The 532,419-nt window shown below is 43.1% G+C and overlaps 3 protein-coding genes across 4 annotated transcripts; all 3 read right to left on the reverse strand.

Annotated features, from left to right (window-relative positions):
• Nucleotides 1-10,846: 10,846 nt before the first annotated feature.
• Nucleotides 10,847-322,158, reverse strand: PDZD2 (PDZ domain containing 2). Its single transcript, XM_074952415.1, has 26 exons — nt 321,881-322,158; nt 279,353-279,463; nt 227,891-228,759; nt 113,543-113,954; nt 92,247-92,389; nt 91,825-91,957; nt 89,277-89,444; nt 64,399-64,510; nt 61,454-61,602; nt 60,696-60,815; nt 59,144-59,258; nt 56,821-56,894; nt 56,420-56,645; nt 55,010-55,127; nt 52,417-52,549; nt 48,680-48,761; nt 47,344-47,447; nt 45,992-46,163; nt 44,022-44,842; nt 41,005-41,149; nt 32,842-36,496; nt 31,740-31,857; nt 26,224-26,325; nt 21,965-22,235; nt 17,399-17,533; nt 10,847-15,802 (listed from the first exon to the last, which is right to left on the reverse strand). The coding sequence occupies exons 3-26, from the start codon at nt 228,367-228,369 to the stop codon at nt 15,636-15,638; spliced, it is 8,154 nt and encodes a 2,717-aa protein (XP_074808516.1). The 5' UTR covers nt 228,370-228,759; nt 279,353-279,463; nt 321,881-322,158; the 3' UTR covers nt 10,847-15,635.
• Nucleotides 322,159-365,498: 43,340 nt separating this feature from the next.
• On the reverse strand, nt 365,499-405,030 carry GOLPH3 (golgi phosphoprotein 3). The gene is made up of 4 exons (XM_074952416.1): nt 404,780-405,030; nt 385,044-385,175; nt 374,741-374,855; nt 365,499-367,433 (listed from the first exon to the last, which is right to left on the reverse strand). Exons 1-4 carry the CDS (start codon nt 404,990-404,992, stop codon nt 367,009-367,011), a joined length of 885 nt encoding a protein of 294 aa, XP_074808517.1. The 5' UTR covers nt 404,993-405,030; the 3' UTR covers nt 365,499-367,008.
• Nucleotides 405,031-433,581: 28,551 nt separating this feature from the next.
• MTMR12 (myotubularin related protein 12) lies at nt 433,582-495,141 on the reverse strand. 2 transcript variants are annotated; one of them, XM_074952418.1, is made up of 17 exons: nt 494,908-494,925; nt 476,228-476,282; nt 476,076-476,126; nt 474,476-474,615; nt 468,500-468,572; nt 466,334-466,464; nt 464,072-464,165; nt 461,892-462,015; nt 460,961-461,036; nt 458,459-458,565; nt 454,039-454,163; nt 445,247-445,328; nt 442,972-443,042; nt 440,950-441,122; nt 439,031-439,198; nt 437,741-437,902; nt 433,582-436,489 (listed from the first exon to the last, which is right to left on the reverse strand). In XM_074952418.1, exons 3-17 carry the CDS (start codon nt 476,080-476,082, stop codon nt 435,917-435,919), a joined length of 2,106 nt encoding a protein of 701 aa, XP_074808519.1. In that variant the 5' UTR covers nt 476,083-476,126; nt 476,228-476,282; nt 494,908-494,925; the 3' UTR covers nt 433,582-435,916. The 2 variants fall into 2 exon arrangements, with proteins under 2 accessions (XP_074808519.1, XP_074808518.1); XM_074952417.1 differs by lacking the exon at nt 476,076-476,126 and having other exon boundaries at nt 494,908-495,141.
• Nucleotides 495,142-532,419: the final 37,278 nt, after the last annotated feature.

Genomic DNA, 532,419 nt, shown 5'->3' on the forward strand with positions numbered 1-532,419 from the left:
CAGGGAGAGCATGGTGGTGTTAGGCCTGTGTTTGGCAGATGGCTTTTGGCAGCAGCTGGTAGGAGCCACCTTTGCTACCTTGGATGGGTGGGGAGAAGAAAAGGCACCAATCTTGTGGGCCAGGGATTTCAAGGTCTCAGGCACAGGGATTGCAGCTGGGTGGGAGCTTTTAAGACAGTGGTTCTCAAACTTTTGTACTGGTGAACCCTTTCACAGAGCTAGCCTCTGAGTGCGACCCCCCTTATAAATTAAAAACACTTTATTATATATGTAACACCATTATAAATGCTGGAGGCAAAGCGGGGTTTGAGGTAGAGGCTGACAGCTCGCGACCCCCCCATGTAATAAACTTGCGACCCCCTGAGGGGTCCTGACACCAGTTTGAGAACCCGTTTTAAGGGGTAGTGCCCAGTAGCAGGGAGTCGGAGGGAGATATTCTACTTCCTGTGTGCTGGGAGGAGGAGGTATTTTGTTTCCTGTGTGTTGCGGGGGCAGGTGCCAGGAGAAGTTGTTGTTCTTCGGGGCTGGGATTTTTTAAAGGGCAACGAAGCACCACTGGTGGCTGTTGGTGCCAGGCAGCTTGGCTTCCTGTGCGTCATGCACCCTTTGAGCCACAAGGTCACCAGCAGAGCTCACGTCCCAATTTACATTTCATGTTGACATTCTTTCATTGCTGGAATACGCCAGGCACTGTCAAGCTCACTTCCCATCCATCGAGGACCTGCTCTCTCTCACAGCTCTTTCCCCTCATACCTCTTCCTCTTTTCCTTTTCTTCCTTCTCAGACACTCAGGTGACAGGGCCAAAGGTTGGGCTGGGGGGATCCTGCACTTGGAGGAGGGTAGGTCTCCCTGCAGAGAGCGGTAGAAGAAATGAGAGGAGAAAAGGAGGGTGAGGGCATCTCACCAGATTGTCTCTCTAATACCCTGGGATCAACTGGGCTACCATAACACTGCAGACAAACTGTGAGAAGACAGGTTGATGGATGAACAAATGGGGAGGAGCCATGGGAGAGAACGGAAGGGCTAAGGGGTCTGGGTGGGTGTGTACCCAGGACAGCCAGCCCATGCTGCCGTTGCCTGTGCTTCCACGGCAACACTAATCTGTTTAGCACACTCGTTCATTGAGAGCTAGCACAAGGACACCTACAAGAGCTGGGACACCCCCCCACCCACAGCGCCTAGTGTGCAGATAAAGCCTTAATAGCCAGAAAGTGGCTCTTCCTTCCTTCCAAACCAAGGGAGTGGGGGTGGGGGAGGTAAAGTTCATGGTAGTTGCTGGTAATGGCAGGGGAGATTCAGAGCCCAAAGCGGGAAGAGAGTGTGGTGCTGAGTAGGAGATAAGACCATGCCATGAGCACTCACTTCCCCAGTAGGAGGGAAGGGCGATGGGAGTGCTGGAGAACAGGGAACCACAGAATAACTGTAGCCCTCACAATGGCCGTGGCATCTTGTGATCTGGCTCTGAACGGCAGACGCATTCAGCAAAATGGTAGGGACTTTCCTGCTCACGTGCTGTTTGGAAACTAGCAACCAGCTGAAATGCAATGGCTGTTGTTGTACTGTCACTTCCCCATACATGTGCTGCAGCCTGCCACCGTTTCACTCTTTTACACGGAGCAAAACTGGGTGTGGTCTGCAGATTTACAAAGAAAAACAAATCTCAGGCCAACACATCATCTTCCAGGGAGGCGGGGGAACAAACCCAGCTGATCTCTCTCCAGTCACAATCTGAAAAGGACAGGTTTGTCTTTGCTCACAATCTTTGCTTCTCTTGTTCCTTATATGGTTCCTGCTGCTTCCTCTTTCACAATTTGATGAGTGTTGGCAAAGGGAAGAGTAGTCAGAATAGATTTACTTCCACCACTTAAGGAAATAGTCCAACTGTCTTCAAATTAGGGTAAGAGGCAGCTGACTCCTAGAACAGAGGGAGGTTGTCCCTTCCTTTCCAGCTGACAGGACTTGCACGTCTCTATCGATAACATAATGGCATCACTTTTTAATGCCTGCAAAATATGAACATTAAAAATAGAAACCGAGATAAGAGATGGGAAGAAATTGATCCATGTGTTGCTTCAAAATCAGCCTTATCCTCCTACCCCTCACCGTCATAGCTCACAAGTTTTCTCTCGGATCTGACTCGAAATGGCATGTTCTGCATGTATCACCTGGATTGCAGTTTCTTCCCTTCATGAAATTTTAAAATTTGGACCTTTGGGAATTTTGAGCCTATGCGGTAAAATGGGGACAGAACTTGTAGGAAGCAATGAGCCCTGATGCAAGCCGAAGCAAATGTCACTATCCTACAACAGAGTATTAAAAAAAAAAAAAAGGAAATTTGCTTTAGGGAAAAAAAACCCAAATCCAAACCAACTGCCCCTGTGTACTCTATAAAGACGAGTCCTCTGCCCTCACCTGCCAAACACCTGGCTCTTCCCAGTGAGTAGCACTTCATAACGAGCTTCCCAGGTTCCATTCCCCCACACAATGCCCTGGCATAACTGGTCTGAGTGCAGTGCCCACTCCAGGTGAGCAACTGCTGAGACTTGCTGAAGGTGTGGGCTGGAGACAGGGCCATGGCTCCTCTCTCTGACACCCCTGCCCATGGAGTTGGCCAGATGAGATGCCACAGCACCATCTCATGGTGCTCTCTCCTTTGGGCAGCTATTGAGTAGGCTCAATATGAAGAAGTTGTTGCAAACTCCAGAACAGTAGTAAGAGGAACGTGAATACCAGGTAACCTCCCCGCTGTATTCTGCGTATGGCATCCACGTGGACTTTGGAAGCCCTTTGTCTCGGGGCCAGCTCTGCCAGAAATTGCTGTTCTTTACTTGGGCCACCCTTCTTAGATCACAGCCTTATTGGTGTCATTCAAAATGTAGCTCAGTGCAGGACTGAAGGATTCACGTTTTAAAAATATAGGGCCTGATTCTGCTCTCCTTTGCACTAGTGTCAGTCAAGGGTAACTCCACTGAAGTCAGGGGAGGTAAGCTGGTGTGCATGAGATTCAAAGCAGACCCCCCCAGTCTGGAGAATTTGCCAGATTACACATTCCCGCCTTTAACTGGCTGCTCATTCAATATGGCTGGAGGGAAAAGCAGTGATTACAAAGTAGCTTCACAGCAAACTACAGCCAGTTTTGTGAAATAAATGAGAGCATCCATCTTCCACTTGCCAATCTAGCCATTGGACAGCCAAGCAGATCCAAAAGCAAACATCTGCATTCCAAAGCCGCACAACTGCAGAACACATCAAATGCTGCTTTAAAGTGGTATAAAGTCTTTGAAGTTCAGAAGATGCAGTGAGACCCCTTTTGGGAAGAGACGGGCCAAAGAAGTACAAATTCATGTGCAAAGCTGGAATTGGAACTTCCCAGAGTTTGAACCTCTCTGCCCTGGAGACATTCCTGGGGGAGTGAAATCAGAACCCACACTTCTGTACTACATCATTTGGGCCTGGCAGACCACTGCCATCATGCCAGAGTAAGATGGGAGGGAATCCAGCCCTCTGACTGTTTCTGTTGCCATTAGAGTTTTCTCAGTGCAAAATAAAAATTAATTTGGAAACATGCCTGTTTTCCTGCTCATTACTTACTCTGCTAAGTGATGTTTATGTTTCCTTCAGGGTGGACACGGACTGGACCCATGGTTTTCCAGCGACCATGTGGTTACCAGGTTTTCCCAGGATAATTTGTTGACCACATGGGTTGAAGCAAAACAAGAAAAAATGTTAAGCTAGCACTATTTGGGGAATACTTTCACAAGACAGTATAGTGACTTCAAAGATCGTATTCTGGAGACAGAACAACTGATGTTTGTTAATGTGAAAGTTGCATTTCCCCCCAAATGAAATATGTTAAAAGGATAAACCAAATCTCTCTCGTTGCAAGACACTCTCCATTTCTAGGTTGTAGGTATAGTAAGAACAGTCAGATGTTTAGTTTAACATACAACACAATTTCATTTTATACTGCTACTTGCATAACTGTACTCCCCAAATACCCTTCAGACTAAGGGTCCAATCCTGAACCATTGAATTAATGGGAGTTCTGCCACTGACTTCACTACAACAGGCCATAAATGCTTCAAGATTATATACAGTATAAATTCCTATGGCAGGGCATGACTGCTGTACCCGTATTTCTTCCATGAACACAGACTGCGAGGACACCCTGTTGCACGTAAACGCCAGCGTGTACTTTATTTACAATGTCTCTATCCCTCCACCAATACATATCAATGCCTCCACAGCTTTGCACTATTATCCTGCTTTCTAGCCCCTTCTCCCAAATGGGGGGCAGAGTGACTGAGGTGGCTCTACTCAGAGAAGGCGGCTTGTCAGGCTCCCCTGGCCTGGCCCTCACCTCTCTCTCCTCCATCCTGAGCACCACCTTCCTGTGCTCTTTTTAAACCACTCTCCTGTTAATGGGCAAACTAGCTCATTAACTCCCTAACCCACTGGCCTGGTAATCATAGATTCATAGATACTAAGGTCAGAAGGGACCATTATGATCATCTAGTCTGACCTCCTGCACAACGCAGGCCCCAGAATCTCACCCACTCCTGCAAAAAACCTCACCTATGTCTGAGCTATTGAAGTCCTCAAATCGTGGTTTAAAGACTTCAAGGAGCAGAGAATCCTCCAGCAAGTGACCCGTGCCCAATGCTACAGAGGAAGGCAAAAAACCTCCAGGGCCTCTTCCAATCTGCCCTGGAGGAAAATTCCTTCCCGACCCCAAATATGGCGATCAGCTAAACCCTGAGCATATGGGCAAGATTCACCAGCCAGATACTGCAGAAAATTCTTTCCTGGGTAACTCAGATCCCACCCCATCTAACATCCCATCACAGGCCATTAGGCCTATTTACCATGAATATTTAAAGATCAATTAATTACCAAAACCATCCCATCATACCATCTCCTCCATAAACTTATCGAGTTTAATCTTCAAGCCAGATAGATTTTTTTGCCCCCACTGCTTCCCTTGGAAGGCTATTCCAAAACTTCACTCCTCTGATGGTTAGAAACCTTCGTCTGATTTCAAGTCTAAACTTCCTGGTGGCCAGTTTATATCCATTTGTTCTTTTGTCCACATTGGTACTGAGCTTAAATAATTCTTCTCCCTCTCCAGTATTTATCCCTCTGATATATTTATAGAGAGCAATCATATCTCCCCTCAACCTTCTTTTAGTTAGGCTAAACAAGCCAAGCTCCTTGAGTCTCCTTTCATAAGACAAGTGTTCCATTCCTCGGATCATCTTAGTAGCCCTTCTCTGTACCTGTTCCAGTTTCAGTTCATCCTTCTTAAACATGGGAGGGCAGAACTGCACACAGTATTCCAGATGAGGTCTCTCCAGTGCCTTGTATAACAGTACTAACACCTCCTTATCTCTACTGGAAATACCTCTCCTGATGCATCCCAAGACCGCATTAGCTTTTTTCACAGCCATATCACATTGGCGGCTCATAGTCATCCTATGATCAACCAATACTCCAAGGTCCTTCTCCTCCTCCATTACTTCTAATTGATGCGTCCCCAGCTTATAACTAAAATTCTTGTTATTAATCCCTAAATGCATGATCTTACACTTCTCACTATTAAATTTCATCCTATTACTATTACTCCAGTTTACAAGGTCATCCAGATCCTCCTGTAGGATATCCCAGTCCTTCTCTAAATTGGCAATACCTCCCAGCTTTGTATCATCCGCAAACTTTATTAGCACACTCCCACTTTTTGTGCCAAGGTCAGTAATAAAAAGATTAAATAAGATTGGTCCCAAAACCGATCCTTGAGGAACTCCACTGGTAACCTCCCTCCAGCCTGACAGTTCACCTTTCAGTAGGACCCGTTGTAGTCTTCCCTTTAACCAATTCCTTATCCACCTTTCAATGTTCATATTGATCCCCATCTTTTCCAATTTAACTAATAATTCCCCATGTGGCACTGTATCAAACACCTTACTGAAATCTAGGTAAATGAGATCCACTGCGTTTCCTTTGTCTAAAAAATCTGTTACTTTCTCAAAGAAGGAGATCGGGTTGGTTTGGCACGATCTACCTTTTGTAAAACCATGTTGTATTTTGTCCCATTTACCATTGACTTCAATGTCCTTAACTACTTTCTCCTTCAAAATTTTTTCCAAGACCTTGGATACTACAGATGTCAAACTAACAGGCCTGTAGTTACTCGGATCACTTTTTTTCCCTTTCTTAAAAATAGGAACTATGTTAGCAATTCTCCAGTCATACAGTACAACTCCTGAGTTTACAGATTCATTACAAATTCTTGCTAATGGGCTTGCAATTTCATGTGCCAATTCCTTTAATATTCTTGGATAAAGATTATCTGGGCCCCCCGCTTTAGCCCCATTAAGCTGTTTGAGTTTCGCTTCTACCTCAGATATGGTAATATCTACCTCCATATCCTCATTCCCATTTGTCATGCTACCATTATCCCTAAGATCGCTATAGAACCTTTTACTATTGGTTTTAATTCCCTTTGCAAGGTCCAACTCTACTTGACTTTTAGCCTGTCTTTTAGCCTGACTTTATCCCGACATGTTCTGACCTCAGTAAGGTAGCTTTCCTTGCTGATCCCTCCCATCTTCCTCTCCCTATATGCTTTCTGCTTTATCTTAATCACCTCTCTGAGATGCTTGCTCATCCAGCTTGGTCTACAACTCCTGCCTATGAGTTTTTTCCCCTTTCTTGGGATGCAGGCTTCCGATAGCTTCTGCAGCTTTGATTTAAAGTAATCCCAGGCCTCTTCTACCTTTAGATCCATAAATTCTTCAGTCCAATCCACTTCCCTAACTAATTTCCTTAATTTTTGAAAGTCAGCCCTTTTGAAATCAAAAACCCTAGTTGCAGATTTATTTTTGTTAATCCTTCCGTTCAATTTGAACTGAATTAGCTCATGATCACTTGGACCAAGATTATCCCCTACAACCATTTTTTCTATGAGGTCCTCACTACTCACCAAAACCAAATCTAAAATGGCATCCTCTCTAGTCGGTTCAGCAACTACTTGCTGAAGGAATCCATCAGCTATCGCATCTAGGAAAATCTGAGCCCTATTATTATTACTAGCACTCGTCCTCCAGTCTATATCTGGGAAGTTAAGTCCCCCTTGATCACGCAGTTTCCATTAGTATTTACTTCATTAAAAACATTAAAGAGGGCTCTATCCATATCCAGATTAGATCCCGGCGGTCTATAGCACACCCCAAGCACTATCCCAGGGGAGGCTCTAATAGTTTTCTTCCCCAATGTGATTTTTGCCGAGATGGACTCTGTCTTATCCATTCCATCGCTTCTTATTTCTTTACATTCTACCTCATCATTGATATACAATGCTACTCCACCAGCTTTACCTTTATTTCTGTCTTTCCTAAACAGCACATACCCTTCAATACCCATACTCCAGTCATGACTACTATTCCACCATGTTTCTGTTATCCCTATAATATCTGGTTTCACTTCCTGCACCAGTAGCTCTAGTTCCTCCATTTTGTTACCTAGGCTCCTCGCATTGGTGTACAAACATCTTAATTTTTGCTGTTTGGCCTCGCTCACATTCTGTACCCTATTAGGCATGGTCATTCTACAGCCAGTATAACCTATTAGACTGGTATCCACACTGCCCTTCCTCCTTATATACATTCTCCTACCCACAGCTGTATCCTTTCTTACTTTTCTTTTTTCCCTCTCAATGCTAAAATCTGGCGTGGACATCTCCCAACCATCTCCCCCAAATTCCTAGTTTAAAACTCTCTTAATCAATTGTGCCAGCCTCCATCCTAGAAGTCTATTTCCTTCCCTACTCAGATGAAGTCCATCCCAAGAGAACTGTCCTCTGTCCATGAATGCCTCCCAGTGGCCATACGTCCCAAAGCCCTCCTTATAGCACCACTGCCTAAGCCATCTGTTGATAGTCATAATCTTGTCACACCTTTGTTGCCCTTCTCTGGGAACAGGCAGAATCCCACTAAAGATTACCTGAGCCTCGATTTCCTTAAGCATCTTCCCCAGCCTAGCATAGTCTCCCGTAATACTTTCCAGCGAGAATCTAGCCGTATCATTTGTTCCCAGATGAAGGATAATTAGGGGATTCTTTCCTGCTCCCTTTAGGATCCTTTTCAACCTCAGGTCTACATCCCGTATCTTAGCACCTGGAAGACAGCACACCCTTTTATTCTCTGGATCAGCTCTGGTTACAGGCCTGTCTATTCTTCTCAGTAAAGAGTCCCCAATCACATAGACCTGCCTTTTCCTGGTGACGGTGCTATTCTCCAGTCTATCCCCTGTTCCCTCTGGCTGCAAGTTCTTTCCACTCCTATTCTCCCTTGTAATCCTCTTCAACCCATCCTGTATCCTCCTGGGGCTCATATTTGGTGTAGTCTCCATTGACTCTTCCCCTTTTCCTATAGCACTAGCCACTCTTCTCTTCTTCCTTGCCCTTCCACCTTCAGCGACTATCTGCAGAGCCCCTTCTTCATTTTCCAACTCTGCAAACCTGTTCTTGAGCTCTATTTCTCCTTCACTAGCCCGTCTTTTCCTCTGCCTGGTTCTTTTAGTCACGTGCTTCCACTGACCACTTTCCTCACCCAGTCTCCCCTCAGAATTCCCCAGCCCTGCTTCCATCTGCAAGTCTGAGCTTTTCCCTTCAGATACCTCATGTCTTTGCTCCATAATCTGCTCAAACCCCTTCCTAAACTCAACCAGACTTTCCACCTGCATCTCCAAACCTCGGATCTTTTCCTCTGATCAGCTCTATCAGATGGCATTTCATGCAGACAAAACTCTTACCAGGTGCCCCCTCCAGGATCATGTACATACTGCAGCTTCCACATCCAGTCATCCTCATTGTGTCTTCCATGACATGGGTCACTCCCACTGCTGCCTCTGTATCTGTCACAGCCTTCCCACCTCAATCCTGTTAATCTGGGAAACACAAACCACACCAAAACACCACCACCCACAGCAAAACCAAATCCCAAACAAGCACCACAAGACAGACTCCCCTTACAAACTCCCGTGTACAGCTCTGTTTGCTGGCTCCTGTGCACTACAGCTGTCTGTGAGGCACAGGCACACCCTTGACCAATTAGGCCTTCTTGGGGAGGGGAGAGGGAGAAACAGGATGACTAGAGGTACTGGCTCGAATAATCATCCAACCCCAATGGATTAACTCATTATCTCTACCCTTTAATCCTGCACTTATACTTTCGTTCTCCTCCCAGTTAGTATCGGGGGAGGCTAGGGTGACCAGACAGCAAGTGTGAAAAATCCGGGGTAATAGGAATCTATATAAGAAAAAGCCCCAAATATCGGGACTGTCCCTATAAAATCGGGACATCTGGTCACCCTAGGGGAGGCTTCTCTATCCTCCCTTTCTCTATGGCTTGTAATCTCGTGTCTAGGTTTCTCCAGCCCCTCTGCTTATTTCCACCTCATCTTGTCCTGCAGGTTTTCTTTCCACCCAATAGTCCACCCATTTGCTTCCTTAATGGGAAGGACTCTCAATCTGTGCCCAGTACAAGGGGGTGGAGAAATCCATCCACCAACCCTACACCTTTCCACCTCTTGCTCCCAGGGACACCTCTACCACAGGGAAGAATTTCTCGTCCCCACGTCGACATTCAGTTTTGACCCTAGCTCTGGGTAGTATACGGCGGTGCTTTGCTAGCTCCCACCTGATTAATGAACAGGCTGATGCCATGTGCACCAGAAGCTTCTGGTGCCTCTTCCCTACCATTATCTAGACAGTCGGAGCTTCCTCTTTTTTTGGCCTGGAAGTCCCGTCCCAGCAAAATTCTGCAAAGCTCCATTCCATGTGTAGGCAGTAGTCTCTTTTTGTGTGCCCTTCACATCCACGGTGGAAACACACTATGGTCCGAGCCCCTTATGGAGTTCCTCAGGTTCCTCCCTCTTCCTTTAGTGCCCTTTCCCACCTCTTTCCCAGGTGTAGTCCCTTAAGCCAGCGATCCTTTCTGGGAATGTCTGCCTCAGCAAGCTCCTCGGTCAGTTTATCTGTGGCCTCCAGATTGACTGGCTGATGTCACCTGAGCCGTACTCAAGGAGAGTCTGTAGAAACTGTTCCAGATTCACAGGCTCCATAATCTCCCCCCACAGTTTCTGTATCTGGCTGTAATCAATGCACAGCCCAGTTTGTTAATTACTGGGCAAATGCACGAGGCCATAATCCCCCCAGTCCATCCTGTGGTACTAAATTTCTGACGGTACTTTTCCATGGACAGGCCCACCTGGGTCCAGGATGGCTGCCAGAACCATATCAGAGCGTCTCGCCTGCTCATCACTGAGCCAAATATGCTGCAAGTGCTTCCCTGGTAAAATAGGGTGCCAGCCAAAGGGCCCTCATGGGTCCGTTCCAACTGGCTCCTGCTGCCACGCTCTTAAAGGTGACTAGAAACGCATCAGGGTTTTCTGCAGATCCCATATTACAGAGTCTTGTGCCCGGTTTCTGCCTCCTGCCACGGGACTCACCAAACTTTGCAGGGGTTGCACTGAACCTGGGCTTGCTCTCTTCTAAATTCCCGCAGGATCTTTTGCTGCTCAGCCTGCCAGGCAAGCGCAAAGACTGTTCCTCTGCATGGGGGGGACTGTTGGGAGGTCTGCAAAGCCTTCTGCATTTGTCCTTGCTGCTCCCTCAGCAATTGCTAGATTTCCTCCATTGCTGGCCCCCAGACTACAGCTCAGAGGTTAGGTCAGAGGTTCAAACAGCAAACTGAAAAGACCATTACTCACTTATTTTGCTGTGGAAATGAATAACTAGCGAAGTACTAAGTGTAATATTTATTTTTCAAAATCACTAAAAAACCCCATATTTATGGAGATGCAGATTTACAGAACAGAGAAAGCAACTTTTGAAAATGTACAGTCTATTTCATATTATTGCACTCACTTTTTTATAATATACAAGGCATTTTAAAGGGGTTTCAATAAAAGAAGTAATATTTATATAAATAAGTGTCAATATACAGTATCATACAAGAAGTGTATCATCTTAACAGAACACACAAAACCTACCTAGACTGGGATTCCAATGTCTCACGTGATCTACTCTAAACCTCATCAATATTTTCATGTATACATTTACATACCCTAAATGCACAAGCAGCTAAACATTCCAACACCTGGCTGTGGATGACTGATCCAGCTTTTGGGGGGGAAAAATGATTGTAGAATGTTATCAGGACTAATTCTGAATGAGGGCTGATTGGAAATGTCAGTCACACAAACATTCTTAATACTTTATTACCCTCAAAAGGGTTTTGTTAGGATTGGGATGAAAGTAACCAGCCATTCTGCCTCCTCCCAACTTTAGGCTTAATCCTTTAGTCCTTAACACAGACACAATTCACAGAGAAGACAGTGAGAGGTTTTCATGCATAAGGACTGCAAGATATTGTATGCCCAGTATCATACTAGAGCCCAACCCCCTCCCCAATATCCAGTATGCACATCCTTCTGAGCTGCTCCAGCCTTGGAAGGCAGTGAATGCTAGATCTGTGACAGGTCAGCTTATCCAGAAGAAAGTTTGCCCTGCTGTGAAAGCCATTCCCTCCACTCCAGGTCCATGGTGAAGAACTGCAGACCTGTCTAGGGCCAGGGACAAATTAATGTCTATATACGTCCTGATTGGTAACACACTTATCTTTCTACCTGCAGTAGTGTGGCCCTAAAGAGATACTATAGCCCTGAAATGCTTAGGGAATTGAGTGATGATCCCTAGTATGAAAAAGGACCATCTTGGAGACTGGCCTCCAATCAGTGAAGCGAACAATGAAAACCAAAAGTTATCTGCTTGGGTCAGGGGAACTTTCTGCATCATTCCTCACAAATCAGTGGTCAGCTGAAAGATGCTGAGTTGGTTCCCTGATCATTGTTCAGGACAGAAAAGGATTGTCTCTTTGAGTCCTATGGCCCCATCCTTTTATCTTACAGCTAGAGAGAGACTCATCACGACTGATTCTGCTCTAACACCAGCTTTCACACTGGTGTAAAACTCCTGACTTCCAATAAGTTACTCTGAATTAATACTGGTAGAAGTGAGACCAGAATCCATCATAGAAAATGTAAGGCTGTTGGCACCTTAAGATTCTTTCCTTGCTCAGTGATGTATAGGATAGGAAGGAGGCTTTGTGTCTGTGCCAGCTAAGGTGCTCAAGGAACCTCCATGGCTCATTTTGGCTTCTTCAGGACCCTAGAAAAGTAATAGTTTACTGTGTAATAAAGAATCATCCCTAGTAAATTTCAAGAGTACTGTAGAGTCATCTATTCCTAGAGAACAGTAATAGGTACATGTTGTATGATCTGCTTAGCCTGATTATTAGTTAGTTTTCTTTGCATACCTATTAATTTCACATTTCCAATCCATAGACTCTCACTCTGCATTCAGACACAGCAGGATTTCATTTGCATCATGTGTTGTACAACTCTTACTTTACCTCCACAAGGTGAAGATTGAATACAAGTGACTGTTTTCTCCACTCTTTCCTTTTTGAAAGCAGATTCCTAGAACATGGACTTTTAAATTGCTGAGTAATGTTACCTCAACACAATTGCTGAAAAATACTATTGTAATAATTTTAACCCTAGTAGGATGAATAGAGATCTTCTGTTTCCTATCACAAAACATGGCTTTGGCAAGAAGAATGATCACATGGCTTAATATGTCAGGGTTAAAAAGTAATTATACAACAAACATAAAAATATCATTAGTAGAACTGTATCATAATACCCAGAACATGTTAATAAACCATAGCACTTAAATGTTAAGTTCATCATTCCTTTAAATTACATTTCATATTTTATCACACACACAAAAACCCACCTAGTTTTGATGTTGGCATTTGCCCAATATATATTTCTAAGTGTATGTACAATAAAAGAGAGTATTTGATAATGGAAAAATGAAAGCTTTCTAAATCACTCTCAGACAGTGAATAGTACCTGCAAATAAGTGTCTGAAAATCATATTATTCACTATATATCATTTTCAAGACACACCTCAAATTCAGTAAGCTTAACGTACAAGATAAAAAGCTTATTCTTTGAGTTCACACTAAAGTGAGGGATCTGTACGCTTCTTGGTTCAGAATTTAGTAAAGTTCTAATGCTGGACTGGAAACAAATGCCGTTTTTCAAAACACAATTGTGGTTTACCATTTTAAAATAGCAAAGTGTCAATCCTGTACTGTGTGTATGTGTGTGTGTGTGTGTGTGTGTGTGTGTGTATTCACTATATTGCATTAAACTCTACATGCATATTTATGTATCTATTATACGTACTGTTTGTCTAACTTCAGATTTTGATCATTCCTGAAAAAGGCATCACAATTTAATTGTCATATTTTCTCCCTGTTTTCAGCATAAATTTCAGCTAATCTTTTCCTCCCAACATGGGCCCTGATACCACAGTGAGGTCCATGGGGCTGGAATCCTGCGCCCACATTAAGCCTCACTAAAGCTAACAAGGTTGCATTCAAAGGCAGAGCTCATTGCAGGATCAGGGACAAAGAGAATCCAATTCTGCAGCCACTCCATATGCAGAACTTCCACTAGCTTCATTGGAAATTCTGTGCGCGGAGCACCTGAAAGACTCAGCCCCGCATTCATCTTTTCAGTACCCAGATGTTGTTGGTATCTCTCCCTAGATAGACAATCTAATGTTCATGTGACTTGAAAAAAAATCATATATATATATATAGAGAGAGAGAGACAGAACAGTTGTGCAAATTTTCTGTACACCTAATCTCTGGATGCGACAAGGAACTCTATGCACTTCCACACATCACTAGTTGTATTCTAGCCAGAAACACTACCAAAAGAAAACGCTTCATTCAGTAAAGGCTATTGACCATAAAAATCATTTGAATAAATAGATTTGAATATGGTATAAACTAGAGATTGGTTCAAGCTACAACATTAAGGTCCCATCCAGACCTTTTCAACACCACATATCCAGCGAACACTCGTTATAAATATTGGGGCCATTTGCAGGTTGCTGACCTGGCTCCAGGTTTGGATTTGGAACACCTCTATTGGTCAGGGCTGGTTTTGGGTCCATGACAATTTGAGGACACTGGACCAAACAATTTGTTCTCACTGTTAGGGATGATGGTTCCTTTTCGCTTTGTCACTTGTGTGTTATTCAGTCATCTCAAACTTAAGCAAATAAATTGTTCTAACCTCTCATACCATATACTTTCTTCTCCTCAAACAGCAAACTATAAATAATACACGGAAAACAACCTGTTATAGGTTATATATAAACTCTATACATGCTTTGAGTATTGGTGAAAAATCCAGGATAAGTGCAGGTGACATTCAACTGTTTCTACAATATGGTTTTTCATCTAATGAGTTATGATCTATGCAGATAAAGCCAATTGCATAATTCAGAATCACCATCAACCAGTCCATTACTCACTCAATCCAAGTCATATTTACAACACGCACGGTGGCACACGTGCATGTTAAAATAAATATTTGAGAAGAAAAGTAATGATTAATAACCACTACCACAAGTGTGGCCAGTTCAAATCTAACTGGGCAAAATCTAGATATTTTGACTCAAATGTTCAAACTTGAGTTTTTAAACTTAGGCAACAGTAATCCTCTTTTCGTCACCTAAATGAAAGTGGGTGGATCTTTAGAGGTGCCGAGCCCCCACTGAAGATAATGGGAACTGTGAGTGCTCAGCATCTTTGAAAATCAGCCCACTTTTATTCAGGTGTCTAACGTTAGGAACCCAAGTCAGAAAGTTCAGACTGCAATTTTTACACTCTAGTCTTAATTATACCCATAAGTGATACCCAAACTGCTACCATCCTTCCAGTCCTCTGCAGATAGTCATCCAACATTTGCAACAGATTTTCTTTCCCTAAACGAAGGTCTGCACACAGACTTCTAATGCATTAATATGGTGCGATGTTCAGATTTAATGAGATGTCACTGAGAGCTGATTTAACAGAGTTGTGTGTTCAGTTCATAGTTTTCTAGATGATTCTGAGCTTCAGGAGAAAATGTTTGTGGTTTAGATTTACAAAGCTGTGCAAAATTATACTTCTTTTTGTCATGCTTTTTTAGCAAAACTGCACTTAGAAGAATAAAGTGAGATTGTTCCAGACATTCTCCTTTTATAACAAATACAGACTGGACCCCAAGTCAGTGTGTTGAAGTCAAGTTATAGCTAAGTGATACAGTATACAGTCAAAAAAACCCATTCTCATGAACAGGATAGCAACAAATGAGTTATGCTCCCAATTTCCAAATACTAAAAATATTGGGAACAGGCAAAACATTTCAAACAGAATCTGCTAAAAGGTTTTGAAGTTCCATTAAAATACCACCTGACACAAAAGTCCTCTTACTGTTTGGCTTCTTACATCCTGGGAAAATAAAGTTTATAAACACACTGCATGAAACCGACATGGTCCTTGTTTGCATATCACAGTGCTCTTCTGATTCTTTTAGCATGCCGCTACAGAGCATTAAGTCACTTCTACAAAGCTTCAAAAATGTAAGGACAGCTTGTAGTCTGTTTTGAAAGGACTATTTCTAATGAACACGTTGCCTTAAACAAGTATAGCTACAAACAGTGCTTCTGTCATACTGAAGTTCTGTGCTTTCTGATCAGCAACTGAACTGGTCCCTCTGGGACAGATTTAATGATGTTCCAGGCATCATAGTGCATGAGACCAAGTAATGATTTTCCATTAATGGCAACAATTTCATCTCCAGCTTCTATTTTTCCAGCTTGTTCAGCAGCGCCACCTATAAGCAAATAAGTTACAGTCAATATAAAAACAAAGGGATTCCTTTCCACTGTGGCAAATGGGAAATAAATGATTCTTCTAACAATGCCAATTGTATTATTAATCCCTGAGACGCAGCACTAACAATTTATTCCAACATAGTGCACACAGTAACAGTAAAGTGTTAACGTAGCTGAGATAATGTTAAATTCCGGTTGTTTGAGATGTTGTGTCAAACAAAGCTTCTGCTAAGATTAACTAAGCAATATGGGGGCATCAAAACTGCTGTATATTGGCTCTAATATTTTGTAAGAAAACCTGTTGAATTAAATAAATGTGCATGTTCACATAGACAAAAATAGTTATTTCCACAGAAAATGTAACAGGCCATTTTTCGCCCAGGTATGAACCTCAAATGGCGTTTTATTCTCCAGAGGATAAAACAATGGACTGTGAAATCATTAGTAACAGTGAGGGGACAAACAAGGGTTAGGATATAGACAGAGGTAAACTTCCTGCCCAGTTAGAAACCATATGTTAGTGATGAAAGTGTATTTTCTCTATGATGATAACGTAGCTGTATCATCATGTATCAAGAAACACCCGTAGGAGTTGTAATTAAGGACATAAATGGGAGTGTTCCAAATAATCACACAATGATTATTATACAAAATTAAAAGTGACCCTCCCCCACAAAATAAATGTTTAAATATTAAATGTTAAAAAGTGAAACTGATTTGTTGCTAGGCCATATAGATTTCATTTTGACTCTTTTCCTTTATAAGAGAATAGGAACATGGGGCCTGATCCTGCAAGATGCTGAGCACCCTTGGATCCCACCGAAGTCAATGGGAGCTAAAGAGGCTCAGTTCCTTGCAGAAGGCACTCGGCTTTTCACATGATTGTATCCATAAGAGCCAGGACTAAACCATGTGAAAAGTACTGGGCATTGGTTTCCACTCTGCATGCAACACATTTAAGTTTAACCATCTGGTTGACAGGCAGAGCATCCAAGAATGGCAGCTTTCCAATGCACATGCACAGTATATTGTACTCCTGGGAGAAGGCTGATCACTGTGCTAAGAGCACCTGAAGCAGAAAATTAACACCATATTGTAGATAAAGAACTTCAGAGGAAAGCTCAACAAAAATGAAAAAAGAGAAAGAGGTAAAAGGTCAGAGCAGGAGTAGTAGTATTTGGGAAGAACACAGAACCATGGTTTCACTGCGCTCTCCTTCACCGTAAGTATCAGCTTTGCTTTTCACAGGAATGGGAGACAAGAGGAGAAATGCTAGCTTTTTATAGAATACTGTTGTAATGCTACATGAAATGATGTTGCTGGCTGCAGTTCAATATTTACAGTAATGGGTAAGCCCAGCACATAATCACAGCACACTTATTCAATCTGTCCACATTAATCCTACGAACACTTGTCAGCAGGTGTGGCACTTACAACCACGATCAGTGTTTTTAAGAATAGGCCTTTAGTTATTAAGAGGTATAGAATGCATTAGAAAATAACTTAGCTCCATCATTATCCAATTCAACAAAGTCTGAACAGTGTGTAATAAAAGAAAATGGGATTATAGCCACGTAAATATATTTTCCAGATACCTTTAAATATTCTTTTTACAAGCAAAGGTCTGTCTCCAGAAATTGAGGCTTTTCCACCATCAAGGCTGAACCCTAAGCCAGCAGAGGTTTTCCACAGTTCAACAGAAACGACATCACTCATATCCACAATTGGACCTGCAACAGAATACACGCAATATTTTGTTATGGATCTACAATTCTTTGCTGTGGTGAGAAAATGATCCACCATTTAATTTCTACTAAAACTGCAACATGTTTTCAGTCAATTTGTTTTAAGGGCACGTGCATATTATGCAGTTGCACAACCCACAGTGGCATGTGCAAGTCAGTTTTTGCAATGTGGAATTACCCATTAGGTGTGGAGTAATTCAGATTTCTCATGTTCAACAAGGATATGCCTAGACATTTTTGTGGGTGACATTAAGGAGGCCTGCTGAACATTTGCCCAACGGGATTTAGTAAAAATTAATTTTAAAAAATTGAAGTGTTTAAAAGAAAATCACAAGAACAATGAGCTGCAAAACTTTATAGTCTTCAATTTGATACCACTTATTTAGGTCTTAGATGATGGGTTTCTAAAGAGCAAGGCTGTCCAAACATTAATTTGAGCAAAACCCATTCACTTCTTTTTTTTTTTTTTAAAAGGGAGGGTTTTTGTAATATACTGACTTGTGTGAATTTATGCTCCTGCTCTCTAATCAATGGATATGTCAGATCTATACCAGTGTGTCCTCTAGCAGCTGGACCACAGAAGTTATAAACCATAATACTGCTACACCTAATAGAAATTATGCAGAAATGATGTAGAAATGGCCCCAGGAATTTGGAACAAAGGAACAGATGTGATATATCTTGATTTTAGTAAGGCTTCTGTCACAGTCACACAAGACATTCTCAAAAGCAAACAAGGGAAATATGATCGAGATGAAATTACTATAAGATGGGTGCATAACTGGTCAAAAAGCCGTACTCGAATGGTAGTTGTCAGTGGTCCACTGTCAAACTGGTAGGATGTATCTAGTGGGGACCCACAAAATTTTCATTAATAACTTAGATAACAGAATGAAGAGTGTGCTTTTAAAATTTGCAGATGCCAGCAAACTGGGAGGGGTTGCTAGCACTTTAGAGGACAGGATTAGAACTCAAAATGACCTTGACAAATTGGAGAATCGGTCTGATTTCAACAAGATGAAATTCAATAAAGACAAATGCAAAGTACTATACTTAGAAAGATCAAAATCAATGTACAACTACAAAATGGGGGAACAACAGGCGAGGCAGTGGTACTGCTGAAAAGGATCAGAGGGGTTTATAGCAGAACACAAACTGAATACAGGTAAAATTGTGATGCAGTTATGAAAAAGGCTAATATTGTTCTGTAGGGTGACCAGAGAGCAACTGTGAAAAAATGGGACAGCGGGTGGGGGGTAATAGGCACCTATATAAGAAAAAGTCCCCCAAAACGGGACTGTCCCTATAAAAACGGGACATCTGGTCACTCTATTGTTCTGCGGAATATTAACACAGGAGTCTCATATGTGATACACTGGAGGTAATTGTCCCGCTCTGCGTGGCACTGGGAGGCCTCAGCTGGAGTATTCTGTCCAATTCTGGGTACCACACTTTAAGTAAGATGTGATTACATTGGTGAGAGTCCAGAGAAGAGCAATAAAAATGATAAAAGGTTTAGAAAATCTGACCTGTGAGGAAATGTTAAAAAAACGGGCATGTTTAGTCTTGAGAAAAGAGTAATGGGCTTAATCTGCAGCAATGGAGATTTAGGTCAGATATTGGGAAAAGCCTTTTAACTATAAGGTTAGTTTGTCTCTGGAATATGCTTCCAAGGATGGTTGTGGAATCGCCATCACCGGAGGTTTTTAAGAACAGGTTGCACAAACACCTGTTGGGGAGGTCTGGGTTTACTTGGTCTTGTCTCAGTTCAGGGGGCTGGACTTGATAATTTCTCAAGCACACCTTCCAGCCCTACATTTCTATGATTTATGTTCTATTCCCTGCCCACTTCCTGCCCCAGTGACTGTCAAATTTATACAACCATAAATTTAGTGCCAATTGTTGAATTTAAAAACTGTACCTTAGGCATCTGAGAATGAGCTTTGCCTAATGGGAAGGGGCTTATGTAAATGTATGGGCTAGTGTGTGTTTGTCCTGGGGGAATTCTGCACCACTGTGCCATGCAGAATTTGTGCAGAATTCTGGGTTTTCCCCACAGAATTGGGGCTGCAGAGTTGCTGGCTGCCAGTAGGGGCCACTGGATTCTAGAGAGCCCAGCTTGCAGTGAGTGGAGGGCCCAGCCAAGACTGTACAGTTTGGCTGCAGGCTTGATCCTCATCCTCCCAGGGACAGAAGAGGGCCTGGGAGAATTTTTATTGTGCGCAGAATTTTTTGGCACAGAATTCTCCCAGAAGTAACAGCTGCACTCTACAGGATGGACTCTAAGTGAGATCATGTTGCTCTCTAGTAGCTGCGGCCCACAGAGGCTATGCACTCTTCAGCTCAAGTGGCAGGAGGACTTTTGGAGCAGAAAGTCAGGATGTCCACCTACAGTGATGTCCATTAAGTCTATGTGGCCATAAAACTGTTACAGAAAGGCCATTCTAATCAAGATGGCATACTGCATCCTGACATATGTTGTTTCCAGAGACCACACCTCTACATCAAAATGAAGATACCAATAGGCTGCATATTAAAATTTCATGGGCTACATTTAATCTGCAGCATACACTTTGACCACCCCAATTTGGTAATAAATATTTTGGGCCAGATCCTCATCTGGTGTAAATCTGCATGGTTCCATTGAAAACAATGGAGTTACACCAGCTTACAGAGCTGAAGATCACATCCATTTATTTATAAAGTGATTCCTCTCTCTCTTACAGGTATTTGGATGCTCTACTGTGATTCAGGATAAAAACACTAGAAAGGCAAGAAAAATACCAATATAGACGAAAACAGCCTCAGCTAAAGCCTAGAGCTGACCATTTCAAAAGTGGGTCACTGACTTTTCTGTGCCTCCATTTCTTGGTGCCGAGCTTGAACTGAGCACCTGGACTCCTAGTGGCAGATTACCCTGGAGCAGGGGTAGCAACCTACGGCACGCGTGCCAAAGGCAGCATGCAAGCTGATTTTCAGTGGCACTCACACTGCCCCGGTCCTGGCCATCGGTCCCGGGGGCTCCGCTACCAGCCTGGGGTACGTCTGCCGGCCCCCTGCCAGCTGGGGTTCCGTCTGCCGGCCCCGCTCAGCCCGCTACGACTGCCAGCCCCGGGTCCCGGCCACTGGTCCAGGTGGCTCTGCTGCTGGCCTGGGGTACCGGCCGCTGTGCCCCTGCCAGCCCAGGTTCCGGCCGCTGGTCCCGCTCAGCCTGCTGCCAGCCCTTGGTCCCAGCCACCGGTCCAGGGGACTCTGCTGCTGGTCTGGGGTCCCGGCCACTGGCCGGGGCTCTGCAGCCATTCCCAGCTGTGGCGCTCTGGCCCCAGTCTGGGGCAGTGAGGAGTGCAGACAGGGCCAAGAGGGGGCACAGCTCAGTGTGGATCGCATGGATTATTATTACTGGCATGCGAAACCTTAAATTAGAGTGAATAAATGAAGACTTGGCACACCACTTCCAAAAGGCTGCCGATCCCTGCCCTGGAGGGATGCTGCATTATCAGAGCTCTTGGCGATGACAGTTATTCATCATCACTGATTGATTCCTCTTCTCCAGGCTGGATATCAATGGAACCACTGAAGTGCAGCCCCAGAAACATCAGCAATATTCCTCAAGCAACACAACATGGTCAGAAAATATCAGCTGACCAGAATGGTAAAGTGTCCTAGTTCTAAAACCAGGAGACCCATTCAGAACATCTCAAGTATAATCTCGGCTCCAAAGCAAGGCCATGTGCCCATCCGGAACCTATTCATGAGGCCACTGAGAGCCACTGGGACCATGAGCTGCTAAATTGTAATTTTTCTCCAGTCTCATCTTTGGAATGGATTGGGATTTGGCTAGATCACTCTGTTTTCTGTAATATCAAAATACCTTTCTTGTATATTTTAATAAAAACATCATAAAAATTAAATTCTGCCATTTCATAGATCAGTTCCACTCCCTGTGAATAATAAACTGTACTTCTAGATTTGGTTTCTTTGTTTTTGCACTCACTATTGTTATTTTAAACGCCTTCAAACACATAATCCCCAATTTCATCCTGGATTGGACGAGTGTGTGTAAATCAAAAATAGTTTGTCTTTTGCCATAAGGTTATGAAATAATCATTTTAATTATAAACAGGAATCCTGTTAGACCTGATGCACGCCGTACTGAAGTCAATGGAAAAACGGCCATAAACATCAACAGGAGTTGATGCGGGCCCTAAATGTTCATCTAAGTGTCTACCTTTTTATCACGGCTTCTAAAAATTGCATTTGGGTTCCAAAGAGTACAAATAAAAGTTAAAATTAATTTCATTTGCTTTCTCTGATCACCTAAGAAACAGACACTTATAATCTGAAGCATATGGACATTTTCCCCTTGGTCTGCTCTGCAGTGACTCCCTTCCAACTATTCTTGGACTAAGATCATACCTGTTCCTATTTCCATGGTAACATCCTTTCCAGGCACAAAGTGTTTTCTGCCGGTAGCTGATATTTCAAGTCTGGATGAAATCTTTTCTCGGTCTTTCTTTTTTTCGATGACAATGACTGCATATTTGTGCAGTCTTGCCTGATGCACAGCATTCAGAACATCTCCATGGACTGAACCCGCCAGAGACATGCCATTAATTGACAGAATGAGATCTCCACAATGGATAGTTCCTTCTTGAGACGCCACACCCTTTGAAAACACCCTGTGGACCTAAAAGAAAGATTATTACTTAATACTCTGATAGTATCAGGAACACGCATAGTGCTGTACAAATCAGATAAAGGTGAAGGCTCTGCCCCAAAAAGCTTACAATCTAAGAGTCTGATATTCTAAACACCATCAGGTATAATGTTTACCCTCAGGTCTTGTCTTCACTGTGGGCTAAATTGGTGCTGCTGCAATCGATGCAGCGGCGTCAATTTAGTGGGTCTGGTGAAGACATGATAAGTTGATGGGAGAATGTTCTCCCATCGACTTCAGTACTCCACCACCTCAATGAGAGGCTGAAGCTATGTCGACAGGAAAAGCTATGTCTCCCGCCAACATAGCACGGGGTAGGCACTGCGGTAAGTTGCTGTAGACTACGTCGACGTAAGTTACGTTACTTGAGTTGTGTAACTTACATCTACTTACCCTGCAGAGTAGACAAGGCCTCGGTGAGGGTATATCAGTAAAGATAGGGAAATATTAATGACATTGTTAAAGGGACTGGTGAGACCTCATCTGGAATACTGCGCACAATTCTGGTCACCCATGTTTAGGGCCCTACCAAATTCACGGTCCATTTTGGTCAGTTTCACAGTAATAGGATTTTTAAAATAGTAAATTTCAGTTATGGGGTGGTCGCAAAATTATTGTAGGGGGGGTTGGGGTACTGTAACCCTTACTTCTGTGCTGCTGCTGGCGACGGCGCACTTCAGAGCTGGGCCGCTGGAGAGCGGCGGCTGCTGGCCGGGAGCCCAGCTCGGAAGGCAGCACTGCCCCCAGCAGCGCAGAAGTAAGACTGGCATGGTATGGTATATTGCCACCCTTCCTTCTGCGCTGCTGCGTGCAAAGCTGGGCCCTCAGTCAGCAGCGGCCACCCAGCTCTGAAGGCAGCAGCACAGAAGAAAGGCTGCCATGGTATGGTATTGCCACCCTTACTTGTGCTGGCGGGGTGCTGCCTTCAGAGCTGGGAGCCCGGCCAACAGCCGCCGCTCTCCAGCCGCCCAGCTCTTAAGGCAGCGCAGAAGTAAGGGTGGCAATACTGTGACCTTCCCCCCCTAAAATAACCTTGTGAGCCCCCTGCAACTCCCTTTTGGGTCAGGACCCCCAATTTGAGAAATGCTGGTCTCCCCCGTGAAATCTGTATGGGATAGGGTAAAAGCATGTAAAAGACCTGATTTCACAGGAGGAGACCAGATTTCACGGTCTGTGACGCGTTTTTCATGGCCGTGAATTTGGTAGATCAGAAAAATGGAATTCAAACTGGAATAGGTTCAGAACAGAGCTACTAGGATGATCTGGGGAACAGTAGGCCTATTTTATAAGAGGATACTAGCAAAACGAAGGCTGACAGAGGATCTGACTATTCTCTGTAAGTACATCAGGGGATAAATATTGGGGCGAAAAGAGCTATTAAAGCTGAAGGACAATGATGACACAAGAATAAATGGATATAAACTGGCCAGGAATAAATTTAGGCTGGAAACTAGAAGAAGGTTTCTAACCATCAAAGGAGCCTGCCAATTGGAGTAGTGGGGCCAAGTAAGCCAACTAATTTTAAGATCGAGCTTAATAAATTTATGAATGGGATTATATGACAGGGCTCCTTGCTATAGGAGAGGACAGGACTCGATGACCCAGGAAGTCTCTTTCAGTCTTATGTTCCTATGAGGTGCCCCAAGCACGATGCCAGGTTAAAGTGTCTGCAGGATTGGGCACAAAGAAGTAGCTGCAGAGGTAACTGTATTTTACATTGGCTGTTACGTGGTCAACTGTGCAGCTTCGAGTGCCTTTTTTGGATGATTTGGCTGTTCCAATACTCTCTTCACCATCACAGATTTAACAGTCTTTTGGTTATGTAAACTATTTTTTCCTTGCAAATATGGAAAATTCTAGAGGGCAATTAGAGTGGGGAAAATCTGGAGTAACCCCTTGGGCTCCAGTAGACTGGCTCAGGATTTGTGCTGGTGTAACTGATAGAAGAAAATGGCCCGAAAGCAGCAACTTTGGATTTTTAAAGACTCATTTACAAGATGCTGAGCAGCTGTTGGAGCACTGTTATATGCTTCCTTTCAAAAAGGTTCATGCTGTGAATTTGTGAGGACAATTCTATATGCTTATCTCAAGGTATTTCATAGACTGTCTGGCACTTACGAGGGGGAGTGCAAGTCTTTTGGGCATCCCCTAGAAAGAACCCAATGCCCTGCTGTACCTCACCCCAACACAGTCCCCAGGAGGAGGCCCTGCTAAAGAACCCTAGGTTTCAGAGGCTAACGTTTCCAGGCAGGTTTCAGAGGCAGTGTAAGGAGGCACTCCCAGTGAGGCGCTAACTAACTGCAGCTGTGTTTAGGCTCAATATCTTGAAAGAAGGGTGTAACTCAGAGGGGAGACATACAAGGAGGCACTTCTGACCAGAAGCCAAGGCAGGAAGCTCTGGGAAAATGCAGGAGCTACCATGCATATATGTAAGGCTGTAAGGCAGGGGTGCGGCTTGAGACATTGCTATATTAGTGTCAGTTTGGATTAAAATTGAACCCCCTTAATAATACCCTACCTGGCAGGGGAGTTTTTGTGCTTAAAAGTGGATTCGTGGGTGAAATTTTCTCTTGTTATTTCCCCCCTGATCCCAATATGTGTCCCACAAACAGTCTCATCACCCTGGCAGAGCCTACCCCTGCTCCCACTCAAATCAATGGGAGTTTGACTACTGACTTCAATAAGAATGGAGCCAGGTCTCAAATGAGTTACCATTCCTATGAGTGTCACTGTGGTCCTGTCGCAGGGCAGAGGTATAAAACCTTTGGATGCCCTGCTAAAGACCCTGCTTCCCTGTAGGGTGGCGGGTGTATGGGCCAAGACCCTTAGCAGGGAGCCCAGCTGCAGGCCCTAATGAGGGCAGGCTCAGTGTGATCTGCTGAGCCTAGTGGAACCAGCTGGGTTGATGCCTGGGAAGGCATATAAACCCAGGGAAGAGCTCAGGATGGGGGTAGCCAGGCAGAAAGATAGGAGGGTTGAGGCTCTGTCTCTGCTGGCTGACACAAGCCTCAAAGGCCAGAGGACCCAGTGAGGGGTCGGAGCAGGGACAGGTGTTGGGGGAATTGGGACTGTACAGCCACTGTAAATAAAAGAACACGGGTGACGCACCTGCAAGAGGCATCTGAGACCCTTTCTTTGGCCAGCCCAAGCACAGGGACAAGGGGAAGGAAACTTGTGCTGCCCTGTAACAGGTCCAAAGACTGAGGCATGCCCTCCTCCTACTCTCAGTATCTAATGGGTTCATCTTCATAAGTGTGGAATCTAAAAGCTTTCCCACTTCAGAGGGCTTGCTGCATGGCACATTGGTTCTCTTGTTTTTCTCTCTCTCACTGGTTCTAGTTTTTGATAGTGTTTCAGTTGTTTGGTATCACTTTTTTATTCCTTGGGATCACTTAATGGCACTTATAATGTCCTGGGTTTAAAAGTACCTTATAAATAATAATTATAATTAGTTTTCACTTGTCACCAAAAGTACGTTATGAAGCAAAATCCAGAATGTTTGCCTCAGTCTGAAACAGCTGTCCTTAGGTTTACAAAAACATTCCATAACTGGACACTTTATGACAAAAGTTCAAAAGCTGGAAACTGAAATCTACTTACATTTCAGGTTACATTAAAGGTTACATTTATCTTGAGTATGTGGAATTTTATTTATATCCCTTGGGATTTTGATGCAGTTGATCCCCTAGATTAATAATCCAGTTACATATTAATCTAAGAAGCACTTTTAAATCTAGTTTGAAAATGTAATTGACATCCATTTTCAGTAATAAAAATATTGCATCAACTTATTTTTCACCCAGGCACTTCCCTCTCTGATTTCATGATAGCATGCAGCAGCCTCTCAAAGTCCCTGGTTTATGACTTTGCAGTGACACTTGCTAGATGAACACCTGATCTAATTACCAGCTTGCCTTGCAGTCAACTTTGCTGAAAAAGACTTGCGGTCATCACTTACTATGATAGATTTCTGTTCCAGATCTATCCCTCCAGCGACACTAAATCCCAGGCCAGCACCTTCTTCTTTATTCAAGACCACAAAGTAAGCTTCTTCTTTGCTCTAACAATAGAACAGAAGAGGGTGAGGGAAGCTACAGATCAAGACAAAACACCCACACAAGGTAAAGAATCCCAGCACGCTCACACTACTGCGACTTGAGTTTACAGTTTTAAAAAGCTAATGTCGTTCTTGTGAAAGGAGTCAGATTGAAGTCCTGTGTTTATTCACACAGTGGGTACAGCATGAGCAGCAGCGCAGGCTCTCTCAGAAGACAGTAATGGGGGCTCTTCCATCAAGCAGACAAAGAGCTGATTGCTGGAAGCTGAAGCCAGACAAATTCAGACTAGAAATAAGGCACACATCTTTAACAGGAAGGGTAATTAACTAATGAAGCAACTTAAGCAGGGTTGTGGTGGGTTGATCATCACTGGCAATGTTTAAATCAAGATTGGATTTTTTCTAAAAGACGTGCTCTAGTTCAAACAGGAATTAATTCAGGGGTGGCCTGTGTTATATGGGGAGTCACAGTCATAGAGTTTAAGGCCCGAGGGGACGACCAGATCATCCAGTCTGACCCCTTGTATAGCACAGGCCACCAACACCACCCCACACCCACACACTAAACCCAACAACCAAAATTAGACCAGAGTTTTACAGCCCGTGGGAGACTAGAGTGTTTTATACCACAGGCAAAGAATAGGAGGGCCCTTTCGCCAGCTGTGGCCATCCCTGATGCTTCAGAGGACGCAGACTAAAAAAAACCCCAGAAAACATGGGGCGAGGGACCCCTTCCTGACCCCTGCAGCTGGCTAATTGAAGGTCAGACTAGATGATCACAGGGGGCCCTTTCTGGCCTTATAATCTATTAATCTAAGACAACACCATGGCACCCTAGTTCTACCCTGAATGGATCCTCTACAGCAATAGTTCGGTTTCTGCACCTGTTCAGCTCTTGGACTTCTACCGAAGGGGATGTCTACACTGTAACGGCTGGGTGTGATTGCAGCTCAAGCTGACATACCTGAGCTAGCTTTAATCTCGCTAGCTCAGGTCCCAGAATAGCGAAGCCATGGCAGCATGAGCTTCAGCCTGGCTTATCCCCATGAGTAATTACCCAGGGTGCTAAGCGGGTTTGTCCAGCCCACGCTGACATTCACACTGCTGTGTCTTTACTGCTCCGGGATCCAAATGAGCTAGATGAAATCTAACTCACATATGTTGCCCTGAGATGCAATCATATCCCATGATTAAAGTCGAGGCATACCCTAGGACTGCCAACAAGAATTGTGTATGAGACCAACTGGTTTCACATAAATCCAGTCACCAGTCATCAGCTGGTGACAGCTATCAGCCATTCCTGACCTGGACTGAATTCAAGCCAACGACCAATAAATAAAAGGTATCCTATTGCCAAACCCATGGGCTGTCCAGTCTATCACAGTTTCATGCACCATATTAAGGAGGACTACGATGTACTGTATTTACCTTTCAGTACCAACCACTAAGGGAGCTAGTGAACAGAGGAGTTTGAGAGGGAGATCTCCCTGCTGAACAAGGTGTGAATGAGCTTGTTTGGCTTTTTGGCTGTTAGTTTTTCTCTTTCAGGATACTCAAAAGTGTCAGTTGGGATTGTGTGTTTGGGGACTGTTTGAGTCTTTGTTTCCTTGATCATCTTTGATCAGATTCAATCAGCCCTTGATCATCCTTAATCATCTTTGATCACACTTGCAAGTGAAAAATTCTATTTTCTACAGTATGACATGGGATGTGCAAAAGCAAGGCTTGACAGCACTGGAATTCCAGGTACCACAAGGACCATTCCACTTCACATCCCAGCAAAGGGTGGAGAGAACTCTTCAGTGATCTGAACACTTTGGGCTAAATTCAGCCTCAGTATAAACAAGTGACACTCCAGTGAAGACCATGGAATGGCACCTGCTTTCACCAGGGCTCAACATGGCTTGTAAAACTGATTTATATGAAATGGTGGGCTACTGCCAGAGCACAGAGTTTGCTACGCTGGATGAGACTATCAAGTTGGGTGTCTTGCATTCATCAGTTATTAGGGTGAAAGGAATACTGTTATGAACAGCCTGTATAGACATTTTCCAGTATAAATAAGATAATAAACAATAGTCTGGTGGCAGTAACAAGATATTAACTGGACCTGCTGTAAATCATCAGGCGCTGACACTGTAAAGCAGCATCTGTCCTTGGATTGTGTCCAGCTCTTAGCATTTCCAGGAACTGCCAATGCTTAAATTAATGGCATCTCATTAGAATCGAGGCCCTGACACAGTTTAATCTATTTACCATTAAATGACATATTTAGTTCACTGGACTGAAAATGTGTTTAACTCAGAGGGTTGTCTTTTAAATTAAAGCCCCAATCTAAAAGGCATGGGGGAAGCAAACACTATTAAGGGTTGTACTGTAAATATAATGGGCCTGATTCTTGGCCACACTATGGGTGTTCTGTGGCAATTCAGTGGCCTTTGGAGGATTCCCTTGTGTGAAGGGCAGCCCTGGGGAGCGCTGGGCCAGTCTAAGAGCTGGCCAGGGTGGATTGGGAGGGAGCCGAGGTAGACTGCTATGGTGTTGCAGGGCTGGGGAAAGGGAAACGGCGAATTCCTGGGGGGTCGCAGCAAGTTAGAGACTGCATCTGCAGTGATGCATCAGGTTATTGAGGAAGGAATTCGCTGGGGGTGAGAGAGGAAAGAAAACATCTCCTGTGATGGTCTACATAACACTTAGTCCTGCCTTGAGTGCAGGGGACTGAACTAGATGACTTCTCGAGGTCCCTTCCAGTTCTATGATTCTATGATGCATTGGAGCTGGAAAGACCCGTGCACAATGCTGTTGTCCCCACCCGTCACTGAGCACCCCGTGTAGAGGTGTTCCCCAGAAGAAAGTGGATGTGACCAAACATCCCACGGCCCGGTAACCCCTGGCTGCCAGAAAAGCCCTATGGGGCTGTGACCAGCTGGTTTAAGTCAGAGCAGCCTTCTGTCACTGGATGAGAAAACCAAAGAATACAATAATTATAAATGAGTTCAACACTAAAATCCAGGAGGGCCCTTAGCACAGTGTGCTAAATGGAGCAGATTGCATGGTAACGGTATCCAGCTATCCTGTGTACATAGTAAGTATGTGGCTGCACATTAACGCCCTACTTCTACTTCATATTCTGTCATGCAGCTCTGCCTGGAATGCACCTACTGTTTCCCCCACCTGCTATTCTGATGTCACCTGCACACTCAGATCTCAGCTTTTCCTGGTTTCCTAGGACTAAACATCCCAGTCCAGGCACATACACAATCTGAACATTATCTCATGTTCCAAATGACAGATATTTTCTTTCTGCCCATCTGCCAAACTCTCCCCTCACCAAAAGCATGCTCTGTGGGCTATGGGAGGCTGCCTGCTGACATCCTTGCTTTGCACAGCTACGCCCCATAAGGACATGGAATACTGTAATACCTTCCATCTGATAATCCAGTTGTGCTTCACAGGAATCCATTAATCTAAGCGCACAACCACCCAGTGGGGCCAGTAATTATTACTAGCCCTATATTACAGATGAGGAAACTGAGGCATGAAGTGTTCAGGTTCCTGATCCTGTGAGGTGCTGTGCATACTCATCTTCCCAAAGTCTTCATCTCAACAGACTGGGCACTAAGTGACTTGCCCAACATCACAGAGGAAATCAGTGGCACGGCGGGAAGGAGCTCAGGTCTCTGATCTCAGTTCTGTCCCTTAACCACAAGGCCAGCCCTTTAAAACCTAGCACTAGTTTAACAATAATAAACAAAAACAAAAAAAAACCCGACCTGCACAACAATTATCTTTCAATGTTCTCTTTTTTCTTTATTTTCCTAATATTTATTCAGAGATTCAAAGCCCCAAAGGGAGCCCTGTGATCATTCAAGTCTGACCTCCTGCATACCACTGGCCAGAGAACTTCCCTTTAATAATTCCTTTTGAACTACAGTATTTCTCTTAAAAAAAAATCCAAACTTAATTTCAAAATTGCCAGTGATGGAGAATCCACCACAACTCTTGGTAAATTCTCTGAATAGTTAATTGCCCTCATTGTTTTTGAACGCTAGCAGGAAATTCAGCACTGCACAGACATAAAGGAAGACAATCTCTGCCCAGAGGAGCTTCCAGTCTGAATCAGACAAAGACGCCCACATCATATTTCAGTGCTTGTATAATTCTGAAGAACTCCTCTATTGTAGGCTTCAATTCAGTACGTGACTAGAGTAAAGTTTTCCAGCCTATGTGCCATACTGGCCTTAAGTGTGGATATGAGAAACTATGCAGACATAGAATCCTTCCAAAAAGCATTCAGTTTTATAAATATTTGAGTTCTCTGATTTTAAAAACGGCATGAATAAATAATCTCTATAAGATTCCATGTAAAATACTTGAAAGTGCATTTAAATTATTTTTGGCCACGAGTAAAATCCAGTTCTAGTATTTCTGGAAAAGCTGCCATACCCACCTGGGCTCACCCAGCTCTGGGGACTCAAAAGTTTTAACTAGGCTGTCCTGGGAAAGATAAAATCAAGTCACTCTGGGAGGTCCTGGTTCTCCCCATCCCATCTCATATTTGAAACTGTGACCTTCACAAATAAAGTTCAGAAACTTTCCAAATCTACCTCACTAGCTGGTGATATGCACCAGATGTCACTTACACTCAATTCCTCAAGTGTTGTCATTACCATGTGAATACTCACACACTCGCACATGCGCATGCAGGCTAAATTGGCAACAATTTTGGGAGGCTTTTTGGCACCTGGCCACTGAAGGTTGCCTTAGTACAGTGCCTGGCCTCCGTGGACCAGAGGGGTAAGAGAGAGGAGCCAGGAGCCTCTTGCAACATTGGGTGTCCCAAGCAGCCATGCTTCATGTTACTGCCAAGCTGCCGGTGCACATTTAAACCAAGATTATTCTGTTTTCATCGCCTTTAATGATAATAAAAAACAGGAAGCTTACAGTAAGTGCGAAGATTGGCATTTCATGTTTGGCTGAGAACTTGGTTTGAGCCAGATGGGGTTAACAGTGTTAAAGCTGGCCTGCAGCTACTTGCTAGCTCAAAGACTTTCTAAGCTCTGGTAGTGCCTGACACAGAGACATGCTCCACCAACAGATTTGCAGAATAGACCATTTCACTGTGGATCACAATTGCTTTCACATTAGAGGAGTAAGCCAGTTATACCCACCATCAAAATAACTTTTAAAAAGTCCTTCAAATGAACCACATGAGTTTATGGCAGACATTCTAAGCTACAAAATTAGGGGCAAGCAGTGGTGCCATCAATGGTGATAGGTTATCACTGAAAATGGGGCTACTGGATGTCTTCTAAACCTGTCTGGAATGGATCTTAACCTGTATTAAAAAAGAACTTACTTACATAGATAACTAAAATGTGGATAGTGATCTTAAATTTTGATCTTCCATTTCTTACCTCTGCCTGTTCTTTGACTTCTTGGAGCACAGTGATGATATCACATTTTGCCTTTACTGATGATAAAACAGATTGCAATTTCTGCTGGTCCAGGGTTGAGACTAATAGCTGGTCCAAGCTAAAAATAATATACACATAAATGTAAAATGCTGCATTGTATTTCTGTCAGAATGAAGGGATATGTTTCAGTACTAAGTACAGTACATTTCACATTAGCATCAATTACCTGAGCTTTATTTCACCACTTTTGTTACTTTTATTTCTTTAAATGGTGAAAAACATTTTTCAGATGTGTCCTCCATTACAGCATCTTCACTTTAGGCAATTTACACCTCTGATTGCACACACGAATCAAGTGTCGAAAGGCTGTATACTGTGGTGCAAAAAGGGAGGCCAAATTTAAATGGGCCTGGAAATGAAACCCTATATCTTTCTTAAAGATTTGAACCACCAACAGGATAAAACAAAGGGAGATTATTTTTAAAAATACTGCTATTAGAGTGTCAGTGAGCTCAGTAATTGCCATATTAGGAAAAGTGAACTACAATAATAGGCTCCCATCTAAGGCGGGCAAGGGACAACAGTTATCTCACTTTAGATTACCAAAAAAAAAGAGAGAGAGAGAGAGAGAGAGAGAGAGTTAAAGGAAAGAAAGTGAAGGAGGGCTAGAGAGAAGGGAAATGTGGAATCTCTTCTAAACTGCTCAACACCCTAAAATCCCAATGGCTTCATTTCAGTGCCTTGACCTAAGTGAATGTTGAGGATGCTCAGGAATTTGCAAAAGGCGCTCAGCACCGCATGGGATCCAGCCCATTTTATACAGGGCATTTCAGCCACTACTGAAATGCAGCCACCTCTGCCATGTTTCTCACCAAACAGCCATAATATACAATACTTAAAGCTTGAGAAACACTGTGTCCAACTGATAGCGGAGTGAGGGCTTGATCTAAAGCCATTCCATTGAAATATAATTAACTTCAGTGCGCTTGCAATTAGGTCCTACATAACTGGAAGTTTTGCCTGAGAAAAGACTGCAGGAATGACAAGAACAATATTTCAGGAAATGCTTTTTCAATCAATAACCACAGAACATTAAACTAACCTGATTGACCAGCTTTTTTCTGATGGCTTCCTATCTGGGGAGCTGTCATGTGGTACATCATCGTCAGATGCTGACCCAGGAGTCCCCAAGCCACTATTCCAAGGACTACTCCCTTTAGAACATAGCCGATTCATTTTTGCAAGGTTGGAGAGGGCAGACGATGCATTCAGATTTGAAACATTTTCAACAGGCAGGCCGAGTGATTTCCTGGGTGTAATTTCCAGTTCTGTTTTGAAATGGGTGGCCTCGGGTTCCACTGAGAAGTCCTCATTGCACAACTTGTCAAGATCTGGCATGCTCAATGCTCTGAGCTCTCGGAGCTTCATGCGGGACAGTGAATGCCTGCCGTAACCTCTGCTTCTTCGGATGTGAGGTGTGGTGGGTGATGAGACATGCAGATCTCCTGAAGTGTCTTCTCCCTTGCTTTTCTTTAAATGAATGTCGTCTTTGCTGCTGTCTGCTGAATTCTGCTGTACATGTGCTAAGATTACATTTGTTTGCGATTTCTGAGGATATGTTGGACTTTGACTGTCACTACAGGAACTCAAACTTCGCCTCAATGTCTGCACTGCATCATTTGTGCTGGTAGTGCTTATGGAGGATATCCCACTAGATGATCGTCTACCAACGTATGGTTTAGAACTCATGGAGGTTGAATGTATGTCTATAGCTTTAACAACTGGTCTATCGAAATTTGCCAGATTCTCAAAAGATTTGATCCTCTGTTTCACAGAGAAAGATGAGGTAGATTCTTGTGGCCAGTTCAGTTCATAATAATAATAATTTCTCTTGAAAGTTTTTAGTTTATCTGTGGCAGGGCAGCTATTTTCATTAGCTAAAGAGAGCTGCTCCAGGCTTGGTTTCTGGACACTTTGGGGAGTGTGTATTTGCTCTTTTCCATCCTGGGTGCCCTGGCCATTCAGCACCCTGAGATGGACAATTTTTAGCATCCCTGAAACATTGTTCTGAACACCTTGCATGGGGTGTGCTGAAACATCTATAATATTACTGTCCTTTCTCAAATGACTCGACAACTGGGCTGGCATTGAATAAGTCCTCGTCACGGTTTTGGATGCACTGTGTCGATTTCCATCCCCAACGGTATCTACTTGAGTGAAATACTGGCCATCCCCTATCTCCTCAGTTAACTGGCTGACCTTTGTATTGGTAGCTTCTGCCTTTTCCAGCAACAGCTGCTCTGATGATGGTCCTAGGGAGGAACAGGAGGAGGATAACCTCACCTCAATGAATGTGCGTTGGATTTCCTGGCCTTCTGGCTGCTCCTGCTGAATTGGGGGAGAACTCAGTGAGGAGGAGTGATTGTTACAGACTTCTAGGTTTTGAGGACCTAATTGCTGAATATCATCTTCACTGTAACTGCTGTTTATCAGGTTTATGCCTGCGCCATGGTTTTCAGCTCTCTTTTTCACATACTCACCTTTCAGCGTCTGCTTAGGAGAGGTAGTTACTTTGGTTGGATCTTCCCTAGCTTTGAAATCACCAACATGCATCTTAACTCCCTTCTCATTACAGACATGCTGCTGCACTGAAGCCGGCCTTTCTTTTTGTTTTTCACCTTCTCTCTGATGCTCCGTTTCCCCAGCAACGCTTAGCTCACTATTGCCCCTGGATTGCTTTTCATTGTTTTCCACTGAGCTGCTGCTGCCATTCAACAGAGGTGGTGATGTTTCTTCAAGCACAGCTAGAGATGGTTTATTTTCTTGCTCGGATTTAAGAGTCTTAGAGACTGGTGGGGTGCTCTTGCCAGGTTCCACGTTTGTAGGTAGGTTTCGGGACACAGAGACTTTCTTTCCTAGAAGCTTGGGTGATAACTGTGGAGAAACGGAAGTTCTTCTCTGATCAGTCCCACTAGCTTTTGCAGGATTAAAGCTCGGAGCTTCTGAATTTGCCTTTGTTTTACTTTTGATAGTAAGGCCCTTTAGCTTTGGTCCTGTTTTGGCTCTCTGACTATTTAAAAGTGTTTCCACAATAGTCCTTTGGGCCATTGCCTTAATTTCATGATGCGATTTTTTCTGTGAGGTTGGGCTGTACTGTACTGTAACTCCTTTGCTGTAGCTTGTGCTGGAACTTTGGATTTTTGCATTAGAACTTCTTCCCAATGGCCCACCATTAACTTTTTCATTTTTCCCTGACAAGTCCTGGGTCGTACCAGCCTTACTTAGATCTTTTGATTTAGTAGGAGTGGGTGACCTGGACATGAGTGTTGATCTTTGTGATAAAGAGTCTATCCGATTACTATCAGTTTTATTCAAATTAGCCAAACTGTTTGTTTCCTTCTTTGTCAAAGCAGAATGATAACTAACCTTGTGATTGCACTCATTAGCCACCAGTTCACTTTCAAAATTGGATACTTGTTCTTTATCATGTTGTTCTTTGTCCAGCAAATTGCTTTCCAAGCCATTCACCTTCCCAGTAGTGCAGAAACTCATATTTTTGCTTTGCAAAGCCATATTATCTTTGGAAGACTCACACGGTTTCACAGATTTTTCATTGTTCTCCAAGCCCATTCTGTCTTCTGTACTTAAGGCACTGTTGTTATGGAAGGAGCAAACTGGATGAACACCCAATGGAGGGTTGAGGGTCTCTTTATCTGGCAGAGAAACTGAGGGGAAAGAATGTAAGGGAGTGGCTGGAACAGTATTTAAATGCTGTGGGGTGTGTAGAATTGAATTACATTGATCTTCTAGTATAAATGGAGCTTTGTCATTGTTTGTATCCAGTGAACTATATACCGCACTGCTCTCTGTTTGTAAAACTTTTGCCGTGTGAGAGGATGGTGGGGAATGATGAAATATGCTTCTAGCAGACGTGAGCTGCTGATTCTCCTGAATGGGCTGATATGGCTCATTAGTCATGCAGCAAATTTCAATTTGCTCCTCATCTGACTCTGTAACATTGCAGGTTTCAGAGGATTTACCATCAGCGGATGGCAAGAGCAAACTGTCACCAGTAGAATCCGGGGCTTCGGTGAGAGATTCTGTGTCTGAAGGGGAATCCTCCACAGCGCCATACATTGATTTTGGAAATGGTTCATTTCTTGTATCTTTCACAGAGTCTGCTGCAGGCAAATCATCTACACTTAAACTGCTAAAATTCCTAGAATAGTTATTTAAGCAGCTTTTATTCACAGTGAAAAGTTTGCCTGTATTAATGGAATCCAGTACTGATAACCCCAAAATCCCCTGTGCATTAGCTGCATAATTCACAGTTTTTTCAGATAGCTCCTTCTTTGTTGTATCTGGCTCAGAATTAGTAGAACAACCTTCCTCTGTCTCACAACTGCACTCGGCAGCGTACTCATCTCTGGGGCTTGCTACTGTCAGTAGAGACTGAGAAGTTCTATCCTCTGAAGAATTCAATTTGCTGATGAAGTCATCAATATCAGTGCTTGGGCTTGCAGCACAGTCCTTGGCACAGCTGACCTCTGAGAAACCTGCTTGCACCTCTTCGGTCTTGGCATCAGGTGGCAGCATTGTTCTCTTTGTGACATTGTCTGGATTTTCGTTTCGCAAAGTCTTTTCTTCACATCTCCCAGAACTGGTTTCTTCTTCAGCTACAAGGATGCTGCAGGGGTCAGCCTGATCTGAACCATCCGTCCCTGAAGACATGAGGAGGTTTGTAAGTCTGTCCACAGCTGTATCAAGATAAAAAGAAAAAAAAAGGCAAATAAAACACTTAACTCTCATTAGTTATGTTAATGGAATGTTACACGCAAAATATCATGTTCTTACTACAAAAATAGATACACATATATTCTGGCTATATGTTTCCCTATAGCTCTGCCCTTCTTTTCTCCTGTAACGACTCTCATATTTCCAGAAATAATCGCATTCCAGCTGCATCAGAATAATATATGCGGGGGTAGAGGGGACTTATTTTTAGTGAGTAATTATGGTTTGTTTCATTCTTAACTTCGATGGTTAGTATCCTGTTTAAATTTCAAAGTGTAAGTACATAGCCAGTTGGGCCTGGCTGTGTTCATTCCCATTAACCCTAGAACAAAGAGGAGGAATACACAGTACCAGACTGAAAAAAATTGCACTGAATACCTGAAGACTAGTGCACTAATCAGAGGTGCTTAGGTACTGCAGTGATGAGAAATTGTATAAATGCTTTGGCTTTGGTCCCGCGAGCACTTGTGCATATGCTAAATTTTACACGTGAGTAAGGTTATGGGGGCATCGGTGGGATTGTGGTCTTACATCTTCTCTTTCATCTCATGAACATTCAGCCCACTTGCAGGCAATTTATTGACTGCCCACAACTCCATCCACTTATTCATACGCACATTCCCACTCACCCACCTCTCCCAGTTTGCTCAGTTACATCACAGATGACAGCAAGGATGTGGGTTGTGTAAGCAGTACATATACAGGGATTGGGAAGAGTTTCTGGCAAAATGGATGAAACACTGGAGGAAGGAGGGAGGGAAGGAGAAAGGCCATTTTAGATTTGGTTTTGGTGAGTAGTGAGGACCTCATAGAAGAAATGGTTGTAGGGGATAATCTTGGCTCAAGTGATCATGAGCTAATTCAGTTCAAACTGAACGGAAGGATTAACAAAAATAAATCTGCAACTAGGGTTTTTGATTTCAAAAGGGCTGACTTTCAAAAATTAAGGAAATTAGTTAGGGAAGTGGATTGGACTGAAGAATTTATGGATCTAAAAGGTAGAGGAGGCCTGGGATTATTTTAAATCAAAGCTGCAGAAGCTATCGGAAGCCTGCATCCCAAGAAAGGGGAAAAAATTCATAGGCAGGAATTGTAGACCAAGCTGGATGAGCAAGCATCTCAGAGAGGTGATTAAGAAAAAGCAGAAAGCATATAGGGAGTGGAAGAAGGGAGGGATCAGCAAGGAAAGCTACCTTATTGAGGTCAGAACATGTCGGGATAAAGTGAGACAGGCTAAAAGTCAAGTAGAGTTGGACCTTGCAAAGGGAATTAAAACCAATAGTAAAAGGTTCTATAGCCATATAAATAAGAAGAAAACAAAGAAAGAAGAAGTGGGACCGCTAAACACTGAGGATGGAGTGGAGGTCAAGGATAATCTAGGCATGGCCCAATATCTAAACAAATACTTTGCCTCAGTCTTTAATAAGACTAAAGAGGATCTTAGGGATAATGGTAGCATGACAAATGGGAATGAGGATATGGAGGTAGATATTACCATATCTGAGGTAGAAGCGAAACTCAAACAGCTTAATGGGACTAAAGCGGGGGGCCCAGATAATCTTCATCCAAGAATATTAAAGGAATTGGCACATGAAATTGCAAGCCCATTAGCAAGAATTTGTAATGAATCTGTAAACTCAGGGGTTGTACCGTCTGACTGGAGAATTGCTAACATAGTTCCTATTTTTAAGAAAGGGAAAAAAAGTGATCCGGGTAACTATAGGCTTGTTAGTTTGACATCTGTAGAATGCAAGGTCTTGGAAAAAATTTTGAAGGAGAAGGTAGTTAAGAACATTGAAGTCAATGGTAAATGGGACAAAATACAACATGGTTTTATAAAAGGTAGATCGTGGCAAACCAACCTGATCTTCTTCTTTGAGAAAGTAACAGATTTTTTAGACAAAGGAAACGCAGTGGAACTAATTTACCTAGATTTCAGTAAGGTGTTTGATACAGTGCCACAAGGGGAATTATTAGTTAAATTGGAAAAGATGGGGATCAATAGGAAAATTGAAAGGTGGATAAGGAATTGGTTAAAGGGGAGACTACAACGGGTCCTACTGAAAGGTAAACTGTCAGGCTGGAGGGAGGTTACCAGTGGAGTTCCTCAAGGATCGGTTTTGGGACCAATCTTATTTAATCCTTTTATTACTGACCTCGGCACAAAAAGTGAGAGTGTGCTAATAAAGTTTGTGGATGATACAAAGCTGGGAGGTATTGCCAATTTAGAGAACGACAGGGATATCCTACAGGAGGATCTGGATGACCTTGTAAACTGGAGTAATAGTAATAGGATGAAATTTAATAGTGAGAAGTGTAGGATCATGCATTTAGGGATTAATAACAAGAATTTTAGTTATAAGCTGGGGATGCACCAATTAGAAGTAACGGAGGAGGAGAAGGACCTTGGAGTATTGGTTGATCATAGGATGACTATGAGCCGCCAATGTGATATGGCCGTGCAAAAAGGTAATGCGGTCTTGGGATGCATCAGGAGAGGTATTTACAGTAGGGATAAGGAGGTTTTAGTACCATTATAGAAGGCACTGGTGAGACCTCACCTGGAATACTGTGTGCAGTTCTGGTCTCCCATGTTTAAGAAGGATGAATTCAAACTGGAACAGGTACAGAGAAGGGCTACTAGGATGATCCGAGGAATGGAAAACTTGTCTTATGAAAGGAGACTCAAGGAGCTTGGCTTGTTTAGCCTAACTAAAAGAAGGTTGAGGGGAGATATGATTGCTCTCTATAAATATATCAGAGGGATAAATACCGGAGAGGGAGAGGAATTATTTAAGCTCAGTACCAATGTGGACAAAAGAACAAATGGATATAAACTGGCCACCAGGAAGTTTAGACTTGAAATTAGACGAAGGTTTCTAACCATCAGAGGCGTGAAGTTTTGGAATAGCCTTCCAAGGGAAGCAGTGGGGGCAAAAGATCTATCTGGCTTCAAGATTAAACTCGATAAGTTTATGGAGGAGATGGTATGATGGGATAACATGGTTTTGGTAATTAAATATTCATGGTAAATAGGCCCAATGGCCTGTGATGGTATGTTAGACGGGGTGGGATCTGAGTTACTCAGGAAAGAATTTTCTGTAGTATCTGGCTGGTGAATCTTGCCCATATGCTCAGGGTTCAGCTGATCGCCATATTTGGGGTCGGGAAGGAATTTTCCTCCAGGGCAGATTGGAAGAGGCCCTGGAGGTTTTTCGCCTTCCTCTGTAGCATGGGACACGGGTCACTTGCTGGAGGATTCTCTGCTCCTTGAAGTCTTTAAACCACGATTTGAGGACTTCAATAGTTGAGACATAGGTGAGAGGTTTTTTGCAGGAGTGGGTGGGTGAAATTCTGTGGTCTGCGTTGTGCAGGAGGTCAGACTAGATGATCATAATGGTCCCTTCTGACCTAAATGTCTATGAATCTATGAAAGGGAAGCATGCTCTTGGGAAAAGCGCCAACCTGCCCATATCCCTGCTACCACAAGCCTCTTCAATGCTTGGGCTAACCTAGGGATTTAGGAATGGGACTCCCTGGCCTGCCAGAAAGCCCTTAAAAAACAAATGGTGTCTAAGCATCACTCATTTGGAAGCTAGTTAGACCTCTAAGTATTAACAGTTGAACAAATAAGAGTGTATTTCAGCTAAGATAGAGCAAAATGTAGTGCTGCTCCTGAATGTGCAACATGTACCGTTTTTTTCAAACACTGTTTGCCACACTACATTATTCTTTTAAAAACTGTAGATACAAACATACTGCAGGATAAACATAAATCTTCTTAGTGGGAAGAACTAGGTATCAACATTTCCACCTAAACTAGAAACAACTCTTTACAACAAAAATGCAAATAGCCATTTCAACAAGATTCAAGCAGTACACGTCTGTTTTTACACTTTCTTTCTGAGCAGTAGAACTTTCTGATTTACCGAGAAAGAGCCTGGATTTCATTATTTTACTATCTGATCCCAAAATACAACTTAAACTTCACATTTTAAGAGACAGATTCGACTAAAAGGATCAGAGTATTTAAATTATTATACACAATTATGTATCTTATGCATAGTCAAATTAACTTGTCATTTATCAACAAGACATTGACTGCAAATTTGATTGTCATGCTTGACCCTAATACTTCCATAATTAAATTCCCTGATGGATTAACTTGCATTAGATGGTTAAAAGCGCTAAATACTCTGATACTTTTTGTCAAATATTCTGGAGCTATTATTTTAAAAGTGAGCTTTAAACCTTCAGGTCAGGATGATGAAACAGCACTTCATGATGACTTGTTATAAATGACTGAAAATCTGGCTCCGTAATGAAATACTTTATCATCAACATCAATACACACTCACACACACCACTTTTTCTGAATTATCTCAGTTGCCAGGTCAGCAAAACACCTGATCAAGCTTTTCCCACTTACGTATTCCAAACCAACAGTATAAGAGTAAAAAAATGCTCTCACCTGATACTGCCTTTTGCACCTCTAGTGTTACAGACCTGGGGAGATTCTGTATGAACAGACAGATTTCCTGGGATGTCATTCCACTGACTGGGGTACTGTTGATGGATAAAATCTCATCTCCTACTGTCAGCTTTCCCATAGATCCCTAATACGGTTACAGAGATAAATGAATGTAAATATCACAGAAGCAGAGGGCATAGCTTGCAGTACAAGAATAAATGTTTTACAAGCAATGCTCCCAGTTTATAGTGGTTACAGAAGGCAGAACACTGGATATATTTAGTTTACAGACAAGTAAAGTGAGGAACAGAATGTCGCTCACTCTCTGTGTTTACCAAGCGGGGGATCTGATGACAGAAGGAACCTTCCAGTCTTTGTGACTCTGCACAGAGACCACGTACCTCTCAGTGAAGATACTGGAGGTGTTGCTTGGCTCCCATAGAGGCCGGTATGAGGAAGAGGCCATGGTCACTTTCCTCTAGAGAACGAGGAAAGTGGCACCTTAGAGACTAACAAATTTATTTGAGCATACGCTTTCATGGGCTAAACCTCACTTCATCGGATGCATGCAGTGGAAAATACAGTAGAAAGATATATATATACACAGAGAACATGAAAAAATGGGTGTTGCCATACCCACTATAACGAGAGTGATCAGTTAAGGTGAGCTATTATCAGCAGGAGAAAAAAAACACTTCATCAGATGCATAGAATGGAACACATAGTAAGAAGATATATATACACATACAGAGAACATGAAAAGGTGGAAGTTGCCATACCAACTCTAAGAGGCTAATTAATTAAGATGAACTATTATCAGCAGGAGAAAAAAAACTTTTGTAGTGATAATCAAGATGGCCCATTTCAGACAGGAACCGATCCTTGCAACAAAGCCTGATGACAACTCTGTCCACATATCTATTCAAGTGACACCATCATAGGACCTAACCACATCAGCCACACCATCAGGGGCTTGTTCACCTGCACATCTACCAATGTGATATATGCCATCATGTGCCAGCAATGCCCGTCTGCCATGTACATTGGCCAAACCTGACAGTCTCTACGCAAAAAAATAAATGGACACAAATCTGACATCAGGAATCATAACATTCAAAAACCAGTAGGAGAACACTTCAACCTCTCTGGTCACTCAATAACAGACTTGAAGGTGGCAATTTTGCAACAGAAAAGCTTCAAGAACAGACTCCAACAAGAAACTGCTGAACTAGAATTAATTTGCAAACTAGATACCATTAACTTGGGCTTGAATAGAGACTGGCAGTGGCTGGGTCATTACACAATTGAATCTATTTCTCCATGTTAAGTATCCTCACACCTTCTTGTCAACTGTCTGAAATAGGCCATCTTGATTATCACTACAAAAGTTTTTTTTCTCCTGCTGATAATAGCGCATCTTAATTAATTAGCCTTTTAGAGTTGGTATGGCAACTTCCACCTTTTCATGTTCTCTGTATGTATAAATACCTTCTTACTAGATGTTCCATTTTATGCATCTGATGAAGTGGGCTGTAGCCCACGAAAGCTTATTCTTCAATAAATTTGTTAATTCCAATTCAGCAATTTCTTGTTGGAGTCTGTTTTTGAAGTTTTTTTGCTGTAGTATTGCCACTTTGAGGTCTGTAATCGAGTGACATGGGAGACTGAACTGTTCTCCGACTGGTTTTTGAATGTTATAATTCTTGACGTCTGATTTGTGTCCATTTATTAATTATTATTATTTAATAATAAACTATTATTTCCCCATACTTATTTTTCCCCCTACTGTTACTCACACCTTCTTGTCAACTGTTGGAAATGGGCCATCCTGATTATCACTACAAAAGGTTTTTTTTTCTCCTGCTGATAATAGCTCACCTTAACTGATCACTCTCGTTATAGTGGGTATGGCAACACCCATTTTTTCACGTTCTCTGTGTATATATATATCTTCCTACTGTATTTTCCACTGCATGCATCCGATGAAGTGAGGTTTAGCCCATGAAAGCGTATGCTCAAATAAATTTGTTAGTCTCTAAGGTGCCACAAGTACTCCTCGTTCTTTTTGCTGATACAGACTAATACGGCTGCTACTCTGAAGCCTTTCCTCTAGAGAGGTATTCTGGCTGAATGAACCATAGTTTCTCTAGGATCTCCCAAAGCAGTGCTGCCTCTTAGTTATCACCTCCTCGCATTTGACCAGGAACTTGGGACCCTACTCAACTCCCATTAAACCAATTTAAATCTTTTCACTGCCTTAAAAAGGAGCAGGTATCAGGCCCTTAAGGCATAGGATAAAAATATTTCCCAAGGTTACACAATGAATCAGTGGTTAAGATAGGAATAGGGACCCAAGGATCATGACTCTCAGACCCCTGTTCAAACCACTATGCCATACTCCCTCACAACAGTAAAGATTCACTAAATCAGCGAAGAATACCACGTCACACTTTGTTCACACAAAAATTCTTTGTACTGTTGAACAATTTGCCTAAGGTCAGTATTCTGTATACATGTCAAGCAATTATCCCCACTGTAACAAGCACAGATAGAGTGCAGAGTAGACAATAAAATAAATTAAAAAATAACAGGAGAGAATGGTTACACCCTAAATTGCAATATAAATCTTGCCTATTAATAAGCAATGTACATTTTATCATTAATACTTTATGTTTCTAAATCACTTCTCTTCCTTACATAAACCTTCTTTTGTTTCTGGCAAAGTAGAAAAATTGTAGTGAGCCCTAAAACAATAATTACTAATATGGATTATTTCATTTTGGTACGTTTTTGCTGGTTGACTATTTCAAGCTTAAATCAGATGGGGCATGACTGTCTCTAAAACATGTAGTTTAATGGCATATTAGAAAGATAAGGAATAAGACATTTTTTTTCCAGTGGAGGTAAATCTCTCATTTGCGTGCTTGTATAAAAGCTCACTTATCAAATATTAATCTCCAGAAAGAGAAACCCATGAGTAAACATCCACAAAGTGACTCATATTTTTAAAATGTTACCCTTTCAGCTGCTCCGCCTGAACGTAAACCTGTTATCACAACTCTTACGGGAGTGGCCTGGATCTCCAAATCCAGGCCAAATGATTCATCTTCATTCCGCAGCAGATTAACTGTTTCAGCATTGCTCTGCCTGGGGATGTCGGGTCCTTCAGTCTTTTTGCTGTGTGGAAGTGTCCTGGCAACAGGCTTATGACAGGAACCGTGCTCCTCCATCTTCTGCCTTGGGAGATTGCGGCACTCAGTGCTCATCATGCTTTTTACTCTTGTAACGGCTTTGTGCTCCAGTTTAGGGGATCTCATAGATTCAAGCTGTGCCTCTCGGAGCTCCTTCACTCCCACATTAGTAGGATGAATCTCAGGCATACCTGAGTAATCAAGTGCTTTGATTTGAAAGAAGGACAAATCCACCATTTGCTCCAGGGCACTCTCCTCAGTCACCGAGGAGTTGCTGAACACAGGGATAGCTGCCTTACTGCCAGGGTGTCGAGACAATTCACCATCCTGGCCTTCATCATCAACTTCAACGAAAGAGGTTGTGATGACCATGCCAGAGTCTTCCTTGGCATTTTTCTGGCTCTTGTCCCCCTGGCTCCTTTGGAAGTGGACCTCTTCTTGCTTGACAAAATCATCCTCATCGCTAACATCGCCATCATAGAAAACAACTCTTCTCTGCCTCAGCAGTGGGCTGCGGACAGACTTGGGACTACCATTAAGGCTCCCCTGTCGGGCAGATTCCACGTGCTTGTTGAAAAGACCAGGTGACTTTCCACTGGTTGGTGAAGCAAGATTGTCCACTTTGGTTGTTCCTGCTTCTTTAGCAGCTAGAAAAGAATTTATTACATTTTTAATTGCGCTTATTGGACTAGTTTTATGCTGAGCATTCTACTGCAGCCACTTTAAAAGAGACACGCTTGTTTGCAACAGAGGATTTTCGCTGTGTCTGCGTAGAAAGCCTGAGCTGTGTTTCCATGTCCTCCACTCTAAAACATACCTACGGTACAAAAGCACTAGAAATGAAAGATGGTCTTGTGATTTATGGGTGCTTCCTGTTCATTACACATCTGGTTTTATTCTCATTCTGCTTCTGAACCAGGACTGTGCCCACAAGAAGAAAAGGGAGCACACACACATTTATTTTTTAAGTTCAAACAGTGGAAAATCCCTGTAATTCTGCTTTAATCTAGGTACAGAGTTGACCTAATCGATTCACAGTGAGAGAGAGAAAAAGACACTCAGACAAAACACAAGCACCCAATCTGTTTCATTCTAAAGGCTGGGTGATCTAAGACTTCCTAGTCATATCCTTCTTATCAAAAACTAAATACGTAATATATACTCATACGGATATAATATAATACAAGCTTATTTTGTGCAGTCTCTTTCACACAAACCATATTCAAAATTGCTTTGTTGAATTAAATAATGAAATTTCAGAGAGAAATATTGGGAAAGGCAGAGACTATCTGAGAAGTATAGAAATATATCTGCTCTCCCTTGCCTATGTGATTCTTGAATTGAGATGGAGACTCAATATGGAAGAGAAACAAGATTGTTCCAGGTAGACCATAGAAAGGAGAAAGATCTCACAACATGTGCAAAATATATTATGGCAGCACCATATATTCTGGTGTAAAGACAAAGTTTCATGTATCTGAGATATTTAAGACTGGTCTGATTTAAATGTAATCAATCAGATAATCACGAGTGGCTTGATTAACTTGCAATGATAACTTAGATTTGGTCAGCCAAACCAATAATATAAATTTATTCTCTAGTCAACTAGTCAGAGTTGCAATCTATGCACATTGTATTTAGATTCCTTCTTTCATTTTCTGAAGCATCACATTACAACCTGTTGGCTCGCACTGGACTAGCTGACATTTCTACCCAAAATGTGGCATTCCTGACCCAACACATGCAATGACTACCCCACATATATCTTGCCATTTCTTTCGATTTCTGTGGCTTACTTAGATTGCTGGGAGGAAGAGAGCTGTCATCCAAAGAGCTGTTTCCACTTTTTTGACGGAGCTGCTCTTCATCACTGGAGACCGTTACTTGTGTGTCAGAAAATGACACCTGACTTGGCCCATCTTGTGAGAAGTACTGGGAAAGCTCTGTTTCAGAACTGACAGATCCCTGCTGAAAGGAAAATAAGTAAATAAAACTGGTGACTGGTGGTCATTTATGTTAATAGCACCTAGTGTGTATACTATCTAAACGTCACTAACTTCAGCCTCATAACACATTGGTAACTACAGTAAAGCTTAATATCCCAATTCTACAAACAGGGGCACTGAGCCACAGTGAAATTAAGGCTAACATTTTCAAACTTAGGGTTTGTCTACATTACCTGCAGGATTGACGGGCAGTGATCGATCCAGTGGGGGTCGATTTATTGCATCTAGTCTAGACACGATAAATCGACCACCGAGTGCTCTCCCATCAACTCCGGTACTCCACCGGCGCGAGAGACGCAGATGGAGTCGACGGCAGAGCACCCAGCTGTCGACTCACCGCAGTGAAGACACTGTGGTGAGTAGATCTAAGTACGTCGACTTCAGCTACGTTATTCACGTAGCTGAAGTTGCATAACTTAGATAGATTCCCGCCCCCCCACACACAGTGTAGACCAGGCCTTAGGTGGCTGAAGTTAGGCACCTGAAACCATATTTCATCACCAAAAGTAACCTGATTTTCAGACACCCTCAGTTTGTAGAGGTGGGTATGCAGCACAGCAATCAGGCGTTAAACCATTCACCTTTATGATTCCCTTTAAGTCCCTCCCTTATTGAAAGACTACAGGTACTTGTACTCCTTCCCTGGGACTGACTGTATTTCCTACTTGGCCTTTCCAGAAAAAAAAATTTCCACCACTATTACAACATAAATAACTGAGTAAATGGTTTCTGTATTAGCAGATTCCATGTTCCAAGGACCACGACCTACTCACCATCTCAGTGCCAATATGAATACACCATTGAGCAGAGCTCACTTTTTACAAGACTGAAATTAAACCACAGCACATGACAAACAAGTGGGATTCTGATAAGTGACTGTGGTCCCATTCAGGGGACAGCCTTCCAGGCCAGCCCCACTACAGGTCGCTTCTAGAAGCTGCCTGCAGAGTAGACCTAAAGGAGAGTTTTCTATTGCTGACAGTCCCTGTGTCCCAAGAATATGGCTTAACTAATGGAACGTCTTAGCATGACACAGGTGTGACATGGAAGAAGCGTAGATCTTTTGTTCTGAGCAATCCGATTCTTTGGTAAAAGCTTATCCTAAAAAGTCATCTCTTTGTGTTGTATTTTAATTTGTTTACCCGACTTGCTGGCTCCAGGAATCGTTTCATTGTCCAGCTCAGGGGCGATGAGGCCTCTCCTTGTTTGGCTTTCACACTAGGGGATGGACTTTTCTGAAGAATCCCTGTTAAACATGATTCAATTAGAGACCAAAAATTAAAGCTACAGAATATGTACCCAAGCAAGCAGAGCACTGGTCTGTCTAGATATTTATACAGTGCTCATCACCATATTATCTGAGTCCTTTTAAAAACAAGTTTTATTTTACTTAACAAGTCTCTGATATATCTCTCCATCCCCCAGATAAGCTGCTACTTAGTTACTTAGGGCTTGTCTACACTGGCACTGTACAGTGCTGCAACTTGCTCACTCAGGGGTGTAAAAAACCACCTCCCGGAGCGCAGCAAGTTTCAGTGCCAACAAGCACCAGTGTAGACAGTGCCCCAGCGCTGGGAGCTGCGCCCCTCATGGAGGTGATTTTTTTAGAGTGCTGGGAGCTATGCCCCTTGTGGAGGTGGGTTTTTTAGAGCACTGGGAGAGTACTCTCCCCCAGCGCTGTGCCGTGACTACACAAGCCGCATTAAAGCATGATACCATCCCTCCTGCTTCCAGCCATACACTAGGAGAGGGAGGGTGGAGGTCACTGGGAAAGGTCTGCTCCAAAATGGCTGTATCTCTGTTCATAGAAAATCATTTTGGTGTAAATAAGCTTGATTAAAAAAATACTAACATTTTTGTCTGAAAACCAGCTAGTTAGTCATTCTTCCAATTTGAAGCAGAAAGGGGAATATTCTCTTCGTCTTCTATTAAGGAATAATGTAATTAGAGTTCTATGTTTTCCTACAAGTTCACTTTCATCTGTAGGATTTTAGAAATGGCTAATGCCATGTTCAAACACAGATGGGACATTCCAACTGAGGGGCCACATTGAAAATTTGCCAGCAACCTGATGGCCATATCTAATTTGTTAAAAATGAACTAGATTGTAGCTGCTCTTTTCTTGAACATGGAGGTGTGACTTGGGCAGCCTCCCAATCCCAGAATGCAATGCTCTGTCCTGATCATTAGATCAGGATGGAGTAGTAACCTCCTCACACTCTGACGTTACGGTGATTGGTGCCTCAGAGATATCTAAAACAGATACACAGTGCTAAGGATGCGGGCTGTGTGGCAGCTATGACTGAAATACATAACGTTTTTTAATTAACATAGTACTGTGGAAAGAGTGGAACGTTTCTCAATAGGAGTTTTAAATATTTATGACTGCAAAGATCCCAATAGCACTCCAGTAAATGTTGCCGTGTATGAAAAATAATGGACAGATTGACACAACATAGAAAAAGAACATGTTGCTACCTGTGACATGAGGGGGATAGGCATCCTTGCTCTCTCGATGAGTGGTGCACGCTATTGCTTCATCCATCTCCTGTTCAGAAACCTAATTTTAGTAGAAAAGAGATGATGTGAGTTTGCTGTAGAACAAAAGCAGCTAAGATCAGAGTCTGAGCACTGATCATCACAAATATTCAGTCAAGATTTACTGTTGTTTTAGAGGTCTGCGCAAAGGAATGTGAAGAGCTCCCAAGTTTTGGTCCTAGCTCTGAATCAGACTTCCTCTGTGACCCTGAGCTGGTCTCTTTAGAAGGGGTATGAGGAAAACATGGCCAGCCTATTACAAAGTCAAAGATGTCAAAGTGTCACACTAAATGCACAAATGTTAAATAAAAAAGTTGCATCAGGCTTGCATAAATAAAGCGAACAACATTATCATGCCATGCATTTTATCCAAGTAGCTCGCTACCTTCATACTCTAGAGAAATGTATATGAAAATATTAATTTTTTAAAATATTCAGCCATTTGTCTAAAATATTCCATCAGTAAAAGACATGTTAAATTAAAAAGTATGAAAAAGCCAGACTTCCTGAAATACTAGCTGACTTTTCTCTTAATCCCCCCCCCCTTACCAAATAAATAAATCGGTAATTGGTAACTGTAATATTTTCCGCATATAAAAATACACTGCAGTGACATGTTGCATTTGAAATATCTGGATTATTCTAACATACCCACCCTCAGAAATTTCTAGAAGACATTATATGTAGTCTTAGAACTGGAGCTGCTGGGGAGCAGGAATACATAACAACCCAGGTTTCTGGTTTGAGATATGCCCCAACGTGATTTCAATTCACTCAACTTTACATGAATTATAACTCGGCACAGAGACAGGTCAGAAAGCTGAACCGCTTTGAACTAAGAGGAACTGAATTATCCCTAAGCAAACTCAGCAGTTTAAACATAATTTAAATGCCACATCCACTAACAATAACAGAAGAAAGAAAACCTTTGTGGTATTTCTCTTGGAAATACATAAAAATACTGAAGCTTGTATATTCAGTAACAAAACTTTCTGTGGAGCTTTTGTGTGATGAAGTGGGGGATTAAACATAAAAAATGTATGAAACAACATGAACCTTAACAAAAATATCTTTGTTTTCAGACCGTGGGATGGCACTGCAGCTGAGGAATATTAACCAAGAGCCTTACCCACACTCCTGCCATTTTTTCTGTAAAAGGTCTCAAGTGGTATAAAGAGGCCTTAAAAGCCCCGGATCCAGCCGGGGAGGATTCCATGGGGCGGGAGCTGAGGAAGACATCCAAAGGCAAGCCCAGCATGAGGAGTGTGAGGGGGACTATATGAGGCCGCAGGACTGAGGAGATTCTGGGCAGCACTGTGACCACAGGCAGCCAGGGACAGGATTCTGTCACTTAAACAGTGGTCTAAATAATACTGCAGATCGTGGAACAACCAGGATTTAGGGGGTACAAAGATGGCGTGAAGATGCCATAGCCCCTTCCCCACACCAAACTGAGAGTTCTGTGCTATTGTCTCATCATAGAGTTTACGGTATATGTGAGGTCCAAGAAGGTCCAACATTTTTCCAGAACCTGGGAATGGACAATGGGATGGATCACTCAATTGATTGCCTGTTCTGTTCATTCCCTCTGAAGCACCTGGCATTGCCCGCTGTCGGAAGACAGGATACTGGGCTGGATGGACCATTGGTCTGACCCAGCATGGCTGTCCTTATGTTATGTAGGATGCCTTTTTTGTGCAATGAGAAGAAAAAACAAAATACCAACTCCAGAAAGATCTCTTTTTTCAGTTCTGTCTACATCAGGAGTGTCAAACTTATTCTGTGCAGAGGGACAAATGCAATTATTAATTAGCATATGTGGTCTGGGGTATAAATTCACAGCTACATATATGCCCTCTAGGCACAGCAGATCCCCAGTGATATTAATTGAAGGAGAGTGAAAAGATCTAGAGTAGAATATGGTCCTCATTGAGGCCTATATTTTTAAGTGTCACTAGTGAACCTGGGTGCCCAACCTGGGTCTGTCTTTCTTCGCACTATATTTCCCAATCCCCACCACCATGTAAGAATCATTCCAACCCCAGCTTCTGAAGTGATCAGCAACCAATGAGCAGTTGAAAGGGCAGCATTATGCTCTTGAGTCAACACTCAATTTAGATGAATGAGGATAGGGCAGAGAGGAGAGTTTGCACTCCTTGGATAATTGTTTCAAGGTGTCCACAGTCTCATGGTAAAAAGTGCCTTATAATACTGCAATCAACGAACTATAACACTGTCCAACACAATACATAGACTTGTTCTGCTGGTCTTACATTTTGGGCCCAATTCTGGCTCCCTGTCCCTTGCTCTACCCCAGAGGGTCTCAAACATTTTTTTGTCAACAGACTCCTTTTCACGTTAATGTTAATCATGGACCCCGAACTGAGAAACTGATGGATAAAGGTATATGTGTACTTCATATAAACATGTACTGTTAGTAATGCTTTAAGGAAAAGAGCATCCGAGTACTTACAGATGTCAGTGAGATGGATGTGCCTGCTTCTTACTGCAGAGTCTATCTATCATTGATGTGATTGTTGGCATTTTGAGGCCCCCCCCATGCAATCTCTAAGGACTCCCTGGGTTCCCAGGACCTCAGTTTGAGAACTGCTGCTCTATGCAATAGATGAACTGCCTCTCCTTCAGTTATCAGAAGCCCTGGCAGTGATCACGGAATAGCCTTGTATGGAAGCCCACTAGTGCCTATCATCGGTACATCTGAATTGCCAGAAAATAAATACCACCTGTGGCCTCTACATTACAAGTTTTTCCTCAAGCTACATATTGTTACCTCCAGGATATGCCAAATCATTCTGGTCAATAGGGCAAATTAGAATTCAGAGCACTTGTGCCTTATAAACAGGTTTCCATTTGTATTTAGGAATTCAAAAGTCAAAGCTTTCCTCATCTCCCTAAAACAAATATTTTCCCAACTACATTCCTGTACAGCCTACAAGGTTTTATATGCCCATGAAATTCTTTGGATGGTAAAATGAAACAAGTTATTATTCCATACTGCTTGGATGAAGGAATCGCTTATCTTTCATCACCAATAAAAGAAGTAATTTGCTTGAAAATAATTATACACTTTATAAATGCAGACATTTTAAAATTCCCCTGGCACAGATTCTGCAGAAGCAAGACATCATGGATTCATTTCTTCTACAGGAAAACTTCGATGTTTGGACAGGTTAACATTTTTAAAAGGTGCTGTATTCATTATTTTATTATAGTTTATTGACTCAATCTGCTGATATTTATCCCTGGCAGCTACTGTTCAAATTCAATTCCACCCAAAGTGACTGTAACAATGAAGGTGATATGTACAGTATTTATGTTGTCAGCTTCAAATTCATAGGTTTGTCACTTAGTCCAACTGTGAACAAATCAGTGAGCATGACAATTGGAATATCTCACAGAAAAATACGTCTGCTCAGTTAAAGCCACAACTGGTGGATAGTGCCAATGCTGCAAGAAAGTTCCAACACAACTATGGATTCATAGATAAGAAGGGACCATCACAATCATCTGGACTGACCTCCTGTGTTACACAGTCCATGAAATTACCTGGAGAGAAAATACAATGTTCTCCATTCACCACATCTCAAACATTCACACCCAGATTGCAAGAACAAAGGAAAGCAATGTGCAACTATACGAAACTGTCTTCTCCTCACCTTGGGATTGGGATGACGACTAATGATAAGGCTAACTGGACCCGGACCACATTCACTCAGAATGGCATAGGCTTCACTTAGTGCTGCATGGCGCAGACTCACTGAATCTGCCTCCAGGATCTGGTCACCCCGGCTAGAAAGACAAATACAGCCAGTTAGCACATCTGCCTCATATAAAACATTTGGGCTGTTGATCAGTGGCCAAACTTTTCAAAGACACATATCTGGAAGAGATTTGATTTGGAAAAAACGGTCCAGCTCTTGCTCCCTTTGACGTGCATGATGATACTACTTTGACTTCATTGCAACCACCAGCAAGATCCAATGCTCCTTTTTTGCACTTACTGTCAGTGCAACACAGTATATTTCATCAGTGCATAAAATTGACTGCACCAGACTAGAGTGAAAGTGAACTTTTGGCTCCAGTTGTAGGTATTGTTGTTTTCTGAGCACAGAAGCCAAACATTATATGCAGACAGATTATTCCTTACCACCATCCTGAATTACTTAAACACACAGCACCTTTTTAACAGGCTCCAAACAAATGAGTTTATGAAACTGTTTCGAAATTTGAACTAAAGAGAAATTGGGTGAGAGGCACCCCATTTTCCCTTGAAATTAGGGTAACAGAACCCAGTTTGATCAAACGACGCCTCTTCTGTGACAGGACTGTAAACTGTTAATTTCAGTTCCTTCATTCTTGACAGCTCTTGGAGTATCGACATCTGGAACCATTCAAAGAAGGATAATCATCTAGAGATATTACTGCTGCATTTTCCATGATTATTAGAAACATCTTCTTTAACAGGGATTTTCATACAATCTACTGGCTTTAATTAACTTCCCTTTTAATTTGAATCAATTGTGATGATTAACTGAAATGTAGTTTTCACCAAAAGTCTAACCGCCAGAAGCAAATTCAAATGGCAGCTGATGTCACGTAACATCATTTCAAGAGTCCACAATCTATTTTGGTGTGTGCGTTGTGCAATTTTTTCACTGCTTTGACAGTCTGTATGTTTAGAGAGGCATAGCCTAGTAATCCAAAGACACAAGTCTTTATCTACAAAGAGGCAACCACAGAACAGTTAGAAATGGGCTAAATCTGGAATCATTTACACACACACACACACGTACGTTCGAGGGGGCTCAGATAAGTAGGGTCTGAATCCAAACCCTCTCTTGTTTTGCAAAGCCAGAATCTGACTAATGAGGCTTTGTGAAACCAAAATCAAAACCACCTTCACAGCTTTACCATATGGAATCAAAAACTGCTGATGAGACAAGATGTCTCACAAAAAATCATCTCAAAAAGTGAGCTAGAAAACTGGGATGCGTGAATGGATATAGTCAGCCACTTACCCTAATAAATGATGCAGCTGTTATACACAGACATCGCTAAAACTGGAGAAATTTTTGAAATTTTGGGTTTAAAGGTAAGCAAGCGACTATTAAAATATTGTCTCCTGGAAAAAATACATTGCTTTTCTGGTAATAATTTTGACCATTTTTGTCAGGGTTACAACCAATAAATTATTTCCCCTCTTATCCCAGGATCAAGTTACTAGTTCAAGGTCCTCATAATAGGTGAAATCCACTACACCCATATAAAAAGAGTATTTAGGTTCTATGCAAATGGAGTGCAGAGAGACTGAGGTGGTGAAATTCCCCTCCTCTCCCTGACCTAGGGCGGTTGAGCAGTACTGCTGCACACCTCTATATTTAGGGTGACCAAATAGCAACTGTGAAAAAACGGGACAGGGGGTCGGGGGTAATAGGCACCTATATAAGAAAAAGTTCCCAAAAATGGGACTGTCCCTTTAAAAACAGGACATATGGTCACCCTATCTATATTGGGCTCAGGATTAATGTCAATGTGAGTCTTGTGGCCTCAGCCTTGGCCCATCTCCGTTGTAGCCTTCTGCATTGACTTACATGGGGCTGGCACAGAGCCATTCTCCACAGCATATAAGTGTGCCTGGGCACTCCACCCAAGCTGAATCAGCTAGGCAGGGACATAGAAGCCGGAAGGACCTTGCTGTATTTTCACCCAACAGCTCTTAAGCCAAATAAGGAAACCCAGAGTGGAATATAAAATAATTTCCGGTCACTTAATCTGGTGCTGCAACCAGAGACGCAATCTGCTGCAGAAAATTCCCACAGCTCTTTTCAAGAAAGTTTTAGGTGACTAAACTTTAACAGAGCTGCAGAAATCTCCTGCTGATTCATTTTGGCTCTGACACTTGACATTAAGTTTCATTTCCTGTTGGTTCCAGGTTGGACATATATCATTAGGCTGTGTTGCCTCTTGAAATCACTAAAACAGCCGCCCCAGGACTCTGCAACTGTCCATATCATATCAAAGAAGGCTTTGAAATGTTTTTAGGTATTTTTAAATACTCCTTTGTAATTTTTTAACGTACATATTCTTACTAATTTTGCTGTGATCATCTAAGTCACTCATCAAAAAACCCCAACTAAAATGGATTTTTTAAAGAACTGACCTCATTGCTGAAAATGAGTCTTCAGGCCGATTTCAACATTATGTTATAAAAGTACACCAGCATGTTTTTGCTTTCAGTTCATAACTAACCTTAATCTACCATCCATTTTAGCCACCGATCCTGGGGCCAAGCTGTGAATGTATATCCCTGGAGAGCTATTTTCCAGTGTGAGACAACAGGCACCAATGCCTAACCCAACCCCTGGCTCTGCAAAAAACAAACAAAGAAAGAGGAAAAACTGTTTAGCCCCTTTTGATTGTAATCACACAGGACACATGAGTGTTTATGTTCCAATCACACTGATAACCAGGAATAGTGCATTGTTTCAGAGCTGGTCTTTGGGGTGTCATTCAGGAAACCAAAACCATACTGCAATTAGAAGTGAAAATATTTATCCTTAATGGCTTTTAGGAGGTCTATGAGTGAGAGGATCAACTTCAACCTCACCCACGACCAACACTACTCACGACCACATTTCAGCCACACATTGCTTTACAGTATCTCTCTGTAAAATACCTCTATCATCAGGAACATAATGTGGCATCTGCTTTGTCTCCAGATGTAACACCGTAGTGTACATAATAAAATATAATTGGTGTGTCTAGAGGAATTCCAGGATATTTAAACAAGAAAGTTACTTAAACCATGTTTCTCACTTCCATTACCATTTGGTTAAATTCTGCTATCTGGTTTAAGTACCTGCCACCAAGGTCTGGCACAGAAAGGGCCTGAAGAAAGTCGGTTGAGGAAGGAGAATGTTTTCTGGGGTTCAGTTAATTTCCCCATTCATTTTCACTTTTTCTCCTTCTCCACTAATGGGCTCCAACCCTAACAGAAGCAGTAATTATCCGAAATCTCACAAGAAAGGATGCTTTTCAGGAACGTTTTTCTAGACTTTTCAGTTTTCATCTGAAGCTCTGAACCTTCTGAGATGCATCCATCACTGCTCCTTAGATGCTGCACTGAAAATTCCCATGTGCTATGGTTCGTAACCACTGAAAATACCATGCATTAACTAGATAGGTATACACTGACAATTCTGAGTGCACTGCGCGGCTTAAGTGATAGCTCTGTGGAGGTTTATGAGAGGAACATGAACATTTAGCGTCTACAGGAATAGTAACTACAGAGAAACCTCCAGACAGATTAGCCCCTCACCCCAGCGGCACCTGACCCATCCCACCACCTCCCCACCCCAGTAGCACAAGGACCTTCTCCTCGTAAGAGCCTCAACCTTATTTTGTTGGTTGCAGATCAAAAAGGTGGAAACTTTACAAAGGACTCTTGGATATGATGGGTCACACGATGATTTTTCAGTCATTTTGCGATTTGCAGACTGAACAAGTTGAGAACCTCTGGATGAAATTGGTGTGGTAATATGTGTTAGGATGAAAGTATTAGCCTGTGTACTAGGAATTCACCGGAAAACACATTCAGATGGATAACACCCGTTTTCCAAGTCAGTTTAACCAGCTGAGCAGTAATAAACTTTCTTTAACCTTTGTTGAGCGTCACATCCATGATGATCCTGTCCTTTGGTCCTGGGCCTTTGCGACACGAGGAGAAAGTGTCTCCGTCTTCAGAGCCAGGTGCAGGAGTTCCTCCGCTCGCACTGGAGCTTGGGGAGCTTGATCTGCTCATTAAAGTGGGAGTTGGACATGGGGTGAGGCTTGGGCTGCGCAGTCTCGTGCGCACTGTGAGGGTCACTACACCTTTCTTGAGTTGCTAAAAAAGGAAGAGAACTTATTAGACTACATAGACACCTGACGCACAATAACGCATCATCCAGTGAATCATCTGTACAGTCAACTGTGGCAGCGGAAAATAAAACCATGGTGTTAAACTGTTAACCAATGAGAAATACAGTCTCTCTCTCTTACTGTGTCTATAATTCTGTTACCTTAAACGTCTGAATGGCCTCCTGATGGGTCAGCCCTTGTAAAGATTCTCCATTAACTTCTAGAATTTCATCCCCTGGCAATCAGATACAAAAATCAAGTCAGCATTTACACTTGGATAGAGTATAGTAGACAGATACACGACTTCTCCTGGACATTAGCAAAGCAATGGGCTACCACATTGTTTTTGATTTATTATGCTAAAAAGAGCTTTTAATTGTTTTCTATTTATTTCCATTTGCCGTAAGGCCTTTGTAGTTAATATAGTGCTGAAGTAGTGGAGCACAGAATATTCTTCAACCGTGATTCTTCACCTTCAATTTTTATTATAACAGACCAATTGAAAATATTCTGGATTTTAATTGTAGTCAGAATGTTTGGAGTGGAAACTCCCAGTGTGGAGTCTAACAGGGGCCCACGGTCTCTTCACGTCGTTCCCATACTAGGACTTCCCAGGAGTTTGGGAATCAGAGTGGAGCATAATGTTATGGCACCCATATGGCCATACAGAGAAAGCTGGCCGTACGCCCACACACAGAACACTAATGGCATTCTACATAGTACACAGAGTGTTCAGAGAGAAAAGCAAGCTAAACACACAGAGGTGTCTGAGAGTCCATGACACCTTCACCCCAAACAAATCCCAGAGCTATGTCTGCTTGCTTAGTACTACAAGGCTTTGGGTCACAATACTTTCAACCAGCTGTGTTGAGCTACTTCTTTCGAGGGAGAAAAAGAGAGCAGGATCCAGACCTCTCTTCTCCAGTCTTACACACCCCTACATCTGTGCATAATTAGACGGAGCACTATCATCTCCACCTTTTCCTAATCCAATGCAGAACTGAATACCCAAGCTCTGATTAGTGGAGGATTGTTAGGTTTATGGGATATCTGGTAACTATTGGCTTCTCAGGGCCAGTGCACAAAGATTACATAGGAGTGCCTTCCTGCAGAAGAGACGGCACTTGCAGTGCTATGTAAACCGGCATTTTAAACCCACGGTCAGTTGGTACCTTTACCAACCAGTCTATATGTGAGCACACACAATGCCATGGCTAATCGACGTGAATCTATACAGCCAACCTGAAAGGCAGGAAAGGTGGTAATAAATCAGGCCATGTCCATACTTTACTAACTAGCGGCATGATCTTATTGTCTTTCTTGTCCTTCCTCTCCTCTTTCCAACCCTGTGTCTGGTTAGACCATTCTTGTCATGTCAGAGCTACACAGTAAGCTCAGCAGGGCAGGGACGGTGTTCTCATATGTTGTATGAAGGTGTCCTGTGCATTTTGGGTGCTCAAAAACACCAAACAACAAGATCCCAAAATCGACCCTCTGAAGTACATTTCTCTGTACACTTCCCCAGGCATGGAAAGACTTCCTGGGGATTATTCCTTCCCTTATTTTGTTCTCTTAAAGCACAACAAAAACCCAATAGGTTGAGTGGTCTGACCAACTTTCTGTTGAACAGATTGATAAGATGAATTCACATGCTGATACCCTTCCATTGGTTTCCAGGCGCACAAGTAAGGCGAGCAGCTATAGTTTTTCAGCTGTGTTGAACTAATTTGGCTCTGTGGCCTTTTACACAGAATTGGATTCTCCCCACTATCTATATAATAAGATTCCAGGAATGTGACTCTGTGTGTGTCATTCTGAGGCCTAAAATGTCTGTTGAATCAGTGTGAAGTGGTGGAAGCAGCTACAAGCATGGCTGAGAGCTACTTTTGTTAGAATATCACCAAACTGAGTCACCACTAGCTTAAGTGTTTAAGTTCTCAGCCATTTTGATTTTTACAAATTACACCATGAGGTGTACAGCTACAGTAAGGCACGTCTTTATGCCATGCCAAGAGTCCTAGACCACTGTGATAGCACAGATAATTCAACCAATCATCATCCTTACTCTACAGCTAATTTTCATGCAACAATTTAATTGGCTGTCTGAGGGAGATTTCACAGATGATGGATTACTTGTCCCAACTGCCACACCCACGCACCCAACTGCCACCCACACAAATCCACCAGCACAACCACCCACACAACAGCATAACCAGCATACCCAATAATCCCCAAAACACATTGCCCTTTACTGTAGCACACCCCCTTCGTTTGCCACCTGTGCAAATCCACACAACTCTCCCAGCACAACCCCCAGACATAAAATCAACACAACCACCCACAGAAAACCAAAAAACAGATTCGCAGTCTGCTACTCTCCAATTTTTAAGTTCTCAGCCATTTGGGGCTTAAATTTTTTTTTTTTAAACACACAAGTTTATGAATTACCCCTGTGCAACAGCATGGGCTTTTAGCTTCTAGTACCTTCTTTAAGTCTTCCATCAGCAGCAGCTGCTCCATTTGGGAAGATAGTCTTCACAAAAATCCCCATGCGTCCCCGAGCAGAATCCTGGCCTCCCACAATGCTGAATCCAAGACCCTAAAGAGACAGGAAGAAGTGATATATTGATGGCACCCAACTATGTTATCACTTATCTCATAAAGGCTGTTTGATAGTCCAAGAGGAAGGAAACATGACAATCTAATTAGCTGATGGTGAATGATGCTGTGATTTTATTCTCCACTCTCCCCTCCTGATCTACTCTCACTCTAATAGTATCACTCACCCTGAAAGTTGTCATAGTCATCCTTAAATACAGAAAAAGTTTATTTCATGTTATCATGGTGCTATGGTTTTATGTTCGTCATTTCTACTTCTCCAACTATAACAGCAGCCTCCTAAACTGATGGATTGTGGAATTCCCAACCAAGAGACCCATATCCAGGATTAACTGCAATTTATTCTGCTAACACAGATATTGTATTTCCTCAGGAAGGAGAGAAATGTAAAAAGATGACATAAGGTCAGTGTTGTTATGTTAGCAGAAATTGAGTGTGTGTGTGAACATTTGTTTACTTAAGTAAATAACGAATTCCATATTTAAAGACATGTACGTAAACATTCCCCCAGAGTCTATTCCCCTCTCTGTAAATGCACGTAACTCCTATTACTTTGTTGGCATCCTTTCATCTACGAAAGACAGTGGGAATTGCAGCCTATGCTGTAGACGGTTTGGTCCTATTACTATCAATGGGAATTACAACCATTGAGATAAACAAACCCCTTCAGAATTATTACTTCATGAAAAATATGGCCGTTAAAAATACTACTCTGCTTGTTACACTAGTATCATAAGTATGAGATGAACTTATTTTAGGATGCCCCTGTAAAATATATTAGCACCTCGTGTACATGCAAACATGATATTGCACACACAGATCATGGGAGGCATTGTGGCCTAATGAAATGCCTGGGGAAATAATCAATCTGGATTCCAGTCTTGGTTCTGACTCTTGACTTTCTATAATTTTTAGGCATTCAGAGTAAGGGTGGTGATTGGCTGACTTACCTCTGCTATCACAATGTTCTAGGCAGATACAGTATAAAAACAGACAGATTTTCTTGTGCAAAGTGGGCTATTGCGAATGCAAACAGGTACTTAGCTGAATGAATACCTGTTTTGCATACTCGCATGCATATCTGTAACCATGCACTCATTCTTATTTAATATTTATATTTCCATAGTGGCCAGCGATCTCAATCAGGATCTGGGCCACAACATGCTAGATACTGCACACAGACATAGGAAGATATCGTTTCTGCCTCATTCATATTTTGCAGGCATGACTTAGGCATTCAGGTTTCAAAACTTGGCTCTTAAGTGTTTATTATTACTGATCATCACATAGAATGAAACAAGCACATGACAGATTTACTTTAACAAACATTCAGAGCATGATTTTCACAGGTGCTGAGGTTCAGTGGGAGTTGGGCCCAGAAGATCAGGCCTTTGTGATGCTATGCTAAAATCCTCACCTTGCCTTGTCCTTTCATCAGGACAATGTTGGAAATAATGGACGGCTGGGCCAGTCTCCATGGAGATTCCACCTGAGCTGCACTCAGTGAGCGGGTGGATTTCTTCACAATATGGTATTCCTAACGAACATCAGAAATTAAATTTAATTCATTCTGTTTGAATGACAGAGGCACCAATGTGCTTCATGGGAAAAGTTCTGATATAGTCATGGACTAGACAAAAATTAAAATGGCTATTGTATATTAAAATATACACCTGGTGATAAACTCCTGGCCCTAATGCCATTGAATTCACTGTGGCCAGAATTTCATGTTATATCTATTTAACGTCTTTTATAATGTAACAATTAAAATATTTTCTTTAGTAAACTGAGATACTGTGTAGATTCATGATCTATAGAAGTCATGATCTTCTGAAGTAACAACTATCCCATCATCAACTGAAAGAAAGAAACACACTGTTTGTTTAAATAGTTACACCTCTTTAACTACAGCATATTCATGCATTACACTGGCACAGTACTTCTGTTTCCCTCAGCAACTATAACAGCCTTCTACTTCCTCACAGCTAAAGGAGTCCTCCTTTAGCTCAAGTGGTAGGTGCTGAAGCCTGGGGTCAATTCCCCATGACGCAACTATGCAGCCCCAGTTTGTTACAATCATTTCTAGCAGCTTGAGGAAAAACCTTAGACTGAGTAAGGACCTGGGAATTTGGCTGTAAATCATTATTAGGCAGAGTAAATAGTATAACCACTCACCTGCCTTGTTCCTGAGGATTCAAGCTGCTGGGGAAGAGAATGTTTTCTCCCTCCCCGGGAATATTTCACTGCTATTTCATAATTTGATTCACCATTCTCCACGGTCAGTTCATCATTTTCTCCCACAGATTCTAAACGGGATCCAGCCCCTGAGGGACAACCCAGGAATGCCATTTATTAGACAAACAGCAGCACCTTTTAATTCTGACAAGCCATGTGATGGTTGACTTTTGTAAATCATAAATAAAACAATACTACGGAGCAGCATCCAGTTGGGTAGCTCAATAATTTCCCATGGAAGAGTTAATTTTGCTTGTTATCAATTACTGATGTGCATTGCATACAATTAAAAAAAGATGTAGGAGCATTCCCATCTCCATCTCATGCTGACAAAAATGTCTTTAAAAATCTATGGCCAATGCAAAAGTCTTAGGTTCTGTGATTAGCTATAGTAAACAAAATGAGATAAAAACAGAGAGTGAGCTGGAATTCTGCTGACTGCACTCATTGGTGTGCACAGCTCACAAGCTTTCTTTATAGCTTACAAAGCTGACACTGTAGTTGCATTCATGTCTGGAAATGTCTCATCATCCTGAAAGTAATTTTTCAGGAATGGAAGAAGGAACATGGTGCCAAAAAACATGATTTGCCTTCCTTTCTGGCAACAGTCCCAGTTGTCTTAAAAAAAAAAAAAAAGTGAATGTAGAGTTAGTATAAGGTATGGAATCGTTTGCCTTGAAGGACTCCCTGTAATTAGCCAAAGGGTATCCCAGTTTTTCACACTCATCATCAACGTGCCTCCATCACGACCTGAAGAAACCACTCATTCTATCCACCTAAGGCCTTGTCCACACTTACGGCAGTGTGTAGGGTATGTGTAGCTGCACTCCGCAGTGAAAGGCAGGTTGCATCCACACTTGTTATTACAGCATATAGCTACACATGGCAGTGGACAGCTCAAGCAGGGACAACAGGACTCTACACTGCTAAAAACAACAGTGTGAACGCGGGAGACATTACTTGCAAGTGTAGACAGCTGTGTAGGGTATATAACCTACACGGCTGTCTACACTTGCAAGTAATGTCTCCCACGTTCACACTGTTGTTATATAACCCTAGAGTTCAGGCGTAAAGGGCACTCTGCTCTACTCTACCTGCCTGAGCCGCGCGTCACCATCTACTCTGCTCACTGGGCGTGCAACATCTGTACTCTACATGCTGCCCTAAGTGTAAACATACCTTTAGGCCAGGGGTTCTCAACCTTTGTCTTTTTGAGGGCCCCCCCAACATGCTATAGAAATTCCACAGCTCACCTGTGCCACAACAACTGTTTTTCTGTATCTAAAAGCCAGGGCCAGTGTTAGGGGGTATCAAGCAGGTCAACTGCCCATGGCCCCACACCACAGGGGGGTCCTGCGAAGCTAAGTTGCTTGGATGTAGGCTTTAGCCCCACCACGGCAGGACTCCGGCTTTGGCTTTCTGCCCTAGGCCCCAGTGAGTGTAATGCAGGCCCTGCTTGGCGGACCCCCTGAAACCTGCTCACGCTTCCCCAGGGGGCCCCGAACTGCTGCTTTAGGCAATGTCTGCACTCCCTACAGTCCGGACTATGGGGATCTGAATCACAGTGCTCACCAAAGTGCTGTGCTGTAACTCCCCGTGTGGACTCTGCAGGCGTGAACTGAAAGGTTCCTAATTCACATTAACATAGTCCTCTTCAAACAGGAATACAACAAGCCCTTAGGCACTTATGACCCCATTAACAGTAGTATCCGTGCACATCAATCTTTTATCCTCACAACACCCCTCTGAGCTCAGGCAGTGCTGTTATACCCATTTTACAGATGGGGAACCAAGGCACAGAAACTGACTTCCCCAGAAGTCTGGGCAGAGCAGGAAATTGAACCTAGGTCTCCAGAGTCCCAGGCTACTGCGCCAACTACTGAACCGTCCTTCCTCTCCTGCCTACTCCACCCTATGCCACTCCCAAACAGGGTGCCAGGGTCACTCTGCCACCCTACTGAGCTTTCGTAGTATCTTGTGCTACCACCCTACCAATCTCAATGAGATAATTCACAGGGTAAGGTGCTCAACCTGAGTGGTGGTGGCAGGATCTGGTTCTACACACACATTGTTTTAAATACAAATAAGTATTCATTTCAATTGACGTGATCATGGGTTGTCTAAATTCTTGGGGGGACATGCAAGCCATTTGGATAAATGGAGAGCCTGTTGACTGGAGGAGTGAGTGATCCCAAACAGACATGGTGATGAGGATGTGTGATTACTGTGATTCAGGTATTTGGAGTTCATGTAAAAGGGAGTTGTACTACTTTCACACTATTTATTGTCAGTCTACTGGAAGGCATGACCTTTTTCTATTTTAGATTTGAGTAACAATAAACAAGCCAGTATTTTGCCCTAATGAATGGAATAAAGTGATGGCATTTTGAAAAAGCCCCCACCCTCAAGCGAAGAATAGCTCAGTGGTTTGAGCACTGGCCTGCTAAACCCAGGGTTGTGAGTTCAGTCCTTGAGGAGGCCATTTAGGGATCTGGGGCAAAAATTGGGGATTGGTCCTGCTTTGAGCTGGGGGTTGGACTAGATGACCTCCTGAAGTCCATTCCAACCCTGATATTCGATGATCTATGATTCTAAATAAATCAACCAAATACACAGGAAATTTAAGGAATGGTAAATAAAATTCAGTAATGCAGAATTTTGCTTCATTATTCTGCCAACAACAAGGTTCAACTCAACAAGCTCTGCTGAATGCAAACATTGTGCTGTTCAAATTCCCCATCCAAACCAAACTATCTTGAGGTCCAACAGAAATAAAACCTAGCTCTGCTTAATAGGTTTCACACCTAGCCCACTCTGTTTGATGTGCAAGAGCTCTGCAGTGGCATATGATCTTTTATTCATATCTTTTACCAAGCCTGCTTTACCTTGGGATCGGCTTCTGTATTTCAATATACCACCTCCCAGGGTCGGACTTTGGCAATTCCCTTTGGTCACTTCCACATTAGCAGGATCTGGAGACTTATCGGTTTCTGTCATCTGAAAAATAAGAAAAAGGAATATATTGAAGAAACTAGCCAAGGTGATGGAATTGCTCTAATTTTTACCAGTGTTTTCTAGTTTGAAGAAAATTCCATGGTACATATTCCACTTACAATTTCTTTTTTTTTCCCTGAAAGCTTTGAATTTTATTAAACTAGTTTTATATGAGCCAGAAAATTCAGCAGAGTCTTTACAGATATTTCAATGGATCCCTTTTGAAATTACTGAATAACTTCATCCATCCATCTATATATTTTTAAGAGCACCATCCTGCAGTCTTTACTCATGCAAAATTCTCAGAGAGAAGGAAGTTTAGTCAGGAATACAGGATTTGGCACTGATCATTTTATATAAAGTTGTAGGGCAGATCTCCACTGCTTATTCTCCATTTAGTCAGCTCAAACTTCCACTGACCGTCAATGACAGCTTTGTAGGGGAAACCACATAGAAACCATATTATTTTATTAATATCAATATAGTGAATATTGATGAGTCTGCAATACAAAAAGCTAGCTTAATAAACTGTTGTTAAGATTACACAGCTAAGTACTCAAAAGTCTGGCAAGGTTATATGCACAATCTTAACTCTGATGCCTTGTGCAGATGCATTAGGATGCAGAGCGTTTGATTATTCACTACCTAACATCTTGTGATGTCATCTACACATGTGCAAAGTTGGTGAAAAAGGTTGGCATCTGCATACGTAGAGGTGGCAATACAAGGTGCAATCAAGCTTATAGTCTTCAATGGCATGATCAGATTTGAGAGCCCCATTCCTGCACATGCTGAGAGGCGCACAGCAAATTTGGAACACTCCTTACGAAATGTACAATTAGCCCTCCTCCATATCTGTGCACCCTACAAGATCCACGCCAATGCTTCCCCCAATCCCACAAGTTGTTATGCAGGTGCAGTATTAATATATTTTCCTAGATATGTCACTTCATAATTATCTTTGAAGTGTTCACATGCATTGATGAATCCTCTCTTAGTTGTGCACTTTATAAACGTAGGTAAAGTAGCTAAAATGCATGCTCAGTACAATTTTGGAAGGTTTCTGACATGGGGGAAAAAAATCAAAACTCAAATTTCCCCTGGAAAAGCAAAGGAACTTTTCCTCAGTATAGGCTATTTTCCGGACAAATTTCACCTTTCAGGACACAGGCAATTTCATACTCAAAAATGGCTGAACTGCTTCTGTTCAAAATTTCCCCAAAAGACTTCACTGTTTATGCAGAGCCAAAGCCTGTAAAAATTCTGCTCAACAGTTGAAAGTTTCAGAAAATAATAAGTGACTGATAACAGGCTTGAAATGGAAACTGTTACGCAACCCTAACTCTACCGGTCATAGCTCCTACTACTATAATGCTATACATAATTTTTAAACTTATTTAACACTTACATTCCAGCTATTTCTTGGTGATATTGCAAGGTACCATAGCCGCAATCTCAGGGCTCTATTCTAATGCTAAATGGTTTGTAACTCACACTTCTGTATAATCTAAATGACTCATCTAAAGAGCAAGAGAACTCTATTCTCCTAACAAAATTACTGCATCCAATTTAGGTTGGCTTATATACCCAAGAGGGGATAACTCATTCCAGAAGAGATGCAAGGATCAAGCCAAAAAAAGTCACTGGGACAGGGCCAAAATATCACTTCAGCTCTTCCCAAAAGCTCTCTGCTCTGGGAAAATATGCCTAAAACACAGCACTGCTAGTTAGACCTGATCCAGGACTGCTATAATTTACACCATCCTAATCTATAGCCAATAATTCCTTGCCTGTTCATGTATAGTAAACAATCTTGAATCTCATGACAAAAGTCACTTACACTGACATACAGAGTCATATATCTAGTTATTTTAAAGCCCTAAAGAACAACACAGGGATGCCGGGATGCTGCTCACTCTTTCAAGGATGACAGGGCTGTTCATGATTTGTAGCTCAGGGAGCCAGGGAACACAGGACCAGGGATGCTTGAATGCAGGCAGCTGTGTTTCTCTATGCTCTGCATCTCTATTGCTGTCGTTCACTCACCATGATGTGATGAGCTGTCATGTTAATTTAGAATGCCTGCTGCCTCTGCAGCTTCGGAAAGCTGGAAAGAGTATACAAATGAGGCCACGCCATAGTTTACGTATTCATTTACTGTGCATTCTCATTTGCATAAACACCCTACTTTCTATTCTATCCACCTCTGTAAAAGCTATCATCTGCCCTCTTGAGTTTCCTTTTAACCTGCTGGCCTGGTTCCCCTACCACTTCCTCATGTCCCTCTCCCTACTCCCCCTTCAAATTTCCTCTCTGGCTTTCTCTTCCACTGAGCTTCCATCACACCTACAGCCTGGTCCCTTACAGCTGAGGGATAAATGAGAACAATGCTCTCCATCACACTGCCCAGCTTTGCTCTAGCAATCTGTCTGTCTCTGGGCAGGCTGAAGGCTAATTTCTAGGCATGGTCTTTATAGTTAGAATCCTCCCATGGTGAGATTTCTACGACTAATGAGACCCTGTCTACTGGAGAATGTGGCCACAGCAATTCAGGCTAGAACAATCCCCCTACAACACCATAGCTAAGCAAGAGATTTAAACTACTGGCCTGGAGCAGCCACCACAGGAGGCTTAAACGTCCTGGATGTTGGCAATGTAGGTTTCAGGCTACACTCAATTTGCAGTTTGAGCAAAGGCTCAGGACAAAACGTATGAACCAACTGTTGCAGAATAAGGTAAGACACATTCAGCAATTACGTTAAGCTTGGAGTTGGGAGGGGAGGAAGGAAGAATCCCCACCTCGGTCATTGACATCAACCCCAGTATTTTGCAAAATTACCTGAATCTTTCCACTGCACCTATGACCATACACTCATATGCAATAACAAGCAAGCTATCAATTTGCAAACACCTAGAAGATAACAGAACCATAGAATCGTATGACTGGAAGGGACCTCGAGAGGTCATTTAGTTCAGTCTCCTGCACTCATGGCAGGACTAAGTATTATCTAGACCAGCGGTGTCCAATACGTTCGTCACTAGCCACATTTGGCTAATAGGCTATAGAATTGTGGCTAATGCATGTGGCTTTTTTATAATGTGGCTAATAAGAAAAATTCAAAACCACAAGTGTGGCTAGCAGTGTGGCTAGCACTGAATTTCTACTGGACACCGTGGATCTAGACTATCCCTTGCTATGTGGGATATCTTGACTTTAGTAAGGCTTTTGATACTGTCTCACATGATCTTCTCATAAACTAACTAGGCAAATACAGCTTAGATGGATCTACTATAACTGATTGGAAAACAGCTCCTAGGGAGTAGTTATCAGGGGTCACAGTCAAACTGGAAGGGCATATCAAGTGAGGTCCTGCAGGGATCAGTTCTGGGTCCAGTTCTGTTCAATATCTTCATCAGCTATTTAGATAATGTCAGAGAGAGTACACTTATAAAGTACCAAGCTGGGATGGGTTGCAAGTGCTCTGAAGGACAGGATTAAAATTCAAAATGACCTGGAAAAACTAGAGAAATTGTCTGAAGTAAATAGGATGAAATTCAATAAGAACACATGCAAAGTACTCCACTTAGGAAGGAACAATCAACTGCACTCATACAAAATGAGAAATGACTGCCTAGGAAGGAGCACTGCAGAAAGGGATCTGGAGGTTATAGAGGATTGAAAACTATATATGAGTCAACAGCGTAACACTGTTGCAAAAAAAATGCAAACATCATTCTGGGATGCATTAGCAGGAGTGTTGTAAGCAAGACAAGAAGTAATTCTTCTGTTCTACTCCATGCAGATATAGCCTCAACTAAAGTCTTGTGTCCAGTTGTAGGTGCCACATTTCAGAAAAGATGTGGACAAATTGGTGAAAGTCCAGAGAAGAGCAACCAAAATGATTAAAGGTCTAGAAAACGTGACCTCTAAGGGGAGATTAAAAACTTGGCTTTGTTTAGCCTGGAGAAGAGAAGACTGGGGGGGGGGGGGGGGAGGGAGGAGGGGAGGGGCATGATAACAGTGTTCAAGCAAAAAACGGTTGTTACAAGTAGGAGGGAAAAATTGTTCTCTTTAACCTCTGAAGATAGTACAAGAAGCAATGGGCTTAAATTGCAGCAAGGGAGATTCAGGTTAGACATTAAAAAAAACTTCCTGTCAGGGTAGTTAAGCACTGGAACAAATTGCCTAGGGAGGTTGTGGAATCTCCATCATTGAAGGTTTTCAAGAACATGCTGGACAAACACCTGTCAGGAATGGTCTGATTATTATGTAGTCCTGACTTGAGTGCAGGGGACTGGACTAGACCAGCGGTTCTCAGCCTTTCCAGACTACTGTACCCCTTTCAGGAGTCTGAATGGTTTTGTGTACCCCACGTTTTGCCTCACTTAAAAACTACTTGCTTACAAAATCAGGCATAAAAATACAAAAGTGTCACAGCACACTATTACTGAAAAATTGCTTAATTTCTCATTTTTACCATATAATTATACAATAAATCAATTAGAATATAAACATTGTACTTACATTTCAGTGTATAGTATATACAGCAGTATAAACAAGTAATTGTCTGTATGAAATTTCAGTTTGTACTGACTTCACTAGTGCTTTTTATGTAGCTTGTTGTAAAACTAGGCAAATATCTAGATGAGTTGATGTATCTCCTGGAAGATCTCTGCGTACCCCTAGGGGTACGCATACCTCTGGTTGAGAACCACTGAACTAGATGACCTCTTGAGGTCCCTTCCAGTCCCACACTTCTACGATTCTATGGTTCCATATAAGCCATGGTCCTATAAAGAGGAAACACCCAAACTGTGTGTGATGTCCCGAAGGTCAATTGCATGCAAATACAAATGATCAAAATAAAGCCCCAAAATATTCTTACAGGCTTCCTGGATTATATTATATCCAACTTGGTTTCAGACTACTATAAAAAGTAACAAAGAACAAGGTAATTTAGATATTCTTTCTTCTTGTAACAAAACAAACGTTTATTTGACACAGGCTATAAGCCTTTGGGGAAGGCATTCTAGAATTTTCAATATACACCCATGACAGAGACATTATTATTTAAATTGATGCTGTTGTATAATAAACTACCTGGGGTTTTATTATGCGGTAAAAACAATTAGAAATCCAAACCATGGTGCTTCTAAGAACAGTCCTTTGTCTGTAATCTTTGGCTCTAAACGTGGTTGTTTTGTCATAACTCAAAAGAAAAATGTGACGCTGCCCTATTCTTCTGGCCACATGGGGATGTATCTTTTGAACGTCTAGAATCTGTAGCCCTGCCATCTTCATTTTCCTTGCTTTCCAGGAAGTGAGGTGATTATTTCAGTTCTGTGTGCATCTCATTAAATGAACCCAGAAAATCCTGTTCAAGGCTGTTTCATTGTTAGGACAGCAGGAGCTGTACCACACGCTGTAGTTTGAAGAGATCTAAAACGAGAAAATTCTGCCCCATTCATTTAGTAACTTCAGCATTCAGTGATTGTGACATCTCAGTGGCTTCCAAGGGGAAACAGGGCTATCATGAACACAGAGCTCTGGCATTAATACAGCATGAGGGGCTACTCCAGAGTCCCTTCTCAGGCAAAACCCCAGCTGGACCAGGTCCTTAATTAGGCAAGATGAAGAACAGCATTATAAAAGAGAATGCATTCTACTGAACCACAAACATCTTGGCAATCATCACAAATTGACACAGCAAAGCAGCACACTAGGGATTATACGATAGACTAAGCAAACTGTTTACTGCTGCTGTTGAGATGATAAGCTTTTGTCTTTCCCATCAGTGAATATATTTAACACCTCATGCAAGATCCCAATGTGTTTCTTCATTGAGGAGAGCAAATAGAAGATAGACACAGTTTGTTTCCTAAATGTGAAGTGAACTGCTATACAGATAGCACAAAATAATTGGAAAGATCTCTCTCTAGCCTGCAGAACCAGCACCACAGGGTCAGCTGCAGCAGGGCAGATCAATTGGCCACTCTAAAAATTTTTTAAAAGACCATCTAAGCCCCGGTACACATCAAAATTTCACATGCTTTTTAGAATGACTTTTGCTCTTTTTCTGTCCTGGTAAATAACCAATGTACAGAAACAACATTTTCTTCTTAAACATGATGTTAAACAACATCTACTTCTAGTCCTATGATTCAATGATGCCCTTTATATATATTTGTCATAAAATAACAACATTCTTATACATATAGGGCATGATTCATAGGAACATAGGAATTACCACACTCGATCAAGCCAGTGGTCCATCTCACCTAGTATCCTGTCTCCAACAGCGGCCAGTGCCTGTTGCTTCAGAGAAATGTGCAAAAAAACCCCAGAGTAGACAGATATGGGATAACCTGACTTGAAGGGAAGTTTCTTCCCAACACCTACAGGTTGTTTTATGCTCTAAAACTTAATAGTTTTATTCCTTCCAAAATTTACTTTCTTTTCAATTGGTAACTCTGGATTTTCTTGTTATCCGTATAGTCTTTTCTTGAATCTTCCTAAACATTTGGTCTCAAATACATCTTGAGGCAAGGGGTTCAAAGGCTAATTGTACATTAAGTGGAAAACGTTCCCTTTTTCAGTCTTAAATTTCCTCCCTTTCAGTTTAGAAGCATAGGACATAGGACTGAAAGGGACACCCTGGGTCGAGTCCAGTCCCCTGCTATCATAGGCAACCCCACCAGATAATCCCATTGATAAACTTATGAAGCTCCATCTTAAAACTAGTTAGGATTTTTTTTCACACTATTCCTACTGGATTCCAGACGCTATTCCAGAACCTCACTCCTCTGTTGGTTAGAAACCTCCTAACTACTTTTTTTTTTTAAAGGCTCCAGAAGCAATCCTGGCAATTACAGGTCAGTAAGCCTAACTTCAGTATCAGGCAAATTGGTTGAAACTATAGTAACAGAATTATCAGACACATAGATCAATACAAGTTGTTGGGGAACAGTCAACATGGCTTTTGTAAAAGGCAATCATGCTTCAATAATCTATTAGGATTCTTTGAGGGGGTCAACAAACATGTGGACAGGCGTGATCCAGTGGATATAGTGTACTTGGACTTGCAGAAAGCCTTTGACAAGGTCCCTCATCAAAGCCTCTTAAGCAAAGTAAGTGGTCATGGAATAAGAAGGAAGGTTCTCTCATGGATTAGTAACTGGTTAAAAGACAGGAAACAAAGAGTAGGAATAAATGGGCAGTTTTCAGAATGGAGAAAGGTAAATAGTGGTATCCCCCAGGGATCTGTACTGGCACCAGTGCTGTTCAACGTGTTCATAAATGATCTGGAAAAACAGGTAAACAGTGAGGTGGCAAAATTTACAGACGATACAAAATTACTCAAGATAGTTAAGTCCAAAGCAGACTTGAAAAGTTACAAAGGGATCTCATAAAACTGGGTGACTGGGCAACAAAACGCCAAATGAAATTCAATGTTGATAAATACAATGTAATGCATATTGGAAACCATAATCCCAACTATACATACCAAATGATGAGGTCTAAATTAGCTGTTACCACTCAAGAAAGAGATCGTGGAGTCATTGTGCAGCGGCAGTCAAAAAAGCTAACAGAATGCTAGGAACCATTAGGAAAGGGATAGATAATAACACAGTAAATATCATAATGGCACTATATAAATCCATGGTACGCCCACACCTTGAATCCTGAATGTAGATCTGGTTGCCCCATCCCAAAACAGATATATTGGAATAGGAAAAAGTCCAGAGAAGGGCAACAAAAGTAATTACGGGTATGAAATCGCTTCCACATGAGCAGAGATTATAAAGACTGGGACTTTTCATCTTGGAAAAGAGATGACTTAGGGGAATGTGATAGAGGTCTATAAAGTCATGAATGGTGAGCAGAAAGTGCATAAGGAAGTTTTATTTACCCCTTCTTGAACCGGGGTCACCCATTGGAATGAATACACAGCAGGTTTAAAATAAACAAAAGGAAGTACTTCTTCACACAACACACAATCAACCTGTGGAACTCATAGCCAGGGAATGTTGTGAAAGCAAAAACTGTATCTGGGTTCAGAAAGAGTTAGGTAAGTTCATGGATGATAGGTCCATGGCTAGTAGCCAAAAGGGCCAGGGATGCAACCCTGTACTCTGGGTGTCCCTAGCTTCTGACTGCCAGAAGCTGGATCACTCTATAATTGCCCTGTTCTGTTCATTCACTCTGACGCACTTAGCATTGGCTACTGTCCGAAGACAGGACACTGGGTTAGATGGACCATAAGGCTGTTCTTATCTTCTAACTTCCCGTCTAAATTTATTCATGGCCAGTTTATACCTCTTTCATTGAATGCCCCTAAATTATGAGCTGCAGACTGGACCGCTACAACTTTCTGCAAATGTGACTGACATTGAAAGCAATGCAGAGGCGACACATTGTACAAAAAGAAAATGAGTACTTGTGGCACCTTAGAGACTAACCAATTTATTCGAGCTGTAGCTCACGAAAGCTCATGCTCAGATAAATTGGTTAGTCTCTAAGGTGCCACAAGTACTTCTTTTCTTTTTGCGAATACAGACTAACACGGCTGCTACTCTGAAACCTGACATTGTACAAAACGTGGCTGCCAGACCCATGAGTTGGACAGGCCACCAAGAACTCCACTACCAACTGGTCTGCTTACATTGCAGTTCAAGGTCTCAGTCCCTATTTCCAAAGCCGTTAACAAGTCAGAACTCAGCTCTGTCAGCAGCTGACTCTATGGCTCAGAAAAACTGCTGCTCCCTGCTACTGGATAATGCAGTTTACAAAGCTCAGGTTGATATGCCTGGGAACTACAGATAAAGCATCTTTGGCTGAGGGGCTCTGGCTGTAGAACAAGCTCACAGAACAGTTTAGGCTGATCCAGAGTTAATCAGCTTTAGGGCATGCTACAAGACCCTCCTTTTTGACAAAGCATTCCCTCCACGATCTGAATGATAGAAAAATTTCCAGTAAATAAAAATCCAAGCAGAACCAGGGCCAGGAGCTGACCAGGAAACACCATGAAGTCTACTAGGGGTCTCTCTCTGGAGATCTAATTAACCAAGTAAGTGTTTAGTTACTAGAGCGACTGGCACCACGGACAAGCTGCTCCCTCCCCAAAAAGTAAGGACTAGTTGGGGTTTTAATGTTATATCCCAAAGTAGAGAGGGGATGAAGATGCCTGGCACCACCCACACATCCAGGGGATCCTTTGATTCAGCACATTTACCAAAGCAGTCTCTACCTATGGGGTTTCCAGAGAAGAAAAGCTGCACGTTAAAGTTTGCTTCCTTTGGTGAAGCAAACACTAGCAGGCTTTCCTAAGGGGCAGCTCTGGAAATTACCCTTGCTGGTCCCATAGTGTGCAACGTGTACCTCCTTTGAACCCACCATTCACTAAATGAATATGCTAGAAACCTCTGCTTTCATGCCTGGCAAGGAAATCAGGAAGTAAGATAAATGTTCAACAGCTGGAACCACCCTGTAGTTTTCTGAATAGATGGAAATGCTACATAAACAACTCAAAGTGGTCTCCTTAAGAGTGCTGGGTCTATCACTCTACTGAATGTCTGAATTCAACAGCATGCCTATACATAGTAATACAACAGAGGTGTGAGGCTTTACTTTTTAAAAGGGACACTACTGTCCAATGTGACATGCGCAAACTCTGATTGATCCTGATTTTTATGTCAGTTTACTAAATCCCTGTTATTTCTTCAGTGGAAAAATGTTCAGGTTGCACCTAGCTAGGAGTGTGCAAACCCTGCATTTGAAATGTACCCCAGCATTCGAAATGTACCCCAGCATTCATGAGCACAAGATCAGTTACAGCATATCTAGGTACCTGTGGGTGACTGCACAGCACACCAGGTGAAGAGGATTTGGGGTGCAGTTTAGTTACCCACATAGGAAAATTTAGTCCTCAATATATTTTCTCCCCTAACAAATACTTGAATAATTTCTTTAGAAATCAGTGTCAGCACCCTAGCACTTTCATTCAAACCTACAACAACAATTTGCCAGGTCTATGGGACAGAAGGGAAGGACCATAAGCCCAGATCCTGCAAGTTATTCAATGCAGGTGGACCTCTGAAGCCAATGTCACTCTGTGCTGGCACCACAGACCGCCAATGGGTGGGGCATTAGGTAAGAAAAGCAGATTTCATTTCCATTCTTTCAACTGGCTATTAAAAGTTAAAGTGAATAAAAGTGATTTTTAAAAGTCAGAACTTTGGCAATGTCCTTTTAAATAGAAAGAAACACAGGAAATTGCTTGTACCATTAGTCTCTGCTGTGGCAGAAATCTTCTAGGGGAGGCAGCTATTGACAGACTCCCTCTTGGCCTAGAGATAATGAGATCCACCCAGCTAAACCAATCTCTCATCACTCTTTAGATTAGCTTTGTTTTCATCTGCTATATAATATGCTTTTTCACCTTAAACAGCTTTTGGTCTGAATTAAATTAAATTCATAATAAACATTTCTGAAAAATCCATAACAACTCTCTTGTTCTATTTTGGTTTCAATATTCAGGATTTGAAGACAATGTTAGAAAGGGTAATGACATGTTTCTTTACAGTATGTTATTCAGCCACTAGATGTTTCTGTGTGCAGCATAGAATTCCAAGAAGGATCTTCAAAGGTAAACAAAGGAGACAAACTTGGAACTCAAGCTGTGTGGAAGCCTGTTTATTTGTGTCTATAGTTTGTAATTGTTTTCTCTAATTAATGTCCCTTGTTTAGGATAGATTGTGATTCCATATATGACAATAGAGAATATAGCTGTTTTATTTTATTTTCAGGGGGACTTTTTGTTCACATATGGAGGGTGGAAGAACACAGAAAGCAGTCTTTATGCATAGTCACAATGTATAAATAGCTCTGCTGCGAACATCAGATCTCGCTTACATTATCAAAGCCAACAATTGGAGGGTACATTTCCATGATATTTTTGGTATAGCACTTTGGAATTAGTTTTTAAAACATTGTTTCTGTCATACTGAGTACATAGCCCGATATGCAATACTTGGGTATCTAGCATCTTTCATACCTGAATAAAGGATCTAAAGCCTTATGTACATATTATGTGGATTGTATTTTTTCAAGCACAGCATGTCTAAAATATAATTTAACTGATCCCAGCTAGGGTTGGATTGTATACAGTTACAAGAATTTGGGGATAAACAATCTGCAGATGTGATGAAACAACATTTATGCTAACTCTCAAAGTCCTGGTGCCTTTATTATCTTTATGTTAATGTCCGCTAGACTCCAGGGCCATGATAGTATCCGTTTCATTCTAATGTCATGGGGAGGTTATTTTTAGGTTGCTAAAGGCAGTTCATTTCCACCAAACCTGGGCAGCTATCCAAGTGGCCAAGAGAGAAATAGCTGGCTACTATATCTGCTGTTTTGTGGAAAGATCTCTCATTCACAAAGGAAAAGGGGCCTGGAGACCCTGCATTGCAGATAAAGTATGTTTCCATTACTGTGCTGACTTTAAAACATTTCACATGGAAGAATAAGAATTACAACCCTAGAGAGCATGAAGGGCACCTTAATGTCTTCCAGGGGTTTCTCAAACTCATCCATAGTGTGGACCACATTTTATCAGACAACCTGTCACTTAGCCACCACCTGCTCCCATTCATGATGGCAGATGCCACCTCCCCTTTGTGATTATACAACATTCCTGTGGCAACCGAAGTAATTGATTACATGGAAGAATCATAGCAGGAAAGAGTCCTTTTAGCTTCTTGTAATGCGATACAGCAGCTGGGATTACTTGGATGCACCAGGTATACTCACATGAATAAGACAAACTGGATTTGGCCGCTAGACTTTTTTGCAGCCATCTCTTGTCCAGACTTTTCACTCTGTTTATCCTAAAAATGTACATTTCCCCACTTTGCTATATTCACTACGAGATCTATTGTTAGTCACAGCCCTAAGTAAGCAGGACTTGGGGGTTGATCTGGCGCATTAGGAGGTACTGCACCTCAGGAAAGCACACTGCCTCCTGGAGTAACTTGGCACACAGCGGTGGAGTGCTTCAAAAGGAGTGTAGCAGTCACAGCCGGCAACTCTCTAGATGATGCTAAGAAGGGGCAGGGCCAGGGCTCTCTGGGGTGACTAGTGCCTGAGGAGGCACTATCAGGGAGAAACCTCAATACCAGAAGAGTGCAGGAGTTGCAGCTGTGTCTGGCACAGGGCTGCGATGAGGGAAGGCTCCTTGTACCCCTTCCCCAATATACCTCTGAAGGGGCTGGCCATAGTCTGACCCCAAATCTCTCTTTTCCCTATTTCTCCTAACAAAATCCCCTTCAGCGTAAAGTATATTATTTACAAAAAGGTTTTTTGGATATAGCAATTCCATTTACAGTTGTATTGCAGAGTTGATTTCTGGAATTGCAGTGCCCTAATGGGACTGAACCCTGGAGTCCTCTGAGTAATTAAAGTCCTCCCTCCCCCCCGCCCCAATTAATCGTTGAGTTATGCTTCCTGTTTCCTTGCACTGCTAATGCTTTCTCTGAAATATCTGTTTCAGTGTTTCCAAAAGAACTTCTGACCCCAGTGTGTTTTTTTAAACTTATGGCATTGTTATCCACTTCCTTACTGCACTCGCACAGCTAGAGGTAATTACATACGGATTCTCCAGTAAGACACAGAGACTCACAATGGGAAATAACTGAACATTCCTAAGGCTCAAATAAAGAACTGGGATGAACTCATCTCTGCACATTCACCAAACAGGTTTATTTATTCTCTTTCAGATGCATACCTTGCCAAAAACATAAGGTGGGTTTTGGCATGAGTAAAGAAACACAATTCACACATCGCTTTAACCGATGACATCCTGTTTCTGTTACAGCAGGATTGTTCAATCTCTGTGTCCAGTATGTTCGCAATCTTGAGTTACAGCAAGCATTTAAGGCCAAAGCAAACCTTACCCAAACTTATGAAACAAGGACAGAACAGATTTCAGAGTAGCAGCCGTGTTAGTCTGTATTCGCAAAAAGAAAAGGAGTACTTGTGGCACCTTAGAGACTAACAGCTCACAAAAGCTTACGGTCAAATAAATTTGTTAGTCTCTAAGGTGCCACAAGTACTCCTTTTCTTTTTAAGAACAGAACAGTCACACATCTGGGAGCATTTCCCTGGTCCAGTAATGAGGCTGCATCCTGGGCAGTTGTACAGCCAGGAGACTTTGGCAGGAAGCTTCCCACACTGCCGCAGCTGTTGAGTCAAGCAGCAGAGGCTCACACAACCAGAACAACTGAAGTGATCTTTGCAGGCCTTTATGTGGATCCCCCACAACCATCTTCTGGCTTGGCCTAGCTCCCAGATAGAATCTTGTTACCCACTGGTTCCCCTGACAATGGAGATTGCAGCACCAGAGGCCTGGATTAAGCCCCCCACATGCATGCACAAGTCAACACTATTTTCCCAGGGCTCTGCCACTGGCCTGTTATGTGACCTTGGTCAAGTCACTTCCCTGATCCGTGCCTCAGATTTCCCATCTGTAAAATGGGGATGGCTTTGAGATTTACTGATGAAAGGTGCTCTAAAAGACTAGGTAACAATAACAATTATTATTAATAAATAATAATAATAATAATAATCTGATTAACTTTATAATTTTGTATTTAACAAGATAACAGCACCAGACATAAAAACAAAGGCCAAGAATTTCAACAGTGACTATGATTGTGAGTGCTCAGGTACAGATGCCTTAAGGGGCCAGATTTTCAGAAAGTTCTAAGCAACCACCTTCTGAAAAAATCAAGCCCCGTTAAGAGTTTCAAGTTGGGCACCTAAACACTGAGGGAGCCAAAATCACCACCAAAATCTGAAATTCTTGACCAAGTTATTTTCCTCTTAGTGATATTTCCTGAGACTTTTTCGCTTCCACTAATACAGTGTCCCAGAAGAACGTTAAAGTTCAAGCAATACAGTAGACTTTCCAGAACAAAAATGAACATACACACACACACACCCCCATCCCCAAATGGAAATAATATTTTACCTGCCCCTCACATACAAATAGGTAAAATTAATATAAACGGCCCCACAAGCACCAGACGCATACTTTTTTATATTAAAATCCCAAGAGTGATTTGAGACAATTTAACACAACAACATGGCTTCACCTCAGAATTGCATGTGTGAAGTTAAGGAATGTTTTGGCTAGACATTCAGGGAAACAAATGCACTTTCAGGATTTTAATATAATCCTTTTTCTGCCTGGTGGCAAGAGTTTTATTAATGTTAGAACTTGAAGAGATGTTTCATGTTAAATAGGCCTTTGCATAGCCAGACTGCGTACTAAAAGAGTTCCAACTAAACTGTATTTATAAAAGTTTTGCTTTAGTGCAATATAACGCTTGGATTTTAAATAAGCCACAAGGGTGACATTTTTAAACTGCAGTCTCCAAGTGCTACTGAGCTCTTCATTTGTGTACTACAGAGCTCCTTCCAGACAGACTACTGCTTGGCCGGAAAGATTGGGAGCAAAGCTAAGAGAGCAAGTTCCTTCAGATCTTAGGGAAAATCCTGACAATCCAGCACCTGAAGAGAGCGGAATTAAAAAAAAGAAATATGTGGCAACCATATTCAGTTCAGTTCCAACACCTACATTTTGTCACTTGGCAGCACCCTTTTGAATTCAAACATACCTTCATTATAAACCTCATTGTGCACAGGCAAGCTGCATCAGGTTTTTCAATTCTCAGGAATGTCCTATGAAACTGCAATACTTGCCCTGAAAGTGATATAGATCTGTCCTTTAATATCTCTCATTCAGTGTAGCTGCACCTCATCTGCTACACACTGATAGTTATACATCAGGGTTATAATTAAGGGTGGGATTTTCAGAAGCGGTCAGCACTGAACTAACTTCTCTCACTGAAGCCAACGGGAGCAGAGACAGGACAATGCTGAGTGCTTACAAAAAACCTTGTCCTATAATTTTGTAGCATCTTTCAAATCTAAACTCAAACTTGTTAACTTAAAATCATGTTGTTCTGAACAGTTAGTACCTATGTTTGTTACAATAACTCCAAAGGTAACTAGAGCTGAAAGAGACCAGAGGAAACAGTTTATTAGTTACTATGTGCTTTACGCATGGTTAGTTTCACTGGTGCCCCTCTGTTCATGGTCCGTTTCCCCTTTTCCTGTGTAGGTCTTTCACATACAGCAACAGGAGAGAGAAAAATATTTTTAAAATATAGGAATCTGTAGTTGTAAAGCTAGAAAAAGTTGGCAGGGAGACCTCAGGGCAGGTGTCACCCCTAAAAATGCTTCTTTTAACTATTTTTTAAAAATTGACTATGTCACATTGGTAGTATCCCACCTCGAGTCCCTGCAAGTAGGCAAGTGTTATCATCCCCTTTTTACTGGTTGGGAAACTCAGGATCAGAGAGATGAGAGCTGACTCAAGTCAGTGACAGAGTTGGGATTCAAACCCAGGAATCAGGTCACGATTTTATGATCTCCAAATCTGGAGTAGCATTCCCTCACTGAAGTCAAAGGAGTCACAATGATTTTACCGTGATTTGACACAAACAGATCTAGTTTCTGCTGTAACTATTAGGCCGACCCTCCTCCCTTATATGCAAATAATACTCACTAAGTTTGTTTGTGAGAAATACAAGACAAAAGAAGCAACAAACTATTAAAAAGTGAAGAACACAAGAATTATCAAGTAGGTATATTTAAAAAGTCCCTGCACAAGGTAAACCAAAAGAGCCACTGTCGTGCTGATGAGGAGAGCTGTGCTTTAGACTCCTTTTAATCCCTCTTGATGAGTGCACCCCTCTGGGGCACGTTTTTCTATCTTCACACTCCTCTGGATGAAACCACACAGTCCAATCTCTCTTTCAGTGGGTCTCTGGGCAGTAGCACCTCTGTTTACCAATGGAGTTAACCCAACAGACCCAACTGTGTTTGATACCTGTAAGCCCTTTTCCTTCTGCAGCCTGCGACAGCAGCTGATTAAAGTGATCCAAAACCAGCTTCTTCAAAACAAAGGATTATTCTGGGATGAGTATAAAAATATTGCTCGGGCTTGCAGGAGTGAAATCAGGAAGGCCAAATCACACCTGGAGTTGCAGCTAGCAAGAGATGTTAAGAGTAACAAGAAGAGTTTCTTCAGGTATGTTAGCAACAAGAAGAAAGTCAAGGAAAGTGTGGGCCCCTTACTGAATGAGGGAGGCAACCTCGTGACAGAGGATGTGGAAAAAGCTAATGTACTCAATGCTTTTTTTGCCTCTGTCTTCACGAACAAGATCAGCTCCCAGACTGCTGCACTGGGCAGCACAGCAGGGGGAGGAGGTGACCAGCCCTCTGTGGAGAAAGAAGTGGTTCGGGACTATTTAGAAAAGCTGGACGAGCACAAGTCCATGGGGCCGGATGCGTTGCATCCGAGAGTGCCAAAGGAGTTGGCGGATGTGATTGCAGAGCCATTGTCCATTATCTTTGAAAACTCATGGCGATCGGGGGAAGTCCCAGATGACTGGAAAAAGGCTAATGTAGTGCCCATCTTTAAAAAAGGGAAGAAGGAGGATCCTGGGAATTACAGGCCAGTCAGCCTCACCTCAGTCCCTGGAAAAATCATGGAGCAGGTCCGCAAGGCATCAATTCTGAAGCACTTAGAGGAGAGGAAAGTGATCAGGAACAGTCAGCATGGATTCACTAAAGGCAAGTCATGCCTGACTAATCTAATTGCCTTCTATGACGAGATAACTGGCTCTGTGGATGAAGGGAAAACAGTGGACGTGTTGTTCCTTGACTTTAGCAAAGCTTTTGACACTGTCTCCCACAGTATTCTTGCCAGCAAGTTAAAGAAGTATGGGCTGGATAAATGGACTATAAGGTGGATAGAAAGCTGGCTAGATTGTCGGGCTCAACGGGTAGTGATCAATGGCTCCATGTCTAGTTGGCAGCCGGTATCAAGTGGAGTGCCCCAGGAGTCGGTCCTGGGGCCGGTTTTGTTCAGTATCTTCATAAATGATCTGGAGGATGGTGTGGATTGCACCCTCAGCAAATTTGCAGATGACACTAAACTGGGAGGAGTGGCAGATAAGCTGGAGGGTAGGGATAGGATACAGAGGGACCTAGACAAATTGGAGGATTGGGCCAAAAGAAATCTGATGAGGTTCAACAAGGACAAGTGCAGAGTCCTGCACTTAGGACGGAAGAATCCCATGCACCGCTACAGACTAGGGACCGAATGGCTAGGCAGCAGTTCTGTGGAAAAGGACCTAGGGGTTACAGTGGACGAGAAGCTGGATATGAGTCAACAGTGTGCCCTTGTTGCCAAGAAGGCCAATGACATTTTGGGGTGTATAAATAGGGGCATTGCCAGCAGATCGAGGGACGTGATCGTTCCCCTCTATTCAACATTGGTGAGGCCTCATCTGGAGTACTGTGTCCAGTTTTGGGCCCCACACTACAAGAAGGATGTGGAAAAATTGGAAAGAGTCCAGCGGAGGGCAACAAAAATGATTAGGGGACTGGAACACATGACTTATGAGGAGAGGCTGAGGGAACTGGGGATGTTTAGTCTTCAGAAGAGAAGAATGAGGGGGGATTTGATAGCTGCTTTCAACTACCTGAAAGGGGGTTCCAAAGAGGATGGCTCTAGACTGTTCTCAGTGGTAGCAGATGACAGAACAAGGAGTAATAGTCTCAAGTTGCAGTGGGGGAGATTTAGGTTGGATATTAGGAAAAACTTTTTCACGAGGAGGGTGGTGAAACACTGGAATGCGTTACCTAGGGAGGTGGTGGAATCTCCTTCCTTAGAAGTTTTTAAGGTCAGGCTTGACAAAGCCCTGGCTGGGATGATTTAGTCGGGGATCGGTCCTGCTTTGAGCAGGGGGTTGGACTAGATGACCTCCTGAGGTCCCTTCCAACCCTGATATTCTATGATTCTATGACACTATGATTCATTCACTCAAAGGTACACAATCACGCAGAGCAAAGGGTTAAAACAAAAGACCTACATATATACTTCCCCTTAACTAAACCTTACTCTTTCCTTGAAAGTTTAAGTAAGTTCCATTCAACCTAGTTACCCTCCGTCTCTGGCCTGGCAGAAACAGACTGTCCTGCTGCATTCCTTTCCTCCTTCCTTCCATGTGTCTCTGTCAGTGTCTCCCCCAGGCAGGTGCTGACAACCCATTCAACCCCCCCATTCTTCCTTAGGACACCAGCATCTTGAAAGTTTTAATATCCCCTGTGATCCTAGGCTAGGGCCTGAGAATACTAAACCTTGCCAGCCTGGCTGGAGCTAGGCAGAGGCATTCTCCAATTAACAGCCCTCCAACTGTTTCCTTAAGGACTCTTGGTATTCTCTGGATCAATAGTGGGCAACCTGCAGCCCGTCAAGGTAATCCACTAGCAGGCCACGAGACAATTTGTTTACATTGACCATCCGCAGGCATGGCTGCCCGCAGCTCCCAGTGGCCGCAGTTCGTTGTTCCCAGCCAATGGGAAGCTGTGGAAAGCGGCAGGCAGCCTGCACCACTTCCTGCAGCGCCCATTGGCCAGAAACAGCGAACCGTGGCCACTGCGGGTGGCTGTGCCTGCGGATGGTCAATGTAAACAAACTGTCTTGCAGCCCGCTAGCAGATTACCCTAGGGCCTGTCAAGGTTCCTCCCCCACTCTGAACTCTAGGGTACAGATGTGGAGACCTGCATGAAAACCTCCTAAGCTGACTTTTACCAGCTTAGGTTAAAACTTCCCCAAGGTACAAATTAATTTTATCCTTTGTCCTTGGAATAACCACTGCCACCACCAAACTCTAACTGGGTTTACTGGGAAACGTAGTTTGGACACGTCTTTCCCCCCAAAATCCTCCCAACCCTTGCACCCCACTTCCTGGGAAAGGTTTGGTAAAAATCCTCACCAATTTGCATAGGTGACCACAGACCCAAACCCTTGGACCTGAGAACAATGAAAAAGCATTCAGTTTTCTTACAAGAAGACTTTTAATAGAAATAGAAGTAAATAGGAGTAAAGGAATCACCCCTGTAAAATCAGGATGGTAGGTACCTTACAGGGTAATTAGATTCAAAACATAGAGAATTTCCCTCTAGGCAAAACCTTAAGTTACAAAAAAGACACACAGACAGAAATAGTCATTCTATTCAGCACAATTCTTTTCTCAGCCATTTAAAGAAATCATAATCTAACACATACCTAGCTAGATTACTTACTAAAGTTCTAAGACTCCATTCCTGGTCTATCCCCAGCAAAAGCAGCATATAGACAGACACACAGACCCTTTGTTTCTCTCCCTCCTCCCAGCTTTTGAAAGTATCTAGTCTCCTCATTGGTCATTTTGGTCAGGTGCCAGCGAGGTTACCTTTAGCTTCTTAACCCTTTACAGGTGAGAGGATTTTTCCTCTGGCCAGGAGGGATTTTAAAGGGGTTTACCCTTCCCTTTATATTTATGACAGGGCCCCAGGTTGCCGACCACTGCTCTGGATTGTCCCTTATTTTTGCCATTGTTTTATTTCCTGTTTGGTTCCCTCCCTCTTTGATTTAACTCTTTGCAGTCAGGAAGGATAATATCAAACAGATTAATTGAGATACATCTGATATTCATAAAAATAATGCACTTAACTCCCTCATTCTCCACAGCCACTGTCATTCTACTTCCAACCCTGTAAAGCTGCAGAAACTTTATTATTATTAAGCAGGTTGTTAGATTCCATTCACATATTTTTTATTTCAGCATCTGTAAATCATGGCTCTTTTACAGCACTTAAGTACAGAAAAATATACCTAAAACCCTGAGACAAGGAGGTGTACACTTGCTACATGTTTTTCATAAGTTTCTGATATCAGACTTTACTTTTACTGGGCCTATACCAAAGTAGGGACTAAATCACATGGTTATGACCAAACGTAGAAAAAAATCATTGCTGTATCTGTAGAAATTCTACGACGACGTATATAGTTATGTAACCCTTCTGCCCGTCAGAGTTGGCAGCAACAAGGGCCGGGTTCAATATCTGGGGGATCCATTCCAATAACACAATGCCAACCGGCTCGAGCCCCCACCCAGTGACCTGGGACAAATATATACCACCCCTGCTGGGCGCCTCCAAGAGGCAATACTTCCCCTCTCGCAAGCACCTAGTCTGAGCGTAGCAAAAAGCCTTTTAATAACAGAGAGAAACAATGTGGCATTATGTTGGGGAAACACCACCAACAGGATTCATAACACAACCCATGAGCAAAAAACCCACCCCAAGCAAATTGGGGCATGCCCTTTCCCTTTTGTTCTTGAGTCCAGCAACTCCAAATCACCCAAAGTCCCAAAAGTCCAATGACCCAAAAGTCTCTGTCCCTGGTCAGGGCAGCCCCAGAGTTCAAAAGTTTATCTACAGAGCTTTACCTCCCAACCTGGGTGGAGATGGGGGCGGAGGTAAGAGGCACCTTACAAGATCTGAAGCTGACCGCCCCACAGCTCCATAGGCCTTTGCTCCGCTCCGCCAGCTGCCCCACAAACTGCTTCGCTCAGCTCCGTGGCCCACACGGAGCTCCCGCCGTCCCACAAACTGCTCCGCGTCCCACCAGCAGCTCCCGCTGTCCTATGAACTGCTCCACCAGCCTGTCCACAAGGCACTCCAGCCATCCCGCAAACTGCTCCACAATATATCTTCAGGCTCCCCCCACTACTTAACACAACAGTGATTTCAGCTCTTAGTCAGTTCAGCTCTTTGGTGAATTCAGCTTGTAGTAAGGGAGCCTCAGTGCTGGTGCACTATTAGCCCAAAGTGAGGTCAGCAGCCTGTAACTAGACTTCTAATTAATTAGCTCTGATATTCCACAGTGGAGAGAGGAGGAAGTGCAATTAGCATGTAAGGCCCTCACCAAGGGGCCCATGCCACCAAGTATTAATACTTGTCCCCACCCTCTCTCCATTCACAGAGTTTTGGAACCCATGACCCTTGCCTAGCAAGTGCTACTTAGTTGATGGTGAGTCCCTCCATCATAACAAAAGGCCAAGTACAGTTCCAAGCACAGTTCCCATAATCAGGGTAATAACAATTTATTCTTCCTGCCCCAATAACAGAGACACTGGGGATCCCACAGCAGCCAAAGTGACCATTTGGGCAGCTATGGCCTCATTCTAGGCGGGGTGGGTGTGCCTATGCAAATGAGATCGGCCCCTGAAGTTATTTTCCACAACTTGCCACACCTCACCACCAGATGTCAGGGTGGAGCTCATCCTGACACTGCTTACATCTATACTGTGACATATGCTTGGGAATCAAATTATACTGATGTCCTGATCGGACTCCATGCCTTTGTAAATTAAAAAGCAAATCCTCCTAGCAAATCTTTGAAAGGATATGGGAGGTCATGCATGCTGTAGAACAAGTGTGGTTTTACTGTGCAGAGAGGGGCAGAGCAGAGCAACACTACACCTAGAGTTTGCGCAGCACTGCTTGGTACACTGCAGAAAGCGCACTGAGGAGGGAGTGCAGGCCCTGGATGCAATTTGTGCGTCTACGACTACACTGTCCATACACAGGGGCCAGCTGCTGCAATCCTGCTGCTGGAGTAGCAGTCACAGATTAGGTGCAAAAATGTTTTGCACCCTTTCCTGGATAAGAGGAGAGAGGATTCTTCTTACTTAGCCTGAGGAACCTAACAGGATTTGGCCCTAAAAGACACCATCAATTTAACAATCATACCTCCCTTGGACCAGTTTTACATGTACGGCTACTAGAATTGAAGAAGAGTAGAGGAAAAAAATATTTATATTATATATATATATATTTCACTACTTTTCCTATTTGTTTACTTTGCTCATTTGCAAGATCTTTATGCATCACTGTTCCCCTACAGCCAGTTTCCTCTAGTATTTTTGTGAGTCTCTCACACTAACAAGGAAAGGGGAATGGAACTTTCAACAGCACTGAAAAATGTAATTGCAAAATACAAACCTGGGCACCGGGGACTCAGGAGCAGGTGAAGTGACTGAAATTACTTTTAACTCATGTTTGGAAATTGACTAGAATTCTAGGAGACTGTGTCCCTTAACCCATACATAATAAAGATTTGAAACAACTGATTTTAATGTTCAGTGCTTTACTTGAACCACAACTTTATAAGCCGTTACTGTAGTTTGAATGTGTAAGATCTTGTAAGAATTGCAAAATGAATTTTTAATCATTCTTTTGTCCTAGACACCCACCCAAATTAGCACACAAGCCTTACAAAGAAGTCCTGGGCATCCTTTTATTAATCCATGGGGGTATTTTTTGTCACTGCTGTATCAGTCTGCTGAATAGAGGGACAGTCTGTACAGTAATAAACTCAAGAATCCCAACTTTTCAGGCACAAGATTAAATCCATCCCTGCCCTAGAAACCAAAGTGACCAGAACCCTGTTGAGATCACACACACAGAATTAAGTGAATAATAGCACTAGTAGAGCTGTCTGTGGTGATGTCACTTTTCTCAGCAAGTGATTCTTAACACTCTTGTTCTTTTATGTAAGAATATAAAATAAAATCCAACAACCAGGACTGACATCACATCGGATTAATTTAATTTTTTTCAAATGTTTCTCTCTGAGAGTTTATTATACATATTACAGAAAACAAGGTTATGCCCATCTCCAACTGCTTTCTCTTCTCTTATACCGAGACTGTAAAATCTTGGGGAAGGTTCTGTGTTTGTACACACAGCACAATGGGGTCATGGTCCTTGACCAGGGCTCCTAGGTGCTACCAAAATACAGATAAATAATAGTAATAAATAATAATCCATTTAACCTTTCTGATGAATGGAGCTTTGAATGGAATGCAAGTGAGGTTATCATTTTAGAGCATTTATCTAATTAGAACTTTCATTATGGGCCAAACTCTGAAAGTCTTAGTCAGACAAAATCCTACTGACTTCAATCGGAGTTTGCCCTGCTAAGAACTTCAACCCAGATCCACTTAGGTGCCTAACCCACAGACTTGGGTGTTCAAGTCCTGTTTTTATGCACCACTTCGATCCTCAAACACCCCCACTTGGCTGTTGCCGAACCCTGTAGATGCCTCAACTAACTCAGTGCCAAATTGTGTGTAGTACAAGTTCCCTAGGTGCCCATGTTTCTGTGCATGTGCACGGCTGCCTGATTCTCAGGATCTGGATGCCAGTCTCCCACCTACGCCTCAGAGAGATCTATGAACCAGGAGAAGATAGGTGCACCTCCACGTAACTCACATGTGGGGCCTGATGTGGTAGGCGTACTCAGGAGGAGCCACCTAACACCTCAGCACAAAACAGCAGAGAAGCAAGAAGAGGAGCTATGAGCTATCCTGAGGTGGGTCTCCCTCAGTCTTTCCCATTGAAGTTGTTCTACTTTCATTAAATAACTGAATAGTTAAATATGAACTGGGCTAGAGAGAAAGTGAGAATCACTCTTTAGTCCAGTGGTTAGGCCACTCACCTGAGAAGAGGCAGGTCCCTGTTCAAAGCTCTTCTCCTCATCAGGCAAAGGGAGGACTTGAACCCATAGGGGCCGACTCCATGGGTGCTCCAGGCCTGGAGCACCCACAGGGAAAAAATGGTGGGTGCTGAGCACCCACCGGCAACCCCCCCATCAGCTCCCCCGCACCGCTTCCCAGCGCCTCCTGCCCATCAGGGCCCCGCGGATGAGCGCCTCCAGTCTGCCGCAAACAGTTGTTCAGGGAGGCTGAGAGGGAGGGGGGAGGAGCGTGGACGTGGCGCACTCGGGGGTGAAGGGGCGTAACTGGGTGGGAAGAGGCAGGGCGGGAAGAGGCGGGACCGGCCCTTGGGGGAAGGGGTGGAATGGGGATGGGGCCTGGGGCAGAGCTGGGGGTCAAGCACCCCACGGCAGTTTGAAAAGTCGGCACCTGTGCTTGAACCAGTGGTCTCTCACATGCTGGGTGAGTACCCTAACTGCTAGGCTAAAGGTTAATGAGAAAGGTCCTCCCCCTGGTGGTTTTGTGGTGTTAGGTGGCCTCTAAACATGGATCAGGCCCCATACATGAGTTAAGCAGAGGAATGCTTATCTTCCCCCCATTTGTGGATCAGTAGCTGAGACAGGCACCACCCAGCAGCAAAGATTTAGCCACCTATCTCTGGAAGAGGGGCAGGGTTTAGGACAAATCCCTGTCTCGTCAGTATCTCCCACTGACTAGCTTAGGTAGCTCCCCACCGTGTGTGCTGGCTTTTGTGGCTTGCATTCTAAGGTGCCTCTCTCTCCTCATCCATTGTATAGGGAGCCTAGGCGTGCCTAACTCAGGCTTAGTGGATCAATGTTGTTCCTGTGATTTTTCTAGGTGCCTAAAAGTTAGTGACACTCAGTGTCACAATGCCTAAAGCCCCTTTGTGGATCCAGATCTTCAAGAGTTTGGTTACACAAAGAGAGGAAACAAACATACCACAGCCATGGCACTTCAGTTGACCTCTCTTCGGTTCCATTTAAAAGTGAACGGAATGTAATTTAACTACAGAAAAACACAATCTGCCTCTTCTGTAACTAACACACATAAAAGTTTGCAGTGCTACTTTACACGATCCTGAAAGACGGTAATACAAAGATATCATGATCTCAAGTTCAGCACACCATTTAGTTTTCTGTAGACCAGCTTTAACATAAAGGAAGCGCTAGTTTAATTAACATTTTTACAAAGACAAATGGTTACATTTTAGGCTGTAGGAGCACATGGAATGATTACAGAAGAAAATCAAGTAACAAAGTAAAAAGATTACCAAAGCCACACTTACAGCAACCTGAGCTTCAGGAGACATGCTCACTCCTTTGGCATCTTCGTCCTCTGGCTCTTCATTCTCTTTGTTATCAGTGCAAGAGGCGGTATCTTGGACTGAACAGGTACTAAGTAAGTCAGGCAAACTTGTAGATGGATACTTGAGAGACTCCTCTTCAGTCCCTTCCTACCAGGAACACAACAAAATACACATTATGTCTCTCACAGTGTACCATTCAAGTACATAATGAAGCTTTGCTATTTGATAGTAGGCATTTGCTCTCCAGATTAAAACCCAAGCAAATTATTCAGTTTTTCAAATTTAATCCAATTATATATTTCAATGTGCTAAAACTTCAAGTTTAAATTGTAAAAATTAAAAGTTTCCTGTTCCCATTCCCAGACTCATTCAGAAGGTTCATGAAGATCAGTGAACCTTCCAATGAACAAGGAGGGAATTTGTATGAAACAAAAAATCAGAAGAGTTCCATATAATTTTGGGTTTACACAGTAATTACACAATGGACTAGTCCACTTCATTCAACAAATGTGTAACAAAGACCAGGGAGTATTCTAGGGAAATAGGCATGACAGTCTATGCATGACCTTGTCTACATACAATTTCTGTGCCCTTGTAACTGATTTGCTTAGTGGTATTTTGGGCTGTTTGTTTTTTTTTAACCAAATACTTATACTGTTACAACTCTGATGTAAACACAGTTATATCGGTACAAATGTGCCTTATACCAGTTTCAGAGTAGCAGCCGTGTTAGTCTGTATTCGCAAAATTGGTTAGTCTCTAAGGTGCCACAAGTACTCCTTTTCTTTTTCCTTATACCAGTATAATTCATTCCCCTTCCCACAGAGGAATAAGCTCTGCTGGTATCAATGCAGCCACACTAGGGGAAACTAGGCAGGGAGGTGGGTGGGGAGTTGTAACATTTTAATTACATTGGTATTGTTAAAATGAAATAACTTTTGCATGCAGACAAGCTCCATGCATTCTGCAGAATTCAGAAACATCAGGAGACAGATTATACATATATACACTTCACACACTTATAACACATACATATAGTGGTGATATGAAAATTCCCCTCACAATGCTGTCAGTTCAACTCAGTTCAGAACCTAGAACATTCAGGCCCTGATTCTCTATTATCTTGCATACTTTCCAGGGTAAATAATAACACACAGTACATGGCAAGAGCATTCTATCTCTGTCAAGACAAATCCAGGGCTTATGTGGCAGTTTCCTCATACAAACAAATGTCCAGAGGGATCTCACGGAGCTCACTACACTTATTTTACTTCTTATCTTGGGCTGATTAGAAATCTGATCCTCAAATATGAATGACTACTATATGAAACAAAGCAAAGATTTGTATACTTCATTTGTTAGGTTAGCAAATACTCTTCCCAGGAATGTGAAAACTGAATCTATAGAGATTGTGCTGACACTAAGTCTGGTCAGAACCCAAAGAGCTTTATGTTGCAAACATTCTTGTTGATTGTATAGATGCAATTGCAGCACAAGTGGAGAAGGAATTTTAAGAAGGAATTCATGTAGGCTGATATGCCCCCTTTGGAAGATAGCCCAAGTGTCTAACTGAAGTGCAAATATGTTTGCATCTATTCAAAGTACGTTGTCGTCAAGGTGAAAACTGGTGGAGTTAATACTAAACTGTAATCCCGACAAAGGACTTTGATGCACTTCAGTGGCTAATTAAAATACTATATAAATTTTAAGTTTATGCATCTTGGTTTTTGTTCTTGAATACTCTGGGACATTTTCTCTTCTTGATAAATGTGAACATTGGGCACTGGAAGGAGTTATCAAAGAAAATCCAGAAGAGATTAAGCCTCTCTATTGTATGTATAATTAAAATCTATATCCCACCAAATTAAAGGATCAACTAGGCTAGAAGAACAGTGACCACCCCATTTTTGGCATGTATTTAATGCTCAGCCTACATGATGATCCACATTTCTAATCTCTCCTATGATGAAGGAAGACTAAGCTCTGTTAATAAATTAGTTTCATCTTATTTACATGAAACATCACATCACTTTAACTGCAAAAAAATTACTTCAAGCCACTAACATAAAAAATAAAGAATGCAAACACATAGAACAACATCTAGAGACCTCAGGCACCCGGGTATTACAGAAGTACATAGACAGATATGTAGGATATGGGTGAGAATTTAAAGAAGCTGAGAAGAGTTTGTTTTGTTTTGTAGGCTACATATTTTAAGAAAATGCTGTTTGCCAGAAATGCATGAAGAAATGCACAGGCATTTGCTGTTATTGTACAAGCAAATGAGCTGTCTTGTATATCCCACTGTTTATTTGCCATAGATTTATTGTGAGTGCTGTGCAATTTTTATATCAGTACACAAAAATTAGATGTCCAAATATGCACACCCAGACAACTGAACATCTGGCCTTGTTTATATTTGTAACAAACACAGACTGTCACACACTTCTAATATATATATATATATATATATATATATATATCCAGAATTCTAGCAATGAAGAGAGTGAGATGTAAAGTTACCTACCCTGCTAGCTACCACCAGCTCCACTAGACCTGTAGCAGATCGCAGAATAGCCACAGCTTCCTGATGGGAGAGTCCAACCAAAGACTGACCATTGATCATTAGGAGCTCGTCACCAGCTGTCAACCTACCATCCCTATAGAAAAAAAGGGGGAAGCATTATGAGCCTAAGTAAAGGTTCTTGCAGCCAAGTTCTGCAGAAAATTTATATTTAAATGCAAGCATGCAGAAAAATGAATAAAGCACGACTTAGTTGGGTCTAAAATACTTTCTAATATTTGTCATTTTATTAGCCCAATGTAAATAAATTTTTTTACGGAAGTGTGAGCTAACTCCCCTTACCCCTTTTTTGAGTTCTGCTGAAAGTGCTATAAACAAATCAAGCAAGCCTACGTAGTCTTGTGAAGGAACAAACATTACATTACCTATGAGCAGAGCCTCCTTCCTCAACATGCGCAACAATGATGCCATGAGGGGATCGCTTTGATCCTCTTCCTCCTGTAATCTGGATCCCCAGCCCGTCTGTCCCTTTCACCATGTGCATCTTCCAGATGTGGCATCCTTCTCGCTGAGAGAAAAGGTTTAAAGAGTCCTTGAATTTGTATTTAGATAATAAAATAGTGTCCTGAAAATGCCTAGATACTCAGGGTGGGAAGAAAGCAAAGAACACAGGTAGGGCTATCTATGGGCCTGATTGAAAGCCCATTGCAAGCAATGAAAAGACTCCCACTGACTTCAGCCGGGAATCAATCCCCAAGTTTCCTGTCTGCTTATGGTGCATGAGTATTTAGAGCTGCTGAGTGTAGTCCTTTTTATCTACTATCCAACGTGAAGGAAGCTGAGAGGGGAGCAAGTACCACAGACCAGAGGTTCGGCGCAGAGTCTGGTCTCATTGGTGAGCACTGAGTTTATTTCTCTGCACTGTATTGAAGTGTTTCTGCCCTGGCACAAGGCTGATGCTGGGTGCTAGCACTTTGCCGCTGCACTGTTTTCCATTCAGCAATAGTCAGCAGCCTGCATGGCTGAGGCCTTAGTCCAAAACCGTTTTAATTGAAAGTCAGAAACATTTCCAATAACTGAACAGAACAGTAAGATGTTATTCCAGGCTGTATCTTATATTTGGAAGGGTACAAGGATAGCATGGATGTCATTACCACATGGATGTCCACCATACCTCTGTATTTAACCTTCTAGAGGCACTTGCAGTATTCCCTATACTTAGAAATATCACCTTCAGTTTAACAACTGCAATTCGTAAGTACCCATGATTAGTGCTGCCAACGGTATACACTGATTGTACATAATAACTGACAGTAAAACACACATTTATTTTTATTTCCTTCAATTGATAAACAAACAAACACACACCTATCCAAATTGCTTAACGTGCTCAAAGCAAGGCAGAACACAAATGAATGACCTGGCCGTGAGGAGTCACGATGCCCATTGAACTGACTGCGATAGCTCTCAGGCTCTACCAAGCCCAAAGGAAGAGTTTTGAGATTACTACTAAGCCAAATGGGGGGGGGAGTATAAAAAACAACCTGAAATCTCTTACACAGGAGTTGATGAGATTATAATTATGACAGAATCTGTGAGTTTTACAAACTTGGGAGCTATGCAGAAATGCATATAACTGTGAGACAACTTTTCTCAGCTTGTTGAAGTCACTCAGCTTTGGTTTATTTCTTAAATGTCACCTCTAACTCTCTTATCTATTTCTGACTTACCCTACTCTGTACACAACCAACGTTTTTACAGTATACAAAAGTGCAGTACCAAAAAAAGATTCATGATCAGATCACAACTGTCATTCCACGCTGGATAAAGTTAAACACTGTGGGAAGCATTTAAAATTGCTACTTGTTTCGGAGAAGCAGCATTGTCAAGTGCCCTGGTGAACCTAAAATTCTTGGCAGCAGCATGTATGTTATTAGGAAACAGTGTATATCTGAATCCTTGTTCAGGGTGGGAAAGTTTTACAGTGAGGCTTTGTAGCATAAGTATTTTGGGCCCAATTTTTCTTAAGCTCTTAAGTGTAATGTAACCCCCACAGGAGTTTTACATAAACATCAAGGTCAGGCCCAGTATGTGTGTAAATGGCTGGGAACAAAAAGGAAAATGATAGCTAAATAGTATAGAGTCTATAGACTATAGCCATCAGTGGTAAGGAAACTGGGTCTGGAGAGTTAAAAACAGTGTTTAAAATACAATTTTAGAGCTTGACCCTGAAAACATTTGAGTCTGTGTGTAACTTCATTTCACGGAGACTGCTCACCTGAGCAAAGTTATATACATATATATATATACGCTTAAGGGCATGGCTAGACTGGAAACTTCAAAGCGCTGTCACGGGAGCGCTCCCACACAGCGCTTTGAAGTGCGAGTGTGGTCGCGCTCCTGGTAATCCACCTCCACGAGGGGATTAGCTCCCAGCTCTTGGAGCCTGTTTACACTAGCGCTTTAAAGCGCTCTGCCTTGCTGTGCTCAGGGGGGTGATTTTTCACCCCCCTGAGCCAGCAAGTTAGAGTGCTAAAAATGTAAGTGTAGCCAAGCCCTAAGTGTTTGTAGACTGGATTGAAAGCATCAACAAAGCATGATCTCCCGATTAAATAATAGGCCATGACAGAATGAGGAATACTTTGAAGTAAATTAGAGTGAAGTATGGAATAACTTGTTAAAAGACAAGAACTAATGTCAAGTATATTTATCCACCCTAAAAGTGGAGCTATACAATTCCAGCACTCTGGAGAATTTTTATTGCTATAATAAATTGGCTTGTCTCATAATAAAAATAGTTTATCAGAGAAACAAATTCTCCCCTCAACCGAGATTAAGTTACAGAGATGACAATTAACTTCAACGCAGGCTGCACGTTTGAGTGACCAATCATGGAATTACATTTTAGAATCGAGGGCTTGTCTTTACAGCAACACTCAGGAAAATTAAATCCAAATTAACTGTGTGAATTAGAAATGGATTAGCTAAACTGCATTAAATCCCTGTGTGGGTAGTTAATTAAGATAAACTTAATTGAGGTCACTTTAATTCTGAATGAGAGTGTCCACACGGGGTTTAATGCAGTTTAACTAAGACTATGTCTACACTAGAGACCTTACAGCCGCACAGCTGTCCCGCTGCAGCTGCGCCTCTGTAAAGTCTCCCAGGTAGCCGCTCTACGCTGGCGGGAGACAGCTCTCCTGTCGGCATAATTAAACCACCCCCAACAAGCAGCAGTAACTATGTGAGCAGGAGAACGTCTCCGGCCAACACAGTGCTATCCACACCGGCGCGTCTGTTGGTCAAATTTATGTTGGTCACTGGTGTGGTTTTTACCGACAAAAGTGCTAGTGTAGACATATCCTAAACTGCTTTAAATTCACACCTTTAGTTAATTTGGATTAACAGGAGAGCTGGCTGTATTTTAAAGAATCCTTATTGAGGTTGCAGGAACAAACCATCCCGATGTGTAGAAAGAATAGTAAATATGGCAGGCGACCAGCTTGGCTTAACAGTGAAATCCTTGCTGATCTTAAACACAAAAAAGAAGCTTACAAGAAGTGGAAGACTGGACAAATGACCAGGGAAGAGTATAAAAATATTGCTCGGGCATGCAGGAGTGAAATCAGGAAGGCCAAATCACACCTGGAGTTGCAGCTAGCAAGAGATGTTAAGAGTAACAAGAAGGGTTTCTTCAGGTATGTTAGCAACAAGAAGAAAGTCAAGGAAAGCATGGGCCCCTTATGAACGAGGGAGGCAACCTAGTGACAGAGGATGTGGAAAAAACTAATGTACTCAATGCTTTTTTTGCCTCTGTCTTCACGAACAAGGTCAGCTCCCAGACTACTGCACTGAGCAGCACAGCATGGGGAGGAGGTGACCAGCCCTCTGTGGAGAAAGAAGTGGTTCGAGACTATTTAGAAAAGCTGGACGAGCATGGGGCCGGATGCGCTGCATCCGAGAGTGCCAAAGGAGTTGGCGGATGTGATTGCAGAGCCATTGGCCATTATCTTTGAAAACTCATGGCGATCGGGGGAAGTCCCGGACAACTGGAAAAAGGCTAATGTAGTGCCCATCTTTAAAAAAGGGAAGAAGGAGGATCCTGGGAACTACAGGCCAGTCAGCCTCACCTCGGTCCCTGGAAAAATCATGGAGCAGGTCCGCAAGGAATCAATTCTGAAGCACTTAGAGGAGAGGAAAGTGATCAGGAACAGTCAGCATGGATTCACCAAGAGCAACTCATGCCTGACTAATCTAATTGCCTTCTATGATGAGATAACTGGCTCTGTGGATGAAGGGAAAGCAGTGGACGTGTTGTTCCTTGACTTTAGCAAAGCTTTTGACACGGTCTCCCACAGTATTCTTGCCAGCAAGTTAAAGAAGTATGGGCTGGATAAATGGACTATAAGGTGGATAGAAAGCTGGCTAGATTGTCGGGCTCAACGGGTAGTGATCAATGGCTCCATGTCTAGTTGGCAGCTGGTATCAAGTGGAGTGCCCCAGAAGTCGGTCCTGGGGCCGGTTTTGTTCAGTATTTTCATAAATGATCTGGAGGATGGTGTGGATTGCACCCTCAGCAAGTTTGCAGATGACACTAAACTGGGAGGAGTGGTAGATAAGCTGGAGGGTAGGGATAGGATACAGAGGGACCTAGACAAATTGGAGGATTGGGCCAAAAGAAATCTGATGAGGTTCAACAAGGACAAGTGCAGAGTCCTGCACTTAGGACGGAAGAATCCCATGCACCGCTACAGACTAGGGACCGAATGGCTAGGCAGCAATTCTGCAGAAAAGGACCTAGGGGTTACAGTGGACGAGAAGCTGGATATGAGTCAACAGTGTGCCCTTGTTGCCAAGAAGGCCAATGGCATTTTGGGATGTATAAGTAGGGGCATTGCCAGCAGATTGAGAGACGTGATCGTTCCTCTCTATTCAACATTGGTGAGGCTTCATCTGGAGTACTGTGTCCAGTTTTGGGCCCCACACTACAAGAAGGATGTGGAAAAATTGGAAAACATCCAGCAGAGGGCAACAAAAATGATTAGGGGACTGGAACACATGACTTATGAGGAGAGGCTGAGGGAACTGGGGATGTTTAGTCTTCAGAAGAGAAGAATGAGGGGGGATTTGATAGCTGCTTTCAACTACCTGAAAGGGGGTTCCAAAGAGGATGGCTCTAGACTGTTCTCAGTGGTAGCAGATGACAGAACAAGGAGTAATGGTCTCAAGTTGCAGTGGGGGAGATTTAGGTTGGATATTAGGAAAAACTTTTTCACGAGGAGGGTGGAGAAACTCTGGAATGCGTTACCTAGGGAGGTGGTGGAATCTCCTTCCTTAGTAGTTTTTAAGGTCAGGCTTGACAAAGCCCTGGCTGGGATGATTTAGTTGGGGATTGGTCCTGCTTTGAGCAGGGGGTTGGACTAGATGACCTCCTGAGGTCCCTTCCAACCCTGATAGTCTATGATTCTATGATTCCTTGAGTGTTGTGACAAAGTTCCTGCTCTACCTTGGTGGGTCTTGCGCTTATTGGCGGATTTGCTTGCTTTGGAGCTTCACGGCAGCCCTCAGCTTGGCTGTTTTTCTGAATTCACTGTCCAGGTCAACTCCTCCTGTGTCTGACCAGGAGTTGGGAGGTTTGGGGGGAACCCGGGCCCGCTCTCTACTCCGGGTTCCAGCCCAGGGCCCTGTGGAATGCAGCTGTCTAGAGTGCCTCCTGGAACAGCTGTGCGACAGCTACAACTCCCTGGGCTACTTCGCCATGGCCTCCTCCCAACACCTTCTTTATCCTCACCATAGGACCTTCCTCCTAGTGTCTGATAATACTTGTACACCTCAGTCCTCCAACAGTCCGTGTTCTCACTCTCAGCTCCTAGTTTCTCTTGCTCCCAGCTCCTCACACGCACACCACAAACTGAAGTGAGCTCCTTTTTAAAACCCAGGTGCCCTGATTAGCCTGCCTTAATTGATTCTAGCAGCTTGTTGATTGGCTGCAGGTGTTCTAATCAGCCTGTCTGTCTTAATTGTCTCCAGAAGGTTCCTGATTGTTCTGGAACCTTCCCTGTTACCTTACCCAGGGAAAAGGGACCTACTTAGCCTGGGGCTAATATATCTGCCTTCTATTACTCTCCTATAGCCATCTGGCCCGACCCTGTCACAGTGTCCCCATGTAGACAAGCCCCTAGTTGCTAATAAAGTTTAACAGTGCGATCATAAAATTTTGTTGAATGATTTGCTAAAGCTTTTTGAAACACCAATTACACAAAGAGCTACAATATGTAGTGCCGTAGTTTTCATTCCTAAACATCTTGCAAATTGAAGCATAACAAAAAGACAGAAATTAAGATTAGCTGACCTGTTCTCAGGCACCTAATTTATACAGCAACATGCTTTATGATGGCAAATGGCAAGATTCTGCTACCCTCAGTCAGGCTGAGTGCTACTGTACTCCATAAGTAGTTCCACTGAAATCAATAGGACTGCTTGTGAAGTAAATGGCTATTCAGCCTGAGAAAGGGTGGCCAAATCTGACCCCAGCTAAAACAACAAAACAGACTGAAGCGTGCAAAAAATATTTCCCTTTAAAAAAAAAAAAGTTTAAAATGTGTTAACTTTCAATTCTATTGACTATCCCCTCGGTCTTGTATTATGACAAGACCTTGTACTTGTAAACTAAATGTTCTCAAGCCAACACTTTCAAAAATGAAAGTTAGGCCACTTATTCTCTAGTTTTTAAAAACCAAAATAATTTCGTGTCACCTGGAAATCTGGCCACTTTATTGTTCACCTCCTTTCCAAATCATTAATAAATATATTAACCATCACCAGTCGCAGTTAAAACACTTCCCACACATACCCCTTGGGGCAACGTGTTGTTACATTTTTGCATGCTGAACGTTAAATATTTGCTCCACAAGTACTCCTTTTCTTTTTGCGAATACAGACTAACACGGCTGCTACTCTGAATCCTACTCTTTGGTAACTCTCTTTCTGGGCTTGTCTTCACTAGCTGCTTACCTGGAGCTAATGGGCTGTCAATGAACCTGAGGCAGCTAACATCTTTGTAAAAGATGTCTGGGGAATGTCCATACTATTTGTTTTACAACATCCATAGTTTACTGTAGACTGCTCCCTTTTTTGTGCAGGGGTGGGTATCGATACCTTCTGTGACTCCATAATGACAAACTGAAGTACCTCCATACTGCATGTAAGGATTTTAGTGCCCCTGATTTTGACTTCAAGGTCTTTATGACCAGCTTCCTCATTTAATTTAAATTCTCTCTGTCTACAGTTTCAGTATTACTAATTCTAAATGCTCAAGAATCATGAGATTTGCTAAAAACACAAAAAAACATGAGTTTTTAAAATCTACATTTGGAGTTCTTTTTATTTGCATTCTGGCTTTGAACTTTTAGGGTTCATATTTTCAAGCTTTTGTCTACAAACATGGGGATAGGAAACTTACTTTGTTTTTAAATGAAAGCAGAGTTTCTGGTATAATCATATGACTCCTGGGTCCAAGGCTTTAGGGAAAACTCCAACCATTACAAGAGTAGGCAATACTGCAGTTTAATGGCACCATGCTGGTGTTTAGTATAATCTCTGCCCCAGACGATGTTGAATTTAATAATAGCAGTCACTATTACTTAATGGTTCAACTACATTTCCTTCTTGATGCTGGTCAGTTTAATGTTTTCATTAAAATTTCTAGTCACTTTCTCCATCAAATTCAGAGTAGCTGTCATCACATTTGTAAAGGTAAGAAATTCCCACAACAGCCCCCGACCCAACCAAAGTGCTAACGGAGCCAAAGCATTTCAAGTGTACAAAAGAGCCAAGCTAGGAAAACAAGTTTATCCAGCCTGATCCCATGAGGTGAAGACCAGTCACTGACATTGGGGGTGTTCAGTATTTCACAGATTCACTGAGTTTAAGGTGAAAAGGGACCAGTAGATTATCTCGTATAACCTCCTGTATATCACAGGCCATTATATTTCAGCCAGTTACCCTTGTACTGAGGCCAGGAACTTGTATGTTGGCTAAAGTACAGCTTCTAGAAAGTGATCCAATGTGATTTTCTGCATCAAGAGATGGAAAAATCCAACATTTCCCTAGGTAATTGGTTTCAACGGTTAACCCCCAGGATGCACTCTGTATCTTGCTCACCTTTAGTTCAGACTTCATGTGAGTGGGCTAATATATTCTAGGAAAAAGAGAAAGTAGCCCAAATTACATCCTGACCATTTAAGTGGCTAATACTTTTCTGTGACTGTTTTTATAGCTGTGTCATTCTTACGTGGCTGTACGGCTTTTCTAACTTGGCTCTTCTCAACATGCAAAGTGTTTTTGGATCAGATTTTCACTCACAGATCATAAACTTCAAAGTGCATACTTTAAAATAATCAAACTGTTTAAAAATAGTATTAATATCATTCTACAATTAATTACAAGTGAAAATGGGTCATCTTATGTAACAGAACACAAGTGAGTGTAGAGTTTGCTAGTTTCAATGCAGTCTCTGGAGGCCATCTTTCTATATCACGAAACTACTGCACATTAGGCAGTCTTTATTCAGAACAAATCTTCATCTGGAATTGCTAGTGTGTATATATCAGGAAGGAAGTGCATTGCCAGCACTATCCGTGGAAGCTTGCATTATGCCAGCTCCAAGCACATGACATCAAACATTTGATTTCATAAGTGCTGGATTCCATCATTAATAAAACAAAAGGGAACATTTTCCTCCAACTAAAATAAATAAAGTATGATAGGCCCTTTTCCATATTGCAGCTAACTACAAGAGTATAACGGGCTTGATTGAATTTGAGTATGTGGTGTTCAAGAAGCTACACATCTATACACAAAGAAACCCTGCTTTGAAATCGGAAAGAAAAACTTGGCAGTTGAAAGGTGTAAATAAATGGAAACAGAAATGCAATATGTAGTCCAAAAGCCAGACAGCAGAATGGAAAATATAAAGGAAAGAAGTCTAAAAACAGCAGCTCAGGCCATAGTAATTGTTTCAACAGACCCTTTCATAAATAAGCAGAAAACTTGAAATAAAAACAGAGAGGTTTATGAAAGTTGCAGTAATCACATATCTTAAATTATATTGGCTTTTCAAGATTTACAGTACTGACTGCAGCTAAAGAATCTCACAGCTGACGCATGATGCAAAAATAGGAAACAAACAGTGCTCCCTCATCTGCCACAAACCTGCCTTTTGAAGCCACAGTTTTTCTTAAATAACAAGGCAGCATTTGCAGTGGACCTCAAAGGACTTACACAGGAACAGAAGAATGGCGATGCTGGTTCAGACCAATGGTCCATCTAACCCAGTATCCTGTCTTCTGAAAGTGGCCAATGCCAAGTGCTTCAGAGGGAATGAGGCAATCACTTCAGAGGCAATCATCGAGTGATCCATCCCCTGTAGCCCACTCCTAGCTTCTGGCAATCAGCTCAGAGCATGATGTTGTATCCCTGACCATCTTGGCTAATAGCCATCGATGGACTTATCCATGAACTTATCTAGTTCTCTTTTGAACCCAGTTATAGTTTTGGCTTCACAGCATCCCCTGTCAATGAGTTCCACAGGTTGACTGCATGTTGTATGAAGAAGTACTTCCGTATGTTTGTTTGGAATCTGCTGCCTATTAATTTCATTGGGTGACCCTTGGTTCTTCTGTTAAGTGAAGGAGTAAATAACACCTCCTTATTCACTATCTCCACACCAGTCACAATTTTATAGACCTCTATCATATCCCCTCTTAGACATCTCTTTTCTAAGCTGGAATGTCCCAGTCTTTTTAATCTCTCCTCATATAGAAGCTGTTCCATACATTTAATCATTTTTGTTGCCTATCTCTGTATCTTTTCCAATTCTAATATATCTTTTTGGGATGACCAGAACTGTATGCAATATTCAAAGTGTGGGTGTATCATGGATTTATATAGTGGCATTATGATATTTACTATCTTATTATCTATCCCTTCCTAACAGTTCCTAACATTGTTAGGTTTGTTTGGGTTTTTGGGGGTTTTTTATTGCAGCTACACATTGAGTGGACGTTTTCAGAAAATGATGAATCCGAGATCTCTTTCTTGAGTGATAATGTAGACCCCATCATTTTGTATGTTTGATTGGGATTATGTTTTCCAATGTGCATTACTTCGTATTTATCAACATTGAATTTCATCTGCCATTTTGCTTCCTTTTGAAGCCACAGAGACTTTTTTAAATACCAAGGCAGCATTTGCAGTGGACCTCAAAGGACTTACATAAGAACATCATACTGGGTCAGACCAACGGTCCATCTAGCCCACTTGCCAGTGCCACGTGATTCAGAAGGAATGAACAGAACAGGTAATCAGGCAATCCTCAAGTGATCCATCCCCCGTTCCCCAGTGTTGAGTTGATTATCACACTGTCAGCTTTTCACTCAAGACAGAACCACAAGACAATAAATCCTGTACTGGGCAAAACAGAATGGGGACCAGATTCAAGCCAGGATGTAATCCCTGGCATAGGGTCTTCAAGGCAGAAGGCCAATCATTGTTGATAGTACAATGCAGTCACAGCCCCTTACACTAGCAGGCCAATAAAGCCCCAAAATGAGGCAGGAGGCATTCCCCACAGCATCCTCCACTGGTGGGGCATTTTGGAGAAATTAAAGTAGCTTCCCACAACAGCACTGAGGGAAAGCAAAGATACCACTGCTTGCCCTCTCTTGGGTTGAATCCCTGCTTCTGGTGCATGAAACAAGGTGGTAGCTGGGAGATTAATTTACTTCTCCATGCACCAGGTTTAGTGAATCCAGCCAAGTGTGTTGACATAAAGAATTAGTGAATAGCCATCATTCTAGGCATCCTAAATATTATCATTATTGACTATGCTCTCAGCAATAGAAACTTGATATGAGTTTTTTCAGGTTTTTAATGGAGCAATTATTTCTATAATGTATAGCAGGTAGATTTCATTCTCATCTGATTTTCTTTGGAATCTTATTCTTATTTCTTTGGAATATTCTCTGCAATACTTTAAAGAATGGTCTGTTTAGAAGGGACTCTGCCTTGATCCTTTATTTCATATTTTTAGAGGCAGGTGTGTGTACACAGGGCCTTGCTTTTATTACTAGTGAAGCAAGTTAAATTATTTGGAATAATGGACAAATTCATTTTTTAAAAAGTCTGTTTGTACACAATCTACAAGCATGCTAAATTAATTAATAACTTGCTCAATGTGAATAGTCTGCCCATCTCTAATGCCTAGTAAGTTCCCCAAGACCGACTGCTTCTGAAATTGATCTACCACCACCCAGCTCTTTGCTTCAGCACTGGAATTTGAAGATCTTTTTAAGAAGTACATCATGGGCAGCACCAATACAATCTTCCCAACTACTAAACAGCGACTAGATGTGAGCTAATGGCCTATCCGTCAACCGTTCTCTAGCCCATTTTCAATCTCATCAACCATCATCCACACCCATGGCTCTTATCTAACACAAGACCTCTTGCCTCTGGTCTCTCTGGAGCCATTTTGAAGATCTAGCCATTAATATCAACTACGCAGGTTTGACAATGTGATCTTTCAGTGTCTCAGGAATATGTAATAACCAACAGCATATATCCAACTGTGATTCATGCCAATGGTTTTTCTACTGTTCTACACTGATGCTGGTTTAAGACAATTTATCTGTATACTTTAAAGAGCTGAATTGTTAAAATGGCTGCCCTGATACTTGACATCTCAGCAAGTTTGGTGCATCACTTATTTGGATGGGACCAAACTTTTTACTGTAAGGTTAGAAGGATGTATTTGCTTTCCATCCACAGGAAGAAAGCAGCAAGAGAAGGAACCTGGGACACATATCCTGGGGAATATTTACAATAAATAATTTAGAACGTAGATCCACAAAATAGGTATTGCAGACGACGGATGAAAACTCTGATATTTGAAGTAGAATGACCTCCAGGGACTCATCTCTATTGGCAGACTGGGTGCTGACATCATTTTCTTGGCTGGGGCTTTAAACATTTTATTGGCCATTGCAAGCACCTGAACTACATAATCACCTTTTAAAAAAAATCTGTTGGAGTCATTTGCTGTCTTGAACTGTCACCACATGGTCTGTGCCTCTTAAAGATATTCCCCTTTTTTCATTTTCCTTTTGCTTTCTACTGAAATTTTATTCCAAGAGAGGTAAATGGAATTCTCAGCTCTCACTGATCAGAGGGTTTTATACAATGTTCCTCTCTGAAAAATCAGACATTTAAGGATTAGGATTCCTTTGCATTTTCACAAATATTTGCATGTGCTCATTATGTTGCTAGGTTGACATGACCAACTGGGTCTTTTAGAACTTCTTGAAGAAAAATATCACTTATCATACTGGGCTAAATTTAATGTGGGTGCAACTGCACTGAAGTAAATTCTGATACTTCTCACAGATATCTGGACTCATTTTGCATCTATCCATATTAGAATTCTGAAAGGATCTTTTTGCTTTATGTAATAATTTCAGTACCATATCAGAGCAAAGACACATAGCTTTACAATAGTGATTTAGAATTATAGTAATAAAGCACTAAACATATTGTGCAACATCAATAAAGTCAGTTTGGTTTCAAATATTTTCACAGAATCATTCATGCATAAAACGATAGAAACATACGTTCAGCTAAAGTTATGTCTTCCATTCTGGAAAACAGTTGTTATGGATATTTATCCATATTTACCACCAACAATCATGCAAGGGCAGAAATCTCTCTCTTTAGATTGTATACATGTTGGGACCAGGACTGTCTCTTATTATGTCTTTGTACAGGATCTACCATAATGGGGCATCAGTCTCAGTTGAGACCCCTAGGCACTATAGTAATATAAATAATAAGATACATGCAAACCATACCCACTCCTGTACCACTTATCTAGTTACTCCATTTCTAATGATGTGAGCCATGGGTCAAGAAAATGCATTAACACTTTCTTGTCACTAATTGCTACCAGATTACATCTGATTCCTCCCAAAAGGGCTTTGGTGCATGCTAAGTCTAGAACAAAATGCATTAATCATTTAGATTAATGTGTGATGGATCTGCAAAGCAGGGGACTACACCTCCCACCAGTCCCCTTCTCACTGTACATCTCCTACCCCCTGACTAAGTTGGGACTATGATTTCCATCAGCACCCTGCCCACTGCACTCTCCTTCTCCTGGCCTAGTAAGTAGAAAGGTCCTGAACAAAGTATTGGCTGCACTCTGCTTGGGACTCGGGAGCGGGAGCCACATGGCATCAGGAGCAGAGAGAAGCCCCAGGAACTGTGGGCTGAGCTGCATGTGGAACAGGTTGTGACTGCTAGATTTCACAGCTGGGTGCAGGTCTGTGCAGGACTTATGGAACAGCAGCAATGGCTGGGGAGGGAACCAGTGAAAGGAACCCCCATGAGAGACACTAACTGAGCCTGGCCTGGAAACCCATAAACGCTTATTTGCTTGAATGGAGACTGGACTGGAGAAGCTCCCCCAGCACTAGGACTGAAAAGCCCTAACTCTCCACTGGGCTGCCCTAGGGACCCAAACAAGAACTGATAAGTGCTCACTTTGAACTGTAACTCTTTAAGTCTCTATACCAGGGGTATCTGCAACCTTTCCCTTCCCTGTGAGCCCTAATACAATGCCCTTTTTCCCTTAGCCATGTGTCTGAGTGGTTATTGGGACCCACCCAGAGCTCGTGCCTGCAAAGCCTGGCTACTGAAGCACCTACAGTACTTGCCTTGAAGTCAGGGTACACCTGGCATTCTACTGGCACCCTAGGTGTTTGGGGCATAGAGTAACCCCAATAACTGCAATTCTTTAAAATGCAAAACTACAGCTACCAAAGCTATAGCTCTTACCTAAATCTATGCAAAGAATGGAAAAGTTTGGACTAGATTAACAGAAATTTAGTAGCAAGGGAGACTTCGCCAGTAAATCTGTAATTACTATTGTTTTAAGGGAAGATGGAAACTGACTGGCTACAAATGAATCATTTGCTGTATCAGGAGCAGTGTTACAGAAATACCTAACGGCCCCATCCAAGATCAAGAGCCCATTGTATGAGGTGCTGTACAGACACACAGTAAAAGACAGTTCCTGCCATGCAGAGCTTGCAGTGTAGACAGACAAAGGAAGGACATTTTCCTCATAGTCCAAGTTAAAGCTTCAGGACATCACTACAGCAGCTAAAGAAGCCCGAAGACTCACACTGAAGACAGCTGGAAGCTAATGCAAAATAAATCACATTATGATAAAAAGAATAAAAGGCCCAAGAACAGAAACAGCCTAAGAGGAGATCTTTAAATAGCTAAAGATGTCTATGATGAAAACTAACAGCCAAGTTATTTATGCCTAAAATATGCATCGTATAAATACGTAATAATCTTGATGAAATAATAATCTCCAATTAGGTTGCCAAAAAGCTATTGTAAGTCAACTTAGCTCCATCTGCTTCAATAGATCTATGCAGGTTCATACTAGCTAAGGATCTGGCACAGAGTAGTTTTTCACTCTCGGTAAAATAGGTTGATTAGAAAGTCGCCTTTTTTTATTATTATTATTATTATTCATTTCATGCCTCTATTTCTTGCTGCTAGACTGTGCATTTAGCCTATTCTTGTGTTTGGCCAAGTGAAGATGCCTTTCCATTACCCAAAATGTACAAGGCAAACTGCAGTACTGTATTTACAGATGCTAAATGGCAGAAAGCATCATAGCAGCTCTCAGTCTTTCCAAACTATAAAGTGAGGCATAATTCAAAGTCCTTCAGCTTTTACGGAGATAAATAATTTAAACAAAGAAGCAAATAACATGACAGAATGTAGCAAACAGTTTGTCATAAAATGAGCCAACTAAGCTATAGGTACCATGATAAAAATTGAAGATGTATTTCAACTGGTCTGATTTACTCATATGCATATTAAGACAATAACTTTCCAAGGCTAAAATATGATCATGTAGTCTCTACTTCATCAAAAAATGGCGAATCAGCTGCTCATGTAACTACTGCTCACTGTAGAATACTTTGCATTGTCAATACATAGCACCTTCCGTCCAAGGATAGGGTTGCCAGGTGTCCAGTTTTCGACCAGAACACCTGGTCGAAAAGCGACCCTCGCGGCTCCAGTCAGCACCACTGACCAGGCAGTTAAAAGTCTAGTTGGTGCGGGGCTGGCAGGCTCCCCACCCAGCTCCACGCGACTCCCAGAAGCGGCCAGCATGTCCCTCTGGCTCCTAGGCATAGGGATGGCCAGGGGGGCTCCATATCCTGCCCTCACCCTTAGCACCGGCTCTGCAGCTCCCATTGGCCGTTGCTTCCTGGGAGCCGCCTGAGGTAAGTGCCACCCAGAGCCTGCACTCCTCATCCCCTCCCATACCCCAACCCCTGCCCCAGCCCTGAGCCCCTTCCCGCACTCCAAATCACTCATCCCTGGCCCAAGCCCAGAGCTCCCTCCTGCACCCCAAACCCCTCATCCTTGGCCCCACCCCATAGCCCTCACCTCCAGCCCGAGTCCTCACCCCCCCTGCACCCTAACCTCCTGCCCCAGCCCAGAATCCCCTCCTGCACCCTAAACCCCTCATCCTTGGCCCCACCCCAGAGTCCACATCCCCAGATGGAGCACTCACCCCCTCCCACACCTCAACCTTCTTGCCTCAGCCTGGAGTCCCCTCCTGCACCTCAAGCCCCTCATCCCCAGTTCCTACCACAGAGCCATTACCCCCAGCCGGAGCCCTTACCCCCTAACCTCCTGCCCCCAGCCCAGAGCCCCCTCTTGCACTCCAAACCCCTCATCCCCAGCCCCACCCCAGAGCCCTTACCCCTCACCCCTCCCACACCCCAACCCCCTACCCCAGCCTGGAGCCCCATCCCGCACCCTGAACGCCTCATTTCTGGACCCACTCCCGAGCCCGCACCTGCCCCCACACTCCTCCCTCACTCACTCACTCATTTTCACTTGGGCAGGGGGCTGAGTGGTCCTACCATGTAGCCAAAGTACAACCAGCCACCCTGGCCTTTATTTGACCTAGGAAGCCGTTTTTCAACTTATCCCACCAGATCTTTTCTGCATTTATCTTCCCTCCTTGCCTTTTGATTACTAGTCCCCAAAAACCAATCTTTCTAAAGTAATCCCTAGAAGATGTAGGCTCAGAAATGTCAATATTTAACTTCAAAATCTTCACAGGACGTGAAGGATTGTTACTTAGGGTCATATATTGATTATTCTTAATCAATACACACAACTCCCATTGAAATCAAATTGAGTCCCTTCACGGATCAAGGGTCTTCCAGGGGCCTGAAGGTGCTAAAAAGCTCCTGCCAGATAGGTTTACTGTATTTGTTTTGAATTTAAATTTTACAAATAGTCTTAGAAATTATAATTACTATATAAGTGAAAGCAAGGGGATATTTACCAGTAACGTTAAAATACAGCACAACTTACTAGCTTATTAAATATAAATAAATTAACTACTGATTCAGTGGTACAGTATTTCTTTAGTCATGCCTTATAACTAGATTGCTTACGAGACTAGTATGCTAGTTATCTAGTATACTAGTTTATCTAGTATGTTTATGGCTACGTGGTGAGGAAGATGCTACATGTAAGAGCTGTAGCCATACATCTAAATCTGCCAAACTCTAAATGTGAGACCAGAAGCTAAAATGAAGGACACACAAAAAATAAGTATACAGAAATCTTCTGCTAGATAGTTTTGATAAACAGCAATTTCCTCAGCTTCTGTTCATGACTCAGCATTCCTGTTATCAGCTATAGACAATACTAAGGTAACATCAGGCCCTTGTGGGATGAGGTAAAATTTAAAGTGAGTAAGAATTGCGATGCATGGCTGTCTCTGTTTGCAATACGCAGTGCTGTTGTAACCGTGTCGTGTCAGTCCCAGGATATTAGAGAGACAATGAGTGTAGTAATATCTTTTATTGGACCAACTTTTCTTGGTGAGAGAGACAAGTGTTTGAGCTACCCAGAGTGCAGGACCTGAGGAAGAGCTCAGGGATAGTTCAAAAGCTTGTCTCTCTCAGCAACAGAAGTTGGTCCAATAAGAGATTACCTCACTCACATTGTCTCTCTGTCTGCAATGGCTGTTTGTCTGTTAGAAAGAGATTCTTAATACATCTGCTCCAAGATATCAATAAACAAGCTAGTCTCATGGGTTCAGCTGAAGCTGAAGACATGCAGACCCAAACTAAACTGTTCTTTCAAGACTTCCCTAAAGTTTGAGTTTCTACAACTTTTTCCTACAACTATTCCAGAGGGAAAATGTAATGTTCACTCCAGGAAAACCCCTGCTTTAATTAAATCAGCATTCTGCTCCCTGGGGTAGGGGAGTAGCAGGGAAGCAAAGGGAATGCAGGGACTGCTGACCTGAGAGGGCTTTGCGCAGACCATGGGAAGGCTTCTTGTTTTTCCTTCCCTGCACAGCCAACACCAATGGCTTGCCCACAATCTGGCCCTAGATATTTTGAAGTGAATACTGTGTTCCCAGAAGTTGCCAGCCTGACTGCAGTAGATACTCAATTCATCTACTCATCCACACAACAAATATGCTATGGGCATTGGGGTATGGACGTTTCTCCCATAATAATGCTGCCTTGCCAATGTATTTCAGTCCTGTTCAACACGGACCAGCACACAAGAAGTAATTCAGTTTATGGTTATGAAAGGGTTGTTTTTTCCATAGAAACGCCTGAATAAGATTGTGGCTTGTAATGGCAGGTTTTGTGTAGGGCTGTCAAGCGATTAAAAAAATTAATTGCACTGTTAAACAACAATAGAATACCATTTATTTAAATATTTCTGGATGTTTTCTACATTTTCAAATATATTGATTTCATTTACAAAACAGAATACAAAGTGTACAGTGGCAAAGAGTCCTGTGGCACCTTATAGACTAACAGACATGCTCACTTTATATTTATTTTTGATTACAGGTATTTTCACTGTATAAAAACAAAAGAAATAGTATTTTTCAATTCACCTAATACAAGTACTGTAGTGCAATCTCTTTATCATGAAAGTTGAACTTACAAATGTAGAATTATGTACAAAAAAATGCATTCAAAAATAAAACAATGTAAAATTTTACAGCCTGCAAGTCCACTTAGTCCTACTTCTTGTTCAGCCAATTGCTCAGACAAACAAGTTTGTTTACGTTTGCAGAAGATAATGCTGCCCGCTTCTTGTTTACAATGTCACCTGAAAGTGAGAACAGGCGTTCTCATGGCACTTTTGTAGCTGGCACTGTAAGGTATTTATGTGCCAGACGTGCTAAAGATTCATATGTCTCTTCATGCTTCAACCACCATTCTAGGGGACATGTGTCCATGCTGATGACGGGTTCTGCCAGATAACGACCCAAAGCAGCGTGGACTGATGCATGTTCATTTTCATTATCTGAGTCAGATGTCATCAGCAGAAGGTTGATTTTCTTTTCTGGTGGTTCGGGTTCTGTAGTTTTTGCATCAGAGTGTTGCTCTTTTAAGATGTCTGAAACCATGCTCCACACCTTGTCCGTCTCAGATTTGATAAGGCACTTCAGATTCTTAAACCGTGGGTCGAGTGATGTAGCTATCTTTAGAAATCTCGCATTGGTACCTTCTTTGTGTTTTGTCAAATCTGCAGTGAAAGTGTTCTTAAAATGAATGACATGTGCTCATGGGTCATCATTCGAGACTGCTATAACATGAAATATGTGGCAGAATGCAGGTAAAATAGAACGGGGACATACAATTCTCCCCAAAGGAGTTCGGTCACAAATTTAATTAACGCATTATTTTTTTAACAAGCGTCATCAGCATGGAAGCATGTCCTCTGGAATGATGGCCGAAGCACAAAGGGGTCTACAAATGTTTAGCATATCCTGCACATAAATACCTTGCAATGCCGGCTACAAAAGTGCCATGCAAATCCCTGTGCTCACTGTCTGGTGACACTGTAAATAAGAAGTGGGCAGTATTATCTCCCGTTAATGTAAACAAACTTGTTTGTCTTAGCGATTGGCTGAACAAGAAGTAGGACTGAGTGGACTTGTAGTCACTAAAGTTTTACATCGTTTTGTTTTTGAGTGCAGTAATGTAACAAAAAAATCTACATTTGTAAGTTGCACTTTCACGATAAAGAGATTGCACTACAGTACTTGTATGAGGTGAATTGAAAAATACTGTTTCTTTTGTTTATCATTTTTACAGTGCAAATATTTGCAATAAACAACATACACTTTGATTTCAATTACAACACAGATTATATGAAAATGTAGAAAAATATCCAAAATGTTTAATAAACAATAGCATACCAATTGAAATTTAACAGATTAATTTCTTTATTTGTGATTAATTTTTTTGAGATAATCGCATGAGTTAACTGCGATTAATTGACAGCCCTAGTTTTGTGGTGTAGAGTTGGGTAAAATTTTCAGAAGCGCCTATGTGACCTAGGAGGTTAAGTCCCATTTTCAGAAGTCACCAGGAAACTTCAATGAGACTTAGGCTCCTAAGTGCCAAAGTCAGTTTTGAAAATGGGAGTCAGGAGCTTTCTGAAAATTTTACCCATTATCCATGAGGAAACAAACTGAGCCTATAAACTCACTTGACATAAGTCACCAAACAGCTGTTAGATGATCACAGCTTTCCACAAGTGATCTAGACTTCTTCAGTGGAGACTCAGATTCTTAAAATTAATTTATTAATTATTTTTAAAAGACTGTCCTGCTACTCATTCTCTTAGCCATCAAATCTCTCCAAGTTCAGGGGTAAGGAAGGCAAAATTAAACATCGACACAAAATATGGCACTGACACCATTAGGCCACACCTGTAAACAAAAAAACAATTGTGCTAAACCACTGTGCCTCTCAACAAGTTTACTTGGAGACACCAATTATGAAGAGACCATAGGTCTAAATTTTCAAGTGAATGAGCTAGACTTACATATTCATATACAAATGCCTCTTTGTATGTGTTCTGCATTAAATATTGATTTATTTCTCATACAATATATCTGTTCTGAACTTCAAAATTTACTTTTTCAGACTAAGGTGTCTTAAAACTTCAAAATAAGTTAGAATTAATAAGTGGCTCAAGACCATCAGTCTTATTTATAATGTAATGGCTTTCCATCTCTCTGCGCTAATCTCTAACACTCTTTATTACTCAGCAATTCAGACACAAACCATATTCATTTAGAAGGCATTTTTAAATTAGCCATATTAAATATCATACTTAAATTATATTCTAAATTGACAGGGAGCCATAAAACCGTGCAGGTCTGGATCTTTCTGATCCATACTTTTTCCTTTTAAAAGGAACAAACAAAACTATAAAGAGTCTCAAATTATGAGGTTTTTCAAACTTTGCAGATAACATTTTCCTCGTTATACCACAGTGAATTTAATGTATAGAATCACAGAAATGTAGGGTTGGAAGGGACCTCAAGAAGTCATCTAGTCCAGCCCTTGCGCTGAGACAGGATCATTTGATTAGTTGACAGGAACAGAAGATACTCTGACTTAGTTGGCTTTAGGAATATTATTATTCTTTTATTGGATTCAGCTTTCCTGGTGGTTTCACGTTTGAACCAAGAGCCCCCTAGGAAATACGTAATATCAGCAATCATTAGTTTGAGCAGCATGTTTGTGCCACGCTTCCCTTCACTGGAATTTAGCAATATGAAATACGACTGCATTAATATATTACCAGCTTTGAACTCTTTAAAACAAAAACAGCTGCCACAATAAGTCCCAGCCTTAGCGCAGTAGTATTCACGTGTTTAGTCTATCAATTTCTTTAGGAAGACAGCCAAAGAGTCAGAGCCTCGCAGTGACAACTCTTCGGGTGAAAGCTGTATGTGAAATCTGATCAAGACTTGAGTGATTTTTCTGGATCCAGAAACACTAAACCTCTACAGTCTCTCTCATATTTTGTTGCCATATACTTCTACTCAAAATCACCGGAGAAGCAGTAAGAAGTCCCTTACCCTAGTCTGATAAAACAACACAGAGCATCCATCTCCTAAGCATCATGCAAAATATACAATAACTTCCCCACTGCCATTGATCAATGTCTAAACAATTTTTAGACACAAACCAATACATGGGCTCTCTTTAAATGTTCACTCATTCAGCATGACAATGAATGAATATTTTTAGTTCTAATTTAACCATTAAAACTAATCTCTCCTACAGTTTGGCTACTGCCGAAGCAGCCTCAGAGGCTCATCACAAGGTTGAAATGCTTATGTGCTGTTTATTACTTGTGCCCCACTCTCCTGGGGGCATCACAAGCACAAGCTGCTTCCTGCTGAATAAGAGCTCTGTGGTGGTAACCACTTGATCAGCCCTGTTGAATCAAGGGGTGATCCCCTTTCTCACAGCCCTGGCAGGGAATATCACAGGTAGTCCACACCATCCTACTCAACAGGAAAACTTTATTCACTCTCCTCCCCCTCACTCAGGTCACAAATACATGTCGCAGTTCTGAACACCTCTGCTCCATACCCTGAAGGATGAAATCCAACCAGTTAGTTGGGAGCAAGAATTTGGGGTTGGGAAAAGAAGGCTGCACAGTGAGTCTTGGGCCGTACGGCCATTTTATTGAAACTAACACATGTACTGGAACCTTTAATTTGCTCGAACTGGCCCTGCCTCTTTCTTTTAAAAACCCAAACTAAAACACTTACCTGTGAAGGCAGGTCACTTGGATTAAGGTCTGGCACCCCACCATCTGAACGGCGAGACCTGTACCGTCCCTCACAGTCTGCATTTCGAAACCGATCCTCTGTGTTGCTTGCCTCTGGCTGTGAGCTGTCAACCTCCATAGGTGTGTGGTGTCCATTCTCCTGCTCTGAATTCTGGCTGTCTTTGCTTTCCTTGCTGTCCTTACTGGCTGGAGTTCTGGCAATGACCCCAAACTTTCTAGATCTTTTCCCATTTTGAGCGGCTCTGTCACTTCGCTCCGAGGCAGGCTTTGCTTTGGGTTCACAGCTGTTGCTGTTGTTGCCATTTGATGGAGGAAGAGGGGCTTTGCGCTTAATGCGACGGAACATGATCAGGTAGATAAAGCCGCCATTCCAGCACTGATCAGCCAGGTAGCTGCGAGCAACAGAAAAGTTTGGATTATAAACAGATTGTCCTATAAAGTTCATTCTGAAAATACAGTCAACAGGTATAAACTTCGCTAGGTATTGATGCACTTTCTAACACGATTCTTTGCCTAGTTAAATGCAATGATATATTGAACACCTTAAAGCATCAGCAAATGATCTCTGCAGTTGGTATTAGAAATTGTGAGATGTTCAGGCTCACAAGGGAGTTCTGTGCTCTTGCTTCAAATAAGGCTATTTTGCAAACAGTCCCAAAAAGGCATGCCATGCTCAAGGAGAAAATATTCCCCAATCACAAAAATGCTTCTTGCATACGAATTAGAGAAGATGCATCTGAAACAGGGAGTTTAAAAAAACAACAACAAAGCCTGGAAACAGGCTAATCACATTTTGGTATTCATGACAACTGGCAAAAACCACTCAGCTGGTCATCTTCCACAATTCAAACTCTGAATGCGAGACAGGTGTTTAGGCAGCACAATGAGATGACAGAGCTAAGCAAAAAACAAAGAAAACATTTTTCCCTCTCCAATGGAAACAAAAAATACCAGCCAGGCTTCATTTGTGCAGCAGCCCTCACAGTATTTGCATCTGAAATGAAGCCTTTTCCTTGAGATACATCTTCAGTTTTGGCTTGGGTACACGTGCCCTAGATCTTGGGGCAAATCCACTGTTTCTGTAAGTAGGCTCCAATTGCCCCAGTACAGCAAAACACTATGCTATAACCTATGATGTTCCTACTGGGTCCAATAAAAGGACAAGAAAATAAGGTGCGTTTCCTTTCATGACGTCTATTCTGATGGAAAGCGAGGTGATCTGAGCAGTGGAAGTAGCAGCCATAAGTAGCAACACACGTATTTACAAAATATCACTCCCACTCCCACCATCTGAGTGACACTTTACATCAATGTATTTCTACTTCAGGCGAAAAACAATTACCTCTAAGGAGCGGCACTCATTTATTCCAAGGGTGAATTTGGGTTCCTGTGTATTTAGGGACAACATATACCTCAACCTAAATTCTTTAAATATTTGGCTTTCAAGCCAAGAGTGTAACCAACTGAGAGTACAAATAAGCTTGAATTTGTACTTAACATATTTGTATGAATCCCTTCTGGTCCCATGCTAACTTAGGTTACATTGCCTACTTTGCTGGTGAAAGCAGAAAATGCTTCCAAGAATATCAAACAAACCATTCTCCAACAGCAATGAACATTCACTAACGCGGAGCTGTTGGTAAACGTACAATAACATCACCTTCTTGAGAGGTGAAAGTAGATGCCAGTCAAAGGAACTGACTGTCAGAGACACAGAGTCAAAGAGATTAAGGCCAGATGGGACCCCAAGATCACCTATATGGCACAGGCCACCAACACCACCCAGCACCTGCACACTAAACTGAACAACCACAATTAGACCAAAGTATTACAGCCCATAGGAGATTATCATGTGCCACAGGCAGAGAGTGGGGGGGACCAACGCGCACCACTGCTTGAGGCCCCTGCACTGGGAATTAAGTGAGAGATACCCAGACAAATCAGACGTGTGGCCTGTACTCCAGGATGCAGAGGAAGGCGAAAAAAACCCCAAGGGCCCTACCAAACTGAAACGGCGAAAATTCCTTCCCAACCCCACATATGGAAATCAGTTAGATCCTGAGCATGTGAACAGCCAGCCAAGCACATGAGAGAGAGAATGATTTCCCACCCCAAATGACTTGCACAATACATCTGTACTGTTAACGCTGACCAGCTGTGCTGCCTGCCACCCCCCCCAATCCCAGCTGCCATCCAGCTGAGCTGGGCTCGTTGCACTGCCAGGGACGCTCAGAGAGAGCATGCAGGGGAGGAGCATGGGAAGCCTAAAGCCTGTTTATGAGTGAGGAGGGGTTGTTTGAGTGGCAAGGGTGAGTGACTGAGCGAGTGGCAAACTTTGGTGGTGGGTTCTTTGGTAATTCTCAGTGTATGAAAGAATGGACTAGGCATTGCTGGGTGAGTGGAGGAGGCACGCTGAGATGGAAGAGGCAATGAAAGCCGGAGAGGGCACTGGTTAGTTTGTAGTTTCAGTCCAGTTCTTTCTTATGGTTAGGTGTCCCTGACATAAAATCCCACCGTCACAATTGGCCCTCATCAATAAGGCTCTGATTTTTAAAGGTATTTAGACATTGCTCCACTCAACACTGCAAGGCCTACATGACTTATGAGCCTAACTCTCAGTTTCAAAAGTGACTCGGGCATTTACCCATTAAAAGGTCATGGGACTCAGGAGACCAAATAGTAGAAAAAGAGACTAATTAGGCTCCTAAGTCACTTAGGCCCTACAATGCTGAATGACAGAATGCTTAAATACTTTTCAAAATTTGTGCCTATATTTCATCAGGGAGACCAATGATTAAAGGAACATGGTAACCACAGGCCCCATCTCATCAGAGATGGCCCCTTCAGAACAAGATTGAAGCACAATGAGTAAGTGGGGCAGGAAAGTCTGTATTGATAATGGCTACGCCGTATCTTCTCAGTGAACATGCAGAGGACTTCAGTCACCAGGATTATAAATTCAGCATCTTTCACAAGCACTGTAGTCATTTTTAAAAATAAAAAATAAAAACCATCTTTCTTTCTTAATCGGCTGGAAGTAGGCAACACAGTACACGAGCCTATACTAGCGTGGAAAATCTTGGCAGGGTTGGTCACTAATGCATCCAGAGGAGACTGGACCCAAAGGGTTAGATTATAACATTCCAGAAATAAACAGATATTTTGATTATTAAGACTTTTTCCCACCCCCTCAAATCAAGGGAAGAGGGGCAGTTTTGTTCCAGAAACAGTATGGGCTGCCCGGTTTTCACATTTATCTTTCAAGCTCAACTTTCAAGGCAGCCAGCAACGTTGATTAAAATTCATGACTTTTGCTTGCAGCAATACCATTGCACTCTGATCCATCACATATAAACTTGATAGCATTGCTTGTCCTGAAGGAGAGAAACAGAAGAGTGTCTCCTGCTCTAATAAGCCTATGGTCTGTTTTGCCTGCCATGCCATTCACATACATACATTTCTCTGCATTAATAATTGCATGCTTTTTTAAGCACTGGTAATACAGTACTTCCATCAGACAAATATAAATTCACCAACAAGATGAAATGACAGAGAATACAGCAGACAAATACCTGTTAAGTCCAGAAAAAATAAAGTTATAAAACGTATTGCAAATGAAGCAATTTTATACAGCAAAACAAAATATGATCTTTCTACCACTGTATATTCTTTTGTGACATGTTAGTTTTATTCATAACGTGTAAGATAAATGCTTTGGAGAAAGGATATAATATTCTAAAGGTTCATTTTATAAATATTCAGTCCACTGTTGGTTCAAGGATATGCTTAGAGACACAGGGCCAGATTCTCAGTTGATGTAAATGGATGTAATTCCCTTGACTTCCATGAAACTACGATGCTTTACTTTATGAAGATCTGGCCCACATACTCCAGTCATGGGAACTGTAGTAACTCATGTTTCTATGTTCCCTTGATTGCTTCAGGGCAGTTCTGTGCATGCACTATATTTCTATGAAAGATGAAAAAAAGTTTACACAGAAGAACAAATGAGTCTCTCTGAATAGCAATAGCCAAGCCAGCAGCCATACCACTTCAGGCAATGATCTTGTCAGATCTTCCAGGCTTAGAGAAAAGTATGTGCTGGAAAAACAGGTGTCAATGATTCAGTAGGTGGCACTGTTCATTCTGAGTCACCGTTGATTCAACGCCCAAGCAACCCTGTGTTGGAAGAACTATGCTGATGGTGCAACACTCAGCTGTCTTTTTGTGGAGATAGACAACCAAGGCCCTGATCATTTGTGGTCATTTAATATAGAATGACTTCTTTTTTTGGGGGGGGGGAGGGAAATAAGGATAAGATTGTTAATCAAACTCCTAAGTTAAATTTCAATTTGGCTAACTACGGTCTGCCTACTTTTGCTTCTTTTTCCTTTACAGCTTCTTTTCCTGCTTTTCTAACTTTAAGTCTGAGGAAGGTGGAAAATCCCCTAAAATTGATCTTCAAGTTGATCTGCTTCAGTGCAAGGCAGGAATCAACCAGGAAGTCTGCCTGCAGAGCTCAGAATGGGGCAAAGCAGTAAGTACACTTTCCTCTGTCCTGATTGGACACCATCAAGTCTATACCAATGACAATCATGCCACAGAAAACTATCTGACATGTTTTTTGGGGAAGAAATAGGAAGGTGTTTTTTTTAAATTTTTAAAGTATTTTGTGTATCTTAAGACTAATTACATTAATATTAAGATATAATAAACCAGAAAAGATAACAGTAGACTAACAAAAGCATGGAAAAGAAATTAACCCAATCCTACCAAAATGCATTGGTTGCTGAGGAGGAGCATCCCACGCCAGAAGACAAATAAGGGCTGGATTCAGTAAAATACCTGTTTAGCTTCTGCACTGCAGAAGCCTCTGCAAAAGTGATGCTGGATCCAAAATTCCACTTGTCGGGGTTTCTAAGAACAGAAACCAGACAAACTTTTTACTGAATCTGGCACCAACAGAGTATTCACTGGTTTTTTAAAAATTCAAATACCAGATGGATTTCAGAAACAGAGTTGCAATGTTATGTGTGTGTGGGGGGGGGCGCCTCTCATCACAGATTTAGAAGTACTAGCTTCGACAGCATACCACGAGGTCTTAATATTACTGATCTTGAAGAACGCAAGACATTTTATTAGCGCATAACACAATGCTGTTAATATGGTACAGAAACGGAACGCTTTACTAGAGCCATATTTGCCCAATTTTCTGTAGCAATGCTGACATTCACTAAATCATTTAAGGATGATGCAGCGGGCCCCCTCACACAGAAGAAAAGCCACAGCTCCCCTGCACAAAGAAGGAGGACCACGGAGACAACATGCAGGAAGACTCTAATTTGCAAAGGCAATTAATTACAGACCAGTTTGCAGTCTTTGTAATGGATTCAAAACGCCTTTCAATACTGCACTTAATTATCTTAAATAAATACAGATAGTACGAATATATTTTGCATGTCTGTAGCACCTTCCGAGGATCACAAATGCTGAGCAACCATTAGTGATTATGCATGAACTCCACAATACTCTAGTCCATGAGACATTGCTAAGGACACATCTATACAGCAAAAGCTGTGCATGAGTCACCTACCTGAGCTAGCTTGAACCCAGTTAGTGAGGGTAACGATGGTAGTGAAGACAGCGCAGAGTGGGCTCGCGAGCAGAGTACGTATGCAGGGCCTGTGCCAGGTTTGTACTACCCACACTGTGCTGTCTTTTCACTACCATAGTTGCCCATGCTAGCGGGATTCAACCTAGCTTAGTTAGGCTGATTCCATGCGTATCTTTTGCTGTGTAGACATACCCTAAAATGAAGCTGCCAATGCTGCAGTGCCATTGCACTATAGATTTCCAGTCTTCTCCACTGCAGCAAGTGTGGTATAGCAACATATTTTAAAACTGCCTAAGTGGTAGGTTAGTACTGTTTTATTTCTGTTTTTTTAAACAGATGAGTAAACTGAGGCACAGCGGTTAAGTCCAAATTATCATAGGATAGCCGCACAAAAATCAGGAAGAGAACCCAGCACTGACACACTCTGGTGATGAGCACTATAGAAAACCCTAAAAGGGATTAACTACATAGAACAAATGAACCCAGGTATCCTTGCTCCCAAATTCAGAGCTAGGACATTCTCCGAGACATCTACTTTGAAACATCCTTGTCTTCATGTTTTGAATTAATGACAGTCTGAACCTTTTTCCTAATTCATATTAGCTAGGGTACAATATCAGTATCATATAGATAGTCATGAGCAGTAGGGGCTGATTTGTTCCTTTCTTTGGGAGAGAAATCATCTATCTGCCAAACTACAGAACTACAAAAACTACACATGATTAAAACTAAAACTTAAAAAATAAATAAATAGGGTAACACAATCACTGCTGATGCACTTGGTGTCTAAGGCAAAGAACAGAACAGCTGTAATACAGTTACCTTCCTCGCAGCACGCCCGCCTGTAAGGAGCTGTGTCCCTGGTTACTGCTACTACTAATGGGTGTGTAATAATACTCTCTTTCCTTCAGAATTATGAAGGGAACTGCACATCCATTACCTTCTATGACCTCTGTGTGTTAAAGTCCTAACTCTCATTTCTCCCTTACACCACTGAGTTGATTATTGATGTTATATAAACTGATAAAATAGCCGGGTTTATTCCAGGCTTAATGGCATATGTGTGAAGTGTCTGACGCGGAAAGGATATTTTAGGATAAGTAAACAGAAAGCGTTCCCAGACTCGACAAGCACATGTTGCAATGAACTCTCTCTGTCTCATCACATTTGTTAAAGCTGTGCACTGACGCTTTCATAAACATAAATGGTCACGCTGAGCCATAGGAGAACCAAAGCAGACTATCAGAAAACATCTGGGTTTCTTTTACAAACAAAATATTAAAAAATATGTTTATTTTCTAATAATAGTGCTCTTTTACATTTATACAGGGCCTTTCATCCTGGTGGATGCCAAAATCCTTTACAAACAACGCTTTACTAACTGTATACACACTGATATCTAGCCAACTGACACAGAGTATGTTTCACAAGAGTGAGCAAGGAGGGGAAATTCTGGCCAGAGACTGGATTTCAAACCTCTACGCAAAGTGCCACGGGACCTATAATGTCCAATGCAGCACAGACAGGTCACAGACATGATTTTTGTTCTCTCCTGAAAGACTGTGACATGGTAAACTACTTGAAACTCAGTGTTCTCTACCTTGGAAGGATAAAGGGCCGAGTAGATCCTAACAAAATTCAAAGTTGTGGTTTTGGGGGTATTTGGAGCTGTGTTTGAGATCAACAAGCCATCTACCCTTCCAAAAGGCAGATTATCTAAATTGGCTATCAGATAGGAGTAAGTGAATGACTGATGATAGTAAAATATTGCCTGATCTAGCTGTGAGCATCTTGGAAACAAATTCTAACACAGAAGACAAGAAGCCATGGAAATATACAGCTGCTTAGGACAAAGTCTTTGCATCTCAGCGCAGTGATTCATGTCATCATGAAGGTATGTTACAACATGAAACAGCCAGTCCAGAACAGCCCTCAGCTCCAATAGCCGGGCTGGAAGAACAGATTGAAGTTGTGATTTTAGCTCAACAGGAATCAGTGCTTCCCTGGCTGATTGGATCACACCCCCTCTTAGGCCTGCAGCACGTCCTTTACACACACCCTGGTTGTCACCACTCATCTTTGCAACTTCCCGTGGGCAGAATTTCTGCCTTGCAGCCTCCTCCATGATTTATACTGATAGAAACCAATGTAAGATCCTTGTGTGAATCTGGCCCCTGTATTAACTGAATATGACAACCAAGAGGCTAGTACATAACAACAACAATAACGAGGCAAGCAGTTTCAACTCATATTGTCACACTCAACGAGCCCTTCCCTGTCTTAGATTCTGCGTGTGCGCTGACATATGGAAAAAGAGATGTAATATTCTCTACCTGCATTAATAAGATGATTAAAAAATGTAGAAATAACATGAGAAGGTCAATCAACAAGCTTAGCTGTTCTAAAAATATATCAACCAAGTTGATATATCTATGAATCTAAGTTAATTCAAATGGCCGGGGGCAGGTAACAGGGCTCCCACTTCCTTTTGATGGTAAGCAATTTTGAGACTGTGACTTGTTGCCAAGAATAGCCAATACTTCCCACAGTCTCACATCAGCAGCAGCTCTCTAAACAATATTGGTTTTCTGAAAAGCCAAGGCTTCTGCAGTGGGGAGAAAAAAACAACTTGAATTCACAGTTTTATAAGTCTTTATGGAACATTATTCACCAACAGCTTTACAAAAAGGGAATCAGTGAGTAACGAGAATAAAGCTACTGAATTTTTTAGAAATGCTTGTAACTTAACTTTCAGAAGGGCAGTCTGGTCCAGCAGTGAACTAACATGCCCTGGATCCTCTTTCTGGCTCAGTTTCCCCATCAATAAAATGAGAATGATAATAAGTTAATAATGTAATAATGTAATAATAATGTCCTGGAGCTGAAACCTGTAGGAGCCAGGTTTTTCTCTTTGTATGGACCAGCTGTGGAATTAAATTCCCACCAGAAATACATCGTGGCCACTTTTGGAATGAGACACCATACACATCTGTTTGCACAGGTATAATGAACTGAGAATATGTCTTTACAATTTATGAGACTAGGATTCGACCAGGAAAGGGAGCTCACTAGGATCTATGACAACAGGTTCACCGTTGAATGTCAAACACCGAGGAGTTGGCTACTTGGCTACATTTTGTGGGCTGCAGAAGAGAGCATGTTCTACCTGCTCCTTTTACTGGGAAACCAGCTTTAAGCCTTGCAAAATGTGACCACATACCCAATTATGTGAAGCACTATGTAAGCTAAGTAAGGTGGTTTCTAGGTCACCTTCCCAGGGTCTGCATCATCTGCCACCAGAAGAACATCTGAAACAACAAATGTCCCACACTGTCTCGCTCAAGTACTGGGTCTGGGTTGCACTGGGCGGAAAAACAACCGGACACTCTTGGGCCTGAATTAGGTTGGCTCTCCTCTTCGTGCCCGTAAGGCCGGTGTAACAGTGGCTGCCTGTCCTGCTCCTGCCATCTCCTGCTGCAGCGTGTGCATGCTGCAGACTGAGTATGCCAAGGCGCTGCAGTGGTTCTCATTTTGCAGTGCACTAGAGGGCAATGGATGGCAGGAGCAGGGCATGCAGCAACTGGCACATGCAGTGCTGCCATGCCAATGCCACGGGCAGGAGAAGGAAAGCTGACCACAGGGGCAAAAGGTGGTAGCAGGAGCGATAAGGACTCGGTTCAGGGGGGAAGGAGCAGGGTTGGATCAAAAACCCGCTCAGGCTTGGTTTGGGTGGGCTTGGGTACAGGTTGGGCCTATAATTTGGGTCTGGGCAGACCTCTAGATGGATGGTCTGGGTGCTAACTTGTACCTTAGGAGAGCTAGGTTGAAGTCCCTGACCTGTCACTGGTCTCCTGCATGACTTTGGCAAATCCAACAAGGGACAATAGTTCCCCATCTTGCAGGGGCGTTGTGCAGATAAAAACTGTGAGCTGTTCACATACTAGGCTACCGGAGGCCATCTCAAGGCCTTAGATAGAAGTACTGTTTAAGCCAAAATTAAATTGAAAATTGAAAACTTAATGGGCATTGTCCCAAAAGTGATGGCCAACAGCTAAATCACGTATAGATCACAGGTATGAGGAGAACATGGACTAGAATGGTTAATATTAGGAAAACGCAATGAGAACGTATAGGTCCTTTCTTTTCCATCCACATTGTAAAAAAGATATTTTAGAAGTGTTCTTAGTGCTCATGAAATGTGCCAAAATACGTTCTGGAGCCTTCTGTTTAGCCACTGAACATAGCGCATGGGCAGAAGCAACACAAGCCTCTTCCACACTGCCCCACAAGTGTGATTGCCAAGAAGTCCAGGGAGTGCCTCTGGGAGTAAGATGTTTGCATCTCTGCTTGAAGGTGCCAATTGTAACAGATTATGTCATGTGGACACAGAGTCCGTAGGAACCGCACTATGATCACCATGTCATGTAACCAATTTAATCATTATGTTACCTGTAGCTAGAGGGGTGATTTGCTAAATAAGTCTTAATATTTATTTTGCTGAGATTTTGGGCTTTAATATTGACAAAAGACTTGAACCTTGAAAAACAAAAAAAACAAAAAAAACCCAGCACCTGTAAAGGCAATGGGATATGTGGGCCTTCAGTACTTCTTGGGGTCAGGCCTGAAAAGAAGATCCCAGCAGACAGAAGAGTGAATATTCAAAAGGCAAATTACCTTAAATACTTGGTTGCAGGCAAATAGCAGTGTGTGAAAAGCAGGGAACTAATTCAATCAGGCCATCACAGGACTGCATGGTCTGGTTTGATAATACTGCTTACATTTCAGCAGTAACCATGTAACTGATGGCACATTCATTGTCTGCAGATATTTTCAGTTATCAGAAAAATAAGCTGGCGCGGCTGGGGCTGGGTTGCTGCACTCCCGCCCCTGGTGAGTGCAGGCCCAGCCCTGCTGCAGTCTTCAGGGGAGTGGGGGCGAGGCTGGGGCGGAGCAGGGGCCCTGGGGAAGAGTCAGGGCAGGGGCTGGAGAAGCACGCAGCTGCATGCTTTGCATATGGGTAAGGACGGCCCTGTTTGTGGCTGTTTTAATTCACTCCTTTCACATTTGTTTCCTACCCTTCAGAAAATAATCCAAACACACCTACTATTCACCTGTAATTCAGGCTGTGTAAAGGACTTTGGTTTGGCAAACCCCAGACTGTCTCTCTGCATTTCTGCCCCTCCTTTTTCCACAATGCTTTTAAATGGCAAAGCCAAAGCATCTGAGTGCTATCTTCCCCCTTTTATTTCTCTCTGTCAGAGAAGCACAGCCAAAGAAATACCTGTGGTTATCACAACCTTTGTTTTTTTGCCAACACGCAATCCAAAGAGTTGCAGGCAAGTGCTGGAGGAAAAAGAGTGGACATGTTGCCTCATGTTATATTAAGAGCTGTGCAATGGAACTTGACGTCCTATATATGACTGAAATGCCTCAAATTTAAACAAATTTTAAGAAGCTCTGTAACTGACAGAGCAAAATATTCTCCTGACTCCATGATCTGACTTACTAAATGTGCTTCTCAAATGTCTCTGGTTTGGCTCCTTCAACTGTGGTGACTCCAGGGCTCTGATTTTCTGCAGGGGCAGTCTAGGTGGATATTCTACAATCTCACCAATCCAAAGTCAAAAAAGGAAGAATGTTGAGAAGGCAAAAAAATGTTCACGAAAAGTTGGAGTGTACCATTTTTAAGGGCGCCTGCTATCACATTTCCTGCACCCCCTCACCCCCACTCAGTATGGTGACAGTCATCCATTTTAGTTCTACATCCATAACTCCTATGAGGACTCGTTGCAATTTCTAAATCGGAGCTGGGAGATGTTTACCAGGAGGGCATTCAGGCAGTTAATCACACTCATGATTTCCATTTCACAAAAATCAAAAGAAGCCAACTAGCCGGCAACACCTGTTTTTGCAGAGTATATACACAGGCATTGAAAGACAAATAAGTACATATTTACTCACAGTAATAATTGCAGGTAACGAATGAATCCCATTACAGGGCAGCACTCAAACTGCTTTTGCTGCTTATCCCACAGAGACAAAATTTCATAATCTAATTCAGGATTATTAAAAGGGTTTCAAATCTACATTTATCTAATGCAGCCTGTGTCTGGACATTTCATCTTAAGTGAAATAAGACAGTTCAAATAATTATTTTAGCTTGTTGTAGACTGTCACACAAACAACACTCAATTAAAACAAAGTCTTGTATCATACAGTGCAGTATAGTTTATTTTCTAACTCCCTTCCTATTGTTTTGTGGGAGAACCTGCATAACCAAACACACCTGCTCTAAGGCTAACTGAAAAATATTTACAGTTTCACACACAATGAGATGAAGAAATACATACACACTCCATGTAAAGGAATGAACATGCTCCCATTGCCCACACAGTGACACTGCATTTCTGGGCTCATGAAATTTTGGCCCAAACTTTTTTAGAATTGTACCAACACTAAAAAAACCTCTCCCCCTTTCCAGACCTTCGTGGGTCTTGCAAATCGCATCTTGTCCCATGCCCTCTTCTTTAGTTTCTTCTCTTATCCCATCTCTGGACTCTGACTGGACAGTCAGCGCAGCAGCAACAAAAGCTGAGTAGATAGTGAATACTCAATATGTAATGAGGATTTAGGCTTTGAGCCAGATTCCTTATTATAACCCAGCACACTTACACCACTAATACATCTGTAAGCAGAGTCAGGCTGAGCTCTACCCTGATATCTGGTGGTGAGGTGTGGCAAGTTGAGGAAAAGAACGTCAGGGGCTGATCTCATTTGCATAGGCACACCCACTCCGCCTAGAATGAGCCCATAGCTGCCCAAATGGTCACTTTGGCTGCTGTGGGATCCCCTGTGTCTCTGTTATTGGGGCAGGAAGAATAAATTGTTATTATCCTGATTATGGGAATCAAGGACAGTGGAACTGTACTTGGCCTTTTGTTATGATGGAGGGACTCGCCCTCAACTAAGTAGCACTCGCTAGGCAAGGGACATGGGTTCCAAAACTCTGTGAATTGAGAGAGGCTGGAGACAGGTATTAGTATGTGGTGGTGTGGGCCCCATTGTGAGGGCCTGAAACAGGAATTGCACCTCTGTCTCTCTCCACTGTGGAACATCAGAGCTAATTTTGGGTCTATTAGGAGTCTAGCTACAGGTGCTGAGCTGAATTTACTTTGGCCTTATGGTGCACTGAGGCTCCCACTACTACAAGCTGAAATCACTAAAGAGCTAAAATTACTAAGAGCTGAAATCACTGAGCACTGTGTTAAGTACTGGGGAGCCTGAGGATCTATTGCAGAGTGGAGCGGAGCAGTTCGTGGGACGGCGGGAGCTGCTTGTGGAGCAGAGCGGTTTGTGGGACGGCTGGTGGAGTGGAGTGGAGCGGAGCAGCTCGTGGAGCAGATCAGAGTGAAGCCCTATGGAGCTGCGGGGCAGTCAGCTTCAGATCATTTAAGGTGCCCCTTACCTCTCCTGCCCCCCCACTCCCACCCACACACACATTTTCACCCAGACTGGGTGTTAGGATATAGATATTCAGGCCTGTCTGTAAAGGCCTGTACTCTAAGAATTTAGGTGTATTCTTATCACTTGGCTAGTTATAGAGGTATAAAAGAGAGAATCAAAATCACTGTCTGCCAGTGTAAGGTCCTTCTCTGACTGTCACAGTCAGAGATGGACCTTACCTTACACTGGCAGACAGTGATTTTGATTCTCTCTTTTATACCTCTATAACTAGCCAAGTGATAAGAATACACCTAAATTCTTAGAGTACAGGCCTTTACAGACAGGCCTGAATATCTATATCCTAACACTGGGGAGTAACACTCTGGGGCTGGACTTTTGGGTTGTTGGACTTTTTGGACTTTAGGTGATTTTTGGGTTGCTGGACTCAAGAGGCGTTTGGGTTGCTGGACTCAAGAACCCGAGGGAAAGGACATGGCCCACTTTGCTGGGGTGGGTCTTTGCTCATGGTTTGGTTGATGAACCCTAGTTGTGGTGTTTTCCCAATTTAATGCTGATGTCGTTTACCTCATGTTATTAAAGATTCTTTGCTACACCGAGACTCTGTGCTTGCGAGAGGGGAAGTATTGCCTCTTTGAGGCGCCCAGGAGCGTGTGTAAGATTTTCCCAAGTCACTGGGTGGGGGCTCAAGCCAGTTTTGCATTTGCTTTGATGAGAGGGAACCCCTGTGTACTGAACCTGGCCCTTGCTGCTATCAACTCGGCCTGGCAGAAGGGTTACCCATCACACAAGGGATGGATTTTGACCCTAAATGGTCAGCAGTGAATTCTCCTGGCAGAAGGAAACTCTTCACTTGTGTAAAGCTGGCAAAGGCAGCTTCTGCAGAAGTTGCCTGCCCTTCCACCTGTAACCAGTTACCTGATGACCCTTCTTCCACACTCTTTTGCACTGAATGAAGCTTAGATGCAGGAAGCAAATCCTTTATCTACATCTCACTCCTTACTTACTTCCTTGTGCCCACACTGAAGCCCTGAGCTTCATCAGGCGCCTCCCGCAGGTCTGGAGGCCCGAACCCCAGCAGCTGCGTCCCGGCTCTCAAACTTCTGAAGATTGTCGTAGGCGGCTCAGAGGGCCAGTAAGTTTGGCCACCCCTGCAGTATACGGTAAATCCAGGGAATGAACTGTTTTTATTTCTGACTATTAATTTGTTGAACTATCCTTCTTTTACATGTTTTGACAAGCTCTCTCCACTACAATCCAATATGCAGTACTATCTATCATTCTTGCTCAACAGTTTCTGTCAATGACTCCAAACCCTTCCCCTCCTGCTTCCTAAAACAGATTAATAGATTCATAGATACTAAGGTCAGAAGGGACCATTATCTTAAATATTCCTGAAATTTGGCAAGAATAAAAGACGTACTCTCCCTAAAACTATTACACAGAAACTGTAGTTCTGTGTGGTCATCTCTAAACTATCCTTACAGATCCTCCCATGTGCACAAACACTTCACATTTGAGTACTGTGTATTAGAGATGCAATGGTTTTATTTATTTGTTCATGTATTTATTTTTTGCAGACAAGTTTATCATCCTATCAGTGCCAGTTAAACAGCACCAGTGAGAGTTAATACAGCGCTCCTCAGTCTTCTTGGGCAAACCGAGCCAATTTACCAAAGGCAGTTCTCAGCTGTAACAGCCAGCACCCACTGGCTGCCATTCAGTTGCATGTGGATGGCATGCTCTGGGGCTCAATACAGCGGCTCATTGTAAAGGGCCCTAATTTGATCACACTCGCTTGTTCAAGAATTCCCACAGACTTCCGAAGAACAACTCGTGTGAATACGTGCTACTTAATGTAAGAGTGACACAATGATGCCCTATATGAGATGATAGGGGCTCAGAGTCCCAATCCCAACCCTGAAATACAAATATTCTTATACACCTTATAAAAGGATACTTCTGTGTTCTACAGTAATTGCCCAAAATTCTGCAGCAGCCCTATTTGGTCCAAAATAGTCCAGATTTTACATCTTTCTAGGCATGCTGCAAAAGCTGTTTGTTTGACAGGGTTAGGGGATGGATGAGGGTATATTCCTGGGTACAACTAGCAGGCTTTACTGCCATTTTCCTATTTCAGTGTCAGCTAGCTGATGTAACTTGCTTTCTGCATTTGAGGATTTAAGGCTGCTGGCTGGTTAATTTATTTGTATATTAGTATTTATGCCGCTAGGTAGTTGTTATTGTAAAGTCTAATTATTGTTGGAGCTCAACACTTTAGTACAAGCACAACATTTTAAAAATGATAAATCTAAATAAATATTATAAGATGGACCATTATTGTAGAATTGTTTGTGTGTACCTATGTAAATATAAATTATAGGGAGAGAGCTGAGAGTGACCGCTAAGTTTAGGTTGCCTAACACTTTCCGTTATGAAAGATTCTTGCAACATTTTTTTGAGAAGCTCTCACACCTCCATGGTTTGCAGCAGGCCTTTGAAATTCAGCAGGGGCAATGCCCTTGGGCTAGAAACGTGCCTTTTCTTTGCCCTGGGAAATTCCATTCAGGGTGAGCCGAGTTATAAACTATTCAAAATAGCCATTTCCACAACGCGGCCTGCATGCCTCAGGAAGATTCTGGCAGCCTGCCAAAATAACAACTGACCACAAATATTCTAAAGAGCTGGGTTCATGGTACCACCAAAGCAATGACAGCACTTACCACTGCCACCACCACCTCCACTGCACTGGGAACACCTGGGTATGATGGTGGGTGGGGGACGAGTCAAGCCAGGTCAAACTCCCTCCCACCAGAGCCAGCACATGGCCCCAATGTGCCGCCCCACTGACCTCCCCCCATAGCACCACATAGGAGCAGGAACTTCAAACAACACCTGGATGCTTGGAGAAATTCAGAAAGGCTGGCCTATCTCGCCCTATAAAACTCCTGGAGCTGCACATGGCCCCAGCAGCCCGTCCCCCTCCTCTGAAGGCACCATGTGGGACAGAAGTCACACCTTCCAGGGCAGGAAGAAGAAAAAGAGCCAGTTCAGACCAGGCCCCAGCACATGTCACCAGTAGCCAATATCCCTTTGAGATAATAGCCTTCTACTGCTGCCAACTAATGCCATTAAATCCTCTATCTAATGTGGTAGCAATCTGATCTGCAGTACTGAAGATTCCGCTGATGACATATGATGGATGGGTTCTTACAGTTGCACATAACAGAAATTTGTTTTTACTTTTGTCTGTCTATTTCAGGGGTGAGCAAACTACAGCCTGGGGGCCGCATCTGGCCCTTCAGACATTTTAATCCGGCCTCCGAGCTCCTGCTGGGGAGCAGGAGTGGGGTCGGAGGCTTGCTCCACGCGGCTCCGGGAAGCAGCAGCACATCCCCTCTCCAGCTCCTATGCATAGGGGCAGCCAGCGGGCTCCGCATGCTGCCCCTGCCCCAAGCACTGCCCCTGCAGCTCCCATTGGCCAGCAAACAGGGCCAATGGGAACTGCAGGGGTGGCGCCTGCAGACAGGGCAGCATGCAGAACCGCCTGGCTGCACCTCTGCATAGGAAGCGGAGGCGGGACATGCCACTGCTTCCGGGAGTTGCTTGAGGCACGCGCCGCTCAGACCTGCATGCCGACCCCCTTCTGCGCCCCAACCCCTTTCCCCAGCCCTGATTCCCCTCCTGCCCTCTGAACCTCTCGATCCCACCCCCCCGTACCCCAGAGCTCACACCCACAGCGAGAGCCCTCACCCCCCCCACCCCAACCCCCTGCCCCAGCCTGGAGCCCCTTCCCACAACCTGAACTCATTTCTGGCTCCACCCCAAAGCCCTCACCCCCTCCCGCATCCCAACCCCCAGTTTCGTGAGCATTCATGGCCCGCCATAAAATTTCCATACCCATATGTGGCCCTCAGGCCAAACAGTTTGCCCACCCCAGTCTATTTAAAAATAAAATCTAGGAAATCATGTGCAAACGTTTATGTCACAAGGAAGTTATTTAGGTTGCGAAGTCAAGCACTTGAAAGTTAGGAAATGCCAGATTTATGGTTGCCTGTTCAACATTAATTTGGTGCACCGTGCATATGCCTTATGATATAGCTTCCCAACCTCATTCAGTGAACAGGAGGAAGTCTCAATGGGGCAGAATTAAGAATGCACGAACAAATGTACATCTAGTACTTCCCAAAAAAACTGCGTCAGAAGAAAGTGGTTTAGGTTGCAAAGTCAAGCACAGGAAGGTTAGGGAGGGGAGGGGTTGTTATACACACACAATCTTCAAAAGGTCAGTGTGGTAGTATTTGGAAACTATTCCATGCAACCCGCCAAATGAATGTTTTTCATGCAGTGCTGGTTTCTGCACTCGGAACGATGCACTTCATAATCTGCTGCAACAATTCCATTAGTTACAGGGCACAGGTGTTACAAATAAGTAAAACAACTGACACACACACAGTAAGAGAATACATTATTTTGTGAGCACAAGAGATGACAAGACTTTGGGCTGTCACATCTATTCATGTCATGAGCTTGTCCCAGTAACAACAAGCCTGTTTCCCAAGCTGCTACTGCAGACTGCTAGTGTTCATAATGGTTTATTCTCATCTGATTCATCGGCCCCAAGTGGCCACATACTGAATACCACCTCAAAGGCCAATAGAGGGGAGAATCAGCATTCCCACTATAAAGCATGCTGTTCTGAAGGTTAAAATTTATCATCATTTTGATGTACTAGTTTACCCCCAGCTACAATCTGGCATTCAAAATCTCAGCACAGAAACAACTTAAAAAATTAAATTAAAAACATAGGTTGTAGGAATGCAAAAGCCTCACCCCTAGAGTTGCCAATGTCTAATCACACAAACCCATACACCCTTGCCCCACCCCTGCCTCGAGGCTATGCCCCTACCCTGCCCCTTCTCCAAGGCACCGCCCTGCTCGCTCCATCCCCCCTCCCTCCATTGCTCACTCTCCCCCACTCTCACTCACTTTCCCCGGGCTGGGGTAGGGGTGCGGGCTCTGGGCTAGGGCTGAGGGGTTCGGAGTGTGGGAGGGGGCTCCAGGCTGAGCCTGGGGCAGGGGTGCAAGAGGAGGTGCAAGAGGGGGGGAGTTTGTGTACAGGAGGGGGCTCTGGGCTGGGGTAGGGAGTTGGGGTGCAGGAGGGGGTGCAGGCTCTCGGAGGGAGTTTGGGTGCAGAAGGTGGCTCAGGGCTGGGGGTTGTGGTGCGGGAGAGGGTGCGGGGTGCCGGGTCCAGCCAGGCGGCGCTTACCTCGGGCAGCTTCCAATCAGCAGCTCAACTGGGCTAAGGCAGGCTCCCTGCCTGCCTGTCCTGGCCCCATGCCGCTCCTGGAAGCGGCTGGCACCACGTCCCTGTGGCCCCGGTGGCAAGAATGGGGGGGGAGAAGAAGCTCCACGCGCATTGCCTGTGCCCACAAACACTGCCCCCACAGCTCCCATTGGCACTAGGGCACACTCCCCCATCCCCCTGAGTCCACAGGAACATGCCGGCCTCTTCCGGGAGCTGCGCAGAGCCAGGGCACGCAGGGAGCCTGCCTTAGCCCCGCTGTGCCGCTGGATTTTCGGTACCTAAAATCTTCCAGTTTGGCTTCAGTAGCCTCCAGGAGATAGGGCCTGATTCCGGGAGACTCCCGATGAAACCGGGAGGGTTGGCAACCCTACTCACCTCCTCTGCCTACCCAACTCCTCCCTCATTCTAAGAGACTTCATGTCACAACCATCCTGCCAAAAGTCTCCTGCTGAGACACAACACTGCTCTTCATTATAGGCCTTATCCTTCTCTTTATTACTATGGGCCTAATCCTGCCACTGATCACTGAAGTGAATGCCAAAACTCCCACCGATTTAAGTGGAACAGGATCATGCATTATGTGACATCTTCGACGGGTCAAGCTAACACCACAAATTTACAACATGTCGCTGTGACAAAATCTCAGGAACCTCACTGGAGCACCAATCCTCAGGCCTGATCCTAGGGGTAGGCAAGCAGGGCAGCCTCCCTGGGCACTAATTTCTAGGGGGAACCATACACTGTGCTTTTTTTTTTTTCCCTTTCTTTTATTGGCTAGCCAGTTTTGCTCCACTCTAATTGGCCAGTGTGTGTGTGGTTCCCCCCCCCCCCCCCCCCCAATACCCTCAGCTACTAAGAATGGGCCCAGTAAACGTTTTCTGCCCTGGACAGCAAAATGGCGAGGACCACCCCTGCCAATCCTAGCACAGAGCATTAGAGCAGAGGTTGACCACACATTCAGACTTCATGCTGGCTTCCAGTCAACCAAAGGGGATTTACAACAGTTGCACAAACTACCCACTTTAACTGAAAATAAACAGCACCTTTAATTGCTCTGAAAAATGAAGAGCTTACTGTGCCTGAATTCATATATCAGCTTCTCCAGAGAATCTGCAAACTCGTTTATTATTAACTTATCTGGGATAAGTACTAACCTAGATGCAGTAGCACTGATTATAATTAAAGTTTTGTTTTGGGACTGAATAGCATTAGCACAACTATTCTTGATACACGTTTTTTTCCTAAAGGTTCCAAACATCAAGACAATTCTATTTCAAGCTGAATATTCTTCCCTTCCGACCAAGCACGGAGGAATTCATTTTACTTCATTTATAAGTTCAAAGAAATAATAAATGTCCAACCTGCTCATCCATCTAGAGTTTGAACATTCAACTCAAAATGGTATTAGGTTTCACACGCCACTGTGGAGAGATTTTTTAGGGAGGGGGACAGGGGGAAGGGGAAGAGCAGAGAGAGGCATAAATATGAATGGAGAGATAGAGTGAAAAACAAATACAAAGAAATTATGAATAAAGGAGTAGTAAAGAGGTTAAAAAATATAATGAATACAGTAGACAGAGCATATACCAGGCCAAACACCTGCCTCAGCCTTTTGGAGGAGTGGGGGTTGTCTGCGCTTAATGCACAGGACACATTTCCCCCTTACGTGTAAGACACATTTTCCATTATCTAGAAACATTTTCTGTATATGTATAGATAAGAGACTCACAGGCAAAACACATTTTGCAAACTCACACAAGCTCTGTCAAACCCAAAGAAATAGTTTGCAAGGTTCCCAAAACTCAGACTCCATGAGGTTTGCCCATCCCTGCTTCTTACCTGCTGAACAGACCAACCCCATGACTCTCCTCTGCCTTACATCAGAAACAGCAGGCATTGCACTGAAAGCAACATTTCTTTCCCTCCTGTACTCTCATTAATCTTTCAGTTCTTGCAACTGCAGTTTTACAGATTTACTTCTTGTTAAAAAAAAAACAAAAAACCCAAAACAGTTAAAACATACCAGTGTCCTGCTCCATACTTCCCGCTGGTGATCCATGTGTCTAACACACAAGTGAATTCTCCTCCTCCTGCCCTTTCTGCTGCCTCACCACCTACCATACTAGTGCGCTCCGCCCACTCTACGCTGAGCATTTTTCATTTAAGAAGAATGCTGCTCGCTCAGCTGTGCTCATAAGAGAATTATCATCTATTGCTCCAACGGGCTGCAAGTCATTCCTTTAATTTCAAAACAGGATTAAACAGCAATTGCTGTGCTCCAATACACACATGCTCTGGCAGAAGGGTAAAATGCCAATTCTAAGAGAGAAATCACAGCTATTGAATTATTAACTTACACATGTCATATAACTAATCCACTTGTTATTGGGGGAGGGGGTTGTAATGGTACTGAATGTATTAATTGGACTTGTCAGTGTGTTTTGCATAAATACATTCATGAAATGAAAATGCAACCACAGAGATACCGCAATGAATGCTTCAGTTTGAAAAGAACAAGCAACAGCTTGTAAGCCTGTATCCTGTTAATTTAGAAATAAAGATGCTTCATTTTATTCTTTGTACCTGTTGCCTGTAAAGGAAATGGCATCAGCAGACCCTAACCAACAACTGTTCACAGGTATACAGGACAAAAGAACTGTGCAGTAACAGCAAAATCTTATTTCACACAATAAATCAAAGTCTAACCTCAACTGCACCAGTATAAATCCAAAGTGACTCCACTAAATCAGTGCTGTGGCTGGATTTACAGTACTGTAAATGAGATTAGAATCCAGCCCCATACATTTTGTAAGGAAGCTTTTTGTGTAGTTCCAGGAATTTCTTGATGGACTAACTGAGGGTCTGATTCACATGTCCACTGCAGCACATTAATGCCATGCTAGCACTGCAGAGGGGCATTAGACTGGATGTATCTGGTGCCAGAGAAATTTTTGGTGTAAATGGGCTCCCCAGGCAACATAGAGCCAGTATATCAACTCTTTGACACAGCCCATAGAGCCGGGATATGTCAAAGGCGTGGCTGGGGGAAGGGAAGATGGCTAAAGCACCACTGTTCTCCAGCTATTTTCATCTGCTTAAAGCAGGGGTGTCCAACAGAAATTTGATGCGAGCCACACTGCTAGCTTGTGGTTTTGAATTTTTCTTATTAGCCACATTATAAAAAAGCCACATGCATTAGCTACAATTCAGTAGCCTATCAGCCACATGTGGCTAGTGGTGAACGTATTGGACACCACTGGCTGAAAGGGACCACTGCAACAGAACAGAGTTTAAGGTAGCCCTGAGGCTGTTCTATCCTAAGCCAAAGATGAATTCCTGACCCCACTGAAGTCAATGGGAATTTTGCCATTGACTACAGTAAGGCCAGGATTTCACTCAACAGTATAAAGATGGCTCAAAGCCATGTTTGCCCCTTCCCACACTCAGAGGTGCTGTGTCAAGCAGAGCTCAAGTGCACCCATAAATAGGGCCCTATCCGTCCACTCTGCATTTTCCTTTGATTCAGACACCTCACGGGATAGGCAGCATTAACCACTGTCAAACACATTCGTTGTGAGGCTGCGAACATGAGTTGCATAGGGAACCTCTGACTTACTCCCTGTTAGAAGGAAGGTGAACTTTCTCCAGCATACCCAAAAGGAGGCTTTGTTTTTAAATACATATTTTATAAAAGTAGTAAAACATGTTTTAGTTGCAAATATTAAACTCTATCTACAGAACTTTATGTGACACATAAAGCCAAGTTTGCATCTTGCTTTCACTGGTATTCAATCTGCTTCTGAAAATAAGACATTGTCTCCCTTTGCTCTGATAATGAAAGTTGCACATGCAGCAGCTAATTTGAACACACTGTCACCAAGCACAACATTAACAACCACTTTAGCAACCACACACATGCGTCAGGAACAAAAGACGCACATTCATCTTCATCCTTATTCAGGTCCTGTTCCCACAATGACCATGAGCGCCATTATGCATTAGGGCTGAATTTTTAACTACTGTTGATCCTTTCTCATTTATTTGGTATTATTTTGATGCTAAAGAGCTGCTAATAGCCTCTGGATGAGCAAATCTTTAACACTAGACCTCCTTTCTCCACAGTATTTGCCCTGAAATATGGTACTACTTATTTTCCCATGGCCAATTTTTTGCAGGATTTTTACTCATATATGCATACACATATATACACACACAAATTTTACATGTGAATGCCATACAAGTACCAAAATGTTTTACACACTAGAGTAAGATGAGATAATGAATACAGCTAGTTCAGATAATACAGCCCCCACACATATGTAACTTAGAATATACAGGTTTCAAAGTGGTAGCCGTGTTAGTCTGTATCAGCAAAAACAACGAGGAGTCCTTGTGGCATCTTAGAGACTAACCAATGTATTTGGGCATACTCCCTTAGGGCAACTCCCATCTTTTCATGTACCTGCTACGGTATTTTCCACTCCAGGCATCTGATGAAGTGGGTTTTAGCCCACGAAAGCTTATGCCCAAATAAATTTGTTAGTCTCTAAGATGCCACAAGGACTCCTCATTGTTGTTTTTCAGAATATACAATATATTCTATTAAATGGGCCAATTCTAGCAAGTGTTGAAAGAACACTTTCAATTACCATCAACCCCACTGAGTTGCAGGTGCTCAGCAACATTATAGATCAGACCCAACTCTTGTGGAAAAGACCTACAGAATTTCATGGGAACGAAATCAAGTGGGGCTAAAGAAGTATAATAGATCACAATCGTTCTAAAATCCTATAGCATTTAATAGAGGCAATAACATTTTGAACTATTCTATAGATATTAATAACAAAGTTTATAGGATGGTTAAAAAAATCCAACAGAATTTTTATCACTCTATTAAATATTATAGGTTTTTTTAAGCAATTGCTGTAGAAATCAATAAGATTCAAAGAACAGTTAACATTCTTATTATCTTCTATAGGACTTTCCCAAAAAGGTATGTACAGTACTTGAAATACAAAGGTCTTATGCATATTGACAGTATTGAATTAATAACTTTTATTACTTCATAAGTATTGTTTTATAGTGTCACATTTTATTTAAATGATTAGAATCCCCATCATGAAAGCAACAATTGTGCCTTTTCCATAAGACAGTTTTATGTTCTTTAAAATGTAGTTGACAAAGTGCATTAATTACGATAGGGCAACAAGGGATATGTATGCAGTGCTGAGGGCAGCAAGTTGCACAAGAAAAGGCAGAAGATCGCTGAGAATCCATGTGAGCACTGCTTATGGTAACTCCCCCTAATAACTCTTGGTCAGCTGTGAAGTCCCCTGCAGGGTGGTATGGGGAAGCTGCTGGCCTGGACCCAGTGAAGATATGCTGGCGCAAAGAGAGGGAGGTCTGGTTAGCTGTGTGAATATTCCTTCCCTCTGTGGATCTTGAAATATCTGCATGTTTAGGTTAAAATCCTCCAAGGTCCATTGATGGTGAGGGGGCAAACTCTCACACTCACCGCATCAGTGTGGGGTTGTTGTGTGGGGACTAGAAACCAAGTCTCTGGGTTGTGGGGTGGCAGACACCTCCACACCACTACCTGGCAGCCATGATAAGGCTGTATGTGTTATCACATAGACCCCGTGCAGAGAAATACCACAGAAAGTACCATCCTAGAAGAAACACTGACAGATTCCTTTGTGACCCCTGATTGGTTCAGAAGCCCAGGAGGAGTTCCAGGAAACATCCATGCAATGAGGTTGACTCCCCTGCCAGCTGTAGCGACAGATCTGCTTCTTGGCTTGCTCTCACACTCCCAACCCTGGCTTGGACCCTCTGCCTCTACCCTTGAATTTCGACTACAATCCCGACCCCTGGCTGAAGTACTATGACTACGACTCTGGCTCTGCCCCATTCAGTGCTTGCTTCCTGACCCTGGCTCTGACTCCTAGTTCCTGACTCCAGCTCTGATCTTCGGTTCTGATCCTTGCCTCTGACTACCACTGCTCCAACCACCAGACCTGACTGCCCCTGCTCTAAGCACTGGACCTGACCACCCAAGCCCCAGTCATGACAATCTGGAGAAGTTTCACAATGCTTCTTCCCTCTGGGTAGGGAAGCTGAGAGTTTTTTTTACATTGACTGCCATTTCTCTGAAATACATAAGCAGCCATAGGGAAGAGACGAGGCTTCTGCTCAGGTGTGGAGCATACCAAAAGGCAAACAAACCACCAACAGGAACAAACGGTCTGAGGCCCAGAGTTAACCCTTTAGAAAATGTGACACAAGCAAACAAGAACTCTCTCACTATTTTGAGAAATAAAAAAGTGATATAAACCCATTCCTGGGGATGTTTAGTGCAGAAGGAGAAAGCCCTCGCTTCAGTGGAACAGGGAGTGGTTTGTTCTGATGGGGATGCGGCCATGAGGCAAATCAGCTAGGTAGTTACAAGTGCAACCTTTGTTTTTGCAGTTTTGTTCCATGATGCTGTTTTAGTAGCTATTGACTTTTCCAACAAACTACCTCTATATCAACCACAGGCGCCGACTTTTCAAAAGTGCCGGGGGTGCTCAACCTCCGGCTCCACCCCAGGCCCTGGCCCCACTCCACCCCTTCCCCCAATGCCTACTCCACTCCGCCCAGTCCCGCTCCCACCCCCGAGCACGCCGTGTCCTCGCTCCTTCCCCCCACTCCCAGCTTCCTGCACGCTGGGAAACAGCTGTTCATGGTGGCTGGGAAGTGCTGGGGGAGGTGCTGATAGGTGGACTGCCGGTGGGTGCTAAGCACCCATCATTTTTTACCCATGGCTGCTCCAGCACCGGAGCACCCACGGAGTCGGCACCTATGATATCAAATAATCAGCTCTTGCAGGGAGAAAAGGGGTGTCACACCACATTTCCTATTACCCATTATTAGCATTAACCTCACACCACCATGCTAACCCTGCTGTGACATTTCCCAGGGTACAATTTGGACTGATGGACAGCTGTATCCCCTCAACTCTCCAACCTGGGGTGCCTTTTACACTGCTTCGCTGTGAGAACAACCATTCTGGTCTATTAACCCACAGCCTCTAGCATGCAAAAATCACTCCCAGTTGAATTATATGAGTGCTTCTAGCCAGCCACTACTGAATTAAATTGCAGAGTGACACTAGCAGATACTGGAAACTCTTGTATAGCCATTTCGCACAGACTTCGTCTTTCCTTTATCCCATCAAGTGAGGTTGGATCATTGTGCAAGCATCTGCCATCTTTGTCTTTTCGAGGAGGCACCAAGGTCCACATGCTTATAATCTTCTTTGTTGCTATCCATCTATTGCTTCCTAGGCTTTTCTCAGTGCCTCTTCCTTATCACCTTCTCCAGCCATGCTATCTTCATCAGGTGCCCTTCCTTCATCCTCTGCATGTGTCCAAAACAACTAAGTTGCACTTCCTGGATTTTTGTCAGCCACACCACACAATCCACTGTCTACAGCCAGGTTTCAGAGTAGCAGCCATGTTAGTCTGTATCCACAAAAAGAAAAGGAGGACTTGTGGCACCTTAGAGACTAACAAATTTATTTGAGCATAAGCTTTCCTGAGCTACAGCTCACTTCATCAGATGCATTCAGGGGAAAATACAGTGGGGAGATTTATATACACAGAGAAAATTAAACAATGGGTGTTACCATACACACTGTAATGAGAGTGATCAGGTAAGGTGAGCTATTACCAGCAGGAGAGCGGGGGGGGAAAACCTTTTGTAGCGATAATCAAGGTGAGCCATTTCCAGCAGTTGACAAGAACGTCTTAGGAACAGCGGGGGGGGGGGAGAATAAACATGGGGAAATAGTTTTACTTTGTGTAATGACCCATCCACTCCCAGTCTTTATTCAAGCCTAAATTAATTGTATCCAGTTTGCAAACTAATTCCAATTCAGCAGTCTCTCGTTGGAGTCTGTTTTTGAAGTTTTTTTCTTGAAGAATTGCAACTTTTAGGTCTGTAATCGAGTGACCAAAGAGATCGAAGTGTTCTCTGACTGGTTTTTGAATGTTATAATTCTTGACGTCTGATTTGTGTCCATTTATTCTTTTACGTAGAGACTGTCCAGCTTGGCCAATGTACACGGCAGAGGGGCATTGCTGGCACATGATGGCATATATCACATTGGTAGATGTGCAGGTGAACGAGCCTCTGATAGTGTGGCTGATGTGATTGGTCTACAGCCAAGAGCTGAGGTACAACCGCATTTGCTCCAACCCCTCAGACAGAGACCAACACCTACAAGATCTTCACCAAGCATTCTCAAAACTACAATACTCACACGAGGAAATAAGGAAACAGATCAACAGAGCCAGATGTGTACCCAGAAGCCTCCTGCTGCAAGACAAGCCCAAGAAAGAAACCAACAGAACTCCACTGGCCATCACATACCGCCCTCAGCTAAAACCTCTCCAACACATCATCAGTGATCTACAACCCATCCTGGACAACGATCCCTCACTTTCACAGGCCTTGGGAGGCAGGCCAGTCCTCACCCACAGACAACCCGCCAACCTGAAGCATATTCTTACCAGCAACTACACACCACACCATGGTAACTCTAACTCAAGAACCAATCCATGCAACAAACCTCGATGCCAACTCTGCCCACATATCTACACCAGTGGCACCATCACAGGACCTAACCAGATCAGCCACACCATCATCGGTTCATTCACCTGCATGTCCACCAATGTGATATATGCCGTCATGTGCCAGCAATGCCCCTCTGCTATGTACACTGGCCAAACTGGACAGTCCCTACATAAAAAGATAAATGGACACAAATCAGATATTAGGAATGGCAATATACAAAAACCTGTAGGAGAACACTTCAACCTCCCTGGACACACAATAGCAGATTTAAAGGTAGCCATCCTGCAGCAAAAAACTTCAGGAACAGACTTCAAGGAGAAACTGCTGAGCTTCCGATCATTTGCAAATTTGACACCATCAGCTCAGGATTAAACAAAGGCTGTGAATGGCTAGCCAACCACAAAAGCAGTTTCTCCTCCCTGGGTGTTCACACCTCAACTGCTAGAAGAGGGCCTCATCCTCCCTGACTGAACTAACCTCGTTATCCCTAGCCTGATTCTTGCTTGCATATTTATACCTGCCTCTGGAAATTTCCACTACATGCATCTGACGAAGTGGGTATTCACCCACGAAAGCTTATGCTCCAGTGCGTCTGTTAGTCTATAAGGTGCCACAGGACTCTTTGCCGCTATCACAGATTTTGACTTCCATCCCAATATTTTCATTTTGAAATCTGTCTCTTTGTATAGCTCTTCTAATGGCACAAAGACATCTCCTCTCAAACACCTGTAGGCATTAAACCTGCTGCCTCTATCACCCATGCTTCTGCACCATTCAGCACAGCGGGGCGCACCACTGCGCTATACGGTTGGGCTTTTAGTCTACGTGGCTTGTCATACACAACCCCTGAGATATTATTCCACACTCTTCCAGCTCTCTGCAACCTGGACTGTAACTCACATTCAAGCTCACCATCTTCCATGACCCAACTGCCAAGGTACACAAACTGGTCAGTGTGGTTTACTCTCTCACCATTAATCTCATGTCCAATTTCCCTGTGGCAACTCTCCTGACCCACATGACCTCAGTCATGCTCATTTTCATCCCATGCCAGCTTAGCTGGGCATACCACCGGTTTACTATTTCCTCTAGGTCTTCTTTTGAGGATTCCCTTATTGCTATGTTGCTGGTATACAGTAGCTTCTCATCTTCTCCCGTTGGGACATTCCTGCTGACATAGTCCATCAATATGATAACAGCAGCAGACTAAGAGCTAACCCCTAATGCAGTCCAACTTTTACTTAAAAGGGATTTGTCATTCCAAAACATATTCAGATCACTGTTTTAGGGAATCTATATAGAACATTATATAGTTATTAAATCCTCAGACACTGAAAATTTCCTGAGCACTGCTGTGAGGATCCTTCTGTCACTTTATTGTATGCTTTTTCTAGGACAATAAAAGCCCAGCAGCTCTCCTATTTGCCAAATTACAAACATGGCATCTGTGGTTCCCCATCCTTTCCTAAAGCTGAACTGTTCTTGATCAAGAAGGCGTTCCCCCATTCTCCTAATCCTAACATCCAGGAGAGATAAAGATATTGTACTGTGACAATAATTCTCTCTCTCAATAGTTTCCACATTTATACTGGGAGCAGGATAGACTTTCACCAGTCTTTGGGAATGCTAGTCTCAACATACAGCTTTAACCACTCTGCTCATCCATTTTATGCCTCTCTTACCCAAGATTTTCACCAGAGCTGCCATCACTTCATCATGTCAATATTAGGGTAGGAAGAGACCTCAGGAGGTCATCGAGTCCAAACGCCTGCTCAAAGCAGGACCAACCACAACTAAATCATCCCAGCCAGGGCTTTGTCAAGCTGGGCCTTAAAAATCTCTAAGGATGGAGATTCCACCACCTCCCTAGGTAACCCATTCCAGTGCTTCACATCACTCTCCTAGTGAAACAGTTTTTCCTAATATCCAACCTAGACCTCCCCCACTGCAACTTGAGACCATTGCTCCTTGTTCTGTCTCGATCCCTCAGTACCCTCAGATGCATTGTATCCTGCCCCATGGACTTGTCCATGTCCAGCTTTTCTAAATAGTCCTTAACCTGTTCTTTCACCACTGAGGGCTGCTCACCTCCTCCCCATATTGTGCTGCCCAGTGCAGCAGTCTGGGAGCTGACCTTGTCTGTGAAGACAGAGGCAAAAAAAGCATTGAGTACTGCTGCCTTACTGTTCTTCATTCCAGGACTGCATTTCTTACCTCCTCCGTTATGTGAGGTTCAAACAGCACATTAGGATCACACGTTGGAAATTCGGCCCTAAAGGGATTTGCCTCATTTCAGAGACTCTCAAAATATTGTTTCCACCTCTCCTTCACTTGTTCAGGTTTTACTAGCACTCTCCCCACTCATCATTTACAAATGGTATTACGCTATCATCCTCCTTCCCTTTGTGTCTCATTTTTTCAATGCCATAGATCTTTTTACCAGCCAAACGTGGGTTGTTTACAAGCTCAGTGTACAAATCATTTAGGGTGCTCTCTCTGGCCTTCTTTGCTGTCTGCTTGGCAGCTTGCTTTGCTTCTTTGTATTTGTTTGCATTTACACTTGATGGATTCTTTTTTTTTTTAAAGCCATTTTCTTGTGTTGGATAGCTACTTCACTTCACTGGTCCATCACCACTCCTCTTTTTCCATTTGGTTTTCCCCCTCTGTATCATCCACAAACCTCTTTTCAAAAGAGCATGGATTGCAGTGGCAGGTGGCTCCATTCCTCTTCAGCCAATGCCAAATCTGTTTCCATTTTGCACAGAGTAACTCTGAAATTTTGGGATATGAGAAGCTCTTCAACAGGAATATGTGCACGATGTTAAGCATATATCGTTAATTATTCAGTGCTATGCATTGTGTGTTTGCATTACTATACAGGCTTTAGTTACATGATCACATAATATAGCTCAAGTGCTCAAATTTAGTAGTGATTGGACATCTAACATAGTGAACGCCAGTGAAAATGAGATAGGATCAGAGGCTAAAATAGGGAAAGAAGAAGTTAAAAATTACTTAGACAAGTTAGACGTCTTCAAGTCACCAGGGCCTCATGAAATACATCCTAGAAAACTCAAAGAGCTGACTGAGTAAATATCTGAGCCATTAGTGACTATCTTGAAAAGTAAGGGAAGACTGGTGAGATTCCAGAGGACTGGAAAAGGGCAAATACAATGCCAACCTATAAAAAAGGGAAATAAGGACAACCCGGGGAATTACAGACCAGTCAGCTTAACTTCAGTACCCAGAAAGATAATGGAGTAAATAATTAAGCAATCAATTTGAAAATATCTAGAAGATAATAAGGTGATAAGTAACAGTCATTATGGATTTGTCAAGAACAAATTGTGTCAAACCAACCTAATAGCTTTCTTTGACAGGGTAACAAAGCCTTGTGGATAGGGAGGAAAAAGTAGATGTGGTATATCTTGACTTCAGTAAGGCTTTTGATACTGTCTTGCATGACCTTCTCATAAACAAACTAGGGAAAAGAACCTAGATGGAGCAATTATAAGGTGGGTGCATAACTGATTGGAAAACTGTTCCCAGACAGTAGTTATCAGAGATTCACAGTCAAGCTGGAAAGGCATATCAAGTGGATCCTGCAGGGATCAGTTCTGGGTCCAGTTCTGTTGAATATCTTTATCAATTATTTAGATAATGGCACAGAGAGTACACTTACAACGTTTGTGGATGATACCAAGCTAGGAGGGGTTGCAAGTGCTTTGGAGTATGGGATTAAAATTCAAAATGATCTGGACAAACTGGAGAAATGGTCTGAAGTAAAAAGGATAAAATTCAAAAAGAACAAATGCAGAGTACTCCACTTAGGAAGAAACAATCAGTTGCACACATACAAAATGGGAAATGACTGCCTAGGAAGAAGCACTGCAGAAAGGGATCTGGGGGTCACAGTGGATCACAAGCTAAATATGAATGAACAATGTAACACTGTTGCAAAAAAAAGCAAACATTAGCAGGAATGTTGCAAGCAAGACAGGGGAAGTAATTCTGCCACTCTACTCCTCACTGATTTGGCCTCAATTGGAGTATTGTGTCCAGTTCTGGGTGCCACATTTCAGGAAAGATGTTGACAATTTGGAGACAGTCCAAAGAAGAGCAACAAAAATGATTAAAGGTCTAGAAAACATAACCTATGAGGGAAGACTGAAAAAATTGGGTTTGTTTAGTCTGGAGAAGGGAAGACTGAGGGTGAACATGATACCAGTTTTCAAATATATAAAAGGTTATTACAAAGAGGAGGGAGATAAATTGTTCTTCTTAACCTCTGAGGATAAGACAAGAAGCAATGGGCTTAAATTGCAGTAAGGGCAGTTTAGGTTGGACATTAGGAAAAACTTCCTAACTATCAGGGTAGTTAAGCACTGGAATAAATTGCCTAAGGAGGCTGTGGAATCTCCATCACTGGAGATTTTTAAGAGCAAGTTAGACAAACACCTGTCAGAGATGGTCTAAATAATACTTAGTCCAGCCCTGAGTGCAGGGGACTCAGCTGGATGACCTCTCAAAGTCCTTTCCAGTCCTATGATTCTATTACAACGATACAAAAGATATCATTGGGGTTTTTTTGTTTTGTTTTTTAAGTAATGGGAAAAGTTTGGGGAATATTTGTTTCCTCTCATCATGTTTAGAAAAAATCCTAGCTCTCCCTCTCTCAACTGGAGATATCTTATTTTCATCTATACATCACATTTGTCACCATCTTTTAATATGCGGCAAGGTCATATAAATGACCTTCCCCCCAAAGGGAATAAAGAAAACACCGCCTGGCTGCCTAATGAATTTATTAAATGATTCATAATTAATAAAGGAGAGAAAAATGGTCTTTATAGAATCATATGACTGGGAGGGACCTCAAGAGGTCCTTTATAGCATAGGCAGGACCTAGAGTCCAGAGAACAGGAAAGATCAGAACTTTTTAAATGCAACTAACAAATAAGAATGGCCTTTATCTCAAAAGAAGCATTGCCTTCACCATCTGCTTGATTGGAAGTTACAAAGAAGAAATCTAAAAAAATCAAAATACTAAATTAGCTGTAACATGTCAAAAGGCCATCACAGGTCAACTCAATCCAGTTCCAAATTTCCTGCCAGTTTCCATTCATGGAAGCTGCTTACATTACAAAAACAAAATCCATTGTCCCAGCATTTACACTGACAGACAACAACAGCTGCGTAAAACCCATGTAAAGCTTTGCCACTGTATAAGTTTTCTCTTTTGCGGCCTAATCTACTATGTCAGCTATATAACTCATTCACTTCAATGAGAGTTACACAGCTGAAATGCTATACAACCTCTTCAACATTAACCCTGCACAGAACACATATAGGCATACCTATTGCACTCCAGTGTATCAAAGTCCTCTGTGCAAGTGCCAGAACAACCCACCATCCAGCAATATGGGGCCAGAACCTCAACTGGTGTAAACTGACATAACTGCACTGGAGTCAATAAAGTTTAACCAAACGACATCAGCGGAGGATTTGATCCATTTTATGAGTCTCTTTTTACTTGGGCTCTTCACAGTACATCAATATCATTAGTGTCCCAAAAAGTTGTCTGATTGTAGCAGTTGGACAGTACGATTCAACTCTCATGAATGGTTTTTTAACCCCCCTTGCATCTGTGCATGTGGAGTTTTGGCTGCTAAATTAATGCATTTTGGGTAAGCACTTTCAGTTGGGGGAAAAAAACAGCTCCTCTTGCTAAGACTGGACTTTTTGAATTCTCAGCATCCCGTGCAAAAAGAGAGAAAATCAGAACTCTCCCCAAGAGATATTCTGATCACTGGTATAATTTCGTCCTGCTCCTCACATTACCCCGCACCCTGCTCATTGTCTCTTACTCACCCACATTCTGACTTTTCAGTTTCCAACCCCGCTCCCTAGCAAATTTCCCCTTCCTTATTTCGCCCACAATCTCTCCTGAAAACCTCCACGTTCTGTTCACTGCCTGACCCTCACATGGCTACTAAGGGGCCACCAACTTCTATAAGAGCAGCCTAACTTTGGCCCCCTTGGAAACAATGGGCGAGAGTGGCCAGCTTTGCACAGGCCACCTTCAATTTCCCCTGCAAAGGTCAAACGGACATGGCAGAGATCTTGCTGAGGCTAGCCTGTGGCTTCAGTCCCACTGACAGTAAAGGAAGATCATGACTATTTTGGGTAAGAGCAGAACATCTTAAGAATGAAGGCTGAAATGAGAAATTCTCAAGAACCCCTCAAAACACCAAATATCACAAGCTTCACAATAAAATCATGCGAGCTGAAAACACTGTGGTTACCAAACCAACCAGTCATAGACAGGTTTTTAAAGAATAGCCTGGAAACCAGATGATTTCTCTCCCATTCTTTAGTGAAACTTCTCTCTCTTAGAGAGGAACATTTTCGGAGGGCACACAGTGCTCTTCCAGCATTTCAGGCAAGCTCTCCCAGTTCGTATCATCCCATTCTTGAGAGGAACATTATTCAGAAGGATGTTTTTCTATCAGACGTGCTGTCGTTTAACCAAGAATTAATTGCAGGAAGTTTAATGGCATGTGTTGTACAAGAGCTCAGACTAGATGATCACAGCAATCCTTTCTGGCCTTATAATCTATGAATCTTTCAGTACCAGAATTATGAAAATGATTTTTTCTTCTGTTTTTTCCATTGTCATTTCTGTAACAATACTGCTTTCTACAAAAGCTTCATCAGCCTCCGCATTTTAATCGAAGTGGAAACCGTCCTTCTTTCAATATATGACAGTTTTTAAACTTGCCTTTCTTTTCATTCAGAGATCCCTTCCTCACAGCAACGTCACCAACCACCGTGCTGTTGGAAGGAGCCTTCAAGCTACTCCTTCCTCTGGACACCATCCTCATTGCCGGCAAACCTGTTGTTATTACAGTTCCCAGAACCCAATCAGCCAGTCTTACCTTTTAATTTAACTGCAATGGCTTAAACTAGATCAGAACAAGAAGAAGAAAATAAAGTAACTACAAAATAACATGGTTATAAGTTGATCCCAATCAACTCTATTCCCAGGTTCAGTCTCCAATCACCTCCAACCACAAGTGCCGAGTCTTTCAAACTCAGGGGTTCAAACATTTTTAAACATGCCTAAGGCCTTATAATCTATGAATTTTTAAAGGTATTTAGGCACTGCTGAACTCAGTGTTGCAATGCCTAAGGTCTCATTTTCAAAAGGGGTTTAAATGCTAAATCAGTTAGACATTGCAAAGCTGAGTGAAGCAACACCTAAATACCTTTAAAAATCTGGGCCTAAGTGATTTAAGATTCTAAATCCCATTCTGAAAGTGACTTAGGTGCCTAAGTCCTATTGACTTTCATTGAGACTTAGGCTCCAGGAGTACCCAAATCTCTCTGAAAATGGAACAAGCATTTTTGAAAATTTTACTGATGACCATACAGGTGCAGTAACCATACAGGGTCACCACAATTTTCGAATTCCATACACCACAGTGTGTACAGTACCTGCACACTTTAAGGGGACTGGCAGAGTTCTAGTTAGGGCAAGAAAATAAAACACCGACAGCTACGTCAAAAGGAAAAACAGACTGTCCCAACTTGTCATTCTTCTCAGGAAAAACCTTGGAAGGAACTTCAGTGCTGATGCAGCCAACGTGTTTTTATAGAGGGTAAAAGCCAAATAAAATGAACATCTGGTTTTAAAAAAAAAATGAAACTAGATAAATTGTTTATGCCCTTTCCAAAGTCCAAGCCAAGCCAATTCCCCTTCTTCAAAATTTGGGCAAATTAAAGGGCATGGATTTAGTTCAGCTCATTATAGAAATATGGAACAGCTGCAAAGTTCAGCTCAGGATCCTGTCTGACCTGAAGTCCAGGATCAGGAGCTTGGTTCAAGGCCCATCTCTTTCTCTTGCAGCAAATGAAAAAGTTAACTTCTGTGCAGATTTATTTTTTCTCCCCACAGTTCAGCATAGTTCCCAAGTGCTGGGTTTGCAACACACAACTTCTTTTATAACCTAAATAATTTCATTTGTTCAGTTTCAATTCCAACAGCCATCTGTTACAATGAAACTGTGTGACTTCCATATCAAGCCCAGCTTTCACAGCCTCTTGATGATACTGACCTCACAGTGACCTCAGAGACAAATGGGTCTGTTTACCAAACAAAAAGCAAATTCCTAAAACAAAATGCAGGATTTAGAGTTAAATTGTGGCACACAGCCACACACCCACAACAGTGCTGCATGCACCATCTTAGCAGGAACTATGAGAGACAACACTGCTCCATACAAGCCTGCTGGAGGTCCTGCAGGGTTTTAGCTTCTCCAGCAGCTGTGCAAAGACCACACAGGATGTGCTCCCTTCCTTAGCCAGTTGAGCTCCCTCTGTCCAAGGACTCCTAAGGGATGCAACTAGGTAGCCACCCCCTGGAGCCTTCCCTCTTCTCCCCTTGCATATACATACACAGAGGCCATTGGTTATTTGGTCCTTGATATCAGGGACAGTGATATCTCTAGAACTTCCCCAGATTTGCAAAATGGGGCAGACCCCGACATCACAGCAGGTTGAAGGCAATACATGACCTTTAGACCTTATCCCCATGTCACTTCTGTTCATTATCACATAAATGATACCATTTTGAGTTGCCATTTAGACTGTTTTTCTTCAACAGAGTTCTAAATTGGGGGGGAGGGGGAATAGTGTTCCTTAAATAAAAATAAGAAACAAGAACCATGAGGTACCAATGGATTTTGAAATAATATCATACGACCCAGTGTCTCTCAAACCCAGACCTGCAGAGTTGTCAGACATCGAATACCTCTACATGGTCACCCAGCAGCTCTAACTGACTCATGCTCCCTTACGCATGACCCACTGCGGGCCCAGACCACAGGAGGTCCCACCTCCAAGAGTTTGATAAACAGCAGCCTCATAGCGCCTGAGTGGCTCCGCACCCTATATAAACCCAAGGGGTGTTTGAGGAAGTGTCCAGGTAACAATGCAGCTAGCTGCCACAACAACCCTGAATTCTCTGTTCCTGAACTCCTGGAATTGACATCAACTCTGACTTGGATCCTGATTCCTACTCAGACCCCAGAACACCCACACAGACCCCGATACCCAGTATTGGCCCTTCACGTGATCCCCAACCTATCTCCGGCTCTGCCCTTTGGCCTAATCTTTGGCTTGACCCTCAACCTACTGACCCTAATACTGACTCTAAACCTCAGCGGTTGTTCCTGTCGATCAAGCTACTGCCACTAGTCCCGACTACCTTCACCCAGGATCCTAACACAATATAACCTCTAGTATGTACAATCCAAGGGGGCCAACAAGTTGCTTTAACTTCACTGTCCATCTCAGAACAAACAAAATCCTGGTCTACTCAAATTGAAGATTACCACTTCTATTTTTAAACAAGCTGTTCATATTTCATGCTTTTATTCTGCCTCATTTTTTACTTTCTTAGAAAATAAGTGGCCAGCCTCGCTCCATGTCATGCTTGGATGGCATTCCCTACCCTCCATCAACTGTACTGGTTGTATATGTACGGTGGTTATTATTCAGGCTGTCTACTCCTCAACACACTTTCACTTGTTGATTCAGTCTTTAAATTGCACATACAGACAACATCACTACTATCCTCTACAGACATTTCATTTAGTAGCATTGTACGTCCATTATGAAGTCAGAACATTAACTAGCACACCAACAGACCAAACCAACCGACCAAACGGACTTTCTGTGTAAACAGCACATTTTTCATATCACAAAGACTGTCCTGCCAGGGTCTGATCCAGCACCCTGTAAACGCAGTGGAAAGTCTCTGATTGACATTAATGGGAGTTGGAAAGGCTACAATGCACAGATTATGTCTATCCAAGTGTTTTTGCAATGGGAGCCTGATTCTCACTGGGGACTCTGGGTGCTATGTTAAGTCAAAATGAATACAGAAATGTAAATGTACAGAAGTCAGAAAAGAAAGTATAACCGTTCATAGCAATATCTTCACTTAGTAACATTAATTCTCATGTGAGACCCATATATAGTATGTCCAAAATTCTACAGTTCTCACTCCGGCCAATCTGTCCTGGTGTGAGGCTGGTGAGAGTAAGGACTAAAGGATTTGACTCTGCAGTTATACATACATTTTACAGTTTCAGGTAGTAATCAAAATGTTATGTGCGCAATTGTTTCCATCAATATCATTTTTTGCATGTAACTCTCAGACCCCTCTCTCATTTATTATAACATGGCTACATCAGCTGAAAGTTAAACAAGTACAGAAGCTATTTAAATTTGGTTAAACAGTATGTTACATCTTGACATGTTATAGATATGGAGATAGAAATGGTTTGGAAGTCTTTGCCATTTTCCATTCCTACTGAAAAAAAAATTAAAGCTTACATTCAGATGAGAAAAGGCATCTAGAATACCTTTTCTGTAGAAAATAAGGATCACCTGTAGCACCTTTAGATGTTCTCCATAGCACTGTTGTATCAAATTCATTAAGCATCAACACTTGGAAAAGTTTTTAAAGGTGTTAGTCCCTGCTTGGCAGTTCATACACTGCATCTGCAGTCAAAGTGCTACAAAAATGCCATCAATTAAAGAGCAGGAAAAGCATTCAAACCAGCCAAGGATCAAACAATGGATGCAAAATAAAAACAGGAGAGAGAAATAGAAAACCACAGAGGTTAATGTTACTGTAAGGATCTTGCTATTTCACTCATGATAACTTCACTGTTTTATTTTGTTATCAAATTATGCTACACAGTTTCAGCCCTAGCATGCTTTGTGCTTGTACACTACAAATGCATTTGCTAAATCCAACATTTATTTAGTTAGAAGTAAAGGATTGTTGTTTTTTTGAAAAGTATAATTGCAATATAATTGGTATTTAAATCAAGTAACTATTAGCATAGGAAATGACCAGCATGAAGGTACTACGCTCCAGGAAAGACAGATGAATACAGGGAGTCAGCATGGGATTGGATTTAATGCCCTGTTTACTAGGGATCTGCAGTGTTGAAAAATGCAAAGAACTTCCTGTAGCAGACTGAGCTCAGTTGCAAAGATTAAAAATGCAGGCTATAAACAAAAAGGGAGATTTAATTAACTAGTTTAATTGGACAAGGAGGAAAAGCAGCTCCAGTATACCTTGTATACTTCAAAAAGAAAGCAGACCACTTTAGCAAGAACCAGGACACCTGCAGAGCTTAAAGGGCTGCTTGTCTTTCATATAATCCTTTAAAAAGTTCAGAGATCTATATATGAAATAAACAAAAGGAAATGGACACTGAAATTTAAACAGAAGAAACTAATTATATAAAATCAACTGGACTAAACTGTATAATTTTTTAGAATAGCATGAACTAGTCTCTACTACCAGCAGCTATTCTTACTTTTCTAACACATAATTTTGACCAATCGTCAATGAGCATGCATCAAATTTTCAGGTCATATTTACAAATATTTAAATGAATCACTGTAGTTTTTCAACACTTACCACCCCACACACGTGACCTACACACACGAACACAGAACCAGTAATTCAAAGCATACCTATTCTCTACCAGGGAAGGCAGTGTGTGGTAGTGTATAGGGCAGTCATGGACCAGGAATCTGGAAACTTGGGTATTAGTCCTCATTCTACCACTGACTCATGGAATGCCCTACAGCAAGTCACTTAATCTCTCTGTGCCTCAGTAAATAAAGATGATACTTTCCCACCCGTGTACTAATTGCACTTTAAGGTCTATGGATGAGAAACACTACGTGTTACAATTAGATTATTAACGTACCTAAATCCAAGCTGCCCACCATCTGTCAGCCATTAAGAGCGGAATTAAAGGTAAGTTTTAACAGCAGGTATTTGTATTACTATTTTCAAAATAACAATTGTTCTCTCTCAGCCATTTGCTATTAAATCTCTCAGAAAATTGCATGTCATTAGAACAGACACATGCTTACTATTTTTCTCAAGGCCTCGCAAATGCTCACCTGCTCTTCAAGGCAGCCTTGAATTGTGCTTATCCCCTCGCAGGGGAAGGGTGTGGCTGTAGATTACGTACATGGAGGAAAGCAGGGATAGTCTAGGAGCCGTGGTGAGGTGATAAACAATAAATTGGTCCTGCTTTGAGCAGAGGGTTGGACTAGATGACCTCCTGAGGTCCCTTCCAACCCTGATATTCTATGATTCTATAATTAAATCATTCTCAGTCGATCTGGATTTAGTAAGAACAACAACAAATAATTCTATTTAGCATACCAGTATCACTTTTCCATCCTCAAAGCTCTGTACAAACATTACTTACTTAATCTTCACAACATCCCTGTGAGGTAGGTAGGTCAACAGTATTATCCCAGTTCTGCAGATGAGGAAACTGAAACAGGATTAAGTGATTTGCCCAAGGCCACCCTGTGAAACAACAACAGATCTGGGAATAGAACTCACGACTCCACAGTTCCCAGTCTTATCTTCTTTCAACTAGGCTTCTCAAATTTCACACTGGCTTCTCAAAAGTCAGGCTAGAAATAACTAAAAGCAGACTTTTCAGAGATTGGCTGAGGAGAGAATCCCTCCAGTGGGCATAATTCAGCTCTTAGCCATCAGGATCCCTACTCTTCCCTACACTCTTTATCCACAAATGACACACACACACAACCTTTTGAGATGCCAACAGACTCCAGATCTCTTCCAATGAGTCACAATAGTAAAAGAGTCCTTTTGAGTCACAATAAGTAAAAGAATAGCCTTTGGCAGTAAGCAAGCTGAACTGCATGTGACTTTAAACAGACAAACATTCTGTTGTGCATCAGAGGTCGAGTCACCACCTCCTGCAAACTGTAATTTACTGGGAGGACCCCAGCTTGTTCCCTGTGCCAACCAGGTGAAACCAATGCCTCCCTTCTAATTGCCTGTTTTTCCTGAAACTACAACCCAGCCTACCAGATGGAGCCCAGCAGGTTGCTGCTCCCAGAAAACATATCCACTTTACATAGAACCCCTAGCCAAATTTTAAGTCAGTGCCAAACAGACACCTTGAGCAGTTCCTTACATCCATATTTTGGTCCTCAACTTATTCCTAATTGAACTGAATGGCAAGACTACCATCAAGGTTAGTGGAAGTAAGATCAGGCCCTTTTTCAATTAAGGTTTCTGGGCAAGGATTCTGCACGTGAGTTGAGAGGACATGAATCAAATCAGCTGAGACAAAAGGGCATCAACGTTTTACAGAAGAGAAAAACTAAGAGCAACAACTTAATTAAAAATAAACCTAAGTGACAACACCACAAAGTAGGAACAAATATGATCCAAATATTTGATAACTAAGGCCATCCCAAGAGATTTTCCCTTGGTCTCTGTGGGACTCTCCCTAAACATCGCACAGTGAGTGATTAGTCCTTTATGACAGGTTTCAGAGTAGCAGCCGTGTTAGTCTGTATCCACAAAAAGAAAAGGAGTACTTGTGGCACCTTAGAGACTAACCAATTTATTGCTTTCGTGAGCTACAGCTCACTTCATTGGATGAAGTGAGCTGTAGCTCACGAAAGCTTATGCTCAAATAAATTTGTTAGTCTCTAAGGTGCCACAAGACCTCCTTTTCTTTTTACGTCCTTTATGTTACCTGTCTAAATTAGAAGATCGGCGGCTCCTCGGGGCAGAGATCCTATCATTATTATTAATTATTATCATTATTTACACAGAACTACATAGAGCTGAAAAGCACCAATTGTGCTACAGAAAAAATAGCACCAATAATATACATTAGTGCATATAGCATTACTGTGGGGTATTTCTGGAGAGCCACCCACTTACTCTTCAACCTACAACTTTTCTATAGGGGATGGAAAGGTAAAAACAAGAGCACAGACCAGGGCTGGCCTGAGGTTTCATGGGGTCCCCCTGTGAAGTACACATGCAAGATTCCATCCAGATTCTTTCCCACCTTTTATTGTGTGCCACTTGCTCCATATACTATACTCAACTACCTCATTCAAAACCACCTGGTTTCTGTATGAAACCACCTGGTTTCTGTGGCTCCCAGTATCATCTGTTTATAAGGTTCCATGGCTTCTTGGGTCCTCTCACTCATCAACATTAACTAGACAAATGGAGATGAAGTGCAAGCGTCACTATAGGGAGCACTTAGACAATAAACCCTTCAGGCCAAGGACACACTCTCCCCTTATGTATGTACAGTACCTACCACAATGGGGCTCCAATGCTGATAGGGGTCTAAATCACGATTGGCTGTTTTTATAAAAGCTATGCTCTAGAACAATGGTTCTCAACAAAGGATCCGGGGCCCGCTTCGGGGCCACAAGCAGGTTTCAGGGGGTCCACCAAAATAAACCAGAGAGCAGGGCCAGTGTTACACTTGGCAGAAAGCCAAAGCCTGGGGCCTGCCGCCCAAGGCTGAAGCTTGAGCAATTTAGCATCAGGCTCCAGCCATTGCCCTGCTTGCTACCCCTGGATTTTAGTCTACTGGATATGAGGAAAAAAACAGTTGTTTTGGAATAGGTGGGCCAGGGAATTTTTATAGGATTTTGTGCTACTCTCTCTGAGCTGACCCACAGATATCAAAGGGCTGGTCAAAAATAAGTAATTTGTTGCTCATCAAGGTGTTTTCCAGGCTACCAAGCTGTCCACTCCTTCTGCATATGTATGCAATATTTAATTTAATTACATTTAATGTCTCTGTCAAATAATTTCATTGCCTACCAGGGAAAAATTTGAGAGGGGGAGAGAGTCACAGAAACACAGCGCTACCCAGACAGTAAGAAACACTGAAAATACTGTCTCATGTATTTGGAAAAAATCCTTCCCGAATATATTTAGGAGTTTAGCCAATTAGGACACATGGAAGCAAACTTTATATAGTGCCAAAAACTACTTGTCTGCAAAAAATTCAGTAAATAGGATTCCAGGTCTGACATGTGTGAGGTACACTGAATATTTTCAGACACTGATGTCTCCTGATCAGGTGGACTGCATTTATAAATGGTAGTTCCTAATAATTAGACCGTGACTTGACAAAACTTTCTGTAGCATGTTTATTTTTTCCTGTTTCCACAGGATTGGCACAGGCCAGACCTTTACGCACTGGTGCCATAAGCAAAGAATGTTTTGGGGGAACCAAAAGAAGGCAGAGATAGTTACATCCCCTTCCATCCCAGTTCCTGGGCTAACCCAAATCTTTCCTTTCTCTGGGTCACCTCCCATTTCACTCCCCAAGCCTAGCCTATTTGCCTGTCTTCTCTTCTCCCACCTTTTCACAGATTGGGTCCTCAAGTGCAAAAGTCTTCTCTTCCTATGGCTTCTTCCGGCAATGGAGCTTCTACTAGAGTCCAGAAGCTCCTGGTATATGGTACTGTTATGTGGCCACTTCTATAGCTTATGCCTAAATCAAGTCCCCAGATGAGCAAATAAATTACTCACCTTGGCCATCAAACCAAACCTCTTTTAAATCTTAGAATCAAAGAAATGAAAAGCTGGAAGTGACCTCGACAGATCATTGAGTCCAGCCTCCTGCTCTGAGGCAGGACCAAGTATAGCTAGACTTAATGCTTTAAGGCCAGTTTAGTGTAGGACAATTCAGCACATCTCTCCCCTCAGCTTTTCCAGGCAGGATCTCTGCCCACCGTTGTTTCTTTTTGCAACTTCAAGATGGGCAGCAGAAGGGCCACAATTGCTCCCTTACCAATGGTAGAAGTTCGCCCCTGGCTGTGGTGAAGCGAAGAGCATGGAACCGCCTCATTCAAAGATTCTCGTGACAAGGGAATGAGAAAGGAAACCTCCCCTAGCTCTAGGACTCTTGCTAACAGTGTTGGAGTAGTTACTCAGCCCTGGTCTACACTAGGACTTTAGGTCGAATTTAGCAGCATTAAATCGATGTAAACCTGCACCCGTCCACATGATGAAGCCCTTTATGTCGACTTAAAGGGCTCTTAAAATCGATTTCCTTACTCCACCCCTGACAAGCGGATTAGCGCTTAAATCGGCCTTGCCGGGTCGAATTTGGGGTACTGTGGACACAATTCGACGGTATTGGCCTCCGGGAGCTATCCCAGAGTGCTCCATTTTGACCGCTCTGGACAGCACTCTCAACTCAGATGCACTGGCCAGGTAGACAGGAAAAGAACCGCGAACTTTTGAATCTCATTTCCTGTTTGGCCAGCGTGGCAAGCTGCAGGTGACCATGCAGAGCTCATCAGCAGAGGTGACCATGATGGAGTCTCAGAATCGCAAAAGAGCTCCAGCATGGACCGAACGGGAGGTACGGGATCTGATCGCTGTATGGGGAGAGGAATCCGTGCTATCAGAACTCCGTTCCAGTTTTCGAAATGCCAAAACCTTTGTCAAGATCTCCCAGGGCATGAAGGACAGAGGCCATAACAGGGACCCGAAGCAGTGCCGCGTGAAACTGAAGGAGCTGAGGCAAGCCTACCAGAAAACCAGAGAGGCGAACGGCCGCTCCGGGTCAGAGCCCCAAACATGCCGCTTCTATGATGAGCTGCATGCCATTTTAGGGGGTTCAGCCACCACTACCCCAGCCGTGTTGTTTGACTCCTTCAATGGAGATGGAGGCAATACGGAAGCAGGTTTTGGGGACGAAGAAGATGATGATGAGGAGGAGGTTGTAGATAGCTCACAGCAAGCAAGCGGAGAAACCGGTTTTCCCGACAGCCAGGAACTGTTTCTCACCCTGGACCTGGAGCCAGTACCCCCTGAACCCACCCAAGGCTGCCTTCTGGACCCAGCAGGCGGAGAAGGGACCTCCGGTGAGTGTACCTTTTAAAATACTATACATGGTTTAAAAGCAAGCATGTGAAAGGATTACTCTGCCCTGGCATTCGCGGCTCTCCTGGATATACTCCCAAAGCCTTTGCAAAAGGTTTCTGGGGAGGGCAGACTTATTGCGTCCTTCATGGTAGGACACTTTACCACTCCAGGCCAGTAACACGTACTCGGGAATCATTGTACAACAAAGCATTGCAGTGTATGTTTGCTGGCGTTCAAGCAACATCCGTTCATGTGTTATCCTCAGGAGAGTGAGATATAATCCATGGTCACCTGGTTGAAATAGGGTGCTTTTCTTCAGGGGACACTCAGAGGAGCCCATTCCTGCTGGGCTGTTTGCCTGCGGCTGAACAGAAATGTTCCCCGCTGTTAGCCACAGGGAGGGGGGAGGGTTGAGGGGGTAGCCAAGTGGTGGGGGGAGGCAAAATGCGACCTTGTAACGAAAGCACATGTGCTATGTATGTAATGTTAACAGCAAGGTTTACCCTGAAAGAGTGTAGCCAGTGTTTTATAAAATGTGTCTTTTTAAATACCGCTGTCCCTTTTCTTTTCTCCACCAGCTGCATGTGTTTCAATGATCACAGGATCTTCTCCTTCCCAGAGGCTAGTGAAGATTAGAAAGAAAAAAAAACGCACTCGAGATGAAATGTTCTCCGAGCTCATGCTGTCCTCCCACACTGACAGAGCACAGACGAATGCGTGGAGGCAAATAATGTCAGACTGCAGGAAAGCACAAAATGACCAGGAGGAGAGGTGGCGGGCTGAAGAGAGTAAGTGGCGGGCTGAAGAGAGTAACTGGCGGGCTGAAGAGAGGGCTGAAGCTCGAATGTGGCGACAGCGTGATGAGAGGAGGCAGGATTCAATGCTGAGGCTGCTGGAGGACCAAACCAGTATGCTCCAGTGTATGGTTGAGCTGCAGCAAAGGCAGCTGGAGCACAGACTGCCACTACAGCCCCTGTGTAACCAACCGCCCTCCTCCCCAAGTTCCATAGCCTCCACACCCAGACGCCCAAGAACGCGGTGGGGGGGCCACCGGCCAACCAGCCACTCCACCACAGAAGATTGCCCCAAAAAAAGAAGGCTGTCATTCAATAAATTTTAAAGTTGTAAACTTTTAAAGTGCTGTGTGGCATTTTCCTTCCCTCCTCCACCACCCCTCCTGGGCTACCTTGGTAGTCATCCCCCTATTTGTGTGATGAATGAATAAAGAATGCATGAATGTGAAGCAACAATGACTTTATTGCCTCTGCAAGAGGTGATCAAAGGGAGGAGGGGAGGGTGGTTAGCTTACAGGGAAGTAGAGTGAACCAAGGGGCGGGGGGTTTCATCAAGGAGAAACAAACAGAACTTTCACACCGTAGCCTGGCCAGTCATGAAACTGGTTTTCAAAGCCTCTCTGATGCGTACCGCACCCTCCTGTGCTCTTCTAACCGCCCTGGTGTCTGGCTGCGCGTAACCAGCAGCCAGGCGATTTGCCTCAACCTCCCACCCCGCCATAAACGTCTCCCCCTTACTCTCACAGATATTGTGGAGCACACAGCAAGCAGTAATAACAGTGGGAATATTGGTTTCGCTGAGGTCTAACCGAGTCAGTAAACTGCGCCAGCGCGCCTTTAAACGTCCAAATGCACATTCTACCACCATTCTGCACTTGCTCAGCCTGTAGTTGAACAGCTCCTGACTGCTGTCCAGGCTGCCTGTGTACGGCTTCATGAGCCATGGCATTAAGGGGTAGGCTGGGTCCCCAAGGATACATATAGGCATTTCAACATCACCAACAGTTATTTTCTGGTCTGGGAATAAAGTCCCTTCTTGAAGCTTTTGAAACAGACCAGAGTTCCTGAAGATGCGAGCGTCATGTACCTTTCCCGGCCATCCCACGTTGATGTTGGTGAAACGTCCCTTGTGATCCACCAGAGCTTGCAGCACTATTGAAAAGTACCCCTTGCGGTTTATGTACTCGCCGGCTTGGTGCTCCGGTGCCAAGATAGGGATATGGGTTCCGTCTATGGCCCCACCACAGTTAGGGAATCCCATTGCAGCAAAGCCATCCACTATGACCTGCACATTTCCCAAGGTCACTACCCTTGATATCAGCAGATCTTTGATTGCGTGGGCTACTTGCATCACAGCAGCCCCCACAGCAGATTTGCCCACTCCAAATTGATTCCCAACTGACCGGTAGCTGTCTGGCGTTGCAAGCTTCCACAGGGCTATCGCCACTCGTTTCTCAACTGTGAGGGCTGCTCTCATCTTGGTATTCATGCGCTTCAGGGCAGGGGAAAGCAAGTCACAAAGTTCCATGAAAGTGCCCTTACGCATGCAAAAGTTTCGCAGCCACTGGGAATCGTCCCAGACCTGCAACACTATGCGGTCCCACCAGTCTGTGCTTGTTTCCCGAGCCCAGAATCGGCGTTCCACAGCATGAACCTGCCCCATTAGCACCATTATGCATGCATTGGCAGGGCCCATGCTTTCAGAGAAATCTGTGTCCATGTCCTGATCACTCACGTGACCGCGCTGACGTCGCCTCCTCGCCCGGTAGCGCTTTGCCAGGTTCTGGTGCTGCATATACTGCTGGATAATGCGTGTGGTGTTTAATGTGCTCCTAATTGCCAAAGTGAGCTGAGCGGACTCCATGCTTGCCTTGGTATGGCGTCCGCACAGAAAAAAGGCGCGGAATGATTGTCTGCCGTTGCTCTGACGGAGGGAGGGGCGACTGACGACACGGCTTACAGGGTTGGCTTCAGGAGGCTAAAATCCACAAAGGGGGTGGCTTTACATCAAGGAGTAGTTCAGGCAGGACTTCACGGAGGGTTCCAATAAGAAATGGAGCACCTAAGTTATTGTTCTTATTGGAACAAGGAGGTTAGCCTGGCCTCTGATTGATACATGGCTAGATCTACCTCGCAGCACCTTCTCTGTGAGTGACTGCAGTGTGACCTAGAGGAATGAGTCCCCTAGACAGGGCAGGAGGCAAATGAGTACAAAACAAATCTGGTCTATTTCTTGTTTTGATCCACTCCATCTATCTTTTACATCTTTGGCTGGCAGCAGACGGTGCAGAAGGACTGCAAGCCATCCACATCTCATGGCTGCTCGGCAGAAGATGGCACAGTACAACTGCTAGCCATCCTCATCTCTTGCCTGCCTGGCAGAAGATGGCACAGTACGATTCCTAGCCATCGTCATCTCTTGCCTGCCCGGCAGAAGATGATACAATACGATTGCTAGCCATCGTCATCTCTTGCCTGCCCGGCAGAAGATGGTACAATACGACTGCTAGCAATCCGTATTGCCTGCCTGCTCACCATTAGACGGTTCAATACGACTGACTGCAGGACTAAAGAGAATGACCTGGTCAAGTCACCAAAAATTTAGTCCCTGCGCCCATGTCTGCCCAGGCGCTCCCAGCCGACGTGGCCAGGAGCACCTCGGACATGACGAGGACGGGTACCAGTCATACTGCACCGTCTGCTGCCAGAAGGCAATGGGTTGCTGCTACTGTGTAGCAATGCCGTACCGCGTCTGCCAGCACCCAGGAGACATACGGTGACGGTTACCTGAGCGGGCTCCATGCTTGCGGTGGTATGGCGTCCGCACAGGTAACTCAGGAAAAAAGGCGCGAAACAATTGTCTGCCCTTGCCTTCACGGAGGGAGGGAGGGAACGGGGGCCAGACAATATGTACCCAGAACCACCCGCGACAACGTTTTAGCCCAATCAGAGTGCTCCATTGGGCTGCTCTGGACAGCACTCTCAACTCAGATGCATGATTGTTTGCCGTTGCTCTGACGCAGGGAGGGGCGACTGAGGACACGGCTTACAAGGGTAGAGTTCACGGAGGGTTCCAATAAGAAATGGTGCACCTAAGTTATTGTTCTTATTGGAACAAGGAGGTTAGCCTGGCCTCTGATTGATACATGGCTAGATCTACCTCGCTGCACCTTCTCTGTGCGTGACTGCAGTGTGACCTAGAGGAATGAGTCCCCTAGACAGGGGAGAAGGCAAATGAGTACAAAACAAATCTGGTCTATTTCTTGTTTTGATCCACTCCATCTATCTTTTACATCTTTGGCTAGCAGCAGACGGTGCAGAAGGACTGCATGCCATCCACATCTCATGGCTGCTCGGCAGAAGACGGTGCAATAGGACTGCTAGCAATCCATATTGCCTGCCTGCTCACCATAAGACGGTTCAATAGGACTGACTGCCGGACTAAAAAAAATGACCTGGTCAAGTCACTAAAAATTTAGTCCCTGCGCCCATGTCTGCCCAGGCGCTCCTGATCGACCTCACTCAGGCGACCAGGAACACCTCGGACATGACGAGGACGGCTACCAGTCGTACTGTACCGTCTGCTGCCAGAAGGCAATGGGTTGCTGCTACTGTGTAGCAATGCCGTACCGCGTCTGCCAGCACCCAGGAGACATATGGTGACGGTTACCTGAGCGGGCTCCATGCTTGCGGTGGTATGGCGTCCGCACAGGTAACTCAGGAAAAAAGGCGCGAAACAATTGTCTGCCCTTGCCTTCACGGAGGGAGGGAGGGAACGGGGGCCGGACAATATGTACCCAGAACCACCCGCGACAATGTTTTAGCCCAATCAGAGTGCTCCATTGTGACTGCTCTGGACAGCACTCTCAACTCAGATGCACGATTGTTTGCCGTTGCTCTGACGCAGGGAGGGGCGACTGAGGACACGGCTTACAGGGTTGACTTCACGGAGGGTTCCAATAAGAAATGGTGCACCTAAGTTATTGTTCTTATTGGAACAAGGAGGTTAGCCTGGCCTCTGATTGATACATGGCTAGATCTACCTCGCTGCACCTTCTCTGTGAGTGACTGCAGTGTGACCTAGAGGAATGATTCTCCTAGACAGGGGAGGAGGCAAATGAGTACAAACAAATCTGGTCTATTTCTTGTTTTGATCCACTCCATCTATCTTTTACATCTTTGGCTGGCAGCAGACGGTGCAGAAGGACATATTGCCTGCCTGCTCACCATAAGACGGTTCAATAGGACTGACTGCCGGACTAAAAAAAATGACCTGGTCAAGTCACCAAAAATTTAGTCCCTGCGCCCATGTCTGCCCAGGCGCTCCTGATCACACAGGCGACCAGGAGTACCTCGGACATGACGAGGACGGCTACCAGTCGTATTGTACCGTCTGCTGCCACAAGGCAATGGGTTGCTGCTACTGTGTAGCAATGCCGTGCCGCGTCTGCCAGCACCCAGGAGACATACGGTGACGGTTACCTGAGCGGGCTCCATGCTTGCGGTGGTATGGCGTCCGCACAGGTAACTCAGGAAAAAAGGCGCGAAACAATTGTCTGCCCTTGCTTTCACGGAGGGAGGGAGGGAAGGGGGGGACTGACGATATGTACCCAGAACCACCCGCGACAATGTTTCAGCCCCATCAGGCATTGGGATCTCAACCCAGAATTCCAATGGGCAACGGAGACTGCGGGAACTGTGGGATAGCTACCCACAGTGCAACGCTCCAGAAGTCGACTCTAGCCTCGGTACTGTGGAAGCACTCCGCCGAGTTAATGCACTTAATGCACTTCTGTGGGGACACACACACTCGAATATATAAAACCGATTTCTAAAAAACCGACTTCTATAAATTCGACCTTATTCCGTAGTGTAGACATACCCTCAGACTCCTTCTGGGATGGGAAAAAGCCTCTCACACAAAAGGCAGAGAGAGAAAGACAGGAATGCAGCAGGGAGGCAGGGACTTACTGACAAGTTTCAGATCAAGTTCAAGTAAACTTCTTAAATTGCAGGACCTCCTCTGAACCACCAGCCTTTCTGAAGAGCAGTAGATACCAGATAATCATACTTCAGTGAGAAACATGACTATATAAATGGGACATTTTACTCCTTCCAGCAAGAAAAAATACCAAGGCAGGAAAGAACTATTATCTACTATCACTAATGGTTTTAATTTAATAGCTTTGCAATAGAGCTTAGGACTGAAAAGCACATAGTCAATACTAGTCAATACTAGAAGAGGATCTCTCTATCATGGTATCAACTGGATGCAGAAAAAAGGGCTGACAGATGAATAGTGGAAGCATGCAACATCATAAAAGACTTAAGGCCCCCTGAAATAATGATTTAATGGGAAACACCACTGGGTATTCTTGCTGAGACACAGGGCAATCCTGCCATGAGGTGCTCTAGGCAGACCACATGGCTCTCCCTTCAATTATGAAATTCCTTAGTTTCTATCTCCACCCAGAGCACCTCAAAACACATTTACCATTTGGGATCTATTTCTCACAAACAGCTCCCATATGGCCCAAAGCACACCACAGAACTTATCGAAACACAGGTTAGTTCACATCACAATTTTAATGTCAATAGATTTCCTATCCAGCTTCCCAGGAACTATCATTATGAACCAAACCCAAAACTCTTATATATGTTCAGGAAAATACCCACTCTGTGCTACATGTATCACAAATACTCAAGGAGAACAGTCCCTGCTCCAAGAACCTCATAATCTAAGGATGGACGGACAGACAGACAAAAGCTAGGGGAAGAGAAACAACAACAGACATTTTACATACAAGCCAAATCAATTCACTGTAAGCAACGCGGCAGAAATGGGTCTTTAAAAGGGGACTGAAATGTGAATAAGGCCTTGATGATGAGCTAGGGAGCCATAACAGGTTAGAAACATACGGAGAAATCTGAAGCATGAGCTCAGCACAGAGCTTGTGCCATATTTTGTTTGTGTCTGAACTTCAGCATTATTTTAACATTTCTTGGCACATTGAGCACTGTCAACATCCTGAGGCTGTTACCAAAGCTCTAGTCACCAGCTGGAGAACCCACATCTGTCCTTTCACACTCTTTTGGTAAATTCTGCGATTTCTTTTGCTTGTCTCAGCAAGTCATCTACTGTATGTAGGTTGGAGAGTTGCAGGGGGACAGGGAGGAAGCAGGGTTGTGTTGTTGTACATCTCTGAGTTCAGATGTTAAAGTCCCTTTAAAAATTCAAGTGATTTGCAGCACCATGAGAAATTTCACATACTGCACTGTAGGAACAAACCACTGAGCACTGAGAAGAAAGAGTCCAGAAGCCACAGTGGGTATCAAACAGACCATTCCCAAAATTCACCACTCATCCCAATGTTTTTGTGCTTATCCATACATTTTAGGATTATTCATAAATCATTTGGATTAATTTTTGAAGCTTTCTGGAAAAAATAAAATAAAACCATTTTCCCCACAGTGTATAGAAAATTGAAACACACTTCAGAATCCTCCCAGAGCTTGAAAGATATTCTAAAGAAAACATATTACAGACTTTGTTATTTACATTATTTGCATTGCTGTCATCCCCAGCATATCATGCCTCAGAGCCCCAAGGTGCTAACTTTGTGCATAGACAAACCCGCAGGAAGATACAGAATCATAGGACTGGAAGGAACCTCAAGAGGTCTTCTAGTCCAGTCTCTTGCACTTAAAGCCGGATTAAGTATCATCTCCCATTATCCTGGAAGAAGGCTTTATCATCTAAAATAAGCACTGTTGCACCATTGCTTGTGTCCGATCTGCACATACAAAGTCCACAAGTGCATTCACAAAGCAGAGCATACATTCCACCATTATAGGCATTGTTTACCTGTAGAGCCTATCATAAATGTAGTGACTGAAGAATTAGTCTAATGTCAAGGGCCATCTGTTCCTCCACGAGTGCCAGGTCATCATAATGATATCAAAGGGGATCTAGGCCTAAATTTTCCAAAAATGGGTACTTAAACACCTATGCCTAAATTTCTAAAGTCACCTGTGATTTTGGGACCTCAGATCTTGATTTCTAAAAATCAGCCTAACTGGGCACCCAAGAACCAAGGCACTAAAGAAACACTAACAAAAGTCTCTTTTGAAAATTCAGGCTCTAATTCAGGGGCTGTGGGAGGCGGTGCGGTGCCGGCTCTGGGAGGTTGTTTGGGTGTGGGGTGCAGGCTTTGGCCCTGGGGTGCAGGAGGGGGTGAGAGGGGCGGTGCTTACTTCAGGTGGCAGTTCCTGGCCAATGGGAGCTGCAGAGTTGGCGCTCGGGGTGGGGGGAGCATGCAGATTCCCCCTCCCCCCCGCCCAGGGGCTGCAGGGACGGTGCTGGCCACTTTTAGGAGTGGCGCGAGGGCAGGCAGGAAGCCTGCCTTAGCCCCGCTGAGCTGCAGGACTGTTCGCGCCCAAAATCTCCTGGTTTAGCTGCAGTAGCCTCCATGAGACAGGGCCTGATTCTAGGAGACTCCCAGCAAAACCGGGAGGGTTGGCAACCCTCTAGGGTTGGCCATTCATAGCCCAGGGACCTCTGGGCTTTCTGCATCAGTTATGAATGCACAAAAAATGGCTTGAGTTCTGGCACGTCTTTCATTATAAATTAAGCACTGCACCAAAGTAAAAGTGGCCTGATTTCTGAGGTCAGGGCAACAGGGAGGAGTGAAGAACAGGAAAGTTGAGAAGCAGCTCATTAATTAATGACCACAAAAGTCTGAATGAAGCTCAGGATACAAGGGGTACTTTCAGAATTAGCAAAAACACAAAACCAACACTATTCCAGAGCCGCAGTGCTGTGGCATGGGATACATAAGTCCCATTTGCGTCCGTGCTTTTAAAGCCCCAAATGACTCTGGGCTCTCTCTCAGACCGAGTCTCCTACACATTACTCCCTACTCCACCAGTGATGTGAGTCTCCAAGGTTGTGTGTACACGGCATTTTGCAGCTAGCCTCCCAGCCCGGGGCCGACAGATTCGTGCTAGCACTCTAAAAATAGCTGACGGCAGTGCTTTGACATTGTGGCTCAGGCTCTGAAGCCTAGGGAGCAGCTGGGGTACAGAGTCTGCTGATAGTAGCAGTTTACTTTACATCTACTCTGCTCTGCAGTTTTTCCTCAAACTTAGCTGCATCTTTAAAGAGATTCCCTTCCCTGAATCTAAATCCTCCCAGGATTTTAGCCTATTTGCATATGATTGAATTTTAAGATGCATGTCTAGCTTAGAATGTATTTTACTTCTGACTCTATACTTGAATTCTATTTAATTATATCCTATGTTTTGTACTTGCTTAACTTATACTAGGTTTCAAATATTAGTGATTTAGTGTATTAATTCCTTTCAAGGTAACACTCATTCAAAAACACAAAAGTATTTTCAAACACAGAGTTTGAAAAGCGTGCATTTTAGAAAGCATGTCTATACAGCAGAAATGTATGATACTATCCAATTCCATGATTAAACAAATTATAAGATTAAGAACACAGAGTGTAAGCACATTGTGTTTCTCAGTATACAAACTGTATGTATAAAAATGGCATATATTGAACTTTTCAGACATTTTAACTTTGTATTAACATAAAAATGAGATATAAAATGATCATCTTCTGAAGAGAAAAGAGAAAAATAATTATTCTCAAGCCAAGTATTAAAAGCATTCCTTAAGCAAACAGACAGACACAAAAAGAATTTTTCACAAAAAGAATCTGTTTCTCATCTGTTTAAAAATGTATTGGCTGTAACTATAAGTCAGTCAATCAGTAGCCAAAAAGAGAGGAAAAAATTAACTACATCCAGGATTTCAATATTTTTATTACAGTCCTCTGGCAGTGGCACATTACTTACCTAATGTCATTAATAATATATTTGTCACAGAATCATAGAAATGTACAGCTGGAAGGGCTTTGAGAGGCCATGTAGTCCAGACCTCTGTGCGGAGGCACGAGCAAGTATATCTAGACCATCACTAACAGGTGTTTGTCTAACCTGTTAACAATAGGGGATTCCACAACCTCCCTTGGAAGCCTATTCCAGAGCTTAGCTAACCTTATAGTTAGAAAGTTTTTCCTAATATCTAACCTAAATCTCCCTTGCTGCAGATTAAGCCCATTACTTCTTGTCCTACCTTCATTGGACATGGAGAACAATCGACCACCATTCTCTTTAGAACAGTCCTTAACATATAATCAGGTCTCCTCTCAGGTCCCCTTTGTTACTCAAGATTAAACATACCCAGGTTTTTTAACCTTTCTTCATAGATCAGTTTTCTAAAAACTTTTATCGTTTTTTTTCCTCTCCTCTGAACTCTCTCCAATTTGTCCGCATCTTCCTTGAAATGTGGTGCCCAGATTTGGACACAGTACCCCACATGGGGCCTCACCAGTGACGAGTAGAGCAGGACAATTACCTCCCATGTTTTACATAGGACACTATACCCCAGAATGATATTAACCTTTTTTGCAACTGTAACACATTGTTGACTCATATTCGATTTGTGACTCACCTGAAGATCCTTTTCAGCAGTACAACTACCTTACCAGTTACTCCCCATTTTGTAGCTGCGCATTTGATTTTTTTCTCTCTCAGTGAAGTACTTTGCACTTGTCTTTATTGAATTTCATCTTGTTGAATTCAGACCAATTTGTCAAAGTCCTTTTGAATTCTAATCCTGACTCCAAAGAGATAGCTACCTCTCCTAGTTTGTCATTCATAAATTTTATAAACATACTCTCTACTCGATTAACCAAGTCATCAGTGAAAATACTGAATAGTTCCAGATCCAGGATAGACCCCTCTCGGACCACAATAGATACATCCTCCCAGTTTGGCAGGTAACCATTGATAATTACTCTTTGAGTACAGTCTTTCAACCAGTTGCACACCCATCTTATAATATAATGTTAATCTAGACCACATTTTCCTAGTTTACTTATAAGAATGTCACGTGGGACGGTATCAAAAGCCTTACTAAAATCAAGATATATCAACAATACAACTCCTCCACCCCCATTAAGCCAGTAACCCTGTCAAAGAAGAAAGTTAGTTTGGTTTGGCATGATCTGTTCTTGACAAAGCCATGCTGGCTATTACTTATCACCATATTATCCTCTAGGTGCTTAAGAAACTGATTGTTTAATAATTTGCTCCAATATCTTTCCATGTATTGAAATTAGGCTGATCTGTGTCTAATTGTCGAGGTTCAATTTGTTCCCCTTTTTAAAGACAGGTTCTGTGTTAGCCCTTCTCCAGTCCTCTGGGACCTCACCTGTTCTCCACGAGCTTTCAAAAGATGATCGCTAACAGTTCCAAGATTGTTTCAAAAAGTTCCTTAAGTACCCTAGGATGAATTCCATCAGGCCCTGCCAACTAACTTACCTAGATATTCTTTAACTTGTTCTTTCCCTGTTTCGGCTTGCATTCCTTCCCCCTTGTTGTTAATATTAATTTTGTTGAGTATCTAGTCACTATTAACATTTTTAGTAAAGACTGAAGCAAAACAGGCATTAAAAATATCTGAGCCTTCTTGATGTCATCCATTATTAGCTCTCCTTCCCCACTGTGTAGAGGCCTTACACTTTCCTTCATCTTTCCCTTGCTCCTAATGTACTTACAGACCAGGGATCGGCAACCTTTGGTATGCGGCCTGCCAGCGAAATCTGCTGGTGGGCTGGGACAGTTTGTTTACCAGCAGCATCCACAGGTTCAGCGGATCACAGCTCCCACTGGCCGCAGTTCGCCATTCCAGGCCAATGGGGCTGCGGGAAGCAGCAGCCAGCACATCCCTCGACCCATGCCACTTCCCTCAGCCCCCATTGGCCTGGAACTGCGAACCGCAGACAATGGGAGCTGCGATCGGCCAAACCTGTGGACACTTCAGGTAAACAAACAGTCCTAGCCCACCAGCGGATTTCCCTGATGGGCCTCATGCCAAAGGTTGCCAATCCCTGTTACAGACCCTCTCCTTGTGGATTCCTGTTATAGACCCTCTCCTTACAGATCCTCTCTTGCTAGGTGTAGCTCATTTGGGGCCTTAGCCTTTCCGATTTTGTCCCTACATGCTTGTGCTATTCTTTTGTACTCACCCTGAGCAACTTGTTCATATTTTCACTTTTTGTAGGATTTCTTTTTGATTTTCAGGTCATTAAAGAACTCCTCATGGAGCCATACTGGCCTCCTACTATTCTTCCTATCATTCCCTCACATTGGGATAATTTGCTGTTCTGCTTTTAATGTCTCTTTCAGAAGATGTCTGCTCTCCTAAACTCCTTTTTTCCTTAGATTTTCTTCCTATGGGAGCAATGATCAAAGAGAACATTTATTCTTTCCTTTCTATATATTGGGAAACTGAGGCACAGAGAAGCTAAATTATTTGCCCAAGATCACACAATCAGTACAAAACCAAGCAAAGAACCTGTCTCCTCACCCACAAAGCACTGAATCACACTCGCTTGGATAGTACCTCCTAATAATTATGTTTTTAGGCAACAGAGAAGAAGTGCATCATGGAGAAAGTGGCAAGGTCATTCAGAAAACTTACAAGATTATTTATTACTGAAGAGATAACTGTCAGGGCCACTGAAATGAAAAACTGATGTTTGATAAAAACAAGACTTCACATAATTTCAGATGAATAGAATGTTTCCATGATTTCTTTTTAAATTGTCCTGACAAGAGTTCTCATTTGGATTTTAAAATTTCTCTGCAAGTGTTTGCAACCTAGACAATGCATCATTGAGTGTGGTGTTCAGTGATCAGTCCGTGCTTAAGGCACTGCAAGAGTTTTGCTTTACTCTGAATCCAGTTCCAACTGGTTGTGCGTAGCAAGTGCTTCTGAGCACACCACCCAAACTTTCTGTCTGGGAAGCTCAGCCCTTGCAGGCACAGTCCCTAAGTACCACATCATACAAGTGCATTATAACTAGAAAGGAAAATCTCCAGGATAGTTAATTTTCTTTGTTAAAGAAGAGTGTGATGCAAGAAGTAAACAATTTGAATCAATAGTGAAAAGTACACATGATTTTTAAAAAATATTTCTTGCAGTTTTAATTCTCTAAGGTGGTTGGTAATCAATTAAAATTCACAGTGGCGCAAACTCAGAGGATCAAATATTTAAGAGGTCTCCATACATGTACCTGCAGTACTTGTGCATTCCCATTTTATTGCACAATCCTCATATTTGTACCTGCAAGCAGGACTTCATTTGTGCAATTACCTGTTTTACACACACATTTTCAAAGGCCTTTTGAAAATCTGCTCCTGTTAAACCTTCACAGGAATTAAGGTAACAATTTGATTCCAACTTTCCTTACAACAATAAGATCAGTTATTAAGCTTTTATTTTCAGGCTTCATAGAATGCCTGCTATACATTCAATCATAGTGTATGTGTTTATACTGCACCCCACATTATGATGTTAAAGAGAATTATGTAAGCAAAATTCAGTCAGAGGTGAAAATTTTCTGACACTAAAATTTCCTAGTAAATAAACTAGTTGGTGCCCAGGATGCATTGGATATGTTATTCAAGGTGAAGTTTTAACTGGATGCACAAATACAAAACATCAGCGGCAACCTCTAATTTCACTCTAACGGCCAAATCCTGGACCCAATGATGTCAAGAGCAAAGCTCCTATTGAATGCCACTGGATTAGAATTTGGCCCTACCCGAGAAAAGTAATAGCCTCATTTACAGGCATGCCAAGATTCACTTGAACTATGGGATTCTTTTTAAGGAACAATAGGCAATTGTATAAGAAAACCACCAAATCAAGGGAACAATTCTGAAGCAGATCTCAGAAGTTACACAGCAGCCTGGAAACTGACTCATAGCTTCACCAGTCAGGAATGTCCATATCACAACTGGCAATAATTAGACCCACGGCTGGCTATGAATGAGCACAGAAACTGGGAACTGCATTCTCGGTCTTGTTCATTTGCTCATTGAGTCAACTCTGTGCTATGCAAAGGCTAAACTGTTCCCTCATTTCTATGGGTGCAGCTCCTGTTGACTTGAATTGCACCTGTATAGATGAGAGCAGACTTTGGCCCTGAGCCTCCATTCTGTCATCAGTACACAGCCTTTCACGAGATCTGAATTCACCAGCATCGCCTGCAACTTCTTGTGCATTGCTTCTCATTAAACAGAGACGGGTTTTAAAAAGTGAAGCACAGCTCTATTTTTGCAGCCCGCGTACTTTATTAAAATAAAATGGTCTCCTCTAAAAACTTGACATTTGCCTTAAAACCTTCCAGAATGATTGCTAAGGAGGACCACTGCCTGGATAAAAGGGAGTATGTTAGAAATACCATCATTATTAGACATGCCCCCACATATGCAAAAACAGATAGGTTTCCTGGGGGTGTGAACTGGCACCTGAGGCTTAAGGTCCCACCTACACGATGGGAGACCTTTACTCCTATATTTTGGAGTTTTTCTCACGAGACTTAATTCCTGTCTATGCTTGTGATTCTTACTATGTTGGGAGACGTGTTTACAAGACAGTAGTCGGCCAATACAAGTAACGTACATTTTGATCTAGATGAACCACACTATGTTTTAACTGTATTCCTGATTTGTGTCCAGCTTTTGTGCTAGGCTTTTGCAATGCCATACCACACCACAGGCTGGGAACATGAGATTAGCGCTTCTAAAAGTGTGTTATAAACACAGAAAGAAATTCACGCTACTGTGGAGGGGGCATGCAAAGCTCTGTGCATTACTTAAACCAGCTGGGCATAGCCAGAGCATCCAGGCATGGGCTGCAGCACACCCTCTATGCATCAGAATAGACTCTGGACTTTCTCTGAATAGGCTAGCATAGAGAGGGACCATCAAATGAAATCCACAATTACTCAACTCCCAGTGGACTTTAGGCCACTGCAGAAGCTGGGGCCAGTATTCCAGGTCTTCTTTTACAGCCAGTTGGCTGGAAGAGATACATGGCAGCTTCACAGCCTAGCTATGAATCTCAAAGATGGAGTCCAGCCCTTCAATTCTTACTTGGTTAGCTCCCCACACAACACCGGTTATTAGGGCTTTGTGCAGAGAGGAGTGATACAAATCACAGCGCAATTCTAAAACAGCAGCAGCCTTTTAAATTAAGAAAAATAACTTTCTAAATATGTAATTTTCTGAAGGAAGTTGGAAAAATGTTTGCTGAACTAGCCATAAAAACTTAATTCATAAAATGAATCAGACTAGTATAGGTGGAATATGTTATATGCTAGTATGCCCTATCATACAGAACTCTACAACCATAGTATCTCGCAAGTATGAGTTTTTAAATAAGCGATTTTGCAGGATCAGTCGAGTCTGATCCCACTGATAAGTCAAAGCAGCTTAAAAACAAAAAAAAAATAAAAATAAAACCAATCCAACAATCACCTACGGCTGTGAAACAAACTTGGGGAGAGTTATGGCTGCATGTTAAATTGCTTCCCAAAAATGAATTGTACCAAAAGTATAAATGTAATTCATCTGAACACCATAATAATCCATCGGAGAGCCTTAGTACCATGTCTCTAGCCCCAGTCCATTTAACTTTCCCTGACTGCCAGCATTTGTATGGCTTCCATTTGCTGCACCTGAATCTACAAAGAATGTGATTTGGCTTGGTACTGCTATTCCGGGAATCAATTACCATTTTATACATCAGTATTTAGTTACAGGGCTGCAAATGTCCTCTAGCCAATCATAATTCAGGTTCTAAACATCAGAGGTTAATCTCTAGACACTGGGAATTTGGCAAAAGTTATTATAACGAAGGGAAAGTTCCCTGCTTGTATTGTTTTGACTATATTAAGCTTCCATTCATAAATACTGTCATTGTAGCAATGATTAATCTCAGCACTTAGGCTATTTAAAAAGCCATCATAGCAATTAATTGTGCAGTGGAAATATGTTATCTGCCTCTTTTCTTTAAAAATGACTTACAGCCCATGGGCAAAAATCTTGCTGGAATGTAACTGAACAGAAATCTGTACTTACCTGTGACAACCCTGTGGAAAAGCCTCAGAGTTTAATTCTATTGGCTAGATCTTCAGATGATGTAAATTGGCTTATGTCTATTTACTCCAGCTAAGGATCTGGCCCCATAGGTTTGTTAAGCAATTGTCCTATTGGAGTCACCCCTATTAAGTGCTACTAAAAGCTTTTCTATAAGGGAGAACTTTGGCCCTGTGGCTTGCATTTAGTAAATTCAATTAAAGAGATTTGGCACACTACATATCAACAAGTCATGTGTAAGTGTGTACTTTAAATGAGACTAAGATATGAAACAGCAAACATAATAAATCTTAGCTTGATAACACAAATTCAGCATTTCTGCTGCTCGTCTTTTGCGTTACAGTATCTTTCTTGTGCATTCCAGTGAGACTGCTAACCTTCCTTGAGCACAGTCTAACCAATAACAGCATCTATTTCTTGACAACGTAAATACTTGATCCATGACTACTCAGTCACTGCAAGCCCTGTACAATCAAGGCACTGCGCTTTCTGAAAAATTTGCATCTGCACCCATGCAATAATCAATGGACAACGAAATTTGTTACACCGAGAAAAACTGCAAAGTAAGCATGTTTTTAAAATTATCATGATTTAATTAAATTCTGAGATTGTGATATGTGTACAATAAAGTGACGGTATATAAACCATACCATCTGATATATGGTTTGTTTTAAAGTATTGTTTCAGATTAAGAATCCTTATACCTACACTGTTTAAAATTACGAAGTTGGTACGCCAAGCACTTTGAAGCTATTGTGGTACAATAAGTCTTCAAGTCTGAAAGCCACTGATCTAACAGATATGTGAGAATATACCAATTAATAATCGAAGACACAATCGTATAGTCTTTACTCAGGTATAGTTGTTCCTGAAGGGTACAAAACTGGGCCCCAATAAATGAATTAAGCACAGCATATGGTTTGGGTTACTAGAATGAAATTCACAGTTCTCTGCACAAGAGTGGATGTCCAGAAAAAACATCAGGCCCAATGTGTCTCAAGTTGGCCATCCAAAACAGAAACAACTCAAATTAACTGAAAGTTTAGGCTTCCATATAACACCACAAGAGCACAGCCACTAGACGGGTTTTTTTTTGCTACAGATACAGACTTCTTTACCAAAACAAACAAACAAACACACACACACCTAAAAAGAAAAGGAGTACTTGTGGCACCTTAGAGTACTCCTTTTCTTTTTGCGAATACAGACTAACACGGCTGTTACTCTGAAACACACACCTAAGGAATTTGTGTAGTTTGTTTAGCCAAGTGCACTATATGCTGTATTAAAATCACACATGTCCAGTGCTCTGAAAGCCATTAAAACACTAAAAGATAGACACACAAATGGTTAAAAGTGTTGTTCTTCCATCTATGGCGTGAACCTCCACTGACCTCAATGGAGATTCTGTGCAGGAACGATTCCAGAATAAGCAATCAAGGCCTCAGATCAATGGTGGGAGTAGTTCTAGATATTAGAAAGGGTGTGATTTTCAAAAGCTCATGAGTGATTTAGGAGCCTAAGTTATTTTTAATAGAAGAAAATCTTTAAAACAGATTATTTCACTGTTACCATTAGAGGGAAAGAACAATCTGTTTCCTTAAGTGTACAAGAAAAAGAGCAAAATCTCATACTCAAAACTAATATGGGTAGTTTTTAAACTGCCGTAGTCATGTCCCTCCTTAACTAAGTGCATAAAAGACCCAGGTGAGCCTCAGATCTGGGTTTCGCACATGGCAGCAACTTGGAATGACTCAACTGTTAATTCAGTTCTGTGAAACAGCATAACGGTGATACTCTTAACTCCATGCTTATATAATTTTGCATGGGATTGTCCTATCCCAGTGTGTATTGAAAGTCAATGATGAACTTAGAAAGCAAGCAACACACACTCTGGAAACTTACAAAGTAAATGCCCCTAAAGGAGTCAAGATGCCTTTTAACAATTTAACCGGAAGAAGAGCTTGGAAGCTTGTCTCTTTCACCAGCAGAAGTTGGTCCGATAAACGATATGACCTCACCCCACCTTATGTCTCTGTTAATTATTTAGGTTAATAGCTAGGCTTGGTATTTACAATATACCCTTATAAAATTAGCTTCATTTTATGGCCTACTTGGTATATTATTATATGTACAAAGGCTGTATCTTATTAAGCTGCATTATGAGCTTAGATAGGGCCAAATCTAACTCATATTGGGTAGCCTCTCCTCCATTGGAATGGGATGGGGCCTATAGAAAATATCTGTCCTGTACTTTTGGCACTGGGGGAAGAAAACTTTTAAAAAGTGATTTCTGCTGGAGGATACACTCTGATAAGAGACTACAGGCAATAACAATGCTATTTCAGTAATGCCTGCAATGCTTAGAAGTGACTAGCTTGACATTTTTCAGCTCTATAGTTATTTTTACAGCTGATAAGGGTATAAATGAAAAATGCCATCCCCAATTTTCTTCAGAGGTTGCTGATTTTGGTTTATAAGGTAGAAATCATAAAAAGGTTACTCTGGGAATCCACCCGAAGTTTGTATAACGAAGAGCTCCTTCAGAAATTTTAAAACGATGACACTAACGAAGTCATAATTTGAAGCCATCCTTCACCTGCTAAGAGCCACACTTTAGCACCACTGGACTGAAAGAAGAGAGTGCACAGCACTGCTCATACCAGCATGTCTTGCATAAAGTGCAGTGGTCAAGCAGTAATTCTGATACCGCACCATCTTGTTATATACAGCTTGATAACAATGTTGGCTCAGGTACACTATAGAGGGTCTTTCATATAACCTTTTCACAGAACTATTATAAATACAACAAACAATTACAGAGTTGACAGCAGAGACACAGATGGACATTAAGAAGCTTAGGGCAAGGGGGAAAGGAGATGTTTACATGTGTGATTTGATAAGAGCTACATGGGAGGTTTTTCAGACAACAAATGTTGCAGAGAAGATTCTTGCACCAATGGTAGTGAGGCTGTATTGTGGGAAAGGGCGAGATAAGCTGAGGGTGTGGGGAATGTACTGAAGGGAGGGTGGTGTCTCAATGAGATATGGGCAATTTTGAACTGGCTCTTGAGGTGAATGGGGAACCAGAGGTTTTGAGAACTGGAGGTGATGTGGCCATTTCTGAAGGACTCAAGAATGGATTGATGATATCAGGACGCAGTTCATTACCATGGTTTATGCTTATTTCTCAAGTATATAACTCATTAAAATAAATTGTATAGACAGGTTTGAAAGGGGTATCTATCTCAAAGTGTATTTTTAATCTCAGTATTTTATAACCAGTTTCACATGAAAAATTCCAAGGTAAGCAAAAGCTCATGCAGGCCAATTCAGTGTCAGTTACTACAAAACTAGTGATTGATGCTTTTCACAAGACACTTTGAGATACTACTTCAGTGGATAGTGAAATAAGTGTGAACAGAATGAAGAGTAAAGGAAAACATTGTAACAAAAAAGCAGGCTTAGTTAGAAACCACCAGGAACTTTGCATTATGTAAGCACACCACTGATATTTATATAAGTACCAACCAGATGTAATGGGGACCCACAGATATTTATCCCTCCAATATGGTCACTACAGTGAATGCTCAAAATACTAGTGTTGGCAGCCAAATAGGAAATATGCTCTAAATGATGCATAGGTATAATTCCAATTAACGATATATGGGCATGCTGAAAGAAGACTATATCCCCAGAGTGTACTACATTCACAAAACACCACAGTTTAATTGCTAACCTTGCCATTTAATTTAGTGCACATAAAAGCAACGATCTTTGGGTTCTGGGCCATCTCTTACAAAGATTTTCACTGCTGAACCCCTCACACAGGGACTTCACATCCACAACAGCTGTTTTTGCTAAACTCATACCCTCCAATACTGAAAACAGCAAAAGTCTAAGTAAACATAGCAGCAAATCTCCATGTAATTATAATGGGTTTGAAAAATTTAGAGGGCTGCTAGCAAAAGGATTAAACCTATTAGCCAAAGGCTATAGAAAAGATGAGCAGAGACATGATTCTCATCAGTTTCACGGCTGATCATTGACCAGAGTCTGATCATCACTTTGCTGCTGCTCTGAGAACCTTATGACTAGGAAGAGAGGGAAATGGAGCAGACTCAAGAATACACCACTTCATTGGTTAACATCTGGGAGGTTTTCTTCAATTAAAAACTGCAATTCTGCAGCAATTAATGGCCTAAGATCCTCACACTTTTCCTAGGGAAGTCTTTTTTTGTTTTTTCATTTTTTTAAACTAGACATTGACAAATGGATTTTTTTCAAGCCCTGGCCTCAAATAATTGAAATTATTCATATGTTGTGGCTTTAAAAATCTATTTAATTTATATTAAAAATAGTTCCACCAATTGTTCTTAAGACTTTCGGCACATGGCCCTGTATTCTCAGTGGGCTGTCTCAGAGTTCATGCAGAATGCAGGCAGCCATCTTCAGCTCACTTTAGATTTCTTTTTAAAGGGCAGTTAGGCTCACTTGAGCCAGCATAAAAGTGTTACTACTTTGCCTCATGAGCACCCTCCCTGCTCAGCCAGCTGTCACCATTTGTAGGCAGCTGGGCTCCTTTAGATTTTTAATCTTACCAGAGTAACTAAATTTGCAGCTGTGAAATGGATCCCAGTTCAGCTCTTGGAGTCTCTAACAACTGTTTCTGGAAAGCTGGTCAAGCACCATGGCTAAGAGGCGGGGGTTTTTTTTTATAAGTTCTTCCCCTTGAGGATAACCTCAGAAATGCCTGGCCTGCTCGAAACTTTTGCTTTAAAAGCTGGATTGGAAGATGGTCCAGGGTCTTTAAGTAACAGAGCTTAGATTAGAAGGACAGCAACAGCTGGACTTGAGGATATATTAGAGGCCTTGTCTGCCTTTGTACCTAAATTATAAATTAAAAACAGAGGTGGGAACACGTTCCTATCATTTTGCCATTCACCCCTATTTCCTTCTGCTGATCTTTTTCATTGCATAGATTTTTGGTGTGCTTTGAGGTCCACACTGGGAGTTGGTTCAGAAGTGTGGCAGATCCAAAATATATGCATATAGCAAAGCACAACACAGCTCTGGATCAACAGCATCCAAGGCTACAGAAATCAGATTTTTACTTTTACAATGCCATTTTGTAACATGCAGTGTTCAAGCTCCTCTCCAAGGAACATATCCACAACCAGACATTAGGATGATACTAAACAAATACATCCAAAATCCATATGCAAGATTTAAAGCAAATTCAGGGACATGTTTGTATGTAAAATTGTGGGAGTAAAAGATCAGACTCGGAATCCAGGTGGAAGGGGTAAAACAAAAGCCTTGTCAATGGAAGAGGAGTGTCCTTCACCAATAAAGCAGGAGGTAGGAGCAGTGTAAAATTTGCTGGGTTTTGCTTTGCCTTTTTTTTAAAAAAAAATGGTGGAAAAACATGGATTTAAAAGAACCCTCATTCTGAAATTCCACTGCCATTTCCAAGGACAAAACTTCTGTTGCCGGGGGAAACAAAAGGAAGATGAAGGCCTGAGATAGAAGAAAACAGTCACAGCCAGATGTTGCTCTCCCTTTCACCAGTGTAAATCAGAAATAAATTCACTGATATTAAATTGGGGTCAAGGCCCTCAGCCTTCCCAATCTTCTCAGCCAGGAGGGAGGTTTTTCTTTCAAAACCTGAAAGTACTTGGTGGGCCATTGCAGATACTGAATGACATCCTCAGCAGCCAACAGAGCAGCCCATTTCCTCAATACACTTTTCTTACAAGTATTCAGCTGTGAACTGTGGTGTTTTATTTCTGCCAGAGCTTCAATACTGTCCTCTAAATTTCCTGCCTACCCCATATTATGTAGCCATCTCCACACTTCTGAAAGCTGGAATGCAAAAGCAGGTCTCCCCACCCCCAGTCGTTGGGCTAGTTACATCACTCACAACCCTCATGAGTATCCAGCTTTGCGCCTCTACCTCTCCTGGGTGGATTCTCCGACTCTTAGACTGGGTCCTGGGCTATAGTATCCAGTGCATCAACCATGCTTACCCTAGCAGGTCCAACTGGATTGGGCACCTGCTGTTCATCCTTCTGGAAGCTTGTGACCAGCAGTGCAAAGAGTGACCAGATGACGTTCTGAAACCCAGGTATTTTTTAATCTTAACAAATCTCAGGAGCAAAGCATAACGTATGAGAAAAAGGTTATTAAACCAGCCGTCAGTCTCTACACAGATGTCTTACCTAAAGGCTTGCCTTACTGGGGAGAGACCTCCCTTTACTGTCTCCCCCAAACAAATGCTCCCTCCCTAGAAAGGGTCACTTTTATCCAGCCAGAAGCCTTTTGTCTCCATTTCCCAGCCTTTTGCTTCTGCTGCCCCAAGACAGTCTGGTGAGCTCAGCAGGATATCAGAACTTCAAAGCCAATGGCTCTTGCACTGTTCCTTAAGTGATGGTAGGTGGGTGGCTATCTGAAGCCATGGTGCTCTTTCCTAGCTATGTGCAATCAGCCTCATCTTGAATTAACCCCATGTATCCATACATAAAACCAATTACAAACATATAGAACATCCTGTATCCATAAATTACAGAACAGCCCCACTTCTTCACATTCCCCTCCACCAAAAAGCTGACCACAAGTTATTTCATCTGTAGAAGGAAGTGATGTTTCCCAGTTTCCCATCAGTTGAGCATATCAGGAAAGGACTGGAAGTAATTTATATTAAAGATGCCACTTAAAGAACAAACAAACCAACCATGTCCCTAAATTGATGGCTTCAGTAGATTAACTCAGCTAATCCCATTTATCTTTAGGTCACTGGTCAGTGCTGATGAAACCAGGAAGTAACAACATTTTCAACAAATATTTGTACTTTAAGTAAATGAAAAAAGTCTGGGAAAGAATCAGTAACTTCACCCACTCAGATATATGTCACGTATAAACTAATCAGCCCCGCACTGTTATCCCCTGGACCGGGAACTAGCCTGTTAGCGAGTCATTAACATCCCTGGTTCATTTTTTTTTTAAAGCTATGCAAACTCCATACTGTGTACTCAATAGTACTTACAGCCTGGTGTTCCTCTTCCCCTTTAATATTCCCCCATTTTGTCCCTGCAACCCACTGTTGTCACATCTCATCCTTATTCAGACTGTGAGATCCTTGAGACAGAAACCTTCTTTTATTTTCTGTTTGCACAGTAGCCACCACACAGGTCTTGATTCCAATTGGGGTCTCTGGACACTATCATATTACAAATAATATCAGCTTGAAAGGTTTTCTTTCTGTTTCATTGGGGTAGAGTTCCTGCGTGTCAGTACATCTCCAGTGTCAGTCATGCCAATTCAATCCAACTCAGCTCATTTCCAAGACCATCCACCCACAATGGTTTGGGGATAAGTTCTAGTTCTGTAGCAGCACCCAGAAGCAACTCCAGAGCATTTTTTAGAATGAAGCAATATGGGCCCGCTCCTGCCTGTTACTGAACAACCTCTGACCCCATTAACTTCAGTAGGAGTTGATGGCTCTCACCATATTGCAAGAGACACTCAAACATCTTACAAGGTCAATCTGAGTCAAGCAGTTGAGACCAAAAAACTGACCTACCTTAAAAAGATTATCAGCTACCAAAGTACCCTGTGGAGTCCAAATCTCCATCAAGTTGAAATCCAAACACTCCATCAGCAAGAATTAAAATACCAACACTGACAACTTTCACATTTAATCTCCTTGTGCTGGCTCTGTAGCTGCATCACAATTGACTACGGCCCTATTGGATCTAACAATTAAATAGAGATGGGCCTTCTCCACACTTGGATAGAACTCCAGTGTAAACCCAAATTCTTCAAGTGATATTTGCAAGTCAGGTGATGGCAATCTTCCCTCTTAAGGTGGTACTCAACTATTATCCCGCTGCTGTTAGAAATGACATTGCTTGATCCAAATGTAAAAGGAAGAGCAAATTGTGAAGAAAATAATTAAATGCATAGAGGTAAATGTAATGCAACATGGGATTACCACAGATAGATCATGTCAGACTAACCTGATTTCCTTCTTTGAGAAAATAACTGAATTTTTAAATAAGGGAAGTGCAGTAGATATATTTGGACTTCAGTAAAGATTTGACATGGTACCACCTGAGAAATAATGAGGGAAGACAGGGATCAGCACAAGCATTGTAAGCTGGATAAAGAACTGGCCAAAGGGGAGACGGCAGTGGGTTGTGATGAAAGGTGAATTTGGACTGGACAGAGGTTACTAGTGGAGTTTCTCAAAGATGACCAATCTTATTCAATATTTTTATTAAATGATCCTGGCATAAAAAGTAGGAGTGTGCTAATGAAATTTGATGATAAGAAGTTGGCATTGTCAATACAGAGAAGGATTGGAATATTATACAGGGAAATCTGGATGACCCTGAAGACGGGAGTGACAGAAATGGGATGAAATTCAATATTACATGGTGCAAGGTCATGCACTTAGGGTCTAATAATAAGAATTTCTGCTACAAGCTGGGGGCTCATCAACTGGAAGTGACAGAGGAGGAAAGAGACCTGGGCGTGTGGGTCAATAACAGGATGACTATGAGCCACCAGTATGATGTGGCTGTGAAAAAGGCACATGCAACCCTACAATGTATTAGGTGAGGCATTTTCAGTAGATATAGAGAAGCGTTAATACCATTGTACAAGGCAAAGCCTCATCTGGAACACTGTGTACAATTCTGGTCACCCAAGTTCAAGAAAAATGAATTGACACTGGAATAGGTGCAGAGAAGTGCTACTAGGATGATCGGGGATATTGAGGGCCTCTCTTAAAAGAGGAGACTGGAAGAGCTTGATTTGTTTAGTTTTGCAGAAAAGAAACTGAGAAGGGACATGGTTGCTCTCGATAAATAGGTTGGCGGGCGTGAGGTCAATACCAAGGACGGTAAAGAGCTATTTAAGCTAAAGGACAATTCAGGCACAAGAACAAATGGCCATGGACAAATTCAGGCTGGAAATCAGAAAGTGGTTTCTACCCACCAGAGGGGTCAGATTCTGGAACAGCCCCCCAACAAGAATTGCAGGGAAAAACAATTTGTTTTGAGAGAGAGCTGGACAAATTTATGAGTGTAATTGTATGACAGGGATGCTTGTGGTGATGGGGGACAGAGCTCAACAGCCCTGGGGTTTCCAGTTTATATCTTATGCTCCTAGAGCTCATGCTTCAGGGTTTCAGTCGGCAGGGGTCAGAAACAGATTCTCCCCCACCCCATATATTCTGGGAGGGTTGTTTTGTTTTTTTTAAATCTCCTTTCCCTGAAGCATCAGGGATGGCCACAACTAGAGCTAGGACACCGGACAGGGAGGGTCTGGGCTCCGAGGTGGCACTGAGCATTCTCTCTCTCTCTCAAGAGTTAGGTTGGCTGGTTCTTGCTCAGATGCTCAGGGTTCAACTGATCGTCATATGTGGGGTCAGGAAGGAATTTCCCCCAGCTTAGATTGTCAGAGACCTTGTGAGTTTTTTGCCTTCCTCTGCAGCGTGTGGGTGCAGGTCACTTGCCAGGACTATCAGAGTATCATTTACCTACCGTTGCAGGGCCCTCAAGCACAAGTGCACCTAGGTCCCTCCTACTCTCTGCCTCTGGTACATAACAGTCTTATGTAGGTCTCATTTCCATTGTTGGGTTTAGTGTGTGGGTGCTGGGTGGGGTTGGTGGCCTGTGATATACAGGAGGTCAAACTAGGATCTAGTTGTCCCTTCTAACCTTAAACTCTACAAAGACCCCAGGCCACATTCATAAAATTCTACTAGTCTCTTTGCAAGAGTAGAAGTTTTTTTCCCCCCAGTAGTCCTAGCTAAACTCCAACTCAGGTAATTACATCTTGGCCTACAGTACCTAAATTCCCCCCTTAGTTATAAAAACTGAATCAATTATTCTCCATTTCCTGCCTTGAACTGTTTAAAGGCTTTAGCCTGGCAAAGCATTCCACTCTAGAGTTCACTGCATTCCATGGGGGAGTGAAATTTTACATAACCCAGGTTGACTAGAGTTGAGGTTATAGAATCTTGCCCCACAGGTAAGGAAAGAGAGGGGTGGACTCCACGGGGAGCCTTTTCCAGCCCTTCTCAGCCAGAAGAAAGATTGCCATGATGCCAGGTCTTGAGAAGGAGCAGGTGGGATAGAAGGAGAGAAAAGTAAGGAGATTCTGGAGGATCAAAATGAACTCAGCTCTGTGTGTGTGAATTTAGTAAACATTAATTTCACAGGAAAGCACTGCTTGCCGATGGACTAGACAGGTGCTCTGTAAAGTTGTCCACACACACCGCTCTGCCGATGCAATGCACAGCATCTTAACTGGACGTACAAAGCACTTCAGATGAATTAGCATTCCTGGTGGTGCATAAGCCAGAAAAAACATACAAATTGCCATATGGGATCAGACCAATTCTCCATCTAGTCTCTGACAGTGGCGAATACCAGAGCTTGAGGAGGAATGTACAGAATAGAGCCGTTTTGGAGAGATCTTCCCATCTTCCCTGTGATGTTGCACTCTATATGATTTTATGAAAATATGCTAATGAGTATGAATATGATGTAACTGGAATATGCTTCATGCAAAAGGAGTCTTATAAGGTATCATTACAAAGCTTATAATCTACTGAGTGTGGTCATCCTATTTGTATAAATGTATCACTCTTGTATCTGAAACTAGAAATATGAAATATAACTCTGAGGGCCTATTGTAATTATGCAAAGTGTGGGCCATTAATGGTGGTTTGGAATCTTGATGGCTCCCATCAGCCAGGACAATTGACTGTGGATGGCTCTGTTTGCTGGCAGGCCTTCCTGTGCATCAGTCTGGGAGGAATGAAGGCTTGGAGTCTCACAGGACACGTGACCAGGTCACCTGGTACTGAAATCCATCTTAAACCCGGTGCTTTTCCATTTAGAAGGGGAGGGTGGGGACCCAGAGAGACAAAAGATTCCTGCCTTGTGCCAAAGCCATATAACGCGGTGGAACAGAACAAAGGGGGTGGCCCCTAGCTACCACCTGAGCTGGAACAAGGGCTGTACCAGGGGAAAGGATTGTGACCAGACTAGGAAGGCATCCAGTCTGTAAAAGAAACGTATTGAAACATCTCTGAGGGTGAGATTTTATCTATATTCAGTTTTATTGCTGTACTAGACTTAGACGTCCGTGTTTTATTTTATTTTGCTTGGTAATTCACTTTGTTCTGTCTGTTACTACTTGGACCCACTTAAATCCTACTTTCTGTATTTAATAAAATCACTTTTTAGTTATTAAATTAACCCAGAGTATGTATTAATATCTGGGGGAGGGGGGGCTAATAGCTGTGCATATCTCTCTCTCAGTGTTATAGAGGGCGAACAATTTATACAAGGTAAAACATATATTTGGGGTTTGGACCCCATTGGGAGTTGGGCATCTGAGTGTTAAAGACAGAAACACTTCTTAAGTTGCTTTCAATTAAGTCTGCAGCTTTGGGGCACGTGGTTCAGACCCTGGATCTGTGTTGGAGCAGACTGGTGTGTCTGGCTCAGCAAGACAGGGTGCTGGAGTCCCAAGCTGGCAGGGAAAGCAGGGGCAGAAGCAGTCTTGGCACATCAGTTGGCAGTTCCCAAGGGGGGTTCTGTGATCCAACCCATCACAGTCCCCTCCTGGCTTCTGGTAGTCAGAGGTTTAGGGTCATTCTGTGCATGGGGTTACATCCCTGACCATCCTGACTCATAGGCACTGATGGACCTATCCTCCATGAATTTATCTGGTCCTTTTCTGAACCTAGTTATATTTTTGGCCATCACAACATCCCACAGCAATGAGTTTCACAGGTTAGTTGTGCATTGTGTGAAGAAGTATTTTCTCTTGTTTGTATTAAATCTGCTGTCTATCAATTTCATCTGATAACCCCTGGTTTTTGTATTGTGGGAAAAGGTAACTCTTCTCTGTTTGTTTTTCCACACCAATCATGATTTTATAGACCTCTATCCCATCCCCCCTTAATCCTTTTCTAAGATGAAGAGCTCTCATCGTGTTAGTCTCTCCTCATAGGGAAGCTGTAGTGATATGTTTGTAGAAGATAATAATTTAGAGATGCTCCCTCATAAGGAACAGTATTATGAACATAGGCATTTGGAGATGTGCCCTTCAGGCAGAGGTTAGGAACACCACATAGCTGTGTGCAGCAGTTCACTACAGAAGCTCTCCAGTTTGTTTTATTAAAAGTTTTATTCCTTTCTTGTTCACTGGTTTGTTATTTAATGAACCCCAGAATCGTAACATGGTGTCAGAAGTGCTGAATGAGAAGGAAACTGCAGTCATTTTGAAGTTAACTCCTGTGTTTGCAACTGAAAGCAGAGACAAAGTGAGCCACCCGAGAAGCCCGTGGAGCACCAGGCACAGAGGCTTTTCTATGTACTAGTGAGCACAATAGTAGCTTCGCTGGCTTAAGAAGCGCGGCAAAAAAGCCAAAAATGAATGTGTTGCAATGTGGCAGAGAACTGGAAAAAATTCAGACAAGAGATTTGACCTGGATTTAGCAGCCATAGGGGCAGAGGGAAAAAAAATGATAAACTGAAACCATCTATCTTTTTTGCATGTTGTTGGGGGAGGAAGCATTGGATATTCATAACAACTTTAAGTTTACAGAAGAGGAAAGCACGATGTTAAATAAAATACTGACTAAATTTGAGGAACATTGCATGCCAAAAAGGAATGATACCTTTCAGAGACAAGTTTTTTACATGCATGGGATGACACCGTAGAGCAATATGTCACAGAATTAAAGAAACTCAGTACAACCTGTGACTTTGGTGAGTTGACAGAGTCTCTGGTCAGAGACAGAATCGTTTGTGGCATTAAAGACCATGTGTTAAAAGAGAGACTGCTCCTTGAAGGAGATTTAACTTGAGAAAAGGCTCTCCAAATATGCAGGGCAGCAGAAACTGTGAAAGCACAAGCCAAAGAGCTGAATTCACCAGAAGGGGTTATCCATGTACTAAGTACTAAAGAATATAGCCAGAACAGGTCAAATCAGAAAGCAGTGTCACTCACTATGAAAACCACTGCTCGGAGGAAGACTGGATACAGATGGTTATATGTAAGGTGTGGCTCACAGCATGGCCCCAAACAGTATGTTGCCTTTGGGAAACTGTCGTAAATGTGGGGGAAAATAATCGTTTTGCAAAATGCTGCAGATCCCAAATGCAGAAGAATCAAGTGCATTCAGTTAAAGACAGACAGACATCTGGTTAAGGAGTTCTTTATAGGCAAACTGGGGTCTAGCAAGCCTGATGAGAGGGACTGAATACTGACTATGACACTGAATGGAACAATTATTCCACTGAAACTGGACACAAGAGCTTAGGTTAATATGGCTGAACAAGATTATGAGAGACTGAAAATAAGACCAAAACTGGGACCAACAAAAATATACGGTAAGTAACTGGTTATTCTGGAACAAATATACCAGTGAAAGGGAGGTGCATTGCTAGCATCAACTATAAACACACCATGTACGGGCTCCCTCCCGTTCATAGTAGTGCCAAAAGAGGTGACACCACTTTTAGGCCTGGCTGCACGTGAGAAGCTCAGTCTAGTAAAATGGGTGCTCTCACTACAAGATCATAGTGAACCTGGCTATGAGGCACTCTTTTGGGAATATCAAGACCTGTTTTAAGGGTTGGGTTACTTGCAGAGTGAATATACAATCCAGATAAACAAGCAGGTCCCTCTAGTTATCCATCCATGTAGAAAGGTGCCATTTGCACTCAGTAATAAAAACTCAAGGCTGAGCTTGCAAGGATGGGAGCAATGCAAGTAATACAAAAACCTGAGGAGCCAACAGAATGGGTGAGCTCCCTCGTCATCATGGAGAAAAGTAACAGCCAGATACACATATGTTTAGATCCCAGAGATCTCAACAAGGCTATAAAGAGAGAACATTTCAAACTACCAACCAGAGAAGAGATTATGGCTCAGTTTGCAAATGTTCAATATTTCAGTAAATTGGATGCATCCTCAGGTTTTTGGCAGCTAAAATTAACTGAAGAAAGCTCAAAACTATGCACATTTACTACCCCATTTGGAAGATACAGATTCTTACACTTACCCTTCGGCATAACTTCAGCACCAGAAGCATACCACAAAACCATACATATGATCTATGAACATATTAATGGTGTTATCCACTGAGCTATCAACGTTATCATCTGGGGTTCAGAGAAAGAGGAGTATGATCATAGACTTCGGGAAGTCCTGGATGCTTCAAACCTCAAACTAAATAGGAAGAACTGTGCTTTAGGGGTTAAAGAACTGACTTTTGTTGGGGACATTATTTCCAATGAAGGTGTAAAACCTGGGAAGAGGAAGATTTCAGCCCCTGAAATAATGCCATGACCCCAGTCAAAGAGGTCCAATGGTTCCTGGGAAGGGTTAATTATCTTGGAAAATTCATACCTAATCTATCTACCAAAGCAGCAGCTTTGAGAAAACTCCTAGAGTATAAAAATGAATGGTATTGGGGTGCAGAACAGGAGGAATCATGGGAAGATTTAAAACAACAACTGATACAGGAACCAGTGTTGAAATTCTATGCACCAGGAAAGCCTATTAAAATTTCAGCAGATGCTTAACAGTCTGGGTTAGGTGCAGTGATTTTACAGAAGAATGAGGATTGTTGGCAACCAGTGGCATATGCATCCAAATCACTGACTGAGGCAGAAACCAGATATGCAGAGATCGAAAAGGAGCTTTTAGGAATACTGTTTGCCTGTGAGAGATTCAATTAGTATATTTATGGACAGTCAGTGGAATTTGAAACGGACCACAAGCCCCTGATAATGTTATTTAGCAAACTGCTACCTGACTGTACCTTAAGGATTCAAAGAATGATGATAAAACTGCAAAGGTATGATTTGGTTGTGACCTACACGCCCAGTAAATCATGTTCACAGCAGATGCACTTGCCAGAGCAGTGGTTCCCATGAAACCAGAGAAGACTTTAGAGACAGAGATGCAAGTCTATGTAGATCCAATGGTAAAGTCAACTCCCATAGCTAATAGGAAACTGCAACATATAAGAGAGGAAAAAGAGAAAGATTAATCATTGGGAATCCTTAAAGAAGTGAGAATAAAGGGTGGCCTGAAAAAATAAACAGTTGCTGTCCAAGTATAAGAGACTATCAGAACTGCAGACATGGACTTAGGGTGATTTTCAAGGGCAGCAAGGTTATAATTCCAATGAACCTTCGAAAAGAAATGCTACGGAAGATCCATGAGGGTCATTTAGGAATTGAGAAGTGCAAACAACGAGCATGAGGAGGTGTTGTATTGGCCGCGGACCAATCACTACATTACTAATGTGGCAGGAAACTGCTTTTCCTGCTTGAAATATAAGCCATGCCAACAGGCAGAGCCACTGAGACCTCCTCCAGTTCCACAAAGGCCTTCTAAGAAAGTAGGTACTGGCATTCACCTAGCAAAGGATTATTTTAATAATCACAGATTATTATTCTCTGTATCCAGAAATTTGCACACTTCACAGTACTAATAGTAAGTCAGTGACAGCCAACGTGAAGGGAATCTTCTCCAGAGATGGAATTCCTGATGAAGTCTTTAGCGATAATGGGCTGCAATTTTCCGGTGCAAATTTTAGCAGTTTGCTACAGATTGCAATTTTCATCATAAAACATCAAGTCCAAATTACCCCCAATCAAACAGACTTGTGGAAAGATCTATACAGACAATAAAGAACCTTATGAAAAAGACTTTTGATGGGGCGGAGGGTGATATGTATAAAGCATTTCTGGTTTACCGAAGTACACCCCTGGAGAATGGCTTTTCTCCACAGCTCAGCTGGTAATGGGAAGAAGGATCAGCTCTAATTTACCAGTTACTGATAGCTTGCTGAAATCTCATAACAATTAAACCACATGGAAGATGAAAGAAAATCAGAAGTGGAAGCAGAAATATTCTTTTGGCAAAAGGGCCTGCGATCTCCCATCTCTTAGCCCAGGTGGATAGAGTGTGCCTAAGGAATCACACCTCTAATACTTGGGGTACCACTAAAGAACAGCTGCATCTAAGGTGTTATGTAGCATAGACTGACCAGGGAGACACCTTTTCACGTAATCAAAGGATTTATGAATAAGCTCAGAATGTTCCAACACATTGACAGTGGATGTGGACTCTGGCATTTCCCATCTGACTGATCCTTTATCAACGTACAAAGGAGAAACTGTTAAGGAACAAGAGAACAATTCAGACTCTAACCAAAGGCTGATACTGAAATGATGAGAGCAGGAGATGAAATGTCCTGAAAGACTTCCTAACCTGCCTGGAGAAGGGGTATTTCAGGAAAGTGAAACATTGGGCTTATGGAAATTTCATGGGTTAAGAATTTAATGCATGTGTCATTAGATTGTTGTTAGCTATTTTATATGAGAGTTAATTTGTTTTTCTTTAAGAGGGAAGATGTAGAAATATGTTTGTAGAAGATTATTATTTAGAGATGTTCCCTCATAAGGAACAGTATTATGAACATAGGAATTTGGAGATGTGCCCTGGAGGCAGAGGCTGGGAACACAGGGTGGCTGCATACAGCCCCTCATTGCAGAAGCTCTCCAGTTTATTTTATTAAAAGTTTTATCCCTTTCTCATTCATTTGGTTTGTTATTTAATGAACCCCCAGATCATTACAGAAGCCATTCCATATCCATGATCATCTTTGTTGCCCTTCTCGCACCTTTTCCAGTTCCACTAGATCTTTTTTCAGATAGGGAAACCAGAACCAGACACAATATTCAAGGTGTGGGTGCACCATGGATTTATATACACAGCTTGGCTTTCATGTCCCAGCTGAAGTACTGGCAGTTAGAAAACACTTTTTACTTGCCAACTGAACAATTTTAATATGGAAATCATTCCGGGGGACAGCATGCTACATGGAGCGGTTCCATAATTGGGATTTATTGCAGGTAATGTTTCTCTTGATGGTGCATGGGCCAGGAAAGAATTCAGCTGAGTCTTCCATGGCTCTAATTGGTTCTGTGGTCTTAACAGGTGAAAATGTGGTAAAAACATATTTTGTCAATGAAATAAGAGCTATGACTTAGAACGCACATAAACCAGATCTGTGGAGAAGAAAAGTGTCACTTTTACATAGTTGCTTTATGGTAATAAACATATTTTAAGAGACTCACCTAAGGTCAAACAGTAAGTCAGTGGCAGAGTGAGGATTATTACAAAGGAGTTCTTGGCTCAATTCACTAGACCATACTGCCTCTATTAGTTCTTATTCAAAGCAAATGTCATTTGTTGTTAGTAATATTTGTAACGGGATAAAGTGTTAAATGGCTTCTACACAAGCATGTCTGTTTGTGAGGACATTAGAACATAGTACAAGCATCCATGGAGTGTGCATTGGTACATACAGCAGAGGATCTGATGGTTTCGCTATTTCACATACCATATGGAGTTGTTATTTTCCCCATACAGGGCTGGCCCAGGGTCATATAGGCCCCTGGCAAACATCAGAACAAACTTCTTCACACCAGGTAGGAGATCATAAACAATAACATATTCACTTCCAAACCTGCTTCACTTAGGGTGTTTTGGTGAATGGGGGGAGAAATATTTGTCATCCTAGGGTTCCCTGATAATCCAATTCCACAAAATGTTTTTTTTAAAAAAAAACTGTTCTATTCTTACCACACTGAGAAGATGTTCCTTTGTCAAGGAATAAGGTATACATTTGAAGTTCACAATAAAATGATCATGTAGCTATCCTATGCAGTCAAAAGAATGGGATTCTCTCTGCTCATATTCAAAGTCCATGCATAGGTATGCAGTCTGCTAAAACACAGCAAGATCCTGGTACACTGCCACATTTCTAGTGGATTAATAATCCGCAGGCAACACGCTTGTCTGACTGCAGAGAAATCACTAAATAAAAGAAATATAATTAACACATTGTATGAATGAATAAAGCACTAAGACAGATTGAGAGGACTAACCATTCTGACAGATCCATGTAAAGAATGAAACACGAACTCATGATTCTCAACACCACAGTATAATTTATCCTCTACTTTAAGAGTCTTTCTTTGGCATAAGGAGTAGAGCAAGTGACTCATGCTCTGATCCTGAAGGTGCAGAGTGCCTCTTGCCATGTAAAACTGATTTGAAGGCCCCTTGTAGTAATAGGCTCTAAGAATGCAATTGAAGTCTAGAAGCAGGGATGCAAGCCAAGCTTCGCCACTTATCACATCAGATGTGCTTAGGCTTATCAAAAGGGCTCCCTCGTGTGTTCCACGGGTGAAAGAACAGAGAGGCGACTTGCCCTCTCTTCCTAAAGGCTATTCAATATTCGAATGAAGGCACAGCTCTCATGAAATAGCCAACAGGAGCTACATGCACTTCCAATAGCAGAATTTGCTATGTGCTTGTCCTTTTAAGCCAGATAGTGGAGCCAAAGAGAAACTTCCAATCAGGGAAGAAAAGGGAGGGTAGTTACGACATCCAGTCTCTGTTGTGATGATCTGTTAGCACCAATCAGATGGAAATGCAAACCGGTAATAGAGGATAGTGTTGTGGGATGCAAGAGGCATGTGTTTGATGGGAGACTGTTCTGGAAGAGTGGGACACAGCCTAGCCCAATAGCTCTAAGACCATTCTTATATAACAATTTATATTTTCAAAAGAAAACTTGTTATAAAAAGGGAAAACACACTTTTCATAAGTGTTTTAGGATGAGAGGCACCATTAGCCAGAACTATACCAGCATAGATGCTAGCTAGCCTGTTTCATCAGAGTGGTGTGTATATTAATAGTCTGTACACCGTTTAAGAGTAGCAGCCCTGTTAGTCTGTATCCGCAAAAAGAAAAGGAGTACTTGTGGCACCTTAGAGACTAACAAATTTATTTGAGCTCCCAAAAGCTTATGCTCAAATAAATCTGTTAGTCTCTAAGGTGCCACAAGTCCTCCTTTTCTTTTTACACTGTTTAAGTGACTTTTTCAGAACAGTTCAAAATACAATGCAGACACATTCACAAAACCTAGAGTTATATGAGATGAATGGCACACACACACAGAGCACGCTGTTGTGCAATACAACACTTAGATGCTCCCCATCTGTATTTTATTTCTAAAACATATTTTACTTATTAGTTTAACTTATAATGTTCCTCCAGTTCCACTGCAAAAGAGGATTCTGCCAAAATACAGGGCTGAGCAGATGCCTTGAATTTGTATGAATATATAATAAATCTTAATAAATAAAAATTAAATATGCCTGTCTGTTGCATATACAAAACCCAGAAATACAAACAGGCATTTTAGTTACCAAAAAAGCCACCATGTTTTGGGTACTGAAACTTGCAGATGATAATATGCTTTTGGAAATAATAATAAATCTATATTTTTGCACAAATTGAAATGCAGGAGGAAAATATTTCTTTATGAAAAACTTTTGCAGCGAAACTTCATTTGGGAGACCCTTCTAGACTAATCTTTAAGAACGCTTTCATTTTAAAACCTGGTATTTGTGTGTCCAACAGGAAAACATTTTGTGACTTTAGTTGTAAAGGTTTTCTCCAAAGGAACTGTTTAGTGGTTTTGGGCAGAGTTCTGTTCCCACAGGAAATCATAACCTCATGTGAGATCATAAACAAAGTTTTTGCCCAATGTCTAATCCAGCTCCACCCTAATCTCCAAAATTTTAGCCTAGATGAAAGGGAAACACTGGTAGGAAGGTGTCAGCTCCCAGGTTAGCAGCTTTTCTGAAATATATTATGTCGTGGCATTACAACTGTCCTGGTCACTACTGATTTTTCATCTTTGCACTGCACTTTTTGAGTTTAAATGTAGCTTCAGAGCCGAATCAAGGCAGCAGAGGGATTAAGATGGACTCAACTGCAGATGAATTGCCCACGGTACACAATACAGGTTACGCTACTTCCTCACCAGTGGTTCATCAAGCACACAGAGCTGGACTAAGGTGCAGTATACAAAACCAAGACAACCCCCAAAGCGAAGAGTCGAGAGAGCTAGCCGCTGAGAGGGCTCGATCCCTGCAGGCAGAAACCAAACAAACATTCATCCTTCGGTGCTTTCCAAACAAGGGCTGCTTCGGAGCTGGGGGCTGTAACTGGGATCTGAATTCAGCCTCTAGTGACATTAAACCCAACCCCACTGCCACTGCTCGCAGCCCCCGGACATTCACACAAGGGCTCCTACCTCTTGGCTTTTAATTCACCTTCATGGTTTCCCTTTTCTCCGCCGCTCCCTTGAAATCGCTCCCCGGAGCAGCTGGCGTCTCCGGGTTAATCCCCGCCAGGCTGGGCTCGCGATCCCCCGAGGCCACTCATTAGCGTAATCACCTGCCGGCGGCCAAGCCGAGCGGCGACAGGAGCTCGCTCCAGCCGCCGCCCCCGGGGACGCGCTGCTCAGACGGGCTTGTTTACCCTCCCGCCCGGCGCGGCTGGACGCGTTTCCAGAGGGCTGGACCACAGGCGCGGGCGAGGAGCCGCTGGAAGGACCGTAGCGCTCGGCTCCTGCACCGCGCCGCGGCCGGGCAGCGCGACCGGCGTCACCTCCCCCGGGGGGCGCGGGTCGGTTCCTGGGCAGCTGGCGGGGCGGGGCGGGGCGCGGGGGAGGGGGGTAGCCAGAGGGGAGCCGTTTCCAAAGCGCCGGTGGCTACTTCAGAGCCGCTCTTCCCGTGGCTGCTCTGCTGGGCAGGGACATCCCAGCACCGCTTCAGACCCCGCTGGGGGCCACGGGGCAAGGCAGCCGGGTGTTTCCCATCCCGCAGAGACGCGCGAGCCGATTTTACCTCTGGAGCCGGCAGCCCAAACGCTGCTCGGTTACAGGCTGCTCCGCCGGCCCGGGCCAGGCATTTCCTTTCTACCTTCCCGTGCAATGCACTCCTCCCCTTCTCCAGCTAACTTCTTCTTCCCCGGGGAGCAGAGCCGCTTCTCCCCACGCGGCCGGCTGCCAAGACAGGAGGAAGCACGACCCAGGCTGCTAAGCGGTTTCTGTCCCATCCAGGGAGTGCTTCCTGGCTGAAAGGAACGACACCGCAGCTACCGCCACAGCCGCCCGTGTGCGGCGCGGGGCAGGGTGGGCGCACGCTGCTTTATTCTGTTAGACCTGCAAGCAGGCAACGCGTGCCAGTCCGACCTGAACACGATGCCTCCCGTCAAACCCGTGCTGAAAGCAAAGAGCGCTCCCTCCAGACCACAGCTACTGGAAGAGATCTTGCATGCAAATCATATCTTCCCTGTTCCAAATTAATTCCCCGCTGAGGTTGCAGCGAAGCTACAGTTTGTGACACTCTGTCATGACACGTGCTGCTTGCTGCTGGAAGCAGGGTCTTTCTGCTGAGACACAAAACCGAACACCGCATCACTTGTGATCATCTAAGATAGCGCTGCAATTTTTCACAAGAGTTATCGCCAGTTTCCAACTTGGACAATTGCATTCTGGCTTCTTAAATTACCTTTCGGCTTCAACTGGATCTTGTATTTTTCACTTGTGGGTACACTGTTTTGATTCCACTCCTGTGCTGGTTACGGCTGTGTATTGTTTTGATTGTACTGCATGGGAAAATCTTCAATCCTCGTTTACAAAATATAGGTACAGCTCAATTAGCAAGACAGTCTGAAGCTCAGCAGTGAAAGGGTAAAATCTTTCCCCCACTACACTCCTGCACTGAAGCCTTGCAAATATTTAACTTAACTTGATCAAGCTGCCTGTGAGCTAAAACTTAAAATGCAGTTCTGTTTCAAAATGTGGCTGGGTAAAAATGATCCTGTTGACAGAGTAGATCGGCTCTCTGTGTCTATTTAAAACATCGCTGCTTATTTGGAGTAGCTAAAAAGCTGTATTACTTTTTACTTCCAGTAGCCCTGCACAGCCCATAGAGGTCAAATATGACAGTTGGATACTCTTCTGCTTCCTGCATCAACTAGAGAATTGTTAAATAAGCTCTGACTGTAGAATCTTTGTTGCTGGCAATTCCTGAGCCAGAAAGATCTGAGCCTGTGGAGGACAGGCTTTTGCTTTTTTTTTTTTTTTCTCCCCCTCTAAGTCTTTTACTTTTAAATGGAATACAAATCTCTGAAAATCACCAAGAAGCAATAAATATGGAACCCTTCTACAGTCACTTTTTAGAGCAGAACCTCACCTTTTCTATTATGAATATAATAGTGTGATGGAGTAGCCAGTATTGCAGCCTGAATTTCTGAGGAGACATATGCTTTGATGGACATTGGAGAAGGCATCTATAGATGCATCAGTTTGCTGAGCTAGTGATGCAGTCTGAGATCCTTCATTTACTTCAAACACAATGCTGCCTTTGTGTAAAGTTATACACAACAAAAAATTACATTTACAGAACATTAAGCTTGCAAAGTCAAGCACTCCGAAGGTAGGAAATGCCAGAATCAAGATTGTCTGTGCAATCTTAATTCAGCCACCTAATGCATATGCATTATGATAGATTCTCTGATATACATGATCACATTTTTTTCCACAGGACAGCCTTAATTCTGGCATTATACTCACATGCACACCATGCCTTGCTGTGGGCTATGTCTCTGAGTGGGTATTTTTTCTTTATGGCCCAGCAGAGCCAGTTAATACTAGGGTGACATCCACCTTGCCATGTGCATAGTTAAAGAAAATGAATAATACAGAGAAATCACAGTTACCTTAATGATTCAGAATTACATTAGATTTCTCCATTTTAAGAGTGCATTAATTCAGGGCATACTAGTATCACTGTCAAAAGGATCCAGGCCACATATAGCACACAGGGAGTGTGGTGTTCTACAGGTGGAAGGAGAAAAACAAATTCCCTTATTTTAATATTTCTGTAAGAGACATAAGGCTTGTTATAGTAATTCACTACTGAGTATTAATGTAACAAATTAAAACAGAATTGCAGCAAGAAACATACATGAAGGAGCTATAGTGAAATTAAACATGCTTTGAATCCGTTTATCTAAATGCTTGCAGTTCTCATTTCACAAAACTGGATGATCTTTAAAAAATAAGTTGAGCAGCTGGTGTGCATTTCAAAGTCAGCTATTGTGATGTAAGTCAAAACAATATTTTAGTTATATATTTTACGACAAGTAGAAGGACTAAGGTATAAACACATACATCAAGTTTTCAGAAAGAAAAATGGCTGTATACATGTAGAAGTAGCCAGCAGGACTACTCAGAACAACAGATCAGCTCCCACTGCACTACCTACTGCATATGAAATGGGTGCCAAACTCATTCTGTAGTGACATTTATCATTTCAGACCACGTACCAGTGCTACAAAATTAAGGCTATATAATTACCTCCATCCACTGACTGTGTCCCATGGCAGTTAACAGAAGTTTGGCACAAAGATCAACAGCAGTATATGGCCTTTGTGTAGTAACTAATCTTTTAGCCAGTTCTTCAATGAGTACTGTCTGGGCAAGGAAAATTTCAGGAATACGGCCTCAGATAGTGACATTATCGCTGCATTCATCATCACTCAATGGGGGAAAATGGTGCAAGGCATTTTTAGGGCCAGTGCTTTTTTGTTTTTTGTTGGGGTTTTTTTGTGCTCCTAAACTTATCTGTTTCCATATGCAGTTAGCATTTTTGATGCAAATCAGGTAACAGTGCGCACAAGTTACCTGAGAGACACAACTGCACACCTAAATGATACAGAAATCTGACCCGTAACATGCCATTATCAGGATTAAGAGTTAATACTTCATTGAGATGCATAAGGACAGTTCGCAACTCTCAGCTATGTCTAACACAGCTCACCTTACTGTCCACACTGGTGCTTTTCGTTACTACCTGTGCTCCCGTCAACGAAATGCTGTCCACACTGGTGCTTTTAATCGCTGCCCGCACTCCCATCAACAAAATGCTGTCCCCACTGGCGCTTTTCGTCACTAAAACTTTTGTTTTTTCATACCCCTGAGCGACAAAAGTTTTAGCGACGAAAGTGCCAGTGTAGACATAGGTTGTCTAAAATGGCACTACATTCCTTTCACACTTAAAAGGATACTGGATACCTTACCAGCTATAAGTGGTAAAAACCCTTCATTCTTTTAAAAAATAACCTCAGATTCTTCTGAAACTGGATGTGTCATTGACAATGGATGTTTGACACCCTGGACATATTACATAATACACATTTTCTAAAGGCTCCAGACGCTCATAGATCTGATAGGGAGAAAAATTAATTAATTAAATTCCTATGATCATGCAATAAGTATCTATATCCAGGAGAACATCACAATGTTCCATTTTTCCATGGAGGGGAACAACAAACCTCAGAATTCAGCCAGAAACCAGACAAATGACTCAAAGGAGGCTTAAAATTAACCAACAAAAATTCACACCCATCAGAGCAGATCCAAGACTGTAAAGGCCACATTCTGACACCCGTGTGAATATGGAGCCACTCTGCAGACATCCATATGGGTCTACTTGCAATTGTTCTCTGGACTGGAGAATACTCAGCCTCTTTGAGTTCCCTATCTCTCCATGCAGCGTGCCATCAGAAAGCCAGAAACAGGCTTCAACCAGTGCCAGACCAGATACTATCACATTATGTGCCTGAAAACACAGCAGAGAAAATCTTTCCCTTGCAAATAATTAACCCTTTCTTGACCACACACGTTAACAAAAAGAGCCAATAAATGCCAGCTGTAAATGGCCCTGAAGAGCCAGCGATGAAGCCCAGGATCAGCATTTCATAGAGCCATCCAGGCCATGCATAGGTAGGGCTCCCTCTGTGTCTGTCACGGAGGCCGCAGAAGTCATGGATTCCATGACTTTCTGAGACCTCCATGACTTCTGCAGCGGCCAGTGTGGCTGACCCCAGGGCCACCCAAGCAGCTGACTCTGGGGTCGCTGCTCAGGTGGCCCCAGGGAGAGTCACACCTGCTGTTGCTGGACCAGCTCTGCAGCCAGCTGCTTGGGCAGCCCCACAACCAACCACTCCGGCCTCTGCTCCGGTGGCCCCGGGACCGCCAAGCAGTGGTCTCTAGGGTGGCCGGAGCAGCCACTCCTGATGGTCCCCAGGCAGCTGGAGCAGCTGCTGCTGGCAGGCCCCGGGCAGCCCCCCAGATTACCGCCCCCCCCAGCAGCAGACCCCCAGGGCGCACCTCCAAGCAGTGCCATCCAGAGGGCCCCCCAATATTTAGTCAGGAGTATTTATAGTATATGTCATGGACAGGTCATGGAGCCATGAATTTTTGTTTATTGCCTGTAACCTGTCCATGACTTTTACTAAAAATACCCGTGACTGAATTGTAGCCTTTTGCATAGGTGCCGGAACTAAATGTGCGGGGGGTGCTGCTGCGGCTCCTGGAAGCAGCAGCATGTCCCCCCTCTGGCTCCTACGTGGAGGCGCAGCCAGGCAGCTCTACGTGCTGCCCCATCCACAGGCACCACCCCTGCAGCTCCCATTGGCCATGGTTCCCAGCCAATGGGAGCTGCAGTGGTGGTGCTTGGGGTGGGGGCAGCATGTGGAGCACCCTGGTTGCCCCTACACATAGGAGCTGGAGGAGGGACATGCTGCTGCTTCCGGGAGCCGCACGGAGTCATGGTATGCACGGAGCGAGACAAGCCCCCAACTCCGCTCCCCAGCTGGAGCTCCGGAATGGGGCAAGGCCCGGACTCTGCTTCCTGGCAGAAGCTTGAGGGCCAGATTAAAACATCTGAAGGGACGGATACAGCCCCCAGGCCTTAGTTTGCTCACCCCTGGTCTAGGGCACCACTGCTAGACATGTTGTCACACGGATTCTTATCTGCACCACACTTACACATCTCTGTACCAGGCAGGCTGCTGGCCAAACATTTGTAGGGTGGTGAGCATCTGGTCTTTGTACATGAGCATTTAATTAGCTGCAGGATTGATTCAGGAGCACATGGTATTTCACACGCAACTGGTGTGATCAGTCCATCCTCCAAAAGACTCATCCATGCCCAAATAGGATACGCTCGATCATCCTGAAGCCATTCCATTGTTTGATAATTTGCCCTCCTGATAGCACGTATAAATGGATCCCTTGTCGATGTCAATTTTTCTCCGTTTATCTGCTTCTTGGACAACATCCACCAGCATAGCTCTGCAAGTGTTGTAACGGTCTTCAAATGGTAAACTTGGCATATGAACACTTCCAGTGCATTTAGGATGTCATCAGTGTCTGTCCCTGCCATTCCGAGTACCTTCAGAGCAAGGAGAGAGTCACTGGAGGCTGAATCAAATGTCTTCTAGTAAGATCATTTGGTCTTTCCAGCCAACCTTCCAGTAGTGTTGCATCCTGAAAAAGCATGGAAACCTGGCTGTGCAGTGACTTTATTGGTCCACATGATAGGAACACCTCTCTGAGAGATACACAGCAATTCTGTTCCCTAGCAGCAGGCACAAAAACAGAATCTTGCGGAAGTCTTGAATAGCGTCTCAGAGACAACAGTGGAACATCTGTGTCTTGTGCAAAAATCTGGAGTTAAACAGCACCTTTCTCTGTGGCATTGGTGGCATGCATGATAATTTGAGTGTCAACCTCCTCCTGGGAGCGACAAAGAAACTCCACTGAACAGTCAGCAGCTTTATTATGCTATGCAATGATGAAATTATTCAAGCAATTCTTTGCATGCTGTAGCATTTGTCCTGCAAGGTATGCAGTTAACATCCTTCTACCCCATACTTGCATGTAGCTTCTTCACTGTAACGTCTGGAGATGTTCATGAAGTCAATGATTTTGTACTGGACAGTTGCAATACCATGGAGTCTCTTCTTTCTGATAATATTTTAATTGATCCCTCTGCATGTGTGTCAAACACGAGGTGAACCTTGACATAGGTCCAGTATTTTCTCTGTAGCTTCATAATGAAGTGTTCAGCCAAATCTCGGCAGCTGTTAACAGTTTATGGTTTGTGGAGAGCTTGTACCTCAGCCATACCATCTATGATTGCTACAATGAAAGGCCTCTGCTGGTATAAGGTACTGGTCACATTGTCAATAGGTGCTGGCTTAGGAAGACCATGCAAGATGTGCATTAGTTTGCTTTTCACCTGGCACGTAATGCATGATTCCATCATACTGAAGTATCATAAAATCATAGAATATCAGGGCTGGAAGGGACCTCAGGAGGCCATCTAGTCCAACCCCCTGCTCAAAGCAGTGCCAATCCCCAATTTTTGCCCCAGATCCCTAAATGGCCCCCTCAAGAATTGAACTCACAATCCTCAGTTTAGCAAGCCAATGCTCAAACCACTGACCTATCCCTCCCCACCCCCAAGGAGAAGCTGGGGGCGCCTTGAAAAACTACACCAAGATACCACAGAGAAATCATAAGTACTTTCCCTAAAACCTCATGTAAATCAACATCACTCTGAGACACAGATATGACCAAGAGACAAGCAAACAGTAACCTGTCTGCAGTTAGCTCTAGAATGTTCCCTGCTACCTTTACTCTACTTTCTTCTTTATATTCGAGCACAGCTTTAGTCTGTTCTTCTTGATTGGAGCCCATAGACTGATGGAGCCTTGGACAATTCTCTGGGTTTTGAAGGCTTCATGCAAGTCATGACCCAAAGTATTCATCCAACTGACATCTTTAGCTATCTCCTCACTTTCACGCTTTCATCATGATATTAATGAGCTCTGGTCTGTCATCATATATGAATGGGTTGCCAGTGTGAGGAAGCTCATCCAGTACATTTAAAATTGCCCCTTTTTGGCATTTAACAGCACCTAATGAGTCTGGGTGGTGCTGGGTTACTTCTGGGGAAGCCATCCCAGCACGTTTCATTTGAAATTTGATGGAGTTTTGGGGTTGTCCGGAAAAAACAAGGAAGAGCATTTAGATGCTGTGTTATGCCCACCAACCCCACGACTTCACTGCTCTGTTTCGTGTTCTAGAGCTTCATCTGAACCACATGCACAGAAGGGAACTGGCAACCTTTTAACAACCCAACTTCCTTTTCAAAATTCCTCACGTATGTCAGGGTAAGACTTTTCTACACTTTTTATTTCAGCGAGGTACCAGCCAATCATCGCAGAATAGCTGGTTAAATCGAAAGCAAAAAAGTATTTCAAAAAGTCTTGCAATGCAGCGAGATGCAAATTCCAAATAGCAGTCCTAACAGATCAAATAAAGGGTAGCAAAGAGTCAACCATCTTCATGAATCGCTGCACCATCCCCAAAATTGGCTTCATCGCTGATTCAATCTTATCAAATTGCTTGATCCATTCTGTATAATGGCAGCTCTCCATCGTGCGCAATGGGTCATTGAGAGCTGAATGTACACTGGATGTGTGGCCCTGGGAAATGACTTCAAACACATCAGTGTGCTTTTCAAACAAGACATCTAGGTGGCATTTTCAAAGGGCAACAAATGTTTGTGTGTGTGCTTCCTCACTAGAATTTGGTTCGCAGTATGGTGTCACTGTCCAAAATACCCCAGATCCACATCCCATTGGCGTATGAATTAGAGCAATTTCTAGCTGGATGCTGACATCTCAACCAGTGCCTCTTTACAGCTCTTTTGACATAATATATGCTCAAATAAATTTGTTAGTCTCTAAGGTGCCACAAGTACTCCTTTTCTTTAAACAAAACTGATAATCGGTACCACTGAACTGCTTCTTTTTTGCCAATGATGGCTGTGACATTACTGACATAACCTGTGACCGTATAAATCATTGTTGTAACCACTGTTGTATATTTGCAACAAGTATTGTACAAAGATTGTCATGTAAGGTGTCTATGGAAAGGTTATGATTTGCTAATTATGATTATGCTATCTGTGTGTATCATTTTTGTAGCTGAAGTTATGAATATTGGCTATGTACTTGTATATGAATGAGTTTTGATTCCAAGTAGCCTCAGTGTAGCATTTGGTCAGCTTCTTGAGAAAGGAATTTGCAAATTAAGTGCCCAATCAAGAAACACTTAACTGACAATGGACCTTGGAAGACTCCAGTCCACATGAGAAGTCTTCCTGGGAATGTTCAAGATAGCATGTGAGCAGTGGCTGCTGCCTGTAAAGAACTTGAGTCATGAATGGACATGTGACTGCAAACTCCATTTTACTGTAATTTTCCACAGTAAGAACAAAGAGGTGTTCTTACACATGGAAGACACTATAAAAGGCTGATGCCTCATCTCCATCTTGTCTTCAATCCTGCTTCTTATCTCTGGAGGGACTTTGTTACAAACTGAGCTCTGAGCAAAGGCCTGAATGACCCATCCCAGCTGTGGATGTACTCCAGAGATTTGATTTGTGCCTGCAGTTTATTCCATCACCACTACAAGTCTAAACCAAGAATTTTGCCATTACTGTATGTAATTGATTCCATTTAACCAATTCTAGCTCTCATCTATATTTCTTTCTTTTTATGAATAAACCTTTAGATTTTAGATTCTAAAGGATTGGCAACAGCGTGACTTGTGGGTAAGATCTAACTTGTATATTGACCTGGGTCTGGGACTTAGTCCTTTGGGATCGGAAGAACCTTTTTCTTTATTGGGATATTGGTTTTCATAACCATTCATCCCCATAACGAGTGGCACTGGTGGTGATACTGGGAAACTGGAGTGTCTAAGGAAATTGCTTGTATGACTTATGGTTAGCCAGTGGGGTAAAACCAAAGTCTTCTCTGTTTGGCTGGTTTGGTTTGCCTTGCCTTGGTGTGCAAAGGAACCCCAGCCTTGGGCTGTAACTACCCTGCTTTAAGCAATTTGTCCTGAATTGGTACTCTCAGTTGGATCCCACCAGAACCAGCATCGTTACAATGGCAAATCAACCTGAAGTTTTTCTTCCACTTCCAGTAATCTGTAACATAAAAAAAAAAAAAGCAATCAAGTATCATGTTCTGAGCATTAACTTGCAACACGGTACCATCATTTGAGGGCCACAATTTAACTTTGTGAGGACTGCATGTTTGACATGCCTTTGTAAAAGTATAATTTTAAAAAGTTGATTTTTAAATGTTTTCCAGGTACATAATTATTCTAGGTGTGTCATATCTGGTACCATCGTGTTCGTGGGAGAAAGGACTGTCGACTGACGCACAACTGGACCCGCTTCCGATGACACTGTATTGTCAAAATTTCCACCAACCAGAGAACTTGGAGCTGGGAGGCAGCCAATTTTTCCAATTTGTTCAGATCATTTTGAATTATAATCCTATCCTCCAAAACATTTGGAACTCCTTCCAGCTTGGTATCGTCCACAAACTTTATAAGTGTACTCTCTATGCTGATGAAGATATTGAACAGAACTGGCCCCAGAACTGATCCCTGCGGGACCCCACTCATTATGCCCTTCCATCATAATAATAATAATCCCATAGATTATTATTTTGCGGTAATTCCAGATTTATGGGTGATACAACCATTTTGCTTGGCACTAAAATAATTTGTTTACCTATTACACTAACACCATAGATTATTAAAAGTGAAAGAATTTTAAAGTTCCAGTTTACCTCTCAGTGTTTGTTTACTATTTCCATTTCTCTGAACAATTAAGTCAATTTCACCTTTCTCATAGTCACTTTTACTTTTGAGTTTCAGACATTGTGGGGGAATGTTTATTTGTTTTAAAGTAATCTGTTTTCATTGGAATCTTTTAAACACTGTTGGGAACATTTCTACTACTCTAAGGTTTTATCTAAGCTTGTTTTTAGAAAAATTTCATTTGGGAGCCAAATTTAGAGTTGACAGTGTCCTTTAAAAACCAAAGAGTGAAGGACCAGATTCTAACTTCACATGAACTTTCAGCCCAATCCTGCATCACTGGTGTGAGTGGATGGGTTCCCATCAGCTTCCATGGGAACAGGATTGTGTCCATTATGTAGATCTGCACATTTCATCTCAGATAATCCTTTTTTGTGTATTGAGTTGAGAATATTTCCATGAATATTTCTGAAAATATATGCTTATTATTTGTAGATCTATATTTAAATTCCTATCTTTTCCCCCTCAGGGTTAAGCCACAGCTTTCTCACTCTTTAACCTCTTCCCAATATTATTTGTGTAACTAAAGACATGAACATTTTGGTTGAATCAAAGGTTGTGTTTTGAATTTTTGTTTCCTCGTCTGTACAAAGGTTAGCATTTCAGAACATAACCTACAGACACTTTTACTCCAGAGAGAGAATTCAGAAAGAAAACTATTTTAACTCCAGTTCTGTTGGGTGTAAAAAGTTACACAAGAAGCACAGCAACCCTGGGGAAGGGGAATCATAGTTATCAAATGGATTTTGCAAGAGCAGCAATCTGCATCTTCCAAGAAAACATCCTGAGACCACACACAGCACACAATGTGCCAGACATTTCATTACCCAGTAACCGCTCAGGTTTATATTTGGAAACAGTATTTAAAAACAGCAAATAACTAACTCGAGATAGCTTCATGCTGCTTCTGAGGCATTGATGGGTTTTGCAGAGAGCCTCTATCCCCGTTATAGAAATCCTTTAATTTTGTACACAAAAGTTCTTCTAATATTAGTTGTCAGAAAAGTAAACCTACCAAATAAGTGCAGTAGACTGATGGGAAGATCCAGCAGAGAAGTAGCAAATCAGCAGGACTTCATTCTCAGAGTCATCCTTGAGCATTGTGAGTTATAGTGAAAGATACATAGTGCATCCGACGAACTGGGTATTCACCGACGAAAGCTCATGCTCCAATATGCCTGTTAGTCTATAAGGTGCCACAGGACTCTTTGCCGATATATAGTGACTTACTCCAGGAAAAGGATCCATTGCTGATACCCAGTCCTCACCCCACCCCCTTTGGTGCTGAAAGTAATGTAACAGACAATGGAGATGAGACTAAGCCACTTTCAAAGCATGATCAAGACCTGGTAAGACCTCTGAGAGACAGAAGGAGCATGGGAAACAGAGCCTCAATCCCCTTTTCGTCTCCAGTCAAGAGCACTTAGCAGCTAAACTGTTTGAACAGAAGTTGATAGGGGACCAAGGACAAACCTTTTGTCAGCAATCAAACCTTTAACCAGCGTAGAGAGCACACAGGCAAACTCAAGAAGAGCTCATAGTAACGGAAGCTCTGACCTGCCACATTCTCAGAGTTACCATAGAAATAGTTGAGTGCTAGGGATGAAATTCAACCCTCTGCAGAGAGCCCCTCAGCATAGTACTTATGTGGGATTCAAGTGGCAAATGGAGCTTCTGCTGGCCCTCTCTACAGGGTGAACTTCACTCTGGGAAACATATATTCCATGAGTGCTGCTCTCTAGGGAAAGGGCCAACTAACACTTTCCATTCTCTTAAACACACAAAATAACCCAAGTTACAGCAGTGGCTGCCCCTTCCAGTATCTCTAGCTCCATCCTGAAGTAATTTATATTAGTCGCACCAATGCCCTGACTCTAGTATGTTAACCAGAGCTGCAGAGATTGTTCCAAATGTGCTTTTATTTCAGGCTACAATAGCTTCCATCAATGCAATATATTGTGCTTTATACCATATTATAGATACAGTATAACCCAAGATCTCATTTGCTTTTTAAACACTGCATTTTATCTCTGTGTACTACCCAGGGCATGTTGAAATGTGCCATACACCTGTCACTTATTAACGTTTCAAGAATCTTCCTTAAAACATACACGAGGCTTATAGAGGATTTTGTCTCTCTTGATCGCTCTCATCAGGCTCTGGTTTGATATGCAGGAACATACTGTAGCTGTTTTTACGTATTTTCATTTTTAAACCATTTTAAGAATATTGCCAGAATTTGTCCTTTTTTCCTTAAATATGAGATCTAAATTGGATTTCTTGATTCAGGCCCCTCTAATGCCCAAGTTCAATTATTCCTGCAAAATTAATCTGCAGGCTTCATTTCATACAAATTTAATCTGCTAGGCTTCCGTCTTGGGTTGGATGGTGCAGCATGCCTTCATTATAGTCTCCACATCATCTCACAGCAGCATCTGGTACTGTCAAAAAGATTTTGTGCACTTCATGGGCAGGGTCCCTCTGATATGTTAATTGCATTTACCTCACTTCATCCCTCAGTCTCTTTGGATCAGGGGTTTCTGACTGGTCCCTTGCTTCACCTGAACTCTCGGGGGCTGGTGTATTTTCTTATGTGTCCAGTTTGTGAAACTTACTGTTCGATGAAAGATAATGTAGACCTCATTCTTCTGCTCTAAACCAGCATAAATCAAGGTTAACTCTTAAGAACAGTGGCTTACGACTGATATAAGTGAAATCAGAAACAGATCCTCCAAATCTATGTTGCCTTTATCTCATATTTGAGATCCCTCCCTGCTCCATTAAAATGCCTATGTTTAAACAACTGCATTGAAAGATAGGAACATTATTTTTTCCAGGGGTATTAAGAATACTTCTTGTCTGTCCATACTATCCCTTCTACTATTATACTACTTATGAATAGTGTTTTAGATTAATCCAAAGGAATTTTGTATTCTTCTTCCATTTTTAACATTGGGATTGACTTCATTTTGCTAATTAGAGACCTGATCCTTCCCTCCTTGAAATCAAGAGCAGGTTTTGCTGTTGAGTTCACTGAAAGGACGATTGGGTTCTCAATGACTATACAAGAGTGTCTACAGTATCCACCACAATCTAAAGGTTAAAACTTCTAATGAACAACTACTCTAGCAAAAATGAAAGTCACAAAACCTTTTAACATTTCACATTCCCCCAGGCACATGCTTCTATTCTCCAGGATGTAACCTTCAGTTTCTCAGGTGGATGCTGAAGAAAAGCACATGATGAGGATCTCAGTGATCTCAGCAACATCTATCATTCACTTTTTTTCCACATAATTGTGTGTGTGAATTTAATACTTACAAAAGGTGTTGGATTGACAAACCCTAGAGATTGCTGTCCTCTCTTCCCAAACAAGAACATCATGAGTAACAGAAGTGCAGACTTCTCCACACTCTACAGCAATGTGCTTCAACTCTGACCTCTGAGAAAGGACCAGTCTCATTGCCCTGGTTGAGACTGCCTGCCAGCATGCCCTCTGGTGTTGGTTGGGATGTGGAGGTTGGGATGTGGACACTTATCCGTCATGAATTAGATGAAGACATCAAGATCTCCACGCTGGTGTAACTGAAGACTACTAAGCAAGGAAAACTGATATGAAGTATGCATGTGAGAGAGGCTATATGAGGGAGAAAACTTTAAAACTTGCCTGTCCTTACCAAACTGTTCCTACTATGAAAACACACCAGTCATGGGAATAATTATATGGTTCGTTTTAATCCTTTAAACAATATTGCATGCTTATCTTGATGTTGATATTGTTTCCCCTGTTGGTTCAATTGCTTTCTAAGAAGCCTGTTACAACTTGCACAGGACTACTCACAAAAAAGGATTTTTAATTGAACAGGATACAAGTTCATCTCTATTAATAAGTTTCCCAGAGTCCTGGTGAATTTTTTCCCATGTAAACAAACTTCTGCTATGCAGAGCTATATGCTAGACTTTTGAACAGCTTCAGCTCTCTAGGATGAACAGGTGAGTGTATAATATGCAAAGTTTGTAAAAAACTATGAATGTCTTTTGTTAGAGAGTGTTTGCTCAAAACAAAATTGGCAGTTGCAGCATGCTTGGCTTTGAACCTCCTTATTTTCAGAAAACCTAAAATAGTGTATCTGGGAACCAAATTTCAGCTGCATGTTGGCTGGAATAAAAAAAACCCTTGTTTTATGGTGTTAAAGTCTGCACCAAGAGCAAAAAGAGACAGACTTCCAGCCTGGAGGAAAAATTTAGAAAAATACAGTTCAGTTTTTCCACTCTTTAACTAATGTAACAAACCCTATAGGTAAATAAGTCTTTTCACTCTCCTACATTTGTGCCTCATAGATGCACCAGACAGTACTGGACAGTAATTGTTAAATTTCATAATTATCAGGTACATCCCTCATAAGGTTACCCACATAGCTCAAATGTCTGTCTGGAGCAAGAGATGTTTTAAAAGATATCCTGCTATTACCCTTTATGCAAGCAATCCTGTGTTAGAGTACCTGCAGTACAGACAGGTAGTCAGCAGTTAAATAAGCTAAGGAAAATTCCCAAAGTGACAGAAAAAGTGTGTGTTGTGTTGAGGGTGGAGTGCGTGTTATACAGGGAAGGTCTCACTAACTGATGCCTGATTTAAGATACAAGTGTATAGATAAGAAAAGTTATTCACTTATATAATTAATATATTCACCAGTACAAATGGTAATTTAGGGAGGTGGCAATAGGTGTATAATTACCAAAAGAAAGATGAAAAATTCACAAATAACAAACAACAAGAAACCAAGAGGCACAAGATAGAGTTTTAGAGGAATTTACCTCAATTACATGCCTGTTTCTGATCTTAGTTACCCAGGCATAGGTGAGAAGATAATCAGGACCACAGCCTGCATCTTGGTAGTCTAGGTATGTAATCTTTTGTCAGGTTTCAGAGTAACAGCCGTGTTAGTCTGTATTCGCAAAAAGAAAAGGAGTACTTGTGGCACCTTCGAGACTAACCATCCGATGAAGTGAGCTGTAGCTCACGAAAGCTTATGCTAAAATAAATTGGTTAGTCTCTAAGGTGCCACAAGTACTCCTTTTCTTTTTGCGAATCTTTTGTCAGGAAGCTCTTGCAGTGGTTTGAGGAGGATCCATGATTGTCCAATGCAATATATATCTGGGTGGGTAGGAATATTCCTGTACATGTCGAGAATGTTATAGGAAGCTTGTCCAAACAAGGAAAAATATGACTTCCAATATTCTTCAATCTTGCTACCGATATAATCATTAGATGTGAGAACATTGAAGGTTAGAGAAATCAGTAGGGCATGGGAGATGAGGGATGATGTTTGCACACAAATATATCATCAACATATGATAATTATCTTTGATTATTAGGGTTGGCTGAACCATATTCTGCAAATACCATATTCAATCAATAAATAAAACATATTAAACACATACTTTGGTCTCTTATTCAACCAGCTGTAAGTATTATAAGGCTTAATGATTCTGCCCCACTCAAAGCTTCTCCAGGGTCTGACATCAATTATTTCCCCATCTTTCTTCAGACATAAAGCTATTTCTACCTCTTTACTTCTTTTATTTCTTTCCAATCTCTTCTGAAGTCCATATCCCTCAATACAGATGTTTATTTCTGCACCAAGTTGCCTGAGATTTCTTTTGTTGTATAATGACCCTCAAATATGTTTTCCAGGGTCTGGCATATGAACCTTAGGTGTGATCTTTAATCACCCATGCCATAAAATAATCTTTTATAAGCACCAAGACTCTAGTTTTTTCATACATTATTTAAAACCCAAGCCACATACACAGAGCTCTGTGGTAAACTTTTGTTGACTTAGACTTCCGAGCTCCAGCCATTAACTTCTGATGCATTCCACATCAATATACATCAGCTTTATTATTTCTCTCTGTGCAGCATCGCTGGTGAATTATTGAAATCAGTTTTCTTTTAACTACATTGCTCATTCAAATTAAATTCGATAATTTATGAAACAGTTTTCCTACTGTGCTCACTACTTGTTTTCTGAATGCACGTAATGAACTAAAACAAATCAACTCAGAAACAACACTACTTATAGTTTGGACAGGTTTACTTACACCAAAGTAAACTAAAAGTAACTCCACCAAAGACCATGGAGTTATCCTAGTGTCAGCGATACCAGAGTCAGGGCTCCTAAGCCTCACTCTTCTACGCAATAAAGTTGCTCTCCAAAGCCCTTCACAGCAAGAAAGCAAAAGGCAGAGCAGAAGGCAGAAGCAATGACCTTTGGCCCTTTTATTTGCTAACCTGCAGCACTCCATGTGTAACATATCCAGGGAGGCATACCTACAGACATCACAGGTCATCAGAGGGGACTGAACCCCCAAAACGTAGGCCCTTATATCTGAAGGTAAAGAATAATTCCCTAACAGTGATTAAGCACTAAGCCAGGGGTCGGCAAAAGGTGGCACGCAAGCCAATTTTTACTGGCACGCTGCTGCCAGCCGGGGTCCCGGCCACCGGCCCCGCTCAGCCCACTGCCTGCCTGGGTGAACGGAACCCCAGGCCGCAGCGGGCTGAGTGGGGCCAGCGGCCAGGATCCCCAGCTGGCAGGAGCCGGCGGACGGAACCCCAGACCAGCAGCGGGCTGAGCCGTCGTCAGTCTGGGGTTCTGTCCGCCCGCCCTGCTCAGCCCGCTGACAGTCCGGAGTTCGGGCCGCTGGCCCCTTGCCAGCCAAGGTCTTGGCCACCGGCCCCACTCAGCCCGCTGCTGGCCTGAGTGAACGGAACCCCTGGCCGGCAGCGGGCTGAGCAGGTCTGGCAGCCAGGACCCCGGCTGGCAGGAGCCGGCGGAACCCCAGACCGGCAGTGGGTGAGCCGCTGCTGATCTGGGGTTCTGTCCGCCACCCAGCTCAGCCTGCTGACAGTCTGGGGGTCCGGCCGCCTGCCCCTTGCCAGCCGGGGTCCCGGCCATCTGCCCCGCTCATCCTGCTGCCAGCGTGGGATACCAGCCGCCAGCCCCGCTCACCTTGCTGCCGGTCTAGGGTTTCAGCCACCCGGCCCCCGCCAGCCAGGGTCCAGGCCTCCGGCCCTGCTCAGCCCTCCTGCCGGCTTGGGGTACCGGCAGCCAGCCTAGGGCTCTGCTTCTGGCCTGGGCCCAGCGCTCTGCAGCGCTTATCAAAAATTACACTATAATTAGCTTAAAAACTTGAAAACTTAAAAACGTAAAAGCTTTGTATATTACAGTAATCGTTAAAAAATGTATTATGTTAATAAATACATAGGTTTAATGACACAAAGTAGTTGTACTTATGTGCCTGTGCTTAATTTGTGTTTTTGATGATTTACCTTCCAAAAAAAAATCTCACATGTCTCACACCCCCAGAAAGGGCATCTCGCACCCCCAGGGGGTGCATGCACCCCAGGTTAAGAACCACTGCACTAAACTGATAAGATCTGCATTTTAATTTAATTTTAAATGGAGCTTTCTAAACATTTTAAAAACCTTGTTTACCTTACATACAACAATAGTTTAGTTATATAATATAGACTTATAGAGAGAGACCTTCTAAAAACATTAAAATGTATTACCGGCACGCGAAACCTTAAATTAGAGTGAATAAGTGAAGACTCGGCACACCACTTCTGAAAGGTTGCCGACCCCTGCACTAAGCTGTCATACTTCCCAGGACCAGCCACTAAAGGGAGACAAGACCACATTCACTAAATCAGTGTGACATACATACATACATACATACATACATACATACATAGAGGCCTGAGGTTATCTGTCAAATAAATCATCCATTTGTGGCTCAGGAAATGGAACTCAGGACATTTATTTCTCTACTAGCAGTCTAAAATTGGGCTGATGTCCTTTTTTCCAGAGACTATAAATTGTAAAAACCTTTATTTTTACTAATCTGATATCTAAATCTACCAAAACGGAACAGGGACTGGTCTGGCCAGCAGCTGGAAATTAAAAAGAAGCTTCCACTGTTTAAACTGTAGGAGTTATGGGGTGGGGTGGTGGGGAGAAAGTTCTGCATTCAGATTTATTAGTCTTCCTGTTACTCAAACCACAGAGGGCTAGTCCTGTTTGCTTTACTCAGATGGCTAGTGCCACTGACGTTAATGGGACTACTGCTCACTTGACTCATGGCCCATTGTTTTCAACTAGAACATTTCTGGGAATAAATATTTTTCTTGAATTACTTGCTTTTCCTGTATGGGGGAGGGAGAGGCGGGAAAACACACCTTATTAATTTAGAAGACTTGACAACTGTAGTTCCCTAGTTACTCTGTTGGAGTGAACATTCCATAAGGAATTTTAACATAAGAACTTTGTGAACATGTGCAGGTTAATCCAATAGGCCGTAACAGTGAAATTCCAGAGACCCAGTTACCATTGGGCAGGGGGAAAGGATCTGAATTTTATTGGTCCCCTAAATCTAATTTCACATAGGAAAGTCAATAGTTACGATCATAAAAAGGGAAATTAAACTGCAAAAAGAAAGTTAAAATAATGATAAACCTACAAAACCACAGCAACTGAGAGCTGGACACTTGATCTGACCCAGCAACGCTTCAGTGCTTGCAGGAATAGGGATGGATTTAAGCACATGTGCCAGTGCTCAGATGAAATGGAGCCTCCCCTTATCTTCCAACATAGAGTGATCTTTAATACCTATGCTCCACTAATGTACATCAACTCCTAGGGACAATCCAGCATCCCTTGATTCTCGTTAATTCCCATGAGAGTTTGGGAGCACAACAACGAATTCAGACTTGGACCCTTACTATACATCTATCAAGCAAGTTAGAGAAACAGGTGAATTTCAGCCTCAACTTTCAGTTACTAGTAGGGTGATGAGCAATTAAAGAAAACCCTTTAGATTTCCTGGGTTTCACAATTTACATTGGACCAGTCAAGTTACTTTCAGCATGACTTCTGTGCTGCATTACTAAAGTGAACTACATGGTAACTGCTTAGCATTTGATGCTATTCTCTTACACCAGTTTAAATAAGTAACCATATTGAAGTCAGTGGACTTACAATAGCATAAAAGGACACTCAGGCCCTTATGAAATAGCACAGCTCTCAAGTTCTGTTGATTAACACATGCCTTTTCTGCACTATCGTCTTCCCAAAGCTTAGACATGCTATAGTCCCTGAACAGAGCCACAATTGTATTTGGTAAATAAAAATTCCCACACAGAAATATATATTAATCATGTATACAAAGAGGTATGCACAGAAGCATTTCTCTTTGATGCCTCATGAGATCTAAAATACGTTAAGCTAGACTGCACAGTGCTACAAAACAAAAATCACACAACCCTGTTGCTCAAAATATTTATAAGACATTGCCCCCTGGAGGAAACAGAAAAATCTATGTTGTGTCTGAATTTTTGTTAAGGGTTTTGTTAAGGTACAAACCAGGAAATCTTGTAGATTAAAACAAAAGTCTACATCTTAAAACCATTTTAACAAGAACTTCATGTCCAAAACTGTCTTACTGTCATTATCACGGCAACTAATTTTCCAGCAGAGAACTTCACAGCTTCATCATGATAGAGCATTTTATTGCAGCTCCTTTAATTAACTGGTGATTAGCTTGGCTACTCATTCAGAAGGTATTCCAGAGTCTACTGGTTACGAGGTTCAGTTCTCGATTGGCCTTTGGGCACTATGCAATAAAAAGAATGATATTGGCCATGCAGGACGTGTGGGCCTTTCATAGACACATGGGCCCTAGCACAACATAAGGATGGGGCAACACATCTATTTTTATTTGAACATGAGGTAATTTAGAAGGGCATCAGTAAACCCTTTCTTCCTACCAGTTAGCTAGTCTGGACTCGTTTGTCCCAGGGACAAGGTTTCTTTAAAAAACAATGAGGCGTCCTTGTGGCATCCTAGAGACTAACAAATTTATTTGGGAAAAAGCTTTCATGGGCTATAACCCACTTCATCAGATGCACGGAGTGAGTTTTAGCCCACGAAAGCTTATGCCCAAATAAATTTGTTCGTCTCTAAGGTGCCACAAGGACTCCTCGTCATTTTTGCTGATACAGACTAACACAGCTACCACTCTGAAAGGTTTCTTTAGTAACTGACCAGGAAAACTCAATCACAACAATAATTCTTTTTCCCTCCAAGAGAATTACATCCATCCCTAATTTCCATATATGGGTCTTACAGGAAACCAAAGGGCTATCATGGCCCTGGAATATTTAAATGCATGTGTAACGCCGACAGACCCCGGTCGTCAGCAAGGACCTCTGGAGCTTAGTGCATGAGCCTCTACCACATGAGCTAAAAGCCAACTAGCTCTTAGCTAAGGCTGTAGAGCAGACTCATTTTATCTCTCTCTCTAAGTGGTCTCGGTGCCACTAGCTGGGACAGAACACCACCCCCAGGAGGTGTGTGGGTTACACATGTACACGGTTCATATGTGCAAAAAACAATTAATTAATTATAAAATCGAAGGAGCAGAAACATGCATACTTATACATGAATCCTTTCTAAAATGTGCCAGTAGGTCTTAGTCATCAGCAGGAAAAATAACCCCTTAGTTCAACTTGTCAAGAATTCTCCCATTTAATTTTGCTCTTCTGTTTTAACATAGCCCAAATAAGTTTTCTTCCTAGTCATGTCAGTTTCTTATGGAAGAAGTTTTAACAAAAGCATATCTTTGGCAGGGCTTCCGGCCACAGAGCACTGGGTGGTGTAGAATAGGATTTGCTGCTGTTTTTACTGGCTGCAAGTTAATTATGTTACCCCTGTAATGACAGGGCAAGAATCTGTCAAACTACATCTTCCTGAGCTGCCGCAACCTGCCCACCATATCCAAATAGTTCCATTTGTTCTTGCTCATGTTATCTTTTTGCTGATTACAGCCGTATAATGAGCTCTGTCTGAAGGCACAGTCTCTGCTATGGTGAGTGTGCTGCCTTTCACTCAAAGTCAGCAATGGAATCGGAGAGAGCTATTAAAGGCTGGCCTGTGTCTGGTACATAAGCCCGTCATACCATATCCTGCACATGGTTCAAAGAGGGAAAGTGAGCATCCGGGAGTGCGTGACACCACTCTTCACCTGGAGGGAAGTGTCATATCGGATAAGCAGAGTGTAAAGCTCTTCAACAGAACGAAAGAGACATTGCCCCAAAATCATTCACCAAACCAGCTGTTTCTTTTCTTTTTTACAAAAGTCATCTGCATTCTCTGCTGAGCAGACTTCCACTTTCCATCTGTATCCTTCTCGCTTCTGTTCCTAAACAGCACGCTGACACTCGGTGCCTTGTTTCTTGGCCTGAGACTGAGCATGACCTTTGCATGAGTAACCCACTAGTCGGTGTGTCGGGAGTCCCCCTTATGGCTGCTCCACGTAGGATAAGAGTCTTACAGCCCTGCTGAGAGAGCCTGGACTCTCTAGCCCAAGCTGTGGCAGCTCATGCTTTTACCTGTGTGTCGCTCAAGATGGGAGCTGTCACGCATGGATACACAAGGTGGGTGGGAAGGTGCAATAGCCTTCCTCCGCTCCTCTTGAGCCCCTCTCGCCTACGCAGGAGCACTGAATCTTGGAGTTCCTCTAAGTGCAGGGACTTCTCCCTGGGGCAACTACTCAAACAGGATGGAGGGGAAGCGTGGCCTAGCTTTTTCCTATATCCCCACCACACCAGCCAACACAGCTAAAAATGGAGATCATGCTGCATGTTCTTAATAAGTGTGGCAGCTTGCCCATCCCCGTGTTTGGGTCAGCCCTCCCACTCCCTCAATTAGGGCAGCTCTAGTCTACACCATCTCTACGCAGGGCTCATGCCTTAACCATACAACCTGGCCCTATGCAAACTTTCTTTGACTTCCAGCTTATTAAATGTAGTTGCTTCTCATTAATAGACTGGAAATACCACTGAGAATGACCGAACACTGTGAGTCAGTGAGTGAACACACAAGAATTATAGAAAGAGTGAGGAGAATGGGCACAGAATGTTCTCTGTGCCTTGATTTGAACAATTACGTCTTTAATTATGCATGGCTAAAGCACTCTGTGCTGTGCTAGCAAATGCACCATCAGTGAGTGTGTGAAAATAGCAATGCCCTCCTGGTAGGAAACCTCACCTGCTCTTTGCTGAGGGGCAGAGACAAGTTGCCATATTTTGTGCAGTTTGCAGATGAATGAGATTCACGTGGAATTCTGCAGGGATCGTCAGAGACTGCCCTGTAGCTTGGGAAGCAGAGGTACCCGCTGCAAGACTGGAACTCCCAGGGAAAATGGCAACTTGCTCTCTAGATCTCGTAGTGCAAGCACTTTTCAGTCTGATCAGCTACCATCTCAGAAAAATGCTTGCGCTACAAGATCATATACTGAAATGGAGATACGTACCATGCCTTTGGCACCGATGTGCCTCTGTCTTAATAAAGGGTCTTTCAGCACTCTGGTGCTAACGCACTTGTCAGATTTGTTATTTACCACAAAGCCTTTTACGCACTCAGGGGCGGCCTCACCAGCCTCCTCCCAAGCCTGTTTTTTTTGGCGGGGTGGTGGGTGGGTGGGAAATTTGTTTGGAACACACGTAGGCATGATCCAACACCCTTCAAATCAGCGGGAATCTGTCCATTGCCTTCCATAGTCACTAGATCAGAGCCAGAATCTCTGAACTGCCCTAGGCTTAAAGGTCCCTCTTCCAACCCCAATATTTTCATTCTAGCCTCCCTTCCAGTGAGCTTCTCTGCCTTTTGATGGCTCCAGGCTTCCCATCCCCCTTTCCCTGGAGAGGGAAGGCAACTATGGTACCAGCTATCCCAAGGCGCTTTACAGAATGGACATGAGACAGAAGACTGGACTCTGAATGGCGTTCAGTCAGAAAGCTAACAACCAAGAAGGGAAATCAGAGGCAGGGGCAATAGAGATTTGGAAAGTGATCGTGTGTGGATGAGCCAGGGATAGACAGTATGTTCCAGCAGCAGGGGAGAAGGCTCTCGTCTCAACAGTAGAGCGACCGTGCAAGGAGAGGTGGGAGAGGGAAGCCAGACGTTATGTGAGCAGAGAGAACAGAGAGGGGGAGCACGGCAAACCCAGGCTCCCATTCACAAAACAAAGAAGGCAAACAAGCTCTGTGATGTCTGCCGGCTCTGGGGATTAGTGACCCTCCGCTAAAGTCCTTTACTCTTGAAGGAGGATTTTGGAGAAAGCTCATTTCTTCCTGCAAGTTATTTCTCAACATGTTTAGCTAGTCTGCCTTTATCTTTCCTGGGGACTTAAAGAAAGGAAAAAAACAACACCGCACAAATATCTTCTAGTCCTACTAGCTTTTGAAAGGGCTTAACATCCATCGCCACAGTGCTTTGGGGAAGCCCCGCAGTGGACTTGGGACTCTGAGTGCCAACATTTGGAGTGTAAATCCTCTCGGTGGGATGATCTACTGTGTCTGAGGAGTATTAGCCTCACGTAGGGCAGATTATTTCTCGTTTTGCACAGATCCATCGCACACTGACTGGCTCTGAAAATACAAATTCCATTTGAAAAGAATAGCACAAGCCAAGGTTTTCTTGGGCTGTTGATTCATTATCTTCAGAGCACATCTGCCGGGGGCTACCAAAGCATTTCGAGCTGCACACTTGTGCTAAGCAGACCCAGGTCTTTGGGCTCCGTAACTGGAGCCCACTGTGGTTTGATAATTGTAAATAAAATGAAGGCAATAACAATTATCTACAGCAGCTTGGGTTTTTAGGTTAGTCGAGTGAAATTTAATCCCTTCAATTCTATGAGGAGGAGCCACTGTTTTAGGCTTTGGAGAAAACAATGTTCTGAACTCGGTGAAATGCTGTAAGTATTTTAACAGGAAGTTCCCATAATAATTTTGCCCGTTGTCCTGGAACGAGAGGTCAGGAAACTTATTCATTTGTTTTCACATTAAAACAAAAATATTTTCTCATACACATAACCAAGGAAAGAACACTGGGCAAACAAACTTCTCTTAAACTGCACTTTGTTGAAAGTGTTTATACTTTGTTCCTGAAAAAATATACTGAATCCATTTCCAGTAAAGCACAGTGATCCGCTTGTCGAATTTCAAGTGTTTGGGGGCATCTGGTGTACTTTTCTCTGGAGAATTTTTTTTTTAAATTGGCAGTTGGTGCAATCTAATTTATTCCACAAGGCAAAAAGTGGAATGACAACAGCTATCAGACAGGATGATTCTATCAGGCAGGGAAATCATCCCAACTTTCTGTAAATTTTTTCACTGTATAAATTGTGTGTATGCATCTATGTGTAGTAGAATGTTCTAGGAAATTCTAATGACTGAGCCTACTAAGGAACATCTGGGCCAAGAAATGTATTTCTGTGATTACTGAAAACAGAAGTATTTCAACCACTGCCCCCAAATGAATCATCATTTTGAACTCTTGTGGCTTCTCCAAAGATTGCCACAGCCACCAATGGGGAAAACAGACAGCGATTATGGCAAAATACTTATTGCACTGCCAGTCTCTCACCACAATGTGGCAGAAAGCCGTGCCTTTGTGATAAAATGCAGAATAATAAGAGCACTTCCCTCTGAAATAAGACAGCTCACATTTTTGTAATGAAGTCTGTGTTCCCCCCTCCTCCCCCGACACACACTGAAAAATAGCCTTCTCTTGAAATCTAGAACTTTCAAAAAATGTTTTTTCAAAATGTTTTGGGGGGAATTTAGCTTTTTGTCTTTCCTCCCTCTTTTACGCCCCCCCCCACTTTTTCAGTGGCAATGTGGAAGAAGGAAGGAAGGAGGGGAAAGGAGAAGTAGAATAGAAGGGAGGGGACAAAAACAAAGATCTTTAATAAAAATGTTCATAAAAAATTACAAATACACAAAAAAAATTCTTTTTGAAACATGCAGAGCAAAAATGACCAAAATTTTCAAAGTATTTTGCAAATTTTCCTCCCGATTTTTTTACCAGTTCTACTCAGAAAGGTTTTAGATCTACCTTCTCCATTCCAATCCACACAGCAGATGTCCTGGTGTCTATTCTGCACTCTCTCTGTGTACAGAGCTCCAGAAGAGTTATAAGCTCTTGAAGACCACTACCCCATGGAGTGCAGAAGAGAATTTAGCTCTTCATACACATGGAACTCTTGGATGTGGTGCATACAATACCAGAAGCAACTGTAAGAAAACAGAACCTCACTAACTCACACTAATGACTGAGCCATTGCAACTCACCAGTTGTGACAAGTTAGCAAACAAAATCTACCTATTACTCCTGCGGCAATTCTGCACCAAAAAATTAAAAATTCTATGCACAATATTTTAAAATTCTGCATATTTTACTTATCAAAATAACACAATATAATCATGCCAGTTTCAATTATTTTGGTAATTTATTTCAAAATACCTGTCAGCAAGTATGTCTGTAACAATACAGACAACAAAAAAGATTCAGGAAATGTTTTTTGACAAATAGATTCCTTTCTAGACATATTAACACAGAACTTGATGCATCTTTTTTGACAATTATCTTCTGTTTCAGTGAAATTAAATATTTAATTTAAAAAAAATCATTATACAAAAGTACTGTGACAACCCGGCCTAAGAGAGCACTAGCATCTTTAAAGACTGTTTTATGTGTCTGTCAGTCATGTCTTGTCCAGGTTCAAGCTTCTATGTGTATTGTAAGGTTTTTGCGTCCTGCCACTGTAGCAGGAGGGAGGATTGGTGAGTTAGCAGTAGTTTAGTTGTAGGATAGCAGGCGGTTTGCATGGCGAAGGGAGACCCAGGGTAGAGTGTGTGTGTCGGGGAGAGTGTCTGTGTTTGTGTGGGTTGGGTCAGATACATGGTTTGCCAGGAACACCCCTTTGTCTCTGGAGGTGGTATGTGCGCCCCCACGCCAGGTGCAAGCAGGAGTGCTGGGGAGGGGTGCAGTCATAGGTGGGAGCGCAGGGGTTGGGTTCAGGTTCATATGTACGCAAAGACGTTACATGTATACGAAACTAATCCATATGAAACACATAAAATTGGGAAAAAAGGAGAATTTTGATGGAAATCACAAATTCTTCATGAAAAAATAAAATTCTGCTGGGAACATTAATTCTGTGCAAATTCTGCACTGCACAGTGGCACAGAATTCCAGCAGGAGTAATAATGTATTTTGTTCGTTTTGACAGGGGTAATTTGGCTCTAATTCTAGGTCTCTAGAAGTTCAACACCACATTATCACACTACTGAGAAGTGGGGAGAGAAAGCCTGAGTTGAGTTTTATCAAGTTTGCATATTTAACATGTGCAAGATTCTACTCCAAATAATACTGATCAGTTTAATAGAAAAGCTTTACAACCCATCACAGCTACAAACACCATTGAATATAAAATACAGTAGCAGTAGACATTATGGGTAAGATCCTGGCCCTACTCAAGTCAGTGGGGCGTTTGCCATTGTCGTCAATGCGGCCAGTACTTCATCCTAAATAGTTCAGCTTGAAGCTAACTCCCCATTATAAGTCTGATTTGTAATAGTTGGGGCCCCAACTTCTTTGAAAAGAAATCAATTCCCCTGCAATTTCATATGCCACATCTCATCCCATGGTAAAATTCTTTGGGGAAATTTGAGGGATAAGGGGTGCGAAGACCGGAAAAATAATTTTCAAGTCATGTTGTCAAAATTATCCTGGGTTTGTGGGTGACAGAAAACTGACTGGATCCCTTAACTGTACATTTCCAGGTTTCAGAGTAGCAGCCATGTTAGTCTGTATCCGCAAAAAGAAAAGGAGTACTTGTGGCACCTTAGCGACTAATAAATTTATTTGAGCATAAGCTTTCGTGAGCTACAGCTACATCTGATGAAGTGAGCTGTAGCTCACGACAGCTTATGCTCAGATAAATTTGTTAGTCTTTAAGGTGCCACAAGTCCTCCTTTGTACATTTCCAGACATTGTAATGTTTGGATGTTTTAGGAGGTGTAGAATTTTTGTAAAGCAATGTAACGTGATTTTGGGGTGGTGGGTGGACTCCTTTGAAATACACTTTTAACTGTAACTTACTTTTTCCCCCTCTTTTCCTTTCCCTCTTTTAGTTGGGGAAAGTTTTTCAGTTTTGATATTAAAACTAAAAAGATGACATGTCCAGTCATCCAAAAGTATTGGTGGTGTGATTTGCAATTAAATTTATCAAATGGGTGGATGTTCATTACCAAACATTTCTTTGGTAATCCTCCTGGGGCTTCCTAGCTGACATGATCACCCTCAGAGAAATGAAGATTTAATCTCTCATCTGCTAGACTACTTATGGCCTCTTACTGGTAAAAAATTGGAGGAATGGTTCAAAATAATGGGGGCATTTTTGTTGTGGAAGAATACATCAAAGTACAAACCTCGCAAAACAGACAGAGGACAAATAGCTACTTGAAAGTTTTGATTTCCATTTATTCATTGCTCAAAGTACATTTGTCTGCAATAAACATTTCACCTATCCAATTATATTTTTAAATATTAATGTTTGCCAGACACACTGATTTAATATATAGGACCAGAGTTAGTATTTTCACTGAGTTAAATAAGATCTTGAGAAACAACACATGCTAGGTGATGTAAGGAAGTTCACTCTGTAATATGGTAGCCTTCTGACAAATAGAGAGATTTGATGATACTGCACAATATTTCTCTAAACAGAAAGAAACACGCAGCAAAAAATAAATAAATAAATAAAAGCTCAGAGATGATTAACGTTTTATTTCCATTGTTTCCATGATAATGATTTGTAAACTTGTTAAAACTTCCTAAACAAATAAGTACTAAAAAAAACAAAACTAAAACCAGACTCAGCTTTCCGAATGCAAAATGGCAAAATTGGTTACACTAAGGGCCTAATCCTTGGAGATGCTGCGTGCTTCCCCTCAAGGTGCTGACTGACATCAACTCCCATTGACTTCACGAGGAGCTCAGGGTGCTCAGGACCTTGCAGGAGATGCTCAGCCCTCACAGATTCAGGCCCTACAGAAGCACAGTCCACAGACGTGAGTATGCCAACACTGGACGAATGAGGCAGAAGTAATAGGCTGCTATTTAAGGTGCAGACACGATCACTGATGGGAAAGGAAATGCAGAAAGAGTACATGGATGGTTTGATAACCACTTTACAAACAGATTAAGTCTGCTTGAGTAGGAAAAAGGGCCCTCTAACTTCTGTAGATTGTCAGCTGTCTTTTGTGACACATTCTGTAAATGGCGTGGAACAAAATCGACTACGCCCCTTCCCTACCCCCGACCCCCAGTTCCTGCCTTCCCTTTTTTGCCTATTTGTGTGTGTGTCTTTTTAAAAAAAAACTATTATTACCCCCACCCTAACGTGTTATGTCTCTGTAATATTGTCTGGTCTTGCAGCGCCAATAAGTTGTGAAGTTGCGTAATTGTGTAATTTTATTGGCTGCCTGGTGAAATGTGTGGTATTTGGTAATCTATACATGCTGTCAGTCTTTTTTGAATTTTTATTGTTTGTTTCTTTATGAAAATTTATTTTAAAAAAAATTAAAAAAGAAGAAAAAAAATAGAGTGGCTATCTCCCAAAAAGTGCCCTATGCAGACTGCAACATGGTCATTCCCTGTATGGGCAACAAGGGTGCGTTTCTGGTACACGTGTCAGAGCAATAACTATAAATTAAAATTAAACCCCGTTCTCACTCACTCAAGCCCAGGCTAACCTTGGCATGAGCCACAAACAGAATTTTAACTCTGTGAATCATGCATGCACTATGCAAACTGAGTCATGCATCAACGCACAGAATTAATGCCCCTTCACATCAAACAAGGATGTTGCCCTTAATAAGCAAGAGAATTCCAACACAGTGGCTAGCACTGAGAAGCACAGAGGCAGCCCTGCCTATCCCTGCTGAGAATCTCCATTACTACAGGCCCCTGCAGTTTCAGTGAAACCTGAAGAACCAGCAGGAACAGGCTCTGAGACTATAGCAGTAACACAGAAACAGTGAGTGGTATAATTTTGAAATAACCCTAATTAGAGGCAGCAAAGAGTCCGCAAACTGACTCCCTCTTTCACTCCGCCACATTTACGTACTGCATCTTACAATGGTGGGTAGGAGTCATCACTGTTTTGAGATCTCTGAGAAACCTATAGCTTTTAAAGGGTGCTGAACCTTAACATGATTTACAAGATGGTACCTACAAAGTCATGTGCACACCCCTTACGCTTTAGTAGGGCCATTTGCTACTCAGGGCTTGTCTACACTTGCCGGGGGATCCACGAGCGCCGATCGATGCATTGGTGGTTGATTTAGCGGGTCTTCGCAGATCACTCTCCCGGGAGAGTGTCTCCTGTCGACATCACGTAGCGTCAACCCCATGGTAAGTAGATCTAAGCTAGGCTGATTTGAGTTACACTATTCACGTAACTCAAATTGCACAGCTTAGATCGAATTTCCCCTGTAGTGTAGACAAGGCCTCAGATGATGAATCCAAGCATTCACAACAGCATCAGAAGTGAAAAACTCCCATAAGGTCCTGAAAGTTTGTTCCATTAGCATCACATTCATCAAAAAATGGCAATGATTCAGGGGCAGACCAGACCGGGGTGCTGAAAATGTCCAGGTCTGTCTGCTAAATGGCCTATATTTTTCCCTGGTCCAAGAGACCATAGATCATTTTAGGGTAGGAGCTCATGAACTGGCAACAATTAAAACTGCCACACACAACCAAAATCTAGGCATTCCAGCTTCCCAGTGAGGTTTTGCAGGGCTCTTCTAGCTCTGGGAGCTCACAGAATATCTGAGATGGAAAATAAAAAAAAGGAAATTATTCTAATTATCGGTAGTCTCCATAGTTTACTGATTTAGTTACAGAGCCTTTAAAAAACAGCACGACTGGAGACTCTCAGGAGTGGAAAAATAAAAACTGACACCTGAAAGTCTCAGACTCCACAAAGCATTACCTTCCTTGGCATGAAAAATAATGTGACATTATCTAGCAACAGATCACCTTTGATTTAAAGAACAGGTCATTCTGTCTGAGGGGCAATAACACATCATGGTTCCTCACCCATAGGTTAAAGACTGCTTTTAAGAAATGGCCTTCTATTTTGCAGGCACAGTAAGGTGGTTAGATAGCATAATACTACCACTTGTGCACACAATTAATTGCAGAGACATTTTATTGCAAGACAGAGGCTGGGTTCAGGCACCTTTGAAAATCAGATCTGATACTGTGTGAGACATAGCTGCATCTTTCTCACCACCTTATCACATGCTCTCAATTTGTTTAGCAGACGATAAGCCTCTTGCTCACAGCAGAATTAGATGACATGGTATAAAATCACCTCCCACCTTTACTAATATCAGTGGAGCTCAATAGTCTACTACTATTGATTGTTTGTATTATGGCAGCACCTAGTGGCTACAACTGAAATCAGGGCCTCATTGAGCTAGGTGCTGCCCAAAACACAGAGTAAGGGAGAGCTCCTACTCTGAAGGGTTTACAATCATAACAGACAAGACAGACAAAGGGTGGGGGGAAAGGAGCACTTTTCTAGATGGGAAAGTGAGTCAGAAGGTTTGTCTACACCGGGGGGAAATTCACCCTATGGGGGTGTGATTTCTAAAGTGCACTAATGTGCTGCCCATTAACTGGTCTGTTTAGACCTTGCTGGTGCGCACAAAAGATCCCCTAGGGTGATTTAAGGTAGGACTTTACCCCACCATGTAGAAAAGCCCAGAGAGATTAAATGACCTGTGAGGAATGTGGAAATATTTGTAATATGTTTACGAACTATCTGTATGATTCTGTACCTGTCCACCTGGCATCACAGATGACTAGGGAGAAGTATAAATATATTGTTTGAGCATGCAGGGATGTAATCAGGAAGGCCAAAGCACAACTGGAATTGCAGCTAACAAGGGATGTGAAGGGTAAAAAGAAGGGTTTCTACAGGTATGTTAGCAACAAAAAGGTGGTCAGGGAAAGTGTGGGACCCTTACTGAATGGGGGAGGCAAGCTAGTGACAGATGATGTGGAAAAAAAATGAAGTACTCAATGCTTTTTTTGCCTCGGACTTCACAGACAAGGTCAGCTCCCAGACTGCTGCACTGGGCAGCACAGTATGGGGAACAGGAGAGCAGCCCTTAGTGGTGAAAGAACAGGTTAAGGACTATTTAGAAAAGCTGGACATGCACAAGTCCATGGGGCCAGATGCAATGCATAAAAGGGTGCTGAGGGAGTTGGCTGATGTGATTGCAGAGTCATTGGCCATTATCTTTGAAAACTCATAGCGATCGGGAGAGGTCTCAGATGATTGGAAAAAGGCAAATATAGTGCCCATCTTTAAAAAGGGGAAGAAGGAGAATGCGAGGAACTACAGACCGGTCAGCCTCACCTCTGTCCCCAGAAAAATCATGGAGCAGGTCCTCAAGGAATCCATTTTGAAGCACTTGGAGGAGAGGAAGGTGATCAGGAACAGTCAACATGGATTCACCAAGGGCAAGTCATACCTGACCAACCTGATTGCCTTCTATGAGATAACTGGCTCTATGGATATGGGGAAAGCAGTGGACATGATATATCTTGACGTTAGCAAAGCATTTGATACTGTCTCCCACAGTATTCTTGCCAGCAAGTTAAAGAAGTATGGATTGGATGAATGGACTATAAGGTGGATAGAAAGCTGGCTAGATCATTGGGCTCAATAGGTAGTGATCAAGGGCTGGATGTCTAGTTGGCAGCCAGTATCAAGCAGAGTGCCCCAGGGGTCGGTCCTGGGTCTGGTTTTGTTTAACATCTTCATCAATGATCTGAATGATGGGATGGATTGCACCCTCAGCACCTAGACAAATTGGAGGATTGGGCCAAAAGAAATCTGATGAGGTTCAGCAAAGACAAGTGAAGAGTCCTGCACTTAGGATGGAAGAATCCCATGCACTGCTACAGGCTGGAGACTGACCGGCTAAGCAGCAATTCTGCAGTAAAGGACCTAGGGATTACAGTGAACAAGGAGCTGGAGAGGAGTCAACCGTGTGCCCTTCTTACCAAGAATACTAATGACATATTGGGCTGCATTAGTAGGAGCATTGCCCACGGACTGAGGGAAGTGATTATTCCCCTCTATTCGGCACTGGTGAGGCCACATCTGGAGTAGTGTATCCAGTTTTGGGCCCCCCACTATAGAAAGGATGTGGACAAATTGGAGAGAGTCTAACGGAGGGCAACAAAAATGATGAGGGGGCTGAGGCACGACTTATGAGGAGAAGCTGAGGGAACTGGGCTTGTTTAGTCTGCAGAAGAGAAGAGTGAGGGGGGAGTTGATAGCAGCCTTCAACTGCCTGATGGGGGGTTCCAAAGAGGATGGAGCTCGGCTGTTCTCAGTGGTGGCAGATGACAGAACAAGGAGCAATGGTCTCAAGTTGCAGTGCGGGAGTTCTAGGTTGGATATGAGGAAACAGTATTTCACTAGGAGGGTGATGAAGCACTGGATTGGGTTACCTTGGGGGGTGGGATCTCCATCCTTAGAGGTTTTTAAGGCCCGGCTTGACAAAGCCCTGGCTGGGATGATTTAGTTGGGGTTGGTCCTGGTCCTGCTTTGAGCAGGGGGTTGGACTAGATGAGGTCTCTTCCAATCCTGATCTTCTGTGGTTCTATGATCACTACCCCTGGGGGGAAGAGCACCCATGGAAAAAAATTAGTGGATGCTTAGCCCCCTCCAGCAGCCAGCTACCCCCTCCCGCACAGTGCCTCTCATCCACTGGCAGCCCTGCCAATCAACTCCTCCCCCCCCCAATGTTTCCCACCTGCCGTGATCAGCTGTTCTGAGGCATGCAGGAGGCACTAGGGGAGAGGGGAAAGAGTAAGGATGAGGCATGCTGGGGGGAGGGGGCGGAAGGGGAGTGGGGGGGCTTGGGAGAAGGGGTCAGGTGGGGGCGGGGCCTGGGGCAGAGCGGAGCGGGGGGTTGAGCACCCCTGGGGCCTGGAGGAAGCCAGCGCCTGTGCATCTAGTCACTCGGACTATCAGGGCTGGAATCACCACATTTGAATGGAAAACCCTACTGAGACAATGGACGCCTCAAAGACCAAACATCAAACCCTAGAGCAAGTTACTTCTTGCTTGTTTGCAAAAAAAACATACTTTTGATAGCATGGTGGAAACAATGCATTTTCCAACCAGTGCTAACTGATATTTTCCTCCCCAATGGAGTATTGGAAAATTTCTGTGAAAGTTTTTACTCTCTCCAAGCAGCTCCAGCGACATTACTAATAACAATCCTATTCATTTCCCCCACATTTGGGATTTTACTTACTGAGCCAGAACCTCTGCTGGTATAAACTGACATCTTCACTGAGGTAAATGAAGCTATGCTGGTGCACACAATCTGAGGATCTGGCCACTTTTGTTGTACAGGTGACTTGTCTGACACCGTGCATCACATTCTAAACCATTGCTGGAGGTCAGCCCTTTTCCTAGAGGGAGGAGATTTTGTGCCCTCTAAAACACTACTGCACTTGTACTTCCCCATCTTAAACCAGTGAATGAACCCCACCACTCACCCCTACCACAAGAAACAGGAAGCATAAGATATTCTGCTGCCTTGGGAAGACCTTCTACCACCTCTAGCACAGAGGTCCCCAAACTGTGGGGCACACCCCCTGCAGGGGGGCACAGAGGAATGTTGGGAGGGGGCTGGGCCAGCCCCCATGAGGGGCAGGGAGGGAGAGCCATCCAGCTCCGCCCAGCTCTGCTCTGGCCCCGCCCCCAGCCGCAGCCCTGGCTCCCAGCCCCATCCCCAGCCACTTGTGCATCCCTGCACCAGGCTGCAGGCCCAACTACTGGTCCCCACCATGGCTTGGCTGCAGCTCCGCCTCCAGCTTCAGCTCTTGGCCACGGCTCTGTTCCCAGCTGGGTGGGAGGCGGCGGGGGAATGGAGCTGCACCGAGCCATGGGCCCGGCTGCCAGCCCCCACTGCAGCCTGGCTGTGGCTCTGCTCCCGCTCCCGCTCCCGCTCCCGGTCCAAGACCCATCCGCAGCTGTGGCCCCAGCCTCAATCCCCTTATCCCTGTCTCCATCCCTTCCCCCGAGCCATGGCCCTACTCCCAGCCCCAGCTTGGGGTGGGGGTGGGGGTGGATAGAGATAAGGGGGAACACGACCCTGAAAAGTTTGGGGACCACAGCTCTAGCAGATCAGTATTAAAGACAACCCATTGTGTTACGCAGCAATCCCGATGCACTGCAGATCTGCAGTAACCGCTTTGCCCCTTACCTTGCCCCACTGACATCCACGCCGACCATTAATTGTCCGTTCAGGGAAAGAATCTCATCTCTCAGTCGCACTTTCCCACATTTCCCTGCCGGGCTATTTTTCTTTAAGTCCGTTATCCAGATACAGCCAACATCAAGCACTGGGCCTTTGTGCCCTTTCCTCTTTTTCCCTCCTCTCCGTTTCTCTCCATAGTCTCCAAAAGCAGGGATGTTCCCAAAGCTTAAGCCAAGAGCCTCATTTTTGCCCATCTCCTTAGCAAGGTAGAGCGTGCAGATTTCCATGTCTACAGTGCTGGGACCACTAGGCTGCAATTTGCTGTCATCCACGGAAAAATTTAGCTGTATGTACTCTCTCAGCTTCTGAATGGCAGACTGACACAGCCTCTGCTCTGGCCCTTCCACTTCCTCCCTCAGGCTGTTTTGCAGCCACTGATACAGGAGGGGGAGGAAAAGCATAGCGTTCTCTTGAGTGATGGGCATTATGGGCACCCAAGGATCCCATCATGTGAAGGATGGCTTCCTGGGTTCACTATGCAGGGCTTCACTGATCCTCCTTTCAGAATCACGGTATCCGTCAGCGTCACCCCCAGCCATGTTCAGAGAGAGAGAGAGAGCACACATGGGGAGCCACCACTCAGGTCCAGCGCTGTTGAACTGTTCAGTCTGGCAAAGAATAACAGGACGCTTTTATGAAAACACTGAAACAATTGCTGTGGACGGCTCAGCAAGAGGAGGAAGGAAGTGTCAGTGAATTCTTGTTGGGCTACTTTTACAGCTGGCCAGCTACAAATTACACTGGAATCCAATGAGAATTCATTCCACAAGGAATGTTGTCAGTTCATCACCACAGCCACTCAACACCTGCTTGGCCTGCAAGATAAAAACAGAAGCATTATGATCCTGGTCATCGTTCCAGCTAAAATGCTGCTCAGCTGCTCTGCTCATTAGACACAAAAGAAAATTTTCCTAACGTGTGTTTCATAGTCTATTTTGTTCTCCTTTTAATTTTTAGTTATCAGGTTATGCCATTCTGTTGGCTTAGAGCGCAGGGTGTACAGTTCTCTCCCCAATCACCGTTTTTATTATTCTCTTGTCTACCACTTGGGGGCATCACCTATCCTTCTCAGGAAGAGAATAAAAGGTCATCCAAACAACCTGACCTGCCAATAGAGATCAAGGCCCTATAAACAACAGTATACTCCGTGTCGGGAACAAAAGGCTAATACAGCAACTCAGAGGCAGTGGTAAAAGCACCTGGAGAATGGTTCATAGCCACTGCAAACAAACAGCTTCCATAAATTTCAACAGGAGCTGTTCAAAGTCAGGACTGGAGAACCAGACCCTTAGATTCTATCCCCAATTCAACCTGAGATGGCGAGGAACGTTAGGGATGTTACTTATGAACCTCTTTGTGCCTCAGTTTATCTGTCTGTAAAATAGGTACAACGTAATACTTATTTACCCACTTCCCAGGGCTATCGTAAGACACAATAAATGGGCACAAGTGATGCCTATAATCCTGTGGATCCCCAAGTTATAGGTGCAAAACACTCTCATCATATACAACTTCCTCCACCAAGCTTTTAAAGTAGTGTTCAATGCCTCTCAGACGCCAGTGTAAAGTGCGTGACTATAGTGACCACCACTCATAAAGCTGACATACAATGGTGTGACAGCATGGCCTGCCTTATGAGCAGGAGTGACTAGTGGTCAGCCCAGCCCACCATCCGGCATGGCCCTTTAAGGATTTTCAAAGGCCCAATAAACAAGAACCTAAAGAAGGATAGGGATAGAGAGATAAGCAGTGGTTGGGAGAAAGGCCCTGTTTCTTTAAAGGCCTGGCACCAGGAACCTGGCAGAGTGAGTGGGGCAAGACTCCTCTTTCCCCCAGTCAGGGGATACACTGGGAGGAAGGGGCCAGCGTAAAGGCTTCCTTCTCCCTTCCAGGGTGGGCAGACACTGAGAGAAGGCTGGCCTGCTAGACCTTCCAGTTTGGAAGGCTAATTACTAAGGGTGTTCAGCTGAAGGGAGCTGGAAAAAGCTTTGCAGCTATTACAAGACAAGAGCCCTGAGATACAAACTCCAGCCCAGAGAGAGGGCTGAGAGGGGGGACTTCTGCTTGAAGGAGACACATATCAACTAAAGGTAAGTGACAGAGGGCTGCTTGCAGTATAGCCCAGCTGCTGCAGAGGAGGCCTGGGAGTGGTCTTTGAGAAATCACCTTCATAGCTGGCTAAGGAGACGCTGTGAGGAACCACAGATCCAGGCAGGGATAGCAGAGTCCAGAGACCTGGTGAAGATGTTGACAAGTGGGATGAAGTTAGAAGCAGCTCAGGAACGTGGCGGAGGGATCAAAGAAACATGCTTTATCCACCCAAAACTCGATCCCTGGGCTGGAACCTAGAGGAGAGTGTGAGCCTGGTTTCCCCTCCCTAGTTCCCAGCCAGACCAAGAGAGGGGTGCACAGGAATTAAAAGAATAACAAAGGCCACGAATGAAAAGTTACAGATAGATAAACATTGGGAGACCAGCTCGAAGGCCATTAGATTTTGAGTTTACTGTTTTGGGACTTTTTCGTATACTGTGGAAGGAGAATGGACTGAATAGTGACCTGACTGGAGAACTAGGCCACAGGAAACAACATATCACTGTGCACCAGAACGGCTAAAGGGGGCACTACACTGAAAAACCCTGCAACATCACACCTGGATATGTGGAGGTGCCTTGGAGGTGAGATTTCAGGACTAATTGATCATACAACTTTCAATAACTATAGACAAGGCTCAGATTTATTTTAGGTTATGCAGAAGGTTAAACTCATGGTTCCTCTGGCCTGAATCTATGAATTTCTAAATTTTGTTCCCATTTGGTTAGAGCTGACAGTGTTCCCAGGGGAGCAGGCACCAGCTGTTAATTTGGGCCACCCTCCTGCAAACAGTTCAGCAGAATGGGGAATCTATTAGGTTCTGCACGGGCATAGGAGTCCACCCACATGGAGCGCATTCTAGGTTTGGGGCCATGGATTGCACCAAGCAAATCAAATGAGAGTACTGTATAATTAGCGATGTGATTATTTAAAACACACACACGCACACACACAAACACACTTTTTTCCCTTTGACCTGGGAAAAAAGACTATGGCAACCATCAATAGGAAATAGGCTTCTGAATGAAACAAGCAGCACCACTGTACAGAACTAAAACAGCTCCATACCCAACAAAGTCAGTGTCTGATGTATCAATTGAACACATCCAGCCTGGTGAGAACAGCAGTTACAACAGCCCAATATACACACTAGTAAAAAAAGGTGACAAACTGGGTGGCAGATTTCTTTTTGGAAAAAGAAAGATCTCACTGAGAAAAATAGCAAACTGAGCATTGAGCCAAAATGGAGTTTTACTCTGGACTTTGGGACCTCTTTGTGAACTTTTTTATTCATCATCACCCTGTGTTTGCTTTTGTGTGCAATGCGTTCCCCAAACAGCTATTTTTACTCTCTCATGTACAAGACTTGTGTACAGAATGCTGTGGCTTTTTTTTTTTCCTAGCGCTGGTACTAGTCTTCCCTCACAGAGCTGGCACAGCTGGGAAATGGGGAGCATAAAACAGGATGATGGCACTCCCCCGCCACTGTGTTAAGATTCTGGTTGAGTCACTGAGAATGCTTCCGGGGGCATTTGCTGCATGCCCACTTGTTCTGGCCTGTGGTTTAAACCCACGACCTGGCTCTAACTAACCACATTGATAGGGATTTTTGTTGTATTTTTTTAAAAAAAGCACAAAGTGAATTAGCTAAACTTCACAAGTTGCACTATCAGTGTCCCCCTGCCCCCCCGTGCATGGGCACTGGGGAAAAGCCACCAAACTTCATACACTGTACACAGCATGGTATAAATTAGAGTCTCATTTTAACAGACAGGTTAAATGGTGCTGCTACCTGGTATTAAACTGTGTGAGATTAGAAGGCTGCATATTACTCTAGCATACAGCCCCAAACACCCCTCCCTGAGGGAGACCTACAGCTGTACATCCAGCAAACCCACACAGATTAGTAATGGACAGAGCCTCTTCCTTTTCTCCAAAAATGAAATTAATGAGTCAAATACTCTCAGAGTTTGGCTGGAAGCATTTCCATCACCACCATCCCGGGTGGTTCCACGTGGGGATTTAATCCTAATTGGTTCCACAGATGGTGGCTGTTGTAAGGGAGACATGGATATCAGTGTGTTTGCAGGCAAGGTCACGTCCCCTTCTCGGCCAGCACTGCTCACAATTTGTATACCATGGTCCTCTAAGAACCTCCTCTCCCCACGCAACAGAGGCTTTGAGCCCTTTGTGCTGCTCCCGCTGCCACTCCCTGGGCTGGTTTTCTGCCTGGAGATTTTCATGACAAGGTTTACTGCAAAAGCATAGACCTAAGAGTGAATCTAGCCCACAGGCCCTGCAGCCACTGAGAGCCTGGTCTCCGCCAGGTTCCACCTACAACTCTCACATTAAATTTTCCCCCAAAGACTGAGTCGACAGTGACACCCACACACAATGGGGAGGTCTCACGAAGGGCATGTCTACACTTGGAGCTGGGGGTGTGATTCCTAGCTTGCATCGAGCAGCATGCTAAAAATAGCACAGCCGCAGTAGCATGGGCAGCAACAAGTGGCAGCATGGGCTGAGGGGTCGAGTACAAACCCGCCTGGACCCTGCGGGTACGTACTCCGTACCGCGAGCCTGTGTTGCCTCTCACGACTGCCCATCCTACACGACTCTTTTTAGTGCACTAGCTCTGGGTGAGTATGTCTAGGTGATGTGGGACTCACACCCCTAGCGCTAAGTATAGACACACCCTAACATGAAGATGTTTTTCCCTTCTGATAAAAGCTTCAGTTAAGGAGGGATTTAACTGGGTAGAGAGAACACACCTGTTTCTGTGGGTCTCCAGTCTTTTTTGCTCCAGAGGCTAATATGAGTAAATGGCACATGTCGGGGTGACTAGTTTTTTCAGTTGGATCTCTCAGACTAGCTGAGTGGTGGGAAGAATGGGCTCCAGAAGTGGGTGTATATGAGAGGAGAATAATACAACAATATTTCTTTAGATGACCCGAGGCTTAGACTTTATCACAAGAACCCCATTGCGTATTTGGATATCCTGATTCCATACATACTTCTGTTTCTTTTTCTGACAAATTGAGTTTTTCCTTCCGTGGGTGCCCTTTTCAAAAAGAACTATGGAAGGAGCTCTCGAGCCCCACTTCCTTATGTGTGGAAAGAGAAATAATAAAGGTCATAAAAATGTCCCACTACTGGTTTTTAAAAGTTGATTTATGCGCGTGACCCCAGCAGATACAATGGTTAGGGTTAATATTCCTGCCATATCAAAGCCCAGCCCCAAACACCGGGAAAATGTACATATGGTTATATCCTTTTCACTCCTCCAGTGGGATCAGATTAGAATTGTGTTAGGTTATATCTTTTCAGCTATTTGTGATTTCCCCCGAATATGAAAATAAAAATAAATGTCTTTCCGCTCTTCAGCCTTTGGGAGGCTAGTGAAACAAGCCCATTACCAGTCAGACATTCATTCATTGTTTTTTTTTTCCCCATTCAAATTGAGTTTTCATTCAATAGTGCCTAGTGGTCAGCCCAGCCCACCATCCGGCATGGCCCTTTAAGGATTTTCAAAGGCCCAGTAAACATTCTTTTAATTCCTGGTGGCATCTAACAGCAACCACATGACACTGAGAACAAAATAAATCTTAATCTCAGAAATAGAGTCTAGCTGTCAGAGTTAATGGACATCTTACTCCTGCAGGAATTCAGCATAGGAGTAATTCATAGGATGGGGCTGTCACCACAGGAAAGGTCCTATTGGAGTCATCAGCAAATCTCAGGTTAAGTTTCAGCATGAGTAATAAATTTGGATCAGGGAGGAAATTAATTGACACTAAAAGCTTCTGATTAACCACAAAAATTAGAGATAGAAGAGATCTATTAAAGTCATCTAGGTCCCAATTCAATGAAACAGATGTGAAACTTTCCACTGAAGCTAGATCAAGTGCCTAATCCAGCCCAGTGCAGACGCATTCCCTACAATGCATTCTCCAGGGCTTATACCTGCCATACTTTTCTTATGTTGACTAAGAATCAAAAGAAGTCAGATCTGTTCAAGCATCCAACCTTCCTTAATCAGCTACAGTAATTGACAGGATTCTATAACATCCGCCTAAGCAGGCTCGGAGGACCCAAACTTGTAACTGTTCAAACAGAGGTGCATAGAATATGCCCAATTCTGCGGGAACATTTGAGAATGGGTCAAATGTCCTTTTGGAGTTTTCATGGAAAATACACCAGGCCAAGCACAAAGCAGCACCTGCATTTCTGTCCATCTTAGAGACTTATGTATTTATCCTCAACACCCCTGCAAGGTAGGAACATACTATTATCCGCATTTTTCAGTTTTGGAATCACATAGGCAGTCTGCGGTTGAGCAGGGCAGTGAACCCATGTCTTGTAAATTCCAGCCTAGCACCCTAAGCACTGGATTATCCTTCTTCTTATACATAGCACTAAGGCTTTGTCTACACTAGGATTTTAGCTTTCTCAGGGGTATAGACACAGTTAACGCTGAACCAGGGTAATTTCAAAACTGGGGAAAGCTGCACCAGTTCCAATCATTAATAATAGAGCTGTCACGTTTTCCAAAAACCTAATGGCACCTTTTTCTAATCACTTAATTTTGTAACAGAAGAACTTGCTCCGAAATCCTGTCCATTATGATCTTTCTGCAGGATGGAAGAGCTGTATTGATAGAAACTGACCTTTTCTCCCCATGTGGAGCATGGTATCTGCAATTCTAAACTTGCTCAAAGGCCTATATGTCTATTACCTCCCTGGGCCTAGTAACCTTTTTTTCTTTTTTAAATGCACTGCATGTAACGGATAATGGAGTGCTGGTTTGAGACAGCAACACTGTGAACTTTAAAGGTTTAGTACTCAGAACAAGATTCTGACATCTCTTACACTGGTGTACATCTGGAGTAACATGACTTCACTTCATTGACTTAGCCCAGAGTTCCTGTACATAGGTATAACCATGATTAGAATCTGGTCCTAGGTGTGCAGTTTCCTAGAGAGTATCCCCAAAGTTTTAAAATATCATTGCATCACTATGTGGGTAATTGCCAGTGTCTGTGTGCATGTAATATTTCACATATAGTGCCAAGCTTTTATTTTCAGAGGGAATCTAAAGTTAGAATCTTAAGTCTATATTTAGACACTTAAATAAGTGACCTCATTTTCAAGACTGCAAAGCACCAACAGCTCTCGCTGGTCAACTAGTCACCTATAAAAAATGTAATAAAGAGTTATCTATATCTCCTCAGTATCTGCAATGCTGTATTTCACATTTTCAAGCCATTACCAAAGTATTTCTGAAGTAAGTGTGCTATGTTGCTATGGGTTTGTCTACACTGCAGCTGGGAACATGCTTTCCACAGCGGGTAGACATACAGGCACTAGCTCTGCTCAAGCCAGTGTGCTAAAAATAGCCACATAGCCGGAGGTAGCATGGGCAGCAGCTCAAACTGGCTGCCCGAGTATGTCCCCAGGGGTCCAGGCAGGTTTGTATTCAAGCAGCTAGCCCAGGCTGCTGCCCCACTACACTGCTATTTCTAGTGCACTAGCTCAAGCAGAGCTAGCACATCTGTTTGCCTGTGTCGGGAAGCACACAGCCAGCTGCAATGTAGACATGCCCTAATCCCCTATAGGAATTCGCTGTTTACAGTAGTCCTTCCTCAAAGGGACATTTAAAAAAAATTTATAAATATTATAAAACATGTCTGCAAGTGCTTTTAAATGTTTCCACTTTTCACAAAGCCTTCCTGTGGGAAAGACCTTGGACAATAGTTATTCATAAAACAAGAAAAGCCAATGCATGTAACCTGTGAAATTGGATCCATATTGGTTCAGAAGGTAAGGAAACCAGAATTACAGACCAAAGCATATGACGTTGTAATGCTTACATTCTAAGCTTAAAGGAGCAAATGCACTTAAATTTGTAAAATGCATTTATGATACATACCAAGAAAAGGAAAACGTGCAGATTCAGCACTGCAAATTGAATATACTTGGAAACCTGTCTGATGTAATTTTACAGTGTTATTGGAAGTGTCACAAAGAAAAACAAGCTGCATTCTATGATCACTAACCTCTGCAATCATTAAGCCTAAGAAAATTATTGCCAGATGTAACAAGATGAACTTCCACATAAATATTTCCAAAATCTATTAAACTAATCACCTCCAATCTCATCTGATCATCACATAGCTAAAAGTAATTTATTAGCAATCTACTGCAAGTGTTCAAATGCAACTGTACCAAGCAGGAATTTTGAAAGACAATATTGTAAAGTAGATTTTATGTTAGTCTATAATCTCATCTCTATCATCTCTTACTTATTAGTCAGTTTATCTCTGATCTATTTTTCCTTTAAGTTCAAGTTGCATTTCCCTCTTAATTTGAGGATTTTCATGCTTTAAATTGTATCTTTACTTTAGTTTCCACTGAAATTTCTTGAGGACAAGCCCGCGTTACAGCTATATGCAAATTTTATGCCACACAGTAGGACCACACTCATTCTTACTGATGTCTGGGGAAGGTGTTGGAGACGACTCCGCTATGTGAAACAGGGCCTGGTGCCACAAGTGGCCCCACACAGATAGCTCCCCCTTCCGGCGCAGTTGACTGCAACGGGACTCTATATGGGTACAAATATCCACTAGTTTGGAGCCAGTTGCACAATTTGGACCTCAGTAAGCATGTGAATAAAGACAATAGATCAGCTCCTCAGCTGGTGTAAATCATTATAGCTACACTGAAGTCAATGGCACTATGAAGATTTACAGCAGCTGAGAATCATTGCCTCATAAAAATGTATTTTGCTATTTAGTTCTAGTCGTATCCTCCTATACATTGTAGTGGTAAACTCAGAATTTATTTCGTCTGATCTCTTGGGTAACATTGCCCATAGAACCTCATCAGTAATGCCTGCATCAAGCCCTGTAGCGCGTGGTTGAACTAGACAGAGTACCTCACTTAAAAATATATGTGCTGCAGTAAATTTTATAAACGTAATGAAAGGCTTAGCAATGCACAGCTTCGCTACAGTTCTGTGCTACTGAACCTTGGAAGGGCAGCATGGAAAAAACATCTTTTTGAGGCAGCAGTTTACAAAGGGTGCCGTTTAATGAGATTCTGCTGCATTTCTGCTTGTTACAGTGGTCTGAACAAGACCTTTCCCGCCTTTCCTTCCCATGTAGAGGTGTATATTTCAGTGGGGTGGGAGTTAACACAATTAATGTAAGTGCCTGAATAAGCGCTGTTGAGAGTTCACAGCACAATGATAAAAAGACTCAAGAAACAGAGAAGGTTTTAATTCTGTATTTGCTTGCAGCTAAATAAAATGCCAACTCCATTACGAGCGTGCTGTAGAAATACACAACACTTCTTGGAAACAAAATACCAAACTGTACTGCAGAATTGTCTTCAAGTGTCTCAAAAATTAACACCCCCCCCCCTTTCTATTTGTTATGACTAAATTAATTTTTGTTGTTGTTCAAACATCTGTACAACCGAAGGCTCATCAGGAAAGCATGTGTGATAACAGAACATTCCTTGCTTGACCCTTCTAGTGAATCCAGGGCAATGTACACTCCTATTTCCTGCTTTTTGAGGTTGGGAAACTTTATGGTTTCTTCTGGAGTTTGAAAAAATAAAGGATGGTTCTCACATTCCAGCAATAGCTGGGTGGGGTATAATGTCATGGCCTTCAGTCCAGTGCCTCTAAAACAGCTTTTTCTGGCTGGTGCAACATCTGTATGTGGCTTTAATAAAATAGCAGTGTAGGAGCTGAGTTTAGTTTATTGAAATGTTAGCTTACTCTTCCTTCTAGCAACATTTAATAGTTTATTCCAGAATTGCAGGGATCCACAGGTGACAACTACAGTACCTGGTATTACTGCAGCTTTGGGATTCTTACCTATTGGACATCTGCTTGTGAGAGTGAAGACTTTATAAACACAATGTTCCCTAAAACTTGCCCAAAACTTTTGGCAAAATCTCTGGACCCTGTTCTTCAGGAACTCCTCTTATCATCAGTCATGTTGGTCAGCTACATGTTATTTCACTGACAACCTTTTTATCGTCTGAGGCCATAGTTTCTACTACAGATTACCAGACAATCCTTATTACTGTCATAGTAGCTTCTAGGATTCTTTTAAAATATTTGTGAATCAAACCCCAAATCTTTGGAAGAGGGTTGTTGCTTTTTTTAAAAGGTCTATTAATCCTAACTCAGTACTCCTGCCATTCATGCTGCACACACAAAGGAGGGAATCCCATCTTCCTCAGCATCCCTCAGCTAAGGCCAGAGGAAGAGTCTTGAAAGTGAAGTCTGGCCTTTGGGCATTTTAAATATTCAGGACCCTGACTTGTGGTCTTATTGGAATGCATATAACTCTGTTCCCGGTATGGGATTACAGACATGCTATGTGAACTTCCCTATTTTAGAATCTATATATGTGTATAGGATAGTATATGATATTTCAAATGTGTAATGTAGGTCCTGTCTATGGGACACTGGAAGAAAATATGAAAGAGGCAGCAAGTTTTGTCCCCACTCTGAGCCTTTTACAAGAGTTTTAAAAGAACTGGCCGGGGAGCTCACTGGACAATTAATGTTGATTTTCAATAAGTCTTAGAGCACTGGGGAAGTTCCAGAAGATTGGAAGAAAGCCAATAATGTGCCAATTTTTTAATACAGTAAACAAGATGACCTGGTTAATTATAGGTCTGTAAGCCTCACATCGGTCCCAGGCAAGATAATGGAGTGACTGATATGGGACTCGATTAATAAAGAATTAAAGGAAGTTAATGTAATTATGGAAAATAGATCCTGTCAAACTAACTTGATGTCTTCTTTGGATAAGATTACAAGTTTGGTTGATAAGGTAATAGTGTTGACATACTAGATTTCTGTAAAGTGTTTGACTTGGTACCGCAAGACATTTTGATTAAAAAAACTAGAACAGTATAAAATTAACATGGCACACATCAAATGCATTAAAATCTGGCGAATGGTTAGATCTCAAAATGTAACTGTAAATGGAGAATCGTTGAGTGGGTATAATTTCCAGGTGGGTATAATTCCACAGGAATCAGTTCTAAGCCCTATGTTAATTTAACATTTTTATCAATTACCTGGAAGAAAACATAAAATCATTAATGATAAAGTTTACAGATGACACAAAAATTGGGAGAGTGGTAAATAATGACAAGGACAGGTCACTGATTCAGAGCGATCTGAATCGCTTGTAACACTGAGCACAAGCAAAAAATGTGAGTTTTAATACAGCTAAATGTAAATGTATACATCTGGGAACAAAGACTGTAGGTCATACTTACAGGATGGGGGACTCTACCCTGGGAAGTAGTGACTATTGAAAAAGTTTCAGTGGTTGTGGTGGATAATCAGCTCAACATGACCTCCCAATGGGACCCTGTGGCCAAAAGGGCTAATGCGATCCTTGGATGTGTAAAAAGGAATCTCAAGTAGAAGTAGAGAAGTTATTTTATCTCTGTATTTGGCACTGGTACAACTGGTGCTGGAATACTGTGTCCAGTTCTGGTGCCCACAATTCACAAAGGATGTTGATAAACTAGACAGGGTCCAGAGAAGAGCCAGGGAAATGACTAAAGGATTAGAAAACGTGCCTTATAGCAATAAGCTAAATAGATTGAGCTCCTTGAGCCTAACTCTGAGAGAGTTTAGGGCTGACTTGCTTACAGCGTATATGTGTGAAAGGTCTCAGTAAAAAAAAAAAAAAAAAAAAAAACCTATGTAAAAATCTGAAATTCTATTAACAATTATGAAGCTAGAGGTCAAGTCTAAAACACCTACTTTAGCGGTTTAAAGCTATAAAAAGGGGGGAAAGGGAAGAACTAGCAACATATAAATATAAAACACTTTTTAAAAAAATCATAATTTTAATTTTTAAAAAAATTATTTTATCCAACCTGCTGTGTAGAGAGCCTTTCTTCAGCAGATTTCTGCACTTCTTTTAGACTGCCTTAAATGCCAAGGCAATCCAAATCTGACCTGCAGTTAGACTGTATCAGTTTGCAATTTGCTGTGTTTTTCTCTCAGCCAAATAGTACAATAAACTTCTGAATTCCAACAGCTCTGCTTTCATTAGCAGTCTTACAATAATCAGTGGACAGCTCTGAATAATGAATCAGAAGCCGTGGACCTTAAATTGTGCATGGGGCTAGTAACCCCATCACATAAAACAAAAATGACTACAGAAACGAGCACCAGGACCCATATGGGCATGTAGCAGGCTCGAATAAGTGATCATCTTCATGTGAAGAATATGACAAGTATTGGTCAAACCTGTAAGGAAGTCCATGTCCTGAGAAGTCCCTTGTTCAATGCAAGATCAGTAATGAAAATCAGATTTTGGAAATGTGAGAAAAACGTCTGAAACTATTAAAACTTTAAATAATTGAAGAAGTGGACAGATACCATCTTGTGATGTCCTTGGAATCAGTGAGTGCAAGAGGAACAGGTTTGAACAAGGTACAATTTTTGAGAAACAAATAAGATGATTATTACTCCGGGAATTTGGATGACAGACAAAGCTGGCATAGCAATACTAATGTCAAATGACACAGAACAGGCATTGACTGAACGGAAATCAGTCAGTGAAAGAATTACTAGAGCTCACTTTCAAACCAGATTTTTTAAACCAACAGTCATACAATGCTATGCACGAACCACCAATGATGGTCACACCACCTTAGATGTCAAGCAATGAATATCAAAAGCAACAAACAACTTTCATGAAGTTGAAAAGTTTTGGGAAAGTATCATGATCGGCAGTGATACAAAAATATGTTCTTAACACCGGTATCATGTCTATCCTCCTCTGTGGAGCAGAGACATGGAAATCCATAAGAGCAATTTATAAGAAGTTCAACTCATTCCAAAGTAAATGCCTGAAGAACATTTTCAGAGTTCACTGGAAAGAGTTTATTACAACATCAGAAATCCTAAGTAGAGCAAACCAATAAAAAGCACGACATATGGCAAGATGACGACTATGGACATATTTAGGACATGCTTTAAGGATGCCACCAACACAATATACACATCGAGAAATAATACTGATACCATCTGGAAGGAGAAAAAGAGGGCAACATAGAGAAATATTACACAGAATAGAGAGAGAACCTAAATTCATCAACGTGACACTTGAAAGCCTGAACAGACCAGCACAAGACCAAAACAAATGGCAGAAACTGGTGGATGTTCTATGCACCTGGATGTGGGAGGATAAAGAAGAAAGAATAATCAGTGCATTAAAGAATAAGGAGTGGTTAGGTAGTGGAATGTGCCTTCAAGGAAATATTCAACACCTTACAGTAACTGGATGCCAAATCCATTCCACTGCATCATGGCAGTTTGAGTTCATTATTCCTAAAACACTTCTGCATCCGATGAAGTGAGCTGTAGCTCACGAAAGCTTATGCTCAAATACATTTGTTAGTCTCTGCGGTGCCACAGGTCCTCCTTTTCTTTTTGCGGATACAGACTAACACGGCTGCTACTCTGAAACCTTCTAATAGAGAGGTGTCTAAACTAGCCTTGGACATCCAGTCTGGCACTGCCATAGTCTTCAGTGACAGATTCTTCTTCTAACTGTTCTTAAAGTTTTTCCTAAATATTCCCTAATGCAGCTCAGTCTCATTATTTCTGATGAATCAGAATAGCTGATCCCTGTCGTCTTTATAATATTGCTCGTGTATTCTCTACACACCCTTTCAGGCTCATTTTCTCTAGAATGAGCATACCTAGCTCCCTTAACCTTTCCTCAGATGTCTTGTTTTCCAAACCTTTTCATCAGAATGGCTGTTCTTCAGTGAACTCTCCCAAATCAGTCTACAGCTTTTCTGGAGGTGTAGTGTCCATCACTGAACACAGGACTCCAACACAGGCGAATTCTGTCCATCTTTGGTGGGGGGGGGGGGGGGGGGGAACGACACCTATCACCAATGTATCTTGGTACTGGCATGAAAAGTATAACCTGTGCCAGACGGCCCAGAATAAATATCCCACTTGTTTTGGCTGGAATGATGAACACACACCAAACAATCAATATTGCAATTCACAAATAAGCAAGTCATCTAGGGCTGGACGGCTGAGGGGCAGATGAAAGGCTATTATTACACAATAACTCCCAGGAGGTGAACAATGACACAGCACTTGGCAGAGCCAGGTTTTTCAGAGAATATTTTTGCAGGTAGCTGCATTTTCAGTTCCACTGCAGTGCTTTGTACAAACATCTCTCCCGGTCTGCTTTACAAACTACTTACAACGGTTACCGAATCAGCCATTGTAACACAAAATATTATCAAATTTATACACAGGCTTCTTAAAATTTAAAAACCTGTTCTGTATGGTAGGAGGGAGCTCACACCTAACTAAACTGTTTGGCACTGAAATCAAATGAGAGTCCTATGGGCTCTGGAATAGTCTCTGAAGATCCCTCACACACTCCCATCTCTGATTCAGCATACCCTCCTCTCACTCCCTAATTAGCCCCACATCACCATCACCATCCTTGTTTATGAGGGAAATAATGGTTAGAATTTCTTATTACTAGGGCCCTATGTAAATTTCACAAAGGGTATGAAACAGTGAGATTCATTCCATCCTTCAAATTAACTACGTTTGTTGGTGAAATTCTTTCTGTGCAGACTCTGTGAAATTCAATACTTCGTCATTTATGCTGCTGTGAATTTTCTTTAAAAAAAAAAAAAAAAAAAAGATTTGCACAGGGACCTATTTATAGGACACCTTCACCACTGCTTCTCAAGTCAGCAGGAGCAGCCCTCAGGATTTTTTCCTGAGGCCAGAGCTACACTAGCAACCTACGTTGGTATAACTATGTCACACACCCCTAAGCAACGCAGTTATACCGACTTAACCCCTGGCATAGACAGCGCTATGTCAGTGGGCTTCTCCCATCAATATACCTACTGCCTCTGGAGGAGGTGGAGTACCTACACTGATAGAAGCTGCTCTCCCGTCAGCGTAGGGAGTGTCTTCACTAAGCATAACAGTGCTGGAAGTGTAGACAAGCCCTAAGCCACAAGGGATGGTAGTCTACACACAACATATAGCAAAGCTATTGGTGACCAGAAGGAGCTGGAAAAGGCTTGGAAGCCAGATCCTGCCATATGGAAGGCCATGGATTCATGGGGCTCCCTGGTAGCATCTTGGGTTGGCCACTCCTCCTCCTGGATATGCTGTGCTGCCTGCCCTGCATCCAAAAGGGGAAGACACAGTGAAATATCAGACACTCGGGAACCACAGATCTGTCCTCCCATTCTGTCTTATGAGGCCTGAGGTGGAGAATCTGGCCCACCGGGGAACAGCCCTGGTGGTTTAGCCAGGTACTGCTCTCCTGCATGGCAGCGCAGAGCAGTACCAGTGAGGCTGCCCACCGAAGAGTAGTTACTTACTGTAACTGGAGGTTCTTCCAGACGTGTGTAGTCCCTACTTGGATTCCAGACATAGGTGCGCATGTGTGCCATGCACCGGAGCCAAAACTATTTTATAGTAGTGTCTGTTGATCCGCATGTGCGTCATCCGTGTGTCTGTGTCTAGGGCTATAAACGGCTGTGCGGGTCAATGCTGCTCCAGTATCCCTCTTACCGTGAGCAATAGAGTCCGCAGCAGAGGGAATGGAGGGTGGGGATTGGAATCCAAATCCCATCTTCGAATGATGGTTCCTATATGGTTCCAGACATGGGTGAGTGGTGAGCAGTGCTCAGCGTGAAGGTGGGTGTGTAGACTCAGGAGAAATCATAGTCTGTAGAACGGTTCAGCCAACAGCCGCATCCGTCGCCACTGCCAGGACAATGGCGTAGTGAGCAGTAAAAGTGGGAACGGAGGTCCATGTGGCTGCCTTGCAAATGTCCTGCCAAGATAGGTTTGCGAAGTAGGCCAACATAGCTCCAGGGGGAGGAGGAACATGGGAGAGAGTGCAGCATTCTGCATTGCAACAGGAGATCCATTTAGAGATGCACTGCGAGGAAAGGGCCTGCCCCTGCAACGTTCCGCAATGGTGACGATGCACCTGAGCAAAGCATGGAAGGCATGGGTGCATTGGAGGTAAAAGGCCAGTGCCCAGCGGACATCGAGACAATGCAGTGTTTTTGCTCTGGGGAGCTGTGCGGTTTGGGTTAGACGATCGTAAGGTGGATGCTTTGGTTGAGGTGAAACAGGGAGACCACCTTGGGGAGAAACTTAAGGTGCAGGCACAGGGAGATTTTGTGTTTGTGAAAGATGGTGGTAGGGGTCAATCATCATAGCCACCAGCTCGCTAGTGCGCCTCACTGAGGTGATGGCCACCAAGAAGATCACCTTCATGGAGAGATGGGTGAGGGAGCAGGTCACAAGGAGTTCAAAGGGTGGTTTAGTGAGGGCAGAGAGGATGATATTTAGGTCCCAAGAGGGGGTAGGTTTCCACACCAGCAGGAAGGCATTGAGCAAGACTCTAAGGAAGCGAATGGTGTTTGGGTGAGGGAAGATGGAGGAACCATCCACAGGGGGGAGGAAGGTACTGAGCACGACCAGATGGATCCATATGGAGGAGCGAGCAAGGCCCAACATCTTAAGTTGGAGGAGGTAGTCCATGAGAATGGGAATGGAGATGGAGATGGACTCCAGTGGGTAATGGTGGCAGTGTGCCAGGCGGTGAAGCAGTGAAACGCTTCCATTTCGCTTGATAGCAGGCTCTGGTAGATGGCCTCCTGCTGTGTGTGAGGACGTCGTGCACCAGGATGGAGCACACTCTGTCTACATGCGAGCCCCATCCAAATACCAAGCCGTAAGGTGGAGCGGGCCCAGGTTGGGGTGTCACAGGCATCCCTGCGTCTGAGTGAGGAGATCCGGGTGGGTGGGAAATCAGATTGGAGGACAAGCAGAGAGATGGTGGTGTTCAATGAACCAATATTGGCAAGGCCAAAAGGGCGCTATCAGGATGACCATCACTCAATCCCGTCGCACCTTGCGCAGGACATGTGGGAGCAGGGAGATGGGTGGAAAGGTGTAGTGGACTTTGGTAGTCCAGGGCAGGAGAAGGGCATTGACCCATGAGCCCACCCCGAGGGACCCGCTGGAGCAGAAGAGGGGGAGTTTTCAGTGGTCACGAGCATGGTCCCAGCACAGCGTGCCCCACTGGCAAAAGACAGAGTAACGAGTGGGATCATGGAGCTCCCAGTTGTGATTCACATAGAAGGACCTGCTGAGCGTGTACATCAGGGAGTTGCTGGTGCCCAGAAGATACATGGTGTGCAGCGTGACCCACTGTTTAATGCACCAGTTCCAGAGGTGGACAGCCTCCACACAGAGGGAGGGAAACCTGGTGCCATATTGCTTGTTGATATACACAACGGCTGTCATGTTGTCGGATCGCAGCTGAACATGCTGTGATCTCGTGAGGGGGACAGGCAAGATGGGCAACTTGGGAGTTCCAGGATGTTGATGCGCATCCTCACCTCTCTCTGCATCCAGAGGCCCTGAACCCTGTGACCATCAAGATGGGCAACCCACCCAGTGAGGTAGGCATCTGTGAGGAGAGAAGTGTGGAGAGTGTGAGGGGTGAACAGGGCACCAGCCAAGACTTTGGACGGATTGCTCCACTATGTAAAGGAAGCCAGGACAAAGCAGAGGAGCAGGACTGGCTTGTCCAGATAGTCCATCTAAGGTCTGTAGATCAACCAGAGTCATAGTTGAAGGCAGCACATATGGAGGTGGGCATGGGGCATTACAGTCAAGGCAAGAAAAGCATTGGCAGATACACGTGTGTGAATTGCGGCATAGCTGCACAATGAGAAAGGTGAGGAAAGCACAGCACGTAGTCGAGTCCAGGTGTGCCCCAATAGAGGTGATCTCTTGGGTAGGGATGAGGACTGACATTTCTTTGCTGCTACAGATACCCAGGCTGGCAAGGAGATGGTGAAGGATTTGGATAGTGGAAAGGAGTCAAGCAACCACCATCACAACGAGGAGGCAATTGTCCAGGTAGGGAAACACAGAGTGGCCGAGGCATCGCATGTGGGCTGTGACAATGGTGAAAACTTTTGCGAACACACAGGAAGCTTTGGCAATACTGAAGAGGAGGACACAGAGCTGATAATGGGAATAACCAACAGTAAAAGGGAGAAATTTCCGATGAGCCAGGCGGATGTCGATGTGGAAATAGGCATCTTTCATATCTAATCATGAACAAGAAGCCCTGGGGGATGGATGGAATAACAAGTGGGAGCATGACTATCCAGAATCAGAATTTGCATATGAACCTGTTGAGCAACAGGAGGTCCAGAATGGGGCAGCAGCCACCCACCGCCTTTTTTTTTTTAAATAAAGAAAATAAGGGGACTAGAATAGAACCCTCAGCCCTACTAATAGCGGAGGATGTGCTCTTTGGCGCCCTTCCAGAAGAGGGCATCTACCTCCTCTCAGAGAAGATTGCAGTGGTAGAGATCTCCACAGCTACCCTGGGATAGGCAATGAGGGGGGAAAACTAGAGGAACTCCATCAAGTACCCCTGGTGAATGATGTCCAGCACCCAACTCTTAGTGGTGATCTTGCCCCAGTTGTGGGCGAACAGGGCAAGAGGCCCACAAAGATGACCGGGGCACCATGGGAGGGGATTTGTGGGTCTCGATAGAAGAGTCAAAACAGCAGTTTGGATTGCAGAAGTGGTAGCAGTTGGGTAACAGGGTCATTGAATGTGTGGACATTGGTGAGACGGCTCCCGTGGGTGTTGAAAATAGGGCTGGTAGGTGGTGTGGGGGTGGAGACGAAAGGACAGATGTTTGCTGCCTGCAGGGCAGGGCAGGGGGGTAGATACTGAGCGATTGCAGAATGGTGTGGGAATCCTTGAGGGAGTGGAGGGATTAATCCACCTTGTTGCTAAAGAGTTTTTGATTGTCAAAGGGAAGGTCCTTGAGAGTGGCCTGGACCTCCTTAGGAAATCCAGAGGACTGGAGCCAGAAGTCTTGGTGGAGTACAATGCGAGTCACTAGGGGGCGGGATGTAGTGTCAGCAGTATCAACCATGGCCTGGAGGGTCACCTTGGTGACCAGTTTGCCCTCATCCACGATGGTGTTGTTGTTGAGCGTGTTCGGTTGCCGCATGCACCATGAGGGAGTTGTGGGGGGGGGAGAAACAGGAAGCCCATACCCTGAGATGGGACAAAGTATTGCCACTCAGCACACTTTGGAGTAGGGGCACAGGAGGCCAGCGTGTGCCAGACTGACTGTGATGGTTGTAGGACAGCTGCATGGATAGGGAGGGCAGTTGGAGAATATCCAGGAACTGGTTTTGCAGGTCCTGGACTTCTTCCACCATGAGGTCAAGAGCCCTCGCCACATGCTGAAGTAGGTCATGGTACTGTCTATGGTTGTCCAGAGGGGAGAGGGAAGGTGGAATTAATGGCTCATCCAGGGACAAAGAGGCTCTGGTGGGGATCGGAAGGACCGGTGGTGCCAGTTGCACAATGACTATTTCTTCTGGTTCGTCATACCCAGAGGGTGGCGCAGTGTAGGCAGGGGACAGCTAGTAAGATGGCAGCAGTGGTACCCCACGGTTCTGGTAGGGGTCCCAGGGAGGCCAGGTAGAGCCAAGCATATGGATCACCTGGCATTGGCAGGTCCCAGGGCTAACAAAACCACAGCTCAGCGGAAGGGTCGTACGTGGGTGGATAGGGTGGGTGTTGCCTGGGATCCGGACTGTGAAAGCGTGCAGGTGAGGAAGAGGGTTCTGGCTCAGAAAACTAGTCAGACTCTGAGGATGAGTTCAGTAGAGGTGGAGCCGACGGTGGTGTGTGGGTGGAAGAGGTGCACTATTCTGGGAGGAGTAGGAGAAGTTCATCTGCTGGAAAGGGAAGCAGCTAAGGATTGGGGGTGGGGAGTGAAGTGCAGTGGGGAACCGGTGTACAGGAGCATCAGCTTGGCTGTGGGCATCCGCGGTACCAGGCATCCTGGCGCAGAGGGAACCGGGCGTGGCAGTCCAGAAGGGCCCAGTGGTGTCAACGGTGCTGGCGGTGAAGATGGTGACAGACCAGTAACCGCAGGTGAAGGCGGTACCTGTGGCTTGTAGTGGTGTTTCACCTTATGCTCCATCTGGGGCTTCTTGGGAGCTGGAGCAGCCAGGTCAACGCGCAACTTCTCACCTGGCCTGACTCAGGGAGGCAACGCTGCATTTAGGACCAGTCCCTGTCAGGGAGCCATCCTTTAACCTATGTTCGTGCTTCTGATGCCCCTGGTGATGCTTTGGCGGCTGCAGCAGTACAGAGAGTTCCAGTACTCGGGAGGAAGACGGAAGGGCGTTCACCGGTGGTGACAGGTGCTATTCTGGCAGAATCACCAGTACCAGATCTCACTGTGCACATGGGTGTATTATAGCCTCCTCCATCAGAAACTTGTGGACATGAAATTCTCTAGCTTCCTGAGTCCGAGGCGGGAACAAGCACCAGATGGGACAGCAGGCGACCACTGGTGCTCATTACGCACAAAAAAGGAGCACGGGCACAAAGTTTTTGAAGAGGGCTTGCTCTGAGCATAATCCCCAGAAAGGGCGGGGGGTAATCTCCCCACTGAGGGAAGAAGTCCAGCAAGGGAGGCTAACAAACCAAGAACTTTACAAAGGCTACTATATACAACTCTGGCCAAGTGGCATCAACCTGCACACCTCTTATAGTCTTGGACGCAGACATGCGGACGACACACGTGCGGGTTAACAGACCCTACTACAAAACAGTTCCAGCTTCGGCACATGGCACACATGCACACCCGCGTCTGGAATCCATATAGGGACCATCACTCAAAGAAGAATGCTAGGTTATCTACCACCTTCAAGGGTCCAGATCACTCCCCGCTCCCTTTCTCCTGCCCCGCAGGGATCTGAGTAATCCTTCAGCACAGAATTGAGCCCCTGGAGTTCACAGTGATACTACCAAAAAAGCAGATGTCAGTTATGTTACTTCAGACTCACAGAGGGCTTGTCTACACTGGCACTTTACAGCGCTGCAAATTTCTCGCTCTGGGGTGTGAAAAAACACCCCTGAGCACTGCAAGTTTCAGTGCTGTAAAGTGCCAGTGTAGACAGTGCTGTAGCTGGTAGCTGCGCCTCTCGTGGAAGTGGTTTTTTTAGAGTGCTGGGAGAGAGCGCTGCGCTGAGACTACACAAGCCATGCTTTAACATTACCAGTGAAGACGGGAGGAGGGGAGCAAATACACTAGAGCTCTGCAAACTGTAGAAGGAGCTGGTCTCTCCAAGTGTGAAAGCTCTTGAGGACTTGGAAGCAAGCAATGAGAGTTCAGCAGCTAGGAAAGCCAGAACATGAGTCAAAGATATTCTTTCCATCAAGTGCCAGGCGGTGTTCATGCAACCTTCAATGCTTTGGGAGTCCCATGTTCTCTCTCTCTCGGCAGTTACTATATGACAAGTAAACATGGACCCGATTAAAAGCCTCAGCTCTGTCCAAACAGTTGTGAACATGTTATGACTGTACGGGGGGGGGGGGGGGAGGAGATGGCATTTCTAAAGCCTAACAGAAGAATTGAAAGGACATCAGTGACATACTGTGGAATTGAATCAATTGTACTGAGGGGGAAAGTGGGTGGCGGCTTCTATTACATCACATCTAATCATGGGTGACTGGACTGAGAATCAGCCTATTTCTTCGCTAGATTGTTCAGTCCCTTTCAGAGTTTCCCATACACATAATACATATTATAAAGTGGCTTCAGGAAATATGGAAAAACTTACTGGAGAAATGAAAGCACCAGAGAAAGAACAGTGCAGTGGTTAGGGAGCTAGCCTGCAACTTTGGAGATCTAGATCCAATTCCATGTTCTGCCACAACCTTCTGGTCTGACCCTGGGCAAGTCACTTAGCCTTAGTTGCCTATATGTAAAATAGAGATTATACCACTCACAGGAGCGTTGCGGGGATAAATACACTAAAATATTGTGAGGCAAATACTATGGTAATGGAGGCCACATAAGTATGATGGAGACGGGACACACTGCAAGAAATGATCCTGCAATGATATGGGGAAGGGCAAGATCCCACTAGGTCTTTTCTCATCTACAATTCTACTAAAATACGTAAGACTCATTTCTGGTTATTGACATGGACATTTCTGTTCCAGCTGATGACACTACAATTAGATGCATTATATCGGGTATTACATTGCTTTAAATGTTAGAGACAGCTGGAGTTACCCACCCCTTCCCCACAAAGTACTGAGAACGTGCATTCTCTGCTCATCTGTTTGCCATTAGACAGAGAAACATGTTTTGATTTCCAGCTTCAGGCTTTTTATAATTATTTTGCTCCCAATGACTGGAAAACTCAGATAACATACACCAAGTTTCTTCCATGCGGTTCTTGGGGGGGGGGGGGCGGGGGTTATGCATCGTATGGCAGGTACCCTGCATTTCTGGCATTTTCTTTTTCAAAATCTCCTCAAGGGAGGATCACATCAGCTGCTTTCTCAGGGGTACTGTGGAGAGCAGATGTAGCAGACCAAAAATGAGGCAGTAATGATCAGTGTGGGTCTGCTGCCCCTGTTGTGTGGTGGGAGATGTGCCTATGGTGAAGTGCAAGAGAGTGGCTGATGGGTCTGCCTCTCTCCCCCCTGCATCATCCACAATGAAAAACACCAAGCCTCTCCAACTAGAGACAGGATTGCCAGGCTGCCACCATACACAGGGCTCTGTGGGAGGAGCTAAGAGAGAAAAGGTGGGAACCCAGAAGACAGAGACTAGAAGAAACAAACATGTAAATAAGACAGACAAAATTCAAGAGACAGGAAGAGAGAGACACCCAACTTGGATGTGTGGAGTCAGAGGACAGCTTATTTTGGAGGCATGGAGAGAAGTGACAATGCTAGACTAAGCTCTCATCCCTAAAATGGTCAAGTCAGCTATTGGGATAATATGCTGAACAAGACCCCAAAACACAAATTAAATCAGAGTTCTTCTCCTACTGGCTTGAATGAGGCAGCTTCCTTTTATCTCACCTGGCACAGCTTCTCCCTCCAACCATGAGGGTCCTAGTTTGGATCTTGGCTGTGGCAAAGTTCACCACAGACTCACAAAGTTCAGGCCACAGAGGGGAAAATTCACAACCAGTTAAGTCCATTCTATTGTCTGAATATCAGTCGGAAAACAACAGTCTCTTAACCCTGCTGCTCTGAGCTTCGTTTGTAAGGCACATTGCAAGGTTTTATAGGCAACGTTATAGCAATTTACAGATTAATAGTTTGGTAACTTTGGTCTCCATGTTCTTTGTTCAGAAATCTTGAAACATTTCATTTGGGATTGGTTTGATGGTCATCTGTGTCCTCCAGAGCTGGTTTGGGAGTTGTAGTTCAGGTACCTCATACCTCCATTCTCCTCTATGGGACAGGATGATTGGGTTTAACCTCCATAACCTGCGAGGCTAGTGAAGGCACCCAATTAGTCCTGCTTTGCCCCTGGGGAGGTGAGTAGCTACAGCAGAACCTCAGAGTTAAGAAATGACTGATCAACCACACACCTCATTTGGAACCGGAAGTACACAATCAGGCAGCAGCAGAGACCCAAAAAAAAAAGCAAATGCAGTACAATACTGTGTTAAATGTAAATTACTAAAAAAATAAAGGGAAAGTAAAAAAAAAAAAAAAAAGATTTGACAAGGTAAGGAAACTGTTTCTGTGCTTGTTTCATTTAAATTAAGATGGTTAAAAGCAGCATTTTGCTCCTGCATAGTTTCAAAGCTGTATGAAGTCAATATTTGGTGTAAACTTTCGAAAGATCAGCTGTAACGTTTTGTTTAGAGTTACGAACAACCTCCAGTCCTGGGGTGTTAGTAACTCTGAGATTCTACTGTAATTGGCTCCTGGCCAGATGAGGTGGAGCTAATCCATAACAATTAGACTGAAGAAGCTCAGCTGAGTGGGGAGATGACCGAGGAGACAGGTCTCTCTGGCTGAGAGAAGCTCAGGGTTAGGGCACACAGAGACAACAGGAGCCGCACACTAGAGAGACAGCATATGCTCTTGCAAGGGAAGCCCTAAGAAACAGAAGGAGAAAAGACTTCAGTAGCTCAAGAGGGTAAAAGAATTACTCAGTTTTGTTTTGACTTGTTTACGATACCCTGAAAGGGGTCTGAAATTAGATGACTTGGCCAGAGGGTGAGCTACAGAAGATCAGGGGCAAGAGGCAGGTGGCCAGCAGGCGATGCTGAAGCTGAAGATAGCAGCAACATCCCACACCAGGGGGCGCCCTGAGAGAGTGCACTACACCTTAAATGATGCACTATGTTTATGTGACTCCCATGATGGACTGTGTCACTTCAGCCGGATGGGAGAGCATGATGCATCACAGGAGATGCAGTCTACACAAGAAGTTTAGCCCATAGTGGATGATAGGGGCATGAGGCACCCAAGCTATAATTCCTATGAGGCACCATGCAACTCAGATGGCCATAGTCTGATATCAAACTGACCCAAAATAAAATATTTTACTTGATTCTTTTTTGACAGAATAAAGATAAAAAAATTTAGCAAAATCAAAAACTTTCTATGGAAAAAACCCAGGATTTTTACAGTTATAACCTGGGGAGAACTATTTAGCCATTCTTTTAAAAATGTTTCATATCCCAGTTAATTTAAAAAAAAAACAAAACAAAAAAAACCTTCTGGGTTATGTCTGCGCTCCTCTCCCTCTGGAGTCTAACATTCCAGCACTAGAGAGTCTTCTGAGGACCCAGATATTGCTCAGGGCCACATCCACAGTTCCTGCTGCACTGTGAAAATCTATTTGTCCATTTACATTTCAAAACGGTTCATTTTACATTAAATATTAATTTTACGTTTCTAGACCTCACAAAAAATTAGGACACAAGGAAGGTTTTTAAAGCATCGAGAGAAAGATAAAAATAAAGCAGCTTTCAGAGACAAGGAAAATCAGATATTTGCTGGAGGATTTTTTTGTCTATTTTCCTGCAATTATCACTGCTTTCTTTTCCAGCTAGCCAAAAAAATGACTAAAATGCTCCATTTTAAGTATGTGTCCTAATTTTGAAGTGGCACATTTTTCTAGAATATTAGCATCAAGATCAACATCTGCATGTTCCCTCAAGTCTCCCAGAAGTGAAAAAATTATCTGTTAAATATTTTTAAATGTTGTTTTATGCATCAACTGTATGTGCTTCTTTCCAGAAAACTTAGGTTCAATATGACATTGTGTGTGTGTGTGTGTGTGTGTGCACATGCACTCATAATATAGATGTGTGTGCATGCTCATATATATTGCAGGTGTGTAAATTCACACACGTGTAAAATCTAAACTCTGCTGTGTGTGATAAACATAAAAGAACTATGTTAGCATTATTTAGCTTGCAAAGTCAAGCGCTCAAAAGTTAAGAAATGCCAGAATGAACATCGCCTGTGCAATCTTAATTCAGCCCTCTTGTACATATGCATTATGATACAGTCTTTAATTACATGATCATATACTATATATATTTCTTCCACAGGATGCTGCCTCATGCCGCATACAGCATGAACAGTGCTCACTTAAGAAACAATTTGATATTTTGTTCTATCCTCATTGGTCAATCTGTGACTCCAGGCGTTATTTCCTGCACGCTGTTCAAACTCTGCTCTGAAGACAGAATTATTCATTTCCTTGGCACTCAGAACTATCATCCTTAATATCTGAGTACTTCACAAACATGAATGAATGTATTTTCATAACACCCTTGTGAGATGCGGAAGTGGTATTATCCCTCTTATACAGATGGGAACTGAGGCACAGAGAGATTATGTTCAGAAGTTTCCACTAATTTGGGGGGTGGAATTTGAGACACCGAGGACCTGGTTTTGTGAAGGACTCACATTTTTGTGTCCTACACACACACACAATGCACTGACAACCTTAATTCTGGCATTTCCCAACTTCTGAGTGCTTGACTTTGAAATGTTAATGTTCTTTTAACATGGGGGTGTGTGCAGAGGATAATAGAGAGAGAGAGAGAGAGAGAGAGAGAAAAATGCTATGTTGTGGATGAATTTGGGCCTTTTGAAAGTGAAAATATAACAGCATCGACTAGTCTCAGCTGCCAAAGTATGAGCAGGCACTATATCAAGCTTCTTCACACAGCCCAACCAAATAAACCCAATCCTGATCGGCAGCCACCCCTATTAATTCATTCCATGTGCAGATTACCAGCCACGTAGAACTGTGGTGGTTTTTCATGTGGAAAAGTGTCTAGTAGGGATTAGGATGAGGAAAAAAAAATCCATTTTCATTGGCAAGCCAGACACTCAGCTAGGCTAGCTATGGAGAAAAGCTAGTTCATAACCCAAGGCACTGTAGATGCAACCATGCATTAGACAAGATGGCGCAATGAACCCCTTCTGGAGACTGGTGAAACACTTTCACAAAAACCCTTACTATGCCACACACATCAGCACTTACATCAGATGATTCCACAGAGGTATACAGAGAACATACTTGAGGGTTCTGCCTGAATAGTTCTAGGCTGGGGAGAAGCAAAAGTGTGGAAACTGAGACCTTCAGTGCTGCAAACACTTGGTACTGTGCCAGATAGCTCAAAACTTTACATTGAAAGCATTACAGCTCAGCTCTTTATAATTCTGCACTTTAAAAGAGCAGGCAGAACTCCCAACAAGCAGCCCTTTTCAACAGCAAGCTGCAAGCCAAGAACTGGAAACATGCCTTCAAAGTAATAACCAGGGTGGAATTCACTTTTATCTGGGGGACAATTTCTAACTTCCCACCCACGCATGTCACTAGATCCCTAGACCTCAGCCCACCACCACCATTTCTGGATGTTGTGGTCAAGTTAGCTAGGCAGGAATCAAAACTTACCCTGTTCCAAAGTCTGGAATTTGTTTTATTAAGTCCTGGAGCAGTGCCCAAAGAGTACTACAAGTCTGAGCATCAGTAGCAGCTTTAAAGCCCTAGGATGGGATTTTCAAAGCCACTGAGGGGATTTGGATGCTAAATCCCCATTAATGTTAATGAGATGTGGGTGTCTAAAACCCTTAGGCAGCTTTACATATTGCACATGCACACCTACAAAATGAGGAGAGGTGATTTCTCAGTTAATTAGAGAAAATACCAAAATCAAATACATCCTCCACTTAACTTCAGTGGGCAGTAGTAGCTCCTCCTGAGCATGAAAGTGGCAATTATTTTAATGTCAACAGAAGTGTGGCACTGAAACGGATATCACTCTTGGATATCACGGAGAATCGAAACCACATTGAAGGTACAAATATTAACCTTTCTTTAGATTTTCTGCAACTATTAACTTTTTAATTTAGTAAAACTTAATCATGAAAACATTTTAACAAGTTAGGGGACTCAGCTTTTGATCTGCCAGGGTTAGAAGCATCCTGATGGGCCAATATAATGACTAGTGCACTTTTTCCAAGCTATTTTTCTGGACTTATGTTCAGAAGGAAAATAAAAATTGGGTCCCTATAACTGGACCTGCTGGCTTTAGCCTTAGCATCCTCCCAAGAAGCCCTTAGGCAAGATACTCACTGTTAAGAAACCCAAAGATCTGGAAAAAAATCAAAGTGACTTCCTCCAGCCTTGGGGATCTGAATCTTATTCTGAGACAGCTGACCTCATTTCTGCTCACACGCACATAACTTTTTAATGTCAACTCTTCTTTGCATTAACATGTTTTTCTGTCTTGGGTGAAGAAGTGGAAATTAGCTCTTCTGTTTTCTTCATTTTAAATCATGACAGTTGCCTTCAAACTAGGGCTGGCTTCCCAGTTAGGTCAGAGTAAAATGCAATGTTCTCCCAATTTAAGCCCCTTTCTTGATCATGTCCAGGATTCTTAGAAGACCACAGAAGTGGAACAATCCTGAGCCAGGAACAAGAGAGATACAGAACTCAGGATGCATTTGCTAACTCCTAGAAAGAACAGTTTTACTCTCAAATACAAAAGCTGCTGCTGCTGCTTTTTTTTATGCTAACATTTGGCAACACCTGGACTATCAGTTTTATTGGGTCATAAACCAGTATGCTGAGATTTGTGTTATTTAAATGTTCATCCACATCATAATTCTTCTCATAGACCCAGAGATGCTTCAACAAAACAACCCCCCCCCCCCCGCCAAAAAAAAAAACCCCACACAGATTCACTTTGGGACCCTTGAAAAACACATGCATGATGAACGACGCTACCTCAAATCACAATCCTACAAACCCCAAAGCTTTTTGTCTAATGAAAACTGTTATTGCTCTTTAATAAGTTCTTCAGCGTTTAAAAATAGGATTCCTCATTTCCTGCTCCACTGAACACCACCTCGACTTCAAGTCAAATTATTCACAACTTTTTCTACTCCAGCCCTGGGGGATAGAACTCCTGTGTTTTGGGGCTAAGTACTTCTCTGAACAGCTGTGAGGAGTGTTCTGAAGGGGGACAGAGCAACAAGTTCTTGACAGTAACAGACGTCAAAGTTAATCCACCATTTTAATTTTTTCTACCATTTAACACAAATTGTTCTGGGATAACAACAAGCAAGGCAGAAAGCCAGTCTTGTTCTCAGAAATGTTTCTCTGAAGTAACTTATAGCCACAGGGCAACTTGTGTTGGGAGTAATAATCTAACAGGAGTCCACTGAAAAAAAGATTAATTTTACTACACAAGCAAGATGCAGTACAGAAGTTCTGGCTTATTCCAAAATGCTACCCTGATGCAAGATACTGAGGGGTAACATGCTCACCAATGAAACAAAAGACAAAAGTGCCATATCATCAAAACAAACTCACAGTGGCTGATCACAAACCTTATCTAGCTGCTGGTTTTAAACATTGATGTTTTTATGGCTGTTATGTACACTAGACCAGAGATTCCCAACCAAGGAGCACATCAGACTTTCTGGGGGAGCGCAGTGAGCCTTCTCATTCACTCATGGAGTCAACACACATGGAGGGTGATTCAAAAAAGGTGGAGAACCCCTGCACCAGACTAACGCTCTGATCCTGCAGTGAACTCCACAAGGGCACAGTGGTCTGCCTGCATGGAGTTCGCTGCAGGATCAGGGCCCAAAAGTGCTCCTATTATTAAATTAATCTACTATCAGAAATAAGTTGGAGTCACAACGTTCACTCCTGTGTAGAGGATCAGAACAAGGCCTATGCACCACTTAAGTTCCATGTGACCTTATTGTGAGGATTTAGTATTATATAGACCTTGTGTTGTCCTACTCTGCACATGTGAATTACAACCCATGGAGAATTAGCTCTGATCTGAACTTCCCAAAAGTCTGGTTGGGGGAGAGGATGTTAGATCTGGTGTTTCCTATAAGGTCCCATTTCTTATTTACATTTAACAAGGAGTACTGCTATGAAAAGATTTTCTATTCCTTTCCTCTCTTCACACAGACATCCTTTTAATATTTTCTTTTCATTCACAGATGTAGCTGGTACAAGAATATTTGTGCTTACTCATGTATAAAAAGAGTCATTAAATGACATGCCTTCTTTCTGTAAAACTGAAAGTAGTTTTAACAAAGTATTAAAAAGAAATTGAAAGTTTGTACAATATTTTCTCCTCACAAGTTTTCTGACCGCCCCCTGCCCCGAAATAACCTGACAGAGTTAGGCAACATCACTCATTGGTACTCATTCTTTGAAATGCTTTACCCTTGCATGGTATCCCATCACACAGCTGATATACAGCAGGTGATACTCCTGATCCAGGGGCAAGACCTGGTCCCACTGAAGACAATGGGAATTTTGCCATTGACTTCTAAAGGAGTCAGGATTTCATCCCTAGTGTTTGGGCTGCGACTGGAGGTTAGTTAGGCAATTTAAAATTACAGAGTGGCCATTACATCCTGTATTGTAAGGGGCACAACTATCCTTTTGGGGAAGGGGACCTGTTTTGATGGTCCATCCTTGAGAATTGATGAGAAAAAATTCTTCTAAAAGGCCTTGAGGGAAGATAAAAAGGCCTGTCAGAGCAGCATGAGCAAGGATTTGGTAGGATGTTATAATAAACTTCCACCACCCACAGAGTAGCCCTACCCACCATCTTCTCTGTTTTTGTCCTCATGGGTCACCTTACTTTACAGATGACCTACGACACATGCAACAGGAGGAAAAATAGCTACAGCACTAATTATGGGAGTCTTGGGCTGCAGCTGAATGCATGTCCTAGAGAGTTTTTGGATTCTAATACTGTGGATGTGCAGAAGACAGAGGTTCTTTGCTGCCAGCATCACACCTGCAAAATCTCAATCAGCAGATTCGTTTGCAGTAATGAGCAGTTTGGTTAACGCAAGCTGCTCTCACTGGGTACCTGATGTGAAAAAAAATTGGGTTACTTTGCAGATAAAAATCCAGCAGTTTCAGGGTGAGCTGTCTGCTTCCACCGATACAGAGCAGTATCTGGAAGGGACTACAAACAGAGGAGAGATGAACAGAGGCGCAATGGGGAGGGATACATTTGTGGAATTTAGAAACAGGAAAGCTCTCCTTGCAGGGTTTTTACTTCAGTTTCCCCCAAAAGACAGTGAAATACCCCCAGAAATGGTTTTTAAAACTTGTCAGAGGTGTTCGGCCCAAAAGTCACTTTAAACATTACAAAACTAAATAAAGAAAAGGGGATTACTTGCCCAAAATATCCAAGAGAGACCATGAGCAGATCCCGCTTCTTCTAGGCCTCGCCTATCTGTGGAAAGAGTTAAGAATATACACTTCCCTTATTTCCAAGCACACCTCACCCAGACTAGGGCTACCACTCATCCAGACAGGAAACCTCTGTAGAATAAATGGGAGTTTCGCATAAAAATCCAAGGGAGGACTTGGCTTGATTTTTAGACTTTTTACACCTCATACCCGAGGGCTGATGTTTTACTGGGGTTATATCTTCAATATGTGATGGGCACTTGCTTTGGAAGAAGTTGGAATGGGGTATTTGACATTTTAGCTTTAGCTTTAGATTTGTGTGTCTTTTGATAGTTTGATATATTGTGAGGATAGGGGAAATTTCTGTCTATGTTGTAAAAGCAATCAGAAGTGACAGTCTCAGGCACTTAGTTATAAAACTGACCTTTTACAATGTGTTTGGACGTGCATTTACAATGTGTTTGGACGTGCATATTTTACAGCGAGAGAGAGAGAGCAGGAATGAACAATCTAAGGGGGAAAAACTGCCTAAACTCCAAAAGAAAAGCAGTTTAAAATGTGGATACAATAAGGCTACAAAGATTTTACTTTAAAATAATCCTACTTAGGAAATAGCTTCTATTAATTACTACAAGCATGTTAAACACCTTAAGAAAACAACATGCTGCCTAACCTCGTACACCACCATTGACTTGATCTTATTATGTATTCTACACAAGTTGGATTACAGCCACAAAGTGTTTTTGCACTGCCTTTAGGAAAGCTTTCCAAAATCATCATAATCCATAAACACCAACAATATATGTGTGTGTCTTGTGCCAAGGAACAGACCTGATTTAATAGACTCCTAATTCAGTTAATAAAGAGTTGGATAGCAACATTCACCAGTAAATTTTAACCCTTCCGCCATGTGTCTTATTACTTCCCTCTCCCCGCCATTAACTACACATATAGTTATTAAATTACCGAGTGTTTATAATTACTGTGTTTTCCATGAATGAACAAATACTGTTTATCAGATGTCCTAATAAACAGTGCTCGTTCATGCATGGAATGGGATTACATACATATGTATGGAGGCCAGCCAGCATCTTAATAGCATAACAGCAGTCAATGGAAGCACAGAGGCAGGTCAGTACACACATGTCCTGCCCAGCAGAAAATACAGGATCAGAACATACAGAGTTCCTGCTTTGAGCATTCAAGGCTGAAAGATACCCCACTGACTGACTACACATCAGAGCCAATGGAGGACACCCTCCATATTAAGACAGACTCATAGGTTAAAGTATCTATAGGTCTGATAGGTAACAATGTACATTTTTGCTACAACTTTAAAAGTCAGATCAAAGTGCCATTAAATGCCAGTGACCTGAAGAAGATCTCTGTATAAGCTCAAAAGCTCATCTCTGTCACCAACAGAACATATTATTGTGATGGGTTCCCCCTGTGGTGCCACCTAGAACTGGGATACCACTGAGCCCGCCTGACCCACAGCTTGGGCTACCATTACCCTATACTGCTGTGACAGGCCCTCAAGCCCCGTCCAACACACACACAGGTAGGGACACACCCAGCTGCAGCTTCACACACAGATGCTGAGATTAGCTCTGCATGGGAAGGCTCAGCTAAGGCATACCCCCTCCTCTGGAACGTAAACCCAAAATTATACCATCTTGTGCTGCACAGGAAACTGTACAGAGTAAGCTTATAAAATTCACCTCCTCCCTCAATGTGGAGAGAGATGTGCACCAGCTTTCTGCCCCAAGTTATAATTTCCACACACTGGTTGTAGACAAAAAAAAAAAAATTTACTAACTACAAAAGATAGATTTTAAGTCATTATAAGTAAGGTTGCGAATCATTCACAGAGGTCACGGCTTCTACAACTTTCCGTGACCTCCATCATTTTGCAGCACTGGTGCAGCTGACCCCAGGACCACCCCAGCAACTGGGGAAGCCCAGGGGCCAGCCTCACCAGTCGCTGCTCTGGCAGCCCCAGGCAGCTGGTCCCCAGTGTTGCCCTGGAGCAACAGTCCAGGACCAGTGCCAGTGGTGTCGTGGCCCTTGGCCGCCCCCAGCCCAGACCAGCAGCAGCGGGGTCATGGGATACCCCCCACCCCCAGCCCGGAGCAGCAGCAGGGCCATGGGCCACTCCCCACCTGGACTGGTGGTGGCAGCAGCGGGGCCCCACGCTGCCCCTCCCCTGCCCAGCAGCAGTCTTCAGGAGTGCCCCCCTCCCAGCAGGTAAGATTTAGTCACAGGTATTTTTAGTAAAAGTCATAGGCAGGTCACGGGGCCGTGACTTTTTGTTTATTGATCATGACCTGTCCATGACTTTTAGTAAAAATACCTGTGACTAAAACGGAGCCTTAATTATAAGTGATAGCAAACAGATCAAAGGAAATTACCTTAGTAAATAAACAAAACCGCAAACTGAACTTAACACAATAAATAGGTAGGATATGAATTAGCAAATTCTCATCCTGAGTGATAAACTGGCTGGCAAATTCTTAAGGCACAAGTTGCCTTGGCTTTCCCAGGTTTTCATACACAGGCTAAAAATCCCTCTAGCCTGGGACCATCACTTCCCACAGTTCAGTTCTTGCCCCTCAGGTGTTTCCAGGTGTGTTGTTGTAGGGAGAGTGAGGTACCATCACAATGTCATTGTCCCCTTTTTATATCTTCTTCCCACGACCTGAAAAGCTCTTTTGCTGTGACCCGGGACAAACAGTTCCCATTGCGTAGTGCTATCATGGAGAGTTTTCTATTATACACAGTTCCTGGGGTAATCCTTGTGCTTGTGTGTATTTCCTCAGTAAGTCATTAACATTGTTTGGCCTTTTTACTATTGTACCTGAAAGGCTTCTTGTGGGTGTTTTCAACCTCACAACATGTTTCAGTAACACATACGTAGCCAAACTTCATAACTTCACATACGATGGTAGCACATACAATTCAACAAGATATTAATGTCTAGCAGATCAAGACTTTTAGAATGATACCTCACAAGGCATACTTTGTACAAAACATATCCTAATTACATGACAGTGGTGAATAATGGGGTGCCAGGGTGTCACAATTACCTCACCCACCTGGTCTCTCTACTATCCTGGGACTGACACAACTACAACACCACTGCATAGTGCCTCTTTCTGTCAGTTAAGTGTTTGGAAATAGTCTACCTACATGCAAGGGCAGATGGTGAAAGGAAGAGGCCAAGAGAAGGGTTATTCTACAGAACCAGTTCAACAATTCCATGAGAACCAACACCTTATGGTCAGAAATGGAGACAAGTGTCAGATCCCTCTGCTTCTAGGGACACAGGCCTCTATAACTTGAGCTGAAGGTGTTTGACGCTCCTTTAGCTGTAGCAGCATTAGGGCTCAGTACACACAGGTAGGTTTGACATTCTATTCATTAGCAGGCAGTGATGAGACACACCTTAGCCAGAATGTTACCACAGCGCATTATAAGTTTTAAGCAAAGGACGATTTCTCAAGAGCAGGGCCAGTGTGTGTGACATGATGCCCCCAACTGACCAGCCAAGGATTACCACATCACACCCTGGCCCCACACCTGACGCTAATCAGGGCTCTGAAACAGGGCTACATATTTCTACTGCTGTACTAGAGGGTGGTTGTGTCTTTTATGGCTCCAGTTCTGTATCTGACAACCTGTAGGTGGACTGCTGCACGCATGGTGAGTCCTGCATGAAGCTCAGCAGTTCGCCTGTGCATTGTCAATTGCAGGTTCTGAGTCTAAGACTATAGATGCTCATTTGTGCAGCAGTCTCAGAAAACCAGGAAGAGGGGAGGAAATGTCAATATATTTAAAGGGCATTAGTGCACCTGTTCCTTTTAGAATAAATTTTGGTCACAGAAAGGTCATCATGCCCATCAATGACAGTTTTGCCCACTTAATGCATTGCAAAGTACCCCTGAGGCTCAGTGACAATGCAGGGTGCTGCAGTGTGAGATAGTCAATACAGGTACAGAATGATCCTTGTGTCTTTGCTCCTGCATGAAAACAGTTTCTTCTTTTAATCTCGTTTTAGAATCATCTTTAAATTCTAATTTGAATTCCCCTCATGGCTAGACAGCAGCACCACTCTCTCTCTCAAATTGCGTTAAGAAGTTTTCATCTAAGCTCTTTCACAGCAGTTTAAAATCAGCATTTCACCGTGATGCTCACTGAACACGCCTGCAACTCAAGAGCAATGACCCAAATAACTTATTATTTTATGGCTTCCTAGTTTGTCTCTGAGCTATCATTCTGCATTTCCATCCGTGGTCCTCCACATTCCCATCTCCTCCATTTGTAATGCCAGCTTTAACATCTGGGAATATTTTGTCCTCCAGTTATAGGAGTCTTTTGAACAGTTCCCCTGCTATGTATTAAACGGAGCAGAAGTCAATATGGTTACCTTTAATTTATGGCCCTTCCTTGTGCATGAGCTCCACTAGCAACAACCTGAGCAGGAATATGCACAGGTTTGGAAGAAGCATTTGGTTTCTGGCTGTTTACCTGCACAGCACAGATGGAGGGAAATCAGACCTGCTTTATTGATTTTTTTAAAATCCCAAAACAAAAAGATGGAATAAAAATATTAGAGATTGGCCTGAGTCACAAAATGTGGACCCAGATTTCAAAAGCTTTTTGGATTGGGGCATCTATTTAGAGTCTGTTAAATGCTTCATACTAGAGGAGATGACAAGACTGTAGCATATATAATTTTAAGGAATACAGATAAGGTTAAAGCCCCATGACTAGATGAGATGCCAACAGGCTCAAAATGAAGGGACATAATAATACTTTATTGCAGCTGGTAACTGGCACCATCCACTATATTTAAGGTTGCAAATCAATTTGCATAATAATCCTCTAGTTTTGTATGCTCATCACTTTTCAAATCTGGTCTTTGTGGATTTTTCTTTGGTGAGGAAGAGGAGTTTGAACAACATCCTTTCAACTATTGTTGCATTGTGGTGAAAGTGAGTTGGGGGGAGAAATGGAATTTTTCTAGTTGTGGATGAAAAAATTATAACCATAGTTCATTTGAACAGCATTTGAAGTGCTGGAATTTGACATTGGGCACAATATAGGCCTCACTGAGGACCAGTGCCATTGCTTGTTTGAGTGGCTAGGGAAGAAAAGAATACAGAAAAATGAGATTTTAGCAGAGCCTAATGAAGTCCTGCCCTCTTGTGATATCACTGGCCTCACCATCTGGTCAGAGGCAGGGCTACACTCTCTGCTCTCAAGCTGCTACTAGAACAAATTTGCATAACTAAGATTAAGTGTTCCACTGAAATACATAGTAAAACCCTCCAAAATACAAACAAACAAAACAAAAAACAATCTGAGCACCAAGAATAGGAGAAAAATCAAAGCATGAAAAAGTTGTTGATTACTTAATTTTAAGAGATCGCTGCCATACAAACTCAAAACATTCATTAAAAAAAAAAAACACTTTTGTAAAGATGGAGCTCCCACAGTGTAAACAGGGGCACCGTTATCCCAATCTTGCAGAAACCAAACCTTGTCAAACAAAACCATAATAGCAGCATAGATAGAAACTCACTCCTTCCCCATCCCAGGGCTCCTCGGTGGTGGGAAATTCAAACCCCAGTGCTGATCACTTAGATTCTAAGTGATTATAATCTAATCTAATATTATATATTATCTAATATTATAATTTAATATATAATATTAAACAATTATTTTTCCTCTCTCTAACTAAAATTAAGAAAAAAATGGGTGAAAGGAGAAATCAGGAAATGTAAAAGTTAAGGGTATGGCAGCAAAATTAGCTTGGCCATACTGCACATATGCTGTTTTTTTCTGTTCCTTGTTATTTTGGTAATGTGTTAAATGTGTATATGCCAGAAAACATACACTGAAATATATAGGTTATGGAATGCAGCCAAGTTAGTGTTACTTCTGGAACCTTATCACGTTGACAGTTCTTTTCTTTACATTTAGTAATAATACTTTGCACGATAGAGCCTCTCTTCTTAGAATCTCGAAGGAGTTTTATAACATAGTAGTCAAATCTCAAATACATATTGTGCTGTACGTTGGGATAAACTGAGGTCCAAAGCGGTTCAGTGACTTCTCCATGGTTAATAAATCAGTTACAGAGTCAGGAACAGGTCCCAGGAGTTTCTGATTGCTAATGAATGGAAGCTAGAACAACACTGAAAGTTCAAGACCAATTGTTTTATACACAGACTAATTATCTGGTGGAGGAGATTACCAAAGGAAGCACCAGAAGATGCAGCTGAAAACACATTTTATTTTTAATAATAAAGTGAGAGTTAGAAAGGTGCTCAGTGGAAGACAAAGCATGACAGGGCACACATGCTAGACAGATGTGCTCCAAGTTCTCCCTTCCTGTCAAAAGGAGTGACACTCTGCTGTCTGAGGGATGTCAGTTTGGTTCAAGTTCTGTTGGCCAAGCAAACCTTGAGTGTATTTTTGTTCTCCTCTCCGTTATGTAACCGCTCTCCTCGATATACACTCAAGGGTCAGTCTGAGGTTAGATTGCACCTTTCTGAAAAGTGATGTGAACAAGGCTCATTGAAATAGTGCTCTGTTCAGATGTTTATTATTTATTTATTTCTGCGCTTGCTCTCTCTTGGAGTTCTGAGAGTCCAAATGGGGCAACACCCCAAAACGCAGATAGCTCAGTTCAAATGCTCATCAGTTAGGTCAGGAGTCTATTCAAATGACTTGCTGACAATCCCACATTTAAAAAAGGAGACAGATTTCCAAAGTCGTCTATACCATTTGGCTGTCTATGTGCCATTAATTTGAAGAGGGTTTGGGCATCCTAATCCTGCAGGGTTTTTTTTTTTTGGGGGGGGGGGGGGGGGAAACACAGCCAGAACAGATTTTTGGAATGTGTATTAGAGAGGAAGGATAGCCCAGTGAACTAGCCTAAGACTGCATGAGTCCAATTCCCTTAGGCAAGTCTGCATGAGTCCACCTTAGGCAAGTCTCTTGGCCTCTCGGTGCCTCAGTTCTCCATCTTTAAATTAGGGATAACATTTCCTGACCTCACATTGGTGTTACAAGGATATACATTAAAGACTGTGAGATGTTCAGATATGCAGGGGAAGCCATATAAGTACCTTAGGGTATGCCTGCTTAGGAGGAGAAATGTATGGCGGCTCTGCTTGAGCGAGTGTGCTTTAAAAATAACAGTCTGGCCGTGGCAGCTCAGGCTAACTGCCTGAATACAAGCCCACCCCATCCACCTGCATACATATTCGGGCAATTAGCCCATACTGCCACAGCCAGGCTACTTTTAACCCACTAGCTCAGTGGTGAGCTGGAGCCGGTTTGCACTGGTTCGCTAGAACCGGTTGTTAAATTTAGAAGCCCTTTTAGAACCGGTTGTTCCGCGAGGGACAACCGGTTCTAAAAGGGCTTCTAAATTTAACCGGCCAAAAGTGGCGCCTTAGGCACCGACTCCATGGGTGCTCCAGCCCTGGAGCACCCAAGGGAAAAATTTGGTGGGTGCAGAGCACCCACCGCCAGCTCCCCGCCCTACCCCCGGCCCCAGCTCACCTCCGCTCCGCCTCGGCCTCCTCCCCTGAATGCACCGCCCCACTCTGCTTCTCCGCCCCCACAGGCTTCCCGCAAATCAGCTGTTCGCGTGGGAAGCTGGGGCAGGCTGAGAAGCAGGCCGCGGCTTCCCGCTCAGGCCCAGGGAGGCGGAGGTGAGCTGGGGCGGGGGGGCGCAAGGAGGGCCTCCCGCACCGCAGCAGGTAACCTGGGGGGCGCGCAGGGGAACCGCTCCCCGCTCCAGCTCACCTCCGCCACCCTCGGCCTAGCGGGAAGCCGCTGCCTGCTTCTCAGCCTGCCCCAGCTTCCCGCCTAACAGCTGATTCGCGGGAAGCCGGGGGGGTGGGGGATGGAGAAGCAGAGCGGGGCGGTGTGTTCAGGGGAGGAGGCGGAGCCAGAGCAGAGGTGAGCTGGGGTCAGGCGCGGGGCGGGGAGCTGCCGGTGGGTGCTCTGCACCCACCAAAATTTTCCCCGTGGGTGCTCCAGGGCTGGAGCACCCAGGGAGTCAGCGCCTAAGGCGCCACTTTTTATGTGACCAGTGGGGGAGCAGCCACTCCCCCTGCTCCCCCCCCAGCTACGCTCCCCTGCCCCTAGGAGCCAGAGGGACCTGCCGGATGCTTCCTGGGAGCTGCCCCAGGTAAGCACCTCCGGGACTCCCCACCTCGCCCCCCAGCAGGTGCCTCTGGCTCTTAGGAGTGGGGTGGGCACCCACTACGGTGGCCCACGAGACCCTCCTGCCTGGTTCTGGGGGCAGTCAGGGGACAGGGGAAGGGGGTGGATGGGGCAGCGGTCCTGAGGGGCGGGGGGGCATCAAGGAACGCAGGGGGTTGGATGGGGCAGGAGTTCCGGGGGGCGGGGGTGGGCAATGACCCCCTCGTGGGGTGAGGAGGGAACCCGTTGTTAAGATTTTGGCAGCTCCATCACTGCACTAGCGCAAGCAGATCTAACCCCTGGCTGTCTAATTCCCTGTGCTGGGAATCACACTGACAGCTGCTGTACAAGGTACTGTACAGACAGAGGTAGAAGTAGTTCTTGACCCAAAGAGTTTACAGTTATAGAAGTATACAAGCACACTTCAGATCTAGCGGGAGTCCATGTGATGAAGCCTATACAGAAGCTAGGGGAAGGTAAGTGATGGTTTGTAATTGGGAAGGTAAGTGATGCCTTGTAATTGTTCTGCAGTAGCTATAGCACTGAAGTTAGCAGACAGTAATTGTTTTTTGATGCCAGTGTTGTTTTTTGATGCCCTCTCATTTTCCAAGCATAATTACCCAGGCTGTGTGCAAAGTTCATTAGCTAATTCTCTTCACATCAAAGCATTAACCAGATTTGTATGGGTAACTGCCTGGACACTGAAGGAAAATATACCCCCGAGTTAGGAAACTTGTTCTTCAAAGATTAATGGACTGAGCTCACAGGTGCACTGGAACTCTACGCTCTTGAGGACAGGGAGAGCAGATAGTTTCCACCATATTTCTGAGCCCTTCAGTTTGGGACTGGAATTTGGCCCCCAGCATAGTTTAGAGTAGCCTCAGGGCTGCTTTAAATGGCAGCAGCGTTCACCAGCTCCACAACGTCCACCCCACCCTCCAACTGCATGCCTCTCTGGCGGTGGATCAGCAAGGGTGACAGAACAGTCTAGGCTGGCTCAACACCAACTGAGGATTGCCGAACAAAAGGGAACCTGAGCAGCCCATTTGGGGCAGCCTTAGGTATATTTTGTGCTACCAGAGTGCAAAAGTGACTTGATGTGAGCCTGAATCTGGACTCTATATACTTAGCCTATCCTCTGTTAGTGAGCCCTGGTGCCTCCCTTCCCTCAGAAACCTGCTTCAACAAGAAAGAAGCGGACCGCAGCATCTATACTGGACAAGGAAACTGAGGGAGTGGGTGTGAGGGTGGCCAGGGAGAAAGGGCCAGGGCCTGGAAAGGAGGCAGTAGGTGAGGGGTATCAATGACAAACAGAAGTTACCAGTCAGGACGAATAAGAGAAAGGGGACAATGCTGTTTGGAATGGGGTTACAAGGGTTACTTTTTGAGGAGAACAAAGCTATACAGAGTCCTGGCGTTTGGGTGGGAAAATAGGAAATCATTGCTGGCCGGGGAAAGGGATTAGGAAGTGCAGCCTGGTTGTAAATTTAAGCATGAAGTCAATAGGAAACAGGAAGAATTAATTAGGAGTGACATAATTAATTTAGTCTCCTCACATCTCGGAATACACAGCAGCTGTTCCACTCTGTCAGTCACTCCTCCTTTGGAGAGTGGGTGTGTGAGAGAGAGAGGCTTCCAGAGCAGAATTTGAGCTGGTTCACACAGAAACTGGCAAGTACCAAGCAACAAAAAAGCCAAGGCTCTTGAGGAAGGGGGAAGATTTTCAGAGGCACAGGGACAGTTGGGATTGCCCTATGCACCTTTGGAAATATCCCGAGATCTCCAAACTCCTCACCTCCACATGCACATCAGGTGTTTAGGCACCTCACGTCCTACGCACATAAGGAAAGGCAGGATTTTGCACAAGCAGGCAGGAGTGTGAGGAAATTTCACATTGGTGAGAGCCCACTGATAATCTGGGCCAAATGCTTCCTGCTTCACAAACATTAGTGATAGAAGCCACTGAAGAAAACAACTGATTTGAAGCGAGATTTCAGTTTGACATTGCTAAAGGGGAGTGAGTAGACCAGCTACGTAAATGATCTCTGGGTTGACAGTGTCCCTTTTATTAGTGCTCCGGATCTGTTGTTAGATTTAACCTTGGAATGGATGGGAAAGGAATGCTCAAACAAAAGCTCTGAGCATCCTGACAGTCGTTACACTTACAGCAGCAATCTCTCAGCAGCCTGAATACTGACCTATGTCGATAGTCTGCAATAGTCAAATGGAAATATCACCATTACAAGGCTAGCTACACCTCTGCCTGCTTCTGGTCTCTCTAAGACCCCCGCCACATGAGTGCTAGACCAAGACCAAGACCCCAGGCACACTATCCTGTGTGTACCAATTGCCGATCACCCTGCAGGTCCAACGGGATTACAGGCACCTCTCACAGGGGGCCCCTCCCCAGATCACACCCCCTTGTGGCACAGCGTGGTTTCGCAGGCATCCCACCCTCAGCTCCTTCAGGCTTCTTGAAATAATTTGCTCACATGCCAGAAGAATTAAAATAAGATCCCCTCCCCCCGCCATGAGATTTTATTCATTAAATCTTTTCAGAACACAGACCCTTTGGCCCTTCAGTCCAAAACCCTTCCTCCCCTTGGTTCAGGAATCCCCTAGCCACCCCTTCTGGACCGGATTGCTACTTCAGATTCGTTCCCCCTCTTTGGGTCAGGAGACTCCCAGCCTTCCTTCTGGGGCTGAGTCAGTAACTCAGGCCAGCTGCAGTCCTCAATCAGCTTCTTGCAGCTGGCTCTTTTAATCCTGTCCTTTCCCCTTGGGCAGGCAGGCTAGAGGTATACTGGGACCTAATTTTTAGGCCCAACCCAGACCTGAACCAGACCCACACTCACTTGACTTGAGCCGAGAAGGCAGAATCATTTTCCAGCCCAACTCAGTCCATCCCTACCCGTGAACTGGAGTTAGTGACGCTGCTGCCTCCTGCCCGTGGGTTCAGCTCTCCTCCTCCTGCCCCTCTCAGGCCAGCCACTGCCTCCTCTGGCACCATGTGCGCACTGCAGAGCGAGAGGCCCTGGGACCTCTGCAGCGCACACACAGCGCCATGAGGTGGCGGCCGTTGGCAGGAGAGGGGCACACAGCCCCTGCGCTGACCCCACAACCTGCAGGATGAGAGCCAACCTGAACCCAAGAGGGTCCAGTTGCTTTCCTGCAGCATGCACAGGACAGCGAGGTGGTGGCAACCGGCAGGAGCAGGCCACGCAGACGATGATGCACCAAACCTACAGCAGGAGAGGAGAGCAGCTGACCCAACCTGAGTGGGTCTAGCTGGTTTCCCACCTGATCTGGACCCAACTCTTGTAGTTGGGTCCCATCAGGTTCCAGCCAGCTCTTTCAAGCTAGCTGCTCTCTCCCCACTCTTTTGACTCTCTGGAGTCTTCTCTTTTATCCCTAGGTCAGGGATTGATTTAACCACATGACCTGGCTGTCATGTGACTGCAGTAACCTTCCCTACCTGGGGAGGAGAGCTGAGTGAGGCACAGGTGGGCTGGACCCATTAAATCTCAAAGGGGTCAGTCACCCTGTGACAGTCACTAACAGCTTTCTTAAAACTAAGGACTTATTTAACAGTGGGAATGAAACAGAGAAAAATGGATTTTAAAACAACAAGCACCCTGCCTGTGTATATTTAGGCTCATCTAATCTTATGCTCTGCCACAAGTCAGATAGGCTTTCCTCTTCAATTACAGGAAGAGAAAAGAACCATGCATTCTTCTAGCCAAACCCAGATCCTCCTCTGTGTCTGTCTCTCTCCATCTGGTTGTCTCTGCCTGAGCCTACACTGTTTAAACAGCCTCCTTCCAGTCCGCAGGAGAATCCAACGGGCCTTCTCCAGGAGAATGCCCCAGTGATGGCTACTCCATTGCTTGGGCAGTTAGTCCCATACATTCAGTCTCAGTGGGTTATATTCACCAGCCTGATGGCTGTCTTCCCCCTGTGGATGAAGGTGCTGAAGCTGTCTGATCCCCTTTGTTAGTCTAACACACCAACTTAGAAGTCAAGCACATAAATCACCATTTGCAATACAAATTGAAATGTGCAATTAATGCAGACATGTATAGTCAGAGTTCATCCCAGGAGACAAGTGATTATCCCAGCCAGCTAACAACAAAAATCCAGAAAAGCCTCTCAACCCCAAATCACACCCAGGAACACATCCACATCCTGCCCCCAAAAACCTTATCAAACAAAGAGCTTTTGCAGCATGACCAGAGTGGGGGAAAGTCATTGCCAGACTCCCATAGCCAGGACCAAAAATGCCCCATCCCCTTTTTAAAATGAGAGGATCTGCTGACTGCAGCTATGGCAATACGTCAGGTAGGCATTTCCGAGGCCAATTAGGGCTTTAGAGGTCATCAGTAGAGCTAATACATTTGCCAAAAAATGTAGTTTTGAAGATGACCAAAACGATGTGCAAATAAAGGATGAATTTGGCAAATAGTTTTGGCCAAATGCAATTTTTTTGACATTGTCAAAACGGTTCCATTCTCAACTGACATTTTCATTTAAAAAAAAATGTAGGTAGATTTATTTTTTAAAATGTTTAAAGGGTTAAAAACGTTTAAAGGGTTAAAAACACCCAAAAACTGAACTAAATGAAAAACTGGAAAAAAAATTGTTTTGGGTGAAATGAAACATTTTGGCAGGGGGAAAAAAATCAGTTTTGGTTTAAAATTAACTGGTTGTTTTTTTTGGTTTGACCACTGATTTAAAAAAATCATTTACTCAGCTCTAGTCATAACCATCAGTTTAAACTCACCCAGGAGACCAATAGGCAGCCACTGCAGACTTCAGAACACTGGTGCCATGTTCTCCCAGAAATATGAACTGCTCCATAGCTATCTGCTGCTTTCTGGACCACCTTCCGTCTCCAAAGGATTTTAAGGTGTAGCCCCATGGAGAGCGCACTGCAATAGTCTAACCCAGAGGTGATGGAGAGATGGACAACACGGACAAGACCCACTATAGTGTGAGGCTGTATTAATTAACTGACCTCCACCACTACCTTCTATGAAGGCAGAGAAAGCTCTCAGGGAAAGAATCCAGACCAGAGTAGTGGATCTTGGGATTTGTCCTTCCAAGAATGGTGGTCAGTCACAGGCAGCTGGGGAAAAACAACAGCATAAATGAGCAGCTGCCTACTATAGACTTTGCACCACTGCATACCAGCAAGCCAGCATTTCTTATGTTTGTTCAGAGGGTGTAGCCTGGGAAACCAGAAAAAGAAAATTTTAGGCAGCAATCAACCTGGTTGCAGCCCTGTATTAAACTTGTAATTAACTACAGCCGGGTATAACTTAAAGACAGGATACCCCACACCACATCACACAGCACAAACAGCCTTCCATGTGGTTCAGATTGAGCTTTTTATATACCAAATAAACACCAGTTTCTGTTGAATAGGATGACTAGCAACTACAATGTTAAATATAGTGCAGAATAATGTTTGGGGAAATGTTACCATTTGCACGCACGCGCGCACGCACACACACAGCACCAAGATGCATGTTTAAGTGACCTCAAAACACAGTATTGTGTTTGAAAACCATTGAAAGCTGTGATTCTGTACACCGATTCCTCTCTTCCTTTGTGACTGATCTCAGTGGGATGGGTTGTGCCCACAGGGAGAACAGAATGGGGGAGCTGAGACCGGCTAAGGGAGTCCAAGAGCAGAATTTTATCCTAAAGGCTGGTGGTTTTTTGCATCTTTTCATAACATATTTGGAAAAAAAAGAACAATTTTTAAAAAAACATGTAGGGCCAAAGCCTCCGCTGATATAAAACAGCACAGCTTCATTGAAGTCAATGGAGGCAAAACAAGGAGTCAGCAGCGCTTTCTTTCAGCAGCTGTGGAATACATGTGCCCCTGTTTGCACAAGTGGGACAGTCATTTTCAACCCCTGCTGCATGAAAGGAGGTTTGAGAGCGAGGGCGGGCCGATGTGTTTCACCATCAAATAGGGCAACTCTCTGTACAGATCCAGCCGACAGATATTACAATGGCTGAAAGGAGTCTAAGGGGGAAAAAACCGGTGGCCAGCCTGTTACACACAGGAGGCAGAGGCCACTATTGCGCACGCTGTTAGGACTGATGATGCACTGTTGGAAAGTCTTCCACCAAATCAAAGCGTAGGGTTGGGGTGATTTCCTGGTCTTCCAGCAGCGTTCTCCCACTCTCTGGATACTGCTGTGGTATACTGAGGACTGTGCTGGAATTGCAAGCTATCACTTTAAGATTGGAGAGCTGTGGGGGAGGAAGGGGGTGTATCCTGGTCCTGCTTGCAGGCTCAGGGTCTCTGTATCAAAGCGTGCAATACCAAGTCAGTCTGAAAAGAGACAGCTTAAAGCAAGGCCTGGCGTGGTGTGCTTTGCTGCCTTAGGAAGCAGCCTGTTTGCCTCTGTCTCTGTGTTTGGGTTCGTGTGTGTTATCACTGTGAACTCTAAGATTTCAAATATAGCACTCCATTGCCACCTTCCAGCCAGAGGCCACCCAACACAATCCAATGCCCTAGGCACCTCTTCAGTATGTCACTCCCCCATGCCACTCAAATTTGGCCTGGCTACCCTTCTGTCATGATGGAGAGGTGGCTGGGCCAAATTTGAGTGAGTGAAATTGTGCCGTGGCACCTACGGGTCACAGTGCCACTCAAGTTTGGCCAAGCCACCCCTCCATCATGACGGACAGGTGGCCAAGCCAAATCTGCCAACCTCTGCAGTTGCCCAGCTTGCCTGTGGCTAGAGTGGCCTCTGCTTCCAGCCAGGGTGTTCATGGGTATGCTGTGAGACAAAACAACTGCCAGTTTTATCCCTGCCTGGGGCTCACAGAAGTTGCTGAAGCTTGGCAGGGAAGGACCAGACTGCACCAAATGGCAGGTATTTTCAGCAACATTTCCCAGACAAGCAGAATCCATCTAGCACCACCCCCAAAGTCTTCACCACCCACACTTCCAATTAAATACACTGAACACTGTGCTTTACTGTTAATCGACTCAATGTTTTTCAGGATCTACGAGAAAAACATTTCCGGCAAAGTGCAGCTTTCTATGCATGTGATTTTGCCAAGCGGAGCTGCCTCCCCACTGGTTGTGGTTATGAGGAAACATTTTTTTCATTTAGCTAGGAAAACAAATGACTAGAACGCCGCTCACTCAGCCCTCAGCTCGGCCAGCACACGCACGCCCCAGAACACAGGGCTGCCATGTGATAAAGTGGACGCATTTTGTGGGGGCCTTTTCTTAAATATTGGTAGGACACCACTGTTAATGCCCTCGAATGATTTAGAATTAGAGCATGTCTGCACTACAAACCTAAGTCGACATATGTTAGGTCAACTTATAGCCACCGCAGGAATTACTGGGCTGGCTGATGTCCACGCTACCTCCCTCTAACGGTGGTGTGTGTCTTCACGAGGAGCGCTTCTGCCGACTGAAGATGGGCAGTGTCGGGGGCTGAGAGTCAGGGCTCTAAGTTCCCCAGAGGGATCCCAGCTGCCCCTCCGGACTCTCTCTTCTCCGCTCCCAGCCAGGAGCGGCGACTCCCTGAGTGAGGAGCCTCCAGACAGCAGCCTGGCTGGGAGCGGGGAGCCTGGTGGGTGCAGCCCGGTTAAGAGCAGGAAGCCTGTGGGGTACAGACAGGCTCTAGCTGCCTAGCTTTCTTGTCAGTTTTGTTTCTCCATTGACAAGACAGCCAACAGCAGATGTAAGTAATGCAGTGTCTATGCAGACACTGCGTCACTCAAACTACACTGACATAAGCCCTACGCCTCTTATGGAGGTGCAGTTATTATGTTGGAGTCGTATGGCACTTACATAGATAGGACAAGGCTGTAGTGTGTACACTGACATAATTAGGTTGACATAAACTGCCTTACATCAACCTAACTGTGTAGTTTTGACGCATGGCCAGAAAGGGTTAAACGTAACCTGCAAAATAAATAACCCTCAAAAGACATGTGGGAAGATAATGTTTGTGGTTTTGTGTCAACAATGTAATCAACAGTCCCTGTCTATGGTGAATTCTATTAATTCAGAGATCAAAAGGACATCCTGGCATTTAAATGAATTGTAAACACCAGATATCTCTGTATTCATCTCTCTTTGAAATGTATAGCAAGTCATCTGTGAATGATGGAGGAACAAGCAAATTGCCTTATGTTAATTCGTATAGCTAAGTACCAGTTATGGACCTCCTTCAAAGTCATCCTAATTACCTTTTGTTCCCCAATGAACTCCAACTTTTCAAAGAGGACATGAAATTGAATAAAAGATCCTTGGGTCATGATTCTGTCATCTCAGATTTGCTTAAGCTTCATCAGGGGAAGCTTGAGTCACAAGACTGAGGTCCCAGCTACGCTGGTACACTCTGAATATGATATTTGGTCATTGGACGATAAATTATTAACTAAATATAAAGGAACTCTTTGCAATTACACAGCTCACCATCTCTGCTATGAATCTGAACCTCAATGGATTGAACTCATGTCTGTATGTTTATTGGTCTTTTAAACATACTCTCTCGCTCTCTTGTTTTTTTAATAAATTTTAGTTTAGTTAATAAGAATTGGCTGTAGCATGTATTTGGGTAAGATCTTGAATATTCAATAACCTGGGAAGTAATGGGTCCAATCCTTTGGGACTGGTAGAACCTTTTCTTTTATATGAGGAAATAAGATTTTCAGAAATCATCACATTTGACTTGGGTACTTGGATGGAGGCCAGAGGCTGGGTTGTTTTAAGGGAACTGAATAATGAGTAAGATAATAAAGAAGCTGTTTTATGCTGGCTTGGTAAATCTAAGTATTGGAATATCCACCAGCTTTTTGGTGTTTGTCTGCACCATTCTTTGCAGCTCACCTTAATTGAGTGACCACAGCTTGCCCACACTGGGACCCCAGATACAGTAGTGTAGACCAGGCCTTAGAAATTTGAGGTCAGCTTAACAAAACAAACAAATAAAAGAAACAAGAACCTGGAGACCCAAGAAAGTTTCTTGGCTAAGCGGATTGGATCACAATTGTCAGAAGGGTGCCTAGCACACACCGGGGCACTATAGAATTTAGAAGTCATGGGAGTTAGGTAAGCGCATCAAAGCCACTGAGCTTGGTATCTACTATAGGAGGAGCTCCAGGCAAGCTGTGTTGCTGTCATCACTTACATCACCACAAACCAGTTGGAGACACATTAATTAGCCAAGAGGGAGATATGTGTTCAGCACCTAAGAAATCCTTATCGCTGAAGGAGCTGCAGAATTGCCATTTGCTCTGCTCTAATAAAGAAAAGGAATATAATTTTAGAGTGCAAGCCAGCAGCACCATGTGAGGCTGTAGTTCACAGCTCTCAGCTCAGTGACAGGTGCAGCTAGAGTTTGAAAGCAAAGAGTTATTATTCTGGCTGCTGGGAGAAGCCAGTCAATTTACAAAAAGTTAAGAGACAGACATTTACAAGGCCTCTGAGTACCCTATGGCTCTAAGGTGCAGGCTGGATTCTCTGGCTTGATTTACACTCAGAGTTTGTTATGATGAAGTACTTATTTCTCTGTTTTGATTTTCAGCCTTTTAGATTTTCTTCCCATTAAGTAACACTTCAGTGCGTGGATGCTATGCCTAATGTGGTTTCCAGATGGGAATGTGTCACATGTATTCCTGAGATGGGTGAGCCAGATGTTTCATTTATGGGAACTTTTCAATAAGTTTTATTCTTATACGGACAGAATACTCTCCTCTGTTTACATGTGCTTGGAGTTCAAGGATATCAGGCCCGATCCTGCTGTCCTTAGCTGCATTCCAATCCTTGCTTTGACACCAGCACCTTTTCTGGCCTTGAGCAAGCGACTGATCCATTTTACCTCTGTTTCTCCATCTGCCCAATGGAGTTAACACCTACCTCCCAGCAGCCATTGTAAAGATTAGTTCGTTCTGGTTTTTCCCTTGCAGATGAAAAGCACTGTAAACTCCTAAGTACTTGATATGGCTCTGATCCTGCAGTGAACTCCATGCTGAAGCAAGGATGCAGGATCATGGCCTATTATCCTCACAATAATACATGTGTCTTAATCCTGGTTCAGGACTTCCCAACACACATCTGAATGTACTAGCTGTGAAACATCAGACTGTGGTGGAATGTAACCTACTCAGTTTCTTTTCATTCCTTCCATTGATTTGAAATCTGTTTAACAAAGTCCTACAGGAGGACAATAACTTGCGCTTGGTGAAGCATATATTTTCAATTGCCAAATGATAGCTCACAAAGGAACTTTAAATTGTCCCCATTCCCTGTAATGTTACCACCTATGTGATGGCTGCAGACATGACAAACACAAAAAAGGCACTTCCAGCCTGCTGCCTATACACAGATACTAGACCCAAGCCCCAGTTGCTGACAACACCCTACTGAATGTTAACCCCTTAGTCAACAAACAGCTTGAAATAAATAAAGGATCTTCATAGAGGTAATCAAATATTTGTGCTCAACACAGAGTTTGGTGAACGATCTTTAAACCCACTATTCTGATGAAACTGTCATGAGGTCTTACAGGCCTGTGGGGACCAGACAGAACCTTGGTTTTTAAGATCTTATCTGCTTGGAACTTAGTTTTATTTACCTAGGAAGGATGAGTTGATGCTGGTGGGATCTAATTGTGTGGTTCCAGGGAGTCTTTTCAGCCCTGAGACTAAGACACTAATCCATCCCACCACGTGAGAAAGCTTGAAAGTGACTGAAGCCACTTTTATAAGGACTAAATTGAGTTCTAAATGTTGAATGGAAATAAAAACAGTAAAAAAACAACAATAAAAAAACAATAAAAAAAGACATTATCATCCTTTTTGTTGATCCAATATTCTGCTTAAAAAGTTACACTCCACTCAGTTTAGCAGCCCTTTTTCTGGATCAATACTTTGAAACAAAAATACAAATTACAGACCGCCCCTGTTGAATCACTCTTGTGGTGGTGTTTCTTCCAAAAATTCAAAGCAATAAAAGGAATAAAAGAAAGGTACACATTAGTTAATAAACTATGCCTTCAGAAATCAAACCCTAAACCTCTAATGATACCTTGTCTACAATTCTCCAATATCCAGAAGTTTTTGATGAAAGCTGCATAAAGTCAGCCTGCAAATCAATTCCAGCTTTCTCTGCTGTAACGCAATACACACAAGAAGAATTTATAGCCTTAGGGTAGGGAATGGGGAGATGAAGCCTTCAAGATGAATTTCAGCTATATGTCAGGCCTATTTGCAGATATATGAATATCTATCACTAGCTACAAGGCTGTAGAATTATATAGGCCAAATCAGCAATAATCAACATCACATTTCCAGGAAAACAGGTCACCAAAACAATGGGCAAGGGAAAAGGGACACTAATTTGCCCATAACCATTTTTCAGTCTCAAAATCTCAAGTCTGCACACTTTGTGAAGCCCATTATTTTCCTGACTGGTTCTCAATTTGATATGGTCAATTGCAAGGATTTCTCAAGTGTCATCTGATGATCCACCCACTTGCACCTCTGTATATTTTTTAAGATAAATTTATTATGAGCTCGACACTTCAGGCCACATCATTTTAGAGATTTAATTAACTTGAAAGTCTAGAGCCAGGCAGATGGAGGGGGAAAAATCTCAACTCTGACTAAAAGATTTAGTTCTCAAGAGTAACGCCCCCTCCACAACTTTGGGAAACTTGCATCAAACAGAGGCCAGAAGGAAGGTTAAAAAACTTCTCTCAATTCAAACCCTGTTAAAAACATGACAGACAAGTTTTCTAACAACTACTCGGATTCTATAATCTTTGTTCTTTATGACTGATTAGTTCCACTTTCCAGCACCTCTCCTACAGACATACTCTCCAATTGAAAGCAACATATACAATAACAATTTAAATTCCTGTTGGAGCCTCAGCTTTTAAAACATCCATATGCTGTGTATAAAGTCACATAATGTAGCACTAGGTCACATGCACTCCATAGCTTGCACAGGCCAAGCTCATTGCATGCTCCAGGGGCTCCTGTATCCCTCCATTCTCCCCACCAGCTCCCTGTGTGCCACCCTCCCTGCAACTCCCCTAGTCTCCCCGCAGCAGGGGTTTTGTTTGCCCAATGGTCCCTCCTCCCCCCATGGTAGGGTCTCCCATTCTCCCCCCAGGCCATTAGCTCTGGGTGTGACCCAATTCCCACTTCCCCTCATGCCCTCTATTCCTCCTTCCCACCCCCAAGGCAGGGGCTCTGTGTGCCCCCTATTCTCTCCTTCCCCCAGTCTACCCTCTACTAGGGGTTCTGACCCCCCAACACCCTTTCTCCCCATTCCAGGGTCTTGCATTCTCTCTCTCTCTCTCTCACACGCATACACACACACCCCGAAGGGGCTCCATGTATGCCACCATTCCGTTTCCCCTGATGTCCCTCCATTCTCCCTTCCCCCCTTACCAGGGTCCTCCAATCTCCCCCAGTCAAACACAGAAATGCCATCAGGTTGAGTGCAAGGCCTTCACAAGCTTGGCCAACTACTTAAGAAGTCATTCCGCCAAAACAGGCCTTCTGCAAAGAAGAAAAAGTTACAAGTTGATTTCTTGAAGGAGTGCATGAGCCGAAGATACGTTCTCATTTCTTCTCTTGCAAGCCTGGAACGTTTCTGCCAGTCCACCTATGTATATGGATTAAGACGATTATTTATACTACCGCAGCGCAAAGGAAACCCAGTCATGCCCCAGGACCCTGTCACGCTAAGCGCTGTACAAACACAAAACAAAAAGATGGCCTCTGCCTCAGAGAGCTTACAATCTAAGTATAAGACAGTAGACAACAGGTTGAGACAAACAGGGTGAGGGATGGACGACAAGTAAACAGGGACAGACGACAAGTAAACAGGGTGAGGGATGGACGACAAGTAAACAGGGTGAGGGTGGAGGACAAGTAAACAGGGACAGACGACAAGTAAACAGGGTGAGGGATGGACGACAAGTAAACAGTATCGGTCAGCATAGTCTGCAGTGGTATCAATGCGCCAGCAGCAACCTATGTATTGAAATTAAATATGGTATTCCATTTATCAATTAAATTTGCCTCCTCTGTCATCAGGTAACCTTACCTCCACCATTATGGGACACAGCATAAATAATTATGCTTCTTCATATGGAAGCATGCAATACAATACCTACTTCTCTTTTCTGAAAACTCAGGCCAGGTCTACACTTCAAAATTAGGTCAACATAGCTACATCGGTACGACATAGCTATGCTGACCTAACCCCAGTACAGCCGCAATGTCAGCGGAAGGTGGTCTCTATTGACATAGCTACAGTCTCTGGGGGAGGCGGTGTTCCTACTCTGACAGAAAAAATGCTTTCATAGGTGTAGGTTGCAACGTTGCTATGCCACTGTATCTCCATAGTGTCCATGTCCCCTCAAATAACTGAGCAGCTACATGCACAGAATTTTTAAGAAGTTCATTGTAAGTTTAATAAACACTCTTCATGAAGAAAATAGTTCAACAGACTATTGCATTAGTCTATCTCCAAAATCCCATATTCAAACCCTGGAATAGACATATGGAGAACATCTCCTCCCTTCAACATGAAGGTGGTTTGTCAGGCTTAATTTAATTTTATCTGCTTGCAGAAGCTGTCCTACGGTCCTAAAAAGGCAGACACATCTACTGGAAGCTATCAGTTACCGCCTTCAGATGCAAGGCAGCAGACAGTTGATCAGCTCTGCTCTTATCAGCAGAAGTCACAAAAATTTATTATCCCCAGTTAATCCTTTTACACCGGTGAATTTCCAAATGCTTTTATGGTGGAAATTGATGGGATGAAAACTTGTCTAAATAAAAATGGTGAGCTGCCATTTTGTATGGCTTACTGTGCACAGGAGCAATAGTCTACATGCTTTGGTGAGCATATGCTGGCACCCTAACTGGATCATCTCCAGTTTTGTGGTTTTGTACTTGTATGTTCCAACATGGTGCTTTTTGCAAAGCCCTTTATGCAGATAAATGATTAGGCCTTTTGGTTTTTTAAATAAATTACTTCAAGAATAATTTACACTATGCAGCACTTAATGAGCTAGTTCACTCATTAATCACAATTTTCTTAGAATCCAAGCAGTAGAAGGCACGATCCCGATGAGATTAATGAGAGCCAAAGGGTGCTAAGCACCTCCGGATTAAACTAACTAGAATGTGATGCTCTGTTATAATGTAATGGTTCTCAGAGAATTATGTCTTAAAGTCTTTAGATTTTTTTCAGTTACCCACTCCCACATGAAAAGACAAAAATTCCAAACAACTGCATGAAAATCCATCTCTGGGAACTAAAGTGTGTTCCCTTTAAGACTGAAATATGCAACTAGTAATCGAATCAGGCTTAATAAACATTTCAGATTTACAGAACATGGACCCTGGCCAATTATTAGTGAAAACCACCCATTCTGTCACATCAAGCAGTGAGCAGACACACAGAATGAAACAAGGAGTTAATCTTAATGGTTATTTCTTTGTTTATTGGATTTGCTTTTTCACTCTGCTGTGGAAAGCTGCCATGCTGTGTTTAGTGACACCGTACCTGATAGTTCCTTTGACAGCTCTAGAAGAACACCGTTGTTAGACTGGGAGGGATCCAGTAATTATACCATTATAGCGGGGAAAGAAAAAAAAATCTAATTCTATTACCACTGTGTTCTTATTTCACTTTCCAGTTCAAAACATTTGTTCTACGCAGCTACAATGAGCCATTCTGCATACATATCATTGTGTAATCCAGGGAACCATATTTCATGAATTAATCCATAAGGCAATGTAGGTACGTTGTAGGTACAATGTAGGTACACTCTGACCTCCGGAGCAGAAGGCTGTATGTTGAAGTTCCATACCACAACTTGCACGCTCTTCTGGCACTGCAAAGTGATACTACCAGTGTGGTTGCTGCACTGATCTAGGTCCAAAGTCTTGGTTGAATATCCAGGATAGAATGTGTGACCCTTCTAAAAAGAGCAGGAAAATAACCCCAAAGTTCTGGCTAATATTCCTTCCATCAGTGAAGGAGATTCTGCTGTCCAAGGCTGTGTACAATCGATTATTGATATCAAGATGGCTGCAGTACATTAGTTCCCAGTGCGGTCACTGTATGAGCAGTACCTAATTTGCTAGTTACTTTGTAAATGGTTTGGGGCCAAACTCTTCTCATAAATTATTCCGTCGACTGCATAATTTTGCCTTAATGGAATTATACTAATGATTAATTTGGCTTCTTTCAGTATATGAAATGTAAAATTTGATTTTACCCTCATTCCATTAAAGAACATCTAGGAAGAAAAAAAAAAAGAAAAGAAAGTTACTTACCTTATAGTAACTGGGAGTTCTTCAAGATGTGAGATTCTTATCTATATTCTACTGGGGTCGATGTCAGTGCTCCATGAACCTGGTGTTGGAGAATTCTTGCAAACAATATCCTTTTGGCCCACTCATGCGCCCTTGCCCAACTTATGTTTCCAACCAAAGGCATGACGGCGGAGCAGACCAACCTCCTCTCCACTTCCTTCTCTACCATGAATCCAATTATGACCTGAAACACAGGGGAAGGAGGGCGGGTAGTGGAATACCGATAGGGATCACACATCTCGAAGAATCTCCAGTTACCATGAGGTAAGTAACTTTCTATTCTTCTTCGAGTGCTGGTCCCTATGTGTATTCCACTGCGGGTGACTGACAGGCAGGACTCAAGTAGGAGAAATGTGCAAGGATACAGATGGGAGAGCCTCTTGGAGGACCGCTGTCCCAAAGGATGCAAGAGCTGAGAAGTCCTGTACTAGAGCATAGTGTCTCGTGAACATGTGGCTGGAACTCCACATAGCTGCCCTGCAAATGTCACGTAGAAGTATTTCCTGAAACAATGTCACCTGAAGCCAACAAGTCTAGACGTTTAGACTTGTCAGGAGGAGTAGATTTTGGACATAGTCATCTAGATCTCTCCCTGGCAGCCTGTACGACTGGAGAGTTTGGTGCAGTCACAAATGATCTGGAAAAAGGGTTAAACAGTGAGATGGCAAAGTTTGCAGATGATACAAAAGTATTCAAGATAGTTAAGTCCAAGGCAGACTATGAAGCGTTACAAAGGGATCTCACAAAACTGGGCGACTGAGCAACAAAATGGCAGATGAAATTCAGTGTTGACAAATGCTAAGCAATGCACATTGGAAAACATCATCAAACTATACATACAAAATGATGGGATCTAAATTAGCTGTTACCACTCAAGCAAGAGATCTTGGAGTCACTGGATAGTTCTCTGAAAACATCCACTCAATGTGCAGCTGCAGTCAAACAAAATGTTAGGAACCGTGAAAAAAGGGATAGATAAAAAGACAGTAAATATCATAATGTCACTATATAAATCCATGGTGCACCCACATCTTGAATACTGCGTGCAGTTTTTGTCACCCCATCTCCAAAAAAGATATATTAGAAGTGGAAAAGGTACAGAGAAGGGCAACAAAAATGATTAAGGGCATGGAAGACCTTCCATATGAGGCAAGATCAAAAAGACTGACAGTTCAATTTGAAAAAGAGATGATCGAGGGGAAATAGGATAGAGGCCTATAAAATCATGAATGGTGTGAAAAAAGCAGGGTGGATAAAAATTAATGATTTAAACAAAAATCAAAGAAATCAGATTTTTTTAATAAAATGCTTTTTGAGGAAAAAACCTATCTAAAGATAGTTTTAATTAAGATACATTATAGCTCAAAGATATCTCATCATGGAATAGGGATTATAAATTCTAATTCTATAGTATGAGACAATATATTCATGTAATGTTTAAGAAAAGTTTTGTAAATGAGTTCCAATAGTTCATGGATTAGGGACCCAATCTTATGGGGTTCCACGGGCTTCTGTATAGATTATTTAGGTTAATCTTTCTAGCTAACTAATAGGACTCAGTGCTCAGTCTAGAAGATACCATCAGAGATGCTTAGCTCGATTTGTGTCTCCAGAGATAACATGCTTGTTAACAGGAAAAATATGTTTTAAATAAATAAATAGTATATAGAGGTGAGAAATAACAGACCTCAAGCCTATTGTCCCTCTGCAAATTTGTGTACACAGAGTCAATCCCTTACCTCTCTCTAAAAGTGCAAAGTTTCAGAAAGGTCAATGAATAGAAGACTGTTGTGGGCAGAACAGATCTGGACAAGGAGAAGAAGTCTGGAGATAAATGTGAGAAGGGAGGGACAGGCAGTAGAAACAAAAGTGAAACTGTTTGAGCAGCATATTCCAGAAGTCTTGGTCTTTCTGAGTGGAGCCTTCACTGATTTGCGATCTACCGTACTATTCTCTCACTAGAAAGGAAAACCTATAGTGGCAGCAGGCTGTAAAAGAGACCCAGTTTGGGAATATTTTAATGAACTTCCTCTACCTGTGGGTAAGACAGGCATATGTGCAAAGTGCAAACAGTGCAACAAAGAAATGCAAGGCCTGGTCGCCCAAATGAAACAACATCATGAGAAGTGTTCCTTCTCAGGAGGAAGCTTCATTGAAGATGATGAAAGAAACGTGTCTGAACGTGCAGAATCTTCAGGTTGGTAAACTTTTTTATTTCGCACTTCTTTCTTAAGAACTGCCTGTCTTCTTTCTGGACTGTTCTTGAATTCTCATGTTTGAGCAAAAAGTATAGTTGTTACTGTATGGTGCTATCATTTTAGATCCAGTTGTGATAAAAAAAATAGCTGAAATAGGCAGATCTTCCTTTTGCAATTTCACCTTTAGAGCAGTACTGAGTGCCAGTGAATGCAATGAGTAATACTAAATGAGCAGTATGGTAATAATAATTAAATAACTGCACTGACTTATTTTGTGTAGGAGAATCCATCCTCAACACACAGGCTTCTGAAGACTATCCACCTGCAAGATCACTATCATTTTCGATAGTTTCAGCGTTATCTGCCAATGATAGTGTTTCAGTCACATCAGGTACGTCACATAGCCACAGTATATCACCTGTAGCAAAAAGGGAAAAAAAATCTCCATCATCCAGAAACAACCATAAATAAGTTTCTGATAAGAACCAGCAGTTTATAAAAAGAGATAATTGATGAAAAAATTGCCCAGTTTGTTTATGCAACAAACTCTCCTTTCCGTATGACTGAGAACCCACACTTCATTAACATTGTTCCATCATTTAGACCAGGATACAGTCCACCCAACAGAGCAGATGTCACAGGCAAATTGCTGGAAAAAGTGTATGAAAGAGAAATTGAGCAATATGCAAAAGGTGCAAAAGGTCTAGAGCAGGGGTGGGCAAACTACGGCCCACAGGCCGGAAGGGAAACTGTGACCAAAGGGAGCTTCGGGGGAGGTACCCGCACGCAAGGGCAGCGCACGGAGCCCTCTGCCTCTCCCCCCAGGGGCCGCAGGGACATAGTGCCAGCCGTGGCACGGGGCCAGGGCAGGCAGGCAGGCATGGGGCCTACCCTGGCCCCTGTGTGCTCCGCTGGCACCCTGGAGAAGCTCCAGGGAAGCGGCACTGGGCCGGAGCTCGCACCCCCAAACCCCTCCTTCACCCTGCCTCCAGTCCCCTGCCCTGAGCCCCCTGCTGCACCACGCAGCCCTCCTGCACCCCAACCCCCGGCCCTGAGCTCCCTGCTACACCCCATACCCCTCCTGCACTCAGAGGTGAAAATAAGCCAGTACAGCGTACCGGCAAGAGCCAGTGCACCATACCGGACCAGCTTCCCCAGGCCGGCGATTTAAAGGGCCTGGGGCTCCCGGCCGCCTCTACCGCAGCCAGAGCCCCGGGCCCTTTAAATCGAACCCAGGCCCTTTAAATCTTGATTTAAAGGGCCCAGGGATTTAAAGGCCTGCCCCTTCCTGTTAAAGCCACGCCCATTCCAGTTGAGGCCCCACCCCCTGCTTGGGACTCCGGCGTACTGGTAAATCCTTTAAGTTATTTTCACCCGTCTGCACCCCAACCTCCTGCCCTGAGCCCCCTCCTGAACCCGCACCCTTCCTGCACCCCAACCCGTTCCCTGAGCCCCTCCCACACCTGGCACTCCCTCCTGCACCCCAGCCCTCTGCCCCAGACCTACATTCATGGCTATGCATACAATTTCCCCAGCCAGATGTGGCCCTCGGGCCAAAAAGTTTGCCCACCCCTGGTCTGGAGGGTAAAATTGTTAACCTAAGTCTTGATGGGTGGAGCAATGTTCACAATGATCCTGTTGTATGTGCTTGTGTGACAACAGAAGAAGGGAATGTCTTCCTTACAGAAACAATTGATACATCAAGAAATGCATACACAGCAGAATACTTACAAGAGGTAGCAGTAAAAGCTATAACAAACTGTTGGGAAAAAATTCAAATGTCTCACACACAGCTTGGTCACAGACAATGCTGAAAATGTATCCAAGTTGAGAAGAAATTATTCAGAAGAGAGTCCCAAGCTAACAACATACGGTTGCAGTGCTCATTTCATGCACCTCCTAGCCAAAAAGACTTCAGTGTTCCAGAAATAAAGACTAATGTTGAAATTGCAAAATACTTCCGTAACAGCCACTTTGCAGCAGCTGCTCTGAAAAATGTGGGAGGAACCAAGCGAACTCTCCCACCAGATGCGTGATAGAACTCAGTAGTGGACTGTTTTGAGCACTAGATCAAGAACTGGCCTAATCTGATAACTGTTTGTGAACAAAACTGTGAAAAAAAACAGATGGCACTGCCACAGCCAAAGTTCTCAACATTGGGCTTTAGAGAAATGTTGAACACATGCCAAGTACCCTGAAGCCTATTTCTGTAGCCTTGAACAAAACGCAGGGAAATAGCTGTTTCATTGCTGATGCTGCTGACATTTGGAAGGAACTCAGTGAGATCTTAAAAAGAGAAATATGCAATGACCGAGTTGAATTACAAGCATTAAAAAAAACGAACGGGACAAGCATGATCTCCAGCTTGTTTTCTTGCAAATATTCTCAATACTCGGTACCAGGGTCAAACCTTGACTGCTGAAGAAGAGGAGCTGCCTATGACATAGACATCCAGCAATCATCCCTCCATAATGCCAACTTTAATAAACTTGAGGGCTAAGCGTGAACCATTCAAGAAATATATGTTTGCTGATGATGTTTTAAAGAAAGTCACACCAGTGAACTGGTGGAATTCACTTAAGCACTTGGATTCAGAGACTGTAGAAGTGATAATCTCACTTTTAACAGCAGTAGCTTCTTCTGCTTGTGTAGAAAGAATATTTTCTTCCTTTGGACTAATTCATTCCAAATTGAGAAATCGTTTGGGACCTGAAAAAGCAGGAAAGCTTGTTTTTCTTTTCCAGATTATGAACAAACAGGAAAATGAAGGTGAAGAAGACTGAGTTAACTGCAGAAGCCAATATTTTAAGTTTCTCATGTTGACCTGGCTGACCTGGTCGATTTAATTTTTGTTTTGTTTTTTAATACTTCATTTAACTATTTTTGTTAAAATTGTATTTAACTAAAACAAACCTGATTTTAGTTAAACATTCAAGTTTTTTAAATTCAAAAATTCATATGCTTGTTTTGTTAAAATATTATATGTTTGCTGTTGAAGAAAAAAAAATCCAGAATACATAATGTTGTTGTTTTAGTTAAATAAAACAATTTAAAATGTCTGTCTGGTGATGTTCTCCTCCTAATACAGCATGGCAAGAAAATCCTCCAAATATTAATGATTAACTTCTTTAATTGGAGATAATTCACCTCCCAATGACGTAATAAATATCTGTTTCAATTACATTTGGTAAATGAAATAACCAATCATTCCTTTTCTGATATAGCTGTAAAACTAATCTGAAAAGTTTTCAAAATAAATCACTTAAAAATGTATAGTATAAAAATGTATAAATCACTTCTAAAAATGAAACCTACATCTATCTCTGAGTTGTGAAGAATATGTATTAAGATAACAACCAACAAGAATGCACTTTTATGTATTAATCCATGATTAAATTGAGTCTTCCTGACTCATGATTTAAATCATGACTTAAATCAATTTGATTTAAATCAAATCCACCCTGGGAGAAAGTGAATAAGGAACTGTTATTTACCCCTTCACATAACAGGGATCAGGAGTCACCCAATGAAATTAATAGGCAGCAGGTTTAAAACAAACAAAAGGAAGTACTTCTTTAGACAGTGTGCAGTCAACCTGTGGAACTCATTGCCAGGGGAAGTTGAAGCCCACAACTATAACTAGGCTCCGAAAAGAATTAGATAAGTTCATGGAGGATAGGTCCACCAATGGCCATTAGCCAAGATGATCAGGGATGCAACCTCAGGCTCTGGATGTCCCTAAGCCTCTGATTGCCAGACGCTGGGACTGGACAATAGAGCATGAATCACTTGATAATTACTCTGTTCTGTTCATTCCTTCTGAAGCACTTTGCATTGGCCACTGTCAGAAGACAGGATACTGGTCTTGGATGGACCATTAGTCTGACCCAGTATGGCTGTTCTTATGAATCAAAATCTCACTAGTGAGAGAAGGTCCCACTGACAAGATAAACTGAGTCAGTGGAGGGAGGCTCTGTGTTGACGGTGCATGAGACAGCAACAGTACCATCTGTGGTTGACTCTCTGGTCATGCTGAAACTGACAGATCCCAACATTTTGGCTTGGATGGTGCCAGTGGTGATGTCACTGGTCTGAGATCTGGTACTGATCGAGCCCTGGTTTTATGAGCTTTTGAGTCCTGGCCCTAGGACTCAGAGGATGTACTAAGTCCTATGAGCAAATCTGCTTGTTCAGCCCCAATGCAGGCAGAGCTGTGTCAGTTGCCTTTGTAGCAGACTTAGATGGACATTTGCCCTTATGCTTGTGAGCGTGTTCTCTGCTTTCCCTACAAGACTGCAAGAGGGAATTTGTGGGAATGGACTCCCTTGCACCAGAGTCGGGCCTCGTGCTGGGAGGCAGTCAGCGTTGATTCAGGTTGCCATATGGTGGGTCTCGGCTTGGGTCTGACTGCAGCCTCACAGCCTTCTCCATAGGTTGCTTTCTAAGCCAGAGTTCCTGCACCTCACGGGTATAGCTAGGAAAGAGTAGAAGATATTGCACCAAGCTGTGATGCTGATTGCCATCACTAACCAAGAAGGAACAGGGGCAGGACATACAGTTTTTGTGGCTTGGAGTACTGGGCATAGTCCATTACTCATAATAGGGTGGGACAGGGAAGGGGCTCCCAGAGGTAGGGAATCTAACTAGAAAACATAAAAATTATTTTAAAAAAAGAAAAAAAGAGTACTTGTGGCACCATAGAGACTAACCAATTTATTTGAGCATAAGCTTTCGTGAGCTACAGCTCACTTCATCGGATGCATACTGTGGAAAGTGTACAAGATCTTTTTATACACACAAAGCATGAAAAAATACCTCCCCCCACCCCACTCTCCTGCTGGTAATAGCTTATCTAAAGTGATCACTCTCCTTACAATGTGTATGATAATCAAGTTGGGCCAAGGAGAGTGATCACTTTAGATAAGCTATTACCAGCAGGAGAGTGGGGTGGGGGGAGGTATTTTTTCATGCTTTGTGTGTATAAAAAGATCTTCTACACTTTCCACAGTATGCATCCGATGAAGTGAGCTGTAGCTCACGAAAACTTATGCTCAAATAAATTTTTTAGTCTCTAAGGTGCCACAAGTACTCTTTTTCTTTCTGCAAATACAGACTAACACAGCTGTTATTCTGAAACCTATTTTAAAAAAAAAAAACTTACTAAAAGTAATAAGACCTATGTACAAAATGCATTGAAAAGGCGATCTTTAAAATATTTACAGACTGAAGAAAAAATAACAAAGAAGCAGCTCCAGAGACTGGAGGTTCTGACCCAGGCCATGTGTCAGTAAGAAGAAACTGGAGAAGTAGTTAGTCCACTCCACCCTTTAGGCCCTCAGTTGAAAACACAAGGAGGGCAAGGGCGCATGCACGAACCGACAGACCCTGCTTGCAAGAATTCTCTAACTCCAGGCATGCGGAGTGCATGTACATGGAGCGCATGCAAACTGACAGTGGAATACACATAGGGACGAGCTCTCAAAGAAGTTTTAGTTTGGGGACTGACAAAAATTGTATTTAAAAATGCAAAGCTAATAATACACCGATTTTTCAAATTATTTACATAGAAATAAATACATCACCCAATTTAGACATTTGCATCATTAGAGAATTATAGATGACAGCTTCTAAGAAAATTAGAAGGGAAAAATTCATGAAAAATCATTTTTTGTTAAAATATCAGTTTTTGTCAATTTTCAAGTCAGAAGAACTATTAGGCTACAAAATCACTAAAACAGAATCAAAGATTTATTGCCTGGGAAAAGAAAATGGTATAAACTCATATACAAGTTCATGTAAAAAACAAAATGACATTAATAAGCAACCAATCATTTCTGTTCATAAAAACGTGCCCCTTTGTGAACATATGGCTGCCTTCCAGATGCTCCCTGGTGGCCTCAGAGTGGCCCTGCAAGCAGCCCCTCACCTCAGTTTCCCTCATTTCCTCAAATAAACTCAGTACAGCTTAAGAATTATATAAATAACCCTTTTTGAAGGGTTAGTTTATTACCAAAAGTCCCACTGCCATAAACCAGAATCCCCCCAGCACAGTCCAAACAATACATTCATCCCAACAGTCCAATACCAAACATGGCTCTGGACTCTCTCACCACACCCCAGTGGCTAGGTATGGCTCTGGCATCTCTCCTCATACCTCACTTCAGCCCCTCAAGATGGGTGTTTCTCTGCCCTGCCTCCTTCCCCCGTATGATTCAAGTTCTTGCCTGGAGACATCAGCAGTCTCACCCCTCCATCATTCCTCAGCTTTCTCTGGCCTTCCTGCTTCAGCCCTCCAGCTCAGAGCCAACAGGCATCTCCCTCTGCTGCTCTCAGCCTTCAGCGTCTCTGGCCTGGGGAAGTTTGTAGGTGACCCTGACTGCCTTCAGCACTGCTCCAGCTGCTCCCTCCTTCAGGGCCATCCCCTCGCTGAAGTGCTCATCCCTGCTCTGCTCTCATTTCGAGCTCCCACTCTGGACGCTGGGTTCCGGACTCCTCCCTCTCAGGATTCTGAGCTCTCATTTGTAACTTCCAGGGGAGCGCCACCCTCCTCCTTACAGCACACTAGGATGGTCCTGCACTGGAAGAAGAGTGCTGGGCCGGATTCCATTATACCTTTGGTGTTGGAGAATTTCTAAGAAGTAGCCACAATGTGAAGTTAAGGCACCATTTTTGTCCTTATCTTGCCCTTTTCTGTGTATTTCATATTTTTCAAGTAAATACCTGAGCGTCAGCCTTTGAAACTCTTTAGAGCATTAAGATAATTCCCTATAAATCTGAACCAAGATCTGCTTTCTCAACAAGAGCATTCTGCCCTGGAGGTGCCCACTTTTGTTACTGTGAGGGCTAGAGTAGGGCTGACAGCATTTTGTTGCTTAAGGATTTTTTTTTTTGGGTGGGGGGGCAGGGAATAAAAAAGAAAGCATTTGTTCTGAAAAGAATAAGATCAGGGAACAACAGTAGGACTGACTTTATCAATAGATTACAAGAAGTGGGAAAGGATAGCAGTACGGTAGGTCAAATTTTGGGCCTCAACCGTTCATTTCCTTTCAGCTTTGAACTTCCTGGCTTTGTCTATCTAATCTGTTCTATATAGGTTCTTATACTGCCCTCGTCACTGGAGTGTTTAAGCTTATTCCAGTAGCGAAGTAAACAACATAAGTAACATCTGTCCCCTCTGGTTCATTCTCTCTCATCCTCTGTCTAGGGGAAGAATTGTGCACACAAGGCAGTGAATTGGGTTAGTGGGGGAGCGTCAAGGTTCCTTCCCCATTCTGAACTCTAGGGTACAGATGTGGGGACCTGCATGAAAACCTCCTAAGCTTACTTTTACCAGCTTAGGTTAAAACTTCCCCAAGGTACAAACTATTTTACCTTTTGCCCTTGGACTTTATTGCTGCCACCACCAAACGTCTAACAAGTATATAATTGGGAAAGAGCCCATTTGGAAACGTCTTTCCCCCGAAAATCCTCCCAACGCTTACACCCCCTTTCCTGGGGAAGGCTTGATAAAAATCCTCACCAATTTGCATAGGTGAACACAGACCCAAACCCTTGGATCTTAAGAACAACGAAAAAGCAATCAGATTCTTAAAAGAAGAATTTTAATAGAAGTAAAAAGAATCACCTCTGTAAAATCAGGATGGTAAATACCTTACAGGGTAATCAGATTCAAAACACAGAGAATCCCTCTAGGCAAAACCTTAAGTTACAAAAAGACACAAAAACAGGAATCTACATTCCATTCAGCACAGCTTATTTTCTCAGCCAGTTAAAGGAATCAGAATCTAACGCATATCTAGCTAGATTACTTACTAAGTTCTAAGACTCCATTCCTGTTCTGTCCCCGGCAAAAGCATCACACAGACAGAGAGAGAGACTTCGTTTCTCCCTCCCCCTAGCTTTTGAAAGTGTCTTGTCTCCTCATTGGTCATTTTGGTCAGGTGCCAGTGAGGTTATCCTAGCTTCTTAACCCTTTACAGGTGAAAGGGTTTTTCCTCTGGCCAGGAGGGATTTTAAAGGTGTTTACCCTTCCCTTTATATTTATGACAGGGAGTTGGGTTTTTTTTAAATGTAAACACTGCTCTGCGTTTATATTACAGAAGGCAGATCAAAGACATGCAGCTTGCATATCTACTGTAGTTCCCTGTTCTTATTTTTTTCAGAACAAGTGCTTTTTTTTTTTTGTGGTGGTCCTTAATATTGACTGTTACGCCCTTCATGTTCTGTAAATATAGTTTAGTGTATATACAATAAAATATTGTTTGAACTTGTTTAATCGGCTATTAAATGGTCTTTGGGAGTCTATGGAAGTAAGTAGGTACAAATACAAAAAGTTAACACACACACAAAAACGTACAAAATCTATTCCCAGCCTCCAGTGAAGTAAAAATCCAGAGACAAACCAACAGATTGTTAGTAAGAACAGTATGAAAGATGATTATAATATACTCCATGTCTAGAAGGCAATTATAAACCTTTGTTCACATGAATGTGCTTTGCTGGAGTTATTCAAGCACCTAGTGCTAAACGAAGTAGCACTTTACCGTTGCTGGAATAATGATCTTTTTGAACATTATCATTATGCATAGTGCTGTACACACAAACACACTACCCTGCCCCAACAATTTTACAATATGAGACCCCAATGCTGCAAATATTTATTTATGTGCAAAACTTTACATATGTGTTTCTAGGATCAATGCCTAAAATACAAAAAAGAGCTCAGATGCAAATGACGGATCCATCTGTGCTGGGCAGAGTTGCTTGAAAACAGAAGAGGGACACCTACTCAGAGTGTGGGGAGAAGATAACATTAGTTATCTTCCACAGCCTTTTATTTATCTCTCTTGTCCTCCTTCCAAAATCTTAAATGATGTCAGCAGGAAAAAGGCTTTTCTATAAATACATGTAAAGGATGAATACCATGTGTGTTGGGAAGGGTTATTGCACTTGCCTTCATCGCTGGGCTTAAATCCTGGAGAGATCTCAAGAGAAAATGAGGTTGGTGGTCTATTGCAGTTCCTGTCCATACACATCACAAAACCACCAGACATTCTGGCACAGCTCAACCCCCATTAGCAAGCTCTGTGCTCGAGAGCCAAGACAAAAATACTCAGGGTGGGAAAACTTGCAGAGCTCTTACCCACACAATTTCTAACTCAACCAGTGCTACTGGTACTCATTTTCATGAGTGCTCTACTTTCTTCAGGAAACATGGAAACTAGATAAGGGCTCGGAGAGCAGGGAAAAGCCTTTGCTGCTAAGTGCAGCCCTGCTGAAATTTTTCAGAAGATAAGCGAGAAGCGAGACGATGGATGGACAGTGTTATTGGCTAAAAAACTAAATGACCTTTACAAGCAGCCTTGAAACATCCATCACTTTCCATGTGGCTGTGCTTTGCATGGTACTAGAGTCTCATTGAGGGTGAAGTTTATGCACCCCTCCCTGTGCCAAGCCTGGGAAGTACAGCTTTGTATAGGAACCTCCAGCAGGGCTAAGCAAGCTAAAATTCACAAGGTCCTGCTCTAGTGCCCACGACCAAGTTCTAACTGGTTGCTATCAAGACTTGAGCCATTCATATGTATTGATTAGTAACACTGTGAGGGATAATTTGCTCCAGCAAGCTGTTAAACAAGATCTAAGCATTTCAAAAGAAAAGAAGAGAGAAGACGAAAAAAGGGGGAAAAAAAGAATAAGAAAGAGTAGAGAGAAAAGAAAGAAAAAGAAAAACGTAGTTTGTAATAAAGGAGAGAGAAAAAGGGCAGCCGAGTGAGAGCAGAACGGGTGCATTCAACCCCTCCTGCATACTTCAGAGAGTCAACATACCCCACAAATCTTAAGTCTCCTTGGCTCCTACAATCCCAACACCCTACCACAAACCCTACAAGGCTCTTCACAGGCCTTGATAGGCTAGACAGGTCCCTCACAATCACCCCTACCCAGTGGAAGCCCAAAGACACACAGCAGATCCCAATGAGCCTAAATAGGATCATCCATCCCTCCCAAGAATCTGTAGGTTGTGAGGTGTAGGTGGTCTCCCTGACAAGTCTCATAAGTGGGTGGCAACAGGAAGCCCATTTTCAGGAGTCCCACCATAGGCTCTGAAGAGTCTCTTAAGACTGATTTGAGGGTGGAGAGACACAAACTGTTTTGTCTCTTTCACTAGCCCCTTGCAGTTCCTTCCTGTGTTCTGTAAACTTGTTCTCAGCAATCAAAAATAAATAAAATCACCTTGATAAACAAAGGTATTTCAGTGAGCACAGAACTGCAGCTGAACATTAACATCCCAAAGTGAACCCGTGCGCTCACTGTACAGCTGTCAGAGACTGTCTCTCTCAGTGTAGCAAATCTCTCTCTCAAGGGTACTAAAGCTACATGAGAGACTTCTGCTGGATAACAAGAGTTTGCCAGCAATCATGTTATTCTATTTAATACTAATCAGTACAACAACCCCGTGCTTACAAAGAAGTAAAGTGGAAAGAGATTTTTTTTTTAAAGTGTGGGCTCAATGGACTGATTTACTAAGGATTTTTTGGTTACACCATCAATGGTTTAAGTTTGTTTTTCCTTTTAAAAAACAATACTTGATGTGTTAATATTTGTGCATGTAAGCATACAGAGCAGCATACACTCCAGTGCTATGTATTTTATGTGCCTGCTTCTCTCCAGCATTAAGCCTCAATATGCAGCACTGTAGAAGACAAAAATTAAAGGCAGTCCTGGGTCCAATTTAAGGAATTCTCAGAACAGCCTAAGTGCGTTAGGAACTCAAGTCTCACTGAAAGTCAATGGGACTTGTGCACTTAACTCACTTAGATTGTTTTGAAAATCTCACACTTACACAAGGAGTGGGCGATCCAAAGAAGGAAGCTATAATTCCTCTCTCTTACTTGGATTGTTATTTTGATTTAAAATACGCCACCTTTAAATATAACAGTGAGGCATAGGTGCTGTTTAACACAGGTTCGTGTTGGTAGGTTATGCAGATGAAGAGTCTTTTGGAAACGTTATGCCAATAATGTATGTTTAAGGTTTATATTGGGAAAGTCAAGATGTTTCAGAAATTGTGAAGCCTCCTGACAACAGCCAAAGGACTTCCCCCCACCCCCGGATATTTCCAACAGGTGCCATGTAACCCAGTGCAGTCAACATGTAGGAACTCTTGGGGGACTAACATTTTACTGGCACTTGAACAGGTGAATGCTAGCAGACGGCACATTGTAATAGAAAGTTGTCTCTGTAAAATAATCCCCCTCCCTCAATTATATTTTATGCATTTGACCCTGTGATCCTGGCACAGGCAAAAATACCTAATGAAGTCAAGTCATTGGGAATGAAGGAAATTCCTCAGAAATCATCAGTGACACACCTTAGACAAACTTGTAAGGCATGGGATTCTACCAGGTGGTCTGTGGGGGCCACCCATTAAGCAAGTCACACCCTGGTCCTGATTTCTGGCCTCACCGCCCTTCTCAAAGTCAGGCATCCAAAGAAAATATTCACTTCAGAAATCAGTGGAACAAGGGTTGGGTGGAGAGAATACTCCGTACAGAAAGAAACTGAGCATAGTAATTATGTGTACAGCATCTAAATTCTGCTGTAATGGGCAATGGAGACAGTTATGCCCACATAAGAAATACGAGATTGTTTATCCGAACAAAACTTTTGAATCTCTTGCTGGACATGCAAAAAAACCCATCAATAATTCATTTTAACAAAAAGAATGGCAAACAAAATGATCGTTTGGTACTTAGTTTGACAGTGAGATATTTTATTAGGGGTGTTTTTTAACATAATATGTAACAATTTATACACCCAGACACATACACAGAATATATGGAGTTCATCTATAAATATCAATTGCACTTGCACATTTATACGAGAGTTGAGCAAATATATTAAAGAGTTTTCATTAATATTCACTCAGATTTTAAAATGAATTCACAGACTGAGTTTAACACTCTTTCTGGGTTGATTTTATCCAAATAGTCTAGCAAGAGCATTTAATGATACTCACACAAACAGCAAATGTTACAGAATGTTTCCAAAAAGCAAATTTCAGATTTGTAATTGGGTGTATTCCCACCTGATTCCCAGTGTTACGTTCATCCAGTTAAGGATCAGAAACATGCCATGTGACTTAATGTTCAGCCAAAACAGTTTGAGTATCAGAGACTTGTAATGAACTGCTCATGAACAATTTATAGATCAAGAATTATTCACGGATATTTAAAGAATAAAAAAATACATTTGAGAAAGTTTTGATATGTTCAGACCATTTGTCAACAGAAAGAGGTAAAATTCAAATAAATTGTTACAAGTCATTTGCTCAGTCTAGTTTTTACAGTTTTATCTATTGACGTGCTTTGGCAACTTAGCTTGTGGTATAAAAAGGAATTCTCTTGTTTATTCTTTGCCATGCTTTAGTTTCACCAGAGTCAGCCATCCTTGTTCTCTTCTAGTGAAGGCAGGAAACTGACAATAAGAGAGAAGCACCTGGAATTCCCATCTCAAGACAGACAGGTCTTGTCTACACTGCCCTGCAGTTCAGATTATGGGGGGTGTGAATAGCAGTGTGTACCAAAGTGCTGTTCTGTAACTCCTCTGTGTGGACACTGCAGACACGAACTAAAAGGTTCCTGCTTTGCATTAATATAGTCCTCTTCAAAGAGGATATAACTAATGCGAAATAGGAACCTTTTGGTTTGCACTCACAGTGTCCACTCAGGGGAGTTGGTGCGCATTGCTATTCACACTCCCATAGTCTGAACTGTGGGACACAGTGTAGATATGCCCACAGCTTTCCTACATTGAGAGCTTCTGAAAACCGAGCTTTATACTGGAGAGTTTCAGGAGTTTCAGGCAGTCAAAGATAGAGTGGGTAAAACATTCAAGAGTGAGTCCTTTAGGAGCATAAGACAATAGGGCAATTGAAAGTTAACAGGACTTAGGCCTGGTCTACACCTAAAACATAGATTGACCTAGCTACATCGCTAAGGGGAATGAAAAATTCATACCCCTGAGAGATGTAATTAAGCCAACCTAAGTCCTGGTATAGATCCACTAGATCAACGGAAGAATTCTTCCATTCACCTAGCTACTGTCTTTCAAAGGGTGGATTTACTACAACAATGGAAAACCCCTTCCATCACTACAGCAAGTGTCTGCACTACAGTGGTATAGTGCAGACATAGCCTTAGGTGCTTTTGAAAATGGGCTCCTAAGCCACTTGAGTGCTTTTACAAGTGTTACCCAGAATCCGAACTGTCAATAAAACCTCTGCCGCTGCCACTCACGTGCTGACATGTTACACTGTGAACCATGAAATGAGGAGACGCGCTTAGGAGAAGTGTTCTGGGGCAGAAGGTGCTAAAATGCTACAACTGGCTGTCATACGCTTGATTGACATGGAGAAGGGTTCCAGCTCACGCTAATAATAGCCCAGACAAGTTTTTCTTTTCAGTGCTAATACATATCTCCTGTTAGATCATGGGCTCTCATCTTGCAGACCATGATCCCTAGGATGGGATTGCAAACAGCCATCGGGGGGGGGGGGGGGGGTCATGACTACCCTGCCCTTCCCATGTTGCTCAGATGGGGCTCCCAGTTGGATGAGAGAGAAGTCTCAACACAGAACAGGTTGAGACCCACTGCACTAGACTATTATTGTTTTAGATTTGAAGGCTTCATTCTACATGAGGGAATCAGCCTACTAGATCTTATTTATATAACCAATTCAGAAATTCTTGTTTGTTTCCTAATGCATAAAACACACACAAAGACATTATTTGAGAGAGAGTGTACAAAGGTTAAACCTTTAATCCAGACCACAAAAATGCATAATAGTGCTTGATCTACAGCAGAGCCTAGGTAACTCATGACTACAGCAGTTTGTTCAGAAATTTGATCCTGTATTTCTTTTGAAACTTTAGACATGCTTGTGTTTTTATTTGCAATTCTTTAAAGCGAATTACTGGCAATTCAGTAGTCTGAAGTATGCAACATGTTAGAGCTGATGAAGTGAATTTAAATTTTGAGGATTTGCTTTGTTGTGGTGGATTTTTTACTAATAGATTACTAAATTTCCAGATCTTCCCTGCAAGGCCAGGATTGCCCACCTACTGATTCAAAGGTCACTTTCTCTTGAGGAGCAATGTTTCTGCATAGCTGTCACCAGGTATGTAAAATTGACGCACAAACTATTGTCTCAAGTAAATTGTTGGCAGTGAGAGAACTGCAGGTCTGAAACTAATTAATTCTGCACTCACCGACACGTTTCCTTATGCTAACTGGAAATTGCAGTCAGCTCCAGAAGGCACTCTTGACATGCAGAGAGAAAATACAGATTTTTCTTAACAAAACCAAGAAGTGTTTAATGCAGATGAGTGATCTAACAGTGACATAAAGAAGCAGAAGATAATTGTGGGACACTATATTAGGGATCTGAGAGAGCTGCTACATTGATTATATTATAAAGGAAGCATTTATTGTGATTTTAACCTTACTGTGATAAGTCCCAATACTTTTTCTATTCCTAGAATGCAGTACAGTGATAAGCTGATATCAGTACAGTAACCCTAAGGGCTAAACAGATGTAGGGCCTGATCCAAGTCTACTGGACTAATGCAAGTTCTTCCACTGATTACTAGGCCCTAGCTCAGCAAGCTATTTGAGCACATGCCTAACTTTAAGCTCATGAGTAGTTTCATTGACTTCCATGACACTACTCATGTGGTTCAAGTTAAGCACACTTGTTTAAGAATCTTGCTGAATCAGGATCAAAATGAGCTGCCTTTGCCATTTGTACAGGCAGCACAGCCAAAATACTCCTTGTTCTCTACAATCCACATTCCATTAGGAGTTATCAAGCTGCCACCTTCTTTACATTCAAGTCCCGCATAAAGACGTACTTCTATGATCCTCATGAGAAAAGAGCCAGAAACAATTAAATCCTAATCCACGTTGTCCCCGTGGAGTCTGGCTCTCTGAGGCATCCTTATCTATTCTGCATATACCTTTTCCGCTGTAACTCACTCAATATAAGGGACTGTCTCCATTTTTTTTTTATATTGTAATAGCAGCCAGTACATTGTCAGCCCTTAGCAAATAATAAGACACAACAGAAGAGTTAATAACATGGCCATAACCCAATCATCAAGCATTTGCCTGAGACTGCTGCTACAATCTTATTTCTCTTGGCACCCAGGCTCAGATGCACTTTTAGAACACTGCAGCAGTTCCTACTCCCTTAGCCAGTTCTGGTGTAAGACAGCTTGGGTCTAATCTTTCACTTGGACCAAGGTCAGGTTTGAGTCACACTGACAGAGCCATCCAGTGCTGCAAGATTGCAGTGTTGTACACATTCTGTGGGAATATCGGGAAGTTCAGTCTCCAGAACTGTCACTTTGGGATATTTCACAAACGCTAGATTCACATAAATAATTCTCACAGTGGTACTGAGCACCAGAGTCCCCACAACAGAGCTGCTCATTCTGTCTGCCAGACAAAAGGTCCCCAGGGCATCCAGAATAGTGGGTCACACAAAGAAGGGAATTCAAGGGAAAGCAGAAAGATACCGGTTAGACACAAATTAAAGAGACAGGTAGCTACTGCCCCATATATCGGTGCACTGGGGTGGAGGAGGAAGAATGAGCGCAAGCAGCCTTACCCTGCACCCTGCCAATAGGGATGCTCATAATTTCAGTCCCTACATTCAGGGCTCAGTCTAACTGAATGTAATGGGATGTAAATTGGCACAAATTAGACATCATGACTGACTGCTGCCCAGCCGGTCTTTGGTGACAACAAACTGTTTGAGCATATCAGTTCGCAGTGAACAACTACGGGAAAATGGGAAAGAGGCCAAACTCACATTCAGCTTTAAGAATAAAGCTTTCCGCAGGAAATCTACCAAAATGAATTAACTGATGAACGAGAAGGTTGAGCGTTATAGGGTGGCCAGTGAGCTAATTTTTGCAGAACAGTGACGGTTATGGCCTGTCATAGACCTGTCTTGGTCTAGTTGAAAAAAAGATTTCCTATTGTCAGTTTAGTGCATCTGGGGCTCAATCTAATTTTGCTTCCTGGTTCTACACAGAAATTCTACCCCCCTTTGCTCAGCTTGCTATTTATAGGTCCAGCCTTGCTTCCCCAGACTTGCTATTTATAGGTCCAGCCTTGCTTCCCCAGAAGACAACAAGAGTGTTGTGTCAATTACCCTCACAGTAAACTTTGACCTTTTGTCATCAGAAAGAAGTGGCACTTGCTTCTGCAGAAAGAAAAAAGGGCTGCAATTTCAGATGGCAGCATCTTGGAGAGGGGAGTGGAGCAATGTACTATGGAGACCAGTGAGAGCTCAAGGACAGGTAACTTGCAAAACACCAAGACTAGAGCTGAATGCTATGCTCCATGGGATAGCCAGGCTCCCCACTTGTCAGAGTTCAGACAGCATTCTTAGCCCTGGCAGCTCAGAAGATATCTGTCTGTACAGCCGCATCATTCCAATTACCAGTTTGCTTTCCCCAAACTCCATAAGCTTCAATTCAATTTTAGCAGCCAGAATCTCTTGAATATTGTAATTAAAGATTAATGCTTTAAACATTCTGAAAGCTGGTTTTGGAATGGCATGCAAGACACCATTCATTTTTAACCTGCCCTAGTGGTTTGAGATACCAAAAACTTTAAGTGTCACTCATCCCCCACAGACTAGAACTGTCTTCTTCCCTTAAGCTGTTAGCTAGATTTGCTGGGGGAAGGGCTTCTTCCCCTCCCCCCTTTATTAAATTATTCACTGTAATACATGAAACAAGCAGTAGCTTCTCTCTCCCTGTAATAATGAGTGCCGCCTGCTGCAGACAACATAATAAGCAACCTCAGCAGGAGAAATATGGAGTACATCTTCCCAAAGTAAAAGAAAGAAAGAAGGAAAGACAATGACAGAAAGACAGAGGGAATTTAGGTGCAGGTGGGGGTGCGGGGTTCAGGCTCTAGGCTAGGGCAGGGGGTTGGGGTGTGGGAGTGGGTGAGGGTTCCATCCTGGTGGTGCTTACCTTGGGTGGCTCCTGAAAGTGACCAGCACATCCCTCTGGCAGCGACTCCTAAGCAGGGGGGCTAGGAGGTCTCAGTGCGCTGCCCCTGCCCTCAAGCATTGCCCCCACAGCTCCCAATGGCTGCAGTTCCTGGCCAATGGAAGCTGCAGAGTCGGCACTGGGGGCGGGGGCAGCGCATGGAGACCCCCTCCCCACCCTGGGCCTCAGGGACATGCTGGCCGCTTCCAGGAGGTGCGGAGGCGGGGCAGGTAGGAAGCCTGCCTTCGCGCTGCCTGAATTTTAGCATGCACGAGGCTCTGGGAGGAAGGGGGAGGAGTTAAGGGCGGGGGAGGGGTTGATCAGCAGGACCTGCAGAGCCCCTGGGGTGCCCTCAGAGACCCCAGTTTGAGAAACGCTGCTCTAGACAATAGGAGCACACAATAAAAAAACCTTTTTAGCTAAGCTAATTAGCAGGTTGGCAGCTTAAGTATCTGAAAGCGTGCTCCCATCAGTTTCTGCATATTGTACTCTTTAGTATCTAGTAGAAGAAAAAACCAAAACCAAAACCATTTGTTCTACCTGCAGTTACTAAACCTGAGTCAGAATGTTAAACATTCTAATCCTGGGAAAGGGAGATAAAAGAAAATGAACAGTCAGTGTGACACTGTACAGATTCTAGACTTTAAGGTTTCTAAAGAACAGACTTCAAAGAGAAATGCTGATATACAGCAGTAAGAAATACCAAAACCCATGAAAAAACAAGTGACAAGAAGCAGAGGTTCATACCTTTGAGGGAAGCAAAACGCTTCCTTACTAAAAACCTACATCTGACAGCAAGAGGGAACATTTTAAGATGTTAAGAGGCCTGCACCTGGCTAACCTTTCCTTGTTATTCTCTGTAAATTGGAAAAGTTATGTAAATACAATGTTAAAATAATACTAACACTAGGTATGCTATATCTGCAGTTAAATGCACGCTTATGTATGCCAACAACTGTGTGCACAATCCTAGCCACTGTGCAAACAAACTTTTTCATGCAAAAATTATTAAAATCTGGGACACAAATGTCAGAAAATTAAAAAAGATGGTTCCCACAGCACCTGGTAGTCACTTTACTTCCCAAGTCTTTATTGCTTTATTATAGAGGTACTTCAGCAGTTCTGTAGCTAAGGCAGCGTTTAGTTTTAAACAAGACTTGCAATAAAATCACAAGCAGCAACAACGCTTGCAATCTCAAATGTCACACTCCTAAAATTTCACAAAGGGCATCTTACTACAGAAGAGCCCCCCCAGAGTAATTTTTTAGAAGAACAGCTATTTGGTTTCTTCACCATTAATTGATTTATCTTGCATCATGAAAGTCTATGTAGAGTGGCATCTTGGTGGAAGATGCCTCCGCTCTCCAGTGCTGCCTTTCTAGCTCCCTACCCCTCCTGTGTTCCCACACTACAAAACTTAACAGCCTCTCATCCTAGCTGCCTCTCTGTCCCCACACCTCCATCCATGTCATCACATTAAGTGGCCTGCTGGCAACATTCCTTTATATGTAGTTGGGGGCAAGCGGAGGTTTATAAAGCCTTAATTTCTTTTTGTCTCATTATTTCACAAATACAAAAAATAAATCACAACTAGTCCTTAAAATAAATGTACTGCTACCAGCGTTGCTCAATATTCCCACCACCCTGCACACATTCATTTTAAGTCTGATTTGTGTTTAGGGGCTTTGTGAAATGGACACATTACATTAAAATTAGCGTTTTCTACGTAACAAGATTTTTTTTGCCCTGGAATAAAACATAAGTCAAACATTTTGCATTCAGTGAAACTACTCTATTCCAAGGTTTAAAAGTTTGGAGGATCAGGGCCTTAATGATTTACTTTCCAAAATTATGGCCGTGAAGATTTCCTTATGTAATTGTTCTATAAACTTTCTCCTCTGCTAGTTAAGTTAAAAACCGATCCAACCACAAAAGGGAAGCAAAAGTGTATTGGCTTTAGAATTCATCTGGGACACCAGTGAAGGAAACATGAACACAGAAATTAGGCTCCTCATTGATGAGGAGCGGACACTGTACATACGAAGAGGGACACCAGCAGATTTTTAAAATTGCATACTCAATGCTATTACATTTGCATCGTAAATTACGATAGGATGTAAGAAGAGAGTCATTAAAGCCCAGCAAATCTGATAAAATGTTCTTTAAATTAGAACTGGTGTTAAATAATCCAAATCAAGGGTTTAGGCTTCCCCCTGGGGAATACTTCTGTCAAATGTGGGCGAGCTACCAATTTCTTTACCTTCACGTTTTGGCAGACAACACAAATAGAAGAGCTGCTCAGATCACATCCAGGCAACTGAGGGGTTCAGGGATATAATTTAATTTGAGGTTCCGTTGACAGCACAAACCACATAAGCAAACTAAGTATTTTGCTATCACCAGGACTCCAAAATGCAGTCACTGACATCTACTCAAAACGTGGCCACAGACTCCATTTTTACTATCATCTCTGTAAACCAGCACCCTGACATTGTCTCTAAACCAGCATTTCTCACATGCAGCCACCGTGGCCGCATGCGGCCACCAGGGGCTTTTCCTGCGGCCAAGGCCTCCTGAACAGTGATGGGGAACGGGAGATAAAGCAGTGGCCCCCACCTCCGGGGCCACCAGAAGGGGTTGGGCCCTATCCCCCTCTGGAGACATAAATGCCAGAGCAGACAGCCAATGTGAGTTCCCCACGTTCCAGGGGTGCTGGGGCTCAGGCTTCAGCGCTAGGGTGGCAGGCTCCGGCCCCGCGGTAACGGGCTCTAGCCACGGCTCCGACAGCGCAGCGGTGGGCTCCATCCCCTGGCCCCAGGGCTTCGGGATAACCACTCCCCTCTTTGCCCCTGGTCCCCACTGTCTTTCCCGGCCCCTCTCCCATCCACCCCATCACCCCCAGCCCCTACTGCCTCCCTACCCACCTTCCCATCCAAGGCTTAGTTTGTCCCCCAGCTTGCCAGGGCTGAGTAAGTCAGCTGTGAAAAGTACTATTTGTATGTTTATAAATATCACTTTTCACTGCCTCCCAGCTAGCTGACAATTCCGCTGCTGTGAAAAGTGCTATTAACAAACATACAAATATCACTTTTCACAGAAGCAGACTTACTCTCTAGAAAGTCTTAAAAAAAAAAAAAAAAAAAAGACAAAAGAAACAACAGACAAGAACCTGCAAAGCACCTTGTGCTTCTATTCTGTTTAGTCCAGTAAAGAAGAGAGACAACTGTACATTATTTTTATTATTGAGTCTGCAAAAAAACCCTACATAAATAAATTACTATGATTTGGACATGTCTATGTGCATATTTATTTGTTTTTCCTAAAGTTAATTAAGTATTTTAGGAAAAATTGTCATAGCGACCACCACCAAGAGTTGCACTCTTGGCTGCACTCTGCACTCTGAGACCACTCTGAGGCTGCACTCTGAGACCACCAAAACATTTGTTGTGAGAACCCCTGCTCTAATCCATACTGCTTTTCCCTTGCAGAAGATGACTCCGCTTTTACTTTCAACCCACACAGTTAAAACTCTTTCCCAAGGCCACAAAGTGAACTGCACCCTCCTCCTCCTCGGTGGCCCTGACAAATGCCATACTGCCTGACTTACAACTGTTCAAAATGCTGCTGCAAAAGATAATTTTGCTGGCTCAAGGATTCAGCCATATCAATTCCCTCTTTGCTCTCCCTTCTCCACCACATCAAGCACAAACCACTTGTCTTCACTAAGGCCCTTCACAGCCTGACCCTGCCACACCTCTCAGCTCTTGTATGCTGTTGAGTTGTGGACCCCTGCTTCCACTCTATCAGTGATACCAGCTGTAATTGACCATTTTTTGAGTTTTCTAACAAGCACCATTGAACTCTCTTCCATGACACGGTCATGCTTGGGAGGCGCTCCCCATAAACATCTGCAACTCAATTTAGTGTCTCCCTTCAAGTCCCTCCTTAAACTCTCCTCCATGGTTATGCCTACAGAAAACTTCACAGGCAGCTGGTATACTGTGACCACTGCTTATCGTGGTGACCAGAGTAGTCTCATTGCTACCATAGGCTCTCCACAGCTGTCTGCTGTACACAGCTGTTTTCTCGTGTTTTGCACTTAGATTGTAAGGTCTTCAGGGCAGAAACAATCTCTTTGTTATACATGTTTGTGCAATGGGATTTGGTCCCCTAGGTGCTATCACAATAGAAATAATCTTCCCTTTCTCCTCTTCTGCTCCCTACCTATTTTACTATCACCATGGCCTTTTCATGCCTCTATCCTGTGAAACCAAACTACAGTGACTGCTCTGTATCTAATGGCAAATTCATTTCAGAGCACCATAAACGTAATGCAGTTTTGCTTTAATAAGGATGCACATGGTCTCACCAGGGATAGAATGAAGAGCCTTGTGCTTCTTGCAGGTGTGTCATTATACATGTTCGTATACCAGAATCTGATCATTCATTTTAGGATATCATGGCTGCAAATGTTCAGTTTGTGTGTGTTGAGGTCTGCATTGTTCTGTACTTCTGTCCAAGTAACATACATACTGTACTCTCAATGGCACAGTGGAGTGCCAAAGAAACAAAGTGAACTTCAAGAACAGAGACAATGAAAGGGAGTAGGGAACTGCACCACTTAAAAATTAATACTCCTGTTGAAAACAGAGTGTGAATATGCAGTCATTTCTCCTGGCTTCCGGGAGCCTTTGTTATTTTAATAATTCATATTAATCCAAGCTTTTTATAATTTTACATTACTTTTACTTTGTGCCAGATTTTGCCCAGTGTATTCAGTGGAGACACACTAGTCTAACTGTGAGCTGGATTTGGCCAAAACATCTGTGGAAACATTTTTAATGTGTTTGCTTTTGTAAGGGACACCATCCGAAAAAAGAAAAATCACACTTCTGTCTCAAAAATGTTACCATCTACTACTGGTACAACCAAGAGGCGAGAGAAACATTTTTCCAGGGTTGCAGCCACCTCTGCCGCCTTTCGTGTGGTTTTCGCAGCACTTTGGGCACAGTAAGTTTCACTGCACCTCCTATGTAGTCCATTTCCCCTATTTTCATTGGTTTTACTCACAGCAACAGGGGAAAAAAGGAAAAACATGTTTGAGTTTCCCTGGGGTTTTACAGATGCAGGCACCCTGCCTGCAACTGTATTTAACCCCCATTTTTGAAACTGACTTGGGCCCTGCTCCTGCAATTTACCATGTACTGTTACAGCAGCCTGCCTGCATGTTGTAAATTACAGCATAGGGGGGGCCAAATCAGGGACGTCCTTACCCATATGCAAAGCACGCAGCTGCGTAGGGCACCAGGGAATTTGGAGCACCACATTTCCTGGTGCCTTGCGCAGCTGTGTGTTGCTCCAGCCCCTGCTCCACCCCTTCCCCAAGCCCCTGCCCCTGCTCCACCCAAGCCCCACCTCTTCCCGCCCCCTGTTCCGCCTCAGCCCTGCCCCCACTCCCCTGAGGACTGCTGCAGGGGCTGGGCCTGCACTCACTGCATGGTAAATGGAGCGACCTGGCCGCAGTCTGCTCCACTCCACTGGCTCCCAGCCACACTGCAGGCGAGTGCTGGGGGGCGGTTCCCCTCTGCCCCCCAAGGCTGGGAGCCAGGGGAGCAGAGCCCAGCAGGCTGGGGGGTGGTTCCCCCCTGCCCCCGAGCACTCTCCCCACAGAGGCCTGGGGCCCACCACAGCCCCCCCCCCCCCATAGAGGCCTGGGGGGCTGCGTAGGGCACCAAAATGGCTAGGGACAGCCTTGGGCCAAATCAGTTTTCTTAGGCTCATACCTATTACCAGTGTAATTTACATCTCCCTCAAGAGTGTGTCACAGTTTAAGGGGAACTGCTCCTTTAACCTTCCTCCGTAATTTGCTCAAGGAACGCCTTCGCTGGCCAAGGGATGTGCTGGCTGCTGCTTCCCGCAGCCCCCATTGGCCTGGAACAGCGAACCGCGGCCAGTGAGAGCTGCGATCAGCCGAACCTGCAGACGCCGCAGGTAAACAAACCGGCCCGGCCCGCCAGTGGATTTCCCTGACAGGCCGTGTGCCAAAGGTTGCTGATCCCTGGCTTACACAATTCAAAATGTTAATGCAACTACTACACATGAGGTTCTAGTTTTGCCTTGTGCAGATAAATAAATTCCATTCATGATTACAGGATTTAAGTTCCCCTGCCCATACGCTTAAGCAGGAATACACCCAACCAAGCATTAAGGGAAAGCATACAAAAATATTAAGGCTGTGTCATACCATTCCAACAACAGAAGTTCTTTGCACCATTAGAGAATATCTACGGAGGATCTCAAAACACCTGAAAAACAATCCAGCCTTCCTTTCCTGTGTTAGGTAGAGAAGGATTATCACCCTTTTACAATATACAGAGTTCAATAAGGTCCATAAATAATGAATACAGTATTTCAATGCAAGGTTTTATTCTCTCACCCTCAAACTTTTCATACAGAGTGTAAGAGATTCTATTACGAGAATATTGGAAATAAGAAACAGACACACAATGTCAGTTCAATCGTGTTTTTATGCAGCTGTTTTCCCTGAACATCAGGTATCACTTCTGAAAACTGAATTTTGAAGTGTAGTTCCAGATGCATCACAGAAACATACAGGAATTCTGCATCTTATGAGCAAACCCTGAACTCCAGTTCACTCTGACATGTCATCACCATGATTCCCCCTCTCTCCCTTTCAATTGACTTGAAATGCTTTGGAGAGTTTCATAAGCTGATGAAGCGGTAACTTTGCCCTGTTACAAACTGCACCATTCCATCTGCCTTCATACTGAGCGTGCTAAAATTAGATTACTCTAAACATAAATGTTCTTTGCTTTACTTCAGTTATTACTACAATCAATTATTATCCATTTAAAATAGACTGAGAAGCAAATGTAGGTATAAAATAATGAACAATTTAGCAGTATGTTCTCTAGATGGACACACCTAATTCAAACAACAGGAGTCAGAGTCCCCATTGATGAGATAATCTATTCTTTAACAGTGATCGCTCTAGGCATCAAGATGTGCCACTTGTATAACCAGACTTTAACACGTATTTCTATGTTATTGACAATAGAACAGCTACCTAGAACCATCCCTAGAAATGCTGAAAAGTGGATTAGAAATGTATAGTTTTATTAGAAAAGACCATTTACTAATACAGAGGGCAGGGAAGATGGATCACATGACCCAACAGGTCTTTTCCGTCCCAGGTCTCTAGGGTGCTATGATTCACAGCCAGGGGTGAAAGTAACTTAAAGAACTTGCCGGTACTCCAGAGTCCTGAGGAGGGCGAGGGGCCGCAACCTGAAGGGGCGGGGCCTCTACCAGAAGAGGCGGGGCCTTTAAATCCCCAGGCCCTTTAAATCAGGATTTAAAGGCCTGGGGCTAGGGCTGTGGTAGCAGCAGCTGGGAGCCCGGAACCTTTAAATCACCCCCCTGAGCTCCCAGCTGCAGAGGTGGCTGGGAGCCCTGGGGCTCAGAGGTGATTTAAAGGGGGCGATTTAAAGGGCCCGGGGCTCTAGCTGCCGCAGCAGAACCCTGGGCCCTTTAAATTGCCGACAGAGCCCTGGGGATCCAGCAGCAGGGCCCGGGGCTCCGGCTGCCACTACCCTCCAGGGCCCTTTAAATCATCCCTGGAGCCCTGCTGCCAGAGCTGTGGGGTAGCGGTGGCAGCGGGGCTCTGGCAGCTATTTAAAGAGTCCGGGGTGGTAGAGGCAGCGGGAGCCCCAAACCCTTTAAATAGCCACCGGAGCCCCGCCGCCACTACCCCAGGACTCCGGCAGGCTCCAGGGGCTATTTAAAGGGCCTGGGGCTTCCGCTGCCTCTACCACCCCAGGCCCTTTAAATCGTCCCCGGAGCCCTGGGGTAGCGGCAGGGGGGCTACAGCAGCGACTTAAAGGGCCTGGGGCGGAGGTGGCGGCAGGAGCCCTGGGACCTTTAAATCACCAACCAAGCCCCATTGCCACTACCTCAGGACTCCGGCAGCAATTTAAAGGGTCGGGGCTCCAGCCAATGCTGGGGGCCCCAGGCCCTTTAAATTGCCGCCTGGGGAAGCCGGTCCGCACCAGTATGGCGCACCGGCCCTTGCCAGCAGGGGTGGCAGGTTTGTAGAAATTTTGGTGGTGCCCAGAACCTGCCCCTGCCCAAACTCTGCCCCCCCGCAACTCCACCCCCCACCTTCCCAAGGCTCTGGGAGGGAGTTTGGGTGGGAGAGGAGGTCTGGGGTGCAGGCCCTGGGCTGGGGCAGGGGATTGGGATGCAGGAGGAGTGCAGGCTCTGGGAGAGAGTTTGGGGATGGGAGGAGGTGCAGGGGTGCAACGATGCTGGTTCTGGAGGGACCCAACTGAGAGTGCCGATTTCAGGACAAATTGCTTAAAGCAGGGCAGTTACAGCCCAAGGCCGGGGTTTTTCCACCTCTAAGGCAAACCAAATCAGCCAAACAGAGCAGACTTTGGTCTCACCCCACGTCACACAAGCAATTCCCTTAGACACTCCCGTTTCCCAGTATCTCCAGCAGTGCCTCTCGTTATAGGGATAAATGGTTATGAAAACCAGTACCCCAGTAAAAGAAAAAAGGTTCTCTCGATCCCAAAGGACCAAGCCCCAGATCCAGGTCAATTTACAAATCAGATCGTACCCACACATCACGCTGTTGCCAATCCTTTAGAATCTAAAATCTAAAGGTTTATTCATAAGAGGAAAGAAATATAGATGAGAGCTCGAATTGGTTAAATGGAATCAATGACATACAGTAATGGCAAAGTTCTTTGTTCAGGCTTGCAGCAGTGATAGAATAAACTGCAGGTTCAAATCAAGTCTCTGGAGTACATCCACAACTGGGGTGGGTCTTTCAGTCCTTTGTTCAGAGCTTCAGTTTGTAGCAAAGTCCCTCCAGAGGTATGAAGCAGGATTGAAGACAAGATGGAGGAGCTGCAGCAGCTTTTTATATTCTCTTGCCATGTGGTCTCTCTTTCTTTGTCCCAAGGACAAGCTGTCCATCACATGGGATGGAAAAACCGTAGAGTTCTGTCCATAGGCATGTCCCTGCATACCTTGCGGAGTGCCAAGGCGCGTCTGCCTTCTCTCAATGGGTCAGTTGTGTAGCTGATGGTCCTTAATGGGCCATCAAGCAGGCTAGGCAGAGCTGACACCAGCTTGTCTGGGGTGTCACCCAGAAGCATAGCACAAGTTTGAACTACAGACAGTATAGAGCCAATATTCATAACTTCAACTACAAAAATGATACACATATACAGATAGCATAATCATAACCAGCAAACCATAACCTTGTCTTAGACACCTCATTTGACCCCCTTTATATAAGATTTGGTGCCACTACAGGACCTTGGTTGCAACGATGATCTATACGGTCCCAGATTATGTCAATAACGTCTCAAGGGGTGAGAGCTGTGGGGTGAGGCTGGGGATGGGTTCGGGAGGTGGCTGGGGATGAAGGTTTGGGAGGGGGCTCAGGGCTGAGGTGGGGGGTTAAGGTGTGGGGCGGATAAGGGCTCAGGAGATGAGGTGTTTGAGGTGTTGGAGAGGCTCAGGGCTAGGACAGAGGGTTGGGGTGTGGGGGAATGAGGGCTCTGGCTGGGGGTATGGGCTCTGGGAGTGGCAGGGCTGGGGATGAGTTTGGGGTGCAGGCAGGCTGTCCCGTGACTGGAGCCAGAGAGGAGAACTCCCCCCAGCCCTCTCCCCGCCGGCAGCACACTCACCCCTACCACTGTCACTGCACATGCTCCTAGGGCCCCTCTCAGGTCCAGGAATCTCCCTCGCCTCCCTGTGATGGGTGCAGTGGAGGGGGGGGACAGCCATCATTTGTGCACCTCGTCCCATGCTGCTGCCCCTCACTGTAGCCTCACTGGGGGTGGGAGATGGGGCTGCCCCTTGCCCAGTGTGGGGCAGGAGCGGTGACTGCAGGCATCGGGGGCGACTGTACTGGTGGAGGGTCCCCGCTGGAAAATGAAAGGGTCTGAGGGGGAAGGGCAGCCTGCCCTGGCACTACTGCATGGGGGGCACTAGGACCCTGCAGCGACAGTTGATGCAGGGAGGCTGCATGGAGCTGCAGGGGAGAGACAGGGATGTTCTGCTCCAGGACCCAGGGAGGCATTCAGGAGGGAGCGGGGAGGAGCGAGGACACGGCGCACAGGCTCCCCCCTCCCTCCCCTGCCTCTTGCCCGTGGCAATCAGCTGGCTTGCAGCGGTCAGGAGGGAGGAGGGAGGAGCGAGGACATGGTGCACAGGCTCCCCCTCCCTCCTTTGCCTCCTGAATGCTGCAAGGCATCTGATTGCCACGGGCAGGAGGCAGGGGAGGGAGGGGGGAGGCGCACCGTGTCCTCGCTCCTCCCCCCTCCTAGCGGCAATCAGCTGGCTTGCAAGGTTCAGGGGGCAGGAGGGTGGGAGAAGGAGTGAGGACTCGGCACGCAGCCTCCCTCCCCTGCCTCCTGCCCGCGGCAATCAGCTGGTTTGCGGTGTTCAGGCGGCCGGGGAGAGAGGGGGAGCCTGCACGCCGAGTCCTCACTCCTCCCCCCTCCTTCCTGAACACCGCAAGCCAGCTGATTGCCCCGGGCAGGAGGTGGAGGGAGGAGGAGGGAAGGTGCTGATCCACAGGGTATGGGGGGTTCCAGCTGTGGACAAAGCAGGCAGCCAAACGACATTATAGCGAAGCATTTCACAACTTTAAATGGAGCACGTTCTGTAATTGAGCAGGGACGTAAGATCGAAACAACGTTAAGCAAGAGGACGTTAAGTGGAGAGTTACTGTATGTCCCTTGGACAACTACTTGGAGTGGCCAACAGAGTTGAGCAATGTAACTACGAGTTGGGAATATGGAGAAGCAAGGGATAGCTGGTGAAGTTACTTTCAGAGGCATGGGTCTGGCAAGCCCCAACGTGGTAGGAAAAAGGAGATAGTGCAAGCATAGAATTAATCATTTAAGGCAAAGCAAATGGTTAATGTTTAATACCTGTCCCACTTGTCTGAATTCAACACTCAGCCTGCATAATGTCAGATGACAGGAACTTTAATCTTTGATTCGTAGTGTTTAAGTTAAGTTCGGTGGCCATCAAATTTACCATCATCCCTGATTAGACCTGACTGGATGACAGTAGTGCTAGGTAACTCCAGCAGTGTTACTATCTCCTGACAGGTATTCTTCTCAGCATAAACTGAGGGAAAAATCGGGGAGGTAGCATAACTGTGCTGTTTGCACCTCATCTTAAATCTGACCCGTCAAAAAACTGATTTGATTAAATGTGGCCACTTTTCACAAAAGTCCCGGAATAGGGTTAAAATGGAGATTCTCTCAATATAGAGGCCTGTTGTGATAACTGGGCCTACAAATTTATCCTTATTATGAGCTCAACTCTAAAAAAAGAGTGAAAGTTCACCAGCTGTCACAATAACCTATAACAACAAATGATGATGATGGGAAAAGGTATGAAAGGGAGACAAAAACTGAATTAGTCCAAACCAAAAGGCCCCCTAACTCAAGGACTGTGTTAAGATCATGCCAGTAAACAATAAAAGCGTGGGACCCAGAACTCACTGAACCAAAATTGGTGTGTCAAAAACTAGGCCTAATTGGTGAACAAAATAATGAGGGGACAGGCTATTCTGCCCACCACTCCTTTGCGAGTCCTTAAAGAAAGACTTTGGGGAGAAATATTGGCCACCCTCTGCATCCTGGAGTCCATTTTTTATCTGAGTTCTTGATTGGTTCAGTGATGACTGTACTAGGAGGGTATAAATGTTTGTACAGATAACACATCTAGGTTGGCTCAAGACCATCCCAGCCACCATGATTTCTAGCTCAATGCATAAAGATGAACTTCTCAACACACTCTAGACTCATTTTGTGGGCCAAGCCTGGAGAAGTAGGGCTGTATTATGTCCTTTTCATAGCCAGATTATGATTACTGGTTTGTATTATGGTTGTACCCAGAAGCCCCAATCAGTATCTACCCACTGCTGGAATGAAGGTTTCACCACCACTCCCATCAGAGTAGAAGACCCATTTTAATAGTCCACCCTGGGAATGAACAAAAACATCTGGAACACCAATACGTTAGAAGTCTGTTTCTGTGATGCAACACTCTATGGCTGACCTATAGGGATTTAATAATCTGTTCTCAGTAATCAATATGGTGGCCCCTGGATGGTCTTTTCCATGTGTCATCATCGCTGGTAAGCAGAGGGCTTGCAAGAAATAAATCAGAAGATAATTATACCACCATAGTTAAGATCAGCTGAGTGCTTGAGGTGCTGGTCCCTAAACTGAAACATCTGGGAGCCAGTGGAACAGGGTATTCACTGGAAGAGAGCTGAGCCCTGCAATTCTCACAGTGACTCAGTTCAAAAGAGCCCAGATTTGCTGAACTTCTGGGCACAATGCTAAGTCTAACTGTTTAATCAGGATTTTAAGGAGGAGGAAGGTTCAGTGATGAAAATCTCCTTAGTTTTGCAGTTGGCATAGTGTCAGTTCAGATTTATTCTGCAAAATGCATTTAAATTTTTAATTATAACTGCACCCAGAGCCTTTGATTGATTCATTACATATTTCAATTTATATCATGATCCTAAGCATCACTGTGTCCAAATCATATATATGAGGTTCTCCCAGACGACGAGTGTTAGGACACATGCTCCAGTTTCACATAATGCATGTCACACTGAAACATCAGCAAGATATTCTAGGTTTCTCAAAGTGCTGTAGCCAATTACTTAGATTTCAGTTGGGATGAAAACAAAGCAAGAGGAGCACAACAGAGAGAGTTTAAAGAAGTTTGGATTTTAACAGCACAGACAAAGCACATTTTTAAGACTACTTTAACAAATATCGTTCAATGCCTGCCACAGGGACCCATGTGTCCAGTGTGGAAAACTTAGTCACTTTTCACCAAGATGGCAGGAGGCTCAGAGATGTATAGTTAGGGAGCTGATTGTCAAACCCATTTCCCAATTTTTAATCCTTCTGAGTCTGTGAGCTCTCACAGCACAATCCTTCAAGGTGCCTCCCACTTCCAGTGAAATAATTGAGGACACTAAATATTTCACCGTAATGACATTGAAAATTGTGTGCCCATTTATCTTGATTTTCCTACTTAGCAAAGATGGGCCCAAGTCTAAGATCAGACCCAGACTTTCCCAGAGATCAGGGAATTTGGAGCCAGTGTTTCAGTTCGACTCCATCTCCAGTGTTTAGATTATTAAAAAATTATGTTATGCTTAAGCAGGTGTTAGTAACCACATTTTAGATAGTGTGATGGGGCAAGGCCAGATGGCTATAGAAAAGTAGTGGGAGATAGATATATTAGCTCCAGGCTAAACTAATCCCTGGTACCAGGTTAAGTGAAATGGAAGCTGCTCCAGGTCAATTAAGACACCTGGGGCCAATTAAGAACTTTCCAGAAGGCAGGGAGAATGCTAGGTTGATTGGGACACCTGAAGCCAATCTGGGGCTGGCTGAAACTAGTTAAAAGACTCCCAGCCAGTCAGGTGGGTGTGCATGTCAGGAGCTGTGGAAGGAAGTTGTGCTGTTGGAGAGGCTGAGCTGTACACACCATATCAGGCACAAGGAAGGAGGCCCTGAGGTAAGGGTGAAGTGGAGCTTGAGGAAGGGAGGGCTGCTGTGGGGAAAGTAGCCCAGGGAATTGTACATGTTGTGTTTCTAAAAGGTCAGCTACCATAGCTGATACTATTAGGGTCCCTGGGCTGGAGCCTGGAGTAGAGGGTGGGCCTGGACTCCCATCCCCCCACCTTTGCCCCCTGATTAATCACTGAAACTGGGAGACAACAGAGACTGTGCAAGGAAGGATAACTTCTCCTCACCTCCCTTGCTGGCTTATGATGAAAATGGCTCAGTAGACTGTGACCCTTGTCTCTAGAGAAGGAAGGGTTATGTGGAGGGTCACAGTGAGCCTCTGAAGCTAGTGGAAATCTGCCAGGAAACGTGGGACCCATAGAGGCAAGGACAGAGCTTTGTCACAGTAGTTGATCTGTTTTTTCAGTGTATAAAGGAATCTTAATGTCATTTCAAAATTTTGTCAAGAATAGTATTAAAAACACATTTCAGCTGTAAGTGGGATTTATCCAAAACACAAAATAAGACTGAAATAAACGCACAATATTAATCCCCTAAGAAGTTTTAGAATACAGCACAGAATGTTAAAATAAGATACCATCCAGACCAAGTGATAATGAAAATAAACGCTGTTGGTATCATTTATAGCAGCTCTCAAGCAGCATACCTTTTATTAGGAATGTTGTGCCAAAGGCAAGCCACTTTAATTTTTTTTACATATAAATGTCATCTTAGATGGGGAAGTTAAAGCTCTCTGTTCTTCCCTAATTATGCTACTTCAGACTCCCCCATGAAGCTTTATAACTCAAAAGTTCGTAATCATAGAAATGTAGGGTGGGGGGGCATTGATAGGTCATCTGGTCCAGTCCTCTGCACTGGAGGCCAGACTAAGTATTATCTAGACCATCCCTGACAGGTGTTTATCCAGTGATGAACAGGTCCTTAGAAGGTTTTAGGGAGATTCCACAACCTCCCTACATAATTTATTCCAGTGCTTAGCTACCCTTACAGTTAGGAAGTTTTTTCCTATGCTGCAATTTAAGTCCCTTACTACTTGTCCTGTCCTCAGCGGACAAGAAGAAAAAATTATCACCCTCCTCTTTGTAACAAGCTTTTACATACTTGAAGATGGGGGGGGGGGGGGAGGAAATGAGAACAATCTTCTCTTCCCCAGAAAACAAACCCAATTTTTTTCAGTCTTTCCTTGTAGGTCACATTTTCTGGGCCTTTACTCATTTTTGATGCTCTTCTCTAGACTTTCTCCAATTTGTCCACATTTTTCCCAAAGTGTGGGGCCCAGAACTGGACACAGTACTCCAGCTGAGGCCTTATCAATGTCGAGGAGAGCAGAAGAATTACTTCTCACGTCTCACTTACAACACTGCTGCTGCTTTTTTGCAAAAGTAATACATGGTTGACTCATATTTAGTGTGTGATCCACTATAACCCCAGAGCCTTTTCTGCAGTACTCCTTCCTAGGCAGTCATTTCTCATTTTGTATTTGTGAAATTGATTATTCCTTCCTACATATAGTACTTTGCATTTGTCTGTCTTGAATTTCATCCAAATTTATTTCAGACCATTTCTCTAGTTTGTCAAAATCATTTTGAATTCTAATCCTGTCCTCCAATGCACTCACAACCCCCCTTCCAGCTAGGCATTGTCCATAAACTTTATCAGTGTACTCTCTATGCCATTGTCTAAATCATTTATGAAGTTATTGAATAGAATCAGACCCAGAACAGATCCCTACAGGACCCCACTCAATATGCCCTTCCAGCTTGACAGTGAACCACTGATAACTAGTCTGAGTATGCTTTTCCAACCAGTTGTGCACCCACCTTCTAGCAGAATTCATCTAGGCTATATTTCCCTAGCTTGCATATGAAAAGGTCACATGGGACAAATATCAAAAGCCTTACTAAAGTTGAGCTATATCACATCTACTGCTTCCCCCTGTCTACAAGGCTCGTTAATCTGTCAAAGAAATCTATTAGGTTGGTTTGATGTGATTTGTTAGTGCACTAAACACTTGCTAAATGAAATGCCACTTTTAACAACAAAGTGAACATTCATTTGATTTTTGGTAGCTTTTTCCAGAGAATGTAATCACAGATGAACATCACGCACACTGGTCAACCTTGTTATGGTCAAGCATCTACTGCTGAAAGATTACACGCTCCATAATGGGTTATGATAGTCCGTATGCAAACATTGGGCTCAGTACAGGGATAACTGGCTGAAACTGAAACTGGCTGTGACACAGGAGACCAGACTAAACAGTCCAATGGCACTTTCTGGCCTTAAATTCTCTAATTCATAGATTCAATGAAGTCCGTTAAGATCAAACAACATTTTATTTTCTAAAATTATAACAGACTATTAATAAGGTTGGTGTCGTCCATTTCAGATTATTATAATACAGCATTCCCGTCATCTTTTTTGCATATAATCTACTGAGAACTGGCCTAATGAACTGCTACCTCTGTCAGTGGGTAATATTTCTTGGCAGCTGAAAGGAATTGGAGATGAAGTGATAGATCCTTTTGTTAGGATCTTGTTGGTCTCACAAACTGAGCTGGATTGAAGACTGGCCAGTTCCAGAATAGCAAATTTATAAGAAACCCCAGTGTGCTCCAGGAACCACTGTCAGCAATCCAGTAAGTAACACATTCCTCTGAGTCATTACTGAACATATTTTCCAGAACGGTGTTGGGGGGGCACTGTGCGGTTGAAGGTCTGATGTTTCAGATTATACATAAAAACCAACTATCACATGTGGACTCAGACACACTCTGCCCATACATACTGTCTTCTACTCCTGTTTTGCTAGTTCTATTCAGCTGTCCACCTATTCCTGTTTATATCATAAAATTTATGCTATAAAAACATACCGGATATGTAGTGCAGCCAAGTTAATATTGCTGTTGGAACCTCAGTTTTTGCATTTCCTGACTTTTGCCATTTTAACTGTGCAACATTAAGATGCATTAACAAGTTGTTTTTTAAATATATAATAGAATTTGTGAAAGGCTTTGGAATTCTTAGGGATGCGAATGCTATATATATTTTCTGTAGACAGAAAACAGAAAATGCAGAAAAAGAACACTCTTATACTGGACAACAGTAACTTTAGAACAGTAATGCTTTAGAAGCATGTCTCTGGTATAAGACTTTATTCTCTATACTGAATGGTTAATATTCACAGCCTTTAATTCACTACAACTGAACTGACCTTTAAAGGACTGAAATGCATTTGATATCAGTGATTAAACAGTAACAACAGCCAAATTACTCATTCACAGCTGTTATTTTACTTTGATTTTTTGAAGATAGACATCAGTTTTGTTTAGCTTTAAAAAATAAAGAAGAAACAGATTTCAAAAGCATTCTGCAGACCTTGGCAGGGCTGGACTAAGTCATGTCTGAGTTGCTTCATTTCTTTCTTTCAGAGAGGATTGTGGGGTGATACTGGGCAGTCGCTCACCTGCCCTGAGGATTGAGCAGTTCCATCTTGTCACCGTCCTGCTCAACTATGCAAGGCTGGGGGGAGAGATAGTGAGATGCTGGCTGCAGTACCACAAACATTCAGATGAAACTGAGCTGAACAGTACCTTTTCATTGGGCCCCAGTGATCACCTCTGCTTTCACACTGAGTAGCTAAGACAGGAGCTTGGTCTAGCTAAACAAAGAGCTTTGAAGCAGTTTGGATGATAGACACTATGGCCCCGTGTGGAGGAAACGTAGTTCTACCACCTCAGAGAATAGAGCATTCCAAACTTCCATATACCCTTTACAAAGTCACTTGACCTCTGTCCATCAGTTATCCATTTTTCAAAATGGATATGTACACATTCCCTTATGGGAATGGAGCATACTGGTGAAGAATGCAGGACAAATAATATTTCCAGACCTTGGTAACTGAAAGTTTCTGTTGCTGGTTTAACAGGTCAGCAGTGAAAATTCGTATTCTCCATCACGAAATTTTATTTTTTCCTCCATCAGCTTCACAGTCAGAAGATTGTCTGTTCCAAGAAATGGCCATTATTTGCAACAACTCATTACTGCTGCTCTCAAAAGCTTCTTCTTGCAGGAGTCAGTGTGTCTACCCATGTTTATGGTGTACTGCAATTTTGATGGACAAGTAAAGGGACATAAAAAGTAGACACTTTGTAAAAATAAATAAATAAAATAAAGGAGCCATTTTGAGTTCTTTAATCTAGAAATACTCACCTTAATCAACTTTTTCAGAAGATTTTTAACAGTCAGTGATATTTACTAAATACCAAAACAAAACTTGGACCGCCTTTGCTCCAAGCACTAGAGACAATAAAAATATGTATATTTCAAATATATATATTTTACATGAAGAGATGTCTTCTAAACACACTTGTGCATTCTGGTTTTCAGAAGATTTTCTGTAGTGAAATTTTGGGAAGGATTCTCCCATAGGCTATAGGTCTTAGCAGGATGGAAGAGAATTCCTCCAGTGCAGGAATGGTGTAGGACAGCCACGAGCTGCCCTCACAGGCCCCTCATAAACCCCAGCATATGAGGAGTGCCAAGAATAGATTATGAGTGAGAGGAGCATGTGAGGAGTGGGAGTGGATATTCTTGCCAATGCCAGGTTGCAGAGCCATCCATAAGCAGACCGTCAGGGCTTCTGTAACTTAGAGCCTCTTAGAACACAGCAACTAAATGATGTCAGGCATCATTTCAGTCCCCAGTGAGACCAGAATCAGGAGGGAACAAAACTGGAGGCAAAGGTGGCTTTTGGACAATTCTCTATGAGCTACAACCCCCTGTGCTGCACCTCCAAGAATCACTGCACACAATCTCACTCTGCAAATAAGTGGTAATAAAGATGCAACAGATGAGATTATGCATGGAAATTCATGAAAACTGATGTACTTACTGGAAGGGTCTTACAAGAGGAAGAGCTCTTATATTCCATAGAAACAGCACAGATAGGCAAAATAGATGAAGTTAAGGATGGAGTAAGATCCCACTTTATTCTACAGAGCACTGACCTAAAACTGGGTCACTATAATGTGTCAAGTATTGCATAGGAGGCAGGGATCAGGACCTGACCCTGGGAAGTGGGGGTCAGAGGCCTAGGGAGGGATGGAAAGCCAATCCCACACCCAGCCTGCATCAGTGGCTGTGGTCCAGCAGGGCTGGCTGGGCTCAGCACCCTTCTCCAGGAGCTGTGACCTGACAAGCAGGGTCAAAGCACCCCTCAGGTTTGGCCCAGCTGCCCCTCTGCCATGATGAAAGAGAGCTAGCCAGGCCAAATTTGATTGAGTGGTGTTGTGATCGCACGTGCCAGGTCGCAACACCATTAACACAAACAGGGGCCAGGTCAAACCTGAGGTCACAGATCCTGGTGTGGAGGGCTGAGCACAGCCACTATGATATGCCTGGTGTACTTAGTTAGTACTTATTGCATTAATGTGTATATTACACATTGTGCGTAAGAATTATTTAGTGAGTCAGATTTTTTTTTTTTAAACACAAACTATTTACTGGGTCATGACAGGCTATCAAGGTTTACACATGGGTCCTGAGCCCAAAAAGGTAGAGAACAATTGTTCTACTGCATCTTTAAGGGGACGCAGGAGCTTTCAACAACAGAATGTCCCATCATAAGACAGGCACAGAGTTCTGCAGGCCACCTGAAAGACAGGCAATGCATTTAACTCTGAGTTGTTCCGTTTCTCTAGGTTTTAAGGTCAGCCCTTGATGTTTTCCTCCCCCTTCTGTTATGGTTTTTTAATTCCTCTTGGGCTGCTTACACCACTGTATATATCAATACCTGGTTTGTGTAGACAAATGTATTTAATGACACGAACTACTTTCTGGTAATAAAAAAAAATCTGCCAGATGTTTCATGCTGTCTGATTTTATTAGACTGCTGCATAAAGGGAATTACTTGCTTTAAAAACATACAACTGATTTCCTGCTTGCTAATATCCCCAAGATTCCCTTCCACTGAAGGACAGCCATGCAGGTAATTTTAAAATGAATTAAAATCCACAATGCAGGAGGAATTAATTCAAATCCTCAAGGCAGGGGTTGTTGCTTGGTACCAGCTGTGCGTGTACCAATAATCTACTCCAACAGCATGTGACGGAGAGTCCAGGCACTTGTATCCAGGCAGGAGGGCGAAGGACACTGGTCTCTGAATCTCCACTACCCTAAAGGACTCAAGATTTCCAACAAATTGAAGTGCAGGTTGTTAAATGCTCCCCTGCTAAACTTATTGCTTCTGTGCTATTCAGTTTTGTCCTATTAAATGTGGAAAGGTTTCCCCAGTCTTTCAAAGTACAGACAGTACTGCCACCAGTGATTTTTCTAGGCGTTATAAAGGGTGAAATCACACAAAGGTCTGGAAGCTGCAGACCACAGCAAACACAATATTTAGCAAGTGGTAATGCAAACTACAGATAGATACATGAAGGAGCGATTGGTGGGGAGGAAACGTCCATGGAACCACGAAGTTACTGGATGCATAGAGAAAAGGAACAGAGCTATGGGGGAGGGATTCACTTAATTTCCTTGATTTCTGCCATCCCTGATCTCAAGACTGTTACATTTGCTGACAAGCACCAATTTAAAAATACATTTGATTTCCCTCCCTGCCTCCTCCCTCTGTTAAACCAGCATCTGGTGTCATTTCTGCCCAGATCCTCTGCTTGAGGAGAGCAAAGCAAAACGGGATCCACTCACCTCCTACTAGGTCCGATGGCCCCATGACCAGTCCCAGGCGATGGCTCTGGGCTCCTCCGGCCCGTCCCAGGGAGCGGGGGATCCGGGCTGAGCAGCGTACTCCTGTCCCAGAGTTTGGGGGCGGCTCCTCTCTGGCAGGCGGGCGAGGAGGGCTGGGCTCATGGGGCTGCGGTCGGGGCGGGCGCTCGCCCCGGAGGGGGTGCGGGGTCACTCCCCACCTGCTCTCCCGGTGGGGCGGGGTTGCAGGGCCCCTCCCCCGGGCTGGCGAGACTCTCCCGCCCGCCGCAGGTCTCCGATTTGGCGGGGCTGGGCTTCGAGACTTCGCTCGCTCCGGCTCTGGAGACAGGGGCGCGCCCCGCACAGCAGCCTCCTTCCCTCCCCGCACCCCAGCCGGCCGGTGTCACACCGGCTCCCAGCCCAGCTTCGACGAGGCGGCGTCTATTAATGCCTTGACTGGGCCCCCCCGTGGCGCCCTCCCCGCCCGGGCGGACAAGTTCCCGCAGCTGAAATGCGCTCCTGTGCAGCGAGCTACGAAGCCCGGCTCCCCAGCGCGGGGCCAAAGCCGCGGGCCCAGGGGAGGGCTGCGCCGGACGCAGCTGACCGTGCAGCGGGCGCCCCCGCGGGAGATGGGCCAGGGGACTCCCTGCCCAGCGGCTGGGCTCGGCCAGGGGCTGCAGAAGCCCCCTCGCCCCGCCGGGCCCAGATGGCACGAATGGGGGGCGGGGCAAAGTCGGCGTCCCCTTCAGCAGCCCGGGGATCTTTCTCCCCCCCCCCCCAGCACCGCCGCCACCGGGGTCCCCCCCTGCAACTGGGGCGGGTCACGCAGCCTGCGGGTCCCCGCTGCAGGAGCAAGCCAGGGGGCCTCCCTGCAAACCCCCAGCCAGCTCCCCACGCCGCGCAAGCAAGGACAGCACGTGGGGGGGGGGACACCGCCTGCTGTTGCTCCCCACTTAACCCCAGGCAGCGCTTCAGCCGGGGGGAGGCTCCCCGCAACCCCAGTCCCCCGGCAGCCTGTTGAACCCCGCCTCCCACGCAGAGAGCCCCTCCGGAACGCCGCCGTGGGCGGGGATTCCCCTCCGCGTGAGTGACAGAATAGGCGGGGATTCCCTTCCCTGGAACTAGGAGCGGAGAGGTGAGGGGCGGGGATTCCCTTTTGAGTGACGTGAGCAGGAGGGAATTCTGCCTTCGAACTCCAGAGTGGGCGGGGAGCCCCCTGGTTGATTGACAGGACAAAGTCTGTTCCCTCCGAAAGTCGTCTCCTGCTGGGAGGTTTTCCTCCCCTGGCGGCAGGGGTGGCCGGGTGTCTTCAGCACGGGGATGCGAACCCGAGAACAGCCTCTCCAGGTTCCACAGCTGTTTGCTCGATTGGCAGCTGTGTAACCACCCTGACAGGCAGGAACAAGCCGTGAAATGTGGCTTGCAAATATCAAACAAGCCGGGAGTAACTTGCTTTAAACTAACCAGGAACAAGGCACTCTGTTCTGGACTAAGGGTGCCCACACATGGAATGAATCGGGAGTAATTCCACGTGGAGACAAGCCCAAAGCTATGGCCATGCATGAGTTTATCCCATCTTGTAGTGACTGCTCAGAAGGACTGTCACCGAGCGGTAAAAAGGATGAGGGTTTATGCTAATCTCATGTGAATGATTGCATCTCAGGCGGACAGATTTACTAAAGAGCGCCTCCAAGGTTCTGGCAGGCACATTGCGCTGAGCCGCTGTTTCATATTTTCACAGTCTTTCTTGGCTTTGTAGAAGTCCTTTCAAAAATACTGCTTAGGTCTCCTTAATCTTCTAGTCCGCCTCCATCGGGATCAGGATGTTTAGAGAAGATGATGTTAGTTTAAATGACTAATACTTTTAAAGGAATAGAGACAAGATTCAGAAGAATTTAGCTGGAAAAAACAGGCTTCGTTCCCTGTTTCCCCAGTAACTTCAGAGTATTAAAACGTGGTTTTTGTGCTTTCCACTTCAGACAGGGAAAGGGGAAATGGCTTTGTTTTATTTCCTCTCCACTTCACTTCCTGATTCTCATGCACTAATACACTGCTGGTGTGTTTGTGCTCCCAGCACTGCAGAGGAATGTTCAAATTAAAAGGAAAAGTTGTGCCGCCCTAGCCCATTTGACAGTGGCCTTTAAATGGTTTCTGTATTCAAAGCAAAAAACAGGTTGCTCACTTTTGAGTCTTTATCTCTTTTTGGAGATTGTACCTCCGAATCCTTTGAGGGTGTCGGTTCATGATTATAATGTCTGCTTTCTTTGTACGAGAATTAACCAGTAAGGTCTAGCATTTTAACCTGCAAATTGTCTGGCAACTCTTGCTGCAGAACCAAAAAGCTCAGCATGAGTCTCTAGCACTAAGCCTCCACCCTCACCATCAGATTGGCAAACTTTTCAGATAAGTGAAACACACACTGGTAATTCCTGGGAAACAATGGGGGGAAGTATCAGTCTACTGAGAAATTAATCCACTGCTCACTCAAATATTTTTCCGAACAGGAAAAAAATGTCAAATCTAAACAGCTGTTTCAAAGTACCATCATATATAACAATGCTACTAAAAGGTCACTAAAATGTTATCAATATAAAAAGTCAAGGCCTAACAAAAAGGCATCTTTAAGTTATCCAGTCCAAGATGTACACCCAAAAGCTCAAAACTGCTTCCAATTTTCACCTAGGGGGAAAAGTTAATTAAAATAATTCAATATTTTAAGAATACGTACAAATCAAAGACCAAAAAAATCCATTTATGTTTCAGCAAAAGGATATGTGTTTTGGGGGGCTTTACGTTAAATCCATTGAGTATATACATTCATTTTGCACAAATTCTGCTGTTCAGGCTATGTCACTTGCACTATTTACAACTACGCTCCAGTTCTAATACAATGACACCTATACAAGAGACCACCCATTTTTAGGCAGCCTCTTAGGAATGCACATACAGGAGTGCAAAAAAACAGTGTTCTGCATCATCTTTCTTAAAGGATTACCTCCATTAAGCAACAGATTGTCCTCAGACCCTTAAACTGCTTCTGACCAGTTTCCACTGCATTTCAAATCCCAAAGGAAAAGCATGTGTTAACAAAACAGAAACGGCTTAGTGCACACTTTGTTGACCTACTATTATCGAAAAGCATAAAACACAGTAACCAATACAACAGTGTATGAAATAGAATTTTCTATTTAATCCAGGCCTGTTCAGCAAAGAGCCCAGCTTTAATACCTCGTTTCCATTCAGTCCTATTCAAGCCCATTATATTTTTTAAAGCAGAGCCATAGCCATGGGGATTATTCTTCTGGCAATGATTCTAATCACAAATTACTCCTTTGCTGGTTCTGTGAAAATAATATGGGATTCCACACAATTTCAATTAGATATTGGCATGACAAGATAGGCAAGTCATGCAAGTTTGGTTATTAACTTCAGCAGGAACAAGGTCTGGGCCAGTTTTACAAAAAAATAGGTGCATTAGTTTTGGACCATCATTTACCTTCATTTTTAAAGGTCTACAATTTCCAAATAAACTGTTCTGCACATCTCTCTGGCAGGAGCATATATTATATATTCACATTCAAAATCAGAAGTAATTCTATTGAAGTCAATAGAATGACACTGATGTAAAACTGGTTTGAGAAGAGAATTGGGCCCATACTTCCCCCCCTCCTTACCGCCTTGCATAATAACTATCACTAAAACTTTTGCAGAGTTAATCATAGGTAGGCTTAGAAGGATTAGATTTTTATCTGTAAATGTTGTTCAACATCAATTTCACCTTACACAAATGGACAAAATATTTCCACTGATAATCATACAAATTTACAGGCTGCCAAAGTAAGAAAACTGCTGCTTGCAAATTTATTAGTTTGATTTAAGGATATTTACTATACTATACTTTGATATGTGACATTAACAATTTGTGTTTTAACAGTTATAAATCTTTAACTTTTTGAAATTCAGTGTCTACTGTCATTTAAGACCCCTCCCATAATCTCCCACAACTGTGAACATTTACATCAATAAAAATAAAAAAATGCTTTAAAATAACTGATATCTGTCAAAATTACAAAAATATAAAACCAAATTCTGCCAAGTATACTTATGTGAATGAACACTGCTTTATATTTGGAAGCTTCTTCAGTAGGGTTGTGATCTTGTGAGGCACTGAATACCTCTTGAGGCATAATAAGCACCTTTACCTCCCACTGGATTAAGTTAGAGTTGAGAGCACTCAGCACCTGGCAGGATTATACCCATTGAAGCAAAACTCAGGGTCATAAACAATCTCTTCCACTAAGCTGTATCATGGCCATCTGCGGACACTCAGGCTATGGCTACGGCTACACTGTGCACCTTACAACGGTGAGCCTGTGGTGGTGCAGCCGTGCCGTTTTTAGTGTGCAGTGTAGCCACTCTTTGTCACCGGGAGAGAGTTCTCCTGGCAACAAAATAAAACCACCCCCAATGAGGGGCAGTAGTTTCATTGCTGGGAGCGCGGCTCCTGCAGACAAAGTGCTGTCCACTCCGGCACTTTTCCTTGTTAAAACTTTTGTTGTTCGGGGGGGTGTTCTTGAGTTTCCTAGAGTTAAAAATCAAAGTGTAACTCTATCATTGTTTATATCTTTTTTTAACATCAGGCCCAGTGAAGTGTTGGAAATAGTCTGTTCCATACGTAGCAGTATTGGGTTTTTTTCTTCAGATCCCTGTTAAAGGGTTATCCTTACCAACTGAAATCAGTACCAACACAACCTTCTAGCAGCTGCAATATCTAACATTCTCTTACTTTCACATCTATGTTTAAGTTTTCTCTTATATTTCTCCACCTATAATAAAGTGCAAAGGCAGGATCTCCAGCAGTTTATGGATTCTGTACATTTTGCAGTTTGTAATCTGGTTGATGGCCAGTGGGAGCTGTGTTTTGGGTTAGACACTGGCAGGGTGAAGATTAGGTACATTCTATAGTGCACCAGATTCATTTCCAAGCTTCATCTCCCAAAGAGATTCCAAGGTCTTAATTTAAGTTTGGTCTAGATAAGGGGAGGGCATTGAAGGGAAAGAAGAGTCCTGCGATCTGCGGGAAGGAATGGGTGCTGGGGCATAAGGGAAGTGGAGGGATCCAGTGGGTAGGGAGGAGATGAGGTTAAGCATGGGAGAGAGGCAAGTGGAATGCAGTCTACTATTCAGATTCTGGGATTCAAATGCTCTTCCCCCTCCCCCCCCCCAAAAAAAAGAAAAGAAAAGAAATAGGACCCCAAATGGGAATATAAAATGAATCCAAGTTCCAGACTATTTGTTCATCTCAACTAGGACCCAGAACATTTTTTGCATTTTTTGTGTTATAATGCAAGTTTTAGTTGATTGTTACTATATTTTAACTGTAAATTTGAAAGTCTAAATGTTCTCACGCATTCCAATGGAAGCAGGATTTGCTGTATCCTGTCCTACATTACCAGGCTGTCAACATGACAACTTCCTACTTGATATTATATTCAGGAACCATAGGAACAGTACTCTAGGCTCCAATTCCGTGAGGTGTCAAGAACCCTCAGCTCAACTCATTAAGATCCCAGGATGTAGTGGTTCATAGACTTATGGAGTTTAAGGGACTACTAGATCATCTAGTCTGACCTCCTGTATATCAAAGGCCACCAACAGCTGCACACTAAACCCAGCAATGGAAATGAGACCAAAGTAAATGAGACCCACATGAAGCTAGACTATTATGTGCAGAGGTAGAGAGCAGGAGGGACTGACGTGCACCAGTGCTCGAGGCACCTGCAATGGCATGGAATGATTGAGACATTCCCAAATAATGCTGGCAAGTGACACGTTACCCACATACTGCAAAAGAAGGCTAAAGCCCCCTAAGGTCACTGCCAATTTGACCTGGTGGAAATTCCTTCCCGACCCCACTCATGCTGATGAGTTAGACCCTGAGCACATGAGCAAGAACCAGCCAGCCAAACTCTGGAGAGTTTCTCCTATGTTGTAACTCCCTGTGATGCTTCTCAGGGCACCCAGGGCTTTGAGTCACCTTGTTGCTACCTTCATCTAACATAAAGGAGCCTTGCCTGTATCAGCTGGGTGTTAGCTCCCTAGCACCACCAGCCTGTCAGCTGCTCAAGCACACTTCTCTGGGCTATACCAGCCCTGCTGGTTGACATTGGATGTACCCCAGCCTCCAAGTCCCTTCAAAGTGTCCCCCTGTGGTATCCAGCTCCTGACCACTGGTTACCCTTGAAATCCCATATTCTCTGTTCCCAAAGGAACAGTGTACCCCAGCTTATGAGTTTTACCTTAGACCACTGCTTCTGTATCACACACAGTATTTGAGTTCAATTCTGGTAAAACAAACAGAAGTGTATTTAAGAATAAAGATTCAAACAGAAACAAGTGTGAGTAGTAGAAACAAACGGTTATATAGAAAACAAAAAACACGAACTAGGGCCTACACTTATTAATCATTGCCTTTTCTATCTAATAACACAGATTGTCACCCCAAAGTTCAGTCTTTTGCCGTGTTTATGAGCCAGGCCCCAATCTTTCATCAAGCATCCCCACTGTTACAAGGTACTGCCTTAATGAACTGATGTTGAGTGTTTTCCCCCATGCTGTGATATAATGAATCAGTCTTTGTCCACATGCAGGGCAATCCCCTCACTGTGATATGGCTCCTTTTCATCTCCAAGTGGTTTCAAGATTTATACCTTGATGATTTTCTATTGACTTTTCTGAGTTGTTGCAAGGGTGGACAATTCAGCAATACATTACATAATTGGCTAGCCACAGAGGAGCGACAACTCTCTACTGCTTGAATGAGGCATCGCCAAGAGATATCATTCCCTGGTGATTCACTTTCACTTCAAGGCCATAAGGACAAAATTTAAATATGGTTATATTATTCCTTAAATATTACCCATACACATCTCACCATGATTATGAATATCAATAAGTTACAAGCTTTCAGTATCCCTTATGGATAAACACCATGAAAGCAGTGTATTAGGTGTAGTGAGTTTGTCAGGAGTTGCTAGTTAAGCATAGTGAACCTTTTGTCACTTGGCACCAACAGGCCTCTGTATCATACTTCCCCAAGAGATTTTCCCCTACCACCTCCCTTCCTGAAAGACTCCAGCTGACTTCAGGGAGCTCCCTATTCCTTACAAGTCCTGTCTCAGGACTTCCCCCCCCCCTCCCGACATGAACTTAGCCTGACCTACTCCCTGTGGGCATCATCCAGCCTGGCTATACGAGGCCTTATCTAAACAGGGAACTCTTTTTATTTCTCTCACAGGAGGCTTCTCCTCTGACTGAGGTCAGCTCTGTTTAAGTAGTCTTCTCTCTGATCCTCTACAGCAGTGGTTCCCAAACTTGTTCCTCCGCTTGTGCAGGGGAAGCCCCTGGTGGGCCGGGCCAGTTTGTTTACCTGCTGCATCCGCAAGTTCGGCTGATCGCGGCTTCCAGTGGCCGCGGTTTGCTGCTCCAAGCCAATGGGAGCTGCTGGAAGTGGTGTGGGCCAAGGGACGTACTGGCCGCCGCTTCCAGCAGCTCCCATTGGCCTGGAGCAGCGAACCGCAGCCACTGGGAGCCGCGATCGGCCGAACCTGCGGACACGGCAGGTAAACAAACCGGCCCGGCCCGCCAGGGGCTTTCCCTGCACAAGCAACGGAATAAGTTTGGGAACCACTGCTCTACAGGATCAGTCATTCTAATTAAGCTCCATCATACCCAGTTGGGATCACTAATTACCACTAAGTTGCTAGAGGCATGAGCGTAGCTGAGGGATAACTTCTAGGTCATAGGCAAGGCTCAGCTTAAAGGGGCCAGCCAGCCTGACAGCTATATAAATCACAACTAAGGTTTGCAAAAACCCGTGTGGTGGGGTGTATACCCCTCACAGGTGACAAATGGGTTAATGTGGGCTGAGAGGCCAATTGTGGTACCTGGCTGCACCTGCGAGGAGAGCCAGCCTTAATTAGAGATGAAGCCCAGATCAGGGAGAAGGGGCTGGGTTGTGATTATAAAGGCAGGAAGCTTACAACAGAAGCGGGTGTAGGGAGTAGTCACTCCGTGGGATGGGAGTGAAGGAAAATAAGCTAATACAGCAATTCTATCATTATAGAGTATTGTCCATTTATAATTTCATGTCTTTCCTCCTGAGTCTTCATGGACTTACTTCAGGCCTTTCGCATGATGTAAAGTTCCCCAGATGCAGTGGATTTCTCACAGAGCACCAAAGTGGATAACCATTAAGGATCACTTAGTCTAAATTAGCATGAATCATGGAAGCATAATTCATCATCTGGTGTAAACACACTGAGAGGTCCAAATATGCTACTGGCTTCAGGGTCTAAAGTCAATAGATATGATACTTGGATATTTTTACTGGAAGTTGGATCTATACACTATTGTTAAATTATTAATTTCCTGCAAGATTCTAAATTATCTACGCTACCTAAATGTTACGGTCAACAATCCAAAATAAGTTTATAAACATTGTCAAAGTGTTTCAGATTCAGACAGGGAGCTATGAATACTTCACATAAATGTTTACCATCAAGGTTCCTGAGGGTAAACACCTCTCTGAGGTTTCTTTGGAATTCATACAAGATGTTGTTGTCCGACGAGTCTCTTCCATATATTGAAGTAAGATCATTGGTTGTTTGGATTTCAGTGCTTAAAGACATCACGGACCAAATCCACGTCACAATTGAATTTGACCCTATATGTAATAAATGCAATATACTATGAGCCCTTATGCAATTATATTAAGTAAGCATGAAATGTTGCATAGATCTTCAGCCTCATTTTACAAAAATATGGTCTGAACGATTCTATGGTATTTTCCAGAAGAGTAAGGTTTGTTCTGGTGTCTCTGGCAAATATGCAGTCTCCTATAGTGTGCTCTGCAATGGTTATCGGACTTGCTCCAGCCAACTACCCCAGAGATGGCTGCATTTCAGTGATGAAGTGATTTCTGAAGTGTTTGGAGATCCTTTAAAATGAAAGGTGCTATATGCAGGTAAGGAGTATCTGCTCATATTATCATCCCCGTCTCTTTGTCTACTCAGTTATTCTTCCACTTTTATGATCAGTCAAATTTCCCCACTAAATGTTGTCTTTTAATTAAATAAACCTATGACATGATGTAGCTTAATTTTCAGAAACAGCCTCTAAATTTGCTCCCACGATTACTGCATGCACAAAACCCCTTATCTGCACAGGCAAACAATCTGCATATGGAAATTAAATAGTTAGATGTTTGAGAGACCAGCATATGTTACTGATAATCACTCATTAATTCACTATGTGCCATCTCCGCAGGAATGTAAGAAAAGCACTAAAGGAAAACATTCTTGCACAGAACTGGCACCCCAGGTTTATAAATAAATTCTTTGCAATAACTATCAAATGGTCCTTAAAGGATGTTCCTTTCTGTAGTAAGCTATCTCTGGGTAATGCACATGTCCTTAATACACAAATAACCATAGGCTGCTAAGTCAGACTGTCAGGTTGCTTTATCAATATCTCATTAATTTACATTGGCTGTGAGGAGATACATATATTTTTAAGAGATTTAGATAAGTTCTCAAGAAATGCTATAATATAAATGGACAGTCATCTGCACTGATCTGTATTTCATGACTGCTCTATAATACGGGTGTTTCAACTTCTTCCAACAGAGGGCCACGCTGACAATTTTTCAGGAGCCTGAGGGACCTGTCACAGTTTCAGGGTTAACTGCTCTTTTGACCCCCTCTCCTGATCTTTCTCAAGTGCCTGCCCCCTCTTAAGGTTTACAGCTCCCAGCCATTACCTCTCTTGAGCCAAGACCTGCGTTTCTCTCCCTCCAGGTCAGGGTTAGGCTTACAGTCCCTCTGCACCTCACTGGTTTCCCCAGCAGGTCTGATGAGGGTCCAGAACCTTTGATTAACCTCTCTCCAGGGGCTATAACAGTATACACCAGTCACCAACCAGCCTTTGCACAGCAAACTGCATTGCTTCTTAGGGGAAAAGGATTACAGAGAAATCCTATAAAAATCAATAAAAGAACCCACATGGACGCTAAAAGCTTGCCAGAGATCACTCTATCTCCATCCTCAGGCTCCGGTAGGTGTCAGTCTTTCAAACACCACAAATAGGTTTGCCCACTTGGTTACAAGTCAGTGTCAGTCTTTAGAGCAGGAACAAGAACCCTGACTGGACAGTTAGGCTGTTTCTTTCTACAACACAGGCCTTTGCTCTCCAACCTCTGTTAGCAGATACTTGCCTACCTCTCATGGGCATTGGGAGGCTAATGTTTCTGAAGTGCTTGGAGATCTCAGATGTACAGTCATTCAGAAGGGCCGAGTATAAATATTGCAATTAAGGGGAAAAACAGAAACTGTGGTTACTTAGCACCATTGCAAATTAGGTCCATAAAGTCTGCTTGTCATACCGCTTATCCACCTTGGTTATTGTAGAGAAACTGCTCATACTTAAATCTGCGGGTTCTCCATGGAGCACCACTTCTTCTGTAGTTGCCTATGTTCAGCTCTGAATTATAAACGTAAAGGGAGCTGTTTGAGTAGTCGCAATTCAGCAGGAGAACTTTTTTAAAACACCTGATTGTTTTTATCAGTCTGAAGCACAATCGCTTTGTTTTCAAATTTCAACTGCACTTCGCTGGAAGCCAGCTTTAGATGCCTTTTACCAATTCAGGCTTTTGTTGTTTCCTTTTCTATCACTTGTATTTTATTCATTTGTAAAAAGATCCAGGGAGCAACAAAATCCAAACTGAGGAATGGAAAAAGCTGCAAAACTCAAATGTTCAGTCATCAGAGTGTGTGATACAGCGACTTGTGATGTAGCGAGAACTCTCTCACCAATACTCCTGTGGGCCTGTCTACACTACAAAGAAAAACCTGTGAGACCGAGTCTCACAGCCTGGGTCACGTGACTCAGGTTTCCGGGGATACACTGCTATTTTTAATCCTGCAGCCTGAACCACACAAGCCTGAGTCAACAGACCTGGGCTCTAAGACTCAGAGCTGTCCCTTTTTCCTTCAGTGTAGACATACCCTAAGATCTTGATTCAGCAGCCATTTTCAAACGAATCGTGATCCATTTTTATGTTTAAGTAAAAGATGTAATTTTCTAGTCACAAAATATCTGGGGCACACAGATCTCCAAATGAATCAGCTCATTAAAAAGTTATATATGGAATTGTATTTTTTTGTCAAATCCAAAACACTGAAAGTCAGAGCTGGTTACTTCCAAATGAAAATCTTTTCTATGTAGCTGAGAAACAAGTGTAGTGTATGAAGCATTAAATATTCAAAGCACCGATGAATCAAATAAATCAGTAGAAGTCCTGGTGGAGACACTGAGAGAGAGACTCGGAAAATTAAACCATTTTCACTGCTCTTAAAGCCTCCAGAGTTTATAATAGAAAAACATCTCCTTGCAAATAATATGGCTGAAAACGTGTGGGAACTGAAAATGTCCAATACTAAAGTGGTTCAGCTACACTGAACATTACACTGACATTAAGGAGTCAGAATGCAGAAAATGAACATCTGGTAAGTCAAGCACTAGCAATGGAAGAAATTGAGAGGTGGCTTAAGATGTAGCAATTCAGCTGATGGACAAAATTAGCAGTGACACCATCTGATGAATTCACACGTGGAAGTGAGTTAGGCACAATAGATTGTTTCTATTAATAATTGTTCAGAGACTGGCAAATAAGTCTTCAGACACACTATGAATCTGTCCGTTCTAATAAAGGAGTGAGTCGGATTTTGGTTTAATTTGCTTGGAGCAAAGGAACCAGAACATCAGTAACTATTCCAATATTAAAGGAGTCTAAGTGAAGATCTTGCAACAAGAGGCTCTATGTTATGCCTAAAGCTGGCTTTTGCATCAGCTTTTTTAGTACTTAACGGCCAGTAAGGAGTCTGAGAGGATGGCCTCAGACGCAGGGCTGTAGGTGTTTACAAGTCCAAACTTCACATTTCCTTATAGAATAGTTTGGGCTTTGTTGGATCTGGACGCAAAAAGCTGCCTTTTCTTCACTCCTGCATGAAGCTACAAAAGAAGATTGCCCAAGAGAGTGGCCAGGGCAGCACAAGCCACTACTGTATGTGCCGGTGCAGTACAGTCACTCTGGACTGGTGTTCACGCCCATGCATCAGCTTTTGTCAACCGTGGACAGAGTAGAGTGTTGTCGGAAGCATGCTAGGCAGTCTACAAACAATTTAATTTCTAGACAAGTGGCCAGTAGAAAAGAATTCGACATTAGCCCTGAACGGTGTAGTCCTTTGTGCTGCGAGTTTGTACTCTACAACGTCTCTTTCTTGCAAACCAGACAGGCACTTGTCCGCACAAAGCGCACAGGCACATCAATGGAGGCATCAGGAAACCTGGTAACCAGGAAACCAGTTGCTGAGCAGAACCAGGCTCTACAACAGTGTCCAGGTTGCTGAGACTCCTGTTATCCCAGTAAGTACATAAGTCATTTAAGACGGTGGTGGTGGATTATTTGCTAATCTGCTTGTTATATTTTTCAACAAGCACCTTTGTGCTTTTTGCTATGCTGCTCTTCACACAGGGGAGGAGCTCCCCATAAACATCTCCAAAGCCACCGGTCACTGGCTGCCTTCAAACCCCTCCTGTGCTGTGGTGCCGACAGAATCTTGAAAACAGTGAGGCACCTGGTGTGCTAAGACCACTTTCATCACCTCCTTTTTCCAACACCAAGGCTAGACAGGGTTGAAGGTAAGACCGGTCTGTTTTGAGCCACCTTTTGAGCCTGTTGGGGGGTTACCAGGATGATTTTATGGACTGTGTTATACCACAGTCTCCTTGGACATCCACAGCCTCCCTCTCTGTCCATTCTTCCACAGAGCACATTTTACACAGTTGGTATGGGGGTCATTCTAGCCACATGGCCAAACCATTGTAGATGGCACCTTTTGAAGACTGAAAGTGCAGTGTGTGACTACAGCCTTTTACAGATGTCATCACTTCTTAGTCTACCAAGCCTGGTCATACCTGGGATACAGCACAGGCTCTTCATTTCAAACGTTCACCGTTTTCGCCCCAGACATTTTGTCAGTGGGTACAGTAAGCATTGTATATAATCTGGTTTTAGCTGACATGGACACTGATGTAAGGTCCCAAACATTTTTATTCAGCTGCTGGCAGTAACTATCTGCTTGTCAATGTCAACTTCATAGTGGCTGTCATAGGTTATGATGGAACCTATGTAGCAGAAACTGTCTTCTTCTTCTTCAGTGTCCACACTGTTAATGTCTAGTTTAATGTGTTTCTTAATTTTTGACGTTACCATTAGTTTGGTCATTTGTTCATTCATTTTTAATCCCCATTCTCTGACTCTTGTTTACAGGTTAGTTGCTACTTCTTGGTTATATTCTTCCATAGGCATTATCATGACAATATCATCTGCAAAGTGAAGCTGATAATTTGCCCCAATATCCTGGAGCCTCCACCAATGTTTCTAAGGGAGTTGGGCAAGATGTCTTCTAAGTACAGAGCAAAAAGTATTCGACTGAATATGCCTCCCTGTTTGACTCCAGTTTTCCCTTTAAACCACTCTGTCAGCTCCCCACTGATTCTTACTGCGTGCCCAGCCGTGCTATACAGACTCTGCAGTATTTGAATCAACTTGCTGCTAAAGCCATGCTGCTTGAGTACTTTCCACAGAGCCTCTCTGTTAGTGGAGACAAATGCGTCATTAAAGTCAAAGACTGGCAAAACAGGCTTTGCCGAACTCTCTCCAAGATTTGACCAAAAAAACCCAGTATCTGATCCATCGTGGAATGTCCAGGTCTAAAGCTAGCTTGCGACTCAGAAAAGATGCCCTCTGCTCCTCTTTTCGTTTGGCTGAGCATCACTCTACAGAATACCTTGCTAAGAATTATAGGCCTTATTCCTCTGTAGTTGTCGCAGTCTGTCTTAAAGAGTGGTACGATGACTGAGTGTGGCCAATCTTCAGGTACTTTACTCTTCCTCCAAATGAAATGTAAAGCGTTGCAAAAGACTTTGCCCATGCCTCTTTTGCCATTTTTCAACACTCCAGGAAGTATGCCATCTGGACCACGTGTCTTGTTGTTTTTCAGGGACCTGATTGCAGCTTCGGTGTCTGCTTCCAATCTATGTGTTTCATTGTTGCCTTCACAGTTGATAGCCTCAAGGACAGCTGGGTCAACTTGACTATTCACATTCAACAGCTGATAAAAATATTCTTTCCATCTTTTAAACTTTTGATCTTTAGCTACTATATAGTTCCACTGACCATTGCTGTGACCCACTGATCTTTTGATGCCAACTGGCAGCAAGCATAAGGGGGGCATAAGGGTTACAGTCATCCCGTGGGTCTGGTATTTACACTCTATTTCACCAAAGTGTATCATGTGTGGTCTCTAATGAAAGTCTGTGTCACATGTACAGATGTTGTGTAACAAGTTATGCATATACACTGAAAATTGTGTTATTAAGGTCTGTGTCTAAGGACTGGTCACCAACAAAGATAAAAAGCAGGTTTTCTTTCAGACAAGAAATGTTTATCTAGCTGTCTGTTTACACATAAATTAAGTATTGTATAGTTCACATTTGCCTCCACTCACAAGTCTGAGCTGAAGGCTAATGAAGGATTGTGAAATCTTCAAAAGAGAAAAAATTAACAGGAAGAAGTAAACAGCAGGAGTTATTCTGTTTAGGGATAAGACAATGAACTATAGTGTGATGGTGCCCCCCATAAGGCTTTATGGTACTATGCTTATGAATGTATATATGACGTAACTGGAATATGTTTTATGCTATATATGCCATGTAACATATCTCTGTAAAGGTTATGATCTACTGAATGCATTCCTCCTATTTGCATGCATGCATCATTTTTGTACTTGAAGTTATGAATATTGGCTGTATACTTGCTTGATTTCAAAGTAAACTTTGTAAGGCATTTGGTCAGCTTCTTTAGAAAGGAATTTGTAAAGTTAAGTGCCCAATCAAGAAGCACTTAAGGAACACTGGATCTTGGAATGCTCCAATCCACATAAGAAGTCTACTTGAGGACGTACAAGGTAGCATGTGCACCACGGCAGCTCCCTGTAGTTTTGAGTCATGCAGGGACATGCGACTGGCCCATGTGACTCCAAAACTCCATAATGTAGCTGGGATTCTACACAGGGGGAGGGAGCGGTGCCCACTCACAAGAGAAAGTCTATTTAAACCCTCGGGAGACCCCTCCATTTTGTCTTCAACTGGCTAAAGAGAGCGCCTCTCCACCCCCAAGCATACCTGAAAGAAACTGGAACAAAGGATAGTAACTACAGGGGGTGAGAGTGATTGCTGGACCCAGGCTAGAAGGAGACTAGTCTGTAAAAGGAAGCTTACTGGGTGAGGATTTTATCTGGATTCAGTTTTATTACTGTAATAGACTTAGACTTGCTTGTTTTATTTTATTTTGCTTGGTAATTCACTTTGTTCTGTCTGTACTACTTGGAACCACTTAAATCGTACTTTCTGTATTTAATAAAATCACTTTTTACTTAGTAATTAACCCAGAGTATGTATTAATACCTGAGGGGCGGGGGGACAGCTGTGCATATCTCTCTATCAGTGTTATGGAGGGCGAACAATTTATGAGTCTACCCTGTATAAGCTTTATACAGGGTAAAACGGATTTATTTGGGGTTTGGACCCCATTGGGAGTTGGGCATATGATTGTTAAAGACAGGAACACTTCTTTTGTTTCCAACAGTCTTACTCACTCTCACTTAAATCTTGCTTCTTTGTTAATAAACTTATTCTTGTTTTCACTACAAAAATATCTAAGTGCTTGGTGTTCATCAGAGGTATGTTCCAAGGTATAACCAGTAAGCTAAGGCTGCATAATTCTGTGAGTGTTCAGTGCAACAGGGGCTGGTCACTACAGGGAACACTCAGAGGACTAGGGGATTGGCCTGTGCCTAGGCCTGTGGAGGCCTGGAAGGCAGTGCTTGTGTTTCATGGAGCTAATCCGCACCAGGCACCTCCCTCACACTAGGGCAGGTGGTGGCAGGGTGCTTCACAACACTGGGTGCCTGAGGAAGTGTCACAGTAGTTCCCGAGGATGGTGTAGCTGACTTGTTACAGATGTTAACTTATTTTATAGTAATGTGACTTTCTGAAAAGGCCTTCTCATGTTACTTTTGAAAGCGTTGTTCAAGCTCTTCACCTTCTCACTCAAGCCAATATTTCATAGCCTTTTTAACCATTCTTCTGAGGTCCATGTTGAGCTGTCTCTATTTGTTTTTCCACTTAGGCAATCTTCAGCTTTCAGGTGTTCTTGATATGCTTCCTTTTTTCCTTCTTGGATATAACCCTAAAGCCTCCTTGCTAGTGTCATGAATGATGTGTTTCACCTCTGCCCAGAATTGTTCCACTGTTGTGTCCTCTAGGTCTAAGAGAGGGACAAAGTGGCCACTGATGGTGTTCTGAAAGGTCACCACCAAGTTTCTGTATTTTTCAAGGCTTTGACACTATAGACTCTCACCTTTTTTTCCCCACATTTTAGAATATTAAGGCCGATCCTAAACTGTAATGATCACTGCCAGATGGCCTGAGCCTTCATTTAGGTATATGTAGACCATGCAATCTAGTATGCTTGTTTTCGAGTGTTGTCTAAGAGCAGTCATGTTTTCTGTAATACCATTGTTAGAAATCCATGTTTCTTTATTGACTTGCCTGTGCTGAAATGTTGTTTGTTATAAACAACTTGTTGATAGTGCAGAACTGAAGCAATCTATCACCTCGCTCATTTCTTAATCCAGTTCTTCCTTTTCCCCATGATGGAGTCTGGGGACTCTCTGCTTGAAGTTAATTCTGAAAATTGGTTTATAACGCTCTTCTACATCTTTTGTGGGTGTATAGACTTTTATTATAGTCACAAGGTCTAGGAAAGAAGGAAAATATATGTGTTGTGTAATATAAGTAAAGTAAGGTGGTTTTAGCAGCCATGAAAAGGCTTTGAAAAGATAAGAAAAAAAGTAATAAGGCCTTGAAAATAATATGTTCAAAAGTTAGAAGGAATGTAGCATCTAGCACGACAAGTTTTGGGGAGAATGCTAAGCTTGCAATATGGCTAATGAGATAAAAAGAAAATTTCTAGGAAAAGGCACTTCTAAATTATAGGAGGTGGTTACAAACAGTTCCAAGAGACAAAAATAAGTTATTTTGTGATGTGATAAACTTGTTGGAACTTTAACATACCAATGTTATCTTTCTGAATGAGGCCCCGTCTTAAAATCTTATCTACTCAAGGTTGGGCAATGGGTCAACCCCAAACTGCCCAAAACTGATTCTTATCTAAAGTTAGCAATTGGCACTTACATCACCTGTTTGGAAAGCTACAGCTGAGTCTCATCCAATATAATGAACATTAAACTACAAGGGAAACAAGACCCTGTGTTGAAAATTTTTTGATATTATTGTTTTTGCAGGATACCACCAGACATTAATTTAACCATAATTTCTTTATTAAATTCAAAGACTGAATAGTATTTATACAGGTGCTTCAAAGATGCCTAAACAAACATCACACCCATAATAACACAATACCAATCAGGTACTTGCAACAGGCTGCGCCCAGGGATGCTCAGATCCATGTTAGCTGGCTCCAACTTGGACAGGCAGATTATAGTAATGAACCCTGTAAATGCTCACATTTTAATACTCCTTAACAAAGAACTGTAAGCTTTTTCTGATAGTATGAAGGCAATTTCTTCTGTATGGGCATTGTCTGTCCATCCAGAGTACATTATTTTTATATTGCTTTATGGAAAGTTTGTCACTTACAGTGCATTGTATCTCACAAATACCATGAATGTCTATGGAAAAGGGAGTAGCTCTAGTGTTGGGTTAGTCAGTTAACATTCTGGCTTTGCTGCATTCATACAGCATTCTCACATTCCATGTTCCAACGTGCACTCTTGTTTGGGGGCTGAACAATCTGTTCTTTCCTGGCCAACTTTTTTCAGCAGCTGAAATTCTCAAACCCGTGGTGCAGGCCTTTGAGGCTGGGTGTTGTCTGATCCAGTAAAGATGTTATGATACTTGCTCATTTTATTGGTTTCTTGTCTTAAGTAAGTACCTAGGCTGTCAGCCATTTCAAGTCTAGGCAGCCTTCTCCTATTGGCTATCCATTAAGGGTGCTGAGGTATCCTTATGCTCATCATGCTGACCAATATTGTCTCATTGATTCCTTGTGCTTTCCTGCCTATCAATCTAAGTATAAATATATCTAAGCTTTTTGAGCAGGGACTGTCTTTTTCTTCTGAGTTTGTACAATTCCTAAGCACAATGAGGTCCTGAACCATGATTGGGGTTCCTAGGCACTACCACAATATAAGCAGTACATTTATTATTAGTTATTTATTATTATATATAGATGAGAGTTCAGCTGAGTCTGCATGGCCGGGTCTTACAGTGGAACAATCTCAGCATGTGGGATAGCAAGGTCTTTGCTGGCTGTGCCTATCCAAAGGAATCTGGACATACCATGACATAGATCTAACTGGCGAAAGAAAATGGAGGAGCCAGGGACCTGGGTGGTGACTTGCTGCTTATACAATTTAAGTCACAATAACACAAATGGCAAGAAGATACTAGGGTGCTTTTGGGGCTGGAAACTTGAAGTGGAATTCACTGTTAGACACTTCAGCTCTCTTCCTCTCTTGGGGTCAATCCTGTCCCCTCCCCTCCGACCACAGATGGTCCTAATCCAAAGGAATAGGTATCTTTTACTGAAAATGTACTCTGTGTTCCATAACATGTTATATGCAGTTAGATTTACGCTGCTTAACCTAATAGTTCAGGCCTTTGGGGCCACATGTACTTACAATGTTTATATTCTTGTTCCTATTTACTTTATTACTTTGCACTTGCACAGTATATATCTTGGACTAGCTTCCCAAATGTAATGTGTAGCTCCAGCAATAAAATGTTCCATTAATTCTCTTCTCTTTGTAAGGATTTCACAGTCACTATTTATTCTGTATAGTCATGGATACATGCACAGGACCTCCGAGCCAGAATTGGTTCCATACAGAATGGCCAAGGGACTTGTCAATTGAAATTGGGGCGAGAATTCAGGATTTTCTGCTCCTGGCGGCCAGGCCCCCATCATCTGAATTAAAGAAGAGTCTCTGTTAGCTGAGTAGCACTGAAGGAGCGGTTCTGTCATCTGTAGGTTGGGACATCAGTGGGCAGCATGATTGGCGGATCACTCATTCCTGAGCAGGTCTGACATTTCACCCAGTGGGGGCAGTGGTCCATATTCTAGTGGATAACTAATGTACACAGCTGTGTTTAGAAGGTCACTGGCTGACTGATCAATAATTTCCACATGCTCATGAGTTGCAATCATGAAATTTGGTTTGCTTGTTCATTACAGGCCACTGAGTACAGAAAAGAAACTCAAATTTTAAATTTCTTTCTTCAGGGTCAGCAGTCATTCTAATCAGCTTTCAACCATCCAAGTGCACTTAGTGCATATCAGGGATAACATTATAAGTGGCTGGTGAAAATATTCTTTGTGGGGACTGAGCCTGCCCTGCTCTCACCCCACTGTGGCAGCTCCTGTCCCACAAAGCTGGGCCCTGCTCTCTGCTCTGGCCCATTGGCTCATGCTGCTTACAGCACTGGAGGAGCCCACCACAGCATCACTTGACATGCACATCTGCATGCACATGGGGACTTCCTCCTTCCTGGTGCCATTGGATGCCGGGGCCTCATGATCTCCCCATTTCTGCTGGGACTCTCATTCTCTCCCATTGCTTCAGGTTCTTCCCTGCCTCATCACCTCATGATCTCCCCGCTTCCACCGGAACTCTCATTCCCACCAATCCCCTCAGACTTCCCCCGGGACCCTCCTTCTCACCCAGCCCCATTCCTCTGGGACTTTTCTTCTCCCCCACCCAATCCCCTTAGGATCCTTTTTCCCCAGGACTCTCACCTGTCCCAGCATACCTCATCCTGATCCCAAACACTGGGACTCGACTGCTTTTTTTGCTTCAGCCTTCAGAGACAAGGTCAGCTCCCAGACTGGGCAGCACAGTATGGGGAGGAGGTGAGCAACCCTCAGTGGTGAAAGAACAGGCTAAGGACTATTTAGAAAAGCTGGACATGCACAAGTCCATGGGGCCAGATGCAATGCATCAAAGGGTGCTGAGGGAGTTGGCTGATGTGATTGCAGAGCCATTGGCCATTATCTTTGAAAACTCATGGTGATCAGGGGAGGTCCCAGACGATTGGAAAAAGGCAAATATAGTGCCCATCTTTAAAAAAGGGAAGACGGAGAACCCGGGGAGCTTCAGACAGGTCAGCCTCACCTCAGTCCCTGGAAAAATCATGAAGCAGGTCCTTAAGGAATCCATTTTGAAGCACTTGGAGGAGAGGAAGGTGATCAGGAACAGTCAACATGGATTCACTAAGGGCAAGTCATACCTGACCAACCTGATTGCCTTCTATGAGATAACTGGCTCTATGGACATGATATACCTTGCCTTTAGCAAAGCTTTGGATACAGTCTCCCACAGAATTCTTTCCCGCAAGTTAAAGAAGTATGGACTGGATGAATGGACTATAAGGTGGATAGAAAGCTAGCTAGATCGTCGGGCTCAACAGGTAGTAATCAATGGCTTAATGTCTAGTTGGCAGCTGTTATCAAGCAGAGTGCCCCAGATTTCGGTCCTGGGGCCGGTTTTGTTCAACATCTTCATTAATGATCTGGATGATGGGATGGATTGCACCTTTAGCAAGTGACACTAAGCTGGGGGGACAGATAGATATGCTGGAGAGTAGAGATAGTCTCCAGAATGACCTAGACAAATTGGAGGATTGGGCCAAAACAAATCTGATGAGGTTCAACAAGGACAAGTGCAGACTCCTGCACTTAGGACGGAAGAATCCCATGCACCACTACAGGCTGGGGACCGACTGGCTAAGCGGCAGTTCTGTGGAAAAGGACCTGGGGATTACAGTGGACGAGGAGCTGGATAGGAGTCAACAGTGTGCCCTTGTTGCCAAGAAGGCTAATGGCATATTGGGCTGCATTAGCAGAACATTGCCCGCAGATTGAGGGAAGAGAGTATTCCCCTCTATTCGGCACTGGTGAGGCCACATCTGGAGCGTTGTGTCCAGTTTTGCACCCCCCCCTCCACCCACGACAGAAAGGATGTGGAAAAATTGAGAGAGTCCAACGGAGGGCAACGAAAGTGATTAGGGGGCTGGGGCACATGACTTATGTGGAGAGGCGGAGGGAACTGGGCTTATTTAGTCTGCAGAAGAGAAGAGTGAGGGGGGGTTGATAGCAGCCTTCAACTACCTGAAGCGGGGGTTTCAAAGAGGATGGAGCTTGGCTATTCTCAGTGGTGGCAGATGACAGAACAAGGAGCAATGGTCTCAAGTTGCAGTGGGGGAGGTTTAGGTTGGATATTAGGAAACACTATTTCACTAGGAGGGTGGCGAAGCACTGGAATGGGTTACCTAGGGAGGTGGTGGAATCTCCATCCTTAGAGGTTTTTAAGGCCTGGCTTGACAAAGCCCTGGCTGGGATGATGTAGTTGTGGTTGGTCCTGCTTTAAGCAGGGAGTTGGACTAGATGACCTCCTGAGGTCTCTTCCAACCCTGATCTTCTATGGTTCTATGACTCTGCTCTGCCCCCATCCCATTTCCTCGGGAACCTCCAGGATCTCCACTTGGACAGGTCTCTCCCACTCAACTGCTGGGGCTCCCTGGTCACCATAGCTCCTCTTCCTCCTGATCTGTTCCAGATGTGGGGTCTAAGCTTCCCCATCTGGCAGAGCCTTCCAAAACTGGCACTTTCCAAACTTCAACTTTCTCAGGAAGCACTGCTCAGGCGCCAGCACACCCTGCTGAGACCGAGGACTCCAGCTCTACCTACTATGATTCCAGCACGCTTGTAGGGCCCTGCTCCCATAATGCCCCAACCCCATTCCTGGCCCTTGCACTGCCAGACATGAGGCTTCCCCTGCTGGGCTAGGCATGTATGTTGCAAAGGGACAGGTAAGAAAAGGACAAGGCAAAGAGAGATTTGAGGGAGGGGTGAGCCCATTCTAGCCCTAGCCAGCTGCCGCCTATGGATAACATTTTCTAAAAATTAATCAAGTTTCTACCATGAGATGAGTAATGAGATAGGTATAATGCCTTCGGTTTGGAGAAGTAAACGTCACTGGTTCTATCTATCAGAGTTTAGCCAAAAAAAACTTCCACAGATACGGTGATTAGGTAGGTGATTACATTAATTGGCAGCAAAGGATGCTCTATAAATACCGCAGATAGACTGCTAGATATGCTGTTGTCTAGAAGTTGGAGATTACTTCAAGGTCAACTGTGGGTTGATTTGTTCGTTGTTTTTCTTTTTCTAAACTAGATTTTCAGCTGATAAGATGTGCTATGGAAGGATTTCAGGCATATGTTTAGTGCTCGTCAGCAAACACAAACAGAGCTGAGGAGTATTCCAGGGAGTGGAGCCCCAACACCTTCATGGTCACAGCCTTGGTATATTTCCCAGAAGTGTAACAACACTGCCCATAAGTTGAGGTCATTTTGTATTTTAATTCATAATTTATCTTTTGGAGACCAGTGACTCAAACAGTTGTATTACAAAAGTTCCAAGGTTCCTTATAGAAACATAGCTGACAAGTAATGACTGTCAAAGGAAAAATCCCTCGGCTGTTACCAAGGAATTCCTTCCAGTCACACAGAACTTGTGACAGCGAGAAGCAATTTCCTGTTTAGCTGGCCTCTGCTTTCACCATTCACACCGTCCGTTACAGGGGCAAATGCTAGACTGTGCTGGTTTGAGTCTGAGGCACTGTGTTTGCTCAGAGGCAGTTGTATGTTGCATCACCGCATATTTGATTTGAGGCTTGAAAAATGTCAGTGGGGAAACAGCCATAAAACGGGAGTGGAAAATATCTGTATAAACCAACTACCCTCATCCCTTATGCTATCAGGATACTACACACAACTTTTATGCAAATACAAGCAATTATACATTCCTTTGATATTAATATAACCTGTCTACCAATTTTATGGTGTTTTAAATTTTGGTGTTTAATAATTCACTCCCTGGCTACCCATCCATGAAATAATCATAAGCAATGTTACGAAGAAGCCAAGAATTAATATTTATTTGTAGTGCAGTAGCACCTATAGGCCCAAGACCAAGAGAAAAGTTAAGTAACAGAGTTCCCCAAAGTCACAGAGGAAGTCTGTGGCAAAACCAAACTTTAAAACCTCATCGGGGTCTTTGGCCGGTGCCAAAATCAGCCATGCGTGTGAATAAGGAATCCCTGATAAATATAAAAGCAAGCTGTTCTTTTTAGCTAAAATGACAAAACTAACACGGCAACATTTCAGAGCTCATTATCGGCAAGTGAGGGCACTACAGACCCCAGTGCTAATAGCAAAGACCAAAGGAGGGTCTGCTATCGACTAGTTTTACATATTCCTCAATAGCTCTGTGTAGCTCGAAAGCTTGTCTCTCTCACCAGTCGAAACTGGGCCAATAAAAGATATCACCTCACTCACCTTGTATCTCCAATATCCTGGGCCCAACACGGCAACAACAACACAACACTCCTCCAGCATCTGTAATATGCAGGCGTTCAAATCTAGTGATTAGGCGACGACGCTATGTGGCCGCACATGTAATTCACACCTGTAATTATTTATTCACTTCACTTTCCCCATTTCACAGGCATCAGCAACTATAGAACTTGAGGTCTTCTGCACCAAGAAGTCCATGATCCTCCCACTTGAGCTAAAGGAGCCTTTTCATTAGCTGCAGTAGCATTCCTCATGGTGGACCAGTTTTTTCAAGGAAACGCCATTCCATTCAGTAATGGAAGTGGTTGTGTTCATAGCTGTGAGCCCATACACTCGTGTAGTGATAGTAGGCAAGACACAGGACTATTTCAGTGCAATGCCATAAGTGATTAGGAACTAAAATAAGTACTTTGTAAATACGCATGTTCACATGACCTGTTTAGATTACAAGTCCCATCTAATTAACAGAGGCCTCCCTAACTCGATTGTAATCAGCACAGATGCCATGTTTCAGCAATGTCAGCTGGTGGTTGGGTGGGTTTTTGTTTTGCTTTGTATCTGTTCTTATCTAGTCTCTCTTAAAAGCAAGTTTGGGTTTTAGATACTTTTGGCAAGATTTTCTCCCAGAAGAGCAAAAGCTAGAGGCTGCCTTCTTGCAGACATTTATCCTGAGAATTCCCATTACTCTTTATTGCCATTCCGTGTCCCTGGTGCACCATGATGAGGTGACATATCTGTTAATGTCAGTGTAATAATTTTGCACTGAAGTAAGTAGCCATTCTCTACAGTCAGTTCCCCTTCTAAGTGCCTCACTTGAATTTTTTATGGCTGAAATGTCTGAGAGTAAGGAACAAAGGAAAATTTTTAACATATGGCTTAAGGGTTGTCACTTTTGATTTGCTTGGGTATTACTTCACTTACCACTTCAGCATCTTGTGACCTACTTATAGTCTAGGATTGGCGCTGGTGAACATTCATGTCTTCATTTAAAGGCTTCTTTTACTGTGTAACTAATAAAAAAAACCTGTCAACTAACATGCAGCTTTTATTTTAAATTAAAAATAACTATCAAATATAAATGTGATAGAAGACACATCTAAGACAATTTAAAGTGACTGCTTCAAACTATGGTGCAACCGGACAATGGCTACGTGGGGCCTGAAATGCTTAGCTTACAGTTTTGAAAATCTGAAAATGCCAGTGGCCAACTTCAGCTCCGGTTAACATCCCTGCCGTGCACCCAACAGAAACTGAGCACAGTTTCCCTTGCATTGATTCCTCCTTTACACCAGGAGCCAGTGTAACGCTGAGACCGTCTCTCCTCTGTCACTCTTAAGCTGCCAGCGTGGGATAATGGAGAGGGGAGAGGAGAGGGCCTTGGTGAGAGGGAAATAAGTGGAGGACAGAAATAGTGGAGCAGGGACACCTCACCACCTTTGCAGCTGAGCAGGTCACTTTTGAAGAGGGGCCAACTAGTGCTGGTTTACACACACCCTCCCCCACTTGTAGTAATTTTTGCGCTCAGTGCAACCAAAATAAGTCTACGCCTAGGACTGCAACCTGGGAATTTGCTGCTTCATTTAACTGCAACACAACAGTCGGGGGGAAACTCCCACTAACTAAACAGGAAGTAAGGCAGTGATGGAGCATGGCTGCATCCCATAAGACTCTGACTAACCCTGCTAACCCCTTGATGACAACTTTATTATAGTAATTTAAAGGAATTACTACTAATATTTTCTCCTGCGTGTATGGCCTACAGTGTGGATCCACAGAAGGGAAGTTAAAAGCTTTGAGCTGAGCATTTTGTGGTCTATGGCAAGAAGAGAGAACAAGTAAACCTTCTATTAAACAGAAGAACTGCCAACCCCAAAAGTTAAAAACTCATGAGTCAGGCCCTCAAAAATTAAGAGATTGGCCCCAAACTCATGAGATTTTTTTTTAAAAAAAAAGAGAATTGTCTTTTGATTTTTGAAGCCTACCTATGTTTCAAAACGCCTTTCATACTGGACAGAGACGCTTATGCTGACATTTTGGAGGCACTATTGAAATCAGAACAAAGAGGACTGGAGAAGGTGGAAGCTTATTATAGCAAAAGTCTAAGTTCTCCAGAGAAATTATTGCACCTCCCAAAATGAACTCCTGGCAGTGGTTAGACCTATAGAAATTTTTCATCACTAGCTGTACGGGAGAAAGCTTGTGATCAGGACAGACCATGCATCCTTGAGATGGCTTTTTCTATTCAGGAATCCTGAGGAACAGCATGCCAGGTGCTTGGAGAAACTGCAGTGCTATTATTTCACAGTCACACACAGTTCTGGGAACAAGTACTGTACTGCTGATGCATTATTCAGACAGCCTTGTTGCGGGATTAATTGCAAACACTGTCCTAAGCAGGAGAGCAAGGAATCAGTTGTTCAAGGGAATGTGTGCGCTGAGGAAGAGACAGCTGTCTGCTCTTGTCTCCTAATTTGCAGAAGTGCAAATGTTCCTCTTTCATCCATTGGGACAGTGGATATGGTAAAGTTGCACAAATGGCCTGCAGAGCCAGAGACAGGATCCCAATATCAGAATAGTGTATGACTGGAAAATCAATTGGCAATTGCAGCCGTCCTGGAATGTAGTGGCCCCATAGCTTTTACGGAGGTATTCTTTCTGGTCATCTTGGGAAAGCTTCCAATTGAAAGATGAAACGTGGAACAGGAGATGGGGAATACCAGCAGGTGATAGGTAGAGGTATCAGCTGATTGTACCAGATTCCTTGAAAAAGGAAGTTCTGAGCTTGTGTCAAGATTTTAAAACTGCTGGACATTTTGGGGTTACAAAAACCTTGGCAAAGCTGAGAGAGAATTTCTATTTCTGCAGGCAGGATATACAAAATTGCAGGAAATGTGATGCTTGCATTGTAAAGGGTCCCCCTAAAAAAGGGGGAGCCCATCTTGTGGGGGCACCAATAGAGCACCGTGGGGTAGAGGGCTTGGCCCTTTGCCTGAGACAGAGTCTAGCCATCACATTTGTTGGTAGCCATGGACTGGTTTATGAAATGGCCTGAAGCTTACAAGACAAGAACCCAAAAGTCTGTGGCAATAGCAGAGGTCCTAGTCAATGAATTCTTCACCAGATTTGGGGTCATGGGTGAGCTGAACACAGATCAAGGGAGAAACCTGGAATTCATAGTATTTCTGCAGGTTTGTGTGCATCTAGAGAGCCACACAATTCACTATAGCACACCTGCAATCTGACGGGATGGTGGAAAGGTTCAATCAGACTCTAGGGCAGGGGTCGGCAACCTATGGTACGTGTGCCAAAGACGGCACGTGAGCCGATTTTTAATGGCACGCTGCTGCCTGCCGAGTCCCAGCCACCGACCCCACTCAGCCCTCTGCTGAACCCAGGCTGGGACCCTGGCAGACAGCAGCGTGCCATTAAAAATTCTGCCCGCCCCGGCCCGCTCTTCTCTCCACCCCCCTCAGCTGCTGCTGCAGGGCGGGCAAGCTCCCCCCTCCCACGCCTCTTCCCCCCAGCGTGCTGGGTTCCTGCCCCTCCTCTTCTCCCTCCCTGCCGCCGATCAGCTGATGGCCCTTGCGCGGGAGGGGGAGAAGTGGAGCTGCGGCGCTTGCTGCTCTGGGGAGGAGGTGGGGACGGGGCCTTGGGGAGGTGGGGGTGGAATCAGGGCTGTGAGCTGCTCAGGGCAAGGGGCTGGGAGCACCCCCACGACACCAGCCCACACCCCTAGCCCTCTGCCCTGACCCTTACACCCCCCTACACACACCCCAGCCCCCTGCCCTGAGCCCTGCACCCCCCTCACACACACCCAGCCTCCTGCCCTGACCCCTGCACCCCCCCCCACATCCCAGCCTCCTGCCCTGACCCCTGTACCCCCCCATGACCCCAGCCCTGACTCCAGTACCCCCACACATACCCAGCCCCCCCACCCCCCTTGTCCTGACTCTTGTACCCCCCACATTCGCACCCCCACCCTGAGCACCAAACGGGAGCTCCTGCATGCCCCTCTCCCACATTCCCACCTGCACCCCTCTCACCAAATGGGAGCTGCCCAGGTAAGCACTCCACACCCAAACCCCAACCCTGAGCCCCCTCCCTCATTCTAGCTCCTGGCCAGACGTACACCCCAACCCTCAGCCTGCTCCTTCACCCCCAGCCCTCTGCTCAGTGCACTCCCACCCTCAGCTCAGTGCAGAGACAGAGAGGAAGAGAATGGGCTAGAACCAGGGAGAAGGTAGGTACCCACTCTATGTGGGCAGGGCCGGGGTCCCAGACCGGCAGTGGGCTGAGCGGGGCCGGCAGCCGGGACCCTGGCTGGCAGGACCCAGTGGACGGAACGCCAGACCGGCAGCGGGCTGAGCCGCTCAGCCCACTGCCGATCTGGGGTCCTGGCCGCTGGCCCTGCTCAGCCCGCTGCCGGTCTGGGGTTCTGGCTGCCGGCCCCTTGCCAGCCGGGGTCCCGGCTGCAGGCCCCGCTCAGCCTGCTGCCGGCCTAGGTGAACGGAACCCCAGGCTGGCAGCGGGCTGAGCGGGCCGGTGGCGTAAGATCAGCATTTTAATTTAATTTTAAATGAAGCTTCTTAAATACTTTGAAAACCTTGTTTACTTTACATACGACAATAGTTTAGTTATATAATATATAGACTTATAGGGACCTTCTAAAAAACGTTAAAATATATTACTGGCACACGAAACCTTAAATTAAAGTGAATAAATGAAGACTCAGCACACCACTTCTGAAAGGTTGCCGACCCCTGCTCTTGGGGCTCAGCTGTATATCTTTGTAGAACACCAGCAAAGGGACTGGGACCATATCCCAGTCCTACTGATGGCTTATGGAACAACAGTCAAAGAATACAAAATGTACCCCAGCACTCCTCAAGTCTGACAGGAGTTAAGGATCCCAACAAACCTCTTGCATGGAGTTCCTGAAGAGGAAGAAAGGAAATTAGACCATTTGGACTATGTAGAAATCCTACAATCCAAAACTGTAAAAAGCTCACCTCTATGGTAGAGGAAATTTGAGCATAGCCTCAGATAAAATGAAAAGACTATGATGTAAGGTCCCATGGGGAAAGCTTTTAAAAGAGGGGACTACACTCTAGTTCCACAATCTTATAAACTCCCTAAGATGAATAAACCTTGGGCAGGACCCTATACTGTGCTGATTAAGGTAAATGAAGTGGTGTACAGGCTACAGTTGGGTCCCAGGACTAAACCCAATTTATCCATAAGGATCATCTCGGAAGGTGCCAGGAGGACAGGATTTAAGAATAGTTACCCCCAACAACTAAGAATATAGCTGTAGCAGCTGAGTCTGGAAGAGTTGTGACAGTAATGAGTTCCCCATTAGAATAAAATGGGTAGTGTTGGGGGTGCTGAGGTGATTGCTGGGATTTCTAAGGAGCATTTTTTGTGAGCAACCTGACGGGAATAGCTGGGGCCAATATTGAGCTGCCTCACCTGCTGTTCCTGCCACCTTCTCTGCCATTCATGTCCAGCAGCAAGAGGAAAGGCAGAGAGGCGACCAGGCAGCCTGAAGAGTGGGTTCCTCCCCCTTTGGCTAGGAGAAGCAGCGGCAGGCTCTCCATGCAGCCCAGCCAAATGCACTGAGATGCCGAGAGAGTTGCCAGAGGGTGGCATTTGACAACCCTGAAGATCGCACAGGAAGTATATAGCAGAGCTGGGGATACAACCCCAGTCCTAAGCCATAACCATAAAGCTAACCTTTCTCTGAAAGGCCTCCTAACTGGTCATAACATAAGCAGTACTCTCAGTGCAATATAATGTGTTGCCAAACTGATTGTAAAGTATAACAGTAAAAATTACAACTGTAAAATAGCAGTAACTCACACATTAAACGGATTAAGAACTGGCTAGTGGACAGATCTCACAAAGAACGTAAGAACAGCCACACTGGGTCAGACCAAAGGTCCATCTAGCCCAGTATCCTGTCTTCCGACAGTGGCCAATCATAGAATCATAGAATATCAGGGTTGGAAGGTGTCACGGAGTCCCCAGGCGATGCTCTGGAACTGCTCCCTATGAAGCTCGTCAGGACTCTGGGGGAGCCTCCTCTCTGGGAGCAGACTGTCTTCAGGACACACAGCTCACACAACTTCCACCTTCCTGGGTCTGACCTCGGAGCATTCAGTATCCTCTGCCCCTCCGTGCGCTTCCCACAGCCAGTCCGCCCAGGCGCACTCCTGGGGAAGCCAGAGGGTCCTGCCCCGCAACTCTGCAGTCAGACGTGACTCTCAGCCAGCCAGTAAAACAGAGGTTTATTAGACAACAGGAACATGATCTAAAACAGAGCTTTTAGGTGCAGAGATCAGGACCCCTCAGCTGGGTCCATTTTGGGGGCCAGTGAGCCAGACAACCACATCTGCACTTCACTCCTCGTCCCCAGCCAGCCCCCAACTGAAACTCTCTCCAGCCCCTCCTCCTCTGGGCTTTGTCCCTTTCCCGGGCCAGGAGGGCACCTGATTCCTTTGTTCCCCAACCCTTTAGCTCTCACCTTGCAGGGGGGAAGGGCCAGGCCATCAGTTGCCAGGAAACAGGGTGTTGGCCATTCTCTGTGTCCAGACCCCTGCACACACCTGCCCTCTAGGGCTCTGCAACGATCATACACCCTTATCCCACCCCCTAGATACTTAAGAACTGCCTAGGGGAAACTGAGGCACCCCCACAATATTCAGAGGAAACATTAAGAACAGTCCCGCTTCGTCACAGAAGGGACCTCAGGAGGTCATCTAGTCCAACCCCCAATGCCAGGTGCCCCAGAGGGAATGATCAGAACAGGTAACCATCAAGTGATCCATCCTGTCGCCCATTCCCAGCTTCTGACAAACAGAGGCTAGGGACACCATCCCAGTGCATCCTGGCTAATAGCCATTGATGGACCTATCCATTAACTTACCTAGTTCTTTTTTGAAGTAGTTCTCATGGGAATTGTCAAATGGAGTTGTTGCTAGTGTGGTTCCACAGGGACCAGTATTAGATCTGACACTATTCATGGGGTTTTTTTGGTCATTGATAAAATTAGCAGATGACACAGACTGGCAGAGTGGCAAATAATGTTTAGGCCAAGGCAGTCACAGTGAGCAATCTGGATTTCTTGGCAAGCTAAGCCCATGCAAACAAAATGCATTTGAATACAGACAGTTGCAAGGTCATACATCTAGGAACAAGGAATTCAGGCCATGCCTGCAGAATTGGGGACTGTATCCTGGAAAGCAGTAGCTCTGAAAAGAATGTAGGGGTCATAGTGGACAGGCCACTGAGCATGAACTCCCAGTGTGATGCTGTGGCAAAAAAAGAGCGAATGCAAACCTGGGGTGTCTAAACAGGGAGGGGTGAGTAGGGATTGAGAGGTGATTTTTACCTCCGTATACAGCATTGGTGAGACTGATACCAGATTACTGCACCCAGTGCTGGTGTCCACGTTTTTAAAATGTTTAAAAATTGGAGAGTGCAGAAAAGAGCAACAAAAATTATTCAAAGGCTGGAGAAATGGTTTACAGTGAGAGCCTGAGGGCTTGTCTACATGGGAAAGTTATATCGCTATCAGTCAAGGTGGGAATGTGAACTGATATTCAGTACTCCCCATGTGGGGACACATTCTGGAACAAGAGTGGCTTTTTGCAGTTTAGTTTATGTTGCTTTGGAAGGAATTTAAGGTAAATAAAGAAAAATGCCCTTCTTATTCCAGAATGAAAGTGTCTATAGGGGGAGTTACACCAGTGGAACTACCAGTTTAATTTCACACCGGAGCTTCCAGTGGTATAACTTTCCTGTGTAGACAAGCCCTTCAACAGCTCAATCAGTGAACCCTTATCAACAGAGGTGACTTGATTACATTATATAAGTACCTTCATGAGGAGAAAATACTAAAGAGCTCTTTAATCTAACCAAAAAACACGCAAGAACCAATGCGTGGAAGCTAAAGCCAGACAAACTGATATGAGAAATGTTTCAGAGTAGCAGCCGTGTTAGTCTGTATTCGCAAAAAGAAAAGGAGGACTTGTGGCACCTTAGAGACTAACAAATTTATTTGAGCGTAAGCTTTTGTGAGCTACAGCTCACTTCATCGGATGCATTCAGTGAGCTGTAGCTCATGAAAGCTTATGCTCAAATAAATTTGTTAGTCTCTAAGGTGCCACAAGTCCTCCTTTTCTTTTTTTGAAATTAGAAATAGAGCACAAATTTTTAACAGTGTAGGTGATTAGCCACTGGAACAAACTACCAACTGAAGTGGTGGATACTCCATCTCTTGATGTCTTCAGATCAAGACTGGATGCCTGTCTGGAAAATGTGCTTTAGTCCAGCACAAATTGTTGAGCTCAACACCAGAGTAACTGAATAAAATTCTATGCCCTGTGATATACTGTGATGAAGTCAGACTATTTAATCTAATGGTCCCTTCTGGCCTTAAATCTATGAAGGCTGTGAAACAGCAATAGAATCATAGAACTGAAAGGGACCTTGAGAGGTCATCTATTCCAGTTCCCTGCACTCAAGGCAGGACTAAGTATTATCTAGACCATCCCTGACAGGTGTTTGTCATTAGACATTTCCATGGAATAATTATATTTCTTGTATTTGTATTGCATTTTAGATCAGTGCAAGTAAAGAATCACTAGCAAGATTTTTAAAAAAACACAATATTACTTATTGTAATAAAATGAAAATGTTTATAAATTGCCCCATGCAGACTGATTAGAACAAGTATGTTCTGTGAAATGAGAATGAGAGATTTACTCAGGCTTTAAAAATACCAGTGAAAGTAGAGGCCCTTTCAGATGTAGCTATGTTAATATTTATCATTTTACAGCACCACAAAGCGCGCAGGGTGCATTACTGCAATCGCTGTCTAACTGTAATTTGTTTCCACCCTCTGCTTTAGATAACAAGCTCTGAAGCATGGTCCTGAGCTGTCTACATGAACATTCAGCGTGTGCTGGTTTGTTTGCAGATGGCTAGTAACATCCCAACAACCCTCCATGACCCATGGAGAATGTTGAGTAGTGCATTGCCATGCATTAGCCTCATTTTATGAGGGGAACTCTCAGTTGTTCAGGGATGAAAGTTGACTAGAAACCAAAGACCCCTTATCTGGGCTAAAACACAGCTCAGGGTGTGTCTATACTGCAGCGTGGGTAGACATACCAGGGCTAGCTTTGATCCAGCTACCTCAAATAACAATAGCAGTGGACCCAGCAGCAGCAAAGGCTGTACAGGCTTCTTGGTAGCCTGATGATCTACGTGAATGGCTAGCCCCAGCTGCCACCCATGTTGCCATGGCTGGACTGCTAGCGTTATCCTATTAATTTCAGACCCGGAAGCTTTATCATTACTCTTCCCACCCTTGGGTTCTCCCCCACTGCTCCCTTCCAGCTTTGGTGTGGCAAACCCAACAATCATGAATGCACACTGCTATTCTTTAAAAGCTCCCATTTTCATAGAGCAGTTGTACGCCAGTTACACTGATATGCAAAAATTGCCCTGAAACTTTCCTTTTCTTGCTCGAGCATTTTGAAGCTCTTCCTAAAGGATGCTCACAGCCAAAGTGGACTCCTGGCAAGGGTGAGGGAACAGAGATTTCTAATTCTCAAGCAGATATAAAATGGTTAATGTAGTGTGTCTTACCGATATTTTTTTTTTTTGTAACCTCAATTTCTGCTAGGAACCGACTGCTTACCAAACTGAGCTTGCAGTAGGATTTGTTTAACTTCCTTTCTGTTTCTTCACTGTAAATGATTGCCGTTAATATTTCTACTTGTGGCAGGATACTGAAAGCTGGTTATTCTTCAGAAACACTGCCTGTTCGCTTCTGACGTGATGTTAACCTTGTCCTCTTCCTGAGGAAGGCCAAAGGCATATGCCACCTTGTTGATTGGTCTTAGGTAAGGAGCTGCCAGAAAAGAAATCTGTAGTTACAAATTGAACAGAAAAATCATAGGTGCTCAAGCACTACATTGATGAGCATGTTAAAAACTACAGATGACTGGATAGACTGACGGTGAAGAGCGGCCATGACGAGAAATAAAATGCATTGTGGGGACACTGGTACCTTTGATACATTCATTCTTAAATATGGACGCATACTTCTTGTTCCTTTCCATTTCCACTTGCTGTGGAAGGCAAATACATTACTGAGATAAAAATATGCCTAACCCCCCTTGCAGAGAGTGGCAGAATTCACTCAAAATGTCAAAGATGATTCACAAATTTGGCAGGCCTTTTATTTGCAGGAAATATACTGCAAGTTTATGCTTTCCCAGCCACACAGATACTTCTTTTTTCCTTGTTTAATGCCAAAGTTCAGGATAAGACTGGCTCATTGCAGTCAACAAATCTGTAGGGCAGTCACAGAACACTATGAATGGAACTCCTTGCCTCTAAAAGTTTACAGGAGTAGCAAGAAACAAACTTATCAGGGCACTGGTCATGGGATACAGGGCTCTCCTTCCACCTATACGTCTTCAGTTTAAATCTAGCCCACACTGGTGGTGGCCTGCAACTGAAGAAGTGAGGTTTTTACCCACGAAAGCTTATGCTCAAATAAATCTGTTAGGTCTGTAAGGTGCCACCAGACTCCTTGTTGTTTTTGTGGATACAGACTAACACGGCTACGCCCTGATACTTGACATCATTGGTCAGTTTTTCGGCGGCCTATTTGAAGTGAGTTTGGTGGGCTTAGTCCTCTTCTCAGTGGACTTGTGTCTAAAACACCATAACCACCCTTGTTGACCATTCATCTGGCACCTGTCTTGAGCAGTAAAGCTCTAGACTATATACGAGTGTGGCATGCAGTGCGGGGCTCAGCATTCAGGTAAGAGCCTTACGATGCATTATATAATATGCCTGGTATGATAATAACAACATTCTCTTGCACAAGGTGTGGTCCACATCCTTAAAACTATTATGGCATCACCCTGGTCCTTTGCTGCAGCCGGCGATTGAATATTTGAACTCTAAACTCAATTTCTGGAGCGTCCCCTTGAAACAACTGAATCATTTTTTGCAGTTGTATGATTCTGGCTGCTGCTAACAGGACAGAACATTTTGCTGGACACTGTTCTTCCTGCTCCAATACACACGAGCAGGGCTGTCCCTAAAGGGGTGCGGGGCCCAGGGTGGAAGTGACGGATTTGTCTCTTTCGGGACGGACTTTGCCAGCCAATCACACCAGCCTGCAGGACCCCCAAAGTGCGGAGCCTGGAGCGGTTGCCCCGATTCGCCCTACCCAAGGGACATCACTGAACACAAGCTAAGAGCAGAACATTTTGCTCACTCTCTGCCATTTCATTAACCTACACACTGGAAAAGTCATTGAAGCAACTGAATTAGGAGTCACAGCCCAGGCCATGAATCTCTTCACTGTGCAACTGTCTCCTTTGATAACGGAAAATTTGCAATTTTCTTGCACTCTCCATCTATTCCCATGTGGCATACGTTGAATGCAGGAAGTCCTGCTTATTCTTGCAGACAAGATAGTGCAGGGCTTTCGACATCTGGCATTTTGCAAGGGTACAAGGAGAGAGGATTCAAGGGCAGCCTTGATGAGGCTCAGTCTTGTCAGTCATCACGACCTTCCCCGCTGTAATGCCTCGGTACAGTCTCTTGAAAACTTTAAGTGGCCGATTTGCAAGTTCGGAGTGGTTCTGAGAGCGTGAGATGTGTGTGCAGAGCATGGCTGAGTGCATGCAGTCATTTGACAGTACAACAAAGAATGCAACACAGGAAAGGCTCAGACCCCATTCATTAGCATAAATCCAAAGGGCAAATGTTCAGCATACTTCTGAATTCTCCTCCGTGCCGCTGATGATCACCACCTGAAGGAACTGCTGACTGTAGGATGGCCACTAACCTGCTCTTCTCGTCCACTTCCATCTGGGCAACCCTCACCTGAAGATTGACTTCAATTATGACTGAAATCATTGGGTCCACTTAGCACTCCCCTTCACCCTCTCTTCACTCCTCCACTGACAAATAAGGTGGATGAAAATGTGCCTCAGGCATCTTTGCTGTTCGCAGTTCACAGATCTCCCTTGCACTGCCGCCATTGTCCTGACCACCAGCCAAACGACTTCTTAACAGTAAGGCTTCTATGCTCTGAATGGTTGGAGCATTGCAGGAAAAAAACCAACATTGCCAGATTGATATGATCAGAAGGGGCCCTTTCCTTCCTCCTCCAGGGAAAAAAAAAATTGTTTGAGAGTAGGAGGCTATTACAAATGCACCCATGTAAGTACCATATATAACGCGTTCTCTCTCTCATAGCAGAGACTACAGAAGCAACTCCAGATTTACTTCACTGAATGCCACAGGTATGATCAGAGAAAAATGTTAAGTAAGAGGGTAGCTTGCAGAAGAGAAGATGGGAACAGCTAATTGTTTACATCAGGCAAACCTTGCAGCAAACAATAAATTCAGTAAGTGAATTTAGCTCCATTTCCTGTTTGCAAATGATCCACAAAGACTTTATTCCAAACATGAGTGTCTTTGCAAGTTATATCACGGCTGTTTGATTTGAACAAATGGCAGCCCGGGCATCAAGGACACACAGTATTCATAAAAAAAAAAAAGAAAGAACAGGAGTACTTGTGTCACCTTAGAGACTAACAAATTTATTTGAACATAAGCTTTCGTGGGCTAAAACCGACTTCATCGGATGCATGCAGTGGAAAATACAGTAGGAAGATATATGTACACACACACACACACACACACACACAGAACACATGAAAAAATGGGTGTTGCCATACCCACTATAACGAGAGTGATCAATTAAAGTGAGCTATTATCAGCAGGAGGAAGAAAAAAAAAAACTTTTGTAGTGATAATCAGGATGGCCCATTTCCAACAGTTGACAAGAAGGTGTGAGGAACAGTGTGGGGGGGGGGGAGGGGGGAATAAGCATGGGGAAATAGTTTTACTTTGTGTAATGACCCATCCACTCCCCACCTTTATTCAAGCCTAATTTAATGGTGTCCAGTTTGCAAATTAATTCCAATTCAGCAGTCTCTTGTTGTAGATCCTTGATGATGCACTGGAGAGGTTTTAGTTGGGGGCTGAAGGTGACGGCTAGTGGCGTTCTGTTACTTTCTTTGTTGGGCTTGTCCACATATCTATTCAGGGGACACCATCATAGGACCTAATCACATCAGCCACACTATCAGAGGCTCGTTCACCTGCACATGTACCAATGTGATATATGCCATCATGTGCCAGCAATGCCCCTCTGCCATGTACATTGGCCAAACTGGACAGTCTCTACGTAAAAGACTAAATGGACACAAATCAGACGTCAGGAGTTATAACATTCAAAAACCACTCAGAGAACACTTCAATCTCCCTGGTTACTCGATTACAGACCTGAAAGTCGCAATATTAAAACAAAAAAACCTTCAAAAACAGACTCCAACCAGAGACTGCTGAATTGGAATTAATTTGCAAACTGGACACCATTAAATTAGACTTGAATAAAAACTGGGAGTGGATGGTTCATTACACAAAGTAAAACTATTTCCCCATGCTTATTTCACCCCCTCCCCCTGTTCCCCACACGTTCTTGTCAACTGTTGGAAATGGGCCATCTTGATTATCACTACAAAAGGTTTTTTTCTCCTGCTGATAATAGCTCACCTTAATTGATCACTCTGATTATAGTGGGTATGGCAACACCCATTTTTCATGTTCTCTGGGTATATATATATCTTCCTACTGTATTTTCCACTGCATGCATCCGATGAAGTGGGTTTTAGCCCACGAAAGCTTATGCTCATATAAATTTGTTAGTCTCTAAGGTGCCACAAGTACGCCTTGTTCTTTTTGCTGATACAGACTAACACGGCTACCACTTTGAAACAATATTCATACACTCTATTACTTTAAGTGCACTTGATCACTCATGTCATGTGATATTTACTTAGATGACTGAAATTTTTATAAGCAGTTAAATAAGTCACCTCCTACATGAACATAGATGCAAACAAATTTGCACAAGTATTAGTTACCAGGGATGCTCAGTATCCCCTTTCCTTCCATTCATTCCTGTGTTCGAGGAAGTCCTGCTACTCTAAAGTCGTCCCCCCCCTCCCCGCGCTCTCCTTGGCTGATGAGAGGTGGATTCACCAGGCAGGGAAATCTGAAATGGAAGAAGCTGATGCTGGTTAGGGTTGTTTCTTGGCTCCCAGCCTTCTCATGAGGAAATAGAGCAGCACCAACACTGGACTGGGAAAGAACCAGTCCTTTGCCCATCTCCTGCCAACTCCCCTCTCTTAGGGGCAAAAGACAGACAAATATAACACAAACTGCTGTATAAGTAGGCTTGGTGGATTTTTTCTTTCTTTATTTTTGTAGTTTTGATGAAGATCAATGTCTATTTTTAAGCATTTTTTCAATTTTTAGCCATTTACATTTTCATAGGTCTGGGAAGATTGGAGAGGTCAGGCAATTATTTTATGACAGTAGATACTGAGATTCAAAAAATTAACGCTTTATAACAGTTACACAAACTGTGTCCACATGTCAAAATATACAAAATAAATAGCCTTAACTCAAACTCTAACAAGTTCTCAAGCTGTAAATTTCAGTTAAGAAAAGTGCTGACAGGCAAAGTAGCACTGATGGAAATATCTTTTTCATTGGTTTGTGTGTGTTCGGTGACATCAAAGTTTATTGATAAAAAACGTATCCTTCCAAGCCTCTGTATAAGATCTTTTTGGAAATGTCCATGAAACCTAAATTACATCAAGGATCTCAAAATTTTCCAGGGGAAAAAAACTGGATCCACTTTTGTTTAGACATTAATATAAATTCTCAAATAGTAGGGGGAGGTCACCATGAGTCTGTGTTACGTGGTGAGTGTCAAATCATGTGGATGCAGCAAGAGAAGATGGGGCGAATCTATCTATTTAGGCTTTTACACCTTCCCCCTCCATCTTGTGGACAGGCTTTCTAGCAAAGGGGGCAAATCAGCATCAGAATCAGGCGGCTAAGCAGGAGGAGTAGGGGCCAGAACAGACCCTACTGCCCGGCCCCTGAGCTCCTGGACCAGAAGGCTAGCCCCTGGCCCCTCCCCTGCCGTTCCCCTCCCCCGCAGCCTCAGCTCACTGCACCGCCGGCACAATGCTCTGGGTGGGGGGGCTCTTGCCGGACAGTGCAGCTGCAGAGCCGCGGCCTGACCCAGTGCTCTGTGCTGCGCGGTGGCATGGCTGGCTCCAGCTGGGCGGCGCGGCTGCCTGTCCTGGAGCGCTGGTGGCGGTAAGAACCATAGAATATCAATGTTGGAAGGGACCTCAGGAGGTCATCTAGTCCAACCCCCTGCTCAAAGCATGGCCAATCCCCAATTTTTGCCCCAGATCCCTAAATGGCCCCTCAAGGATTGAACTCACAACCTTGGGTTTAGCAGGCCAATGTTCAAGCCACTGAACTATCCCTCCCCCCTGGGCAGGGGAGTTTGGGGTGGTGGTCAGGGGGCAGGAGTGTGGATAAGGGTTGGGGCAGTCAGAGGGCGGGAACAGGGGGGTCGAATGGGGCGGTGGGGGGGCAGAGGTTCTGGGGGCAGTCAGGGAGAAGGGGTGGTTGGATGGGGCAGGGGTCCCGGGGGGGGACGGTCAGGAAGGAGAGGAGGGGTTGGATGGGGCGGTGGGGCGCAGTCGGGGTGGGAGGTCCAGGGGCAGTCAAGGAGGGGTGGATGGGGCAGGGATTCGGGGGGGCCCATCGGGGGCGAGCAGCGGGGGGGGGTCAGATAGGGGTCAGGGGCCAGGCCACAACTGGCTGTTTGGGGAGGCACAGCCTCCCCTAACCAGCCCTCCACACAATTTTGGAAGCCCGATGTGGCCCTCAGGCCAAAAAGTTTGCCCACCCCAGGATAGAAGGATCTGTTGTCCTCTTCTCCCCCAGAACCCAGACCATTCCCTAAAAGGCTCTCAGGAGTGGGGAGGACTCTGATCCAGGCATTGTGTTCAGGTGGTAGCTGTTTTTGCATAGATCTGTATATCTCCTCTACTATCTGAGAGAGAGGTTTCTTTGCAAAACCTGTGCTTTTTATTAATCTGCCATATGTTCCCAAAAGATTAAACTACAAACCAGAGTGCCCACGAGAGTGTATAAACTATAGGGGATGCTTGGGGCAGCAGCTAGACTGCAACATCCCACATCCCATGGAGGGATGCCAGACCAGGGACTCCGTACCTTGGGTGCGTACCTGAGAGGCTAGAACTGGAGACACCACCTGAACTCCGCTCAGACCCAGTGGGCTTGGAAAAACATGGGATCCAAAAGATTGGGCCCAATACAGCAAACAGGTGACCATCCACTAGGGGGAACCCCACCAGGGCTGTAACACAAGCATAATTGTCCTCACTAAGGATGAGCTCATTCTGGACATCTCAGAGCTTCACACAGCTCGAGCACACATTCCATACTATCATTATTAAACATTTAGATAGCACCATAATCCCTGCCCCAAAGACCTCACAGGATAGACACAGACCATAAAGATAGAAACAAACAGAAGAGGGTAAAGAACAGACACACACAGGATAAATCCTGTTTAAAAAAAAAACAAACCCAGCAGTCATCATATAATGAGTTAATCTTACAAGTTTGCTGTTGCTGAGTAGAGAATGAGGAAGAGGAATGGACTGGGTAGAACAATGTGCTGCAAGTCAATCCTAGAAAGCCAGGTGAAAGAAGGGGTTTTAAAGCAAGATCTGAAGGGGAGGAGGGACGGTTGGAGTGTCAGAACAGGATTAGAGATAATTAAGAAGAGAACCAAGGCTGGAGACTGGTGGAGACAAGACAATGGGTACTCAAGGATAAGCCAGCGAAGAGTTGAAGTAAAACCTTGGTGTCAGAGAAAAAGAAGAGATGAGGTGGCTGAGAGCAGCAAAGAACTCAGAGGTTGATCGGCTGAGAAATCCGAGCAGTGAGCAATGGGAAATGGGTAGAGGAGAATGAGACACTGAAAGGGAAGTGGTGCGCATCAGACAGGGCAGACTGAGGTAGAGCTTACCAGAGAGGGAACAGTATTGAAAGAGCCTGATCACAAGAGCATGAACATGAGCAAGTCTGGAGCTATCAAACAATGAAGGACAACGCAGGTCAACACGTAAATTGAATTTGCTCAGAATATGGGTATGAGAATGAGCAGAACTGGAGATGGCCAGGAGTGGAAGTCAGATCTGGGAGGCAACGGGAAAGAAGAATCAGATTGTGCACAGTATGAAGGTATAGGAAGTGTGAGGGAGAGAGACAGACAGAAAAGAAGGGCTGGAAATGGTATGAAGAAGCAAAACCAACCACCACTGCCATTTCACCACTGTTTCTTCCCTCTCCAAAAAGAGCCTGCTCTTCACCCCACCAACCCAGATACCAGCCTTCTCCTCTCACTCACCTCCTCTCACTCCATGCAGCCAGCTATTTCTTCGGCTCTGGACTCTTTGCTGGGAAGTCCTCCCTTCTCTCCAGCCTCTTCTAGCAGAGTACTTGGCCTAGCTGCTTCCTTGGCAGTGGGACAGGTCAGGGCCCAAGCACAGGGGCAGAGACCACTCTGGTTCTTATGCAGCCTTTCCCCCACATTCAAAGATTTTCCCTTCCTGTCCAGCACAGCCACCCATTATGTGCCAAGGGGAAAGAATGAAAATTTGCTTGCTTCCAAATTGCTAACAGTTGGAAAGTGTCCAATTTCCTGATGAATCAAACTACTGTACTGAATCATAATGATACAGCATAGATGAACTCATTTTTTGGAGCAACACTGGGTCTCCACGTGCCAGATAGGAACTTAGGCTACAACATATGAGCTGTAATATGACCTGGCTGGCCAAACTGTTAGAAACTAATTCAGCTGGAAGTTAGTTTTAACATTGCTCTTTAAATCCTGTTCCCAGCCCAGGGTAGACAGGGACACCTTAACAGAAATACTGGGAACTCAGTGGACTGATGAAAGTTCATGTAGAAAGATATATCCTGGTATCTTCTCATGAGTTTTTGAAATTAAAGGTCTTTATGTTTATGGTCATGCACCACGCTTGGAGATTTTCTTTTTCCCAACATCTATGTATATAGCTCAAACTACAGAAGTCCCCTAATTTGTTAGCAAAGGCAGCATGTCGTGTACACTGAACTGGTCTGCCTTCAGGTGAAGGCAGCACAAATTCGGTCCCCAAAAGCAAATGGCAGCTGAGTGCTCATGTTTTCACACCTATTTCTCCTGCAAAAAGGGTTTATGACCCAATGTGTTTTCTGTGACCGGGACTGAATTTGGGACTCTCAATATAAATAACGCACCCCTCGGCCTTTACAAGCTGGAAACCTTCTTAGTGTGTAAATCCTTTAATTTCAAAAGCTGATGAGAAGATATCAGGTCTGAATTTATCACCTAGATTTGTTTTTCATATAACCAACCAGTAAGTTTGTTGTAGAGAATAAACACTCAATGCTATTTAGCATCTCTAAAGTTATCAGTGTTAGTGATGTGAAATACTACAGCCCTCAAAGTAAGCTGATCATCAGGTAGGTCCCAGCCAGTCTGGGGACATGCAGCAGCCAAAGCTGTTCCAAAACAGGTCTCCAGTCTGGCATAAAGTGAGCTGCAGTTCTCACTAGTGTAAGATGAGAGCTGTGTAAGAAGCTATATAGAATAGCTAAGTGATCTCTTTTAGCATGGTGAATATTTTAAATTTCCCCAACTAGAAATCTTTCTGAAACAGTGGTGAAGGCAAGAATGTTTGAAAAGCCAGTCCTGTAATGCAGCACCTTATCTTCATTGTAAAAACTCAGATTAGAGAAAATCCCTGGGACTTGATTGTATCAGACATATCACAGAGGTATTCCTAAAGCATTTGGATGAGACAGGAAAATAAAATGCAGCTGACCAATTTTTCTTATCACCTTACCAGTTGCCTTGTGTATGGACACATTATTACACTTCTTTCTACAAGAGAAAAATTGGCTTTACTTCCATATTAGGGCAGGAGAGCAAAACCAGAGCAGGGAAACAGCCACAGAATGAAGATGTAAGTGATGCCAGAAAAGATATTTAAAGGGACATTGTCAACCTGAAACTTGCCTTATTTTTGGAAAACTGATTAGAATTAGTTTTAGGCACTACACTTGTTCCTGAATATTCCTGCTATTTTTGTGGTTTTGCAATCACTTTTTTTCCTATAAGAAATACAGAGGAAATTGACTGAATGTTTTGGGTGGGGGAGGGCATGGGGAGAACAGGACAGAACAGAGACAGTGAAACTGACTATGGACAAAGTGCTGTCAATTAAATGCAAAAAAACTGAAAGAGTAAATTTTGTTTCTCACTTACAGTGATCTTACAAGTTGACAGAAGTGAGATTTTTAAATCCATGCTCTCTCCCGACCCTACCCACTGTGTATAAATCTCCTTAAAGTATGTATTTACGTCAGTTTTGTTTTGGTTACACTGACCTGTGTAAGACATTTTGAGTTTGAAACATCTTACAGCATGTTTTAAATACTACAGAGTTCTCTAAATAACAGCTCTTACGAGCTGCAAGCATTATTAAACGTTCAGGGCTGTATTTTGAAACACCAGGCTCAATTCATTTCCTACAAATTATAAATGCAGAGTATTGAGGTCATTTAGATTTAATTACCTGATTGTATCTGAAAATCAACTACAATATCAGTGATCAAAAGTAAACTGTGGGTGTAAAACTGGGGGCCCAGTTAAGGCTAGGCTGAAAAGCAGTGCTCTTCCACTTTGAGAGGTCTACCAGTGACACATACAACTGCATTCTATTACCCAGCTTTAGATTGTCTCATACCAGTCACCCAAATCTGCAGGACACATGAGACACTAACACTGGCAATAACAACCATTCAATATTTCATTCACAATGTAAAAACAATCTCCTTCCAATAAAAGGGATATCAACTAAAACTTTCAACTCAAAATAAGATTTTTCTAGTCAACACAAAACACAAATGACATGCTTGCTCTGTTTCAGGCACTTTCAAGATCAGAGTTTATTTACTGTAGGTAAAAAGCTAGTATACAGATTAGGGATCCCTTAAACTTCAACTCTACAGTTATACACCACTTAGTATTTTTGCTCTGAATGTTAACCAAAAAGATTCTAAACACCTGTCAGCCCCACTATTAGTATGCATGTTATGAGAAAAAAAAATGTTTAATTTGCTCAATGCATAATATTTACACTGTGAAACCAGTGGCAGATAACAAGCAGCGGTAAAGAGGTAATAAACTTTTAAAAGCCAAAGTTTATATTTTTTACATTGTGCTAATCAACATAATTGTATATAAAATAATGAACGTAGTAGAGCTTCCCATTACAGAAATCTTACTCATCTGAACTGTAGTCATTACTTGCTAACAATTTACATGCAAGACCTCCTAGGTTTGACATTTGATTTTTTTAAGTGTAAGTAGATTATGACATTTAAGAGACAAACATTAACTTGTGAACAAAATTAAAAACTGCACTCAAGAACTGTACTGGTCACAAGCCTCTTTCATACAGAAATAATATAAACAATGACAGCAACTGGTCTCCTTTCCATACATCAAACGTTATAAAAGGCGATGCGTAGGCTGAGTTGTACCTGGATGGTACAACTCCACAGACACTGGGAACACATAGAGTTCACACACATGCTCTTTATAAGAGGCCCATCTTTCCCTCCAATGGCAATGGCTGAAAACAAGTAAGGGGCACAGGTGTACAACTCATTAAATCTTGCAAAATACAAAGATGGGGGGCTGTTAATATACAATTCAAACTATATACAGAATATAATGGAATGTATTCCATCCCAAAACTGGTTTGTGAAACAACTGGACCTTTCTACACTAGCCTCGTAATTCAGAGTTGTAGTATAACAAAAAGTAAGTACACAAGAGATTTACATGAGAGGTAAAACTTATGGGACATTTTACATTAACTATTTACGGAGATATTTAATGGACAGTCTAATTTTAAAATAATTTTGTTAAGTACATTTGAACCAAGGTCTATATATAAAATGTCCTGTTAGACACTTCAATATTTAACTTTGGCGATTTAAAAGGCCTTTTGTGACTTTTGTGAACTGCATGGCAGAATGCTACTGACGCGTGTACACATCTGCATCAACCCGAGACTTGGTGATCCGAGAGCGCATGCACATTTCTTCCTTGAGGAGCTTTCCAAGTTAAACCATTCCAGCAACCAAAGAGTGAAAAATGGATTAAACTAAGAATTGCAGGGAACTGTAATTTAATAGGGAATGGAATGCCAATATGGCAGCAAAACTTTTTTTAAACAGGAAAGCCTCTTGTACCAGCAGAATCCGTATACAGATACACAAAGGGAGAGAGAATACACCACCTATCATTCCTGTGAAACAAGAGCTGATTCATCATGTGAGAAGGTACAAATTACAGAAAACATGAACAGTCAATAGAAGAGAAACAACTGCTTTACATAAAGAAGAACACTTCAATCTGATCGCAGTTATTTTGTGAAGGCGGCTACAACAGCCCACAGGACCTCATTTGTGTTGGCCTTCAGACATTCAACTTCAGGGTCTAAATCCAGAAGCTGCCGCACTCTCTTTGTGGCTAAATCATACTGCTCATCCAGTAGAGGGGCAAAAGCGTTCTCAAGGACATCTGAAGCATGGGCTAAGTAAATGAGAGCCAGCAAGCGCTTGTCCATGCGGTGAGGGTCATTCACCCATTTGTCAAGAACTGCTTCTTGAACTTTCTTGATGAGGCGCTGTTTTATATTGTTGTTGGTGAGAGGGTGGGTAGTCATGTCAAAAAGAAGGAAGTTCTGTTTCTCTGTCGTCAATACACCTTTTTCCACTAGGTTTTTAGCTAATCGTTCACGCACATTTCGTAACTGGTAGTGCAATTTTAATGGATTCCATGTCTCACCTAAAAAAGATTTTAAAAAATCAGTTAATCAGGGTTTAGCTCCTACCTTGACTATTAACAAGGATAAGTGTTTCCTTTTTTTCCTGTAGTGCAGAAATAAAGGCTTCAATTAATATAGCGACTTCGTGCAGAAAGATGCCATACTACTGGCAGCTCTCTTCTAACCTTTGGCCAAGCTTAGACAAGTGGAACATACGAGTGCCTCCCTGAACAACTTCAGGGCACTCAAACTTACATAAAACATATAGCTGGTTTGTTTGCACTCTGCTGAAGGTGAAATGCAAGCTAAGTGATAACTTTGTTACAACTATATATTGGTCATCACTTATGTATGTAAGAAAACCACTGAAAGTGGAGAAGAAACAGAGGAAAACGATGAATAAAAATAATTCTTAGTGAAGAAAATGTCTCTCCAATCTTTCCCAGTTGTCCATTTTCAGCATGGCCACTTGAAAAGGCTGGGAAACTCATTTTCAGCAATTGCCATTCTTTCTGCCACAAAGTTATGCTAATGCCGATTCTTATCCCAGATATCCTTCTCATTGCTTTATCTGGTTAGCTTTATACTTATTTCCTTTTTATAGACAAATCTGAGATAAAGGCGACCATCCACCCTCTACTATACGTCTTCTCATAATGCCTGAAGAAAGCTATGATGTTTACATGAAATAAGGAAAGGCATTTCCAAACACACTGTTAAAGGAGAAGAAAAAATATTTAAGGTTAAGTAAAATACTTTTTAAAATCTTGGGGTAATACCATGTGAATAAGTGCAGAGTATTACAGCAATGGCTACTGCTATAGCTAAGATTGACAAACATTTCAATTTAACTCTTGTTTTTAGTCACCTGTAATCTGCTTAAGCTTTCATCTTGTGGGCTGAAATTTTAGATGTCTCGTCTGTTGAAGGTGATTTTTTTCAGAAAGAAAAAAGAAAAAAGACCCCAAAAACAAACAAACAAACAAACAAACAAAAGTTTCCCTCATATAAAAAAAAAAATCTTTTTGAAAAGCCAGCAAGGAGATGAAAGTTAAAATTTGGCATGGAGATGGCTCTTCTTCATAAGGGCTTTCGTACATTTCTGTGACAAATGTTCCAATTTGGCAAGTTACAGGCCTTTGAAAATGCCATTTTCCATATATACAATAAAAATGTTTAAATTGTAGCGGGCGTAATTCCTTCGGAACATTTCAAGGAAACGCAGAGTGTGCTGCACATGTATATACAGTAAGTTACAAATGTCATCAAAAACTGACTGTAAAGTTTTGCAGTGTGACTCAAAGATCCTGTGAACTTATGACTCCTTCCGCATGCACATTACTGCCAAGTGAACGACACAGGGCTCTCTACAAGCCCTTTCTGATTCAATGCGGTTTCCTCCGGTGGGTCCTGAAACTGTGCCTAAATAATGGATCACAGTAAGAGAAAGTAAGTAGGGAATATTAGCTAATTGTTTCCTTGCTTTTTTAGGTGTTTGTACTACTCAGATGTAGATCGTTGGTGCTAATAAAATGAGTAGTTTGGTGACACCTTGTGTCCAAGCCTCTAAACTACATGGAACTGCACTACTAGAGATTTAGACGTGGTTGTTGTATTTTCAGAAACAGTGGATGTTCTGACACAAGTCTGCATGTTCTATAGGCTGCTTTCCCTAGGGATCAACTTAGGAATCACACCTGCTTGACAAAAGTTGCCTTAAAATGGCCCAATCTGCACATCCATGATGGCTCTGAAAGATGTCACGTAAGCAACCCTCTTAAATAGAATATTCCTTTCTTCCTCACTTACATTATACTGCACTAATTTAAGGTAAGAGTGGCTTTTCCCCAGGAAAAGTCTTCAGCCAAAATACTAAAAAACAAAAACTGTGTGGTTGAGAAGTCTATTTAAAAATCCAAGTATTGTTCTTCAAAAATCAGTTCTCTAAACCAAGGATTCCAAAATCCTACCCCAAAACCAGCCACCAAATAATAGAGTTTAAAGAGGACTGATCTAGCTTTCAGGCATATCCAACTTAGGCTGTGATCTCCTCAGAACTCAAAGCTCAGAAGGGTCAAACCAGGCCAAAATATTGATGAGACCTTAAAGGACACATTACATGACCTTTGAATCAGTACTGGCCTAGTATGCTCAGCATAGGGAAAGGGGCAGTGTGCGAATATGAATGAGGTATTTTGGATAAGAAAAGCAAATGCCTTTACAACCTGTAGAACTATTTGCAAGGTTAGGGGGCTGTTAACCAGAATTCCCACTAAACCACAAAACTGTTCTTTCCCCTCTTCTCCTTTCTTTCTTTCACTATGCATGAATTAATGTGAGAGGGAGAGGAGTGATAATGAATGTGAAGTAGGAAATGAAGTGAGAGAAAAAGTGAATCAGTGAAGAGGGAGGGACGGAGGGAGGGAATGAGACTCCTCTCTAATTTAAATATTGATCTGAGTTATTTGTGCTACACACAAGGGGGAAAAATTCTAAATCTAAAAATCTAATCTATTGATTTTTAGCCCTCTAACTTCATTCTGCCTGTCCTGAAGTCACATTGTAGTTTCCACTGAACATGGTAGTTTTCTTCACTCTCTTTTCTAAACTACATCGTGTTACTCTGTATTGTTCAACAACAGCTGCAATCCATTTAAGAGTAGCTGTATTTCATTTGCATTCTGGGTGAAGTAAGAGAGACAAACAGGATGGATAAAAATGATGATTTTGAAAAATCAGATAAATTTTTGTTTAACATAAACTTGTTTAAAATTCAATTGAAATTATGACAATTTATGTTAAGGCATAATTTTACTATAATCTAGTCAAATAATTAAAATAAATAAATAAAATATGCTGCATCAATGAGCCCTCCTCAAATTTTAATGAGTTGGAAGGTGCTGATTTTTTAATTTATATATAGCATCAGGAGGAAAACCATATTTGAGGTCAACTCAAGTTTTATAAATATGTCACAGCGTTACGTATTACATTAAGTATCTATATTATTTTCAGTCTTTATAATGGAGCAAATGCTAGCATTTACATTTTTACAAATGTAAGCAAGTACTTTTAGTTTCTGCTGTGCAGAGAACCTTTTGCCTTAATTACTTTTGGTTTTAGTTTGCTAGCAGCTGGTGCAAAGAGAATATTTTCTTCATGTGGACTATTTCATTCAAAATTGAGAAACTAGTTGGGAGCTGAAAAAACAAGAAAGCTTTTTTAGTCCTAAGTGGCACACAGGATCTGGTTCAAGAGGTGAATAGAGCTGAACTGCTTAGTAAAAGCAGCCATAATGTAATTAAATTTAATATCTTTCTGAGGGGGAGGAGGAAGGAAAGAAATCCACCACAATAGCATTTAACCTCAAAAATGGGAACTACACAAATACGAGGAACCTAGTTAAACGGAAATGAAAGAAAAGTCACAAGAGTAAAATGCCTGCAAGCTGCATGGAAACTAGTTAAAAACACAATAGAGGCTCAAAAGAAATGCATACCTCAAATAAAAAAAACAGTAAGAGGACCAAAAAACTGCCAGTGTGACTAAAAGAGGCAGTTAGAGGCAAAAATATATCCTTTTAAAATTGGAAGTCAAATCTTACAGAGGAAAATACAAAGAAGCATACACTCTGGAAAGTCAAGTGTAAAAGTATAATAAGGCAGGCCAAAAACAAGTCTGAAAAGCAACTAGCAAAAGAAAAAAAAACTAACAGCAAAAAAAAAAGATAAATACACCAGAAACAGAAAGCCTGCCAAACAATCAATATGGCCACTGGATGATCAAGGTGCTAAAGGAATATTCAAGGAAGACAAGGCCCTTGTGGAAAAGCTAAACGAATTCTTTGCATGGGTCTTCACTGCAGAGGATGTGAGGGAGATTCTCCCACATGAGCCATTCTTTTTAGGTAACAAATCTGAGGAACTGTTCCAGAACAAGGTGTCAATAGAGGAGATTTTGGAGCAAACTGGTAAGTTAAACAGTAATAAGTATCCAGGACCAAATGGTATTTACTTGAGTTCCAAAGGAACTAAGATATAAAATTGCAGAACAATTAACTGTAGTATGTAGCCTATCATTTAAATCAGCCTCTGTACCAGATGACTGGAGGATAGCTAATGTAATGCCAACTTTTAAAAAAGGCCCCAGAGGCAATTCTGGCAATTGCAGGCCAGTAAGCCTAACTTCAGTACAACGCAAATTGGATGAAACTATAGTTAAGAACAGAATTATCAGACACATTGATGAATTCAATATGTTGGGGGGGAGCCAACATGGCTTTTGTAAAGGGAAATCATGCCTCACCAACCTATCAGAATTCTTTGATGGTGTCAATAAGCATGTGGACAAGGGTGATCCACTGGATATACAGTACTTGGCTGGACCTTCAGAAAGTCTTTGACAAGGTCCCTCACCTTACTTTGCGTAAGTAAACAGTCATGGAATAAGAGGGAAATTCCACTCATGGATCAGTAACTGGTTAAAAGACAAGAAACAAAGGGTAGGTCAGTTTTCACAATGGAGAGAGGTAAGCAGCGGGATTCCCCAAGGTTCTGTACTGGGACCAGTGCTGTTCAACATATTCATAAATGATCTGGAAAATGGGGTAAACAGTAAGTTGGCGAAGTTTGCAGATGATATAAAATCACTCAAGATAGTGAAGTCCAAAATGGACTATGAAGAGTTACAAAGGGAGCTCTCAAAACTGGGTGACAAAACAGCAGATGAAATTCAATGTTAATAAGTGCAAAGTGATGCACATTGGAAAATATAATCCCAACTATACATAAAAAATGGTGCTGGGTCTAACTTAGCTGTTACCGCTCAGGAAAGAGCTCTTGGAGTCACCGTGGATAGTTCTCTGGAAACATCTGCTCAGTGTGCAACGGCAGTGAACAGAATGTTAGAAACCATTAGGAATGGGATAGATAATAAAACAAGAAATATCATAATGCCACTATATAAATCCAATGTACACCCACACCTGGAATACTGAGTGCAGTTCTGGTTGCTTCATTTCTAAAAAGATATATTAGAATTGGGAAAAGTACAGCAAAGGGCAACAAAAATGATTAGAAGTATGGAACAGCTTCCATATGAGGAGAGATTAAAAACACTGGGATCGTTCAGCTTGGAAAAGAGACCACTAAGGGGGGGGATCTGATACAGGTTTATAAAATCATGAATAGAGTAAAGATAGTGAATGGAGAAGTGTTATTTACCCCTTCACATAACACAAGAACTAGGAGTCACCAAATGAAGGTGATAGGCAGCAGATTTAAAACAAAGAAGAAAGTAATTCTTCACACAACGCACAGTCAACCTCTGGAACTCATTGCCAGGGGATGCTGTGAAGGCCAAAAGTATTAATTGGGTTAAAAAAAGAATGAGGATAAGTCCATCAGTGGCTATTAACCAAGATAATCAGGAACGCAACCATATGCTCTGGGTGTCCCTAAAACTCTAATAGAAACTGGGGCTGGATGACAGGGAATGGATCACTTGATAATTGCCCTGTTCTGTTCATTCCCTCTGAAGCATCTTGCACCATCCACTGTCACAAGATACAATACTGGGCAAGATGGACCACTGGCCTGACCCAGTATAGTTATGTTCCTTTCCTAGTCAATAAATACAATGGAGGAGGTGGGAGGTGAAATCCACCAATTCTAAAAACTTAAAAGTTATGGGGCCGGATTTTTAAAGACAGACCCCTAATAATGCAAACAGATGCCAGTGGGATATTTAAATAGTGCCTAAGTAGGTTTCAGGTAGATTTCATCTTGATTCAGTGTGAGTTAGACACCTAGCTACTTTTGAAAATCCCATTAGGCATCCATTTGCATTTTTAGGCACATAAATACTTTTGAAAATCTGGCACATGGTGACCAAAAAACAGTTAATTCACTAACTACAGTTAATACTTCTTTTGTTTAATAAGTTTAAAATGCAAAACATGTTCTTGTAAACTTATTTTCCCTTGTGTATACAACACAAAGTAGTTTTATTTTACTAACATAAAACCATTTTAATTCTAATTTCCATCCAAATACAGCTTGACAAATCCTGAGTAAAATGTCATCTAGCAAATAAGAAATGTATCATTCACCATTTTCTAACATAAATAATGTAAAAATTAAGTATCCAAATAAATGTATACTTAAGTTATATAACTGCTTAAATAAATGAGTATAGATAGCGTATCCCCTGGTTAGCAAAAAAATGAGTACCATATTTAACATAAAGGCTATTTAATGTTTGCAAATCAACACATTTCAGTGCTTATACCAACCAATGAGAATGAACCATTTTTTAGGAAAATTCTTAAAAAGCACACAGGTGAAACAAGATTAAAAACAAATGATTAAAATCAAGGTTTCCTGTTTGCTGATTTAAATCATGACTGAAACTGGCAATTTAAATCATTTTGATTTAAATTAATCCATCCTGCAGACAAACAACTTTGTAACGAGTCTTGCTACACTGAGATGGAAAGGCACTACATAAAACAAGATGATCAGAATTCAGTGGTAGAATTCCCTTTTCATTTCAACTGATGCATTATGTGGAGAGCAACTGTCATGGATTTAAGTGTACTTGCAATTACACCATTACTGAAGAAAATGTTAATCTAATTTGCATTCCATCTCTTAATACCTATTTGTGGAATTATATCAAGGCAATTGTGCCCAAATAAGTCATCTTGCATCCTTCATTCTGAAAAGGTTAGAACGGACTACTCTGATTAGTCAAATTTCAAAATATTTTATAAGTTTCTCTGAATGGTGAATTCTGAAGCAAAAGTAAAGGAAGTCGTGGGCTTGTTTTGATTTACCAAAACCTCCAATTTAATTTATTTATTTATGTCCTTGTTTTAAATTTGAAATATCAGTTCCTCACTTCCGTTTCTTCACTGGAGGATGTGGGCAAGATCTTTGGAGGACGTGAACTGAAGCTATCCCTTCTTCCAGATAAGAGGGAAAAGGCTCTTATAACTTGGAGAGGAAGGCTTGTGTTATTGTGGATTCAACTGTTATTTCTCAACAGAGGAGATGTGGTGTTCGCAAATATTTTGGCTTAATATCCCTCAAAATCTGATGTGCCAGGTAAATAGTATCCCCAAATTTTACATCTGGATCCCTTCTATCTAGTTAAGCCAATACCAGCAGTTACTTGTATTGTCCAGCTGGCCTCATTTTGATAAGTGCTGCAACACACCAAGGATCAGTCACTTCCCCAAGAAGCTTACAATATTTCCTCTAATCCAGTGATGACAGTTAACGAGAATTTTTTTTTAAACATTTAAAATCCTATGTCAATATCTTACCACTAAGCAGTTCAATCCAGTTTTGTACTGTTTCAGGAGGCTGGGTTTCCTTTATGTGCTTCAGAGCTTCATCAAGTAGAACATCCCCTGTGGGAGCATCTGACTTGCAGATCACCTGGCGGAAAGTAAAAGAATGCATTACACGTCATCCCTCTTCATCTCATTTTATACACCTTGAACATCTAGGATAAAAACTGGGAAAATGCACCTTAATACCACATAACACTATTACATTTGATCTACAATTCTCAACAGTACACATTACATCTTGATCAGGAACATCCTCTTTGAAACAATTTAAACCCAATTTAAAAATCAACAAACAATTTCCTCTTTCTCTCTGAAGAGCCTGCAGGGCAGCTTTATTTAAAACCTCATTTCACCATATCTGGTAACTTCCAGTTTGTACTTCTGCTGTACAAAAAATTAAGGATGCCAAGAATTTAACTGTGAAAAGTAAGTATTGTGTAATTATCAAGTAGAGTCATTTATAGAAAGACTTTGCAAATACTGTTCCCAACTTTGAAACTTAATTATGTAAAGAGAATCTTTACATAATTATGTAAACGTAATTATGTAAAGTTTTATTAGTCAGACTTACTGAACCATCCAAAGTAACCTTTATTGCTTAAGTTTACTACACTTCAATTTTTAGAATTGACATTTCTGCAGGTAACTATTAATCAAAGTTTCTTTGTGGTCTCCCACCAGCTGCAATTCACTCTCTTCCATAACAATCTTATGTTCTTTCTGTTGTAAATAGCAAACTGCTGCTCAGCTGTGGACATCTGGTGACATGATTTTTATTTACTTAAAAAAAAAGTATCTGCATGCAAATATATGCAGCACGATTCTCATTTCATATTCTACATTAAAGACATAATGCAGAAGAATTGCATTACCGATTTTTAGTATATTTAAACAATAGCAACAATTCCATGCAACAGTGAGATCAGATATTATTTTAACTGTGACCCATTCTCAAATGCAGGTTTCTTGGAGCCTCAACAGTATCAGTGGCATTCTTGAAGAAAATCCAGTCATTTATATCTGTAACACTTACACAAGTTTTCACTTTCAAAGTGCTTTAAAACTAAACCAATCCTCTCAGAACTCCAGGGAAATCAGGAAGTTTTTTGTCTAAAACCCCAAAGAGAGTCAAATCTGCAATTACAACACAAAAGCAGTGTTCCTTCTAATTTTTTCCATCCATGTGCAGAATAAATTTTGTTATATGCACCATATTGAGGTACTGTGCGGATGTGCACCATCAGCAGAAACCAAAAACTTAGATATAATATATATTTTTAAAAAGTTACCATAGGAATAATTACTCCAGCCAAGGACAGGTTAGGCATTTTAGAACTCACTAGTCAAAGAATTAAATGTAAGCGAGAGACAAATAAAAATTATGAAATGCATAGACCAGTCAAAAAACTAAAACACACTTTGAAAGAAGTATCAAGAAGTAACAACAACAACACAAGTATGTGTGGTGAGTTGAGTATGACAGACACAGTCAGTGTGTGTGTGTGTGTGTATTGCCCCTTTAAGTAGATCAGCAAGTTCAGACCCAGCAGCAGTTGCCAGCAAGCTCCCTCCATCCTGAGCCCTGTCGTGTCCCTGCCTCCCTTGCACCTTGGAGATGGGGTACAGGGGCAGGCCACCCAGCTGCGCAGCTTACAGGGAACTTAGGGCAAGAGCAGCTGGCTTCCAATCCTATGCTCATATACAACCCTGTCTACCATCATACTAACTACCTATAAAAAAAAAAAAAATCTGTCAGAGCATGAATATTAAATTACCCTTTCCCCCCAAAATCATGGAATCCATGATAGTGGTAAAATTAGAACTTTCTGGAGTAGGGTGCTATCAGGTGACTGGTAAACGTGAGTCTCCTCTACATGTGATTCGCTATCAAGACTGAATATTGGATGGACTTCAACATTCTGGAAACAACTAAATCACTCTGTTCTAGCAAGCACATTTGATATGGGGACTGATATGATTCAAAATCCAATGTTTTCAATTTCCACTTACTGATGCGGAAGAGGGACAACCCCAAGCGTCTGGATTGTTCGATTTAGTGTGTTGGTGGCTTGTGACAGACAGGAGATTGGACTAGATGATCTGGTGGCCCCTGCTGGCCTCAAACTCTATGAATATTGCTATAGCAGCAAAACTGAGAACCACTTTTTAAAAAGCGAAGATCTGCCATGCAGTTATTATTGGGGCAGAAACATGAAAATCTGAATTTCTGCATTGTAAAGTGTGATGAAGCCATACGACAAAGAAAGTAATACTCAGAAGCAGATGGCATAAAACTAATAAATTAATCTGATAGGACCAAATGCCCAAAGACATTCAAGTGATATGTGGTGGTCTGATCTGCATTAATAGACAATTCCTTAGTTTGTGGCACAAAATGCATAGGTGTATATTTCTAATAGGCAAGGCATCCATCATATCTAATTTCCAGCCAAAGTGGGAAGAACAGATCTATGTGACATTTTAAATCACAAGAACAAATAGGGGCCACAGTTTACTATTACTTTTTCTGGTTATCATAACAGCTATATTTTATAGACTCAGAGAAATGTAGGGCTAGCAGGAATCTTGAGGGGTCATCTAGTCCAGCCCCCTGCACTAAGGCAGAATTACCCAGACCACCCTGTAAGGTGTCTGTCTAACCTGTTCTTAAAGAATTCCACAACTTCCCTTGCAAGCCTATTGAAGTGCTTAACTACCCTTATAGTTAGACAGTTTTTAATACCAACCCTAAATCTCCCTAGCTACATATTAAGTTGATTGGTTCTTGTCCTACCTTCAGTGGACATATAAAAAGGACAGTGATTGATCCTTTGTTAACAGCCGTTCACCTATCTAAAGACTAATCAGGTCCCCCCTCATTCTTCTTTTTTCAAGACTCAACACTGCCAGATTTTTTAAACCTTTCCTCATAGGTCAGCTTTCCTAAAACTTATTTTTGTTGCTCTCCTCTGGACACTCTCCAATTTGTCCCCATCTTTCGTGAAATGTGGCACCCAGAACTGGACACAGTACCACAGCTGAGGCCTCACTAGTGCTAAGTAGAGTGGGACAATTACTCCCATGTCTTACATGTGACACTCCTGTTAATACACCCCAGAATAATATTAGCCTCTGTCGTAAGTCTACCACATTGTTGACTCGCACTCAATTTGAGATCCCTTATAACCCCCAGATCCTTTTCAGCAGTACTACTCCCTCGTCAGTTATTCCCCATTTTGTAGTTGCGCGTCTGAATTTTCCTTATTTCTTTCTTTGTAGTACTTTACACACTTATCTTTATTGAATTTCATCTTATTGAAATCAGATCAATTCTCCAATTTGTCAAGGTAATTTTGTATTCTACTGCTGTCTTCCAAAGGCTAGCAACCCCCTCCCAGCTAGATGTCATCTGCAAGTTTTATAAGCATATTCTCTACTCCATTATCCAAGTTATTAATGAAAATATTGATTAGTACCAGACCCAGGACAGACCTTGCAGGACACCACTAGATACGTCCCCTAGGTTTGACGGTGAGCCACTGATCACTATCTGTGTATGTTTTTTTTCACCAGTTTTACATTCTGTTTATATAAATTTCATCTAGACCATATTTCCCTAGTTTGCTTATGAGAATGTCATGTGAAACTGTGTGAAAAGTCTTACTAAAAATCAAGATATCACATCTACAGCACCCTCCGATCCACTATGCTGGCATCCCTGTCAAAGAAGGAAATTAGGCGGGTTTGGCATGATTTGTTCTCAAGTAACAGCCAACATGGATTTGTCATCACCCTATCATTCTCCATGTGCTTACAAACTGATTGTTTAATAAGTTATTCCAGTAGCTTTCCAGTCATCAAGTTACGCTGATTGGTCTATAATTCCCTGGGTCCTCTTTGTTCCCCTTTTAAAGACAGGTACTATGTTTGCCACTCTCCAGCCTTCTGAGACCTCACCTGTCCACCAGAGTTCTCAAAGACAAATGATGATGGTTCCGACGTTGCTTCAGCTAGTTCCTTAAGTATCCTAAGATGAATTTCATTAGGCCGTGCCAACTTGAACATATCTAACTTATCTAAATATTTTTTAACCTGTTCTTTCTTTATTTTGGCTTGTGTTCCTTCCTCTTCTTGGTCTGCTAAGTAGAGGACTTACACTTTCCTTTGTCTTTCTCTTGCTCCTAATGTATTTAAAGAAGCTCTTCTTATTGACTTCTATGTCCTTGGTCAGGTGTAACTCATTTTGTGCCTTAGCCTTTCCGATTTTGTTCCTACGTCCTTGTGCTATTCTTTTGTACTCATCATTAGCAATATGTCCATGTTTCCTACTATTTGTAGGATTCTTTTTTTTATTTTCGGGTCATTAAAGAGCTCCTGATGGAGCCATAATGGCCTCTTCCTATTCTTCCTATCTTTCCGTTGCATTGGGATTGTTTGCAGTTGTGCCTTCTCATCCTGTAGATCATAACTCCCTGAAGAGATGTAAACAGGTTTCAGAGAGGTTGTTTTCTTATTTAAAAAGAAGGTTTTTTCCTAGTATTTACAGTTGCAGAGATATCCTTGAAAAGGTGAACCGAACATAAACCGATATAGTAACGCCAGCCTAAATTAGCAGCTCTATGAAATGTAAATTGCTCCATTCATCTCAATCAAAGCTCTATGGACTCTGCAATTCTGTGGCCATGGAATCAGGTATTTTTCCATTATGTCTCAAAATGGAGTATTTTATCATGTAATTTGCCATTTACTTGCAGCCAGTTACCCATCATCATTTCCTCGTCTCCCTGCTATACTGGGACCTGCTTCTAACGGTTTCTTACTCTCCAGTTTTCTGCTCAAGGGGAAGTTAATTGGATTACCCAATGCACTGTTATATGGAGGCAAGCAGCTGTGCGATCCCAATCACCCTCCCTTTCTTCTCTCTTCCGTAGATCCTCTGAATGTGTCTCTGCGCTTGCAGAAGTCTACTCTAAATGCTTCTCTTTAGGGACTGAATTTGACATGGGTTTTCACCCTGGAGGTCACTACCACCCTGCCCTTTCCACACTGCTAAATGGGAAAATGATCTTGGGAAATCAATCATAGCACCAGGTGCCCACAAGGGAGAAATCTATTTTAGTCTGGTGAACTCAGGCAGAGAGAGATTAAGGGCCTGATTTTCAAAGGTAATGACCACTGACTTTCTTGCCAAACGTGTCTTTCTGTAACTTTGATAGGAACCTGGTCCAACCAATATTGGCCATCTATTGGTTATGTCTGATATCCTGAAGCTGAATATGCATACTTCTGTTGTATGGAAGTTAGACTGCTGATTTTCCACAATGCAGCAGTGCTGCTTTGGAGTTGAGTGGTACTAAATAAGAAACTTCTCCTCTTCAAGCAAGTTCTTCACTGTATGGACCTCCTAGTCTGGTAATCCACTTGTTTATGGGTGTCTGACTCAATGCTGCCAATCCTAAATATTCAAAAATTATGAGTCGCCCTCCTTCCTCCCCCAATTTTTTTTTAAATTATAACATATTGGGTTCTTTTTATTTGCCTTTTGGTTTCTGACCATTCAAGGTGCACCTGGGTCACATTTTCAACGTTTTCTCCACAACTGGGATAAGAAACCTATTTTTTTTTTTCAAATGAAAGCTGATTCTGACATAAACAGTTGTCTCCAAGATGGCTTTAGATGAAACACCAACATATCAAAAGACTTGCAATAAAATCACGAGACTTGCCAATAATAACTATCATTCTGACATCCTTAAGTTTAGCAGAGTCCATGAATTTGCATGTTAGATTTTGCTGTATTTATCTCCAAATTTAGCACTTAAGTCTGCTTTATGCTCTTGCTTAACATTTGACAGTTGCATTTTGCTTTCAAATAGTTTTTGTTTTGGGACATTATGTAGAAGAATAAATGGAAGAGGCTTGTGATAAAAAGTACCACACTTTTTGGGAGCACAGCAAGCCATGATTACTAAAGGCAGAGAACATGAAGCATACAGTTTCCATAACAACCAGCTACGTATGTTCCCCACCTACAGATCAGTAATTTTTAATGTAAATATAATGATTTAGTGGTCCCCAAACTTTTCAGGGTCACGCCCCTTCCCCTGTACCCATCCGCACCCCCAGCCAGGGCCAGGAGCGGGGCCGCGGGGGAGAAGCCACGGACAGGGGTAATGGGGCCAAGGCTGGGGCCACAACTGGGGGTGGGGTCAGAGCCCTGGCAATGGGCCGAGGCTGGGAGCCGGGGCGCCTGCAGATGGGAGGACCATGGGTGCAGGGCCGGGGGCATGCCACACAGTTTGGGGACCTCTGATTTAAAGTGTATACTACAATCCATCTCCCCTTGCCCTGCACTGAGCAGCACACTCTTTTATAATTTATTTTGCTCAGTTCATTCTCCTTTCCCAATTCCAAAGGATTACCTGACCTGAACATGTGTGCACTTTCCTAGGACCTACTCCAATGCCCAAAGAAGTCACTTGAAAGTCTCCCACTAGTTGATTTTGGATTGGTCTCTGTTGATCAAGTGTAGGAAGGGGATGCCTTAAAACCTACTTGAACATCTAGTTACTCTCAGCTCAGACCTTTCACCTCCATACTTACTTGTCTGCAACAGCATGAGAAATATTGGGGGCCAAGAGGGTGAGGTCTGCCATACATAATTCCTGATTCAACAAACTGTCTTTGGAGCAGTAAGTAACATGAATATGGGAAATGAGGCTGGCAGCAGATATTTGATTCCTGACATGCAAGGTTAAGCATGATCATGTGGCCACATGATTCCAGGAGAACCACAAGTACATTGACGCAGAATGCCAATAATCTGGGGATTTGATTGGAAAGAAGTGTTCTGGGCAGAGACCACCACCTAAATTTAAAAACCTGCCTAAGAATAACACCATTTTGAACCCCCATCACCTGGAGTGAATGTGAACTTTGTCAGGAGAATGGAAAGATAAGACCCTTGACATTTATAATGAAAGATTATAAACGTATTAGATGGTCTCAGTATATCCATAAAGAAATTTACTTTTGCTCAGAAGAAGGGTAATGAAGTCAACCGATATTTAACTTGTGTGGCTGACAATCAGAGTTCAGGCACCCCCTGGGGAGAACAGGCGGTCTGAACCACAAAGAATAAGCAACTGTATCAACTGCTTGTATACAATGTTATTGTACATAAAAATATGGTGAGTAAGGTCTTTTATGAAAGCTTGTAATGTTCTGAACTTGATGGTCATTATGAGATATGTATAGAGACTGTGGCTGTGAATCTACACATTTATATACATAGTATTCTATGCTCATAATCTGTACTACAATTTCAAATACACCTGAAAGAAGGGAGGTACTCCTCCTCAGCCAGATGTTTAGCCAAAGTCAGACACAAGTAACGATCCGTGGTATAACCCAGAAAAAGACAAGTGATGGACCATTACAGTCAAGAGGGAATTTCCCCCTACCATGAACCACTATAGTCTGAGAGAAAACTCCCCTGAAAACACTTAAAAGAGAAAAGGTTGAAGAGAAGGCTATCTAGAACTCATGGATAGTCTTGATTGTCTGTGAATGCTGGATCCCCCTTTAGGACGCGGGGGCATGCTGGGAAACTGTTCAGAGGCAATAGATATCTGGTATTAGAAAAGTGAATTTATCTAACATAGAAGTGGAAAGCCTGAAGTTGCATCTTTATGTTTATTTTGTGTAATTTATATGCATTTGCTTTCCCTTACTATTTCATCTTTGAATCTGTGATTTTTCTATTAAATAAATGTTTTTGTTTATTTTTTATCCCAAGCAGGTCTCTTGTGCAAACTGTGTAGAGTGCATGTGTCAAAGTGAACTGATAATATGGGGCTCTTTTCACACCTTTGGGAATGATGAACCAGAGGGGGAAAGTCCAAATGTCTGGTAGTTCAGAACTGTGGGCAGATCTGTTTGGAGAGACTCAGGACTGGAAGGCTGTTGGGGTTACCCTGCAAAGAGTCACTAGGCTGGTGGAAGCTAGGGCGAAACTTTTAAGCTTATGGGTTGGTTATTGGTGTGTCAGCTGTGATCCAAAGCAGCACAGCATTAAGGCACCCAAAGTTACAAGGCAGGTGAGGTGTTGACAGAATCCCTTACTGGTCTGGGTGATCCTCAAAACTTAGCAGATTAAAATCTGTGATGTTTCAAAATAAGATGGATAAACTGAATGCACTAGCCCCTCCATTTCAATAGGCCTCATGATTTCAATATTTTTGCCACAGTATTTAAGTCTCTCTTCGAAGCTCAAAATAAATCACTTTCTTCAAGATGTTCTTGTGCGCTTTTTATTACGAGGTTGCTGATAGCTGATAGCATCTGTTTTGGTAAAAAGCATGCACACTCCACTGTGATGGAATAAACAATGCATGGCTTTTTTTTTTTTTTTTTTTTTTTTTTTAAAGTAGGTCATATTCTAAGCAAATGAACCTTGAAAGTGCCCCTGTAAGTATGAGATGTGAAAGATCAACATTTTTATTACACTGCTACCCTGATATAACGCGGTCCTCGGGAGCCAAAAAATCTTACCACATTATAGGTGAAACCGAGTTATATCGAAATTCCTTTGGCCTCGAGCATTTCCATTATTAATAGTCACCTCCCACCCCGACTGACCCTTCAGAACCCCCGACCCATCCAACCCTCCACCACGCTCCCTGTCCCCTGACTGCTCCCACCCCTATCCACACACCTGCCCCCTGACAGGTCCCCCAGGACTCGCACACCCTATCCAACGTCCCCATACCCCCCCACGCCAGAACCTCCGAACCATCCAACCCCACCCCCGCCCCCTGTCCCCTGACCGCCCCCCGAGAACCTCTGCCCCTTATCCAACCCCTCGGCCCAGCACCCTTAACACGCCGCTCAGAGCAGCGTCGGAGCCAGACATGCTGACGCGCTGATCTGCCAGAGCGCGCAGCCCCACACCCCAGAGCGCTGCTTTACTGCATTATATCCAAATTCGTGTTATATCAGGTCGCGTTATATCCGGGTAGAGGTTTATTAGCATTTAGGGCTTTTAGCTTTGCTATTCCTTAAGTACCGCATAACCTTTTCATCCACTTTAGGTTAAGTCTTTCATATATGGAAAGATGGGAATATAGAGACGAAAAAAGTATTCTTTCAACAGCGACACACACCAGAAAAACAAAGCACCTAAGACTGAAACATCTTTTAACTCCAAGTTGTCTTTCATTTTATTTTTTAAAAACACACCAACAACAAAACAAAATGCAAGATGGCTATTTGGTTTTTTTTCCTGATTGCACACGTGCACATATTCATATAATTTCACATAATACATCTTTTAGACTCTCATTAAAAGCAGTTAACAAAATTCTAGGAAGAAAAACAGTATTGGTATGAGGATACAGAATAAATATGGCCTTTAAGAAATATTCTTGAACGTCTGACAAACCAAAGAAACTGTATGAGGCTTTGAGAAGGGGAAAGATTCTGTGCAAACAAATCAAGGCTGAATACTGCTGGACTAGACTTAACAGTAGTTAGATCTGTCTGCCTGAACAGAGGTCCAATTCTTCAGAAGTAGGAGGAGGCTGGGAGGAGGTTTGGAAAGTTTTCAAACTCTGCTTTAAAAAAAGCTGACCAAAAGATAACGCTAACAGGGCAGTCTGCCCACAAAAGTACATTTATTTTATGGTAAAAAGGCAACATTTAACCATTTTTCAATAACTTGATTTTATAAATATCCATTAACGCCGCTATGATTAATAACCCCCAAGTATTACAGGAATCTCCATAAAGAGTTACTTTAATTTAAAACCTGCAAAATCCAGGTGCAGAAGTGATGGATTAAAGACTGACTCAGATTTTTAGCTTAATTAGAGCCCTGATTCAATAAGGTACATAAGCACATGCCCAACTCTGAGTACATGAGTAGTTCCATTGAATTCAGTGAGACGGATCTTGTGCTACATTAGGCACACACTTAAGTATTTTACTGAACAGGGGCCCAGATGCTTCAATTTTTTGAAGTTTTGCACATCAATTGAAGAACTTTTAAAAGGAGTTAATGAGAGTAGGGATAGTGCTGAAGCATATACACACACACACAACATAATCAGTATACTCTACAGCCCTTAGCACATTTGGGCCCTGACCATGATTGGGTAACATATCTCAATACAGAAAAAGATTTTTTTTCATTATTCAAATTTTAATTTACACCTAGCCTATTGCTTAGAACACTACAGAAAAAAATAAGATTTTGTTTGTCTCTCTCTCTTACCTTTCTTGTTAATAGACTTTTGCGCCTCATTCCACACGCCTCCAGTTGAAGACGTCCTCTCAATGCCAATTCAATTAACATACAGCCACGCAATCCAGAGGAGATACAATCATTCCAAAAAGATGTGTAACCCTGCAGAAGGGAAGACAACTTTAAGCAAAAGTTTTTCATCTGTAACTGAAAACAGAAAGTCTTGCTGTCTTCCCTAGTCAAATCTTAGAATTTCAGACAAAGGTCAATTTTTGTCTCCCTACCAGTGCAAACCTAGAAAAATTAGCTTTTCACCCACCACTTTATACCGAAAACCTACCCCACATTTATTTAATTGGTTTCTCAATCTCTATCTTTGAAGAGTGGTGAAACATTAGAAAATTAAAACATATATTGCAGTAAATGACAGCTTTTTAGTTATCTTCAGTGTGCTGAGTTAAACATATGCACAAGCAGTATATATAAATTATTTTTGTAATTCATTTTTCAGACCCCAAAGTTTAAATTGTAGTCTAATTTAGACACTCTACTGGTTGAATAGTATCATCTGTGTTTCCTGAGCAATGATAACATTACATTTACATTCATAAGTAGAAAGGCCCTGATGAAATGCTTAATACTGCCTTTCAGACTGCTATTAATGTAAATAGCATGATTATGCATAATAATCAATAAGCAATCCCAGATCATATGAAGGGGTCTACTTAAAATGCAGAGAAATCACATATTTTGCGAGTTGGTCACGGCATAAATAGCCATGTAATACATCTGCGAAATTTGCTATTTATGCCGTGACCAACCCGCAATAAATGTGTGATTTCTCTGCAGTGCTTCTCAAACTGGGGGTCCCGACCCAAAAGGAGGTTGCAAGCCTATTGTAGGGGGACTGCTATATTGCCACCCTTACCTCTGCGCTGTCTTCAGAGCTGGGAAGCCGGAGAGCAGCAGCTGCTGGCCAGGTGCCCAGCTCTGTAGGCAGTGCCAACAGCAGCAGCAACGCAGAAGTAAGGTGGCATGGTATGATACTGCCACCCTTACTTCTCCACTGCCGCTAGCAACAGTGCTGCCTTCAGAGCTGGGCACCTAGCCAGCAGCTGCCACTCTCTGCTCTGCCTTCAGTGCTGGACAGCCAGAGAATGGAAGCTGCTGGCCAGGCACCCAGCTCTGAAAGCAGCACAGAAGTAAGGGGACAATACTGCAACCACCCTCCAGTAGACTTGCGATGCTCTTTTGGGTTGGGACCCCCAGTTTGAGAAATGCTATGTACCTTCGTATACTTTTACCCTAGGGTAAAAAGTATACAAATACCAGATTTCACGGTCCATGCCACAATTTTCATAGCCATGCATCTGGTAGACCCCTAATTATATGCAACACTTTATTCTGCTTGAGAGGAGTACATTGAATAAAGTAGTTTTCCAAACCAATTCTATCATAATTCGCTATTTTTCTAGTCAGTTTTATGTTCTGAATACAACTGGCTAAGTATTTTTGAAGCCTATTGTAAAATAGCATTTATACATGCCACAAGATAGCAATTTAAGGATGTTTCATGAACTACTTTTTCATAAGCAAACTTAAAATATAGGACAAAACCAAACCCTTTAGAAGAAAATCAAAGGAATATAGGAAAAGTCATATTGGATCACACCCATGGTCCATCTGAACCAGCATCTTGTCTTCAGCACTAGCAAGCACCAGATGTTTTAAAGGAAGGTGCAAGAAACCCCCCAGTAGGCAGATATGAGATAATCATGAAAGTCTCATGCTAACCCCCAAAAAAGATTCGATTAAACCATGAAGCATAAGATTTTATATTGCTCTCGAACCAAATATGTCGATGTGTATAGCTATACCAAGCTAAAACGAGTGCATGCATGCATTCACGATTTTGCTATACATTAATGTTGAATATGTAGTTTTTATCAAATTAAATATACATTATTCTCACAGTAATTACGAACAGTAACAAAAATTCTGTCAACTGATCAAAATATTAAAAATGACGAGTAAAGTGTTTTATATATAAAAATAAACAGAGCATTAAGCACCTGTGGAACTCATTGCTGCAAAGTGTCAGTAATAACCCTGGGTTCATTCAGTAAGATTCAAAAAGGAATATTTATGTTATATAAATATTGACAAAATCCACAGCTGTTAGATCAGTGGTGGGCAACCTGCAGCCCATCAGGGTAAGCCACTGGCGGGCCACTTGACCATTTGTTTACATTTGCACGGCCGCCTTCAGCTCCCAGTGGCCACGGTTCACTGTTCCCAGCCAATGTGAGCTGCGGGAACAGCGAACTGTGGCCACTGGAAGCTGCGGATGGCTGTGCAAATGTAAACAAACAGTCTGGCGGCCCGCCAGTGGCTTACCTTGATGGGCCACATGTGGCCTGCTGCAGGTTGCCCACCACCATATTAGATGAAACAAACATCTTAATACAGTTTATTTAAAAAAATAAAAACAAAAAAAACATGCTCAAGAGCATATGCCAACCACTAACTAATGGGAGCTAGAAAGAAGCTTCTTTTATGGATAGGTTATTCCTTAACTTGTCCACGATGGGCTTTGAAACATCTGGTCCTGGCCATCGTCAGAAGCAGGATACTAGACTAATCAGAATGGCACTGTAGTAGGAAGAGAGCCTGAGACATAAGCCCTGTTTTTGCCAGATTCTGTGAGCAGGACCTGCTTCATAACAGGCCTCTGATACAAGGGCTTATGTCTCAGGCTCTCCACTGGCACTTCCTACTAGCATTTCTCACTGAACAGCATCCTTTGAAAGAAAAATTATATACTGAAAAGTAACAAAGACACAAAAACCCACTGACCAGAGTTAAGGTTGTGCCACAATGAAATATGCCTTTCCTTATATTTGATAAAAATGTGTTTATGATATGGACAGTTTAAGATTCATGAGGTTCATAACTATTTACTTCCTTGCTTTTAAATCCTAGTGTTTTATAGAGAGTTGTCATTTAGGAACCTTGATTTTTTTTAAATGAATTGTTTGGATCAGTTGAAGTTAGTTTCACTATTATCACAGTAATCCCTATAGATATAAACTTCCCCACTTCACCAATAATCTAAAAACACACATGACTATTCTTGGGGTGACCAGACAGCAAGCATGAAAAATCGGGACAGAGGGTGGGGGGTAATAGGAGCCTATATAAGAAAAAGCCCCAAATATCGGGACTGTCCCTATAAAAATCAGGAAATCTGGTCACCCTAACTACACTCCTGCGTATGAGTTAAGCCATTAACCATGTAACAGTTTTCAATCAAGTGATCTCGAAAGGCAACTCAAAAGATTACAATCTTAACAAACAATAACTATGCTCCCTCTAGAGGATTAGAAGACATTAAAATAATGAGACCACCTAAGTTCTCATCTTTTTTTTAATTAGTCCTTGATGAAAGATTCAGACAGAATTTAGTTGACTCAAATGTAAAGTAGCATCATGTTTCAAGGAGCACAGATTGCAGTGCTATGAACACAGTCACCAAGGAAAGTATTTAAAACAAAACAAAAAACCCAAACATTCTGGACATTTTAAACCTGCCATGCTAATTGGGCTTTTGATGGCATTCAGACAGAAGCATGATCATATTTGAGTTCACAGCGAAGACCACACATAATAGAAACATTCACATAAAAGGTTGATTTAGCAAGAAGCAGTTAACTCACACCTCCTGGTTCAGTAGAAGAGGAAGAGAATAAGTATTTGTCACCATTATAACAATTTAATTCAAATCAGATCACACTGAACAACTCAGAGCACTATTACATGGTAAAAAGAAAAGGAGTACTTGTGGCACCTTAGAGACTAACCAATTTATTTGAGCATAAGCTTTCGTGAGCTACAGCTCACTTCATCGGATGCATACGATGTAGCTGTAGCTCACGAAAGCTTATGCTCAAATAAATTGGTTAGTCTCTAAGGTGCCACAAGTACTCCTTATCTTTTTACGAATACAGACTAACACGGCTGTTACTCTGAAACCTGTCATATTACATGGTACTATTCCTCCGCACTCACACAACCCTCACCAGAAACACTGCTAACTATCCTTGATTTACTCATCTTATAGAATCATAGAAATGTAGGGCTGCAAGGGACCTTGACAAGTCATGAAGCCCAGCCCCCTGAGCTGATGCAGGATCAAGTAAACGCAGAAAATCCCTGACAGTTTTTTGCTTAACCTGTTCGTAAAAACCTCCACTGATGAGGATGCCACAACCCACCTTGGAAGTCTTGTTTCACCACCTTCTATGACTTTTTGTAGAAGTCTGCTAACCAGTTTTAAACACTTAATTTAAAATTACTAAGCAGAAGGTAAGTTTTTTTAACTCTCTCAACGAACAGGCAAAATATTAAAGAGCTAATTTTCTCTGCTCAAAGTTTGTCTTAGAACAAATGCCTTTAAGTTCAATATAGTTTGGCAAATCAACATTTCACATCAAGGTATTATTTTAATGACCTGTAAATGAACAGTTACACTGATTTCTTCAAATCACCTACAAAAATTCAGCTTTGCCTTCAAATTGAACCTGGCAATTTTCAGGTCAAACAAATTTTTGCTAACCAAAGTTACAGGAAGCTAAAAATAAGGTTAATACTGGAATCTGGTTATGATCTTAACTATGGAAAGATCATTCTCTCAATGTATTTTTTTTAAGTCACATTTTAATATGACACCAGAACATATACGAGTTCCTCCTACAGTTCTGCAGTGAGCGGATAACTAAAATATTACTCTTCAATTGTGCAGATTTATATTCACTTCCACAATGGCACACAGACAGATAAGTAAATGCGCCAGTTTCTGCTTCACTTAAATCAGAGAAAAATTGTGCTAGATGAAGCCAAAGTTGGCAGGAAAAGAACTTTTTTAAATTTTCAAGCCTTTCAAGTCCTTATCTGGACTAGTCTAAAAGCATTAAAACCAACCACTTGAAGCACTGTAAACTTGTAATCCCTGTACATCTTCAACCCACACAAACACAGTAGCTATGCCAGGCATTTTGAAAGCATTCTTTGTACCAAGTAGTTGTAAACCTGAGAAAGTGTTTCATTCAAGTCCAGTTGAACCAGTGCAATCTACAGTCGTTTCTCCTACAACTGTTCTAGCTCTATCAGATCAGATAGTTCTAATTCCATACAGCAATTCAAGATATTGGTACAAGTACTTTCACCTGAGGAGATTCATTTCCTACTGTCACTATGCCTTGCTAGTCCATAAACTTGGCTGGCAATAATAAAGTCTCAAATTAAAAAAATTAAAAAAAAAAAAAAAAAAAAGTACAGTAGGACCCTTTTTATCTGAGCCTCCATTACCTGGCTCTCTGTATTAACAATCCCAGGGCTGATGGCCCGAACCCTGCTGCCCCGGGGCTGAAGCTCTTTGCCCATTCTCTGGATTACCCAGATTTTTGATTATCTGATGGTGCCCTGGTCCCAATTAGATCAGATAACTGGGGTTCCACTGTATGTGATAACAGTGCATCTTCAGCTCTGCTGGGTACTACAATGTAATCTATAAACACAACATTTCTGTAACACTCATCTGACCCAGTTTTAATACACAGTTGAGTTGTGCCCATACAACACAACCAGGGTCAATTAAGTTTGGGCATACCTACCAACTGAACTGATTAATCATGTCTGAAATTAGGGAAAATTAGACAACCATCCTGTAGGGAACAGTGTGTCAAGCAAGAGCATATGTGAATGTAGAATTATGTACAAAAATAACAGTATTCAAAAATAAAAATATAAAATTTTAGCGCCGACAAGTCCACTCAGTCCTACTTCTTGCTCAGCCAATCACTCAGACAAACAAATTTGTTTACATTTGCAGGAGATAATGCTGCCCGCTTCTTGTTTACAATGTCATCTGAAAGTGAGAACAGGCGTTTTCATGGCACTTTTGTAGCCGGCATTGTAACGTATTTACGTGCCAGATGTGCTAAACATTGGTATGCCCCTTCATGCTTCGGCCACCTTTCCAGAGGACATGTTTGATGCAAAGGAAAAAAAATCAAGCTTTTCCTAACAACATGTTCAGAAATAGCTCCATCTAGGAAGATGAGTAAAAGCAGAATCTATCAGATACTTCTTGGAATCCAGAAAGCATTTCTATGAGAAAACCATAGGGCAAAAAACCCTACTTTTTAGAATGTGAAATAGTATTTCTTTTTGGTTTCTCATTTTTTATAATCCTGATTTTTCTAAGTCACCCTAACAAATGAATCTCCGAAAATTTGATACTTAAAATGAAAGTGTTTACCTTGAGTCTAAACAATGAAGTTATGTAAGAGGGGAAAAAAAGCCCCAAAGCTGTTCCCATCTCTTCACTGTCCCTCCTCATTCCAACTTTTCAGGGAAGTTTTGCCTATCTTCCTTCCCCCCCTTTTCTTTTTTGAAGGGAGGAGGGAGGTGAGGGAGAAGGCTTTATAGAAAAGATGAGCAATACATTTTGAACTCAACACAGTTAGGCTTGGGCTGAGTCAGGTGTCCTCTGGCAAGAAGTTTCATAGTTGAGATCTTGTTAGAGCAGGGGTTCTCAAACTGTGGGTCAGGACCCCTCAGGGGGTCGCAAGGTTCTTACATGGGGGGTCGGGAGCTGTCAGCCTCCACCCTAAACCCCGCTTTGCCTCCAGCATTTATAATGGTGTTAAATATATTAAAAAAACATTTTTAATTGATGGGCGGGGGGGTCGCACTCAGAGGCTTGCTATGTGAAAGGGGTCACTAGTAAAAAAGTTTGAGAATCACTGGGCTAGAAAGACTATTCTGCCCCAGCTTTGAGAGTCTTGTCTTGAGTATCTTAAACTGTATTGGCACTGTGCAGTGCAATTGTCTCAGTGGGTCACAGAAATTGTCTCAGAGGTAATTAAGTACCAACCCATTAACAGACCTGTAGATTGGGACCAGGACATCACACTTGTATTGGAAATTAATGGAGAGTCTTGAAATCCTTGGATCGCATGCGCAATCCTTCATGTCACCCTTTGTTGCTTAGGAGACTTGCCACTCAGCTGCATCAGCTGCAGCTTCTATGTTGTGGTTATGCTCATCCCCAGGTAGTCAGTTGCAACAGTCTAACCTGCTGGTGACAAAAACTAGCATTAAAACGTGTTAGGTCCTCATCTAACAGGAAACAGCATGTTCTTCTGGTCATCTGAAGGTGGAAAATATACATTATTTGCTATAAATAGCTGTCTGTAGCAAAAGAAGTCCAGTCTTGCCCTAAGGCTTCAAACCATTTTGATGTTTATAGTCTGCCTTCTATCAGTGTATTGATGAAGGTTTATTAAACTGTGTTCCCATTTCATCCATCATTTCTGGTTTTTCCTCACTCATTTTTCCACCCATTGGACTCAGACTCATAGAACTGGAAGGGATCTCGAGAGGTTATCTAGTCCAGTCCCCTGCACTCAAGGCAGGACTAAGTATTATCTAGACCATCCCTGATAGGTGTTTGTCCAACCTGCTCTTAAAAATCCCCAATGATGGCGATTCCACAACCTCCCCAGGCAATTTATTCCAGTGCTTAACCACTCTGACAGTTAGGAAGTTTTTCCTAATGTCCAACCTAAACCGCCCTTGATGCAATTTAAGCCCACTGCTTCTTGTCCTATCCTCAGAGGTTAAGAACAAGTTTTCTCCCTCTTCCTTGTAACAACCTTTTACGTACTTGAAATCTGTTATGTCCCCTCTCAGTCTTCTCTTCTCCAGACTAAACGAACCCAATTTTTTCAATCTTCCCTCATAGGTCATGTTTTCTAGAACTTTAATCATTTTTGTTGCTCTTCTCTGGACTTTCTCCAATTTGTCCACATCTTTCCTAAAATGTAGCACCCAGAACTGGACACAATACTCCAGCTGAAGCCTAATCAGCACGGAGTAGAGCTATACTCTCTATACCATTATCTAAATCACAGATGAAGATATGGAACAGAACCGGACCCTGAACCGATCCCTACGGGATCCCACTCGTTATGCCCTTCCAGCGTGACTGTGAACCACTGATAACTACTCTCTGGGAATGATTTTCCAACCAGTTATGCACTCACCTTATACTAGCTCCATCTAGGTTGTATTTCCTAGTTTTTTTATGAGAAGGTCATGCAAGACAGTATCAAAAGTCTTACTAAAGTCAAGATATACCACATCTACTGCTTCCCCCTCATCCACAAGGCTTGCTACCCTGTCAAAGAAAGTTATCAGGTTGGTTTGACATGATTTGTTCTTGACAAATCCTTGCTGACAGTTACTTATCATCTCATTATCTTCTAGGTGTTTGAAAATTGATTACTTCATTATTTGCTCCATTATCTTTCCAGGTACAGAAGTTAAACTGGCAGGTCTGTAATTCCCCGGTTTGTCCTTATTTCCCTTTTTATAGATAGGCACTATATTTGCCCTTTTCCAGTCTTCTGGAATGTCTCCTGTCTTCCATGACTTTTCAAAGGTAATTGCTAATGGCTCAGATATCTCCACAGTCAGCTCCTTGAGTATTCTAGGATGCATTTCATCAGGTCCTTGTGATTTGAAGACATTAAGTAATTTTTGACTTGTTCTTTCCCTATTTTAGACTCTGATCCTACTTCATTTTCACTGGCATTCACTATGTTAGACGTCCAATCGGCACCAATCTACTTTGTGAAAACTGTAACAAAGAAGCACCTCTGCCATTTCCACTTTAAGGCCAGAAGGGACCATCATGATCGTCTAGTCAGACCTCCTGCACATAGCAGGCCACAGAACCTCACCCACTCACTCCTGTAATAGACACATAATCTCTGGCTGAGTTACTGAAGTCCTCAAATCATGATTTAAAGACGTCAAATTACAGAGAATCCACCGTTTACACTAGTTTAAATCTGCAAATGACCCATGCCCCAGGGCCAAAGAGGAAGACAAAAAAAACCTCAGGGTCTCTTCCAATATAACCTGGGGCAGGGATTCCTTCCTGACCCGAAATATGATGATCTGTTAGACCTTGAGCATGTGGGCAAGACCAACCAGCCAGACACCTGGGAAAGAATTCTCAGAGCCCTCCCCATCTCGTGTCCCATCACCAGTCATTGGAGATATTTGCTGCCAGCAGTCACAGATCAGTTACATTCCATTGTAGGCAGTCTGATCATACCATCCTCTCCATAAACTTATCAAGCTCAGTCTTGAAGCCAGTTATGTTTTCTGTCCCTACTACTCCCCTTGGAAGACTATTCTAGAACTTTACTCCTCTAATGGTTAGAAACCTTTGCCTAAATTCAAGCCTAAACTTGATGATGGCCACTTTATATCCATTTGTTTTTGTGTCCACATTGGTGCTTAACTTAATTAACTCCTCTCCCTCCCTGATATTTATCCCTCTGCTGTATGTATATAGAGAGAAATTATATTTCCCCTCAGCTTTCTTTTGGCTAAGCTAAACAAGCCAAGCTCTTTGAGTCTCCTCTCATGAGGTAGGTTTTCCATTACTCTGATCATGCTAGTACCCCTCCCTGCACCTGTTCCAGTTTGAATTTATCTTTCCTAAACATGGGAGGCCAGAATTGCACACAGTATTCCAGATGAAGTTTCATAAGTACCATTATACAAGGCAATAACACTTCCCTATCTCAGAAGGGATATGTCAGAAGGTGAAATTTATTCTTATAGATTAAGACCAGAAGGCACAACTGTGATAATCTTATCAGACCTTCTGCACAACACAGGCCAAAGAAATTCAACCAGAAATTCTACAGGCAACTTTTCTTGCCTAGAAATTTATCCAGAAACATCCCACCTTCTTAAATAATATTTCCCCCTCTTTCCTAGATGGGCAGATGAGAACTTTTGTCCCTACTAGGGATAAGGGAACATCCTCCTCCAATCTTTCCCGGAACAATAGCTGCTAGTGCTGGAAGGTACTACTTTCTTATTAATGCAAATATTCAGCTGTGCTATAAAGTAAACTAATTTTCATTTGTAACAGACCCTTCAATTATAGGCGACAGGTCTGCAGAAACAACAATTCTGCAGCGTCTCAGAAATAATCCTCAGGGTCAGACTGCAGGACATGAATGGCTCAAAAACAAAACTTGCATGTCAAAATAAGTTTGTCTGTCCCCCAAATACCTCACTATCTTAATTGTGGGATGTTCACAGCAGAAAAATCCATTATTTGGAAGAAGGGAGGATTAAAACAGTAATTGTTTACAATAAGCAGTGTCACAACGACAACTTACTGAGGCACCTGCTTCTAACAAGCTCTCTTTGTGATTCAATGGAAATTTATTTCCAACATGTCGCAAGCCAGTATTTCGGTTAAGAAAAACATTAGGAAACAGACTTCTCAGAAGTCTACTAGTGATTACCTTCTTCTTTGAGGAAACAAACAACCTCCTTCTCTGTCCAATCCAGGACAGATCTTAATAAGGATGATACATTTGGGACAATCTGGTGAATCTGTCTGTATAACTTACAGAATTTGTATCAGTTTCAGACTGCAGACTCCATTTTGGATATTGGATTCTTTATTTGCTCTGCTGTCATGTTATCTCTACATTAAACTGGAATTCCAAAGGCTGGTGGCAAAGGGCTAATCTTAGAAGGTCACTGACTTAACTGCTCTCCCAATGAAATGGAATCACTCTAAAATAGGCTGACTCCCACCTAGATGAACTGGTTTATCCAGAGAGAGGTTGCCTAGCAATAAAGTCACTTGGTAAGGGTCTAGGATTATCTGATGAGGCTGATCCAGTAACCACCTGACTGAGGGACTAAGCGGTTATTAAAGGACTTGGAGAGAGGAGGATGGAGAGCACCACATAGGAAGTTTTGGGCAAGAGGCAGGAAGAAGATGGCCAAGGTCAGAGAAGGTGAGCTGGAGGGAGAAGACTCCATGTTTCAGAAGACAAGCCACGCATTGCAGGTGGAGGACCCTCGACAGACCCAAAGGATCCTGACCCCAGCCCTAAGAATGCTTAGGAGTGGTCAGGAAACTGACGCAGGGAAATGTATGTCGGGTTTATTATTTTTGTATAGATCTGTGTATTTCTCATGCAATGAAGCGCAATGGTTTTAGACTCTTGTGCAAAGTGTCTCTGCATTTTATGTATTACACTTACCACATATCCCTTGAAATAAACTGTGGAACCAGATCACCCGATGGCTGGAGTTCTAGGAGAAAATGTGTTTAGGCTACAGGGGGAATTTAAGGAGTCAACACCAATTCTAGGGTTTAAACAGTTGCACCGCATACAAAGGTGCGACTCAAAGGAGATCCCAAGACAGGCTCTGTTCAGACTCCAGAGGCTTCAAACACATGGGATTCAGCAATCTGATGAGTTACCAGCAGGGAATGCTCAAATGGAACCATAATAGCATTGCTGAAGCAAAAGGACATTTAAAGTTGCATTGTAACTGCACCTTACAATAGGCTATCTTCATATTCATGGGTTCTCTAGGTAAAAACTTGCCTACAAATTGAATGACTGTCTTAGACTCAGGAAGTGGCTGCTACCATACATATCCCTTGTGCTTTGGCAGCAAGTACAATCTGTGGGAGTCCTGGACCTCACATTCAACACATCTTCACATGCTAGATGGAGGAAGATGCACTGCGCAGACTTAAGGGGAAAGCATTCAGTTTTGGGTGGTTGTCTCTCATTGTCAGCTCCCACTTGTTCAGTCTGAACCCCCGGGGTAACGATCACCTTCTTTCACAAGAGATGAGGAAGGGTAAAAGTGAGTCTCCTCTTCCCCAATCCCACTGGGAAAATTCCACTTCTTCTAATTGAAATAGATCAAAACAATTTGTTTGGCCTTTTCTTCCTTTTGAATGTCTTTGATTTGTGTTTCTTATTACAAAAGTCAGTTTTTTCTTTGACCTTTTTCCGGCTTGTGAAGGTTCAAGTCGAAGTCAAAACCAGAGCTCAGGGTTATCATCCCTTCAAGTCCCAGATTCACTAGTGAGTTGTGGAGAGAAGGAGTAAAATGACACATAATGTGTGAGTCTAAGTTCTATTTCTCCGAGAACATTTGAGGACTACAGAATTGGATCCTTCAAGCATCCATCTGCCGGGGAATCAGGCTTGAAGCCACCAGACAGGGATAGGAGCAGCACGTAGCAATGTAAATATCGGTTACAAAAAGTTAAAATTATATCGGTTAACTGATGTCGCTCCAGCGGTGGGGTGCGATGGGGCGGCAGGCGCTGGGGTCCCACCAGCCCGGTGTGGCCACTCCAGCCCGCTTGGCCCAGGGCAGCCAGCACAACCGGGGTTGGGATCCTAGGTGGCCCAGCAGGGGCCGGGGTACTCGCTGGCCCAGCCCGGTGCGGCAGTGGCCGGGGTACCCACTGGCCCAGCACAGCCGGGCAAGGTTGCTCCAGCCAGCCTGGTGCACCCTGCAGCAGGGGTTACCAGTTAAGGTCCGGTTAATGGTTGGCCATTTTTCTTTTACATTCCTAGGAGCAGGGTTTCCCCATGGGAAAGGATGGAACAGTCTCCAAGTTGGAGGGGGCGGGCACAGGTGGAAAAGGAAAGGCGTGTGGATGACATAGTTTACTGGTTTCTCCAGAGAGACAATGCTTCACTGGAACCCACTCAGACATCTCAGTGCTGTCACCATGCACACACTAGCTAGGAACTGAGGTGATAAGATCTTCCCCAGAGTCTGGACTCTTTTGCAGCTGCAGATCCTTTGTGACAGGCTGAGCAACCATTTCTGAACCTTCTCCTTCTTTGCCACTTTGGTCCAGGTGGAAGACAAAAGATAGGAAAATGCTTCAGTAAAACCTTGAGCCCAAAGCTCAAGAAGAGTAGATTTGCTGGTTCCCTTAAAAAATTAAATTAGCTCTGTCACCAGAGGTCTGTAGCCTACAGTTTGTGCTGCTTTAAAGACAGAGAAATCTGGGAGAGGTTTAAAGGGGGCAGCCTCATAATCCTGCCAAGTCAAAGAGATCCAGTCTGCCTTCAGATGCCTTTGACAAGAATAAAAATCTCCACAGTTAAGATGGTGGGATATGGGGGGTGGGGGGACGGGACGACGACAGAGTACAACTGAGTCCACTGAACTCACGTTGAATTACACAGTAAAACCATTCTTACCCACCCCAGCACTAAGTACGTAACATAGAAAAGTGAACCTTGGCTGGTATATAAAGGCCACCTCAGTTCACAGCTAAGTTGTCTACACAGCTCCTGAATTGCATCCAAGGAGGTTGTGGCACTGATTGAAAAGCAAATGTATAGTTCATAGCCAATGACAAAGGTACTAAAAGAAATACCCGAGAGAGAGAAGAATCATGCAAAAAGCCTACCAGCCTGATTTGCAAAAGTGGTGAGTAACCACAAATGCCACTGAAGTCCATGGAAGCAGCAGATGTTTAACACCTGGGGGGTGGGGGAGAAACAGATTGCCAGATACTCATTTTATAAGCTTAATGGGCCAGCTTAAGTAATGAAAAAGATTCTAGATGCTACATATGTGAACAAACATAAGTTTGTAGGGAAAAACTGTTATGATATTATCCAAGAAATTTTACATATCAATAAATTTAAATAATTTATTAATCCATATGCACAAGAGGCATAGGAGGAGGAAAAATGAATTAAGGTTGAAAAAGTATACCCAATACCTATTTCCCCAAGGACTAGGCCTATTAATATGGGTGAAAGATACCTACATCCAGGATCATGCTTTCTGCAATTTCAAGGAACAGAACAGCTGCACATATAGTACACAATAAAGGGTGTACATATAACACTGCCAGTTTTTGTTTTCGAATACTTAACTGTGCTACCTTAAAAAAAAAAAGTTAAGATTTCTGTATGGAATTGTAAAAAAATGAACTTGTGAGGTTAGTCATTAAATGCCTAGTTAAAAGACATAATGTTAAATGATTAACTGTCAAGAGTCAAAATGAATGTAGAATTTTAGTACCAGACTGTGATCAAGTTTCTCTATGTAGACCTCTGTCCAATATAGATGAGTTACTAGAGAGCAGATGCATCTCAGCTAGTCTGTGTGTGTCAGCACAGTGAAAACCACATACAGCCTGAAGCCCTACACAGCTAAAATTTGGGTAAGAAAGTTAATATAATAAAAAAGCTATGTTCTACTTTCTGTAGGACAATTTTCAATTTTGAAGTTTTCAAAAGCTTGCTCTCCTCTACAGAATTTTTCCCAGACAGCATCTGTAATGATCTGTGAGATATTTCAGTACCTGGTAAAATGACGTAACATTACTTTTCTTCCATAAGTTAACAGTCCAGTCTCCAGCTCATAAAGAGTCAAGAAAACTAAAAATATCTACTGCTCCCCAAGCTACAAAAATTCCTGATTAAACTTCTCTGTGTGTGCGCGTGCCAAGAAAAGTTCACAGTTATAGCCTACAGCAAAATAATTATATTGGTCTAAATTGCAACAGATAATAGCAAGTACCTCAACATATTGTACAATTTATACAAGTTTTATTTCAGCACACTGGGAATCAGTTAAAATATTTGATCTGTATTTAGCGTATCAATTATCTACACTATGGAAATAAAACAGAGGACCCACTGAGGCTTCTTTCATGATTCATCATGCTTCTCCAAATAGATTAGTTGTGGCACATCTGTAGAAAGTGTGAGAGCAGCTGTATATATTGCTATGATTGAAAAGGTTTCCATTTCTTATTAAGAAGACTCAAAAAAACCAAGGAGCGGTTACGGAAAGCAGCTAACTCCCAACCTTGTACTTTTCAAGGGGACTGACCCCAGAGCTAGAGACTGTATGAAAGATGAACAAGAGCTGTTAAGAGCAAACTGGTCTGTACTTCTCTTTTAAATTACACTTAAAAAAAAAAAAAAAACTATCCTCCCAATATTTATTGCTCCATCTTCCTTATACACTTCAGTAAGTTCAAAGAGTAACCCTCTTTCACTGCTCCTTTTGTGAGTACCATTTTATAACAGAATACAGTAAAACAAGCCATTTGTCATCCTCCTACTTCAAAAAAATAAGTACCCTTGTGTCGCAGAAGTTTGTACTGTATTAGAATGCCAAAACTCTCTAAGTGAATTCCAATAGATCCTGTATTTAAAGATTAGGCCCAAAAATTGAAAGAAAAGCCAGAGAACAAGAATTAATAAGGCATGAGTAGGACATTGGACTGTCAGAATTGTGCAATATTCCTAAGGCTGGTAGAGTTATTTTGGTCCACCACCTTTTATCAGTTTGTACATTCACGCTCAACACATAGCTACTTTTAAAACAAGAACTCTGTTAATTAAAAAATCATCATTGCTTTCGATCACAGCAAAGAAAACTTTGGAGTTACAAAATTAGACACAAATCATTCGTTAAGCACTTACCAAGCAAAAAACTGTAAAAATGTTAAATGGTAAAAATGGACTATAAAACTGAAGCACTCTGAAATATGTTTCTCCTTTAGTCAACAGTTTTAAAAGGTTTGGATGAACTGGACTTCCTTTTTAGTGCTTAACTTCTGAAGGGTTTCCAGCGGAATTGCAGAATTTCCTGAAGATGTGATGATCCCTGAAGAATCCTAGTTATGCACTGTGTTCCAATATGTTAGCTATTCCCCCAAAGACACCACATCTGCCAGTTAACATTAGTCTCCATTGTCCCAGTAGCATGTCACACTGCTATTAATTGAAATATCTGATTGAGCTTTGGAACATTTCAGCCTCCAAGATTGTTCAAGCTACCCAACAACTCCAGATATCTTTAGATACGTCACTATTTCATAATATACACTTTAAAGAGATTGTGTCTACTGAACACCCACAGTTCCTGGAAGTTTAAATGTACCAATAATGGAAAACTACTCAGCAGCAATGTAGCATTATTGTAGTAATTTAAAAATATGATCCTGAACATTCTGTGTATGCTAAAGACCCACAAACACGCAAAAATGATCATAAACATACATAACTCCTTCAGCCATCATTTTGCCAATTCTTTTGTCTTCTATACAAAAGGCATATCACCTATCTGTGTCTCCAAAATCCATAGTATTTTTTGTATACTATTATACCATGTAACAAAAAATTGGAATAGTTGGATTTTTATCTAGAACGTCACACTGGTGTCACTCAAAGACTATATACCTCTATAGAAAATTGCTTGCACGCAGGAGGTTAACAGAAATTTAAACCTTTGTAAGTCAGTATTTTGCCTATAGGCTCAAGATGTATTTACATCAGTGTCCTCAGTATCTATATTATTTATAATACAGTATGCATCAGAATGTTTAATGTGAAACATGTATGTGTACATATATACTTTTTTTTTTTTTTTACTAAAAATTGTTTCTTTTTTATGTTACCTGACTATTAAAATATAGAAATGGTTATGTGCACGTGGAAAAAACAAAATAAAGAAGAATAATCAACAGGAAAAAAATAAAATGAACTCAAAATGTACGAACAATATCACAGGTAAGGATCCAAGGCCAACAGACTTTGCGTTCTGAACTTGTGTATACTGCACACAGAAAATACAAGATAAAGTATTTTTTTGTTTTTAGAGAAGTAAATTTCTCCATACCAAGGATGTCCCAGGCTTTGTTGAACCAAAAATAGAGTTATTACACTCAGCAGGCATACTTTAAGAATTTTGCTATGATTTAATTAAAATAGTGCACCTCTTTTGATAGGATCCACATAAAAACCTATGATACATTGAACATATTTAGTTGTATAAAATTCCAAAAGCCGTTTGAACCTTTTTCAAAAAGTTTTTTAAAAGAAAGTCTCACCACAAACTTAAATTACAAATTGCATACATTTCAACAGGGCTCCTTCTGTATACAGTTTAGGTGATGTTAGATAATATTCTGTCAATATAATTTAATATAAACACATCTGTCTAGACTCTTTCCACCACTCCCTCAAGTCTTCCAAGAAAAAAAAGGTAGAGCTATTATTTAGCTAAGATATGAATATTAAATTCCCAATGAATCTTTCCTGCCAGGTACCTAGAGCTTTTAGGAGAACATGTGATCTTAGTTCAATAAAACTATACTAAAGTTTTCTATAACTAGAACTCAACACTGAATCATTTTGTTTGCAGGCGATTATATTCCACCGTAGTAAGTGGATAAGACTTTGTCAGCTTGAAATTTAGTCAATTTTAAAAAAAGAAAAGGAGTACTTGTGGCACCTTAGAGACTAACCAATTTATTTGAGCATAAGCTTTCGTGAGCTACAGCTCACTTCATCGGATGCATACAGAATACAGACTAACACGGCTGTTACTCTGAAACCTGTCAATTTTAAAAGTGAGTTTAAAGTACTTTTGAATACTACGCCTGCTCCTAAGTCTCCCTGGCACTTTTTGTGGTTTCACAGTCACACTTTACTCATTTTAAAAATGTTTTTCTCTATACTGTTGCTCTGAGAAAGACCCACACAAACAGGGGAAACCAACCATGCAGTAAGAAACAGTTAAACTGACTATAAAGTGCTGTCAAATGCACAAAGTAGACTAGTTGGAAAAAAGTGAGAAAACTATTTTTGTTTACTAATGTTAAGTATTACTTGTAGCAATGGAAGGTAAAATATTTTCAAAGATAAGTGATTTTAAGTTGACAGATTTTAAGTTGGAAACAGAAAACTCTACAGAAGAGCTAAGTAGACAGACAGACACAAAGTGTATAACCCCATGATAAATTTATCACAAACCTCAAGAACTGCATATTGCTGTAGCCCTTGTCCACATGTCCTCTACCTAACCCCAGTGGATGACCTCATGTCTCTTTATATTTTCTCTCAACTGCATGCTCTCTGGGACAGGTATATTTCTTTTGTCTGTAAAGTACCATGAATATCTGCATTGCTAGAGAAACATTAAATACAAGTATACTCAACAGAAGATTCCTTTCCATAGAAAGAACCCTTCGATTCTCTTGGGGGATGTGCAGTTATAAAGAGACAGAATAAATGATCTAACTATAACAATTTGATACATAACCTGTACAAAGAGAATTTTGAGGTCCAAAGCCCTGATCCTGCAAAGACTTTAAGCACTTGCTTAACCTTACTTCAGTGGGACTACTCTTGTGTGTAAAGTTAAGAACATATGTAAATATACATAAGATCAGGGCATAAGGCCCTGATACAGCCATCAGATTCACATGGACGGATCCATGTGTCAATGTGGAGGCCTCATGACTTTATTGGGACTCCACACAAATGCAAAGGCCCACTCAAGCAGATCCAATTACAAGAATATGTCCTAAGACAACAAGTATTACACAAGAGATAGGAAATAGGGATATAATAAAATATACACAATTTTATACCAGCTGCTTCTCAACCTAGCCATTCTTAGTCAGCTAATTAATTTTAGGTTTCATGAATAAAAGTCATCCAAAACATAATGCTAGCAGTCCCATCTCACATAAGACCTTACTAATGAACACACACAATTTGAAGGTACCTTCTTTCCCCCACTGCCTGCATTTGCTAGTTGGCTTGAAAAGTTTACAGGTGACATCAAAACTGAATGAAAGACCAGCATTAGTCTATAACATGTACGAAACTAATCAGTCCCCTTTTGTAGGATTGCTACTTCAGAATTTGTTTTCTTTATCCCTATTAAACCCTTTCTCCCCTCCTCCCCCCTAAAAAAAGATGTCGGTGGAACTAAACCAGACCCTTCTATAATCATGTCACAAACACAACTAAAGATAAAATAAATTTCAAATACTAAATTCAAGGAAAAAAATTGTTTACCACCACGATTAATAAATTTTACCCACTTCTCGTGTCTGAAGCCCATTTTTGTCAGAAACAAAGGTATCTCCCAGCATTTTAAAGAGGTACAAATAAAATCTTGACATACACTAAACTAGAACTGCTTATTGCAAAGAATTTTTTTTTAAAACAAAATATTTTACACATACTGACATCTACACCTCCAATTTGGCAAATCCAATTAATTTAGCAACCCCCAAGGCCTAGTATTATTGTGTGCAACCAAATACATGGAACTGACCAGTCTCCCAGAGCCCCAAATGAGCTGTGGGAGGCTGGGTAAAATATAACAGCTCTGACCTGGTACCCCAATTCCACCCCCAATAGTCTCTGGAGTATCTTACCCGCATCTTCAAGGTCCCTGCCTTTATCCCCAAACCCAGAGTCACGATCCTGCCTAAAAAGCCCCTACATGCACCCAAACCTCCTCTTCCCCAGAATCATTACTCCTCTCAAAGTCACTGCACCCAAGCAATCCTCCAAAGGCACCCCAATCCAACACCACCACCAAAACCACCACCAGGCCCTGGGCTACTGCCCCAGATCCCAGCCCTCCCTCCACCCACAAGGCCCCAGGCTTCCCCCGCATCCCAGATCTCAGCCCAGTCCTCAGCTCCAACCCCAATTCCTCCGCCCCCCCTCCCGCCGGGTCCTCGCCCCCCCCCAAGATCCCAGCCCCCCCTCCCGCCGGGTCCTCGCCCCCCCCAAGATCCCAGCCCCCCCTCCCGCCGGGTCCTTGCCCCCCCCCAAGATCCCAGCCCCCCCTCCCGCCGGGTCCTTGCCCCCCCCCCAAGATCCCAGCCCCCTCCTCCCGCCGGGTCCTTGGCTTCCCCCTGGATCCCAGCCTCCCCACCTCAGCACCCGCATCCTTGGCCCACCCCATATCTCAGGCCCCCCAAGTCCCTGCTCCCCATCCCCGATGTCCCTGGCCACGTCCCGCACCAGAACCCCCCCCCCCCGGGTCCCCCGCACCTCTCGGTCCTTGAGGCCCAGCAGCAGCACCTCCTCCATCAGGGTGAGCCGGGTTTCCTTGGAGTCGCCCTTCTCGTCGTCGCCCTGCTCGTCCCGGCGGCCCTCCTCCTCCGGGCCGCCCCCGGCCACCCGCTCCTTGTCGGCGGCAGCGCTGCGGGAGGCCTCGGTGCGGCGCTGCACCAGGCCCGAGCTGCGCTGGGTCAGGGAAGTCATGGCTCCGGCCGGCGGCGCGGGGGGCGGGAGAAAGCCCGAGCGCGCGGGGCGGGGGGGCCGCGCCGGGGACAGGGGCTGTCGCTAGCCGCGCCGGGGCTGCGGCCGGCCGGGGGGACTCATGGGGGAGGGCTCGGCCGCGCGGGGCAGAGGGGCCGGCTCCCCAGACAGCGGGAGCAGCCGAGGAGGCAGCGGACGGGACGCGGCTTCTCCTCCAATATGGCGGCGCTGGCTGATGTCAGCGGAGGATGTGGCAGTCCGGGCAGGGGGAGGGCACCGGAAAGAGCCGCGTCCGGGGGGAGGGACCCTGCCAGGCGACTCGGGGCGCGGGGATCCCGCCCAGGCAGAGGGGACGGGGATCCCCCACAGGGAGGGGGAGGGTTGGGGGGCGGGGATCCCCCACAGGGAGAGGCGAGGAGGGCGGTTGGGGGGCGGGGATCCCCCACAGGGAGAGGGGAGCCGTTGCGGGGCGGGGATCCCACAAAGGGAGGAGAGGACAGGGGGGCAGTTACGGCGTGGGGGGGTCCTCTAGGACAGAAAGGGGGGGCCGTGGTTGCAGAGGGAAAAGGGGGCCCCTCAGGGTGCAAGGATCCCCCTCACAGAGGAAGAAGGGGGTGCTTGGGGGTTGAGGATTCCTGTCTGGGAAATTATTGGGCAAAGGGGTGGGTTTTAATTTGCTGAACACATTAAGCTTGGGGGTTTGGTTTCACTAAACCAGAACTGGAAGTGGTTTGGATCTGGGATTCCTTTTATCTAGATGAATAAATTCCACATGCTGCTGAGGATAACAGGCTTCAATTTTGAAGCAGCTCTGATTATTATTGTTAATGTGAGTGAAAGCTGGCAGGTGTCGGGCTAGTGTAGAGGGAAGATAGGAACAGTTCCTGCTGGGAACTAGTAAATCATGTTGTCTGTGAATCTAAAACCAAACCAATATTCAACCACTGTGTTAAAATAATAAATGTAATGTTATGGTGCAATCCGGCTCTCCCCAGAAAATCCAGACATTCTGAGGATCGCTTGCTAATGTACACTGTATATTCTTCAGGGCAGGGACTGTAATTCATTATTTGTTAGGTGAGGAGCCCAGCATATATCTGGCCTGGTATCTCAGGCTAGGGCACTGTGAACAGGAATTTTCAAAACAAATTGAAGGATTTCTGAAGTATCTCTTTGAAAACCCACTGCAAAATTCTTCAATTCAGGGAGAGAGAATGAGAAATACGCTTAAAATTCATCCTTGATGAGAGTCTTTGTCTTCACAAAAGAGTGAGACTTGGCAGGTCTCGATGCCACAAACAGAAACACTTGTGCTTAAATTTAATCATATGAGTAGTACCATTGACTTCAGCAGGACTGTTCATGGGAGTAAGAATACTCATATGCATCATAGTTTCCAACCTAAGGACCAGATCATTCAAATTATAATTTTCTAAAAACAAGTTTATTTTCAGTTTAATCTCATATGTATCCTGTGCCAAGGGATTATATCCTACCTTTACAGGGGAATGAGTTAATCTAATCTCTAACATGAATGATTTCTATAATTTCTTAAACGCATAAAGAAACATATAGCCAGTCCTCTATGCTAAAGTATTATCGCCAGCATTTTGGTGCAGCTTTCCACACAAAAAAAGGTGGGTGGAGGTATATGTATTTCAGAATTTTCTAGCACAGAGGTTGTCAAACAGGGAGAAGGGCTCATCAAACTTTCTAAGGGGCACAGTGAGCTGTCTAATAATTCAGTAATTATAGTAAAAAGGAGTGATAGGGGCAAGTGCCAAGCCAAATCTGAGTTGAGTGATGTTGCAACCTAGCGCACAAGGTCACAGTGCCACTCAAATTTGGTCCAGCCACCCCTCCATTATGACAGTGAGGTGGCTGGGCCAAATGTGAGTAAGAGGGATGTGGGAATGCAGCCTCCAAATAAAAAATAATAATGTGAAGGTGGGTTATGATTCAAAAAACGTTGAGAATCCCCATGCTAGCAGATCCTGATGCTGAAATTCCAGTCCCTTACTTCACAATGGAGGCAGGATTTACCCTTGTGATCGACAAGTCAAGAATTTGAGTGTAGTGAGATGGAATGTCAAGTAAAGAGCATGTGGTCCCTTTAATTGTGACACTCAAAGTTGGAGGTGAAGTGTCTTTATCTACCTGCTAAGTATACACTAACTCATGTTTTATAATTGTGACATTCAGTTTATTGAGGCTGGGGCTCATGAAGGTCTAAACTGAAGATAGCAGCATATGCTGGAACTTGGAATTCAGAACATATCACACTGATGGTGATAGAGAAACATAATGTTGGACAAAGCAGTCTAAAGGGTTCAGTCTTGAAGGATACTGGTTGATAGCAAAAAAGAACAGGATTCCTAAGGCTGGAAACAGTCTGACAGCCATCTCCAGTCTGTGTAACTAGGGGACAGAGCCAGAAAGGTCTCTGACAAAGTCATTACAATTCAGTGATTCTTCATGTGACAAATTGGGGGTTCTGTGTGTACCACTTACAAATGTTGGCTGATTTTATGAAATTACTATGTTATGGAAAGCCTGTATATATGTTGGTCTCCCATGAATTAGCTGGGTTGTGTCATGTCTCTGCCATGCCACCTACCTTCTCTCTGGGCATAAGCTTTCGTGAGTTACAGCTCACTTCATCGGATGCATCCGATGAAGTGAGCTGTAGTTCACAAAAGCTTATGCTCAAATAAATTGGTTAGTCTCTAAGGTGTCACAAGTACTCCTTTTCTTTTTGCAGATACAAACTAACACGGCTGCTACTCTGAAACCTACCTTCTCTCTCACATCCTGGGACCAACACAGCTACAACACTATCTAAAGTAAAACACCTTGGGACAATAAGTTTGCTCTACATGGGAGAAGGCTCTACATGGGAGAAGACTCTTCCTCCTCTTGTCTGAAGGTTGTGGGGGTTGGGAAGTATTGGAAAATTACCAAGAGGCAGAACAAAAGAAACAGGTGACCCCAGCAGGAGTGTATAAAGGGACTCACAGGAGGGAACCGGGGGAAAGAGCCATCTTGCACCAGTTAAGATGGAGGCTATTGCAGGGGCAGGATGGAACACAGATCTCTCAGGGGAAGGGTGAGCTAGTGAGGAATATTATATTTAGGATGAGTTATTGTTTTGTATGCTCTGTACTGTCCTGTGCATTACATGGTTAAAAATAAAGAGCATAAAGATGATAGATTGAACAAACTGAGTGTCTGTTGACTGCTTCACAACTACTGCATGTTGCTGAGCAAGTTACATTGTAAACCCAGAAGCTTCACACCTGGTGGTTGAAGTTCTGGGTGCGGGATGTGTTTATGTATGGGGGAGCCAGAGGGAATCAAAGCTGAGCCCAGAGGGGCTAGGTCAGAGGTGGGCAAACTACAGCCTGCAGGCCACATCCGGCCCGCAGGACCATCCTGCCCGGCCCCTGAGCTCCCCCGGCCCCTCCCCTGCTGTCTCCCCTCCCCCGCAGCCACGTGAGCAGAGCTCTGGGCAGTGGGGCTGCGTGCTCCTGCAGGGCAGCATGTCTGGCTCCGGCCAAGCAGCGCAGCTCCAGACATGCTGCTCTGAGCGGCATGGTAAGGGGGCCGGGGGGTTGGATATGGGACAGGGGGTCCTGGGGGCAGTCAGGGGACAGGGAGCAGGGGGCGGTTGGATGGGGTGGATGTTGGGGGGGACAGGGGATGGGGGGGTTGGATACAGGGTGGGGTCCCAGGAGGGGGCGGTCAGGGGACAAGGAGCAGGGCAGGGTTGGATGGGAGTTCTGAGGGGGGCAGTCAGTGGGTAGGAAGTGGGAGGGGGCGGGGGCCAGGCTGTTTGGGGAGGCATAGCCTTCCCTACCTGGCCCTCCATACAGTTTCTCACCCTGATGTGACCCTCGGACCAAAAAGTTTGCCCACCCCTGGGCTAGGTGGTTGGACAGCAGGTTCCAACACTCAGAAAAGGGAGGCAGGGTGCCAGATAGAAGGTTTGCAGCCTGAGTGTGTGCCTAGGGATCCCAAGATTGGGGCAATGTCTAGGCTTCATTTAGGTTCCAGAAGCTTAATCCACCCCTGTGGATCCAGAGCACACGGACTTAGATTCCCCTCACAGCAGTCCTAGTGGGTGGCCAGAAAGGGAAGCTTGTTAATTTCTGTGACACTTCATATGTTTTCTTTTGACTTTTATCTTTTCTGACCTTTAATTCTCATTTCTATTTTATTCTACAATGGGTGAAGAATAAAGAAAAATATGCAGTTTTTGGTTTAATACTTTATCGTGAAGTGGTTCAAGTCCTTCACCTTCTGTTGGTTTGTAAATATTGTACAAATGTTTTTTTTTCTTTTTATTACTACTGATTTATAAATGTATTATTTCATCCATCAATCTGCATTCCAAAGTGAATGATATATTACATACAGCTAAGAGGAGCAAGAACAATTATCTGAAAAGAAGAAATGTTCCTTGTAGCCTACAATAAGAGAGAGCTTGGGTTTCAGTCCCAGTGATAAGAGATAGTCACTGTATACTCTCCTAAGAACTCCACTGCTGTTTAGCCAGTTCAGGAATGGCTGAATGATGGACCTGTCTGAAAGGTTTAAAGAAGAACAGGATCTTCATCTTAGTAACCATTACTTTGTTGAAGATCCAGTTCTCCAGGGTACTAAAGATCCTTAACCACATGAGTGGTTTTATATAGATCCTGGTCTCTGCCAAAGTAGCCATTACTTTGTCAAAGATCTTCTCCAGCACAACATATGCCCGTAAGCTAGCTAAATCCATTTGCCCCAGTCTCAGAGGCAGGCAATATCACTGGGGACATATGTCAGAAGCCACTGTTGCATTCCTCTCCTACATTTTAAAAAAAAAAAGGCTTCCATGTGTTGGACAATGGAATTTAAGTCTTGTTCTCCATCTGCTAACAATGGCAAATAAGGAGTCAGCTATGACGAATAACGCTAATACTGGCTGTGCGTGTGGTGCGGTGGGGTTTTTTGTTTGTTTTTCTAACATAATGACATACTCCTCCTATCCTCCAGACTCTCATTGTGTACAAATTTTGGGGCCATGGCTCACACATGTTTTAATATCCATGGTTCATAGTGCAGAGGTTGGACCCTATATTATTGTGTTTTTAGGGCCCCGTGTTGCCATTATCCACCCTTCACCAGGAGTTTACACTGAGTGCTGGTATTCCCTATAAAGTTGTGTCAACCCAGTGCACCACTCTGTAGAACTAGAAATTAAGTTGAATAACTTTGAGGTTTTTCAGCTTGTTCTTGTATTGGATACTAGATATCAACAGGGACTGTCCAGTGCCATGTTTCGTGTGGATACTGATGATAGATTTTTCCCCCCATCTCTGTACAAACAAGCAACATAAGAAAGTTGAAATTTTAAAAATGGGTCATTGGGGTGAGGGCTTAGTAGTTTTGAAGCCAGTCTGACCATATATATGGATTTTGGAAAGGTTGGAAGATTTAGCTTTGCCGAGAAATGCTACTGCAACTTTAAACAGGGGTGGATATACTCTTGCCACACTATGTATAGGTATGATAATTATAGATAAGATCTGGTTTATATACAAAATTGCCCCAGTTTAAATTGTATACTGATTCAGTTAAACTGTACAACTTTTTGTGTGGCCAAGCCTTAAATAAGAGAGACTTACAAGCTATATTTCATGGATATTAAAACAAAACGATTTATTATCAGCAGACAACAAAAGGAAAGGGAGATTTTTGTCATTATTAGACTCAAGAGACAGAACAAACTGTGCCAAAGCTGAGGTTAGTGATGAAAAGTAAGTTGAAAGTAGAAAGTATCTTGAGGTCTGATCTGAAGAAGAAGAAGGAGCTTGCTTGGTGCTCAGGAAAAGAGAGTCTATTCTGCTATACCTGTTTTTAGATGAGTTGTTCTATATTTAGTTAATAGGCATGTTTACACTATAATGTACATGCTAATTTAGAATCTATTAAAGCCTTGAATGTCTGGGACCCCGTTACCTAAGAAATCCTATATCCCATCACAGGACTTTCGGTCAGCTGGGAGTCTCTTACTGAGCGTTCTCAGGAGTGAACTTTCCAGGTCTGGCTACAGAGCTTCCCCAGTAGAAGGGAGCTATGGAGCTGGCTCCCTCTGACAGTCCAGCAAAGCCTAATTTGGTCACTTCTTAATGTACATGGGATCATCACTTAACATGATGTAAAGTTGGTAGCTGATTTTCTCTAACGGCAGCATGAGGTCTCGGGCTTCCCTCTTGACGTAGATCAGTGAGGGTTTTTATTTTTGTGGCAATCGGTGCTATTGCCAAGAAAATCTTGGAGGCTTATTCCACATTTTGATTGAATTGGTCCAAACTAAGGTTCAAAGGCAGGTTATTTTCAAAGGCAGGACCCCAACCATGGAACATGTAGCCCAGGGATCTCAAACTCAACTCACCATGAGGGCCACATGAAAACTAGGACATTGGCCCCAGGGTCGCATCACTGAAACCTTTTCATACAACGATACAAAAGTATAGTAAAAAATGCGCGGGGGGGGGCACTTGCCAGGCTGCAGGAAATAACTCCGCGGGCCACATGTTTGACACCTATGATCTAGCCCAAGTAAATCATTTGGAACCACATCTTGACCATGCTGAGATCTTCAAGACCCCACCTCTTTGATAAGACCTAACCCTAATAATACCATCTTCCCAGAACCAACCCACAATTGGTGAGACTGAAGAGAATAAAGTAGAAGGCAAGAAGACAAGTGAAGTAAACACCCAAACATATACAGAGAGAATGAAGGAGGATATGACAATATTGTCGTAACTGGGGCATGCTCAGGTCTTATCCAAAGTCCACTGAACTAAATGGAAAGTTTCCAGTGGCTAGCAGTAGGCTTTGAATTAAACCTTCAAAGCTGTCCTTAATTTTTGTATAGTGCTGAAATACAAACAGTGACAGGCATCTCAGGAAACCGTTAAGAAAGATAAGCATTATTAAAGTTAGCCCATTTCAAACAGTGTCCCTGAATGTCAGAAGAAAAGGAGTACTTGTAGCACCTTAGAGACTAACCAGTTTATTTGAGCATGAGCTTTCGTGAGTTACAGCTCACTTCATCGGATGCATGTAGTGGAAAATAAAGTGGGGAGATTTTATATAGAGAGAACATGAAACAATGGGTGTTACCATACAGACTGTAACAAGAGTGATCAGGTAAGGTGAGCTATTACCAGCAGGAGAGCGGGGTGGGGTGGGGGGGAACCTTTAACTTAGGCTTGAATAAAGACTGGGAGTGGATGTGTCATTACACAAAGTAAAACTATTTACCCAAGATTATTTCCGCCCCCCCCCACCCCCCACTGTTCCTCACATGTTCTTGTCAACTGCTGGAAATGGCCCACCTTGATAATCACTACAAAAGGTCCCCCCCACCCCGCCCCGGCTCTCCTGCTGGTAATAGCTCACCTTACCTGATCGCTCTTGTTACAGTCTGTATGGTAACACCCATTGTTTCATGTTCTCTGTGTACATAAAATCTCCCCACTGTAGTTTCCACTGAATGCATCCGATGAAGTGAGCTGTAGCTCACAAAAGCTTATGCTCAAATAAATTTGTTAGTCTCTAAGGTGCCACAAGTACTCCTTTTCTTTTTGCAGATATAGTAAAACAGCTAACACGGCTGCTACTCTGAAACCTGAATGTCAAGTGTTTCCAAATTCTCCCTCTCTCACTCCCTACTGCTAAATTCATATAACTGCTAGTTCCTGAAATCCTTGGTGGGTTTTTTTAATGACTCTTCTCCCTGAAGGCTATTAGCTAAGTTTTTAAGATATGATGCTTGTGCATAGGACTGGATTGGCCAGTTTTGGACAAAAAAGCCTCTGATAAGGGTTTAACATTCAATAAATAATTTTACAGGTCTGGATGTTACATACACCAAGTGTGATAGTACCCTGTTATCGGAAGACAAATTTTAATATTCTAAATACAGCATTAAAAATCATAATTACAAAAATATTAGTTAAAACCTTGGTTGTAAAAGAGATGCAGATCTGGCCATTTATCTGCAGGTTGGTGGTTAAAATACAGTCAGGCTCAATAGTAACAACATTATAAACTCTTTTCTGAAATCAGATCAATGACCTTTGTAAAAATTAACTGGAGGTTTCACATTCAGGAAGCTACCACCAAAACTGGTTATACAGTAGAACCCCAGAATTACAAACTGCAGAGTTACAAAGTGACTGGTCAACCACATACCACATTTAGAACCAGAAGTACACAATAAGGCAGCAGCAGAGACCAAAAAAAAAAAAAAAAAAAAGCAAATACAGTATAGTACTGTGTTAAACTTGAACTACTAAAAAAAGGGAGGGGGGAGTTTAAAAAAAAGATTTGACAAGGTAAGGAAACTGTTTCTGTGCTTGTTTCATTTAAATTAAGACAGTGAAAAGCAGCATTTTTTTTCTGCATAGTAAAGTTTCAAATCTGTATTAAGTCAATGTACAACTGTAAACTTTTGAAAGAACCACCATAACTTTTGTTCAGAGTTATGAACAACCTCCATTCCCTAGGTGTTCATAACTCTGAGGTTCTACTGTAATTGGCACCTTGGAGTCAATCAAGTATTTAATATAAAATTCATAAAGATTACATGAATAAAAGATCTGCTTCGGTTCCAAATACAGCACATCTCTCAGTGTTTCCATTAAAGTACATAAATAATTGTCAACTCATTAAAAATATATGTAAAACTAGATAGTGAAAAGAAAATGTTTCTAAAAAAAGTTATAACTTACAAGTAAAACTCAAAGTAGTATTTTGTCGAATTAGAAAATGTCTATGTACAGTATTCTGCTTTATTCAGAAACACATATGTAACAAATTATCTTATTTTTTTTTATGGTCCTGGTTATTGCAACTAAACAGAGGATCACATAATTAATACCAACATTTAGAACATGGTAAGTGTGGGGTGCTCATCCATGATTCTGAAAGCAGTGGACTATAAAGATGGAACATAGAGGGAATAAAGCTACATTTCATCTTCATCCTCTTTGTGTTCCTGAGAAAGTAGTTGATCATGTTGAAATACTTGTTTTAATTATTGGCTTGCGGAACTTGTATCTTATATGCCTTCATGGTCTTATACCTCAAAAGGAAGCCAGGAGATTTTTTATTAGAGCTCATTTACCCATGTCCTTAGGACAGTCCTGATTATGGATCAGCGATCCTCAGAAGGTTTATAAGTTTGGTGTGGGTAATAGTTGGAATTTTCATAGACCCTTCCATCCTGGAAGCACAAAGGGCATTACGAACATCAGTGAATTAAGCACATAAAAATTCAGGGGCCAGGTTCCTCCCTGACTCACATGAGAGCACATTGGCTGTGATTCTGAGCAGAATTTAATCCTACATGCTTATTCTAAACCTCTTTGCTCTGTAAAATTAGACTTGAAATCATGGAAGAATACTCTCATGCTTCCAGTCAAATATTACAATTATTAGACTATATCTTCTTTTGTGCCCTAGTCCTCTTTATCTTTAAGTTACTCTGTTAAGTATGTTTGCACTATTGTTGTAGCCATGTTCATCCCAGGATATGAGAGAAACAAGAAGGTGCCCTGTATCTCAGTTCCTGAAGAAAAGCTTTGTGTAGCTCAAAAGCTTGTACTTTCCCCCAACAGAAGTTGGTCCAATAAAAGATATTACCTCACCTACCTTGTTTTTCTGTTAAGTGTGACATTCTGAAAGCTATTGGTTAGGGGGGAAGCAAATACAGTGATTTATCCAAACTCTACTCCAGTTCTTGCAAAGAAAAGACTGGCCATGGTAGAGGTGAAAGGGAGGTTCAGAAACCTGAACCTTATTAGTCAGCAGTAAAATACCCAGTTAGGCAATGAGCAAATTCTGTCCTGTTAGATGGCTATACTGAGGAGCAGGAGAAATCTCAGGAGATTTTTCTATGGAGTTTTGGTTAATGTTTTAAAGCAGACGAAATGTTGAACTGCCTTTCTATGGGTCAAATACTACCTTTGGTGATGCCTCTGCAACACCATTGGCTTTAATATCTTGAAACTAGGTTACCACCAGTTGGTTTAGAAATAATCACTACCAAAGAGACCTGCCCACTGGGTTAACATTGAACTAATCTTGGCTTCAATAGTAAATGTGACTGATGACAAAGAGCTGATATTTACACAGAAACCATTTGAAAGGCAAATCTGAATTAAAACTAGCCTGCAGACTTCAATCTCAATTCAAATATATGTAATTACCTGGGGGGGTCTGGACGAACAGAAGTTAAACACTTTCTCTACGTACTGAAGATCAAAGAGTCTTTGAACATCAAACACAGTTTAGCTTTAGTTTGAAGCTAGCCAGTTAATTAAAAGATGGCTTTTATCTGATTCAATGAGAAAGTCATTACCAAGCTTCCCTCCTTATTCATCATTAACAGGTTAATGCCCCCTATCTATGAAATCCAGAGGTCCAGAGTTGTTGCTGGAGGCTCGAGACCTAAATCCACCAGAACACCAGAAGAGTTAATCCAAAACTCGAGAAACACTTCAGCAACAGATTATTAGCAATAGAACAATAACTTGATATAATGTATTAACTAACTTTAAGACAATTATATTGTGGCAAGGCACCTCCTACATCTTGCCGTACTTAGCAAGTCCCCCTCTCGCAGTGGCAGGCCTGGGGTAAATCAGCCCCACTCTGGGCAGTGTTTGCTTTCCCCCTTCTGTGTTCCTTTGGTCATATTTTCCAGGTAGGCCTCGGGGTTGGCCTAAGGGTTGATCCTCCACCAAACAAAAAGGAAACGGTCTCAGAAACTCAAAACCAACTGGGAATACCTTTCTCTGCCTCCTCGCTGGGGCAGGGTGTTCTCCTGTTGTTTGCCCTGGGGTGTCAGTCCTTCCCCAAGCAAATACTGAGGTTTGGATGTTTCTCCTATGGGAAGGGGCACAGCCTCTTGCCTGGAGAAGCTTATTTCCCTGCTGTCACTAGCCTGGCGGCAGCGCATGCATCTGCATGTGTCCTTCTGTCTCCTCACAGGAGGGTTTTTTTTTTTTTTTTTAAAAGGTCTCAGGCAGCCCCTACTTGGATTCAGGTGGCCCTAATTGACCTGAGGTAACCCCTTCTCAGCTTGTAGGAAAACGGGCCTTTAACATTCTAAGGCTACAATATCGGCCTTCCAGGACCCTCTAGCAGCTGTCTGGCCTGACTTTGTCACAATACATTTAAGTCTCCCATTAGAGAAAAAAAATCAGTTTGTATTCTGGTAAATTTACCAGACTACCAGAGTTGGTTGAATGAGGAGAAAAGATGCTATCAGAAAGAAAATCATCACACATTCATCACTAATAGGAGGTAGCAAGCAGTGAATCACAGAATGGGGGAGGATAAGTAGAATAATAGATGGGAGTGAAAGTTCCCTCCAGATAAAACAAGGAATTATATGGGAACCAATCCTACCACAGGATGCCTCTGTCAAGGAATGGAAACTTTGTTTGCAAATCTTCCTCAGGTCATGTCTACTCTACAAAATTATTGTCATAAATATAAAGGGAAGGGTAAACCCCTTTGAAATCCCTCCTGGCCAGGGGAAAGCTCCTCTCATAGAATCATAGAATCATAGAATATCAGGGTTGGAAGGGACCCCAGAAGGTCATCTAGTCCAACCCCCTGCTCGAAGCAGGACCAATTCCCAGTTAAATCATCCCAGCCAGGGCTTTGTCAAGCCTGACCTTAAAAACCTCTAAGGAAGGAGATTCTACCACCTCCCTAGGTAACGCATTCCAGTGTTTCACCACCCTCTTAGTGAAAAAGTTTTTCCTAATATCCAATCTAAACCTCCCCCATTGCAACTTGAGACCATTACTCCTCGTTCTGTCATCTGCTACCATTGAGAACAGTCTAGAGCCATCCTCTTTGGAACCCCCTTTCAGGTAGTTGAAAGCAGCTATCAAATCCCCCCTCATTCTTCTCTTCTGCAGACTAAACAATCCCAGTTCCCTCAGCCTCTCCTCATAAGTCATGTGCTCTAGACCCCTAATCATTTTTGTTGCCCTTCGCTGGACTCTCTCCAATTTATCCACATCCTTCTTGTAGTGTGGGGCCCAAAACTGGACACAGTACTCCAGATGAGGCCTCACCAGTGTCGAATAGAGGGGAACGATCACGTCCCTCGATCTGCTCGCTATGCCCCTACTTATACATCCCAAAATGCCATTGGCCTTCTTGGCAACAAGGGCACACTGTTGACTCATATCCAGCTTCTCGTCCACTGTCACCCCTAGGTCCTTTTCTGCAGAACTGCTGCCTAGCCATTCGGTCCCTAGTCTGTAGCGGTGCATTGGATTCTTCCATCCTAAGTGCAGGACCCTGCACTTATCCTTATTGAACCTCATCAGATTTCTTTTGGCCCAATCCTCCAATTTGTCTAGGTCCTTCTGTATCCTATCCCTCCCCTCCAGCGTATCTACCACTCCTCCCAGTTTAGTATCATCCGCAAATTTGCTGAGAGTGCAATCCACACCATCCTCCAGATCATTTATGAAGATATTGAACAAAACCGGCCCCAGGACCGACCCCTGGGGCACACCACTTGACACCAGCTGCCAACTAGACATGGAGCCATTGATCACTACCCATTGAGCCCGACAATCTAGCCAGCTTTCTACCCACCTTATAGTGCATTCATCCAGCCCATACTTCCTTAACTTGCTGACAAGAATACTGTGGGAGACCGTGTCAAAAGCTTTGCTAAAGTCAAGAAACAATACATCCACTGCTTTCCCTTCATCCACAGAACCAGTAATCTCATCATAAAAGGCGATTAGATTAGTCAGGCATGACCTTCCCTTGGTGAACCCATGCTGACTGTTCCTGATCACTTTCCTCTCATGTAAGTGCTTCAGGATTGATTCTTTGAGGACCTGCTCCATGATTTTTCCAGGGACTGTGGTGAGGCTGACTGGCCTGTAGTTCCCAGGATCCTCCTTCTTCCCTTTTTTAAAGATTGGCACTACATTAGCCTTTTTCCAGTCATCCGGGAATTCCCCCGTTCGCCACGAGTTTTCAAAGATAATGGCCAAGGGCTCTGCAATCACAGCCGCCAATTCCTTCAGCACTCTCGGATGTAACTCGTCCGGCCCCATGGACTTGTGCACGTCCAGCTTTTCTAAATAGTCCCTAACCACCTCTATCTCCACAGAGGGCTGGCCATCTCTTCCCCATTCTGTGATGCCCAGCGCAGCAGTCTGGGAGCTGACCTTGTTAGTGAAAACAGAGGCAAAAAAAGCATTGAGTACATTAGCTTTTTCCACATCCTCTGTCACTAGGTTGCCTCCCTCATTCAGTAAGGGGCCCACACTTTCCTTGGCTTTCTTCTTGTTGCCAACATACCTGAAGAAACCCTTCTTGTTACTCTTAACATCTCTTGCTAGCTGCAGCTCCAGGTGCGATTTGGCCCTCCTGATATCTTTCCTACATGCCCGAGCAATATTTTTATACTCTTCCCTGGTCATATGTCCAACCTTCCACTTCTTGTAAGCTTCTTTTTTATGTTTAAGATCCGCTAGGATTTCACCATTAAGCCAAGCTGGTCGCCTGCCATATTTACTATTCTTTCGACTCATCGGGATGGTTTGTCCCTGTAACCGCAACAGGGATTCCTTGAAATACAGCCAGCTCTCCTGGACTCCCTTCCCCTTCATGTTAGTCCCCCAGGGGATCCTGGCCATCTGTTCCCTGAGGGAGTCGAAGTCTGCTTTCGTGAAGTCCAGGGTCCGTATCCTGCTGCTTACCTTTCTTCCCTGCTTCAGGATCCTGAACTCAACCAACTCATGGTCACTGCCTCCCAGATTCCCATCCACTTTTGCTTCCCTGTAAAGGGTTAAGAAGCTAAAGGTAACCTCGCTGGCACCTGACCAAAATGACCAATGAGGAGACAAGATACTTTCAAAAGCTGGGAGGAGGGAGAGAAACAAAGGGTCTGTGGGTCTGTCTACATTCTGTCTTTGCCGGGGATAGACCAGGAATGGAGTCTTAGAACTTTTAGTAAGTAATCTAGCTCGGTACGTGTTAGATTATGATTTCTTTAAATGGCTGAGAAAAGAACTGTGCTGAATAGAATAACTATTTCTGTCTGTGTATCTTTTTTGTAACTTAAGGTTTTGCCTAGAGGGGTTCTCTATGTTTTGAATCTAATTACCCTGTAAGGTATCTACCATCCTGATTTTACAGAGGGGATTTCTTTATTTCTATTTACTTCTATTTCTATTAAAAGTCTTCTTGTAAGAAAACTGAATGCTTTTTTCATTGTTCTCAGATCCAAGGGTTTGGGTCTGTGGTCACCTATGCAAATTGGTGAGGCTTTTTATCCAACATTTCCCAGGAAATGGGGGGGTGCAAGTGTTGGGAGGATTGTTCATTGTTCTTAGGATCCAAGGGTCTGGGTCTGTAGTCACCTAGGCAAATTGGTGAGGCTTTTTACCAAACCTTGTCCAGAAAGTGGGGTGCAAGGTTTTGGGAAGTATTTTGGGGGGAAAGACGCGTCCAAACAGCTCTTCCCCAGTAACCAGTATTAGTTTGGTGGTGGTAGCGGCCAATCCAAGGACAAAGGGTGGAATATTTTGTACCTTGGGGAAGTTTTGACCTAAGCTGGTAAAGATAAGCTTAGGAGGTTTTTCATGCAGGTCCCCACATCTGTACCCTAGAGTTCAGAGTGGGGGAGGAACCTTGACAATTATGTTGACCTAAATTATGTTGCCATACATCCACCAAAGTTATTACAATCGCTTGTGCATGTGTACACTACACTTAGGGTTGCCAACCCTCCTGGTTTCATCGGGAGTCTCCCGGAATCAGGCTTTATCTCCCGGAGGCTACTGAAACCAAACCAGGACATTTTAGGCACTAAAAGTCCATCGGTGCAGCAAGGGGCCAAGGCAGGCAGAGAGCCTGCCTTGGCCCTATTGCGCCACCGACTGGGAGCCGCCTAAGGTAAGTGCTATCCAGCTGGAGCTCGCACCCCTCACTCCTTCCCAGACCCCAATCCCCTCCCCAGCCCTGAGCCCCTCCTGCACCCAAACTCCCTCCCAGAGCCCACACCCCCTTCCCCAGCCCTGAATCCCCTCCAGCACCCAAACTCCCTCCCAGAGCTTGCACCCAACACCCCCTCCTGTACCCCAACCCCCTGCCCCAAGCTCAGCCCTGAGCCCCCTCTCACACTCCAAACCCGTTGGCCCCAGCCCAGAGCCTGCACCCCCTCCCACAACCCAACCCCCTGCCCCAGCCCCAACCCAGTGAAACTGAGTGAGGGAGAGCAAGCGATGGAGGGAAGGGGGGATGGAGTGAGCACCGCGGGGCCTCAGAAAAGGGGTGTGGTAGGCGGTGGGGCCAGGGTGTTTGGGTTTGTGTGATTAGACAGTTGGCAACCCTAACTACACTCCTTATGTCAGTGGTGTGCATCCTCCCCAGGTGCACTTGTATCGATGCAGAGTTCAGTGCATTGTAGGTTGCTATCCCAGTGTGCAACTCAACACCAGCTAGCATAGGGTGGTTTGGGAGGTTTTTGCAGTGCCTTAGGGGGTTGAAATGAGTCACTCAGGGGTGACTGGGAGCAGGGGTTCAATGTCCCATAATGTAATATTCTCCATCCCATAGCTTCATCCACATCCCGTAATATTTCATGCCTCTTTTCAAAATCCCTGCCAACCCACGCATCCCTCCTCACTGATCACCATCTCTGACAATGGGTTTGCAGCAATGGGGTTCCCAAAGTGCAGAGGGACAATAAATGTCATGCATATCCCTATTTTAGCACCTTGTCACAGAGTACATCAACAGAAACGGTTAGTTTTCTATGGCAACACAAGTGCTGGTAGATCACTTGGGACACTTTACCAACATCAGTGTGGGCTGGTCAGACAAGGTGCATGATGTGCCCATCTTTAAGATCACAGGGCTGTTCAGAAAGCTGCAAGCAGGAACTTTCTTTCCTGACCAGCAGATTACTATTGGGAATGTTGAAATGCTAATAATGATCCTGGGAGACTCAGCCTACACCCCTTGTTCCCAGGGCTCATGAAGCTGTACACCCACCACCTCAACAGCACCAAGTAGCACTTCAACTACAGGCTCAGCAAGTGCAGAATGGCAGTGGAATGTCTTTGGTTGTTTGAAGGGTCACTGGTGCAGTCTACCTACAAAGTTGGACCTCAGTGAAAAAAAATCCCAATGGTTATAGCTACCTGCTATGTCTTGCATAATATCTATGAAGCCAAGGGGGGAAAGTTTCCACTGGGGATGGAGGTGCAGTGGCTGTCTGCTGAATTTGAATGGCCAGATAAAATGGCTACAAGAAAAGCTCAGTGTGGACCTATACGGCTCAGGGAAGCTTTGAAAGACCATTTTAATAGAGAGCCAGAACAGTGTGTGTTGCTGTAGTGTCCTTTGCTTGGCCTCGCTTTTTGCAGCCCAGTACGAATCTTGTAGTGAGTGGTGTGTGTGTAGAAATATAATATTGCCAATGCACCTATTAATATTGTCTGAGAATGTTATGGGTTCTGTGACAAAGTGAAGTAATAGGAAATTGGTGGGTGTCAGAGGTGCTCAGCACAAGCGAGCATATGTTGTGAACTAATAAAGATGAACTATGTTCCCAAAAATAGAATTTTATTCTGTAACATGAACCAGGCAAATTATAAAACTTAATGCATTAAGGGAACACAATTTATGAAAGGAAAGAATAGTCATTTACATTTCAAGTACACACACCCCTGAAATAAATCTTTCCTGAGCTCCCTCTTCTGACCTTCAAACAACTCCCCAACTTCACCAAGCGCATCTTCAGAAGCAAGCTCCTCATGGACCAGGACACGCCAATTCAAAGCAGCACCAGACCCTGCCAGAACAGATGCAAAACCTGCAGACATATGTCTGGTGCTAAGATAATCAATATCCTCCACTACACACCTTTCAAGATTCATGGGTCCTACACATGCCTATCAAATGCCCTAACAACTATGTGGGTAAAACCAGACTGTAACTCTACTCTCGAATGAACTCTAGAAAAATTATAAAAGACAAAAACAGCATATCACATGTGGGCAAATACTTTTCACAAAGCAATCATTTCGTATCTGACTTTTCAGTACTCATCCTCAAAAGGAAACCCGCACAACACCTTCAAAAGATGAACATGGAAACTTAAATTCATAAGTCTGCTAGACACAAAAAAACCATGGACTCAGAGAGACTGGTTTTATGGCTCATCACAAGAACTTGTAACACCCCATAGTGCCTGCTAACCCTTAATCTACCACTTCATTTTAAGTGGTCTCCAACAGCATGTGTAAACCTCTTATGTTTAACAATTTGTCCCAACTTGTATTTGGCTCTTACAGTCTGGTTTCCTTCCCCAGACTTGAAGGAGAGCGTCTGTGAAGCTTGTACCTTCTGCTAACAGAAGTTGGTCTAATAAAAGTTATTACATCACCAACCTTGTCTCTTTCATATCTTGGGACCACCATAGCTATAACAACACTGCAAACAATCTTCCAAAGCAGTGCTAAGGGTTAAAACAAAATGATGGGGAAACTATTTCCAAGGAATTGTGGAAAAAGGAACTTACCTTGAACAGAAAGTTCTCTGGAGCTATAAGAATAACCTTTTACTCATGATATCAGCAGTGTGGTTCTTGGATAGATAGGGAAACTGATCCCAAAACCTGCCTTTTGTGGGTAATGGTGGCTAACTGCACTCAAAAACAAAACAATGTAAAACTTCAGAGTCTACAAGTCCACTCAGTCCTACTTCTTATTCAGCCAATCACTACGAAAAACAAGTTTTGTTTACATTTGCAGGAGATAATCCTGCCCAGTTCTTGTTTACAACGTCACCTGAAATTGAGAACACGTGTTCGCATGGCACTGTTGTAGCCGGCGTTGCAAGATATTTATGTGCTAGATGTGCTAGTATACTACTATTCTGTGTTTAATATCTGAAAGAAAATGTTCAGAACAAAGGTGTTTTTATCAATTTAAAAATGGAACATGTGTATTAACTTTAACAATCAATATCCCTTGTGTATGCTGTAGTTACCTTAACAATGTGTAAAGGTATTATAGAACATCTATAAGCACGGCTAGTTCCTGCTGCCAGGCTGAATGTATTCTGTGGCTATTGTAATTACATTTAAGCCCATTTCCAGAATCCATTATTAGCTGCAGAACTCCAGGGGCCTTATCTATACACAGGGCCTCTACCCAATACTAGAACGTTTAAATGTTTCTCTAACAGTGGATTTAATTTACCTCAATAGTCCCTGCTAGTCAATTGCAAGTTGAGACACAAGTAAGGCCACCATCTTAGAAAACACTAAGGTGTTCATAAATCTCTCTCAAAAAGTCAGGGGCTGAAATTAGTCACTCAACAAACCATCCAGATCCCAAGTTTGCTATTGTTTAATGGCTGTGAATGCCTTTATAGTCCAATTCAACACAAGCCAATTCTGTTATTTTCCCAAGCGAGTTAAAGTACAAGCAGTTATTTCTGTTTACATTTATTTTACAATAAAATTTAATTAACATGCACTTTAGATGTGGTGACCCTTGGGTCTAAGGCCATGTCTACGCTACGAAAGGACTCCAATTTTATAGAAGTTGATTTTTGAGAACAGATTGTATAAAGTTGAGTGCATGCGTCCACACTAAGCACATTAATTCGGCGGTGTGCGTCCACAGTACTGTGGCAAGCATCGACATTCCGGGGGGTGCACTGTGGGTAGCTAGCCCACAGCTCCCGCAGTCCCCGCTGCCCATTGGAATTCTGGGCTGAGCTCCCAATGCCTGATAGTGCCAAAAATTTGTCGCAGGTGGTTATGGGTAAATGTCAGTCAACCCTCCCTCCCACCGTGAAAGCAACAGACGACAATCATTTTGCGCCCTTTTCCCTGGATTGCCCGAGCAGATGCCATAGCACAGCAAGCATGGAGCCCGTTCAGCTCACCGCAGCAGTTATGACCATTGTAAACACCTTGCGCATTATAGTGCAGTTTATGCAGAACTAGCACCTGAAAAAGCAGGCGAGGAGGTGACGGAAGTGCGGTGATGAGGACATGAACACAGTTTTCTCTAAAACCGTGGTCCCCAGCAATTTGGAGATGATGTTACTGGGGCAGGCTCATGCCATGGAACGCCGATTCTGGGCCCGGGAAACCAGCAAAGAGTGGTGGGACAGCATAGTGTTGCAGGTTTGGGATGATTCCTAGTGGCTCCGAAACTTTCGCATGCATAAGGGCACTTTCATGGAACTTTGTGACTTGCTTTCCCCTTCCCTGAAGCGCAAGAATACCAGCATGAGAGCAGCCCTCACAGTTCACAAGCACATGGCAATAGCCCTGTGGAAGCTTGCAACACCAGACAGCTACTGGTCAGTCGGGAATCAATTTGGAGTGGGCAAATCTACTGTGGGGGTTGCTGTGATGCAAGTAGCCAATGCAATCATTGAGCTGCTGCTATCAAAGGTAGTGACTCTGGGAAATGTGCAGGTCATACTAGATGGCTTTGCTGCAATGGGATTCCCTCACTGGGGTGGAGCTATAGACGGAACGCATGTCCCTAACTTGGGACCGGACCACCAGGGCAGCCAGAACATAAACCGCAAGGGGTACTTTTCAATGGTGCTGCAAGCACTGGTGGATCACAAGGGACGTTTCACCAACATCAACATGGGATGGCAGGGAAAGGTTCATGACGCTCGCGTCTTCAGGAACTCTGGTCTGTTTAAACGGCTGCAGGAACGGATTTACGTCCCAGACCAGAAAACAACTGTTGGGGATGTTGAAATGCCTATAGTTATTCTTGGGGACCCAGCCTATCCCTTAATGCCCTGGCTCAAGAAGCCGTACACAGGCACCCTGGACAGTAATTAGGAGCTGTTCAACTATAGGCTGAGTGTTGGAGAGCTTATTCCTTCACTCTCCCACTTCCCTGGTCCTTCTCGCATGAACAGAGAGCAACAATACCCGAAGTCCGAAGGTGCAAACAATTCGATGTTTATTGGGGTGAACTTCCAGCAAGCTTAAATACAAGTTCCTTTTTCCTTATTTTCGAATCCCAACTTACTTCCTGTTTGCCCCTAATTTATATAGTAATATTCTTAGCTATACCTTAACCAATCATTCTACTGAAATTTAACTAACCAATCCTAACATATTGTAACATGATTAGCTAACCAATTATATCCCACCACCTTAATTAGATTACACCCAGCAAAATTAATTATACAGCAGACAGAAACAATCACAGAACCAGACAGAGATTATACAGACAAACAATAGCAAAGTTGGAACTCTAATGACAAAACAATACAGAAGTGAGGATTTCACATCCCAGCTATTGATAAGTGAGTTCTTGCCAGACAGGATGCTATCAAACTAAGTTTCCTTTTACATTTTCTAGGCACTTCCCTTTCTCTGGAGGTGATAGGAATTATCAGGACAGGATTGTATTCAGGACAGGATTGTATTCCTAACAGCCCAATAGCACCTTCTTTCAATGTGACTAGTTTGGAATGTGAGGATGTGACTGGTCGCTTCCTGGCTTATGGCTGCCTCTGCTGCTTAGCCAAAGGCCTTAGCCTAAGAACAGGGCCTCAAACTGTCACAGTAAGAGAAGGCCCTTACACCAGCAGACAGTGATTTTGATTCTTTCTTTTATACCTCTAGAACTAGCCAAGTGATAAGAATACCCCTAAATTCTTAAAGTACAGGCTTTTGCAGACAGGCCTGAATATCTATATCCTAACACTGAGCAAGTGCAGAATGGTGGTAGAGTGTGCATTTGGACATTTAAAGGGTTGCTGGCGCAGTTTACTGACTCGCTCAGACCTCAGCAAAACCAATATTCCCATTGTTATTGCTGCTTACTGTGTGCTCCACAATCTCTGTGAGAGTAAGGGGGAAGATGTTTATGGTGGGGTGGGAGATTGATGCAAATCGCCTGGCCCCTGAATACGTGCAGCCAGACACCAGGGCCGTTAGAAGAGCACAGCAGGAAGCGCTGCGCATCAGAGAAGCTTTGAAAACCAGTTTCATGACTGGCCAGGGTACTATGTGAAACTTGTTTGTTTCTCCTTGGTGAAAACCCACCCCCCTGGTTGCCCCTAAGTTCCCTGTAAGCCACCCGCCCTCTCCCCTTCGATCACAGCTTGCTTGCAAAGGAAATAAAGTCACTATCATTTAAAAAACATGTATTCTTTATTAATTGATCATAAAAATAGGGAGATAACTCACAAGGTAGCCCGGGTGGGGTGTGGGAGGAGCGTAGGAGGGAAGGAGAAGGCCACTTTAAAGCTTCTTGAATGACAGCCTTCTGTTGCTTGGGCTGTCCACTGGGGTGGAGTGGTTGGGTGCCCGGAGCCTCCCCCTGCATTCATGGGCGTCTGGGTGAGGAGGCTATGGAACTTGGGGAGGAGGGAGGGTGGTTAAACAGGGGCTGCAGTGGCAGTCTGTGAACCTGCTGCCATTCATGAACCTCCACCAGATGCCAGAGCATGTCCGTTTGATCCCGCAGTAGCCCCAGCGTTGCCTCATGCCTCCTCTGATCTTCCTGCTGCCACCTCTCCTCATGTTCATCGGCCACTTTCCTGTACTCTGCTATTGTGTCCCTCCACACATTCTGCTGAGCTCTGTCAGTGCTGGATGACTGCATGAGCAGAGAACATTTCATCGCACGTGCGTTTTTTTCACCACCTTATCTGAGATAGCCTTTGGGACGGAGGAGGGAGGCTTGAAACATTTTCAGCTGCTGGAGGAAAAAAAGGGAGTGAAGTATTTAAAAAGATACATTTTACAGAACAATGGCTATACTCTTTCACGGTGAACAACACTATTCACATTACATAGCACATGTGATTTTGGTACAAGGTCGCATTTTGCATCTTATATTGAGTGCCTGCGGCTTTGGTGTTAGAGATCACACACGCAGTGCCAGGCAACAGAATTTGGGTTGCAGGCGGCCATGGTAAGCCATAGTCTTTCAGCTTCTGCAACCTTCATAACAGCAGCACCCTCATCTCCCATACCAAGCAAAGCACGTTGAGTTGGCCATTTAGTGCTGCGGTTTTCCTGTTAATGTGCAGCAGCAGAAACCAAACTAAACCCCCCGCATCCAATTCTCTGGGATGATTGCTTTACCCCTCCCACCACCGCGTGGCTGGTATCAGGGAATATCCGTGCTAGCCAAACGTGAACAGCTCAGCGCCTCCCCTCCCCCCACCTCTGCGTGGCTAACTGCGGGGAGGATTTCTTTTCAGCCACAGGCAAACAGCCTAGTAGGAATGGCCACCTCTGAATGTCCCCTTAATTAAATTCCCCTATTTCAACCAGGTTACCATGAACGATATTACTCTCCTGAGGATAACACAGACAGACAAAAAACGGATGTTGCTTGAATACCAGCAAACACCGGGACCATATGCTGCCAGGCTTTGTCATGCAATGATACCAGATTACTTGCTACTAGCATGGCATGGTAAAAGTGTCCTACCATGAAGGACGGAATAAGGCTAACCTCCCCAGAAACCTTCTGCAAAGGCTTTTAGAGTACCTCCAGGAGAGCTTCATGGAGATGTCCCTGGAGGATTTCCACTCCATTCCCAGACACGTTAACAGACTTTTCCAGGAGCTGTACTGGCCACGAAATGCATCTCAAGTCCTCAGGGCTACTTAATCATTAAAAAACATGCTTGCTTTTATAACATGTATTATATTTAGAAAGGTACACTTACTAGAGGTCCCTTCTCCAGCTTCGTTGGGTTGGGGGGGGTATTTCAGTCAGGGTGATAAAAAGATCCTGGTTGTCGGGGAGAACAATGTGCTGTGTGCTCTCCTCAAGCTCATCCTCCTCCTCCTACTCATCTTCACAATCCACAAAATCTTCAGGCATGGCGGAGAGTAACCCATCATCGGAGTCCACGGACAGGGGTTGGTTAGTGATGGCGGCCCCCTCTAGAATTGCATACAGCTCAGCATAGAAGCAGCATGCCTGGGGCTCTGTCCCGGAGCGTCCGTTTGATTCTTTGGTTTTCTGGTATGCTTGTCTGAGTTCCTTAAGTTTCACGCGGCACTGTGTTGCGTCCCTGCTGTAGCCTCTGGCCCTCATGGCCTTGGAGGTTTTTTGAAATGTTGTGGCATTTCATCTTTTGGAACGTAGTTCTGATAGCACGGATTCCTCTCCCCATACAGCGATCAGATCCAGTACCTACCGTTTGGTCCATGCTGGAGCTTTTTCAATTCTGGGACTGCATGGTCACCTGTGCTGATGAGCTCGCCTGGCCAAACGGGAAATGAGATTCAAAAGTTCCCAGGGCTTTTCCTGTACACCTGGCCAGTGCATCCGAGTTCAGAGTGCTGTCCAGAGCAGTCACAATAGTACACTGTGGGATAGCTCCTGGAGTGCAATACCTTCTAATGGCGTCCACACTAACACTAATTCAAAACGGCGATGTCGATTTCAGCGCAAAGCCCCTCGTTGGGGGAGGAGTACAGAAATTGGTTTTAAGAGCCCTTTATGTAGAAAAAATGGCTTTGTTGTGTGGACGGGTGCAGGGTTAATTCAATTTAACGCTGCGAAATCTGACAAACTCTTAGTGTAGATCAGGTCTTAGTAAATTCCCAGGGCAGCCCTTGCCATAACCAGAATGTATGGTTCTGATGAGGCAGAATAGAACCTCGCTCACTCTTTCGCATGGTAGCTGCATTTGCTCTTCGCTGAAGACAGTGCAAAAGTACTGAAAAGGAGAGGATCTGCTGATCATTCTTCCCACCATAACCATACTTTACAGTTACAGCATTTTCCATTCACAGAAAGGTCACCATCATTGCCAAGTATTTGTTCAGTACAATTTTCTGTTCTCCTTATTTTAAGTGTTACAGCACAGATACCAGAGCTGGGATGTTCCACACTGCAGTGAGCAATGGGACACTGTACTGTAATCCATTCAGCAGTCTTAGTTACCATAGCCTGACTATCTACAACACGTGTTAGCTATATTCTATTGCGAGGATAGGCCACCTCCTTAGGAAGAAGAGGAAGGGGGAAAATAAGAATGCTTACCAGTTAGGAGGAAGGAGCAGCTGGCAGATGGAAAAATGGTCTTTCAAACTTAAACAGCTCCCAGAAAAGCATACTAGGAAAGATTCTCCTAGGAGAGTGAACCCACCTGGAAAGTTCAGTGGGGAGCAGGCAAACGCAGAGGAAGCAGTTGGTAGCAGAGAGATTGGATTTCTATATATAAGGAGCAAAGGATCCAGGTGGCAGATGTGCTCTTTTGTTTTGTGGTGCTGGATCATACTGAAACAGATACATCCATTTATTTCCCTATGTTCTGATGATTTAATAAAAGATGTAGATTTTTGAGCATCTATTGTACTTTGCTTAAAGTATACTACTACTGCATCACATTCGTACATAAATAAAAAGATACTGTATGATCATGCCTGCTAGAAACACAAATGAAGAAAAGGAAAATGGCTTGTTTCCAGTGCAGTTAGATGGAGTGTACGGAACCACTTTAAATAATATGTAATGAAGTATTTATTCAACACTTCATGATTTTGTTTAAAAAAAATTACAATGAACAAGACTGTAGATTAGTGCTGGCTTTGATTTAGCTGCATGTTAATTAGAATTTTCATGACTTCAGAATCAATAAGTAGAATTCAGATATGATTTTCCCCTGAATATTAAAAATGACAACTTTCACATTTTTACAAGTCTGAGCGGTTTCCATTAAGTTTGAAAGAAAGGGACTATGAAAGAATGATGATTTGTGCCATACAGAGGTAACAAAGAGCATGTAGGGAGTGTATGTATTGTGACAGGGTCGGGCCAAATGACTACAGGAGAGTGATAGAAGGCAGATATATTATCCCCAGGTTAAGTAGGTCCCTTTCCCTGGGTAAGGTAATAGGGAAGGTTCCAGAACAATCAGGAACCTTCTGGAAACAATTAAGACAGACAGGCTGATTAGAACACCTGCAGCCAATCAAGAAGCTGCTAGAATCAATTAAGGCAGGCTAATCAGGGCACCTGGGTTTAAAAAGGAGCTCACTTCAGTTTGTGGTGTGCGTGTAAGGAGTTGGGAGCAAGAGGCACTAGGAGCTGAGAGAGACACCGTGGACTGTTGGAGGACTGAGGTGTACAAGCATTATCAGACACCAGGAGGAAGGTCCTATGGTGAGGATAAAGAAGGTGTTGGGAGGAGGCCATGGGGAAGTAGCCCAGGGAGTTGTAGCTTTCGCACAGCTGTTCCAGGAGGTACTTTAGACAGCTGCATTCCACAGGGCCCTGGGCTGGAACCTGGAGTAGAGGGTGGGTCCAGGTTTCCCCCAAACCTCCCAACTCCTGGTCAGACACAAGAGGAGTCGACCTGGACTGTGGGTTCAGAAAAACGGCCAAGCTGAGGACTGCTGTGAAGCTCCAAGGCAAGCAAATCCACCAATAAGCGCGAGACCCACCAAGGTAGAGCAGGAACTTTGTCACAGTATATTATAAACTAAAATTTACCCAAATAAAAGACTATTCTGGTTTTGCCTTTACATGTAGACATGTTTGGCTGATTCTAGATGGGTTTTTTTCTGTTCCAAGATAGCGGAAGATTTTCAAGAGCAGCTATAGGATTTAGGAGCACAAATTCCATTTGAAAGTTAAGTGCTTTTGAAAACTTCCCCCAGCCATCTTCAATAAGAAGAAAGGCCATCTGGAATTAGCCACACATGTCCGGTTTTCACTTCACATTGCTCTTTAACCTGAAAGCCATGAGTCGTGGACACAAGTGCAGGCACTGAAGTTGGTACAAACTAGTGTAATGCTACTTGGCTACCTGTTCTTGCAATCCATGTGACTAACCAGGTAAAATATTATAGGAAATACCTAGTTTATTTTATTGGAAGGATAAAATGTTTGTTGGAGTATTAAAAATCAGTAAGTAAAATTTTAGAATCTTTGCTATGGAACTAGACTAGTGCACCTCAACTGAGTGACAGCTGAAAAGTTCAATGCCAGTATGATGTTACAGCATTTGTACTCCTATTCCAGCCGCTGCGATCATCTAATGTAAAGTGTGTCAAGTGCACTGCCTATTCATTTTTTGAGCATCTTGGAGGAAGATTTTCCAAAGGAGCTCAGCTCCCATTTAGACACTAAAATAAGTGGGTACTGAGCTCTTTTTAAAAGCCTAGCTAATGCATTGAGCTATTTTGAAAATCTGGCCAGAAGTGTGAGAAGGAGAGTTGCTTGATGCTGAGCACTTCTGAAAATCTGGCTCAGTTCCTTGCTATTTAGTACAGGAGCAACTATGTTAATAGAAGGGACTGAAGCAATAGATTGTTCTACAAAATGCCTAGTAATGCTGTAGAATGTGATTATATACACTAAACAAAAAACCTGAAAACAAAATATATTTCCAGAGAATAAAAGCAGCAATAAGACAAGACCGAAAGGCAGAGGGGCATGTGTTCGGACAGAGAGGCCTTCAGGCTGAGATGTGCTTTTGTCGAACAGCAAATAATTGGGGAGGAGAGTCAGATTTTTGTACATGGATTATTTTCCTTCAAGACTCAGCGATATTCAGTTTGATAAGGGTTTTGAAGGGTAATATGAGCTGTCAAAAAAGACGAATAGTTGTGAATTTGGATAACTGAACATTCTAACTTTTTCTTTTCTACAAAGCTGTTCCGAAAGGGGATTCCTCCTCTCTTTATGAGCTTATCAGGGGAGAAGAGAGAACACGGTTCCTTAGGGAAAGGAATGCTAGAAGTCTGAGAAACCCTGGCTTAAAGTATGTGTTTAAATAAATCATTTTTATAATCATCTACACAGATCCGTTATCCATCATATCTGCTAGGCCTATTGAAGTCTGCTTTCTGTCTTAAGAATAGGCCTCAGCTCTGGTTTCCAGCAGGAAACCTTCTCCTGGACAGTGCAGCTGTTTTCTTTCAGCAATGTTTCCCGGCTGCAATGCTGTGGGTTTTGTTTACCCCTCTCCCTCTTCCACCCTGTAAAGGAAGAACGCTCTTCATGGTCTAGTGTGGGGATCTACACTGATCTAGCTACCTTACACTGGTACTTTCAGTCCAGCACAAAGAAATTTACAACATTCTTGACAGATGCCTGCAAGCGTCTATTCATGCAGAAAATATTAAATGTGACATGGGAAGCCTCCTGAGCCACACTCAGTCAGTTTGAGTCCCTGGAGAAAAATAAAACAAATAAGTAGATATCATGAGACACCTAATGCTAAAAGCATTTTACTTCTTTCTAAAAAAGACCCAATTTCTTATTACATGCTTGGGTTTTCAATGTGAATGGGAAAAGAGCTTCTAATTCAGCCTTCAGCAGTTTGGTGCTATGTAGAAAGAACTGCCCGCAATCACCGTTACTAGATCTTTCGATAGCTCTGCATTTCACACCCTAAATAACACTTACCATACATAGACTGCTGTTCCTGGTTGTGTTCATGGAATTGCTACAAAGTGATAAATGGCCAAAGTTTACTGATCCTTATAACTTGTGGGATGGAGAAGAGGGTACTGCTCTGACTAGGATCTAGTGTACAGCCATGAAATGCTAAAGCAGTTAACATGCAGCTCTACTGGGACCTGTAAGTACACACTGGACTTCTCCTTGAGTCTGAGGTTTGGGGCACAAAACTGTGTCACTATAACAGAGAAAAAACATCCTAGGTAGGTAATTTAAAGGTATCCACAGAAGATTTTTAAAATGCGTGTATTTTGGGGGGTTTGGGGTTTTTTTGCACTTCCTGATGCAGAAAAATATCCTGAAAGGTTTTTTTTTTTTTTTTTTTTTTGAAGTTTATGCTTATTTTTGGCTTATGAAAAATCAATAGTTCCAAGTTTGGTCTTCCAGCTTTCTTGGTAGCCATCTTGAGAGCTCACAATACATTTGCTTTGAGAAACCTCACACCTGAGAAAGCATGGTGTCAAATCTTTGAAATAATTTGTGTGTTTCATTAAACAAGTGTTTTAAAGCAGCAACTAAAAATAAATTTCCCTTCACAATTGCTCTGCTTTCACACTGACTCTTCAGATCAATTTCACAAATGATTTAGTCAAAGCCTTCTAGGGTAGACAAGCTCTAAGTTGAGTTTCCAATATAAAAAGCCACCGCTATACATCATAAAACAGCACAACACAGGAGCTGAATGTTTTCCTTTTGCAGAAGGGAAGTTTTTCCCCTTTTAAGAAATACCCCTATACTATTCTGATGTCACTCATTTTGCAGCTCCTTGTTCCCCCAAAATTTAAATTGACAGATCACGTACACTGTGGGCAAAGCAGAAATAAGTCACAAGCATTGTTCTACACTAGCTTCATTCTTTCATTTTTAGCAAACATAAAGCTTTAAAAAGCACGGGATGTTTAACCACTACAATCACCTCTGGTGTCAATACAGAAAAATGTGAGTGTCTGTGCTTTAAATTTCTCGGTGCGTATTCAGCACAAAAAAATGTACATAAACTATTTCATTTAAAGAGAAGTCAGTACATTTTATTGACATATAGACTCTCTAAACAGCCTATTTAAGAGAAATAGGAAGATTTTAAAATACAAACTGTTAAAGCTTCTGTAACTTGCATTCAGTGTAAAAACTCTGAGGTATAAACAGAAAACCAGAAGTATGGAAAGTTAAGTACATTTCCAATCCCACAGTGCAGAAAACAGAACTCATAACAATGGCATTCACTCTACATTTACAATAGAGAAGTGTTCCCATGTTTCATTCTGCACATAAATATCTCCTCCATACAAACCCATTTGAGAATTTTCTATACAAAGATATTTGACATCCATTTTCCTACATAAATACATAGTTTTCATGACTGAACACATAAGTTGAATAATTTGACTGTCAAGAGCACAAACAGAATCTCTCTATATAACAAAAATTAAAGTTTCCAATGGCAGTGTTTTAAAAATATGAAATCCAAGTAAACTAATCTTAGAAGATAAGATAACTGTTGCCCATAAAACACATGGGTTGTACTACTTTGTGGAGGGATTATTGCATACATATCTGACACACTTGATTTTCGATTACAGTAATTAAAATCTATAGTTTGAAAGAAGTGAGTGCAAGACAGCCAATTCTGGCAAGTGCTAGTTATAAGAAGGCTCATATGCACTATGAAAATAAGTGTAGTGCTAGTGTATTAAAAAAAATATTGCAAGCTTATATTTCTTAATAGTCTTCCCTATTAAGACTTAAGGCAACCATGACTTGAGAAGCTTCAGTTTGGCATCCAGCTCCATCATCTTTCCCCCGATCAGTGTATTTCGTTTTAGCAGACCAAACTTGGTTCATAACACAGTTACAGAGAAGCAAGAAAAGAGACAGGATCTGCTGTCCATAAGGAATATAAATTCAGTGCAAAGTTTAAGACTCCTCTTTACCAATCCAGTTAAACATTCCTGATTACTAGGAGCTGAACAATCTTAGATGCAGGTTTCCTAACACAGTATTATTAATCCTTTCACCAAAGTAAAGGCTTTTAGGACTTACTTCCATCTTGTGGACTATTTTCTGCATTTTCGGGTGCAAAATGACCATAGATATGATTTCATAAAGAGTAAAAACTTGGATTTTACAAAGTACAATGATCTCCATTAAAAAAAATGAGTATATACACAATAGAGCAAGAGGTTTATGACAGGCATTTCTTTCATGGCTTTTATCACTGAGGTACTGTTATGCCAAAATCCAGCAACTGGATTCTAATATTCAGCTTTTACATGAAGGCCACAATCATAATTAACGTATGCCTCAAGTTTATAAACCAAGTGGCAATGGATTAAAAAAGTCCAGCTTTATTGTAGGTGTATAAAACTATTTTTTTTCTATTAGCGGAGAAGGTGCAAGCTACAAAAAGCCTTGAAAGGCAAATGGCATCAAGAAGGGAGACTAGCATGAAAGTCCTACTCCATTTGAGGGGAGATTCTTCTAGTAAATTTGAGTCTTTCAATCTGACCATTACTTATAATTAGCAGCAAACATCTATGATTTAATATATCATGGCAGCAGGACTGTATGGCATCATGGGCATGAGGTGTAAGACTAGTGATGTGAAGTGCCCTTGCGACTGACCGGTCTTTAAGCTAAGCGCATGCCAAGGCTGAAAACAGACAGACTGCCCATTACAATACCGCACTGAAAGTAAAATTCTGTAGGCCAAGAAGGAGTAATTTATCAGAATAGAAGTGGATGACCAATTCACAATTTCAATTCATGATGTAACGGGTATAGAGGAATAAGCCCTGGGTACCATGGATGGTATTTTCCTCAGCTTCAAAGAATGAAGGATTATACCTGTTTGTATATGAGTATTTACAATTCTCTACCTTTCTCCAGTTTACCACTTGTGGAGAAAGGTTATGCCAAGTCAGTTTAACCAACTACTTCCAATAATGTAACCACCTTAGTGATTATGCAGAGGTTCGTATCAAGGACATAAGTTAGAGAGAAATAGCTTAATTCCTTATGACTGTATAGCCATTTTATATTTCATTTTTTTCTTGACATACTACAGTACAGCCACTTCACAACAAAGCAGTGTCGCTCTTTAACCCATGTAAAATCTGTCTGCAGTAAACATTGCTAGACTGAAATGGAAGTATATCAATGCCTTTCCACAGACTATATAAAATATTAATTATGATAGCTGGTTCTTTCAGTGCTAAAGATCTAGGTTATGATTTTACCATACTGGCTGAAGTCAGATGCAGACACTTGAAGGGAAAAATTCCATCATTAGGATACAGCATAACATTTAAAACCTAAAGTTTTTAACATGTACAACTCTCACTGAAATTTGTGCCAATACTTTCATTTCTCAGCTCAAGTCATGTCAAATCACTTCACTTAAATCAACAAACTCATCATCTCTCTTGGCCAAGTCATCCTCATCTTCCAAGTCTTTCCAGGTGCTGGTGGGCAGAACTGGCTTGAGAGAATGTCTCTGAAGCAAAGCAAATGGAAACAAGGATGACAATCGGGCAGAATTTCTCAGCATTGGAAGAACTTCCCTGCCTTGAGTGACTGTCGGACTATGTTTTTCATCCATTTTCTTCTGTAAGCTCCGAACTTCCTCTATCATGTCCAAGATTTTAGTTGCAGTGGCAACTGTACCACCGCCAAGCAGCTGTGCTTCAGGAATCCATCGTAAATATCGCTGCGCCCAAACTTTGATTCCTGGCCCTTCAATATGAGGCAGCAGAAGTCCATGAAAGTCAACAGGTTTACAGTGCCAGCTATCGTAGAATTCTGTAAAGTTATTATGAAGCTCATCTGAAGAATTTATCAGTTTGCTAATTCTTTTGCCCAGAATGTTTTTAATAAAGTGATCAGTTTCCTCCCTGAAAAATCCTCTTTTTGGAGAAGATTTTGTTTGCGTCAGTGGCAAAGAAAGCTGTCGGTGATGCTTTAAAAAAAAGTAACAAAAAAAATTAATAAATGCACTGAGGTAAACTGCACTAGAACTATATTTTAAATTGAAGACATTTGAAATGCGCCACATTATACAAAAGTTATATTCAAATAATGCTCAATTATTAAGACACCTACCAGTAAACAAAGTCATACCGGTTTATTTAACTCATACATTTGTCTGCTGTGTATATGGTCGATATGTGTATATGTATATGGCTGAGGCAGCCAATGCACAGAGTCAGAGAAAAAAAGCCTGCTTATGTCAGCTTGGTTTCATAAGACTTAGTACTATACTAGTTTTGTTGCCTTGTACTGAAATTCACTCTTATTTGTTCTCCAATTATAGCAACTCAGTATCACTGGGGCATGAAGTCTTTTTTTCAGCAAAATCAGAGGAAGATTTTAAAAGCACTTTTAAGGAGCTATAGCGATTAAAAGTGATAAAACAACTCCAGTAAAGCACGGATTTCAAGCAGTCCATACACACTAAAGAAAATTTATATTTTCACACTGTTCAGCCTCCAATTGCAGTTTCTCAGCATAATGTTGTAGCTGTCCAGATACACAGTTATTTGTTGAGCAGCTAGTGTTCTTAGTACAGAACAGAACAGAACATTTAGCCCCAGCCCCAGGAAATTTACGATCAAAAACTCCTAGTTAGGCAGACACCAGGCAATGCCATGACAGAAACCAAGTATATTTTATATAAATTTTTACTACCCTATAATAAAAAAAATGCCTATCCACTAAAATGGATGCCCAGGACAATCTTAAAAATACTGTAACAGACCCATTAGTTACCAGATCAAACTCAGATTAAGGTAATCTAGCATATTTATAATTAGCTATGCATTTGGATTAGATGTTTCATGAAACACAGCAAAGCAACTCTAGTAAAGTGTCTATTAAATAGTTTGGCAATAAATGCTTTGGCACTACAATAAGCAATATATTGAATTTATTACTATACTTATCCTTTCGCCAACTAATGATCCAGACATAGCAGCCCAGGTTAGGTCTTCCATCTAAGTGTTTCTGCATTAATTTGCAGCGGTAGCAGGCTGATCAAATAGAACTGCTTCTTGCTAGTGCAAGAAGTGGTCTCAGAATCCTTTGGATTCTAATGTGGGCTTTTAAATCTCACCAAATACAGTGTACATTTTGGCTCCAAGTATAAATGACTTGCACAAAAGTGGAAAATATATTTTTATGGTTTCTGAATGAAGATGATCAACCATCTTACTTTGAATCGTGTAGTTTTCCGCTGACTTTTGTCTAGCTTTGGCTTATCCACATAAAGAGGGTTGTTGAGCAAAACTTGTGCTTTAGGTTCAAATTGCACAGACCAATCCCAAACTGTGAGAAACCTGAAATGGCTGCTTTGTGCATTGTGGCCTTCTCCAGACTGCCAAAACAAACAGATCAAATAGTTAGAGGTGGCCAAGAACAGAATTCCACAAGACTTATGATGAAATCAGAATTTTAGACCAAGCCCTACATACTCTGCAGCAAACTGGACACAATTCTGCAGCTAGATCCTTGGATTCTGCAGTAAACTCAGATAAAATTAAAAAAACCAGAGGTTTTTAAATATAGAAATTAATGCAGTCTATATAGTAACTTCTGTTTATTTTGGTATTAACCATTTTATTTTACACTGTCTCCCTATTGGGTTTTCAATATGCAAGGTTATTGCAGTGAAAATCCGTAATTCCATCATGAAGGTTGTCAAAAGGGAAACTGGAGGTTTGAAAGCTAAGTAGGAGACTGACAGGGCTTGTGGCACCTGGGAGGCAGGTCAGGATTGTGAGATAAGCATATTAAAGGGGAATCTGCTAAAATGATAATGTTGCCAATTGAACTATATTTAAACATCACAGATAACATCCAGATAGATGAATGGGACACTGCATATCAGCTGTTTTTTCAGGCTGTTTGTAGACTTCGGAAGGACATGCATTGATTCACAGTTGGTTCATGTTTTCAAGGTTTTCTATATCAAGGGGGCTACACGAAATGTACAAGAAGTGAAGCGTGGATTCTTGAGCACAATTCTACAGCAAGTGAATTCTGTGGCCATGGAATGCAGAGGACCCAGTCCACAGCTGTAACAGTACTAGACATCCTTTAAAGACATTTTAGTTACTCTTAAAGTCTTACACTCCCATAAATAAATCCCAATTTTGCTAGAACAGTAGCAAAAACCCCATATCTATAACACTTTGTTTGAAGCATTATAGATATTAATGCTTAACACTCCTGCTCAAGTATCTGACTTTTACAGTTTGACGACACAAAAGAGATGAAATGACTTACCCAAATCCATGAGTCAATGACAGAATCAGGATCAGAACTCAGCACCTCCAAACTCCCTACCCTGTGTTAATTCATCTAGATTACACTGCCATCAAATTTTCCTTGGAAACAATTTTGTAGCTAATTCTAATGCCAGTCAATTTTTGTTAAATATTACCCATACCGTTGGCAAAAGGGTTCTCTAACACACCACTTTTCCCCAAAAGCACACCCTTACCATGTTAGCGTCCTTTTGATGCTGTGAATTGAAGAAGAAGGTGCTAAAAATAGGTATATAGAGACTGTCTGATAAGACAGTTAAGTAAGTTTCAGTGAACTCAAATGCCGGAGGATACTGTTGTACCAACTGCCAAACACAATCTAAGAAGAGCAGAAAAACAGGAGCCTAAATAAAAAGAAAATATTAAATCAATTTCATGAAAAAACAAAAAGACACCACACGTTGGCCTATCATGCAGATGGCATACTTCTAAATAATTTGAATGTCTCGAAATACAAACCTATCTAAAAACAGCAATCTGGATTTATAATGAATTGTGTTGAACTGTTTTACCCAATTGTTTTGTCGAAGACAGTGGTCTCCAACCTTTTTACGCACAAGATCATTTTTTGAATCTAAGTGCAACCCAGGATCTACACCGCCCCTTCCCCAAATCCCTTCTCACTCCATCCCCCCCCCCCCCCGACCCCGTCGCTCACTCTCCCCCACCCTCCCTCACTTTCACCGGGCTGGGACAGAGGGTTGGGGTTTAGAAAGGGGGGTGCGGGCTCTGGACTGGGGCAAAGTGTTGGGGTACAGGAAGGGGTGCAGGCGTGGGTATGGTATGCTGGCTCTGGGAGGGGGCTCAGGGCCGGGATGCGGGCTCCTCCGGGTGGCACTTACCTCGAGCAGCTCCCGATCAGTGGTGCGGCAGGGCTAAGGCAGGCTCCCTGCCTGTCCCAGCCCACGCTGCTCCCAGAAGGGGCCCCAGTGCGTCCCCTAGTGGGGACACATGGCTCCACGCGCTGCCCCTCTCTGCAGGCACCACCCCTGCAGCTCCCATTGGCCACAGTTCCCTGTTCCCAGCCAATGGGAGCTGCAGGGGTGGTGCCTGCAGAGAGGGGCAGTGCATAGAGGAAGACCCCTGCCCTCCCCCAGGGGCACGCTGGCTGCTTCTGGGAGCGGTGTGGGGCCAGGGCCGTCAGGGAACCTGCCTTAGTGGCAGCCCCGCTACACCACTGGACTTTCAGTGGCTGGAAATCACAGTGGACTGGTTGGTGACCACTGGTCTAAGACAAAGCATAGTTTGCTCTTTGCTGATGCATACAGTTTAAAATTTTGTAATGCCAATTGCTAATCTATAGATTAACAATTTGCCTTTTTGAACGAGACATGAAATGCATTAGCTTGTGATGAAAGCTGTAGATCTGCCAGAACTACTAGATTAGCAGTGAATGCTAGAGATTAGTTTGGATCAAGAGTCACTGGAAGCTATGCCAAAAAGTTTCAAAAGCTATACATTTCCTTCTCTTGATAAAAAAAAATAATACAATTACCTTATTCCTAGAACTCAGACTACATAAGGAACTAAATGGTAGTCAATTCAGAGATCTAATTAAATCCATGTTAAAAAGTCAATATTGCGTGGAATCCCAAACTGTGGATGTTTCAAATCACTCCCCTGCTTGATTAGTTAACTCTATGCTCCTGCTCTATGCTCTACTATTTTCGAAAGACAACTTCGGAGTGTTTCGCTACACCTCCTTCGAAAACAGGAAGTCCATGCCAAACAGTGCAATCAGACAGGCATATTTATGGTGGAATTGTCACCTCTAGAGCATGCTTTACTGCAAGTTTATGAATGATGAAATACTTATGTAAAAAACCAAACACACACTCAACTGTAACCTAGTGTATATATTGTAACCTAGTGAATAGTAATATTCCAAGATAACACGTCATCAAGGTAAACTTTTTAAAAAGAGCTATTTCCCAATGGAATAAAGAATACACAATGAAGTATCTGCAATCCATAAGACAAGATTTACAATTAAGATATCTTCAAAGCAGACACCTTTAGCCCAAACACCTAACATAATCCCTCATAGTGAACAAGCTTTGTGAAGCTGTACATAACCAAGAGTCAAGAAACATACCTCCTCTTTGTCGTTCTGCCGTAAATGGTTGCAGCGATCCAAAAAACAATGTCCTCCCATTACCCACTCTTTCTGAATAAGGCTCTGAAAGCCAAATTTTGTTCTGTAGTGTGAATCCATCATCACTTGAACTAGACTGGAGATCACACAGCACAGATCAGAGGCATTCTCCTCTAGATAGTAGTATTGAAAAGACAAAAATGTCACTGGTAATGCATATTGCTCCCCTCACTATTCAAATGCTTGTTCACATTAGTTTGGTGTGACTGATACTTATGGAAATATTATTTTGACCAAAAAAATTGCTAAGACTTGTTTAGACTTGGATGCCTAAGGAAGAGACTTTTTAGAGGTGCTCAATACCCCCTGCACTGGTAGTGTCTTTACAGAAAAAGATGTTAATAGGTAACATTGCAGTAAGTACTAGTCTATTTTATGGTCTTATTCCATGATCTTCTCTCCCACACTGAAAATCATCCTGTTATCTAAGCACCTAAAACTTGTTCTTGCATTTTCTGTGGAAAAATTAGCAATGTTTAAACAAATTGGTACTCCTCTTTCTCCCTCAAAAATGGTTCTATTGTATTTAACAATTTGTTAATTAGAGGAAATTTAGTTTGACATCTAAAAAGCTCCTGTCAGGTCAAGCCACAATTACCCTAGAAAAATACTTACTAGTCAGCTTATGAAAAAAACCCAATTCACACATTTGGCATTTTACATAGAACTAGACACACTGATGATCCACTCTGGTTCACCTACTGAAGCCTTAATATTAAACATGATCAATTTTGGCTTCTGCTGATCTCCAGCAGGGAGAGACACTCAACACTAGACTCTTGAGGGCATCTCCCAAGTAGTTAATCTGCTTTGTCCCCATGTTCTTTAACCCTCCTACACTCAATCCAAATGTTCATGATGTGAAAAGATGACAGAGGTGGTAATGATGGAGGGCTGGATGAGGTGACAGATAGCAAAAGGGAACAACTAAAAGGGAGGAGACATGGGAGGAAGGGGAAAGTCATGGAACAAAGTGTATACCAAATTGTGCCTCATTCATTTTGCTTTGTTATATCCCCTTGCTTCCTATACTGTCTTGTTCACTATATTGCAAGCTTTTTGTGGCAAATACCTGTCTATGCCTTTGAGACATGCAGCATGTTTGCCAGCACTCAATATATTTGTATACTTCAAATCACTGTACTCTAATACCCTCTCCCCATTATTTAACATAAAAATAACTCCCTCATTTAATATTTTCGACATAAGACAGAGCTCCCAGTCTCAGTTTATGACCCAGAGTTGACCCACAATTTGAGAAAACTAACATGTCTGGGAAAATCTACTTTGCAATTAAATACACAGATATGTGGACTAAGTTTTAGATATAGACCAGTATAGTTAAGGCTTGATCCTGTATATCATATACCGTATATACTGGTGACTACGTGTGAATGTAAATGCAACAACTATTCTCAGAATTGCCATGTATCAGATAAACGTACTGGGTTCTTTCTGCGTAGGCCGAATTAAGCCATTATCCCCTGTACAACGTTCACAATGACAACACTACACACACTATTTGAGCAAACTCGGGTGAATAGATTCAACTTTACATTCACTTTTATTTAGCGGTTTAACTATATTAGGGGGTTAACCTGTAAATTTAAAGTTTTTAGACCAAAAAGCATTACTAAAAATTTTTGACTCAAACATAATAGTCCTTTAATTATTCATCTTTACCCCCTTCAAGTGATTCCCCCATGGGCTGAGACTACGCATGCCAAAATCTCAAATAAAGAAAACACTAGTTACACTACAGATGGAAGTTTTGTATGTGAAGTGCCACGACATTAAATATAGCAGACGTTTATGAAATTTAAACTCTGTTTACCATTATTTCCCCCTTCCGTATACATATTTAAGGGTGTATCCTAAACTCAGTACATTTCTCAAGGTGGTAGGCGGGTGGGAGGAATAAAGAGAAGATTTATCTGATATCTCTTGATGAAAGATTCTTACCTACAAGGAGAACGTTTGTGTTCTGTTCTTCCAGATATTCAACCACCTCTATTGCTTTTTTCAGACATCGCCTAATGTGGTATGGAGAAATAAGACAAAACTAATATTTTCAAATGTGGTTTTCAACTAGTTAAGTTTGAGAAGCATTATGACAGTTCATATAGTTTCAGTGATCTGTTATATTAGTTTCCCCTGAAAAAAACTACCATGCCAATCAGAAGGAAGTGTGGGTAGAGCAGATTCCTTAATCAAATCTGTGGTTTAGATTGTTTCTCTCAAATTTTAACCAATTACAATTCATGTTTTAAGTTTAATCTTTGGGCTCAGAAGTTTTCTTGTTTTCTGATTTTACAAAAGTTTCTATTTCCAATGTGCATGTTTTTCAAGAGTAGTTTTATATTTCCAGTTTATAACTATCTTTCTGTCGTAGGCATTCATAGCATATCAATATATCTAGCCCTCAAGTAGAGTTTACTTCATTCTGGCCTTTTTCTAACTGCATGTTATAAAGAAATTATTATTGTGAAGCACCAGAACTCTATACATGCTTTACATTGAGAGCAATATAGGAATCCTCAACAAGCTTGAAAGGTAGGAAAATATTTTCTGTAAGTTTGGAAATGGTGATTAACCAAAGCCTCTGAAAATGCAAATAAAAACCAAAAAACTTTTCACATTAGAGACAGTATTTTCTCCTAAGGAAGAACAAGTGAGATTTTAAAAAAGGGAAAGGAAACAAAAACAATTTGGAGAAGTTTTGGGTAAGTTCAAACCTATCTTTAAAGTCAGCGACTTTTTACATTTGCACAGAGGTAAGATTCTTGCAAATGAGCCAACATAAATCAGTACTTTCATCTTCAGTGTCTATTTTGTCATATTGCTTCATTCAGAAGTTTGGACTCCAGAACGAAGACTGCTCTGCAGATTCTTGGCACTTCAGCAAGCAAACTGGGCCAAGTAAAGGAAATTGCTTCTTTTCAAGAGTGAGGATGTGAAGTGGGTAGAAGTTTGCATTTGGTTTGATTGCGTTTATCACCAGACGTTATGCTCACACATTAATGCATGCAGGTTGAAAAATTCTTGTATAAAACTCGCAGGCAACCCAGAAAGGGGAAATGCAATCCGAGAAAGAGAGAGAAAGAGAGAGAGTGAAAACAATGGATCATACTACTCCTCTAGTCATGGGGTGGGGTCAGCAGGTGGGGAGGGAGGAAGGAACAGGATTTTAGTATCCTGAAAAGTAAGGTCTCCAACCAGTCTGGCTGTTTTGAAAGTTTTTGGTCAGTCTCCAATAAAGAAAAATGTGTTATATTTGATAGTACTTACTTCTCAATTTTACACATAGGAATTATATAAACACAGATGGATACTACAGAGGACATTTCAGGAGATCAGGACAGGTTTTCCATATTCTGGAGTTCAGGATCACGTCAAAAAAAACTTAAATTTTCTGAGACCGATTCCATTTGGATCTTCTACTGAAGACAGACTTTTGCAGGACACCTAGCTTCACATGCAGTAGAATTTTTTTGGTTTAAGGCCTTGTGTACATATAAAGCTTACAAAAAATTACTACGGTTGTAATCACTGGTTCAGGTAATCTGGTGTTTATGCTATAGCTACCAGTAGTGCAGACGACCACTATTTCAGTTGGGTTTGCTTTGCAACAAGTATTGCTACACCACTGAAAAAAGAATGAGTTTAGCCACCAGACTCATCTGCACTCTGGTTCCCACCAGTTGACCTGAATTAGCATGAGCACAAGTGGGAATTTAAGTGTCCCCAGTACACAAATAGTCCACAGTACCACAAATCTCTTCTCCAGATACCCTGTCTATGGGGCGTGACAGCATGCTCTCTATTGTAGTCCAGAAGTTGGAGGCTTAAAGAAGTCTGTTCTGTTAGGTTTTCACTTATTCTTCCATTCTTGATGAAGTTCATGAAACAGGTGATGTGAAGTCCCTTTCCGCCAATGAGAAAAAAGTTTAGTGACCAGAGTTTGGGAGGTTTTTGTCCTCCAAAGAGCTGTTTTACACCTGCTCTTGCTGTTGCATGTAAATTTTCTATTGATATTAGATCATAAAGAAAAAAAATTAAATGTATTCTGTGCATCTCAGACTCCTGAACCAAAGTGTTTTGATAAAGATCCCAAGAAATCCATTTCATATAAAAAGCATTATTGATTTAAAAGTAGTTTTCCAATAACCATAGCTGGAAAAAATCACCACAGATTCATTTAAGAAAGACTGAACCCATAGAACATATATTAACAAACCTAACGATTTCCAGCCAGTTTGTGCTCTCCAGTAATGAAAACCATTTTACATCAGTATCCCAGAAGTCTGTACTGTTGTTATCTGTAAAAATAGAAAATTGGGATGTGAGTGCAAGCATCACGCTAGTTAACAGTGGTCTGTCAAATAAAAAAAAAAATCAAGCCCTTCAACCAGAGTGGGCACAAGGCACTGAACAGACATTTTCTTTTAAGATTGTGAAGACTAAATCTAACTGAAAATTCTATCAAACCTGTTCATTGTTTAAAAGTGAACACTTAGTTTGGGCCCAAAATATAAAGTTTTGTAAAACTACTTTTTACATGCCTTTATAAAGCTTCATGAAAATATTTCTAAAACCATCTGAGGAAAGTCTGGATTCCAGTATTCCCTACTGTATGTTCATATCTAGGTAAACCAAATAAGGAAGTTTGTGAAGCGTCATGAGGAGACAAGAGGAAATTAAACTGGAGATGTGAGTTCTCAGCAATCTTCTATATACCAATTTCTGTATTTTTAGAACACATTTTATGCTGAACAACACACTCAGGCCTACCTGCTTATTTAGAATTCTAAATAAAGTTGTCCCAGCAATGGGGAGAGAAACACTGGAAATAAGAAAATGGAATAGTAAAACCACAGAATTGGCAGCGAGATTCCGACAAGTGCAGTACATTAAGCTACATAAAACTTTTTTTTGTTAAAACTTTTCTGAAGCCGATTAAGTATCAAGTTGACTGCTTCCTTTTAAATCAAATAGGTAGTTAAATCCCAGGGACCCAACAGACATATAACCAAGGCTGACACTAGTTTGCAGAAGGGTTTAAGATTTTTGTAAATTTCATTTAAAAGTGAAACAAAAACATCTGATCATCTTCTCTATACATGCTTCTCTAGAGCGCTAGATCCCGGGCGTTGCTCCAGGACTCAAGTCTACCTCATCCCACAAATGAAAAAAGCTTCTCCCACACAAAAAAGTGTTTCTGCTGCCACTCACTCTGAGTTTGAGATTTGCTGCATATCCCTTGTTTTGATCTTCCTCAAGAACTCTTCAAATCTTCTTTACTTCACTGACAGTTTTTTTTAAATTGAGAACTTTGCTTCCGTAACACCTACCCTGCCCTTTCAAGTCTTTCCCTTCATTCATTTCCTAGTTTTCTGTCCATGACATCTTCTTACTCATACTTGCCCTTACCTCTCGCACAGCTCTCACGTATGATCCTTAAACCCAGTCCTTTCCTTCTGTGTTCTGGTATCTGTTCCCTGTTCTCTTCAGTTCACTCCATGCTTTTTTAAAAATTTTCTCTGGTTATTTTCCTACTCCCATCCTTCCCACTAATTTTCTTCCTTCTTTCCTGCACCATGCAGAACCCATCAGTTCATCCTCTGCACTCCAAGCCATTCCAAGTTCACCCTCAAACCTGACTGACCAGTTCTGCCCACACAGGCCACCCTCTCCCACTCTGTCTTTCTCAACGAACCATCCCTGAATTTCCTGACCCAACCCCCTGAATAAGTTATCTGCCTCCACATATTTCCCAATCCACCCTCTGCCCTTCCAAAATATTCGGAAGAGCAGCTATTTCTTCCCCACCTCCTTTCTGGATTCACAGGAGGCAGCTTGAGTGCTCTTGGGGGCTGCAGGGGAGGAGACACCCTCTACTGGTTCTCATGAAGTGTTTACAATCGTGGGCTAAGAATGCACTAGAAGCAGAAAGACAGAAACTGGCCTATTTTCAGTTAAGCTGCATGAAGTGCAAAAATACATTGTGTGAACACAGTCAATTAACTAAAACAGGTTTTTAGAAAGTTTAAGAGTGTTCCTAACTGGCAAAGAAGCTTTCAAAGAAGGGTCAATTTTAACTTAAGCGTCCCTTTAAATTGCAGATCAGTTTTCATCTTGTGGGTCACAGGACAAAGAAAGCCCAATATATGCAACTTCTCCTTCCCCTGCAATAATGGGCTGCATATAGGATCCATCCAAAAAAACAGTAAAACCTATGAAATGTTGTTTGCTTTAGGAGATGAACAGAAATCCCTCCTTTTCAGAGACAGACTTTAAGGGGATATAATCCTCCCATAGGTGCAGATCAGACAAGGCCAAGTTACTAAAGAAAGCAATTTTAAGTTTAATGATCTGACAGTGCCTTGAACTGCTCCAAACCCAGACAACAAGCTCTGGAAGGTATAACAAGTAGCACTGGAAGAATCTTACAGTTGACACGCACCGTTTGTCTCCAATACAAAGAAAAAACGGTTACTCACTTTCTCGTAACTGTTGTTCTTTGAGATGTGTTGTTCATGTCCATTCCAAGCAGGTGTGCGTGTGCCACGTGCACGCCAGCCGGAAAATTTTCCCTGTAGCAGCATCTGTAGGGTCAGCCTGGGCGCCCCCTGGAGCGGCGCCTTAATGGCACCCAGTATAGGGGCCTGCCGACCCACAACCCCCTCAGTTCCTTCTTACTGACTATTCCGACAGAGGGGTAGGAGGGTGGGTATTGGAATAGACATGAACAAATCTTGAACAGTTACGAGAAAGTGAGTAACCGTTTTTTCTTCGACTGATCGTTCATGTCCATTCCATGCAGGTGATTCACAAGCTAGAGCTCAGGAGGTGGGGTCGGAGTTATCCACAGAATGGAGCACGATTCGCCCAAAAGCCGCATCGTCCCTGGCCTGTTGTGTAAATTGCATAGTGCGACATAAATGTATGTATCAAGGACCACGTAGCTGCCCTGCACATTTCCTGAATAGGGACTTGCGCCAGGAACGCTGCAGTGGAGGCCTGGGCCCTGGTAGAGTGGATGGTGATCTGCAGAGCAGGCTCCTTTGCCAGGGTGTAGCACTCCCTAATGCAGGACGTGATCCACAAGAATATGCATTGAGAGGATACCACGAGGCCTTTCATTCTGTCTGCAACGGCTACAAAGAGTTGGACAGACTTCCGGAACGACTTAGTTCTCTCTATGTAGAAGGCTAAGGCCCTACGCACGTCCAGTGAGTGTAGCCTGCGCTCCCTATTGGAGGAGTGTGGCTTGGGATAAAACACTGGGAGGAAGATGTCCTGGGTCATGTGAAAATGGGAGAAAACCTTTGGGAGAAAAGCCAGATGAGGCCTGAGTTGGACCTTATCCTTATAAAAAACTGTGAAGGCCCTGAGCTCCGAAACCCGTCGAGCCGAGGTAATTGCTGTTAGGATATAGCTATTCAGGCCTGTCTGCAAAGGCCTGTACTTTAAGAATTTAGGTGTATTCTTATCACTTGGCTAGATATAGAGGTATAAAAGAAAGAATCAAAATCACTGTCTGCCGGTGCAAGGTCCTTCTCTTACTGTGACAGTCTGAGGCCCTGTTCTTAGGCTAAGGCCTTTGGCTAAGCAACAGAGGCAGCCATAAGCTGGGAAGCGACCAGTCACATCCTCACATTCCAAACTAGTCACATTGAAATAAGGTGCTATTGGGCTGTTAGGAATACAATCCTGTCCTGATAATGCCTATCGCCTCCAGAGAAAGGGAAGTGCCTAGAAGATGTAAAAGGAAACTTAGTTTGATAGCATCCTGTCTGGCAAGAACTCACTTGTCAATAGCTAGGATGTGAAATCCTCACTTCTGTATTGTTTTGTCATTATAGTTCCCACTTTGCTATTGTTTGTCTGTATAATCTCTGGCTGGTTCTGTGATTGTTCCTGTCTGCTGTATAATTAATTTTGCTGGGTGTAAACTAATTAAGGTGGTGGGATATAACTGGTTACATAATCATGTTACAATATGTTAGGATTGGTTAGCTAAATTTCAGGAAAATGATTGGTTAAGGTATAGCTAAGCAGAACTCAAGTTTTACTATATAGTCTGCAGTCAATCAGGAAGTGAGTGGGAGGGAAATGGGAACAGGGAATGGGGGTAAGGAAATTGGAATCATGTTTTGCTAAAGAGGGAAATGGGAACAGGGACACAGATGTAAGGCTCTGTGGTGTCAGAGCTGGGAAGGGGGACGTTAAGAAAGGAAACTGGAATCATGCTTGCTGGAAGTTCACACCAGTAAACATCGAATTGTTTGCACCTTTGGACTTCGGGTATTGTTGCTCTCTGTTCATGCAAGAAGGACCAAGGAAGTAAGTGGGTGAAGGAATAAGTCCCCTAAAAGTTGCCACCAGGAACGCAACCTTGAACGAAAGATATAACAAGGAGCATGTGACCAGAGGTTCGAATGGAGGGCCTGTAAGCCTGGAGAGGACTAAACTGAAGTCCCAGGCAGGGACGGGCTGACGTGTGAGATGGGAAGGATCCACAGGACTTGCAGAGTTTAAACCCCAGAGACCGGGCATACCCCCCGAAGGGGAAACAAACTAACAATCCACTACTAACTATATTAAAAAAAACTAACTATAGAGAACAACTATTGAACTATGTACACTAGGACAAAAAGACACTGCTAAGGCGCTTGCTGTAAGAGCGAGCAAAGTTCCAGCTAGCTGTCATGGGCAGTAAGAAGGAACTGAGGGGGTGGGGGGTTGGCAGGCCCGTATACTGGGCGCCATGAAGACGTCACTCCAGGAGGTGCCCAGGCAGACCCTACGGACACTGCTAGGGGAAAAATCTTCTGGCTGGTGTGCACACACCTGCTTGACATGAAACAATGAACAATCACTCGAAGAACTAAGTTTTTTCCTCCAAAAATAGAGTTTTACATCATATATATTCAGGTCTTGTCTAGCCTTAAAGTCTGAACAACTGGGGAGGTTGTGGAATTTTGACATCCCCAAGTGCAGCAATTATGGGGGAAAAAAGAGATTTTTCAGACAGACAGACTAAAGAACTTAACACTTTAACCTGTCTAGATACTTTTATGGTCCTCCTCAACATCTTGTGAGTGCTTCACACAGACTACATACAACTCCTAGCATGCTTAGAAGGAAGATATCTTGAGTCAGCAGACTTGCCTCTTCATTTACAATGTATGGAAGCTCAACAGATTTGATATCTCAAAAAAAGTAAAACAAATCAAATACTTTATGATATATTTAGGATTGGCAGGATTTGATTTTAAAATCAATAACTGTTGGTAAATATTAATTCTAGCGGACACTGAAATTGACAAAAAAAACATTTAGTGGAACAGTCAGCGAGCCTGTAGAGATCGGGTGTCACTGTCCCTACAGATGTGCAGGGAGCCCTCTGCAGCTCCGCTATCACAATCCTGACTCCCTCGCTCACCTTCCAGCAATATGGGAGCCATCCCCAGGCAGCAACTGTTCAGCAGCAGGGTGGCCTTCCCTGCAGCTGGGGGCTTGTCCCCCCCTTACAGTCCTGGATGGTGGGTCTCTGCCCGCCTGGGGAAAAATGACCGCAGCCTCCCCTACTCCTTGCACCCCAGTGTCTTAGGCCCATCGGCCATACAGGGAGCCCCATCAGCCCCACTGTCAGCACTGCCCTAACCCCAATCTTAGCCTGCACAACTGTAAAAATAAAAGTACATAAAATAGAAAAAACATCTTAAATGAAACAAGTCATCAATATTAGAAAAAATAGAATTCTGTCAAGCCTATTTATATTCCTGATGCTTCTAAAAGAAGGGGAAGATTTTTTTAAAAAAATCCAAGCTTTTATATGTCAGAGGGGAAAAAGGCAGACATCACATTTTTCTAAATTTTCTTTCAGACTCCTTTAAAAGAAATACTTTGCTTGTATGACTGTCATTATCTTAAAATAATTAAGTGGAAGAGTATTTTCAGATCTAGGTGTTTTAGTTTGAAGCTGAATTATAAGAGTCTTAACTGATTCAACTGTATATTTAAAACAATCTAGATTAGTTTTAATACACGCTTTAATATCCATGTACAAAAAACTGTCAACTGTTGGAAATGGGCTATCCTGATCACTAGGTTTTTTTCTCCTGCTGATAATTGTTCACCTTAATCGATCACTCTCGTTACAGTGTGTATGGTAACGACCATTGTTTCATGTTCTCTGTGTATATAAAATCTCATAGAATATCAGGGTTGGAAGGGACCTCAGGAGGTCATCTAGTCCAACCCCCTGCTCAAAGCAGGACCAATCCCCAATTTTTGCCCCAGATCCCTAAATGGCCCCCTCAAGGATTGAACTCACAACCCTGGGTTTAGCAGGCCAACGCTCAAACCACTGAGCTATCCCTCCCCCCCAATCTCCCCACTGTATTTTCCACTGCATGCATCCGATGAAGTGGGTTTTAGCCCACAAAAGCTTATGCTCAAATAAATTTGTTAGTCTCTAAGGTGCCAAAAGTATTCCTTTTCTTTTTGTGGAGGAGAGGAGGTTTCTAAGCAACAGAAGGCAGTTGGATTAGGTACCTAATAGCAGCTGCAAAGGGAAAAAACTGCCAGGAGGCAGGCTGATCGTGTGAGATAGCTGACCTTCACACGTTTAGTAGCTACACACTAGCTAGCTGAAGTCAGTGAGTAAACTAGCGGGCCTACTAGAAAGAAGGGGCAGTGGGACTACTGGAGGAGCTGAAGAACCAACTCACAAGGACATGCTTTTGGTGCAGAAAGGGTTACAGAATTTCAGACTTTTATACAGATATTTTTCCTCCTTAGAAGTTTTCACATTTAAAATGCTCATCTAAATTGGAAAAAAAAGAAAAAAAGAGTCTAAGGTCTCACTAATATCTTTATTCTGATATCACCACCAACAGCTGATAAGAAAATAGCCCATGTTATATTTGCAACCACCACCACCACCACCACCAGATATACTGAACTTCCTTAAGTCAAGAAAGCTGAAGTCGTTATATGCCATCAGGGTTTGCGGCTTTAAGTCAGTAGGACTTGTGCTCCTATCACTTAGGGTTATGTCTTCATTGCAGTTAGCCCACATGAGCTGCACCCAGGTTAACCTAGCCTATGTATAGGCAGCTACACTGCAAAGCCCTACCCGCATTCCTGTGTCCACTGCTGTAAGCCCCATGGATTTCTGGGGCATATCCCTAGGTTCTTTGTGTTGTAGTATGATTCTTTCCCAGTAAATTGCAGGACAACTTATCTGTCCTCGGCACATGTGGAGAGCTGTGAGAAGGTACTACTAGAGGACTACCAGCATTGAAGTAATTTAGCTTGTGTCCTGTCCTCACTATAAAATGGGCAGGTTACCAGCCTGAGTGAAAGCCGAACCAGGTCTCTAATCCACATGCCCAGTCAGGCCAGCTAATCTGAGTTAAAAATTTAACCCTGGTGAGAGGTTTGTGTGTGTGGACAGGAGGGCTGTTAGGGGCAACACCCGAGTAAGAGTCCAGGATAACCCCACAGTAAAGACACACCAAGTGCTTTTGAAAATCCCACCCCCAGGCTTCCAGTTTAATACACCAATCAAATATGCACAGGAGTCAAATTTTGGCCTATACGTATAAAAGTTCACAGTAGCTTAGTCAATGGATTGAAAGTCTAATTTTTTTTATTGTTAAAGTAATTTTGTTTTGAAGTGATAAAGATTTTACACCAGTTTTAATAAAAATACAGTTTTAGACCCTGATGCTGAAAACATTTACGCGCATGCTTAACCAAAGCCCAAGTTGTCCCACTGGCTTCAATGACACTACCTCACAAGTAAAGTTACATATCTGCTGAAATGCTCACAGGATCAGGGCCTAAGTTTCAATATTTTGTTTCTGCCTGTGGCTGTCTTATAAAAATCAAATGAGACCCTATCAGTGGCATTTGAAAAATTTAGCTTATAAATGTTAACCTAACATTGTAAGAGCAAAAAAAATTCAAATCAGTTCTACAAATTCACAATCTGATCTAAATCAATGGGTTTCGTTCAAAAACGAGTGATTTAAATTAATGATTTAATCCTTCCCCTAAATTGCAGGAGAGTGACTATACAATTTAACAGCTCTTCTCTAGCCTGTTTTAAAAACTGTTTTCTCTGCAGTTAACACAAATGTTGTCTCTATCTTTAGTCCTGTCCACATACGAAACCCCTAAATTGGAGTGTCAGGAGGTATAGGCTACAGAACAACTTGTCAGCTGCTCATAAAATCACTCTTGTTATTTTGCAGTGTCACGTCTCTCACCTGAGCTAGGTTAACACAAAAGTAGTTAACTGGAGTGTAGATAAATCCAGTTAACCAGGCAGTGAAGACATGCCTCAAACAGCACTTCAGAATTTAAAAAGGTACACCAAAAATGATGGAAGTTCATTTAACAATATATATTGCAAACATAATGACTAATCAGGATGAAGTCAAACTTAATTGCATTTGTAGAGAATGTAGTCTCATCACCCCAATTATACTGGTGTTCTCTAATATTCTGAAATGCCTCCAAATACTACCAATGCCTATTTGCAAGTATTTTAGGGTTAAAAACATTGATTTAACCTCATTTTAATTAGGTATGGGAGGTCTCAGACATCTGCTTAACAGTGTTCTATTTTAACCATTAGATTTTAATGAGACTTAAGTTGGTTTCCAATTGCTGTATGTTCTAAGTTTTTGTAACTCATTTTCTAATGGATACGGTGACTTGTTAGTGTGGGCTAACAATGTTGACAACAGCAGGCTTCCAGTTTAATACACCAATCAAATATGTACAGATCTCACTTGATCTGCAGAGACAATCATCAGATAACTATTCAGAAAGGGCTCCTTTCACCCTACAATCAGAAGAAACAGACCACCAATTTCTTACATCAAGAACTGTATTCAAGATCTGTTAGAGATGTAATTGAGTATCTGGATGCAAAATTAGCAAGTCTCTAAAGGACCTTGTGTCACATCTTGGTTCTTCCCACCTCATTTAACTCTAATTTTAACTTACCTATCAGAAACAGCTGTTTAAATCTAGTGTATGCAGCTTGAATGTCTTGAAGAGATGGAAGGCTGCTTGAAAGGTCATCAGTTTTCAAGACTTCATAAGGAGGTTTGTTAATTGTTTTATAAACTCTGAATAATCAAAGAAGAGATAAAACCTTTCAGTTTAGAGAAACTGAAACACTGGTAGTTGTCACTGAAGGTAGCAAGGTTCATGTCCCACCCCATATATACTATACGTATAGCAAAAGCAGAGCAGTTAGCCACAAAAAGAAGGTGTACATTAGTGGACTATTTTAGAATACACAGCAACAACCTTGCTATGGGTTTGTCCACACGACAAAAGTTTTGCTGCTTTACATATGCTAGCAATCCTAACCCAGCAAAATTGTCCTGGTGTAGATGCAACTATATGGTATAAGTCCTTATACTGTCAGCTAATCTGTAATAATTTATGAATACTGTATCTTGACCAGATAGTGATTACTGTAACATACATTAAATACTTACACTAGCAGGTTTGTCAGGATATGTACCAGGGAAGGGGGGGTGGATACCAACAGTCACATCTAACAAACATTTCAAGTAATAAGAGACAATGCAGAACCAACTGGCTAAAGAGACAAGAGAGAACGAAGAACTTTGGCTGGTTTTCAACAGAGACACTCCCTGAATGAGTGAGAAAGGCAAGAGAGTCATGAATGACTGTTGTCATTAATGTTAAAAACCCTTTTCTCTGGTTTTAAGAAAGCTGTTTTGGATCATTGTATTCACCACTGTCACAGCTCCTGAAGGGAGGACTTGCAGACACTGAAGCCAGTTAGACCTAAATAATCATAGTTGCCATAGAGATGCTGTAGTTTGGGGAGCTGGCCTAATGGCATCGCCACACTTGCAGATGTAGAGCGCTGTGAGTTACACCAGCCCTCAGAGAGCGCAGTAGGGAAAACGCTGCAGTATGTCCATACTGTCAGATTCAAGTGCACTGGTGTGGCCACGTTAGCAACTCTTGCAACGCCACAGAGAGCAGTGCATTGTGGTAGCTATCCCAGCGTGCAAGTGGCTGCAACATGCTTTTAGAGTGGGATGGTGTGAGACAGGGAATGTGTTGTGTGTATGTGGGGGGAAAGAGAGTGGGTTGGGGGGGGGGGGGGCTGAGAGCATGTCACCATGCTGCCTTGTAAGTTTAGACAGCAGCAGACCCCCCCCACCCCGCCTCTCTCTCACACTCACAGCAGCAACATTCCACACTAATGGTTGCTTTGTCCTGAAGCAGATAAGCATGCCAGCTGTCAGAAATGGAGCTTTGAAAGGGCATATCCGCATTCCTATAGCGGAGTTCAAAACAATGACAAGAGTGGCCATTATGGGATGTTTCCAGAGGCTGATCGCAGTGCAGTAACGCCACACTTCATTCACACCAACGCTGGGGCGTTTCAGCCCAGGTGCAGCAAGCATTATGCTTCTTGTGGAGGTGGATTACCAGGAGCGCTCCAGCTGCAGAGTCCAGGCGCTTTAAGTGTCTTGCCAGTGTGGACCGGTCATGAGTTAGGGTGCCTGGAGCTGCTTTAATTCACTCTAACTTGCAAGTATAGCCAAACCCTAAGAGTGGGAGAATCACAAGATTCCACCTGTCACGGTGTCTGGAGTGACTCACAGCCAAGAATGCCTGAACTCAAGACTGTCAGAAAATAGGGCAGATGCCCCTAAACTGGTGGTCTATTCTATCATTAGATTCATCAAGCCAGTAATAAAAAAAAAGAGTACTCCTGGAATACAGAAATCCCCTTGGCACTCCAGCCCCTATTTACAACCCAGGCATACAGGACTTTATGGTGTAAGGTTATTAAAACCAAAAAACACCACACAATAGGTTCTTCCAACCCCAAGGGGTTGGCCACTCACCACAGGTTACTGGATACTTCAGGATCTCACCAAAAACAATACTGTGTTAGCCAATCCTTCGTAAACTAACTGAAGATTCATTAAGAAAAAAGAAATGAGTTATTAAAAGGATTAAAGGCAGATTAAATACATTACGGTTGAATCAGAATATATGAGTCTAGTTGTTAGCAGATGTATAATGTCTGCTAATCCTCCATAAGTCTTAGAGTTCTTCCATGAATCTTTCAGGGTGTCCTAAAATGGTTTTTTGTTTGTTTGTTTTTTGTTTTTTTTTGGGGGGGGGGGGCGGGCGCGAGATCTCAGTCCAATGGCTCAAACTCCCCCGATATAGTATTCAGTGGATTTGAGATGCCCAGATCATGCCCAAGATCCAGAATTTATAACTGGAAATAGCCGGGCAAGTGATTTTAGCACAGCATGTGGTGTTCCTCCGATAGAAGAATAGATACCCAAGTCTGTATAAAGTCCTAATGGCTCTGAAGATCTAATGCTTCACCCCTAAGGCTTCTGTCTTGTAAACACAATGTGATAACCAAACATTTCTTCATTAAACTCACATCTAAATGTGAAATACATACCTTTTGATCTAATGACAATTGGTATAATTGCATAATATAAAGGAATGATAAGGTAATATAAAGACATTAAAAGGATTTACCAACTACAGGTTATTTTGGTTCCCCTGGTATATGTCTAACAGGGTGAAGGTAGGTTTCAGAGTAACAGCCGTGTTAATCTGTATTCGCAAAAAGAAAAGGAGTACTTGTGGCACCTTAGAGACTAACTATGCATCCGATGAAGTGAGCTGTAGCTCACGAAAGCTTACACTCAAATAAATTGGTTAGTCTCTAAGGTGCCACAAGTACTCCTTTTCTTTTTAGGGTGAAGGTAAATACAATTAACATCTATTCTTGATTTTTATCAACACAAGTGAATGGGCTTGTCTGCACTATTTAACATTCCTTTGTTGCCCAAATACAGTGAATTAACACCTCTTTGAGGTCATTCCGTAAGTTAGCTAGCTGCCAGCGCCACACTCCCCACAAAAGGTAAGAGCATGATGCTTAACACCTGAGGAACTGCACTGAGATCAGAAAAGGAGACAGAAGTACAAGTAGCCCTGTAACCATGATAAACTTATTTTTGTTCAGGAACCAGTATAAGGCACTTCTCTACCTTTATAACTGCATCTATACAAAGGCTTTTACCAGCATAACTGTCAACAAAAAAAGTCACACCACTTACCAACACAACTATGCCAGTAAAATTAAGTGTAGACCAGTTGTATACTATGAAAAAACCACAAAGTTAAGCATGATTTTACCTTCAGCTATACAATGACAATCATGTTTAAAAACTTGATAGTGGTAGTAGTTAGCCACTAGGCACTTCCTAGTACAGACAAGGCAGAGTTCTCAGGTAGTTGAAGACAACGGCCCAACACAGCAAATCACATCTTGTTGTGGCTATCTGCTATTTGCATATGGTTCTTTACCTTTTGGAAAAAAGTGTTTTTCAAACAATTCTGAAAGTTTATTCAACATATCCTTCCATTATCAAATTTGGAAGCATAAGAAAATATAGGGGAAGGGTTAGAAACCTTCTCTACTGTTTAAAGCATATTAAGTTAATTATTTTAGCCCCCCTAGAAATTGTGTTTATCTTCATCTTCTTCACCCAAATAAGCTATCATTCAGCAGCTGCTTGTGGCTCAGTCGTCTCCTTTATAATGCACAGGGTGGTAACTGTTCATAGAGCCAAGAAACTACTCCTGAAAGGGCAGCTGGGCTCATGGAGGATGGCAATTTAAAACTCACTTTCCACTTCTTCCTTAGCTTAACAACCTTTAGTCCTATTTTAGATGAATTGGGAGTTGGTTTGGGGCTGCCAGTTCACCTCAACATCAAAAATGTTGAAAGAATTTAACTGCCTCTGTTGGTGCTGCAGCTCATTTGGATTAGAAATTGGTAACTACTTTAAGGGAAGCAGCTACATCTCCTCTACAGCCTAAATCAATGCTGGAGAAGCAAGGTTTTTAAGATTATATAACCGCTGGAGGCCTAAAACAGGTTTAAGTTGAGCTTTTAAAAGGAGAGGTGTTTGAAGTTCATTTGCCTGCAAAGGATGCAACTAGACTAAGAATCTGTAGAAATGATAGGCTTTGCTGCTAACTGCAGCTAAAGCCTGCAGTTAGCTTTTTTTTTTTTGGTAACAGAGGAAATCTCTCCCCACCTATCCCCAAACAGTTTCCATAGAGATTTATTCTAGTGAGTATATACATAGTTGTGAGATCACACCTCCCCCCCGCAAAAAAAGTTACTTGACCAATGATACCACTATTACAATGTGCTTTTAAAGCTAAACCCCTAATAAGAAATTGCTTTTAAATACCCTGGATAGAAAACAAAAAACTTTATCAAAAGCAATAGTCTCTTGTTGCTATGTAGGCTCACAGACATAGAATACAGAAGACAAAAGAAGCACTTTTTATAAAGGTCATGGACAAAAGAGCTATTACTGACCCATCCAAGAAAATTTTGTGCATTTGTGAAGTGTTGTCCTCTTGTTCTTTGGGAAAAGCAGACATTTTGAGAAGAGAAGCACCATTATGGCAAGACCAACACCAAATCTACAGAAAAACACATTTACCTGGTTAGTTAAGTCTCATGTATATATGACAGCTACAGGTTTCTATTTGAGTGAACATTAGACTATAAGAAACCCCTTCCTGCTGCTTTATCACAAATAGTTTGGGGCATCCAATGAATCATTCAGCAGCAATCTTGTACTTTAGAACCAACGGCAAATGCTCCAAACATGACATTCTATAGTATCACCCTCAAGAAGTTTAATCATTAGGTACAGGCAATGGACAATGTAGGTGTAATATGTTTATCAGTTATGGTTGAGACTTAGCTCTTCCTCTGGGCTTGCATACATTGACTAGAATTGGCAATAGCTATTCCATTCAGTTTTCTTGCATAGGTAAATCTTTAGACTGCTTTGTCTTGTCCAACAGATAGTAGCTGTACAACTAAAATAAGAGCTGAGAAACTCCTATGGTATGCATCTTCCTAAAACTAGCTCACAAATAGTTCTATTTTACAGGGCAGTATTACACCATGTCTCATTGGAAGACACAGATTTTGATGCACAGGTTTAAACTGCGATCTGAGATTTTCTTCAAGCAAGACTGACAGTAGAACAAACAACAAGCCATAAAGAAAGAATGAATCTACACTTGAAAAGAAAAAAAAAAAAGTAGAAATTGCAGAGAAGTTTACTTTATGAAAACTTGTTCCTTTGTCCCTGCAATGGTCTACACTTTTGGAGTGCTAACATGGAGGCATATCCTATCAGTGGCTCATAAACTGGTCTCTAAACTCACCTTAAACAACGGGGCTTTCAGAGTCAATTTCCTTTTCATACATCAACAGAAATATGATGGCCAAATTATGACTCAGTTACTCCTATGCAACACCATTAGATGCCAACAATTGCACAAGTGTAACCAAGTCATAATCTGGTCTAGAGTATCTGCTAGTGTGGAAGAAGAAAAGCCCCAGCTTGGCTTCCACATCCAAGAGAGAATATGCAGCACTGGCAATTTGGAATACAGCTTTATTTGTAAACTAAAATTTGAACTGGAAGTAATTAAGTCCAATGGTACCATTTTACAAAAAGATTAAGAGCTGTACTTTAACAGGAAGGGGACTGATTGCTTGCATCAAGAAAACTACAAGTCTGCCACATTACCCTGTCATCGCCATCTTAACCGGAACTAATTCGGTCACAGAAGTGATTTTTAAATGTAGTTTTTCACTTGGTGTTTGCAACTGGAAATTAACTTACGGGCTTCAAAAACTTCTTGCTTTCACTAGAAGAAGCCATCATGGTAACAGCAGGCTACTGTATAACAATGCCATTTGTTGTACTCTGTCCTGTGGCATATTTGAGGATCAGAGCACTGAATTAGGTTTAATGAGGGTAATAAAGGCAGACAACGTTTTCCTCCAGAAAGTGTCTAGTTTAGAAACTAAAGGTGTGAAAGGACTTGCTTTTCATAGGTGAAGTCAATGGGAGCTGTAGGTGCTCAGCACCTAAGAGAGAGGTCTCCAAACAGAGGAATGTTCAGGGGGGTATGGCAGGGCTGGGGCCAATCCCAGTAGGGGGGCAGGAGAGAGCAGCACCCAGCCCCTCCCCACTCCCAGCTCTGCTCAGGTCCCACCCGCAACTGCATCCCCAGATCCTGGCCCCAGGCCTGAACCCATTCCTGGCCCAGGACTGAGGCTAGGGGCAGAGCCGGGAGCAGAGCTGCACCTGGCTGCCAGCCCCCACCGCAGCCCAGCTGCAGCTCTGTTCCTGCCCACGCCCCCAGCCTCAGCCCCTGGCCCCACCCCAGACCACCCCCAGACTTGGACCCCGGCGGGGTGGAAGAGAGAAGATCCAAAAAGGTTTGGGGACCACTGACCTAAGATGATCAGCAGTCTCTATATAAAAAAGTTGCCTTGCTCTCTCATCTCCACCATATCTTATCTGTTCTTATGATGTGACCACACATTCAGTGCCTTAACACTCACTGCTGAAGTACTGTCATAAACACAGCAACCCAGCACCAAGCAGAGTCCTGCAGATGCCAAGAAACAAGTGCCTCTGGAGAACCTCAAAATCTCAAGGAAGACAGACTAGTCAGCAAATGCCATGAGCACATGTGGGGTCCATTAATACTCTCACATCTGTTCATAGCCTTATTCAGATATGTAATGAGAGGTAAAGTAAAAACTGTTGCTCTATATGTTTAGGGGAAAGGGGAAGCTTTATGTATAACCTCTATTTTCAGCTGCTGCTTCCACTTTTACAGGTGAGTCTGCTGTTACAGAAATGACTTTAATAGTGCAATATGAACTACATTAAGACTAATGTACTTAATGCATAATTTATTTATAGACGTAGTCTGTCTGAAGTACAAGTTAAAATTTTCTCATCTACATTTGTTCACACTTCAGCATCACATGTATACTCACAGGAATGCCTCTTCCTTGGTACTGCAAGATCCTCTCTTCAGAGAGGGACATGGGAACAACAAAATACAATGGCAATCTAAAGAAAAGAGAAACATTTCCTACAGCAAAGAATTCCACAGCAGATTTAATGCCCCTGTATGATGCTGGAAGTACTAGCCACAAAAATCAGAAATCTGAATAAATTAGTAATTCCCAATTTCCTACATCAATCAGCAGCTATGTTCTGGAAGGCGCACAATAAAATGTACAACTTTTAAAGACATTTGATACTGAAGGCTCAGTACTTGCAATATGCTATCCAGATAGCTTTAGTAGTATCTTGAGAACTCGCATTCCATTGTTCTGAGAGTTGGTACATATCTGCAGTCAAAAGTTTAATGAAAACCTTAATGCTGTTGAATCCTAAAAACTAAAGGATTTCCACTTGAAAATAAGGTCTTGTCTAAACTTGAAAGGGTTTGCTGAGAGATACACAACTCTCTCCACTGGAGGGAGTTGTGTGAGTTTGTATCAGCAAAAGAGGATCTGAGAGTGTGGGTTTTTGTTTGGCTGGAGTTTTGGGGCGGGGGGGGGGGGGGGGCAACGTAGCAGCCTAAATCAGTTCCCCAAATAGAGTAAACTATACTGGCAAAGGACCTTTTTACTGAAAAAACAGTGTCTAAACTAGACTATACCTGACCTAGTTATATTAGTGGTGGGAGGGGAATCACACCCCTGAACAACATAGCTATGCCAGCAAAAATTTTTAAGCATACACCAGGCCTAAGTGTTTCTTAGGATGCTTGAGGCCTTAGAGAAATGAGTTGGAAGATGGATTCAACATGGGACGTAAAGATTTACCACTGGTGTTCATCACTCACTTTTGAAACATGAACAGTGACTTCAATATTGAATTTGCCACACACACTCTTACACTTGAGTTCAAGCTTACTTTTCAGAGATTTTGTAGGCTTCGTTGGCACTCAATACTTTATATTTCATGTTCCCTTTGGTCCGTTCCAACTCCTCACGCCAATCCTTAATAGCATCAAACATCACAGTTTGGTTTTGTGTGTCTGTCAACAGAAATCCAATTAGATATTAGGTTTACAGATTTCAGAGTAGCAGCCGTGTTAGTCTATATTCGCAAAAAGAAAAGGAGTACTTGTGGCATCTTAGAGACTAACCAATTTATTTGAGCATAAGCTTTCGTGAGCTACAGCTCACTTCATCGGATGCATAAAAGCAGAAAATGCAGTGAGGATGTTTTTATACAAGGTGCCACAAGTACTCCTTTTCTTTTTAGGTTTATAGAGACAGTTGTAATTACTTTGCTATCACAAAGGCATTTTTCATTGTAAAGCAACCACTTTAAACCCAGTGCATATGCAGAACCCCTCATATATGAATGCTTTGAACACACCAAGTTAATGTGCCTTTGTACAGAACATTCTATGCTTCTGTCTGATCTTTACTACTTGGTCCTCAGTCAAATGCTGCTTAAACCAAGACAAGCGTTCCTAAAGTGACGATGCACACAGGGCCGGATTAATTTTCCTGTGGGCCCAGGGCTATTAAATTTTGTGGGGCACCTGTATACAAGTCTTTGTCCTAATTTAAAACTAAATGATCACAATTATGGCATCAAGGCTATTAATGCTATACTCAACTTGCCTTTTAATTAACATAAAGCCATTCTGGCCCTGGGCTGCAGCAGGGGCTTTAGGGGCATTAATTCAGCCCTGGATGAACACTAAGATCTATATATATATATTTTTTAATAGTGCTCCCATATGCTTAAAGGCTAGTTAGCAGTCTACAGCCAAGACCTACCATGTGCTCTGCAACATGTGCAACCAACACTGTTTACTCTGCTTATATGTTGCATTCCCTTCTCCCACTTTGTCTAGTCTATTTGGATCAAACTCCTAAGGACAGGGCCTGTCACTAGTGTTCAGTGCCAAGAACACTGACCTCAATGCTAGCTGGGATCTTCAGACCCTACTGGAATATTAAAAAAAAAAAAATTCAATTTCAAGCTAAATGCCTGAGCCAACATCATGGTGCATCAAAACGCCTCTTGATAAAATAGATGTTTTGGGTGCACAAGGAATGAAGAATCAGCAGGATCATCATTAGAACAGCACTATTACATCAGCTAGGTTTCTATTAAAACTGGCAATTTAAGAAATTGACGTTATCTACAACTGCTTTGCTTGTTCAAAATATAACAAGCCACTTTGTGTGACTTAACCAGATATGGCTAAATTGGAACTTTTAAATTATTTTGCAAGATGTGTTTCACTGATAAACCTGCTGGATTAGTAAAATTTAAGTTACCATCCATGCTAGGCTGATCAGTGCATCTGTCCTAGATGATTGGGGGAAAAATCCAATCCTGGAACAAGGGTGGGTGTGTTTATATGCAAAATCTCTTTTGAAAGATGCAAGAACAGTTTCACTCAGTCCAAAAAGTGAGAGCAGGAAGTTACATTCACCTTTCTGACAGTATTTTAGCTAAAACAGAAAGAAGTACGAAAGGGAAAAATCAACAGCAGTATTTTGTTGGAATTGGGGGAAAAAAAATTGTATATGCCAAATGTCTGCACAAATTGATCCTAAATAAGGCTACAATTTAGTCACTGGTATTTTTAGTAAAAGTCCTGGACAGGTCATGAGCCATGAATTTTTGGTTATTGTCCGTAACCTGTCCAGGACTTTTACTAAAAATACCAGCTCTTGCCTGCAAGTTGCAGGCTTTGTGCAACCTCTAGCATTAGCTTAATATAATGAATTGATTCCCTTAGGCTCATTAAGTGAGCATATGAAGACCACCTTCTCTGGGCTAAAAATTGTATTTAAGTTTTATATTACATACAAAAAAACGACACCAAAGACCATTGGGGGCTAGGAGCATGCAGCTGGCACGTTTGGAGATTTTAGCGCTTTCTGCTTAGCATGTACAAATGAAAAATGTTCAGAGGCTTATAACTCTGCCAAATGTAGGGATATTGTCATAGGTCTAGCACACTTCTGGGCACTAAAAATCACACGCAGATATAGTCTGGGAAGCAGGAATGACAGCATGTGGTAGTTACAACAAAACTAAAAAAAATAAAGAACTAAGTTTACCTGCATTGGTTGGCGCAGCTGTTGCATAAGAGAACAGAAACAAGCGTTTAAGTAGTTTAGGAGTCTGGCTATGATGAACTATGCCACTGACGATCTAAGAAAGGATCAACAAATATACAAGTATATATCAGACTGTAATAAAAGCCAGCTGATGCAAAGAGCAGCTGACCTTTAAAGGCAAGCCAAGGAGAGGAAGAGATTACGCATTTTAAATGGACAGTGTCAATAAGATTCAAATGTAGCAAGATATTAAAGACCCAATTTAAAATTCAAAAAGATGGCTTTGCCTGAGCATCTATGCAGCTCCTATGTCTAGCACTACATTTAAAGAGCAATCCTGAAATCATAACATTACTCCACTTTAATTTTTCTGGAGCCCTTTGGTAAAGATTTATACTTTTTTTGAAGGAATGTCTTAAGAGTTTAGAAAGATCATTAGATGAACTTCACCCTAGACTAGGACTCAACCTTAGTTTTAGTGCACCCTTTGACACCAAGGTATCTGATATTTCACCTGAGTACATTCCTATGATGTTTGTGTGAAACTCCCTTAATACCAGCAGGAGTTGCATGTGTGCATTAAGACAACTATGCTGCCTAGTTATTTCCCTTGTTTGTGTAATTTCAATCTTGGACATTCTTCATACACACCTTTTGGCGAGAGCCTTCTCAGTTGAAGGTTTTGGTTTTTTTATGTTAAAGATCAGAACTGAAATTCTTACCAAGAGAATGTACTTTGGTGTTGTCATAAATATAAAGGGAAGGGTAAACACCTTTAAATCCCTCCTGGCCAGAGGAAAAACCCTTTCACCTGTAAAGCGTTAAGAAGCTAACAAACTCGCTAGCACCTGACCAAAATGACCAATGAGGAGACAAGATACTTTCAAAGGGGGTGGGGGGGGGATGGACAGACAAAGAGTTCTGTCTGTGTGATGCTTTTGCCGGGACCAGAGCAGGAATGCAGATCAGAACTCCTGTAAAGAGTTAGTAAGCAATCTAGTTAGATATGCGTTAGATTCTGTTTTGTTTAAACGGCTGATAAAATAAGCTGTCCTGAATGGGATGTATACTCCTGTTTTTGTAACTTAAGGTTTTGCCTAGAGGGATTCTCTATGTTTTGAATCTGATTACCCTGTAAGGTATTTACCATCCTGATTTTACAGAGGTGATTCTTTTACTTTTTGTTTAATTAAAACTCTTAAGAACCTGATTGTTTTTTCATTGTTCTTAAGATCCAAGGGTTTGGGTCTGTGTTCACCTATGCAAACTGGTGAGGATTTTTATCAAGCCTTCCCCAGGAAAGGGGGTGTGAGACATTTCCAAGTGGGCACTTCCCCTGTTCTTTGTGTAACACTTTGGTGGTGGCAGCTTTTAACCTAAGCTGGTAAGAATAAGCTTAGGGGGTCTTTCATGCAGGTCCCCACATTGTACCCTAGAGTTCAGAGTGGAGAAGGAACCTTAACAGGTGTGTATAAGGCAGATGTAGTGTTGTGAATCAGCCTGTGTCTCTGATCCAAGAAAATTGAGTTCTATTCCCAGAAGCTACAGTCTTACTGTGTGTCTCAGGAAAATCACCTACCTTTGAAAATACTACATCTCCCTAGATCAATATTAAAAGGTATGTATACCGAATGTGTTAAACCTTTTAAAAGTACAGTTAAGTCTGGAGTCAAACTAGCTACACCAAACTGTAAAACAACTCAAAAGCCAACTATTAATCATTGTCTTAAAATTTAAGTTCTAATTCAAAGAAAGCCAAATAAATCCTTCAGTGTCAGAAGAAATAATTTGCATGCCAAGTTACCAGAGAATTGTTATGATGGGAGCTGACAAGGTAGCAGGAAGATAAAAGGTTAGCAAGGCAGTACAACAAGTAAATACAAAGCCAGCTTACATTATATTCTTTAGCTAGACAAGCTCTAGAGCAATTTATGCAGTACTTCCAAGCTGGTAGAACATTTCCACAGTAAAAGCCAGTGCACCCGACATTTTAAGTTAATAGATGCACACAAAGAAAGATGGTTAAAGAAGCAAGTTTAATCAAACCAAAGAGTGACTTTTCCCATGATAGTTCACCCCAATAGTGAATGACTCAAAGGCAAGCTTTGTCATAAGGGTTTCAGTGAACAGCTCTCAAATCAGTCTCCCTATTCTCCAGAAATCCTACATAGTTTCCCTGTAATTAAAATATCCTGTTAACATTCCACCCCTGATTTTTAAGGGGGAAAAAAGTTATCAAATATGTAATGTTGCTATACTTACCCTTTTTACCTCCTCTTCCTTTGTGTACCTCAGACAGAAGTGAAATACTCTAAGATCTTTACAGTAGATAATTAATTTATCTGGATATTTCTTCAATTGTCCAGACAGAGATTTCTTTTTCTCATCGTAAACTACAGGAGGTAAAACACCCAAGAAAGAACATAACATTAAAAATTCTGGCATTTCTTGTTGGGGTCCCAGCTAAACCGAGTCAACCTAAGAGTTTTACTAAGTATCCTAAAACACAGACTTGCAATGCAAACAGACATACTTATCAACAGGATCTTTACAGGGGAGATAATCTCAAGATTTTGTGCTCTGTCCTAGGTCTCCTCTTTTTCACTCAAATAGAGAGTACTGAGTTTTTGGCTGCAGTTCTTAGTTCTGACTACATACCACCATTGCTTTGGTTTGCTGAACAGGGCAGAGGCTTCTCTTATGCTGTTCACTGGTCCCTTGGCTGCTTCCCACAAGCAGCTAACCACAGTTTCAGCGTGGGCATTAAATTGTGGCAGAGAGGACAGGGAAAGAAGCCCACCAAGTTGCCGTGGGAGCAAATAAGACTTAACTTGTCACTTCAAATAAAACTATGATAGCATACAGGCTTTCCTTCAAGATCATCCAGAAGAGGGGCGGTTTTATGGGAAAGCTATAGGGCCTAGTGGAAACCTCCACAGGTTCAGATAGAATTTAAAAGTTACCGTAGGGTGCTTATCTGAACTAATCTTTGGTCCGCACACAGCCACCAGCCTATCATTATTTTTACATTAATTTGCCACATTCAACAACAACGACAAACATCAGCAGCTATGCAACACCGCAAAACCAAACATGTAAGTATTGATATGTTGTTCCTCTACTTTGGGTTGTAATTGATTTGTCCAGTAGAGAGCAGATCTTTAACACCACACTAAGATGAGGTTCTGATTATTCAAATGTTTTGAATAATTCAAGTTTGCCAGAGTGGTCACAAAGCTCTTTGACCTCCAGATCCTTCCCTCACTTGAAGGTATTTAAACAAGGCCAACTATACAATTGCATCAGTGACCAAAAACACAATATCTTATGCCACCAGGCTCTGCCTCTCTCTCCCAAGGCTATTCCTTTCCTCTCCCCTCCTATTCTAACACACACAACGAGATCATAGGTCCCCTCCCCTACTCTCCTCCAGACTGTACTCCTTCCACTAATGCTTACAAGTTCCCAGACTAGTTTTCAATTTTTATTTAACACTACATAGTGTAGACTTGTCTTTGAGACTTTTTAATTTAAGTAAGCTGAACCAAATATTTGGTACAAATTTCTTATTTTTCCTTCCTCCCCATCCCTTTTTCTAACATTCAGATAATGCTGAAAGGAATGTATTTTATTTTGAGATGGTACTTCTCTAGAAGTCCACCACAGAAGCAGGAAGTAATCACTTGGCAACTCAATATTTAAATTGCTCTGATGGGATATTACCCAGAACCAATAAAGTGAAGAACTTCTATACCTCCGTGCATCAAATATACTTCAGTGGCTTAGTAGGTGTGAGGACTGATATGGTCCAGTTTTAACCCAATATGTTACTGGGAGCACTTTGCCAAGAATTGTGACATCTCCCCACTTAATTTGACTTCCAAACTGGCCTAACCAGATACGTAGACAAAAGTGCAGAGTTTTTTCAATTTCATCTACAAGGTTAAAGTGTGTAAACTATCACAATTTGCCTGAATCAAGGAATTTTCAAAGCTATGCAAGGCCTGTATCAGATGACCCCTTGACTTATGCTGCATTTTGTGCTCAATCTGTTCAATCCAACTTTACTTGAAAGGATAGGAAACATGAATGTTTAAAAAAAAAAATCCATCCATGTTTCACTTCATTATTTATTCCAAGTGATGAAAGAGTTACATTGCAATGATGTTAGTTATCCTAAATAGATACATTTGTAGACCAAGAGCATAGGTTAAAAGTACAAAGTCCAGGTTTTTAAAAAGGTATTAACGTGTTCCTGCAACACCTAACTAATTTAGGAACCTAAATCTCATTTTCAGTCCCATTGACTGTCAATAGCTAAATACTTTGAAGAATCTGGGCCCATGTCTATAGAGTTATGTGGAATGTAAGACGGAAAGGGGGCGGTGGGGGGGGGGGAAAGAGGGGGAAATGGGGAAGCGAACCTACCTCCATAAATGTGGTCTATACAATGCAGAGTTATGTCATTTTCTCCTATGATCTTATTCTTAAATTCTGGCTCCTATAAGACAAAACATTTCATGTTATACAAAATTCCTGTCAATAAAGCCCATTATAGTCAAACTAAACAATGGCACCTTCCCATTAGAGAGAGATATCCTATGTATTCAGTAAATATATATTTACTTAAGTAAAAAGTAGATAAATACTTGTCACTAATTGGCTTTTCAAAGCAAGAGTGGGAGATTGCACTAGTTTGTATTGCTCCAAATTGTTTTGTAGCCTTCAGTTATGTAATATCTTTAAAGGCAGGCAAAATCTGGTCTGCAGAATTTGTTATTGATAGTGACATGAGTAAGAAAATCCCACACAAGTTTGCAGGGTTTATAGTTAAAGAATTTTGCTCATCAACTGAGCATATTTATTACAGAAATCAATTATACAAACATGAAATTAAATCATGCCAGCTTTGCAATCACTTTTTAGACTAGAACTTAATTTTCAGAATGGGCTTAATCTTAGTCTGATGTATTGCCATGCATATCAAGTATACTATACTACACTACTACAAGAAACACGTGCACGACACATATGGAATTAGAATCTTGCTTCAATGAGTTTAGTTCATAAAATTAACTGTACAAAATTTTTGGGGGAGGGTTTGGCTGAGTAATCTAAAATAACTTCAGATTTCTCTCTCAGACACCAACTCAGTGCTTCAGTTCCTAGATTAACCTCAGATATTTGAAAAAAAGGAAGTCATTTTGTTCCAATGTCACTGAAGAACACTGTGCTCTATGAAACTGGTTAAATTCAGTATAATTTTTAAGTCACTTTGGCAGATGTGCTCTGTTGCTTCTATATATTCAGCATAGCAGTAATAAAGTTGATTTTTTTTTCGCAGACTGTTACAAGTGTAAGTCTTCCAAATAAATGTTTTTAGCTGTACTAACTTCAAATTAAAATTTGATTTTTTTTCTTATGAATTTAATTGTTAATATGTCTAATTTAAAACAGACACTGAACATGTGTCATGCAGCTATTCACATTCTAGAGACTCTTAACATTCCTACCAGATTCCAGGTGACAAAAGGACTGTTGAGATTTTCAAAGCCGATAAGGGGATTATTTATTTCTATTGTTGGAGCACCCAAAGGCTCAAAGACTGGGATCTTATTGTACAAACATAAGGCCATTCCCACTCTGAAGAGCGCACAGTCCAAGTAAACTAAGTTAAGGGAAGATGTCAATTCCCTACACTGTTTTGTAGATCTCCTGGGCTGGAGGGGGAAAAAAAAAGTGTGTAAACAGCCAGAATTAGTTAGCCTCAATCAAGGATTCTCCACAGCTGTGCAAGACCTGTTCAGACAATACCTTGACTTACACATCTTGAGAAGGATGGTGCAGTGGTTGAAGCACTACACGTGGGAGTCTTGGGAGACCTTAGTTCAAGTTCCTTGCTCTGCTACAGACTTCTCAGGTGACCTTTGGCGAGTCACTTAGGCTATGTCTACACTACAAACTTTGGTCAACGCAAGTTACACTGGCATACAGATGACAAAGTTTCTATATCACGCATGCATGTGCATATTATGTTGGTGCAGCAGGTACTTACCAAGAGCACTTAGGCTGATGTAAAGCACTATGGGTAGGTATCCCAGTGTGCCATGTGCTGCCATCTGGCATGATGCCTTTTGGGAACATTTCATAATGTGTTGCGAGATAGAAATGACAAGCGCTGGGAGGTCAGACCTCAACATGTAGCTCTCTCTATCCCACAATACCATCCATATCCCATAATTTTCACACTTTATAATAGGGGCTGTCAAGTAATTAAAAAAAGTAATTGCGATTAATCGCACTGTAAAACAATAATAGAATACCATTTATTTAAATGTTTTTGGATATCTTCTACATTTTCAAATATATTGATTTCAATTACAAACACAGAATACAAAGTGTACAGTGCTCACTTTATATTTTTGATTACAAGTATTTGCACTGTAAAAAACCAGAAATAGTATTAGGTGAATTGAAAAATACAAGTACTGTAGTGCAATCTCTATCATAAACGTTGAACTTAAAAATGTAGAATTATGTACAAAAAACTGCATTCAAAAATAAAACAATGTAAAATTTTAGAGCCTGCAAGTCCACGCAGTCCTACTTCTTGTTAAGACAATCACTCAGACAAACAAGTTTGTTTACATTCGCAGGAGATAATACTGCCCGGTTCTTGTTTACAATGTCACCTGAAAATGAGAACAGGCATTCTCATGGCACTGTTGTAGCCCGAATCGCAAGATATTTATGTGCCAGATGCACTAAACCAGGGGTGGCCAACCTGTGACTTCAGGGCCTCATGCGGCTCTTCAGAGGTTAATATGCGGCTCCTGCATAGGCAATGACTCCAAGGCTGGAGCTACAGATGCTAACTTTCCAATGTGCTGTGGGGTGCTCACTGCTCAACCCCAGGTCCTGCCACCACTCCACCCCTTCCCCCAAGGTCCCTGCTCCTTCCCCTGAGCCTGCCATGCCCTCGCTCCTCCCCCCTCTCCACCAGAGCCGCCTACACATGAAAAACAGCTGATTGCGGTGGGCAGGAGGCGTAGGTGCTGATTGGGAGGGCTGCTAGTGGACAGAAGGGGCTGGGAGCTAGAGGGGGATAGCGGATGAGGGGCTTCTGACATATTACTGTGGCTCTTTGCCAATGTTCATTGGTAAATTCTGGTTCCTTCTCAAGCTCAGCTTGGCCACCCCTGCACTAAACATTCATATGTCCCTTCATGCATCAACCACCATTCCAGGGGACATGCGTCCATGCTGATGACAGGTTCTGCTCGATAAGAATCCAAAGCAGTGCAGATTTACACATGTTCATTTTCATTATGAGTCAGATGCCACCAGCACAAGGTTAATTTTCTTTTTTGGTGGTTCAGGTTCTGTCATTTCCACATTGGAGCGTTAATCTTTTAAGACTTCTGAAAGCATGCTCTACACCTCGTCCCACCTCAGATTTTGGATGGTACTTAAGATTCTTAAACCTTGGGTCAAGCGTTGTAGCTATCTTTGGAAATCTCACATTGGTACCTTCTTTCAGTTTTGTGAAATCTGCAATGAAAGTTGTTCAGTTCAAGAACACATGTGCTGGGTCATCAGCCGAGACTGCTATAACATGAAATATATGGCAGAATGCGAGTAAAACAGAGCAGGGGACATACAATTCTCCCCCAAGGAGTTCAGTCACAAATTTAATTAATGCATTATTTTTTTAAAACGAGCATCATCAGCATGTCCTTTGGAATGATGGCTGAAGCATGAAGGGGCATATGAATATTTAGCATATCTGGCATGTAAATACCTTGCAATGCTGGCTACAAAAGTGCCATGCAAATAAATGCCTGTTCTCGCTTTCTGGTGACATTGTAAATAAGAAGAGGGCAGCATTATCTCCTGTAAAGGTAAACAAACATGTTTGTTTGTCTTAGCGATTAGCTGAACAAGAAGGAGGACTGAGTGGACTTGTAGGCTCTGAAATTTCAGTTATGTAACAAAACAAAAATCCACATTTGTAAGTTTCACTTTCACAACAAAGATTGCACTACAGTACTTGTATGAGGGGAATTGAAAAATACTATTTCTTTTCTTTTGTTTATCCTTTTTACAGTGCAAATATTTGTAAAAAAAATACACTTGATTTCAATTACAACACAGAATACAATACATATGAAAACATAAAAAATCCAAAATGTTTAATAAATTTCAATTGGTATTCTATTGCAATTAATTTTTGAGTTAACTCACACAATTAACTGTGATTAATCGACAGCCCTACTTTATATTTAAAATTGCCAGTCTTCGGTCTCCCCCTTATTGACAGAAGAATGGAGCCTGCAGAGCTCTGCACTATTCTCATGAATATTACAAATAAAGGAGGCACAATTCTCCTATACTTGCAGACCCACAGGACATGACGATTTCTTGGAGGATAGTTTGCTGAGCCACATAGCAAAAAAACAAAAAAAAACAAAAAAAACCCACCAATTCAAGGTTATTGGTAGCGTTCATGCAGCAAGTGCAGATGGTGAAGTGCTACTTCTAGGCATGAGAAGCAGTGACTGGTGGGATTGCATCATAACGTAGCCTTGGAATGATGAGCAGTGGCTGTAGAATTTTTGAATCTGAAAAGCCACATTCCTGGATCTGTATGCCAAGCTTGCTCCAGCCCTCCAGGACAGGGACACCAGAATGAGAGCAGCCTTGACTGTGGAGAAGCAAGTGTCAACCCCACTCTAACAACCGGCAACACCACAGAGTACATGAACAGAAAAGGCTATTTTTCTATGGTTATGCAAGCACTGGTGGATCACTGGGGGCACTTCACTGACCAGCCCATATTGATATCAGTGAAGGCCCACTACACACCTTTAAGAACACATACAGCTCATTGTTAAAGAGATATGTCTACAGCTCAGCACAGATCTGTTGCACTCCCTTGCCTTGTGGCATGTTGCTGAAGTTCCTTCTCTTTCATGCAGCACTGCAGCGGATCCCTGATGTACTCCTTTGCCTGCATCTGCCTGTAGAAGTCTACATTTCTACAGCTGGTCCAATAGCCTCTTTCCCCCACAGGCCCGGGAGATCCAACATCTCCTGTCTACTCCAGGCAGGAGCGCATCTAGGGCGTAGGGCCAGCATGTTTGGTTGGGCAACTGCCCACAACAAAGGAGCACAATCATGAAAGGCATTTCAAAAATACATGCCGGGGGTTGGGGGTGGGAAGGCTTCTAGTCTCCATGACCCCTGGCAGTCGAGTTCACAACTGTTGCACTATGTGACAGCTGCTGAACAACTGTCAGGGTTGACACAGGTCATGCAGTGTTTACCTTTACGCTGCATTGATCTCAGTAGGTCGACCAGGGTTCAATGTTATTCAAGGAGGTGGTTACGACAACACAGCAAAACAAGGTGCTTACATCAGCAGGACACAAATTTGCATGCAGACACATGCACAAATAGGTTGATGCATGGCAACTTACGTCAAGCTAACTTCGTAGTGTAGACCAGGCTCCTCCGTGCCTCAGTTCTGCATCTATAAATTAGGGCTAGTAGCTCTGTACCTCACAAGGGTTTGAGGATAAAAGATTGCGGGGCAAACACTATAGTAATGGGGCCAGATAAATAACTAAGGCTAGACTCTACATTACAAGTTTCATGGGTCTAAATAAAGATGTATTTTATTTTTTAATTAAAGCAGTGTTTTTAAGATGTAATTAAACCAGTAAAAGCCCCTGTGTGGACACTCAAATAGATTTAAGCTTGACCTATACAGATTCCTTACCAACTCACAAGGAATTGATATAAACCAGGTTTAAATTTGTTAAAAGAGGGCCCACAGGGGCTTGCACTGATCTATTCAAAAGAATGCTTTTAGTCAAACCCATCCCCACTTGCAATATAGCCATGGACTTAATCTTTTCCCTAAAACTTGGGAGCATTATAATATAAAAATGCATTATTCTCAGGAACAATTTTCAATAGTGTGGTAGTAGTTCTAAAACAGGCCATGAGAACTAGAGACTGAGACTTCACCTAGAAACAGGACAGCATTAGTTTTATCATAGCACTCTGTTCTGACTCAATTGGTGCTTTTGAAGAGAAAATTGTGACCTCTCACAGAAGAGATGGACTCAAGAAATAAAAGTTATCTGTCATGACTAAGAAAGAGACTGCTGTTGCTAATCATTACGTGCCACAGAGGGTCCTGTGGGGACAGTGAGTGTACAAACTGGGTTTAGTGAGTTTGTGGTGCTCAAGGCTTGCTACAAAGCTTTCCTTTTCATTTCTTTATAAAACATTCCCTCTAATGGGGAAGGGAAAAAAGGCTGCATAGAGGCAGTGTATATTACTTGCTACTGAGAAGTACATTCACAAGACTTAGCCAAATGAAGTTTGTCTTCCTACGTTATCATCTGAAGCAGATTCGTCACCAAGAAAAGCAATCTTGAAGTTTGTGCAAATGAGTTTCCCGCAGGCTCCACGATTTGACCCATCTTCTTGTACACACTTTAATACTGTGTTTGCCTCACAGAGCAGCAATTCACCTGATTGAAATAAACAGTCTTAGCTTGCAGCATAATGGAACATTCAGATATTAAGACACAAAGTCATCTATTCAATCTCCAACTCAACATTAACTTTGAGTCCAAACTTCCTATGCATTGGTTGGCTGAGTTTACCATGTCACAGAAGTGCCAGAAAAATCAGAGAAAATGGCTCATGGGACTGATGTCTTCTCACCTGGGCATTCTATCTTTAGATTACTGGTTCAAGTTTAAACCAAAAAACCAATCAATGGCCTTTGAAATGAACAGCTGATCTTAATTTCTAATGGACAAATGTCCATATATTACAATTTGTACCCTTGTGGACAGTTACATCTAAGCAATATATTGAGTTTAGATGTAAGGGTGGGTCCAATCCAAGTGGCTGCTCCAGATTCAAATTGGAGGCATAATTCTGGAGAAGCTTAAAGTAATGCTGCCTCCCTGTGCTGTAGACAGGGATTGCACCGAGTGTCTCGGGAGATTAGTCTCTAAGGTGCCACTAGTACTCCTTTTCTTTTTGCAAATACAGACTAACACAGCTGCTACTCCGAAACCTCCATGAAATCAAGTCTCAATTACGATTTCTCTCACTGTCAAGTTTTTGTAACCTACAGCATTCTAATGCTTTGCATCAATTTCTACCTACAAATTTAAATTATCTTAATGATGTTTTGGCTGGGAATCATGACATGCATTTGATAGGTTACCAACAGTATACAGGTTCTGAGGACATTCCAAGGCCTTAAGACCACATTTGTACGTGTCATTATGGATCTGTGATGGCCAGAATTAAGCTCTATATCCCACATGCAAAGACTGACCTCCAAGCTTAATACTAACTCCACTAGCTTTTGTTGACTTTTTATTGGATACAGGAAAGATTTAAAAGTGGACTAAAGAATTCTAAACAGTTGGGCTCATGCCCTTTCTAGCATCTTTATGAAGAATGCAAAGGCTTGATTTTATTTTATTACTGCTACATTCTCCCATTTTTGTTGGAGAACATTTGGAAGGTCTTAGGGATGTTTATTGTGATTCCTAACATCTTAATCAAAGGGGAAAAAGGGATTACCTTTACCAAAGGCTTTTTATCTAAAAGGTTAGTCACTGAAGTTGAATAGGTGTAAAAAAACCCCAAAAGTGTAAGAGTAATTTTGAACTGTAACTAAAAATCTTTTCAATAGCTCAACTTGCACTGTTTTCTTGAGGTCATTGCTCTAGTTCTCCAGTCAGGCTTTCAGCCAAGACATGACCTACATTTCTAATATTATATATTTTCCTAAATTCCTTCTAAGTCTTCTTTATAAAATAAAGAAACGTAAAACCTGGGCACAATTTTTCCCCATGCAGGACACCTATAAACACAGTACTCAAGGTTCAACAGAAATACCAACTTTGCATTTTAGAACAATCCATGCAGATGCAAAACAGAACATTCAGCCTGTATGGTTACTTACCTCTCATCCTCTATTTTACTACTCAAGATACCGGTGTCTCTTGAGCGTTTACTGCACCAAACAAATGAGAATATTTTCTTATGAAGATGTGGCTATATAAACGACATAATTTTGAATTCTAAATTCAATACACAATGTAACACAGCAGTTACCTGGTAACAAGTGAAGGTTTACTTCCTTTTCTATGGGTTCCTTTATGTGTATTTCCTAAAACAAAAGAAGAGTCATTGTTCCTTTGAAAAGAACTTTAATACGTTAGTACCATTTACAGAATGACTTTCTTAAATGTAAACACTAGATTACCTCAGAGATCTGCAAAGCACTATTCTGTTCAAGAGGCAGGGGGAAAAAAAATTAACTTTTCAGTTTGCAAGAGAGAAGAGATAGGGATATTTAAAAGGACACCATCCACTTGAAATAAATTTCAGACCAGAGCTAGAACCTGAGGCCCCAACACCTCATGCAATATTTGTAGTTTTACAATAGTCTTTGCAATATTAGTAATTTTCCTAATTTAAAAAAGGTGTTACTCTTCTGGTTTGTGAAAGATCTGAATAAGAGCGCTGTCAAACACGAAATGAAACTGAAGAGATATTTTCCTTCTAATATTTCAATTATTAATAACCTTAGGTAAAAAAAATTCTAGGCAGAAGTGTGACTTTTTTCCCTTTTAAAACAGACCAAGTTTGGCAGTCGTTCTTATAGGTCATTTGTCCACCATGTTTATGTTTAAGTTGGTGGCTGGCACCCATAACGTGAAACTGTGCAGTTCTTTTAAAATGAAGATTAAATCTCTGTGCTGGGAACCCAACTAGTATCCAGTTCAGGACTGAGTAAAAAAGATATTAAATAAAAAGCCAGCATCACTGCCATTAGTACCTTTAGCACAGGTAACAGCACAAGTAGGTAGCAATTTCTCAAGTAAAATTAATTTCCCCAACTCCCCGCTCCCAAAGTTACACATCCACTATGGTCTCCATACAAGACAAATCTGTCAGAACTATAGCATTAGTATTGAAGTTATGTAGCATCTTTCTAGTGCCATGAAGCTTTATATTTTAGTAACTATAATGTAATAAACAAACAAGGGAGTAAAATATGTAAGTTACACCTAAAGAGCACTGTCACTATTAAAGAGATCTCACAGAAAGTGACTCCAGAAGCTCAGAGAGAAATCCTTTACGCAAACTGAACATGGCATATTTCAATTAAGAGTCATACACACAGTACAACCCAGATGAGAGTCCCAGAGAAGGTCTTAATATTGATTACACTAGCCTTAGTGGTACTCAGCATGATTAGTGCAACCTTACTGTAGCCTCCCAAGATCAAAGAACATAATCCTTCCTGCACAGGCAGTTCACAATGCTCCCTTGCCCCCCTGGAGTCACAATGAACAGCTTCACCTAACATGCATTAGGAGCCCTTGTGGAGAACTATTGGTTAACTGGAAAACCAAAGGAACCACAGCTGTTGCAAACTAAGGTTAGTTTGCGCCCAGTATTCTAATAAGAGATTGTGACTCAACCAAGAAAGCCAGTTGGAAATTTATTAAAGGTCAAAATAAGAAGGAACAACAAACAGTATGCCTGAGTCTTGTCAAGCTAAGCACAAAGGAAGAGAAATACCTCCTGGCACAAACACAAAATTAAAAACTCATATCCAGGCATATAAATACAGATACTTGTATCCAGACCCAAAAGAACCTACATGCAAAATGGTGATGTTATTTATCAGCATCTAACAAGGCAAAGGGTATGTTTACACAGCCAAGAAAAACTGCCAGCTGACTCTAGCTTGCAGGGCTCTGGCTGAGGGGCTGTGTAGATTTTTGGGTTTGGGCTGGAGCCCAAGCTCTGGAACCCTTCCACGCTGCAGGATCCCAGAGTCGGCTGGCATGGCTAGCTGCAGGTTTTTCTTTGCTGTATAGACATCCCAAATAAAGCACCAGGAATCCTTTGCAGGTCAGCAGCAAAAAGTATTGAGTGCTGGGACAGAAGACATAAAAGGTAGTCAAACTTGTAAAAAAAGCAAGGTAAGGCAATCATGGAAAAAAATTCAAGCCAGAAGATGACAGCTAATGGAAGAGGGAGAAAAACAACAGCTACTCGTGTGTGTTTATTGTATCATGAATGGAAGCTTGAAACAATTAAATGAAACTGAAGAATTCAGAAATGCAGAAGTGCTTTTAAACCAACAAAGTTTGTCTACAGGCAGCAACTCCAGTAATTCACTAAAGCAGACCAACATTGCATCAAACCTCCACACACACGAACATAAAGAAAACTGAACTATTTTCCCCCAGTGTTGACGCTTCATCAACAGGAGAGAGTATTGCTATAACTGATGAAGAATTACAGTTCCCATTTTTCAGAACACAGACACAGTCGCACATGTACACACAGCCAGCTCTGCAATTCCTGTGTGCTTAGTTCATGTGCACACACCAGCCAGCTTTCCTTCTGATGGACAAACATGATCTTATTTTTAGTTTTCCTAGACTACTGAAGCCAAAGTTTAACATACATAACAATTAAGACTATTTAAAACAACTTTCTCTGTTTCAAAATTGTAGCTATGAAGGTTAATTTATTCTGTGGAGATTACTTGTGGCTCGCTAGCAGGCAGTTGGCAAAATTAGGACCAAAAAAATTATTCACTTAAATCAATGGGAACAGCCGTGGATTTTTGAAAGTTTACGTCCATCAGTTAACACAAACTGAAACACTTACAAGAGAAAAGGAGTACTTGTGGCACCTTAGAGACTAACAAATTTATTTGAGCATAAGCTTTCGTGAGCTACAGCTCACTTCATCGGACTGCCTTTAAAAGGGGTGAGCTAGAGTCTCTCAAATGTATAGCTGCAGTCCTGTGAAGAGAAGCAGGCAAAACAAGATGGCCTTTTTAGTTAAAGGTGATCTACAAAGAAAAAAAAAAAAAAGCCTTATAAAAGATCAAAAAGGACAACCTGAAAGGTTTTCCCCAAAAGAATGTTTTCTGTATTAGAAATTCAACTTGCATCTGCTTGAGAAACCTGGTATGAAATGGCAACACACCTGAGTGTGACAACTATTGTTAACAAGTAGTTTAACAGTCTGATACCTTGATAATTTCAGTTATTAACAGATATAAATTTGAGAAACTAATTGTCTGCTAAAGATTTACGCTTCTCACTGCCTCAATTAAGGAATGAGTTCAAAATACACATCTCAGACATCCAGGATATCTTCCTGGAAAAATAAGGAAGGATCAGACTTTACATTCCTTACTTTGTAAGAAAAAACAAGAAAAGACACTTTCAAACAAGTCAGGCCTTCTGTCTACATCAGACAGAAAGACGGCACAAGGTCATTTTTAAGAAACATCTCTGAAGGTTAATTTAAGCAGATATGTTGTATCCTCAAGTAGTCCAAGGGTCTTTACTGGTAGTATGCAGGAATTTTACATTAAGGTAAACTGCATCCCAAAAAGTGACTGATCTGTCTCCTTTTCTTTAGCCTTATTCCCTGGCCCAGACCACCCATCCTTCTACTCAAGCCTGACCTCTACATTAGACTTACTGAAAAGTTGGGAGAGGAATAGACGCACATTTTTCAGAGTGCAGGTTATCTTCTTCTGAAAAGCCTGGACAGCAGGTGACAATTAAAAGTAGATTTATAGTTTTTAATATTAGAATGTTTTAATCTAGTACCTTGTGTATGAATCTACTGCTTCCTTCCCATTTATTTTGGAGCAGATTAGGTACCCTTTTCTCCTTGCCTGATGGCCCTAGGGAAAAAAAGAGATATACTTCAACTGTTCCTAGACAAATGGCAACCTCCGAGTCATCTTAACCCTCTAAACTCATATTTATCAGCTAGAAGTTACCTCGTTTCAGTCATCGTTCATAGGAACTGATGGAGAAACTATGGAATTTTCTGTTGGGGCTCTATGGATTTGCAGTTTCATCTCAGGTTCTGGACAGTTCTCAATACAGAAAGATTGCTTGCAGTCTCTGAACCAAAGCAACCCAAAATACCTACTACAGCTGTTATACCTGCAAAAAGTTAAAAATAAAAACCTTTGGCATTCCATACCAAGCAACCAAAAAAATCAGACTGTGCTTCAGGAGGATATCAAACGCAGACATTGTCCCCTTCATTCCAGCTTTGATACAGTTCTCTGTGCAACAGTCTCTGAAGCCTGAACCTCCAGGAACATCAGCTAGACTGGGGATAGCATTAGGGCATGTCTGCACTAGAAACTTTTTGCAGTGTTTGTGTATCTATCTGTTATCTGCAACAACTGATGTGAGCAGTGCACAATACTGCACTGTTAAGATGATTAAGGTACTTTTTCCTTGTATCAATGCAGTCACACAGTACAGCAAAGTTTCAAAATAAGTGCTAAGTATTCTGGTGGGACAGCCTATGGTTTATTGCTCCATCACGGTTATGCATTCTGGGATTTTTTGACTGCAGTGGCTAGAATTCAGATGAGCCTGTACACACTCCACTCTCCAGAGGGCAACGAAGTCCAGGACATCTGCATAGGACAATGCTAAGCACAAGGCATACTCCTGATGGAGCAGTCATAACAGGTATGTGAATCCCCATGAGCTGGAACCACAAAGGACAGCACTTGGCTGCATACCAGCTTTTAAATAGGAAAGCGACATCCATTCATGATAACTCTGGAAGAGTAGCGGGTATATCGGTAAACAAAACAATAATCCAGGTAAAGGGCAAAGCTGTGTATGATAGAAGTGGAAGGACTTGGAGATATGCAACAGTTGTTCAGGACGGAGATGCATCCACACTTACTTCATGGCGGGTACACTCATCCCACTTCCCTAGAAGTGGGTTTTTTAAGTGGGTTCAATAACGTACGTTAAAATGCCAGACGACTCGCACTAGAAGATTCTGTATCTGGACAGAAGTCACTAAAGAAAAGTAAGTTATCCCTCAATAAATGTCAAATGTAGACAAGCCCTTAGTCTTGTATCCTATGTATGAGGGCAGTTTCCTCATCTGGAGTACTATGATGCAGAAAAGCATTTATATTTTCACAAAAAAAGATAAATGTTTTGAAGATAAAGCCCATGAAGATTAGTGTTAGGATAAGGTAATCTGATTTCTGCACTACCTATTCGGTTGATTAGCTAGAGTTCAGTCAATAAAGCATATCCAATCAAGTGCTGTCCATGAGGACCAATTCCTGTGAGCTCCACTAAAGAAGGGATCAGAGTGGTAGCCGTGTTAGTTTGTATCAGCAAAAAGAACGGGGAGTACTTGTGGCTACGGTGCCACAAGTACTCCCCGCTTTTTTTTTTTTAAGGAAAGGATATTATTCATAACGTACTGTTTGTGAAATTTAACCAGTTCTACAAATTGCAAATTAGATATTGTCTATTACATAATTGTTCAGAAATAAAATCTGAGATCTTTTTGCGAAGCCTAGATAAATGTAGCTTTCCAGTGACACTTATCTTAGCCAAAGTCAGCAAGTGGTGGCAGCCAAGCGATACACAGAATCATACAACTGGAAGGAATTTCGAGAGGTCATCTAGTCCAGTCCCCTGCAATCATAGCATTAATTATTATCTAGACCACCCCTGACAGGTATGGGTCTAATTTGCTCCTAAAAGTCTCCAATGATGGAGATTCCTAGGCAATTTATTCCATTGCTTAAGTACCCTGACAGTTAGGATATTGGTAGATGTCTTGATTCCTAAATCCTTTTAATCAGGTTTCAGATAGTTTTTGACACACAGCACAAACTACTACTGACCTGCTTACAGGACATAACTAGGATAGATGTTACAGCATTACACCTCTACCCCGATATAATGCGACCTGATATAACACGAATTCGGATAGAATGTGGTAAAGCAGGGCTCTGGGGAGCGGGGCTGCGCGCTCTGGCAAATCAACGCGTCAGGCTCTGACACGCTGCTCTGAGCGGCGTGTTAAGAGTGCTGGGCCAGGGCTGAGGTGTTGGACAAGGGGCAGAGAGTCTCGGGGGGTGGGGAGGAGAGGTTGGATAGTTCAAAGGTTTGGGGGCAGGGCAGTCAGGGGTGTGGATAGGGGTCGAGGGAGTCAGGGGACAGGGAGCGGAGGTGGGGGGGTTGGATGGGTCGGGGATTTTGAGGGGTCAGTCAGGGGGTGGGAAGTGACTATTAATAATGGAAATGCTTGTGACCAAAGCAAGTTCGATATATCGCAGTTTCACCTATAACACGGTAAGATTTTTTTTGCTCCTGAGGAGCCCATTATGTCAGGGTGGAGGTGTACCATGAAATCATCTCTCTCCAAAAGGAGCATGTAGTGCGGGGCAATTACTCCTCTTCCCCAAAAAACTTCACCTGCACAATCCCATCAATATCTACCATATCACTGTTTGGAGATGTAGCAAGATGTCAACAATATGACAAAATTATTTAGCTGCATTATTTTCCACAGGTATAACCAACACAATCACAGGGATGTCACAATGCCTTCTATGAATCATCATCTGGATGAAATGGCTAACACTAAACCCAGGCATAACTGAAGAGATGTTTGTAAGAAGAGGGAAACATTCTGAAGAACTAGTCAAGATGCTGACTTCCCTCTCAAAGGTGTCTTCCTCCTAAAAGCAGTATGCAGCCTTGGAGTCTTAGTAACAGGCCTCAATAACCAGGTAGCATCACTGGCAAAGAGTAACTTCTTTCATCTCCAACTTGCTAGGAAGCATAATTTCCTCCGGGCCAGAGAAATCCATACAGAAGCATTGCAAAGGCTCTAGCTTGTGCAGAGTGCATCTGCCTGCCTCTTCAATAGGTCAGACCACCATGAGTATTTCACTCATGTGTTCCATTCCATTCAGTAGTTCTTAGCCCATGGCTTCACCTTCAAAGACATCAATGGGGTCAGAAACAAGCTATCACAACTACCATGAATTGTCAAAACAGCTGTCTCAAAGAAGCACAACGAAGCTTACAAAGGACAAAGTACATGAGTAGAGCCCTGCAGGGATACAAAATTTGTATCTGCATCTGATTTGCAAAAATGGTTCGCAGATATCCACATCTGTCAATCTAAGAGCTGGTAGCTAGGTTGACAGAAAATTCTTCAGTTGAATTTTAGCTGCATTTATACCAGGGGTTGGATTGATCTAACTATGGAGCTGAGGGCACAAAACTTTTTCATAGCTCTAAGCAACATAGCAAAGTCCATCTAATTTTTAAGCATAGACTACAAACTATAATTTAAGAAAGTTTTAAATCCTTAGGGTTGAAGGTTACATCAGTTTGCATTTGGGAAATAAACATCAATTTAGTTTGAAACAGCTGAGAGGTGTGAACTGTCCCTAGTTATCTCAATGTGGGTGTTAAAGTAGTTAATTAGGTTTAATAGTTAAGGGAGTGTCTCAAACAAGGTGTACAACTGTGTATCTAGTTTGCATTCAACCAGTACAACTGTGAGAGTAAACTCAGTAATTGCATGGGTGCAGATAGGGGGGCATCTCCCTATCTGCACCCAGATATGTTGCAGAAGCAATGCATTGGGAAGGGGAGGGTACCCAGATTTCTCCCTTAGCCCTGCTTCCTCCCTGCGGAGGAATGTAGGACAGGACTAGTGGTGACATCAGGAGCTCTGTACCCTGCTGGGCAGTTTCCCCCACATGGTCTGCGTAAGGGAAGGGCAGGAGAGCTGCTCCTGTTGATTCACTGCACATCCCATGTGGGGAACTGACTGGCAGGCACAAAGTATCTTCAGTTTCTGCTCTCCCCCCCCCTAGCCCCTAGGGAGCCACAGAGCAACGTTCGGGGGGCGGGGGAGCAGTGATGCCACCCAGGTGTTCTCTGTGTAAGGGGAGGGCAGGGGGCAAGGAGAGCCAGGCAACTGAGCTGCTTCCCTAGCATACAGTATACAGCCCAGGTGAGTGACCGAGTGAATTACTCCTGGGGGAATCGGAATTCAGCACCTGGCTCAGCTGCTAAGGGGGTGGGGGTAATGGGACTTCCTCTTTCCCTAGAGCAGCTGGGGCCAACCCCCAGGGGACCTCCCTGGTTGGGGGAAGCTCTGCACATCCCCTCCGCCCCCCCATCGCTCCTCGGTCTCAGGGGGCAGGAGTCACTCTAGAGCATCTGCCCAACCCACCTGCATCCAGCACCCCACACACACTCAGAACCCCCTGCACCTGAATCCTCATCCCGCCAAGCCTCTCACTCCCTGCATCTGGACCGCCCCTGCAGAGCGCCCACCATGACCTGGAACCCCCTGGAGAAGAAATGTTTATTGGAAAGGATCCATTGAATATGGGGACTTACAGAAGGGAGAGAGTTATGTTCAGACAGGTGTGAATCAGGAAAATATTAACATTGTTTTGAGGTTAAAAGAAAATGAAAAACCTAGTAGCATGTGTTTTGTCCAGAGGAGGGGCTAGCCAGGTTATACGGGAGACCTGATACTAACTTTAAAAATTCAAACCATGCAGAGAAAGTGTCTCTGGTTACACTGAACACTCTGGGGACACGTGACCGCATACTGACCAGACAGAAAGGTTGCTCTGAAACGCAAGAGGAAGGATTTCACTATGAAAAGTAATCAGACTTTATTTTGGCACTACGTTTACAGACTGTGCATTCTATAATGGATTACAAGATCTGGGCAGGGACTGTCTTCACTCTCTTTTATACAGCACACAATAATACACTGTCTGTGTTTAGTAGTCTAGACATGTTTGCTTCTATTATGAGTTTCTGCACTATCACTAGGCTATTCTTTAGTTCAGAGCAACATGAATTTCGTTCAGAGAACTTTTTGGCTGAACCTGGAAAAAGCGAAAGGGAGATGGACAATGATGTCAGGTCATAAGCACAGAAAAAACATGCTGTCTTCCCCTCTGAAACAGGATCACAGATAGTCTGGAGAGGGTGTTTGTGTGCCCAGATAGGGATAAATAACCTACAAGGTACCAGGCACAGTTCCAGATTCTTCATATACAGACACTCCCTGACTTATGCAAGCATTCCGTTCCAGAATGCCTTGCATAAGTCAGAACTGTATCTCTGGCCATTACACCAACAAAAAACAAACATACAAAAAAAGCCACACACCCCAAAACCCCCCTCCACCTCCTATTTCTAGCTTACGGAAGTTTTTCCGTAAGCTCTCGTTTGCGTAAATCAAGTTTGCGTAATTCAGAAGCGTCTATTCAGAATGAGGAATGACACAGGAAGGAAGGAAGGAAAGATGGAAGCAGTAAGAAACAATAGACTGAAAAACCCCTACATAATATCAGCATCTCCAAAATACAAGAGTCCTAAGAACAAACAGAGGCTCGAGTAAAGTCATCCAAGACAGGGATATTGAGTCTGGACAGAGTGAGGGAAAAAGTAAGTCTCAGCACATCTGAAGACAGATTTTATATTTAATGAAGTTTTATGAGCTTCTCACCTCAAAGAGATGTGGACAAAGATATTTGATCTAACATATGCTTCAGTGGCTGAACAAGAAGGTGGAAACTCAGGAGTCTAACTAGGTCACTTAAGACCCATTTGGCTCTCAAGTGTGTGACTGCTTTGAACTTGTATGTTAGATGAAAAAAAGGCTGTCAAAACTCCCACTATTTCTTATTCATATATGGCAGTGGATAGTTTAGACTGAAAAAGCTATAAAAATGAGTTGTGTTAGGAGTGAATGAGCATTCATCTGAAATTAATGCTATAGTACATGCAAGATCGTTAAAGCAATGTAAAGCGTACAAGACTTAGAACATTCCAAAGCTAAAGTTATTCTGGAAATGTTAATTGTCATAATTTCATATATAGTATTTTCAATGCCTTCCCTTGTTAAATGCAAGCCTTAAGTCATACTATATTACTTATCAAGGTATATGGAATGCACCATAAAAAAACCCAACAGATTATGCAACATTGCTAATCAAACATGACAGGATGGAACTCTTGCTATCATCTGATTTGAATGCTTAGTTTTACAACAGTACTACTGTTTTTGCTTCTTGCTGTTTTTGCTTTTTTGCTTTAGTTTCCTGTGAGTTTAAAAAAAGAATTTAGCATTAGTCTGTTTGCAAAGCTTTTGAACTCTACAGTGCATTCAACTTACAGTGCACAGGTGTGTGTCTATATATAATTCAAACAGTCACATCACAAACCAAAGCCAATTTCTCAAACCAAGTAAATTCTCACTGAAGACCAATGCTTTATGTGCATGTTACATTAACAGTTTATTAGTTTAACAAACAAAGGTCTATTAAAAATGCTTAGCAACCTTAACCATTATTAAAGCTATCAAATGTCTGTTATAGATATAACCAATCAGATTTTTCACAGATTACTACTACTGGTAAATTTATTTATTTCAGTCTGGAAAGTGTTGTCTCCCGATTTGAATAAAGTAATAAAATATGAACTCCACCTGTACATGTGCATTTCAGATTCTTCCTTTGTCTTGCAAGGCCTAACCAAAATCTAGACAAACCAAACCTGAGCTTTTCAAGTTTTGCTTTGAGAAACGCAGACCCTAAAAGGAGGTATTGATAAATTACTGCATGTGTGCACTTAATCTTAAAGTGTTTTGCGACACTATTAGGCACAAATCTGCATTAAGGACTTCATGTACAATAGAACCCAGAGTTATGAACACCAGAGTTACAGACTGACTGGTCAATCACACACTTCATTTGGAACCAGAAGTAAGCAATCAGGCCACAGCAGAGACACCTTCCCTCCCCCCCCAAAAAGCACAAATACAGTACAGAACTGTGTTATATGTAAACTACTAAAAAAAATAAAGGGAAAGTTTAAAAAAAGATTTGACAAGGTAAGGAAACTGTTTCTGTGCTTGTTTCACAGAAGTTAAGATGATTGAAAGGAGCATTTTAATTCTGCATAGTACGGTTTCAAAGCTGTATTAAGTTAATGTTCAGTTGTAAACTTTTGAAAGAACGACCATAATGTTTCGTTCAGAGTTACGAACAACTTCTAGTCCCAAGGCATTCAAAGCTATAAATGTGTTTAACAGTTTTACTTACAGTGGAACTTCAAAGTATGCAATGTTGTTGTAGTCCACGTAGAGATAAACAACCTAGAAGGTATCAGGTCATCGGAAGAAGAGCTCTGTGTAAGCTTGAAAGCTTCTCTCTCTCAACAACAAAAGTTGGTCCAATAAAAGATATTACCTCACCCACCTTGTCTCTCTGAACACATTTGAATTGACGCAATCAAAAAGCATCGATCGTTTTAATGAAACTGGATCAAGCAAGCCTAAAATCTGTACAGTTTAATTTGAAGAACTATTGTATCTAGTGCTAAGTTATAAATCAATAATAGAGATTTATATATAGTGACAAATTGAAGTGGGGGAAAGTGTGGTCCTAGAGTCTAATGATATTCTTCAATGCATGTTTAGTAAATGCAAGTTATGAGACTTGAGTATTATCTAATATTTCCATGACTCATTCAGACTGCTGCTGAGCAATGTAGGAAGTGCTTTAACAAAAAAATTATACACATATTCCAACCCAAGAGTAAAGGTGGCCAGCAGGCTACCACTATTGTGAAAATGCAAAATACTTCAGTGCTGTGAAAACTAGATCTTTGCTGTAAAGAGATCAGTTTAAAGAAAATTGCACTAAGATCAGACTTGCTTTGAATTTCAGATTTTCTCCTATACTTATCTTCGCAGGGCTGAACTGATAGCTTTCTTAATCACATTCCTTTCATTAACAACCGTACTTTTCATTCCCAAATGATATTTACAAAATATTTTGTATTGCCTAAGGAGATTTGATACTAAAAAAAGGATGCAGTTTAAATTTTAATCTGGACTCTTTGGATAGAAAAGGGGACTTGAAGACAAAGTATTTGCAGTTGATTTTATTATTCACATTTAGCATTTGAAGACCATTTCAAGAACACACCTACACTTGGCTTGACAGCAGTTGGTAACACTTGCAGTTTAGAGGAACAATTTACTGTATTTAGTTATAACATTTTTTTAAAATTTATCCTGACTCTAGTGCTTTTGTTCTCTCTCTTTTCCCAGATCACTCCATTACTCACTATCCTGTCAGATCATGGTGTATATTTCCCTGCCTGTTCCATCTTTTTATCCTTTCCTCTTTTCCTGCGTCGTTATTTAGCTCTTCTTGCTTCAACTCTTCTCTCCAGCCACACTAGCCTAAGTCTAAATCCTCTGTTTCTAACCCTAACTCATTCTCAACCTCCTGCAACAACCTCCATGCCAGTTCATATAGTAAGAGCTCCAGCCCATATTTCTTTCCTTCATCCTATGCTGTAAGTGAACAGTGACAGATGGCTTTTGAGATATCTTACATGAGACATCACTGTAGACATCTGAGCACAAAGAAATGTATGCTGCCTAAGAGGGAGCACCATAACGGATAAGGATTATGGATTTGCTGTGATGGGGCCTGACAAATATATGAAAATCATCTGTACAGCAGAGAGCCCCAAAGTGGACTCAAAGTTGTAGAAGCCAAGGTCATAATATCTGGAATACAGCCTTCCTGCTGTACTTCAACTTTCATCAATATTCCATGAGGGACACAGGCCTCCTTTCCCTATGAATGAGAACTTTCCCTCCCACTTCTGCTCAGCAGGATGGATTAAAAAAAGGATGATTTATTTTTATATCAGAAATAAAATTTGAAATGGACAACCAATATTAAGGCTTAACTGTATTATAATCTATTAAAATTAATTAAATAAAACCCCCAAACAGTACATGTTTGCTGTCAAGTTTTAAAGAAAGTCAAACCACTGAACCGATGGAAGTCACTAGCTAAACACGTGTAATCAGAGCTTGTTCAAATACTAAAATCAGCATTTGATAGCCATAGCCTCTTCCACAGGTGCAGAGAGAAGATTTTCTTCCTTTCAATTTATTCAATTACTTCACTTCAGTGATTAGTTCAAAGTTAACAAACTGACTGAGTTAAAAAAGCAGGAAAGCTTGTTTATACTTCCAATCTATGAATAAAAACTAGGTGTGAAAGGATGAGATTTACTGGTTCTAAAATCTCAAAGGACATGGTGACCAAAAATAATGACTTCAATTCACTACACTATAGACAATTCTTTCTCTGTTTAATAAATCAGTTTTAAATCCAAATAATGTTTGGGTAAATTTTGATAATTGTTTCCTAATATATCCGGTATATTTAAGGTACTTTAATTCAAAAAAAATGAAAATGCTGTTTGTGAATTTTAAAGTGAACTTACACTTCCATCCAACTAGAGCTTGACACAAAGCACAAGTACAAAAAAAGTAAAGAAATGCATCATTCACCATTTCCTACCATAAAAATGTAAAAATAAGAAATCTGAATAACTTAAGTTACGTAATTGCTTCAGTAAATGTGTGTAGATATAGCATGTTGTCCTCGTTCACAAAAAGTAAAACCAAATTTACTGTAAAGGGTATATTTAGTTCCAAGCAACACATTTTAATGGTTGCCAAATAATGAAAAAGTCAACCTTCCTTTAGAAAGGTAACTAAAGTACAAATGCAAAACAGGATTAAAACTGATTTAAATCAATCCACCCTATTGCAGAGGAATTTTCATGGCTCCCAGTTAGATAAGGGATGACACTTGTGCAAAAGTCACCAAAGTACAAATTTCACAAAGAAAGGACTAATCTAGAAGACAGGATTTATTGGGTGGCCTAGAGAAAAGGGCTAACACAGATTGTAATAAATGGAAAAATTAAGTGTCCCAAAAGTGAGTGAGGTTTTTAGGAGTGATATGAAAGAGGATGGTGTCCTGGCAAAAATCAGATTTAGAGGACATTTCATGCATAAGGGATAACACGGTAAAAGCATTTTTTAAACTTATGAGACGACCCTGGAGAAGCAGTTTAAACTCATTTTAAAGACTAAGACCTTTGGCTTTGAACTGACAGTGGGTTTGTAACTAAAGTTCCATTTTAAGAAAAATGGAATTCAGGTTGTTAGCCAGTAGCGGTTTAACATCTCAAACACTTGAAACAATGATAGAAAAATGGATGTACAGTAGAACCTCAGAGTTAAACACCTCGGGAATGGAGGTTATTCGTAACTCTGAACAAAACATTATGGTTGTTCTTTCAAAACTTTACAACTGAACATTGACTTAATACAGCTTTGAAACTTTGTTATGCAGAAGAAAAATCCTGCTTTTAACCATCTTAAATGAAAGCAAAGAAACAGTTTCCTTACCATGTCAAAACTTTATATTTTTTTCAGTAGTTTATGTTTAACACCCTACTGTATTTGCCTTTATTTTGGGGGGGTTGGGGGTGGTGGGTGCTGCCACCTTGCAGGCTTCTGGTTCCAAATGAGATGTGTGGTTGACCAATCAGTTTGTAACTCTGAGGTTCATAACTCTTTGAGGTTCTACTGTATAGATGTGAAATATATACCTGTGCAGGAAAAAAAGCTTCAAATGAATCTACACTTACAATAAGAACATAAACATAAGAACAGCCATACTGGGTCAGATCAGTCGTCCATCTAGCGCAGTATCCTGTCTTCTGACAGTGGCTAATGCCAGAAGCTTCAGAGGGAATGAAAAGAACAGACAGAGTCATCTAGTGATCCATCCCCTGTTGCCCATTCCCAGCTTCCAGAAAACACAGGCTCAGAGCATAGGTTTGTATCCCTAACCACTCTGGTCAATAGTCATTGATGGACCTATCCTTCATTAACTTATCTAGTTCTTTTTTTAACCCCGTTATACTTTTGGTCTTCACAAAATCCCCTGCCAACAAGTTACACAGGTTGACTCTGTGTTTGTGCCCTGCTGCTTATTAATTTCATTGAGTGATCCACGGTTCTTGCGTTATGTGAAAGAGCAAATAAACACTTCTTTATTCACTTTCTCCACATCAGTCAAGATTTTATAGAATATCATATCCCCTCTTAGTTGTCTCTCTTCCAAGCTGAAAAGTCACAGGCTTTTTAATTTCTCTTCACACGGAAGCTGTTCCATAGTCCTAATCATTTTATTGTTTTCTGTTCCTTTTTCAATTTGAGATGGGGTGACCAGAACTGCATGCAGTATTCAAGGTGTGGGAGTACCATGGATTTATATAGAGACATTCTGATATTTTCTGTCTTATTATCTATCCCTTACCTAATGGGTCCTAATATTGTTTGCTTTTTGGACTGACATTGCACACTGAATGATGTTTTCAGAAAACTATTCACAATGGCTCCAAGATCTTTTTCATGAGTGGTAACAGCTAATTAGATCCCATCATTTGGTATGTATAATTTGGATTATGTTTTCCAGTGTGGATTACATTGCATTTATCAACATTGAATTTCATCTGCCATTTTGTTGCCCAGTAACCCAGTTTTGTGAGATCCATTTGTAAGTCTTCACAGTCTGCTTTGTACTTAATCTTGAGTAATTTTGTATCACCTGCAAATTTTGCCACCTGTTTACCCCTTTTTCCAGATCATTTATGAATATGTTGAACAGCATTGGTCCTAGGACAGATCCCTGGCGGACACCACTACTTTCCTCTCTCCGTTCTGAAAACCACTTATTCCTATGCTTTGTTTTCTATCTTTTAACCAGTTACTAATCCATGAGAGGACCTTTCCCTCTTACCGCATGACTGCTTACTTTGCTTAAGAGTCTTTGGTAAGAGGAATTACAGACTACTGTTTTACTTCCAAATCTGTCAGATTAGCTAATAAAAATACACGTAATACTATAAAACAGATCAAGATATCATAGGTTGATATTAGTAAGGCTTCTTTAGAGAAAATGCAGATCTTCCTATCACTTTGAGTTGACAGGACAGTGGATAAAAATAAATTATTTGTCCTTTGAAGTGGCTACTAAGGAAACTAGGTATCAATGAACTGGGAAAAAAAAAGCCAAAATTCTGTCATGATTTAGACATTGATTGGGGAGACAAAACTAAAAGCAAGAGAGAGGCTAATTTTCAGTATAATAAAGAGGTTAAATAGTGATACACCCCAGGGTCTGTGCTAGAACCAATGATGATATATTTGTTAATCATCTGGAAGAGGAACAAACAGTGAGATGGCAAAATATGCTATTGACAAGACTATTTAGGTTAATCAAAGTGATTTAAAGCTGTGCAATTGGGCAAAACAGTAACAGATTAAGTTTAGTATAGATAGATGAAGGGTAAAGTACACTGGAAGAAACAATTTGAAGCATTTGCACACATACGCTTTCTAAACTAACTGCTCAGGAGAAAAACGCAGGCCTCAAAAGAAGAAGAAAACTCAAAGAACTCAAAGAAAAAGTTTGTTCGATACAGAGCAGCAATTAAAAGCAAAAGAAAATACCAGAATGTATATAAGAAAATAGAAAATAATGGAAATATGCCATTTTACAAGTTGATTGTATATCATCACCTTAAGCATGACATTTGGTTTATCTGACCTGATCAATTACACCACAGAAAAGTTTAAAAATTTAGCTTAAAAAGTTGGAATTAACACGCTAAAGTATCAGACACTGAAGGCTACACACATTTGTTTGTCAAGTTATCTTATGTAGCAGCATTAATTTCCGTAAAATGCTTCCCCTTGTTCTGCAAGTACAACTTATCTTTACGGAACCAGATTTGTACATTAAACCACAATTATCCAATACTAGTTGTAAGTATTTGGTCAGCTATGACAGTGGATTTTTAGCTTATATGAGCTAAAATTTAGGTCTTCAGAACTCTAACAATTTCTATTTCAAACTTTGTTTTAAACATACAATTAGTACCAGAGCTGAATGAAAGTGAAAAACCAAGAAAAACCAGTACAGTGCTGGCCTCAAGGGCAAGTTCAAGTATCTATCAACTTTAATTCCTTTTGCAGGTTTGGCAGTACCATTGTCCTCTCCAAACAGTCTAGGCGACTGGCCGGCCGCCGGTTTTCTTTAGGTTACAAAAGACATGCTACTGTTACAGTATCCAACAACTACTTGAGCGTGCGAGTTGCATGCTGATGCCCCTTTACACTCTGCTTTTGGGAGGCAAGAGTGCAGCTCTCTGACTGATCTCACATCTGTTTGCAGAAGTAGGAGTGCAGTAGTTTGCGCAAAGTGCAGATGGGTCCCGAGACCCCTGTGTCAGCCAACTTTCATAGAATATCAGGGTTGGAAGGGACCTCAGGAGGTCATCTAGTCCAACCCCCTGCTCAAAGCAGGACCGATCCCTAATTAAATCATCCCAGCCAGGGCTTTGTCAAGCCTGACCTTAAAAACTTCTAAGGAAGGAGATTCCATCACCTCCCTAGGTAACGCATTCCAGTGTTTCACCACCCCCCTAGTAAAAAAGTTTTTCCTAATATCCAACCTAAATCTCCCCCACTGCAACTTGAGACCATTACTGCTTGTTCTGTCATCTACCACCACTGAGAACAGTCTAGAGCCATTCTCTTTGGAACCCCCTTTCAGGTAGTTGAAAGCAGCTATCAAATCCCCCTCATTCTTCTCTTCCGTAGACTAAATATCCCCAGTTCCCTCAGCCTCTCCTCATAAGTCATGTGTTCCAGTCCCCTAATAATTTTTGTTGCCCTCCACTGGACTCTTTCCAATTTTTCCACATCCTTCTTGTAGCGTGGGGCCCAAAACTGGACACAGTACTCCCGATGAGGCCTCACCAGTGTCGAATAGAGGGGAACGACCACATCCCTTGAGCTGCTCGCAACGCCCCTACTTATACATCCCAAAATGCCATTGGCCTTCTTGGCAACAAGGGCACACTGTTGACTCATATCCAGCTTCTCGTCCACTGTAACCCCTAGGTCCTTTTCTGCAGAACTGCTGCCTAGCCATTCGGTCCCTAGTCTGTAGCAATGCATGGGCTTCTTCCGTCCTAAGTGCAGGACTCTGCACTTGTCCTTGTTGAACCTCATCAGATTTCTTTTGGCCCAATTCTCTAATTTATCTAGGTCCCTCTGTATCCTATCCCTACCCTCCAGCGTATCTACCTCTCCTCCCAGTTTAGTGTCATCTGCAAACTTGCTGAGGGTGCAATCCACACCATCCTCCAGATCCTTAATGAAGATATTGAACAAAGCCGGCCCCAGGACCGAACCTTGGGGCACTCCACTTGATACCAGCTGCCAACTAGACATGGAGCCATTGATCACTACTTGTTGAGCCCGATAATCTAGCCAGCTTTCTATCCACCTTATAGTCCATTCATCCAGCCCATACTTCTTTAACTTGCTGGCAAGAATACTGTGGGAGACCCTGTCAAAAGCTTTGCTAAAGTCAAGGAACAACACGTCCATGCTTTCCCTTCATCCACAGAGCCAGTTATCTTGTCATAGAAGGCGATTAGATTAGTCAGGCATGACTTTCCCTTGGTGAATCCAAACTTTGGCATGGCTAAGGTGCCTGCCACCACAATACAGATAAAGGCACATCTCACAGTGCCCCATTCCACTTGGCACAGCTCCACCACCACTAGGCACCTCACTGCCCCAAGGCTCAGCACCCAAAGCTCCGCAGCGGCTGAGCCCATCACCGGTATGTCTACTCGGCAGCCGGGAGCGGCAGCTCGGACTCACGCGCCCACCGGACCTCCTGGGTCCGAGTCGGGGGGCTGGCCTGGGTCTCTGAAGCAGCAACCGCCACATCGCTATTTTTAGCGAGAGAGCTCGAGCTCAGCTGACCCCTCCCACAGACACCCCCCCCCAGCCCCACACCTAGCTCCCCCCCTGAGTTCCCGGTCCCCACATGCAGCCCCCACGCCCAGCTCCCGGGCCTCTACCCCTCCCCACCTCGCCCGGCCCCCGCCCAGCGCCACACCCGACTCCCCCACCCACAAACCCCAAGCCTGCCCGCCCCCGCTCACCTCCGGGCTGACGTAGGACACGAAGGAAGGCTTGGCGGGCTTGGCCCCGCTGCCGCCGGCCCCCTTCCCCAACATGGCTCCGGGCGCTTCCCGCCCGCCCCAGCTCCCAGCGGCGGTGCTGGCCAGCGGGCGCGGCGGCGGCGGCGGTAGCACCAGCTCCTCCCAAGACTCCTCGTCGGGTTCCTCCGGCTGCAGCGCCGCCCTCCTCCGGCTCACGTAGTTAACCCCTCCCATAGCAGCTCCCGCCCCAGCCCGACGTCACCGGCCCTTTCTTGGTAACCGCCTCACAGCGTCTTGCTTCACTGTTGGACCCTGATCGCTGTCAATCAAATTCAGCCCCGCCTTAACAGCCAAATCCCCTGCTCGGATTGGCTAAAGTGGGGAGAGGCCGGAGCGCACTGCTGGGTCTTAGCGCAGGCCAAGTTCGAACGGCAAGAGGGACACAGCTCCTGCCGACAAATCAGTGGCGCTTCCTTGAGCGCTCCGCTGATTGGCCGATGGAGCTGCCTGCTCTGGGTTCGTCGCGTCGCTCCTGGAAGTGGTCGGTCCGTATGTTACTGTGACTAATGGTTATTATTTAGTTTGCACCTCACTAACCCTTCTTTTCCAGTCAGGAGATTCTCTGTAGCCTCCCCCACTCGCAAGAGACGTGCAAGGCTCGGGACAGTGGAGGTCCGGAGGTTTTGTTTGTAACATGAAATAAAACACCCAAAATGCAAATCTGCTCTAGCCTGGAGGGCAGAGGAGAGTGTTCACCACGGTTATGTCTACACTACCAGAAAAGACCGGCAGTGGGCAGCTCGGGCTGCGGGGCTGTACAATTGCAGCATGTTCGGGCTTCTGCAGCTCCAGCACAAGCGCTAATGTTCACACTGCAACCCAGATCAGCCCGGATCTTTTACTGCAGTGTTGACATGAGAGCAGCAAGCCCATGAGAGCAGAGCTCTTCCAGCACTTCGTTAAGCCACAAGCCAATTCTTTAAGAAATGCCACGTCTGTCATTTGGAATAAGCCTTCCTGCACCAGACGTCTGAGACCTCACTTAGGGCACAAATTCGGCTCTGCCATCCGTGTCGAACCTAGGCTGCACTTTGCATGTCCTCTATTATCAAATCCCATAAGGTTTCCCTTTTCCTCTCCAAGTACTGTTCGGTGGAAGGATTCTTTCCATGAGCTCCCTTTTTATGTTCCTATTGTTGCACCTGGCAGATGCTCTGGCTTCATTCTTAACACATCCCAGATATTTTCACCTTCTTTTCTAGATAACTTTGGAGAGAAATTAACTCTCTGAAAAACCTCAAAATTTGTTGGCCTAACTTGCAAGGCTTGTCAACTCAATGGTGTTTCTCTCTATATCTATATGTTCCATGGTAACCTTTGAACTCTGCATCTGATCAGTTCCAATATTTCAGGGAATGTTCTAGGCATCAGTGAACAGAACCCTATTGGTTTTGGGGACAACTGAACTATCCTAAGGGGATACACGGGGGACACATGGACTCACAGTCATCTGCTGATCACACTCATCTCATTAACACCTTGCAGCATAACAATAACCCTGTTCATCCTCCCAGTAGAGTTAACATGTTAACACCCTGAATGACAGAAGAGGAATAATTGGTTTCTGCTGAAAGTCACAAGGCAGATAAGGGAGAAGAAACAGAAGACTTCCTTCCTTCCTAACGTTCTGCCTCCTCAGAGCCTGCTCCAGTCAGGAAAGAGAGGGCACCATCTGTCCATCTCTTCCTTCTAATCTAGGGAAAGGAAGGCACATAGAGACACATAGCCCCTTGCATGATACAGAGAATGAGGACTGTGATGTGGGCTCTGGGGAATGAAGGAGAGCAAAGCCCCTGGTATGGTGGGAAGAATGGGGGACCTACTGTGGAGGAGGGGAGCTGTGATGGGCTGGACTAGGCCCTGAGGGCCCCCTACTGGAGGCCTCCTAGCCTTCCTGCACCTGTCCCAGAAAAGGGCAGTGGAGAGAGTTCTCCAAGCTACCTAGAGAAGCAGTGTGGGATGCAGCCAATCAGGGCCCAGCCAACTCATATAAAAGGAGTGGCAGGGCTAAAGTGGGTTCAGTCTGCTGGCAGGAAGTGGGGAAGTGAGAGGTGTTTCTGGCTGGACAGATGAGTTACTGGGGGAGTGAGGAAAAAGCTGCTGGCTGCTGGGATTCAATTAAGACACACTATGGGGAAATGATCCAGGAAAGTGTAGAGCAGCAATTAGTAAAGGGACGCAGCATGAGGCTGCTACATTTAAAGGGTCCCTGGGTTGGGATCTGGAGCACTGGATGAGACTAGGTCTCCCCCTCACCAGCCACTGGGGGGAAGAGCTACGCACTAAGTAAGGGAATTAGAACTGTAGTACCCCAGGGAAGTGGGCTGCACTGGGACTGACTCAGCAGGAAGCTGTGGTCAGCAAACTGAGTCTAAGAGGAGTGGCTCAGCAGGAAGACTGGAGTCACTGAGGACTCGAGTTCTCAAGGAAGAAGCCCTCAGGGTGCTGCTCAATTCCAGAGTAGGAACCTTGCAATCTAGCCAGACCAGGCAAGGATACTGTGATGGGTCCTGTTGGATTGGTTAAAGACTGAGCCCAGGGAGGGCTGCAGAAAATGACACACCAACTGAAGGTACCGTGGTGGGCCCTCTTGGACTCTCTTAGAAGCCTGAGTCCAGGAAGGGCTGCAGGACAATGGGGACATTTTGGACTGTGTACCCCAAAAGGGGTTTGTTTTGTATATGAACAGTGTGTGACTTGGCTGGAGGGCTGAGTCACCGAAGACCTGCCTGACTGAGGGCACTGTGAGCAGAGAAGAAATTGCAGGGATGCACACACTCAACCAGGGGCACTCAGATTACTCTCTTACTGGAGCACACAGAACCTCTGGTATGCAACAGCTGGGGGACCCTGCTTTGGGAGTAAGGGGTTGGTTGATATATAGAAACCTTAGTGGGGGACATTGGTGGTGGGGTGAATGGGGGCACACAGAACCCCTTGTGTGTGGGGGGGAGATTGGAGGAGTCTGAGAAGTGGGGAAGGAGGAGACACAGAGCCCCTGGCATAAGGAGAGAGGTAACAACCACAGTGGCTGATATGGAGGAAAGAAGGGGGAAACGGGAGGGGTCACAGAACCCCTACCAGTGGTGAGAATGTAGGGAGTCCCTGAAATAGATGAAAATGGGAGGGTGGTACACAAGGAGCTTGTGGGGGGATTGGAAGGATGCAAGAAACTCCTGGTGTTGCAAGCCAAAGCCTGCATAAGCTATGAAGTATGCATCCCCCCAATTATAAATTAATTCTATTTAATGCCTAGAATTTTCATGAGGTTGCTGCTTTTGAAGGCAGTTGGCCATCTCTCTATACCCTCAGTGGATTTCCAGTTTTCACATACATATGTTAAGGTCTATCTCTTGTTTGTTTTTCTGTGACAGTTGTATAGCTGGGATGTGGGCCGCTAACTAGGACAGGTGAGAAAGATCTGTGTCTTGGTGTAGGCCTTGTGACTAAGATTCTTGGGTCTTTGACGTGCCAGATGTTTGAAGTCTCTGAGTAGTTAATCTTTCCCTGTTAGCAAAGAGGTAGTGTTGGACAGTATGTCTTAGTATATGTCATTTGCAAGGCAAACTTCTGAGTAGGCAAACAGTGGAGTTTCAAAGGGGATGTGATAGCCTTGCTTGCCAGGTACAGTTCTATGATCATACTATGATGGCCAGTGACGGAATAGTGGTTGCGAATCTGCAATGGATGTGGGATGTTTTCTTTTCACCCTGAAGCCAGAATGGACTTCCTGGGTCTGATGTGTAAATTGATGGCTGTGCTAGAAGAAGATTCTTGGTTTGGAAGGGCAAGTACAGGCACTATGGGGCATCACAGAGAGGCTGAGGAACTCTTGGAAAACCAGAGTTGGGAACCATTACAACCTCAGATTTAAGGAAGAAAGGAACTGGCTACCAAGGAAACACAGGAAATCAGAGAGGAGGTTTGGCAGTTCTAACCACCAGCGGTAAGAGGACAAGGCAGCACTCTATACAGTTGGAGGCATACAAGGGTGGGCAGGCTGTGACTCCTCCTGGTCCTCGTCTCTCTGGTAATTCCACATACCTAGAAATTTCCAGTAGTCACCAGGTCCTCAGCACTGAAACAACTGATTGAATAGAACAAAGAGGAGTATGGGACCCATCTGTGTGGGGCTGCTCAGCCCAACCCAGGAGAAAATCAAATGTTTTCATACAGAGATCTCCAGTCCTCCAAGACTATCCTTTTTGGGGAATTCTATACTAAGAAGAATGGAAAGAACATTCTGCAGTGGACAGGCAGACAACAGGATGGTGTGCTGTCTTCTCAGAGCCAAGAAAAAAGTCACTAACATTGGACAGGCTTCTGAAGTTCAGGATCCACTGGTGTTAGTGCCGACATGCACAATCAACATTGCTTTGCGGGATACCTAACCAATCGTAGATGACTTCAGGAAACTCAGAGTGCAGAAGAACAACGTCCAAGTGATCTTGGAGCTCCTTGTGTCGTGAACAAAGGAAGACAGAAGATTCTGGAAGTGAACCACTGGCTAGGTAAGTGATGCGTGTGCTCTCTCTTTTTATATATATAAACTAAAATATGCTTCATGCAAAAGATCTCTTGTAAGGTATCATTACAAAGCTTATAATCTACTGTATGGTCATTCTATTTGTATAAATGTATCACTCTTCTATCTGAAACTAGAAATGATATAACTGAGGGCTTATTGTAGTTATGCAAAGTGAGGGCCATTAATGGTGGTTTGGAATCTTGATGGCTCCCATCAACCAGGACAATTTACTGTGGATGGCTGTTTGCAGGCAGGCCTTCCTGTGAGTCAGGCTGGGAGGAATGAAGGCTTGGGGCCTCACAGGACGTGATCATGCCACCTGAAATGGAATCCATCTTTAACCTGGTGCTTTTCCACTGAGAAGGAGGGGTGGGAACCCAGAGGGACAAAGGATTCCAATTCCCACCTTATGCAAAAGATATTTAAGTGGGTGGAACAGAACAAGGCGGGGAGCCATCATGAGGAATCCCCTAGCTACCACCTGAGCTGGAACAAGGGCTGTACCAGGGGAAAGGATTGTGCCCAGACTAGGAAGGCATCCAGTCTGCGAAAGAAATTCTTGAAACATCTGAGGGTGAAATTTTATCTGTATTCAGTTTTTATTACTGTACTAGACTTAGACTGGTGTGTTTTATTTTGCTTGGTAATTCACTTGTTCTGTCTGTTACTACTTGGAACCACTTAAATCCTACTTTCTGTACTTAATAATCACTTTTTACTTGGGGGCAAACAGCTGTGCATATCTCTATCAGTGTTACGGAGGGCGAACAATTTGAGTTTACCCTGTATAAACATTATACAGGGTAAAAACAGATTTATTTGGGGTTTGGACCCCATTGGGAGTTGGGCATCTGAGTATTAAAGACAGGAACACTTCTGTAAGCTGCTTTCAATTGAGCCTACAGCTGTTGGGGGATGTGGTTCAGACCTGGGTCTGGGTTTGCAGCAGGCTAGCGGGCCTGGCTCAAACCTGGCAGGGCACTGAAGTCCTAAGCTGACTGGGCAGGAAAGCAGGGGCAGAAGTAGTCTTGACACATCAGGTGGCAACTTCCAGGGGGTTTCTGCGATCCAACCCGACACAGAGTAAGTAAAGTGTGTTTTCATTTTGTGGAACATTGGTCTACCTTCAATGGGGAGAGGGGACTGTACAATTCGGATGGCCTCCATCTCAGCAGAAAGGCTGGCTAGACTAGCAACAAAAAGGGTGAAAAGAGGGAACAAATAAGTACTTATTTAGCATAAAAGTAGGGTAATGAGAGCAAAATTAATCAAGACACAAGGACTTAAAGAGAAGAAATTCTTTAATTGCCTATGTACCAGTGCTAGGAGCCTGGGTAATAAACAAGAGGAATTGGAACTGCTCACTTCAGAGCATAGGTTTACCCAGTTGGGATTGCTGAACCCTGGGGGGGAAGATTTGCATGATTGGAATATTAAAATCACTGCTAAAATCAGGGCCATTCTTACCCATATGCAAAGTTGCAGCTGTGTAGGGCACCAGGAACTTTGGGGCACCAAATTTCCTGGTGCCCTGTGCAGCTGCGTGCTGCTCCAGCCCCTGCTCCAGCTCTTCCCCAGGGCTCCTGCTCTGCCCCGCTCCTTCCCTGCCCCCACTCCTCTGAGCTCTGCAGCAGGGCCGGGGCTGCACTCACAGCGGCGGGAGTACAGCGACCTGGCCCCAGCCGCCCTGCTAGTGAGTGCTGGTTCCCACCCCCCTGACCCCCAAGCCAGCCCTGCCCCCCCATGGAGGCCTGGGGACCGCTCCCCTGCAGAAGCCTTGGTACCCCCCTCACTACATCCATCTGATTATGTCCAGGGAACTAGTCTGGCCGCAGGGTCTCACGCCGCGGTAGAGGCAAAACAGTTACTCATGCCTGGTTGGCGGGCAGTAGCGAGTCCCACACTCCAGTCCTTGGACAGGGCAAACTGTTAAGCAATAAGCCCAAGCCCTGTGTTAGGGCAGGCAGCAAAGAGTCCGTGGCTCAGGCCCTCAGGCAAGGGCTGAACAAACAAATAAGCAACTGGGGCAATGCAGTGTTTGGGACTCAGGCCCTCAGGCAGCGGCTGAGCAAGCAAATAAGTTGAGGAGGCCCCGGCCCTGGCTCTGACAGGCCTGGGAGAGGGGGAGACTGCCACCTGCACACTGGGTGGTAGGGGGGACGGAGGCCCACCCACTCCACTGCATCCCAGCCCGGGGCCCTAGTAGCAGCAGACAGCCTGCTGCTGTGTCAGTGGGGATCCTGGCTGCAACCCACTGACATCGGCTCTGGGTGTGCTGCAGCCAGACTAGGGTCGGCTGCCCCCTGGCTACTTCCTACCGCCTCCTCTAGAGGTACCTGCCTCTGGATGGTGTCCTCCAAGGAATCAAGCACCATGGGCTCCTCCAGGTACCCACTGAGCGGTAGGCTTGGTAGCTCCTCTGGGTAACTTGCCACGGGCAGGCTTAACTGCTTCTCCGGGGTCTGGTCGGCTTCAGGCCTTGGCTGGTCTGGCCAGTCCTCGGGTCAGTCGCCAATTGCCAGCGTCTCCCAACCGGGAGCTAGGCCAGAGGTTTCTCTGGCGGCTGAGTCTCTTGGTAAGTTCTGGGGTTGGGCTTTTGTACTTCCTGTCCTGGGCCTTGACTTCTGGGGGTGGGCATAGGTTCCACTGGCTCCCCCCACTTTAGCATCCAGAGGGGCACATCCCTCTACGGGGTGGCAGGGAACCATGCTGCCTTGCTACATAGAGGTATAAAAGAGAATCAAAATCACTGTCTGCCTGTGTAAGGGCCTTCTCTCACTGTTTCAGTCTGAAACCCTGTTCTTAAGCTAAGGCCTTTGGCTAAACAGTGGGAGCAGCCATAAGCTGGGAAGCGAACGGTCACATCCTCACATTCCAAACTAGTCATATTGAAATAAGGTGATCGGATCTATCACCTCCAGAGAAATGGAAGAGCCTAGAAGATGCAAAAGGAAATTTAGTTTGATAGATTTCTGTTTGGTAAGAGCTCACTTATCGATAGACACAGCTGGGAAACCCTTCTGTCTTTATAGATGTAGTTGTGAAATCCTCACTTCTGCATTGTTTTGTCATTATAGGTCCCACTTTGTTGTTGTTTGCATGGTTGCTGTCTGGTTCTGTGATTGTTTCTGTCTGCTGTATAATTAATTTTGCTGGGTGCAAACTAATGAAGGTGGTGGGATATAATTGGTTAGCTAATCATGTTACAATATGCCAGGATTGGTTAAGTAAATTTCAGTAAAATTATTGGTGAAGGTATAGCTGAGAATATTACTATATATTAGGGGCAAACAGGAAGTAAGTTGGGATTTGAAAATAAGGAAAAAGAACTTGGATTTAAGCTTGCTGGAAGTTCACCCCAATAATCATTGAATTGTTTGCACCTTCAGACTTCAGGTATTGTTGCTCTGTTAATGCAAAAAGGACCAGGGAAGTCAGAGGGTGAAGGAATAAGCCCTCAAACAGAAACCACCAAAGGCACTGTGACGGGCCTGGCACTGCACCGCCCCTTTGTGGCAAGGGTGGGATGGCATGTCGGAACCTCACCACTCCCAAGTCCACGTGCTCGCCTCTCTGTGGGCGGCCCGATGCGGCCTAATGACCTCCCTCCATGCAATCACCCCTTGGTCAAGGCAGTGTGCCCTAACGGCCAAAGTCCATATAAATCGCTCCCAGCATTGGAGCAGTGCAGCCCAATGGCCAGAGTCCATAGAACTCTCCCCTCACAGGTGGGTTAGTGCAGCCTAGTGACCGGAAGTCCATGTAACTCGCCCCAAGAGTCAGGGCAGTGTGGCCCAATGGCCAGCGTCCATATAATCACCCCTCTCAGACAGGCTAGAGTCTGTATGATTCCTGTGGTGTGCAGGGGTGGTAAGGGGACCTGGGCCTGCCCTCTCCACCAAGTCCCAACCTAGGGCCCTGGTAGTGGCAAGTTCCCCTTACCACGAGCCCGGTGGGGATCCACCGGAAACATGCTGAGCCTCTGTGTGGCTCTAATGCTGTTCTCCTCTAAAGTTTCCCTGGGTCACTTCTCACCATAACCTCCAGGTTCTCTGATTAAGGCCTCCTCTGGTCTGGTCTCCTCCTGTGACGTACTCCGGGCATTAGGGTGTGTTCTGGCTTGGCTGGCCTCAGATCCTGGAGCTCAGGCTATCCGTCCTTGGGAGCTGGCAGTGTGCCTCCTTCCCCTCTGGCAGTCAGCCCTGACTGAGCAGCTCTGCAGGCTTTTATACCTGTTCTCCAGCTAGAGCATGCCCAGCAGAGCCTCAGGAGCATGGCTTCCTCTGCTATAAAGGAAGGTTTAACCTCTGTGGTACCAGTGTGGGGCCGCTCTGCCCCGTCACAAGCACAAGATGAAATCTATAGCCAGCAGAGTAAAGGGAATAAGACATTTTTAAAGTATATCTGGAACAAAGAAATCCTAATAATGGTATGAGTCCATTACTAGATGGAAATAGAATTTATCAATAACACAGAAAAGGCAGAAGTGTTCAATAAATATTTTTGTTTATTTGGGGGGGAAAGCCAGATGATGGAGTCATATGATGATTAAATACTTTCCAACTATTGGAAGGATGTTACTAAACCTTGAGATTTTTAAATCAGCAGATCCATATAACTTTCATCCAAGAGTTTTAAAAGAGATAGCTGAGGAGCTCTCTGGACAGCTAGTACTGATTTTCATTAAGTCTTGGAGCACTGGCGAAGTTCCAGAGGACTGAAAGAAAGCTAATGTCATACCAACATTTAAAATGGGCTAACAGGACTACCCATGTAATTACAGTTACCTACCTTTTCGTAACTGTTATTCTTCAAGATATGTTGCTCATGTCCATTCCATTCTGTGTGTGCGCACGCCCACGTGCACGGTCGTTGGAGATTTTTGCCATAGGTCGGCAGTGGCGCCCCCTTGAGTGCCACACCTATGTACAGTGTATCAGTATACTAAGCATCAGTATATCAGGTGCTGCCGGCCCTATGCCCTCTCGGTTCCTTCTTGCTGGCAACTCCGACAGGAGGGCAGGTAATGGAATGGACATGAGCAACACATCTCAAGCACCAGTTACGAAAATGTAGGTGTGACGTTCCCCTCTGGTGTCTGGACCGGTGATCTGCGAGGTCGCTCCAATCCTTGACTCTGGGAGCCTGATCTGCTGTGAGAACCCCCACTCCTGGGCTGTACACGCACAGCCTCTGGCATGTAAGCTGCTCCCAGCTATTTACAACCAAATGACACTATCTCTGGTCCCAGACACAACCCTAGGAACCTCCATCTTGCAGTGTCCAGTTATGCCCGCTGGATGCTGCAAGCTTATATGAGTTCATCAATTTAACAAAGAAATTGATATGTACCAGGCTTGTTATTCCAAGGGGAGTCTCTGACGCACTTCAAACCAAATGCACTGCTTTGGGTAGAATAAACAGATTTATTAGCTATAAAGCTAGATTTTAAGTGATTATACGTCAAAACATAAGTCAGATTTGGTCAAATGAAATAAAAGCAAAACACGTTATAAGCTGATCTTAACACTTTCAGTGTCCTTACAAACCTAGATGCTTCTCACCGCAGGCTGGCTGGTTGCTCTTCAGTCAGGCTCTCCCCTTTGATCAGCGCTTCAGTCGCTTGGTGTGGTGTCTGTAGATGTAGGTGGAAGAGCATGACAAACATCTATTCCTTTTATCATGTCCTTTCCTCCCCCTTGGCTTTGCCCCCTCACCCTCCCATTCAGAGTCAGGTGAGCATTACTGAGTCCCTCCAAGCAAGGTTGAGTAACTCCCCTGGTGGGGCCTCATCCAGGTGGGTCATTGCATTGTAGCCCCTTTGCTGGACAATGGCTGTTGATGGGTTGTTTGACATCCCACTTGGGCGTTGGTTACTTTCCTTGCTGTTGCCTCTGGGGAGCTAATAGCTGGCTGATTTTCCCCAACTTACAGCATGTTTTAGTGACAACCATGCTACACAATTCTCATAACTTCATATGCATTAATGATATACATATATGGATACAGAAATGACTTTCAGCAGATCATAACCTTTTCCCGATTCCTTACAAAGCATGCTTTATACATAAGATGATTATATGAAAATGAGGAATATGGGGGTTACAGCACATTCCCCTAAGAGATAAAATGGTTACCTACTGTGACATTCTTTCTTTTTCGAGTGCTTGCTCATGTAGATTCCATTTCAGGTGACTCCATTGACACTGCTTATGAGGTGGGCTCAGAGTTCATGGTCTTACAGCGTGCAGCACTGTTCTGCTGAAGCAAACATCATCGCAAGCCTGCTGGGTAAGTGCATAATGGGACATATATGGACAGAAAACCACGTAGCGGCTCTGCCGATCCAAGAGATCTGTAATCTGAGCCAGGAAGGCCGCTGATGATCCTTGTGCTCTCCTTGAGTGTGCTGTGACTATTGCTGGTGGAGGTACTTTTGCCAGCTCATCGCAATAGCGGATGGAGGCTGTGATCCAGGACTAAATCCTTTGAGCAGACACTGGGTGACCTTTCATAGTGTGTGCCACTGCAACAAACAGCTGCATTGCAAAATGGCTTTGTCCTGTCAATGTAGAAGGCCAGTGCCCTCTTGACATCTAGGGCGTGCAACCTGCATTCCTCTTCTGATTTATGAGGCTTCAGGAAGAAGACAGGTAAGGATATGTCCTGGTCCATATGAAACTGGGAAACTACCTTGGGCAGGGATGCTGGGTGTGACTGCAGCTGGACCTTATCCTTGTAGAATAGGGCAGTTCTGAAGTAAGCACCCTGATCTTAGACACCCTGCGGGCAGACGTTATCACAACCAGGAATGAAACCTTTCAGGAGACAAGGAGAGAAGAACAGGAAGCCAGAGGTTCAAAGGAGGGCCCCATGAGACTCGACATCATGAGGTTCAAGTCCCAGGTAGGGACAGGGTCCTGGACATGAGGGTAAAGATGCTCCAGACCTGAGCGAACACTGACCTGCCTTGGAACAGAGGGTGGAAAGCTGAAATAGCAGCCAGGTGGACCCTTATCCTTGTCAGGGACAAGCTTGAGAGCAGTGAATGGAGAGAGGTATTAATACCTGGTGGTAAGAACCTTACATGCTAATTGCACTTCCTCCTCTCTCCACTGTGGAATATCAGAGCTAATTTTGATTCTATTAGGAATCTAGTTACAGGCTGCTGAGCTGAATTCACTTTGGGCCAATGGTGCACCAGCACTGAGGCTCCCCTAGTACAAGCTGAAATCACAAAAGAGCTAAACTTACTAAGAGCTGAAATCACTGAGTGTTGTGTTAAGTAGTGGGGGAGCCTGAAGATATATTGCGGAGAAATTTGCGGGATGGCTGGCAGAGCAGAGCGGCTCTTGGAGCAGAGCAGTTTGCAGGACGGCTGGAGCGGCACATGGGACGGCTGGCAGAGCAGCTGGTGGAGCGGAGCAGTTTGTGGGATGCCTGGAGCAGCTCATGGGGGCAGCTGGCAGAGCAGACAGATTCGTGGGATGGCTGGTGGAGTGGAGCCCCATGGAGAGGTGGGGCAATCGGCTTTGGACCATGCAAGGTGCCCCTTAACCCGCCCCCCATCTCCACCTAGGTTGGGAGGTAAAACTCTGCAGATAAACTTTTGAACTCTGGGGCTGCACTGACCAGGGACAGAGACTTTTGGGCTGTTGGACTTTTGGGACTTTGGGTGATTTTGAGTTGCTGGACTCAAGAACCAAAGGGAAAGGACATGGACGAATTTGCTTGGGGTGGGTTTTTGGTCATGGGTTGTGTTAGGAATCCTGTTGGTGGTGGTTCCCCAACATAATGCCACGTTGTTTCTCTCTGTTAAAAGGCTTTGTGGCACTCAGACTCTGTGCTTGCGAGAGGGGAAGTATTGCCTCTTGGAGGTGCCCAGCGGGGGTGGTATATATTTGTCCCAGGTCACTGGGTGGGGGCTCGAGCCAGTTTTGCATTGTGTGATTGGAATGGAACCCCTAGATACTGAACCCGGCCCTTGTTACTGCCAACTCTGACGGGCAGAAGGGTTACAGATGTATAAGCAGGAGAATGCCATGTATTATCTCCATCTATGTCATTAGTAAGATCGTTAGTGGAATACTCTGTCAAGTTCTGGTATCCGCACTTCAAAAAGGACATTGAAAAATTAGAAAAGTTTCAGGGAAGAGCTACAAAAATTATTCAAAATCGGGGAAATGTGCCTGACAGTGTGAGACTTTAGAAGCTCAATCTATTTAGCTCATCAAAGAGAAGGTTAAGAAGTGACTTGATTATGGGCTATAAGTATGTACATGTGATGAAGAATTCTGATAGTAGAAAGGACTTCATTCCGGCAGTCTGGAAGCTGAAGCTAGACAAATTCAGACTAAAACAAAATTTCAACTTATTTACAAACAGTGAGGGTATTTAACTAGTGCAGGGGTGGGCAAACTACAGCCCGTCAGCCATTTTAATCTGGCCCTCAAACTCCCGCTGAGGAGCAGGGTCTGGAGTTTGCCCTGCTCCAGCACTCTAGCCAGGGAGCAGGGTTGGGGGCCATCCATGCGGCTCCCAGAAGCAGCAGCATGGCCCCACTCTGGCTCCTATGCCTATGGGCAGCCAGGGGACTCTGCTCTGCACACTGCCCCTGCCCCAAGTGCCGCCTCCACAGCTCCCATTGGCCAGGAACCACAGCTAATGGGAGCAGCGGGGCGGTGCCTGTGGACGGAGCAGCACACAGAGCCGCCTGGCCATGCCTCTGCATAGGAACCAGAGAAGGAACATGCCACTGCTTCTGGGAGCTGCTTGAGGTAAGCACTGGCCGGACCCTGCCCCAGCCCTAATACCCCTCCTGCCCTCCAAACTCTCGATCCCAGCCCAGAGCACCCTCCTGCACCCCAAATCCCTCATCCCCCAGCCCCACCCCAGAGCCCGCACCCCTTCCCATACCACAACCCCCTGCCACAACCCTGATCCCCCTCCTGCCCTGTGAACCAGTCAGTCCCAGCCCAAAGCGCCCTCCTGCCCTCTGAACCAGTCAGTCCCAGCCCAAAGCGCCCTCCTGCCCTCTGAACCAGTCAGTCCCAGCCCAAAGCGCCCTCCTACACCCCAAACTCCTCATCCCCCCCAGAGCCCACACCCCAATCAGAGCTCTCACCCCCTCCTGCACCCCAACCCCAATTTTTTGAGCATTCATGGCCTGCCATGCAATTTCTATTCCCAGATGTGGCCCTCAGGCCAAAAAGTTTGCCCACCCTGAAATAGTGTAACAGCTTGCCAAGGGATGGGGTGGTCTCTGCATCACAGGAAGCCCTTAAATCAAGAATGGATGTATTTCTAAAAGATGTTCTGTAGCTCAACCAGAAGTTATGGGCCGAATGCAGGCATTAGTGGCTGAAATGCTGTGTCCTATACTATGAAGGAGGTCAAACTAGATGACCATAATGGGCCCTTCTGTCCTTAATCTTTGAACTGGTGAATCAAGGGTAGGTTTTTAAGATGGGGTGGAGGGAATAAAAACATGCTTCATGTATCAAAAGGAAAACTAACTCAAGGAGGGTGAGAGCTTGAGAAATATATTGGGAAGATGCCAGACTGGAGAAGGGGGAAGAAAATGGGTAAGTAGGAAGGGATGGGTTCTCTGGGCAGATAGAGCTCAGCTTCCTTGATTGGGGAGCAGGGGTGGGGAGAGGGGAAGCAGCAAAATATTGACCTATATTAAAGAACTACATTTAGCAGTAGGACTATTTTAAAATTTTTCAATTTTGACTACATTTTTAATTGAAATTTTGAATGTTGACAAATTGGTTGAAATTTTTGAATAACATTTTCTGTGAAAATTTCCTTTTTTTTTTTTTTTTTTGAGCTCTACTCGGCAGTGTTTGTAGGATCAGGTCATATGACAATGTGGCAATTACTTTTAGGGTTGCCTGGTCCAAAAATAATTGGTCAGTTGACCTGTCAGACACTGGTAAAATGTTGTCAAATCATGTAAAAAAATGGTCTGATGGTTTTTAAATACTAATTTATTAGAACAGTAACAAAAAAGAGTAAAACTTTATGGTCTTCAATAGGCTTAGCCTTAGATACTGATGCCTGATTACAACAAAAAGTTATTTTAAATGAGTTATTTTAACTCAGGAAAAATATGAAACAATGAAACAAAGTTTTGAAAAATGCTGAAAAGGTAATTCTATCAATGTTAAGTTAGTATTTAAATGTGAACATTATTCAAGCTGAACAGTTACAAAAGAAATGAAATTAAAGAGAAAAAAACATGTAGCAACTATAAAATCATTTTTAAATATACTTATGCTAGGTAGGCAGCAGTCCAACTCTTCAAGCATCTTGCTCTTCATTATCTTATTTTTCTTCATAAGCTTCAACTGCTTCATATAGACATCTTTTATTGTAGTCATTAAATTCATCCATATCTCCTTCTTCCTCTTCATCTGCTGGATATTGAATCAACTCATCTATTTTCGTCTCCAATCTTAAATTGTGATATGTGGTCAGCAGATGCCAGCAGTGGAGGTCTTCAGTCTGTTTCTTGTTTTTTGAATGGATGATTCTCCAAACTGACTTGTTTGCTACTGCAAAATGAAACTGAAGTGTTAAAAGAATTTTTGCTGCTGTAGATGTAGTGCAGGGAGGAACACCACCTTTCCCACCAGTATGAAGGAGCAAGCTGTTTTGATTCAGCTGCTGGGATTATAGTCACATTGTTTTAAAATGACGACTGAGCAGGATGATTCTTGTCTATAATATACCTCTGTCAGGATTGTTTGTTCATTTGTATATCCCTTAAAACTTGCATCAGCCATTATGTGGTCACAAGCTGGATCAGATTTGTCATTAAAAGGGTCTTGGTCCTGGAAGCATGGATCAAGACAAGAGGCAGTAATGACATTACTTTGTCTGTCTGTAAACTTTTTCACTTTGGTTGTTGTATGGGGACTATGTCTGCAAGCAGAGTCTGAATGAGCTCTCCCTTGACATCTAGTGGGGAGCTGTGGAAAGACTTCAGAAGCTGACCTCATTTGCATGGATACACCCACCCTGCCTAGGTGCTCAGCATGCTAAGATTGCTTGCCCAAATGACCATTTGTGGCTGTTGTTGGATCCCCAGTCTCCTTGTTATTGGGGCAGGATCCAAAGCGTTGTTATCCTTGTTGTGTGAACCAAGGGCAGCAGAACTGTACCTGGCATACCCCAATGGAGAGACTTGCCCTCAACTGAACAGCACTTGCTAGGCAGGGGACATGGGTTCCAAAGCACAGTAAGTTGAGAGAGGGTGTGGGCCTTGTTTAAGGGTCCTAGACACTATTTGACCCAGTCTCTCTCCATGGTATAATAAGTGTTCTAGATTCAACTGAGAGTCTTGTTACATGCTGCAGAGCTGAAATCACTGATTCCTAGGTCTATGTATTAGACCTACTTTGGGACAGTGTCTCTATTGTAAGAGACTGCCCAGTGTGCACCAGCAATGAGGCTCCCCTACTAACAGCTAAAATCACTGAGAGCTGTGTTAAGTGTGTGTGTGGGGGGGGCCCTGAAGACCATCTTGGTGAGTGGACAGCTGGTGTAGAGGCGCAGCAAAGCGGCCAGCAGGGTGGCGGGCAGAGAGACGTGGCCAGCAGGGTGGCTGGGGGAGAGGGCAGGGCAGAGCAGAGCCCTGCAGAGGTGCACCAATCAGCCATTGGGGTGATGAGCAAGTGCCTGAGCAGCAGAGCGTGTAAGGTGCCTCCTTACCACTCCCTCCACACAGGCTGGGAGGTGAACTCTGGGGCTGCCCTGGCCAAGGACAGCAACTGTGAGTGGGGTACAGAAAAGGGATGGGCATGTTAAATGGATTTTTGGGTTGCTGGACTTAAGAACCTGAGGGGAAAAGGACAGTGCCCAACTTGGGGTGGGGGGTCTTTTGCTCACAGTTTGTGTTTTCCCAAATTAATGCTGAGTTACTTCCCTCCTTTTATTAAAGGTTTTTGCTACACTCATGCTGCGTCTACACTACCCCAAATTCGACCCAGGAAGGTCTATTTTTAGCGCTACTCCCCTCGTCAGGGAGGAGTACAGCAGTTGATTTTAAGAGCCCTCTAGGTCAGGAACAGGGTTGGTTGTGTAGACTCATTATAAAATTGACCTACTGCTGCTAACCTCATAGTGTAGACCAGGCCTCAGAGTCTCTGCTTGCAAGAGGGGAAGGTACTGCCTCTTAAAGGCACTCAAGGGGTGGTGTGTAATCATCCCAGGTCACTAGGTGTGTGCTCGAGCCAGTTTTGTGTTGTATTGTTGAAAAGGAAACTCTAGATACTGAACCCGGCCCTTGTTGCTGCTGGCTTCACCTGGCAGAAGGATTACATGTTCAATGTTCTCACAAATATGCTTCTTGTGCACAGGGTTGTTGTAGCTGTGTGGGTCCCAGGATATTAGAGAGACAAGGGGGTGAGGTTATATCTCTTCATTGGACCAACTTCTGTTGGTGAAAAAGACAAGCTTACACAGAGCTCTTCTTCAGGTCCGGGAAAGCAAACATGCTTAGTATTTAGGAACTCATTCCTGGCATCAGACAATGTAGAACTAACATTTTTGATATTCTAATTGGACTGAGCTATGGGCTCAAGCAATGAAATGAGTTTTGCATCTAAAAGACATTGTCCTCAAAAATGTCAGTATGGATTATGCAGTGGCAACACCCACCCACCCATTCTTCAACAGCAGCTGACTGAAGAGCCTTCTTGCATATGTGAAGATCTTTGAAACATTTAATAGAAGATGTCCATCGAGTATGACAAGGCTTACTCAGCATGAATGACACTGAGTGCTGCACTAAATGACTCTGAAAAATGCCGGCTGGTGCTTTTTTTAAAAACTGGACAATGCTTTTCATTTGACATAATGAGAAAGCTGTCAATTTCCAACATCACCAATGAAAAGCCACATCATACGGGCAGCTCATCCATAACACAAAGTATGGATGCTCATTTATGAACAAAGTCCAAGCAGCTTTCATATTAGCTGCATTGTTAGTCACAATCAAACTAATCTTCCATAGACCCAATTCATTGATTGTATTTTTAAACTAGTTACCAATACCTTGGGTTGTGTGGTGATGCTCAGTTTTGCACTGGAATGAGGAAAATACTGGTGATGGAGTTTTTACTATAAAGTTGATGGCACCCTTTGCACAACTATTGCTCCATCCATCAGACACTAGAGCCATGTGAAGAGCTTGCACAATAACAACATCAACACTCTTTTTCACATCGTCTACTTAGGCATCCTAGAAGCCCTTTCCTACTTGGTACTGTTAGGGGGCTTATTCCTTCACCCGCTTACTTCCCTGGTCCTTCTCACATGAACAGAGAACAACAATCCCTGAAGTCTGAAGGTGCAAACAATTTGATGTGTATTGGGGTGAACTTGCAGCAAGCATGATTCCAGTTTCCTTCCTCAGTGTCCCCCTTCCCAGCTCTGACACCACAGAGCCTTACCTGTGGCCCTGTTCCCATTTTTCTCCCCCCCCCGAGCAAAACATGATTCCAATTTCCCCACTCCCATTCCATTCCCATTTCCCCACCTCCACCCACTCACTTCCTGATTGACTGCAGACTATATAGTAAAACTTGAGTTCTGCTTAGCTGTACCTTAACTAATCATTTTCCTGAAATTTAGCTAACCAATCCTAACATATTGTAACATGATTATGTAACCAGTTATATCCCACCACCTTAATTAGTTTACACCCAGCAAAATTAATTATACAGCAGACAGGAACAATCACAGAACCAGCCAGAGATTATACAGACAAACAATAGCAAAGTGGGAACTATAATGACAAAACCATACAGAAGTGAGGATTTCACATCCCAGCTATTGACAAGTGAGTTCTTGCCAGACAGGATGCTATCAAACTAAGTTTCCTTTTACATCTTCTAGGCACTTCCCTTTCTCTGGAGGAGATAGGCATTATCAGGACAGGATTGTATTCCTAACAGCCCAATAGCACCTGATTTCAATGTGACTGGTTTGGAATGTGAGGATGTGAACGTTCGCTTCCCAGCTTATGGCTGCCTCTGCTGCTTAGCCAAAGGCCTCAGCCTAAGAACGGGGCCTCAGACTGTCACAGGAAGAGAAGGCCCTTACACTGGCAGACAGTGATTTTGATTCTTTCTTTTATACCTCTATAACTAGTCAAGTGATAAGAATACACCTAAATTCTTAGAGTATAGGCCTTTACAGACAGGCCTGAATATCTATATCCTAACAGCTACTTTGTAAATTGAATGTACAGTACACAAAATGGTATAGCTGGCATAAATACCTCTGGCAAATGTATAGTCAAATTCGTTTTTCTGGTCATGGGATATTCTAACTAAAAATCTTTTAAATGCCATTTAATGAACAGCTGAAGTAGTCATTTCAGGAGTAGTCATTTTAAATGCTGATGCAGATGGAGTCGCAAAATTCTTATTAGAAGATAATGAACGTGAAGCTAATTCCATTTCTTCATCACCCATATCACTATCTTCATCAAAAGACTCTATGGTTTGTGCTGATGCTGCCCAAGACTAAGAAGGCGAATGCACAGAAGAAAACACATTTTGATACAGACCAGCTTTCCCTTTCTTGCTGTTTGACTGCAACAATCTATCTCTGACAATAATTAGACACACATCATGAAAATTCTAAGTGTCACATCCCCAGAAGAACAGAACTTGCACATAGCCATGTTCACATCTAGTGAAACATTTCCACAGGAATGGTTTTGACTTCCCCAACTCTGCAAAATGCATTATGTCACTGTTTTTAATGTCTCACTACTTCTGGAATGCTCTCTGGATTGAAATATGAGATTTCGCAATCAAGCAGTAGCTATTCAGTTCAGTACAATTTCTAACTACTGCTGTTCCGAAGATTCCAGCCAATCAAAATGTTTTCACACATCCTGCCCACTCCCTCCCAGAACCCTTACAGACTCCTAGAGGTCACACATAGGAAGAGGAGTCTGGTGACCTCTCCTCCTTGCAGCAAACACAATGGACTCATAAGTAGGAGCAGAAGGTAGTGCAGGAAGGGAGGGGCTTCTATAGAGATGTGATGTAACCCCCATTCCATTAGCATAGACCTTTTCATGATATCGGCAAAGTTTGGCTGGAGAGATGTGTGTGTACATGAGCATGATGGTGGTGGTGGGGTGTTATGAAAGGAATTTTTGTTGTAAGGGCCTAGTGAGGGTCATTTACATGGTCATTTAATGTGGCTTGTTTGCCTTGATACGGGCAGGAGAGATGTTGGGGGTGTTTGGTTAAGAGCTGTGATACTTTTTTCTTAAAGGAGGTGTTTAATCATTGTGCATCTTTTCTCTTTGAGTTGGGAGTTTGACTGTGAATCCTCCTTCTCCCCTACTCCCTTCTGAGTTAATTGTTGTATGTTTGCCCAGTCATTTTAGATTGTAAACTATTTGTCCTTGGCCTTGTTTAATGTGCTTTGTAAATCACCATGTACATTGATGGCCTGGTATACAAATAGTGATATATGTACATATGGTTTTTAGAAGATTCTAGCCTATCAAAATACTCCACTTTCAATTAGTTCACCTTTTCCCCAATAGGTGCTATTAGCATATAGTAAAGTGAGTGATCACCATTTAGGCCATGTCTACACTACCACTTATGTCGGGAAAAACTATGTCATTCCAAATATCCATGCACAAGGGCCCCATTCCTTCTACCCCTAATACACAACTTTTATTATGTCTTTTGACCTTCTGTGGGCACATTTGGTATCCTAGAACCTGGCTCCTGATGATAGTAATATGCCTAATGAACTCTATACCAGCCAATAAGTTTATGAGGTGTTTAACACTTAGTCAGCAAATAGTTTATTCATCAACCTGCACCAGAAGCTGAATGGCATGATTTCCTGAAACAATATAGCAGTTAATAGCTCACAAGAATTGCTTTATTCAGGCAAAGCAAAATATCATCATGCAAACCACGCTATAACCACCATGGAATTTGATCTTTGGTCACAGAATAATTAGAGCTGGTAATTAGTGCTTAGTTTTCCCAAATGTCTAGGTTACCCTGAAAGACTTATCCTTTAGCCTGCTACAGAAGAAAACAAATATTATAAACCACCTTGTGTTATACAACTAGTCCACACAGCAGCCTAAATGTTGTTTGGTGATGAGTCTGACATTTGGTATGTAGTCTTGACTCTGTGAAATTATTTCTACCACAAATAAAAAGTGCTTTACTAACAAAACAAAACCCCGCACACAGAATAAAGAACAAGAAAATAAACGGCTCCATCCACTCACTATTGTTAGTGATAAGCAATCTTTATGCATTTCCCTCCTCCTTGTGTGATACTGCACTTTGTCACCCCAGTCCAATGCCAGCCACAGAAAAAACAAAAGAATATGAGTCAGCCAAGTAAACTTATAAAAAGAAGTTACCATGTTTATTCAAATGTGTTTTTTTGGGTTTTTTTTTTTTTTTTTTTTTTTAACTGCTGCCTTCCTAAACTGTGTCAGGGAGATCTCAGACAGCAGCGCTGGGTCCTTGGACTGGTCACTGAGAACTGGTATAGGTTGTTAGAACTTTGGTTTTGAGACAAAAGTGATGTTTATCAGAATAAATTCGCTCTTCACCAGCCACTTAATGATTAACATTTTAATTACCCTATTAATGTCAATTAAGCAGCAATTAAAATGATTTAAGTATTAAGTGTTTAGCTGCAGTCCAGAAGTACCAGGACTCTGGGGGCAGAGCTCAGTGCGCCACAGGAAGAACTGAAGCCCAGGGTTAATTTGGAGTAGTTGGCAAGCAGGGAGAACAATAAAGCGCAGATCTACCACGGTCCAGTGAAGGGGTGCTGCCCTACATCTGCAGTAGAGGCAGGAGAATGGGCTTGGGGGCAGGAAGCACAGAGGTAGTTGTCTATACTGCATAGTCAACTCAGGGTCAGACTAAGGTTTAAGCCCAAGCCCCACTACTGTCCACACACAAATCAGTCTGACTTGGGCCAGAAAGCCCAGGATCATCGATCCAGCCAGGGGTACGAGGCTGAACCCAAGTCCTGCTGTCATGCAGGCATTTTGCAGTGTGAACGCTGCTGAAGTCCAGGTTGCCAGATGCAGGTCTGGAAAGTCTGCCAATGACATGCTACAACTCCAGTGTTTCCCAGCCCTCTCATCCCAACATTTCCAACTGGATTTCCAGGAACCAGAATCAATGTCCTGGTTGAATTACAGTTGGTCCTTTCCTTTCTACATGGAATGCTCAGCTGAAAACACAGTTAACCCTCACATTAGCTATGGCCAGCACTTGCAAGAAGTCCTGTACCAAGCAGGCTGCTAGCTGGTCAGAAGAACACAGCCAAATTCTGGTTAATCTTTGGAGTGATGCAAGCAAGACATTCGGTTTCAGCAAGAGCACAAGAAATGAGCATGTCGATAAGGCTACATCTGAGTGGCTGTCAGCATTGGGTATCTACTGCACTAGCAGTCAATGCAGAGAGGAAAATCAAGTGACTCAAGACTGATAACCACCAGCACAAAGTTGCTAAAGGCACCTCTAGGAATTTCCCTATCTTCCTTCCTCTTTTATGAGGATTTTGAGGAGGGTGCTGAGAACTTCCCTGAGCTCATAGTGGTGCCTAGCAATCTGCTGAGCAGGGATGGCACCTTACGACCGCCCCCAGTCATAGGCACCACCAGAAGAGAGCCAGCGGCTGGATGAAGTACATGAAGTGTCCGGGGTGCTAATGCCAGTCTCTGAAGAGGCTATGCTGCTGGAGCAGCTACAGTATGTCCTACGTCGGTATTTGGAGGACCCATTAGTGGACACCCCTGAGGTCATCCTGCAGTGGAACCCACAGCAAAGGAAGCAGAAGAGCCTGGTAGGTTTCTGTTACCATGTTTGTTAATAATATATGGCTGGGAAGGATTGCGGGTTTATGGCCCTATTCATTTATTAATACAAGCCGGGGTTGTAGTGCACTTCTGTTCAGGGCAGAACATATGCCATTTCCCTAGGGTCCCTTTCTCCTCATGTTGCATTCAAAATAGACACCAGAAACTGAAGGGAGAAAAGTTAAACAAGCCGCTATCATGAATATTTTACTCATTACTCACTGATTGTTAGAAATATGGCTTGCGGTACTACAATTATGAGCCTTACGTACCCTCTGTTAATACAGAGCACCTTACAGATCAGCCACACTCTCAATGTCCCAGACCACCTATACACTGAGGAAAAAGGAAAAAAAAAATACCTAGTTGGCTGAAATAAGAGCCCAAACAGTACTAGTGTGTGTATATACAGTAACTCCCCACTTAACGTCCTCCTGCTTAATGTTGTTTCCAAGTTACGTCACTGTTCCATTAGGGAACATGCTCGTTTAAAATTGTGCAATGCTCCCTTATAAAGTTTGGCTGCCTGCTCTGTCCACTGCTTGTAAGATTCTGTGGAAGAGCAGCAATTTTACAAGGGAGCAGTGCACAAGTTCCTCTCCTCCACCTCCTCCCTCTCCCTCCCAGTGCTTTCCCTGCTGCCAAACACCTGTTTGGCAGCGCTTAGGGCTTTCTGGGAGGGAGGGAGGGAGTGGGGAAGCTTCCCCCCTCCCCCCCGGCCAGGCAGGGCCACCTGGAATGCAGGGGCATTAGGGGCTGCAGGGCCCTGGCCTGCAGCTCTAAAGCCCCTTTCGGAATGCGGCCCTGCGACCGCAGGGCAGAGGACTCAGGAGGAGCAGGGGCAGCCAGTGGCCGGAGAGAAGCGGTTCTTTCCCCTTCAGGTGGTCCTGCCTGGTTGGGGGGGGCGGTGGGACAGGATGGCAGCTCCCAGAATCATGGCCATGGGGGTGATGCCATGCTGCATGGAGCCATCTGCACACCCCCTGCCCCAAACAGGAGCTGCTCCAGGTAAGTGCTCTGCACCTCCTGCCTGCCCCAGCCCTGAGCCTCATCCCACACCCTAACTCCCCCCCAGACCCTGCACCCCGAGCCCCAGGAGGAGAATGGAGAAAAAAAGAAAAGAGCGAATGCGCCCCCTGCAGGGGGGAAGGGCGGGGGCAAAAATGAAGCTGAGCATAGGGCCCAACTAACTCTAAATCCACCAGTGGAGGGAGGGGGAGGAGCAGGGAAGCACCGTGTCTCCTGGTCCTCCCCCTCGCTCCCAGAAAATCTTAAGTGTCATCAAACAGCTGTTTGGTCGCAGGGAAGTGCTGGGAGGAAGGGGGAGCAGCGGGGACACGGCATCCTCTGAGGAGGAGGTGGAGTGGGGGGTGGGAAGAGGTGGGCCTGGAGTGGAGCAGGGATGGGAAGAGGTGGGCCGGAGCATCCCCCGGCACAGTCAGCGCCTGTTCTTCTTGGGGGGGAGCTGCTGCTGCGCAAGGTGCTTCCTAGCATCCTTTCCTGCCTCATTGTCTGCAGCGAGTTGTGTCTGTGTGGGGTAAGCCAGGGGCAGCTCCCCACCACAGTACTGTACAGTATATGCCTTTTGACACGGTCTCCCACAGTATTCTTGTCAGCAAGTTAAAGAAGTATGGGCTGGATGAATGCACTATAAGGTGGGTGGAAAGCTGGCTAGATTGTCGGGCTCAACGGGTAGTGATAAATGGCTCCATGTCTAGTTGGCAGCCGGTGTCAAGTGGAGTGCCCCAGGGGTCGGTCCTGGGGCCGGTTTTGTTCAATATCTTCATAAATGATCTGGAGGATGGTGTGGATTGCACTCTCAGCAAATTTGCAGATGATACTAAACTGGGAGGAGTGGTAGATACGCTGGAGGGGAGGGATAGGATACAGAAGGACCTAGACAAATTGGAGGATTGGGCCAAAAGAAATCTGATGAGGTTCAATAAGGATAAGTGCAGGGTCCTGCACTTAGGATGGAAGAATCCAATGCACCGCTACAGACTAGGGACCGAATGGCTAGGCAGCAGTTCTGCGGAAAAGGACCTAGGGGTGACAGTGGACGAGAAGCTGGATATGAGTCAACAGTGTGCCCTTGTTGCCAAGAAGGCCAATGGCATTTTGGGATGTATAAGTAGGGGCATAGCCAGCAGATCGAGGGATGTGATCGTTCCCCTCTATTCGACACTGGTGAGGCCTCATCTGGAGTACTGTGTCCAGTTTTGGGCCCCACACTACAAGAAGGATGTGGATAAATTGGAGAGAGTCCAGCGAAGGGCAACAAAAATGATTAGGGGTCTAGAGCACATGACTTATGAGGAGAGGCTGAGGGAGCTGGGATTGTTTAGTCTGCAGAAGAGAAGAATGAGGGGGGATTTGATAGCTGCTTTCAACTACCTGAAAGGGGGTTCCAAAGAGGATGGCTCTAGACTGTTCTCAATGGTAGCAGATGACAGAACGAGGAGTAATGGTCTCAAGTTGCAATGGGGGAGGTTTAGATTGGATATTAGGAAAAACTTTTTCACTAAGAGGGTGGTGAAACACTGGAATGCGTTACCTAGGGAGGTGGTAGAATCTCCTTCCTTAGAGGTTTTTAAGGTCAGGCTTGACAAAGCCCTGGCTGGGATGATTTAACTGGGAATTGGTCCTGCTTCGAGCAGGGGGTTGGACTAGATGACCTTCTGGGGTCCCTTCCAACCCTGATATTCTATGATTCTATGATTTTGTCTGCCCCCCTCAAAATTTCCTTGGAACCCAACCCCCCGCATTTACATTAAATCTTATGGGAAAATTGGATTAGTTTAACATCGTTTCACTAAAGTTGCATTTTTCAGGAACATAACTACAGTATTAAGTGAGGAGTTACTGTTGTTCACATCTGCCTGTATCTTGAGTCCAAATCATAGAAGCTGTTACCTGAGTTTTCAGAACCCAAAGCAGGAGTAACTTAACTGTTTTCACTCCAGGTGATGTCAGGAATAAATCAATGGGAACACAGCACTTCCAGCTAATAAAAAATGGATATACAAGGAAGCATGCTCTTATCTAAAACTACTATTTATTACATTTAAGCGCACACAGACCTAAGCAATAAGTTTAGAACATCCCAAATAATTACCTAGAATTGAGATGGTATTGAGTAAATTAGCAGGTCAGCGATGGCCAGTCACTTCCCTGCCAGGGAATATGGTGTCAGGAAAAAGTATCTTAGGATAGATAGCTTCAGAGAACTGCTCCAAAGTACTCTATTATCTAGTCTTTTTATAACTAATTTTTACAAAACACATAGCTGATAGCTAAGTTCCCTGTGCGGCCCCAGCAGGCTATCAAGGCCCATGCACTCAGCTGTAGCTCTTCAGGTGTCCCTCCCCCGACTGTCGTGTGCTGCTCCTGTCTTGGAGCTGCTCCCGGGAGCCTCCTGCATGCTGTGCAGAGGAAGGGAAGCGGGGAACTGATGTCAGGGTGTCCCCCTCCCCTCATCTCCACAGAGCAGTATGTGCAGGGGGGGGGGGAACACAACAGGGCTCATGACAGAGGGAGCTTGCTGGCAGCTGCTGCTGTGTCTGAATGTGTGGATCTACTTGAGAGCGCAGCGTACTTAAAGTGGGGGAAGCATACTTAAAGGGGCAATACACGTCTCTCTCTCTCTTACTCTTACACACACACACCCACCCACCTCCCAACACATACTTGTATTAATAATGTTGTTGTTACTACTTGATACTTCTTTCAAAGTGTTATTTTAGTTTTTGACTGGTCTATGCATTTCATAATTTTTATCTCTTTCTCTTAAATTTAATTCTTTGAGTAGTGAGTTCTAAAATGCCTAGCTACTTTAGCTAATGGCTAAAGTAATTATCTCTATGGTGGTAACTTTTAAAAAATATATCTAGGTTTTTGGTTTCTGCAGGTGGCACACATCACATTACCCCAATATGGTGCACGTAACAAAATTCATTCCCCACATGGATGGAAAAAATTAGAGGGAACGTTGGCTGATAGTGACCCATATTTGGTCATCACTTCTTCTAACTTCAATGAACTACTTATCAACAAAACATTCATAACAATCTAATCATAAGCTTTTGTAACAAAGATACCTAAACTCAAGGTCTCCATCCACTTATTTTCTTTGTCTAAATTTGTTGACTCTTTTCTTCCCTTCTCCCATTCTGATTAGCAGAAACTGCAAACCTTCAGCTAGCATTTGACCTTCCTTCTGGAAGCCCTGCTTGTTCAAATTAGCCCTTCGCTATGTGGTCTATTTTATTAATTCATGGTGGCTGAATGCACAACTGAGGATCTGGCCCCAAATCACGAACGAACACACACACACACTCTCTCTCTCTCTGAGGCAGCAAAATTCTCAGTGGACAGCACCCACCAAATTTTAATACATCACTATATATTCTGAGTATGTAAACTACAGCAGGAACATTTAAAAAGTTGACTCTAGCTGTAGTTATTACTGGATAAAATGGTATTCCCCATTTTAAGTATAGGAAACACTCTCTGAAACCCGTAATACACTTTTGAAACTGGAGTGAGCTTTTTGAGTGCACCTACTGTATTTTTTCTATAGTATTGAGTTTGATGGGCTGTTACAACCTTAACAGTTCTTGTTTTCTTAGGACTATATTTACCATCCGATATAAGAGTTGCTTGATCTGTGTTTGTCCAGTACACCTTTGTTTCTAACGATGTGTCTAAGTAGGGATACATACAACTATTTTGCTCCGTAAGAGATTACAATTTAGAGATTCTTACACAGAGGTGGTCTTGAATTGTTAAAGATTTTTGTTTGTGGAGCTTGTACATGCTTGTTTGGAAGGTCTAACTTTTTACAAGCTTTGTATGATTAAGTTAAGGTATTAAAATTTGTGTACACAATGCTGAGAAAAAGATGTGAGTTGGTTCATTTAGGACAGGTCTACGCTTACGGGAGCAGGTGGGTACATATTCTGCATGCTCAGCTAGCACAGGTATAAATAGCAGTGTGGAGTGTGAGACCTGCCCGAGGTGAGTAGAGTGCCCAACACACCTGAACCATAGGGTATATACCTTACATGTGTCTCTAGACACCCAAGCAGTGCCTCCCATGTCACCTATACTGACATTTTAGTATTTAGCAGTGTAGTGTCCTGCTGCCTCCTTGCTGCCAGAACCTTTGCCTGCTGCAGGGAGACTAGCAGGGAAAGGCTCCAGCAGCTCCCCAGAGACTTTCTGTGCTGCCTCCCCATTGCCAGAGCCTTTCACTACTGTGTGTAGCTACACACTGCAGTGAGTATGGAAACAGTCTGTCTAAACCGGTCTTTCATGGGAGAGTGTAGGCAAGGTTGTAGACATTGTAATTGGTGTATTTTGTTACAGAGGCAGAGTTAAGGGTGCTTGAATTCATGGCAAAATGTAGAAATGTTGTTTAATGGGGTGTGTATGCACAAACTGTGTTAAAGTTGGTGAATTGTTTATGTAACCATAGCTTGTCATTTCCACAGTTTAATGTTTAGGGGGGTTTGTTTTGGGGTGGGGGTTAATATAAATGTGTTCAATGGAATATATTCTTGTTAAGTGAAATTTTCATTTTTTGTTCTGAACTACACTAATTCTATTCAGAGATATGTAGTCCAATTATTTCATTGTTTCAGTTAAATTCCTAATCCAGAAGTGTCCACATCACTATAAACTGTAACTGGCACCTTGGATATCAGTGTTGGAAAAAAACCACAGACTGAATACTAAGTCTTGAAACCGAACCACTCAGTTTTAAGAATAGTTCTTCCAGGGGTAAGGAACATTCACAGAAAAGTTAGCCCTGCAGTCTGACAAGTCTTCTGCTGACAGAGCAGCCGTAAGTGCTAACAGCTTTCACAAATACCATTATTAAATAAAAATACAAAGGAGAGTTTGCCCTGTGCAGTAACTAGAGTTCTTCGAGATGTGTCCCCCGCATGGGTGTTCCACTTCAGGTGCTTATGTGCCCCTGCGCCTTTGATGGGAGACTTTTGATAGCAGTGCTCATTCAACCAGGCATACACCCTTACATCCTCATGCCCTACACTAAGGATAGTGCACAGATGAACTCCAGTTACTCCCAGGGCAAGTAACTTTTCCTTCTTGAAGTAGCTATCCCCCCACTCCCCACTGAGCCCCAACTCCCTTCACCTGGACCCAAGCTGCAGAGTCCTATTACTGTTGCACCTAGAACCCCTCTACACACCCCTATGCAGTGAGATCCCCTCTGCATCTGACTCCCTCAGAGCTGCCCCCACCCACTGCCCCACACAGAACACTCTCAACCCACAGGTGGATCCTGTTTTGCTGAGCCTGTCTGCCCACACCTGGTGCACCTGGCACAGAGGGGCAGGTCTCTGGAGTGTTTCTGAGGCAGGCCCGTTCCTGTGCTGTATCTAGGTTGGATGCAGTCTCATCGCTGAGTCTGTGTCTTGGGGAGGAGCTGCACAGTGATCTCCCACCTCCATGTAGTCCCTGGCTTATGCTCCCCAGTGCAAGGCTGGAACCTCCACAATTATTTGACAAATAAAATTTGAAGAATTTTCAACTATTGTGTACAGAATTTTTAATTTTTTGGCGCAGAATGCCCTCAGGAGTATGAAAAGGAAGGCTCTAGCCCTAGAAACTTCAGACTGGGGTGAAATTTCTGACTGGCATACTGAGACAACAGACAGGAGCAGATCAGAAGTAGCCACAGTAGAAAAGAGGCAAATTAGATGAGGTAAGGATACAAAACCTCCCTTGGCCAAGTTAGAGCAATCAAAATGACTCTAGCTCCGTCTTGCTTGATCTTGCTGAGAACCTTTGGAAGCAATGGCATTGGTGGGTAAGTACAGAAAAGGCCCTGTCCATAAAATGAGAAGCATCTCCGCCTCATGACCTCCTATGGAACAGAATTTGCTGCACTTCATAGTGTAATTTACTCCAGCACCAAGACTGATGTCTAAGAATCCACAAGCTAAGAATAGTTTGACGACAACCTGGAAGTCCAGCTCCCATTCATGATTTATGGAGAAGTGGCTGCTGAGGTAGTCTGCCCTAGTGGTAAGAAGCTGAGATGACTATCTGGTTGTCTAAGCACCAATACCAGAGTTTTATTGATTCAGGGCAGAGAGATCTATGTGCATCTCCCTGACAACTGATATAATATATGCAGGCCATGTTGTCTGTCATTATCTTCATTGACTTGGCTCTGATTAGAGGGAAAAAGTGAAGACAAGAATTTCTGAACGCTCTTAACGCTAGGTTGATGTGAAGGAGCTATTCTTGCAGTGACCATTTGCCTGAATTGTGTGAGGTCCCAGGTGTGCCCTCCATTCTAAGAGTGATATGTCCGATGTCAAAACAGTTTGTGGATTTTGGATAAATGGGCCTCTTGAACAGGTGAGTGACTGCAGAACCTACTGGGGAACAGTTACAAACTTGTTCAGATTGTTTGTTTTGGTCTGTAGACTATATGAAGCCATCCCTGGAGATATGGAAGATGTAAGCTGGTGTGCTGAATTACAAAAATTCAAGCTGCCATGTGCCCCAGCCGTTGAAGACAGTCTCTTACTGGTGTTCGGGAACTGAACTGAATTCTTGAGATGAGATTCTCTAGGGTGAGAAACCTGTTAGAAGGCAGATAAGCCCCATTTGCCACTACATCCACAAAAATGTCTATAAAATGTAGATGTTGAAGTGGTGTCAAAAACAGACTTCTTGAGATTGAGTTGGAGGCCTGCCTAGACTGTGGAATAGAGACAGTTTCACCTGAACTGTCGATAATACTTCCTGATAAGATCTGCCCCAATCAATCGGTCATCTAGATAAGGGAAAATTATGCCTAGATAACAAAGACGCTCAGCGATGACCGCCATAATCTTTGAAAATACCCTTGGGGCCAAGGATAAGCTGAAAGTGAGTATCTGCTGCTAGTGGTAGTGGTTCATGAATGAATATGAATCAAAAAAACCTTTTATGAGAAGGGTGAACTGCCACATGAAAATATCAGTCTCGTAGGTCAAGAGTTGCAAAGCAATCTCCGGAGTCTAGAGAGGGAATTATGGCTGCAAGGGTCACCATCTTGAACTTTTGTTATTTCACATATTTGTTCGGATGTCTGAGAACCAGTGTTGGCCTCCATTCTTTTTGGGAACCAGAAAGTACTTGGAGTAAAATCCCTTTATCCTGCGCTGCACAGGAACTGGTTCTATGGCCCCAAAATGTAGAATATAGGAAAATCTCATGTCAGCAATTGATCATGACATGGGTCCCTGAAAAGGAATGGGATGGAACTGAAATGGATAGTGTAAAAAACTGTTACTAACCTTTTGTAACTGTTGTTCTTAGAGATGTGTTGCTCATGTCCATTCCACATTAAGTGTGCATATGTTGTGTGCACCGCTGCCAGAGATTTATCCCTCATTGGTATCAGTTGGGCCAGCTCTAGCACCTCTGGTGCTATGCGCTTTGTATAAGGGGCACTGCCGGCTCTACACACTCTCAGTTCCTTCTTGCCGTCTTAACTCCCAACAGAGGGATAGGAGGTGGCTCATGGAATGAACATGAGCAACACATCTCGAAGAACAAGTTACAGAAATGTTAGTAACCTTTTTTTCTTCAAGTGCTTGCTCATGGCCATTCCACGTTAGGCGACTCACAAGCAGTACCCAAGGAGATGGGTTCGGAGTTCATGGACATATGGTCTGCAACACAGCTCTCCCAAACCTGACATCATCAAGTCTGTTAGGTGACGACATAGCGAGAGAAGTACGTACCTACGACCAGGTTACAGCCCTGCAGACTGGATTGGGACCTGGGCCAGAAACGTTGCTGAAGAGGCCTGGGCTCTCCTGGAATGAGTAGTCAAGATGGCTGGAGGCGGAACATTCACCTGTTTGTAGGATGCCCAAGTGCAAGGGGTTATCCAGGATGAGATTCCCTGGGCTGAAACGGGGAGGCCTTTCATCTCACTGCTATTGCCATAAAGAGTTGCATAGATCTACGGAACGGTTTAGTTCTCTCGATGTAGAATGTGAGGGCACACTTAACATCCAATGAGTAAAGCCTCTGACCCTTTAAGAAAGCAGATTCTCAGGTCATGAGAAAACTGACCTATCGCCCACAGGTGGGTGGAAGGTTGAAACTGCTGCTAGGTGCACCCTCATAGATGCAGTGGCCAAGCCTTGCTGTTTTAGGTGGAGCAGGTAATCCAGAACAGATTGAAGGGAAGACCGGAGTTGGAGAGAGGCCTTGCTGGGATGACCATATCGAGAAATGCTTTCACTTCGCAAGGTAGATAGCCCTTGTAGATGGCTTCCTACTTCCCAGAAAAATCTGGTGGATTTGTTCCCAAATAGGTTTACTCCTCTGGGTTCAGCCAGGGAGTTTCCATGCAGTCAGATAAAAGGTCCTGAGATTCGGGTGGAGTAAATTACTGTGGTCCTGTGAGATCAGGAGCAGGCAGAGTGGGAATAGTAGCAGGAGTGATACTGATAAGTCTAGCAGGGTGCCAAACCAGAGCTGGTGCAGCCACACTGAGGCTATAAGAATAACTCTTGCATTGTCCTGCTTGATTTTCAGAAGGGCCTTGTAAACCAAAGGTATTGGAGAAAATGCACAGAATAGGAGCTTTGTCCCAGGGGCTTGAGGCAAACCCAGGCTGTTGTGACTGGGTGGGCCATGACCCTGGATATCAGGTCCAACTTTGTCTAGAATCGAGCCTCTGGAAAGCAGACTCTGACGTGGGTCAAGTCTAGCACTGCAGTGATATACTATTCTCTGTGCTGGAATGAGAGTTTACTTTTGTTTATCAACAGGCCCAGAGCTCTGAAGGTAGTTTGGACCAGGGTGATGCTTTGCTTTCTTTACTTGAGCCTCTGAGTGGCCCTTGATCAGCCAGCTAGCTGTCAAGGTATGGGTAAACTTGGACTCCTCGCCTTCTGGAGGAAGACCGCTACCACTGTCATGCATTTCGTAAAGACCCAGAGAGCTGCAGATAAGCCAAAATGGGAGGACAGTGACTTAGTAATGGGTCTGGTTTACTTTTAACCTGAGGAATCTTCTGCGGCTTCGCAAGATGGAAATGTGAAAATAAGCATCTTTCAAGTCAGAAGTGGCGTATCAATCCCGTAGATCCAGGGAGGGAATAATGGAAGTCAGGGAAACTGTGAAACCTATTTCTTGAGATAACTGTTGAGACAGTGCAGGTCCAGGATGGGGCAAAGACCCCCCCCCGTTGGCTTTTAACATTAGGAAATACAGGGAATAAAACCCCTTCTCTCTCAAGCTTTGAGGCACCTCTTCCACAGGCTCCCCCACACCATAGGAGAGTTTGAACCTCCTGACTTAGGAGTTGCTTGTGAGAACAGCCTCTGAAGAGGGACGTGGATAGGGGGTGCGTGGGAGGGGATGGATGAAAACTGAAGGATATAATCATCCCCCAGTGTATTTAGTACCTAGCAGAAACCATGCCGAGCTGAAGTGGGAAAGTTGATCCAAAACCAATGGGGGTATGTGTATCAGGATCCAAAGTGGGAACTGGTATGGTGCCCTTGGGCGCACCTTCAAAAGGCCTGCTTGGGTCCTCTGGAGTACCTATACAACCCCAGCAGGAAGACAGTCTAAATTTTGATGGAGTTTTAAATATATCTCCGCAGAAGGGATTGCTGGTTTGAGATATGCAGCTGTAGTCCACCTGTCAAATAATTTTTTCTCCCAAACAGATTCAGTTTCTTTGCATTGTTTTGTTTGGGGGTAGCACTTGGTTGACCCTGTCTATCCCTCTGATTGGCTGCAACAACTAGGGACCCAAGAGGGTGCAAGTACAGGTACTCATACCCTTTGGCTGGTACACAGTATTTCTTTTCAGCCCTCTTCCAAGTGGGAGGGAGAGAAGATGGAGTCTGCTGACTGGACCCATTACAGCCTCATTAATGGGTAGAGCGCACTGTAGATGGAGCTGCTGCAGCCAGAATGTCAGTGAGGCTGTGGGATGATTCCTGGAGCTCCTCAACCTCTAGACCCAGGTTAGTCTCAATCCTGTTTAGAAGCTCCTGGTGGGCTCTAAAGTCATCTTCCAGCAGCAAGCTGCTCAGTCCCGAGACAGCCTTATACGGAGAGGAGGAAGAGCTTCTTCCTCTTCTTCAGTCTCAATCACCTCAGTGGGGCCCAAGACTTGTGTATTGGTACTGGGTTTGGTATTAGAATCAGGTTCCGGTGCCGAGCTGAGTGGTGTGTGGGGGCCCACCTCTCGGAAGCAACCGAGTATGATTAGTAGGCTGACAGACCTAGTACCTGGGCAATCCCCCATGGGTTCCAGATCAGCCACTGCATAGGCCACTGACCACCTGACCAGATACCGGCAGAGGGAACCCGCACAGGGGTCTGGTGGTATGCAGGATGGGTACCGATGGTGATCCTTGGGATGGGTATAGGGCTCCATCTCAGACTCTGATGAAGAGTCCTCCCATGACGACCACATGGGAGCGGTACCCCTTACTTCCGCTGTTTGGCGCCAAGAGTATGGGGATTGGTGCCAGAGATGACCTTGTAAAAAAGTAGGGTTGGCTTGCCCCTGGAGAATACCGAGGGACCCAGTGCCAGGAAGGAGCTTGGAGCACCATGCTCTCTCCTGCTCATGCTCACTGGAGCCGGCAGTTGTCCAATCAGAGTCGGTGGTACTGGGAGTGGTAAGTCCCTGGCCACAACAAAGGCCTCCAGGATAGAAGGTACCATGATTCTGTTGGTGCAGCGATTACTTCCTGGCATCGACAGAGGGTCCCACACAGGACTCAACATCTCTCTTGATTAAGTCTATGGTGCTGCCAAGGGCCTGGGGGTAGAGTGGCCCAACGTGGGTCGCACTCCACTGCTTTCCCCTTGCTTGCCTTTCTTTGGCACTGGAGAGAGCAAAATGCTGCTTTTTACGTTTCTTCTGGCACCAGAGATAGAGAATGGTACCAGGAAACACACAGTGCCGGGATGGGCGCTTTGCACTGATGCGGAAGTGTTTGGTGCTGAATCCAAGTGGCTTGGCTCCGATGTCGGTCTAACATGGCTTCCATTAGGATAGCCCTCTGTCTAGTCTGTGTCTTTCTTCATACCAGGCTTAAAGTTCCAACAAATCTGACAGCGCCATCTGACGTGACACTCTCCCAGACACTTCAGAAAACTGGGGTGTCGGTTTCTCCACAGGCACAGGCTTGCCCACAGGAGGCATAAGGTTTGAAGCCCAGGGGATACCTGACCCCTCTACAATGAAGCAGGCGGACTATCTACACTAATACTATTTACAATATTTACACAACTATACTAAGACTAAAACTAAGATACAGAGAAGAAAACCACTGAAAAATGCCTGGTCAAAGCACAAGATGATGTTCCAGCAACTGTCACGGGTGGCAAAGAAGGAACTGAGAGGGTGAGGAGCCGGCTGTGCCCCTTATACCAGCGCATAAGCATGCAGCACCGGAGGGTGCTAGAGCTGACCCGACATACCACTGAAGGGAAAATCTCCAGCAGCGGTACGCACACACCTAATGTGGAATGGACATGAGCAAGCACACAAAGAACCACCAGATGTTATAGCTTCCAACACCCATTTGTCCAATATTATGCTCTCCAATGCGGCTTGAAATTGGGAGAGAGTATCGAAAAGAGGAATCGGAGGTAGGACAGTGTAGCAGTAAGTCCCTGTCGATTGGATAGGTGAGACTCTGATCAAGCCATCAACACTGGTGCTTGGAAGACACTGATGACTGAGAAAAAGTAGCTGTGACAGAAGCTGGCAGCTTCTTTATTGGTTGGTGGCTCAAGTGGCCTACAGAAGTTAAAAAAAATGAGCTGGACAAAACCTTTGTGCAGTCAGATCTGCTAAACCTTCTTGTGTTCAGAGGTGTATAGATTCCGAGGTATTTGTGCATGGTCCTCAAGTCTTTAGAGAGTGTGAAGTGAGTCATCGGTAGACTGAGCAAACAGTTTGTTGCCATCAAAAGGAAGGTTGTCAACAGTACTTTGTACCTCCCTAGGGAAATCAAAAAGCTGCATCCAAGATGCTTGTTGCATCACAATTACAGTGGATATGGATTGTGCTGCAGTACTGACAGCATCTAAGGAGGCCTGTAATCTTTTTGCCAAAGCTGACCTTCCTGTAGGATAGCCTTGAATTGCTCCCATGCTTCTCTGAAGGTATTCATTACAAGAATTAAATTTCTTGTAGTTTAAATAATCATTTTGACATAAGCACCTGGTGATTCATCATTCAAAACTGTAGTGTGGCTGAGGAGTAGAACTTATTATCAAAGAGATCAAGTTTCTTTTGGTCTTTGGAGTAAGGGGTAGACTTAAAATTGTGTTGTCTACCACATTTATTGACAGCCTCTACTACCAAAGAGTTCAGTATAGCATAAGAAAGTAAGAACCCCTGGCTGGGACATAGTACTTTTTATCTGCATGCTTGCAAGTTGCTGGAGCCGGTCAGATGGTTTATAGCAGGCTCCAGCAAAGCTTCATTGACAGGGATGGCTATCTGCACAGAAGCTGAGGCGTGTAAAATGTCCAGGAGTTTGTGGTGGGAATCCTGGACTTCCTATAATGGAATTTGAAGCATAGAGGTAGTATATTTCATCAGCTCTTGAAACGTCCTGAAGTTGATCTGCCATGGAAGTAGGTTTAAGGCATGACAGCTTCATCAGGTGGTGATGAAATATTAGTGTCACCTCTGTCAGCCCTTGCCTCCTGCACCTCAAAAGTCTCCTCCTCTGGTTGGAAAGATGGAAGAGGAGGTTGAGAAGAATGCCCCTATCTATGCTCCAAGTGGGTAGATGCTGACCTGAATTGTTGCTGGTAAATGGGCCAAGGATCCCAGCAAGGCCACTAGGGCATTGTAGGAGCAGCCTCTACTGATCATACCAAGGGGGTGGAAGCTGAGGTCTGGTATCCTCCATAGTACCAGTACATGTCGGTTAATTATGCCTCCTAGAATATACAGAAGAACCCTATACTAAAATCTGAGAGTCAGAGGAGCTCTCCTCAACATATCCCAGGGGAGGTGATAACTATTTGCCCTCTATGGTTGAAGTCTATAAGATTGCCTCAGTGACAAATGTGGAGCTGGTGACCTAGCAGATTGCAGTACCACAAGGTGACAGTACCAGTAACAGATTTTGGCTCAGTGGAGACCAGGAGGTCTTTAGAATATCTAAACTCCTGCAATACCGATGGTATATTGGTGCGAATTTGATGATTTCCTTTGGAGGCCAGTTTCGGTATTGATGGTACAGAGAACCCTGATATGAGAAAGATCAGGGTCAAACTCCATTGGTACCGATACAGTACATGATGATGGTACAGGTACCGAAAGGATAATGGAGTCTGATGACACAGACCTCTTAGAGGTAGAATCTCTATTAGCCTAGGTTCAGTTAAAGAGGTCCTCAGTACTGAATCCCATTGCAAGGTATATTAGAATATGCTTTAGAAACCTTCACAGTAGCAGAGCCATTCAAAGCCTCACAAGAACTCTCTTTGGGACCTGAGGTCTCCAGGACTTTCTTGCAGATGGTGATCAACATTTCATAGAAGAACAGGTGCTCCTACTCTTTTTATTGGTGGTCAAAGGCTTCGATAATACAGCTCCTTAGGTACCGTCACAGAAGGTCTCTCTCCTGATGCTTTCAGTGACAGATGTCCAGAGGTTGAGGATAACACTTTCACACTTGAATCTCCAGAGATGCTCAGTGAGTGTGGTCTTGAGAGACATGAAGCACTAGTGGTACTGGAAGCTCTGTGTACAGGGAGGTCCTTGGTACATGGGTCAGAAGCTGATCTTAATGCTTGCTCCACCACTGAAAGTCTAAATTTGATCTTTCTGTTCTTTTAAGATCTGGCCTTGAAAGATGAGCAAACCTTGCACTTACTGGGGATGTGGGTATCTCCCAAACACAGGAGCACAAAGGATGCCCAACACTTACTGAGATAGCCTCCTAGCCAGAAAAATACCTCTTAAAACCCAGGGATGCTGAAATAGATCAGAATAATCAAAGGC

This window comes from Natator depressus, chromosome 5 (assembly GCF_965152275.1).
Source record: "Natator depressus isolate rNatDep1 chromosome 5, rNatDep2.hap1, whole genome shotgun sequence".
Taxonomy (NCBI): domain Eukaryota; kingdom Metazoa; phylum Chordata; order Testudines; family Cheloniidae; genus Natator; species Natator depressus.

Bases quoted from the DNA above. Each gene is read 5' to 3' on its own strand.
- PDZD2 (XM_074952415.1), bottom strand. From the start codon at position 228,369: ATGCCCATCACTCAAGAGAACGCTATGCTTTTCCTCCCCCTCCTGTAT. The intron at 92,390-113,542 runs GTAAGTGTTTTA...CTTTTCTCTCAG, and splicing joins CAAGTGACCTGCCTTCACAG to CGAGAAGGATGCCACATCTG. The intron at 17,534-21,964 runs GTATGATCTTAG...ATTCTGTTGCAG, and splicing joins TACCATGGAAATAGGAACAG to GTCCAATTGTGGATATGAGT.
- GOLPH3 (XM_074952416.1), bottom strand. From the start codon at position 404,992: ATGACTTCCCTGACCCAGCGCAGCTCGGGCCTGGTGCAGCGCCGCACC. The intron at 374,856-385,043 runs GTAAGAGAGAGA...ACTTTCCGCCAG, and splicing joins AAAGTCTATTAACAAGAAAG to GTGATCTGCAAGTCAGATGC. The intron at 367,434-374,740 runs GTAAGATATTGA...AATCTTTTTTAG, and splicing joins CTGGATTGAACTGCTTAGTG to GTGAGACATGGAATCCATTA.
- MTMR12 (XM_074952417.1), bottom strand. From the start codon at position 495,141: ATGGGAGGGGTTAACTACGTGAGCCGGAGGAGGGCGGCGCTGCAGCCG. The intron at 474,616-476,227 runs GTAACTGCTGTG...TATTTCAATCAG, and splicing joins AAACCTTCACTTGTTACCAG to GTGAATTGCTGCTCTGTGAG. The intron at 443,043-445,246 runs GTTTGTTAATAT...ATACCACATTAG, and splicing joins AACTGGCTGGAAATCGTTAG to GCGATGTCTGAAAAAAGCAA.